A 498055-nucleotide genomic window follows, 5' to 3' on the forward strand; every position below is an offset into this window, starting at 1 on the left:
TTATTGGAATTAGATTATTTAGTGCGTAAAATGTCCTGCTTGTGGGTGTTAAAGGCTAAGGATCAAGCATTTGTTCTCCTTACACGCAGTTTACCAAAGTCCACATTGTTGACAGATTCAGCGAAGTTAGCCACTGCATTAAGTGTCCCAAGTGAGGCCACTTCTAACTGCAAATTTCTTCTTATTCTCTGCTTTCAGTGGAGAAGGGCGGAAATAACACACTGCCAATAAATCTGCACTTGCATAATGAGTTTGCTTGGGTGTTTAACAGATTTTATTTCAATCACCAAACTTCCTGAGTTGTTTTACCTCAGCATACACACAGTGCTTTATACCTGTGATTACAGCCAATTAAGACATTTTTTTAGTGTTGCTGTTGTTGATTAAAACTGCATGGCACCAGCAGGCATAAAACGACACTGCATCCACAATGAAGGCACATCATTTCAGACAAAAACAGATATCTGAAATGTTTCAGGGAGGAAAATTATTTGTGTGACAACAAAGAGTAATTACAGGAAGAGGGTCTGTTTTGGAGCAACTTTAGCTCTCATCACGCCGACAGTGTGGCACAGGTGCTCTGAAGTGAGGACAGATATGCCAGCCTTTGGTGTGGCTTTGGTCTCATTAAACCTCACTCTGGCTGACCTCCAGTCTGGTGTTGTTCAGTCTGTGCCAGGCTTGTGGCACCACAACTAGAGCAGGTGAGACTACCTGCCGCTCACTGAGACCAGGAGCATCAACTTTCGGCCAAAAGATGACCTGTGCACTTGGCTCGCTGCTGCATAACCCAAAACAAGCTACGCTACAGTGACGGCTTTCTCAAATCGCTGAAGTCTGTCTGGTTTTGCTGTATTTCGGGGAGATTTTTAAGATGTCTTCCCTAGACACATTTCAGCAGCAGAGGTGCTAGTCAAACACAGAGCTGACAGCAGTTGCGGTGCCCTGAGGGACACCAGAGGCACTGTTTGGCCCCCAGGTCAGAGTGTTGGTTCAGGTGTCACAGCCCTGAGATAAAACCCAGCATGCCATGTGAATGCCTCAAACCCACAGAGAGGGGGAAAGGACAGTCCGCAGAGGCTTCCAGGGGAAAGGAGTAGCAGTAATGACATTAATAAAATGATGAAAATAACAATAATAGAGACTGTAAGGTTTTTTTTTTTGTGAATTAATCAAATGACAAAATGGGATGCCAAGTGGAATGAATAATGCAGAAATTGTAATGAATAATGCAACCTAAAGAGCAAGGTGTGCTGATGGGTTTGAACTTGAGTTTCTCCCACAGAGGAAACCAAGCAAGCAACCTCTCAGCCAGACCCGGGGCAAATAGTATTTGCAAACATTACACTTCATTGTTTGATTTTGGTCTTTTTCACTGCCAGATGGGTGGAGTTTGCAGCAAAAGGCGAAGGAAATCACTGCAGACAGTTGGGATGATTCAAGTATCTCAGGTCAATTTGGCATATGGGCTTTTAATTGTGAACGTATCTTGATAATGTGTAGGGAAAAAACGACTACTTAAAGCAAACGGCTTCCAAAAAGCCGGTCAATTTTATTTGCACTGACCTTGGTTTTGCATATGAAGGTGACACAGCAAAACACGGGCTAATTTTATGAAATAATTCTGGAGGGATTGAGGGCATTACACAATTCATATTAAGAAGCCTGTTGCATGTGATGGCTAATCCAGTGCGAGGCATGAAAATGGCCAGTGAGTCATCAGTTTCTGGTTGTGTAGCATCTAACCCTTTCCCCCCCACCAATATGCACAGACCTGACATTCAACCTCCTACCCATTTGGATACATCTGCTCTGTTACACCGTCTTTCTTTAAAACGCTCCTTCCTCAGCCTGACATTCAAAGGAATTAAAAGATATGCTTAGAATCAGACTAAATCCACACCCATGTTTGATTTCTTGTGCCACAGTCTCGATCAAGCATGAGCGAGATGCAACTAGAAGTGGCTGAGTGGAGTTTAACCAGTTTAAGTCCCCCCAATTACTGCTTTAAAGCCTCCTCCTGTCTGAATGTTTTGTAACATTGTTAGACGGATTAGGACTACAGAATAATCACGCACAAACATATAAGTAGTGTCAGGCTTTCTGTGTTGTTTTCCTTTGCTGCAAATAGGGTTTCCTTTCTTCCAGCCCAACAGAAAGGCGGCCCTACCACAACTCTTTGTGGTTTTCTCCTCGCAGGTGGGGTCCGCATTCAAGCCATTATCCTGTTTTGAACTTTAGACAAACATTTTACAACACAGACAAGTCACAGTCTATCCCCTGAACATGTGTACTCTTTTGTCAGAGCAATAAAGTTTGAATAATCTTCCTCTAAATGGTTTATCTAAGCCGCACGCATCAAGCATTATGCAGAAGCAAAGAGTCAGAGCCCAGCTGAACAGATTCAAGTGCCCTCAAGCTAATCTGTCAAGTACAATGGAAATTTCACAATACAGTATCTAGAATCACAGCCCTCAGCGTGCCCCGGAGTCTGTAAAGGCATTTTATTTGCACTCGCCAGCCGCTCCCAATACTTAAACATTAAACGCCAAGGCTAGACAGGCAAAACCACTTTGAACTGCAGGGCAGGGTGAACTCGGTGGGAGGGGAAGGAGGTGAGTGAGTGGAGAGCAGGGGGCTGGTGTTTGTGCGATACTCCACCAGGTGAGTCAGCACTGGCCGCCGTGCACTGCAACACCATCACAAACTTAAGCAATGGTGACGGAGAAGGGAGGGGCTCCGAGGTATTGACATGATAAGTGTCTGTTTATTTCCAGACATAACGTGACTTTGTGATGAGACACTGACAGGGATTTACATCTAAACAAGTTGTTTGGTCTGGTACTGAGCTCAAAGTGTCTCTTACAGCTAAATGCCACCGGGCTTCACTTCTTTCTCAAACAAGTGAATTCGATATTTTCATTTTCTTGGCAGCACATTTGATTTATTTCAGTTTTGTGACTCTACATAAAGCTTCTGTGGTTTCACTGTAAAGAATATGCATCTTAAAGAAACAGCTGCGTGTAAAGACTGATACTACTCAGGTTTGGTTTAGCTTAGCTTAGCATAATTGCTGGAAATGATGGGAAGCACATAGCCTGGCACGGTCATGTTGTTACTGAGAGGTTGCCAGGCAACCAGCAGAGAATCCAGGAAGTAACTGCTCCCAACCAAGGGAAAAAGTCCAGCATGTAACTGTCTGTAAAATCAGAATGTGGCACTTTAACACCCCAGTTTTTTGCATGAAATAGACTAAAAGGAGCTAATGTTGTGACTAATGAGCTCCAGAGGTGCTGGCAGGCAGATTTTGTTACCTTTGGACGGAGCCAGGTTAGCTGTTTGCCACTGCTTCCGGTCTTTATGCTAACCTGAAATAACCCGAGGTGTTTCCTCCATCTGTCTCATATTTAACAGACATTTATCAATGTCTTTATCAAATTCTCAGCAAGGAAGTGGCTGAGAATATTGCACAAAATATTGTATTAGTCCTTGAGAAAATTGTGGGATATTTTTGAATTTTCTGCATTTTTGTTCAAACAAGCAAAATGGACCTGCCAGCTGGAATAGTTTTTTTTTCTTTTTAGTGTCATTTTCAAGACATTTTATCCATACTTTTCACCATAACTGTTCTGAAAGTTTTTGCGAAGAAAGGAAAGCTGATTTGTCTATTATTTGAGCCTGAAAATGTTAATGTCATGAGAAAATATTTGGCTGCATGACTCACTAGTTAGAAGGAATGATCAACATTTTTGCTGTAGAGGCTGAAATATCCAGATTTTTTAGTACATGCGTGTTAGACTTCCTATACTGCAACTCTGCTACATCTTTTGTTTGAACCACCCTGCCTGTTATTGTCTGCTTTTTATGCTTCAAGTTTGTAATTTGGGCTTTCTTTAAAAAACTGAATTCTTGAGGTTTGAGCCAAGAGATAACTCTGATGACATCTCAGACTTTGGAAAACGCCTTCCATTGTTTTCACAGTCCAAATAGTACTTTGTAGAACAAGCAAACTGAACTTCATGTGAAAATTTGGTTGAGTGCCCCTTTGAAGTTTAAGATTAAACACCTTAAAGCTCATCTTTGTGTCTGAAGGCTGCATATTTATCAATTTATTATCGAAAACAATCTATTTATGCCTCAAAATGGCTTAGATGTACCTCTACACTGTTGCTTCCTCTACAATGTGCTGATCTATGAAGCAGCTCAAGCACACCAGCTCACCCACAACACTGTTCAGACACTGTAAAACCACTTGACAATAGACAATGGCAAGTTGCATTATTGGTGTGATTCAGCTATGCATGTTCAAACCAGTAACCAATTCTGAAGACTAATGGCGTTCTGCATATTGGCAGGACTGGTTATTTGGTTGCTCAGGGTCTAAATCCATTTTGCTGAAGCTCATCATTTCACTGCAGTTCTAAGGTGGAAATATTTATCCATTGATGACAGCGTTGGCTGCTTATTTTGCTCATGATATGTCTTCTAGTATATAAAAAATACCATTTGGACACATTAACAAAGTGAAAAAAACTCATCTTCACCAGAGGAGGTCTTTAAAATAAGTGGGGAAAAAAAGCATTCCTCTAAGGTTAGATGATCCCATTAGTTTTGTTTCACTTTCTTGACACTACAAAGCAGCAATCTGCATTTTAACATGTTTCTAGAAGTTGATGTATGATGATTGCATCTTCCTGGCAGAATCAATGGCTGACTGTAAGTGCAGATCCCATTGTTATGTATTTGTATGTCAGCTACGATGTTTGAACCACAAATATGCTGATTTACAAGATTTTGAACGGTTTCTATCAAAACACAAACGATGACTCAAAAATACAAAGTTGTGAAACTCCAGACATAATCACACTGATGTGAGAGTATCGGCTGTATAAATGTACGTCTCAGAGATGCGCAATCTGCTTCAACACGAACTCTTTTGCATTTGCTTTCATTAAAGTGAGGACTGATTGTATCTCTCTAATGAGCCCTGAGTGCTTCGAGTGTGTGCCATTTCACCCCAGGCTACGAAAATGGCAGTAATAACTCCCTTCTGACTAAAATGAGCAATAGAAACACAACAAACAGCAGTAAAGCTTCGCCACGCCCCTTCAGCAGGCTACTACACTACCCATGCCGACCACAGTAACCACCTGAGCGTCTGATAGTCATTTACGATACGCTCACATGTTGCTCAGGCATTCCTCTCCTCAATCAGCTCTTTCTCATTTGCCTTGATGACATCTGCAAAACATTGCATCTGTCATCAGACAGACAACCTGCTGCTTGTTTGTTATGCTGCTCAGGTAGGAGTTTTTACATATTTCACATTTCCTCAGTGGAACTCTATGCACACGTCACTTCCCGTGCTGTGGGATTACAGTTTCCCTTTTGATTTAAGCCAATTTCCAGTTGATTTGCCACAGATATCCCAATTTATCAAGAAGAGGAAGTGGCTGGCATGTTCTGCAGTGTCACAGTTTGCGATAAATCAAAGTTGATAGCAATCGGTTCCACAGCAACCTATATCCTTCCCGCTTTGTACATTCGTTCAGACTTTACTAATCCAGGAAATTGCTGCCACTGATCAAAGTTATTGCCTGAAAGGAACAAGGAAGCTGAACTAAAGTGGCACAGGCTCATATCTTACTATGATTTGTGGCTTTGGATGGACACAGATCTTTGTCAGCTGGATATTTGATGGTGATTCAGAGGGAAAGTGGCAATGAATTTTGTGTCAAATACAGCAGTCTGTGTTGTGATTGACACTTATAGTGGAAACAGAAGTAACAGATATGAGAAACGCAATCATACAGTATTATCCTCTGGCGTATGTATTGTATCAAACACATCCAGCAAACCAACCTGGATTGGCAAATTGATATAAAATACAAAAGCAATTCAGTCTGTACCTGGGTTCAGCTGAGGACTGAGCAAAAATGATCACATTGGAGAGCAAAGCTGAAGGGAAGTTTCACTTTTTTTCAGAGCAAGGTCATTGTATTTTTATATTTTGTGCATTTTCTTCTCCACACCATTGATTTAGTGCAGTAATAACCAAAAGTGTCCGAAGAATATTAAAAGTGTCCTTCAAATTAAAATTGAAGAGCACTCCGCCAATTTAGTATTGCACATCTAAAAGACTCACAATGGACAATTAAACTGACACAGCAGAACCAGATATATTGATTTTTAAATTCCACACTAGTGCCCATATTACCCACAATGCCACTGGACTGTTAAGACCCTAGAGATTCAAAGACACTTAAGCAGCTGAATAACAAATCCACTGCTGAAGTGCCAAACACTGCAGTTCCTCAAATGGCCACTTGAGGCTGCCTCCAAAAGTGAGACAATCCCCATAGACCGCCATGTTAAAATCTCAAACTTTACAGCAGAAGTAAAAATATTTACAGCCTGGTACAAAAAAAGTTTTGGTCTCTATAGCTAATTTTAACAATCATGCACCTCTACTCAGGCAGGAATTTTTATATAGCTCATCAGTTTAAATTGTATTAAGGCTTAAAGTTATGCATAATTAAGGTTTTAAGGGCCACGTTGAGGGAGAGGTGGGCCGATGTCCAAGAGATGTTCCACTCCACTCACGCTCCATCTCTTTGCTCATTTTAAAATTAGCCCAGAATCAAGTGGGATACACCCAAACATCCATGCTACCTTACAAAGTTACCCAGCAACACAAGGTTTGCTACTCACCAAAGGTGCCCAAAGTCCCCTACCCACCCAAGGTCCTCCAGCGACCCCAGGTGCCCAAGTACCGGCTCCAGCGACCTCAAGTGGTACACTATCCACTCAAGAAGCCAGGCTACTGGCCCAAGGTGCTTCACCGGAAGTCCCATTAGACCAGTCACTAACCTTAGTAACTTCATTTCATGCCAGAAAACTGTTTAGTGTGTCCCAATGCAGTGTGTCAAATGTAAAAAAACGGAAATATATAGTGTTCAAACTACCATGTTTTTTAATCTTAGTGCTCTGCACAGTGAAAAATTAGTCACTTTGCCTCACTTGAGTCAACAACAGCGTGCCAACAGGTGATTTCAAACTGCAGACTTTGGCAGATAGAAGAACAAGAACGTCAAAGCTGAAGGCACAATATTATGATAAAATAGTCCCAGTTGTATACATACTTTGTAAGGGTTGCTGTAGTATGGACTTAACAGAAAATCAAAGAGTATGCAATTTGGAATGCAGTGGTGGAGTCAGGCACTGCAAAGTGGAGCAACCAAACCGTTCTTCGGGAAAACTAGAGGTGACATCAAAGAGGTCGTCCATATTTTCGGTAAATAACGGTGCTACTGTATACTAGTAGTCCTCTGTGGTGGTAGGAATAGCTGTCAGAAAACTGATAAAATACATGCTCTCTGGAGATATCATGTTTAAAGACCTTCTCCTTCTACCCCCAAAATTTAGATCAACCTCCTCTCCACATAAAGGGCCCTCGTGCCCCTCTTATAATTTCTGTACAGTTTCTTATATAACTGATGTATCTATTGAGCTATAATCCATACTGACAAGGGAAAAAAAGTACACACTTATCCTGTCACCCCACTCCAAAATCAATTCATCTGATCAGAGGCTAACAGTGAATCCTGCAGCTGTAGTAATTCAGACAAGCAGCGAAAAATGTCAAAACATGTCAAAATGTGCAAACTGACAAACACTCGGCTGCCTCCAAATGGGAAACTTTGACTCAGTGGATGTATGCAAGTGTGCATATGCGGGGGCACGAGCATGTACGACTGTAGCGGTGGGAATAACATCCCCGCAGGAGTTAATGAGGCGAGTGACTGACGGAGCAGCCTGCCTGTGTCAACACACTATGGAAGACAGTCTGCTTGGGAGCTGAGTGTCTGAGAGAGCCCAGGTGAGGAAGGAGAGCGAGTCGGGAGCCGGCGTTGATGGGAAATGTCAAACGCTGCCTCCGAAAGGACGAGTCTGATTAGCACCCAGACTGCACTGCACCTCTTGCTCGCACCTTGGCGATGACCCCTGCCGCTCACACCCTGACACCATGAATAACAAGATCCACGTTGAGACATCTTCACTCGTTTTTTTTTTTTTTTAACAAGCAGAAACTTCAAATGAATCATGGAAGGATGGAATCCCTTTATGGCAGCTTCATAAAAAGCTGCCAAACAATCAGCCTGCTGGCCTCTCATACCTATTTTTATGATTTGTTTAGCCGGCCAGGTTGTGTGGGGCTTCGGGGTCGGTCGTCTTAAATGGCTTCTGTTTGTGACCCTTGAGAGAAAATGTGGGGCAGCGGCCTGCATTAGAACTCCTTTGATGTCTGATCAGTAATAGACCCATTCATCTGACAGACAATAAAATAAAGACAGTCACAGATAAATAGATCACAGATAAATGGCCTCTTAATGTTCCAATTTTCCCCAGCTATTGCTATTTTGAACAGTGACAATGAATGATGACAGCACAGATTCTAGCCTAAAACCAAAACAATGAGCTTAAAGGTACTAAAAAGGGTTGTAGTGCTGAGGAGAACTGCAATTAGGTATCAAAATCTCTAGCTTCTTTCAAATGGAAACACTTATTTGATACATTTTTAGTACAAAACATATTAAATAGTGCATCTTTAACTTGCAGTGTATTAAGCTCTCTCAGTCACTGTGGTACTATGATGTTATTATTCTCTATTTTATTGTAAACATCAGCAATTTTGCACCTTATTGTAAAAACCACAAATTATTGCACCTTTTTCTTGTGAATACCAGCTTCTTTGGCATGATCTGCGCGTTAATTGCACCTTCTTTTGTACATTGTTTCCTTATTGTTCTCGGCTGTAACGTGTGAGCAACTGGATGCCTTCAATTTCCCCAAGGGTATGAATACAGTATCTATCTATTGCTCTATCTATAGTTGAAATGATCTACATCTCAACCTGTATCTGTTGACTCACAAACAGAAACCGGTTACGTTCTTTCATCCTCCAACAACACTGCGTCTCCTTCTTGTTGCACAGCTCAGTAAGCCTGAACTAATCCAGTCCTGCCACTGCAAATAAAACCCCGAGAACTAAATACGTATCAGAACTACAAACAAGAGGCTGGAGCATGACTTTAGGTGGGATATATGGAGAAGAAGGGGCATGTCTGAGCAAGTCCCAAACACCATATTTCTTAATGTTATCACAGAGGGTCAGACCTTATTGGGGCACCAACATTTGCCCTGGTTGTCGGTTTATATTCTAGATTGCATAGGATAAGGTCTGAGGAGATTTTGTGCTCGGCAGCTCCAGTTCTAGGCGACCTTATCCCCGTTTCCTGTCTGCAGGTGGGAAACTCCTCATCCTTTATCTTTACTGCCTCAGAGAACCGTCAGGAGCAGAGGGAGGAGTTTACGGGGTTGAACGCTCTTTCGACTGTGCTACTGCAGGGTGGAGAGGTTTATAAAAGGCTTAGATCACAGGTGAGGGGATCACAGAGCAGACAGCGCAGGTGTTTGAGGAGTGTACCGAGGGCTGTTTTAGTGCCGTGTACATATGAACGTAATATCAAATCGTACATTATCTTTCAGCTTTGTGAAGACGTGTTCTATCTGCAGATCAAAAGCACAGGAAACGGACTTGGTCGCACTGGAGATGGTGGCTACGCTCTGCAGTGCAGCCAATCTCACAGAGATTATCTCGCTCAAGGCTCTTATTATTTAATAGTAGCACAAATTGATTATTGTTTAGTGCTGCTCAAATTGATGTTTATGCTTTGTTCTTGTTGAAAAGGTGTTTTCCCACCTTAGATCCTCCTTTCTTTCTCGAACAGCCCCACCTAACGCCTTTTCTCGTAACTCCACATTACGGCCATATTATAGGATATTATGCAAAGATTTACTGCTGTTTCTGCACTTTTGATAATGTTTTCGTTCAGTTTAGACCCTCTTCTGTTCTTCTGTGATCTCACCAAACTATCAGAGGCTGTCTTCCACCGCTGGAGGTTTTTGGAAAGGTCGGGGCCGGTGTGAGACTTCGCCACATCCTCTGCTTGCGTAGTTCCCTGAAAACTGACAGGACAGTGTGCAAAAACTCACCCACTCGCTATATTGTCAAGTAAGATGCCAACCAGACTGAAGCTCAGCACTCAAAAATGTGCTGAATTTACTGCTCTGATAGCTTTTTTTGAAAAAACAAAACAAAACACAGAAAGTCAGAGACACAGAGAAAAGCGTCGGAGAGGTGTAAAAATATTTCAATAAGAGCTCAGTGATTGTTTGTTTTTAGTCATAATCTTTATGTGGCTCTGCAGATGTATTGTGTTAGGTGTGTCCGCTGGTCTTGTCCCTGTCAGTGTGTCTGTCTGGCTTCATGTCTGGGTCAGGGCTGAAACAATGTGTAGTGTGACACACAGCTGGCCGACACAAGCAGCAATAGTGGAAATCAACTGATCAGAGGCGTCTCATAGCCTCATAGCCACGACCTGTTGGAGGTTTACGTACTTTCATGGGGAACAAGAAGCACCCTGAAGTTTATTCTTATTAAGATACAGCAGTTTTACTCAAAAATCTAAAGGTGGATTGGTACAAACAGCAATTTCCAGTCTTATCTGTTTGTACTCTGACCTTTAAGCTTTGGCTGTAAAAACCATGAAACATAAATGTTGTTTTGCTCCATCAGAATCTGAAAGGAATGTTAAAGAATAATCACAGTCGCACAACAAATGACAAGCTTTGCATGTATAATTTACTGTCTGGGCATTGCTTTTAACGGAAACGAACTTTTTGGAGACTGAATAACTAAAAGCTGCTTTATATAACTGGTTATTCAAAAGTTACATAAACGCACAGGGTCATCAAAGTAATGAAAGTCAGAGAGTGAGAAAATTATAACGTGAATAATAGCAAAACTGGAGTTCTTCGGCTTTTCACATGACAGCGCTGAATAATAATGATGAGAAGATCACCTCTGTTCTGATCCCCAAGCTATGTTAAGAGCCTTATTTTGCATTGAAAAGACATTTGAGGCACTAATATTAAAGTAGCAAGTGAATAAAAGCGGAGGTAATGGAGGTGGATCGATCTGCGGAGAAGTTTGCATAAAATCATCTTCTGATAGTCCTGCCATTGTTGAAAAGGTGATTGTTAACAGACTTTTACTGAGGTAACTGCTGCGGCGCTTAAAGCACTTAAAGAGCAGTGAGTGCATCAAAGAAAAAATGGAAGAGTGAAAAAGGAGAAAGTGAACAACTTTAATGTGGGTATGATCAGTGTGCAGCCGCTGTTCTCGTCGTATTAAGAGTGAGGAAGCTGGCAGGGCTGGAATATGGACTTCTCCCCTGCTGCTTGCCATAATTTCCTGTCATCAGAGCACCTTAGTTCACTTCTGCGCCTATAAATCACCACATCAGAGGAAGAAAAAAAGTAGGAGTGAAGCAGAAGAGACACTAAAAGAGAAGGTGTAGGAGAGATAAGAAGGTGAGGACAATCAGAAGACTTTTAGATTTTTTATCATATAGGGTAATTTAATCTTGGTGGACATAAATATAAATTTTTCTACAGCTGATTCACAGTTTCTCAGAATGAAATCTTGTATTCTTCATGAATGTGGAGGAACAGTGTGTGAGTAGAATCAACAGATGATTTGGGGGCCAATAGGGGGCACTGGGGGCCTAATCCACAAGTTTGGGAGCAGTCAAATGCCTTTCCTCTTCCTTCCCCACTGACACACTGCACCTACTTTAAACCGAGACAGACACAAACTTCATGACTCTTATCTCATTTGCGGAGATTAATCTGGGTTAAAGCGGCCTCGTGCAATCAATCTTGTGTGCTCGGCGAGACCGCGGACACGGCTGCTGTCTGAACCCGTCATCAACGAGTCAGCGATGCCTAATCAGGGCTTGATTGGCACCCCGGGTCGAAACGGCCTGTAAATCAATCAGATGTGAAGTGCAGCTTCAAGGGCTCAGTCAGCTCCCTGCCAGTACAGATGCCTCTGTTCAGGATTCACATGCATTTCACACTGCTCATTTTTCCACATATGCAACATTTTTTCAAGAGTAACTCCCTATTGTCAGACTGCATTCGCCCTATTCAACAACTTGAGAAGCACTCCCACTAATTATAACTCTTTCTGCTCCTGTGATTTATTTGCTGTAGTCAATTATGATAAAGCACATTGTTATCACCAATTATCCTGCATGGAGAGACTGACCTGCTGTCCTTTTTCTACCTCCTGAGCCACGGTTACCAATGGAAACAGTGCAAGGCTAACATTTACCCTCACTCTTTTGTGTGATGTATTGCAGTTAAAAAAAAAAAAAAAAAAGGAAAAAAGATGAACAAAGCGCAGTGGCATACTGTGTGTGTGTGAGAAACAGAGGGAGACGAGGCTCTGCAGAGACTGAACTTTCCCAACTAATGTACCTTGTGAGTCTGGCGGTGACAAAGATAAATTAGCCAAAGAAAGAGCGGGGGACGCTTCAACAGCAACCGACCCTCCGACACCAATTAGCAGATTGATTATGCGCCTGAGAGAAGCGGACGCTTGTCAATCAGCGCCACACAAGGGGAGCGACAGGAAGGAGCTGGTGTGGATGTACCTGGAATGTTAAAGGAACAAGAGGCTGCTCCAGGGGATCCATACAGAGGCACTGATCCATAAGACTGTGTAGCGCTCAACATTGACACACTGAAACAGCAAAGGTGCAAATACCACTATGCCACATGGAAGCCCGAATACCTTCACAGGCGGCAAATACCTGTATGACTGCAGGCACACAGGCCTGTTGTGATGGCTGGTCACGCACCCAGCTTCCTGTATACTGTAAGATCTGAGTGGATTACAGCAAAGTGTGCTTTTTATCTGTGCATGTGCGTATGCATGCATAGATTTTTTGGGTTTTTGCACACGTGTGTGTACTCTTGTTTCTGTTCACGCACACACACATGCGTGCACATCCCCATGTTATCCATCAACTCCCGAGGGGCTGGGCAGTGCTGTCCTCTGGATGGTGACAGTCCTGTTCGCCTTCATTTAGCAAGGACACACCAGCAAGGACATAAGGTAAATAAACGCCAGCCGCTAAATTTAGTGCTGCCTGACAGATACAAAGGCCCAAAGAAGAGGAGCGAGTTCATCTTTATAACTCAGATGCTGCTGTTTGAGGAGCCTCAAACTGGGTTATCTGCATGTTGTCAATAGCAGAAATAACCACAGCAGCTCAGTTTGATGTATAACTTCACATATGCAAAACCACACACAGGCAAGTCAACAGTTAAAGTCCAGACAGCTCAATGGGGCAGTTAAACTTGGAGAAGATAAGGGCACAATTAGATTTGGCTGAAGGAGGAGAGACCATTAGGTCCTGATTCTCTGCCTCCCCCTCAGAATATATGGTCCACAGTCACTCTTAAAAGGATGAGATGATGACATCACCTCCATATTCAGAATACCTACTGAATGAAAGAATGAAAAAAAGAGAGGAAACAGAAACCAATTTGTTAGATTAAACATTTCTCATGCAGCCGCATGATTTAGAAGGTCTGCTGACCGCAGTCACACAAGGTTTTACCTCCCCTAAGACACAGCATTCTGTCAATCTGGCCCAGCCAGAATTTCTAATTATAGGCTACAGACGCAAGAAGGTCAAAAGCTTATTAAAAGTCAAGATTAAAATTCCCAATGCATATTATAAGCTACCTCCTCCCCTGACTAGCAATTATTTGCTAACTCATGCCAGTACAGTGAGAAATATTTCTCAGGAGGAGCAGGTTACGTGTGAGGTGACTGTGGGTGTCTGTGGGGGGATAATGGTGTTATAAATGATGTGCTGCAACTTATTTTACTTTGCTGACATCCGCATGCTGCTGTCTGCTTTATGGTCATAAGTAATAACTCAGATCTCCTTAAAAGCCTCAAATTACTGAACAGCCAAAAGAGATTTGTGTTGTTTTGCAGTTTATCTTTTCATAGTTTGTTTTAATCTGTCCATGGATGAACTTTTCCTCATCGATCACCGGATCCTAATGTGGTGTTTCAATATTTAGCTCAGCGAGAGGCTGTTTAAATGCTGTGTACAGATGGTGTTTGTGTATTAGCAGGTCATGAGTTTAAGATGGTTTGTTTAAAACCTTTAGAACTGTCTGACTGCTTGGGTGTGGAGTTATTTTCAGTTATTTTGCCATATTCACTGAAATTAAAGGTGGCCTATCCATGTTTATTACTTGTATATGACTCAAGTTCTTTTAAATTCAGCATTTCTCCCCGAAAATCATTGTGTAACCTGAAGCTTAGCAAATGCACATTTTTAAAATAGAATTTAAAGTCCCTCTGCAATCATTGACGAAACCACAAAAAGCTCATGTCTGTATAAAAATTACATATTTAGATTCTTTAAAATGAAAATAATCCCATCCTGTTTTAAAATGACTTAGATGTAAACCTACTCCTTTAGGATTTTCAGATCTATTAAGTCCCCGCCTCTGTCTTTATTCTTTTCCACTTGCTGCAGTTCGAGCACACCAGCTCACCTACAACTCTGCTCGAACACTTTCAGCGTACTCTACACAATGGTAGATTCAAACATTATGCATTATACTATACATGTTTGAACAGCAAGTCATTCCTGAATAGAGAAAATGATATGGAAAGAACCTTGCTGTAAACTTCCAATCTCCCTGAGATTGGTTTCTTGGATTTGTTACGTATGAAAATCTGGATATCTGAATCTGCGGTTTTGAGATGGTGAACAGTAAACTGCAGTTTCAGGGTGGAAAAAGCACTGCCCGCATATTTCATTCCTTGTATTTCATCCAGCATAGGGCTTGTCCGAATAGCAATTTCTAGACTCCGAATATTCGGGCTTAAGTTATGACGAACATCCGAATATTCGTCTCGTCTTGAAAATGCGCTTCCCGCATGATATATCAAAAATTTTAACCTGGTGAGTCTAATGTTATGTAAAATACCTTTTAGTATTGTTAACATGTACATATGGCGGTTTTTTTATGCTAACAGATATATTATGAGCAAAATAAGTAGTCTATTAAGCATCCATCTTAATGCAACACATTTTCAAGATTACTGGGATCGATACTTTAATAAGACTGACTTCTAGTATGTGTAAACTTAAAAACAAAATCATACAGAATCCAGAAAGGTGTATTTTTATTTTCAAAAGTGAAAAGTGGAAGCATATAAAACCAGTTTCTATGATTCAAATGAAGATATATTTGGCTCCGCTCTGTGTTTATACAGTCTTAGATTGTCTGAAAGTCTAGAACTGGAGTAGCATGTTTTTGTGCCAAGGAAACAGCCTCACAATGTCAAGGTGGGTCATCACAATAAACATCTTTTTCTGCTTCTTTCTCCGAGAGACTTCTTCACTGCCCCCCTCTTTAAAGAACCTCCCAAAAGATGTGCAGACAGACACTTCAGTGGAGCAGCTAAGCTGTTGCTAGCAGACATGCTCTGTTATGAACCAAGGCCATTTCAGTCAACAGGATCGATCTAAGTCAGGGGAAAAAAAGCCTCTACTTGTTTTTTTCTCTTCTCTGGATTGCTTCCAGCGGCGTCTAATCACCTTGCTGCTCTGCTATACATCTGAGTTCACCTTCCACTACGGCATTATAGTGGCTGAATCATAATTGAAAAATTGATTACAGAATAATGACATGACACTTGTTTAATCAACTCACTCCGAAGGCGAGCAAATAAACTTGCGCATGCACACGCACTGTCTGGTGTGTGGATAATGAAAGCTGCAAGGTGAAAAGCACTTTATCAAATGAATGGCTGAAACAGCGCCGACCATAGTTATTATCAGTCCAGGCTGGAGGCTGAGACTCCTGTGAAGACGGGGATGCAGCTGAGAGTAATCTCTAACTGGATTTAATTGCTAGGTAGAGAGCGGCTATAGGGGGGGATCTGGGGGGATTGCCATATTTATGAAAGTAAACATGATACCTCGCTTCCATGCTGCCTCCTCACATGTGGTTTCCCAATCTCAGGTCATCTTCCCTGCATCTGCGCCTCATGAAGGCAACTGCTGGGGAATAAAGTATTAATTATGGCTGTGTGGTTTAATGGTGTCTGGGGGTATCGGCATGGCACCACATTTTAAGTTTTGCCCTTCATAATTCTTGTATGTTTGAGCTCAGACACAGGACCGGGCACGTTTATGGTCTGCGTTGATGCATTCAGGGTCGAACGCAAACCATACATCTGTATTCATGTATTCACAATAAAACAATGACCCTCTCTGTGGCACCAAAAGGGGATAACATCAGTGATTTGACATCCACACGGTGATCAATTTACTCTGCCACACAGACATGTTATTTGCTGACCCCCCCTTCCTTCTTCCCTCTGATCTTTTGGTTTTTGTGACTCGTACAGCACACGCACCATCTGTGCATCCCGTATTGGTTGTGTTATCCACATGGTGATAATAGGGTCACTTGATATTTTGTGGTTGTCCACATTGCATCATTCATGGCACCTGCACATCTCTGGGGAAAACCGCCACGGTTTTTGTACATTTCCATTATGGTAATTTCAAGTGTCATCTTTTTTTTTGTGTTTCAAATTTCCGGCAACAGCTTTGTCATCTGCAGACTTAACCATACATTGGATCACCTTGTTTTTAGTTTTCATTTTAATCTGTCTTTGATGTGTTCTTCCATGCAGCAGAGGTAGCTTAATGCACAGGTATCACTAAGAATTACAGGCGGGTTCCTGCAAACTGTCAGCCACACTTTCTTGTGGCTTACTAAGTAGAGTTGGCTGTTGTCGAAGATGAAGGGCCACTGTGAAGTTTTTACATAAATGATCATGGATGATTTTTTTATGTTCTCTGCTCCAACCTTTGAACACAGGATGTGTTTCCAATGCAAGTAATTAACTCAGGGCATGGCCATTTTCATCCACAGTCTGTCAAACGCTCAAACGGAAAGTTACCAAACCATGGAAATGAAAAATCAATACTTTGCAATCTTACATTCCCGGCCGCATTATTCTAAAAGTGTGCGTGATTCAGTTGCAGTGATTACTTAAATTGTGTTATGAGGTCATCAAAGCAAACTTAATTTGAGCCAAGTTCTGAGAGTGTTTCTGCTCAACTCATATTTCAGAAATGCCTCGGTTGAACCCGTTGCTCCGTGTTTCCAAAGAGGATATTCAAGATTATAAATTGCAGAAATTATAAATGACAAAGCAGTTTTTGCACGGAAGCCAGACTGAGACTGTGTGTGTGTGTGTGTGTGTTTGTTTGTATGTGTGTATTTTTTCTGCTGAGAGTCCACTTATTGTTGTCTTCTTGTCTGTAAAGTACTTTGGAAAAAACAAATTAGAATGAAGTCAACATTCTATCTTTCTCCTGTCTTCCTCTTACACACCTTCAATGGAGAAGTTGTGATTTTTCATTATTTTGAAATTGTTAAATTGTCTTTCAGATCAGAGCCAGAAGAGAGAGAACAGTGAGCTCCTCCATCCACAGCTCCCTCTATCACAGCTGCAGGTATGTTCAGAGATAAGAAAGGTATTTTTATACAACAGCAAAATATGTTCAGCCACTTAAAACAAAACACGCAATCATACTAATTAAGACAGTCACAAATATGATTAGAATATAATCCAGGAGACTCTTGCTGTCTCTCTCTCAGATGAATACTTTTTTTGAACTTCACACTCAGTCTAATGCTAAGATGCTCCATACACGAAGCTAGTATTTCCCAGTTTGGAGAGGCAAAACGTTCCTGTGACCTGGTATCATGGACATTAGTTCAGAATTCAAGTAGGGATTTTAAATATTGCAGCAGTTTAGACAGCAAAGATTTGTACATAAATATGCAGATTTGATGTTTTCTAGATTCCACTTAGGACTATGGGTAGCTGTCTGCAGTAATGAATCAAATTGCACTATATCCATATCTCTATCTAGAGCATGAATATAATTAGGAACAATTGACCATATATAAGACTGACAAACAATGCATAACTTTGAGTCGAGAATTTAAATGGGAGAGTTACATAAAAATCCATCCCCTATACAGTAGTCAGGAATGGTGAAGTTAGTTACAGAGTCCAAAACTGCTTTTTATGCCAGGCTTTAAACATGTTTGTTTTTGGTGTAAAGTTAGTCATTCAACATGGAAGTCTATGGGGACTGACTCATATTTGGAGTTGGCCCCAAGTGGCCGTTTTGAGGAACTGCAGTGTTTGTCATTTGAGCGTTGGCTGTATTTTTTTTTTTAGTTTTGGGCATTTCCCACTTGTTGGGACTGCCTACGAAGCTTTCTTGAAATGTACACATTTTACCAATTGAGTTTAAAAGTTTTATATTAAACCGGCAGGTCTGCAAATCAATCAGAATCAGACGGTTTATCTGTCCTTTCGGTGTGTGACTCTACAGGATCTGCTCCTATCAGTCACACAACTTGGTGGTTCCCTGACCATGGACTCCTATTTCTATGATGCTAAACAGTGCAAAAAAGAAATTTAGTGAGAATGTCTGACTCAGCCCAGACATTAGGTTATTTTACTTCTCCTTGTCAACAGCACAAAAACTGTTGTTAAAATTTTAGGGTGGATGTCTGTCGAGGTGTATTAAGACACAATGCAAAGTTAATTTAAGACGTGGTGCAATCACATGCAATTAAGAGTGAGTGAAGACACGCTCACCTAAACTAGGGTGAACTAAGGTGAGGACACATTAAAGTGTTTCATCTATGTGGATGAGAAGGAAAAAGGAGAGTTGAGGGCAATGACAGGGAGTTTTGAAAGATTTCAGAGTACTCAAATGCTCACCTACCACAAAGGCACACTCCACACACACACAATTGGTGCATAAGTTGCCAATTTTCAATTGTATTTATATATGATCAGATTTTTCTGATTTCTGATACTCCCCCATCTGACTGATTCTTGGTTCCTCCATGCTACATTGTTCAGAAAAAGCCTGGAATCGTCAACTGCATCCGTCCAGTTCAGACTGACTCCGCCATAGAGGCAGGAAAACCTAATTTAAAATCCCATTCTGATATTTCTAACAAGGCAAATAACTGAAAATCCAGCCTCTCTCTCGGCGTCTCTCTGAACAGTATGCCATGCGGTTCACTCCATATGTCTAGATAAGGATGCTATTTACTGTTCTCAGCTGCCTTTGACAAACACTATTTCCCATAAGCCCCAGCCAGTCGCAGGTCAAACTCCACTGCTGCACAGGCGAGGCAAGTTTGTGAGCAACGTCTGCATTGACATTTCTGTAATGTACAAGAAATTACAGATAAAAGAAGCTGGAAAGAAATACTTTTGACAGGATTTGGTGGATTTTGTCAACGTGGAAGCCAAGTATGAACACTCCAAACAGTTTAGTGACCACATTTTCAAGGCAGATTTTGCATTTTTGCACCTTTAAAGCAAACCGTCTGACGTCTTTTCCTCGGGATCCTGCGTTTCACTTCGGGAACCACTGCTGCAGCGTACAAGCAGCAGACTGATTGACTCTGAGGCTGCGCCGCTGCTTCAGCACCAGTGATGCCTCCAGTGTCGGTGTAGCCCGAGCAGCTCTGTCTCAGTGCCAGCCGGCGGTATCAGTGATGTAATGCTCATCCAGAGACAAATACAGACATATGATATTACATCATCGCTACTAAACCTGGGTAGGGAACACACACACGTGTATACTGTACACAACCGCACACCCACAAACACATTTAGGATAATTAAGCTTTTGCTGCTCAGCCTCCATTGTTGACATTCAGCAGCCTTTCAGAACTTTTCAATGTGGTGCTAATTTGGCAACGACGGTGCCTTTTATCATTTGGCAGATGCTTTTCAATCATGGGTAATGCTGTGGGGGAAAATGAGTATCTCAGGATAGTCTAGAGGAGTTTGGTAAGTTGGTGGATTTTGGGGGGAAATGAGGAAGCTTTCAATGTGTCTACACTCGGGGTGGGAATGACAAGACCAGGGTGCAGGAAGAAGCAATTACATCCCCTGAAGAGTTGTTTGACAGTTTTATAGTGCAACATCTATTTTCTCTATCCTCCATTTCGACATCTGTCTGGGGAAAAGAGTGCCATTAGTTTCTCTAAAAACACATCTCAATAATTAATGTTATGCTTTTGGAAAATCACTGAATACGGTGGATAGAAATGTAGGGCCATTGTTTCCACGGTGGCCTGAAGAAAATAGCAGCCTCCAGTTTCACAACACGTTTAAGGGTAATAAACGCTCTCGACGTGTGCTTGTAAATCATTTTAAACGGTTTCAGGGCTCAATTGTCAGAGCGTTTTTACAATAAGATATCTTAAAGTCTATGAAGTCCATAAAAACCTGACAATAGCAATAAGAGTTCTCAAACTGCTTGATCATGGAGAATGAGATTTTACAGCTGGAGAAATAGACAATCTGACCAACATATGACGGCAAAATCAGCTTTGTTCGTCCTATTCTATCATCACCTCATGATAAAATAAGAATTTGAGCTTCTCCTTGCATGCAGGTCTAAGTTACCTTGGTGCTTATCTGTTCTGCTCCAGAGCAGAAGGAGGAAATGAGGCACCTCGGCATGGCCATATGTTGTTTAGTTACACAAGCGATAAGGATGAATATCCCGATATTGGAGTCCAGGACAGCAAATATTTACCTCTCCCTGCTAACATGCCTGCCAAAGTACAATTACACTCTATAACTTCCAAGAAATTGCTTCTAACGATATCTAATTGCACTCCAGAGAAGATGGGATTAAAATCAATAGCAATTTTCTTACTTCACTTTTCAAAAAAATTAATAGAAAACTGTGCATACGCAAAACACAGTACTTGTAATTTAAAGAGATCTTCTTATTTTACATGTTAGGAGTTTAGTAATAGCTTCATATCTTTATGAACACTAAAATGTTGCACCAGTGGTAATTTGTGGTCATTAAAATGGGATATTAAATCAATTTAAACCTGCAGTAAACTAATACAATTCTAACAGTAGACAAAAGCAGTAAATTAAGTCATGATATCATCTGTCCCATTGAGCAGACAACATTTCCTTGCACGGTTTGAAACGCCTCGGGTCACACTCTCTCGGCCAAGTAGTTTCCTCTCCACTTGCCGACATAAATCACAATATATTGCATGAAGTGTCTTCAGTGTTAGCTGAGATGTCATTAAATAGCCCATCAGGATTTGGGATCAGTGAAACATTCCTGTTAGATTTGTTAGAGCCTGCAATGTAAAGTGTTTTTGTTTTGTTTTTTTTTAATTCAAGCTCACTTAAAACCTGGAAGACAGAACATGTTCATCAGGGTGAGGAAGAGGAGGAGCTTTAGAAGTTTGTTTCTGAGAGTCTTAGATTATGATTAAGGTCTGATTATATCTAATGCATTTATGAAAACTGCTTTCTTAGCAGCCATGTGGTTGAGTTAGATGCAGTTACTAGGATCTTGTGGCCACTTGAACACAGTACATTTTTCGGCTGATGTGGACAGGCATAGACAGTTTGTGCTAAAACATCAGAAAACCACACGCACTTGTTTGATGTTTGTTATATGAGCACGGAAAGCGAGCCGTGTTCCTCAAATGCAAAATATCCTGTTGCACTCAGAGTCAATTACTTTTGTCTGTTTCGCTGTTAAAAAGCAAATATGGAAGAAAAAAAATCCCTACTTAAACATGCTCATACTCACGGCTAGAGTTTAATTCCTCTGTTTACAGAAAAGTAGATTCAGCAGCTTTAGGGGTTTTGTGTTTTCCATCTCCCTAGTATCCTCTTGTTTAAAAAGTTAAATACATGAATTAGTGAATGCGTCTGTTTGGAGTGATGAAAACTCTTCGTCTTGAAATCCTTTTACTGTATCTGTGTCTGGTTACCGCACTTACACATAAATTCAATAAAATAATGCTCATATCAGGTTTTTAAAGTTACTTCAGTCTCACATAAACGTATCTACAAGTCACTGTCAACACTAGAATGGTCTGACTGCACCACATCTTCCATCTGCTACAGTGGAAAAAAAATTCTTGGGTTTGTTTGTATTTCTTTAAAATGATGACATTCGTGTTGGCTGGTGGTCAGCCCAGGATGCAGTGTTGGTGCCCCAGCAGAATACCGTTGAAAGGGAATCACTTTAATGCCTTAATGCATGATATTGTCTGTCAAAATTTTATATTTTCGCCGGTTATGTCGCCGTTTCAAGGCTGTTGTTGCTGTTTCCTGTTCAAAGCGTGCTTTGAAAATGGTGACACTCAGATTAAGTGAGTCAGACTGATTTGTTGTAATTAATATTTACTGCAGCTAAAGTTTCTACAATCTTTTATTGTAGTGCACTGAATAGCCACATTTTTAGATACACTAAGACGGGATCCACAGCGGTTTCATTCCTTCTCATCCTGGATTCTAGAAGTTGTTTATGTTGCCTGTTCCTCGATTATTCCACCTAATCTTTTGAGACGTGGATACTGTGCAAGGCTGTAAAATAACAGTAAGGTTAGTGTTCTGTTTGTTGCTTTATCCATCTTAGGATAACATTTGCTTAAATGAACATATGACGCTTTGTGTTGTTGTGATCAGGCATTTAAAGGACCCTCAAATTTGTTGATACATCTTGAATAAACCGCCAGCGGCTGCATTCATTGTTAAAACTCACTGTTTCCAAGTCAGATTGTCAGTCTGTTAAACTGCGTCAGTTTCTTAAGTCAGGTTTCTTCACATCACCGCTCTTCTGAGCTGCTATTGTCTTCAGAGTTGTCATAAGTGAGCGTAATCTGCCTCTAACTTGATGTTTATTGAGCCAAAATTGGCCACATTAAGTCACTGTGCTCACAAATCCCCCTGGCTGCTGAAGCTGACGCGCCTGCCTGCTATTAGCAATCATATCATGTTCAAAGTTGCCTAAATCACACGTTTTGCCCATTCAAACATTTAGTATAATATAAACTAAATGCTGACTCACTGTCTGCAGGATCAAGCCGTGAGCGTAAACAGGAAGACGTTCCTAATGTAGTGGCCACGCTGTATGTATGTATGAAGGGAGCCGTTTTTTTTTTTACCCACCCAGTTCTTTTCAGTACAGCAAATTTCATAACTACATTGCTATGACGTGTACAATTCCTTATATAACACAGGCGTTAATGCGTTACAGCTTTGGTAAGCAGTGAGAGTCCTCGTTGTCTCTCACAATTACGTGCGAGTGTCATCACTATTTAGCTGAATACCCTGTAATATTAGTCCTTCTCACCGTGAATTAGGGACTACGAAAATTACAGGCTGGAGGTCTGCCTCACACTTTTATGAACTTTAAGTGCTGATATTGATGGTAGGGTAATGGTAGTCCTGGGCCCTGAGTGTAAATAGTATCTAAGGCGATTACTCTTTTATCACGTGTGGAAAAAGGTGGAGGGGGAGAGATAACATGTGAGACATAATGCACAGGGCCACAGCCTGAGAAAACCAACACGGGTTTGGTTGTATTGTGATGTTTGCGTATTTTTTTAGTCGTTGGAGTTGGTCTGTGATTGCAAAAAATATGTTAAGCAAATGTGCAGATACAGGGGAATGCATGTGATTGGAATTGTAGACATGAAGTCATGTTTTTTTTCTCTCTCTACCAGTATAATTCTGAAAATGTTCATCGTAACACCTGCTTATTATAATATAACTATCAAATACCTGCAGGCGAGCATTTGCCTGCAAAATCAGTACCGCTACATTTGATATATGCTGATGATTATGTTGAGTAAGATACAAAATACAGACTTTTACTTGTGATAGAGCAGTTGTGCAGTATTGTTGTATTGTTCTCTTCACAGGGACTGAGTACTTCTTACCCTACTGTCCATATTTTAGATGATTGTAATGCTACATATTGCCATTGTTTCCAATGGGAATAAGGCTCAACACTTTATCAGATACGCATTTTTTTCTTTTTCTTTTTTGATATGATCCAAAAGGTGATACTTTGTGTTTATTGTTGAGGTCATTGTGGGTGGTGGTGGTGTTCTTTACTGTGTTACATACAAATATGTCGTTAATTTTTATATTCTGTTGGGTCAAAATATTAAAATGTGGCAGAGATGGTTGCAATCGAATAAGGTGGTGAGTGCATGCATATTCAAAGACATATTGCATTGTTGTTATGTTTTTAAATGGTGGTAGGTTTCCAGCTTCGAGGTTTTTTTTTTTAAATTTAGCAAAGTCAAGTCAAACTTCATATATTTATTTGCACATTTTTAAACAAAAGTACCTGACCCAGAGGGCTTTCCATTTGAGATAAATCAAGATTACAAATTTACCTGGCTAATTTCAGTGCTTAAGTTCCTCTCTGACTGTTGATTAAACCCCTAAAACCTCATCTCTGTGTATCAAAGTAGAAGTTATCCAAATAAAAACAACCCCTTTCAACCTTAAAATGGCTTAAATTTAACTACCTCATTCCTTCCTTGAGAATGCAAATATGCAAAGCCCTTCTCTATCTCTCCACACATCATCCACTCCAGCAGCTCTAGCACACCAGCTCACCCATGTCTCTGCTCAAACACTGTAAAACTACTATACACCACAATAAGTTTTAATATTGGAGTAATTGGCCCATAACTGTTTGAAACAAAAGTAGATTCCTACAATGTGAAACTCCTAGTAGAGTTTTTTTTTAAGGTCACGGCCTTACAGTCTCACAGAGAGAGAAAAACAAAATGATTCTCTGTGAACAAGCATTTGACAACAGTGAAGAGGAAGAACTTCCACTGAACACTAAGAAAGGCCTAGAAGAACCAGGCTCAAGAAGAGCAGCCCTGTGCTCCGACCTGTTGGGTTGAAGGGAGGCACAGTGAGAGAAAAAATGACAAACATGACAAGCTCACAATAGACACAGGATAGATAGATGAGGCCTGTAACTGTGGATCTTAAATGTGCAGATGTAGAGCCTGAGGTACCTGCAGAAAGGTACCAGTAGAGTAAGGACAAAAATCACAAACTGCAGGAGAGAGAAGCCATGAAGTACAATGGTAAATTAATATGTACATATCAAGTAATAATACAGTCTATAAATATGGCATTTATTTATAAGTATAGCACTTATCAAGAGCCCAGATTCCAACGTGTTTTACAAGGAAAAATATAATATAATAATAAATAAAGTATCATAAAATATAACAAATAGGATGGAAAAACATACAAATTAATTTTACACATAAACCAAGCTGCAAACCGAGAAACGAAACAACCCAAACTGAAGAAGCGTAATGTAATTAAATAAAATAAATTACATTATTACAAGTATTTCTGTACATACACTACTGTTAAAAGTTTGGGGTCACTCAGACAACTTCATGTTTTCTATTCATGTGCTAACATAAGTGGAAAAAGTGTTTTCTAATCATCAATTAGCCTTTCAACACCATTAGCTAACACGCTAAACGTTCCTCTGTACCCCTGTGCAGATATTCCATTAAAAATCAGCCGTTTCCAGCTAGAATAGTCATTTAAGACGTTAACAATGTCTGCCCTGGAATTCTGATTCATGTAATGTTATCTTCATTGAAAAAAACATGCTTTTCTTTCAAAAATCAGGACATTTTGAAGTGACCTCAAACTTTTGAATGGTAGTGTATATATAGATGTTGAAAATATCTAGATTATTTATCTTTATATTTAGATTTTTGACACAAATCATTTGTTGCACACTTCATATGTTTTTCTATTACAGATTTTTCTTCCCATTTTTTGCATATTTTTTATTCTGCTTTTTTTTGCATTGTAGACTACAAATATTTTATTAGTTAGTTCTAAATTAGTGTTAAAATTTAGTACTTTTGTTCCGAACATGTTCGATATTGTTTCTCAGCTGTGATTGCAGCTGCTGTAACAAAGCCATTTCCTGCAAAGGATTAATGAGTGCTGCAGTGTAATTTATCAAACGGTATTCTGCAAAACCCTTAATCCTTTCAGGTAATATTCTTACAAGTGCAAAACAAATTCTGGAAAATTCAACAAAGTCATTACAAGCAGAGTATCCCCGTTGAATGCTGTTGAGCTGAATGCGTGATCTCAGCATCTGGCAGAGGTCCACGATCGGTTCAGCATCGCTCCACAGCGTCACACAGGAGCAGAACGCCATCTTAAAGTTGCTCTCCTTCGCTACATCTCCAATCAATCTGCCTGGCAGCTCCTCTGTTCACAGTTAAGCAGCTGTTAAATTGTTTTGGTTAATTTATATCTGGAGGCTCTCGTTACGCAGAGCTCCCTAAAAAGCTCTCTTGACACCCATGTCGAAGGGTTAAGATTTTTGATTTCCATCAGTGAGCTGTGCTTCCTCCCTCCCTCCCTCTTTCCTTCCCTCCCTCCCTCCTGCTTCACCCACGCTCTTGCATTTGGCCTCCTCACTCTGCTCAACGTATAGCTGATATCTTTCAATCAAGAGCTCTCCTGTCCTTGCAATCACAGTGTCATTGTTCGTCTCATGTTGTGGAAAGCTCTTTTGACAGAGCGCTGTGATGAATCACCTGGCTAAGGCTTTTGGAAAAGAAGCCTTCAGATCCCATCGCCCTCTTTTTCATAGAGTTGGGAGAGAAAAAAACAACATTCAATTCATTTCTCCTGCTCTTTCATGTCTCCTGCTGCTTTTTTCGCTTCGTACACAGTGTTTTAAAAGTTATTCACTGCAAACCCTCCTCTTTTCTTCTCGCTGGGCTTCGCAAAGCAAATATCTGGCGGGTTTAGTTCATAAAGGAAGCGCTTTTACTTGCTTAAGGTGCTGACGGCAAGGCACACTCTGTTATGTTGGAGGCTTAGAAAAACAAAACTTTGCAGGGTAAGTCTTCAGCCGCCAAATTAAGTGGCAGAGGCTTCTAATTCTTCTGTGCTCACCCTGTGGAAAAACGAATCCCCTCACTCTTTTGTCCCGTAAGCTGTATAAATGTAGAGAAAACTCTTTTTCAAGTTTGCCATGAATTTCTCCGGGTTTTTTTTCCTTTCTTCCTCTTATATCAACTCCTAAAAGTGAAAAGAGGGACAAATATAAACTTGCAGGAGGAGCATGTGAGCACATGATCGGGTCCAGGGCGAGTGTTTTTCAAAAGGCTGAACACATCATAGAAGAAACCGACTGTGGGAGAAGTGCAAATGACACTCCCTCAAACCAGGTTAAAAAAAAAAAAAAGTGATTTAGAGCACCTGTGATTTCACTACACGAGTCTTCTTTTCAAAGGCTGCAACAGGCTGATTACAAACACTGCTACACATGTGCAACATATATCAGTATTTAAATCATGACAGGATTAGCCGGAGCATCTGGGTAGCTGCTCTATCGCGGAGGGGTTGGGTAGAGGTGAAAGATGCCGTGCACAGCTGCCAAAGGGAATTTATAGATCCAGACGCATTATTGTGCCTGCCAGCTGTGCAGCCGTCACTCCGCCTAGTCCTCCAAATCCAGACACCCCTGAGTGATGGGATACAAACTCTTGGAGTGGCCTCCAAAAAGTTGAACCTTAACCAAACACAGCAAACTTCAGTGACACACAGATCAAACCATATTAATACTGATATATTTATACATCAAGAAATTCCTGACCACACCAAACGCTGCAGTGATCTGCCAAACACCTCGGGGCGCAACTTTTTATACACTACCGAGCAATTAAAACACCTTATCGCAGCAGCGCACAATGCAGGGTAATTATAATCTAGTTTTGATTAATGTTCGGAAAGAGTGTAAATATGGGGCGTAAAAGTGTTGCATACATAATACAAAAGCTGCTTATTAAACAAATGTCAATTCGTGAGAATTTAAAAGGTCGGATGTTTTTGTGGGAGCGCTTTTAAAAAGTGTTTTGAGGCAGTTCTTTTAGCTGTTTTCTCGCAGCCTGATAGGTCTTGAATACAGGGCGTGTTTCGACATTTCAACGTGGCGCACTGTTATTTTGTCACAATTATTTTTTAGAGCTTCTTTCATGGCTGCACTGAATGAAGCAGATCTGTACAATTAAGGCGCAGAAGCTTCAGCAATGTGAAGTTCGGAGACCTGGACAAACCCTCTGCTGTCTGCAGCGGGAGGCCCGACACCTGGGCAAACACTGCAGCCCAATGATCTGTCATCAGCTATGGAAACCAGCACCAACCTGGTCGCTTTTGTCAGCGCACAAAAGAAAATGCCTGAAATTAATTTAGCACTCGGCATTCATCTTCTGTTGAGGCTTAAGACCTCATCTAAGCTTGCGAAACAGCAAGTAGCTCATGGGGCTTCATGTAAGAATTTTGGCTCATAGTTGAAGCCAAACGCTGTTAAGACGTGACATGTTGACTGTCTAGTGAAGTATGTGTATCCTGTTAATTCAGACAGTTGGTAATACCAGGGATCTACGAAGCCCTCAGATGTACTTCTGTGCACCCTCCTCCTCTGATCTCTTTTACTCAGCCTTTCCTCCACAATGCCAGACCTCTTGAGGACATACAAGATAATTGTCCCTCAACCTCCACTCTCCCACAGACGACTTCAAACATAGAATTCCCAATTCAACATGATGTTGACCGTTGCAGCGACGACTTCTTAGGGAGCTCAATGATGACATGTTGAGGTTTGTGGTGGCTGTTCTGGTGACGCACTGCTCAGGCCTGAAGTAAGTGTTCACTCACCCGGGAATCCAAATAATCAACGATCAATCTCTTTTTCAAGTGTCAGTGGACAATTTGACAGACAGAAGATGATATAAAATTCAGTAATGAAACACATACATTAAATAAAAGTAGCTTTGTGCAACCACCAACAATTAGAAATGACATTTTAAAGTGTCTAACATGTTGGACAGATCATCATGAATGCATAATAACACCAGCTAAACGGGCATAACCTAAACTACTCATCATCAAACTCAATATGCATTACATCTACAGTAGCGACATCATCAGCCAGACATTACAGATATCACATCAAGCACTAGTTCATTGTTGTGATTGATATGGCATCCTGTATTACTGCTAAAAAATATGACAAAACAGAAACAGCCGGTGGAAAAATGTTAACACTAGGTGCACTCACTGGATAATAAATCAGTCTTATCTGTAGATGTTGGGTTACACTGTAAAAAGTGTATTTGAGCTGTAAGTGAAGTAAAGTGCTGTGATGGCAGTTTATTCTTAAGGATACACTTTCTCCTTGTAAACAGCTATTCTAATGCCATCAAAGGCAGGAAAATTAACTTTACTATTCCTTTAACAATGTGTGTCTGATGTCATGATCCGCACGTTTCTTTACTTTTTTTGCTGCATCTCATGCGCTGCTTTTACTTCTAGTAGGATTACAAGCAGTCGGTTTAATGATAGTCGTGTTTTACATCTTTATTTTTGGGTGAAGCAGATACCTCAGTGCAGCATTAATTTGAGAGGAATCAAATGATTGAACTATATACATCTGAAACTTAATATACGTTATTAATCTAACTTGTTATAAACCTATATAAACTTAATTCCATTGTGTGTTACTAATGGAAGCAATTGATTCCTTTAAGTTGGTGCAAAAAGTCTCTGGTTTGAGTGTAAATTGCTTTGCTGCTTCATTGTTTCATACGTTTTCAATGGAAGACAAACAGTTGACAAGAGTTATTGGATTTATTGAGTTTAATTAGTCTAAGCATAAGATTTAACGTAACATTCTTACCTTTTAAATTTTTTTTTACCCCTAGCTGTAGTTGGGAGTGCTCTAGGGACATGCTGGGCTGTACTTGCATTGCATGTTTTCATTTTGTGCAAATAAACCTTTCTTAATGTAGTCTCACTTGTTAGTAATTATTTCAGGTATAAGCTGTTGTCAGAAAATTTTGTAAAATTATACTAACACCATCAGGGAACATTTTAAAGAATGTATCTGATAAATCATCATTTGTTTTCCCTGCAATATCCGCTCGTTCTCATAGAACAAAACTTAATATTCATCAAAGCCCTGTTCAAGTTTAGAGAAAGATCATGGCCCTGATTAAATAATGAAAAAGATAGAAGTCCATTCTGAAAGTTTTGCACTCTTTATTCATCTCCATACATATTGCATGTGCTGCAGCACATCTTTTATTAGAAAAGTTTCCTGTGAAAATGCATGCAAAAGCAAATCAGTAGTACAAAACAATGACCTGAAAGAGACTGAATCTCTGTGAGACTTGCAAGTTGTTGAGGTATTGCAAAAAAAATGCCAAAATAGAGTAAAATACATTGTGTAGAAAAGAGCTAGTTTCCAATGAAGAAACTGTCTCTTGAGAAAATGTTTACTGGATTATCCAGACTAATGGGGACACTTGCTGGCAAGAGATACTGCTCAGGAATTTTTGCATTTAATTTTCACTGCATTCTTCATTGTTATGTCGGGTTCCTTAAAACCTGTGTAAAAAAGAAAAAACTAAAACTATCTGCATGGCTACAACCAGCTTGGAGTAAGTGAAAAATCTGTCTATCCAAACACTGTCACATCCTGTGTGGTTGATAGAAGCTGAATTCTCTATTAAAGCCTGCAGCTATGAATACATACATTTATTGCAGGTATGAGTGCTATAGATTGCCACAAAGCATAGCACAAAAGGAGTAACCTAAGTGCCATTTCCATGGTAACACCATGTGGCTTGGCTGCAATCAGCGCCGCATAGCTACGGCTGTCACACAAAGCCATTCAGACAGTCAAATGACGAAAGACCTTGAGAGTAAAGACGGACAGAGAGCCAGTGTGACAGGGCCTTTTCTTCTTAGTGCTGCATTATAAGGCACACTGCTCAGACTTGATCGCACACCAGAGGAACTCATCCTAAGCTCTTTAAACTAGCCAGTAATCCACCAATATGTGCAATGTGACATGAATCTTTTGGCTGGAAAGGAGGGCATGCTACTGCATCGCATTCAGGTCACCTAATTCCTTGTCAGTGTTATCCATCCCACATCCATGTTATTATTCTTAACAATACTTGCTTTCAGATCAAGCACTTAAAAGGGAGTTAGTGTATCATCTGGATTTATTTGAATGGCAGGAAGAATTTGGCATAACACATCAACACGCAATGCCAGATACGACTTAAAGAAATATTTTCGCAGTGACATATTTGTTTTAATTTTGCATTTGTTGCATCATATATTCCTGCTGTTGAACCTAAAGATTACATGGTTTGACAGGAAGTCTGTTAAGAAGAATTAGATTACTAATTTGTAGCGAAATGCCTAATTTAGAAAGTAATTATGACTTCTTAATAGTGACGGGGGAAATATGTTAACACTGTCTAAAGCCACTAAATGAGTTACGTAAGAATATCTCCCAACATTTTACTGAAACACCAATTCACATATGTTCTCACTTATTGAATTTAGGAAACTAAATGAACTTTAATTTAGGATTATATTTGGGATTAGGTGTAAGTAGTAACTAAAATAATTTAGCTGTAGCTTGATGGAGGCTTAACTCTTGGGTTAAATGTGGAAAGAACATTGAAATTTGTGTTTAAATCCTCTAAAGTGCTCACATCGCACTTGTGTGGTCTTTTCACTTTAACTGAAACATGCAGTAGAGAGCGGGGGATGTTGATTCTCAGTAGGATCTGCAATACCAGAACTATCAAAATCCATAGGAATAATGCATTTTTAACTTTATTTCAACCCACTGTTTAGCATTTCTGAACATTTAAAATGATTTATAATACATTATAATACATTATTCAGCCCAGTTTAACACCTCCTGCAACCACTAGTAATTTGATTCTGGTCTATTAACAGATAATAAATGACAATATAGTAAATAACATAATGTTATATGCATATGTTATTAAAAACTGCGTATTATCAAACACATAACATGTCTTTGTATCTGCTTGTATGTTTTAAACCACTCTTTGCTGTTTGTATATTGCTGATAAATGCAAGTAGCAAACAGGGTGCAGCACTATATTTTTAATGGAAACTGCAGTAAATGGGTTTAAGCAGCAGAAGAAGTAAGACTGGCTAAGCCATGTCATGTGTGCAGAAGTTAGTTAAAAGTAAATCTAAAAAGAATACACTTATTTAGCTTCTATAGTGGCACGTTTCTGCTATAATTGTATATTTAGAAGCACGTACCTTTCACCATTCTCTATCAGCATGACTGCCCTCGTGTAGGTACGTTTCTTTTGTGCAGAGCTTAATAAATTAATAAAAAGCTTTAAAACTATTAAGGCGATTGATAAGACACAAATTGAGTTATTTATGATTTAGTCCCTGGTTAACAAATCCTTCACAGGTTTCCTTCAATGTCGCCAGAAGATGAACAATATACTTTGTCAGCAAATCCAGTCTCATGGCTGGCTTCCCTGCAGGTTTCCTTTCAGCGACAGGTTAGCCACAAGGGCAGATTAAGCCTTCTCCCCTCCCCAATCATCCAGTAATACCAGCAGGCTGTATAGAGCCCATGTTGGGTTTTGCCTGTTGAATGGTGGCTTATGGCAGCTAAAGACCTCTAGAGGGGGAATCCTGAGGGGATTACTCTCACGTTCTCCATGAAGTGGGAAATCAAAACAGTCTTGAGCGTCTGGGGATGATCTCAAACATCCAGCATTCCCCCACATGCAATCCCGCGACACACACACACACACACACACACACACACAAACACACACACATCTTCACTCATTTGCCAACATGCACAATTACACAGCCTCACACACACACACACATAAACTTCAGGGATATTGAACACTCCCATCCCTTTTACCCATTGACACCCAGGGTTTTTGATACCCAAGTATAGACATCTAACAAGGGCCAACTCCACTCTGAGAGGATTAGTGTAAGTCGGACTGATAATGAAATCATGGACTGAGTAGCTCTTGGGAGGATTTCATACAAAAGGGGCCTGAATTACTTTGTCTTTTCTTTTTTCACATCCTTTCTTCTCAATGGTGAGAACATTAAGAACAGTATGAATTCTGCAACACATGTCACCCTGTGGCCCCCTGTCCTTCTGTGCAGGGAACCCCAACATTTCCACCATCCATAAAGGAGCTGCTTAGCCCACTCTCATCAGCAGCGGAACACATCGTCATGGCATTAATCTGCTGTAAGGCCTGCATCTTCTTTCACCGCAAGAATTCGAGCGGGATTACACAGACTATCAGTATTCTCCTGCATAAATAGATTATTGCACCGGCGAGGTACAAAAACTCGGCTGTGCCATGGTGAATTGTCAAGTGTCATCATGAATTTCTAAATTATCATAGAAATGCAGTGAATCACTTCTTCATTTCCTCTTCGGTTCTGCTTGTGGCTGTAGTTGCATGTACATGTTTATGTTCATTAGGAGACGTTTCAAAATAACCGAGTTGGACAAAAAGACGCATCACTTCATCCCCTATAATAAAAGCTAATTGGTTTTACTTCTGTCCATACATCAAAGCAAAAAAATCGTCATATTAGTACTAAAGTTAAAGAATCACAATTGTAAAATGTATTTTTATGTAAATAATACAGTCACATTAGTGGGAAAAAAGGTAAACCCAGAACAGGCACTGTGATTTATAAGCATAATTATTACAAATATTATGCAATATAAAAAAGAAGCAGCTTGACATTATACTAATTTCTGAAATTACTGCACTTTTTTTATGAGTCTACTCCAGTGTTTTACAGTGTACAATATACATACAATACAATTTAGTTGTTCTAAATAAACTTATCTCACAGGTATTATATGATCAACAATAAATCACAGTGATACAAAAAATGCGGTTTCAGCTTTCCTAAACCATATTTATTGGACTTTTGTCCACTATATGCCTGCAATAAATGAAACATGAAAGGTGTATTGTGAAAGTTGAGTCACTACTTGTGTTCTATAACATTTTTTTATGTTGTGTGATGTCATGTAGTAGTACATTAAGGTGTGAAATGTTATGAAAGTCTATTCTGTGCTGGGTCTTTTATTTGCTTTGTCATTTCCCGAGCACTTGATATGTCATAAACCGCATTATGTTGCGTATCATGATGCATATGCAGCATCATTTCAAATAATGTTATGTGTGATATCATGAAATGTCATTACATCCTATGTTACAGACTGTTATGTAAAGTTATGCCATGTCATGTCGTATCACATTATGTCATGAGATGGAATGTTACATTACATTAAGTCATGCTGTGGAGTGAAATGTTACATGATGTCATGAATGTCATGTGATGTCACCTTAACTCTCTCAGCTCAGAGTATATCATGCTATAGACTGTAGGTTCCTATTATATCATAACATGGATAGTCACATTATGCCATATCATATCATGACATGCTATGGGGTGAAATGCTACATTATGTCAAGGAATGTCAGGGCATCATGTGGAAGATTGTCCCATAATGTAATGCCATACAATATTTAGTCTTATTTTGTCATTTAATGCTGCTGGATGTCATCTGACAGTCATGAAATGGAAAGTCTGTAATGTCATGTAACCGAATATCGTGTCATGAAATGTCACAACACACTATGTAGTATCATAGAATGTCACAATGTCATGGATTAGAATGGTATATTAAATCACGTCAGATCACAGAATCTCATATCACTTTATGTCATGTCATCACCCAGTCCTGTATTAGATTGTTATTTCACTATGCCATCTTTTGCAGAGTCAAATCACATAACATTCACATAATGCCATTGTAAATAAACATTCTGATGTACATATGAATGTAATTTAGTGGAACTTGTTGTCACACTATAACATGAAATATCATCACATTATTCATTCCTGTAGGATCTGTCAAATCATACATCATATAGTCATGTCATGGGATGTTAAGCGGAATTGTTATCGAACATCATGTAATGTTATATTACAACATGTCATGATATAGAGTACCATGTCACATAATCGCATTTTTTCATATCATGACACATTATATCATTTAATGAGTATCATGTCAGACTGATCAAGTGTTTTATTACATAATGTCGAGTACACTGACATTACATGATGTCACAGGATTTCATGGCATTATGTCATGCTATGTCATGTCATATTATGGTAGGTTATTGTATGTATATTCCATTACGTCTTGCCATGTACTGTTTCATTCTGTGATTTGGGAAACACAGCATTAGATGGAACATTTTTACACAGACGCTCCATCAGAAGCCAAACACCATTCAAGGACCTGTCCACCCACATCATCACATCATTAAAAGAGGATTTTCAATCTTAGGAAGTTATCTTTTAGCATTTACAATTGGAATGAGTCATGCACAAACGCCCTTTTAACTCGCTTTGAAGCAACACAACCATAAACAGCTGTTACGTGTGAAAAGGAGGCTTTATTTCTGTTTGGCAAACATTTGTAAATGACTTGTCCTTCTTTAGCGTTGGTCAGAATATAACGATTTCCTCGCAGACGCTGTTCTGGTGAAACTGACCTGTAGCTTATGCGCTAAAAGCTCCAGGAGAAATGTAGGTCAAAAGCTAATTATGTGGTCTGGCAAGTGGGGCTTATATCAAGAAATTTCTCAAGGACTACCAGAGATCTGCCTGCACATGCTCGCTCAAAACATGCACCATGTGATCCATTAGGCTGTTATTTGTTTGGGGATGGGATACAGTCACACCTTCACCTCATGAACTTACTGGTCTTCAAAAGCCAAAGTCCAAATGTCAGTGCGAGCTGTCATGATGCTTTTGTTGACTTAAATCAAAGGGAGAATACAACAAGGGCAATCGTATTTGTCAGACCCATCCCGCGTGGAGGGTCCCACAGAAAAGCAGTAATTTAGGGATCAGGCAGAGAGAGCCACCTGTTGAGAGACACAGGGTAAAAAGAATCCTTCCCAGCATGCCTCTCTCCATAGCCAGGAAGTACAGTTTCAGGGCTTAATGTTGCATTCCACAAGTTGCCTCGACTCACAGGAATGCTGCTCTCAAAGTGTGAGATTAATATTTAACACGATGTCGGTTTGAATGGCTGTTTTCATAAGAGCTCTGCTACCACCGTTATCAGCTTGTCGTCCATAACAAAGCATTTATGGGCCGTCTCAAGAGGGCGATGCGCAGGTGGGTGTATTATTGTTGTTGTCTCCGTATGCATGACTACCTTTAACTGCATGGGCTTCATTTCACATGACTAATACTTTAATATAGCCAGTGTTACTTAAATTAGAAACCAAGATTACTCTAAATTTGACAAAGAAAATAAGAAAAACCACATGCAGTCAGTTGTAGCCGTGGAATTAGAAAGCTGCCGATTCAAAACAGCATCTTTACCATTTACACAAATGAGAAAAATCCACAAATAAATCCGTCCAGTTTTGAATAGTTTATCAGCCGAGCTAACTGAGCAATTTCTGTGACATTTCTTCCAGAGACCATTTACAACATCCACTACTAGGTACTATTTACTCAAATCAGGAGCAACCTGGGCCCTTGTCAGATCCACATATTGCTATAGCAACAACAGCCCAGCCATTGAGATATGAACAATGTGGCAGGGCGAATGGAGCAGGCTGAGACACAGGAGAGATGGGAAACTTCAGCTGTAATGAAGATGTATTAGATGTCGCCTCCATTTATGTTGTAGATGTTTCAAACTGTGATTCTTTTTGGCTTTGTCAATGTGGTATGTGCCTCAAATCCAACAGGATTTATGTGATTTGTGATCAGACATGTTATTAAATTGCTAACGAATAAATATTATTATAGAGATTTATTTACTGCAGTTTAGATGCAACAGAAAAAGGCAACACTAATTTCATTTTCTTTAGGGGCCACGCTAATGCTGTCACTATAGAGACATTTGTAAATATATTAAAGAAAAACATGCTATTGGAGAATTATTTCATGCATTTCTGAATCTGTATTTTAATGTGTTTATTATTAGCATTACCATCCTCTGCTTGATTGCTGTTTAATATTAATGAGTAACAAAATGCTGTGAGCTAAAATCAGATCCTGCTGTTAATAGTTTGGTTCATTAAAATATAACTGTTAAGCTACTTCAGAAAATATAATCAATGAAGACAGAAAGATAGTTTTCAAAACCGAAAAGAATCCAAAAAACATTTTGTAGGTAAAGAATGTGGAGAGTCTCAAGAAAGTGAAAAAAAACCTGTTGGTCAAACATAACTCCCTCAGAGCGATCATTGCACTGATTGGGTGACAAAGATGAAAAAGGCCTTTCAATAACTCGGACTAATGTTGTGCCTTTGCTCAGACCGGCTGTTGCCCTGGGTGCGTGTGAAATGCTTGGCGTGGACAAAGTAAACCATGGCCGGTGCCCATGCTCCATTGTCCTCAAAGCCTCCTAAAGAGGTCTCTTCACAGGTCCAGCAAACACACTCTCCAGACTCTTGGCATATCTCTGAAGATCCTCCTTTTGTGTGAGGAAACACATTACTCTCTCAAGGAGAGGAACAGGGGAAACAAGGCAGCGCTAGTGAAAAGGCTTAAGTATCTCACCCCCCACCCCTGTCAGACCGCCTCTCTTCCTTGCCAGATGATAATTGGGACTGAAACACTTTTTTTGGTCGAAGCCTAATTCAGTGAGTAAATTGCAACATGGGAAAAACATGAATGGGGCCCAAGCTGTGTGGTGACTCAGCCACAGAGACGCTAAGAGTCGCTCTTTGTGGTCGTCTACAAAAGGGAAATGTTCTGTTAATCAGCATTGTTATATAAGTAAGTGTGCTTTCCTTCAAAACTATGCGACTGAATGCTTCCCCTGAGGCTCCCGATGAAAAATATCGATACTGAACGAGTATAAAATGTATGAACGTGATGCTCAGCAAGTCAACCCAAAGAAGTAACATCCGTCATTCTGGTTTATCTTGTAGCTTCTCAACAAAAGTCTGTCTGGTTCATTCCTTCATTTTTTTATTTTAAAAGAAAGGAAACAGAAAGTGCGAAGTGTAACCGGCTCAATGGTCATTTCTCACAGCAGTTTAAGTCCTTGCAGTTGGCATGGAAAACAAACCACAATGCTGACCTGACCAGCTTATACTGATTTGTTTCCCTCCGCTTGTATGAAAAAAAAAAGAGGCAAAGCAGATTAAAATTGAACAAGGAATGCAAAAAATGCCTCACTGCGCGGATCAGCAACAGTCCAAACTATGCTCCACGAATGTTTACTTCACAACACGGGCATACAGAGAAGGTAAATAAATGCACTTCAAGAAATTAGGGGACAGTTAATTTACAAAACACATTTACAACAAGGTCATATGAAGTAGGATTCCAAGTATCAGAGCTGGTAGCAGAGTTGATTTTAGCAAAGCCATTTCTAAGATGGCAAGCTGGAGGTTTACAAATCACAGGAATAAAACGTTTATAATCAAAATCAAACCACAAAAAGACAAAACCTGATGTAAAACCCAGAAACCATCAACTCGTGACGTATGATCAGTCATTTTTTTCTTTTTTTGTCCTAAACGTCCGTTGAAAAAGGATGCAATCAACCCAAAATATCTGTTCACTGAATGTCATTGTAGATACCGAAGTTTTTTGATGTATGAAAGCCAAACTATGATTCTCCTGTTGGGAAAATGATTTCCTCCCCGGCATGCTGGTACACGAATTCAAGAGTTTTATGGAAACAAGGTTGGCACGGAGTGATTTTTGCAGTTTCATAAGTTTAGAAGTAAACATCAGTCAAGCTTTATGGAAAGTTTTGGTGTATGTCTCCTCCGTTCTCCATCACTCAAAGGAAAAAATCTCTAAAATGAAAATATTACATTAACCTTTAATCCACAAGACATGAAAAAATGGGGGCTGCTTAGCAGAAAAACGACCAGAAAATGTGCTAATGAAAGGCAACCCACCCCCCAAAAAAACATTAAATGAACCGTACTATGCAGTATTTGCTCGTTTATGGCCGCAGGACTACAAAACAAATGCTGAGGACAACTGTGTAAACAGCAGATCTGCAGTCATCTATGTGTACACACTCATGGAAATGGAAACTGTTTGATATAATTGTTTTGAAAGTTAGGTATAGAATAGTTAGTGAAAAATATAGTGTGCACATGTACGTGTGTGCAAGGTGCCACTTTAATATGAGGCCAAAATAATACTAGGCAGAGGAAATTATGAATGAGTCTGCTTCCCTACGTCCTCCAGTAGCAACTAACCTCCTTTAAAACTTTGGGCAGGTTCTGCTTATACCAGGAAATAGGTTGAAAATAAGAACAAGAATATACAAAAGTATAGCTTCAGGCAATCTGAAGTAATAATTTTCCAAATTGCTAGTCTCTTCTTTCTTCTGTCTCACCATGCCAGTTCAAATCTCTCGCTCAGACAGACGACTCTCTCATTACCGCTCTCTCCATGCATAAGTTGTGAACCTGTAAACAGTAGCTGTACAGCAGCGAGCTGAATCTGCATCAAAAATTCAGCTTCACCATGTAGTAATATTACAAAAGCAGCTAGTTTGCAGCATACAGCAAAGCTGCATTGCTTGTTTCGACATTCTGTCGTAAGACAGGGTGGTATCTGTGAAATAACATCCAAAGCAGCAACTCAGCTAAAACTGAAATGTGTTTTTTCATATTGGAGTCCTACCTGAAGCACATCACCATACATTAGGTTGGATAATTTTCTGTTTATGTTTGTAACTTTTATGTAACCGAGTACATTAGCAAAACACGCTGTTCTCGCTACTCCGGGATCCTGGGAATGTGCTTCCTTCTGCATTCTGTATATTCACCACTCGCAATGGGTAGCAAACCAACGGACATAAAGGATGATAATCTCCTTGGAATTCCGCTGCATTTTCTTATAGAGACGAGGGGAGTGCTGGACAGTGGGGTTGAAAGGTCAACGGGACCAGTTTGCTGAGGCCCATCTGTCGGCCCCTGCTCTGTTTACGCACCATCTCAGGAGTGAAAGGCAGGCGTCTCAAGAGCTATCCGGTTCTCATAACACCACAGCGCTTCATATTGGTGGAGGAGACACAGAGAGGAGCTTGTGGTGGTCTGCGCCCAACGACCGGCAGCGTTCCCCCTCCTATTCATCGTCTGCTCGTCCGATGAGACCTGCAGACAAAACCTAATAAGCGACAGAAAAGGCTTTTTACTCAAGAGGGCCTTGTGCTTTTAGCTTTGATGCCGACATTTTTTAGCAGATGAAGGCTTGAAACACATGAAAGTGCCAAAGTTGCTCTCTGTAAAAGGTTATTTTGAGAAATTTCCTGTCATAGCGGGCGCATTTATAGACTTTAAGGAACAGATTTGACGCAGTTATGTATAGAGACGACATGATGGAGATAAAAATAAAGATAAATCAACAGACGGTGATCATCAACACAAATGCCAAGAAACAAGGCCTGCGTGCCGGCCTGCACACTTTCTGTTCCAATAGTGTAGCATATAAATACAATATTGCCATCATAACTGTATTAACACTGGTTTTCCATTAGCTTCATATCAGCTGGTTTATCAGTGTGCTTCTGTTTTCTTTGCTCCATATCAAAGTAAATCCACTTGACCCAGAAAGAAATGATTTCATGCTTTTAAAATGACACATTTCCATCTGGGGGTCTGCCAAGTGTAAAATACTCTAAGTAAATGTTTCATACCTGCCATTTTCAGCCGTTTCATTCACAAAATCTATGATTATACATTTTAATAACACCATGCCACTCGGTTAGAGAAACGATGGCTGACTGAATATCAAATGGTGATATATACAAAATGAGATGGTTATCCCAGTCATTTGAAACTATGATACTGTATTTAGAGTGCATTTTGCCTTAACTTGTAAAAATTACAGCCCTGGCTATGTATTTAAGAGGAGCTGACTACAGTCGGAAGGCAATATATGAAGCCCATGACCACATTAAACAGCACTTTAATATTTGACTTCAAAGTGTCAGAGTGAGAGCACCAGGAGCAAGCAGCGACAGCAAAAACAGTAATTTCACACATCATTATAAATATTAGTTAAAATTCAAATCTGCTTTTAGGTGTGATTTTTTTTTCATGTTTAGCCCATGTAATGAGAGCTTTGGATGATGAACGGTGTCATGCGAGTGTCTCATTGTTGGCCAACATTCATTTTCTGTATTGAATGAGCAGAATATAGGTCACATCCATCTGCTAGACAATACAGGAAGGTTAAACATTGCAATTTCCACTTTCTTGTAAGCTTAGCTTAGCATAAATGCAGGAAACAGTAGGAAATAACTACTCTGGCCCTACCAAAGGCAAACAAAATATCCACTTAACAACTCAAAGTTGTCTAATTAAAGTTTTATATCTTGTTTGTTTAATTGGTTGCAATTTTAAAAGGAGGTCATGAGCAGCTGCCAAATCAGTGCTTCCTGCCAAGAATGGAAAAAAATTCAACTTGTTATTTTTGCACCTTGGTTTTCTTTGCAAATAAAGCTAAAACTAAGCAGATATATCCCATTTCATAGTAAGCTACATGTACTGGTAGGCAGATTTTGTTATATTTCTATAGAGCCAAACTGTCTATTTCCAGTCTTTATGCTAAGCTAAGCTAATATATTGGTCAGTGTAGCTTCATGTTTACCAGACCTTGTGTGGTATCAAACTTCTCAGCTTAGTCTCAGCAAAAACAGGAATGAGCATATATCCCAAAACTGGCTATATTTCTTGTCTCATTCTGGATTTGGTGCTTTGTTTTTCTGTCTTATCTACAGATTTTTCCCAATTTCTCAAAGATCAGGTTGTGGTTTGTAATAACTGGATCGGCATTTTGCATTGGGTGAGCCCAGCGTTCACAAAGTCCAATATTTTGCCACACCACAAGGTTACAATATTACTTTTTAATTTGAAGGAGGATCTAATTACAAAACAGCCCTGTGAGCAATGTTCATTACATTAATCGCTGAAGATTAAGTCGGCTTAGTTAAAAGATTCTGAGGTAACATCAGTCAAACACTTAAGTGGCCTGAACCCTCCGAAAAGGAAACAATGAAGCTAAATCTTAAGAGATAACTTTGCTTTGTGTTAGAGTTGTGTAAACTGGGGAATTCCTATTGTTGGCAGATGTACCAGCAGGCCTTGAAAGTCCTTTAGGCATCTACTGTGAAAGTCTTGGCTTCATGAGACACAGCCTGGGGAGTTCAGACAAAGTATTCCAACCCTTGATACAAAAAAAAAAACAACAACAACAGTTATCACACGGGTGAGAGTAGAAATTGCTCACGAAGTTCACATGTGAATAAAAGCCCAATTATGTCACCTTAATTTAATGCCATTCAGTAAGTAGGGAGTATGAAATAATAATGGAGATTGTGACAAATAGGAACATCAAAGTTCTTGTGAAACATTTAGACTTGCTTTGTGTAGACAGACTTGAGCATGCCCGAACAGGCCTGCATGAACGTTTAATAAATCTTACATTGAAGGAGGAAAACCCTTAACAGATTGATTAACTGCTGACAGCTTTATGACAAAATTACTATTGTTGCACTCGGAGCACTCATCATTAGTTAAATCAATGGTAAGGCATGATCATTTATACTATACCGCACTTCTAGCATCTCTGTCAGCCCTTTCATTTGGTCCAAGTCTATCAGCAGGCCCCGGCAATACGACACACAGCCTCTGCTAATAGACAGTAGTTATGACAGTCGCTGTCACGTGACACCTAAAAGTGTTTAGTATGTACTTTATACTCTGAAAAGTTTAACGAAACTTGTCAAGGGCTTATACTGTGTATTTTTTAAAGCTGTAAATTACTTACTTTAGATAAATAAAGTGGGTTTTATGGCTTATTGTGTTGTTTGAATAAAATATTTAACTAGTTTTAATACATAAACTGCTTATTTGCTTAGATTTCAGTGCACTCTTGTAAAATATCACATAATTATGTTTTAGCTTCCTGGTATTAAGCGTGCTGTGAAACCATTCTGTAACACAGTGAAACTTAAATTACAGTGATATACAGTATTTACCTTTCATTCAGTCTGGTAGCTTATACAGACATAGTGCAGTTGGGCTTTATTTGCCCTTTTTTAATCGTCAATCCATAAAATACATTTTAAACTTAGTAAATTTCAACTTTTTATTGCCATTTTGACATGTTTTTGGTCAAGGTTGGGCAAGTTGCTGTGAAAATATCATTCCTCCTGTAGGAAAAGTCATCAGCAAAATGAATCAGTTACAATACTCACTATGTTACTTCAAGAGCTAGCTTAGCTATAGAAACTGCTCGCGAATGTGGCTCGTAAGCTGCTAAAAACTTCACTATGTTCACTTGCTAACTATGTTCTTTGTGACCGGAACAGCTTCAATGCACCTTGGTTGATTCTCTGAGTCATATTCCCTCCATTTGGTGTTTTGATGATGATGGAGAGCGCTGACTGGTCCAAAAATTTCCCACTGGTGTTCAGCTGGACTGGGATATGGTGATTTTGAAGGCCATAGCAGCTGATTCCCAAACATTCAGTGGCCTCCTGCGCCTTGTGTGGATGACTTTGTCACAATGGAAGATACCTATCAGGATCGAGCGGTTTCATGACAGGTCAAGGGTGGTCACTTAGCAAAAACTTTGTACTGATTGGCAGCAACTCTTCCATCAGGATACCTGCAGAGGTCAAGACTTCAGCTTTTTCCTTAAATTTGTCACTTGTCTTTAGTTGTCTGCAGTAGTTGGACATAATGTATATAAAACCAAAACATTGAGCCAGAAGATGCTAAAATTATTTGTAGCGTTAATAAGTAATCAAAACATATCACTACAAAAAGTCTTTTGATACATTGTTACTATAAACGTAATTACAGCTTCAAAATGTTGCAATAATGTTTTCATAAATAGCCCATGATTCTACTATAAGTATTTTGTTGTTCTAAATTATCAAGATAACATATAATACTGTTTGCAGGCGAAATTTCTCTGTGTATTTGGATGTCTGAAGACTTTAGAACAAGTCAGCCTTAAGAATGTGGGTATCTACAGTCTTAGAGGCAGAGAAAAGCAAAATGGCCAATGGAAAAACACCCCAAACAATACCAACTTGTCTGAGTGAAATGATTAGGCTAAATCACATTTGTTTGGCTAAAGCAGCTTAAAGCGAGAAGCATGCCTCGCCAACAGCGTAATAACACGGTGACTGGAGAGGGGCTTTAGAAATACCACGTCTGACAAAATAACAAATAGTTGAGTCCAGTGGCCTCATTCTGTCTGTCTTCAGGTTACTGATCATTTAAACCAATGTGAAGTTTGTATTTAAATATTCAGCAGGAGCCACCATGTCCTGTCAGTGTTGATATTGTTATTGAAATCCAGCTATTTACTTGTTGTTTCTGTTCAAGATGTATGCATGTACACACCTTTGAGCAGATTTTCCACCAGTGTGATGAAGCCGCAGGGCCCAGCTGACTCAATCTAAATCTAAATCAAGGTGATTTATGCTTAGTTTTGTCTTCTCTAATGAGTTTACTAAATGTTTGGCAAGAAAAAAAATCATGCCACACCTTTATAGCTTGAATGGAAAACTTTTTCCTGGTGTTTCCTCCTCACTGTTGAGTCGCAGTCGACACGTATCCCTTTCAAGACAGGGCAATCTAATACGCCCTCAGCCTTCTTCCTTCAGTGACAGCAGCAGCGTCGGAGCTCCAGCAGTTAGTAACTCCATCTCGTTCACATCATCTTTCACGAAAGGTGTGTCTGTTTACAAAACCCCGGCAAATGTGACACTTACCACGTCGGCGGGTACAAAGCTCCAGTCGAGTGATCTGGGCCTGGCAATGAAAGATGAAAGCTCAGACTTGGTGCTCTTGAAGCACGTGTCTGGATGCGATGCTCTCATCGGCCTTCAGACAGACAGGTGGAGGGGAAAAGACGACCGGGAGAGGAGGACAGAGGAGGACGGGGGGTTAAGTCTTGGCCAAGGCTGTGCGAACTTCATTGCTGTTTGATACACTTTGATATGTGCACTCCACCTGAGCCCAGACTGTGAGTGCGAGGGGCGATGAGCAGGGACTTGTCAGACGCTTTATGGGATGCGCCGTTTGTTTATTAATCACTAGGTTCTGTGATGTGTCTCTCATCACCCCAACAGGTATAATTAAGCTTTAAAGGGCATGGGAGGCTTGATGTGTCTGCAATTCATTTTGTTTTATCTCCTTGTTCCTTTTGAAGTCGCTGCTGCATGGGGTAAGATGTGAGTGTACACTGCAGGGTGTGTGTGTACAGTAGGTGAGTAAATCTCTACATGGCCAGAGAGCTTCTCGTTGAAGAATTTGTCTGTGGTTCCCATGTTGCACGTCTGCTTACACGCTAGCTTGTTTAGCCTGACACGTCCTGTTTAGCCTCGGTGGATCCAGTCATTCGAGGCACTGACAGTTCAAAGGTTGTCAGTTTGTGATGGCCAGGTATTGTGCTGCTTGTAGGACATCTTGGGTTTCCAGCAAGGCAGCTGCGGCGGCCTGTTTTTCAGCACAAGTATGTGACAAATGTTGGGGGGAAAATAAACAAAAAGCCATCTTGCCGTGATTGACACGGCGCCATTGACCACATCGAAAGGTTAAGCGAATTGGAATATACATCAGAGAAATGTTTGAATTTCATGAGCTCTTCCCCACTTCATCTCTCCTAAAATTGATTTGTGGTGTCAAATGTGATATTTTGAGTGGGACATCACGGAGGAATGTAAACAAGTCAGCACTGCGCCATACTAGCCTTGATCTTCCGGCTCTCTTTCAGCAAGATAAGTTCTTACTTTCAGAGATAAAACCGAACAGTCGAAGCAAACTGCTGAACCCTCGGTGGCTCTTCTCTTTTTATTCCCAGCAAATATCTGAAATAGCTAGTTTGAGGCACAGCAGGCAATGAAAACACCTTTGCTACCTGAAAGTAGGCCACACTGTTGTCCGTATTGTCTGATGTGCTTCTTCTTGATTCTCTGTCAGAAGCAGGCAGAGGTGAGAAAAGATGAGAAGCTCACCCGTTTACTTTGGCAGTGAAGACTGAGCAGGCAAACAGCCAGTAGCTTGTCACTTCTGCCAGCGGATCCTGCAGTTATGTCGCCTCACATGTAAGTGAATCGATGCAATTCGTGCAGAAAACCTACCTGGCACTGCACTTAACATCACGAGCGCAGGGTCAGGGGAATGTTTCAGGATCCGTCCCGCCTGGAGGAGCTTTACGTAAATCAACGGCAGTGCTGCTTTGACATCAATCACATTCATGTGGAATAACTGATTGTGTCACCGAGAGAAGACTTTATTTGATGAATATCTCAAGGATTCTGTGTTGTTTTCCTTGTTTGTATTTGTTCCAGCTCACACCAGTTTACAAGCTGTCTCTCAAAGTCTCCTGTGCACACCTGAACGCACCACGGGAAATGCAATTAAGCAGTGACAGTCAAACATCACAGCAGCTACTTGAAGATTTACAAGTTACAAATTCGTTCTACGCCTCAGGAAAAAGATGTCTTCTTATTGGAAGGAAATTATAAAAATAAGCAAAAGCATGATTAGTTATTTTAGATATATGTTGTAGCTGCTGAGCTGCAATTAAAACAGAGATCCATAAATAAACAGTCAACACAGACAGACAGATAGTGGAAACATCTGTGGCTGCACCCACCTTTGGCACACTGAGCAGCATGTAAATAAGTGTTGCTACTTTACCTTTCATCACGCAGTAAAATTACAACATGAAACCAGGAGACTGCGCTTGTTTGGCAGAGTCTCAACCCACTTTGAAGTACGCGAGCGATGGTAAATATGAACAGCAAAGCAACATGTGTCATTTTGACTGCAGAGGCCTGATGTTTTTTTCATGATCGGCTTTTGAGTGCTTTTGACAATCAAATTGTTTGAGGTTGTTTTACTGGAGCAAATGACAGCTTAATACCGAATACCATGGCGGGAATGAGACATAACCCAAACCAAATGACATGCTGCATGGTTGCTTTCTTTTTATATGGGCGCGTGCGTTTGGAAAGCAGAGAGTTAACAGGAAATCTGGGGAGAGAAAAATGTGAGGTGACAAACAAAAGTATGTAGAGCTGGATTTTGTGCAAAGTCATGTGAGCGGTCGGAACCTACAACATGCCCCAGTGATCACCAACACATTAGGAGCCTGATGCACGTAGATCTCAATGGGTTCATTTTCCTTTAGTGAGATAAACTGGATTTAAATGTTAACATATTGCAGAGATTAGCTGAAAAAATGTTGCTTTATCATCATTCATTTCTGGCTTTGGTCTTGAACACATCACACTGCTAGACCAATCAGGGTTCAGCATTGTGTTGGAGCTGTTTCTTCCTCATTCATGCTATATTCCAGCCCTATATAAGATAAACTACAGTAATTTAACCCACTGGTAATATAGGCCCTAAATGCAACACCTTGTTCATCTCAGTATGTCAGATATGCATGGAAGTGTTTGTGTGTCTACGTGTACGAATATGCGCTGATACATGTATGGACATGAATGTTATGTGTATGAATATTTTTATGATATACAGTACACCGCATGACTGTAACTTGTTTGCTGCCAGAGATTTTCCCACATCGTTCATAGCATAGCATCTATCCATTTACATCTCAGGGTTTGCTAAACCAGTATCTACAATGGTGCAAATCATTAAGCAGCACTGCTTTATGGGTTTTTCTATGACAATTTTATCATCTAAGGAGGATTTTTATTTTTATGTAATGACAAACTTTTGGTAGATTTAATTAAGTGGATTCATAAACTTTAATGTATAAAAAACCTACACATACTATGAGTTTACACTCAGTGTGTATGTGCATGTTTGTTCATGTAAGACATGTACATGTGTGGGCTGTGACAACATATTTACCCATGTGGAAATGAAGATCATCGACAGTATATATCTATTCATAGAACACTGGTTTCGCAGTCTTGTCTCCAAGATATCGATGTACTCTACCATGTTATGCAAGCTGTGTCGACTGAAAGAAGAAAATTAAACTTGACTTGTTGGTTTTCTGAAACAATCATGGATCTTTTACCACATTGTCTACAGCATGTGTATATTCCCCTTGTGAGCAGTGCTTCATTTCATTTGTGCATTGTGAAATAATAGGGACTGTTGCACCAAAAACCAAGAAAAATTTAGTAATGCATATAAAATCCTTGGTTTTTAAGATATCAAGTGTCATTTGGGAAACAAGAGCCTATGTGAAAACAAACCAAAAAAAATGATATGATAAATAAGAGAGTCTTTAGAAATTATTACTGAATTGCTAGTTTTTAGCTGTTTTGTTGCAAGAGGACTTAAATTGTATATGTTGACAAGCTAAATATGGCTCTTCCCATCATGTTCCTTCCCCTCATCACCTAAATATGGATTCATCTGTTGCAGTACATGCAGGGCAGGGGGAGGAGACAGCAGGGTCCTGTGCAGACGGGGAAAGTCCCCAATTATGTGATAAATCTAGAGAGTGGTTGTGATATTTACTCTTGTTGCCCAAAGAACTTGGCATTTATGAGACTCACCACAAGCACATTCCCCACAGCACAGGCAAACTTCAGGCTCCTTGCACCGGCTCAATCAGATGAAATAGCTGCTGCTGGTGATTTATAGTGGAGTATGGAAGAAAGTCTCTAGCGGCTCTGCTTATTTAATTCAGGTGCTCCTTCAAAATAAAGAGAGAGAAAGAAATAAGTTAATTATGTTTATGGTAGCTTATCTTTGAAAAGGTTGTTGAATATGTCAAATTTTCCACAGCTGTGATAAACACTGCAGTGTGTTTCCAGGTGGAGGAGGATGTGTTTGAAGTGTTGATGTTAGGAAGATAATCAAAACAAATTTATCTATGGATCTAGATATTACAGGAGATAGATTTTATGTCAAGTTTCCAGTCAAGTGTTTCTTTAAAAATCAGAAATCCTGAATACGCTCTGCCTCCACCACTCCACAAAGGTCAACTGACTGCACTCTGTGCTTGAAAGGTGTGATTTGACTCGATTGGACGTGCATTGTATGTAATCAGCATGGAGTCAAAATGTAAGGACGGAAAAGGGAATGCACACAAGTTGCAATGCCTCTCACACGCAGCGGGGGTGACTGGATTTTCAGTGCCTTCACAGGGCACAATTTATGGCCATTATGGTGGTCTATTTCTAGCTATAGTGATGGATTCTGCTCAATTATTGTCCATTATGGAGAAAGATGGCTGCACAACCAGGCCAGAAATCACTGGTTCCTGCTGCAATTACATTGAAATCATCTCTGCATGTTCAGCTCAGCCAAAAGTAACCTAAACGGGAATTCAGCTGTTTTGTGATTAATAAATGTAGTTATTTCTAACCATTTTTGCCTGTGATCTCTGAATAAATAGCCATACTTGTGATCCTTTACAACGGATCTTCTTTTTTTCCATTTTAATATTTTAAGAGGCCTAAAAGACATAGGATTTCACTTAAAAAAAAATAACAACACAGATTACAATAAATAAATAAATTAATAATTAGAACGTAACTGTCATTTTCCTCACAAGTAATCATCTTGTGACATGTTACCTTAGCTTCAGGATGCATTGTGGGGGTGCAGCAAAGCTATTGGGTGGTCTTTATCGTGAAGCTGCTTCTTTTTAAAACTTTAAACGGTATGACGATACATTACAATATCTCAGCTAGGGAACATTCACACAACATTGGCTAACATGACCTACAAGTTCTTAGAATATTTTAAAGAAAATATTTTAACGATATTTATCATTTCAAGTAATGTTCGTGTTGACTTAAAAGTGAACTAAAATGCATGTTTGGAGGATAGCATCCTGAAAAAATGTCAGAATGTTTCTATATAAAATATTTCTGACTTATTAACAAAGGTGGACATTTTGCCTGTATTGTTCTTAGGATGCTCTGAGGATTGTGCCATTGAGAAACTTCTTCTGTAAAACGTTCCCACAATGCTACAAGACAACAAAGGATTGTTTTAAGGAACATTTCCAATACGAACAATATTCGGGGACTAAAATATAACTTAACACTGAAAACATCATCATAACTTTGTCAGAATGTATATAGAACAAAAACATTTTTTAGTTGAAATGTAATACGATTTTCCTAAACGTACTGAAATACTGAGCTTCACTGACTCTACACTCTAATACAAGAACAATGCTGTTTCTCAGCTTCCATGTTTTCTGCCTACATCATCAACTGGTGAAGATACTCACTGATTTTTCATGATATTATTTTATGCGTAATTCACGATGCTAATGTTAGCTCGATCAGCTAGGTACAGCTGATCAGATTCATTGATACAGATGTTACTGCAGCCTTTAAATTCAATGGTTGCCAGCTTGGAATACGAAGCTTACTTTGGTCTACAGCTATCTACAACAGTGGATCCATCCATTAGATATATTTTTATATGCCTTATCCTGTGCAAGTTTAGGCTCACAGTCACACCTAAGGCCAGTTTAGAATCATCTGCATGTCTGTGGACTATAGCAGAGTGCTGGATCACCTGGAAAAAGCCCACATAGTGACAGAAAGAACATGCAACAACCCAGAACTTCTTGTTGTGAGGCTGCAGTGCAAACCGCTGCACCACCCTGCAACCAGTTATTATGACCTCTTTTTTTTTTTTTTTTAGCATTTAATGATTCTTTTAATTGTAATCCTGCAGATATTATCACTGTGAACCAATAGTTGTCCAACAATCTTCCTACACTCTGGTCCTGACCCACACAGTAAACTTTATTCAATAAGTAAACCCTCTCTAGCCATCATCGTGCTTTCAATATATTTATGTCTAAATAATGGAGAAGAATCGGGAAATAGAGGGCGAGTTCCTATTATTCCTGGCATCGGGGCGCTGCAGTGGCTGTCGTCTTGCCAGAGCTCAGGCTGGCAGTCAGCACAAACTGGAGGTAATTGAGAGAAGTCCCAGCCAGTTGCACAGGGGGGCCTCCACAGGCCTCTGAATGCCACCACAGCCCCCAGCGGACATTAATCAAAATCCCCGATCAATAACTTCTCAAGTGCTAATAAGCACTGGCACATTTTGTGATATGTGAGCCCCTTCATCATTTCAACTACCCGGAGATTTATAGGAAATCCATTGTTAGGTCCAAAGTATGAGGTAATGTAGCACTTAGTAAATGAAGTAAAACCAAAAGCCCAGGGTGATTTGTATTTCATTTACAAAGGACATGTCTAATCATTAGGAGCTCCATCTCTCTGAAAAGCAACCAAACGGCTGTAATGATGGCTGTGTTCTTTTATAGCTTACTTACTCAGCAATGTCGCAGGAGATAACAGCAAATAGTAAAGCCTCGCTGTCCTCCACTCCTGACTGGTTCACTCCCAGAGAGCCATGGGGGGACTCCTATGCACCGCAGAGTGATTAAAGTCATGTTAGGGAAGCATTATGGGTCAAGTCATAAAATAATTTGATTTCTGTCCCCCTCCACTGTCTCCTATCAAAGTGATTGGTCTCCTGGTCATCTCACTGGCTGACATAATTGTTAATTAACCATTATGGGCTGCCCTCTCTCATCTATATCTCACAGCAATTACTCATTTGACAACATTGCAATATATCAGACTGCATGATGTATGAACGCAGACTGGTTTTATGAGTACAAAACTGACTCAATCTTGTGAAAATGTAGTGCGTTTACTCACACGTAAAGAGGCTTATTTAGTCAAGTGTTAATTAGCATCATGTCAGCTTCATGTGATTTTCTTTACAGGTGCTTTAGTTTGAAATCTTGGCAGCTGTACTTCACTGAGCACCGAGACATATGCATGAGCACTGAGGAGCTGACAGACTGTTTTCCTTTTCAACCTGTTGTCAGTGCAAATTTGCAAAGTAGTTCCCCACACTGCTTTTTTTTTTTTTTTTTTTTAGTTTTTTTTTCCAGCCTTTCGCTTAAGTCATCAGCTCTTTGCACGTCAAGGTGAGTTGTCTTTTCAAAAATACCACAGATCAGGTAAAGAGGTCCTGGGGGAAGAAAGTTAAATAAAAAGCTCTTTAAAATGGTATTCATGAAGAAAAAGACAAACAGTGTCCCTGTTGAAAATAAAAGCGCGCACTAAAATCCATTCTGATGACAGTTGGAAGAATGCCGGCTTTATGGGGGACTTGAGCCCCATCTTTGCCGTATCTTTTAAGCATGATTATTTACTTAAAACAACAAACCAAAGCTCCAAGTCTGGCATTGTGGACGGCAGGCCTTTGATTGAGCTCTGAGCTTGAATTCTTAACTAATAAATTGTTCCATGCCTTTGTCTGGGGCATTAACAGCAGTGGTCTACGTTTTTCTTGCCCTAATCTCAAGAATGTGGCAGCCTCTTGAGAAGCTCAGGGGTTTCCTCCTCTCCCAGAGCCAGGTCTTCACTTTGTTTTCTTAGAGGACTCCCTGGATTGACAGGCCTCACCGTTAGCCCTCTCCTCGGCCATCTGTTTTCACCGATTCTGACTGAGCACATCAAAGTCCATCAAGGCCGCAAAGCATTTTAAAAGTCGTACACCCCCGCCCTGCATGTGAGAAATAAAGCAAACTTTTCATCAGGCTCACAAAAAGAGACGGTTTGTACTGCATGTTTGTGTGTATGGTTTTCCATGTAAGGGTGACCTGGGAGGATCCCTGAGCTCACAGCACAGGTATGAGCAGCTTAGCTTTGTTCAGCGCCTGCTCTGACGACAGCTCGGTGACTCACCTAGACACTAACCTCCTTTGGTCAGGTTCCAACTAATCACCAACAACTCCCTGACAATAAAATAATCATTAGTGAGATTGAGACAAGCAGTTTTCAAAGAGCAAAATTGTCTTTGCGTGGTGATAGAAGGGGATCGACATAGAAAAGACAAAGTAATCCGATCTTTTTCTGACATAAACAAAATAGATTTTCACAGTTGTGCAGACCTATTTCATTAAAATCCTTGCAATTCATGTTAGCAAAGCATAATTAGAAATAAATGTGCTTGTTATTCAAAAGCATTATTTAATTATTTTTATTACAGCGTAAATCTGTAAGCAGCATTTTAAGTTAGCAAAAAGTATTTTTTGCACTTTATTTTGTTGGGCAGTTTAACCTGCAAGAATCCTGGAAAATATATCTGACTGGTCGGTGCACAGTGGTAGATTGAAAAAGGCAATATTTTTCTCTCAAATATTGTGAGGCAGAGGTAAATACAAAAATTCAAGTAAAGACCCCAAAATTCTCAGTATTTTGACTTTGTGATTTATAGAAAAATAGGGCAAAGCTGGATGGGGAAAGGGAGCAGTGATGATTTTATTTTGGTTAATAAATGAGTAGATTTCATTTCCCTGTGACTTTACAGACTTGTAAACTCAATATTATTTAAGTTTTTAAATCCTACATCAAAATCATTAACAGTAATGCAGCACATGAGAAAAATGACTTAGATTCCACATAGTAGTTTAACATGGAGAAAACAAATTATACTGCATAATTCACAGTCTTTATGGGCACTCAAAGCATTACTTAATCGTATGATTATTACATAAAGACATTAAATATATCACACAGTTTCATTTTTGTTGTTTTTCAGCTGAGGAGAGACTGATTTCTCAGCTCAGCCAGTCAGAGGCAGTCATGAAGAGTGATGGTGCTGACGTACGAAGGAGGCGGGACTGGTAACCTGGCAACCGCTCAAACAGTGCTGATAGGATGGCAATGCAGAAGGTTTGGATTTCAGCTCTCTTTCTCCTCCAGTTTGTCAATTTCTTAAAAATACGTACTAATTTGAAAAAAAAAAAGATGGACAGTTAAGTTGTCCTCTCGGCTCTATATTTAGTTCTTAGAGTATATTAGACTTAATTAAATGTAGAATTGACATTAGTATCGTTAGAAAGTAAAATCCGTCTGTATTACACCTGCTAAGTCAGTTTAATTAATTAGCACCTGTGACATTCCAGCTGCACGCCGTTCTACTCACGGTAAAATAATGACCAATAATTCATTTTAGTGTAAAATAAGGCCAGAATTACATTATTTTATGGCAGCCAGCAGACAGATGAGGCTTTTTGTGACGGTTTTATAAGTTTCTTAACACTAATGGTGGCATTAGTGAATTATCTTTAGCAATTAAAGCATTTCTCAGTCGACCACACATAAAGTGAAGTTATGCCTGCGTTTGACAATTGTTTGAGACAGACAGTGTGGTTCAGAAGGCATTTATTTCTGTGTATTGCTTTTTAATCATCCTAATTGAGATAAATGAGTCTACATTTGCTGCTTTGCCCAAGTTATAACTTCAGCCTCATTTAACAGCGGTGAATGTATTTTCTTCCAGAATGTGAAGTCTAAAGGGAGCAACAAATTGGTGCTCGCATCAGTTGCCTTTCAAGACCACATAACACGGAGCCTGCTGCATCCAGATTTGTCACTTTCTGACCCTTTCCCGAGACGCACCAGAAAAACATCCAGAGATGCCCACACAAGAGAAAGAGGGAAGGGTCCGCAAAGACGAGATGGGCAAGAAGAGAGAGAATATGTGCTTGATCCTGATCCACCTTCTTTGACGTTAGGTAGAGCCAGCACTCATGGTTTTTGCTTTCGTATGTGGTTTCTAGATGTAGAATCAGTATTTTTCTGTTTTTTTAAGCTCAGAGGTTGGGTTTGGTGGCCTCCCCTGGAGAGAGACTGACAGAGGATGAATGGGCTCAGGTCAAGGCGAGGTCTGTTCAGCAGGAGGAATCAGCTCAGCCCTGTGTAATATGCAGGGAGGAGTTTCGCCTTCAGCCTCAGGTATTCCCCAACACAGTTGCTACCGTTAAATCTCTGTGAGAGAGTCCTTTTATTCTTTCTTTTTTTGAGCATGTTTTTAGTGTTATGCGTCTGTCCTCAAAGAAACCTGTGTTTCCAAATACACACGTGGGCACAGACCCACACGCCCACACACCCACAAAGCACCCCCGGCCCCCTCTTTCCCTGCAGTTCCTGTATGTTCTAATCTGTGTAGACAACTGTACAAATTTACCCATACTGCCTTGGAACTCAACTGTGACGTGATGATGTAGCAATCAGTGTGTTACTGTGAGGGTCATTCAGTCTTTTACACCTTTCCGATCCCCTTTTAAGATGCCAATCTCCTCAAGAATGCGGGACTAGAATAGGCGGCCTCACAAAGCACAGTTGCCATAGATGCACATGTAAATATTAGTTTGACTCAGGCGAGAAAAAAAAAAAGTTAATTAGAGCCTGCTAACAAGGGAAAGTGACAAGAGGGAATCTTTGTTGATTTGGCATTTTCCTGCAAGCCTTCATATTGTAACAATGCAATTGTGCCACAATCTTGTGTTGCTTTCAAGCATTAATATGACAGTTAAAATGCTTACAGCAGCAGTTGTTCTGAATCAGTAGTGTAGACTGTATTATTGCCTCTCTCTCCAGCTCATATTATTTTAATACTAACCAGAGGTTGTTTGTAATAGGCTAGGATTGAAATAGAAAAATCTCCTCTGCTTTCTTTCGTTTTTATTTCACTTCTGAATTGAACATCAGACTATAAGCTGTAGCTTTTAGCCTTAAGGCACAGAGAGATGTGAAATTTCTCTCCAGTTGAATGGCTTGTGGAGTTCCTGGAAATTGTACACTGCAGGGGGCCCTTTCACTGGTGATGGAGTGTGTTGGTCAGGCCAAAAACAATGGGAAATCAATATGCCTCCCCCTTGCCCTCTAGAGGTCTGAGTAAACTGGTTTGTGTGCCAAGCCCCATAGCTTCAGTTGTCTCCTTTTAGATGATAAGAGTCACTCTCACAGGTAGAAGGAGGCTATAGTCCGGGTCCCAGTTGGCCTACTGGGGGTCATGCTGACTCCCTCTATCCTCTTGGCAAATAACACTGAAAGGCACATACAGACATTGACATATGTGCATGAATACACAGATTCAGCTTAAAGCTCACATACTATCTGTACACATGCTGTGTACTGTATTTAAGCTTTACTAGCCACAAAACAATCCTAAAAACCAATACGTGTTTAGCATCCTCATGGCAGTAGACATGGCAACCCACACATCCAGTTAAAGTATGGAATCTAAACTGAAAGATTTGTGTAGATGCCACTGCTCCTTAATTTACTGCATGTGTCCTCGCTGTCCTTTTTTTAGGTGTTGCTGTCTTGCTCTCACGTTTTCCACAGAGCATGTCTGCAGGCTTTTGAGAGGTTTTCTGGGAGGAAGTGCTGCCCGATGTGCAGAAGAGATCAATATGAAACACGGGTGATCCACGATGCAGCTCACCTTTTCAGACATCAGTGTGCCACCAGGTACACACACTAAACCAGAAATGAGTTTCAAGAGTGCATCCAAAAATGTATTTTAATGTTTAAATAAATTCATAGATGATACATTCACATACACAGTCAAGCAAACTAGAATAAGAATTGTATATCATGTATGTATGTATATGTATATATACATAATGCATTATATCGGCAACATTTCCACACATAGACCATCAAATTACGTAATCGCTGAACCCCTTAAGCTGTAGCGGGCCCGAATACGGCCGCTGAAGTTTATCTGGGAAAGCATTTTTAGCTGAAAACGCAATGATAGAAACACTATACATCCATGGAAAGCTTAGATTCTCATGAATCCGCCGGTATAAACCACTTTCAGATGTGATTACCACAGCGGGTAATATAAACACATTTCTCCAACAAACAACAAAAATATAAAGGGCACATAAAGGGGCATAGCTCACCTTTGGACGCTCTTTCACTGGTCAACGATGAAAGTAATCCACAAAAACCAGCCAGAATCCAAGCTTCGGCATCCAAACAACACTAGCAAGTATAATATTTTGTCCAAAACATGTCTTAAAATAAGTAAATAATCCACAAATTGCTCGGCTCCGTGTGCGTACACGCGGCGCGTGGCGGCACTACGCGTTTCATATTCACTGTTTTTATGCCCATATTTTTTATTCAGCGTGCAGAGATGCATGCGGTCTAGGACTCAAAATGGCGACTGAAGTCTTTCCTTTATGTTTACACTGCGTTTCAACCAATCAAGTGACTCTGGCCTGCCTCCCAGGCCTAAACAGCCAACCGTAGCCGAGACTGACCGATCTGGATCTACCTCATTTTCGTCAGTAAATTCTGAGCAAATCACGTCGGAGGAAACGTTTGACTGGCAGGGCTGATAGCCAATGAGCCTCTGCCAGCGGGTTGTGTGACATTTCACACCTCGGCTCTGGCTGCAGAATTAGCCTCTCTGTCTCCCTCTCTGTCTCCCTCTCTGTCTCCCTCCCCGTATCTGCGTCTGATCCACACTGAAGCGCATTTTTTGAGTTCTTTATGAGTTTTTGGAGTGAAAATAATGTGAAAACTGGCTATAAAACGAACATATACCATTTTTGCCCAGGGTGTGCACAGGATGTACAGAGGGTGTCCAAAATTGACAGCGCCAGTCCATAGCAGTACAAATATATGTGTGAAACACTCATTTCTTGTAGTATTACTCTGAAATTTTGACCTGAACTATGTAAGACCCCAGGCTGTTGCCTTTTTGTGTTTTCAAGCTGTCACAGTGCTGCCACACTTATTTTCAGGTGTTTTATTTGGGAAAAAATTAAAAGTAATTCTGACTGCACTGGGTGAAAATTCAGGTTGTCAGCTTTCAAAGGAGACCCCAACCATGCATGTACTCCAAACAGTTCAAGAACAGCATTCAATTTACTTTCTGTACATCTTCAGTAGAAATTTCAGGCGAAAATTGACTGAAGCTTATAGGGTGAAACAAATGTGGATTAAATGTACTGTAAAAATGGAAAATAGAAGAAAAAGAACATCTTTTCATTTATCATAAGCTATTTATTAAAAATTAGAGGCATGATCAAATTGTACATATTATAGTTTATAGTAATTAATAATAATAATGAATGTCCTGTACTACATAAGACACTTGCATAATCTCATTTGTACTGCTAAGAAGCTAATGGCTTCACAGACATTGAAAGTAGTTTGCACAAATCTTGCAAATTCTGCAATTTATACAGCTTTTTTGTAACATTGTTAAACACACATCTCTTAGTAGATTAACTGATTGTTTTGTCGTTCTTTTTTTAATATGTTTTTCTGCCTGCATGTGCATGTAGGATTCAAGCATACTGGCGAGGCTATATCGCTCGGAAATGGTACAGATGTATTAAGAGAACCACCTGCCCAAAAGACAAAAATCTGAGACGCAAGTTCTTTGAAGCAAAAGTGAGTTTTTAAGTCTGCAGTGGTCACATCAGACGTCTTTGGGTCACACCAAGCATATATAAGATCACATTACAAGGCCTCTGTATTTGATAAGTTTCCTTTTTGTTCTTTACATTTTATCTCTACATTCTTTGACTCTTTAGTTGGTCAAATAACGGCTGTGGCGAACATCACATCTTGAGGGTTAAAATGTGGGTCCCAGGGACTCACTGACCTCAGTGCTATAATACACACCAACACACACAGCTTCACCTGCTGTCACCCTCTCAAGCACCTTTGATGTCTTGTGAATAATACACCGTTTGTCCACTAATGTGGAGAGAGTTTTGTGTTTTAGTCAAACAGTCTGGACGCTCCAGTGTCAACACAACAGCACCATGTCTCCTATGCATGTTTGAGTCTGGTTATCCTTCATCCATCTGTATTTGTCTGGTGTGTGTGTATAGTTGTGTTACTGGTTGGAGTGAAAGAGGGTGAAGAGGTGAAGAAGTGAACTGGGGTGTAAAGACGCTTGTCGCTCAATGTCATTTCAGCATTTTGTTCTCTCTTAAAGCTATAAATCATGCAACGAATGAACCTGTTGGGGGAAATATTCAGAAATGTCTGACCACTGATTGTTTGACTCTGAGGCTGTGTTGCCTTCATAGTGGTTCTCAGGAAAAGGGAACATTGCCACCTAGTGAACCTCCCCCATCTGAGGCCTTGAATGACCAAAGAGAACACTGGTCACCATTTCTCTTTGCCAAACATCATTTTTTTTAAGGTGCAGAGTAATTTCTTATGCAGAATACCTCATTATCTTATAACAGACAGAACTACAACACACATACGTCCAGTGTCTTGTGAAGAACAGGCGCTGCTTGTTTCTGTGAGGACTCTGGTAATCATACAAAGTGCTCCTGTGCTTCAAAGAGGCTGATTAAGCAAAAGTGACAAACGCATGAGGGCCACACTTACAATGTGTTGCGAGGGTCAGAGTGTCCTACCCATCCCCCTGTCAGTCTCCATCATCTCTCCTATAAACTGTGCCTTAATGTGTCATATAAACAAAGACACCGCATTTACTGAACCAATTAACTCTGTTGCAACACATTAGCCCTTGTCCGGGTCCACATTCTCAGGATGGAGTCATAGACAGTGTCAGCAGCTTTACATTGAAGTTGTGTGATTCATTGATGGTGGGTGGTCATGAGATTGTCTCATATCTTTTGTCACACTGAGGATGATCTTCAAGAGCTGTGCAACACAGCGTTGACAGGTCTGATTGACTTGATTTTCAAGGGGAAGACTTATTTGCTTAGCTGACTGTAATGCAAACAGGCGTGTTGGTGCTGAGCTAGGCCTGTATGAGACGGAGAAACCTATTCTTTCAGTTTTTACTCATGATAGCAGAGGGCAATAAAGCATCTTTGTACCATGAAGCCACAGGTGTTACCTGGAAAGAAAACACCATGATATCAGGTCAGTTTCTGAACTCTTATCAGCTTGTCCTGATGCCCAGCTTTCAATTTTTGCTCTGCTTCGGAGGTCCGGCCCTGAGTCAACACATTAAGGGAGACAGTACCGACATCTAGATGGATTACCGTGAGATAACGCCTCTGCGTCCACCTCCACTTCCCCCTTAGTGTCCTCTCTCTTCTGCATCTACTGTGGAGGGAGGCAAAGTTCACCAGAGGTTGTACTGTTTGCCTTGATTGTCGAAAAGTCAGCCACGCACATAAAACCCTCCATCCAAATGGTTAACAGTTGTTTAATTAGTGATAAAAGCCTAGCTGTAAAGCAATTCTGATGTTGCTGTGACAGGCTCAGGGGTAAGGTTTATTGTTGTGTGTGTGTTTCATAGACAGAAAAACAAGTACATGTGTGCAAACAGGTGCTGAGGCTAATGCTATGATGACTAACATGTTGATATAAATACTGATCATTAATAGTGCAACACAGCTTGAATCAGCAGTTGACTGACAGTTTAACTGGCTTATGTGATAGACTCTTAAATTTTGGAGAACTGATCAAGCAAAACAAGAGATTTTAAAATAGGCTTGAGGAAACTGATGGATGACTGTCGCCATTTTTGACAGTTAATAGACTAAATGGTTAAATTAACTGATAAAATGATCAGCAGATTAATCCATCATTTGCAGCTCTATCTGAATATATATATTTTTAGCCACTGAATTTATCTATTGAGCTATTGAAATTGTTTAACAAAACATTCTTGCCACAAGGATTCAGAACTTTCCGCCACATTACATGATCCAGTGCACATTTTTTGATGAGATTGTTTGTTATAATTTGCGAGGATGTCGTTGCTTTTGTTACACACTCAAAGCTGTTTTGATTGGTCAGTGGCATTGTGTCTTTGAAATATACAGTATATACAGCCGTCTCGTTGTTTTTGATTTTAATTGTTGCCTAGCAACAGCTGTTGTAAATGGGCGAAGACGGAGGAGATCTGGATGTAGATACAGAAGAAAGACGTCATTTAAAATGGTCAAATTGAGAAAGGAGTAGTTGACTGGGTGCTCCATGAAAGAAAGATGCTTTATTTAAAATCCACACCTCAGAATCAGAGCTGGAGAAAGACTGAGGCCAAGAGTCCAAGTCCCTAAATAGCATCACTCTCTGCAAAATCTGCACATACATCAAAAATAAAGGCTTAAAATGTCTAGAGTATTTCATTTTTTATGTTTCATTTATTAAATTAAGTGTTCAAATGCTGTTTATCGTATTTTATTATTCCATTAACTGTTCAAATAGTGTTTCAAAGCCATCTTCACACAACCAGGGGTTCTCATGTGGAAATACTGAATTTTTTTTGTGTTTTTCTTAAAGTAGTTGAAGTTGCTCTTCAGTCATCGATGAAACCCCTCATCTCTGTGTATCACATTTACATATTTTGATGCTTTCTCACCATGCCCTAAAACGTGTTAGATGTAACTACATACAATTGCTTCATTTAAAAAGGGCAGCTCCCTGACGTCCCTGCCTCTCTCTCCACCCACCCCTACCCAGCCGTTGCAGCTTAAGCACACCTGCTCACCTATGAATTTAAGTGATTTAACCATACTTATTAGAACTGGAAACCAATTCTGAAGAGAAATCACGACACACAAAGCCCCACCCTTCAAGCAGACAGATTTGTACCAGAGATGAAGGCATGCAAATCTAAGTCTACTTTGAAACAATCAATGGTTCCTTAAGTTTATCAAGTAAAAAAACCCAAGAAGTCTGATTCAGTTTTTTTGATACTGTTTTTGTTGGTACACTTCATTTTGATGGACGAATTGCTCAGCCATAGCCTAGCCGCGCTAGACAACCCACGGCAACGAATTTAATTCTCTGCCAGGGTGGGTCTAGTTACCCTCCATAAGGCTCGAGGCTGGATTCTCCTAAAACTGGCCGGACGAATCACCATGAAGTGTAGAGTCAGAAGGCGGGCGTAACGAAGTGACGACAGAGGCGTGATGATTCTGACAGAAACAACCGGCGCACAATAAACAGTTATCTTTCGACTCGGCTTTGGCCACACCCCTTAAAGATTTGAAGCTAAAATTCAACTTGAAAGATAAACAAAGGACGGCACTGAAGTGTTTCATTGAGAAGAAAGACGTATTTGGACTTATGCCGACGGGATATGGCAAATCCTTAATATACTAGTTGGCTCTGCTGGTTGGGAAGCTAATGGGACTTAGCCACAATCCACCAGCGCTCAAGGAACTACGTCAGCCTATTCGTTGCGCTGATTGGTTGTATACCTACCCAATTGCTGCAGAGTGATTTGAAAGACAACCTTTGAGCCCGCCTCCCTCCCTGTCGAGCGGTGCTAGACCCTTGTGCCTCAGAACATGGGTCTAGCGCGGCTAGCGTGGCTAGGCTAGCTCAGCCATGGCATTAACCCCGTATTTCACTCAGTATATGTCTTCTAGCATTTAAAAATACCATATAGACCTGCTGAAATCAAACACATTGGGTCTAAAACACTGGAAACAGTCTATAAAATGCACACCAAGAGTAACATTTTTAGCTCTCACTGGGTTGCTAAAATGTCCATATTCCTAGAGAAAATGACTTCAATGTTGCTGTACTGGTAAGATAGAAATACCATAATGTTGTGTCTTGGTGAGAAACACCTGGCTACTGTCCAGGTGTATGTCTACCGGCTAATTTGGTTAAGAAACATGGTTGTAAATCATATATAAAGTAATCACATGTCATTTTGGGGGAGAGGAATTAGTAATTCCATGACACTTCATCTTGAACAGTTAGTAGGTAATTGGCTTTGCAGACTATCTGCCCAAACAGTGTGTACAAGACAGAAGCAGTGTGTATGAGGCAGAAAAAGTGTCAGTGATGTATGTGTTTATATGTTTTCCAGCACTATCTTCCTTTTTTACTGGTTTCCATTAATTCTCCATGTTAGTGGGAGACGTGATTGTATTGATCTGGCTGTTTAACAACTGCACCCTGTCAGCCTGCCTCAGCCATTACAATACACACACACAATTAGCCTTCGCCGAAAACACGACTCTATTGTGTATCTGAATGAAACATTCGCATCCTTTGTGCCACTAAAATGGTTTTTCTAATTAGTTGCAGGAGTTGAATGACAGCTTTGTCCGATACTGTCACACCGACACGGAGGCTTTTCTGAGTGATATCGACCGCTCACTGTCATCAAGCAGACGAGTGTTCCAGCAGCTGGAGAGAAAGAGCGTCTCCGAGCCTCAGGAGAATGACTGGGACCGAATAAAGAGCCAGGTCAGGAAGAAGACACACTCTGTTGAACCAGAAGCCACTTGTATCATTAAACAAGGCCCCATAAAAATATCTAATCCCAGTCTGATTCTTCTCCCAGCCTTTGCCTTTCCTCTGACATGTTAATGCTTGCATGGGGACGGCAGCATCACAGCTGCTATATAGAAAGTACATATCTATGCAGAAGTGATCATTCTCTTTGCCAAATGAATGCGGCTAATAATCCTGTGTGTTTACAAAAAACACGAGCGAGACTGATAACGCACGGCAGGCTTTTCATCGCCTGGACTGCTGCGGAGGAACTGAAAAGACATTAAGATTTGCTGTTCCATAAGGCTTCATTGTTGGCTTTCATTGCAGTCAGTACCATTTTCCATAGAGGGGGTGGGGTGTGTGCAAAGAAGATGTCTTTTTTCTTCTTCTTCTTCTTTATCTGGTGTGAAAAGGTTGAGCACAAGGCAGGAGTGGCTCAGCCTTGACATGAAGCATCAAACGGTGAATGTGCTTTCAACACATACCTTGCACCTTTTTCACGGGTGCAAACTTTATAAAGCGGAGTGCGGCTCGTTATGAAACATTTAACAGCGGGGCACGTTGGCCCCTAAATACAGGAAGCTGTCTCTGGTTAATCATTGGTGGAGCTGTGCATGCGTTGCTTTGTTTTTGTAAGGATCACTGATAAGCACGCTGTCACTTCGTGTCTGATCAAACCTGTCAGGCAGTGCGAACAGATTTGTTTCGGAGTTCTTTATAATGAAGCTGCCCTCACTTGAGCGTTGGGAAGTCACTATTATTCATCATCAGGACAGTCAGATTCATGCAGAAATTTCCTCTCCTAATGCACATGTCTATTCACGTTCCTTAAGAGACGCATTTAACAGAAGCTCAAAATACTCTATTAGTCAAAGAACTAATATAGCTTTCCTTCCAACAGATTATCCAGAGAGGCGTCTGGGACTGCCCCATCTGCCTGACTGCACTGTGCAACCCCAGCATCCCAACGCAACCTGATGAATCCAACCCTCAGCAACGCAGGCACACCGTGCTGCTGTCCTGTTCCCACCTTTTCCACCAGCTCTGTTTGGAGGCCTTTGAGACCTTTGCTGCCTTCACTGCAGACAGGAGACCTACATGTCCGCTGTGCAGATCTGCCTACCATAAGAAGCTAATCTAACCATAGAAAGGGCTTTTTTTTATATATCATCCCATAAGCCTAAATACTCTTTACTGTATCATCTTCTTCTTCTGTGTCAGAAATCGCTGGCATAGTTACGCATGTTGCAAACTATCCTTCAGTGTCTAGCAGAGTTACAGCACAAACTCAGTATCTTATGTCTAAGGCAATTAGCTAAGCTTAGGTTAAAAATCTCTACAAGTTAAATAAGAAATGAATCAAAGCACAACCTGTAACATGAACCTACCACCTCTCAGGGTTACTGAACACATCGCACCCCTCATGTTTAATCTGCAAATAAACAAAAAATGTAAAAAATGACAGTTACATTGTGCATTATTTGCCAAACAGCAGCCAGGCAGAGTGTAACAGGCAACCGAACGTTGTTTGACAAGACATAATTACAGCACGCAACTCCCCGTTAAACCACAAGCTGTCATCTTTACATTGTTTATTTGTGGATTAAACAAGTGAGATGTGTGTTGGTGAGCTTCAGGGCTGCTGATAAGTCATTGTTTGTTACCTTTGGACAGAGCCAGGCTAGTTGGTCCCCCTGTTTATAGTCTGTATGCTAAGCAAAGCTAATCACATCTAGATCCAAATATTAAGGCATCAACATGAGCTCTTCTAGTCTCTTTTTAAAGATTGGTTCTCACAATTTTACCTGTATTTGATGGAGGTAGAATACACATTTGATCAGAAATATGCAAAGGAAGTGTGGGATTGAACTACTATAACTTCAACCTTTTGCAAGAAAGTGAATTTCCTAAAATTCCACGGTATTATGCAAGTAATTTGTCAGTTGCCACGGTCCCGAATGCCACAATGATAAATGAAGACATTGAAGCATTTTCTTTTATTTGCAAACACACAAACATCAAAAATAACGGAACTTACATTTAGCAAACTGAGAAATCGTAAAAAATACATTCACAAAACATGTACCAAAAATTACATGCAGATCGACTGACACACGGACAGAAATAAAAGCTGCTTTACTTACAGTACAGGTCAACTCTCAGCTTGTCATAACCCCCACACAATCCGGAGATGTACTGTAAAGGCAACCAGAAAAAGGGTACTTGAATAGAAAATGGCCGTCAGTTCTCACCTCAGAGGAGTATGATTGTGATGTTTTGAAACACTTCCCTGCTGTGTATTGTCCAGTTTAACTGCAGTCTGTAGCTGAGTGGATGTAAGCTCAACTATGATTTAGCATAAAACACTCCACTCTGAGCCAGATTTAACTGTAGTTTATCCAGATTAAGAAATTAAACTTAGCTGATATTATTCTCTTTTATCAAGTTACAGTATCATTCTGATTGCTTTAGATTTTTTCACAGTCCCCCAAGATCAGGTTGGTCTTACTGTCAATAAAACAGCTGTAGACACACGTAAAATGAAACAAAAATCTACAAATGTCTCTGCCAGTATAGGATTTCAGTAAATCTGCTCTCCTTAAATCTTTCAAAATCAGAAACTTCGCCCTGCTTTGGTTTCAGGATGGTAAGAGCCATTTTATATATAGATCACCCTTTACAAAACATCCTTAGGTCCAATTTGAGTTCAGTGATTGACAGTTGCACATTTTTTTTAATCCAGTCTTTGTAATATAGCATCATCCAATTAAAGACAGTTTCAATGTAAAACATTCTTTGTCCCGAGAAACAAACATTTCAAATGCATATATAAATTCAGTTTTCCTTCATCATCAGGTCATTTTTAGTTACCATGAAAACAAACGACGTCTATAACACCATAAAAATAACATCATCAGATCACTCAACTCTATCCTAGCAAGTGCTCAAGTTTTATGAGTATCATGAGTCTCAAAATGGAGCCGCTGTGACAACATTCATGGCGAAAAGAAATGTGTGTTACATCCAGCTGGCTTTAGACTAGAAACTCGGTGGGCATACAGGGGATCACAGTGGAACTGTCTAGAGACTCACAATGCACATGTGCACGTGCATAAACAAACTCCACAGAACAAGAAACAACCTTAACATGAAGCCTGCGAGATGCTTGTCGTATAAGGCATTTAAGGTGGTTCTGGAGACAAAGAACATCACAGTTTGGAAGAATATGCAGCAATACAACATGTAAAAGGGGCCTGAGTCACCAAGTCTTTCTCCTGGCTCCAAAGCTGGATGTTTTCCACTCATGCATTCTGTGTGTGAAGACTGTTACAGGTTTGCATTAGATCTAGGTGTTTTATAAAAAAAAATATATGTACAAAAAAAAAAAAAACACAGAATGCCTAGTGAGTCAGACCTTCATTGGACTCACTGAGAGCCCAATATCTGCATCCAAACAATGCAAAAAGAGATATGAAACACAACACATTATGTACATTTGAATACAACATTTACAAATAAAGGTGACAATTTTCTGTGCCCTGTAATTTTTTTTTTTGGGGGGGGGATAAGCAAAAAAATGTGCTGACATTTTCTTAGCATGTGCATAATAACATTTTAGGAAACACAAACTCAGGATTAGCTTGAAATGCACTAAAGCATTTTGCTCATTGGAACTGAAGTGGATAAAGCTCCCATATAGTTTCCCATTTGTAGAGTGGCTCGAGTCAAATCTAGAGCACCTAAAAAAGTTCTTACCCTACTTCATACAAACTAATGACATCATCAATAAAGTTAAAGCGCACTTGAGTAAAGCCAGATAAAAAGACGAATGACAGCGAGAGTGCTAAAATCAGACGCCTATCATTAAGAATGACAGCGCCAATGCATATAATGTGAACTGTATCGATGCCGTGCGGTTTTATGTGCTGGCCGGGATGAGTGTGAACAAATGAATTATTGTCATGCTTCACAAAGCGCATTTTGTTATTTTCACATTTTGAGCTTAAATCAAAAATGGCAAATTGACACCTTATCATGCCTGTATCAGTTCACGTATCGATCAAAACCCAACGATCGAGGACCGTTAACTGCAAGTGCGCCGTGTATCACTGACATACTGACTACACATACTGACATTTTTTAACGGAAATGTGTGGGTGTATTTATGTTACCGAGTACAGAGCCGGATTTGTAAGACTTTACCCTCCTTCTTTTGACTAGTGCAGCGGTGTGAAGGTTGTCGAAGAATACCAGGTAGCAATGCTAGGGGGGGGAAGAATGCTCCTGAAGCAAGAGATGGGTGGTTTGAAGTCACAGTCGTGGTTGAGGTCAACATCAAGGTCACTGCAGTGATGCCAGTCTATTTCACTCCTCAGTCTCAGCTCTGGCTCTGTCCCAGCTTCCATCCGAGACGCAGAGGATGGAATGTCACGAAGCTAAATTGCTCTCAGCCTCCATTTGCAGCATCCGTCAGACACTGCCTGGGTTTATTAAGTTCCTTCCAATCCTTTTCACCTTTCAGCAGTCAGGCAGTACTGTCGAAATCTCCCTTTGGCTGTGCTAACGTGTGTGTGTGTGTGTGTCGTGTGTGTGTGTGTGTTGATCTATCGTCCCTTTCACAGAGTTTTCTGATGCCCGTTGGCCGAGAGCTTCCCAGATTCAGGGTCTGTGGGGCTGTTTGACAGTTGCAATTTATCCAGACCTGGGCAGTGGGAGATAAGGCAGAGAAATCTCATTAAAAAGCCTCAGACTTTCACTTAGACAGAGGTATTGATGTCCCTTTTCCCCTTCAGTGCCTCTGTCTGACATTTTCTAACCCTATCCCACCCTGTGTATCAAACATCCAGGGCCTGTCACCACAAGCCTCTGAGACTAGCCTCATCCTCTGTCACATGTCAGTTTCACAGCACATCGGATCTTACTGCAGTTTTTTTCCCCGTTTTGTCACCCCGGGTCCTGCTATCAGAGAGAAATACACACTATCTCTCTACAAAGCCACAGAGCAGTTTGGGAGTGTCAGTGCTTGAATCCAAACCTTTGTGGATACAAAATTCTGAGGAAATTGAGTAGTCAAAAGTTACTACCAGACAGATTGCTTTATATTCTACACCAAATCCAACATATCCACACAATGCAGCGCAATGAAAGAATATGAGAAGCAATAAATAACTAGTATGTTGTAGTATATTGAAAGGTGCAGATTACAAACATTTAGGACTTGTGAATTACCTAGGGCCTTTAGGAGCTCTTCCCGAACTGCTGAGGTGAATTTTCTCACGAGACAAAGTGTTGTCACGACCGCAAACAGCAGGTTGTATGAAAGGACGATGTAAAAGTTTCCCAGCCAATTAAATCTCCCAAAGTCTCCCAAAAGATCAAACCTGGTGATACCTGTGCAGGACAGAGACAAAACAAAACAACTGGGTTAGATATCAAGTAGATATTAACAAATAATTTCTTGTCTGAAACTTTGTCAATCCGACTTTTAATAATGCCTCATAAAAAAGTGAGTAACTAATCAAAATAATTTCCCCTGATGTCCAAATTGCTGTAAATTTTACTAAATAAACAAGACAAATAAACAGAAGGCCCCTTTTGACAACATAAGTATTGTGTTCATAAGCAGAGTTCTTCCCAGCAAAAGCATGAGGCTGCAGCAAACAGGAACATTTAGGAATGCCTTTTCCTTCTGCAGTTAAGTCAAAGTGTCTTTTTCCAGTGGTCTGTCTCTTTCAACAAGTAAAAAAGCCCGATGTGAAAGAAGGACTTACAAACAAAAACTATTTCATGTATGTTACAAGTATAATCTTAACATGAAAAAGTTTTAAAAAAAATTAAACTAAGGAACCCATGATAGCTAATTGTAATAGCTCGATTACATTCTGGGTCCAAGACCAGCCCTTATGTATAACATGTCCATTTATGTCATATAAAAGGTTGTTTAGGGTCTCATTTGACCAAAATCAAATAGTTCAAAGAAGAGAACCACTCCCAAGTCTTTCACAGATTCACAGTCACCTGTCCACACATCTACTTGAGTCACCCACTGAGCTAACCAATTCAAACAATAAACAAGCACAATCTTGTACATTTCTGTGGCGAAGAGGAGTTGCACAATTCCTTGCAGATTTCAACCCAAATATAGAGAGACTAACCTTAAAAGCAGGCAGCACTACATATTTCTGTTGTCTTTAGTAAATATGTTCTTACTTTAAAGTCTTAATCTATTGTGTCTGACATTACTAAAACTAGTTTGTGTGTTTTTAATGGAGACAGCCACTTAGGCTTACACAAACATCCACTGACCCACTGCACGGCAAAGTTTCTGCTCATTTTCCTCCCTCGACTGTGTCTTGGTTAGCATTACTGTAAGGAGCATTCCCCGTGGAATATAAAAGGATGGGGGGATAAGTATAGCAGCAAAGGTGGTTTGCAGGTGGACGCCATCGCTCCTACAGACAAAGATAAAGGAGCGGTTACTCCTGCAGGCCCCTCTTAGCTCCACACTGCTACACCAATTTCAAACCATCTGTCACAGCTGATCACATGCTGCTTGGAAAGCCATCAACACTCTATTGTTTCACTGCTCATGTATTCTGGCCTGCTGATCCACATGTTCCTGGGCTCTGCGATCGGCTAGCTCTGCCATCCAATAACAAAGTAACGTAGGGAGATAATTACGCTTTCAATAACCCGATGTGTGCAGTTCCGCATAATGTTATTACCGATTTCTTTTTTGTCATGTTCATTTTGCGTGCAAAGTTGACCACAGAAATTACTGCTTCGATAGATCAAGTCAAAGTGTAACACTTGTCTATCTCATCATCTTTATGCCGAAGTAATATCGAGACGTGTCAGACTGAAGAAGCCCTTGTCTCTGTACATTCCACTTCTCCTGTAACATCTTCACAGCCTCTGTCGTCAATTACGCTGAGCAATCGATTCAGTGTCTTGAGAGATGTATTTACAGCCGCAGTAAGCAGTTTGGCAAGCATCAAGGACCTTTAACAAAATTGCCTGTGAAGAGACAGGGGGAGAGTTGATGGAGACCCCAGTCAATACAGCCAGCCACTGTGGTCTGGCTAAATTCATTTCTAATGCCAAAGGTTTTGATCTCGGTTTGGTAATTTGAGAAAATCTAATTGGAGACAAAAAAAGATGCTCAGCCACTGGAAGTAGGTGTAGACATTAGCATGGTGATCATGCATCCAAGACGCTTATTTCTGAATTGTCAGTGTTATTTTAAGGTGTATGACTGGCTATAAATGTATGGTGCTACCTGTGTCTGTTTACAGATTTAAGAACAATGCCATATAAAACACATATATCCATACACACTTGCTCAGACCAATGATTTTTTTTCTTTTGTTTTGCATCTCTCATTAAGTAAAATAATGTTCTGGAGCCCTTTTCTGCACTTGATACACGGAAACACAGTGAGTTTCTGTATGCAAGCTTCAAGTTGTATATTAAAGCTATAGATAAAAGCAGCCTTTCTGTTGGGAGTCTCCAAACAACCATTACCTGTGTGGGAAGTGGTTATAATATGTATTTTATGCAACACACTATTTGCCACCACCCTATCAAACACACATACATTATGCATACTTTTGTGTTGTGGTACAGTTCCCCATTCTCTCATACAGTGCATGTTTCCCCCACTGGCGCACACACAAAACACCTCACTTCAACACACAAAACCCTTTCTTGTCTCTTAACATCTCACTTCGTCACACTCGACTCTCCGCATGTCTTTTTTTTTTTTAAATCTTTTGCTGGGAAGCCGTTCCTCTTTAACTTTGTCTCATGCATTTATTTCTTTTCATCTATTCAGTGTCACAAAGCAGAACCTGTTGATATTTTGTAAAGCTCCCAGTGAGTCACTGTATACTCGCTCCGTCCCATTCTCCCACTCTGTTGGTCTCACACACATACTCGCATACACACATAGAGTAGTGCTATTTAAACAGCTGTGCTCTGCACTCTGCATGTTTATTAGTGCCATTGTGCTGGTGCTACTCCTGTCATTTTTACCCTTTCTCCTTGCACTCCTTTATAATGTCACTATGGGAAACTATAGGAGAATTCAACTTCTGTGGCCTGGTGTTGGTGGTGCCACTGAAAATGGCTGTGGGGGAGGGACGTTCCCTCTTTCTGGTAGTGAGTCGTTAGGACATCTCTGGAAATTCAGTTTAACCTACATTTCAGTCTATCTGAAGGTAACAAAATCCCCATACCATCTGCTGTAAAGCACACTAATGAACATGTTATATCTTGTTTCTTACATTCATACAAAAATTGTGCTTTTTTTGCAGGGGGATGCATGCAGGGCTTTTCTTGGCAAAGGGTGTTTGCGGCAATAAAGGAAAAAAAAAATATATATATATAATGTATCCACTGTTGAAAAAGGGTCTTGCCTCGGCAGTGTTAAATGAAAATATTGATCTTAAATGGTACTTGTTGGTTGGTTTTTGTTACCTTCAGACAGAGTACATCCAGCTCTTTCGTCCTATTTCCACTCTTCATGCTAACATAGGCTAACCAATCATATTTCCTGAACAGACTTGAGGAACAATCCTCTCCAAAAAAACCAATATGCACATTTTCATTGCTTTCACATTTAATCTGTACGCAAAGGGTTAAGTGTGAATTATGAAATAATCAGGTTCATACTCTCTCGCAGGCCAACATGCAAACATAACGACATACTCACCTAGAGTTCTGGACATCACTGGTAGGGCTGAACTTAGAACCAAAATGGACACACAGCAACCAATGATCTACAAATAAGACCAAATAGTTTAGCTTAAGATATCAGATCTTTCCAGCACATAACATACAGGTTTTAGGGGTGAAAACTATGCAAAATGCAAGAAAAAAAAAATCTATTGCAGCAACAGTTTCAGCTGTGATGCGCCCACACATATGCACACACCACTTGATGTTAAATTGGTTCCACATATTACACAATTAGTACCTCTGAAGTTGCTCATTACCAGGTTCCCTCTATTGTCCTTTCAAGTCCTTTCACTGAAACGTCATGGCTAGTTAACAAGCCTCACCACTCCCAAACTCATTACCAAGTGAATAGGTTCCACTATGGGCTGAACAGAGCACACATCCTCCACGCCCCCAGACACCCCACTCTCCCTCTGATGTACAAGAAAGGAGCTTGCACTTTGCCAGTGTTTACGCAACCCACAAACAAATATTGGACAGATCAACTAAAGCCATTGAGGGAGGCCCTGACGAAAACATTAGTGAGCAGTAGGAGTTCAGAGAAGAGAGGAAGGCGGGAGCAATGCGGCTAAAAAAAAAAAAGAAGAAATAGATGAAGCACAGGGGGGCCCAAACACATCAGCACCTTAGGAACAATTTCAGCACCCTTGCCCCCACTTCACCCCACTCCCTGCCCTCCCATGCCATCTTTACCGTTGTCATGGTTGTGTCATCCTTCCTGGGAGTGAGTCCCTCGAAGACACGCAGGCTATAGAAGCCAACGACAGAAGACACCATCAAGTAGCTGTAGGGCGAGTCAATCAAGGACCAAAAACACTTTGCTGCAAGTAGCGAAGCAGCTGCACTGAGTCATCTTTTTATCTCTCCCAAGGATGCACCTTTTCAGTTATAATAAAAGGTGACGAAACTGCACAACATGTTTTCCGGAAGGTGTCCGGCTGAACTATATCCTGAGTAAACAAAGCTGCCTTGACAATGCTGCTCTTGGCCGTGGAGCATGTTACTCCGGCCACAGACAAAAGGGAGGTCACTGAAAGGATACAACATGAGGATGATCTCCAGCGCTGCCTGAGCCACGCCAAACGTGGACAAAGAGGTGTTCCCAATCCCTCGGTCCTGATGGATGGAGATACAAACAAAAAAACGGGATTATTCCACATCATCACACACCAATCTTATATAAACGCATCACAAATAATACAACTAAATGGGAAATGACACTGGGTGCTGTGTGCAGTTGCACACACGTGCAGTTACAGAAATTCTGCAAACTAAGTACGCTGTGCACGAAGAATTTCCCCACTTGAGAAAAACAGAATCAAATTGGCAAAGTAATGAATGGAACAAGATGAAAGAGGCTCTTTGCAAATCACTGTCGATCATACAATATGTGAACAGGTGTTCAAACAAAAAACGGCACATTGCTTACGGTAAGAAGAGTGTACAGGCTGAAAGCATGCCAAAAACATAAAAACAACAAAACAAATACTTAAGCAAATACACTAGGCGCACCCCCCGCACCCGTCCTAAACCCCCAACTCCTAAGGACTTTTAACACTGGAGCGATAAAAAGACATGCATCTACATATGCTGCACATACCAAGCGTCTGTGTTGTCAAATGATAAATATTTGCTTTTGTCGGACTTGGCACCAGGGCTGATCCTCCAGAGGATCAGCGTGTTGTACGGGGGCACCTACTGTACTTTACAGTTCTGAGTTGTTTAAAACTCCCAAAAAGTGTATGCTGCAAACTTGGATCTTGTATTTAATCATATGTTTGTACATGGAGTGTATCATAGTTACAGTAGAGAGCATACTACAGTATTCTATATCTGCATTATGTGCACACAGCTACTACACGTACCATTTTAGTATAAATACAATTCAAATACTGCACCTTGCCATAAATCACCACACAATGCTGTTGCTATTCCTGCAGCTCTTCATAGTTTTAGTTTATTATTTATGTTTGTTGTTGCATTTTATTTCTTCTTACCTAGCTTGAGTGTCCTTATCTTGATTTGTTTTGTAAAAGAGCCTGCAGAAAAAAGGAAAGCCTGGCAGGTCGTTTCATGCCTTTTTATGCAACTGTCATCCTTTGGGAGCTTACTGCAGAGCCATGGTGCAGTGCTTTTTTCTCTCTTATACAGAGAATTAGCAGACAGCATCTGATGTCATTTATTAATGGAGGGAGGGCGGGCGTGCATTAGGACTGTGCGTGCACGCGTCTGCACTCGCAATATGCGTGTATGTGCGCGCTCAGGACACCTAGCTTTCACCGTACGCCTCCTTTCAACTCTTACTTCTTTTCATTCCAGTAGCAGGAACGGGGATGGAGTGTGTATTTGTGTATGTCAAAGCGAGGGTGGGGGTCCACGGAGGAGGGAGAATTGTTAGATTAGTCTGCGCAGCCTGTAGCAGGTCAGTCAAGACATGCTGCAGTTGTTGCTCGTAATATTAACACATTTGCAATACACTTCTGACCATTTGAACTCAAGTAGGTGCTGTCAGTGAGGCTACCAGTTGTAAGGACAATGTATATTTTTCTCCACATAGTCATTTCCCACTTCCTCAACTCTGATCAAGGTTCCTACCAGATAATTTTCCCAGCTACAGCATACCGTATCTAACAACTAGGAGAAGAAATGGTCATAAAAATCATCATAAAAACACAGTCAGTATAATATTTAGAGGTGCTAATAACTTTAGGTACACATTTCTGGTGGTGCTTGGGTGAGTGCCACAGCCTTAGAAATGTTTTAGTTCCAAAGTTTAGTCTTGCATTATCACCCCTTAAAGTAACTGGCTCTTATAACTGTTGTCTTCCACTTTGATATGTAAGAAACTGCCATCATCTAACCCCACAGAATCACTGCTACAGATTTTAACATTTATTCACATTGTTTGTCAGTTCCACGATGATACATAAATATTGTATATACAAAAATACAGGAAATACATGTGCAATACAATCCTTCGATATGATGGAAACAGCAATGCTCGCATTTATTTTTACTTTCAAATGAGTATTTTACATTATCCTTGGGAAAACAAGCAAGGGACTAAGCTGGTGCTAGAGCCACTATATGTAGGTGTATATAGGTTTGTATGTGTTTCAAGAAGGGCAGCTTTAGTGGGGTGAAAACTGCCGTCCAGTCACAGCTAATTGTCCATTTTACAAAATACAGTGTCAAGTGTGGTGGCTACCAAAGAGAAAGGCCTGCAGTAACAGTTTTATTGGCCCCTCTTAGTGCTTCTTCATAAAGCTGTAAAACACCGTGTCCTTTGACAGAGAAAACACCAACTCCTCATCTCTTCATCCACCTGCCTCTCCTTCCTGCTCTTCCTCCTCGCTCATCATCCTTCTCTGCACCCATCCTCTGCTCTGTAAAGCTGACACTGCTCAGTATGCTGAGGACTATAGCAGGATGCTTAGTAGGAAAGGAAGACAAACATTGACAGGGCACTTCCATTGTGCTCTCCTCCCATAACAATCAGCGTATCAGCCCCTCATTTGACTTTCCCACAGTCTGACTCTCTCTGGTCTGGCAGTACCTAGTCCAGACGCCAAACCAGACGCTCTCTACTTCTTTATATCACTTTCTCTCCTCTGTTCTTATCTTCTTCCAGACAGTGGGCAGAGGGAATTTCTGCGCCAGAGGGGCAGAGAGTCTGAGAGTTGGAAGCTAGGGTTAAATAAAGGGATATATGAATATCATATCAGTATTGATTGTTTTAGAGGACGAGAACACTCCCCGCTCTCCTCTCGTTTTTCAGTGAGATCAGAGGTGTGGCATCTATCCAGCTCAACAAACGCGTAAACCATTTAGTGGGGCCATACTGTCAGGGAGGACAGCTTCAAGCTACATGACAAGTGTAATTTGGGGGATTTTCTGTGACACGCCATGCCAAAGAAAACATCTCTTCGCAATAAAATAATTGGAATGTCGAGGGCAGCTCTGTCAGTTGCCCGTAAGACGCAAAATGAAATGAGGGAGAAATAGGATACATTAAGTTGCCCCTTTTCAGACAAGAATGCAACCACAAATGCACACACACACACACACACACACACACACACACACACACACACACACACACACACACACACACACACACACACACACACACACACACACACACACACACACACACACACACACACACATATACAAGCACACACATGCACACACCTCTGTCACTGCAGATGAGATGAGATACAGAGAGCTTAAAACACATTGCATGTTAGGCGGAGATGAAAATCTCTGAGAGCCATTCCACACTCGGTTAGTCTGCTTCACAGTAAGAGCCCTTCACCTGGCCCTGTCTGCCTTTGCAGAACGGAGGAAAAGAAGCTTATTCACTCACTGTGGATATGAGACACGTAGCAAGCTCATTGAATCTGCACACTGCTGTGAAATGACTTTGAATGAGCTTCCAAAACAAAACCAGCGGCACAAGGCTGGAGCCTGATTAACATCTGGTCGAGCCTTTTCTTCCAACATGCACCTGAGCATATCCGGAATTTGATTTATGTCTCCGCCAAGGACATGGCAGGTCTGATAGGCAAGCTCTTCTGCAGTTTACATTCTGGGTGTGTGTTGATGTGTGTGTGTGTGAAAACTAAAGTGTGCTTCAGCGAGACAGAGGGCTTACTGTGGATCCTTTGGGCATGGCCGTCTCATCCACTAGAAGGTAGAGGATATTCAGAGCCACCATAAGAACTGAGATTGTCTGCAGACACAGGAAGATAAAGATTTGTTTACACATAGTATAATTATAAAAAGATTGATCAAATCCTCCAAATATCCGGCATCATGATATAATGGAACTGCAGGGGCCTTGCTTACCCGTAAGCATAGTAATGCATAATAACTATCTTGTGATTGTTAAGTGTTTCAGCACTAAGCTTCTCAAAACCTGAACAATTTGGGGGTTGTTAGGTGCACGTGCCTTGCCTCGCACATGGCCTTTCTAATGGTATCAGATGACAAAAACAGTATTCCCACACTGTAATTTATTGAAAATCACAGTTGTTGCAGGTGGCTATTCAGCATTGTCTTAAACAGCTATTAAACAAAAGTAGTTTCCCCACCCAGATGCTGTGGGAAAAGATGAGTTTTGAGGTACAGTGTTAGTCCTGATGGCCCCCAGCCAGGCTGTACATGTCTGAGTAAACAGTTTGGGCTTAATGATAGGCCAGTCTAGGCACTCACCGTTCCTGCGAGCAAGATCAGCATCACTATGGGATACAGCAAGTTCTTCTCCCATCCCGATGCTTTCTTTCTTCTCTCTAAAGAGTAAACAAGAGTGAAACAACAGTGTGAGGTTATCTATCTAAAGAAATATACGTATAATCACCTCCTTAGTAACAAGAGTCAATGATGAACTAAAGTTCTCCATTACAAACCACTTTCCACCACTGGTTAATTAATATGCTCATCAAAGACAACTACTGAAACCTCAAGCCCCTCTGGCTTTATTTACAGGGTTTGTTCTGCTTGGTTTGGTAAAACATATCGTGAGTGTGTGTACCAAACACAATCTCACCTCTCATCGAAACCACCCAACCTCCAGGTAATATACATTTCATAACCTTCAAAAATTTTGCTCTTCCTCTTTAATTAGCCACACTCATCATTGCCTTAATTAGTGGAAACAATAATAAATCCTGGATAAAAAGAAATGCAACAAAATTAATTCTATGATTTATATTTTGGTTAGTGTGTGTGTGCGTGTGTGGTGGGCCACTAATGTGTCACATTCTTTCAAGCCAGATGCAACATTTCAATTTTCTATCTTCCTCGTATTTCAGCAGCTCATCAGTCATGTTTGTAGACGTTGTTGACAGCGTACACCACGTGCACTACGTCTTCCAGACATCCACTGTCCTCTTACAATGTGTATGTGACTGCCCTCAACTCTTTGCCATATTGACTTTCTTTCTCTATTTCCAACCTTGTTAGTCCTCCTTATTCTCAAAGTGCATCCACCCTGCCTGCCTGAGAAGTTTGCCAAGTGCACTTTATATGCACCATCCTTCTAAATTAATGACATCACTAAAAGGCTTGCTACAATATAAAGTTTGCATCTTGTCCAATATCCTAAGTGCCTTTGTGCTCCCCCCCCCGCCCCCACTCCGCTCCCCAAAAGGCTCAGGCCTCATTTATAATATCCTAAAATGGATGGAAAATTATCAGGCAGTTGTGGTCCAAGTCCAAATTAAGAAATTAAGGCAGATGAAGAGAAAGCGACTGCCTGTCAGCAATATGTAAAAAGCTAAAGTCTTTGGCATATATTTCCATGGCAATTCAAGGTCTAAAGACAAAATACATCAGCCCTGTCGCATTGTATAAATACTTACCCAGTTTATTCCTCTGATTTCTAATATTGTCCAATTCTTTGTTGAGCTGGTGAGTTAAGCTTCCTCGGGTGTAAGTGTGTGTGGAAGATCCTGTGGAAACAGAAGCAGCTGGAATGACATTTGCTTCGTGAAAACTCTGAGTTACTGACTTATCTGAAAGCGGTTTTTAAGTAATCAGTTATTAGTTCAGGCTCGTGTTTGGTGAAACAGTCCAAAACCAAAAAAAAAAAATACAATTTGAAAGGAGAGGAAACACAGGAACAAAGAACTACATCTTAGCTGAAAGGCTTCAACCAGAAAATATTTGGATTTTTTTTTTTGCATAACCTAAATGATAAATTATAATAATGTCATTTAGACAGACAGTATACAGAGCTTTCACTTCTGACAGTTAAGAAGCTCTTCATTATTATGGAGCGCAGCATTTTTAGACACTTTAAGAAGATATGAACCTCTCACTGTATTTGTCTTACCTCAGCGTACATTATTTAACTCATCTTTATGAAGCAATCCCATCAAAACAAGTAATCCTGCACTGAACATAACGATGTGATCTCAAACAAGTAAAAATAATCTCTTGTGTCAGGAGCTGTCTAGCACATGCCACAACTGGTTGAGTGGGCTGGATAAGACAGCAAGGGATTCTCCAGGAAAACCACAGGGCCAGCTCATTTAAGGCTAATTTATCTATTTTACTCTGTTTTCCTTCCAGCTTGACGCACTAGCACAGAGGGCCCTTGCAGCCAAAGTGGAAGAGTATCCATTTGCATCCCCTGGGGTGATTGGCAGATCAAGACCAATTAGTTCAGTGTTACACCGTTACTAGCATGCAATAAAAATACCATCTTTCATCTTTGTTACAGGAGTGAAGGACCAATCACTTTGATCAGACCTTTTTCTTCCCTCTGTTATTATGACACGCCCTGTCTGGTTGGCTTTAAGTAGGCAACAGAGGTGAGAGAAAGAGTTAACAGCCAGTGTCTATGCCCTCGCAGATACCTGTCCCAGGATCTGAGCAGGGGAAAGTTTGAACCCTCCAAGCAAATGCAGTCACAACACAACAGGAAATGTCACGGATAGTTCAACAGCTCTTTTTCTCTAAAGACAAACTGAACACTTTGCCTCAGGGGAGTTAAATCTGCTCAGCCGCAAGTGAACTAATCTATCACCTATGTGCATAGCATATCCAAACATGGCCTCACACATCACCTCGACAGATAAATCACTGCTGATATGAAAAATAGGTTTAAACAGCCATAAAAAATAATGCATCAAACTAGAAACAAAGGACAATATCTTCACTTGTTCAAAGCAGCAAAGGGAACTGGTGAGAATTTCAACTGCAGTATCTTCAATGACATCACTCTAAACTGAAGTTAAATATATCCTTCTTCTCCTTCTGCTGGCAGCATCAAGTAAAAGACTGAGTTACAGCGAGGCAGAGATGCTGAGTGAGGCTTCTGGCAGCCAGGAAAGCCTAGAGTAATTCAACATATCCTCTCCAACCTTTTCCACAGTCAAAAAATTACGTCATCCACAAATATGCTAAACACCATGCTGAGACAACAGAGGCACTGGCAAGGTCATTGTGCCGCATAGCATCTGGACAAGCGCTCTATTGCTCGGTTTTCAGCAAATTCAGGGTCTTGAGGGGGCAGTCTGTACAAGTGTGCACATCACATTGGCTGTACTGCAGTACATTGAAGTACTGCTACTAGATTGTACATTCAAAATGTTAGCTAAGATATAAGTACGATGGTCATCTTACCCCTACAGCCAAACATTTATATGTAGCATAGCAGGAGTCCGGGGATTTCTGTGCAACAGTGTAAGTGATATTGAAACAGGGAAATTTATAAACCGTATTTAATGTAGCTCAATCATACCATGATAGATCGGGTTTTCTTAATAAGGTCAGGATTGGCACCAATAACGAGCCGCTGTAACAGATCAGTGCATTGACATTGAAAATGAGGGCATGCCCTCAATGATTTGTCAAGATTTAAATAAAGGTTGAATGAATGAATGGTGCACGAGCGGGTATTAATTGAAAAATGGGCTTAATGCAGCAATAAAGAAATGTATTTGATTGGAAATTGGTGCAAATCAGACGTGAGTGTCTGATGTGAACAACTATCGCCAGGATTTGCTTTTGAAGACAACAGAATGAATTTATAGTTTTGCACTGTATGTCTTCAGTGTGTAACAAGATCCACATTGGAAATTCAGATATAAAAGCCACTACAGTTTGTGTCAGACAAAAGGCACTGCCAGGTTCAGCAGAATATAGGATCTGGCTTTCTAATGAACAGGACTATAATTGACAATTTAGTTGCAATTTATCTAGCTTTTGAAACACATTTATTAATCAGTAAATGTGTTGGTCTATAAACTATCAAAGTATAATCAAAACACCCTTCACAAAATCCATCAAAAATATCTTTTAAAATAGTATTTAGTTAACAGTGTTGTTTTTTTTTAAAACCAACTTAATAACCAAATTATTGACTGCTGTTGCAGCTCTAACAACGAATAAGCGCTTCTGTCTGGTACATTTACAACTTTATTTGAATTTCTCTAATTTTACAAGCCTTAAAGCATTGTGTAAATACGTTTTTTAAAATTGTTTCTCGTAAGTTAAGTGTTGGCAGCTTACCTGGACATATTTCGTTTATTAGGTTCATCATGCTCTTGACAAAGAAAGCAGACACACATGACTAAGCCAGTTTAATCCTCAGTGTGCTGACCTGCAACATCTAAACTACCAGCATGTCATTACAAATGGGCAATTGCACGTACAGGGACGACAACAAAGGGCCAAATGTGTAAATAAACAAATGCATCAACCGATGAGGCTAAACAGTCCATATCTACAAACACAAACTGGGTAGTCTATTAGAGAAGCTTGATGCAGAGTGGACACAGGTGAAGCAAGGAGACCACATTGCTCGTCTCAGCAGTGTGTCCTGTGAACTGTTCCTGAACTGCTCTCTATTTAATGCTTTCCGCAGATCAAAGGAACACCAGTCTAGCCTTCAGTTTCACCTACGTATGAGCGTGAATGATGAGTATTTGTACACGTACACGCAGTATGTGCAGAAAAACACTCACGTCTGATAAGCTGAAGCTTAACCCCCGTTGAACAAAATCCTCCCTCACCTCTAATTCCCACCTCTTTAACAGGAAAAATGAAGTGCAGCTTGGCCTCAGTACACACATGGAGATGTTGACCACTGGCATTTTTTTTGCCTCACAGTGACTTGTAAAGTTCAAACAGCCCTTGAGATGATAAGGAACAGATTACAATTATTCTATGAGTTAGTTCAAAGCAGGGCCGTGTGGAATGAGCGCTAAGAACCGTACGCATTGGTGACAGTCTATGGAGGTGGCCGGCGTAGCATTTGAAAACATGCGTTATCAGGGAGTGATCTTTCTTACCTCCCTGGTTTGAAAGGACGCTCATCCTCTTCATTTACTTACATCTGCACACTTGGTTGCGTGCTTGAGTTAATATTAAAGTAGGTTTTGGAACCTGGCCCAAATACTTCCTGCGTTTTGAGATTATTTAACGTCAAACAAGGAATTTGGGAACACAGAGGGCTGGACATGAAAAGGAAATGCAGGCTAAAACAATAACAACGTCACCATCCTTAAACTCTTTAAACTTTCTCTTTGTGCCCCGGTCTAAAGGCTCCTGGTCTCCTTTCAGAAGTCAGTGAAAAGTTGCCGCTCTTTAATGTCCACAGCACCAAGCCAAAAGTTCTTGTGAAAGATATTATCCCCATCCTATTAACCAGGCTACCATTCTCGGCCTGACATTAAATGAGGCAATCATTTCGCCAGCAGTGACAGTGGCACTGCAGTGTCTTAAATGGATCCTTAGGAAAAACTTCCTAAACATAAAACATGGTCCCTGCCATGGTGGCTACTGCCCTTCAGCTGAAAGTTATGAGAGTAAGACAGTGTCAGAGAAAAAGCCAGTGTCAAGTGTGTGTGAATCTTGTGAATGTCTGCGTGCGTGTCTGTGTGTGTGTGTGCCTTGCTGAATTTTCAATGCTAATTGATTCCAGTGTGGCCTGCTCCATCACACCCAATAGGGCAGTCAACCCCTCCCCTCCCTTATAATGTGCCAACACGTCTCCCACAGACATACCGTTTAATCTCCTCTGAAGGGCTTCCTCCTGCAAATGGATGCAGTAAATCTGCTCATCCAGGTCCTCCAGGATCTGAAGGGGAGGGAGCAGAGTAGGAAGAGATGAAATGGGTTATAATTAGGCCCAAAGTGGGACTGGAGCGATGGCAGATGGGAGGATGAGTTGGTGATGTATTTGTAGTCCTCTGTTGTGCATTTAAATGGCCAACTGAGACATCTTTCAGAACTGAGGAGCAAAGTGGCCTCCAGACTGACTCTGATCTCTTAAAGTTCAAGCCTGTAGTCTTTTACAAACTTTTAAAAATCTGAATTTAAACTACCCAAAAAACTTTTTCCATTGACTAAACATTTTACAAACCAACCATCTAAACACTTTACTCAAATCATTACTTACTGTTGGCTTCACTAGTAACTGGCCCATGACAGTGAACATCCTGGACAATCCCACAGGGGTGCACACTACAGGCAGAAAACAGTGTTATTAGCTTGTGTCTTTAACCGCAAACTAATAAAGAGCAGTTTAACACCGTCACAGCTATGATATTCTGTTTGCCTCAGTGTGGAATAGAATGGCTTACTTAGCAAAAGCAATCCTCCCATCAGAGATATACAGGAATAGAGGTATGGCAGGTAGAATTCCCAAAGATCTGCAGAAAGAAACACATATATTTATTTTAATATAGCCTTAGAAAAAGTTTAACATTTTAGCGAATACTACAAACAGTTCTCATATGTATTTTCACATAAAACATCACATTTTACGGCATTTATATTTGTGAAGCAATTAAACAAATAAGTACAAAAAAGTTAATTTGGGAGCTCAATCATATTTCAGCACTTCATTTGTGACCCAAGCAGCTGTTTCTCGCTCAATTCTTTCCCAGCTTCCATGCTAAGCTAATCAACTTACAGCTTAAGTTTTATAGTTACTGATATGAAATGCCACTAATAAGTTGTTTGTGTCAATCTTCTTACCTAATACTCCAACAAAAACAAACAGGTGTATCCCTCACATTGTACAACTATTACTTTGAAAATGCCACAAGAGATTTACAATCAAAAATAAAAAAGTCTATTTCAAAAAACATACCATAAAGTGACTCCATACTGGCCGCATCATTGTCAATGAGGGCTGATGCCACCCACACAATTCCCAGAATGAGCAAAGCCAACAGGAAAAGCATCACAAACGTCTCCAAAATACGTGCCTTAATGCCCTGTCAGAAAAAAAAAGATACGAGTGATACATCTGAAATCATGATCACAGTAAACACAAAGAAGGTATATCAGCATAAAGTGCAACTTTAATTTGACTCGGCTTACTTCAGCAACATAAAAGCTCCATATGTAAATCAAGATTTATTTTGCCCCGATCCAATCAGAGCAATTATTATTTTGTATCCGCTGATACTAAATGCTAATCCAAAACCATATTTCTGGATAACACAAACTTCAAGTAAACTAAAGTTGCTATAATCAACCCTACAACTGAATAACTGATAAACTCTAATGAACTAGGACTAAAATTGGATTTCTGTAGCCACGCTGTTCCTTCATGCTAGGTTGGTGGTTTATAACCTTATTGTAAAGCTCTCACACCTGCATTGCAGACTTCAAAGGGATTTACAATTTTAAATATTTTGAAGCACCTCCTGCTCTCCTTCCACAGCTGAGTTTGGCAGTAATGCAACTTTAAGCAGGTTTGTCACAACACTAATCAAACCAAAAGGAGAAGCTAAAGAAGAAGAACAACAACTGTGCTCTCTCTTTACAAAACCATGTAAAAGTGGACATAACCAAAGGATGAGGCTTAGGTTTGTGCTCAAGTAAGATGCCTTGACTGACCCCAATCCTGACCTTTGGGATCACTAGTGATTAGGCAAGCGAAGAAGATAAAAATCTATCACAGACACATCAAAAATAAGTTGGTACTAAATTATGTAAAGTGAAAAGTTTGAAGAAAACAGTAACAATTGATGACCAGAATCCCCAAAGCACACCACTTCCCCTGTCAAACATGATGGTGGTTCTGTTATGGCTTGGGCTTTTACAGGTGCCAGCAGAACTGGCACACTGGCATTAAATGATGATTTATCTGTCAATGGAAGCATTTCAATGAATGCAGAGGTGTGCAAGGAACATTCTGCGTACTCAGATTAAGACAAACGTATGAAAACTCATTTGATGGCATTTCAGCTGGATAATGATTCTGACCATGCAGGGAAATCAACTAAAGAGCTTTGAAAAGTAAAGGTGAAGTGGAATACAATTGACTGCTAGAGACAATCACTACACTGCACTTGCTGAAGAACAGACTAAAATCAGAGATCTGCCAGCAATAAGAGCTGGCAGCAGTGAAGGGACAGTATCACTTGGGATGATATATATATATATTTAAAAAACACAAACGATGTCGTCTGTGGGCCCAGGACCTCAAGCAATCACTCACTGAAAAAGATTTTTACATAATAATTGTTTGTTTAATCTTAACTGCATCTGTCAACCTACTTTGAACTCTTAAATTTTGAGGACTTTGCGTTAAAAGTACTGTATCTCCCACAACCTATTCCAAATAATACAACTTGGCTCTTTAATGTCATATTCATTGTTTCATTTAAAATTGAATCCAACAGAACTTTGAAAAACAACAAAGAAAAAATTTGAACTGTCCGAATAATTGGTCTGGTCTTGATGGTACATTAAAAAAGAAGCCAAAAGGTGTAAATTCCTACATTCTATATCTAATTCCTAAACTCCAAACAAGATTTCTTTCGCAAGAATGAGCCCCCCTCTTCCCTCATCAAGCCTCACTCATGCCAAACAACACCATTTCCATTCACAACACACACAAACATTACATAAACGCTCCAATGGATTCCTGTGTTAAACAGCTCTTTTATACACACATATTGTGGTCTATAAAATGTGTCTAACGGGGGCTGGCTGTGGCAGAGGTGAAATTAAAAAGAGGAGGGGTGGGGGGTTGCTGTAAGGAGCATGCATGAAGCCTGGCTGGGTCAGCTACTGTCTGCGATCAAGAGCAGACCTCCCATCTGGAGCCGATTAGGAGCTCCCTTAGCACCACGGTCATGTCCCAGGCCGCGCAGACGAGAGGGTTTTGGGGTAATTTGGGTTTTCCGGGTCACAAACTGCTGAGTGGTTAATAAAGTCCTCCTCTACCTGTTCACACAGTTTCCATAAGCTCCCTCCCCCGCTGGAGAGCCGAACTGCCGAGCACTGTAAGATGGATCGACACTCTCATGCACGTCGGGTAGGCTACCAGGCATGGGATAACAAGCGCTCTCTGCCTTTTTGAGCGCTGTTTAAATTGGGTACATATGAGCAATTTGTTACCAGCTAACATAATGGCTGTGTGGTTGCTGTTCAGTATTTGCCAACAGGTACGTGGAGAGAGGGGGGGTTCTCTTTGAAAGTTTCCCCTGTTAATCATGAAGCCCCTTTATAGAGTGGAAATGGTTATTATTCTGGAGATTGAATCAAACAGGTTTTAGTTCTTAGTTCCTCAACACTGTTCCAAACCACCTGTCCTTCAGCATCTGCATTTCAAGTCCACTATTAAACAGCTTCTACGCTATTGTAGCAATCCCTAATAACTCACTCTCAAGCTCTTTGTATGAGTATGTATGTGTCACAGATATATTTGATAAATTTACTGTCTACATATTGTCAATGACCTACTCTATCTATGCTTACAATAGTGATATACGAGTTTGGTTTAATCTAAGATTTCATTCATTGTCAGTGGCAAAAATCCCCTGTAGCATCCTTTTTCTATTACCGAGCAACCACATGCGTCTCGCCTCCTCTTACAGTATTATTCTGGAATAGCCTCAGTGTGCAAATGTAGAATTTTCTAGCACATCAGAGAGGGAAGTGGGCAGGGTCTGGAGTGCCCCAGTGTGGCCGAGGTGGACACTGCAGTCGTTTGACAGGTAATAATAGATGAGGTAGAACCTTTAGTCAGCATGAAATTAACCTAAAAAATCTTAGTGTCAGATTATAGTTATGTACACAGCATTACCAGAGACATCACAGTGGTGTCATATCATAAGGGAACCATGCATGCCTTTTTGCTGTTATGCCATAAACCAGCAATAAAGTCACCACTCAGTGCAGATCAACACACCACTATATATCCACTAATCTGACAAAGATGTGAATTTTGCTTACTGCCTCGCGCTCTTTGTACATTCACATATTTGAGTACATTAGATGGATGCTGCAATCGAGCATCTCTCAGCCCAGTTCAACTAGGCAGTGGGGGAAACGCTAAACACCGCTGAATAAAAAAAGAAACAGAAGGGATGAGATTGAGGGGAGAGAAATAAAAGAGAGGGCACAACAGAGAGAGACTGGTGGAGGAGAGGAGTCAACGTCTGAGCGCATCTCATTCCCCAGAGGTAAGAGAGGTGAGAGAGGAATGCTTTCAGGGACTTCAGCCACGTCCCACACGCGCTCTCTTAAGGATGCATCAGAACGAGCAGAACCCGCAGGCAGGACAGGCGTCCGTTCAAGCGCACCAGTCCACCTTAACAAGCTGCCCATGCCATGCTGAAGGTGTATACCCTTTAGATAGGTCTCTCAATCATTTATAAGACTCAAATCATTACCCATTCAGATCATTTAGGGCAAAGGCAATGCTTGTCACCTCCCTCCCTTACTATCATCCCTGGCTCTTGCCTCGCTGGAAGAACAATCCACTGGGTCAGACATGATCTGACTGAACAGAAAGAGGAAACTGAACTGAGGGGCCTGATTGGTTTCATTGATCCATTTACATGCATGACATTGCCGGCTAAACGTTCTGTCTATGCTCGCTTATTCTTGCAAATGAGGCAAAACATGACCACTTTGTTCCTGATAACAAAAAAGTAAAGGAAGAAAATGTTTTAAAAATAGGAAAATCTAACTAAGTCATCATCAGTGATCAAAGATAAAACTGTCAACTGGTGAAGGAAGACAGGAAAAAAGAAAAAGACCTGTGCCTTGGCATCCAGAGTGCCCGCTGAAAGTTTCTATTCTTGCCATTCTAAATGTGTAACTACCTCTAAATATAGCAGCTCTGAAATATTCAGCATCCCCTGATCCTCACACCGACATCGAGTGAGGGGCTGGTTAACTGCAGCTTTGTTCATACAGGAGTGGAGAGATTTCCAAGAAATGCTTGTGGTGGCCAGAGAGAAAAGTAACCGCTTCATATGCAGCAGTAAACAAACATGCATGAATTCATGTACACACACACACACACACACACACGGACAGGCATGCACACACACACATGCGATCAGACGAGTAAATCAACCTCCAAATCCACCCAATTACACAAAGCCGCAGAGGGCCTGGAAACAGTTCACAAGCTTTTCGCCTAGCTTGTGCTGCAGACAAACTAAAGCACAATCTGCCACTGTCTTTGATGTAGTGCTTCCACTGACGAACCCAGCAAAGAGTTCATCTCTGGAAGCTGGATGCATCGGTGGGGAAATGTGAGAGCTTGAGGGATGATATTTGTCAAGGCACAGGGTTATATTGGAGAAAAGAGACCAAAATTGGACGCGGGATAAGAGTTAGGAGGTGCAGGAGCTTCCTAGTTGCTGCCATCAATCCTTAGCAGGTCAGCAAGTGGTGGCAGAGATCATCTCACGGACCATCCTTCTGCTCACTGTCAGGGACGTGTGCAACAAGGGCCAAGAGTGTAATAAGTGAGGAAGGGGGCAGGGTCCTTTTCACTCCTGAGCAAAACAACTGCCCTCTCTGCTAAAAACATGCCAGATGCTCAGGGACCTTATTAGCGTATCCTTCAACCAGTCGGCCACAGTGACCGTGTCAAAGACAGAAAGCAGAGGAGAGGGACACTCCCCTGTAAAGCTGCACAATGAACTTCTAAAGACTCTTACGACTTCTTAATAAAGCACCAGTGACACAGGAGCATGGGTTGGCATCAAGTCGTATCATTTAAACTTCAGTGGAGTGAGACAACGCTTTGAAAGTGATCATTCTGTGACATTACTGATGAGTCAGAAAACAGAACAAGGTAAATGAGGGAAATAGCAGTATTTTCTCACGTTTATGTCTCATGTTTTGTTTTGATTTAAAGAAAGCTGCCGCACTGATATAACTTCAAATAATAAGTGACTGCATTCTGGGTTTTCTCGAACAAAAGATAGGAAATAGGAACACCTACTAGCGACATAACACTCTAAGTCGTGATTGAAATGGTGTAGCCAAGTGTACATGAATTGTCTTATAATCTGCAAAAATGGCTTAAAAACCTAGCAAAGAATCAGGCTTCACAACTTTTTCACTTAGTTAAGAAAAAACTGAGTCATGAGAGGAGGGGAAAATCTTGCTTGTTCTTTTTAAAATTCCCAGCTCAAACTAATATGTCACCATGGCAACGAACATTGTAACAGGCAGCTTTAGGGAGACATTGTGACCTTAAAGGAAGGTATGTAAACACCACTTTATATTCTCCGGCTGGCCCTGCCCGAAAGAAGGCCTGGGAAAAATGTCTGCATGTGCAGGAGATTTGAAATAAATATCCCGGCCCCTATTGTGGAACTCCAACAAAGAGGAGTATCTTAGTAACACCACACGGGTTTGCTTGGCGAGACGTTTTCTCTCCCCTCCTCCTCCTCCACAATAAACACACTTCTCATCATCGGCGGGTTAGGGTTAGGATGAGATTGATGAGGAGTTTCTTTAACTACCAGATGAAACCTGTTGGCCCTTCGCTGGGTCAGTCAGGGGGTCAGACTCGTTCCAACTCGTTTCAGGATCAAACACATTTCTATACTGTGGGTAAGACCAAAAGACTATTCACTGCAAAGCATACTTAATTTATATAGTTCTTCACACAAAGCCCCATTAGAAAACACGGTTTTAAAACTTACTGAAGATTTCGCATACTTTTAAAATGCTAAATATACTATAACTGTTACTAGCTCAGGCTGTGGCACTGAATGCACATTTCAGAGATTTAAGAAAACAAACATCTAAAGGATGTCGACAATACACTACACTAGAAATAGGCCAGGAAGTTGTCGCTCTCAAAGCTTTTTTTTTTTACCTTGATCTAACTGTTTCTGTGTAAATATAGCTGCAAGTTATCATACTCATCACATATGCTTATTAAGACGGTTACAGTCTCTTGATATAAATAGAAGCCTGAACAAAGGCTGGTGCTGATGTCTTCAGTCTCTGCTGGAACATGCTGATCGTCTCTGTGAGGATGACATGGATGGCTCTCATCATTACAATGCCATCTACTGGTGGTGTGGAGACAACTATAACACAGACGGTGTCATTAATGCAAGATTTACTGGCCGCTTTGTTAGGTACACCTGTGAAATCAAATGCAATCTAGTACAATAGCTGAGTCACAAATTCTACTCTTACCAAAACATCTACATGTTGAGTTTCGTTGACATCAAAAGGTAAAGATTGTACTTTATGTTTATTTGAGGTCGTATTTAAAAGTATTCCTGTTCTTTGGTCCACCCTAGGCACACCTTTGTACGTACACCATCACTGCCCACTACGACCCCAGTAATAAGCATAAAGTAAAACCATCACCTTCTTGACAGCATCAACAAAAACTGAAAATGTAGGTTTGTACAAATACAATTTTTTGCAGAGCTGTTGGATTGAACAGCAGATTTGTCATCAGAGAGTGTATATTGGGCTTTATAAAGCCTCAAAGTAGACATTTTATGCGTCTTAAAAACACTCAAACAATATAAAGTGCTCTTTAGAATAGAACTACAATGATATATGGACTAGTTGTAGACTGTTGAACTAATTTCCTGAAACAATGATGATAATCGGTTAATCAGTGTGAGTAATTTTGTTTTTTTAAAAGTCAAAATCCTCTGATTCCAGCTTCTTAAATTTGAGTATTGTATAGTTTTTTTTAACTCAAAGACCGTAAATTGAATATCTTTAGATTGTTGAAAAAAAACTAGACATTTGACGATATCATCTTGCAAATAAAGCTTAACATTTTTCATTATTTTCTGACATTTTATACACCAAATATGATTGATTAATGAAGAAAACGATCAAAAGATGAATTTACTTAATTAATTTAGAATATAGTTTTGTATGCATGACGCAACGGCATAAACACACCACAGTATAGGGTCTCTGAAAACAAACTACACGATGACCTTTAGCGGCCTCGGTGATGCGGCTCTTCAGCAAAGATTTGAGAACACAGCAGTAAAACGGGAGACATTTTACAGCAGCAAATAAAGCTACATCATAACATCTGACATCAAGACCCTAAGTCACTCTGATTCATCCACAATTTGGACAATTTGTTAAACTATTAATCACTCAGGTGACAGAGCCTCTAAAGAGTTGAACATTAAAAAAAAAAAACATCCACATTTCCATCTTTATTCTGTTGGCGTCTTTTAGTACATCGTCAAAAATAAACACAGCCACATGAAAAGGCTGACTTACAACGTTAGTAGTGAAATTCATCATTCACTTCATTTCCGCAGTCAAAGGGACCTCGCAGTGCCATAACATTAGCCCAGGAGGTTAAAATGCCACATAAAACCTTATAGCATTGTGGTCTGATGCTGTTATTGGATAAAGGGATAATATCACATTATAAAAACTCGGATCTGTGTTTTACATTCTTCTTGCTGTCGGTCCTATGATTCCCTCCGCAGGCAGCTCGGTGTTTTTGGGTAAAACAGGAGTGTCGCCCCCACCCCTTCCTTAGCACACCCACACAATATATACCTGCAAGTGCAGCTCAACACTGAACAGTACTTCCTCTAAGCAAATTTATGGAAGCTGCATAGCAAGAAACAGTCTTGCTGAAATGAAAAAGAACAAAAAGGAGAAATGTGAAAGAGGCCCTCATCCTGCTTCCTACACATCAGGGCCTGCCCTCTGCTGAAGAAGTCCAACCGAAACAAATTAGTGGGCTGAGGAAGAAAAGAACTGGCTATACACTACAGTACAGACTAATTTTTATGTGCTTTTGCCAGGAGGGACATAAACCAGAGAGGTTTCAAACTGTGACACAGGATAGAGGTGTATTAAAAGTAAATCTTTCCCCCTCCATTTTGCCAGGCTCTATTGTGCTGTCATGTTGCTGCGACTTTATGGACTTTTGGAACACGAGCCCCCAGCCTCTTTTTTTTGGGGAGTAATCAATTAAACGAGGAAGTTCGCTGAGCCTTACAACTCGATTATTAGCCTGTCCTTTTGAAGTTTTATTTTAGGGGGCTGGGGAGGGGGTGACAAGGAATCAGGCTTTAAATCAGTGGGGCCGATGCAGCAGTGTTGAAGCGTTTGCAGCCTATGGCCTTATTGAAAGGGTTTGTCAGGATGTGGCACCGGGCGAAGACCAGATTCAGACTTTCATGGTTAATGAGCTTTCTGCGGTGGCAGTTACGGTCAGTGCGTGAGTCAGGCAGAGGGCAAGGACTAGGCACCTGCTGCTGCTTTAGCTATTAAGAGGAAACCTCTTGCATGCTTATCAAAACATTCAAGTATGTGAACACCAAAGACAGGAAACTCTTTTAGGGTTATATATTTTTAAACGCATAATTTCTCGACATTACAAGTTGGGTTGCAACCTCAGACTAGCACATAACTATATGATAGTGACTGTCCAGATTTTAATCAGCTTTGTGGGGACTTTTAAGTTTGTTTTATGCTTTGAAATTGTCAAAATAAATTTGAGCAGGCTTCTGTTACAATTGTTAATCCTACCTCAACAAAGAAATAAAAAAAAACCAATCATGCAAATAAATATTTCAAACAAAGACTTCTACAGGTAGACAGTCTCAAATAAATAAAGACTGATGATTTGTACCTTTTTCGATCCTGCAAATCCCTCAGATTCCAAAAAGAAATAGGCAAAGGGCATCAGGACAAAGAGGCAAAGGTTGGAGAAGAGTGACACCAGGTTCCACAGACCTGAAAGAACCAAACACATGAGTACATATGCATAGAAGCAATACAGTATAAATCAGTAGTTGTCTTTATAAAGTGACCATTTCTTTAGCTTCTTGGTCAACTATCAGGTGTTCCCAGATTATAAATAAAGTGGTTGGGAGGTGAGGTACTAACACAGGGTTTTATCTGTCAAGTTAGCCTATTTTCCATATCATGGACTCTACTGCCACCTGGTGTATGTTGGAACAAACAGCAGCCTTATCACCAGAGCTGGTATTGAACATTAACTCTGCCCAGTGTCTGCATGAATGACAGTGACACAAAGAGTACAGATGATCTTCCGCAAATAAAACAAACTCATTTTTTAATCTAATGTGGTTTGAAAACGTTGTCAGAGAAACAAACCGACTGCTTACATCGAATAAGCAGCTGCAGTCGGTGACCTATCTGTTATGGAAGGCTTCATCAAATTTACAGCCAAATGATAGTTCAGCATATATAGAGTGCTTTCTGTCAGTATTTGAAGAAAGAAGTAAAATTTCTTAACATTTATCATATACAACATTTTGGTTAATCTCAGCTTGCATTCATTCTAGAAAACTCCAAAACATTACTTTACCATCCCGGGTGAATGGAAAAATCAGTCACAATATGTGTCATGTTTGTTTTAAATGTTCCTAAGAATGCTATAAAATAAAAAAGCTCGCCTCGTTTTACTTCTTAAACTTGGATCAGATGCATGTTTAATGTTTATGTGCGGCTAGAAAATGATTTTCCATTCTCTTCCACAAAAAATAAGTCGGTGTGGAAGAAGAGCATAGACAGTTGTGCAGTTACAATTTTAGCATCATCATGATACGGTTTCATTTGTCAAGTTCAACATTCACTGGATTAAACAAAAACAGACATTGCCATAGTGTAATCATGTTTATTAAATAATTTAACTTATCAGCTATGTATCATCATGTCAACCCACACTAATATTACATACATACGGTATGATGAAGAATTTTACCCATAGATGGATTGAGGTCAAATTTTTATTAATATCTGAGAAATAATTAAATGATTCTAAGTTACTTTGGTTAGTTCTGCACCACTACATAATATAATGTAATTTGGGTGTCTAATTCAAACGAATCTCTGGCCCAAGTCTGACTAGCAGGAAAATACAATAAAAATCCATTCCTATCCGCTGTTATGTGGATACTACTCCACTGTAATTTGCACAGATTACTAAGAGACACATCTATTGATTCTGACATGAATGTAACAAATAAATTGTAAATATTTTAAAAGACATCTAGTTTCTTAAGTGCAGAAGTATTTCTTAAAGAGCAAAAGGTAATAGATTGAGAGAAAATTAGTTTTTGAACTAAACAGACCATGAACTGTGTGAACTACTGACCGTGAATGAGGGAGCCATTGAGCCACTGAATGTAATAGTTTTTGGGGAAGGAGAGGAGGATCTCATTACTAATGATTGAGAAAGGCAGTAGGAAGACGGCACCACCTGACACTGCCAGGGTGAAGGTGCACAAGTACAACCTGCAAATGGAATCAAACAGACAGACGAGAACATATACACAGACAAGTGTTAGGACAAGTAGAAACTGATACCTGCACAATCCCAGAAAGGTAAAACATTTTCCCTTCCAAATAAGATTATATGCTTCAAGCAATTACTTACTTATTAAAAGGAATGAATCTGGACTGCATTTTATATTTCCAAAGAGGGATTTACTTTACAGTGTGAAAAGAATTAACAGGAAACAGCAAGTGAGGAATTAACTTCTTTAATGACAGAGACGACTTCAGGAGCAGTGAACTGTCAGCGGGCTCATTGCCAATCAATATTTTTAATTATTCTTCCACTCCTTGCTTTACTCATTTCTGCCCAAGTCTGAGAACAAAAGACACAGACTGGCAGTGTTTTTGCAGACTGCAATTTGTAGAGATTCAGAGACAGTAGCCGTCCAGACTGGGCCCGAGGGACTGACCATCTGCTCAGTGGGCCGGCACAAAGTCACCACTTCACCATATCGCTAAAGAAGCTTGTTAATCTGAAGTGCTTTCTATTATTGTACATGGTGCGCCGTTTGTCCCAGCTGGCAGTACGTAGGTGGGATGAACGTTCCTACAACAGTTATCCTCGGATTCTAGATGGAGTGACATGTGATACTCGTCACCACTTTTTTTTTTTTTTAATCCTCCTGTTCTTCTCATTTACGGGCACCAAAAAATAATGTTTCCTTGTCTGAAAAAAAATCCAAAAATTCAGGAAAAAAAATTCCCCAGATTTCTGAAAATTTGCAAAACCTTCAGGAAGAAAATTTCAATAATTCCTTAAAAGTTTCCTTTAAAAGTTTTATTTTTTTTTAAAAAAATCCCCCAAATATTTTCAAAAAATGAGTAAAAATCTTCCCAAAAAAATCCTAAAAATATCTAAAGTGGTTACATATATATCAGTAAAACTTTTAATATTTTCTTTAAGAACATTCACAAAAAAATCAACCAAAGTCCAGCAAAATTTGCTGGACTTTGGTTGATTTTTTGTGAATGTTCTTAAGAAACATTTTTAATATTTTTTTTTCACCACAAAATGTTCAGAAATTTCCCAAAAATGTTGAAAATGGGGACATCAGAAGTTTCACTGTGAAAATATATTTTTTCCCACATTTTCAAACTTAATCCGGGTCAATTTTGACCTGCAGGACGACACCAGGGTTAAACTAACGAAACACTCTGTAAAACAAACAGTGTTAACAAATAAATTACAGCATGATTTTATTAAATGTATGTAATTGGATATTAGCAAGAGCACAGCAACTACTGATTGTTTGTAGAATCAATTAATCATCCTGATATTTTCTAGCATTTATCACTTGTTTCACAAAATAAAGACTGACACAATAATGGAAACTGCCCAGTGCCCATCACAATTTCTCATATTTTCTGGAACAATTATATTGAATATATTGTATTTGACCACTTTCTCATTAGTCAAACAGCTGAAGAACATTCATTGTATTTGCTTCTATTGTTGATTTTAATACACACAAACTTAGTTAGTAGGTTTCTATTTAGCAATCCTTAAGAAATCCCTAGAACCTTTCTCCCTGCTCAAATTTCAAAAGGTTATTGTTCTATAAAGAGGGATGCATTGAAATCCGTATTACTCACGATATCCTGTTGACAACAGCATCTTCATCCTCATGGTCATCTAAAACGGAAACCAAACCACTTCAGACGCAAGGTGGGACGGTGAGTCAGCAAGTGAGTCATGAAAAGGCCACAGCTTTATATGTCAAATCACCCCGAGGACTGATAGAACACCGCACTGGATTTTATTTAAATTCAGAGCACAGTGAGTCCTCAAATATCAGACATTTTCTACCCATATCATTTAATATGCATTACTAACTGTTAGTGAAAAAACATAAGGCTAAAGCAGGTTTAAATTTGAGATGTGGTAACCTTAAGTGTTTATTACAGTTTAACAACAGGCCAAGTATTAAACATACAATTCATATTAATCCTGGACTAACGATGCTTTTTATAATCAATATATCAGTTCACTTCTAATCTCTAATTCTATTATCAAACAAAAACATTTGTTAGCAGCAGACAAAACATTTAATTAGAGATTGTCTAAAACAATCTAAATCTAACACAGTAAATATGACCTTTGAATAAAATACACCAAATAGTGCATGTAATGCCATGAGTATTCATAATTACTTTGCACTTTAAGCGAAAAGATCTGCCTACCAAACGGCTGGGTGTGAGGAGGAACAGCCTAGTTTTCTACTGTCCAAATCTCAAGAGGGGATCTCTGGTGCAAAGTGGTCTACTTTCAAAATGAGACAAGGGAAGCCTCGGTGACCTGGACAGACTATATTTGTCCTGGGAAAATGGGGTACAGTTCATAATGTCTGCCCAGCTCTCCTTGTTTTCCTGTCTTTTTTCCATTTTGAACTCAGGTTAGAATTTTAATTCGCATCAATTTCCCCTCCTCCGGCTAAGATGCGTTGTCAGCGATGTCATAGAAGAACAACACCGTTCACCGTGGTTCAGTTACCATTCCACAAGACAGGTTATGTCAGTATTAGCCTGATAGTTTTACTGTGACCAATTGTATTCATGTTGCCACAGCCCTAAAAGCAATTTTGGGTGGATTAAGTTCACAATGATACAGAGCTGGCTGGAGCAGATTACGGGCATGGGTGTGGCTTCTCAAGCGCACACCGAAAGCCTTCTTAGCTATGACTTCCTTTCAGTCTCCATACAATGAAGGACTCTGTCTCTGAGCAAACACAGCGTAAACAGAGAGATAACCAAACCTACAGGCTGCTAGCTGTGAAATGGTTCTACCGCAGACATGTTTGTGCTGTGTCAGTGTTGCACATTCTCCAGGACAAGTCACGGTTCTTATTTCTGTTCCCACAGAGGGAGAGATCATATTTACAGAGCACTCACCACTCTTCCTCTTGTATCTGGTTATGATGCAGTAGGAGACGATGTAGAGGACGGCAAACAGGAGGAAGCAAATCTGGAACATAAGCAGTACAGTATTTATTATAACCAGAGACAAATCAGTTCTTCCCTTATATGTCCCACATCAGGTTGTTGGATTGTTGTGCAAAAAAGACATTTTTATACTCAACAAAATGTTTATTCTTCGCAAGACATTTGCCATGTATGCGGAACATACTGTATACTGTCCAAAGCTGCACGGCTTCTGTGTAGTTCAAACGCAGTGAAACATTGGTGTGTGTACACAGCAGACCTTAGATCATTATTTGATGTGATGAGCTGACAAGACACACAGTGAAGACCTTCATTATGTCTCAATATTGACTCAGTATTAACCTATGAGTAACAGTAGGATATGCAAGTGGTCATGCAGGACATTTGCATTTTGAAAAAGTAGATGTAATGTGTTTTCTACTTCACCACAAACAGCCTTCTTTAGATGCTGTATAGGTTTTCTTAAGCCACATTTAAAGATAATTTCATTTTCAATTTTCTGTTAATCATTTGATCCATAGAGCCGTTAACTTTACATGCCATTGACAAGTTTCTTTTTGCCTTAAAATTTCCAACAATTCAAAATGAAAAATACTAAACATAGTTAAGAAGACAATAATTGTATTTGAGAACCTGGAAGGAGCAATTCCTAAACATATTTACTGAAAAAATAATCACTTATACAACAGTCAAAATAATGTAACAAGCAGAATAAATACTTTCAGCTCTAACAGTTTGAGGTATTGATTAATTGATGAATGACTGAGTGTTCTAGTTAGGGAGGAAAGCCCAGAATACAGGGGTTAATACAGGCTTTCCTACATGTACATGTCAATGTGGAAAATAATAGTAACGTAATGGTGGATATACTCTGAACAATATTAACCCACAAATGATTGTAGCCCCATCTGTGTACAAGGTTTGTGTCAGTTGTAAAGTGTGTGGAGAATACAGAAAAGAAAATTATTTCTACCCCATTATTACACAAATCAGTGCCTACTTAGCAGTTCAATATGAGCCATTTCTGTGATTAGAATGAAGAAAACTGTGCAATGCAGCATTGCTTTAGTCTGTCTGATGACACTAATTAGTCCAACACCACACGCAAAGCAGTCCAGAAATTAGGTAACCAAGCTGGATAGTTTACAGAAAGATCACATTCCGCATTCCCTTCTTCTACTGTGGCAGTGACGAGGATGTAACTAATGTTAGAAGCTCCCACTTCAGCACTTTGCTCTCTGTCAACACTGCACAACTCAACGGGATCGAGCTCGGATTTTGAAATGACTCAGCCAGACACCAGGCAGACGGGACACATTTCAGACGGACAAACTGACACAAAAAGAAATGCCAAACCTCCTCTGTAAATCTGGGAGCAATGCAATGTTATATGGCAGCTGCAGCAAAACAGTTTTTCTGATCGTATGCCGTCCAAATTAAAGACCGTGGATACATCTGAAGCTGCAAACCCTGTGGTGACACTGGCTCAAGCCAAGCCATGTCCACAAAGGAGAAAGCCCAGAATAACACAGAATCAGGTGCACACAGCTGATAAACTGGCACAGACACAAAGACATAACAGTGTGTGCAAGTTTCAAGCAAACCAGCCAATGCCACTGCAACAGGCCTTGGTATCAAACCGTTTTCTCTCAAACACCAAGCAAAGGAAACCAGCAGGTAATAGCGAGTCAGACTTGCCACATGCAGTTTGTAAGCATCTCCAACCAACTTAGCAACAGTATTTCACACCTTTATATGAACTCAAGCTGGAGCTGAGGGGCGGTAATTACATTTTTTTCGAAGAGGACTCTCTTGAAATCTATTTGCAGGAATACTCCAAAAGCTTTCTGAGCATTCCTGCAGCTAGATAATCAGTTTGCTTTAATGATTTGTGGTGATGAAACACACTCAGCAGGAAAACTCTGATTTCAAAGGTAAAAACCTGGAATATCAGTTCCCGCTGCAGGCGAAGGCATTAAGAAAAACCCTATTAATGGAGCAAAATGTTCATCTAACAACTGCAAATATCTGATCATGTACCATATATTGTTTCAAATGGGAAAGTCTATAAGTGCTGTCTTCTAATAGCAATAATGATAATATTTCTCAAAAAAAATAGTTTGAAAAAGACTAAACAATTTGCTCTAGACAGTGCATCTTTGTTGATGAAAGCATGTGAAAGTCTGATAATAATGTTAGAGCCTTGTTCTAAAGTGGTAAAGGCGAATGTGATGACTGACCACCTGTGAATTAGTGACACGTTATGCTGCAATAACCCGATTTCTCACAGTAACCTGATTTTCTGCATTCTTTCTAAACATGACCATGGAATTTCTCAGCAATTATAATAGAGTAAGGCCCACTTTGGAAGAAATATTTTCCCACACTTTAGGTCTAATAAGAACACGCCATCTTGTCACCGCATCGTCAATAATAATCCTGAACCCAGAGTAACACTGACTGCAATATAAGTAAACTCTGTAACAAATATCAGCCCACTAGCACATGTAGAAGTTCAGCCATGAGCGGACTCACCATAGACATTAAGGGTAAATGATACAGTGATGTTACAGCATCATGCAAAGGGGTCTTAAGTAAAGAATTTTGATATGGGATACTGACAGCCAGCAGAGAGACCCTCAGGACAAAATGTTCAAGCTAAAGCTGAGATGTTGATCTCGCCTGCTGTTGAGACATTTGATAGTTTCTGTACTTCAAAAGTGTCTGTCAGGAATAATTAAGTAGGCTCACTCTCCCCTTAAACTGTTTCACTTAACTTACTTAGTTTTTTTTCTCCCCTGAGGCTATAGAGACATGCAGACACTGCAAACAATGTGATTTACATCACAGGAAGATCACCAGCCACAGCTTTTTTTAAAGGCACGAACAACTGTTAATTAGTAACATAATTTATTGTGTTGTGAGCTTAAACAGCAGCCCGAAGCAACTTTCAAGACACCAAAGTACAGTTCCAGCGGGAAAACATTCGCCAGACAACAATAAAACTCCTTACACTTAACATTTCACAATTTCAAATGAATTTATAGGGCTGTAACTAATGGCTGCTTCAACTGTCCACTAATCTGTTGATTAATTTCCCAGTTGATTGTTTTACCAGTAAAATAGTTAAAAATGTCCATCAGTGTCTCCATATGTCCAAGATGATGTCCTCAATTGTCTTTTGTCCAAAACTCCCATAAAAACTACTCAAACCAATGAATCACTTTTCACATGAGCTGCTGATTCATTTATTAGTTGACAACTAATTGAATAACTGATTGATCAGTGCAACTCTTTCACGAATAGCATGTCACAGAATAAGCCCTCTGTGTACATCACATTTCAAGTTTTAAGAATTATCTAATAATAAATGAGGGATATTTTTCTGAAAAGTGGAGCCCTTAGATCACTGTATATGTATCAAGCATATAATGGGCTGAAAATGCACAAAATCGCACAATAAATAAAACTTTGGGGATCATTATGTGGTCAATGTATTCTGAAAATAGGTCTGAACCAGTTTTAAACCAACCACCTTACCATGACATAATTTTGACTGATCAGCATCAATATTACGCCATAATTTGAAAAACAGGACAGTACAGAATCTTTACAGAAAATGTGTACAGCATCATTAATTATAACTTGTCTACAGCCTAGAGTATACCCAGCAGACTTTAAACCCTCAACACTTCCCTTACACCCCACATTGCAGTACAGTATTACTGTACAATAACTAAATGTTTAGGCTCAATTAACTGTTTATTCTTCGCATGGCATTTGCTATGTTAGTGAATTATATTCAGGACATGCTGTGTGTCCAGTGCTGGAAAACTTCAGTGTAGCTCAAGCTCAGTAATGCATTGATGTATGTACAGTGTAGACACTACATGATTATTTGATGTGATGGACTGATAAAACATCCAGCTGGGGATCTGGATTATGTCTGAAAATTGACTCTTCAGCATCAGTCCATGACCCAGAAGGATATGTGACTGATCATACAAGACATTTGTTTATTATAGACAGTACATATAAAGCATTTTCTGCTTCACTGCAAGCAGAGCAGTCTAACAAGTCAATTTTCTGCTGATTGTTTTTACAATTAACTGATGTGCCATTTCGTCTATACCGCCAGCAATTAACTAAAATCTCTTTCACAAATGGCAAACAGTCCAAAACCACTTCAACAATGCCCAAATTGTGTCACAGCTTGGCACAATATTCATTAAGCAGCATCAATATTACATTACAATTTGAAAAACAAAAGGTATAATTGACTTTTTTTAACAGAACATCTGCTCACTTGTCTGCCATTTATTTTCTTATTTATCTGATTTATCGAGCATTTGGTCAATAAGGCATAAGCAATAATAAGTCAAAATGTCCTTAACAAATGCAAAACAGTCCCAAACCACAAATACTAAAATATCTGACTCATCATAGGCTCTATTCAGTCTGCAATTACCTAAAACACTCCAATACCACATATACTAAGTTAAAGAACAAAAAACATTTGTATTTGAGAAGCTGAAACCAAGCATTTCTTTCCATTTTAATTTAAAAAGCACAACAGCTGAAGTGTGTCATAGCATGGCACAATATTCACTGAACAGCGGTAATATTACACTGTAATTTGGAAAAACATGAGACATCACAGATGTTTTACTGATCATCTGACTTAAAAGCTGAATATTTTCTCAGTTAACTGATTCATCATTTGATATATACTGTTAGCAAATAACTAAAAATGTAGTATGCAAATGAAAAACAATCCAAAATCACAAATATTAAGACTAGTTATTTAAGCTGAAGAGATATTTCTTTCCATTTTTACTTTTAAAAATCACCTAAACGATATCTAAATTCACTGAGCAGCATCGATATTACACTGTAATTTAGATATTACAAAATATGGATGTCACCACTCTGAATGAGTGAGCACTGGGACATTTTGTTCATGCCCTTCTCAGTTATGTTTACAAGTCTTCTCAACTATCTATAAACATCACATTGCCTAAGTTCCACTACTGTGATCAACTAAGTAACATTAATTAACGGTAGCTAATATTAACGTAAGCCCAGATTAATTAGCGCGATCACTCGTTTTTTTTAAATAAATTACACAAAACTTCGCCAATAGCTTAAATTGTATCAATTATCATAATATTTGATACATTATAAAATGCCGTATCATGCTTAATAAATTCTGCCGAGTCAAACTGACAGACGAAGCTAACGCTAGCCACCGTTAACATTAGAGGACGTTGTTAGCCAGCTAGCCTTCATTAGCCGCACCGTTACTTACGATGTACTCTCGAACTTGGCTGTGAAAATTCTGCTCTCTGATAGTAACATCGTCTTCTTCCATTCTTCATATTGCAAAACACAGAAAAAATAAAAGGCTACAGATTCACTACATTCTAGCGCGTACAACAGGCGGCAGCAACAACAACTCCAGCGCCTTCCTGCCTCTGCAAAAACTGCACTGACTGGTTAAAAGACAGTTTACATCGAAGCAAACCCGCTCCGAGCCAAAAAAAAAAAAAGAAAGACGCCCCAAAATAAAATACGTCATCACTATGCGCCGTGCTCCGGAAGAGAACAGTCACGTGTTTGTGGGTCATATCAACAATATTATCTGCATGGAGATATTATAGATACACGTGTAGTCTGAGGTACTTATATGATTAAAATAGCGAATATTTTTAATCCTGTGCGATTTACTAGTGCCGGTTTATGTTGTACATTGAAAAGAAGGCTAGCCTGCTAAAGCTAACGCTATATTAGCTTACAAACAAATATCCGACGTTTAACTTGCAGAAATGAAAGGCAAGTGGAATCAGAATAGCAAAAAGAAGAAGGGCAATGTGGTGTTGCAGAAGTACATGGTGGCAGTGGATGACTTTGTTAAAAGCAAAAGTGGCCCAGAGGAAACAGAGAACGACCATGGGTTGAGATTTGTTAAGAAGAAAAGCAGAAAGGAGCTACGCAAAGAAAAGCGGAAAATGAAAAAAGCCAAAATGAAAAGTCATTATGAGGGCAAAAAGACTGTCACCTTACCACCTGGTGACGGGGAAAACTCAGGTAAACAGCCTGAGGTGCAGAAGAAGAAGAAGACGGATAAATCAAAGAAGGAGGTGTCAAAAACACAGCCAGCCAAGTCTGCTAATGCTCCTACAGAAAATATTAAAAAACCTCAATCTTCCAAGAAAGTTAACAAGCTTAAAGAATCAAGAAAAATGGCACTTTTGGAAGCAAATGAACAAGAGGACAGAGAAATAAAGAAACTGGAGCGATGCCTCGGATTGAACAAAAGGAAGAACAAGAAAACTCTCCCACAGTCTTTTGTGGCTGACGGACTGGATTACATCCTGGGCATGCTGGACTCCGGATCATCAGCTGTGGGGATGTATGATGATGATGACGACATGGACATTGCCAAGGACAACTTTGACAAACTTGATGAGAATGACTCTGAGCTCTCAGGTGAGGACGAAGAAGATGAGGATGAGATGATGAGTGAAGACAGCGAGGATGACAATGAAAATGATGCTGCTGATGATGAAGAGGATGATAGGGGTGTTGATGAAAATGAAATGAATGAGAAGGAGGAAGCAGAGGAGGAGGAAATGGATGATTTAGAGGAAGATGAGGAGGAAGTGGACGATGAAGAGGATGACCTGAATGAGGATGATGCAGCTGACTCAGAGGACGAAAATGAAGAGGAAGCAGATGATCCTGATGTAAAGACATCATGCTCAAAGTCAGAAGCTGTGAGTTCAGATATGTGAAATAACTGTTTATGATTTGATATCTTGCATCCAGTGTAATTATAAATGTATTTTTCAAATGTTTAGGTCACCTGTACAACTGGCAAGTATGTTCCACCTCATTTGCGAAACATTGGTGATGACAAACGCAAAGCTGAGCTGGAAAAACTGAAGAGGAATGTGAAAGGCCTGTTGAACAGGTAACAGGACACAGATTATTACAACTTTTATAGTCTTTTTTTCTGTTATTATGATGACTTCTTGGGAATATCGTCCTGTGAATGCAAAATAAAATAGCCTGTATAATCTCAAACTCCTTTAAAATTGTGTTTTGAAGCGATGCATTTAGCAAATCACAATCGCTGCAACTTATGACATGTGCAATTCAAGCATTTGTGACATGGTTTAAACTGTCGTGCAAATGGTTTCACGTATTTGTGCCATCCTGCTTGTGTAGCAGTCAAGCTCCTGAGGTTGTCTCATGTAGCAATGCTTAAAGCAGGTTACACAGTGAGCATAGAACTGAATCTTAACTTTAGAAAAATTACAATTAGATAGTTTCCCCAAATTGTTCAGCTGTGATTTGTGCTATTCAGCAGATTTGTCTTGCATTTCTGGGACACCCTGACAGTAAACGATGATTATAGGTTTGTGATAACCAGTTAGTCCTGCTGACCATATTAGACCTGCATGTGAATCAGTTTCAGTATGCATCCATAGTTACAATGCCACAACAGTTTTGTAATATAAAAAATACATTAGAATATCGCCAAACAGCTTCCAACAAAACACACACAAAAAAGAAGAGGCACAAAAACTTTAAAAGGTGTTATAAATGACTGAGAATATGGATAGCAGTCTAAAAACTCACTGTTTAAATATCAACAGTTAGTCTTCATTCATAAATGGGAATTTGCATATTTTTGCCAAGTCTTAGGTTTAACCGAAAGATTTCTTGGGAAAAAAAATATGATTTTAAGGTGACTGTCCTGCAACTAATCATAATGTCCACGTTCTCAAAGCAGAAATCAACAATTCTGTTAAACAGCTGCTAAAATCCAATCATAAAATCTGAGGACTGCGTCCCCTTCAAATGTCCTATGTTCACACAGTATGTACTCTTGATGTTTGAGGTTGAAATCAGTTTAAATAACTATTTTAACTGCATCCAAAGTTTGCTTGTTAGATTCCTGAAAAATGAAAGTGCCAAAGTGTCTGATAGTTAATGCGACATCTTCAGGTTAAGTGAACCCAACATGGCATCCATCTGTGGTCAGCTGGAGGAGCTGTACATGAGCTGCAGCAGGAAGGACATGAACGACACCCTGACAGAGGTGCTGCTAGCGGCCTGCGTCACCCCGACTCTGATGCCGGACAGACTGCTGATGGAGCATGTCCTGCTGGTCAGTGTCCTCCATCATGCTGTGGGGCTGGAGGTAAGAACGTCTTCTTTAATCCTAAATTCAGAGGGGTCGACTTTCAAAGAACATACAGTCGAGAAGAAAGGCAATCGTATGATCACATATGGTGCTGATCAGCAGAATATGTTTTTCCTTTTGGACATTAAAAGAGTAAATGCCTCCTAATTGAACTTTTAGATAGGTTTTAGTTTGTGTAGGTAAATCTCTTCCAGAAAGAGGCATTCACCTCACTATCTGCTACACTGATAAGAGCTCAGCAGCGTTTTCTTTTACCCACCTGTGTGAAAGATAGTAACTACTGACCTGAAAACTGACATCAGCCTTTGGATTATTCATTGGAGGCTTTTTCCAAGGGGTTGGTCTTATTCACACATCTCAACTGTAAGCGAATACCCTTTAGATTAATTGGAAAGGCAACACTCTGATTTCCTTTGTCTTGAGGTGTAATAGGATTGTTATCTCTCCATTGTTTTGACTTATAATTCTGTAATTGACCTGAAAAAGGGTTGTTTGTAAAATAAGCCTCAGTAGTACTTGAGAAGTCGCAGTCTGAGGGATTTTTGGAGGAAAATTTTGCATTTTTGCAACTTTGATAGTATTTTTGTAGGTTTTCCATCAAGATGATAACATTTTTCTGACTGAAAAGTCAAAAAAATGACCTCCAATGTCTTTTTCTAAACACTTGATTAATTCTCCTTCACATCTTTCTTGCACCTCATGACATTTCCATCGAGGTCAAGGAAAGATGTGAAGCAGAATTCATATGGGCGTAGAAGAAGACAGCTGTGGTGTTAAGAGAATTCAGCTACACTTAAACTGGGCAATGTAGAAATGCTTTTAGTTTGCTGCTGCAACGAATTGCGGAATGATACTATCTCCTCTTCTTTAATTAAGGATGTGTCCTGTGCTAACAGCGATAAGAAAGCAAGTAGTGAAGCACTTTTCTTCAGCATTTAGAGAATTCAACCAGCTCTTATCTTTGCTGCCACTTAGATACTTCTGGGTCATTAAAGGTAGTTAGGAATCTTCCCAAAACAAAAAAGATAGTTAAACTACAACCATTAATTTACTGCAGAGTCAATTAAGTGTAACTGTGATGTATTTTTGCAGCGCATTAGGAAGATATTTTAAGGCAAATCCATGGCGTGTGTTCATGCAAACTGTGGAGTTATAGTGTGTTTATACAGATCTACCATTGCTCATATTTTATCAAACACATATACGTATCAATAACAGCAGCTGTGTTCACACTTTACCTCCTCCAGGTCGGAGCCCATTTTCTGGAGACGGTAGTGCGAAAGTTTGACGACTTGTACAAGAACCTAAGTGAAAGCAAAGAGAGCGACAACCTGATCGCCATTGTTGCTCACCTCTACAACTTCCAAGTGGTACATTCTGCCCTCATTTTTGACATCCTGAAACTGCTGGTGGGAACATTCACAGAGAAGGACATTGAACTAGTTCTGTTTGTGCTGAGGAATGTCGGCTTCGCCCTGAGGAAGGATGACGCTCTGGCTCTCAAGGAGCTCATCTCTGAAGCCCAACGCAAGGCCAGCGACATGGGCTCCAAGTTTAAGGATCAGACCAGGGTAGGACAAAAAGAATAACCATTTTCTTTATTGACTATTCATATAGCTGACATTCTTAACTATGTATCATTGACTCCAGACCTGTGTAACTGTTTTTTTTTGATTGGGGATCATGCTTGAAAGCTTATCTAACAAATGGAAACTTGTCTTTAGGTACGTTTCATGCTGGAAACCATGTTGGCTTTAAAAAACAATGATATGAGGAAGATCCCCGGCTATGATCCAGAGCCTGTGGAGAGACTGAGGAAGTTGCAGAGGACTCTGGTAGGTGGACTATCCTTATTCTCCCTACACTGGTGAGAATGGAATTAGATATTTTTAATGTGTACCTAATAGGCCCTCATTTTATTAATCAAACTGAACATGGGTGTCATGTTTTTTCAAGATGTTATCTTTGTAGTAGCCTCTGCTTTGACCACCAGGGGGCCCCACAGTATCATCTTTAAGGAGGGAGACTCCAAAGTGATGCGGTGACAACTTGCTAATGTGGTGTTCTTTAATGTTTCATGACTAGTGTTGGCCTAGTAAATGTACTTGTGACTAATTACTATTGTGTAATGTGTTATATTCAGATCCACCGGAGTGCAGGGGGCAGCGACATGAAACTGAGGGTCTCTCTGGAAAATCTCCTGGCAGCAGAGCAGGTGGGCCGCTGGTGGATCGTCGGCTCATCGTGGAGTGGAGCTCCAATGATCAGCAAGCAAGATGACACAACCACAAAACCCAGCACTGCTGAAGGACAGGTAGACTACTGGAACTAGAAAAATCTGGTATTATAGCAGAGCAAATGTTTTAAGCAGGAATCCTCTGACAGATGTGTACCCAGCAGCTGCCTCTGATGTAAAAGGCTCAAACCATGCTATAGTGGCACAGCAAATATGAAATTACATTTGGTAGTACAATATCATCAGGCTACATCTCTATATAGTGCTATTACTGGTCAGTATGAACGATGGATATTGAACCTTGAAAAATGAATCAATAGCACAGAATATCTGAAGTTTTCTTGGTAAGATGCATCATTTTTGTTAAATTATGCACTCATATGAAGATGATGTTTAACATTTAGTTGGTTTGTCTTATCTTTTGTCTATTTCAAATGGAGTTTTAGAAATCACGTGTTTAGATTTCTCGAAGTAAGGTGTTGGAGAAAGGTGTTTTTTTTTTTTAAGAATTAGTAACAAAAGCTCAAACAGTGTAATAATGTGTCTTTGATAATAACAGCATTTCTAACTCACCTTTTGTCGTTGTTTTATTTCTTACAGTTTAGTGCCAAAGTTTTAGACCTGGCCAGGAAACAGAGGATGAACACTGATGTCAGAAGAAACATCTTCTGTGTGATAATGACCAGTGAAGATTACCTGGACGCATTTGAAAAACTGCTGAGGTTTGTTTTGGCTCACATCTGTGTCCTTTTTCAAGAAACTGGTCCAGCAAAGACGGAATGAAAAAAATACGATGCGCTGTTTTTAGACAAGTCCAGCCCACTTGGAAGGTTGATTTTTTTTTTTTTTAAACTTTTTTATTTGCTCTGTGTAAAAGGATGGGTCTGAAGGACAAGCAGGAGAGAGAGATTGTTCACGTTCTGATGGACTGCTGTCTGCAAGAGAAAACTTTCAACGCCTTTTATGCTGTTCTGGGAGAGAAATTCTGCTCCCATGATCGCCGCTTTCAGGTACTTTTACGAACAAAAACGGAACAAAACTGGTAACATCTATGCTGCATGCTCAATAAATGATTATCATATAATTTTAAACAATCTCTGCATCGTCCATGTGATGATTTAAAGCAGCCTCAAGTTGTTGGAGGCAGATGAAATCGCGTAAACACTGAGAAAAGCGTGCATTTAATGACCTGGCATATGTGTGTGACCACCCAGTCTCCTAAACTGTGTGTGACCTGTAGTTCACCTCAGCAGTGTGGGAGCCTCTAACACCTCTCATGTCTGATTTGACTCAAACTGTGATTACAAACAATGGGGGTGAGACCACACTTCCTTCTCTGCTGCCATGTAGGCCAGCAGCTCATATCAGAAACTGATGACTATTGTCCTCATCAAAGAGCTTGAGCTGGTGGGAATGTTTGCGGTTCACATGTAAACTGGACCCAGAATGGAGGGTTACCTGTGTGGGGAAGCTGGTTATGGGATGTCTGCCACTGATCTGTTCAGAGACGTCATTCTACTTGTATTCCTTGTGTTTGTGTATTAAATATTCCCTCAAACCTTCTCCTAGATGACTTTCCAGTTCAGCCTATGGGACAAGTTCAGGGAGCTGTCCAACCTTTCCAGCAGCACCTTGAGCAATCTGGTCCAGCTGGTCTGCCGCTTCCTTCAGACAAAGTGCCTCTCACTCTCCATTCTCAAAGTAAGTCACGTGTTGTGTGTAACATGCAGATTTCAGGATATTACATTTATATATTGTGAATTTAAATATTGGTCTTTAAAGTCATTTCTGTGTTGTCTCTATAGGTAATAGAGTTTGGGGAGCTAGATAAACCTACAGTGCGCTTCTTGCGTCAGCTGCTAACCAAACTGCTTAAAGAAACTGAACCTGAGGAGCTAGCCGTCATATTTGGAAGGTAAACGTCTTTGTCCATGTAAAATATAATAAAAAATATAGACACACACACATACTAATAAGCCCAATAAGGCATAGCAGTGGCTCAAAAATATACAAAAGTCTAACAACCACAATATTATTTTATAGCAATTTGGTTGAAGTTCGTAGACGAATACATCTATCAACGTGATCTGAATGTACAAAGTGTTGTGCTGACTATAAACATATGGTATCTTTTAGCGTATGTGTCTTGTTAAAATGCAATTTTTTTCGATTTGTTTTCATTTTTGAAAAAAGCAGCTTCTACTTTGGTAACACTGGTCCAGATCAGCGTTTCAGAATTAACCTCCATCTGTACTAACCAGCCTGAACACACCCATCACATGACAATTCACATAAACTAGAGATAAACAGGGAGCGCAGGGTTGATTGCTTTGTTGTGAAAAATACTACAGGACAGTAAGACCAGAGATGTCTTTGCTGACTGTTAATGAGGAGGGACTGCTGATCAAGTCTGATGTCTTTGTTTTCTTCTGGAAAACAGTCACATGATAAAGCTGTGATAAATCAAGGAATGAAACATAGTGACTGATAAGACCTAATCAGGAAGTAATGTGGGCGTCTGTGCTCATGTTTCTAAAGGTCTCTGTTTCATTCATTTAAAAAAAAAACAGTTTTGTAGTTTTCAAACTAAAAATCTCAGTTTGAAGCTTTTTGAAATGATGGAAGTAGTAAAAAAAATGTAGAGAAAGTTACAGATGTAGCTTTGGTTGATTAAAGTTTGTAGTTTTAAATTTGTCCACAATATGTCACACTGAAAAAGGAGAAAAACAAGTCTTGAGCCATGATATCAGCTCTGTGAGGCTGTAGAGTGATTTGGAAAAGTCAGAGGAAAGACTGGAGATTCATCTTCTAAGGACCATGAATGTCCGTGATGTTGTACTGAATTCTGTGGCAAACCAACCAGCAGTTGTTGAAATATGTTAGTCCAAAAATTAACATCCATAGATCTTCACTACTAGCATGGCTACAGAGTCTATTGTAGGAGTTAAGCAATGCTAACCTCTGTTAGCCCACATCTTGAAAAGCCAAGTCAAGTCACAGTTATTTAGCATGTTTCAAACAACTTCTTCACCCAAAATGCTAGCAGATTTACCTGACTGCTTGAAATGTTAATGTCAAGACTTCATAATATCATAGAGAGAAACCCAACGACTCCACACATGTCCTTTGAACAAGGAAGAATTCCTTTTTACCAGGAAGAGAGAGATCCTCAGTGAGGACGACCATCTGCCTCAATCAGTCGGGGTGACGGGAGAGCCGAGAGAAAAAATATGAGCAGCGAGAAACAGACAGACAACAAACAAGAGGACAAAAAGTCCTTCACACTATGTAGAAGCCTGAAAATCAGTGTCCCTCATTGTTTCCCATCCACCAGGATTTCAGGAATTCCCAAGCTAGGAATGCTGCGGGAGGGCTTGAAGCTTTTCATCAGCCACTTCCTCCTGAAGAATGCCCAGTCGCAGGGACCAGCTGAGCAAGCAGCAGTGCTGTCAGAGCGCGCTCAGGTCGCCACCAAAGCCATGGAGGCCAAAGAGGCCAAGCTCAAACTGTAAAACACACACACACACACACACACACACACACACACACACACACACACACACACACACACACACACACACACACAGTATAACACCTACTGTGAAGCAAGAAACCAGAACAGAAAGAGTCTTGTTTGTGCAAAATGCTCCTAGTACAAAAACACAGACATACAGTTTACTTAAATAAGAAATAAATATGTTTTTGATGTTAAATTAACAACTTTGAGTTGGGATGGCCTTTTGAATTTTTAAATTCTGGATGAAAGCGTCTCAGCACTATGTACAGTATTTTAATTTTAATGCAGTCCAACTTTATTATTTTGTAATTAATAAAAACACATTTTACTTGTGCTTTGTGATGGTTTGATAGCAGTATTACCATAGTTGTATTTTTTCAACCACTAGACTACACTGTCCTTCCTGGTGCTTGTATATTTGTTAAAAACACGGTTGAACAAGTGTTGTAACTTGCCAGATTAGCATCAGATACAATCCTGCAATAGAATACCAGAAATACAGTTCTTGTATTGTATCAGAGTTCATGTCAATAAAGCTGCAATAAATTACAAACCTTCTGGTTGAAGCTTTGACTCATTTCTAGGAAGAAGGAAAAGATTTTATCATCATCTTCTGTGCCTTAACATTTTCATCTGAGCCTTATAGAGATAATATTGCACCATTCAGATACCTGGAGCCATTCTTCTGGGCTTTACTGAGTCTATTTACACCTTACAGAGCATAAAGCATATTTTAATAAAGTCCTTTTCACTCCTAAATACAGCTGATCGGCGAATATCCTTTTGTTGATATTTCCACTTGGCTGCTGTGAGTGTGACTTAAACAGTGAGAACACCGGGACGCTGCTTCATTCAGTGTTTACACGCCCTGATGAAATGACCCGGGGGACTGAATCAGGCCTGTTCTGTTTGCTCCCTGACACTAGTGTCCTCCCGCATGGTTAGCATAGCAGAGTCATTCTGTTACATTTGATACTTGCTCCTATTAATTAGCTCCATTGGTGCGGCCTGTATCAATCTAAGGCTGGAGCGTGGCCTGAGGTCAGGAATCGGCCACCGAGGTCAGCCAGAGGAAATGTTCCTCACTGACTACACTGAGCTCGTGTTGAAGCGAGGTAAGAGCTGTTTTAATTCCACATAACTTTCAAGATTCGCTGGTGGTTAAAGGGCTGGAAAAGCACATCACTTCATCAACATAAGGATGCAAACGCACTGGTGTATTCACTGAAGAAATGAGAAAAACGGGAGAATTCGCCAGTTAAAAATGGAGATAATGTCATCAATAGGCCCACTGTGCGGTCCTTTGACTGCAGCCAGGAGCCTGAGAGTTTCCTTCAGCTTCACCTGGTGTACTCTGGTTGGGTTTGACCCTCAGCTGAACTTTGATTTCGTCTGCTAAAGCTAAAGCAAACAGCTGAAGATAACCAGCAGATCCTTCGGTAATCCTGTTACAAATGGCACATAATCAGTCAAACCCTGCTATAGATTAAGGCTGATGACTGCGGGGGAAATGATAGCACGGAAATCAATTTGTTTTCTGGGAAGTAGCTGATGCACAGTAAGAACACAGGTACAGGTGAGTTTTTCAGTTGTCCTAAAAGCTCAGTCAGACTAGCTGTCATCACCGAATTTTGTATATTAAAATAACGACTAAGTCTGAAAAAGATCATGTTTGATATGAATCCATTAGACAGCAACACAGGAGAAATGAAGAGATGTTTTATGTAGGTAGGAAAATGAGGCTTCATTTGCATTAGAAAGAGGATTTTCTTGAAAATGCAGAACCCAAATGACTTGGCCAGTTTATTTTAATCGTTTTCTGTTACTACTCTTTGGTTATAAACAAAGAGGCATTTATATCATAGACAGACATGCTTACATATTTTATCCCATCTGATCCAGGAGAGAAATAGTTTCTGCTCATACTTTAACTAAAAATCCAACTTATGTATAGGGTTTATTCTGTAAAGCGACTTTTATTTTATGTGACAATGTTATTATTCTTAATTCTTTGGCTGAGTTTTAAATGATTTCTGGGCTGGAAATAGTTGCCCGAGCAGCCAAGCTGTCACTTCACACTCCTTGTAAATGGTTTATTAACACGAGCCCATTGCTAGTGTGGTGTGAAATGTTTCCTCCGTCTGACTGCCTACTTGCTGTTTGCTCTCGCTGCACGTTTGCACAGATCCGACAGCGCTATTAACAGTAATTCCCATGACCCGACCTGTCAGAGCAAGGAGAAAAACACAAGCCTCTGTCCGCCTGCAGCCTCAAACACCGCAACTGAACCGTAAATCATGGAACTGCGTGGAAAAAAAGCGAGAAAGAGATGCGCCAAAATATGTAATTTTCTATCAAACATTTTTATTTCACATTGTTTGCAGCAAGAGAGACGCTAAATAATTTAGCATGCACTTGAATGACTATTTTTTTTTTATAAATACAGTATAGAAAAATAAACATAACATTTTGCAGCTTGGTATGACACGTTGTACTGAAGTGGAACCACAAAGAACAAAACAAGACGACAAACTGTTTAGTGTGTGGGCTACAGGATATCATGGAAATGTTATTGCTGACAAACTAACCATCACAACAGGGACAGATTGCAAAAATCCTGAGCCAGTTTACAGCGTTTTGCATATAACCATGCAAGAAGTCACAGTTTACCTATAGCCGAGTGATGCTCCTATATGTGAGGATAAAGTCTCCTGCTTTTATTGCTTGTTTATGACACAACGGTCTATTTTTGACCTAATGTTTTATTCTTTTCATAACAAAACAAAAATCTCAATAATTCCATGTAGAGGTTGGATTACATGCAACTGCATTTAACAGCGAAAATCCCCCAGAGTCATTAGAAACGGAGATTTTCCACTTTCGCCCCCTTTTACTCTGCGTCAGCTTCAAGGCTGTGGACTTATGTCACTGTTGTGATTCCTCTCGTCGTCTGAAGAGCAGTCTGACGAGTTGTAGAGGAAATTGTCGCCCTCGTCGTCGTCACTGTCCCTGAAGTCTCTTATTCTGCCGTTTTTTGAGTCTGTCTTGCTGTGATAATCCGACTGTTCGAGTCCGTCTGATTTCTCCTGGCCGCCCTTGGATCCTTTCTGCTTCTCGGCCTCCTGGGCGGCCTGCTCTTTAGCCTTCTTACTTCTCTTCCACTTCATGCGTCTGTTCTGGAACCAGATTTTAACCTGGAGAAACAACAAATAATTATGTCTGATTGATTTGCGCATATATATCCAGGACACGTCTAATTTCCTGGTGGCTAAGACGCACAAAAAAGCTACTGTGGCTGCCGTGTCCATGGGTCTAATCGTCTTCTGTGTTGTCTCCCTTGATTTCCCATCATTTATTTAGAACACACTGTCCTATAATTCCATAAAATACCCTTGAAATGCTTTAGCATAACTTGTAAAGAAAGAAGGGAGCGGTGCGTAACCGTGCGTAAAGGTCACCAGTCCACCTGACATTGACCTCCGAGGTGTTGGAATTATCCCATGCTGAAAACTCGTCAAATTTCACATTTAATCTAAAAACTGAGTTTGAATCCAATCAATCCGAACATGTAAAACTAAATGGTATTTTTCAGTATTTGTTTAGAAAGGAAAAACGAGGGTGGAAAAAAATCTGGACAATGTTGCGTTTATTTTTTTTAAAATAATAAAACCCAACCATTTGTTCGGCATTTTGTAGTGCAAACCCTTAAATAAAATTAGCTACATGTGCAGAAAATAATATTTAATAATATCATAATAATATTTACCTGAGTTTCTGTCAGCATGAGGGACGTGGCCACCTCGAATCGCTTCGGTCGTGACAGATACTTATTGAGTTTGAACTGATGCTCCAGTTCCAGCAGCTGCTGACTTGTGAATGCCGTTCTCGGTCTTCTGCACTTTCCAAGCAAGTTAGACTGCGCCTGGGCTGCAAGAACAAAACAAATCGATAAGAATAAATCAAGTTTATACACATGAGAGTGCTTCACAGTTACGTCTGCTATGTATTTTAATATAAACTGCATCCAATAGTTGGTTTATTTATATAAAAAAATACTACAAATTAATCATAATATTCACAAACATTTCTGTTTTGAGGGGTATTTCGGTATTAGTATGGCAACCATTTCCAAAATTGCTATGCCAGTCCTCTTATGGCTTAAAATAACAGACTACATTTGCTCGGGGGTCCGTGTTTTCTGCTCCACAGACGAATATGTCCATAGACAAGCTATTTGCCACCTCATTTTGAACAAATCTGTTAAAACGAGCACAGACAAAAAGGCAGTATCTGGTGAGCAAATAGCATGTCGACTGTGGGTTTCACACTCCTCTGCCACTTTCCCACTGTCCATTATCTGTCCATTTTAGTTCCTTTCAGAAAAACCATCACTTATGACAGCCTCCTTCATTCAGACGGTAATTTATGAATAGAAATTTGCACCAGAAATTAAAAAGTAAAATACAATAAGAATTTAGTATTTGGCTGGTCTTAAAGCATCACGCAGGCCTCCATTATTTTTTTAAATCTGTTTAATACATATTGGTTAAATAACACAAAGTGAACCTCTTTCGAAATCTACTACATATATCCAACAGCTTTTTTATATTTATTTTGACTGAAAATCAAAGAAAATTGCCTGATTATTCTGTAACGAAATTGCTACTCACAGTTGAAGTCAGACATTTTGGGAAGCATCATCCCGGCTGTGGAGACCCGGAGCCAGTGGTCCAGCTGGAAGGTGCTGGCTGTCAGTTTAATGGGATCACTGGTGTGGTGGTGATGGGAGCCGTGTGGGTACGAGTAGGACAGGGCAGGGTGTTGGCCTGTGAGGGCGGCAGCGGAGTAGGTGTACATGGGATGACCGTAGAGAGCCTGCGCCGGGATCCCTGCGGTGCTCTGCGGATGTAATCCAACCATGCTGTGCGGGCTGTTGAGGAAACCCGGTTTGGGAATCAGCCCGCAGGTGGAAATCCTCGGAGGGGACGGCGTCTCGGTGCGTAAAGACTCGGCGCTGGTGGTCAGCTCCGGGGCTGCCACGCTCCCAGACGACGGGATGGAGGACGAGGAGGACAGGGAAGTCACAAGAGCCAGCGGCGAGGTCTGCGCCTTGGGCGTATCGACTGCTAAAAGCGCGTCAATGCGAAAGTTTTTGGATTTCTCCATTGGTCCCCCGGTGCACGTCCTTGTCGCCTCTGCTGCAGTTAAAACTGAAGGAGAAGTCGGTGGCGTTTTCCCACCTCTCAAAAGTTATGATGTGATCCGGAGTGTGAGAGAGGAGCTCCGTGTCACACTTAATCCCTGTCAGATGGAGGCGATTGGTGCACTGGTCTAGCAGGGGGCTGTCCCAAGAGCAACAACAGACTTAACAACGCCTCTCTGCTCTAATCACTGTGGAGCAAACTGCTGGCTGCGTTGCTACTTCCATAAAATCTTGCTATTACAGGAAAATGACGCAAAACGTTCGAAATAAAACTTGCGTTTGTTTCGGTCAGGTAAAACTAGATGCTAGTTTTGCCTTTATTTAATTCGCTAACACGTTAATGGCACGTTTACAGTGCCATCAAAGAGGGTTCGTTTCATTATTACAGGAATAACCTGCACATGTTGGTGGGACTGGTTTACTGTGTACCTCACCAGTTTGCGCAAGGTCACAGGAGGAGGTGCAGCAACATTTTGGCAACTTTGGCAAACACTAAAACGATGAACAATGTAATATTATTTAAGATTTAGCTATGTATTTATGGTTTCATTTTTTCAAGAAAAATGAAATTGCGGTTATTGTTATTATAAATGCAATTATTTCGACTGCAAGTGCATTTTTCGTTTTTTAAAAAAATATTTCTTACTGTTTTTAATTCGGACATTTTCATACTACCAGAGCAGTCTCGGGCCTGCTTCATCTCAGGACAGAAGATGGTTAAGAAAACATTTTCCCAAACCTTATGCTCAAAAAATGAAAAAAAAATTCACATGGTAGTCATTGAAATGTTAAAGGAAATTCAGGTGACATACAGGGCATGTTGGATGGGTGTTTATTTCTACAGCAAAGCTCAGCAGTCAGACCTGACACGTGAGATGATGTGTATTTAAAATTGTCACGAACCATCTTCACTGATTGAAGTGAGAGAGAAAAATAACAGAACGTGCGTAAAAGCGAACACTGTGAGCCAAGGAGCCACGTGAGGCCAACAGGGAAATTGAAGTAAAAGCCCTCCTTCTGTCGCACCCCAAAACCTGAAGGTGACAGACGCGTACTGACATGTTATAATGGAGCTGTAGAACCAATTTAATTAACCTCACTACTCCTGGTATAATATTATCAACAAAGCAAGTTTTGTTTTATTTCACGGATGGATTTAAAACTATTCCTTGTAATTTGAGAAAAATTGGCAGTTTTCTGTTACATAAATTTAAAAAAATCACTACATCTTTCCTGGAAGGCTACAAGCAGCTGTCAAAATAAGTCAAGTTTCGGCACAATCCATGCGCAACGCGCAGCAAAAATTTTGTAATTGAAAGCCCTAAAGTGTAATGAGGAGAGAGATGTAATAGGCCCGTGGCTCCGGGTGACTTCGGTCTAATAAGCCACTTAAAGTTAATGGAAGAGGAGGTCAAAATGAGAATTATTGACACCCTGTTGCCCTTAACCTGTCTACCAATAAAGCTGATTAGTTTTTGTCAATTCATCAGCTAACCGCGCTCCTGGGACGTTTATTTGCTCGGGGGAAATCAACAAGTCACCGGGTAGTTTTCAAGTAAAGGATCGCCATTTAATTGTGGACCTTGATGATCATGACCAATTACAGAATGATAACGGGGAGATTGATGTGGGTGGGACGTGGGCCTGCGTGAAAAAAAAAATAGAAAGAGAGAGTGAGGAGAGGAGAGAGTCAGATGTGCGCCAAACATCAACTCTTAATATGGAGAATATGTTGATGATGGGAAGATTTATAGTCGTTGAATTAGAGGATCAATAGCGTTGCCTTTTCTGAGAGTTAGTCCTAAATGTTCTTAATATTAGGGTGTGTTTTGGTTAATTTTTAATGTACTTTGTTCTTATTTTTCACAGCAAAAATCCAAATATCCAGTTTGGACTCACTTTGGAAGTAACAGCCTGGGAGATCGTGGCCACTATTTAAAAAATATTATGATATTGTGAAGGGCTAAATAAACATCTTCACCTCTGGACATCCAGCAGAAACGAGCCGCCAAAACACCAGTGTTCGTTTCCCTCATCAATTAGACGCGTTTTATCAGCCTGCTGCATGATTATTGTCACAGACGGACTCCTGGTCGCCACACTGCGCTGCGCCTTGTCCCCACCGCGGGTTTAATTTCATTAAGGGGCCCACATGAATATTTCTATTAAAGCTGCGGTGAAATATGGAGCCATTTAGTATTGGCCTTCGCCGATCACCCAGATTTATCGCTCCTTTTCATCACATCTAGGAGAGAGAGAATTAATAAGGCGCCCAAGATGGAACCGGACCCTAAAACCCTTTTCTTTCCTGAAAGCTGTTAATTTGCTCCGTAATTACTTTCACAATTAACTAAAATACAAATCAGAGTGACAAATCGGGATAGTTTATATATTAATTACCTCCGGAAAATGCGTTCATTAAGAAAAGGCAGTTTAAGGGAGCTGCACTGTCTCTTTTAATGCCGTAAATAGGCTGCATTCGCTTAAACGGGCACAAATGAAATATGCAAAACTGCTTTTAAAAACATTTATGGCTCATAATAATTTTTTTCCCGCAGGTTTTGCAGCACTGCATCCCATGGGCTGCCTAATTTCTGCCAGAAGAAACCCTTTAATGTCAATGTCAATATCAGATCACTATAAGGCTGAAATAACATCAAGATCTCGAAATCTTTGTCAAATTCGATATCTCTGGTTAATTTCTGTCGTTATCAGCTCACATTCAATGGAGACAGAAGCCCATATTTATCATATATAGGCCCAATCAGATGTTATTGAAGAAACAATTTACCTGAGCTTCATGTTAAGCTTTTAAAGCCTCTGTTCGTTCAGTGAATCAGCTTGTTGACATGTGCTCAGAGGACAATACTTCCACTAATAATAGTATAATTAATAGCCACGATTTATACAGGAATATATTGGAATACTGATAATGGTAAGTATTCCTACTCATTTTAACCTCCTGTGGGAATAAAATCTAATAAATATAAAGCAAACTAGTAAGCCTGCTTAATATTAGAAGATGTCCTTTACCTGCTAAGTAAAAAAACTTTTCTTAATTTTTAAATAAATAAAGAAAAAAAATAAAGAATATACACTGTTTATTGTAAATCACACATAACAGAGATTCAATGTTATTTGGTGTTATAAAATCATGGAAACATATTTGAAATATTTAAGGGTACAGATTTTAACTGCTGCCCATATTTCTATTTATTCACATTTCACATCATTGGATTTGATCTCTGCAGATTTCATCCAAAATCTGACATTTTTAAGTCACTGACATGCAACTTTGCATTTGTATTTTTATAAATCAGTGCTCCACAGTGGAAACACTTGGCAATATCACTATTTACAGACTAACTTGGACACCCAGTATATGAAACTGGGGCGGTTTTTGATTTTTGCTAATCATAACAGAATTCATATCACTTACAATTTTGTGTTATATTGATGGTCAGAAAAGCTGAAATGTACTTATGCTTTTCATGTTCTGTATATTTGAAAGGTATTCATTTATAGTAGTATAATACAGGGCTGGAGTGTACATTTAAAAAATACATTTACTTGAGAAGGTCAATGATATAATTATTAGAAATATTGGACTTTCTGAAGACTAGGGCTATTGTACTTGATCACATTAGGCTATGCATGTCATAATAGCTTGTATACACTGTAAAAAAAAAAGAAAAAAAAACCCCTGATAAACCACCACAATCTGGCCGCAAGATGCTAGAAAAAAATAAGTTTCAAAAACTGTGAAAATAACTGCAAATATCTGTAAAATAAGGATATTTTTAGCTTAATTAAATGCAATAAAGTAGTGTCATTTTACAGTCACTTGTAGAAGAACAGGTTGTTTCTGTGTAAGGATGTTTTTAAAGCAAAAAAAAATAGATCAATAGTATAAGATGTTTTTCCTATTATAATTTCCATATGCACAAAACATAGCAAACAAGACAAGAGGAATTAATCACTTTAATAGAAATTGGAACTAACTGGATATTCAAAAATAGCTGCTAAGGCCTTTATCAGTAAAGTCTCCTGGACTTGGAACCAAATTATGATCAGCCACAGATAGCTTGTTCTCTTTATGTAAGAGGTAGAATATAAGTGGTCCAAGGAATGAACCTTGAGGTGCACCACATTCAATAGACATTTTTAACAGGCAATACTTTGACACATAGCAGTTATGGAAAACTTAATTGGTGTAATTAATAAGGATGACTGCCTCCCACTCAGGGAATACTGTTCCAGGCATTGTTAAATCAATATGCTTTTCCTGTGACAAGTTGACAAGATGAGCACATCCACACACATTACACAATTTCTTGTTCAATTTAGAAATGTATACTTCAATTAAAATGAAATAACCAGTTCAGTGCACTTCCCTGGATAAAGAAAGTACGCTAATATGCAGTCAAGCTAAAGCTAAAACTTGCATGACTTCATATCAATGACAGCAGATCACCGGAAGCCTTTTGGATAAATTGTGAAATGTGGAAATTCAAAACTCTTATCGAATGATTGTGCTTTCTCCACACATCATTGGTTGTTTAAGTTTAATTATGGATATAACAATATGTTATTATACAGTATGGCTGCTTCTAATGTCAAGATTCAATGAAAATCTCAGCTTTGATGATACCATGAAAGAGAAGTCCTAGAAGTGCCCTGTAGAATGTACATTTATAGCTCCATGACAACCATGAAATGATTTTAGTGAAGTATTTAGTAAGCTGTGTCGCCTTCCAAAAAGGATTACTGCTAACTTACCGGTTATGATCTATTCCTTTGCTTGTAGCTTTACATACATTTGCATACAAGCAAGTTTTGAGCAGCAAAATGTTTTTTGCAGATATGTATTGTTAGAAAAGTCACTTGTATTACACCAACACACCAACATGCATATATGATTTTTCGTGTATGTAATTTATGACAGATGACAAATTAATACAGGCAGTAATCTTCTAACAATGTGAAAACAATATAAACATTCAAAAATAGGTGTAGGTAAGTCTAGTTCCATGCACTTTGGGATTATCAGGTTAAACTTTTTGAAGTTTTCCTTTCATTTATCATTATGTTTGTTACATTTTAACAAGGAGTTCCTTTCTGTATCACCTGTCGTGCCATGACCACAGACTGTTGGTAGCTACAACCAATCTGTATTTGGTCAAGATCTATCTCTACTCTTTTTTAAAAATCTTTGACAGTAAAGAGATATCCTACAGAAAAGGTATTTTTAATCACCAATCTTGAATTGTCCAGGCATGTTAGAGTAATGTGGTGATGAAAAATTGAGTTATTAAATCATTTTTTTCCCCTCAGTTTGAATTTACTTTTACAGCAACTAACGCATAAATTTGACTTTGGATTACATACAATATTAAATTCATGTATTTATCAACAATACTATACTAAAAGTAATGCTTTCAAATTTAAATGTTCATCTAAATGAGTAAATAGTTTTGTTTATTTTTTATTTATCTTGCACTTGCTAGATTAGGCCCCTTAAATCCTATTTTCCTTTTTATAGGAAATTTTTACACTGCCAAATAGTCTAACTGGTATGTCTGTTTTATAAAATGTTCCTCGAGTTGCATGAAGTGCTCTCCATGCTTCACTACATACACACTAATCAGAGAACCTTCTCAATGGATCTAGCAGGGGGACGGGCTGAAGCCGTGATTGACATGCATTCTGTCCAATCAGCTGCTTCCTTCTGGAAGACCCGGATGTAGTTCAGTCGCCTGTTCTCTGTGTTGTGTTGATTTCTAGAAAGAGGAGGAAAAGAAGACTTGACGTTGGGATTAACCTAAGCAGCCTTCTCAGTGCTATTGTGTCTGTTTCTGCCCTTTAATCAAAAGTCAAAGGTAAACGGTTGTTGATTTGTGGTTCTCAAATGTGTGTCCTGTAAAAAGAAACGATGTCAGAAAAGGACATGCGGATAGGAAGACACCCCCCGTAAAGTTAGCCTGTCTGAGTGTTTAGCTGCACTGCTAGTTAGCTGCAGTGCTAACGTCAACAAAACCATGCTACGTACACATATATGAATCCGTGCTGCGACATATCACCAATAAATGATTTGCAGTTTAGTGTTTCCGTTGCTGCTTGGTGTCGAATAGCGAAAATAGCCTTATTTGGCCCTTGACAGCTGCTGAGTCATTAGCTAGCTAACTTAACCGGCTGGCTAACTATTGTTGCCACCAAACTGAAACTGTCAACCAGGTAGTTAGTGAAGTTAACCTCCTGACTAATCGTTCAACAACTGTCCACAGTGATGCTTAAAGCTGTGTCATTTGGCCACCTAAATTACATTTGCGTAATGTAATATTGTAAGAAAATGCTAGAGAGTCTGTTAGCTTAAGTAAACTGTTAAGTTACAGCCAAGTCACACGTCGTTAGCAGGTTTTGGTTTCATTTAGTCTTTGCTTTGAGTTATTCGTGTGGAAGTGGCTTCATTTTCCTTTTACTTTCCCTTTCAGAAATTGGTGGCAACGTCTGAGTCAGTCAATGGGAAAAATCTAACAATGTTCAGCTTTGAGGGAGATTTCAAGACAAGACCCAAGGTATCTCTTGGAGGAGCAAGCAAGAAAGTAAGTGTTATTTGACACAACAGGGAACATGGAAGGAACTGAATCAGAAACAACATGTCTGCTATTCTTAGCAAACAAATAGTTCATTTTTTCACACATGTACACTGCAGGCCCAAAGTTTGGAATCAAGGTCACATTTGTACAGAAAAAGATCATAGTTTAATTTTTATACTTTGCAACAAAACAAGCACAATTAGTATCAAGAGTCACTCAATAGAATACATTTTAACTATAATTCTCAGGTATTTGTACTCTTGTTTCTTTACTCAGCTGTTTCTTTCTAGCCATTTCTGTGATAGTTTTAGAGATGTGGACACAGTTGAGATTTACTGGGATTTTTTGTTTGCAAACTCTCAAAAGCCAAAGCGCTAAAGTGAATAATGCAAACTGTGATTGCTTTTTACTTTTGAACCGAAGGTGTGACTCTTGCAAATCTTCTCAACTCTAAAACTAAGCCCTTCTTTTCTTCTGTTAACATTTATTCTGCAATTTCCTGGTAACATCAGTGTATACCTAAAGGTAAATTGAGGAAAATGGTGCATATCAATGGAAGCAAAGTCTGATCGTGCAGTAATTACATCCCTAAATTCATACTATTCCTACTGGTTTTTATTTTTGCTTTTTTGAGAAAGGCATTGTGAACAGAAACTTGAAGTTGCTTTCAAATTTCTGGCCTCTATTGGCCTTGCTTCCAAACATACACTGAGCTGTAGTGTATGTGTAGCAGAAATCATAAAGGATGCTTTTATTTGATGTATTTTAATGTTGTGTTTGCTTGTCAGGAGGAGAAAGCATCTCTTTTGCATCGCACTCAAGAGGAAAGACGAAAAAGAGAGGTACTGTCACTACATGTGTCTTTATGTCTGTTTTTAAGTGAAATAAAACTGAATGTTTGTCTTAAACAGTCTAAAATTAATATGTGGTTTAAGCACAAAGACTGCTCTATTCAATTGTTTGAGTTGGTTGGTTTTGTGGTCACTGAATTCATCAGCTTCTAAAATTGGTGTCTTTGTTCGTCACCTAGGATGAAAGAAAACGACTGAAGAATGCTATTATCATTCAATCCTACATACGTGGTTACCAGGACTTGAAACACCAGGTACGTGTGCAGTCATTATTCATTATTCACCCTCCTTTTGGTTTGATTCATTGTCTTTAAAAGCAATGATATGGCTCTATTTAGTGTTAGCTCTACCTTTAGCCTGTTGCTGAGTCAAATGGCAGCTTTTAAGGTGGAACAGCAATAGGACAAGAAATATCACATGCTATAGGTTTGTATTGGTAACTACTTAAACTTAATAGAAGTGGTAGTTGGATGTTGACTATTGTGACTGTAACTTATATCGTGTGAGATATGGCCTCACATTTCACTCTGGTGACATTGTGTCTGAGCAGACATGAGTCACTGTGGCATGCAGGGGGCTTTTGCATGGTGCAGTCTGATGTTCTAGCAAGTATTATATTTTTGATGACTTTGCTTGCAGTTGTAGTGGATGGAATGGGCATATTTAGCTTCAGAAGCTGAAAGTCCACCTTTTGTTTGAATGAAAATTTCAAATTTTGGCAGAGGGTGTTTAGAAATCATATTAGCAAGCCGGATGTTTAGTATTAATCTCTTATGTGGTTGATTTTTGTTTAGTTTTGCTGCCTTTAAATAGATTTTCAATAAGGAGTAGCCAGATGCATGGGGTCGCTTAATTCACAAGGTGTACTTTTTTTGCTTGCGATATTAGTCTCCTTTTTTTGCTTCCTTGGTCTCAGAGTCCTAAACTTCCCTCTGTAGTATTTTTTAAATGTTTTTCCAACTAACACACATTGAATGCCTGCAAAAAACCCCTAACCACAGCCTGTGTGGATAAGTGACAGCATTTCTGAACAACTGATTGTCTCATTTCAGTCTATATTTCTTTTCTTATTTGAAAAACATTTTGCTGTGTCTGTGCTTACACTAGGGAAAATTTGTCTCTAGCCACTGTGGCTAAAGTGCCAGAATTTTGTTTAGCCTCACTTTTTCGGTATCTGTACTGCGGCATGTGAAATTTTGAAAAAATGGAATCCTTTTCCTGCATTCTGGTGCATTTTGAGGCCAAAAATTCTGTTCAATATTGCTTCAGTTTATTTTTGTTCCTTTCATCAAATGGCATTTTTGCTGCTCGTGGCTCCCACATGGGGGGGGGGGTGGGGGGTAACTTTCCTTTTAGTGGCATTTATATTCACTCTAAAATAGTAATAATTTGGGGGGGTGGGTGGGTGAAGGTACGTCCTCGTATCCAGTTATGTGCAGGATCAAGACTCTTAGACTATTTAAAGAATATTTTCATGATAATCTTACCTCTCATGTGTTGTACAGTTGCCCAGCATTCACCATTTGTTGTACATATATTTTTATTAAAAAAATCAGTATCTTTCTATTTAAAATGATTTTTCAACTCTTCGATCGCCCTCTCCTTGTCCTCCTTGTTGTACGCCTTCCCGGGGTTAGTCCGAATCCTTTTTTCTGATTGGCTGAGATGAGACACGTCACAGTGTGCATCTATTAATGATCGGAAGCATTCAGGTCGTTCCGGTTATACTCGGTAGCGCTCTTCAGTAAAGGAGACGCAGTTTATTTTCTTTATCGCTCAGCAAATTACGAAAAAGTTGTAAGTTAACCCTTTTTTCACATTTATTAGGCAAAATTAGCTTCGCCACCGTGGCTAAACATGGTAAAAATAGCTTCGCCATCCTGAGGAAGGCTTCGCCTGTGGCGAAGTGGCGAATGGCTAGCGCAAGCACAGTATGTGGTAATAACACCTCTTAAGAGATAGTACTATTTTCATACTAGTTGGGCTCATGAAAATATAATCTCTGCCCTACTAGTCCCAAAAGGAAACCCCTAAATGCTGAACCATTTGTTTTTACACATGTAATTTTACATTTGGTTATAGTAACAGCATGTAACCTTTGGACTGTTTTTTCTCTCCAGTATGCCATTCAGAGGGCTAAGTTTGACGAGTGTGTCAGTAAGACACAGGCAGGAGGAGGTCAGCATGTCTTGGATGGTGCTGGTCTCTGCCTCTTATCAAGACAACTCATATTTTTCTACAGACAGAGTGTGGATGCACATAGATTGGTAAGAAAGCAAAATGTCTTTGATGCATTTCAGTCATAAATGTATTACGAGTTTCACAAACGCTTTGGTAACTAGTAGCTCTATGTGCCAAAGCCTAGTGCATATTCCAACACTGTGTTTTTTTGTGTGTTTATAAAGATATGGTTGTGCCAGAACCTGGTGAAACACAACAGTCAGTTTGTGAAGCTGTTGGTGGGTCCGCAGAAGCAGACATGTATGTTTCAGATCAAAAGGCTCTTAGGCTTTTGCTGCAGGTACAGTACTCTACTACTCAACTAGTAGTATTAGCTGGTGCTTGCATAAACAGACAACAAGCTGGTAGAATTTTTGACGAAGCTGAAGTTGCCATTATCTCACTGGTTGTTGTCTCTTGTCTTGCAGACTCCTGCAAAACTGCATGGATGACAGCTTAAATGTGGCAGTTCCCATGCGCATGCTAGAAATCTTTTCTTCAGAGAGAACCTATCTTCCTGTTATTCCAGATGCTAACTATGTAGCTTCATTACTCGAGCAGATTTTGCACTATATGGTACAGAAAGGTAAGGTCACAGTGGAGAGGACTGGTTGGTTTATTGCACATTTATTCATATATTGTATGAAGAGACATTGTTATGTATACAATATGTTTTTCTTAGACAAATTCATAATAACATCACTGCCCTATTTTTTCTTATTTGTTGTTTCGGCTGTGAATTTTTTTAGAATAAAATAAATTTCATGATTGGAAATTGTAGTCCTATTCCATAGTTTACTGACTTTGTCAAGCAATAATGGGTGTTCAGAGATAATGAATGATGTGTGTCAATATGAACTTGTCTGAAGTGTTTGAGTACTTTTATGTGTACATGGGCTGTTCCTTCTGTGACTGGTACCTGAGTGTTTACAGTGTTGTGCATAGGTCAAATACATCTCATAGCATTTACATTTTCACAGAAGTATGACTCATTTCTATGGCACTGTTTACATTTTTCATGCTTGTCAAAACATCTTGTTGAGTTTTAACATGTTTTTACGCCTAAGTAACCAGAAAAAGTGGCTTTGCTCTAAGATATTATCCTTGCTCATATTTTTATGCAGTCAGAACATTTTTGACAATCACTACTATTTTAAAGAATGAATTGCAGGTTGAGTTTCTTTAGTTTCCTAGTTTTGTTTCAGTGACTGCAATTAAGAGCATTTATTCTTTTTATATTTATGTTCAATATGTAATTGCATCACATGTAGCTGTTTTACAAAATTAACTGCTGCCTTCAATGACTGTTTGAATCTTCATTTCTCTTTCTCTGTGTGTCCTCTCATCAGGATACTACAGGTCGCTGTATATTCTTGTAAATCACAGGCTCCCTTCCAGTTTGGAGTACACTGATGCTCCCTCTATCCCTCTGGCAAGCACACTGTTGGAGCACATCCTCAAACCTCTGCACTTTACCTACTCCTCCTGCACAACAGGCGCAAGGTACAGCAAAAGAATAAAATGACCATTTGGGATTGATACCTTAACACAGAAAGGGAAAGGAGACTGCTGCTTAGAAATCGTACATACATGTATATTTTAATATGAATTTGCAAGTCCGACAGACTGTGTGTTTGTCTGTGGGAGCAATCGTGCATAATGTTTCAAAGACCCTAGATTATGCCTCGGGTATCCTTGCTTGGGTCACCCTTACGGATATCTCTGGCAAAAAATTATTTTCACTCGCTGAAAGGTAATTTCAAAAGAGTATCAAAATTATGATCGCCAAAGCAGACACATTTTCCAGATACAACTGGTATTAATTTTAAATGAACCCATTCAGTCCTAGGCTTTTCAACAAAAATGTTATCCTGGGAACGCACCCCAAATCATTTACTAAGAGTAATAACTAAAATGCCAGAATTAACTTATTTAGGCTCTATGGATCAAAGGTGCTTGGTAGAAGTTATGGACACTTTTTCTTTTGCCTTATCAAAACTGTAAATTAAAACAACTTTGACGCTATTGAACCTTAAAAGTTTCAACTGTAACTCCACCAAATATGAAATGAAGCAGTGCAATGTTACACCCATGCTAATCATCGTTATACTAGATTCACCATAATATGTTTTGTTTGTTATGCCACACTCAGCAGCTTTCTTCGAATGGTATTTTAATAAAAGGCATTGCATAGTGCTTGTACAGGAACCTTCAGGGTGGAAAAGATTAGATGACACATTAGAAGAAAAATTACATTTTGCACAACATCTACTAAAATATCTTTACCTTACCTTTGTTTCCTTCTTGTGTAGTGATTTGCAGTTGGTTTTGTTGTACAGCCTTTCACTGGAGGAGCAGATTGTGAATGTCCACTAATGACAGAAATGCTAGTACTCTACTGCAGAGTGAATATATATATATATATATATATATATATATATATATATACACACGTGGACAAAATTGTTGGTACCCCTCAGTTAAAGAAGGAAAAACCCACAATTCTCACTGAAATCACTTGAAACTCACAAAAGTAACAATAAATAAAAATTTATTGAAAATTAAATAATCAAAATCAGCCATCACTTTTGAATTGTTGATTAACATAATTATTAAAAAAAAACAAACTAATGAAATAGGGCTGGACAAAAATGATGGTACCCATAACTTAATATTTTGTTGCACAACCTTTTGAGGCAATCACTGCAATTAAACGATTTCTGTATTTGTCAATGAGCGTTCTGCAGCTGTCAACAGGTATTTTGGCCCACTCCTCATGAGCAAACAGCTCCAGTTGTCTCAGGTTTGATGGGTGTCTTCTCCAAATGGCATGTTTCAGCTCCTTCCACATATGTTCAATGGGATTCAGATCTGGGCTCATAGAAGGCCACTTTAGAATAGTCCAACGCTTTTCTCTCAGCCATTCTTGGGTGTTTTTGGCTGTGTGTTTTGGATCGTTGTCCTGTTGGAAGACCCATGACCTGCGACTGAGACCAAGCTTTCTGACACTAGGCAGCACATTTCTCTCCAGAATGCCTTGATAGTCTTCAGATTTCATCGTACCTTGCACACTTTCAAGACACCCTGTGCCAGATGCAGCAAAGCAGCCCCAAAACATTACTGAGCCTCCTCCATGTTTCACCGTAGGGACAGTGTTCTTTTCTCCGTATGCTTGGTTTTTGAGTCTATGAGCATAGAGTTGGTGTGCCTTACCAAAAAGCTCCAGTTTGGTCTCATCTGTCCAAAGGACATTCTCCCAGAAGCTTTGTGGCTTGTCAACATGCATTTTTGCAAATTCCAGTCTCGCTTTTTTATGAGTTTTTTCAGCAGTGGTGTCCTCCTTGGTCGTCTCCCATGAAGTCCACTTTGGCTCAAACAACGACCAATGGTGCGATCTGACACTGATGTACCTTGGCCTTGGAGTTCACCTTTAATTTCTTTGGAGGTTGCTCTGGGCTCTTTGGATACAATTCGAACGATCCGTCTCTTCAATTTGTCATCAATTTTCCTCTTGCGGCCACGTCCAGGGAGGTTGGCTACTGTCCCGTGGGTCTTGAACTTCTGAATAATATGAGCCACTGTTGTCACAGGAACTTCAAGCTGTTTAGAGATGGTCTTATAGCCTTTACCTTTAAGATGTTTGTCTATAATTTTTTTTCGGATGTCCTGGGACAATTCTCTCCTTCGCTTTCTGTTGTCCATGTTCAGTGTGGTACACACCTTTTCACCAAACAGCAGGGTGACTACTTGTCTCCCTTTAAATAGGCAGACTGACTGATTATGAGTTTGGAAACACCTGTGATGTCAATTAAATGACACACCTGAGTTAATCATGTCACTCTGGTCAAATAGTTTTCAATCTTTTATAGAGGTACCATCATTTTTGTCCAGGCCTGTTTCATTAGTTTGTTTTTTTAAATAATTATGTTAATCAACAATTCAAAAGTAATGGCTGTTTTTGATTATTTAATTTTCAATAAATTTTTATTTATTGTTACTTTTGTGAGTTTCAAGTGATTTCAGTGAGAATTGTGGGTTTTTCCTTCTTTAACTGAGGGGTACCAACAATTTTGTCCATGTGCGTATATAGACATGATAAGAATTTACGGAAGAGTTTGTGTCAAAAGTTATGCATATCTGAAGACCTCCTGGTAATAGAGTAAACAGTGCAGAAGATAACTGCATAGTAGCATGAACAGAAGATCTTTGTCTCTCGTGAGTTCTTTTAAAATCATCCATTAAACCGATCAGACAAAATACAGCAGTTTTTTGTCCTCTCTAGTCAGTGGTGAAGCTGTAATTGCTTCAGAGACCAATTTACAACAAGCCATAAAAGTCCCCCAGACTCGCTCGCTTGCTAGAGTGCAGAATATCAGGCTGTTTGCCCTCACTTTGGGACATTCTTAATAACAAACGACAAGAAGACTTCTTTTCTTCTTTGAAGAAAAGCAAGGCGTGAGTGAGAGAAACTTGTGTACACACTGACTCTAACATCTAATTATCTGACTTGGCCCACCAGATGTGTGTGACTGGGCTACACAAAGCAGCTCTGTTTGGAGAGACAATATTGGAGAACTCACGCAGCAGAAAGAGCAGGGTGATGTTAAAACAACCCGCCCTCTTAGCTTGTTTCTCTATGAACAAACAGTGTTGTGAAAAATATCGTCATACCCTTCTCAAGCAGCACATTGATGTCCTATTTGTATGTTGTCTTACAGGCAGTTTGTATTTGCGGCTTTTACCGAGGAGTTCATCTCTGCGCCATTTACTGAGCAGATCTTTCACTTCTTTATCCCGGCACTGTCGGATTTCCGTCACTCATTCCCATTCGAGGCCTTCCTGAGCTCCCTTAAGGCCACGATTGACTCTTCCTCAGCAGCACAGAGCCAGGCACCGTGGCTGTTTTATTTCGTCCTCTCTGCAGGGGAGAACTGCTTAGGTGAGTGGCAAAGTTTCAAGCTTTCCACACAGGCCAATATGTCTGTTTGTTCTGCACCTTTCCTGTTTCTACCGTGTGGTGATGAGAGTGATTTATAGATGAATGCGTACAGTAACGATGGGTGCGTGTTGGCAGGCTCACTATCAGAGGAGGGTCTCCTGCTGTATCTCCGGGCTCTGCAGACGCTGCTGCCACTGCTGCCTGTGTCAGAAAGCAGCAGCAGGCCAGAAGTGACCAGCGACTCAGAAGATGATGATGATGCTGGCATCCACCCGTTACCCATGCAGGTGCGATCGCCATATACATAGACACTTCCCGTATGAACACATAAACTGGTTAAAGCATTATACCAAGTTAAGTTTAGAGCAAACTAGTATCATTGATTTATCAGGTTCATATGAGTGTTTTATTCAGCTTTTGATGTTGTTATGTAAGAGGTGCCAGTGCTGATGAGGCTAAGGAGGTGACTTAAACTTAAATAGAGAAGGATTTCTTCTGACATTACAATTTTTGACAAAAGGAGCACACATTAAGCAACATTTTGCTTTTATTTCCACCCTCAAAATGCAAGCAAAACTTGCTTTTGTTGTGACTTACATTACAAAGACATAAAATAAATTGGCGTGATGAACATTTACTGAGCTTAAATCCTACTCCTCTTATTTAATTATTAATTTATATTAAAGTTCTAAAACTGTAATGCAAGGTTTATCCATTTTTCTATCCAAATAGCACTCCTTATATCAGTAACTATAACAAATCAATAGTAACTTACAGTCAAGGGAGTTTACCTCACAGCTCAGTTTGAATACACCGCAAGAAGGCGTTGTCTGTGTAATAATAGATTAATTATATTTTACTGTATTTTCCATCAACACACTGTTGCGTATCTCCAAACCACAGCGCAGACAGAACAGTTGCAACCAACGGTTACCAGTGTCAGTGTAGCGAAGAATGCTGGCCTGAAGCCTCACTGTAAATATCCTGAAATAGAAATGTGCTCTTTAGGCCTGCAATATAGTGCCATATTGATATTATGCCCTTTCATAATGACTTGCAAGTAATATATGGCACCTCTGCTGGTCCCAAATGCACAAATACACGTAATCGCTCTGATCTGTACCTGGTTGGGCATCCTGGATCTCGGATAAGGGCCTTGTAATCAAAATGTAATGCAATTACATTTCGACTGGGCGGACAAGTTGTCATATTCTCAGTAATAGAGTGAGACATAGTGAGGAAGGTAAATAACCCAAATAAAGGGTCATGATTATGTGCCGCCGAAACAAAGAAATACAAAATAATGAACCATATCTCTATGATAGACTAATGTGGAACTTTTCTCTCTGTTGCATGCTTGTAAACAACATCTGTTTGCGTCTCTGCTAGGATGACAGCCGAATTTCTGTGCAGCTGATAACGGAGGAGTGTGTCCACAAGCTGGACACCAAGCAGCAGACTAACGCCCTGCTGAACCTGGTGTGGCGGGATTCAGCCAGTGAGGAGGTTTTCACCATGATGGCATCCATCTGTCACACGCTGATGGTGCAGCATCGCCTCATGGTGCCGAAAGTCAGGTACTAGAGGAGATGGACCCCAAACGCCTTAAGATACAACACAGGTTTTTTTCATTTCACCGTAAGGTCATTATGGAAACCTGCATTCATCAAGTTAGTGGAGACTTAAGTAACATCCCATGATTCCAGCCAGTTGTTTTTGGTATTAAAATCTGCTAACTCTGAATCAAAACGTAACATGAAAATAAATTTAAAGCCTTTCCATTTTTTTTATTAGATGTCATAACATTTTACACGTCTTGTCGAGTTCAGCCTTGCATTCAGAGAGTTTGTTTACACACCTACCTGATTGAGAGGAAAACTGTGTCTTTATGTGTTTCCGCGCTGTAAGCAGTAATGTAAATAACGGTGAAGTGAGGCAGGCAGGCAGTTCTCAACGGTCCGCACCCACCGGCATTTACAACCGGCGGAGGAAGCAGGGATGTCAGGGAAGCTGTCAGTTCTGGATGAGGGCAATTACCGCTTCTCAGGTTGATTGCATTAGGGCCAGGATGTCAGAGGTAGTGCAGGGGGCTGGATGGTGCATTGACTGGCAGGAGGTGATCTAGACTGAGCTTCATGGATGGTCAACCTGCTCTAGTTAATTACCAGTGGGAAGCCAGTTGCTGTCATGTCATTTGAACGTGAGGGTGGGGATGCGGATTATAAACATTCATATCATGTTCACCACTGTATTTTATTAGATATTTATTATTTATTGTTCCTTCTAAAGCCTTACCGTACCACAAACCATGCATATGAGAATACATGTAAAGTAGTTTCTTCTGTTGTAAAAAGTGTGCATTTGCAGCTGCAGTCCATTTGTCGACTAGCAAATTTACACTATTGCTTGCAAAATGGCTGAGTAGAATTAAGAAGAGTTTTGGTTTTTATCTCCACATTCCTCTTATTTTTTAACAGCTTCCTCCTTCTCTCCGCTTTTACCATAAATCCCGTCCTTCATCTTCCATCATTATTGGATATCTGTACAAAATAATTAGCTCACTGAGAAAGATTAATCACTGCAGGAGTGGACGGGATAGCTTTACAAGAGGCTAAGGGGAGCAAATTGCATCCCGGCCTTGATTTACTGCTCGTACAGCAAAAAAAAAAAAAAGAGAGAGAGAGAGAGAGGCTGGCCAGTCGTCCAGCCAGCCCAGCACACTGCCTTTTCAATAAATATGTAAAATGTCTCATGAAGCTGCACTGTGCCTGCTGTTTTTAACCGTTGGGTGACTTAAAAGCAGACTGAGACCAAAATAGAAGTGTGATTGATTTGCTAATTACACCTTTCCCTGGTTTGTTCTAGAGAGTATGCTGTAATTTCTCTTTAATTGTGAGGGTTGGATATTTGGTGTAATTCTGCTTTGATCGTTTGGTTGCACCCAGTGTAGCACCCTGTTGCTAACGGGGTCGCTCTGATGAAAGTCACCTTCATTTGCTTTTGAAAGGTTGCTGTGATTTTTGTGTTGTCGTGATATAATGATGTTAATACAGAAGCCCGCAAAACAAATGTGTATTTAGGTGGAAGCTCATTCAGGCTTCATGCTATCAGATCTGACCTGTGCTCGGCTCTTGTTTTATTTATTTATTATTATTTTTCTGCTGAATAGAGATTCTTTCGTTACCACAGAATGAAATGATCCGGGCATTATTCATCAAGCAGCTTTTCACACACACACACATGTACTCTCAACCCCTTTTGATGTCTTGACTTTGTTTATTAGCGGTTCATTCCATGATTGAAATGGGGGTTTGGGTTCTCTCGGGCTGTAAATCAGCATGTCAGCTGGCATTTAGTGCTTTGTTTCCCATTTCAATCAAACACCCCGCATCACTTGTTATGAGCCCACAGCACTGCTCCTCGCTTCTCTCCTGAGCCTTGTTGTGCTGACAGATGGCCGGTGCTCGGCTCAAACCATTTTTTCAGGCCATATTGAGGTTTCTCTGACAGTCTGCTCCTAATGTTCATTCCCATTTTGGGATTTTTGAATGGGTTTTGGTAGATTGGTTGGTGGAATTGGAATTTGAACGTTGACATCGAGGTGAGAATATTCGACAAATACAGGATTTCCTTTTTCCCTCTCGTTCTTCGCGCTTTTTCTCCGTTGACCTCTACTCCTCTCTGCTGCTGTGAATACATGATGCTGCCCTATTAAAGGCAGGCATCCTTATAGGTGTCAGGGCTGTCACTCTGAGACAAGGGCCTATTATATGCAAAGGCACTTTATTTTGCTTTTTAGCTTACTTACCACATTATTGTCACCTGTACTTACCCTCTGTGTCAAAAGCCATGCAATTTAGGAGTATACACAAACACACACACACTTGAACAAAGAGCACCTTCACACCTTGGTGCCATTGCCCGTTCAGTGCGGGCCGGCTATAGCAAGGTATGTGGGCCCTCTTCGGTGTTATCATGTAATTCACTGTGAGTGCGGAAGCATGCTGGTGCTGCAGGGTCACAGCGAGGACCAGGTTTCCCCTCCTCCTATGTCCTCCATTGTCTTGCTCCCCTCGCCATTAAGTTAAATGGGGCTCCAGCAGGAAGCCAGAGGGCTGTTTATGACCCGGGCTGGGCACCCTCGCCAGCAACTAGTTTACTAATGGAAGGTGCCTCGCCTAAATAAAGCTTAATGGCTCATTTAATCTCCTTTTGGCCCTGACGAGGTATAAAAGGAGAGAAAGGCCAAGAAAATTCTATGAGGGAAATGTTGGTTAACGGTGTCATTTATTTTTTTCCCTCCTTTTCCTTTGTGTCCTCTGATTAACAGGGCAAAGTTAACAATCGCAGCATCGCAGACAGATTGGCGGAGAGTAATTTTATTGTTCTTCACACTGATTGTGTCATTTGATTGAAATGTCTCTCGAACTCATGTCATCTTCATTCTTGTTAATAAGAGATATAATCAAAATGCATGTTTGTGTTTTGTGTGTCTCTGCTTCTGTTTTTTTTTTTTGCAGACTTTTGTACAGTTTAGCTTTTAATGCACGCTTCCTGAGGCATCTCTGGCACCTGATAACTTCCATGACAACAAAAATGATCACTGGGTGAGCGACTTTAGTATCGATTATCAGCCTATGTGTTTGTATCTCATACACGTTCATGCCTATGTATAGCATATTTCTGCTTGTCTACATACACTGTGTGGCTTACGGTTGGTGTCTACCTTTCTGTATCTCCCTCCTTAGCTCTATGGTGCCGCTGCTGCAGCTGATCTCACGAGGGTCCCCAATGTCATTCGAGGACTCCAACCGCATCATTCCCCTCTTCTATCTCTTCAGCTCTCTCTTCAGCCACTCTCTTATCTCCGTGCATGACAGCGAGTTTTTGGGCATGAAATGGAAGGTAGTAGACATATCCATCTGTTTGTCTTACAAAAATATAAAGTAGCTATCACTGGTGTGCTTCCCTGCAGCATTTCTTTGATGAATGAATACATTAGATTTTATGTCTGACTAGCAAACATCTCCCCCAGGAGCTGCTTATCACATTCATCGATAATCTCCCTCGTCCCATATTTGGTGCTCGTAGAATAATAATATATCGTTGTGTTTCTCTGTATTCATTCTTGCCACCATGTAAATGTGGAGATCGATATCTGCAAAAGACAGTGAATACATTCTCCCGCTCAACAGGTCAGACACAGTCATCCATGATGCCCTTCACGCTGTCAGAGCTGGTGACTTTGTCTCGTTGCCTGAGAGATGCGTGTCTGGGCATCATCAAGCTGGCCTACCCGGAGACCAAAACCGAGCACAGAGAGGAGTACATGGCTGCCTTCCGTAGTGTGGGCGTCAAGACGAACACCGAGGTTCAGCAGCGTATCCAGGCCGAGCAGAAGCGCTGGGTTCAGCTCTTCAAGGTAAGATCTACAGTGCTGTATAAACATTGCAGCTGAGTGTGCATCAGTTATTCTTTCATGTTTGTTTTGTAAATGCATCTGCCTTCTTCCTTCCACCATATATACATGTGCCAATGTTAATAAAGCAAGCTTCCACAAAATCATTCAGTATCAAGAAATGGCAAAAAGTACCAATGAATCAAAATGAAAAACTTTCAAACTTTCCACTGTTTGACATTTCTACCGTTCATCTGTCTCTCACTTTCACTCTCACTTTTGTGGGAGTGCTCCAAAAGCTGCAATTCCTCTACACGTCTGCTCATATTCAAAACATTCAGCTTCAACCCACAAAGGCCTGTGAAGAAGAGAATCCTCCTAGTTCTCTGACCTCATTCTTATGGAAACATTTCACTACATGTAGCATATAAAACAATCCCATTTTCCAAATGTTTACAGATAAATCACTAGGCATTGTCCTCAAGCACCATTGTATCATAGGCATGAGATGTTTGATAAAGAGCTTGAACATCTAGTAGAACTTAAGAATGAGAAGAATTAGCACAAAATCGAAAATCGAAAAATTTGAGTATGTAGCACAGATCATGGTCTTTTTTTGCAACACTGTCTTCTATAGTAAATCATACTATTTTGTGGCTTGGATATAAAAAATATTTTACCCGACTTGCGTAGAATAATGCTGAATGTGTCTCATTGTTTGCCATTGATATCTAATGTTGCAAACCATGATTCGCAGATTGGTAACACGTGTGCTTGTTGTGTAGTCCCCCTGTGCACTGAGGCAGAGTGGTCTAATGCTTGTCTGGGTTAGTGGAAGTGAAGCATGTATGCATGAACAGGCAAAGACAAGACGGAGCGCCCTGCAGGTCATCCATTGGTTATTTACCCAGAGCTAATGAGGCAGAAAACAGCATTAACTTAATTCTCCTCTCATTCCACGTCTCCCCTTTCATTTCTCCTCCTTCCTCTCCTCCTTTCACTATCAAGGAAACGGTACTTTAGCGGCTTTGTTCTTGGCTGTGATTTGAAAGTGAACACTGGCGTTCTGTGAAAGGTGGCAAATACGCGAAGAGCACGTCTAGAATTTTCATAAAAGATCTGCTCAAAGGCCTCTTGTCAGCTAAAACGACCCATTAAAGAAGTGGGGAGCAGGGGAAATGCATTTTCCAAATTGAACGGTGGGATTTACAGTCGGTTTAACGCTGCTGACCCCTAACACGCTAATGTTTGGTTCGTGTCATCAGCCGTCCCTCCCCATCTTTTATCACCTCCATTGTCGAGCTATCTATTTAATTGAAAGAAGTTAATTGAATGAAAATGATCAACTAAGCTTGTATTAATATTGCTAATGGAACTTTCTTCTTGGCCATGTTTGGAGAACGATGTCACGCTGGAGTTTGGGAAAGGCCCATTAAGGTTTGCACTTAACCCGATGGGCTAATTAAGGAATGCTTATTCATTCCCAGAGTCAGGGGGTAGGTCTGCTCCAAACCCATCGCCACAGGCATTTTACAGCATTTTGCACTTGCCATTATTGCGGACTCTAGTTGCCTCCCGGTGATTGGCCAAGATTGATTGTCGCTCTATGAAAATGACGTGCTTTAGAAAAGAACATTTCGATTGAAATAAGCTAGCTGCAGTATCATATGGAAATTGAACGGCTGTAACTATTATGGTGGACATATCACATCTCCATGCAGTGACATGCATGAAAATATCCAGTGGCTGTCTGGAACCTGCCATAGCAACAGGAGAGCCTGTTATGAACAACTGAAAGCTGCTGAAATGTTTGCCAATGAAGCCTGTTACTCTGCAGATATTCGTCCCAATCTGTCACTTTTGACTGACATTCTCATCAGACATTGTATTTTCATATTGGCACACACTGTTTGTGAAAAAAAACGGCTTTTCCTTTTTGTGAAACAGTCTTTTAATTGATGCTTTTTACTAATCAGATTTATTGTTTAGCCTTTTAGAGCTTCACTCAAATAGACAAAGGTTCAGAAAAGCAACAGCTAACCTCCTCAGAGCCAAGAAATGCCTCTGTTCAGGTTACAAAGTGACAGCCTTACATCAGAGTTAAATATAATTGTAACCATTAGCCTTCTGCAGGCCAGGAGAAAGCCACGCTTGTACTTGCCGCACTGTGAACCAATGCTTTCTGCCTTTTGCATTCTCTGCTCGATGGCTGATGTCAGCAGACCTCGCTAGTAATTAACAGGGCTGGACATTGAGGGACGGCGCAGGTCGTTTTTCTTTTATACTCCCTATAAATGGCGCACTAATGGCTAAATTCTCAAATTGCTTTTTTTTCCTCTCTGAGAGAAGGCACCTCATCCTGTTGAACAGCCTATTCACGAAAACCTCTCTTCATCAGTCTTTTGTTCTCCACCATGAATCGTACTTGAAATATGCTTTTTATGTATTTTGTGAGAATAATGCCAGAGTTAAATATGTTAATGTGACACGTGCATGCATGTTCCTGTCTGTGTATTTGATCTACAATCCAGGTCATCACTAACTTGGTGAAAATGGTGAAAGCTCGCGACATCAGACGACCCTTCTGTCCAGCAGGTCACTGGCTCTCTGAGGAGGTCAACATCAGAGCTGATAAGGTGCTCAACTGTCAACACAACTGTTTAGTTTTTAACTTACTGTTAATTTTTGCGTGTGAAATTAACATCAAGTTTAGGCGTTACTCTGAAAAGAAATGTCCATGAATTAAACACCTGAAAATGTGGAGCTGTGTCCTCAAAGCTGTGGCTGAAGTCTTTGAAAAAGCAGGACTAAAAATAAATGAAAAGGCTATTTACAGCGCATTTCAGATAAGGGAGGTGAATGCATATTTAGAGGAAGGTGGAGTTCTTTTGTAAACATTGGCCTGTTTTTTTTTTCCACCAGAGAAGAACGTAGCTTCAAGGAATGGAAACAGGAGCGCCACACTTCTTACTAGCCCTCTTATTTCATAAAGTAGTCATAATGTTTTAGTTGTTCAAACAGAATGTTATGAAGTGCTTTGCAAAAACTCAGTTAAAATAATTTAGTGAAAATAACTAATAATATCACATCAGTACAAGGAAGCACAGTTTTTAAAGCAACACTGATCCAGTGAAAAGCTCTGACAGTAGGTTTTTTATTTTGCTAGGAAGATGCTCAGAGCTTTGGGATCGTAAAGCACCCCTTATCTAAATCTAAACCAAAGACAAAGGCAGAAAGAGCTTTATATTTTTCATTCCCTGCCTCTTTTCTCTCCAGGTCACCCAGCTGTATGTCCCATCTGCAAGACATGTGTGGAGAGCACGAAGGATGGGCCGCATTGGGCCGCTTCAGTCAACACTTGACGGTAGTAGAATCTGTGTTGATGTGGGTTTTTTTACATCTGAGCATGATGTTGTGCTTTACAAAGATGTAATATCTCAAATTGTCGATGGGATATTTTCTTGTTAACTGTGCAAAAATGAACACACCTTCTTGAGCTTATGATACTCTTTGCTCTTTAAGCATCAAAATTAAGTCCTTGTAGTTTTTATCTGATTTTAATATGCCTGCAAAACATTTAAATCCATTAGACTAATTGCCCTTTGCATTTATTCTGGCCTTTAAAAATGCATGGGTTAGTTATGTCTTAGAGTTTAGAATTGCCTATTGTGCATTTGTAATCAACTGAAACTCCTGGACTTTTTTTTTTTTTTTTAATCCCCGTACTGTATTTAATGTACATCACAGTGCTACTGCATTGGCATTTGGCAGTGGATGAAAATTCAGAATCATATAATGCTTGTGTCAGCTTGATACATAGCCCACAAAATCACAGTAATTGCTGTCCAAAGTCACCTTCGCTGTGTTTGTTTTTCATGTTCTATAGAGCTGTGCATTGATATTTTATCCCATAAGAAAAGCTACGAGTCAGTTCACTAGTCTACAGGAGATGAAGAACAAAGATAAATAAGTATAAATAAGTGAAGTTATTCCTTGATATTGAAGCAGATTCTTAACCTCATATCACAGGGAATACCTAAGAAAAAACATTAACCTTCCCCATTCCTACCAAGATATATTAACCGCGTTTTCTCTTCATTGACTTAATTAGACACTCAGAGGAAAATAGACTGACGCAGGCAGGGCTACATCACGCTCACTTTGAGCCATCCCAGGTTTCTGTGAAGTATGGTGTGAAAACAAGCTGATAACAATGTGTGTATGATCTACCTAATGCCACTCAGAGGCTGTATGGGATAAATTCAATTAGTGTGAAAGTACCTGATGAACTCAGCCACATCTGGTCCATGTGTTTGTCTGGCCTTTTCTCATTTCCTTAAATGGACAGGCCCGTGGCTGATGAATGAGCAACGTATTGACCACTCCGAGGCCATATTTCTCCTCAAAGATGGAAACCTGATGGGAAAATGCAGATCAGATTGACTAATTGAGCAGAATAATTGAGCTGCAGTGGACACAGCTGATCAGGGTGAAGAGCGGTTTAGCTATTGTGGCAGTTTTTTTTTTTTGTGGGCTAAACAGTCCAAACCCTGAGTTTAATACAAAACAAACATCAGCTTAATGGATACAGCCCTGCAGGTGGACGGGCAGCTCACAGTTGGGTTAATTAAAAGGGTAATTAAAAGCCTGTAAGATGGAAATGTCTTTAATGGTTGGCCTGTAAACTGTAGACTGAGTCTTAATCACAGTGCTTAGCAGTGAGGAGTGATAATGTTGGATGAGTGTCAGGGACAGAGGATAACTGATGTTGCAAAATATTCACCAGTCAAGGTTGTAAATTGCTACCAGATTCAGACATTATGATTTGACACTGCAAAAGAGAAGACAGAGGACTTTTTTAGACTAAAATATCACATAATTGGTGTATTTTCAGTGATTAGAATGAAATAAAAGAGATTAATTGCAGTGGACATCCCGTTTGTGAGTCATCTAACTTATTTTCACTGTCAAAAAAAGTAGATGTTCTGTTGCACAGTCTTTAAATTCCATATCTCAGTATCAAAATTCAATAGTGTGACATGAGTTAAAGGGTAGATCTGAGTTAGTGCATGTAGTCTATTAAGATATTACCAGATAATTGAAAATATGCTAATGTGGCAACCAGATGATCAAAAGCATTCTGATGAAGAATTTTGTGTTTATTTATGCTGTGAATCTTAAAATATGTTCATGAAAAAAATGAACTTTGAGAAGATTCCTGTTGGGATCAACAGTTTTGTGGCTCAAAAGTGTTTCTAGACCCAAGTTGAAATCATGAAGAAAATGTCTGATTGTCAAGCAAATGATTAAATGTCGCACACTGTGTCTGTTTCTGCAGTTGGGTCAGAGCCTCCACAGCTGTCTGTGTCCGAAGAGAGACATCTGGCCATCCTCACAGAGCTGCCGTTTGTGGTTCCCTTTGAGGAGCGAGTGAAGGTACTCTGTCTGTCTCACGCAAACCTGCAGCATAAGATTTAGTGTTTTAAATTGTGTCTTAAGTGTCTCTCTGGTATGAAAATTCTTTTGTGTATGCTAGTATGCTTTTAAGACTATTTTGGAAGTGGAATGGCTGCAGAGCTGTTGTTCTATTATTTATTCTATTACACTCACACTGTGGGTGACAACATGATATACAGCAGTGTGTGGCTTTGCACAATCTTCATTTTAGATCTAATGTGTGACTGAATTTTGAGTCACAGTATTGATAGAAAGTATGCAGTCACACGTCATAAATTAGCATTATTTGTTTTATTTAATGCTTGTGGGTGACAACAGTAATAATCAATTCATTTTGAATTAATCACAGGATTTTTGGCTTAGAAATCAGTGTCCCTGTTAGAACCCTCACTCTCAGCATACATACAGCAAACTGCGCATTTTATAACTGGAAGGATTTGCCACTGACCCTGCCACCGGGTTTACATCTGCCTTGTAGATCTTCCAGAGGTTAATCTATGCTGACAAACGGGACGTGCAGGGGGACGGGCCATTCCCTGATGGCATCAATGTCACCATCAGACGCAACTACATCTATGAAGACGCCTACGATAAACTCTCTCCAGAAAACGGTACGGCTTGCACTTCAATTCCATTTAAATATTAGTCTGTTGGCTTGAGCATGTGAGGGCGAAACACTTCAGATCATGTTGTCCGGTGAATGTGCTCTTCCTGCCGTCTCATTTCCTGCATTTAACTCAAGATGACGAGCACAAGAGGAGAGGAAGCATGTTGACGCTGCCACTGAAACTCTTGTTATGCTCTATAAAATCTTAATACTGAGGACCAAGGTTCCGGTTAGCGTTAAAGATGAAGGTTAGCCCTCTCCTTGTGCAGAGTATTGAATTTCAGTAAAGCATAATTGTGGTTCCGATTATTATAATGGATCACATAAAAGCAGAATCAATTATTTTAAGTCACCTCTTTTGTGTTTGAATTTGAAAGGGCACTTCAGTAGGGGCAATCTGATTAAAAAGAGTAGTAGGAGACCTGAACTGAAAACATGATCTATATCATTTATGTGTCTATAAGTTATAGCTGCCTTGATTTATCACTGTACATTAATTATTCTGAGAGATGACCTCTTATAGAATTTGATTTGAATATTCTGCAGGTCAAGCTTTCTTGAAAAATATGTCTGTTAGGTAAAAACAACATAATACACTACACTTACAATGAATTTCTATATATTTTTAGGCACCTTTTCTGTTTACAGCACAGGTTCCTAAACTTTTACTTTAACCCTTACAGCTTAAGGTGAATAAGAGGGTTTAAAACAGCTATACTGGAGGGTATAAAGGATCTCTGGGGCAGTGGTTCTCAACCCTGTTCCTGAGGACCCCATGTCCTGCATGTTTTAGATGCGTCCCTGCTCCAACACACCTGATTCAAATGATCAGCTCGTCATCAGGCTTCTGCAGAGGCTTGCTGACGAGCTGATCATTTGAATCAGGTGTGTTGGAGCAGGGAAGCATCTAAAACATGCAGGACATGGGGTCCTGAGGAACAGGGTTGAGAACCACTGCTCTGGGGAAAGCACTACCCTCTGCAGACTTTCTGTGAAAAGTTACAACAAATTAAAGTTGTATTACAACAGATGAATGCAAACCTCCACTATAGTGTCGGTCTGTCAAAATGCTCCAATCTTTTAGTAATTTTTCCTAAATTTAGAGTTTTGGGAAAGATCCAGTAATGCTTTATAGCAGGGGTATCAAACTCAGTTCCTGGAGGGCCACTATCCTGCATGTTTTAGATGTTTCCTTCTTCCAACACACCTGATTCAAATGATCAGCTCATCATCAAGCTCAGCAGAAGCCTGATAACGAGCCTGATCATTTGAATCAGGTGTGTTGGAAGAGGGAAACCTCTAAAACATGCAGGATAGTGGCCCTCCAGGAACTGAGTTTGACACCCCTGCTCTATAGTATTATACACAGCGGTTTATAAGTCTCACTTACAAAATTAGTTCTCAAAAGCAATTTGATGTCCTTGCTGTGATGAAAATAATAATAATATTAAAGTAAAAAGTCAAAGGAGAGATATTTAAAATAATAGTAGGAGCTCACCCAGATCATTAACAAGCAGGGCAAGTTCATAACACATTGTCAATTTGTATTCATTTAAAGCACATGCAAAACATATGTTTGGAAGGAAAAACCTGGCAATTGATCGTTTTAACCTAAAATAATTCAGCACTTTCATGTTATTAGAAACTTGGAATCCATGCCTTCCACTTAAAAAGAAAAAGTAACACGTTGTAAATATCTCATCCAGAGGATTTAGGGATTCAGCCTCTGGATTTGGAAGTCGAACTGCAGCTTGTATTGTGAAAAATGTGTATCTTACTGATATCATTCTATTATTATAAAAGACCATTTGTTTCTTGCTGTGTCATATAACAAAAAACATTTGCCACATGGATTTTGTTACTCATCATAAACACAAAATAATGAGTCAATAGCAGCTGCTTTGTTGTTAAAAGGTATTATTAGCCTCAGTTTATGTGCCGTTGTTTCCAGTTCATAAAAGAAAATAGTATATAACCATAATAAACTGAGAACATAACCATCAGTTGTTAGAGAGAAGATATCAGTCTGTCTCAATTTCCCTGCTGGATATTACTATAAAATAAATGCGAAGTAAATAATGAAAAACGCAGAAATCTTTGGGAAGCTTCAGGTGACGTTTATGGAGTGAAAATAAATTCAGTTTAATGTGACCATGAACATTATTAGACAGCGTCTTGCTGTACCTTCATGAATTCTTCCTCATGTCCTGTGTCCTCATATCAGAACCCGACCTAAAGAAAAGGATCCGAGTCCATTTGCTGAATGCTCACGGTCTAGATGAGGCGGGCATTGACGGTGGTGGCATCTTTCGGGAGTTCCTCAATGAACTCCTCAAGTCCGGCTTCAACCCCAACCAGGGCTTCTTCAAGACAACCAACGAGGGCCTGTTGTATCCCAGCCCCGCTGCAGAGATGCTGGTGGGAGACTCCTTCACGAGACACTACTACTTCCTTGGCAGGATCCTCGGAAAGGTGAGCCTCCAAAGTAAAAACCTAATTACAGTAATGCCATTAGATGCCCTTATATAAATCTGAAATGTGTCTGGAGAAAAAGAAGTTATTAACAAAAAAGTATCCTCACATTATATGCAAATGCGAGGCTTGTTTGCTTTAGAAGCTGACAGTGTTTAGAGAAATTGCCCTCATATATCTGAAAAAGTTTTTAGGGTTGGGGTTACAACTTGAACCTGGCACTCATGCAAAAGCTTGAGCTTCGTTAATTAGCCTTGTGCGTAATCTGTTGACGGCATTGTTTTTCTGCCGCCTTCCTTCCTCTGATGGCACTATTTATTAGAGCCTAATGTTTCTAAATCATCCTTAATGCATGTGGTAGTGATTGTTTATCAAGATGCCTTCCTCGTGGGGGGCTATCATCTCAACCAGGAGAAGAATTACCTCATGACAAGCGGTCGCCTCTCAATTAGGGCTTCCATTAGCCGATGATTCCTACCTCTTGTTTGTGTAGTGATTGCATTTGGCTGCCACTAAATCAGCAGGCCCACAGAGACAGGGCATAAATAAGCGTTCAAAGCATGTGGTAATAGCATTTTGATCTGTTTTACAGTCAGGAACATCCAGGTCTCGTCTCTCCTGCACGGCCCCAGTTGGTCCGGTCCACTTATCAGAGCATCATAACTCCTCCTCCTCCCATTATTCTTCTTCTTCTTCTCCTCTTTATCCTGCGCGAGTGAGAAATGATCAATCAGCAGCCACGAGCTCCTCATCCCTACGTCTGCGATATTGTGCACTCTAATGGTTTGGGCAATTAGACGGGAGGAAATTAATTTGAATTTGACTTTCAATTAACCCTACCTTAAGTTCCTCTTTCTCCATAAAAATGGACGTTTGAGTGGCCATTTGAGAGGTGTATTGATATTTGTTTAGTGCCGTTATTGCCAGGATAAAAGGCAACCGTTTATATAGATTGGGATTGCATCACCGCTGCTGCAGTGTGCACAGTGCACATTGCGGCTCAAAGGACACAGGAGATTAATATTGTTAATTAATGTCCGAGGCGTGCCATTGTTGTGGAGGTGATGTATTACAGGCAGGAGTGGCTTGTCTAGGGTACTCACTGAAATGGGATTGAACATCAGAATAGAGGCCGGTCATCATCCTTCTTCCTCACTTGTCCACCCAGCTGACAGGCTGAAAGATTTAAGCCACAAATGGGGAAACATGAAAACAGGTTACTTTGCTTTTGCGATTCCGTCGCTTCGGCTTAAAAATTAAAAAATTTAATCTTGATGGGGACCGCGAAATAACCTTTCTCATTATGTGTTACGACCAGTGAGAATTCTCTTTGTGCTTCATTTGTCTCTCATTAGCACAAAACCTCCAGCCTCATCAACAGTGGCCTTTTCACTTTGTAAAATGTGAGGGCGAGGAAGCTCGGATCCTCCTTTCTTCCTTCCACACAGTCTCCTCTCACTGTTGTCTAGTGACTGATGGCTCCCTATGAGATGTGTGCGGTTTGCCCCCCTGATTGATAGAGATGCGTTTGAAAGGCATTATAATTTTATTGATTCTTAATGTTGTAAATTAAGGAATTTATTTGGCAGCTAACAGAATGCACCTGCAATGTTGTTGGCATTTATTCCACCTGATGGTGCCGCGATCTGCTTTAATTGCGTTGCCACCGCACTCACTTATATTAAAAGGCCCGGGCAATAATAATTAATTCTTTCTAGCCCAAGTCATTTTGGCACAATTTCTGGCAATAAACACTCATAAATAAAGTAAGTGGCATTGAAAAAATAAGGCTACAGGTTTTTTCCATATACTTATTGCTGCCTCTTCCCGGCACAAGTGTTATTGATAGGTTTCAAGGGGCCACGCGGCGCATATGGTCTGAAACGAGCCGCGGCCACGAGAGAAATACTAAGTGGATTATTTTGCATAAAAAATAGACAATGTTTGAAGTTGTGCAATTAACCTGTGTTTAGAAAATAGCCGTGATTTATGTGGGCGTGTGTGTTTAAGATGCATGCATTATGGAAATCCTCTAGATTTATAATCCATTTAGCTGATGCGGTCAGGGTTTTTAGCGCTATCATTTATAAAGACCTGTATATTTTAATGTCTCCAATGGGCTCTTTTTCGGACTATTCCAGTACATTAGCTTTGGGTTTTATGAGTCACCTGCCCGGCTGTGGTTCTTAATGGCATTTAAGGTCAAGGTGAGAATTGGCATTTATAAAGTTTGAGTCCAGTGAACAAGAAGCCTGTGTGTTTTACATAGATTGTGTACTGTGTTTTGCTTTCACTCACTCTGATTTGATCAGATCTTATCACTTGACTCTTTTCTACAAGAGTAGTCGGCAAATTTGTTGCTTTGTATTGTATCTTGTAATCAGTTTTTGGACATGTACTTAGTAGCATTGTGCTGGACATTTAGTTATCTTAGTTATCAAATCTCGATGTTTTATTCAGCGACACCCAAGCAATAAACAATCCTTGTACATTGACTGACTGATTGACGTTTGAGTGAAGGCAATGCTCGCATATGCTGAAGTTAACGTTCACATTTTATCACAGGCGCTGTATGAGAACATGCTGGTAGAGTTGCCCTTTGCCAGTTTCTTCCTGTCCAAACTTCTGGGAACCAGTGCAGACGTGGACATCCACCACCTGGCCTCCCTGGATCCAGAGATGTATCGGAACCTTCTCTTCCTCAAGAGCTACGAGGGCGATGTGGAGGAGCTGGGCCTCAACTTCACTGTGGTCAACAACGATCTGGGAGAAGCTCAGGTAAAACCAAAACTGAGCGCTGGGTGGGATTGAGTTGGATAAATGATTCACATGGGCTAATTTTCCATCTCTGTTTCTGTCCCCGTCAGTACCTCACGATCAGACGTCTTTCCTTCCTCCTGTTTGGTTTCTCTTTGTGGCGTTAATAATTCATTTCCCTCATGATGCACCACTTTTCAGTCTCAAGAGAGATAAAGCACGTTGCCACTGTCGCCCTAAGCCCCACGGCAGTGCAGGGAACGCAGCAGCTCTGTTGACCATTCCACCTGCCTTTTCCCCTGAAATTATCTCAAAGCACGCCTGACAGAAGCAGCTAGGAGCTCTTAAGCACGCCCCCTCCAAAGCTCAAGGCTGCGGAGACGAGCCGCCATCTCCACCACTCTGAGTCACCGGGGCCCAGACCTGCACTCCACACGGAGACCCTGTTTGCTCAGGGCCTTAACGCGTCTTATTAGCTCTTCTCAAACAACACCTGAAACGGTCGAGTTACAATGTAGCCCTCCTGGTCGCAAATAAGGCATCGCAAACAAGCTAGGGAAAACAATTTGTGAAAGATTAGGCACACACCCGGGAGCAGTCTGCCCTGCATTTGCCCTCGCAAGATAGCCAAAGCAAGCAAGATAACAACAGTAATTCTCTTACATTAGCACATAATCAGAATCCAGTGTGAGGGAGAAAAAGGCTGAAAATGATTACCTGTCAGTGAAGCCACATGCAGTCCCCAGAAATGAAGAGACAGGCAAACTCAGAGAAACACCTTACATTATAGTACAATCTAATTCAGTATTGCAGCACTGAATATCTTTATGAAACTTATCAGTTTTTGTTAGGACAGCGTCAGAGAGCTGCTGATTCATGTCTGCAGCAGTTTTTGACTATAGTTTGCATTGTTTTTAAACAAATATGCTGCTAAGTGTTTATCAGTCAGTTTTGGTGACAGTACTATTACTCATTGTTGATGGAGTGTTCCTGTTTGTGTTGATGGAGATTATTGAGAAACCTTTAACTTTGCAGAATGGCACAGTAAGGTTGTTATGTCTATATTTAGACCACTTGTAGATAACACTCACTTACTAAGTAAAAATAGAGAATAATGGAAGCTCCCAAACCTCAGTCTGACTGTGTTTGCATTCGGTCTGAAATGCAGTGTACAAATATATTCCTGATTTTCTTCCCAAGACTTTTCACCTTGCCACGTTTTGCAAGGTTGCAATATTTGCTGCAACTCAGGCAGCGACTCTTTAGCCTTTTTAACCCCTGTAAGCTGCTCATTGCTGCTTTGAAAGCTCAAATAATAGAAAAATGTGTGAATTTTTTACATTTTTGTATTGGGATCAATTGTAAGTTCTGAAAAAAAATGAATGAAAAATGATTTTTTTAAAGTCACAGTTGTGCAAGTAATTCATCATTTTGTGAAAACACAAGCATTAGGAAAGGATGAACCCTTCCATTTTGTCCTCCTGTCGATGCTATGATGTCATCATACACCCGGCTTTATGAACCGAGATGAGCACATCTTATCAAGTGCTAACTGCTCTAAAGCTAATGAAAAAAGAACCTTGGGCCAAATTGTATTGGACCAGATGTTCAGTGGTCGCGCTATATTTAGAAACACTGAAATGCACTTAACCGCACACTCGCAGAGAGCTTCACCTTTAATCAGAGTGGGGCTGGAAAACATTTTAATTATCTTTCTGTGATTGAATTAAATCCATCTGGCACAATTAAACCCCTTGCATTGTTTGTTGGTCATCTGGCCACCTAAAGCTGACTCAGTGATATGCATAATGAAGTAAGCAGTGTGGCTGCCCGACAGTCATATCACTGAATAGCAGAATACATCCAATTTAAACAGAGAAGCAATTTGATATAAAAACTCTAACGGTGTAAATACCTTGTCCCTTTCTGGTCCAGGTGGTCGAACTGAAGCCGGGGGGCAAAGATATTCCCGTGACCACAGCAAACCGGATAGCCTACATCCATTTGGTGGCTGACTACAGACTGAACAAGCAGATCAGGCCTCACTGTTTGGCCTTCAGACAGGGTCTGGCCAATGTGGTCAACCTCGAGTGGCTGCGTATGTTTGACCAGCAGGAGATCCAGGTATTCTGCACACGACAAGCAAAACCAAAGCCTGAAGCATTTTTATAGCTCACGGAAAATAAAAAAACAAATGCTTTTTACATCCTCATAGGTGCTGATATCTGGGGCCCATGTGCCAATTTGTCTTGATGACTTAAAAAACTTCACAAACTACTCAGGTGGGTGTTGTTAAAAATATTTGTCGTGATTCACAATTGTCGAGCTTTTCTTGTGTTTATCTCTTTTCTGATTTAGATTTTTATTATTCAGTGTTTCTTTACTGTCTTGTTTTTTTCTGTGCAAAATTGGAGGAATTTCCCTTCAAATAATAAACACATTGAATTAAATTAATTTTACTTATTAGCCCTGTGTTGTGCTGCATTCTAATTGATCCATTTTAAAGTTTGAAAATGTGGTAAAAAAAAAAAACTTTCACAGTCAAACATCTGATGTTCACATTTTCAACATTTTTGAGACATTTTTGAACATTTTGTGGTGGAACAAAAGAAATGTTACAAAAAATGGTTCTTTAAGAACATTCAGAAAAAAATCAACCAAAATCCAGCGAAATTCGCTGGATTTTGGTTGATTTTTTTCTGAATGTTCTTAAAGAAAATATTAGAAGTTTTACTGATATATATGTAATCACTTTAGATATTTTTAAGATTTTTTGGCAAGATTTTTACTCATTTTTTGAAAATATTTACAAGAATTTTCTTGCCAAGTTCGGGGGATTATTTTTTTTAAATTAAACATTTAGGGGAAACTTTTAAGGAATTATTGATATTTTCTTCCTGAAGGTTTTGCAAGTTTTCAGAAATTTGAGGAATTTTTTTTGCTGAATTTTTGGATTTTTTTCAGACAAGGAAACAAATTTTTTTGGTGCCCGTAAATGAAGACAACAGGAGGGTTAAATACTTATTGGTACGACTGGATAGAAGTTAAAGCCTCTTTAGTTCAGAGACAGAATGACGATGTTGTACGGTATGTATGAGTGCAGGTTAAATAACTCAGATTTCTCCATTGTCATTTTCTTCAGGTGGGTACTCAGCCACTCACCCTGTCATCCAGACCTTCTGGGAGGTGGTCGAAGGATTTACAGATGAAGAAAAGCGCAAGCTGCTGAAATTTGTCACCAGCTGCTCCAGGCCGCCTCTGCTGGGCTTCAAGGTGAGGATTTACCAGACTTGAACTTTCCCCTCGCTCCATCTTTTTTTTATTTTCTCCACTCTCTCCGTTCTCACTTTGCAGACATTGCGTACTACCGGTATCCGCCATTATCAGCAGAAGGGAGTGTTCCCTTTTAATGGGCTTGTAATGAAAATGCCCAGACTGATAACAGTCCTCAAAATAATCATTTTCAAATTAGGTGGCGATAACAGCAGGGCATTGCGGGGAAGCCTTATCTCCACGTCCACTGTTGTTTTATAGTTCATGACCTTCCTCTGTCTGCAGCTCCGTATGCGTGGGCTCGGCCAGAGACCTTGGCTGGACAAATATTTCCATTCAGATCTTGGTAGCGGGTTGAACTTTTCAACTTTTTCCTTTTGTGTGACACGACAGAAAGCAGTAATTTCCCGTTCAATGAATATACAAGGGAGCTATATCAATCAGCTTCTGAACACCGTTTTCACAGCGTTGAATCGTTATTGCTAACCACCTATTTCTGAAATGATTTCCTAATTGGAAGCCATTTCACTTTCTCACTGACTTGATTTGTGAGACACTTAAGTAGTTTGAGATAGGAGAAAAAGCAGAAAGTGTTGCTCAGGGCCATTAAAGAGTTTTTATGTCGTACTCCGTCGAACCAGAAGCTGTAATCATGATATGATTGGTTTTAGTACTCCTTGTTGCTGTCATTAGTAAAGAAAAGTTTATTGCTGGTATGCAGTAGAATGATGGAACAAAATTCTCCTTAAATTTTTTCCTCAGTGTTTGAGAGTTCCCCTCCCTCCTCGTTTAATAAATTAGACTTTGGCCAGTGTGTAATACTCCGCCCCTCCCACCTTGCGTCTTCTCCGGGCTGGAAAGGGCGGTAATTCGTGGGGGAGCGGCCCCTGACCCGGCCCTCAGCTCCAGCCAGCTAAGTCTTAATTAGCTGTCGCGAAACGGCCCAGGATTCATTAGAGGAGAAATAGCTCTGTCAGGAGAGGCCATTTAAAAAAGATGATGGAAACTCTCTTTTTTTCCAAAATGATAGCCGTGGTAATGACACTTTCTCAATAAGCAACGATAGTTTAATACGGTAATTGTCAGAAAAATGGGGTCATTATGGCTAAGCCCCCGAAGAGCCATTTAATCGGGCAAGTATGGCCGCCGAGCCATATATGCTAACTTTAAATAGCGGGATGAAATCAGAGCGGGGTAGCTTGTTCGTCGGCCCACCTTGTGATGGAAACGGTCGGTGTCACAGTCTGCAGATGAGGTGGCCTCATCACCGGGAGGCTTGATTTAAAAAATGCCAGATAGACAACATGAAATGACCATTCCTCCAGCGTCTCATCCAAGGGTCAAACTGTGGGCCGCTTTTCCACTCAGTACCTTTCAAGCACTAAGCTGATTCCCTAAATTTATACTCCCTCTGTATTAGCTTAGCGCTTAATGTCTCTCTTTTAACATTTATCCCCCTGTGGAATTTGACGTTTATTGCTTAATCGGGATTGGTTTGGAAATTGTGGTCATTACTGACACGTGTTGATTCCCGTCTCATTTTTTTGTCTGCTTTTAAACATGTCAAGATTTCTCTCTGTGATTGCCACCAATTTATCAGTTGCTAATGAGCAGCTTACATATGCAAACAGGAGCTCTACCCGGCCTTCTGCATTCACAACGGTGGCTCTGACCTGGAACGCCTGCCCACCGCCAGCACCTGCATGAACCTGCTCAAGCTCCCCGAGTTCTGCGACCAGCACCTGATGAGGAACAAGCTGCTGTACGCCATCGAGTCCTCTGCCGGGTTCGAGCTGAGCTGAGCGGGGCGAAGGCTTCTCTGTCTCTGCATCCACGGACTCGACGTCACAGAAAACGGCTTCGGAGTAAAAAAGACTTTCAAAAAAAGTAGAGGAGGAAAAGCAAAATGATGCACTGACCTGCCTGATTTACTGTGTTTGTGTGTGTGTGTGTGTCTGTGTGTGTGCGTGCGTGTGCCAAGCTGAAGGTGAATAAATCCTCACCCACTGGCTCGAGAGGGGCGCAAGTATGAAGCCTTTTTTTTTAGATTGCTTTTAAGTAATTTAGATATTTAGTCACTTGTTAGAACACTTCAGAAGATGCAAGTGAATTTTGCCGGAAGTATAAGGCGCTGAAATGAAAGCAAAGAGTAGCGTCTGCTCTCTAGTCTCACATGAATGGACAGTTATTTTTCACCAAAGATTAAGTGGCATCATTTAGATAAAAAGGCAATATAACAACAGGGGCAGACTGTAGGACTTTAAAGCCACCTTGTGGTGTGCCAAGGGCTGCGAAGGCGGAGGAGCTTTTGTGTACAGCTGTCATGTATTTTCATGTAGAGGTCATTGAAACTCCAGTTTTTTTTTTGTGGTATCTCAAATTATTATTATTGCTAGTATTAACTGTCATGTCTGATAACCATACCGTAAGTGTGCACACGCCATCTGAAGTGTAGAAATTACCTTTATTGCTGGACTAAACTGGGGCAAAAGATAAGATTATGGTTTTGTGAATATGTATATGTTTACAACCGCTCTTGTATTCTCTGTATTTGTACAGGTTTTGTTTTTCTTTCCTTTTGTGTGACGAACGGAGGCTTTTTGTTTTCACACATGCCTTTCTAAGGTGAACAATCTGTTCCTTGGTCAGCACCTGAAACTTTGCTCTTAGGAAGCAGCAATCGTGTCATGTTGTTCAGGCCTACAGATCATCAGTGTACCAACAGGGTGAAAAAAAAACCACAAGATTGTATGGAAATGAATAAAGCCACTTTTCTTTTTGCAGTTTCCTTCCATAAGTCTGCTAGTTTTCTTGTTGCTTGTAATTTACAGTAATGACCAAGACATAAAATGGTGCTTTGTGGGAAAATCTCCTCCTCAGTTTTATGGCCTCTGACATATAATTAAAGAAACATCCAGTTAAGAAACACTGAGCAGAACTATTCTGGCCTTGAGATGCATTATCGGGTTGAGCACAAATTAAGATTGTGTGCGTTTGTCATAAATCTCCCTGCCCTCTGATGCACTGCAGCCCAGGAAGAGATCCATCCGTCTTTGGACCGAGTCCATCTCTCCATCCTCTCCTCCCTGCTAAAACGGCCAACGCACTGCCCCCTCATCTCATCTCGGAGGCCGAACCCCTGCACATCCGCCGGGCCAGAGAACTCAAAGTGGTAATTGGGTCTTAAAAACCAGACTTGTCATTGAAATGAGGGATTCATCTCAATTACTCTGAGATTTATTTAAGACTATTACCTTGTGATGGATTATAACTGACAAAGTTAATGCAGGATGTTATGAATCATCTTCAGTGCGTAATATACTTTAGCTTGCTCGTAGGATTTTTAGGGCCTAATTGAAGCTTTTAGGCTTGTTTATCTTGCTGCAGAGCAGGGAAACATTGAAAACTACTTGAGGGTGAGTGGGGACTGTAGCCTACTTTTCTAGAGATTATACAAAAGCATGTGTGTGTCTGCAAACCTAGCATTAAACCAGATGATTGACATGGATTATGATCAACACTGAAGCAAGTCTGAGCAGTTAGTTAAACCAAAGTGCATTGAGCTACATGAAAGCTGCAGGTTTTACTGAAGCTCTCAAACAGAAGGTCTTGAGCCACTCGCTTCACCTTTTGTTTTAACAGAGTGCCATCTGGTGGCTAAGATCAGACACTGCACAAAGAGCATTTTTGAACATTTCCAAGCCTCACTGTTCTGTTAATAGTGCAACAATTCATGTACAGCTGTGTGAGTTCTTCTGCCGGTGCTGACTTCCAAGGAATGAAACTGAGTAAACAGCAGCTCACTGTGCTTTAGACCCGCTGAAAGCCTTTCAAGGACACTAATCAACGACAGAAAACAGAAGGCAATGCATTCACCTGGCTTTTATGAGAATGGGCTTCCTGGCTCAAAGAAGATTGAGGGAAATACAAGTTTATTCGTTTGGCATAGCAGCACATCAGGACAGTGTGTGCCTGTGCTTCCTTGTGAACACGTTCTGCCTGTCTAGACATGAACAGGGAGTAGACCAACCTTTCTGTCTTGAGGTTGGAAACCTGCTTGTTAGCTGCAGTTTAGACTAAATTTGATCTTTGCTAAAGTTTACAGTCAGGAGCTGTCTCATGCTTGTGGTGCTTTGTCAGATTATCCAATAAAACGCAGTCTGCAGCCGTAACAATCAGAGAAAAGTCTGCGTGAATAGGTTCAGAGTCGGCTATTGACTGCTTGATATGTATTGACCTGTGTGAGATATCTATTGCTGTGATTCCTCCTGCTCAATGAGTCTAATTAGATCCTGACCGCCCATAATGTCCAGTATAATTAATAGCTATCTGTCATTTTCGTTGGGTCTTCCTTAGCTGGCAAGAGCTTTGGCCAGCTTTAACTGCAAAAACGACCTTCATTTTCCATTTAAAATCAATGTGGGTCTGTAATTTCAGGCTCCGTACTGGTTCAAAACTGCAGTAACCTGCACTGCTTCATTCTGCTTCTTTGGGTTATGATGAGGCCAGGCTGCCGCTTTTCATTTTATTGGCCACATTTCCCGTGTACAGCTTCAATTTCTTCAGTTTGTGACCTGGAAATAGGGAGGAACATTTGTAAAGTTAAAAATCTGCATTATGTCAGAACAGGAAGAGGGAAAATCGGTGTCCAAACTTTTTGGTATTCATTTGGAGGCCTAACAATTCAAATTGTGTGTTAAAATATTGATTCACTAAGCCTTTCTCTCTTGTTTTGACATGTATATTCAAAGTTTTGACCAAAGAACTGCCCTGATAATGACCTGAAAATAAGAAGGAACAGTTTTAAAATTCAAAATTTGCATTATCTATATTTTTCATTAGAGGCCTAACAATTAAAATTTTGTCTCAAAATACTGATTTACTGAACCTTTCTCTCTTATTTCAACACAGATACTCATTGTTTGCAACCTGAAAATAAGGAGGAACATTCTTTATATTAAAACTTTTCATTCACAATAGGAGGGCAGAAGGTCAGTGTCCAAACTTTTCATTTTTGAAAGCCTAAAAATTTTAAATGCTGATTCACTAAGCCTTTCTCTCCTGTTTTGACACGGATGTTTAAACCTTTGACCAAAAAAAACTCATCAAAAAATAAGGAGGAACGTTTTCTAAATTAAAGGTTTGCATTATGTTAGAACAGAAAAGCAGAAGGTCAGTGTCTATTGATTCATTAAGCCTTTTTCTAGTATATTGACATCAATTTTGAAAGCGCTTATCAAACAGTGTGCTGCATCTATAACATTCAACTATTGCATTAATAAAAAGTGCAAAAGCATGAAACAAAAATGGGGGAAATGACAGGGAAAAGCACACATGCTCAGACGCTAGCAGCAGCAGTTGTATTTGTGCAGCAGCGTGATGTGGCTTTTGTAGTCCTAAATTTGATTTTTAATACAAACTGACTACAGCTCTGACACACTGATGCTTTTTCAGCTTATTTTTCCTGACTAGACCTCTTCTTGGGACGGTGTGAGCGTGCACAGAAAATACTGAATCATCACCTTACCTCCATCACTGTGTAGATTCAGGTGACCTCCAAAATTCCCCATACAGCTCATCCCAAAGCACATCTTTGCAGAGGCCTTATCAGATAGAGCAAAAACACCAGTGTGGACTATGCAGACAGAATTGGTGTTGTATTAGTTCCTCAAAAGACCAGTGGTTATTGTTTTTTTAGGAAAGTCAGGTGAGGCAACAACAGGGGAAGCTTTAGAAACACTCTAAGCATTGTTGTTAATCTGTTCATTTTCTGTTTAAATGTCAAAATAAGTCCTGTTAGTCCAACCAGAGCAACATTCTGATATATTGTGTTTGAGGCAGGCCTATAATTACAGCAGATAGGTCATATGCTTCCCGCGGTACACGACAGATGGCGCAGAAAGCCGTTTGTCTGGTTACCTGAATGTTGCATGACAACAGTCCCTATAATTAACCGATTTTCTTTGACTTACAAAGAATATTTAAGGTGCACGACAGACCAGCGAGTGTCACTTCATCCATAATGCACAAATGAGCAGATAAGACGGCCCTCTGTCCTTCTCCTGCAGGATCTGCTGAGTGTCATCGTGGATGTGCGAGCAGGTCAGTGAAGCGGCGCTGCTGTCCACGCTCAATGACGTGCTGCTTTCACGTGTCCCTCGTAAAAACCCGAATCCGGAATGTGACCTGATGAATGCTATCTTCTCATAGTCCTAAAAAATTATTGTTTTTTGGTGCCACCTGCTCGAAATTGCCTGTTTTAATGATTTGCTTTATGGAATACAGTATCAGTATTGTTCAGACACATCCTTACAATGCTATATGTTTAATTTATTCATTCGGGAAACATGAACAAAGCTTTCAAAGCAAAGTTCCCGAAGAGTAAAGGTGAGGAGCTGTTGAATGTAGAAAGTTAAGAGAATTTAATATTATAGTAATATAGTCTATAAAATATATTTGTACTAATGCCAGGATTTGACAAACACAGAAAACTTCTCTCAATTCATCATAATAACATGCCAGTTGGGGTCACTAAATCAGAGTTTCATTACATTTTGAATGCTTCATCTCCATTTTTTAAAAATGTATTTGCTCTTACTTTAATGCTCATTTGTAAACACAATAGAATGATCATTGGAATTTAGCTTTTTTTGTTGATCTGTAATGTTTTCAATTTCGTTTGTCATTATTTGTACTCAAGAGCAGACTGAAAAAAAATCACAATAAAAGTTCAGTAAAGTTTATTCATGGTTTTCTTTACATAAATAAATAATAACAATCCCTTTTTAAACTGATGCAGAAAAGGCACAAACTGGTGCTTAGCAGTTCACTAGAAATCAGGAAATTAAGTGTTTAATGCAAAGTTCCTGTTTGAGGTTGTCCTGACCCCTGCTTAATGTAGCAGTTCAAACAAAATACACACCCATGTGAGAAGATGCCAGTTGGGGCAGTTAGAGAGCTAAATCAGAGTTTTAATATAGTGAATCCAGAGTACATTCTGGATTCACTGTGTTCATCTTTTTCCCAGCTTATTTGCTCTTATTTTAATGCTTCTTTGTAAATGGAACTGAATGATGTCCAAAATAGATAAGCATGCCATGTTCCATTTCTAATTGTTTACACCAATAATGCAATTCCAGCTTTGAGCATTTCATATTAATTAAAGTGGATCAAGTCACTATAGAGTTTTTTGTGCTTATTTAATGCTTATTTTTCAACTTTAAACTCTGAGAACTCCAACTGCCACACAGACAACTTGGGGCTTTCAGGGCCCTTGAGGATGCGTGGTCACGGAGTAATTCTCTACTTTTTCTGATTTCCAGACATTAAACATTGACAGTGCAATGTCCAACAGCTAGTTAGCCTTACTCGTGTCTATGGAAATACAAACATGGCTACCATTGTCTTTGGTTTGAAGTGTACCCACAGCACGTTCAGATGTATTTAGGGTGTATTGGGGATTTCCCGACAGTACTTGAATGCAGCACCAGCAGCACAGTGGGCTAGGCGATATCGGTAGCCACACGACCAGCTACCACCAACGGCTGCAGTTACTGGTTTCGTACTCAGCCGAAGACAGGAGGTATAGCAACAGCAGCGAGGCCGTCAGAGCGGACATTTTCCTTCACACAGGTAGGCTATCTTTAATTTCTTAGGAAATACAACCGCCATATCCTCGGACACGGCTTTAGGTTGCTGGCGGAGCAGTGAATGCGTCTCCTGCCGCATAGATTCAAATACATGTGGGGATGCTGTGGTGCCGCAACCGCCAGTCCAATGCTAGTGAATATATTAACATTATTTTACTACATATGTGTTTTTCTATTGTGTCTGTGAGGTCAGTTTTAAAGACAGGCTGTGGTTTCTGCTTTCGTTAAGCTAGTGAGTAAAGCTCGTTGTTTCTGCCTGACCGCAGCTGTATTCAAAATAATGATAACTTAGCTACCGCTAGCTAAAATGTCAGCTAGCTAAACCTACGCCTTTGTATATTTTAGAGTTTTAGTCAGTTAAGAGAAGACTAAGTTGGTGTTTGCTTGGTTAGAAAACGCTACAGTAACGCTAATGTTAGCTTGAGGCGGTCCACAGCCATGTATTAAAGTTACGACGCCACTATTTTTAGAGATATTTTAACTTGTTATGTAACGTTTTTGCTATTTTATCCATTAACGCTGTCGGCCAATACAGCTCAAAAATACTATTTCCGTCTGAAGACTTTTTAGGAGTTTCTCCTATCTCTCCCTATCTGATGGTGTTTTGCAAGTTGCCACACCGATTGGCCTGTTGATGATAGCTTCCAGAAAGTTCAGGAAAATACGTCTGTGTAGGTTCTCATTCATCCAGATCATGGTTATCCAAAGTAGTTTAAATCAATCCACTGGACTTTAAGAAAATTCCTTGAAGACGTGGATGAGAGGTGAAACGTCTTCAAGGAATTTTCTTAAAGTCTAGTGGATTGATTTAAACTACTTTGGATTCAGGAAAATACCATTTTTTCTGTCTCAGGTACTTTACTATGGACTATAGTTTGTTTAATGCTATGGTTGCCACTGGTTACAGAGAAATAGGAAGTAGTTTAAGGATTAGTTTCACTACATTAAACATTATAGTTGTAAGTTTAATAAAATACACAAAAATAACATCTGCTACAGCTAATGTGATTTTAAATATTAGTTTGTTGTCAGGAAAACTAGTTTCATGACATAAAATGTGGACGTAGACATTTGTCAACCTGTAGCACTGAAACAATAAATCAACTGTTTAATAACTGATTGATCTTTTAAGGCATTTATCAATTGAAAATATAAAACATTTATGTAAAGATCATTAGAAATTGAATATTTGGAGTTATGGGACTGACTTGCAGACAACACAAGACATTTGTAAAACATTAGATCTGTGATGTCTTTCACCATTTTGGGAAATTTTATCCCACTAAATGATTAGCTGATTAATCAAAAATAATTACAAATGAATCAGTAATGAAAGGAACTGCACCCTCATTGTTTTTTTTTCTTGATGAATGACTGAAATGGTTGCAGAATTATCTTAATGAATTGGTAATTTGTTAAGCAAATTTATCAGATCATTGCAGCTCAAGGTAGTGGTAAATGGGAAACCTACTGCAAGTTTGAGTCTTTGTAACATATACTTGGAAGTTTTACAGGAAAGATGATGTTTACTGTGTAAATACCTCTGTTCAAAGATTGCCAGTCATTCAGACGTTTAATGAGGATTGACTGTGTCATCTGAAGAACCTTTAAATAGTGAAAAAGTTTATCTTATGCTTGCTAGTATAATACGTTAGTTAAGTTTGTCTGGTGGTAGCCTCATTATTTTGAGGCGTGTGGAAAATAGACTGTAAAAAAGACTGTACTACAATGGGAACATGCTCCTCTGAGAAACCATCTCACTTATGATGCTGTTTGACATTGATATTTTCGAATAAAATCCCAACACATACATTGTTGTTGTCAATGGGTTTTGGGTGCCCTTGGTGGTCTTCATATTTCATGTTTATTTTAATTTCAGAAAGTGATCTTACATGTCGCTATCCTTTTTCGCCTGTTTTAGTATTTTACACCATTTCATTTTTGTTTTACATGTTTTATGTTCTTTGCCGCCTACTTTGGTCAACTTAGGTTGTTTTTGAATGTGCTATATAAATATATTTGATTTGATTTGTAATTGAGTTTCACTTTATTTTGCGACAGGTAGTTTGTTGGAATAAAGGTTTCATGGTCTGAACCAGGGTTTAATAACTTTATGGATTGTGGTTGGTTTTGAAGATTCCTTGTACTGTTGTCTCTGGTTTCATTTTACTGGCATGGGTCTATAAGCCACTCCTTTATGACTACAACCTGAAATCTGGAGCCTCTTGATTTTCATTTTGCAGCCAGAGAATTCCAGCATTTTAGTGTCTGATGAACCATTTTATTTTATGCAACCATGAGCTAGCTGTCAGCTCACTAAATTATGTTAAATACGGTCATCAAATCTCAATTAGACATAAGTTGAACATGCACTGGGTCGTAACCTTCTAATGCAGTTATTGTTTGACATATTTACCAGTTTGCATTAAAAAGAAATACCCTGGTTTTTCCAAAGAAGTAGATCAAATTATAAAAAGAACCCACAACCCTTCTATTGAAACTTAGTGAATGGTTTCACTGTCCTGAAATAAATGTCTGCTGCTGTTTACAGTAAATAGGATCCTCTTTAGATGATTACCTCTTAGGATGTGTTTCCACTAACAAAGTAAATAGAAAAATCCAAAATCCTCTGATTGAGCCTCTGATCATGTGCACATTCTGTAACATTTAAAGCACAGGCACTTATCTCTTTGTTCCAAATCGTTTCAGGTGAGGAACAGGGTTGTTTTTGTGTTGTGTTTAGCTGTCATCTGTTTCTCTCTTCTGTCAGCTGTGGCTTTTGTCAGGTCCTGGAGTCCAGCTTCTCAGAGCCTGTTTTATCCGGCGCTCATGTCTTGTTAATGGCGTAATGCAGTCGTACTTCAGTGTTCTTGGACTCTGACAGAAGTGTTGTCTTTTTTGATTGCAATCACACAGTCGGCCCAAAACTTTAATTTCTACTCTTGTACACTCGCCATTTGTTTTGCAAGAGCCCATCACTTCCAAAGAATGAAACCGAAATGCTGAAGTCTAATCAGAGATTCAGATCAACAGATAAAACCTGGAGCTACGCCACAGATAATTAACTTGGTAGTTTCGGCGCTGACAAAACTCATGTAAACATTTACAACATTTATAAACTCATAAATGTTTATGCTTAGTCCATTCCCTGATCAGCTGACATGTTGTTGCTTATAATAAATATGCAGTTTTCTTGTTTCAGCGCTGATGATTTGTGATGGCTGTCGTTGTTAGGGAAAATCCAGCATGAGTATAGGTCTCCATTCTTAATCATTGTATTGTGTTTCTGCCAAAAAAATGTCTAAAAGTTTTCCTGTATAGCCCCTTACTGGATATTTACCCTGCACTAGTCTCAAAGTAAAATGAGCAGTTTAGCGATACTTTGAAGAAAACTAACCTGTTAATGGTGCCATATACTTCCAATAGTGACCCTGAGTATTTTGTGGAATATCTGAGAATTAGAAAACAGATTTGAACTATGAAGTAAATATTTGAGCTTATATACAGATATCCATATCAACAGGATAATGTCATTTATCCAATATTCACTCACAGAAATATCATTAATGGTTTATGAATAGTGTGGTAACTCATGCAACTAGACATTGCAAAATGTTACAAAAGTCTCACCTTATGCAATTTTATGCATTTCTGACCTTTTTCTTTTCGATGTTGAAAATATTTATGTTGTACTAATTTAGATAGTTGTTATTTATAATGGTTTAATTGCCATAAAAGTTTGAGGTGAAATTTAACTGTCCAGCTTTAAAATGTGTATATACACGACGTACTCTTATCTATATGACGTGTTATCATATTGCGCTAAATTCTTTGGTGTAATGGTCTGAATGTGGGCGTAAACTTGTTTTAGCATGTTCTAAAAGCTGAGACTTGGGACTAGTGTTGGTCCTGATGCACTTTCATGAAAATTACCAAAATGATGATGCTGATTAGTCGTACGTTATAATCAAGAATTGGCCAATTTATTACGACATATAAAAAGCAAATTAGCTAATGCCACAGAAAAAGAGGTGACATCTTTGTGTTTCTGTTTACTCCTGTTTCTTGTGATTCGCTATTGCGAGAATCTGACTTTTAGGCTCTTTTAGTTACTGTTACGTAATATTACCCCTGTAAGGGAAATCTAAATTGCCACACCAGCTGAAAAACAGTTGAACAGATGTTGTTGAAATCTCTCGCTGCTCAGCTTGCTTGGAAGTGTTTGCTCCAAAATCTTGTGTGGATTCCCGTTGAGCCAAAGCTACATGAAAGAAATGAGCACTGAGATCAGACCGTTGCTGTTGGCTTCTCTTCATCACCTTCTGTCCCACAGTGCAGACCCCTGAACTCGTGATGTTGCCCTCAGTGCACCTGTCAAAGCAAAACATCCCTCATCTGGCTCCTGTAAACACAAGAGAAGCAACTCATCGCTGAGGTCTTCACCTCATCACTAAGTGCAGAATAAGGCCTCCTTCTTTGTGGAGAGGTTTCATTTTGACTGCTTCCATGTGCAGTTGTATTTGTTAGATGTGAGCTTGTGGCTATACATTGAGGTCAGTTTTAAGGTCAGACCATAATGTAGGAAATCATGTTGTGAATCACCTTGTCTTTACCACCACACTGCAATACTGATATTTTTCTTCTTAATATACCTCATGAAAGGTTCTGAAGATGCTAATGCTGCATCTAAAACAAATTTGGAGCCAGCCAGTCATCTTCTTAATTGATATTTTAGTCAAGGAATTATACATGATTAAAATAAGTGAATAAATGTTGATTTCATAATGAATTAATTATAGAAAACTAATATTTGAGAACCAGAAACCGGTTGGTGTATATTTTTTAGGTTGAAAAATGTAACAATCGATAAGTAAATTAGTATCAGTTTAATTTTGTTGGTCGACCTAATTCATGAATCGACTAGATCAAAGCTCTCAAATGTTTGTTGAGCTTTCACTTCCACCAGCTCACAAACTCGGCAAAGCATAACATTAATTAATCAATAATTGCTGGACTTGCCTCTAAAAATAAACTGGGGAAGTATAAGTGGGACTAAAATCAGTAAATGTTAGAATGTTCCAACTAAAAGATGTATGAAGTCATTTTCTAATACTGGTTCCTCAGCATATCACAACTAACGTAAAATAGGCCAAACACTCCTTTTCCATCTGTCTTGTTTTCGCCATATTTTGGCTGCTTTTGTAGTTTGTTTTTCCACAAAAAATGCTTTTGATTTTACTACTATGACTGGACATATTTCGGGAAAATATGAAATGTCATAACTCTGTTTTGCTTCGTTAAGTGATCTGCTAACATTTACAAACATCATCTCAGGTTCACTGATGCATTGTGGGATTAACTGACCCACATCCGTACGGCTCACACTGAGGCATAGTTCACACTGAGCACAGCAGGACTCCATCCGATGTGGGTTAGCTTTGTAATGCCACCACGAGGCATAAATCTGCACATACATGCATGAATGCGCACAGAACCACATCTCTGGCAGTCACTTGTGTCCATTAAAGCCCAACTGCTGCAGGGAACTGGTGATGGGTGAGGGGGTCAGTCACGGCTGAACTGGAGGGGAATAAAACAAGATTAATTTTATGTGATGAGTCAGGACACTGTTTTGGTTTTTGAGGAAAAACAGGAAAACAAGACTTTCTGGGTCATATCTCTTCATATCTATATTTGGACTGTGGTCTATATTAGGATGTGGACTAGAAAGCAGGACATGTTAGGTTAGGTAGACTTTAAATCAGCAAGTGGGCAATTCATCAGCAAAAAGAGGGAGTGGATAATAAAATGTCAGAGGGGAAATGTTGGAATTACCGCCTTAGTCAGGCATCTGAAGGAGTTTGGTGCCTGTGCCATGTCCTAACCAGGAATCCCTCACCAGCTTTGCCATGTGCCAGACACCCACAACCCCCCACATAACACACACATCAACACAATCTAACTGCAAAGGCCACAGGTTAAAAATAGCAAACAAACAGGACATAGTGGACTCCAGTAGGGCTCACTGGTTTGTTTATCATTTTATAATACGATAACTAAGACGTCTCTTTATATTTAATGATTGGTTTTGGGTTTGCTTGACGTTAGGTTTGATTTTTATCAGTACTTTTTAAGTTTTGGGATTTTATTTTAAAGGTCAAGGTGCTGAAGGCAATCCAGAAGGTATTCAAGTGTGGCAACTGTGGTGATTTATCAGGTGTCAGTTGATGTTTGTTGTCATACAATCTTGTCTGGGGTCTTTAAAGAGGCCGCAGTAAAGAGAGATTGGTTTGAGTTTATCTCCCAACACATCTTTTGTATTTTGCTCTGTGCTAGTGATAGTTTGGTTCAAACAAAGTAAGATTGTTTATGTGTGAGAGTGAACCAACTGCTGCTATGTCGAGATTTGATCGTAACGTGACGGGATAAGCTGGTACTTTCCCCCCATTTTTAAAGGAAATAAGACTTTCTGAGCTAATGTTATTCAGTTTAAAGAAGAAGCTGTTTTCCCTTTAAATTCATACCGACCATAAAACAGAGCTTGAAAGCCACAGCCTGCACTGGGTTAAAAGAAAACTTGTGACATACTATATTTAAAACCCACCCACAACAAAAATATGCCCATTGGAAAGTTTTGTCCCACTAATAAAGTCTTAGAAAACTTCCCCACACAGGGGATTATTGACAAAATTACTGAGAAACTAAACAAACGTCAGTATAACTTGGAAAGAGAACTGTTAGAAAAACTGACATGGATAGCAAAAAGCAACTTTTATTTGGAACATTAGTCTAAAGACAGATCTGTGTATGTGAATTTCAGATGACTATAATGTGGCTTCATATGTATTTGATTTACACTTTGAATGGCCACCAGGTTGCCTCACATTTCGTTGTTTAACTCTAGGTATTAGTCTAGAGATTGATTGATTGGTTTAGAAAAACTGCTTTTAAAGAAATGGTTATGATTTAAGGTGACAACTTACTGTTCATGCCTTGATTGCAGATTTATATAGATACAGTAAGTTTATATGTCTGCTTAAGTAGCTGATTTTTTTCCAGCTGTGGCCTGGTGTAGCTCCATGAAATGTTTAAAAACTATCCCTAGCTGACTTTTTAGTGGTTCAGCTGACTAGTTTTAAATGAGAACCCTAGAAGGCAGGAATTAATTATGCACTGGATGGCTATATGTATCGTTTAGTTACTGTGGTTTAAACCTCTCAAAATGCAATAAAAAGCAGGACAGAGTTACTAACTAAAGTTAGCATACTCTAATCTCACATCATCCATTTGGTGAAATATAGGTAAACATGCTGGTTTTGGATGGGTAAAGTAACCTGCACCCCTTTAAACTAATATAGTTTGACGTCACTGTGCTTCTTGGCCTTAAAATAATGCTAGATTAACTGAGATTGTGAACCAACTCGCTGAAGACGCAAATTCCCTTGAGGGAGAGGGTTTAGTGAACTATAATTTGAAGGATGGAAAGCTACTGACATTTTGCCTGGATTATCAGTCATGTGAAGCTTCTCACTTGTTATATCTTATTTCCCCCCTATTGCCTCTTTTTTACATCAGAGAGAGAATTCTATGGACATACTCCCAACACCAGTCTGTCTTTTCAAGCTTCATATATCTTTGTATTTACCACTAGATTAAGACAATAGATATATGTTCTCAGTTCAGTGCAAGTCATTCTCTACACACTTGTAATGTGATTCTAAAATTGAACAACTTGAATGTCTTCTTTTTTTTTTCTAATCAGACTTGTTGTGTCTTGTTTTTTTTAGAGCATAAGTTTCATAACTCTAACATTAAGTCATGTTTTATAAAAACACTGAACAGTCTTTATAGCTTGTTCCAAAATTCAAAAGGAAAACATGTTTCACATTTTCTCTGTTTCAGCCTCAGGGTGAGGGATGATCACCCAGTTATTATGTAATATAGCTGGGCTTGTGTTAGCTTAGCTGTCCTCTTCCCAATGTCGCTATTTCAGTGCAGTACAACATTGTTGGGTATTTCCACCCTTTTTAATGCCATTGCCCCTTCCCTCCCCTTATGTAGTGTACCACACTGGTCCAGAGAGGAGGTATCATACCCGATATGCACGGCTATGCTTAGTTTCACTTTGTTAGGCTTTATCTTGTCAAGCAGACATGTCTTAACAGAACTTTCTCTTTCCACAGAGGCCACGAAGCCGACCCTCGCATAAGACAGCACCCACAAACGTACACATACAGACAGAACCATGATGGAATACTACCAGATACTAGGAGTCCAGAAACATGCAACGCAAGAGGACATCAAAAAAGCGTAAGTGCCCTTGAGTGTTTTCTGCTCTTTTTTTTTTTTGTCCTGGTGCTGTTGTTTAATGCCTGCCACTCAGAGGGTGTCATAGGTTAATTATATCCCCCTCTGGCTGTACTAACTGACACAAGGAGAGAGAGAGCAGAGAGACTGCAATGCAGAAAGTTTCCACTCTTCTGCCTGTAACCTTGCTGCTGTTAAATACCTTCCCCCTTCACTCACCTACTATTACTTGCAGTCGCCAACTGAACAGGCCAGTTCCAGTTAATTATGCTTCCACACCAGCTTCTCACTAACACGTTGTTATGGCAGGTGAAAAGGTTCACACAAAGTGAAGAGTTGATGCAAAAGACAGAAATAAGCTTGTTTGAAGTTATTCATGTTCTCTAGGAGGCATTAAATGTCATTTAGGGTAATGGTAAATGGTCTGTATTCATATAGCGCTTTTACTATAATAATGTAATGCAGTAAACCACTAAATAAAGTAAAATCATTAGAGAGAGAAGTAAGCTGTTGAACACTATTTATCGCTACTGATTAAGTCAACCAGCTTTAGAATATCCGATTTGCAAACGGGACATAAAGATTACTATCTAACTTCAGTCAGTCCCATCATAACCCCGTCACTCCAGCTCTATCTTCTTTGTTTCTAATTGAATTGCCAGGACTTTTTGTACAAGCATGCATGTCCCACTCAGGACTTAACTTTCCATCAAACATAATCATCAAGTTAATATGCCAACATTTCAGTTTATTACATACTACTTTTCCCAGCAGTCTGCGCTAATTTTGTGTTTAGCAGCAATTAGTGAATGTCGGTATGCTAACCTGGCTAAACTGAGATGGAAAAAGCAGCGTTTTCCCTGTGAACATGTCAGCATGTTGATGTTAGCATTTGACGTAAAATACAGCCTCACAAAGCCACTTGCATGGCTGAAGACTTGTTTGTCTTTTTTGTTGAATATATTTCATGGGTATCAAGTTACAGTCAAATGATCAACTTTGAATACTGACGTCAGAGAGGTTGGACTGAATAACACCTGTTTAGATAAAGATCATGTCTGGTACTGCTTTTGCAAGTAAACTTACAGGCTTCTGACTATAAAGACTGGAGTGTTACACAATTATCAACCAAACTGCGTTGTTAAACTTAGCCTGGCCAGCTGACCAGTGACCAGGCTTTAGACAGGAAGATAATGTCCCAGATTACAACAAAGACGTCGACTACAAAGGTCTGTATTGAAGTGAATCCCTGGATTGTGTGAAGCCCTTTTTTTTGCTGGCTGACTTTCAGTCCCTTGTCTTGTCTACAACATCTATGTCTGCTGCTGGTGCTGCTGCTGGCCTTAGAAACAAATAGCTGATGCAGCGTAAGCCGCTGTGCGAGGCCTACGCTGCTTGTCAGTGCAGTTCAGGCTGTCTTTGTTATTTCTGCTTGGGTGGGGAGAAGGACAGTGTGTGTTTGTGTGTGTTTTTACTGACGTGTCTTTGTGTATAGTCATGGTTGTGACTAAAAAAATTACTTGCATATGGTTATATGTTTTTAATAGGGAGATGTCTGTTTTACATGCATACACATTTTCCACTTCCCACCTCTGTATTGAGACTTAACAAGTTGTTCTTTTCATATATTGTGTGCTTGCTCTTTCTAACTGTATGGTATTTTTGTCTTAGTTACAGAAAATTGGCATTGAAGTGGCATCCAGACAAGAACCCAGACAACAAGGATGAAGCAGAGAAAAGATTCAAAGAGCTGTCAGAGGCGTATGAAGTGCTCTCAGATGGTAAGATTTTACTGTAGAGTAAGAAATTGATGTTTCTCTTTAGTGCACTACTTGAAATTATTATTTTTTAAAGCCATTAACACCTCAAACATGAAATAGCTTCCTTTGTCATAACTCTTGTTGAGGAGAGATGAGATTGCACTTCTATTGTCTGAATACAAGAGTATTGTTTGAGAAATGTTGCTATTACCTCTACAGTGCAGTCGTGTTTTGGAACAAACAACAATTTTTTTTCCCCACAATTCAATTTATGGGCTAAAAGTAACAGAAGTTGTTTTCATTATTGATTAATTTATTTAAGAATTTTCCTGATGACTCGTTTCATATAACTGTCGGAAAATAGTGAATTATTTTTTTTAGCCTAATATCAGATCTTGATTGTTTGTCCAACTATCAGTCCAACTCCCAAAGATTTAAGACGAAGAAAAACAGCCAAATTTCACATTGGAAAGAGTGGCAATGAAATTATCTCAGCAAGCATTTCAACTCCGACACATGCTTTTTATAAAGCTTTTTCAGTTTCCAAAATTCTTAAAATGCATAATTTTGTCTGAAGAAAGTTTCACGAGGACTTTGCCTGAGTAACATACAGACTGATGTTTATCATATACGTCGGTCTGTGACAACTGTTAAGATTAAACAAGGCTAGACTGCAAATCTGACCAAAATGGCGTTTCATAAAAAAAAGATTACTTTACATACCAGAGTTACTTCAGACTTATTTTGACAGAATTCTGTTTCATAATGGATGTCAAATGTTCATGTAAAAGTCTTCTTTTCCTTCCATTTGTTGTAGTAGCGTTGTTTTATATTTACTGTAATGTTTACTCTGTATATAATACATCATATTTGTTGTTATGTAGGATAAAACATTCTGTCTTACCATGACAAATTAAGGCTGCTTGATGTCTCACATTTTGCTTGAAGGACATGAAATAAGCCAGACTGACTTAGTGGGCTGTATGAAATGGATTGATTCTCCCTCTGCCTACGTTTTCTGAGCTGCTTTAATGAATCACCTCTCCGGCAGCTAAAGCCAAATTTCAGAACTTGACAGTTTTTCGTTGTAGGTGAAGTACAGATTTTGATTGGTGCCAGAACCATGTAGATGTCCAGTACTTTAGCTCGGCTGATTACTTGCCATTTTTTCCTGCATCATATTTTTAAACCAGCATTTAAGTCATGTTTGTGTTTCTTGAGTGGATGAGAATTAAAGTGTAACTATAATAGTGTCTTTAATTCAGATGTAGGTTTGAGAGCATAGCAGAAGCCTCTTTCTCTTCATCACGCACCCAGTCACAAGATGCAGGCATTGCTAGCATTGGTATGAATTAAGATTGCACAGTGTTTGGATTGTTTAGCTGAGATGTGAGTCTCTTTTGTTATCCACAAACATCTTGTATAGCAGGGTTTAGCCTGACTCTCTGTCACTTGGGGTGAGACGGGTGTGTGTTTGGTCCATACATACGTTCAGACACTGATTAGTTGTACATTTTTACTGCTGAAATGCAGCTTTGTTTAGGTTGAATTTTACACACTTTGATTATTAAATTAGATGAAAGTGTAAGAGATTTTACCACATCTTTAATGTCGTGAATTAAGTCTGTGTCTGAAGGTAACAGGTCAGGCCTGAGAGAGGTCGCATGGCTTTTGCACAAATTGCAGTTCTCATAGAACAGTTGTTTTGTTACTAAAATAGCACGTTTTCATTCACCCACATTCTTTGTGTTTTTGAGGGATGATCACTTTGTTTTAAAAAATCCGGTAGCACACTGCAGGCTCTTCAAATTTACTGCCAGTTGAGCCTTTAGCATTAGCCCACCTCATATTTTGCAGCCTGGAGACTTTTTTTGTTCCTAACTGAGGTTTGTAATATCACAAAGAGGGAATTTCACTTTCTGTTTGTCTGTTTTATTTGTCATTATCTTATCTAAAGTCTTTCTCTTTCTGTCACAGAGAACAAGAGGAATATTTATGACCGATATGGCAAAGAAGGCCTCTCAGGAGGAGGCGGAGGAGGAGGTAAGGAGATGGCTTAAAAATATCATATTATTTGATAAGATTTAAGTATTATTAACCGTTGAAATATTGAAATGGGAATATATGACATAGAAGCAAAAATAAGCTTTGATTTTGATCTATACATGTGAGACTAGTTAGCTACAAACAGCTTGGTGCTTGTTGGTATTTTATGACTTGCAATGATGGCTCTGTTTGCAGTGTTATCTTTGATAGCCTTGGATATAGATTATGAGCTTTGTCTTTCTTTAATGTTTTACAGGAGGTCATTACGATCACTTCGGTGGCAGCACCTTCACATTCCGTAATCCCGAGGACGTTTTCAGGGAATTCTTTGGTGGCAGAGATCCATTTGCAGATTTGTTTGGTAAGTCAGACTCATTTCTGTCAGTGCACTTAAAGGCACTGATGGGATTTTGTTGTTTTCAAAGATGAAAGATGGAATAGAGTGGGGCGTAATGCAACGGCTATTATTAACTTCGCAATGCTATCTGGTCAAAAATATACATGGATGGCCTGGAAATACTCAACCAACACACACAGAAAAAGAGAACATCCTGCAGTCCTCAGTTTGATGTGTGTGAAGCATATATTTCTCCTAATTAGTTTGCCCATTAGCTAGCAGTTCCTGCTGGTTGGCAATATGGAAGATGGCAAATTAAACCCAGGAAACCTTCTACTAATCCCCCACAGCACTGTAATATGCATCACCAGTACACTAAGCACCGCTCACCTCAGGAGGTCATCTACCACTAAATGTCACCACTGAGCCTCTCTGCTGGATGTAAACTTCATTACGTAGCCTCAGTCTGTTAACAAGGATTTAGACCTTTCATTTTGTCAACCTTTGCTCCCATAATCCTTAGTATTGGTTCTAAAGTAATCGCGTAATTAGTTATTACAGTCAGTGAAAGGCCCTTCATCCAACACGTAAAAGATGGAGATAAAAGCAATCTAAGCAATCAAATGATAATAAGACAAAGATTCAATAAATTAAAGCATCAACGTGCTTAGATACAAGTAAACAGAGCAAACTTCTTTTTCCACTGGGAGGTTGAATGCTGATTTATCAGTTTCAGCCATCTTTTTTCATACAAATAATTACTGTATCTGCTCTGTTCTACTTGTACATTTCGACAGCTGGGGTTGTGGTCAACCAAAGACAGATCCCCACAAATGCTGAGTCTTCACGTAAACAGTACTAAACTGACTGCAGTGCTTTAAGTCACTCTACCTGCTAGCCTATTTAGCCCTACTGAAATATAATTAGACATCAGTGCTAGTATCTGCTAGCCTAGCCGTGCTAGACCCAGCTCTTAAGACACAAGGGTCTAGGAACGCTTGACAGGGAGGGAGGCGGGCTAAAAGGTTGTCTTTCAAATCACTCTGCAGCAATTGGGTAGGTATACAACCAATCAACGCAACGAATAGGCTGACATAGTTCCTAGAGCGCCGGATTGTGGCTAAGTCCCATTAGCTTCCCAACCAGCGGAGCCAACTGGTATATTAAGGATTTGTCATATCCCGTCGGCATAAGTCCAAATAAGTCTTTCTTCTCAATGAAACACTTCAGTGCCGTCCTTTGTTTATCTTTCAAGTTGAATTTTAGCTTCAAATCTTTAAGGGCTGTGGCCAAAGCCGAGTCGAAAGATAACTGTTTATTGTGCGCAGCCATCTTCTTGTCTATCCTTGTTTCTATCAGAATCGTCGCGCCTCTGTCGTCACTTAGTTATGCCCGCCTTCTGACTCTACACTTCATGGTGATTCGTCCCGCCAGTTTTAGGAGAATCCAGCCTCGAGCCTTATGGAGGGTAACTAGACCCACCCTGGCAGAGAATTAAATTCGTTGCCGTGGGTTGTGTAGTGCGGCTAGGCTAAGTGTCTGCTGTATATGAAATCATTTTAACCATGTAGTTTTGTACTAGAACAATACCGGGCTCTTAGCTGACCAACGTGCACCTGCCCATATTTATGTGATTCATGAAAATACAACTATATCAACTGCTTTTTTTTAGTTGTTTTTTGGCCTTTTGTTGCCTTTGTTAGATTAGTCGAGAGGCAGATGGAAAAGTAGGGAGAAGATTGAGGGAAGACCTGCAGCAAAGGGTCGTGAGCTGGAATCAAACCCAGACCGCTGCACTGAGGACTATAGCCCTGTTGATTGGTCGTCCGCTCAACCAGTTGAGCTACCTGGGCACCCAACTCGTTATTTTTAGCACAAGAACTTTGAAATAACGCAGACATTTCAAGATGATCTGCTCTGTTGGTAGCTGAGCTGTGACATGCAAGCTGCTTTTTAGGTCACCGGTTTTAACGAAATGCAGCCACTCTGATAACTTATTTGAAATCGACTCTGAGAAAACATTTAGTAAGTGATAAATAAGTTAGAGTTAGCAGTCTCCATTAGGCTAAGCAAGTTTAAAATGATGAAAAACCCCACATTATAAAAGTAACACGGCAGTTGTCCAACCAGTGAGAATGTAGTGGCGCCTGGAGAGCATATAAAAAAAAACTAATCAACCTGGACAATACAGCCCTAGTGACAGTTGTGGAACACCACTTCTTAGTGTTTAATCTCAACAATTACAGTAAATATTGTTATGAGATACTCTTCTAGTGTGTTCACCATCCCTCACTGCTTTTTCCACAGACGTACCAAATGAGCATAGAAGATAAAGTAGAGAATTGTTGGCCAGTTCATCTGTTGATATCAGCGTGTTGTCTATCCTCTGAAGTATCAATGGTTGAGTCGAGTATAATAAAGTAATATCAGTTTAGTGTCTGTCCTGGGTTGTCTGGGTTCAGCAAAAGGCTGATTGGAAGGCATGTGTAGTTCACCCCGTGTAGCTCTAAATATGGAATTCAGACGCAGGCAGAGGATGGATTTGAGCGTCTACATCACTCTACTGGAATGCTTTCAAAAATAGCTTCCGTATTAAAACAAAAGCAGATGTAATAACGCCAAGTGTGTGTGAGAGCACATGTAAAACGTGGTATAATTCAAGCTCGAACGTGGGTGTCTAATATAGACTTAATGGAAAAACTGTAATCTAATAGGAGTTATTAAGTGTGATGCTTAGAAATGGGTCACTGAATTAGAACTTGTAGAGAAAGCCATTAGGCAGTCTTCATCTTTTTTTAGTTGATTTATTGTTAAAATGTTTTTTAAAAAAGTGTTTTCACAATACTAACATATATTAATGTTGTATTTATTAACAGGATATGGTAAAATGGTAGAATCCATCTGTTGCTGTTTACTCTCTTTAGTAAACAGCGACAGTAACAAAAAGACAAACCATAAAGCTGTCTGCACCGTCGTATCAAAGAGTAAAGTTCAGCATCTAGTTTGACCGGATACACTATTTATCATGCTTGATTGGTATGAAACTGGATACGTCAAGTCATCCATGCTGCCAGATTTATTCCAGCTCAGTAAAGAGCCTTGCTTGATTTTCTCTTTAAGATGGCAGTCAGAGAAATGATATGTTGTAAAATCCCATCCAGTGAGCAGCAGCTGGTCCTGTGCATCTGTCACTTAGCCGCCTCCGAGCATCCAGCAGACTGTGGGGGGTTGGTGTTCTGGTGGGACAAATACAGAACCGCACAGTGACGATGTCCTCCCCGTCTGCCAAGAACAGCAGACACTTGTTCTCAAATGAACATGAGGAGACATCAGCTGACTGTTTTACCCGGAGTTTGTTAAAAATACTGAAATTTGAAACGGCACAACAGCTCCTGTAATTGGACTATATTCATTTATTCAATTGCTTTTTCAGGTTAGAAAGTTGTTCTGTTTTTCTGAGCTTTTGTATATTATATATGAGCTTTGAAAAGTCATTGACACTGTCAGTCTGTTATATGTGCTGTAATGCCCTGTGCATTGTCATACAGGTGTGGCACATTCTTCTCTGTTTAAATCTCCGATCTTTGTGCTTGACAAGTTTTTAGACTTTTATTGGAGAACATGCCGATAAAGCTTTGTCTTCATGAAACCTCAGCTTTCCTTCCAGCTAAACTGATCTTGTATGAAGAATTAAAGTACATTTCAGGTGTTTAAACAGCATTACTCAGCAGTTCCAATCCTCAGTTTCTTCCTCTGAGGCGCGCTGTCTTACTGACAGCTTTCTAAGGGCTCAGCTGTCTCCTCTAAGGTCTTCTTCAAGGTAAATGGACAGTAATGCAGTTCCAACTGTGGTCAGGGGATGCTTTTATTTTAAGCTTTCTGTCAGAGGGAACAAGCAAAGCTTTCTTGCCTCGGTACATTCAAGGTTGAAGGCGGAGTCTTCTTTCAGCAAATGGTGCCAGTGATCCATCCTTATCCTGCTGGGGTGACCCAGATTGGCAGAGCGCAATTAGTAGCAAGTCTACAGGGCTTTAGGATGAGAATTAGTGTTCGGCACTGTGACAGTTTAGGGTTAAGATTCTTCCAGAAATTACAAACCGACGCTCCGACATCCACCACACCATGTCACTTAAATCTTTTAGAAGCTGACAGCTGTTTTTTAACTTAACGTGAAAACCCACCGTGCGCCATCTGTCCAGCACCAAACCTGGTGACAGGTAAACTTGGAAAGTAGCTGGTGAAGAAAGAGAAGCTTTTAGTTTAGTTTGTGAACCAAAAACAGCTTCAAGAATAGTGAATATTACTTTCATTTTTGACTTGGACATAAACACAACTCTCATGTTGCTCAATATCTGCTGGTTTTCCATAACGGGGTAAAAGTGATCAAATGTGTGCTTGTTTGTTTTTTTTGCTGCCACAAAAGAACTAAATAAATAAAAACATTGTCATGCTTTTGCAAATCTCTGAATTTCTCATTCACAAATCACACTCTCTGATTCCCTTGACAGCCGATGATCCCTTTGAGGATTTCTATGGAGGTAGCCGCAGTCACCAGAGAGGTGCAGGCCGGAGCAGGATGAGTGCGCCGCTCTTTGGTTTTGGGAGCTTTCCAGCATTTGGGCATAGCTTCTCAGGGTTTGATTCAGGTGTGTACATCCCAAATACTAACTCCACATTCAGTCAATATTGGATTTAAGAAGAATTCATCCCACTTTTCTATTTTAAACAAGGTTTTTTAAATATCTCCTTCCTAGGTTTTAGCTCATTTGGAGACATGGGCGGCGGAGGATTCCAGTCCTTCTCTTCTTTTGGCGGCGGAGGAGGAGGGGGAATGGGTAACTTCAAATCTATATCGACCTCCACCAAGTTCGTCAACGGCAGAAAAATTACCACTAAACGGTATTTAAATATCGGACACAACAGCTTTGATAAGACTTCTCCAATCACACTGATTTCTAAAGAGTCTTCTCTCTTTTTGTTTTTCTCTTTTTGTTTGTTGTTTGTTTCTGACAGAATCGTGGAGAACGGCCAAGAGCGGGTTGAAGTGGTTGAGGACGGTCAGTTAAAATCTCTTACAGTTAATGGTAAGGAGCAGCAGCTAAGACTGGATAACAAGTAAATATCTCATCACAGCATTTTATTTGCATAGTTTTCTGATGTGGAAAAACTCCAGCGGTTGGTGTCCTCTCTGTCCTCCTGCATCTCGTTCCCAAAGAACAATTTTCTCATTTTAATTTAGCTGCAAGGGGGTTGAGAGACATTCTCACAGTATTTGTATATTTGTATTTATTCCATTATTTTTGGGGGGTGACCAGCTTGATGGGATTTGTGTCTTTGTTTTCTATATTAACTGAATTGTACTTCCTTCATATGCACAAAGCTGGGTACGTGCTATATATAGATATATCTATTTTCCTTTGGGGTGTAAATTGTCTTTGTTGTTGTAGCAGGAAAACGAGACGCTGTACATTTGACTTCCGCATGTCATGTTTGCTCTTTTCATTTGACCAATTTAACAAGTGAATGAGAAAAGCTTAACCACTTCACCTTAATGTCTTTAACTTGAACTTCACCTTGCTAACCTGTTAGCCATTACCATGTTCATGCGTGTGTATTAAGAATGACATAGATTATTAATAAATTAATGATAACAGTGTGCATTTTTCTACATTTGTTTGTGTATTTAGAAATACCACGGTGTGTTTGATTTGGTTTTTCTGCATGATTGCTGATTCATGGAGGCTGCTTTATGGTTTCACTGTAATTGTGTCAGCAAGACCACAACACCAACACCTTACACTGTTTCTGGACACACAGGGGATTTTTTTTTTTTCAGTCTTTGTGCAATGAAAACCAAAATAAAAAGTTTCAGATTTGGTCAATAAACTTGACTTTGTGGAATCTCATGGAAATGCTGCTGCAGTCACCTGGTGTCTGTGTGTCGTTTCTCTCGGCTTGAGTGGCTTTTCATCACCTCACCATTCCTGGAGGTGCCTGCTTGCGCCTGATCACAACCTAAACCTGCTTTTTACACAAAGGCAATAAAAGGAAACCACAGCGGCTGCTTCTTTTGTACACTCACTATCCATCATACAGCTCACCGTGTGCAGTGTTTTAACCTACTAATGGCTCAGTTTCAGTGGAGGTGACTCACATTAAGGCTTGGTCACTGATTGATACGACGGTACAAGGTAATGTACAGTGTGTGTGCTTTCACTAAATTAATCCTTCTCGTTATTTATCCAAGAGATTACGATGAAAATTCACTGTGTAGCAATGATACGTCTTCAGCCCTGAGGACTTTTTTTCCCCTCTGTGTGGTAGGCATGCTTTACCTTTACGAGCCAGGTGAAAATGAAGCAACGCCCACATCGAGGATTACCGTGCCCTTCCTCATTTTTCGTTTCTCTCTTTGCCCTTCCTGTCTGCACTTTGTTATAAGGTTGTAAAAGTGTTGATTGTATACCCTACAGAACAAGAATGCTACAGGACACAAAATTAAACTCATTACATTGTTTAATATGTAAAAAAAAATGATCCAGGATGACACAGAAAACCCGTCTTGTTGCAACACATTTACTAAAAATGTGGGTTTGCACTCAAACATTTGGAATGATGGGCTCTGATTCAAAGTAAAAAATGACTAATGTGTATGATTGCTGCTGGCTCGGAGGTCACCGTGTGCAGAGAGAAGAGTGTCTGTGTTGAGGAATGCGCTCGGGGCTAGTTTATTTACACAAGCCCCGCTGCATATTTTTGCCAGAGACGACTCAGGAGTGGGGAAACTGAAGAGAAAGAAAAGGGCAGGGTGAGGCCTTCAGTGAGTCAGGCTGAAATGTTAAACCTCAGCAGCACTGACACCCATATCTGACATTTTTTTTACACCGTCTGTGAATGCAGGGTGTGTTTGCGTGTCGATGCTGCGAAGGCCACCTCTTCTCCTATTTGGCTTGTGTTTGTTTTGCTCAATTTCTTCTTCACCAGTGCTGATTGAAGCGGCGGTTGCGCCTGCGCAGTCCTGTTGCTAGGTGATACTGCAGCCCTGCACCAATCTCTATTTCTCACAGACTCTACCAGATATGCGCTCTCTTCCTCCTATCTGTGTGGGTAAATGTGCTGAGGACATTAGAGATAAATCTTGATATAGGTAAAGATTATTTCACCAAGTAGGAATAAAAAATAGCCAACAGTATCCTCTTATAATTGTATAATCTGCATCTTATGAATTACAGAAATATGTCAGGAGTCTTTATGTATATTCACCCTTTTTTAGAAATGATTCAATTATTAGGAAGCGGCAGCTATGGAGGGTAGAAGCAACTAAGTGTTGCAGGATTTATATTTATGATGCAATAGCGCCCTCTGCTGGACACATGTTTTAATTCTTTATTTAATTTGATAATTTGAACTACATTTCCCATAGTATCTGTCTCTGAGCAGGTAGTATAATGTACTGCTAATGCAGCAGGATGTTTTCTTTTTAAACTTGCACTATTTAAAGTATTGAAATATGCTGAATTATCTATTCTGAATTATCTAGTCTACAGAAAACTCACTAGATTGCTTTGATGCTGAAGAAAATGTAAAAACATAATGATTCTTAAGCAAGTTCTGGAGCTATAAGGAGCTGAAAATTTATTGGCAATAGATGATCTCCACCGGAAGTCACACAGAAACTCAAATTTATGTATGATGTCTGTGTTCACTTTTAACCACATTTTTAACTCTGTAATTACACAGGATGTTTGAAATATAAATGATTTTGGATAGCAGCTATTTCAACCTTTTCGTGCTTATGATAACTTCTTAACCCTCGTGTTGTCCTGCGGGTCAAATTGACCCGTTTTAAAGTTTGAAAACGTGGGAAAAAAATATTTTTACAGTGAAACTTCTGATGCCCAAATGTTTAACATTTTTGGGAATTTTTTTTAACATTTTTTGGTTGAAAAAAGAAATGTTAACGTTTCTTAAGAATTTTCACTAAAGAATTCACCAAAATCCAGTGGAATTCGCTTGATTTTGGTTGATTTTTTTTAAATGATTATTCTTAAAGAAAATATTAGAAATTTTACTAATATATATGCAATCACTTTAGATATTTCTAGGATTTTTTGGAATATTTTTACTATTTTTTTGAAAATATTTGCAAGAATTTTCATGCTAAATTTATTTTTTAAATAACACTTTTAAGGACGTACTTTAATTTTCTTCCTGAATCTTTCACAAATTTTCTGAAATTTGGGGAATTTTTTTGGCTGAATTTCTGGATTTTTTTTTCAGACAAGGAAACCATATTTTTTGGTGCCTGTAAATGAGGACAACAGGAGGGTTAAATGTGTGAGCACTTCAGTTGAAGAGGAATTTATACTTTTATACTTCACACATTATTTTAGTGTTTTTCTTATTTTCCACTCAAACAATCATTGCACGAACCACTATATTTATCTACTTTATCCATGTATTAAATTCATTGGAAGCCTGATTCATTTTTAGATGTCCCTGTCAAACCCAAAAGGAGTAATTGCTGCTTTTTACTAGACTGTGGAGTTTGCTGGTGGACGCTCATGTGGCCACTAGAGGACACTGTTTGTATACAAACGACAGCAGGACATAATTTGGCTGAATGATCATTTCTAAACAGCGAGAGGGGGAAAAAAAACAAAATCACAAAATCTGGAGCCTTATTGGAATAAATCAAGCAACAAGTGACAAATGTTGGTCATGCATATCTAGTTTTTAGATTGTTTTACCCCCCCCCCCCCCCCAAATAAAACAACATACATTTAAACGATGAAGAATATTCAATCAGTGTCCACATTTAACAGTCAAATTTGTTAATCATTAATGGATAAAATTTCCTGCTTTTTGTTCAACAAGCCATGGAAGAGTTTGCTTCTCTAAAAATGTTTTTAAAAAATCAACTCCTGCTGCTTTTGCCTGTTCCCCTCCATCCGTCTCTTCCAATATGACACAGAGCTGTGATTTCCTGTCCCAGAGTTTCCTCATGTTATGAAGGATGGCTTCCTGTTGGCATCCGGTTTTAATCCCCCCTCCACCTCGTCTGCTTGACAGCTTAGCACGAAACCTCGGCTCGGCCCGGAGCCACTGGCCACTTTATGAACGATGGCGAAGATAAGCTGCCAGTTTCTCTTTGGCCGTGCTGAACAAGGGCACAGACTGTATCTCTCTGTGCTCAGCAGTGGAGTCACATCAGCACGACACCAGACGTCTTGAACCCCGGGAAGGTGGACTGTTGAAAATAATCTGGTCCACAGTTGTAGTTGTCATGTAGGGTTAGCCTCCTTCTGAACAGTGATTTATTTTAGCCTTCCTCAGTGGACAACTAAAGCTCCTGCCTGCTGCAAGGAAGGCTGCTTTTGTCCGTCACACATAGATTTTGTGTCTGTGTGCATTTAGGTGTTAACCCAGGTGTTTGTGAGGTGTAACACACTCGTGTATTGCAGTCTAGACAGTGTGCTTCCAAACAGTCTTTACACACACACACAGCATTGTTTAGCCTGGAGACAAATGACAGGCACTCTCAAGACAATAGCTGCAAATGAAAGCATCCAGGAGCTCAACTGTGTTCACTCTGCTTTTCAAATTAAGTCCTTGATCCAGAAAATAAAAGGCCGCCTCTATGAACATTAAAAAATCTCATTATCATGCCTGCTCTTTGATATTGTTTTTGTTGAAATTAATTACCTGCTGATGATTATGGAACCTGATAGTGGAAGAAACCTTATCAGTCAGGTAACTGGACCTGTAATAGATGCAAATATTGATCCTCTGGAGGGAAGGAGGCTGGAACAAAGCACACAACCTTGAAGTCACAAGTATTTTGGCTTAATCCAGCAGCCTACCTCCACCTGATAGGATCACGAGACGAATGCAGGTTGGAATTAGGGTTTTCTTTCCAGGCTGCAGCCTTGAGAGTAAAGCCACCAATTGTCCTGTTGTCTGGTGGTTTGCTGGGAGCCGGTGTCTCCTCGCCGGGGTCAACTCTGTCTTTTTAAAATCTAAAAATAAAGAAATGCAAGTCTGGGGTTAAAGCGGCATAAATCCCCTTAAAGTTTTGGCGTTTTCAGCGAGAAAATAACTGTTCTGCAGAAAATATTCAACCTTAACCCAACTGAAAAGCGTTTGTGAGGATGAAATTGGGACCTGGGTCAAAATGGAAAGACCTGCAGTAATGAGAAGGGAATTGAAATCTTTGTCTCTGTTAAGGCCTGTGCACAAGCAGCTCCACCTTCAAGAAGTCCCCTCTTAAATGCATACGAAGCAAAGAGAAAACATGGAGGATGCATTAATTGTTTAAAATCATTCCACGTTCATGCAGGCGTGCTCACACAGGTAGAGTACACAGGGAGGCCAAACAAAGCCGCCAAGTCTCGGATGACTTCAGAGGCCAGACTTTTACTGAGGATTTCTGAAATGCTGCTGCACATCCTCCCCTAAATGGAACCAGGTTCAGCACGGCGAGCATCTGGCCTCCTTTCTTCTCCTCTCCACTGCCTTAATTACACAACACAATGGCGATGAGATCTGCCTGTAATCTCCCAGCATAATAAGTCGCCCCTCTACCCCCCCAACCCTCCATACCCTGCCTGCCACTAATTCAATATAAATGTAAATTACCTAGAGAAAAGAATAACCAAATCTCATTTTATTTACATGACTAATCACAATAAAGTCAGGCAGATGAAATATGAATGAAATATATGGTTGGCGTTTGAAAGAAGGAGGGGTCTGCAGAGCCTCAGGGGCTCTTTGAACCTCTTGTTTTATATCATCTTTGTTGTTTCTTGTTGGTTACATCAATATACCTTTTGGACTCATGCTCAACTTGCTGTAATAGATGTGTGTATCTATTTTTTTCCCCTGTCTGATTGTATTCACACTGCCAAGGGCATCAGAATGTAATATGTTTTCCTTTCAGATTTTTTTTCTTCCTTTACTGCAACACACCTCTCATGTCAGAAGGCTGAAATTCACAGAGGCTACATGGGGGGGAGAGAGATTTAATGTTGATTTGAACCCCTCGGGCGATCCATCCAGACAGCGAGAAGCTTAGGTGTGATTCATTCCCACTCTGCTCTGCTCACACCCACAGACATTGCATCTGAAGACCCCTTGGAGGAGGAGTTTCGTCGCCGCAGACAGAACGCACTTCCTGGCCTGGGCCTGCACCAGCGCTACCTGAGGAGCTCCACCCAGAACCCCTCAGAGGAAGAGGAGGAGCACGGCCTGCAGAGCCTGGGACTAATGAAAGGTCCGCCCAGCCGCCACTGCAGGGCTGATTAATTACCAGCACACAGAGCTCCCCTTTAAAGACTAGGGTCTTAATAAGCGCAGCTAATTGTCTGCTTTTGTGTCTGATGGCCACATAAAGGACAGTGACGAAGAGTGGCGTGTTTGATTGGCAGATGTAAACAGCGAGGACAGAGATGTTCATTAGGCGGCTCTGTTCTATGTCGCAGTAACAACCAGAGGTCAGAGTCTGGCCTCTTTTTTCCTTCACGGGGTCAGGAAGTCGCACACAAAAGCTGAGCAATTATCTGCAACACACAGTCACTGAATGTTTTATAATAGCTGCTTCGTTAGTGGAGGAGGGAACCTTTAATTTCACTGTGCATAGTTCGTGCTGGGATGCAAACGAAGGCCTGGTTCTGTCTGAGATAACAACACAAACTACTCAACTACGGGTCCACAGGGAGAAGACTGTTTTTAACTGCTGTTAAAACTCTCTACACTGTTAAGCAGATTGTAACACCTTTACTTACAGGTAATCAATCCCTTTAAAACACTTATAGTCATTTTATAAATGATTAACAAGGACGATTTTTAGTTGCCAGATTCCTAATGTTTGTCCTACTTCATGGCATCCGGATCACAATTAATCTATAAGCAATTTTCTTTTTCAAAATAATTAAATTTGGCATTTATTTTTGAAAGACAACAGACAGAACACTGGCATCAAACTCAGAGAAAGTTGTAGTGAAATAACACAAACCAGACAAAAGAAGGACAAAATAACTCTTCTAATTAGAATTCTGAAAGTGCTGCATACTTTTTTAAGTTCATTACACAACAGCAGTCCAATTTATCAGTGAAATGTGTGGGAATTCTGTTTTAATGGACCACAGCTTTGAGCTCAAAACAGCCTCATAGCCTTTTATTAACACGGGCAAAAAAATGATTTTGTGCAACAACAAAAATTTACATGATACAACTCCAGTCCAACCATCTCACTAACCCTTCTGGCCCCTTTTCTGCATTTCATTCTCCTGTTTTCTTTACCAACATTTCCTGGCTATCTCTGCTGCATCTGTCCAAAAAAGAAAAATATGACCCCCAAAATCTTACAAAACATCAAGCAACTAATAAATAACTAAAGAAGGGAACTGCGTATTTAATAAACTCTTCCACCATTAAAGTGGCAATACGCAAGTGTTTCGTTTCATGACACCATCTGTGTTTAAATAGTTTCCCTATAAGCCTTGCTTTTACTGTGCAATTCCTGTAGGAAAATAAAAGCTTGATTAACAGTATAATTTACTCAGGTAGCAAAATGAATGATGGAACAACTCGAGTAACTAGAAAAACTCTACCAGGCAACAAAAAGAGAATAATAATAAATAAAAAACTGTGAGCATGCAAAGACAGAAACTGAGGTAAAACAAGAGGGAACCTCAGATGGAAAGTCAATCCACGAAGAAAGCTCTGAGACTTGAAAAGGGTCCAAACAGACTTTCAGTTGGCATTACTTTTACAAAACCTGCCAACTTATTAATACAGCCTGGTGTTTTAGTCTGCCTTTATGACCTCAGAACACTAAGGTCGGGATTTGAAATTGGTGTACTTATGGTTGTTTCTCACGCTTTATCTCGTAATGTTTCCTTCACCCTGATGCCTCCTGTAGGTGAAAGTCTTGTGTCTTGTAGTCTGACTTGCTGGATGTAGACTGCAGGTATTGGCCAGCTATTCCTACTGCACATTTCAAGTAGCTTTCTCCTTCCCTTCCGCTATCAGCGTGCCACCATTTTCATAATTCCCATCACTATAGGAAACAGCAACCAAAACAGCAGCAACGCATACACGAAACTTCAAGTTTTGCTAAACATTTGGACCATGCAAATAAGACAGGCCTGCTTGGATCTTTCTGTGATTTTTGGGGACAGCACTTGCCTCTCTACATGCAAATGTTCTACCAAAACAATTATCCCATCACTATTCTGCAGGGGCACCATTTCTGCATCCCGGGCTTCAGCCCTGCACAAGATGATTGTGATTAGTTTAAAGAAATCGCAGTCAGACCATTCTCCAGCACTGACACAGCGCTGTAGCGAGGCATCTGGCAATGTGAGGCCAGGTATTTTGTTGGTGGCTCAAAGGAAAATGGAAACCTGTGTTGTCTTTGCAACAGCAACACCAACTGTAATACCACTTGGAACCATTATGAAAGGAAAATCTGAAATGCTGCCACTTTAAGGAGATAGTCAGTTAAACTTTGATGTGCACATGATACTAGTCTCACTAAAACAACACAGCAGAATGGTGGCTCATTTTGTTTCAGAGCTGCTGATATATTGACTGATCGTCTGACTTAAACTGTAGATGGGATGCTTGTGTTTTACTTGGACTAGTAGTGCTAAGACTTGCAGTTATTAAAGATTTAAAACCTTGGCTTGACTTCACTTTAGTAAAGACACAGTCATGAGAAACATGCTAATATGCTTCCCTTCCAAGCACATAACAATCCATAACCATGCAAAGTGTTGTTTTAGCTGCTTGGACATACAGTGTGTTAATGAGTGAGTGTCGGAGGTGTTAATTGGTGGATTTTGTACTTTTTTTAAACATTTGTAAACCACTGGCTACAGCTTGTAAACTCTAAATAAATGGTTTCTTATTTAACAATTGGGTTGTCCTGAGGGTCAAAATTGAAGTTTAAAAATGTGAAGAAAAAAATAGATTTTTCACAGTGAAACTTCTGATGTCCACATTTTTACCATTTTGGGAAACTTTGGGAAACATTTTTGGTGGAAAAAAGAAATGTTAAAAATGTTTTTTTTTTGAAGAACATCCAGCAAATTTTGGTGGATTTTGATTGATTTTTTTTTTTTGGAATGTTCTTAGGAAAATATTAGAAATTTTATGGATATGTATATATATATATATATATATATATATATATAAGTAATCACTTTAGATATTTTTAGGACTTTTTTGGAAGATTTTTACTCAGTTTTTGCTCAGTTTCTTGCCAAATTTGAGGGTTTAAAAAAAAAAAAAACTTTTAAGGGAAACTTTTAAGGAATTATTGGAATTTTTCTTCCTGAAGGTTTTGCAAATTTTCAGAAATTTGAAGATTTTTTTGCTCAATTTTTGTATTTTTTTCAGAAAAAGAAACAATATTTTGGTGCCCGTAAATGAAGACAACAGGAGGGTTAAAGTGGCACTGGTAAAGCTTATATATACACCAATAATAACAACATTTATGTCTTATTTCTGCAGGACACATGGACAATAAGAGGAAGAAGCTGTGGATAAAGGAGGCAGAATCCAAAAAGAAAAGAGCTCCTCGGCTCTTCCCTCGGTTTGGTGGACTTGGTACCTTTTTTTAAACACTTACACACGTAAATATTTGTTGGCAGAAACGCCATCAATCATATGCGGCATTAGTTCATCTTGGTTATGTATCAGAGGCCCACCGGCCCCACTGCTGCACCATATCTCCTCTTGTCTGTCAGCTGAAGCACAGAGCATAACGCCCGCCCGCCTGCCTTCATCAGCCAAACAGTAGCCTGCAGAGACCTCACTTCAATGTTTTGTGTTGTCCGAGATGCATTTGAGTAGTTTAGCTGTTGCTGTATTTATTACGGGTGGGCCCTGTGGATGTATAGTGAGCATTCAGAACTTAAATTAATCTCCTATGATTGGACTTTTCCAGTTTTTACAGCATGATCTGAGAGCGTGTTCTTGTGTCTGAAGGGGTTCAGGTGGAAGGGGAATTGCCATAGCAACCTTGTTTGTGATAAGCATGAAAATTACTGCACTAATACTGTATAGCATGTGAGAATAAGTGAAGGTCAAGCTATTCAGTGGAGCCTTCTTTCAAAACAGACTGAAAGGAAGAGGGATAACTGGGGAATGTGAGAGTAAAAGAGAACGGAAGCACTGCAGAGTGAGTTTTATTACAGAGAGATTAACATGTTTCGCTCACTCCTACATGAGCGCTCAGTAACGTTATCCACTCATTTGCCTCCACTTCCACAGAGAGAAAACTCACAATTAACCCCTCTCAAAGTCTCTTTTTTTTCCTGTTTTTGTGGGATTCTTTGTATCAAGCAAATTCAGCAACGCGTTAACCTTCCATGGGTACTTTTGTAAAAAAAAAATTCTTCCACAGAAAAAACAAAACCCAAACTGTTTCCCTCATCTAATTTGTCCTTGACTGATTGTTCTCATGATAACTGTGAGTGGAAATGTGGAAATGTGTGAGAAATGTTCATTTTTTATGGACTCTTACCATTAAATGCTTAAAGAAAAACCTTTCTCTAAAGAAGTCAGCTTTTCATTGCATTGCATCATATACTATATTCCAGTATTTATCATACCAACATCAGATTATCTCAGGATCACCTCTAGCTGCTAAATAATAATAATAAAAAAATGCTGTCAATTCTGACCTGATCAGGTAATAAAGAAAAAGCTCATGTCTTTCAGAAGAGTCACAGCTTTAAATAGTTCTGTAGATCATTTGGGTTGTTGTAAACACGTTTCATATTATCAAAACTGCAAAACAGACTTTCAAAATGAAATGTGGTTTAAACTCTCAGCTCTAATGAAGCAGTGGTTTGAGTATCCTGTTCTATCTGTGGCAATAAAGTTGTTAGCCTTTAACTTATAGAAGGGCTTGAAGCACTGGCACCAGCACCAGCCACAAAAGTCTGACTGGAGACATTTAAAAGTCTTAAGAGGGATTTTTAAAAGACATACATACATTTTCACTTTATCACAAATGATAAAATACCAAACTGTAGACACTGATACATTATGATGGTATGCATAGGCTGAACGGTGATTGGTTGAAAGTTTGCAGTGAATCAGAAAGGGTGGAAGTTGTTTTTCAAAGCTCCTCATAGCAACAAAGCATTAGTATAGTTTTTAAAATATTTGATAGTAATTTAAGTGACTGAGAACATGAACCAAAATCCAAACCTGCACTAAGAAGCTCTATAGACTTGAGAACGTGTAGCGCTAAGTGATTATTGTCTCTGGGTTAAGATCGACCATTTCACATCACATATAGTATTTAATTCATTGTTAATGTAAAGATGTTGATTAGATCTGCTTTAATTTAATGACTCCTTGACTACTACACCAACAACACATCTTACCCAGAACTTAAACCCAATAATCAAGAGCAAAAATACACCATATACTTTAAGCAATAAATGCTTGAAGTATATGCTCTTAATTAGCATACATAATTCTCCTTTGTTGGCAAATGTCTCATTCCTGAATCTTCACAGACTGCTCTCCAAGCTCAGTTACTGAATGGAAGCAGGGACAAAACACGCTTGGATTTTCCTGTCACTTGTGCAGATCCCTGGAAGGAGCAGTATTCTCCGATTATTTTGAATGAGCCTGCAGTGTTTTGTATTATTCATGTGGCAGGACGCATGCACATGACCCAGCAACTCATTTGGCCCCTGTTCCCATGCAGCCAGAAGTCTCTAAGGGTTTAATTAAACTGTGCCGAGGCAGTGGCCCATCTCCCTCCGTTGCCTTAAATTTTACAGCCCTCCTCCTCCAAAAGTCATCACAAAAAACTGCGAAATCCTGCTATTGACTTCCACTCCGAGGACACCCACCTCCTGAGGAGCGAAGGCAGAGTGACAGCGAACTGTCAAGCTCCCTGTCAGCCGCTATCTGCCTCCTTTTAAAAGAAAATGCTGCTGACTGAAGTGGAGTACCTATCGACATCCATCAGCACACGGAGAGAAATGATGTAAAAGGAGACCTGTTCTGCTCATTTCCAGTTCTATTTTTTACTCTGGGATTCCACTGGAGTACCTATGCATGATTCACAACCTTTTGCATCTCATACTGCCTGTTGTGCATCCCTCAGTTCTGCCTGAAATACCCAGTATTAGCTCTAGGCTCTTTAAGGTTTGTATCGCTAAAAGCCCACTCCCGATTGGCCAACTTCAGGAAGCCTGCAGCAACCAGTGTTTGTGAGCACCGGTTCATCCTCCTGCTGGTTTGTAAGTTCTGATAAACACAGTATAGTACTATAAACCCACTAAATAACATAATATAACGTTCTTGATTGGAAATAGCCACTCCAACATTCATACATGTTTAAGTTCAGTTCCAATGCAATCTAACATATTGTAAATATTACCAACACAGCAGTGGATTTAGCCATATGTACATTTTTGGAATTATTACACGTGGGGAAATCATTGATAGTATATAAAGATGGACAAACGCTCTATAATTTCAGCAATAGTTTTCCTGATGTGGTGCTTACAGTCTTTACCAGCACTGGTAATAGAGATACTAGCATCTAGCTAGGTTCAAGAGTGGTTTGCTCTGTGTGATTCATAAGATAAATTAGGTTAAAAAGTTGACAATTTCTTATTTTTTGTACACAACACTGTGACTTGTATATGTATAAGAAATGAAAGTGAGAAAATACAAGTGGAGTTAGGAGTCTCTCCCGAAGTGGAACCTCCAACTTTAATGCCCTGTTTAATTTCAGATGATTTTAGAATCCACAAGGTATCTATATTAAGTAATATAGTCTTTGAATGTGTGTCAAATATGTCAGTTTTAACTAGACATCTTCAGTGGACACATCCCATAGCTGGCCATACTATTCCTATGACCTTCCACTGTCTCACTTGACTAGGCTCACCATCACTGAATCTTCACTATATCGTCACTGAATTTTGGTAGTTCGGCTGCTTACAATGGCACCACTGAAGTCTGCAGAATTTTCAGCGAGAATCGTTCAGTTAGTTTGAAATACAATTGTTGGATATTCACAGGAAAAAGTGGCATGTTTTCAACACATTGCGCTCGCTTAACTTTTGGCGCAGCGTATAGAGTTTTTATCAAGAAATGACACACAACTGCACCTCTAGCAGACATATAAGGGTTTGGCAGTCCTTGGTTTTATACAGGCAGCACTGAACAGTGGTAGTAAGACCTGGTGTGGCAATTGGCAGAGCATGATAAACTCCCAGCTAATCCAAAAATGGACCAAAAGGTAAAGTGGAAATGGAACTAAGGCATCCATGGGCTGTCCTGTGATGACATCAACCTTAATTATGCAAAATTTTTTAGCCTGAATACGATATAAACTCGTCAATTATATATAAATTCACCCCCTGCACAGTTGTCATGAACAGCAAATTTGCTATAGAGACCAAAACTGTTCTGTAACCTAGTTAAAAACATTTTTAGTTTCTCTGTGAAGTGTGGTATTTTAACATTGGGGTCTATGGGGATTGACTCACTTCTGGAGTGGGCCTCCTGTGGGCATTTGTGGCACCGCACATCCACGTTGGCTGAATTTTCTGCTTGGAGGAAAAATGAGCAGCAATGCTGACAAAAGTGCAAAATTCCACTGTAAGGAAGAACCTAAGGTAGCATAGCTGGCTAAATGTTACTTTGCTGTTGCCAAATTTCTGTATAATGCCTCCTTGTCCCTCAGTCAGTTGGTATTAGTATGCGGGTGTACATTAAATAGCTAAAGGAGACTGTTAAAAGAGAACATGTACAGACATTTACCAAGAGGGCTGTAGGTTGCCTTTGTGGGTGTGATGTGCCTGGAGCAGATTTTTATATAAAGAGATTCAGGATGTACTGATGTCAGCTTATTTGAATGGAAGTTTCTACACTCAATACAGGAGAATGAGGGTAAAATGAGAGCTGCAACTCTTTTTGACAAGGGAAAGTATAGATAAATAGCTAGAAAGAAACTATTAATGGCACATATAGCAAATGATATTCTATGTACAAAATTGTAACATAAATTTTGTAACATAGGACAAAAATACTTAAAGTTAGGGACCGTAGGAAAATGGTTAGGGCGGAGGGAGGTTTTGAAAGAAGGAGGGTTATTCGTTGTTCATTTTGCTACAGGGACAGAAGTGTAAATTACTGGGTAGAGAGGGGGGAGGGTCTTCAGTAATTGGATGTTATCTCTCCAGAGAACATGTCGTCTACTTCTTACATAGACAAAAACTACTGCACATGAGTAGTACGAGTAAAATAAAAAGTAAAAATGTGCTAAAATTGTTTACTATGGCATGTAAAGGATCAGTGACAGATTTCAAAAACCAAATATATTATTTTTTTCCATAATTTTAGCAAGTCTTACTCACGCTTGTTTGATCTGGTACTTTTTACTTACAGTGAGAGCTCCATCATAATACCTTCCTGTACCTTTAGTTATTATTGTAGATTTGTATTAATTGGCAATGTTATGCTTCCCCTTAAAGCCTAATTGTAGTCCAGTAAGATCCTGCTGCTTTTGGTAACGCCAAGATATGTAAACTCTACACCTAATGTTTTACACAATTACATTTCTACCTAGTGAACAAGGCTCAATCAACAGACTGCCGTCTATGGCAAGAAAACTGCTAAGTCCAAACTTTGTCCTCTGTAGTGTCACAAACCGATCCGTCCATGTTTTATTCATGTCATACTAAAAAAAAACACATACGGGGCTGTGTAGCTCAGTCAGATCAGCACGGATGGCATCTTTATTGTTATTCTTTTAATAAAAAAAAAGCTGCAGTCGTTCAAACAAGAGGTCATGTCTGCTACAAATGTACAGCGCTTTTAAAATTAATTATTGCAATTTGGTTTATAACTGCTCCTGATTGGATTAAATCAACATGAAACAGAATGAGTCCTGAAACACAGCTGCTTTTTTTCTCCCTACCAGTGGCATCTAATTGGTTTGTTGAAGAAATTGCCCGTAAATCCCCTGTATATCAAACAAGCTTTGAACAGTTGTCACTGCAGAGAGAATTTGTCATGCGCTCGTCAGAGGGCTTTTGTCACCCCTCAAGGACTTAGGACTTTCAGTGAATAATAATAACAAAAAAACCAATGGTCAAAGAAGATTTTTCGAGCAATTTCTCAGAATGTTTTGGCCTTCTAATGGCACTGAAAGGGGGACGAAACAGAGCATACTAAGTGAAACAGAAAGCCACCTGTATGTGCCTTATTTTGGAGCAGCTGTGCAACAGGGTTTTTGGTTGAGCTAAATTGGAGCGAGATATTTTTCTAGGGGTGCTCTCAGCAGATTAGGAGAGAGGAAGCATCATAACAAGTGTCCCTTTTGTAAACTGGTGAAGGGAGGAGGAAGATTCACACCTCCACCTACAATAATGGCTCTCCACACAATGCTATAGCATGAAACACTTTCTCTAAATGTCAAATGAATAACTGTGAAACATAATTTAACATAAATCTGTAGACATTTGGGTGATTTGGCAAGTAGCCTGTTCTTGACACTTATCCAACTGAAACATAATAAATCTCCAAATACTGCAATGATTGATTCCTTGTGTCTTGTTTGTGTATTTTCTCATGCTGCTTATTGTTGCTTTAGCAGTATTAATGCTGCTTGTCTTGGGAATGGAGGAAGGAATTATGTGACTCCGAGCAAAAGCCTCAAGTTTTGTGTTTGTATACAAGTTGGATCACAAGTACAATAATCCACAGATCCAGAGTGGCAAAGGCCATTTTTACTCCACCAAGGAACGGCAGAGTTATGTGACGATTGGCGTAAGTTTGTCTGTGAATTTGTCTGTCTCAATTCAGCAACCTTGGTGGAGTACTGCACATTCTGAGTGCTTTTCTAGTAGTTTAGTATGTCATCCAAAATATCACTAAAACGTCATAGTTTAGTATGTCGTTGAAAATGTCGTCCAAAATATCATTAAAACACCATAGTTTAGTATGTGGTCCAAAATATCATTAAAACACCATAGTTTAGTATGTGGTCCAAAATATCATTAAAACACCATAGTTTAGTATGTGGTCCAAATTGTATAAAAAACATCGTACTTTAGTATGTCGTCTAACAAGTGGAAAAGGTGCCCAGGTAGCTCAACTGGTTGCGAGTGCGGCTCATAAACAGGGGCGGATCCAGATTAATTTTAGTGTGGGGGGTACAACAGATATTCTGGGGGGGGGCCACGAAAAGTTGTAAGAAAAAATGAAAGCTGCTACCGACCTCTCGCTTTTACTAAGCCACTGCCTCGGCACAGTTTAATTAAAACTTTACTAGTATAAGTATATAATATATACACTCAACAAAAATATAAATGCAACACTTTTGTTTTTGCTCCCATTTTTTTATGAGATGAACTCAAAGATGTAAAACTTTTTCCACATACACAATATCACCATTTCTCTCAAATATTGTTCACAAATCTGTCTAAATCTGTGATAGTGAGCACTTCTCCTTTGCTGAGATAATCCATCCCACCTCACAAGTGTGCCATATCAAGATGCTGATTAGACACCATGATTAGTGCACAGGTGTACAGACTGCCCACAATAGAAGGCCACTCTGAAAGGTGCAGTTTTATCACACAGCACAATGCCACAGATGTGGCAAGATTTGAGGGAGCGTTCAATTGGCATGCTGACAGCAGGAATGTCAACCAGAGCTGCTGCTCGTGTATTGAATGTTCATTTCTCTACCATAAGCTGTCTCCAAAGGCATTTCAGAGATTCAGAAATTGATATCTTTACTTTAAGATTTTTAGCACCACAAATCTTCAGTATCACACTTTATCATTTTTTAGGACTTTAATGGAATCCACCAGCAGATTTAGTTTTGTTTAGAAACTTTATTCTTGTCGTCGTGAGACTGCAGGATTTAAAACTGTTCCTTCTATTTGACCTCATGTTTATTAGTTTTAGTGGATAAAGTTATTTTAATTGTTGATTAGTCTCTTAAAAAACAAATAACAAATTGGATTAGTCCAGAGGTTTAAATTTCTTACTTTGTCATATTTTAAATATGACAAAATACATAAAAATAAAGCGTCTTGAGACAATTTGACTTGTAATTGGCATTATAAAAATAAAATAAAATTAAACCTGTCTGTATCTTGTAACGTTGGAGGAATTCAGCCACATATATTGGAAAACATATTTTCTTTGTCCATTAATCTGTTGTTTTCTCCAGTAATTCATTTCTTGTTTTGGTTTATAAAATGTCAAACCCAAATATATTCAGTTTACTCTCATAAAAACCAAAAAGATTTACATACATGATGCAGGAATCAGGTAATTTTTCACTTTTTATCTTTGTTTAGTCAGAAAGATAGATGATAATGTATGAGTTGTTGCAGCTTGTGAGCCGTAAAAGGTTTTAATCTTTGGGGCCGAGTGTCAAAAAAGATTTAGAAACCAACATCAACAAAACACTCAAAGATTTGAACATCATTAAAGGGAAATCCAACTTTTGCATGACCATGTCTAATAAAGGACATTTATTTCCAACGTAAATGTGTGACATTCATCCTCGAGAGCTTCTCTTCACATCGTCTTCCACCTGGACTGGTTTGGTCGGGAGCACGTGCAACAAACATCTGAAAAACTGCACTTTAACTTCAATGAATGACACTGAAGTTTAATCTCTACATAAATGAGACTGAGTCTGGATGTGCTGCTCTGTCATTAACTCATAAGTTTAGGGAAAGTTCAAACTAAAGAGGACAGTTCAGATGAGATTTGAGAATGAGCTTATTTTGAACAAACATCTCAGACTTTCTGAGCTTCAGCACCTCCAGCAAGATATTTTAACAACAACCAACTCCAGAGATCCAGAAGTTGGAGAGAGTTAGCTTTAGCTGAGCCAAAGAACATGTGGAATGCAAACCTAGCAAACATTTCAGACTTTTCTCTGTGAATTCTGAGAAATAATTTCCTATTTAATGACAGAGCTACACATCTGAACTCAGTCTCATTAAAACAGACTCTAGTTCAGTGTCATCCATCCATATTAAAGTGCAGTTACCCAAAATGTTTGTTGGATGAGCTCCAACAAAACCTGTCCAGGTAGAAGGCCACTTTGACAAACAGGAAGTGGAAGATTCCAAGCAGATTTATAGGAGGGGGAACCGGACTGTAGTAAGTGTGGTCGAGTATAGAGGGGTGTTTGTGGGTTTTTAAGGCTGATAATGATTATTAGGGAGACATTTGGAGGAGATATTCATTTGCTATAAATGAAAGTTTTTAAAATCTTGGAATTATACTTAGAACACAAACTAACAGAAAACTTTGTTGATACGTTTTTGTTTTGTTTGCAGATGTTAAGTTAAGGAGTTTTATTCGTGATGTATAACCAATCGAATCATTCCAGAAGACAGAGCGACCACAGCTAGATAAAGGTTCATCGCCATTTTTAAATTGATTGATTTCTGTCATAGTTTAGTATGTGGTCCAAAATGTGACAAAAATGTCATTGTTTAGTATGTCGTCCAAAATGTGACAAAAATCTCTTAGTTTAGTATGTCATCCATAATATGACAAACATGTCATGTCGTCTAAAATGTGGAAAAAAAAACCGTCAGTTTTGTATATTGCCCAAATGTTGGAAAAAAACGTCATAGTTTAGCATGTCATCCAAAATGTGGAGAAAAAAAACACGTCATAGTTTAGTAAGTCATCCAAAATGCTGGAAAAAAAACCGGTCATAGTTTAGTATGTCGTCCAAAATGTGGGAAAAAAGTCATAGTTTAGTACGTCGTCCAAAAATATGACAACGTCTTGTGGTCCAAAATGTCATCATAAACTCATAGTTTATTATGTCCAACAAGTGGAAGAAGGTGACTATGAGGCTCAACTTGTTGAGTGGGTGACTCATCAACAGGACGATGTCAGATACAGGTTCGATTGCAGCTCACCGCCATTTTCTGCAAGTCTTCTCTTTCATCTTTACTTACCTATTGAATAAAACCAACAAAAGGGCCCCAAAAAACATCAGTTTGGCATGTCCTCCCAAATGTGTAACAAAACGTTATCGCTTAGTATGTGGACCAAAATGTCGTAGTTTATTTAGTTTGTCGTCCACAATATCACTCAAATGACATAGTTTACTATGTCTGAACTATGACGTTTTAGTGAACTGAGCAGCTTTGGCGGAGCACTGCACTCCGAGTGCTTTTCTAGTTATAACTGCAGTGCACCAAGTGACAGCCTGGAGGAACTGCGAGTGTCACAACAGACTAAGTAAGGTTTTGTCTGACTCAGGTGGCTGTTTTCTGACAGGAACAGAAATCTGTCTGGACAGTCTGAGTGTCACTTAATCGGAGGATCGAGGAGCTCAATGTGGAACAGCAGGTACAGTATGTACTGCTGGTAGGTCAGAGCTTGGAGAGAGACAGAAAAAGAGAGTTGAGATCCACTTTTGAACAGGAGCCACAATATCTGTGCTTGAGCAAACTGGTGTACAGAATCCTAAGTTTCTGCATTGCAACGGTTTCACCTTTTTGTTGTGTCGACTAAAGAGCAGAAAAAGTCCATTAATATTGTAATCTGGCAATTTGCACTCGTATTGCATGCAGGGATGTCGCGATCCAATCTCAAATATTGGAATCAGGGATCAAGACATTTTCTTCAACTGATCCAAATCAGCAAGTTAGATTCTTTGTTTCCACCTGCTGTCACAGAGGTAATGTAGCAGAATGCCAGGCATCATAATCAGCAGTGTTATCAATAAATAACCAATGAATCTGTATTACAAATTGAGAACAGTGTAACTTAGTCCCGTTGTGACATTTATTGACAACAGACACACAACAGGGGCTACAAAACAGAAGAATTAACCAAATATATAAATATGAGGGTATCTGTTTCTACAATGTTAAGAGGATAGCAGGAGAACCCAGGCGCAGATTCAGGGAACTGGCAGACAGGTGATGATAGTAAGAGCTTTATTTTACTAGAAACTAAACCAATACATAAATAGAGAACGGAACTAGGAGGACAGAACAAAACCAAACTATTCTAAACTCAACAAACCAACACTATGAATCCAAAAACAGAAGTCTACAAAACTAAACTGAATTAACAAAACTAAGGTCGTGAGGGTACTTACAAGATGGGGGAAACTGAACACAGAGGGAGAAAACAGACTGAGGCAGACGGAGATGAGACAGGACAACAGGCTGGAGACCGAAGTAAGGCTGGGGAGAATATCAGAGTCCACCAGAGGGGAAAATAAAGTTCAAAAGGTGGGGAAGCAGAGTCTCAATGTGAGTGAGTCTTTATGATGCAGTGAGGTGTGACTGAATGAGATGAACTTAAATAGTGAAGGGCTGATCAGTGCAGGTGATTCACATAACTAATCAGGAGTGCAGGCATGTGAGAGAGACAGGCAGAAAGACTGAGATCCACAGAGCCAGAGGTACCAGACAAGGAGCAAGAGGAAACATGGGACGAGAGAGACAAGAAGGAGAGAGATGACAAACAGAGGGAGCCCAAGGGAGACAGATCAACAAAAACTCAAAGTCTATTTGTCTTATTTTTAGTCAAAATGTCTCATTCCACTTGATTTAAGATAAATTCACTTAACAAGCGACATTTCAGCAAGATGGAGGGACTTATTTTAAGACAGTCCATCTTAAATATGTTATTAAGTCAAACAATCTTGAAATTATCTTGTTCTGAGTTGTACTTTACAAGAAAACTCAAAATAAGTTTAACCCTCGTGTCGTCCTGCGGGTCAGATTGACCCACTTTAAAATTTAAAAATGTGGGAAAAAAGATTCACAGTGAAAACTTCCACATTTTCAATCTTTTTTTGGAAATTTTTGAGGTTTTTTTAAGAAAATATTACAACATTTACTGATATATATGGAATCACTTTAGATATTTTCCTAAAGTTGGGATTTTTAAAAAAATAAATAAAACTTTTAAGGGAAACTTTTAGGGAATTTTCTTACTGAAGATCTCATAATTTTTTTATAAATTTGGGGTATTTTTTGCTGAATTATTAATTTTTTTTTCAGACAAGGAAACAGTATTTTTTGGTGCCGTAAATGAGGACAACAGAAGGGTTAATACACCTAAGCTTGACAATCCTGCTAAAATATAAGTTAAAATAAGTTTTCTGAGCTAATTTAAAGATCAGAATATTCTAAATATCATATCTTATTTCAAGAAATCTTACCAAACCATTTTTCACTTGTTCTATTGGCAGATTTTTTTTTCTCACTTAGTTCAAGGTAAAAAATTCTTTGAAATAAGTTTTTTATTCTTGTTTTGAGAGGGGCATTTTTTCCAGTGAGATAGACAGATAGAGAGAGAAGAGGAGGAAGAAGGAGACCAAGAGGGAGAATGAAGGAGAGAAAATACAAAAGAGACAGATGACAAAGACAGGAAAAAGAAGGGAGAAGGAAGAAAAGAGGAGGAAGGAGAAAGAAGGACAGGGGCTAGAGCAGGATCATGACATATAAGCAACTTTTACCTTCATTTTCAACCAACCACACACACACACACACACCAATGGGAAAATGAATCGTTGCCATCATTGTTTCCATCTTGTCTTCAACACAGGAGCTCTGGCCGAAGGTCATGCATTGTCTCAGTAGTCTCTGTCATGGTGTCCACTGCTAGCTAAACTACAGCAGTGGTTTTTACTTGCCAACACGGCACAGTGGTCCAAGTGACCACAGGAAGTGACTCCATCTGGGTGGTGCCATCACATATCACAGCTAATCGACAGTACATTTTCTAAAAAGCATGTAGAGAATGCAGACTTTCACGTTTTTTGTTTTTTTTTGCTGTTTGTGGAGCCACGGCACATCTTACACTCTCCACGCTACGTCTCAGACAGATGAGCAGGTGTGTTGCTGACGTGTCTCTTTTCTGCAACCGTGACATAAAAGAGATGTGACAAGTGGAATATACAAACCATGTCTGGAGCAGCACTGACAAATGTGTGTTCACAATATATATCACTCACTCACAATAGCCTTTATGTCTCACTTTATTTGCTCAGTACTTTTTTGCTTGCTACGCCTCTTTTATACTTCATGGCACATTAACGTATACATCCTTACTGTAAACTGTCATGAAGACTGTTCTACTCATCTGACGGACCTTAAAATAAAACAGCATGCTGCAAAAAAACAATGGAGAGATGATGCATCTGTGCCACATGTCACATTTAATTGTCGTCGCTTTGAGACAAAAGCTCCAAAGCAGGGATGTCTAATTTTGTTAAATGCCTGTTGCCTCAATCCTCTCTCCTCGTGTCTCTTCCTCGCCTCCTTTGCTCACATCTCTGGTGGGAGAGACTGAGATGACTAAGAATCGAGGATGTACGAAGCGAGGAGTAAGAATAGCAGGCCGTCACACCTGACACCACGGTGCTCCCACTACAATCCTTCTGTCTTTAAAACAGTTTGATTCACCTGTCAGTGTAAGAGTAAGCACACTTAATGTCAGCCCATTGTTTTTCATTTTTGCATTAGTCCTAAATTGTAACTAAACCCTTACTTAGAAACTGCATAATGGTAATTGGTCTGCACTTACATAGCGCCTTTTAGCCTTAGCTAGGCTCTACAAAGTGCTTTAGAAAGCCCTGCCAGTTCATTCAACTGTGGTCAAGTTATTCAAAACTGAACCTGGAGAAAAATCATCAGCGTTCATCCTCTGGAATCCACAAATGTCAATGCAAAATGTTCACGTTAAACAGTTAAGATCGAATATTAATGTGGACCAAAACGCTAAAAGTTGCTCATAAAACCAGTGCATAAAAAGATCGCTTACATATAGCTTTTATTTTCCTTTTGCAACATCTCCTTCTACATTTTTTCTTTTATTTTTTCTTGTCTTTTTCTTCGGCCTGCCTTGGATATACCCACCTTTCTGTTTCCCCAGAGGCTCTGTGATAAGCATCTGTTTGATGATGACATTGTTCGGTCTTCTCCTCGTGTGCGACCCTTCCCACCCGTCCTCACCTCAAACACTCTCTGCCTCCTCTTCTCCTTTCCCTCTATCAATTCTCGTTTGATGCATTTCCAGAAACGTTTCACTCAAGGCCATCAGAAGAGGAGAAGTGCAGCGGCTTAAAAATGAAATCCTGCGGCTGGAGCTATGAGAAAAGTCATTCAAAAGGAAATACAGTCAAAATCCTACCTGGAATGCTGCGGGTGTTGCTTTTCACTTTCACGCCAGCTAAGAGAAGAAGCCACTTTTCTCAAATGTTGGATGTTATTTTGTGCTAAAATGATCTGGGATGTGTTTCAGGGGGGGGACACAGTCTGCAAGGAAAAAACAACAGTCTGCTGCTGATTGGAGTCCTGAATCCAGGGAAGTGTAAGTTCAAACTGTGAGCCTAAAATATAGAAGAATAATCTACAGGCTACTTTAATGACAAAAACAGGCCTCTCCTGCTGTGCGCAATCAGCACACGCTTGTAAGAAAACATACATGCAGTGAGATGAAGAAACGATGCGTAAATCAGTTTTAGCTGCCTCTGAAACAAGCACAAAATTTACACGCCATATGTGCAGCCTCTTGTTAGAGTTACTGTGCTGTTTAAACCTTTTCACGACGTATTTATGGCTTTTGGCTCCTACAGCAGCTTGTGTGTTAAACTGAAAGTCACACAGACAGGCTTTTATCTACAGTTTGACAGACAAAAACTAGTCGTAATGGAGCTATTTACATTCACATCAGCTTCTCAAGGGAGAAAACTCCACTATTGTACTCTTGAGAAGTATAAAAAACTGTCCAAGTATATGAATTTATTGTTCAGCTGCATTTATCTTGATGTTTGCGTGACCCTTCAGTCATCCCTGCGATGTCAGAACAACATGTAAAACTCTGTACTGTATGGATATTCTGCTGTGTAGTTCTCCAGTCGTGCAAGTAGACGGCAGCCCTGCCTCTGCAGAAACAGCAAGATTACTCCAAAGTGGAGAGAAAAGGTATCAGTGTGGTACATTATCACACCGAATATTATCAGACCATTTGGACCGGCGCGGAGTCTGTCCCTTTGAAGTGAAGATCAGGCCTATCTGACATCAGATGACGGTCAGAGCGCTCTTTGAATAATGATGTATGATTAGAGTGAAGCAGGTGAACGAACATCCCACACTCTTGGATCATTTACATGTGAGAGGAGGAGGAGGCTGTAAATCAACGCTATCATCATTATGGTTTATGTAGGCTGCTGAGGAGACATTCGCAATCAAGTACAAAAGTACACAAAGTCTTTTTCTTTTGACAAAAAGTGAGAAAATGTGCATATATTATAATTATTTGAAAAGACATAAAACTGTTTTTCTTTGTCAGGCTATAATTTTGGCCTGAATATGCATCAATCTAGCACATATAAAGCAAATAGATGAATTAATCTGACAACGTTTTGCTCAGAGTGTATAACGAGCAAACACATTATAGAAGCATAAATGATATTTATCTGTTTACATGAGTACGTAAGGCAGTCAACACACAACCAGCGTGTGCACACACAACACAAAAACATCAAAAATGCAGTCTCAGAGATGAAAACAAATCAGCACCTCTTGAGGTTTTAATTGCGGCAAATGACAGCGTCTATAATAGTACCTATTACATTGAAGCTTATACCGAGGATGTGCCCACCTTTTGTTAGCAATATGCTAATGATAACCATGCATCTCATAAAAAAGCATTGACAGATATAAACCCATACAGGCTACAGTCCAATTATTGCTAAAATTGTCCTGTTTGTCTCATTATTTGCTGCTTTGAGTTGTAAATTCTGCTGTTTGTGAAAACACGACTCAATCCTGTGCCCGAGAAATTCTGTTTTAATGCTACAAATCTGCCACTGCAAATACACTCTAGGAGAACGGTAATGCTTCCCGAATTACATTTTTATCAACATAATGTGGAAATGTTTTTTAATGAATATATTTAATGACTCACCAAATGTTTATACGGGAAACGATATCTGCAAAGCATTCACAGGCAACATTTGTTTTCCTGAATATCCTCTCATAGCGACTTTTGGGCTGTTTTGCTTTTAAAACCTAAGCTCTCAAAGCTCTTTGGTTCAGGTTAGAGTAGAATGACAGTCCTGATTAAATATGGAAAAAAATAACAGTGACTTGAAGCATAAGGCCAGATTCATTAATTGTGCAAAGAAACCATAGTTTAGTCATTGTAGTCAAGACAAACCAAACCAAAACCAGACCAATTTGAGTCCCACAATAAAAGTGAAAATGTGGAACATGCAAACTGTTGTATTGCACCAATAAAACTAGTCCCTGAAACATACAGAACATGCATAAGCAACTTATGTGCATATATTCCAACATATCTCTTTGGGTGCAGAGTGAAGAGATTCAAATAGACACTGAACTGCAGAATGTACATGCTGCCATGTGTTTCTAAGTTGTTTCACAGATGAACTCTTTGTGTGTTAGGTAGAAAAATTGAAGATTTGTTTCCTTCCAGACAGGTACAGCCTCTCCTTTTGTTCCCACTTTTACCTTCTTGGAGTGCATGTAAGACTTGACACATGTTAACAAAAAGAAAAGATTTCCAGTTAGAAATGAGTCAAGTCATTGGCTGTAACTGAAGCAGGAAGTTTTACACACAATCATTACAACGACGTTAGTAAATCAGTTAGACAATGCACAGGCAGTTCAGTCATATTGTGTGTTGAGTATATCACATTCACTAAATTGTTCTAAATTATTCGACTTCATTCTCGAGAGGAAGATAACGAGCAGAGTCAGTGATCTTTAGTCCACTTGTTGCTTTGTTTTGCACTATGTAGATAGTACAAACAAACCCAAACTATTGTCACAGAATGCACTGAGTTCAATAAAATTCTTTCTTCTGTGCGTCACCACCATTGAATACAATCTCTGTTCAGCCTGTCTTGTGTCCTGAACATCGTGGCCTTGCACAGTCAGTGTCCTCTGAGCAGGTGAAATGACGCAGTGGGGATTAAAAACAGTCTTATGAAAACTGTGTTGGACAGTCCATGCATGAATCTTCCACAGGTTTTATGATTTTCAACCTTCTGATAGTTTACCATCATCACATTTTGCTTATGTGAACATATGTCTCTACATGCGTATTAAACATCTGCAAATATACGGTTCAAATAGCATAGAATGCTCTACACTTGATTATACAATGTGTTGTGGTCTTGACCGGTCTTGAGAAAGAGACCTGTTTCAAACTGGCACAAAACCAAATAAAAATACAATCGATTCTGTGCCAACAACAAGGCCTTCAAAAATGAGCACAATAATACTGCCACAAAACCTTCAAAGTGCTTCTCTTTAACTGAACTTGTAACTACCTTTAAGGACATTTTGTCCAAAAAAACCCCCCAAACTTTGCAGAATGAAAAAGTATTAGATGTAGTCGCTTTATGCAGTTAGGTCAACTTGAGAGGTGATAGGTGATGAGTGAGGAGGAGTCAGTGTATGAGAAATGTTCGTACACATGGTGTATATTTATTTAGATTCATGTATAGAATAGAATACAAATACTTTACTGATCCCCGCTGTTGTTAGAATAGCAAACACAAAGAGTAAAATGACCACCATCACAAATATAAATGCATAGATAGAAATACCTGGTAAGTAATCTAAAAAAACAAAAAATAAAAAATAAAATAAAATATCCTGAAGTACAAAATGCACAATAAAGTGTAAATTATACTGAGCTAAAAAAAGAAGAAGTGAAAAATGCACTTTAAAGTATCAAATGCACAAAAAATCCATAGTATATAAAAAAGGGGTCCATACTGACATCACTTTTAAACTGAAGGAATAAAACTGTTCACAATAAAGCTCTCCTCTACACCAATCAGCCACAACATCAAAGCCACATGTCTGACATTGTGTAGGTCACTTTTGTGCCAATAAAAACACCGCTGGGGGTGATTTTGGTGTCTGCTATTTAGGTGGATGATTTGTGTCCAAGCAACATTCGCTAAAATGCAAGAGCCCAAGTTTTCCCTGCAGAAAACTGACTGCAACAAGATGATCAACGTCATAAACATCACCTGTCAGTGCTTCTAATGTTGTGTATTAAAAAACATAATAAAAATGCTACAAGGAGCCAGTTTTAATGTCTCGATTTAAAAAAAAAATCAATATGTGCAAATATGTAGGGCTAAACGCATATACAGCATATAGACGTACATTTTCCTTGTCTGTTTACTGCAATAACACCTCTTCACTCATCACCTATGACCCTGTAAACAAATAAGAACACAACTACACAATAAAATATTACTTATTCATATAACATCAGTCGTGACCACTGAGGTCAAATGTTGGAAGCATAACTATGTTTTACAGCCATGGCTATTATATATGTACGTGTTTATATGTCAAAAATACACATGAAGATAACATGTGAGTGTAAATGTGAAGTCTCTCAGTGCAGAAATTCTCGACAGTCTCACAAAATAATTCTAAAACATCAATAATCTTATGAAAAAAATGGCACAAGGAAACACGTGAATATGAGCCTTATTGGACACAGACTTGTTCTCCCACAGAGTTCACAGCCCTGAACACATCCCAGCCTGACAAACGGCACGAGGAAACACATCATCACACTTCCCGCATGCCCTCCCCTCTTCATTGGCTAAATTTTGATCGGGCATCAAAGTTCCTGATAGGCTGCCGTGGCGGCGGAGAGTTGTTGCTGTTGCTAGGATCCTGTTGCTAGGACGGTTGCCATCTCGGAGTCTCAGCAGGAAACATGTAATGAATCATGGATGGTTGATTTTTCTCTAAGCACCCTAATCTGTGATGCAGATGAGCCCGAAGCTCGCCTCCCTCCGACTCCACCCTCCTCCTCTTCCTGCTCCCCCGAAACGCACCCCCACCCCTGGATGGGTTCATTAGAAAAAAAGAAAACTCAAGTTTGGGTATCGAGGGCTGACATTTGAAATAGTCCTGAGGTCGCTTTAGAGGAGGGGGTTGCGGAATACTGATGTCGATTCTCATGCAAAAGACGAGAGGTCAGAGGTCATTATCAGTTATTTGTTGAAGGAGAGCCAGAAGGGAGACCAGCGCCGACCCGTCGTGACCCCTGAGATTATTCCAAAAGCTGTGACTTGTGAAGTTTGAACTGCTGCTGAGAGAGGAAGGCGACAGGTGCACACAGCTGATATTTTAACCCCAAATGCAACTTCAGTGCTTTTTTTTTTTTTTTAGATAAACCGAATCACTTTAACTGCAGTGGGGGAAATAAGAAAAATGAAGCTAAAGGCTAATACCGCGCAACTTATACATAAAGCTGATTTAATCTTCTGCTGCTCGCATTTTTCACACAGCTGTTATTATTCCACATGCTACAGTGTGTTTTGCTTTGGAAACCTCGTGAAAAAGCCTCATTAAGATTTACAAAAGGTCATCCATCGTGGTGCAAATGCGCCGCCGCGACTTAACAATCGCTGTGGGCATTTTTAATATCATGCTATTACCCCGTGCAGAGGGTACAACAGGCCTGTGTTTAGCAGAGAACACGGGGAGGGCATCTCAACCCCCACATGAACCGTAGTGTGCATGACTTATTTATTCCTGTCCTGTAAAAAGAGTGCAGCTGTTTCATATAAAGTGGCAAACAGTTAAACTATTCACACGAAACACTTCTGGTACAGACGCTGAACATTATCCACAGAGGGTAAGACAGTGTAAAAAGTGGTAATTACCGACAACAGATGACAGACAATATGGGCCCGCTGCTTTAATGGTACACAGCAGAAATACTGAAATGAGCAGCTACACTGACTCTGCTGTATGTAAACATCTTGTGTTGTTCACCACTGGGTTTTCCTTCTACTGGAGCGATATTTTATTTGGTGTAATTATTTGTTAAATTTCCAGGCTCTTCATCCTGCATCCTGCTGCTTTCATACTAAACTTAACTCCTTTCAGCACATTTTTATCCCCCATTTGTCGGCAACGTTTCAGTTATTTTTCTATTCTTTTTTGACAGACACTCCGAATCTCCACGGGGCTTCCTGTTCAAACAACAATTTAAAACACAAAACAATATCACACTTCTCTGTATTTTCCAGCCCTGGCCCTTTAATTAACCCCTTCTCCTCATGCAAAAGTGCCTCCCTTGACAGTCCTGCTCTCCAGACTCTGTTGTCCTACCCTCTGCCCTCATCTTCCCGCCCGGCATGTCACTAAACGGATCCTTTAGAATCCAGTTGTATACTCGATGCTAATACCTTCTGACACATTTGTTCACCGTCTCTTTATCATTAATAATTATGCAAAGGAGGCGCGTTCTCAGTCGAGCAAAAGAAAGCAATCTTAGTATGCAAATGGTTAAGGTCCCCGCGGAGAGTGGCGATTAGATGTGTGTTGATAAACTCACTTATGATGAGTGACAGTGAGCAGGATTGAAGTCGCGCTGGTCAGCGTCGCCGCAGACACTGATAAAAACACTGCAGCCAAATGCCAGGGTATCCCCAGATGCATGATGGGATGGGGATGAAACGGTGTAAAATGTCAGTGCGGCTGCTGTACGTCCATTAATAACCACGGAGAAGGAAGCAAGGGGGTAATGAGGGAAGATTTGCCTCCTGATTGTCTTTGCCTTTTGTGCTCAGACAGATGTCGACTGTGGCTTTTCACCTTCATCTCAGAACCTTTTATCAAATCTCTGTAAATATCAGGACTGGACCAGGAATCCCATAAAGCAGCGGTGTGACCCTGATACACCTGGACTGGGCTGCAGCAGCGATTGTAAATCTTTTAGTAAATATCTGTGATCTTAGTAACACACAGGTTCTTGGTACCAAATCAAAAACTTCAATAATCGGAAACAGGATGCAGGAATCATCTGTAGCTCTGTCGTATCAGTAAAAGTCACTGCACAAGCTGTATTATAAGTCCAACAACACTGTGTTTTGGCGGGCAAATTATACATAGTATACAAAGTAACTAGAAGAAGTAACAGTTACACGACTTGCAAGAAGACTGGAAACCGATCAGTAATTTTTTGTGATTTGGAAAAAACAAGGCGAATAAGAGCACAAATCTGAAGTCTTTCTGATCTTTCTTTCCATATATCCTTAACTCAGATGACCAGAAACTACATTGTTTTAGTTATTTTTTCTATAATACAGGTCAATACGAAATATAAGAAATTAGCTTACAAAATCAATTAGATTTGCCAAAAATCGACATACAGACTGGTCGTATTAGGGGACAGAAGGTACTGTTCTTGATGTAGAAACAACCAAATGTATGACTAATATACTGTGAATGAAGTAAATGCAGATATAACTTGCCTTACTAATCTACAAACACATCCAGTAATCTTAGTCATGAGTGAGAATATGGACATTTTGGTCTGATCTTACTGTGCTCAGAACTAGTTTGTGTGGTGAAACATATTTTATTTCACCAGTGAGCAAATCTCTGTTTAGTAACTATTTTGTATTACTGTGTAAAGTCTAAACTTATTAATAATTAGTACAACTTTAGATCCCAGGATAGTCAGGAATGAAACCTGACTTTCAAATTTTTTTATCACAATATAGATTAAATCCGTGTTTGATCCTTCGTAAAAGCACAACAAATGTTACGTGGAGATGCTCTAAACACTGCCTGGTTGATGTGGGCTCAGTAGTTTGTTCAAATATAGTAAAAAAGCTTCAGCAAAGACATTTCCTGAAGCTACACACCATTGTGGCTTGTTAAGTTGTTGTAAAATCACATCTGTTTTCATCTGAGCCGTGCTTACTCTGTGTGCTGCAGCGCTGCCAAACATCACATTTGATCTGGTTTTAACGTTCAGATTAAAAAAAAAAAAAGTGCATCAAGCAAAGTTTTTTTTGTGACAACATGGTGGGAGTTCACATCTCAGACAAGAAGTCATTTCATAGTATGCGCAACTATTCACGCAAGATCAATTTTCTCAGGATCAGCGTTTTGACGACGAGAGAAAGCAGGAGAAGAGGAGAGACACTAGCCGGGAGTGCCAAGTTTAAAAGCTTGTTTGTTTCTCGAGAAGATCAAAGGTATCAAGGCCTTGGACAGACATGAGAGGCACAGCCTCTGCAATCTGCTCTCCATTCACTTCCAACAACACCAGCAAAGAAAAACAAGGCTTTTCTCTTTGGGAAATCCTGGAAAGCATCCCAGACAGTTTTTCCAACAAGCAAACACTCTGGGATTTCCCAACCCCTCTCTGCGGGGAAATGACATGTTTGTCAGCATGTTGGTTGTTATCATTCAAAAGTTGAATGGCATGCAGGTGGTTTTTTTTTTCCATATTCGGTGCATTAAAGCACCTCCTGGACTCGGATCCAGAAACTGAACGTGGCAGAGAAGTTAAGCAGCTGTGAGTGTTTTTTTTTTAATATACTCAGCAATTATTTTTTAAGCAACCAAGTAGATCTGATTAAAGCTACAGTCAAGTTCTCCCCCATAACTCAACAGGACATGCTTTAATACCCAAAATAATTACTTTGTTGACTTGTCCACAGTATCTTCAGGGGGATACTTTACCCATGAGCCCATTAGAGCAAATACTGATATCAGCATTTTTATAAAAAAAACCACACACAAAAAAAACTTTGGTTGAAGCCGTCTGCCTTGGATGCAGCGGTTCCCAACATAATTTCTTCCCCCACAGCTCTGGACGGGAGTTCAAGTGGCCTTTTGTTGCTCCTCTTTGATAGATGGAGGCTTCATGGACTCTTTATCCAAGTTTGCATTTGAACCACGACCACTTGAGACGGCAAGTATTTATTAATTACTCTTAGATATCCGCTGACTTTTCAGCGGTTTTGCTAATGAATTTTCATGCCGTTGCTCTTAACCCTCGTCTCGTCCTGCAGGTCAAATTGACCCGTTTAAAAGCTTGAAAATGTGGGAAAAAAAAATTCACAGTGAAATCTTTGAACATTTTTGGTGGAAAAAAAAAGAAATGTTCAAAATGTTTCTTAAGAACATTCACATAAAATCAACCAAAATCCAGCAAAATTCGCTGGATTTTGGTTGATTTTATGTGAATGTTCTTACAGAAAATATTACAAGTTTGACTGATACATATATATATGTAATCACTTTGGATATTTTTAGGATTTTTTTGGAAGATTTTTACTCATTTTTGAAAATATTTTCAAGAATTATCTTGCCAAATTTGTTTTTTTTTTAAATAAAAATTTTAAGGGAAACTTAAGGAATTATTGGAATTTTCTTCCTGAATGTTTCACAAAATTTTTAGAAATTTGGGGATTTTTTTTGCTGAATTTTTGGATTTTTTTCAGAGAAGGAAACAATATTTGTTGGTGCTCATAAATGAGAACAGGAGAGTTAAAAAACATACAAACAAAGAATACGTGCTCGGTTTTAAACCGGCTGATATTTATTTAAGGGTTAGAAATGCCATCACACAAGTTGCAGTTTCCATCCATATAATAATACAGTGAAGACTCTGAAGTGTGTGAGTTCGCATGTTTGATCGATTAAGTTGTTTCAGACAGAACATAAAGTTGTATCCATGACAGCAGACAATGCTTCAGATCTGGATGCTGCTGCAAAGAACCAACAGAAAAGTAGATGCTGCCTACACATCTTCAAGACAGCAGCACAGAAAATCAGTGCAGTCGCCACAGTTTCAAAGTAGGAACAGATTAGTGTCACCAAATATAAACTATGGTCACAATCTCCTCATCTATTTTTAATTTCTGCCCTTGAATAAAGACCAGAAAAAAAGTTTTTGCAGAACATTTTAATACAAATGGCAATGCTGACCCTTTGACCTTTTGGATCTAAAATGTCATCACTTCATCATTTTATAAAATTAGACTTTTGAGTGAAATTTTGTCATATTTAGTGTATGAATTTGTGACCAGGAATGTGTCTTGTCAGGTTACAGTGATTTTTGACCACCAAAGTATAGTTCAGTGGTCAATAGTCCAGGTGGATGTTTGTGCAGGAAATTCCTTCAAGACCTTCCTGAACAGATGGACCACCGAAAAAATAATGTCTCCAACCACAGTGAGGCTTAAAAATGCAATATCTACATTTTTGGGGATATTTCAAGGCAGCAATCAAGTGGGAAAAAAAAACTCTGTAACGTCATCAGATTCATGCCGGTGCCGGTAGTCTTAGGGGCCGTTTACATGAGGACGCTTGCAGGTAAAAACGTCAAAATATTTCAACAAAACACCCTATCGTTTATACGAGGACGGCGTTTTGGTGGCTTAAAAACGCAAAAATTTGAAACCGCTCCGCCGTTACGTTTCCATCTAAACAGCAAAACGCAAAACTTTGCCGAGATCTGACCACGTCATGTACGCGATTAGGTCACATACGTGCGCCGGTGCTTTGGTTTGCCGGCCGGTACAAGGAAGTAAACAAAGATGTGTGATTATTTCCATCCTTCGTACCTTCAAGCAACTCTGGCAGCTCTATGTACACTACAGGAGTCGTACCAACAAACGTGCAGAATCTGTACAGATTCCATTCATGAACATTTACCGCGGCGGAGATCCGAAAAGGGAGATAGTAAGCATGCGCGTAGACATGGCGGAGTTTTATCACAGTGCCACCCAGCTGCCTGGCATGCATATCCAATCGAATTCCACACTAGGGAGTCACCGTATATACGCAGATTTCCTTCAAGACCGCTCCTCTAAACGTGAAATGACAAGACGCCACTTTTTCGTTTTCAGTTAAGATGGTCCTCGTATAAACGGCCCCTTAGTATTCTTCACCTGTTGGAGGAGGAGGACCACACACAGAATTACTCACTTCATCAACTTCTTTATTTAAACAGCACAATACAGACAAAACTAAAAATGAACACTTAGAAAATAAAGTAGAAAATAAAGATTTGAGCATAAACATACTGTCATTCTACTTTTATGGCAAACCTGTTAGCAAACAGTCTGTTTATACATCCAGCAAATGCTAAGCAACATTAGCCCTTTTCACCTTTTGGTTCTTGTTTTGTTCTTAACCAGCTCATGAAAATATCTGAGTTCCGCACAGTAAACTTTGTTCATTATCTAGTTGCTAACTTTGTCAGGCGGCTGTTAGGCACTTTTAAAGCATTTTGACTTGTATCAGCAGCCTGCAGCAATGATGGACGGTCAAACTCGAGAGTGAAGCGCTTGGCTGTTGAATCAAACTTAGCAGAAATATGCTAAAAGGCAGAACTGAGAGAAAACTGTACAAAAGAAGAGAAAATTGTTGGACTAATTCAAATGAATTGTGCCCTTTGGTGACACACAGTTAAGTTCATCCAAAGCAATTATTAATGCGAGTGGACAAAGTTATATGTACTTAAACCAATAGAATCCTCTTTAAATTAACACTTTCCCCATTGCTGCAACTTTAAAAAAAAAAAAGTCAATTTGAAGTTTGCTTTTGACTTTGCTATTAGACTTATGATTCTTTTCTTTAATTTACTCCTGTTTGAAGAAAACAGTAGTTGAGTTGCAGCATAAAAATATAAAGAAACATGGACTCAGATGTACAATGCAAAAGCAGCAGAAAACTTAGTTTTTGCACTTTCACTGAAATTTGAACACCGGTTTAAGGAGACCAGATGAAAAAAAGTAAAACTGTAGACACAATCAAACCAGTACTTCAACTACAGCTCAAATTTCACTTTTTACAACATGCAGATCCATTGTTAGTTTAAAAACAGTGATTCTAACCATTTTCTACATGTGAAAAAAGTTCTTCCAACAGCATACCACTATTTTCCTCTTTTTGTATAATTATTTTTCTCCTGAAGACCATATATGTTGCATATTTTAATTACATTGGCCTGTGATAATGTCCCTGGTTGAGTTATCCAAAGAGGAACTACTGACAGGACTTGGATTTCCTCATAATACCACATGAATTTACAATTGTGTCAGAAGGACTGAGAGCCAGCAGTGATTACAATAGAGCACAGAGAGATCATCAAAGAGTGGGCAGGAGCTGTAAGACTCACTGAGGTCCATCTGAAAAGGCCCACTCGACGTTCTTGGCGGTGTGGAGGCCCCTCTGAGGGAGCTGCACTGTGTTTTAATCTGCTTGTTTCGGGACTGAGTGATTCATCGGCTTTGAGATGGCTTCACTTCAGAACTCTTTCTTACAAGACGTGCTTCCTCATTTCATGCCTGTGACTTTTCACTTTTGTGTCGCTGCTGCATTTCCCCTGATTTTACAGCTTTTTCCCTGTTTGGTGACAGAAAATTCCGTCTCTTGCCAGACAGGTTTGCGAGTATTTTCTGGTGGCATCATGATTACACAGTCGTTTGCCTGCTTTACAGTCGTTTTTATCCCTGTGATATGCCAGCACTCCTTAACAACGGCGAGATATGCTGATTTTGACGGATCTCACTCCAAAGACTTATCCGAGCTTAAGCAGTAATTTAGAAATCCCTAAATTAAAAATCACTTTGAGTTAAACCAAGCATCCAAAGAGGCAATACACAGTATCTAATTTTGTGACTTTTTCAGAACGCATTAATCCTCCCAAATGGGAGCTGACAGGATATCACATGCTATTGTGGCTCACCAGATACCTCAGGAAGCAATTACCATGAATACATTTCTAATAAACTTGTACCCATCAGATGATAAGCAATTAAACATGCGTAATTATGGTTTCCATACAGTAATTTCTAAGCTGATTAGGTTTGTGTGCTTTACAACCTGAATGGGAGAATATTAATAGGGCTTTGGTTTGGTGTTGCTGGTTAGTGGTGGCAGCTCATCAGCGAATCATATGCAAATGAGGCCTCAGGAAGTGCATGAAGCCTCATTCCCAGCTATTAGAACTGTCAGGGGAGGGAGGGACATGTCAACGGGCAGCACACACGTGCATGAATATGCATTCACACAAGAACCCCACGCACACATTGTCAAGAGCGAGGAAATTATATACTCTCTATACATGCTGCTCCACACACTGTTTGCACTTTTTCTCTGGTAATAGAATCCTTATTGTACTTTCTGTCTAATTCCCTCAGTTTAGTTTCACTCTGTTGCAGATGCTTCATGCTTAAATGCTTACTAATAACATCCATGACTGTGGAAAATACACTGACACCTACATGGATAGTTCTAGCTTAATCCTGATATTTAGTTGGGAACCCATTTCCGTGATAAATAATTTACTAAAGCTTTATAGAGCAGTTATAAACCCATAAACATGAGAACAAAATCTGTAGTGCCAGGTTGTAGTTTAGCTGGTGTTCACATCACTTAAGCGGAACAATTCTTTAGACAATAACTTGATGCTAGTTGAGCAGAATATCTCCCCGATTTCCAAAGACTTTATATTTTCCAACACATTTTGGCCGATACATGCACATATTTTTTCCACCTAATTGCAGAGAACATTAAGTTTCTCCTGTCGCAGAATTAACATCCACTATACCTGGATGCATAAAATAATACAAAAAAATGCAATGCTCTTTCCAAACTAAACATTCACTGCCATAAAACTACTCCAACTAATATTTAAAGCACTGATGTTTCATTTTAAAATCTTTATTGGTCAATACCAGAGTGATGCTGATGTCCTCCTGCATCCCTGTTTGATAAATTACTGCCAACACGTGTTATCACTGACTTACTAACATTCATTATTGTGGAATTGATAGCTTATAAAAAAAGTGAGACCCATTGTTCTGTATTAAGGATGTGCTAACTTTTGTAAATGCAAATTCATGAAAGCTGGATCAGGCCAATCAACCAACAGCATTCTACCCAATATGGCAACCCAAACATTTTAATGGCTTACATCAGAGCTACAACACACTGGTAACTGATTTAAAAACTATTGATGCGATCATATAAATCATATAAAATGTCACTTATTAGAAAGCTATATCTTTATTTTCATTTTACTACTATTTATCTGGAGACTTTTTATGTCTGGAATTGACTAGTTTGCTAAACAGCTGTTATACTGCAGGAGTTCATGTTAATTTACTCAAATATGTAAAAAAAAAAAAACAAGTAATATTAGCATTTATCCTAATCTTATGGCATGTACAGTCATATAATAACAAGATATTGAACTGAGAGTTGAGAAAAGTATTTGTGTTGCTTTTTTTGTATCCTTTAATTTGGCTTTTTAGGAAAAAAATCCTTCAAAGACTCCCTTAAAGACACTAACTTTCAGCAGAAAAGCACACAAAATCACAAATGTAAACGCATGTGTAACAGTCATATAGCACAATTTTTTTTTTAACAATCTTTAATTAACCAGGAAAGACTCATTAAAATTGGAAAAAGTCTTCTTAAAGTGAGTTCTGTGCAGAAAGCAGCAGCACTGAGAAACTGCAGATAAAACAGTTGAAATTAAGCAACAGATATCACTACTAAAATAATCCCAGTAAGTTGAGAGATGCATCCTTCAGTAAACATTGATTGAACTGTACTCTGACTGACTGAACCCTCTCCTCCCTGTGATATTGCACGAAGACCTCGGCGGGTGAAATACATGACTGATTTCATTTTAAATCCCAGCCACTCTCTCCGCTGACAGAGCTGGTGAACCAAACATTTCATCTGTACAAACCTGCGAGTCGTTCCCAGATACAAACCCTCAGGGAGTCACGATACAGCCTTTTCTTTGTGACTTTACTAAAGCTACCATTCAATCAAATGACTTTCCCTGGAAGGACGGCCGTGTTTGTGTGCGAGTGAGTCAGAAACAACATTACACACCAGCCAGCAGAGCAGTAGAGTCTGTTCTGATTTATTATCAATCTGAATGTTACTTCTCACACAAAATATATAGTTCTCATTGAGGCTTTCAGTGTACATTTCAGATAGCACTATATAAGGATTCATAAAGTCATTCATCATCTATACACAGAGGGAATAATCTGTCATGTTGCACAAAATGTCACAATATACCAGAGATGGAATGTCATTTAGCAACAATCCCAATATAATGTCTTCTTAAATAGATCATATTATTACTATTGATACAGGATGACAGTATTTCTAAATAGAAGCAATAACTATCTCAGATGGTGTAATTCCACATTTAATATTAACAGAGATGTTTATGGAACAAACAAAATCTGTCAAATCAATGCACGGAGTCATAAAAAAAAAAAAAAACGGCTGATATGTTGCAAGATCTGTGAGGCTTTTTCAGAGTCTGTGGTTCAATACGAGATGTCTGGACCCAAAGCACGACAATAACACACACTTCAACATCTGCACACGTGATGCTGAGCATAGAGTCGTTGGTTCAGATCACAGAGGAGGAGGAGAAACATGTGAGGAGTTTACTTCCAAAACGCTACATGTATCCAGTACATCGATTCGCTTAGAGGATATAATCTGTACAGTATCATCGTTTATACAGGCAAGAACGCGGTTTACTTTACATGCCATTATTCTAAAAGTACTACAGCTGAGAGCCACAACGATCATCGATTGATCGATTAGATGATTGGCAAAAAAATGGAACGCATAAATGCTGAACATTCTTTGATTCCAGCGTCTTTGCGGAATATTACAGTAATCTGAATTTGTTAGTTGTACAAAATAAGCAAATAAACGTGGCCTTTTGCACTATTTTTCACCACTCCACAGACTAAACGATTAATCGAGGAAATGTTTGCTAGTGGCGGTCCGACTACAGTTTGGTTTAGATGTGCCAATAGTCATTTTCTAAGCATTCGTGTCAGTTTTTTTTGACAGTACATAGCTCATTTTGGAACAAAAATCTTCACTTGACATCACGTAAACATCTCGTCAGTGGCACTAGAACGGTATGTTCAGGAACAACATCACAGTTATAGAGGATCAGGGGGTTCATATTGACAAAAAACGCCTCACAGCAGGAGCGCCGATCTGCACTTCCCACGTCACGTCAGGCTGAACTCGCCGAAAACAACACAGATCAACAGTCGCACTCTGAGGCGAAATTTGCAAATATGGATACAGGTGAGATATCCGGCACGACATTCATAAGTATACAGTATATATAGAGGTGAAGAGGAGGCAGAGACAGGAGAGAGAGAGAAACAGAGCGAGGAGAGGGAAGGGCAGAGAGAGATGTCAGTCTTGAGTGGGCAGAAGAAACCGGTGCTCAGCGAGCGAGGAGAAGGTGGGGAGGAGGGGAGTGTGATGCCTTCACTGAGGAAGCGCTTTCAGGATGGCGTTCACCTCCTCTGCCACGGCTGTCAGCGCAAACTCAAACTGCTCCTGAGGAGGAGGAGGAGGAGGAGGAGGAGGAGGAGGAGGGAAGAAGGATGCAGGGAAGAGAAAAGGAAGGATAAAAGTTTTAGTGTGTGTCCAAGTGTGTAACAACTCAGGATTTCAGCGTGATTGACAGCTGCCGCCTCCGCCTCTCCCTCCATATCTCCTGACCCTGGCTGGGATGAGCTCGGCCACAGGCTCGAGGTGAAGGTGAAGCGCTCTGTGAGCTTTCAGCTTGAAGTGCACGCGTAGCCGCCATGGCCATCGATCCAGCCAGGTGTGTCTTAAAATGGAGCTTTTGAGTCAAGCTGTCTCTCAGGTTTTTCTCTGTATATATATATGTGTGTGTGTGTGTGTGCATTTGTTTGTGAACATAGTTTTCCCCGAGGAGCCCAAAAGGGGCTGATTGATGTTTACCCCATGGACCCTGGTGCTTTTATATTCCTCTCCTCTCCCCAGGCTGCAGGCCACAGGGTCCTCTCACAGAGAAAAGGTACGTAGGAGTTTGGAGGGAACAGTCTTTAGATGTGTCAACACACAGCCTGCCATAGTCTGGCCCGAGGATAGGCTCAATCAATACAGAGGAGTCACTGGTGGCCGTGCTTCTCGCTTTGCAGTGGAGATTATCTGGAGTGTTGATGTTTTTCTATTTTTACGCGTCTTCTGAAGTTAAGACGGGGCCAGAAAATATGTAAGTACATCCATCTTTATCTCCACCGCAGTTATATGCGCCTATATCTAATCCCCAAGTTGAGTTTAAAGTTGTGCGTAGTGAAAAAAGATACTTTTAAAAATTGGGTTTTTGTGCATGAAGTGCGGTTCACGCTCACACCACTGGGGGGAGATCAATCTCTGCTCCGGGGATCAGACACGGATGTTAGGGAGGAAGAAAAACGGTCACACATGTTGTAATTACTGCACGTTGATGTCTGTCAAAAGCAGCAACCAGAAAAAAAATGATTGTCCTTTTTTTTTCTTTATCCTAGAATAAAGTGGCAACATCATGAAGGGGGAGGAAAAAAAAGATAACTGGTTGTCCAATCCTTGAAACTTAACTCTAAATTTCATACCTCATTACAGTCTAATTTCTGTGCAGACCCAGCATGAAGCCGCAAAGTGGAATCAACAATATTCCAATATAATTTCACTTAGACAAGAAAACGAAAGAGTGCTTGAAAAGCTTTTCTAGCTGGAGCAGAGCAGGGCTGTAAAAGTAGCATTAATGAACCGTCCAGGAACACTGGAGTCTGTTAGCATAAGTATTATCATCCACCACTGCATGAGGCATGCCTTTATTATTATTATTTTTATTTCTCCCAATTACAAGAGAGAAACAAAAGAGACTTCCTACCTATTATTTGCATTAGTGGATAAGCGGAAATGCTTTGTACACGCCTTAAAGTATGCTAGGAAATGGTGTCAGATGGAGGCCCTGCTGAGACTAAAGAAGTTAGCTTGTAGCACTGATTAGACACAAGTATGATGGTGACAATATGAGAAAAGATCATCTTAAAGAGCATTTTTGATATCGGCTTAATTATCATTTGTTGAAGCAAACATTAGCTTATTCTGGCATCTCAAATTTGGGGGAATAAAGGGCTTCTCTTTCTTTTATTTCACTGCAAATTGATTATCTTTGGGACATTTCATAGACTTATCAGTTATTTGCAGAAAATATCTGCCAACCAGTGATGAAAATGATCACTAATTTCACTCTTTCATGCACAGAAATTAATACAAAATCCTATATTCCTCAAACACAAACTGATTTCGTGAAAGATCTTGGTCATTCTCTTTCTGTGTCTTGTGATAAATGTGGAACACTGAGTTATTATCTTCCAACACAATGTTTTTCTAATCCTGGAGCAGTTATCAATTACACCATCATTTCCCCTGATCCTGTGCACATAAAGTAGACAATCGTCTGTTTGAGCGACTGCAACCCCCTCCTCCTCTCTCCCCTCCTCCCTCTCTGCTCCCCCATTCTCTTCCCTTCTCCCCCACCTCTCTAACTCAAAGCCGGGGACCTTACCTTTGTCTGGACCATGCCAGCTCTCTGGTCTCTCAAGTGCTCCAGGGTAGCGGCAATATCAATCTCTTTAGCACCTGCAACAGACCGAAAATTGGACTGAGTTCAAAGCAGCGGAGTAATCCAGCTCACATCTGTCAATCTCTCTTTATGCCGGGCTCCCTTTGGAACAGCGCAGCGATTGAAAATTATTACATTCATCCCTCGAAAGACTTGGACAAGAGCCACAGACTGTTTCTCGATAAAATATGCAAAAGGATATTTTTTTGGGGGTATGGGAAATGTGCAGTAATGTGTTAAAAAAAAGAAAGAAAAAAAAAACACTCCACGCTGGCTTCTCTGTGAGAATCTCGTCCAAAAAAAAAGAAATTGCTTTAGATCATGTCTGACTAGAAAGTCCACTCAGAGCATTTTGATACATCTGAGGGAGCGCACATGTATCTGAGAATCAACAAACGCTAATTAAAATGATTTATAGCCGCTCCGCAGCAGTCATTCTGATGATTAACCTATGCAACAGTTGCTCGCCTTCAACAGTGATCAGCTGCTGTTGAGCCTGTGATGCTAATCTGGAAATCTTATTCTGCTTTCAGATTTATGGATTGCAAGCAGCACGCTAGAGCTCATTTGAGAAAACCGACAGGGAGCGATGTGGAGAGGAAACCCAAAGAGAAAGAGAGAGAGAGAGCGAGAGAGAGAGAGAGAGAGAGAGAGAGAGAGAGAGAGCCCCTGAACTCTCAAGATGTTTTTGAAAGTGAGGCAAAGAAAGGAAGCAAAGGAGAGTGTGAATGTATGTATGTGTGTGGGTGAGAAAGAGAAAGAGGAAAAGAAAAAGCGGGATTTAATGCAGCCGGACTTAGTGCTCAAAGTACTCCAGTGCTCCGACAAGACTTTCATGTCTTAGACGGGCTGGATTCCAAAGTTAAGCTGAAGAGAGGCTCTCTGACCGGGGAAAAAAGCTTTGGAGAGCGAGATTATGTACATTTTATACGTTTGGTTTTAGAGTAGGAAACAGAAGGTTATAAAGAAACCAAATGGAGCCTTTCATCACCGTGGACAACAGCATCACTGATCTACATGAACTCCATCAGGACGGGTCAGTCTTATTACTGTTTTACAGACAGTGAAAGCACCAGAGGTCCTGCTAACCTGCTCTGATGAGGCTCATCTCAGGAGGAGGGCATGCTGGGAGCTGGGGCTAAAGGCCAGGGGTCAGAGGGCAGAGGGCAGGCTAAGCTATGGAGGGTTTAAGGTGATGGAAGGCGGCCTTTGCAGGAAGCCAACAATGGGTGTTTATAGGTTGGATATCTCAAAAGAACTGAGCAGGCAAATTGAACTGATCAGTTTGTTTATTCATGCAGACTGACGGGATTCTCCTCAAGTCAACTCCTACTTTGTTGGGATTCAGCGAAAAACAAAACGTTTTCTCTGTCACAGCAGCCTAAGATTTAGAAACAAATCTGTCTCCAAACTATGTAATGACCACAAAGATCATTTTCTTCTAGTTTCTTATTTACTTTGATTTGTATTTTAGCTTCCATAATGGCGCCAAGTCACTGTGATTTGTGACCAACCAGCACAACTGCAAATTGCAGAAAGTGTAAATGCACTTTGGATTTCTACAACACTGAAGATATTCACAATTTAGTTCATATTAGTGCCAAAAAATGCCAGCAATTTTCAGGGTGAAATTGGAGTCGCAAACTATGGACTGTTAAGAATGAATCAAATCAAATAAGCACAATGTTCCCATTAAATATTAAGTATTGATTCAAACCACTGAAGCAAATAGAAAATTCAGATTTTTTGAAATTGTATTTTCCCTTTAAACATTTCATTTCCATGCATGTGCTATCTAAATTCATGTTGCAGGTCAATATGGCGTGAAGGTACCTTAAATAGATAATTACTAATGTGGGCTGAGGGTTCTTTTTTTATTTTCCTTCTCTGTGTTCTCTCTTTGTTCTGCTCTCTCCACTCCTAGCGGCTCCCTCCATGTCTGCCTCTGTCTTCGCTGCCTTTGCAGGCCTCAGAAAAAGTCACCCTCTAATGCATCCCCAAGACCCTCTGTGGAAAACGAGAGGCTTTAGCGTTGCCAGGGCAACACTTGAACGCAAGCAGAAAGAGTGAAAGGGAAGCCATTGATCGTTACCTTTAGCCATCCTATTGAGGACCATGTCAATCAGAATGTAAGTCCCACTCCTGCCAGCTCCATCACTGCAGAGAGTCAGAGAGAGAGAGATCATTAAGGTGGCAGAGTGAGATGCTTTAATCTCAGAGTGTTTTTCTTATAAGGAAACAAATTGCTCATTTGCATCTGCATCTGCTGAGAGACTGTCGAGTATATTTAAACACAAATTAGTCTTTGCATACAGATGCACACGACTCCATTTGCGTACAACACGATATTACAGATAGAATACTTAAAAAGGACAAATCAATTTAAAAAAAATCTCTAACATTCTCATGAAAATACCTGAACAGATCTGAATATCTGATGTTCCAATAAATGTGATTATGTTAAACCTTTGCACACGAGTGCATGTGTGGTCTGGAGACTTGCTCGGCTGTTGGAGAGCGGGGAATGGTTTCTAAGGCACACTGGGGACAAAGGCTTTTAAATGCATGCACCTCAGGAGCAGAGGAGAGGTTGAGAGGCCAGGGGCGGTTCGAGAACAGCTTTTGGAGAGCCTTGCTTTTCCATTACTCCAGAGATAGCCCTATGAAAAGCCTCCCTTTGTGCCCGCCGGCCATTCAACGGCTCTGCATGTTAATTGCAAACAAGGCGTGGACATCTCTCTAATAAAGGCAAGGCCAATAAAACAGGAGAGCGGCCTGAGCACCACAGCTTCATTAATCCACTGCTAGGCACTCAGTCCATGCGGCTGCCTCAGAGGGAGAGCAGGCTTACTGGCCCCATGCATGACTTAACAGGATGTGACTATTAAAAGTGGTCAGACTGATACCTGGTGTTTAATACAAACCAATCAAGGCCAGTTAACTAACTCGACCGAATGGGAAATGGAAGTGTCTTTGGCTGGGCGTCTCTGTGCTATTTACATAAGAACACAGTCAGAGGAATAAACAGCAGCTCCAGTGGACCCAGATAGAGTAAATGGATTGAGCGGGGTTTAAACAAACAGCCTCTCCCCTCAAACACATAAGCCACGACAAACACTCTCTGTCCCAATTCAGCAGGGTCAGCCACTGTCACAAGGTGCAAATAGTTATACTTGCCTGCAGTGAACAATTATCGGGCAAGATCGACCCCGGTAGCACTTGTTAACCTTTCTGAAATAAAAAAAAAAAAAGAAGAGAGAGCTTAATGTTATTGCAAGCTTGGATTAAAGTCGTCTTAAATGCACAGGCTGCTACACATTATATTCTGGAGACAGGATCGATTCGTTTTGCTGAATAATAACAGTGATAATTAAAACGAATGTGACTCATGAGGGACTTCTGCGCCGTGCTTCTGGATGAAATTAATGGCGGCAATAATCAAAGGAGCAAACACAATTCGGAGAGATGCTGCCTGCTGTCAATCAATCACTTTAATTTGAGCACAGAGAGAGAAATCCGTGTCGCACCACGTAAATAAATTGAGCATCATTTCGAACAGCATTATTGTGACATGTGGGTGATGGATGTGGTGGTGTGATGTTGTGATTGCCGACCGCCGACGCATTAACCCCAGCCAATTATGAATGTTATACACCACAGGCACGGTGAAGGCCAACAAGCCTTTTCACACCCCGCTGTTGCCATGGAAACTGACTACACTGAGAGCTTCCGCGTCTTTCCATCTCCCCTTGTTTTTTCACCTTTCTGTGAAAAAAAAAAAGGAAAATAAATATCTCATCATATCTGCGGTTTATCCAGGCGTATGTGCACTAATATTTATAACTATTAGAAATATGTCAACAAACTGGTCGATTTGCTAACAGTGATAATAATGTGCTGTATAGTTGAATATTATAAGGCTTAACAGATATGTGCATACATGTTTTATATTACATACTGCCAGTTTGTGCAATATTTTCTTAGTTTTGTCGTTTGTCCATTGCATTTGTGATCTTTTCTATGTATTTCCACCTTAATTACTGCAATTGTTAGCAGTATTATCCGTGTGTCCTTGATTTGATGTCACTAAGAGCTTTGCAATTTGTTCTTGTCACATTCAAAGTCTTAGTGAGAGAAAGAGTGTTAAAATACATGCTGTCAACATTAAATGTAATGAATTCTGTTGTATTTGAAACAATTCAGTGCTTGTTCTGCTGGAAGGCTAATTCATTTTTTTATATATGTATATTTTTCTTCAAATTTGCGTTCATTTCTGCTTTTACATGGCATTTCATTACATTAAATGTATATACGTTTCAAATTTTGAGATTGTTTTGATGTCATAAATACGAGTAAAATCAGAACATGTCCTTAGTCAGACAGCAGATTGTCTGACTAAGGACTAAGATGATTCCACTTCCCTCTAAAGCCAGGAAGGAGTTGTTGCTGTCTTGTAATATTTTAAGATGTCCAATGATTATTCTTGAGCAAGAATGCTGCCTTTTAAAATATTTTTTATTATTATTTAATGCATTATTTCTCCTGTGTTTAATCATATTAAATGCATATTTTTGACAATTTGAGATTGTTAGATGTCAAAAATGTGAGTAAAATCAGAGCATGCTCTTAGTCTGACAATGATTCCATGCAAGCCAGAGGAAGAAGCTGCTGTTTGAAGCAATCTAATACTTATTCTGTGAGGAAAGATGTTTTTGTTTTGAGATTTAAAAAATATATATATTCTGCATTCTTGTTTTTGCTTTTTTAAACAGATTCTGATGAGGATTTTATTTCCTTTTTGATATTTTCTTTTTTGTTTTTGCATCAAATTGCATTATACTGAATGCATATTTTTCAAATTTTAAAATAGTTTCCTGCCAAAAATATGAGTAACATCAGAGCATGACCTTTGTCAGGCAGCATACAGAGATGGTTCAAGTTTGCATGCAAGAAAAAGGAAGTAGTGGTTGCTGTATCGTAATATTTTAAACAATGCAATATTAATTCTGCAGGAAGAGCATTTATGTTTTATGTTTTATGTATTTTCTGTTTATAAATCAAATTTCATGACATTAAATGATTTTTTTTTTTTAAATTTTGGGGTTGTTTTATGTCAAACACGAGTAAAATCAGGACTAAGATGGTTTCAGTTCCCATGAAAGCCAGAGGAAGGAGTTGTTGTCTTGTAGCAGCTTAATGATTATTCTAGGGGAAGAATGGCTTCTTTTACATATTTCCTGTGTAGTCTGCATTTATTTTTCATTTTTTAAATCAAATTCATATATACATATACATTTTTTCAATTTTGAGATGGTTTATGTCAAAAATATGAGTAAAATCTGAACATGTCCTTAGTCAGACAGCATACAGAGATGGTTGGAGTTTCCATGCAAGCCAGAGGAAGGAGCAGTGAGAGGAGGAGGAGGAGGAGGAAGACAGAGAGTCAGGAGTGAGAGAAAGACAGTTTGTGCACAGGCCTGGCTGAGGAGACACAGTTTCCAATGATCACTTTTGTGACTATGCAACTGGGCTCATATTACTAGCTGCAACATCACAAAAATGACACTGGCAACCGCAAAATACCGAGTTGGCCGAAACCGTGAAACCGTGAGTGTACAGTAGATTGAGTGGATCTGAGACCTCTGAATCCCTTAATCAGAGAGCTTTAGATTCCCAATAACCTACAGCAGCATTAATGGAGGTAAATCAAGGCAATCTAACTGCTAGCGGAGATCTCAACAGCAGGGCAAACAATACACATGTAATCAAAGCACAGCTACACACCAAGAGGACAAATAAATAGAACTGACTGCGAGCTACGCCCAATTTGAAAGAGGAGCACCATCTCTGTCAGACAGGGAGGACATGATAACACTACACATTCTCTTTTTCTCTCTCATCTGCATTATAAACCAGAGGGACACACTTCCATCCACAAATCAGATGCATCTATTCTCATTTGGAGGGCTTTTCCTATCCCTCCTGGGTTTTCCCAGAGGAGCCATTGCTGCTCTTCTGCCAGAACACATTATATGAAGAACAGAGTGAGGTTATTCAGTCACTAGCTTTCCCCCTCTCACATGTTTTTAGTGAGACAGCTCTCATTTAATTGGGTGTTTGAATTAGGTGGGTTCTTTTTTTTTTTCTTTCTTTCTTTTCTTCCCAAGCCAAGCCAGGCAGTGCGGGGCTGTTAATTTGCTGCATCACATGTGCTGGAGGGAGGTGAGGGAAATAGGCCCAGGATGAAAGGGATAGCACAGAAACACAGTCCTTATTAGAACAACCATTCTCTAGGACACCAAAAGGCAGAGGGGCAAAAGGGAGACGGACCGGAGAGGCGCTGACAGAATACAGAATATAAGGGAAGGTGATTAAGAACAAGCTCAGGATAAAGGCCAGATGTAAAGGTGGAAATCTGCCTGAAAGTCTGCGGAGCTGCAGTGTGTCTGAGGCCGACCGGCAGGATCTCCTCTCTACCTGCGGAAGTCTAACAGGGTCCTGGCCGAGTTGGGGATCCCACGGTCCATCCAGGACAGGAAGTGGAACTGCGTGACGGTGCGGGTCTCGTTGGTCTGCAGGTTCTTCAGGTAGAAGCTCCGCACCAGGAAGTCCTCACACCAGATGTGCTCAGACACCAAATTGACCTAAACAGAGACAGAAAGATGCAAAGAATTATGTGCAGTTTTAAAAGTAATTCAAAGATTGGATAACCTGAACTGCAAAAACTGATTTTTGACTCGTCACCACTGGTTTCTAGCCATGAAAATACTGCTAACAAATGCGAACAACCCATATATATTTCTGTTTCTATGTATGTTCTGAGACTTCTTGTTCAGAAACACAGGAAAAGTTTGATTGTTTTAGGACAAAATGCAACTGTTTACATTAAATTCTATTTGTTTCATTAAAAAGTTTTACAGAAATGATATAGTAATCACATACGGAGCTGTTGTAGGAGTGTGTGCGGTTTCTTGTGTTACATTAGAATCATTTTGCAACAAAATAAGATGCAACTTAGGTTAATGGCAAAGAATGTGACAACATGTTGATCATTTTGAATGCCTCAGTGTCGAGCAATGAACTCGGGTATTGTTAATATAAATCTTTTAAGAGATGAACACGCATATGGCTCCTGTCCTTTAGCATCAACAGTAGTGTTCTAGGAGTACAATGGAGCCAGATGCAGTCTTATAGAAAGAACTGCATCAATACAGTGTCGAGGTGTTTCTCATATGGACAGCTTTTCCATCAGTGACTTTCTTTTCTTTATTCTTTTTGGATTTTAGAAATAAATGTTCTTTTCCCAAATTCTCAATGTCAGTGTGATGTTTTGACCTCATCACCCTTTTCGAGTACAACTTTTCATATCAACTTATAAAACAAAGTTTGAAGATAACGGTAGACTTCTGCTGCTATCTCAATAAATTTTGAAAGAAATTAATTTGGTTACATTTTTTTTAAAAAAAGCAACATGTTTTCACAAAAACAGCGTCCTTGTTACTCAGCAGCTTCACAGAGATGATTTTACTCCTTTTTAGCTCCACTGAGAGCTGCTCACAGCGAGGTCTGTAAATTATGGACATTGCTTCTGGATAGACATGTTTCGGTTGAATTTTTTAAATGTCATTTTGCGATGCTGTGAGCACTACAAACGACACTCACTTCATCTTCGTTGTATTGTCGTGGAGACAGATTTCGCAAAACCTCGGCACATAAAATCTAGTTGCATGGCTAGACACCACCCGCAGTAAGAAAATATGCTTTTTTTTGTAATCCAGATGTAACTTTCACAACCTCCAGGCTTTGTAACTTCTGCTATCCATCTTGCTGACATACCTCGTATATGTGGTAGACATCAGATCCCTCATCAGGCCAGTAGTGGTGACACTGCTTCACTCCATTTTCAGACAGGGGGGTCAGCATGACGATGACAACGCAGCCGCTCTCCCACACCATCTACACACCGGAAACCAGGCGTCACATATCCACTCGGCACATCCTGAGACAACAAACCTTTCCGTGTGCATCCGTGTGACATTCCAACAGCACTAATATGTAGCTGAACTGTGCCACTAGGTGCAGCATATTGCACATTAGCGTTACACGGCAGCCTTGTATTAGGGTGAAATTGATTTCTTAATCTTCATCCAGGAAGTACGAATAAATGTCACCTCTCTGTGTGTGACAAATGATAAATGTTGGGCCGAGCAGCAGGAGGGCGCGTCATGTGTCGCCCTCTCCCAGTCGTCTGAGGAAGATCACAACATCTACTGCGCTGCTGCTGCTCCATTTCATCTTATCACAATCTAATGTGTCCTTGGGAACAAAAAAATACAGGCCTCACGGCAGCCATTAGGAAAATGAGGAGGAAACGCGGGTTTTATGATTGCTATAAAAACACAATGGCCTTGACTATACACTAATCACAAGCTTCCGTGATCCAGCCCAGTGGACACATTACACGCCAACTGTGCCAATTGTGCCAGGATGTGATGAGATTAGGCAAGGTGATAATGTGAGGGAATATTATCCATTTAGTCGTGTACAATTTAGCAGATATTTGCAGGTGATGAGATGAAAGTGCATTCTTACGTTCCATCTCCGGCTTATAAAAACCACGTCATATTTTTAGAACGTGATTAGCAGTTTCACCAGCTTTGTATCATTTGCACAGATGAAAGCAAAAAAGAAGCCCTAAAATAACCCGAATTGTGCTCTGTGAAGTCATGCAAACTGGCTTTTTACATTTTTTTTTGCAGCAAATTCCGAGAAGAAGCAACCAGGAGGGCCCAGCAGAGCTAAGGTAATAGCCAAGGAGGGAGGGAGGGAGGGGAGATGGATGGAGGAGTGAAGGATGAAGGGATGGAGGAATGAGGAGTGGAGGATTAGAGCAGAGCCGCCTTTCAGAGCACTGCCTGAGGCCGGTGTGGATTAGATAGGACAGAGCAAAAAGATTTGCCTCCTGCACGGTCCATTTGCATGAGAGTGCCAGTGTTTCCCCTGTTTGTTTACTTTTAATGGGGTAAAAGAGTGGGGTTTTTTTCCCTCCTCCTGCCACAATCCAAGGTTAACCATACTGAATAATGAATGGCTACCAGAAACAGAACTGATGTTCAGCGTGTCAGTCAATCTGTATCTAATTTTCTATTACTTTCTGCTTAATTGGGAAAGATTTAGAGCTGAGTTCATGTCTAAATAGCCCGTTTCATTAGATAATAGATATGCATTTATTCACCTGGCGCATAAAAAAACTGGCAGACAAACAAACAAATAACCAAAATGATAATTATCAACTGTTTCATTTCAGGTACTTTGAAATTTACAAATTAAGTACAGCAGACCGGGCACCTTTTATTCCTGTATGAGCTTGTGTGTCAATTAATGTACAATTTTCAAATAACAGCCACTGAGGTTTAATTAATGTGAACACCATATGATGACGAAGCATGCAAGCAGATTTGTTTTTCAGTGGTAAAAGTGACTTAGAACGGCTATTCTTCGAGCATACAGAGCTAGACCAGACCAAACTTGGCTGCACCGCCCTTCTGAAGTCACAAGCAGCCTCGAACGTTTGTGCAAACACAAAGTCAGCACTATCGTAATGATTCAAAATGAGTATCTGTTCAGTGCAAGATGCAGAGTGCAGAGTGCAGGGCCAGCTGGTCTGCCAGGATTTATGCTTCACACTTCTATATCCTGGTCACGGCTAGCTGGAGTTACTTCACCATATGGAGGTGATGGGCCCACTAATTACTACAGTGCTGTCCTATTAACACATAAGAATGCCATTTGGCGTCCATGCATCATTTAAGGCATACTTCCACACAAGTTGACATGTTTTACAATAGCCTATATCCAGTGATTGATGGCAGGTTCCTCTGACATTTATAGACAAGGGAACGAAAGCAAATGGCTTTGAGGGGAAAAAAATGCAAATATGAGCAAATATCAGTATTATTATGAATAACATTTGACTTCCAGGGGGTGTTTATGACAAGAATTCTGTCTAAAACTAAAAGCTGCAGGTCTGCTTTACACATTTAGCTACTGACTCTGCTTTATTGATGAGTAGAAACAACAGCAGCACCATTACTCCTATTCCCAGTTCATGTATTAGCATTACATCTGAGTCGCAGAGCGAAGCATTTTCCTAAAAATATACAAGCCTCCTTTGTTTTGCCTCTATTTGAGGGATAATCATGCTGTGCTGGAATCAGTGCCCATAATTCTTTAGAGGATGTAAACATGATGTTAATGTTGCAGTGGATTAAGTGAGCTGAGTGTAGTAGCGACTATGGGCTACAATTCGAGCTGTTTTACGGCCTCTGTTTGTTTACATTTTGGCAAAATAGCCCCATTAAATGTATGCTAAATTAGCTATTAGCAGTTCCTGCTTGCAGTGAACTCAAGTTTGTGGAAATAACTATCAATGGATCATTTTGTTACTGAAGGAAATGTTGTGAATCTGAGGAAAGTTTTGGGGTACAGGGAGCCTCTTATGATTTTCAAATGATCCTTGATAAATGTAAGTCACGTGAAATGAAAAAATGTGTCTGTGTGTGTCTGTGTGTGTGTGTGTGTTGAGACACTTCCAAGTCCTGCTTCAGCCATCATAGTAATCCATATACCCATTTCTTGGACTAAAAACAGGGCATGAAAAACACAGACCACATGGTGAAGCAAATGAAGCCACTGGACCAGACGTGTGGTTCGTCCAAGCTCTTAACGCCGTGGAGACAAAATGTTAAAAGATGAGCAGTGAATGCGTTTTACCTGCCAGAAGTCTGCCACGGTGGAAGCAAGCGGGCCCTGCGAGGCGATGTAAGTCGGGTTACGAGGGTCGTGGTCCATCTGGGAGAGAGGGAACAGAGTGTGACACAGTGTTTGGGCGGAGACTGGTGGATGAAAACATATTGTCTGGTTAAGACTTCCATCAAAGCCTCCATCTGGATGCGGGAACGAAAAAGGGATCAGCAGCTATTGAAGAAAACACTTCCATTTTCTTTTCTCTCATTCCCCCTGAAAACCCTGTCTTATTCAGGATGGGACTATTTTTGTGGGTCTGATTAGAGTAAACTGGGACATGGAGGAAGCTACACACTGTGGGTGAACTGTGGATGTTACACTTGATGCTGAACACATATTTGAAGGATGTATGCCGGGCTGCTGAAAATCAGCCTCTTCAAACATCTTATTTGCATATGAAGACAGCAGGAGACCTTGAACTTTGATGCATTTCCACTTTATCGTGTAAAAACGCATCAAACAGGCACCTCTAATGTTGATGTTGATGTCTATTTTAAAAGATATCATATCTTTATTGTATTTTTTGGCTGGTTTCTAGGAGCAAATCTTACTTCCAATCCTTTAACATGCTAAATTAATGCTTTACAACTCAACAAGCCTGTTCTTTGTCACTATTTTTCACTATTACTGTATTTCATTCCTCTTGGTATCTCCTACGTTGTCTTTATACCGACATATTCTCCCTCAAAGACCTCATGAAATGGCTCTGTGAACTCAATTTCTTAAAGCTTTGACGTGTTTCTGCACGAAACACGATCCTGAGGTGGGGCTTTAAAGCCTGGAGGCGGCTGACATGAGGGAGCTGGAGGTTGAGGTGGGACATAATGACATGGGGGACCTGATCTGAGGGATGGGACTGAGGTTTGATTGAGTAGGCGTTAGCTGAGGTCGGCCCCCCAAAATCAATGATCACATTTTTTTGAATGAATTTTTACACACTCCCTCTGGTGCGAGATGCATCAGTGGAAAAATGTTGACATATTTTGATGGAAAAGAAACACATTGATGCATTATAATGGCAAACAGTGGCGTATTTAGTAAGTACAGGGGTTCTGTTAATATAGTAAATGGTAGATCTTTGGAAAACAGTCGCATGAGAAAAATGTTGTACTATTTTTCATATAGTCAAGGTGTGATTGATTCATTTCTTCTTTTCCACCAATGGAGTTTTTTTTTTTTTTGCAGCACTGCATTTAATCGTAACTGAGAGTTAAGGGGTGAGACATCAAGAAGAACCACAATGCAAAGTCACAGGGTCATACTTAATGGCTTTTTCATTTTTTTACCAACACTTTTTTTTTAACGCTAAAGAACAACTTGTCAAGGACACTCTGCATGGCCTCAAAAGTTAAAGATCTGGTTTTTCATTTCACTTCTTCGCGTATTTCTTAGACTCATTTGTCTCGCTCATGGACCTTGACACTCACCCTTAAAAGGAAAATAATTATGGCACATTTTCTTCATGGCTTTTAATATTACCATAATACTTTTCTCTCCTCATGTTTAATATCCTGAACAACAGGGATTAATTCTTAATGCTCTGAAAGGCTGATAGAAACCAAAACGTACAACTTTCGTTGAAATTTTTCAATAGAAATAGTTTTTTCCAAGTTCATCTCGTGTCTACTCGGAATTTATTTTCATTTTGGTGGATTAAAAGCAACAAATTGTTATTTTTTTGCTCTTTTTAATCCACTTCCAGACAGTGCAGTAATAAGTCAGCCTTAGTAGAAGCAGAGTGTCGTTCTGAAAGAGTTGGATTTAAGGGGACACTTGGTGAACATTATCCGTGGCTCTGTGAATTATTATATTTTCGAGTTTTTGTAATGCACTTAAGTTCATTTGTGATTTATAGCCATATTATCCAAAGTGAGTGGGTAATCTATGAGATGTCAGGCAGGATGTCAATATTAATTCTGGCTATTGTTACAAGATGATCATTGGGGGCAGAAGTGAAGTCTGAGTGGCAGAAATTGCTCTGTCTGTCCACCAACACAAGGCTTGTCTGAAATTTGAAAATTTGACTGCCTCTCTTCTAAAGAAATTTCACAAAAGGAGACATAAATGAAGGAAACACTGTGGTCATTACCTAGTCTTATACTTCAATTAGACATTCAGTTTTCTCTTTATCCTTCCTGGATGAAATTCTTCACATGGGTTAGTTTTTAAAAAACAAAACAAAACAGAAAATCTCCCCCACAGAAATGAAAGGGTGATGCCGAATGCTAGCGCTTCCACTCCGTTTAGCCAATCTCAAGGACACAGACATGCTGTAGCTGTGTGCTGACATCCCTGCATGAATACTAAAGCGCAAACATGAAAGAGTAGTCCTGCGTTTCAGCTGTCCTCCCCTTGCCATTGTGGGGAGAAGATAGACTACAACAAAAAGATGCAAAGAAGTGCTCTTTGGTTTGAAGTAAAATAGCTTGTACTAAAATAGCTCGCACACATATCTGCTCCCGGAGAAGCGACTCAACTTTCAACACCTTGCTGTAGTGCCTTGATCCTTTGTTTATATAAGATAGAGAAGCTTGGAAGCTAAACGCCGGCTTGAGCTCATCCCGGATAGTTTGAAAGAAATAAAAGGCGTGGAGAACAGGTGGGGAACGCACACACGGGTTCCGCTTAAAGGCCAGACGAGACAAAGACGAGCAGGCTTTGACCACATGTTGTGTCACCGTGCATTCCTGCCAGCCATTCCTCACGCTAATGATGCTGTGCATCCGGGAGCGCTTGCATCATTTGTGGTCAAGTATTTAACATTATCCGAGCTTTCTCCCTCGTGTGCACGTCACCCTGAGCTCGGATCGCCCCGTCCCTTTGCCTCCCTGACCCCGGATTCCCAGAAAGAAGCGGCAGATTATTTACTCGTAGGCCACTGCCCCTGAAGCTAATGAGGAGGAAGAAGCCGCATTGACAGACATAATTATCACAGTTTTGCTGGGCTCAGCCAGGGGTCCCTTTTGTGGTGTAATTACTGTCCTTTCATCCACACACCACTGCATCCGCCATTACTTCACCCATCTTCAACATCCGCTCCTATTTCTTTTCTTTCCCCCCCCCACCTCACCAAAACAGTCTTGGATAACGCTTTTCTTTTTTTTTAAAAAAATCTGATTTGTCGCTAACTTGTTTCCTTGATTAACTTTATTCTAATATTATTCTATAAGATGGCAAATGTCGCACTACAGCAGTGTTTAAATAAGCTAAAAACCTCTCTGAATATGCCATTAGAGAAAATGGAGGAATAAATAGAGCATCTAAAAGTCTCCATTGTTTGTTTCTGAAGAGTAATAGGCTTTTAGTGCAGCTGTGTGTGCCCTGCTCATCTATCTCCTCAGAAATTTTGGCACTGTATTTGAAATGCATAGTTTCCTGTTCCCTTTGATGGAATCCCTTTTCAGCAGCCTCAGGGGTAATCATGACTGGCAATGTTTTGGGAGAAAAATACTGAAAAAAAATAACCTTAGTCCTCTCCAACACTGAGGTCTTTCTGGATTTGTGGTGGATACATTTGTTTAGTAAAAAAAAAGAAAAGTATAATTCTTTTTAGTGTGGATGAATGAAAAAAAAGGATGGTATCTCAAGGGAGCAGCCATTTTGAAAGCAGCAAAAGTAGCAATGTGATTCAACAAGACACACCGAATCCACCGAGGTTCCCAGCATGGAGAACAAAGTTTTTAAAAAAAGATCAATGCATCTGGATCAATGACAAGCCCTTTGAAACTACTTTTATCTCAGAGTAAAAACCGGCCACAACAGGTGCTCCAGGTACAAAAACAGAGAGAGAGAGGCTTCAGAGACAACAGATATTAGCCAAATGTGGAGCCATAATGAATAAACAATACTCACTATTGGACTGGCATTGATGTAATCTGAGTTGCCGTGGTTATTCTCCGCTTTCAAGGTGATCCTGGAATGATCATCTGTAATGGAGATGCATAATTCATCTGTACATATTTCCACCGTTTTTTTCCCCCCTCCCTGCACAATAACAACAGAATTTTGAGCAGCAACAGAGGAATATGAAACTGAAATGGCTTCAGGGACTGCAATTTCACCGGGCTTTCATCATACACACACAATGTTCTAAAGTCCTGAATTGCTTCACCTTCACTAAGGAATGTTCCAAGTGAAATATTTAATTTTTATCTTAAGAAGTCCGTGACTTGTGATCTTAAAATCCGCTTTTTCTTAAACAAGTGAAACTGTTGCAAGATTAATACGTTCCTATGAACTTGAACCCACTTCAGCTTTCTTCTTATATGCATTTGCTTAAAAATCAAAGCCCATGAAAACCTGGCTTGATGCATTTTCTTACATTCATGGCTGCATGAGGTGAAATCAGAGGAAACAAACATCCTTTATGTATTATTTACAAAGAGTTTAACCCTCAGAAGCTTGTCAGGGCTGTGTGAGTGTGGTCAGATTTGACTGACAGTAACCAAGCAACACACCAGCTGTGATCACATTGATTCAAATGCAGCTGAATCCTGATTGGTTTATGGAATCATGTGACACTTGGTTACTGTTGCTATGCTCGTCAAGCTTTCTCATACAGCACATATTCAATAAATAATAGATGTAAATTAGATTTACCACTTCACATTTTTGAAACAACAATACAGAAGTAAAGAAAACATAATTCTGACTTTGTTTTATCCTTGCAGATGATCAATTTTTTAAAAAAAAAAAGACCCCTGCAAAAGTGACCTAACTCTGTAGATAATGGTGACATATGAGACATATGGCTAAAATAAAAGGGGAAAAGGGACCCGCATTGTTTGTCTGCTGAAGAGCCACATGTATTTACTCTGTGTGTTCAAGTACAGAAATATGAATTGGATGTAAATGCTTCAATGTAATTCTAATGTTTGTTTGTTTTTTTATTTCAAACTAATCCTTGGGTGGTTTAGATTAACATTTAATGACACGCAGCAGAGCACTTAGATTCATGTTCCAGTGTTTATATAGTACTATATAGAGTATAAATGTCTGTGAACCCCATTTTTAAATCCCTGTCACATTTTTATTTACACTGGGCTAATTTTTCTCCAATATAGAGACCTGTGCCTTCATGGAAACAGCACAGCCACAACTACAGAATATCTTTTGTGCAGTATGACAAAGTTATAATGCCATAAATAAAAAAAAGTATAAATGAAAGTCAAATTCCCTTAATCATTTATTTAAAACACTAGAATCAACATGTAAAATATTCTTCCAAGAGCCCACAAGTGTTACTACTATAGTAAAGAAAAAAAAGAGTGGTTCTAAATAACTTAAATTGTAACATAAATCTGTATAAACACAGCCTGCAGTTCAGTCAAATAGTCCATGAATTTTTGTCAGGGACTTTCAGCTGCAGCTGAGTCACTGTGTGAAGAATGTGGGAACAGCAAATTTGGTCAACTTTTATATGTAACCAGTAATATCAAAGGATTTTGATGAAATATTACAACATTACGCTTGATTCATTTTCCCAATGGAACTGCACATCACACAGGATTCATTCAAGAACTGTGAGAACATTGAAAATTGAATTATTTTTACTGTTTTTACGCTTTTTGCTATGATAAATTGTGATATTGTGCTGTTTAAAAAAAATAACAATGGTTTCAAACCTGCCTGTGAGTTTTGGGGTTCAGAGAGTTAAACTGAGTCTCAGATGCCAAAGAGGTATTTCTCTAACAAAGCTTGCAGCAGCACAAAATGATGTAGTTACCCAATAACAAGCCCTTTGCCTTTGGTCGACATCATCCAAGAGAACTCTCAAAGCAAGCTGATTTGCAAGACAGATAAATATCTCACTGCAATGCCAGAAACCTTTAGTGGGTTTCAGGAAAAAACGAGTTTAAGAAAAGCTCTTTGGCTACAGCACCAACGCTGATTATTTGTTCATTTTGGAAGCATATGTTCTACAACGTTGTGTTGGCATGTTTACCCCAACTGGTTTTATGTTCCTCTTTGGAGCATCTGTTCACAAATACATCAACACCGGCGAATGGAGCTACATGACCCGCCCCGCAATGCTCCAGTTTTGTAAATGGTTTGAACATTTTCACAGCAAAGAAAACAGACTCAACCGACGCCTGAATGGACTTACATACGACCACGGCGTCGGAGCGGTTCCTCTTGGAGTTCTGCTCGCCTTGGCCCACACTGCAGGCGCTGGGCTCTGCCTGGTAGGAGCACAGCGCCTCCCACTCACGCTCCAGACGGTTCTTGTTCTTCAAGTGGTCCTCCATGTATGACTAGAGGAAAACAGACACAACCTCAACCACCATTTCAAGCGACCAGCCAGAACCATGCAAAAGAAAACAGAATTTATCTCAAGATATGGCTCTAAAAAGGAACTGTGTTTGCAGAGAATTTAGACTCCTTAAACTTGAAACAATGCACCTCCGCCACGCCAGAGCTTTCTGGTGACAGCTTGTTCTTGTTTTTATTGTAATTTCCAACCAATAAATAATTAGAGCGAAACACTAAATCCTAAACAACCGCAGCCCTCCTTTAAAGCTATGATCAGCTGTCACGTAGCATTATTGTCTGTATAGTGGAACAGCTGGGTGAGGAGGAGGCTGCTGAAGATCTAGGTGGGGAAGGTGTGCTAATGCCGGCGTCTTTGTGTGTTTGTGCGAGTGTGTTTGACCGGGAAGAAACAAAAAACACACACACAATTAAGACTCCTGAAAGGTTTGTCTGCATTGGAAATACTTCAGGGGTGTTTCAATCACGTCCCTCACTGCTTGCACAGCCACTGATAAGATTGTCTGCATTTAAGCCGTCGCTTGGAGAAGACAAAATTGAATTCACTAGAGAGACAAAGATGGAAAAAGAGGAGGGGGAGGGGTACAGGCCTGCGTATTCTCCCAAACCAGGGCAAGTCTTAGGGAGCTTAGAGTCTGTAGCTGGCAGCACAAGTCTCTTTAGCATAGCGCCGTGTTTCGCTTTCTCTCCTGTATCATGGCTCCCCTCCCGACGGGGTTAAATGGTTTAGTCCGCTATTGTGTGAGACAGAAGATTACAGACTCATAAACTGATGTCAGGGATCAGCTGGCTAATACAATGAAAGTGATACCCAGATGTTCGGGGTTTTTATCCCATATTAAAAGCAGTATAGGTAGGCTGAGCAGAGCGGTGACACTCCATTGTTACAGGCGACTTATTCACTCCTGCCTGTCAAAAAAAAAAAAAAAAAAAAAAAAGGAAATCCAAGTCTTTGTAGAATATATACAATTCCTACCGAGATGATAATCACAAATAAGCTTGTCCAACACATAATAGGCAATTACCCTTTGATGGCTCATGAATTCAGTATTCTTCTGCATGCACGGGAAAATGATATTAAGAACATTACAAATCCTACAGACAAAGGAAATCAAAGTTTATTGTTAGATACGGAAGCAGAGGTGCTACTGAGGTCATGAAAAGCCACACTGAGAAGAGCCAAAAAAACAACTCTCGTGATAAAAGCAGCTGCATAATGAGAGAACATGACGGCACAATGCGTGCTATCTGAACCCATTAATGACATAAAGTGACATTTCTGAAATACTACTGTAGATTTTCACTCTTTGTTTCAGTTGCTTGAACCTTCAATTTTATGCATGCCAAAAAAATTCTATTGTATGAAAAAAAAATCTAGTTAATTCTAATAGCAGGCAGCACACGTATATTTGCATGTGCTGGGTTGTGCATTGCCTACACAAACACACACTGCTGTCTTCCCAGGAAAATGACAGCATGCCATTATGGCCACTTGACAGAGCCTGTCACCACTATGCTCTTGTCACCCTGTACAAGTACTCTCTGCTTGCCAGCCTGACAGCATTCCACCTCCCCTACCAATATTACATCTCCATGTACTTGATATATCCACTCTGAATTGCATCCCATTCTATTCAAACGATGCCCTGAATCGATTGCATTCCAAATTCATATTTTCGCAGCTTAATGCAATGCAGCCAGCAGCCCCTTATCAAGCCCTCCCGTTTCTAGGGGGAGGCAGTGGACCATGGCATATTCCAGAGACAGGGTAACGAAGGTTTAGTGAATGGGGGGATTATGTCTGCCAATCAAGAGGGTTGGGATGGGAGGCCTGGGTGTCAGGGAAACAATGTCTAATCCTTCCTAAGCAGTCTCCTCAGCAGCAGAGGGTGCTGGGTGAAATCAGGATGAAGGGACAACCAGGGGAGCCAGACACAACAGGTAACACATTACTGTCAGGCTCTGCTGTCAAATTAAAATGAACAATACTGGTAACAGTTTGTGCAGAGAAGCTTTATGATATGATAAACAGCTGCGTGACGTGAAAAGAGGTATTAATACGTACTCTGATTTGTGTGACTAATAATAGCTAAATGAAAAGAACACACTGCGTTGACTTAAATGGGACGCTGCAAATTGTTTCTTTTTTTTTTTCCGCTCACAAACTACATTTAAAATTTGCAGAGGGAAAGTCACTGAGGGCAGAACATGTTGCATGAGTCAGAGGCTATTTTCCTTAGCCTGAATCTATTTTCCCGTTGAGCAAATAATTCATCATTGCAAAAAAATTGAACAATAACTACTCAACATAATGATAAAGAGCCTCGAGCTACTTAACTATTGATTTTGTTTTCAAGGCAAAGGTGATTAAGCCAAGGGAACACTACAACAACTGCAACTGCATCAACATTTTGACCCTGTTTCTGCAGAACACGGACGTTTCGCTGTGTTTGTGAGCGAAAAAACACAAGTTTGGTGGCTGTAAAGTGCTGTCCATGGTACTGAAAGGACACAGAAATACAGTACAGCCACATAGGACAAATAAGCTTTCATGTAATTATTCTGGATGTTTTTTTGTGTGACCGAGTAGATAAAATGTGGAGGTTACAGCACTGTGCAACAGCTGGAACAGGCGACAGAGAGAACACAGAAAATCTAAGGCACCAGAGGCGTGTCAAAGCTGTGGAAAAAAACACAGCAGATGACTCAGCACACAGAGGCATCCAATTTCAGTTTTGAAGTTGGAAGTCGTTATGCAAGACTTTTTAAGTCTTAAGGTGGGCCGCACAGTGGGGCACAACACCGTAGTTCATTTATCCTGACGGCACAAAACTCTCACAGTAGCATAGTGGCTGCTGTGTGTGTGTTAGCGTGCGTGTTTGTGTGTGTGTGAGAGGTGATCGGGCCTCAAAAAAAGGACCCCCAGCATGTGTGCTTTGGAATAGCTGGGTATTCATCATCCTTCTCCACACGGTGTGAGCTCCAAAGAGCGGGAGAGGGGAGATGAGAGGAGAAGAGAGGAGAGATGGGAAAATATAGGTCTGAGATCAGTGATAACAAGGCAATCTCACACATGGTTTCATGTGAGATGGTGTTGGAATTTTAAAGAAGGCCCATATAGGACATCTCCATGTCAATCACGGCATGAAAGAGAAGTAAAGGTCCCAGTGTTTTTACCTCTCCGCACTGTACTGCTTGCAAGAAGAAACCAGGGCTAATAATACCAGCTCCTAGAAATGATTCACGTTGGCTCTTTTGTTATTTGCAGGGCTAAATGCTTTTCTATTGTCAGTGTTTTCAAAAGGGGCTTCACAAACAAGCCTTGACGAGTGCAACAAAACCCATCTATTACCACCAATACAAGGCATTACTCAGATTCACTCTCATTCATTACAGCCTCCCAATATAAAAGCTAGACATGCAGTGTGATGAATGCTCACTCCATTAATGGAAACACTGCAAGGCATCTATCCATCTCTTTTATCAAGCTTGTTTCAAATGAATGAAGCGAAAGTTGTGCAAAATTAAAACAATCCATTGTGTGTTTGTGAAAGTGCTGGCAACCGAAAGCTTTTTCAATCAGAAAAAAAAAACCTCTCTAAACTCTAAACGAACGAAATTTCTAAAACATCCAAATAACAATCAGATGGGTAATGATATTTCACTTTTTGTGCCGCGCTCATCACGCAAAACAATGTCTGCCTTATTTTGCTGTAGCGGTGAGGGAGACGGAGGGGGTAAAAGATGAAAATGACAGAGAGGAGAGAAGCAGGACAGAATGATAAAGAGAGAAAATGACACAGTAGAAGCAGGGGGAAAAAAATAAAAGTTGGAGGAGAAAAAAAAAGAATGAAGACAACAGAGCCTAGATAAAGCAGGAGGGAGAAAACAGCGGGAAGAGTGATGGAAAAAACAAAGATAACAGGGTTCTGAAGGGAATGAGGTGAGAGAGGGATGAAAAAGAGACGCATCCAAACAGATAAACAAAGAAAAATAAAGCTGTTGGTTTTTAGCACAGGGCCTAGCATATTCATAGACACGGGGAGCTTTACAATCACATGCTATAATTTGAGATGACGAAACACCAGTGTAAAAGTATATTGGGTATCACTGATCTACTATCAACCGTTTCTGACCTCACAGGTCTCCACAGATGAGCTCAGCATTGACATCATGCTCCAAATGAACTGATTTTAAACTGAATTCTTTGTGAATCTATTAATTTTATAAAAATATCAACTTGGAGTAGCAGTGGCTGTACAATTTATTCCTTTACCCATCACCTTTGGCTTTCTAATTCAAATATTTCTTTAATTCATGACCTTGTGAAATGTTTTTTAGCCTTTTTCCCATCATGCTTTTCTATTATTTAACTATTCAACCTGTCTTTCCATTAGCTTAAAACATTTTTTCACATACCTACAACTGCAGCATGTGAATTTGTGGATATACTTTTCTGAAAAATCAAGCCCTGATTTGTACTTATTCAAATTAATTAATCAAACCCACAATCCACACATCTCCTGTGAAGTGCAGATATACCACAAGTTGGGAATCTTTGACGCAAATGTGTGACGTTGGCCCACAAAGCTGACCTAAAGTAGAATTATCAGTCTCTCACACTAGACCGAACCCACGCTGGCAGGTTAAGTGCACAGTCATGAGACACGACGAGATTTTGTGGTTGTGCAGCTGAAGCAATCTGATACAAAGAACCACAAAATGCTCTCTGAGGGGCCTGGAAACAAACCACATCTCAACCAGCTTCCATCTTTCCACCCTCACTCCTCCCTTGGCACTTTTTTTTTCCCCCACATACATCATTAACTCGTTTTCTGGAGTTCTCCTTACCAGTATCATGTGACCGGTGGAGATGTCCATGTTGGAGGGGACGGGCTCTTCGCACCAGGAGGAGGTGCTGCTGCGGGTCGATGGACTGGCTGCAGGGCCATCGCTGAACTGAGACGACACGCTGTTGAGGCGAGAGTGTCGCAGGGTCTCCGGCCTCTCGACGCGCTCCGACGTTCGGATCGCCATTCGCTGGCGACACAGCTCCTGGGGATTAATGGGAATGATGATGAAGAACGCAGTATTTTTCCTCCACCTTGCAAGGTTTCACGTATTTATCCCCTTTTCATGCACATGACAATAGTTTTGGGTTTTTTATGTGCTTATCCTTGCTGTTAGGGGCTGAGTTCTGTAAATGCACCTTGTAAAATCCTGTATCTTGGATGACTTGATCTGTCCTCACTTGTGTGTAGATTAATGGCTTATCCTCATGGATTATGGAGCTTATACTAATTATGCCAAAATACATGGTTGAGGAACCCTACACGACTTACAGAATAAATTCAGTGTGTCACACCTTGCTGCCACACGACTGTCTTCATTGCTTAAGGATGGGTCTCTTACCACACACTCAAAAGTGTAAAGTCAGGACAGCATAAAGTGCAATATTTAAAAAAGGAGAACTTGCAAAGATAGACACATAATAGGAGAATCAAACCATCAATCAAACAGGAGTTCCACTGTAAATGTATAAAACCACAGAGGAGCAGAAGGAGATAAAAATGCATTGCCACAATTGTAAAGTATAATTTTCTATTTTGATTGATATCTCCGACCTTCTGAGACTTGCTAAAAGACCCACTGCTACGAAGATTACACTCCTCCTAATGACTCAGCTTTTCTCCCATCATGCCTCAGTGCAGGAACAGGGCATCAAAAATTTGAAGACTAGGCATTATCTAGTCTGGTATACAAAATGAAAAGAAAGGAAAATGAAAGAAAAAATGCCTTACTGTAAGCTCTGTGCAGTCTTACACAGTTTGTCTGCTTCTCTTCATAAGGTTTGATGTTTCTGTGTTAAATCTGTAAACTCCATCGTGTTTGATTTTGGGAGGCAAAGCACTCATCTCCACAGAATTCATTTCCATACTCGATTAATAACAGCGAGGGCAGGCCAGGCCAGAGAAAATGCATTGTGAAAGCACATGCTATCTCATGATGAATCATAGTGATATTTCCCTCTGGAGCACAGGCCCCCCTAAGCCCTGGTCTTGGATCAGCTTTTCCGCCGTCAGACTTTAATGATTAGAGCCATGAAGCGGTGCCCTGGGCCTTGGCCCCAGGGCACTATCCAGGTCCACCTCATAACTCATCCTACTTCTCAACATCTCTGCAAAGCGCTGCGCTGTACCGGAGCTGAGAAATTGTCCCAGGAGAAGGCAGGGAGATGCAGTTAGTGCCAGAGAGGGCCAGAGGAGAGACACATGGAGCCCAGAGAGGAGCACAGGTCGTGGGATTACAGTCTCCCTGTTACCCCCTTCTTTCAGACTACTAATAAGACCGAAGACAGGCCAAGAGGAAACAAAGTCTGTGCTGCCGTCTTACAATAATGCCCTCCCACTCTCCCTAAACAACTCTCTCTGTCGAGCTTGTAGTACACACCCACATAAACGTCGACAGTGCACAATGAGCCAGGACCACAGCAACCTCAAATCTGTAGCACAACATGATAGAATTCTTTCATCGTAATCACACAAACGGTTGAATTTCAGAGGTGCGATTAATTTCCCATTTCGCTTTTTTTATTTGATATCTTCTCTGCGGTCATCAGTGCAACACCTCTAGCATTTTAGCGCAGCCCTGTGAAAACCTGATTAAATATTGAAAATGTTAACGCGACATGCAGATAAATGTGTTCTGAGTGCCACGCTGGGCACAGCTGAGCCCCAATGCTGAAAATCAATACAGCCCAGGCTGCCCGTTGCCCTGGAGGAACAGAGGGAATAGGTCACAGTGGTGGCCTGATCCCTGTCTCACACACAGACACACACTCCTCATGAAATGGGAGCATCGAATAAATATATCCACTGGAGCAATAACGTGAAAATTCAAGAAATTAAACGCTCAAAAATGATGTAAATGTGCACCAAAATAAATATCAATTTATGTCATAAATAGAGCAAATTATCACCGCAGCTAGAAGCAGGTGGATCAGAATTACTCTGTATACACACATGAGCAAACACACTCTCGCAAACCAATTGGATATGGACCATATCTGAGCAGAGTGTGTTTCCCTCCAATGGCAGAGCTCAGGCTAAGTGTCCCGGCCTCTGATTGGCTCCCGACGTGAGGGCTGGTCTAACCTGATAGGTTGCAGTGGCATCGGTGCTGGTGTCAGTCCCCAGGCTGGCTAGCTTCTCCTTCATGCGGAGGTGTGAGCGCTGGCGCACGCAGAAGAAAGTGGCGGACACTGCCAGCGCCACCAGGATGAAGAGCATGCAGAGGACGGAGAGCAGCAGGAACTGGCCCGACTCCACCCTGGTCTCCTTCACCACGGGGATCTGGGTCAGGCTGCCCCTCTGGAGGACACACACACAAACAGAGAGAGAGCACACACTGTCAGAGCAGTTAAAGGATGCCACTCTGTCTTCCCCTCAGATTGATGTTTTTGATCTACAGCGGCCGACATATCAAGTGTGCAGCGCATCAATTTTCACCTGAAGGCTTGTGTTGATTTTACAGTGAGAAAAAAAAAGAAAAGTGGAGTGCTGCATCCTCACCTAGCTGCACTTCTTTCCTGTGACCGGCACCGCTCATTAGACAGCTCGAACACCGGCCTTATAATATGCATTCAGGCTCAGTCAACCCTATTACCAGCCCCTGTCCGGTGCTGTCTCCACACTGTGCCCCACTATAGATATTTACAACCCCATTTAGCGCTGGCATGGGGTGGGCTGGCACTGTGCAGCTACAGGAGGTTGGGATACTAAAAGCTTGTGCTTAATTAGCTCCTCTGGTCCTGAGTTTTGGCTGGATTAGGCCCTGGCCCAAGCTGCACAGCTAATGGCTACCAGGACTGGGGAGTCACAGGCGGCCCAGACTGGACCTTCATACATCCAGCTCCACTTGAACAAAACAGCCTTTTCAAATATTCACACCCGCACTGCATGCTAATTAAAACAGGAAGGTATATTTGTATCACTATACAGTCGAGCTGTTTTTTTTTTTAATGTGCTGTAATATCATCTGAGAGATTTTTATCAGTGTAGGTTAAAGAATTGGCCTGTGTGTTGATAATTGGTGCACTTGTGGCCATTTACTGTAATGATAAATTCCCTGTGGGCCTCCCTGATACATAATATTTTGAGAGCATAACAGTGATAATTAGGAGCAATAATGGGGAGGGGTAATTAAAGATACCTAAAACGTAGCTGCTAATAAGATTTTCTGTGCTGATTGCATAAAATATAGGAATCCTGTCGAGCTGGTTTTGCTTGTAGATTCTAAAAAGGAGATAAACATCCTTTTCCCAGCACCATTTACCTCACATAAATCATCCTCGCTGTCCTCCACGATTGATGTAAAACATGGGGTTTCTGTAAAAGCCAGTTCACCACAGATTTTGATTTAATTTTACCAGCTGCACACATGCCAATAGCTATACATCTGCAAAAGGGCAATATCAATAACGGAGCACAAATACATCAGCAGGCTCCTAATTGTCTGCATGCAATATTGAAAGATTGATGGGTGGAGTGAATCAAATCTACACCAAGGAAAGAAAAAAATGGCAAAGCTCTGACATTTAGCCTGAGGGGTCAAATGGGCCGGCTGAAGGATGGCTACATCTTGTTATACCGTTTTCAAAACAAGACGCTGCACCTCAGACCAGGAACAATGTGGTTTGACCTTGTAGCTCGCAATAGCCAAGGTTTGAGCGCTTGTGCCGGTGCCCAGGTCTTTTCGATTACCGTGTTGGGCCTGACGACACTTGCTGTTGATTGCAACTGCGGAGGCTTGAGCATGTAGTTCCAATCAAGCATAAGAGGTTAGACAACAACTGAGAGGTCTGAAGAGGCTCATATACAGATACAGAGGCGAGACGTGGCCTCCATCCAGTGACTCGTCTGTGTTCACTGATCAGATGAATACACAGGCAGCAGCAGCAGCAGCAGCATTTAAGTTCACGTAATTTATCATTTTCTGGAGTATTTATCCTCTCAGCCAGCTTTTGACGTAATCACACTCAGAAAAATGGAAATATAATAGCTGAAAAACTGTCTTTTCACTTATTAATCAAAGTATTTAGCACCCTAGACACAGCACGGTGAATCGGTGTAAAGATTCAAGCCTAAGACTGGCATCCCAAAGCATATAATCTTTAATTTATTATGGAAAAAGAAAAAAAATGTATTTGTGCATGTAATATCAAGTTCATCAAAGACGTGGCCTTTCACAATCTGCGGCTACTCTTGAAAATATTCAGGTAAACACCTTGAAATTAATTAAACAAAAAGCATTTCCACTTTGGGAGAAAACAGGCTTGAAATGCAATGCAAGCATAAAAGAGTGTTTGAAGGCGGTAATCGGGTTGGAAGGAAACCAGAGGAGAGACAGAAAGAAAAAAGGAAGAGGAACAAGGAGGAACATGGACATGTGAGGCTACGAATTACCTTCATGGGCCTTTTGAGTTTTGTCTCTGAGCTTTTTACATTTTTTTCCAATTTATTTATTTTTGCAAGAATTTTATTTGACCATAATTGAGAGTCTGATTCAACCAAATTACGTTATTAGGGGAATGATCTTTTAGCTAAATGAATAACGTTGACTGAAAACTGCTTTTGGTTGTTTAAACAGCAATAAATGACGATTAAACCTTGAATGAAACAGACATTTTCTCAGCATAATCAGAACTTAAAAAATGCTTTACTTGATTTAAGCCTTATATTGTAAAGTTTCATCTGTAAAATTATAATTATGTTGCTGAACTAAAATGAAACAGAGAATTTATGCTTATTCCCTGTGTGGAAATGTATTTTTTGCATCTCAAAAAATGTATTTTATCGGTACAACACGATTCACGTCTCATGTGTGAAGCATCCAAACTGGTTATTGCTCTCTGCCTCCAACAGACTTTCTCCTTCTGCTTCTCTCGTCTATTCATATTGGCCCTGTCTGGTGAATTAGCCAATCTGAGGGGAGACAAGGGGCAGATGGATTTCGGTGCTCTGGATTATTCAAATTCTAAGAGGGAAGGTCAGGCAGAGAGGTGTAGCCGGGCGGATGGCTCTCCATTCACTCCCATCACAATACCTTTAAGAAGTACAAGATGAAAATCCCCCCAAAACTGCCTAACCGTACCACTCTTAAATCAACCTTTTTGCTTTAAACTTGCAGCTACTATTCCAGATTTGAAAGGTATGAAATCAGCTACCTTTACAGCAGTGTTCATGCAATAAAAATGAAGTTAGGATCTGCATTAATAATAAATAAAACAATTTAGCTGTGCTGCAACATTTTTTAAACTATGCTATTTTTCTGGCAACAGCATGTGCTTTGGAAAGTCGTGCAATTTTTGCAAATATAATAACGCTTTTCCAAACACATTTGCAAACTCCTGAAATTAATTATTAAATTGAAAAACAAAGGAAACCTTAAAAGCTGCAACAGAAAAATGGCATGTCTATTAACTCTTGATTTTTTTTAAATGAAACCTAGAATAGCATGATTGTAATTGGGTTTTACTTTGAGCTAAAAAACAAGATTAAAATAGAATATTTTATGCAGCCACACAGTGCATTTAGCAGCTCTCCAGGTTTTAGAGTTGGAGCTGCTGCCGGGCACCACGGAGGATGAACCTGCACACAAACTTTGTTCCCTGCAGCCAGATGTGCTCACAGCAAAGCAACCGCACTCAAGACTCACATTTACGAGGGATTTTTTTTTTTTTTTTTACGATGAGCTTACATTTATATAAACTACATCGTGTGTCTGTGCACAATGCTCGATCATATTTGAGCCTCTTTTTTTTTTTTTTTTGGGGGGGGGGGGGGGGGGGTCGCTCTGCAGGCAGCGATCGCACAGAAAAAGCATGATATAAACCCCGAAAAACCATAGCTCCTAAATATATTATTATGTTTCATTCACACAGAAGCAAAACCAGCTTTCAACGCGACGCTGCTCACAAGTTTCCAAGGCCGATCCTCAGATGTGCCATTTTTACGCATCTGACGCATTCAAACTTACACATACAGAAAAAAAACACACACAGACGGACACACGGTTCAAGCCGGGAACGATAATTACCCCAATCCATGTCGAGGAGCAGAGCGCACATTTCGTAGTGAACGGAGGATGCTGTGTCTTGTATTCCAGAGAGCATGGATAACCACTGACGCCCGCTGCAGCTCCAAGCAGAAGCGTCTGTGCGTCCTGGCCGCCCACTCAGTCCGCTTCTCTCCAGAAAAAAAAAAAAAAAAAAAAAGAAGAAGAAAAAGTTCCCCTGCGAGGGTCCCATGCGTCCCCCCCAGCGCCAACAAAAGAGCGCGGCTTCAACACGTAGATGAAGAAAAAGAGAGAGAGAGAGAGAAAAAAAGGAGAGTCGGAGAGAATAAGAAAAGGGAGAAGAATGTGGGATATGCCCGCCTGATTTTCCGAGCCTCGGAAGAATGTGCAGAAGCCCCACTAGTGAGTCCTTTCAGCGCCTCTGTGCCAATGAAAAGAGATGGGGAGGTGGTGGGGTTGGGTTTTTTGCGATCATTTAGTTAAGGCTGAGCCCCTCCTTATATTCAGCAGCTCAGGAGTCCCCGTCCATTGCACATGTCATATCCACTGGTTGCTATAGCGATGCCTCCACATGTTGTCGACAGTGAATGTTCAAGGAGCGATGCCTGGCTAATAGGCTTGCGGGCCGAGGGGCGATATGAATGGACATAGGGCTAGTCACTCATTTGTTGAGCTACTAGGGGTCTCTGTGTTTGGTGTGTGAATTGCTGTTTTCTCAGGCTCTCCTTTTCCTCTGCTCCCTCTCCCAGGGATTCAGTTATGTGAGCAGAATAAGGGAGATGGGGCAGTCTATTCTTCAAAGTAGGCTTTTGCATTCAAAGCTGAAGTGAGCGCTATAATAAGAGGCTACCACACAGTACAGTAGTTGTAAACTATATGAATGCTGCATAGGAGGTTGGGTGCATTCCGGTTATAAAAAAAAGGAAAAAAAATCTCACCCTAAAGTAGATTGTTTTTAATTGGATAAGTCTTTTCTCTGCTCTCCTCCTTAAATCTGCCAGAATAAAGAAGGACGAGGGGGAAAAAAAGGCAGTGGAAAATTGCAAGTTTAACAAGTTTTAAAGATAAAACTCACTAAAATGGTATCCTAATTAGCAATCAGTGTAGAAAAAAATGATCCAATGGAGAGCAACAGCTGCACTTAGCAGGGAGAGAGAGAGGAGAGAGAGAAAGGGGGATTATGGAGAGCACAAGGAGAGAAAAGGAGAAAGCAAAAAGAAAAGGGGCGGTGAAGAGAGGAGAACGGGGGTCCTGTCAAATGCAGATGACGAGTCGTGGCGAGGGGGGCTCTCCAGTTTATTTTTTCCATTCAGAGAGCACCCCCTCCTCTTCTCTATTGTCCCTTGGTGTGACAGCTGGAGTTGGCAATGTGAAGGGGAGAACAAAAAACCAGCTCGCTGTCCAGCCTGGGTCTGCATCGGACGCCACCCCACCTCAGAAAAAAAAGAAAAAAGAAAAAAAAAAAAAGCAGAGCCAACCAAGGCGGCCTGTGGGGACCAAATCTGAAGCGCTCAAATTGACTCAACAATTTTTTACAGCACCCCCAAAAAACTACCGTGTGGTACAGCTGCAAAACTGAAATATATTTGGCTTTGTTTTTCTTTTTTTTCCCCCACAGCCACCACATGAGTGACACTTCTCACGTCATGCTCTCTGCACACTCGCATCCTCATATATGAGAAATTATTCAGAATCCAGATTCTGTTTTCTCTCCGGCTGCCAGAGGGCACGCAAATGGTCTGGCCACAGAGGCAATTTTTATTTATTTTTTCTCCTGCAATATTGAGAACAAAATTCTTTCTGCAGTGCTTGCTGTTGCACTAATGCAGGACGGATGCAGAAGTAATGCATGGTGGGAGACTTTTATCGAGACCGGGTTTTATTACTGGTAAGAAATAGGTAGTGGCCCTTGAAGTTAATCCCCAGAAAATCAGTCCCAACACTAAGTCAACCGTACGATCATATCTATCCTGGTGAACTGGAAGAGAGCCCTGTTCACTCTTTTTCATACTCTGGCCACCCACCTGTCAGCCATATCTAAATCCACCCAACAAGAGTATCCCCCCTGACACTACACAGGATGCAAAATAGGATAGAAAGCAACTAACCGAACCTCTTCTCTCAAGGAAAGACTGACTTTGGCACCTGTTGTTTTCCTTTACTTGAACTCTGCGCAAATGGACACATTTTCACACATTTCATCAACGACTCGGCTGCACAGTACGATTTCACAACTCATGTCACATCCCCCGGCGAGGCCTGCGCTAATGGTTATCACACCAGGGAGGTCTGACATGCATCGATTCATTTTCACAGAAAACCTACACGCAGTCAAATTCAGCAACACACTGGAGTCACTCTTATGGTCACTGGCGATATTGGCGGATGCTGTCACGGCCGTGTGTTCCTCCGGTAAGTACTTCCTCGGAGTAACACATGTTCCAACAGCCAGTACAAGTCCTGCAAAGGCTTATCTGTCCTCCGCTCCTCTCCTGTCGCCGCCGCGGGTGTTTGCCTTCATGACACATTTCACATTTCTAATAAAAAAGATGGAAACACGGCGAGTGTGTTCAAACAATGGCAGGGAGAGGTATGCGGCACTTCACCACATCGCTGGGAGAGGGGGGGGGGGGGGGGGTGAGGAATGTTAAACAAATGTCAGGATCAAGTGCACTACCTGAGATGGCAGTGCAGAGACATCCACTGATGCTTGTGTGTAAGTTCACTTGCTTAGATATTAGCTTGCGACTACACGCTGCAGATTTTTTTTTGAGCATATTTGCATGTCTGTCCCCTGCGTGTGCAACTTGAATATGCAGAAATCCAGGTGTTAGTGGATGTTTCTTGTAAAATACACAATGCGTCTGAGCTGGAATATACCTGGACACCTTCAGCCGGACACGGAGGAGTCAGAGCTTGTTATATTTTATCTACCAGAAGAGAAAGGCAGCTTGCAGAGGAGCCCACATGTACTGTATATACACCATAATGATATCAGCGAGAGGTTGATGTCATTTACTGTGCGGCACTCGAGCCCAACAGCTGCAACGTGCACCTACAGACTTAACTAACGTGCGATACAGTTACACCAAAAATAGTTGGGATTTTGCGCTAGGCTCTTTGAAATGGGGTGCAATAAATTATTCATAATAATATCCGAGCAAGGCTGTTGCTGCGGCTCAATTTGGGGAAGGTGTTGGAGGATTAGCTTCGAACTGTAGTGCAGAGAGGAATGCATGCAAAACAAAATACATTTGGGTGTTCTTTTTTTTTTTCTCGCTCTTCTCTCCTCCAGATCCTCCAGCTGTTATTGTTATTGCTGAAACGATATTACAAGATGTGTGTGAGAGGAAGATATCGAGGCTCATCTGGTTATTTTTTTTTCTTTTGGAGATGTTTGCCATACATGCTTATCCTTTTGCGTTTATAATGAAACGACGCTCTTGAAAACAAGAAGCAGCGATGCGAAGTTTGGTTTGAAAGTCTGCCTGTTCGGATTCACAGTGCAGAGATGTAATTTCCACACGTTGCTAGATGCTACACTGTAGTTTGATTTTGCCCGCCAGACATAAACTAGCACTTACACGCGAGATAAAGAATAAAAGGTGACACTGTTGCTCTCTTGTCTAAACTCCCTTTTAAACATCACTTATGGTGCAGAAACCTGACAGTGAGGTGAGTGTCTTAAATGCATTGTGTCTGAATGTGTGTGTTTGAGAGAGAGAGAGAGAGAGAGAGAGAGAGAGAATCACCGTGTTTGCTAATGGATGATGTTCAAAGACACCAAAAAGGTCCCATTTCTGGGTTTTACTTGAAACATTTGAATTGCTGTGTCTCATGCTCATCGCTTGCTCAGAGAGGAGCCATTCAAAGCCTGTGTGTGTGTCAGCCATGTCATTCTGGTATTTTCCCCAGATGAGCTTGTTCAAATAGGCCTCTGCCTTATGTGAATCCCAGCCCAGGCTCTGCCCATGCCAAGTAGTTCAAAGCAGTAAACATCAAGGTAAATGCTATGCCTGTCATCCTGACTATATTTAAAGCAGAGAGACAAACCCACACACATGCACGACAATGTGCACTTCAAACGGAAGCAGCATCGTGGCGTCATAGCCCCGGAGTATGAAATCACACCATATCTGTAAAATTACAGAAAATGTTGTTGTAATCTCCGACGATGACAACAGACTGATGCATATTTTTGTGCTCATTTAGGCTGTTTACATGTACAGTGTGTGTTAGTCCTACCGATCATTTACATTATGTACAGCATTGTGCAAAAGTACAGTAAGAAAAGTGAGGTTGCTTTTAAAAAATAATGCCAGAATCTATGATAATCAATATTTGGTGTGACGATCTTTTGCATTTTCATTAGCACCCGTTCTCCCATGAACACTTGGCAGGTTGTTCATCAGCATCTCTGACAACTTGCCACATTTCTACTGTGGATTTTGGCTGTTTAAGTGGCTTCTGTCTCCATGTAAATGAAAGAATGATGCAAGACGTTAAGATCACCTCTCCATGAAGACCATATCATCCGTTCCCAGAATCCTTGTTCTTCTGCGACTGAAGATAGCTCTTTATGACTTCAGTTTTGGCAGATATTCATGGTGCAGAATGAATTGGGGACCAATCAGTCGCTGCCCAGATGGTATTGTGTGATGGATAGTAATATAAACATCTAATGTGCCTCAAAACTTTGCACAGTACAAGTTAAGAGAAAAATTTCCTGCCAATGTTTCTAAGAGTTTCTGTGTATCACACAACAGTACACAGTACAGTCTCTGGAAAAAGACGTGGTACTAGTGTAACCAAGACTCCAAACCGAGGACATTCTACACCCATTTTTGGACCAAAACCAGTGCAACTTGGTTTTATGAATAGGGATTCATCATCACTGTACAAGGGGTCCTTGACTGGCATCGGAATTCCGTTCCTACGGCGCAACGTAACTCAATTTTCCCCGTAAGTCAAAACTCACATACAGTACGTGACGTACAGCAGCGAATGGAACCAAAGTCATCTTCATTGTGCCACGTGATGATGTATTCATCCGTTACACTCGCCAACTAGTTCCACGCACAATTTGTTCGTCGTACGTCAGAATGATGGAACAAGAGTTGGTGACCTAACCACAAAACGCCATAGGTCGAGGACGTCAGGAACTGAGGACCCGCTGTATATTTTGCATCACACCAGGACAAAGCAGAAATTGATAAAGAGTGATTAGGGTCAAGAGAAAACGCATCATAACAATGTGGGATGTCATCTATCTGTGTCCAGTCCATTAGTAAGTAACCACTGATTCATTTTAAAGAAGAAAAGATCATTCAGATTTTTTTGTGTGCCACTACAGTTCCGATTCAGACGAAGAATCAGCTGGTAATGTTGTGTAAGACCTGCTTTAACACCAGGGTGTTAAACATGAAACCCTCATAAACACAATGGCACAAAGCATAAACTATGTAGGGAAGGACACACTGATAGAATTATATCTCTTTTAACTGAAAAGCACTACTTCACTTTGTTACATTTTATTATAAAGTAAAGTGTTGTCTGTGAATGACTTACCAATTTGTTGCAACATAAAGCAGATCTCTTCATAGGATTCATTAAAGATAAAAAAAGTTTTAATGTTTTCAACAATTTCGGACTACTTTACTTATGGTCCACGTTTTGTTAAATTACAGATAATAACTAGTACAATCACAGTAAAAAAAAATGTATTTACAAAATAATCGCTAAAAAAATCTCCCCAAAAAACAGGCTAAAACCACAAATAACGTCCACATTAAAAAGTATGCATTTTTTGTAAATGGCAATACGTTCTTTTTCAGCATTTTTCAGCAAAATGACACAGTTTTTACTGCATTTATATAAGCAATAAATGTTATTTTACAGACACTTGCTGTTATTTGAAAACAAAACCAATTGAAAAAAATCCTTATTCAATGTTTTAAGTTATTTGTCTCATTTTTACAGATTTTGAACATTACAATATTACATTTTCACATTTTTTCTTTTGTTCTACTACCAATTTCCACTTGGAAAATATAAAATACATGAAGGAACCACTCATAAATGACCCCACAAAATAACAGGCTGTTCATCTTATATTATAGCAGATAAACATTTTTTGAAACATTTCTTAAAAAAGAAAAAAGAAAAAAAATAGTGATTTTTGTTTTCACCCTTACAGCTGCATGTACACCACTTTAACAGACCTATTTGTGTTTATAGTTGCTAAGCTACGATCAGTTAAATCTGTGTGAATGGTCTCTTAAGCTCAAGCACTGCTTTAACTTTAAGCTCTTATTTTCTCTTTCAATAGAAGATTAGTTAGTTCTAGATAAGACCAAGCTGTCAAGTGTTTGAGAAAGTTGAGCTAATTTACTTAAAGTTTTTTTTTCTTAATTTGGTCGAGGCTTAATTCCCAACTGGTTTTAGTTGACAGTAATGATCCTTTCTACCTGCAGCTGTGTTGACAATAGCAATATGCCTGACAAGGATAATGTCCACGTTTGCTAAAATGCCAACCAAATTTAATTAAACAAAGTCACCAAATGGTGCTCATACCTAAGAAAACAATGTAAAATCAGCTCAGTATCAGTGAGGAAGTTTGCACTGTGGTCTGAGACACAGTAAATTATTCTCAGATTTGCATTAATCACAAGGACAAGAACGATTTTCAAGATGTAATGAGTTTTTGATGAGGGAATATTATGATACTGTAGGTGAAAAGTCATTAGACACCAAATAAAGTGTCAGGTCCAGAGTGTGATCCGAGTTTGCTAAAACAGAAGCCAATCAGGGAAAGTAATTGAAGGTAATACTTCACTCTATTGTGCAAAAAGATAAAAGAAGAACCACCACTAAAAAAAATCTCATCCAACACGTCCACAGTCCAGAACAGCAAGCAAAACACTGAGGTTTTAATTGTTTTGTTTGAACAGAATCCACACTACTTTTAGACTATTGTGCTCTCAGCAGGCTTTTTTTTTTTTTTTTATCTTGGAGAGAGATAAAACTGCAATTAATTTTGAAAAGGGGGGGGGGGCAGTGAGACAATTCATCAAGTCACACATGAGTGGTGGCAGGCAGGGATATGTGGGCTGCCGCGGAATAACAGAGGTAGTCAAAGGTAGCATTCATAATTGAAACCCCTGTCACAAGAGACTTAGTGGTCTGGGAGACTCTGATACTGAGACTGACAGTAAAGGGACAAAGAGGAGTGTTCAGAGGAGAGCACAGAGCGACTCCATGGGTTCAACAGGATGTGTTCGCTCCACACCTGAGTCCATGCAGCGTCTGAAAGCCTCTGAAACACTGTACTTCTCTGGAGCTGCCTGACCAGAGTACAGTGGTGCTGGATTTGGTTGCCATTGGGCTAAAGCTAATGCTAACACATTACGGTAGCCTTCACTTGTTAATTTGTATCCCTTTGAGTTGAATGTAAAGCAAGTGAGCTCAACATACCTAGATAGACAGTGTAAACCCACCGACCAGTAGGAGTCACTACTGCTGTGAGAACGCATGATCCCTCACCTGTTCAATTTCAATTAATTTAATTTCAATTAATCAGGGACATTTACATAATAAACACTAATCTTCCATATCTTTTATTTGTCTTCCTTGTTTTAAATGTGTTGTATAAATAAGAGCGACTTGATTCTATTACTATTATTTATTATCTGCTATAATTTCAGTCGGTTCTGGTCACTGTTGTATTTTCTGATTTCTGTATATCGGCACCTTTAGTTGAGGATAAACTGCATGTATAAATTTGTATCATGAACTGTTAGGAGTTCTTGATTTGGTACTCTTATAAAATAGTATGCATTTGTGGCATTTTTGCTGTATCTGCTGTAGTACGTCTGCAAAAAATATACTTAATCTTAGTTGAGTGCACAAAGGGCCGCACTCCAGCCACAGTTAAACAAGTGTTCACACTAATGTCATCAGTGCACTTCAAACGAATCAAATCTGGCATGTTCTCAAGCGCTGTTGAACCGCTGTTGAATATGGTGTCCCAAGCAAATGCCAGGACACTCAATGAGACCCTGAGCCTGTTGGTTTAATGGCATCCATGCCTGAGAGAGCACAGACAGAGCAAACAAAGCAAGAAGTAAACCAGAACAAGCATCTCCCAGTGAAAAACCAGCCACAACACTATTGGTCAGCTGCGGCGTTGGGTGGATTGGCGGGAGGAGGATGAGTTTGGCCACCCAGGCTGTGCACATTGTGGCAATCAACGCTTTTTTATGGTCACATTTCTGCCATTTTGCCTGCCTGAAAAACACCAAATTAAATTTAGTTTGTGGTATGCAGCCTCTTTAATACAATTTGTGTTTAAATTGGCCCTATGAGAATGCCTCTCAGTTAGTGGGTAATGATTCTTGCAGTTTAAATTAAATAAAAACGGGACATATTTCTGATCAGATTGGATTACATTTATAGGACAACCGACGCCACGTGCCTCCAACTGTACCTTGGTGGACTGGCAGCATATTGAAGCCGCCTGCCTGAGCATACGCCCCGATGATCAGCTACAACTTGTGTAAGTGAAGATATAGATGTAGAACCACAGGAGGCAGTGCGTGATGGGCTAAGGGTCGTATCCCTGCAAATGCACGCAGCCACAGCCTCATAAATTCTCATCAGTGTCTTCATTAAACGTTTTTCCCCTGTTGTCACCATGACAACGCTGGCCCAGCGTGTGCCCGCAGGGAGAGGCGTGTGTGCCTGTGTCACCCCAGGGGTTACTTTGGGGGTAACTTGGCACAACAACCCAATACCTCTCCACCACACTCACTATAGGGACGGAGGAGGAGGAGGAGAGGGGGGGGGTTGTGGAGTGGCAGGCGGCCAGGAGCGCTAGATCTGTTCCACGGCGATCACACTTGACAGGCACTGGCTGTATCTGGACTGGAGGCAAGGACTCTGATTTCTCTCTTTAATTACTGCTAATCGGAAGAGCCGTGGCCCATGCTAATGAAGCCACACCAATCAGCTGGGGAAGAGTCAGGGGCCTCGCGCTGCACAACAATCCTGTGCACGAACAGAGAGGACACCGGCTGCCCAGCGCCACAGCAGCCTCCCTGTCTGTCTGTCTGTCTGTCTCACTTCTCCAGCAGCTTTATAAGAGTAGTCTGCCCCCGAGCCAAATCAAGCAGCACGGCTCGTCGAAAGAAACCTCTGTGAATCCCTAATGAGACTGCTGCCACAGCTGTAGTACGGTATAAGCCGCCTGTTTGCAGCTCACATCTCCCACCGCTTCATACCACAACCTCTGACAACAATACAAAGTACGGCTGATCAGAAATTCTGAAGGCAGAATTAATTATGATTTGTGTCAAGATTTTGATGGCTCTGTAATGTAATAATACATTGATGGCTCATTATTGTAAATGCATATAATCAATCTAGCCTATTTTCACCCACAAACATAATTACACTGTATGGCTTTAAATGAAGCCGTGGTGATGTCTTTTTTCTTCCTCTTCAAAGTGAATAATGTAATGAATAGTGAGACATGTGACTGCAAGTGTTCATGAAACCGGCTTATGAAGATCCTTTTGCCTTTTGTTGTTTCCAACAATGAGAAGCAATTCTTTCTATTAGTTCTTCATGTTGATAAAAGCTGTGAAAATGACACATTTATGTGCTCTTTTTTTCCCTCAGAATTATAGAGATTAGCCCCAAACTGAGAGACATTTAGTTTGCTCATTTACTTGTCAGGATCAAATGTACATAAATGCAGCTTCCAGATAAAACTGTAGATATTAGATATGAAGCAAATATACATATACTGACGTATAGCATATTTTAAGCTGCATACATGTAACTGTGTCTATTCATGAGCTTAAAATCCTATTCCTGTGTAGGTATCCACCTGTACCACGCCGGGTGCTACATCTGTGCATTTGCAGCTAACACCTGGCATGAGGACCCCGCTTGTGAATGTAAATGGGCATGTTGGCAACCATGTATACATGAACACAACTGTTATATGTAAAGTGAAATCCCCATCACAGCTGGGCTCTTCTCCAGTTCACAGAACACTATCAGCGTCTGATCTTTGCTGCTGTTTTTTTACCTTCACATGCACGCCACATTTGTAATGATTGCATCATGTACGAGGATGAAAGACAACACATATTACAGCCAACACATTAAAGAAATGTCTTCAGTTTGTGGCTAAAGCGCCTAATTACATTTGGGTATTGATGCTCAGATTAACATTTATTAGCTGGAATTAAATAGTAGTGAGAGAGTCAGGTAAAGAAAAAAAATCAGGGTTTCATTTTCTGCAAGTTTCCTTAATAGTTTTAATTTAAATTTAACACATTGTTGCTGTCAAATCAAATGGCGTTGTTGTTATGGTATGTACACACCAGACTACACTTAAAAAGTGAAGGATTAAGGAGAACACACCCGTAATTGTTAAAAAATTAACCTTAATATGCCATTGGATTACCTAAAAATTAAATGTAACAAAGCTGTACAGAAGATTAATGAAGAGTTTGCATCATGTAGCAACAGACACATTAAAAAGTATATTTAAAGCATTTTAAATTCAGTGTTTAAGCACATTTCCACATCAGTCGATCTAAACGGTGAGTAGATTATTTTTCAGTTAAATATTTAATGTCATGTCTAAATATTACCAGGCCATTATAACAGTATTTTCTAGGCAGCGATCACAACCAGTCAATGCTGTGAAGCCACTTAGCAGCAGAGTGGTCCAGTTTCATTTCATGGTTTATCACCACAGACGGAAGATATTCAGACACCCTCCCAAGTCAAGGTCATCATAAAACAGACCATAACAGCTCATCAAGCAATTTAGTTGACCTTGCCATGCAGAAAGTAACTAGCAGTTACAGCAGGATTCACAATTACAGTCAATTAAAGTCAATAAAAGATGATATGACAGTTGATTACGTTTAATTTACTGAGAGCAAAGTGGTTTCCGTATTGTGCTCTCGCTGAGCAATAATTAATCTACTGCTTCACAGCAACCACAAACTCAAATTGTGGTGTTTGCGAAAAAGACAGTTATGACTAATTCACATCAAGATGAGCAGGACCTGCGTCCTGTCGCTATCAAACAGTCACATACTGTTAATTTAAGCAGCACAATCTGCCCAGCACTCCTCTTAACTCAAAATCCAAGTGCCTTTCTGACAGCTAAACTATAAAATATCTTGGATTAAACGCGTTCAAACAAATGCTGCTGGCCACATTTTGTTATGTGATGTTAAAAAAGATTACCATGGGCCACTGCTTAGCCTGCAGCAAGGGCTTTTCCTGCTGCTGTCAGTGCGGAGGTGCCAGATGCGCTAGGCAAGTAGCCGCATGATAAATGGCAGAAGGTGAGGCTCTGTGGCCGGGGCTGGGAGCACCCTGCCCCTGCACCCCGCTGCCAGTCCCTTGGCATGCAGGTTGTCAGGCCAAATGGCAGCCGCATCCCCCTTCAACGCTGACATTTAAAACCTCTGCCATACTATCCAGCTGTGGACACCGCAGGCCCTCCCCCCCACTGTACCCTCAGCCTCTCCCAGGCACCCGGCCCTCAACCCCGCTGCTGCCGCTGCCAGACACGAGTCAGCCAATTTCCATAAACAGTCAGAGCGTTTGTTCAGACAAGTGTGGCACTGTTTACAATTAAAGTGCAGGACGTGCTCGTGGTGGAGGATGCTATGCCTGCAGATCACGGTTTTCAAAGGCTGTAGAAAGCGCAGACTGAATGTGTTTTTAAAAGTTCAGGGAAAGTTAGTGAAGACACTTTTTACAAGTGAAAATGGGCGAAACAATAGGGCTGAACAGGTAATCACAAAATAATAAGAACAAAATCCCAGTATTGTCAAGTGTAATATCCAAAGTTTTTATGCAAAATGTATTACAAAATGCCATTATATCTGAAACATCCTAGTGCTATAGAGTTGTCCCCATCAATAAATGATGCTACTTTGGGACAGACAGCAGCAGAAATCATATCTTCATTATTTATGGTTTTTTTTCCAGTGGAGATCTGCATCACAAACATAATATCTGTCAAAATTATTACAATATGATTTTTGTTGAGTATTGTTCAGTCTTAATGCACATGAATCTTAATTTCCATCTTGCTAGTCTAAGGATATAAGCTAAGCAGCAAAACAGGGTTATATTTTTAATAATTCATTTTTACTTATACTTTACACTGCACAGTTGAACTACAAAGCTCTGAGTAATAATGTACTCATAGAACAACAGGTTTTTGGTCATCAATGTGGGTTTTATGATTAGGATGCTAGTGTTTTTACAGAGACATGCAGCTTTAGCCTTACTTAGACTACAAAAAATCCTCCAAATAGATTGTGAAAGTCAGGCAGCAAGGATATCAGAAACAAATATTTTTAGTGGATTTAAATACAGTAAAATGGTGGAATTTTATGTTCACACAATGTGAAAGATCTAATTACTATTACTATTTTATATATAATAATTAGATTTTTCAAATGTTTTTTTTTACATTCAAAATGTAAATCAATTTGTTTCTGTGATTTTGTTAGATTTATTTATCTGCAATTTTATAAAACAAGGAAACTCTGTTCGGCATTTTTTCAGTCCTCAAACAAATACATATTTTTTTATTTTTAAATAATGGAAAAAAATGTGTCAAATATTTAGATTTATTACTGATTTCAATACAGATTTTTATTTCATGGTCAAATGTTGTAAAAATGTTTTTTACATTACTTAAATATTTTTAGGGTTAAAGTGTAAATAAGAAATTTTTTTCTGTTTCTACTTGTTAGTATGTGTAATTTAACAAACAGAAGAAATCTGTAAAATAAATAATAAATAAACAAATTCCTCAAAAAATTAAAGTAAAAACTGGTAAACAAGCCATTCTTTACAGTGTAGTAGGCCTGATATGTAGTTAACTAGTTCAAATTCAGTACCTTTCAAAGGAATTCCACTTTAAAACAAGTGTGTTTGAAATATTAAAAAGTCAGCCAGAGAAAATTTGAAGCCATATTTAGCTCCAGAGGCAGAAATAAGCACTCGCTCTGGTATAGAAATGAATGTGTCTTACATGCAAACATGAGGCTTTTCCCTTAAAATTAAAAAAGTAAAACCTGGGAGGGTGGTTGAACCCAGTGAGGATATCAGCATAGAGGAAATAAACTGTGGTGAGGATGGAGGGGAAGCAGCGGGGTGCCCAGTTATTATTGCTCCTTAAAGTGTTGCCAAGCAGGTCAACCTGCACCCACAAGGATGTCAGTGGAGCTATTAAGTCTGCTTTGACTTGAAGAGTCATGGAAGTATCCAGCAGCTGGATTTTGTTTCATGTGTGGCAGTCCCAGAGGTTTCTGTACAACCCCAAACCCTCTAGGTGGAAATAGTCGAAACTCAGCAATAATAGCTTCAGAGCCCTCTTGGGGAAATGTTAATTAACACTACTATTCCTTTTCAATCACCAAAATACTGAACATTAAAGAAGCTTGTGAGCAAAGAAAAACAACTCTGAATCTTTTTAACAACAGTAACAGCCAGTTACAAGTATTGTAACCTGCATGCTGGGGTTAAGTTATGTTCTTTAATTGTGCAACAGTCGATGATGGCACAATAACGTCAATGCTGCTAAAATGATTTGACTGTCAGCATGCGTTACTTTAGCCTACTTATCATACAACATTATATTCTAAATGTCTGTCTTCTCCTCTATATGTGTAGTAAAGACGTTCCATATTCAATGTAATGTTTTCCAAAAGAATTCATGATTGTTAACCATATTCTGGGGTTTGTTTAAACACAGGGAGCTTCCTTCACAGCACAACAGCATACAACACAGTTATAACTACTGATCTATTATGAAGACATTTGTTTCTACTTTCAATGTCTTCATGTGTGAATTGAACTTTACATAATCGTTCCCCATCAAAGATTTTATAGAAGCCAGCAAAAAAACATCCGTTGATATAATTTCATGTATGTACTGTATGAACGCTGAAACGCTTTGGACAGATTCAAGTTTGTGTTTAATCTGCACTGAAAAAAATTCAACAGTTTTCAATTTTGATTCATTAAACAATTTAGTGTTGTTTCAAAGATTGTTCCCTGTTTTGTTAATTTACAGATTCTAACTGGTGAAATCAAATAGTATTATTGTACAAGCCAACTTGAAAAAACAGGCCAGAACCGAAATATTCACGTAAAAAAAAAAAGGTAATTCTTTCTTTCAACAGCATTTAACAGCAAAACTATTTATGTATCTGTATTGAAATCAATAAAAGCTCTAATTATTTGCACATATTTGCTGCTATTTGGAAGAAAAATTAAGTTAATGAAGAATTGAAAAATAGTTTTAAAAAAATCTGCTTTCTTGTTTCGGTAAATAAAGACAATATTTAGTAAAATTACAGGGGAAAAAGCATTAATTTACGCATTGATTGTTAACAAATACACAATAATACAAAACAAAAACAAGCCAAACTTTTACCTAACATCCACATCGAACATTTGTATCGCTGCACATAGTAATTTGTTCTTTCATAAGTTTTAAATTAGCTAAAAAATATAATTATTTTTCATACATTTGCCTTTTTAAAGTAGGTTTTGAATGGTACAGCATTCCAAAATTTTTTAATAATTTTTTGGGCACACTTGCTGCAAGATTTTCAGCAATTTATTTTACAGAATTTGTTTTACAGTGTAGCAACAGCAAATATAATGAGACTGAAGCACAAACTAGTGAAGCAATTGTTTTTTCAGCAATCTAAACCTTCAATAGTAAACATCAGGTTTTTGTGTCAGCATGTCAAATCTCAAGGGCCTCTCTCTCTCCCTGTAGACTCTCTATTTTCTTCTGACATTTAACAAGCATAAAGGGAGAAATCCACTGTAGAGGAGGCTGATTTTTAAATTCCTCTGTCGACAGAACAGAGGAATCGAACATGCAGAGAAAGTACACAACAGGACACTGCTATCTGTGGCTGCTAGCACGACATGCTAATGTGTAGTCGATTAAATAATTCGTCAGTTGACATTAAAATAATTAGACAGCTGTAATTTTAGTAATTTTTCAAGCTGATATGATCTCTGATTCTAGCTTCTCATGGCATTACTTTATGCTCATATATGTAGTGATAGTTTGGGTGAAGAAAACAAGATATTTAGACACAAGTTTTCTGATATTTTATGGACAAAAGAAAACTGTTGATGAAGGAAATTATAGCTGCATCAATTAATGAAGAAAATATTTATTAGTAGTAAACATCCAAGGACTGACTGTACTATTTATAATAGTGCAACTGTTTGTTTGTTTTACAGGATGCTTGCTTTAATTTGTCTAAACCTCCATAATACCTCCAAGGCCACCTCAGCCTTGAGATTTTTCCTCTAAGAAGAGATGAGTACTCCACAAGTGAAAAAAAAAGTCTCCTTTAATACACTGCAAAATGTGGAAGAATTGCCCTTCAACAAGCTGAGTAAAAATACCACTGCCAGTAAGCGCACCTCTCTTTAACAAAGGCAGCGCAACATAAAAGAAGCAAAAGGTAGGAGAGTAAACACTTTACATTCTGACACTCATTAAAAACAGACAAGTCCACCCTTACCCGAGGGAGAGCACACGTCACGATATAGAGAGAGGCAAATACCAAACTGCATGGCATGGTATCAAAGGCATTTCTGCAGTCCAAAGGTCAGGTGATGGTAAAAGGTTGCTGAGAAACGGAGCTGCTGGACGGGCTTTCATCAGTGGGAGGCAGCTGGAGTCTCCAAAGAGGCAGTGTTACTGGGGGCTGCAGGCACAGTGGGGCTGCTCCAATATGACATTTCACATCCAGATCTGCCACAGTAATGGCATTTTAGCCACTTTTAAAACAGCCAGATTGGCCTTCCTGCACTGTTGAAATTTTTATAGGCGGCAATTTTTTTTATTGTTTGGGTTTATTACAGTGTCTGAGGGAGATTGGATAGGTTGTCAATGTGGAAAAGGCAATCGAGAGCCTATGCGGAATTGATTGGCTGATACAAATGCACACGATATACAACAAACAGTGATGGCAGAGCACACACCCAGCGGTGCGGCCAAGCCACTCTCATTTCCCTTTGAGGAGCCACATTCATGCTTAAATGAGAATAAAAGATCTCGAAATTAACATAAAAATGTGTTTTCGCGTCTTGTGATTCTTGCGGCTTGAAAAACCAACATGGGAAAATATGTTTTGAAGTAAGGCATATGCCCGTGCCGTTACAGGATCAATTTGTACAACTCTTGTCACAGTTATTTATTTATTTCAGCCCGCGCGTCTCTTCTCTCTGGTAGGAAATGGTCAGCGCAGTTTTCCTTTGAAGTCTGAAATTATTTGTCCCATTCGCTCGGAGGAATTGCAATCGCTGGTGGCTGCACATGCTATTTGTTGTTAAGTGGAATATACTACAATATTCAGGCTTTGTTAGATTAAAGGAGAGAAAAATGCACTGATATTGCCTGATAACCATGCACACAACATCAAAAAAAAATTATGAAATAAATATTCATGCGAAAAAGCGCTCCGCCAAAACAAAATGCAAATTTAAAGTGATCATCCCTGAACCTGAACTTATTGGATCCCATCGAGTGCATTAAGGGCGACTTTTCAAATGCAGTTTTTGTTGCACAAGTTTCAACTGTCTTAAATCTTTAAATTAAAAAAAAAAACACAGGTTGCTATAGAAAACCAAAGTACAGTATAAAATATGTCACAATGCAAGCAAAGAGAATCAACTCAAAGATTTAGACAAGACTCTGCAGCCATGTGAGGTGCTGCATTTCAAGATCATTGCTAATGTCGGCAGGCTAACATGCTAGCAGTGACAATGCTAACTTGTCAGCTGCACAGTGTTAGCCATGTTCGCTCTCTTGGATTAGCATGCTAAAAACTGCTAATTAGCACATCTGAATCTAATGAAATTGTGGCTAGTTTTGCAGGTTGTTATAGGATCATTAAGTGGCACCATTTTGCATCTGTATGTAAGTTTGTAGAAATTTTGTGCTAATCTGTTAATCGTGTAAACATGGAGATATTTCAGTCTGGATCAAAGTGGTGGACTGACGCTAAAAACATGCTGCTGTTGCTATTAAAGCTGCACTACATAACAGAAAGAAGCACATAAATTGAGTTCCAGAAATGAAAAAATGTTCAAAGATGTTTCTACAAAGATAATAAGTCAGTGATTCAGCAAAAACATTCTTGTTAAATGTAAAATCTAAAAGTCAGTGTAACACAAGCCTAATTTGAAATTACACATTCAAGCGAAAAATTACAAAGCATTTTTGTCAAGGACGTCTGCCACATAGCATTAATTCTGGCACAGGATATTGGAAAGAAAGCCTTCAAATCCACTGTGAGAGGTCATCATTACATGTGACCTTTCTCTGAAATGAATTTTGCCTCTGTGCCTCTGCTCTTTGTCATTTGATTAGAAATATAATATGGCATTCTCCCATTGTTCTTCTAGATTGGCACGGCAGGATTGTGGCCCACTTTTGATCTCATCTGCATTTGATTGTAGACTAGAAATAAGCACAAAATGTAGGTACAAATAAACATCCAGACACCTTGAAAGTGTGGAGAAAACAGGGCACACTTAAGCCCTATGAATACCATTTACAGTACATGATCGACACTGCTGGCACACAAATAATAATACTTTACATTTGCACATGCAACACACACAAACAACGCGCACATACACAGTGCAGAGACTCCCCGTCTGCCATATATGATTTACATTTAGTGGTTGAATAATCAGTTGACATGCGGCTCTGGGAATTCTGTGCTTAATGAGTGCCTCTTCACATAAGCAGTTTGCTGGAGTTATCTCGAACATGAGACCGCTGTCAAAATGTCAATGAATCTCAATTTAACTACCAACTTAATCACATGGGGACCATCTCACGTAGGTGGCTGGATGATGTGGAGACGCATCCTTTGTGTGGGTTATTTGGAAATATTGGCACGAAGGCAACAGGAAACTGGGAAAACATTATTAAAATGTTTTTACATGCCATTAGGCGGTAATGGTAACCATTCCGAGAAATTCTAATTAAGCAGGTGTATTAGGGAATATTTAACTCTGGTAAAGAAAATGTTGATATGGAGCCTGTCTAGGTGGATGTTCGACGTCTCAGCTGTCAGAAGGGTTAAACACTTGCTATCTTTTTAATTGTTTGATATTTAACCTATAGGAAAGCTTCTGCACACTCCTGCTTCTTCATTAACACAGGAAGTTAGTGGTCATTAAGGCCCTAATTGACTGAGAGATATTTAAGCTCAGAATAAAGTATAACCTCACAAGATTTAAAGGTCACTCACTCAATTTTTCACAACACTAGAAGCTACTATTTTCAAGTTTTAGATTCGTTGTTTTGTCCTTACGGGATTGTAGAATATTTTGTCTTTTTCCCTCCAGAAAACATCTAACCAACATGCCCCTCCCTTTTGAAACTTATTTTCTGAGCCTCCCTTTTATTCCCTTGCCTCTCCTCTCAATGCTCCCTACTGGTACCAGTCATGCTGTGTCTATGGCCCTCAGCGAAAGAAACCCTTTTGCTCGGTGCCCGGTTGCTGTCTCCGGCTTGGGGCGCAACTCAGAAGAAGAAGAAGATGCGAGGAGGCAGGGGGGTAGGAGGTGGCAGCAAGGGATGGATGGTCGCAGGGCTTTGGGGCTGTAAGGAACGACGACGGTGGAGGAGCCAACGCGTGGTACGATCTGCCACGGTTTATTTTCAACACTTAGAGTACTAAGTGTCCAATAATAACATAGAAATGTTCTCCACGTATGGTTTTGGTGCGGTACGAACACAGACAGCGAGCAGGTTAAAGCCAGACTACATCAACCATGAATTTCTTTCCACTTCACTTCTTTTTTTTAGCTCCGTATTTTCACACGTCTCCAGACTCATAAATTGCTGTGAGGAAAGCTCCATTTGCCTGTTGGGTAGCTCTCACTTGGGAAACAGCTTTTAATATGAAAGACACTCAGAAAATACATTGTTTATGCCCCCCACACACCTACAGTGCATTAAAAAAACTAAAGTAGCAATTTTTCTGTTTTTTTTTTTCCTCTTTAGGAAGCTGACTTCCCTCCGATCTATAATGGAGTAGATATTGCTCAGCCTATTGATTGATGTCTCCTTCCCCCCACTTTGACATTTGCTTATCCTCGTCCGCATCTACTGCTATTGACGTTCGCTCTATCTGGACATCTTCCTAAGCTGTTTTGTCATTTGTCACCTCTTAAATAAAAACGGAGGAGGGGGGGGAGTTGTCAGTGATAAGACTTAATGATACCAACCACTGTGATGGTTTTATACAAGCTGAGCGGAAAAAAATAAATACCAAAGGCAAAAAAAAAAAATGTAGCACTGCTTAATTTCCAGCTCCACACCTCTTATGGATCCACAGAGCAATTTCACCCAACATATTTCTATTTCTGCCACTAATAAGCAGACTAAAGAACACCCTCTCTGCAACCTCTAGCATGCATTCACTCATAACTGTGGTCAATTTAGTGCAAATTTACTGAAAGCAGGCTTTTGTTTGACACCTTTTAAACTAATGTATTTGAAGAGCCCACTCCAAACGCTCTCCTGTCAAAAGCTACTATTTTCCCCCAACTTACCCTCAACTCTCCACTTCTTGGATACAAACTGATGAGATCAACACATCCACATTAGAGCTGTTGCTAATAAAACACCCTCTGTGAGTGAGTTTTCAGGATTTATAGTTTGCCAGCTCACTATTTGTAGTACAGTAAATGCCGTGCTTCCTGAACATGCATTTCTACAAACACAGTCTGGCGCAGATTTTCTCCCCATGAGGTGGAAGACAGATTCTTCCTTTCCTCCCTCCCTCTTTCCATCCATCCCTCCCTCACCCTGGCTCCCGCAGAGAGGCTATTATTGCGGCTAATTATCTACAAATAGGCCCAATATGACAAACACGGTCCTGTACCGGTGCTGGCTAAGCGCAGGAATCAGTCTGAGCGGGAATAAATGAATGAAAAGGAGGCAAAAAGAGATGGACAACGAACAGGACAAAAGTCACAGTGAAGAAAAAAAGACAACATATGAGTCAGAGATAATTGAGAAGGATGTGATAAAGACACAATGTGGAATGAGATGAGAGAAAATGCGGAGCTAAAAAAGATATAAGTGGGAGGCAGATGGGCAAAGAAAGGCAGTGACACCATAGAAGGGACTAACACAAGAAAATCATCTCGTCTATACAGTGTGTGACGGTTGTTGCTATTGGCAACTGTCCTGCAATGCATAGGCCACATCCACTTAGCTCCCAGCATGCCTCGTGATCAGGGCAGCTCAGAGGTCTAAGGCTGTCTGTCTCATTTCCATCGAGAAACTCATTTACCAGGCAAGTATGGAGGGCTATGACGCATCAATGGGTGCTTGATTAGATCCTTACCTCTGATACATATGAATATTTATCAGTGTTGAATAAATACACATTCACTCTCCTTTCATTTGGATCATCCAGAGAGTCCTCCTGCTCTCCTCTTAATTTTTTCCAATGAATATGTCACAGGAGCATCAGGGCTCCCTACAAAGTGACAGCACTCAAGATAATCTGGTTATTGTTGCTCGGAGGCGGTGATCAACACTCACTTTAGGTTTCACAAAATGCATCGGGCTTTTGTCTAGTTGTTTTTTATTTTACCATGGTGACAACAGCTCTTACAGACCTAAAGGAAATGAATGAGCGGGACAGTAATCACTGCAGCGCACTTTAAAGGCTATGTGTTTGGAATTCATTGCTGCACAAGATTAGTGTTTGGCTGCACAACTGAAGCTGCAGGTGTGATACGGATGCCAAGACAAGTTGAAATCACAGAGTTATTCCTGCTTCAAACACAAAAGATGCATACAATTACAAGCGCACCCACTCTCACTCTTTTTTTAACCGCACAGGGCTGGATAACGGATATTTTTAGCGGGTTTTACTTACATCACTCACTCCGGCCTCCACGATCTTCAGGCCCGTCTCCTTCTCCAGCTGCTGCTTCTGTTGGACTGCACGGGGAGACAAGAGCAGAGGAGGTGTTGGGAATGAGCAGTGGATGACAAAGTAGCAGATTTTTCAGTTCCTGAGGCAGAACAAGTGGTCAGTGAAACTGAGAATGATGCAGTGGATGTATCAGCCTGAGTCAGATGTCAAACTGGTCACAGAAAATGTCCAGCCTACACACACACACACACACACACACACACACACAGAAAATATTCGTCAATAGGAAAAGCAAGAAAATTTGTCGGGTTGAGCAGTGTACACTAGTCTGTGGTGGCTCTTTTGAAAAAATGGTGGTTAGTAGGTCTATGAAAGTAACAAGACAGAGTCTACAGCTGCACTTGTGAGTTTGTGAGAATATGCTTGAGAAAAATGGTGCTTTTTGCTAAATGCTAACAGCTGCAATGCTAATACATTGATATTTATTTAAGTGGAAGTATGGTTGATGCAAGAGGGTTCTAATTCATATTCAGTTTTGCAGCAGTAGATGAACCAATCAAACTTGATTTAACTGTATTTCAAAGAGTAAGTGTGTTTCTGGTACAGGTGAAAGTGGGAGCAACCGACTAGTTTCATTACTGAATATGGAACAACATTTAGGGTCTTCCATTTGCTTTTTTTCGAGACATGTGGCTTCAGTGGGTATGGCTTTGCTAGATTTTGGTATTCAGTTATAGATGGATGTGTTCCCATTCATTACTGACAAAAATAAAGAAATCTGAGCCTTTGTGCAACTTGTGTAATGTTGTCCTTACTAGTGACAATCTCTGCAGGCTTAACAAACTCCTCACTAATCACAGTTATCCCCATTATTGGGGTATTTGCTTGCATTTTTAGCATCATACTCTGTAACCACTTAATGCAGAAGTGTAGCAAATGAGGCTTAAAAACTTCAATGCTATTCCTCTAATAATGGAACAAAGTGGTGCACTGGAAAACACTGTAAAACTGTAGTCAAATCAGCTCATCTTTTTTAGTTTACTAAACGATCTTTTTTTGTTTTTACTATTCTTTAGTTAACTGAACTTAAAATATCTCATTTTTATTTTCAGACCACTTTAGCTTAACTTGAAAACATGAGTTCTGCTAACTCAAATGATTCATTGAATGAATGAATACCCGAGAGTTCCCTTAACTAATTAAGTAATTTTTTTGTAAACAACTAGCGCACAAACAGACTTTCCACATGCAGATTGTTAGAGAGTTAAAGCTCTCTGGAGACTCTTGTTTTTTGTAGTTTGAGAAAACTGATTACTGAGTGTCTGAGATATGTGTTAAATTAAGTTATGGTTGTTTCTTTTTATAATAACTCAAACTTTTTTACAAAGATAAAAGTTACTAATAAATTCAGTTCCGATACCCATACATTTGTAATTTATCTCACTGTAATTGGGAGCAGCCTCACAAATTAACTTTGTACTGACTCAGGCAAAGAAAGCTTCAGTGGCTGCTGCAGTAAGTTCTCAATATTAAATGAAGAAGAAACTCTTTAAACTTAGAAAATACAAAGAAAATTGAGTCCAACTATCTGTAATCACTGTCTATGGGAATAATGGATATCTCTTAATATCTTAAGTTCATTGAACTTGTTTCTAAAGGTCGCTTAATGCAGTTTTATACTTTCACAACTCAAAAGATGAATTTGAACTAAATATTCAACCTAGGTGCAGTAAACTCACATTTTAAATTCAACAGGGGAACTTAGATGTCTAAGCTGAATGAACCTAAATGATTTACAGTGTGAGCAGATAATATCATCCAAGAGCCACACATGGTTAAAAGTATAAAAACACAAAGTTTACCAGCAAAAACGTACCGTTATCCTGAGACACATTGAGCCAGACTTACTGAAGATTACCAGAAAGCAGATGAAGTGCTTGTAGATTCACAGCACACAATAACTTGAGCTCCTGCCTTTGTTCTTGCAGTAATTAATACACCACCCGAGTTTGATCCTCAGATCTACTGATCTAATCAAATATGGCATGCTATTTCCAAAGCTTTGTTCACGAAGGATATTCTCATGCAAATCAAACTAAAAGTGAGGCAATGTTAAATATCCATCGCTCAAGATCACACATTTTGCCGACTTTTTTCCTCCTCCCTGCGTCTAATGTCCCTTCCTCACTTTGATGGAAACATTTATATTGGAAAACAAAATCAAAGGGGCCTTAATAGATTATGCCAAATTATAAAGTGAAAGGAAAAAAATGGAGCATAATTTTAATTGACTATGTTAGCATGTGAATGTGACTGGTAATGGGGAAAAGGGAAAGGAGTGAGAGTTAAAGGGAGGAAGAGAAAGAGAGCAGGTCCTTTAAATCCCATTTCCCCAGATGAAGGCTATGCAAATGACCCTGAAGAGCTGAACCCCACCTCACACTCCAAATTCGGCAAGGGCCTGTTTAATTAGTATTTTAATCTATCCCAGTGATTCCACTCAGTCCACAATGTATGCAGAATTCTATCTAATTAAGCACGCTACTTTTAGGATAATCATCCATCGCCCTCGCTCTTCCTCTGTCGCCTTTTCTCTTTCTGGTTATTAAGGATCCTGCAAACACTGATCATCCTATCATCTCATCAATGTGGCAGCGGAGGAGACATCTTATATTTTAGGTGTCAGCCAGAGGTTTCTGACGGATGGCTAAAAGGAACATAAAGAAAGAGCTGGAAAGGTCAAATGTACATTCAAAGTCTCGAAAGAAGAGTGCCACATAAAAGAAGAAAAAAAAATCTTCTGCCATTAGTGAGAGGAGGAAAGTCTTCAACTGGCATGTCTCCAAGATGAAGCTCATTTTCATTTCATGTTGCCACCCCTGTATTTAGTCACAGACATATTGGCTCTTCATAGATGGCTCTACTACCTGCTCGGTCCTGGTGCTGTTTAGGAGGGGGGTAATGAGCGAGGTAATTGGGCCCAGCTGGGTGAGGGCGTAGGTGGTGGTGGGAGTCGAGGCTTCTTAAAGGTCACGCAACGTTTTGGTCCTAATGAGACCCCTCTGGGGTCGCAACACATCATGAGTCAAACTACGAAAGATTAGCCAGGAATCAACACTTAGATGCGTCGCAGCGGCTGCAGCTCAGGTTGACTGACAAGCTGACATTAACCGTCTTATGGCGAAACCAAAGAAGCCTGAAGGTCAGTATTTACTTGTGAATCAAAGCTAAAAACTCTCCAATCAACCTGAGGGGAAGGACAGTCCCACAACAGCCACTTTAAATGTAAATACAATGTACTTGCCAAGCTCATTAACTGGCGACTGGATGGATCGTGGCTGCACAGAGTATCCAGCCAATGGATTGCTTGTTCTCCTCCTGACTGTACAGATAACAGCCTACAGCATCTCTTTTTGGTCACCCCTTATATTAACCTCCCACTGGAGCTCACTTCTCTGTCTCTTTTTCCTCGTAGACACACACACACGGATTTTGTAGGCTTCAAATTAGCCACCAAATACTCCTGACAGGCTGTGGAAAAGAGATGTCAGGTCTCATTTCAGAGAGCCTCCTCCAGCCGTTTTAATAGGCATTGTCTGAGTCTATCTAGTCTGATTTCTAATATCGAGATCTGATCCCTGCTGCTCATTTGATCTTTTTGGTTTCCAAGTCATATTGACCCAAATCACCTGATGTTCAGCAGGTGGGGGGGAAAAAAAAAAAGCTCAGTAAAGCCAAAAGGGGTTTTCATGTGTGTTCAAATGTGCCCCATTTTCATGTGCTTTTCATTGAAATTACACTCAAGGGGAACAGTTTTAATGGATAATTTAAAAACGAGAACTGCCTGGGACGATCTGAAATCAATCTAAGAGGAGGGGACTATTTTGTGAAATAGCGGCTGCAAACTATCAAAGTTGTAATTTTCTTTTAATCTTCATGAAATCAAACCCTATTTTGGCTACAATTAACAGCCTGTCTGTTCAGCATTTGCCAATGTATTTATCTTCTGTAAATACCTTTTATATATATAGTGGTTTTTTTAAATGTTTTTTAATGTTTTTTTTCCAATAGCAGATCCTTTTTTTTTTTTTAAACAAAGGGAGCCGATACAGTGAGGTTTATCCATTAGGTAACCAACTTTACTTTACACAAAGTCACATCACAGTTGCAATTATCATTCACTGCATGTTGGTTTGGTTGGTTTGGTCACTAAATCAAGCAGGACTGCATTCTTTACAATTCTAACTTTAAATTAGCTCTTTAAAGTGGCTCTTTTACTTGCAATGCTGCTTTATCTGCCATAAATTGATTACAGCTGCTGAACATTTCAGCCTCCATCGCCTGAATTATTTGAGTCACTGCCAAAGGACATTTTTCTACTTTGAAAAAATTGCACTTGTGTTATCAAACATTACAAATGCACAAGGGAACGCGCTTTGATTTGATCGCCGTCTCTCTGTTAAGCATCAGACACTTCAGCCAGGTGAACATGACGAACAGAGAAATACTTCAAAAACTCATCAAGGACTTGTTGAAGAGGAGGAAAAGGCCATTTCAATCATCAGTCTAAAGGATGATGGAGAATATTGCTGGCTTTCCTTGACACGCACACTAACGAAGGAAAATACAGAGGAAGGAAAAAAAACACACAGCCAAGTACACATTTAAGCTTGATTTTATACGACCTTTAAATTGCTCTGCAGCATATGCTCTCTACAAAAATTATCTAGTGGCGAGATATAATTTGATTAAAATGTTGCTTTTCTCCGCCATATGCTGGAAAGTGGAGCAATTGTGCGCTCCTCATCATAGATTCTAATAGCAGTTCAGAAATGATTATCATGAAGTCATCAGAGCTTAAAGTCATGAATATATATATTCATTTTTTCTGATATACGACAGGGTTGTTATTGTTAGAAGCAATATAAATTCAGCATCAGGAGACAAATCACCCAGTGTAGGCTGTAAGCACTGTGTATTTCAACACAGCACAGCAGCCGCCACTGTCACATGATGGTTATGTAGCCTCTTTGGCCAAATGGGGGTATATAGTTGACAAAATGCATATTTCACCACCCTCTGATTGATCTGTTAATATTGAATAACATTCATATCCATTCCATCTATCTGCCCCCCTCTCCTTTCCTCTGTTCCTCAGGTCTTCTATATTCACCACTTCCATCACTCCATCCGTCACTCCAACCAAACAAAATGAAAGTGTTTATTGCGGAGGAGGGCTGACGCTCACGCCTCTCCACAGCCGTTAGCCTTATCAGCAGGCAATCGCTCCGATATTAAAGCTGCCATTCCGCCCATCACTTTCCCCCCTTGCACATATGATGGCTGTCTCTACCTATCAGAGGTGGAGGCTGGAGAGAGGAGGAGCAGGGAGGGAGGCAGAGGAGGTGGGGGTGAGGAAAAGAGAGAGGGGGAGATGCACCTGATCCCCCTGACAGATAAGATGCATGGCAACCCATTTTTCAGTCAAAATCCTGGGCGGGAAACAAAAACAATAATATTCCTGTGTATGAGGAGCCGTGGCGCTGACTTCCGATGCAGCAACATATTCATTACATGCGTGATATATAACATGCATGTGACCCCTTTACATCTGACATCCGCACGCTGATGCTTATCAAAATGTAAATCAGTTTGCAGATATTGTTGTCACTTCACTAAAGCTTATTTGTTCATCTTCATTTTTTTTGCCTCCTATGTTGCTTCTATTAAATTTAAGAAAAACAATACTGTACAGAAGACACAAACATCCTGTAAATAAGTGAAATAATTCCAGTATTTGAGCACACGCACAATTTTTCTCTACTTTATGCTCTCTTCTGACTCTTCTTGTCCACATATCGGTTGTTTTTCTGCTCCTTGGCTTAAAAAAAATGAAGACACCAAATCAAAGGACCCCAGGAAACCTTCAAATGAAACAGAAGAACAGGTAGAGAGTAAACTAATAAAAAACAGATCTTTTAACATAGAAAGCCTCCGCTGTGTGACATGATTATGTGCTGATATCTGATCAAGACACAATTAATCCATCAACTTCATCAAAAGGAGGTGCAGCGGAGAACACAAAAGTGAAAAAAGGGAATAATTTTTATACCAGGCTGATCTGTCAATTCTTTTTTTCCCCCCATTTAACCAAAGACTTGATTAATTTTTCATCTTATGTAAGTAGTCAGGAAATTTGAAAAATGGCAATCAAAATTCCCCAGAACAAAGATGTCTTCAAATTGCTTGTTTTGTCTGACAGTCACAAAAACACCAAAGTGATTCAATTTACAGCTGCAATGATTAAACTATTATTTGATTGTCGATCAACAGAAAAAGAACTGCAACTATTTTGATTATAAATGTAACGTTTAAGGACTTTCTGAACAAAAAATGTTGTCAGTGGCTTCTCAGATGTGGAGATTTATTGATGTTTTAAGGTTTTATATAATGTTTGGGTTTGTACCAAGTTAATTTTGCAGAAAATATCTGTCACTTTATACAGTAAGCAACTGAATTAAAATAATCTGCCAATTATATAAAACAGAGCAAAGTAACACATCTACACTTTTAAAAAAGCTGGAAGCAGTGATTTTTTTTGATGAAAAACCTTCACAAGATGAATAATTCAGCAAAACTGTAGTTCATTAATTCACTGTCAATCGACTAATTATTCCCGCACTGATTAATGTATCTCATCTACCAACTAACTCTATAATACTGGTTACTTGTCATAATAATCACCTAAAAATCCAATTTGATTAAGCTTAATTTAATATAATAGTTAATACGTAGAGTTAGAGTAAGGCCAAATCATATGACAGGAAATAAAATAAGTCTTCTCCCCTTTTTCTCTCAATAAAGCCAACATGACGATACCCATGACATCATGTCCAATCAGCAGTGCCAATCATATACCAGCATGTCTGTCACATGGTCGGACCCTGCTGTTCTCAGCAGGGGTCCTGGCTGGCTCGCTGTTTATTCACCCTGATCGATCGTTTCCTGTGGATAAGCCAACAATGCTCCCCAACAAACCAACTGCTGTTATTCAGCCTAAATCAACACACCAGGACTCTTTGCTATCTGCCTCAATGTAGCTCGTGAACTCTGTTGCAAAATGCTGCATATCACAGAACCAAAACGTTTGCCAAAACTGTTTTTTCTTGGTTGACACATTACAGGCAGTATGAAAAGACAACACAGTGGGAAAAAAAGACCAAAAAACCCCCCAAAAAACAACACCAGATGAAGTGTGCTGCCAGGTTTCAGCTCCTGTAATTGTTGGAGTTGTGCAATCAACATGCGTTTTGTGTCCACTGCAGACCCTGCTGTGGCCTTTAGTATCAAACACTTTACTGGCCCTTTCCTTTTTCAAACAGGACACACATGACAAATGTATAATTGCATCCTCCCCTATTAGACAGCCATTTCAAAGCTGGCTGCATAATACACCTAGATGAGTCTCCTGCACACAAACACAGCTCCAGACACACATGCATAATATCTGTTTCTTTGCAGGCTGCTTGATTAATAGATTGTGGCTGCTCTGACACTCTGTGTAGAATAGGCATTTTGCCTTTGATAGGTGCTGACACCAATTCTTCACGGACTGCAGGAGACCAGGGAAGAGAAGCAGCCCTGGCAAATGACTTGGATGGCAGACACCTCCAGATGTGGGAGAAACCCCACGGATGTCACTCTGCATTCTCACCGGGACACGTTCAGATCATTTACGCCGCCTTTCAGGAATGACAATCTGCAGATGTGTGACACACGCAACACAAATCACATGTGACAATCGCTCAAAAAGAACAAACAGGTTTGCGGATTACGGAGAGCGATGAGGTAAACAACGCACATCTGAGGTAATCATGGTCATCAGAGGTCCAGCGTGCTACGGAGCCACACTGCTGAGTCTCTGGATGACCTTTCCAGTAACATAAGCTGGCAGCGTTTTACTGCGACTCTTCAGGGAAACCTCAACAAGTGAATAGTCTTTATGCATCCAGTATAAAACACTTTGTAAATGACGCTCACTCTATTTGTGATTGCCTGCTACGGGGTACATCACTGACAGTCTTTTTCTGGGCAAAAATTTAAATCCAAATGATTAAATGATGCTTAATGTCTTTTCCTGGATGTTTGTGCGAAACAAGATGAAAACATCTGGAAGCCTGCCACCGTCTGAAGGGAGCCTACTGGGGAAATGCTTATTGGAAGAAGGGAAGCTGACACACCGAGCTGCACACACACACACACACACACACACACACACACACAGAGACTCTTCCTCTGCTTCCCCACTGAGGGAACTCTGACAGAGACAGCCCTACCTGTCACTGTGGCAGCAATTATCCTGCAGGCTCTCTCCACGGACCGTCTCCTGCAGGTCTCCACATTACTAACCACATCACTGAGCACACACACAGCGAGTATGCACACCAACGCACAAGAGGGCACTCTGCACACCCCCGAGTACACATACTGTACATATTCAGTCACACTCACACGCACACACACGGCTGTACGGGCGGTTGTGCTTTTCATCCACAATTCTCTCTCCACAGACTAATGGCTCGACCGAATCGTAATGATGTGTTGGTGCAGACATCCTGCTCAAGCCAGGAGAAACACATATCATTACGTGGTTGTGAGTGCTCATGCAAGCATGTACACATACCTCTTCTGTGTTCCGTTATAGATAAATGCATTATCACAGGTGAGACTGCTAAGAAGTGTGCAAATACACACCGGAGTGAACTGAAATAAGGCAGTAAATATGCTAAAGCCGTCGCAAGTCAGAGTTTGGAAATGAGACGTTGCATTAACATGAGGGCAGGATATGAGCTCCAGTGAGTCAAGAGATAATTCTTCGATATTGGAGGAAAAAAAAAAACCTCAGACATGCTCAGATGGACATGGTGTCCAATTTTGGCTACAGGGAGGTCTTCTCGAGGAAGCAATTGATCTGCTTCATGCTGGTTCACTGGAGCTCGGATTCAGGGCCCGGTCGGAGTTTCAGAAACAGGTTGACTGTACGGAGCTGTGAAGGGTGATTTCAGAGAAAGGAAGAAAAAAAAACCCCAATGTGACCTCATTACCGTAGATTTGTTCCGACTGTCATTAGGAATCACAAACGCCATCACTCAAGTCAGGAATATGAGGGAGAGGGTGGAAGACGTGGTGGAGCAGGCAGGGGTGGGTGGATGGGTGATTCTGGGCTCTGATGGTAATCAAGTGGATCTGATCGGAAAACAAGACCCATCATCGAACAATCTATAGACGACGGAGAGCATCAACACATGCAGTGTGTTTTCCCAAGCATATACCGCTGGCACAAGGACACAGATTTGTGATTGCAATGAAAGACAATTACCACCTCGACCATGACACATTAAAGCATTACCACAAGAACATGACTCCCAAACTCAGCAAACCAGGCTTTACTACAAATAAATGAAATGCTACAGTGATGCACGTGTTCTTTAAAATCTATATTAGTCACAAAACACAGACATAAACCTTTAATCATCTCATACAAACACCTAACGTTCAGAAAATTGAGGACACCAGTCATTTCAGCAATGCCGCACAACAAGTCTTCTAGCACTGTAGGAAGAGCAATTATCTACTGGGAGCAGAGGATGTTATTATAGAGCCACAAAGTATGCTGAGGGAGGAGGCCAGGGTGGATGGAAAGGTTGAAAAAACATCAGACCTAAAAGCGGGAAACTGGGCTTTGTTTGTTATTTCATCTCTGACCAAGTAGTGCTTTGTTACCATGGTGTAACCGCTACTTTAACCTTAATTTAAATCACAATCTTTACCTAACCCAACTTGGTGTTACGCCTAAAACTAACCAAGCTGTAGGGCAGTCAGATTATAAAGTGTACATATTTTGTCAACAATATTACTCTGTTGATAGGAATGTAAAATCAGACAATTCAGATTTCGAGCACGAAGCTCACCCTCATATACTCATTTCCTGCTTACAAGAAACACTGAAAGTAGCTTATTTTATATTGAACAGAAAAATGAGATTTCACGCTGTGAGTTGACATTTGTGGTTAATTACGTACGTTTGTCTGTCTGTCTGTCTGTCTGTCTGTCTGTCCATCTCTGTCTCTCTTTGTTAGCAACATTGAATAACAGAATAACAGATTTGGATAAAATTTTCAGGTAAGGTCAGAAACAACACAAGGACCAACTGATTAGATTTTGGCAGCGATGCAGCTTATAGTCTGGATCCATGGATTTGTTAAAGATTTCTGTATATTGCGAGATAGCATCACGGCGTCACTGTTTCTATGACAACAAGTGAACGCTACATCAGCTGCCTGCTGACGATCACATGACTGCCATCCTACTACAAATCGACAGCTGCAGATTTATTGGGACTTATCCGTCCGAAATGATACAGCGACTGAGCAGTCTTGGCATAGTACTGCGCTCTGAGTGCTTTTCTTGTTGGTGGTTGTGATTCTTGCCTTTCACCCTAAATTGGCTGAGAGGTATCATACATATTATAAACATGATAGTTTAAAAAAGGCTGAGAAAGTTTGAGTTTATGATCTTCCAAACTGAGATGCAGTCATGAATTCTTCAAATATCAATATGAAGAGCTAAGTGCCAACCAACAACTATAATGTTTGCTGTGGTAGCAAATTTGTGAAAAATAACAAATGTATATCCTCTCTAAAACCACTGTTTATATTAGTTGATCAGTGATAAAGGCTGCAACTTCTGAGTGCTTCCATTATCAAGTAATCACAAGATTATTTTCTCAAAGAATTTAATAATGCAGCCTATAAAATTCCAGAAATAAGAGATAAATCCCCCCCTCTATACCTCAGGTGGTGCTTTTCAAATATTCATTTTGTTCAAAAGCCTGGCATTACCATCAGCCTCGCTGATCTGATCACAAGTGCGGGGCTTTAAATCCGTCACTTCACACCTGGCATTAGAATGCATCTGCACATGCGTCTCAAGTGATTGCTGGTGATTGGATCTCACCTCCCTGCTCTAGTAAATATGCACATGAATTCTGTTTCCAAACACATTGTTGTATTTATCTGGTAGGAGGCAACAATTCAGTTCCTCTAGTCTTCTGGAAATTACTGGAAGAAGAGAACTAGAAACCACCATTTTTTTGTTGTTGCACTTTGAAATGACGCAATCGGTGTGTAAATGAACATTTTCGCTGATGCATTACATCGGTTGAGTATTCGGTTCTTCAGTGTGGTCAAGGACACATTTGCTAAAAAAAAATATGGTGTACATCATTTCCAGATATGCTCTAAAATGATCAGATCTCTGTACATCCCCAATGCACCTTCTATACATTCACACCTGTTCACCCATGACACATGTTCATACCAGGTGTGAACAGTGCCAAAGATTCAGCTCACTAAAGCCACAGAAGTGAATTTAAAGGCTGAGACCTGAGAGTATGTTTGACATTTTTGCTTAAAAATGACCACAAGCTGATTAATATTCCATCGATGAACTAATCAATTAATGGACATTGTTTTATATTTGTTTGGGTTCTATTTAAAGTGCCTATTTTTGCTTTCATTTCCTGTTTTTATTTCAAGATAAAGGGCTGCACTCCCACTGAATGGATGTGACAGCGTGAAATCAGGGAGATGCCACCATTTTCTAAGCCAATCTAAAACAACACTCCAAAATGGATCCTAAATCAGACTGCAATATATGCTGAGCTGCTAATGTTGTCCTGACACCGAGTATAAAGTATAAATTCATCAAACATCGAACAGCATAAGAATACAAAGCTTCTGTTTTGTCCCTTTTCAAACAATTTCAGCCTCCCCCGTTCCAACTAATGCGCCGTCTGAGCATCTAGATTAAATTTCCGAGGGTTTTTTTTCTCTTTTTTTTTTTTGATTTGCACTGAGGTAGCCAAGATGCTTTAAGCTAGAGGAGGTTAATGTCAAAGTGAACACATTTGCTGCCAGCGGCCTTTAAGTAAATCCCTCCAACCACGTCCACAGATGTTAGCGGACATCTTCCCTCAGAGAGTGGATAAAGCAACTGGGAGCTGCGTCCTATCTGCCCGCCTCTCCCTCCGTCTCTGTGAAGCATCCTGGCTGCTCCTCAGATCGCAGTGTTAATCTCACCATGCTGCTTTCCTGTGTACAGCTGGGAGTGGTGGGTGCAAAATGAAAGTGTAACACAACAGTCTCACGCAGGTGTCAAAATGAGAAATATGACATTTCCCTTCAGAGATTTTATTAGTTCTGATATCATTTTGCATTCAGCCTGCCTGATGTGTCACTGGGCTCGTTTTTTTTTATTACTATTTTGCTTCAGGACAAAATGTGATAATCATTATTATATGTCTAAAGCAGAGCAGCTGTGACTGCAATGCGAGAAATGTATTCAGGACAGGGCGCAGTTCGAAAATCAAAATACACTGTTTGACTAGTGTGTTTGCCATCGCATCGTTCCCCCCCAACTCGGAATCAATCATCTTGCTGCAGAATTTCTCAAACAATTCCTTTTAAAAAGCGAGGCAGCGGTTCACAGTCCCAGCGTGATGATTAAATCTATACACCACAGCAGCGCCAGCATACTGTTTTTGCCTGGATTAATTTAATAAATAACTGGAAAATCTCTCTATATGTTCCAGCTTCTGCTGCGACTGAACCCTCGAGTAGTTAGAAAGGGAAAAAGAAGACTGTATAAGCACACCTCCCTGTCTTTTTAAGGACACCTGTTGGGCTGCATGGCTCATCTCCTCCTCATTTAGCCGTCTGTCTGGGCTCCGTGGGGCTGATTACCAGGAAGAGCTGATTCCAGTTGCACTGCTTATCAGTCTAATTAGAGCCCCTGGCAGGTGACTTGAAGGAAGTTGTGTGTCTCACGGATGTTCAGCCGCAGCAATTTGTACAGGCATGGTAGCTGGTACATGACAAAAATGTAATAGTGAAGAATGAAGGGTTTAAAACCATGGTTTGAGAATTGCTGGCGACAGATCACTCATGGTAAAGGTGTCGTGGTGCAAGGAACATATTTTCAGGGCCTTTCTGGGGAACAGGAAGGTGCCTCGAGGAAGTTAAACAGAGCACTTCTGCATCACTGTCGTTTTAAAAGAAAAAATTTCAAGTGGTGACAACAAGTCAAGTGAAAGAGGTGACATCTTGACTAACATCCTCTGGTAAAAGTATCAACTGTCAAAAAATGGAGAGGAAAAAGTCAGACAGGCTATGGTTCTGTGGAGAGCGCTTTAATAGATACGGCAGAGGATGAAATAAAAGCATGATTTAGGAGAGAGGAAAAAAAATAAAACATCAGACAAAGAAAGACGAAAAAGGGCAAAGAAAGTGAGAGGCAGAGGTGGAAAGATATTGAGAAGAGTTGAGGGCAGCGCAAGAATCTGCAGGAGGCGAACAAGTTTTCAAGGTAGTGTATCAGTCACTGGTAAAAGGTCAGTAGTCTGCTGTTTGCACATCCAGGTGCTAATGTAACACCTCTCACACCTTCTTCAGTAGCTTGTGTCTGGCTGCCTGCAGGTTGGTGGGCAGAGACACTGTTGTTTGTGCTAGAATAATATGCTGTAATCCCCTGTCTCAGATGTGGCCTTAACACAGGTAATTGGACTTGGAGTGCAAGGAAGCCTGTGGCTAGACACACACACCGCGGCGAAACACATAGACCGTCTGATTTGAAATGACGAGAATTGCTTATATTCTCAAGGAAGATGAGTTCTCTCTCATTTTGTTTGTCTGTGAAGTGCAGCTGCTTTGGTTCTGATTTTACACCTTTTGCTGTTAAGCTTTGATTTTCTGTTGAGAACAGTAAAAGCAAGTAAAAAGCAGTCTGCGTGCAGTAAGTTTGGATGGTGGTTTCTTTTTAATCTCCTGCAAAATCAAAAAAAACGAGAGCAAAAATCGAAAGAATGATTCATCTACTCTAGTGTAAGCGGCAAATGTTAGCGTGTTCAGCTAAATGGATTTGGGTTTCATGCTTTCTCCCAATTCAAGAGCTGCATCCTTTTCTCTGTGTCTACAAGTATGCAAAGAGTCGCTGCTTCTACTTCAAGGGCAACATGTGCATTCATGCCGGTAGTATGTCTGCACAGAATATTTAGCTGCAATATACTGTGTATGTATGCAACACAGAAGTCCAGTAGGACTACTGCAGATTGGAAAAGTAGTATAATGGCAATGAATATGTGTCGATGGATGTCCATACTGGGTTATAATCAAAGCATATAGCTGCATTTAAAGACCAGATATATAACAGTGGCACAACAAAGATTCTACTGTTTTGAAGGTTCTTTTCAATACAATCAAGACATGTAATATTCTTTTCCGAAGCAATGAAGGTCAACCTATTCTGAGATCTATTGCATGGTGAGATTTTTGGGAATTTGGAGGACTTTGCAGGCATAATTTTGGCAGCTGAAGATTACAATTTGTAAATGTAGACATTGGAACATATTCCTACAGTGTTTTTTCTCAAACACAAAAAAATTAATTTCCATCTTCATTTTGTCGAAATGACAAATGTCTTCACTTTAAGCCTGACTATCAACTTCAACATGGTTGTTAGGCTTCAAGAGTGGCGTTTCAAGACACAAGGGTAATGGACGTGTCCACATGCAAGGCCACAAAATCTTAAAACTGCACGATTTATAGGCAGGCCACTAGGTGGTGTGATGGCAGGTGCTTACCTTCACCAGAAACCAGTCCTGTAAATTTGTCAGATAAACATCGCAACTCAGTCACAAACTTTCTCTTTTTATTGCAAATGAAGTTCAGGGAAAAGCATATCTGAAAGCATCTGAGGTGAGAAACAAGCTATGCAGTTGTGCAATCTGTCTTCATTTTACTTTAACGACGGCTAGTATAGAGGTTTTAGTTTCACAAGGCGTTGGACCTCCACACAGCGATTCTTATTTACATAACGTAGATGAGACCTCAACTTTATGCAAATGATGTGTCAAAAACAAGCAGGCAACTCGACGCCTTGTTGCTCAAAATGTTACCAGGATGCAATGTGGCGAGTTTCACATAGACAATAAATGGAAAGTATTAAAGCGACGACGATAAATTCACAGCCTTTGTAGAATACAGCTGCTGAATTGGGACACAACTTCAGTATTAACCAAACATTACATCCAAGGTCTAGCATTATGTTCTACACTTCATTTCATTGGCTTTTATGCCAAACTTCTGACATCCATTGTTTAGTATTACCTCCATTGTTTAGAACCTTGTCAATTAAGCTACTGTCAGTATTTAGCTAATGATAGTAATCCCGGTCAAACTTATCTGAGAGTCTTACATTTTGCCACCCCATTAGTTTATCCTTTCCCTAAAAGCTTTTTCTTTCGTGGCAATAAAACTGAAATCATACTGCTTGAAAATATAAATCATAAAGCATAAAAATGACAACTGAAATATGCATCTGGGCATGTGACATCTGAACATGTCTGATAAGTACACCCTGAACTATATAGTTCTATACAGCAGCACACAAACAATGCTGTTTTTTTAATGTAAACTATCTACCTCCAAGATTTAATTCCACAAATTGACTGATAATCTAGTCTTTGATCCATTCCTGAAGCCTGACTAGCAAGATGGCTGCAAAATCTGCAAGTGACAGCGATGTAATAAAATCAGGGACTGCTGGCTAGAAATAAAAAGCCCACTTTGGTCCTATTGTTAATAAATTCTTACAGTAAACTCTACTATGGAGCACTGCTGTGCAAGGACAAAAAGCTCAGGAGGCATGGCTGTAACTAAGTGGGGCAGGGTTCTACAAAAGGTCAATTAAAATGTATCTTTTAGAAAAGACTTTCTGGAAATAATCCAGTCTCTTTAGGTACAATTCAGTTTCATCGTTTTCAATCTATGCAAAGACACAGCCTCAGGTATTTAGGCATGCTCACTTTCTTCGGGGAGAAATGGCGATCATATATATTCTTTTTCCTTTGTGTCATCCCAAATCAATCTGAGGTGGATATTGGAGTTAAATTGAAAGCGGGTGTCCCTTAAAGAGAGGTTTGAGATAGCAACGAGTTATCACCTCCACAGTGAGCCCTGGGAGACACAGCGCTCCTCTGTAGCAGTCCAGCCTGATGCATACAGGCCACTGACCCATGACAGTCAGCCGGTATCGATTTAAGAGGAGGCAGAGGACACAGAGGAAACGAGCGAGGGGAGAGGAAAAAATGAAAAACACTGAGGAGGCCAGGGAGCAATATCCCTCTTAAAACTTATCCATAATTCATTGTCTTTTCTTTCTTCCTTGCTTCTATATTTTCTCTCTAAAACGGGTGCATGGCAGGAGAATGCTCATTTTTAAGGGGGGGGGGGATTAGCGACGACCTATTTTGGAATGCGTCCCTCACGCAGAGACACACAGATACAGCCAGAATCGTACAGCCAGATTCCTATATTAAGAAAGAAGTAGGTGCCAACAGCAGCCGTTTGGATATTAGAGAGGTGATTATGGCCTGTTTCTTGCAAGGAGGTGAATCCATTATGGCAGGGTTTAATGTTCATAATGTACAACCATAATAATAATAATTTCAGTTATAATACGGGAAAGTTAATGCCCAAAGCTAAATATTATGCTTCTAAAAATGAAGCAAAATTTGTAAAGCAGCGCTATGGAACTTTGTCACTTTCACTATATCACACAGATAGACTCTAAGAGGCATTTTGCCCGTAAAAATTTACATATTCAGTCAATACTGCACCGAGGCAAAAAACTGTAATATTACATAATTAAAACAATAAAAACTGTATTCTTCTCCCCCTCATAATAAATCTCAAGAAGTTTTGAAACTTAGATTGTTAACATTGCAACCGCTGCTGATGATTTCCCTTTAAAAGTGCTGTCAGTTACTCCAGACATGTTTATCATTTCCTCAGCAGTATTTATACAGTGTAAAGTGAAAGCATGGTGGAAGATCCTGTATGAGGGCACACTGAGAATGTTTAATAATACATTTCTGCTTTCAGTATCCATAAGTATAAGTAATACATTCCCAGATTTGGGGGTCAATACAAGAACTAGTGTGTCCTTCATTAAAGCCCAACCTGGAGTTATCTCCTGCCTTAATCCTATATCTTACCCCCAGCACCACACACAGTAAGATGTAATCACTTCACATAATTGGAGGAATATCCCACACACCATGGTGTTCTATACAAGCCGATGATATTAGGAGAATAGAAGCTTTAATGTTACCTCTCCAACTTAGCATTTACAAGCAACATATAAACAAAGAATAAGTTGCTTTGAACGAACTATTATCTAGTTAGAGGAGGATATAAGAATGTTTTCTTCAAGCAGTAACACTTTTGTTGACAATTCTCCCCTGACACATACATAAAATGAGTAAAAGCTACATGTTGACTAATTGTTGGCTTTGTCAAATATTTAGCTTTTTTTTTTTTACGATTACTGGCATTGTTACTAATTTTTTTTTTTAGCTGATTTTAAGTCAAATAAATTAATTGACCAGTGTGCTGCTCAGGCTGTGAAGCAGCTGCCTCTTTCCATCTATTCCACCTCCAGCACTATCTGACTGGGTTCACATCACAGGGAATAGCCTAATGAAAACTTATCTTTTAATTCAACGTATTTAAAATCGAAGAATTCAGTGAAGGTTTATGTCAGAGATTGCGTTACTTTAAGATTTTTATTTTCACTGCAGATGTACAGTACAGTGGTTGTTAGTGTGACATGTAGCACCCACCTACTGTAATCATTGCTGCTGACTAGCATTGGTAGGACGCTCCATGAAAACTTTGAACACCAAACACCACAGCACAACCCTAGAAATCTCATGTCCAAGCCCCAATTAGAGCTATTTTGGTGGCACAAGAGGGACTTACACAATATTAGTCTAGTAGTTTTAATGCTGTGTCTGTAGATCTACGGCATAATGAAGCTATAAGCACATATAAGGACATTATTATTTCACTGTATTTATCTACATTCAGAAAGTTGCCTGTGATGACAGATTAGCTGTGTTAATTCCATGGGTAAAATGGGCAAACTATGAAACTTTTCAGCTTAATTAGCTTTAAGAACTCATTTGGATGTGCGAAAAACTCACAGTTGTGTTCATCAAAACCAAGTGGTGAATTTTTCCAAACATAAACCTAAAAAATTATGTTGATTCAGACACTTCCCCAACACTGGTGAGCTTTAGTCATAATAATATACATCATACACTGCTTATGAATGCTAATCTGAGGGATTAAAATAGAGCAGTACCAAGAAAAGCACATTTTACTTTTATAACAGGAGTAAATTGAATTTAAAATACATAAACATGCAGTATGTTCCATGTGATAGATGAAAGATAGAAGTCAGATTCTATAAAAGCATCCTCAAATAAGCTATTATTTTTGGTTCAGGCCACAGCTGTGCATTATACTGCACATGTCACTTTGCAATATAGATATCCACCTACAGAGTTCAGTCGCTCCCACAGCTTTGCAGTCAGTGGGGGGTTCATGTGCTTTCTATGACAAGCTGCACAGAAGCTGCATGTAAATACAGCTGTGCCGTGGGCATATCTTGGCATTCATGCATGTCACGCTTCTCCTGATGACCGTAGGAATGAGAAATCTGGGTCCTTGCAACCGACATCAAGCGAGGAGAGAGAAAAAAAACCATCAGAATGGTTCATTATTTACCGATTTTTGAAATCAATCCCGGGTAAAGGTTTCTTTCTCGTTTTCTATTTAAGATGCTGCACTCGACAGCAACAACAAACATCTCACTCGGCCCAAACGCAAAACCACAACATCCAGATCCACATGAAAACAGGAGCCAGTGGTTAGTCATGGCCGTGACTCGCTTTAATTACTGCTTATGCTGAACTACAGGGACACAGCGATCTGCATTACAGGTAAAAAGGGGGAGAAATGTGGTGCACACACACACAAACACATACAGAGATGCACAAAGGAAGTGAAAATTGAACATCTGTATTTTTTTCCCCCTTTCAAGCTTCCTGCCAAAGAAAGCTGGTGCTGCACCTGGACATGAATTATAGAGAGGCACTTGGATGAGGGGGGTTGAAGAAAGAGAGAAGAGGGAGAGAGGTGAATGAAAATGAGGGGACAAGGGGGATTTCAAGTCTCCCCCATCTAGAGACACTCGCCAGGAAGGTCAATGATCGATTCACTGCCGATTGCTGCCAATACGGAATAACATTGTGCTATATGCTGCATGATAAGTTGTATTACGTTACGCATAACAGTAAAAAACAATTGCTTGATATATTTTGAAATAATGTAGAAACAGACAGCTCATTGTGCATCCTTTATTGAAAATGTTATGAAATGGCCCTCAAATTCTACTCTGTTTTCAGACAGCTGTAATCCTTTAGAAAAAAATATATAATTATACTCAAAGAGGAACTACAAAAGCAAATAGTGCTTTGAAGATGGAAAGCCCAAAATGTCACCCACCCGCTTTGAAGCTCCCCGGCTCTCTTTGTTTCTCTACACTTGTAGCTCACAAAACCACAGGCAGAGCACACTGCATTCAGGGGCCAATTTAGTGCGGATGTACCATTAAGAGGGAAAAAACACACAAACACGGCATCAGACAGTGATATACTGCGGAAACACTAACAGACACCCACACAGGTGCACGAATGCACATGCACACACCTGGGAAGCAGCAAATGTATGGCCATCTCTCTTTGTTTTCTACCAACCCTTTGTGGTTTCAAGCACTTGAAGTGTCATCTGCTGCCTCTTTGATACGCACATACAGTCTTGTTAGTCCATTAACAGCCATATCCAACAAAAACAATCTATATTTCTTTAGTATACATATATTTAACTTCGGTATGGAGTGTTTTTCATCAGTAGATGACTCACCCTTGATTCAGTTATGAATGTTTGAGAGCTTATTTAGGGAACACTGAGTGATGCTGTTACAAAATCAGATTTAAGTCTGTCGCAAAAATGTAGTGACCGATCACAGGCTTTGGTTATTTTGTTAAAACATTTCTTAGTTGCAGTTGAGGAGAACAAAATGTTCTTCCATGTTTTTTTTTAGGTTTGCTGGGCAAAACTAATCGCCTCTTCTGGAGATTTTATTTCAATGTTTGTCATTTTTTTCAGTTCATCCTTGAGTGCTAATAAACGTTTGTGGCAAATCTGAAGGAACTCCTTCAAGGTGTTCCTGAGATATTGCACTCATAAAAATGAGACAAATAATCCAAATGCATGACACCTTTAGCCACAGCTGGCGTCGGATTGGAAGCATAACAAAGGTGACACACTATCATTAGCGTTTAAAAATTACCTGAAGAAGCTTTGATTCCCATTTGAATGCTGCACATGCACAAAAGTTTTAAAAAGTTTTGCCGGTTGAGATGTTTTTTTGAGCATTCAAAGTCATTTTATAGTTGTGCCCTCAAATTTTAATTATCTGCTAAGAAGGTGTGGCTATTTCATGTGTTTCTAGAAGTTTGCAAAAATGAATCCTTCTTTACTTTATTGATATCACAGTCCACTGCATTAATTAGCCTTGTCGAGGGGAGAAAGGAATAAATTTAGTGTGCTCGAGGGCTGAGTTTGAATCTAAATGACTTAAGATGAGTAATTTTGGCAGAGTGAAGCCTCAGCGTCCGTCCAACCCTTTGGATGACAAACAGGAAGGCTTCAACTTAACCGCTCTCCCAGTCAAATATTCAGTGCAGTGCGACGAGAACGATTACAATTCTTACAATGCCTTCTCCTTTTATTGAATTATGGTTCGCAGCAGGAGATGGAAAGAAGCCCATTTATGGAGCTGTTTGTATCTGCTGCTTCATAAAGTAGCGCCCATCCAGTCTCCAGACCGCTGTGCATGCAACAAACACAATGCACGAGTACCTGCTGTTCTTGACATGAGGGCCATCAGCACTGGGTCTCTCACATGGAGGAGCGTTCAGTGCGGGTTCAGGCATGGAAGATAAAGGGACGAGGCAATATAGAGGTGAGGGTGGAGGGGTCGGCACGAAGCACAAGAAAACAGAGAGGGCTGGTGGTGGCAGCACTGAAGTGGAGGTTGGATTTTCGGCTCAACATGGTGCTTAAAACGTATCTGCCATCTCATATGGTCACACCCTTTGTGCCTTCAGCTCCTGTAGATTGTGGAGTGGTGACATAACCTCTGCGACTCTACTGGGTTCGTTGTGAACGCTGAAGGAAAACATATTGAGAGCTGTTTCCTCTTCAGTTTGTTAGATAGTGTTTAGATGCTCAGAGAAAACTGTGGCTTCCATGAGACAGCTAATCGTCCTCGCGATGCCGTGGCAGAATGTGCCGTTTTGTCAGTTCATAAAACATTAAGCTAGTGAGCCATTTTGTTATTAAGTTCACCACCATGTGTGAGCAAATGTGTTGTTGCCAGCCGTCCTGCTTGGCTCAGCTGGAAATTAGATCATTGCAAAGTCCTTGGTCAGATAAAAATTGCATCAACAACAGTTTGGCTCAAATCCAGAGACGATCAATTAGAAAATTTGGTGCTGCATAATGACAAGTGCCTGCAAACTGGAACTGTTTGCAACAAACAAGCACTCAACACACCACAGTCATTAGCTTTGCTTGAACACGTCTCCAGAGAAACTCCAGAGTGCAATATTAATTTCAAAATACCATATTGCAATATTAATATATATACTGTAACCTAGTGAGTTTCTCAAAACCCAAGAGGGGAATGTCTGTTCTTGACGAATCTATTCAGCCAAATACCTGACAAAGCAAGATACTACATCAATGCAAGAATCATATAACAAGACATGTTGGCAGCTCTGTGAGGCAGCCACAGCACTTTTACAGCAAGAGAGGCAGCAGACACTGTCCAAAGACTTTGCTGAACTGTTGGATAATGTTGCTTCCACGACATCTTTACAACGCTGGAATCACGGAGCTGTATCTGAACATTTATGCAACTTTCAAAAAAAACAGACAATCCAGTATTTATACCTGTGAAATGCGGAGAGACGGTCCACATGAGCAGTAGGTTTGAACTCCATTCTTCATTTGTCATGCAGCTATTGTGTTGTAGGCCATTTTGATGTAAACAACCAACGCTATGGCTGTCCAAGAGGGACTGACTGATGCATATTTACCTAATATCACTCCTCACTCCTACACAATTTTCACTATGAGGTGTAATTATAAATATTTGTTAATTAGCACAAAGTACAAATGAGGGTGATGGATATTACATTTTTATTTCAGAAACAATGGATGTTCATACATGATCCGTCCATCGGTCCATCCATCGCTTTATTCCATCCCAGCTGACACTGAGTGAGATGTTGGGCTTCACCCTTGGACAGGTCTCCAGCTGATCTCAGGACTAACACAGACAGACACTATGCTTGTCCACAGTCACAACTACAGCCAATCCAATTTAAAATGTTGTACCAAAGTGGTAGAGTGACACACTGACAGACCATTTCTATTCAGAGAGCTGTGCTGCTAACGTCACTTAAAGTGCAATACTGCAACATTCATCAGTTTTCCTACAAGGGTCCAATAAAACAATAAAAAGAGATAGCTTCAACAGTATAGACAAAACTAATTGTATTGTGGCTTATATCACTATATTGTAACACTGCAATAAATTATTGCATTCCTGTAATGTAAGGATGGCAAGTTACTCTATAAAAGTTATTCTCTTTGGGTCTCTAAAAAACTAAGGAAGACAAAAAACAAAGCAAAATGTGCATCGTTTACCTGCATTAAACATATGTGTGTTTACAGCTATTTCTGAGGAACTACAATAGTGTCAGGCTGTTATAATTGTACAAGTTATAAGTGAAATTTAATCAGTTCTTGCTGTCACTTTCCTTCAAGAACAAGCACAAACATTCACAAATGCAAGGGATTACTCATGGCTTTAGATCAGAAGTTTAGACATGAGTACAAATGTTCCAGAAAGTTGCATTTTTATCCAAATACATTTTAGGTCAGGCAATATGCTGATTCCATTTAAACTACTCAGTATCTAATGCCTCAGCGTCACGGTTTGACACATTTCACATTAAAGCATATTGCTGTATTTCCTTCTGGATCCATGTCCGTTTCCCATTTCAAAGCTTTTTTCCACCACTGAAACAATGCATATTCTATTTATGTTTATGAGCACAGGGTCTCTCTAGGTGTCTGAGAAAGGTTGCTCCGTTGTTCCAATTTGCGTTGCGTTTCACCCCCTACTCATTAATCTCCCTCCATTCGCTGATAGCTTCGTTTCGTCCACTAGAAATCGCTTTCAATTATTCATGCCTATTTTCCACAAATACCTTGGAGATGGAATTAGCAAACAAACAATGCCAGGCGACACTAATCCTCGTCTACAGCAAAGATCCTTTAATGCACTAGAGATCAGGCCGGCTGTTGACAGGCACCTGTTACTGTCTTCAGCTGCTTTGCAACAGCAATGTTGACACAGTAAATATGTTTACAGGAGCAGTGCAGCCCTGACCCTACACTAAAGGTGCAGGGATAATACTGAGGCAAAAGAGAGAGGAATAACTAAGAGCACAAGAGCATGGAGGAAGGGCAAGTACTGGGAAAGAGTACCGCTGACAAGGATAAACAGGATAAGGGGGAGAGTAAGACACAGCCCAATTCATCTGCTGGAACATTCTCAGCTTCTCAGTACAATAGAAAATGTTTCCACATGACACCTTCTTTATGGTGAGACGAGCACAAAGAGTCAGCGGTGATGAAAGCTCACTCTCTAGGCCAGGGACAAGGATAAAAACTTGATGTTTTAGACCGATTTACAGACATCAGAATGCCCTACAAGAGCATTTCTAATAGCTGTCTTTGACAATTTGAGATATTTTCTGTTCCTGGAGGCACTTCAGGAGGCAGCAGCAGCAGAAGAAGAAAAGGATGAAGCATCATGACCTTGGAATTAAAAAGATGTTTAACACCCTGCTAGAGACAGAAAGTTTCCACTAAAACAATGCAAAAATGTTTAGCAGTTTAGTGTGAGTCACGCAGCTCTGGTTATCTAGCGCCCCGCAGCATGCAGACACACATGCGCGCACACAAAAGCATGTGCGGAGTGAATAAATTGTGGTTTACCTATTGCAACAGACAGCGAACGCTTCCGAGATCAACAATGCATAAACGTTAAGAAAGAAAAGTGAGATGTGTCATATCGAATAAGCATCATTGTAGACTTATGTTTGTGTGTGTGAGTATAGATATATATATATATGTGTGTGTATGCCCTCAAGCAGACAGGAAAATGATGCAAGGGAGCCTGGAAAGGTACTACTGAGACTGAAAGAAGATAGTGAGAGTGACGGTTTAGACGACTGAGAGCCGGGCTTGCAGCTGAATGACACACACACACACACACACACACACACACACACACACACACACACACACACACACACACACACACACACACACACACACACACACACACACACACACACACACACACACACACACACACACACACAGTTTCTCACACACTCATGCACAGAGAGCCAGGGGCAATGGAGGAGAAGAGACTGAGGAAGACTTTGATCACCGAACTGAGCACATTCAAGCACTCAACCAGAGAGGGCAGCCAGTGATGAGGAGGCGAGAGGAGAGTGCCGAGGGAGGGAGGGGAATGAGGGGAGGAGGAGAAAGAGAGAGAGAGAGGGACCAGAGGGGGAGGAATGGGGTTGTTTTCTGACCTCTACGCTCATTGATACAGATGTTAAGGCATGAACACACAGACAATCAAGCATCCGACACAGTTGCTACCGAGCTTTTGTTGAATTTGAGGCGGGAGGGGGAGAAAAAAAAAAAGCAGGTTTTTTTCGATCTTGATAGTGTCAAACCCATGCTGACAAAACTAATTTCATTTCAGCCATATGTGTCCGGACATGAGCATGCTGAAAGCGGTGGCAACATTCAAGAAAAATGTAATTCACTCTTATTTCTTTGGCCTCTGGCGGTTTTTTGACGTCTGAATGGTAAATATTACGATATCAAGCAGCACACACACACACGTGTCACACAGGAATGCCAGTGGCTTATATTACCTTTACCAGCAGTGTATGTCCAAAAACAGGCCGCTACAGCACTACAGATCCGTCCTCCACGCCTGAGATGCAGGTGGATAAACCATTGTGCTGTTTGCGAAGAGAGCAGGTAATTATCGCTGGCATTTTGACAAGTGTTTGCCAGAGTGAAGGTCAACTCTGTCTGCGTGGGAGATCTATGCTAATCTGCTCAGCTGGAAAAGACTACCACTCACCACTCAAATGGTAGCTAGCACCATTATGCAGCCACCGCTACTGTGTTTTCACTTTAGAGTTGTCTGCAAGAGAGTGAGTGTGTGTGTGTGTGTGTGTGTGTGTGTGTGTGTGTGTGTGTGTGTGTGTGTGTGTGTGTGTGTGTGTGTGTGTGTGTGTGTGTAAGCAGATCAGAGAGCAAACCAGGCCTTCCCACAGAGAAGAGAGGCAAGACAGACAGACAGAATCAGGCAGACAGACGGAGTGACACAGAAGAGGAACCCAGTTATATTTAGGCAGGTCCTCTCATGTTTTTAGAACAAAACAAGGCAGCGTGGTACATTTTACACCTGCCCGCAAAGTGTTGAAGTCGCTTCCACTGGCTGTGAGGGGAAAACTTCTCCGATTCACATCCGAATGAGGAGCAAATGCTAACAAAAATATCCGAGACAAGAAAATGCAAACTAATGTGTGTTTCCATCCCCTGCCGTTTTGTGAACACTGGAGTAGGGTGCATCAAAATAAACAGCTGCTGGCGGTATTTTTCCAGTAGGGTGCCATTCAGCAGAAGAAGAGGACGCAATGAGATGACGTCAGCGAACTGAATAGACTCCGGCACTCTGTCTAACTTGCAGAAATACATTCATCCGCAATGTTTTGATGGTAGACCTTCATCAAGCAAATAGTTTTTTGACAAATAGAAACCATCTTAAGGAGGGAGTGGCTGCAACTGTGCCACTAATCAACACTGTCAATGCACTAACAGGGCATGAACTTCCACTGATTGACATACAGAAAGCGACAAAACACTCTATATAGTAAGAATCATAGATGCATCCCAAAGAAATTAACATAAAATGGCTAAAATGCTATAATGAGAATGCCTTAACTCCCTAAAGGCATAGCATATATAGCACCTGCAGGATACAGCTGCAGATAAATATGCTATTATAGTGAAGAAAATACACAAGATTAACAAATTAAGCAGATAAAAGAGGACAGGGTAACATCAATAATAAATTACCTCAGCAATAAATCTGTTCAAGACCCTCTTGAGTACAATACTTAAATACAGCCAGCATCTCGGCCTCCAGAAATCCATGCAGCACTGAAGCATACATACAGAAATGGAAACAATCAACAGGTCCCACTGGTGAAAGAACCAATTAAATTCAATTATAAAAACTTTATTAGTCCCCTGGGGGCAATTTAAAAAAACATTGTGCATATTCTGACAGTTTGACGTTAATCCTCTGTTGTAAATGAAACAGCAAAAAGGGAAAAAAATAAAAGCAACCATGTCTTATTCTGTTTGTTTCATGTATTCATTTAAGGCAGGTTACAGTCTCATCATCGCTCCATACAAATGTTTCCATCTGATGCTATTTTTTGCCCCTTAAAGCAGCTACAGTCTCCGTTTCTCTAATAAAACCAATATATGGAAATATGAATGGAGTTGCTTGTAATGCGATACACAGTCAGTTTCATAGCTGCACAAGGCTGCTCTATTCAGTAATAAAGACAACACTGAAAAACCTTACCTGCCTTTAGTGAACATGGTGGAGAATTCAGCAGCATAAGACTCACCGTCAATCCTCATTCCAGTTTTCTGCCGCTAATGACTGGAACTCTCTGCAACAATCCCAAAAACTCACCTCATATGTATCGCTCTTGTCGGTTTTTCAAAAATCCGTTACAGTAACACTTCAGGACCACTGCAGCTGTTTTTAGCCTTATTATTTTACAGGTCATGGCGTAATCTGTTTTGTAATATTGTGTGATTTGCTGGAATCTTTCCTCTTGGCCAGGTCGTTACTGAAAATAAGAATCAGTTTTCAACTAACTTACTTGGTTAAATAAAAGTTAAATAAAGAGTTTGATGTTTTACAAAGGAGTTGGCGGAGACCAAAAACAGAGCTAAAAGAGACTGAATATTATACTTGCATTTATCAGGTGAACCAGGACAAAACAGTCGATGAAATATAACGTTGGTTTATAACTGCTACAGTAAATGCGTAAATCACTAACTGCATGTCATACCAACATACACTGTATGTCAAAAGTGAGTTCTCAACTTGTCTTTCTGCACCCACGTCGCAGCAGATAACTCATTTATTACTGCAAATCTGTTTGCATGTGCACACTTTTGCACCTTAGCCTAGCGCAAATGCTTTCTGGGTGGATAATCTGGTTCTAACTTTCCATGTTTTTCTTTGCACAAATTTGAAATGCACATAAAAACAGGTGGATGGAAACACACTTGTTGTCTTTGCTCCTAAAATACCTAATTTTCTCACCACCACTTTCCTTCTCACTCGCCACCAACCTCCACTCTGCTGCTGTCACTTACATGCGAGTGAAAGTGTGTGTGTCTGCATGTGTGTGTGTGCGTACGACGCAGATACGCAGAAACATGGGGGCAGACATTGTCTACGTCCACGTCTCTGCGTGTCTCCCCAGGGTGACAGCCGTGTGTCAGGGTCTCTGCTCTCTGCTCCAGATGGCCCAGCAAGTTGCTCCCAGGGTCCCCAGGCTCCCAGCGCTCATTGACCAGGGCCGGGGTTCTCACGGCCTGGGGGCCTGCGGACTCATTGCTGTGGCCTGGCCTCTGGGGCCTTTGAGGCCTCCGAGGGGCTCCGGGGTCGCCCAGCCGTGACAGCCGAGACAATAGGAGTGTCCTCACCCAGCTCCCACCCACCACCTACAGCCTCTCTTAACACACACATATCCTCTCACTCACCCTGGTGTTTGGCCTGGACATCCTTGATCCCAGTTGGGAGACAAGTCACCAAGTCATGAGGCGTCAGTTGTCAGACCAAACACAAAGTTGCTGACCAATGAGAAGCATTTAAGTGTAGTTATAACAGCCGCAGCCAATCAGAAATGTGTCAGAAAAATGATGTGCCAAGGCTCAGACACACAAAAACATAATGACAGGACAAAAATAGAGACACTTTATGAAGCAAAAACACCCTTCCTACACATCTAATCCACCTACTCCCTGCGAAGTGCGCAAACATGCAAGTGGATCAAATCCATCACCAGCTACAAAACGTCGCTTTACAGTGAGCAAAAGCAGTCCTGGCAGATCTATTTTCCCCCCCAACTGAAGGTGATTTACATGTTTAGAAATCACTGAGAGGAAGCAAGAAGGCAAAAAAAAAAGTAGAGTTCTAAACAACACATTTCAACACTGGTTTTAACAGCTTGGCTGCCACTTCATCAAATATTGAATAAATCATTTTCTTGGCACAGTACGAACACAGCTGCAAAAAAATAAAAAATAAATAAATAAAAAAAATCACACGCACGCATCCGTACACGCGCGCACAAACACGGACACACAGAATGCCTTGTAGTTTTGATAAAGCAGCAGCTTTCTCTTTTGTTTTGCTGCCGAGCAGGGATTAGGCAGTGCGGGTCTTTGTCCTGCGGTTTTCCAGTTGAGCAGAACACAAGAGCCTCTACCTCCACTAATACAGTCAGACCTCCCAGCAGGCCTTTCACCACACAGGCGCTAAGAACCTGCTGCCTAAAAGATGCTTTTCAATGAGTTATCAAATCTCCTCTATACTGTCCATGCCTTTCAACCGAGTCTCTTTGTCTATTCTTTTCAATGGAGCATTGAACACATCAAATAGAATTGATGGGCAGATAGATGGACAGCAGAATGTAGCAGAGCCATATTAACCTCTTTCAGACACTGCAGCGTACAGTCAAGGTAACACCAGTGGAGCTTTACTATACAATAAGCTTCTGACTCTCAGCACTTGTGACAGGCATTTTTCGCTAGGTTTTTTGACATTCTAGAGGCTAAGCAGTTAACGTGTTAATCTAAAAATAAAAAGGAAGACTGATGGACAATGAAAACGACCATTAGGTGCAGACCTAACACTAAATTAACAGAGAAAGCAATGTTGTTTTAGGAATAAATGCACAAAAATAAAGTTATTTTCCAAGAAAATATTTAAAATATCTTCATTTAGCTGTTTTACATGACATATATGATTATTAGTTGCAGGTCTAGTGGTAAATATACAATATTCAGTGTTGGAAAATTAGTCATTTAGGAAGAAATCAACAAACAATCATGTCATTTTCCAAGCAAATAATAATAAAAAATCCTCCTTCAGCTTCATTTTGTAGTTTTATATTGCTGAAAAATGAATATTTTTGGTACTTGGACGACTAGTTAAACAAGACACGAGATTGAAAAATGGTCTCAGAACCTGTGCAAACCATTTTTAAAAGTATTTTTTGACATCTTATACACTTGACTGATCAACTGGTAACAAAAATGGAGTAATAGAGTGTTAGCTACAGCTCTGACAGCAAATATACAGCTTAGACAATATTTGGACACGGCTGCATGTTAGTCAACAAGATAATTAAAACTGTTGAAGTAATTTGACTTTCAGCTTTTCAAATCTGCTGTTAAAACACCTCATCTAACTTACAATAGGCATTTTTTTAAAGAAAAATTGAACAGTTTGTTGCCGAAACAGTAAATAAAAAATATCCCCTGCAGTGCAAAACCATTTAGCCAACAGGAAAACTGACCAACAACAACTTCAACTCTTTTATCAAGGAAAAATCCTGAATATTTACAAGTTGTTATTATGAAAAGCTGTCACATAATGTGCTTCTGTAAAATGAAAATATTCTTTGACAAAACAAAATCAACACCTGCAAGCCCTAAAAAATACAAATTTATCATCAAGTAGATTAAGAACATGGTTGTGCACTTGCATATTGATGATAAATGACTGATTAGACCTGTTTCACTTGTGATTAATCAGCTTTAAAGAAGAATGTATTTGCTAAATTTTCTGCATCATCTCCAGTTTTTGGCTTCCCAGTTTTACAGCAGCTATGGAACCATAAATGTGCAGCTCTCAGCAGCAGGTTGAGCAAAGAATCCAGCAGGGGTTTTGATGAGTTCATTAGGAGGCCACGTCATTTATGCACAGCCACACATAAGGCAAAGGTCAGCCAGGATTACCCAGGTGGCCACTGCATGTGGGTGTCAGTTTGATTTTCAGACTGCACTTTAACCACGCTGTTGCTCCACAATCTGGTAACTACTTTGAAATCACCACGCCTTTTGCCATACCGCATTGAATTCAATGTCATACATGCTTATTTTGGAGCCGGAAAACAGCACGAGAGGGACAGTTTTGCATTTACTTTGGCTTGTTTTTTTAATATCAGGAGGAGAGTGGGGAAGTTCGCGCCGCTTCACACTGTGGTGGGAATAGAGGCAGGAGGGGCAACAAGGTAGGAGGGGGCAGAGGGGATGAAGCTCCGGCAGGATTCGATCTGAGGTCAGTGTGGGAGAAGATGATGCTGCATTCTGCTATGTCAAAGTGTCATTTTTTTTATACATTTCTGAGCTGAAACGATCATTTGAGATAAAAGAAGAATATATCCGAACCATAAGTAGTTTGATAAGCTCCTGTTCACCTTTACAAATTGCTATTCAGGTGGTCTGTATTCATAATTCATCAACATGGGTCAGGCTGATGATCATGTTGACTTAACATTTGGTCTGACATTTCAGCCCTGCTCACGCCTTTCATTAGTTCTCGCCACACGCCACCTCATCAAAGTCAGTTACACAAGAGGGGAATGGAAAAAAGAGGAAAAAAAGATGTGAAGAAGCAGAAAACATATAGATAAAGGCAGGGAGAACAGATTACGATACAGTATAATGATAAAACCTCATGCACGCGGCGCTCGTGATATTTGCTCATTTGATCGTTTTGTTAAACAAACGTTGCAGAAGTGGGATTGACGGCGAGGAATAAATACAGACACACTGTAATCCACCAAACACACACGTGTGCAAACACACCCCTGCAACCTGCCGATCCGACGCTCAACCCGCCTTTTCTTGTGGTGAATCTGTATCATCAGCCGTCACTTCCCTAATAGCGAACGAGCCAGTGCCAAAAAAACGTCGCCGCAATGAGAAACTGGAGCAGCAACACAATTCTGCCAATAACAACACCGCCATGTTGATTCCAGTGGGGTGATATTGGATGATATTGACTGTAGGGAGTATTGCTGTGCTTCTCAAAGTCATTTCCAACCAAAGCAAGGACACCGACACACATCATACACACACACACACACTCTGACACGGGTGCTGATCGGAGTGCAGACAATGAACGCGGGGGAAGTGGAGGCATATTGACAACCTCCTTTCTGCGGGTGACAGCTCTCCATCAGTCCACATCAAACAAGTGCATACATGCAGGCTCACACAGAAGCATACACTCTGACTGATTGGTCGCTATGAGCCTGTTTCAACCTGTCAGCCTGCTGGACGTAATAGAAGAGCGAATAAACTGTCCGGTGTACTGTACAGAGTGTGTGTGTGTGTGTGTGTGTGTGTGTGTGTGTGTGTGCGCAGAAGCAGTAGGTGTGCGCGGCGAGCTCATCATCTCTGTAACTGATGGTCATCTGTCATCGCACAGTGTTGATAATCTTCTTAGGGACAGGGGTTTGTCTGAACAAGATGAACACCAGTCTATCTACTGTATCTGGAGAGACTAATCTGTGTTCTCATTTACCGAAGCCCAGACGGTGACAAAGTGGTCTGGCTCGTAAAAATGAGATGAATCGCAATGAAGGTTGTCAACAGGATCATCGTGCGAAGGCGATGGAAGAAAGGAAACGGGGAGCTCTCGCTTACCTGCGACTTGAACCAGGTCGGCGGTGGTCACGTTCTTGGGGTTTTGGCCGACTCTGAACGTCAGCGCAGGACCCAGAACGCTGCAGGATTAACAGCAAAGAGGGACAAAATCAGCAGCTGTAGTTAAGAGGAACAGTTGGACATTTTAGGGAGTATTCCAAAAACATTCCAGTATTCCACAGCCGCCTTAAATTACTTCCAGGTAGTTCTGCGTGAATAGATGAACAACATTGTAAAGTGCTGTGTAGACCTTCAAGAATTGACTTATCGATAGATTAGTTGTTAATCGTTTAGCCAACTATTTAATAATAATAATGGATTAGATGTATATAGCGCTTTTTTGGCCACTCAAAGCGCTTCACAATGGATCCATTATTCATTCACTCACACATTCTCACTCTGGCAAGCTACATTTGTAGCCACAGCTGCCCTGGGGCAGACTGACGGAAGCATGGCTGCCAATCCGCGCCTACGGCCCCTCCGACCACCACCAACATTCACACGCATCCATACACTAGTGTAAGTAGCTGCACAGGAGGGTAAAGTGTCTTGCCCAAGGACACAACAGCACATGACTAGGCAAGAGCGGGAATCGAACCGCCGACCCTTCAATCATTGGATGATCCGCTCTACCACCTGATCCACAGCCACCCCTATTTAGACAATTGATTAACCTGTTTTTTTTTTTTACAAAAAAGATCTAAATTCTCTGATCTCTGCCTCAAAAATGTTAATATTTTCAGTTTTCTTTCCTTATGAAGACATCTGAGAACATCAATTTGGGCTGTGGGAAACACTAATCGCTATTTGTCACCATTTTATACACCAAAGAAGTAATCGGTTAATTGACAGAATAGAATAGAATAGAGTTTGCAACAAAACTGGAAAGTAATCTCTTCACGCATAATATATAAATGTTAAATAAGCAAAGATTCAATTAATGTTAAAAACAGCCTTCTTTAAAAGGTACAAAGTAAGTGCAAGCCATTTATCGTTGTCATATATTCAGTGTCTTCGTGAGGATTTGACGAGAAGTTTGATATGTTATCGGTTTGGTGAATATGAACCCAGCAGCAGGTTAGGTTAGCTTAGCATAAAGACTGGAAACAGCATGGAAACTTGTATTTGTCTGTTTATGCCATACAAAAAAACCCCCAAAATGTATAAGGCGACACAATGCGTGGGACTATTTCTAGACCAGACTATACATTTAGGTTTTTGTGTAGGTTACACAGACAAAACAGAAGATACTGGTTCGTGAGCTTTAGACATGCAGGTGGGTGGATTTTGTGGGTTTTTGTTGGAGTCAGACTAGCCGTTTTCTCCAGTTTCCAATTTTCTTTACGATAAACGAAGTTAACCTGCGTCTGGCCATAACCTTTATATTTACTGGACTGATTTGTGAGTGGAATCGATCTTCTCATCTCATTCTAAGCAAAAGATCACATTTCCCAAAGTGTCACTCAACTGTTTCAAAGTTCAACTATGTTTAACTCGACACTGGATGCAGAAACTGATAAAGGGCATCGATAATAAGAGGAGAAACTGTGAACACCCTTTCAGAAAAAAACGTGGATGACCATGAGTTTGGCTTTTCTTTTCAGCTTGGATTTGGCCAAAGAGCAAAGTACAGTCATCAACTGAGCACCTTGTTTTCTTTTCACCTACAGTAACCTGCCTGCACTCCCTGCACCCATTCTCCTCTGTCTGGGCAGGAGTCAGCTACAGACTTCTCTCCCTGGAGCAGAATAAATGTTGAAGGTCCCCGAGGTTGGCCATGAAATAAAATCTAACAACCCCAGCCGACTCTGTAAGAACTCCCAGCAATGGTCAGGGAAGCGCAGCAATGGGTAAAGAAAAAAAAAAAAACTGCTCGTGTCTAGTGCAACATCCCAAATGAAAATATTCCTCTAAACAGCTGAAAGGGGAGATTTTTAACAGCTAAAATTACACATAATCAGCAACTTCACAGCCCTAATGGTAGCTCTTTTTCAAAACAGAGCTCAACAAAGAAACAGGAGAAACTAAGAACCCAAGTGGGAAAAATCTGCAAGAAATATGGTAATACTGGAATGGAGCAGTGAGATAATATTCCTCAGATTTCTTAAAATGAAAATTAAACCAGCAAAGCCTGAGATGATGATGAACACATGGCATGAGTAAACAAATGATCAATGTACGAGTCAGATACATCACCCTTTGAAGTCAGTGAGACTTTTAAAATGCCAGAACTGAGCAATCTGCTTATTATCACGTTTCATTCAGTCCTACATGGCTCATATTCTTAAAACAAGTGCAAAATCCGCTTCTGAGGTGGGAAAATTTCAACTTGTCTCAACAATTTGTATTAAAAGTGGAACTGTCTTCGCTTCTGTCAGTTTTCACGTACTGTTACTGACACATATTTGTAGAAAAACCTCACAAAAGCCTGATTTGTTTGCCTCTAATTGACTATATCTTTTTATTTTTCTACTGTAACAGCAGATTTTGTCACTTGCTTTAACAAAACGGGACTTTTAGAGCCAAGAATAAGGTAATTTAAATGGAAGATTTCTGTTGCACAATTATTTTTGCATGTTTCATCTGGTTTTCTGAAAATGTAACTGACATCACAGCACACACTAAACAAACCAATACGGCGCCAGTTTACAAATCATGCTGCTGGGTTTGACATTTTCCATGTATTTTTCACCCTTGAATCTCCATCACAATGAAAATCTGGATTTTCTTTTCTTTTTTTTTTTTACCTTTGCCAAGGAGCTTAGAGTGCTGCTACTGTTTGCAATCTTGGTAGAAGGAAGATCTTGGTGCAGATTTGGCTGGAGATGCAATAAAAAGAAGTAGGGAAACAAGGACCTGAAGGTTTATGCTCTTAGAACACTCTTTAAATTGCCACTGGATTGTTGAAATGCAGGCATAATTCATTGTTTCTGGAAAACCAGAAGCTCAAAAGCTCATTTATGTCATAGCTGACAGTTAGACGAATAAATCGATACCACTCCCCATGCCTGTGCAACAAACATGAAGCTACAACAAGGAGACAGCTGTATTAGCTTAGCATAAAAACCGGAAACTAGCAGAAATTCAAGAAATAGCCTAGTACATACTGTATAGTGTCCATTTTAGAGCTATGTGTTAATTGGTGACCTTGAGAGGCGTTATTTGGACCGTTTTTTCGTCTTTCCAGTTTTTATGCTAAGCTAAGCTAACATTCACCTTACTCTCTAAATTAGAGTATTTCTCAAAATATCAAATTATGTGTTTTAGTTAGAAGAATCTGCTAATAAAACCTAAATCAAGTACTATATACATGATTTAGGAGGTAAAATCTGACTTTAGCAACCCAGATATGGCATAAAATAGATACAATAACAAGCTTGGGGCAGATGGGGACCTATGTTTAGTCGAGAATTTACTGACAGCTGACAATAAGTAACTGTGAAAACCCGTCCCACTTTTCCACCGAGCCACCGAAACCTTTCAGTACGTCATCGTGTCTGAACTGTTATGTCCTGGAAAGTACATTTTTAGTGCACTCGCTGCCAGACTGTACGACAGAGAGGCAGATTCATCAGACCGCCGGAGTGCTGTGACCCAGACCCGCTCACCATCAGTCAGCCCCGCTACAGATGCAGCGACACTCCCTCGGCCAGGAGCGATATATGAGCCAATACTGCCAGACAGACGGACCCGACCATGCACCGGTGCATTTGTGAACATGATCACACACATGCTCCTGCGCGCGCACACACACACACACACACACACACACACACACACACACACACACACACACACACACACACACACACACACACACACACACACACACACACACACACACAGAGGCCCGGCCTTCACCTGGACTCTGTTTGCTCTCGTAAATGTCAATGTTTCCACAATCTTTGCCCCTGCCTCCATTCTCTCCGGCCGAAGGTGCTCCGCCTGAGATCTCAATGCATCTCAAATTGAACTGACGTGATTTTTTTTTTTTTTTTTTTATTTCTTCTTCTTTCTTTTTTTTCTAAGCCACACACAAAAACCGTATTTAAATATACTGGCAGGGGAAAAACACCGCCACAGTTGGGAGATGAAGTTAAGATAGATAAGTTATCTGGAGGACTTCACACTGTCTCCTGTGTTATCGGACGTGTGAGCTTGGACTTCATATTAGCTCTGTTGGTGGGACGAGATGAGTGTGTGTGCGCTTGCAGGCTCGTTGGCGGGATATTGGCAGCCAAGTGTGTGTGTGTTCCTGCACAGAATGCGTGTGAGGACGGACGGACTTGTGAGTGTGTGTCCCACTCCCCCTAGTGTTTTTGATGAGCAAAACACTTACGTCATCTGGAAAAAAAAAAGCGAAAAAAAAAGAAAAAAAAGGCACATATTATCTCCAGCCCATCATCATCCAGAACTGCTATTTCAAATCTCTTTTGAAAGGGGGAATATTTTGTGCTGATTACTGTAATAGCAAGCTCAAACATAATTGTGTCTGAAAATTTTAACAACACACACTCGCACACGCAGGAAAAAAAAATCCAGCCTCCTCCTCTAGTACGCTCTGTCTGGAAGTCATCTCTGCCCGCCTGTTGTCATATTTGAGTATCTCTTCTCGTCTCTTACTATCAGGGCTCATCAGAGCGAGGGAACAACGAGAGGCCCCAGAAGCAGGGCGGCGTGCTCTGACCCAGCTCTCGTATTCCAGCCGACTCGCATTCAGACAGAGGCTTTCAAATACTCACCTGTCGAGGCCGCACAGCACGAGGCACAATGAGCTCGCGTCATGTCCTTCGCCTCGGCTGTTTCTACATGAATGCGCTTTCATTACTTTGCAAAGGGGGAAAAGAACGAGATAAACAAGCCAGACAGAGACGACATTTTCTGTGTTTGTCTTCTCTATAGAAGTGTGTCAATACGAGGTGTAAGACAGAGTGGGCTCTTCTGTGGCTTTTACACTGGCTTAACCACATAAATGTGCTGTGAACGACAATATATACACTCACAAATGCACTGTGCTGTAGAACATACAATTCTTACATAGATATACTGAATAAGCCGTGAGTAGTTGTTCGCACTGTGACCATGGATGCACAGAGAAATGCCACCGGGTTACTTTAACATCTTAAAAATGAATAAAACCAAGCTCTGCAGTTCTATGATTGATTTACGATGGGCATTGGAGATGGTTGGTTCACACTGAATGTAAAAATGTGAGAATCATGTCTGTGCATTTTCATGTGACTGAGTTATGAGTCCAAGATAATTAATTTTGATGTAAATCTTGGTAAAGTGAAGTTTTTACATTGCGAGTATGTGCATGTGGTGTTTTGATGTCTTAGAAGGCGAAATATTGGATTTTCACCCTATAGCTACAATATACTCATGACAGCCTCAGAAAGACAGTTTCAGACTTTCAGGGTTTCTTACATCACAAATCTACAAACAAAGCCCAATCTTGTTAACTTGCAGGGTGTGGCATTCTGTATTCTTCTTCTTCAAAATCGGTTTCCAGTTGGAACATATATGATTGAATTACTCCAATATAACATTTTGCTGTTGGGTAGAGTAGTTTTACAGTGTACAAAAAGAGTTATAAGTTAGCTGGTGTGCCTGAGCTGCAGTAAATGGGGAGGAGTGGGTGGAAAGAGAGGCAGGGATTACATCTATAGTTCTGCATGCAACAATGTAAAGTTACATCTCAGCCAATTTTAAGGCAATCAGGGACTATTTCGTGGGGGAAAAAACTTTAAATATGCACCTCTGATACACCAAGAGTTTTTAGAAGTTTGAAGGAATACCCTGGATATCTGAAAATACACTAAACATATGTAAAATCATGTGATATTGCATTGAATTCAGTATAACTGTGCTTATGCATGTCATTGTGTTCCAGGTAAACTAGAATCAATGCAGTCTAGAGTCAAACTGTGAAATAGCTACATAACAGACTCACTATAAAGGCTATCAACCCGTGACAGTTTTTTTGGTCTAATGTTTTCTTCTGTCGTATGTCTATGTCACATTACTTTGCACATAAAAAGAGCAACAAACGTGGCATTAGGAGGTTGGAGTGGTGGGGGAGAGATTAACCACAGGTTTTTACCTAGGAGACTGGAAATTGGGTGCTGTGTGGGACTATTCAATTTACACTTCTCTTTGAGTTTCAGTTGGACCCGTTGCAGTTTTTGTTGCAGTTTTTAGTCTCTGCTTGTTTTTGTTTATGCAAAACAAGCTACTTGGTTAGTCTTAGGAAAACATCAAGGTTTGGGTTAGGATACACCCATGCAAGTGCTCCAGTTGTTTTCCAGGTTGTGAAGGTCCCATGTCAAGAATCGCCCTTAAAAAACACAACCATCTCAAGAGTTTACATCTTTTTTTAAAATGAAAATAATATTTGGACTGTGGACTAATGTACTTGTTATATAATTTGGTGTGAGACCAGGCTGCCAAGAACCATCAAAACCAATTTTGGTCGTTCAGAACAAAATTTGCTCTGAATAAATAAGTCAGTCTTGCAGAACAAAAACAAAATACAAAAGTGTTTCAGGAATACTAAACGGAAATAATTTGGAATCATCACTGAGCTCTTTTTTTCAGGGTATTACAACTACAAAGAATTTGTCTGCAATACTATATATTATTATATTAGCACCATTTGTGACAGGAAAAGTGAGTATTTTTAGTTTTATTAGTATGATTTTTTTGCACTTTAACTTAAAGTAACTCTTCAATACACTCTAAAAAAAATAAGTCGTGACCTGTTTATTTAAATGCTTAGAAGATAAATATTCAGATTTACTGATTTACATAAACCTTTTAAGTTGCAAACATTGCTTTGATGAGTTGTCTTGATAATTTAATGTTAGTAATTACACCAACTTAATATAATGAATAATTTAAACTGAAATGTCTGTGTTAATCCATTTAAAAATGAAATAAGAAGTTTGTACAAGTGTTCAAACTGGCTTTATAAGTTATTTTTTTCTACCTTAAGTTCAGAAAGTCTGTAAAAGCATAAAAGCTTGTGTTTATGCTACCAATTTATGAAGCAACTCGTCATTCAAAACAGTACTGACTGTAAAGACAGGTTCCTGTAACTTATTAAAGCTTGTTGGATGAACTTAATTTCTTCAGAAATTGTCACAACTAAAGAAAAACTGATGCAAACTGTTGCTTTCATTTTTTTTCTTGAGTCTAAACCTTTGTTTTTAGAGTGCAGCAGGAGTTGTAGCAGTCCTGTGATTAAGTGTTACTACTTTTAACTGGGAAAAAAAAGTGTTTTGTTTGTGAATGATTTCATCAGCATCCCCATAATGACATTAATCATTTTGTGCGTCAGTAGTTGAATCAGAGCGATAAGAAATGACAGGTGCAATAACCAGATTAACTAAATCAGTGCCGGCACGATTACACGTCCTGCTGTTCCGGCTTTAAAGATAGAGATCAGAACGCCTCCTTGGTTGCATTTATTTTGAGGTCACTGTGTGTGTTTTCAAAGCACGAACACTAGATACAGAACACACCGACAGTTTTCCCTCTCAGTAACTATTATCCGAGCCAAAATGCTCTGTATCTACAGTTGCAGTGTAGCCGCACACTGCAGTGCAGCGGCTTTGGTGTTCATATGCTGTGGGTGTTACTGAACCACCCAGACTTCACTTCTCCTGCAGGAGTGTCTTGAAAGGCTTGTCAGATCTTAGGCGAACACATCTCCTCTGCCTCCTACATGGTCTGACACCAAATGTACAGCAGAACCATGGTACGAGCACAAAACAGCCTGGGTTCAAGGACAGTTCGCCTGCTCATTAATATTTTAACCGCCTCCTGCTGGACTACTTTCTCTATTTCCAGCTCTCTATCCACTGCTGCTTCCCTTTCTCTCTCTTCCTCTCTTTGCCTCTAACTAAAAATCGTTTGATGGCTTGACTGCTCTCTTTTTGACAAGGCGTACAGTGACAATAGTGGCGAGGCAGTGTTTTGAATACAATGGAGACATCAGTATGTGTCTGGAGGTAATTAGGCCTGATTTCTCTCCCTGCGAGAAGTCAAACACTGCAAAAGGTCAGAAAAACAACAAACGCCTACAGTCTCTGGCAGTGTGGCACAGCGTTTTTCACACAAACAATCCTCGAAGCAACTGGACAACCTTCACTCTGTTTCTCCGAGCTCAAAGGCACAAGACAAAACCATTTCAAATGCTTTAAAAGCGGCCAATTATCCTTTATTCAATGTATAGCTTGTAAACTGCGAGGAGAATCATTATTTGTGACAACGGGGGATGTTTGTTCTTGTACGTACGAGAGCTGGGTGAGATCGGCGGCGTGGAGGCTCAGTCTCTGGGTCAGACGCTCCATCAGGTCCAAGCCCTGGTCAGTGGTGAGGGAGCTGGGGGAGGAAACACACAGCGAGGCGTCACATTCGCAGGTCCATACCCGTGCAACACACCCGCAGCCACTCAGCTGTTAAAATACTATTTTTTTTAGGGAGATACCGCCACAATTCATACCCACAAATGGGTCATTGCACACAAGCAAAGCTATGGTTGTCTGGATGGATGTACTGCACACATTTACACACTCAGACACACACACACTCAGACACACACACACACACTCAGACACACACTCAGACACACACACACACACACACACACACACACACACACACACACACACACACACCAGTGTGCGCCAAGGGAAAAGGGATCAGCTGCCTCTTCAGGCTTGGTAAATCACCTGCTTTTTTTCCAGCAATGAGACAAACAATAAGGTGCAAATGGAACCTGCATGAGGTGTAATGGCTGTATCATATGGACGCTCCTTTCTCTCCCTTCCCCTTCCCTCATCTTTCTTCGTCTTTCACCCACATTCACTTGCTTTCTCCGGGCGCGCACGTACGCTCCAGGTAAAAACATGATAACACCGAGTACACAAACACTCCGTGCACGCGCCCTCACGGTGAGATGAGAATAATAAGGTGCAAATGGAATGGAGGTGAAGTGTAATGGTGGTCTGATAAAGCCATGCCTCATCTCAGCTCAGTCCACGGCTGCTCTCTCACTCAGAGAGTAAATCGCCAAGGAAATAGACCAAACAAAGGCAATCTGCCGGCCAGAGCGTCGTACGGAGGAAATGAGAACGGCATCCACACAAACACACTCAGAAAGCTACTTTATTGCTGACAGCTTAACCTGGAATCACTGAGACCGCCGAGTGACTGCAAGGTGACATGCACCGAGAAGTCATGGATCATAATGAGACATTGTTCAAATTTTGTTACCACTTCATAGCAGGGAAATGTGGAATAAACTGGGAAACAATTTCATGCAACACTGAGTATTGAGTGCACTATCACTTACACGTGCCGTTTTTTCAGACACTCGGCATCGTCTCAAGTTAAAAAAGGAGGTTTTTCTTCGACGTATTCCAGTCAGAATCATGCTGAAATATTTTGTTTAGCCCCCATTTGACACCACATTACAGCAGCTTTTCTCTAACAGAACAGTGTACCGTGCACAAGTGGCTGATTCACTCCACCTTTGAGAGAGTGGGAGGTTCTTTTTTTTTTTTTCTCCCCTCCACTTTTTGAGGAGGTTTTGAAAGTTAAAGATTCACCGCAGCAATTCCAGACACGTTTGCATCCCTCTGCGGTAATTCTAGCAACTGGAGAGCTCCAGGAGTGACTTGGTTGTTGATGCTAGCACTTTTCCCCTTGGGTTTCTCTCTCTGTCTCTTTCTCTTCTATCCATACCTTTTCCACTTCCCCCTCCACGTATACCACCCTCCTTCCTTTTCCTCTATTCCCCAAACCCCCCACTACCGCCGCCACAATGTCAGGAGCTGTCAGATAAGCAGGTTTGCGTAGCCACACTGCAGGGTGCGAAGAAGCAGGGGATAACAACTGTGCAATCATGAGGGCTGCAGCGAATGCAGAGACGCCTCTATAGGCCAACTATAGGCGTCCACTCGGTTGGCCGAGGAGAGACAAGGAGGAGGAAGATATTTCACTCAGAAGGTGACCTGCTTCTTTCCCCTGGCGCATACTCACCTATATTGTGTGTTTACGTCTTAATCTGCTATTCCTATTTGTGTGGCAAAAGGGTGACAAAGACTGTACCCATTGGACCTTTATGAGACTCCGCTGTTGAACAGGTGAAGGACAGCCCACTGACACTGGACTTGATAACGCCATAAAGGGATTTGAGAGCGGGCCAGAGGCGAAGACACAGTCGATAGGAACTTATCTTTGCTGAGCCTGAGCTGAGTGAGAGGTAAGAGAGACGGAGAGAGAGGGAACCTGGCTACCCTCCCTGACAAAGTATCATCATTAAAGCTGTAATACAGCACAGTAATACCCACACACTGAGGGATTTATCACCGCCGCTATTGTAATCAGGTACAGCACACACTGAGGATTTCCAACTACGGTATCCTTTTCCACAAAGACGTGAACATGTGGGAGGTTTTGACAGAATTCGCGTCTCTTAAAGGCAGTTTTAAGTGAGCGAACAAAGCAGATGAATGCTTGGTGTTAAGGTAAGTGAAATGAGTTGGCCTTGAAATGGGTCCAGGAGTAGGACGGAGCGAAAAGTGGGAACTACAATATCGAGCCTTAAGATTGGGAAAGCAACTTAAAAAACATGTTTTTGAAAACAGTGACTAACAGAACCAAGACTATGGACATGCATTAGGCTAATGTCTGTCTGAACTGATGTAAACAATATAAAACAAGCGACAGACAATATAAATGCAATTCAAACATTCAAGTCTACATTAGCACAGGCTTTATCCACTAAAGATGAAAGGAATATAATCCTTTCTGCAATTATATTTAATTAGTACATATTTAAGGAAAATCATCATTGAATGTTCCATCCAAAATCCTATTTTTATGCAAAATAAGTCCAGTAGTTTTGATATTATTTTTTTATTTTATAGAAAATTAGGTTAAATTACAGGCATTATCTGTAAATCAAAAACTCCACTGTTATTTTAAGTATTATGCCACTAATGGCAAACTGCATTTCTTTCTGTCATTTTCATGAAATGCATCATATTATTTAAACAGTGTTTTTTTTTCCATTTTTTCAAATTATATACAACTTTATTTAAATTGACAGTAATTATTCAATATAAAGGCTTGTGTTCATACTACAAATTTAACATTTTGCATGTAAATTTAAGGTAAATATTATCAGTTTTATGCTAAAGGTTTTTTTTTGGTTTCATTGAAATTCTCTGTGTATCTTTTGGTTTCAAATTAATCAAAAGCTTTTTCATTATAGTCCACATAATGCACCCTTTAAAAGACAAAGAAGCATTGCTCCCTTGTTTGAATCTGTTTGTCTGGTTGAATCTTTCAGGCATCTTGCCCCCTGTGTGACCCCACCGTCTTTGCAGTGACAGTGCAACAGTTTTTTTGGGTGAAAAATGAGCTTAATTGTCTTAAATGTAAGAAAACAAATGTCTGAGGAGTCTTGTATTATCACCACACTGCACTGCTGGAGCTCATAATGCCCTCATGACTGTTTTTATTTTTGCATTTTGTCACGTAGATATTTACTTAAGGTATTATTTATTTTTTACAATAAAACTTCTATTCAGAAAAACTCAGTCTCCACTCTTTGTTGCACCCATAAGCCGGGTCATAACACACAGAAAGTTTTACTTTTTCAGTTCCTCCGGGGCAGTTCGGCAGAATTATGTGGTTGATATTGTAAATTTTCATCTGAATAAATGCAATAAAAGTGTTTTGGAATCAATAATGGTGTGCGCTTTATTCGTCTGCCAAAATAAGATTGTTCTTTAACTATCTTAGCAGGTGTTAACAGTTCACTGAAGGTGTTTGATTGCAATAATTTAGCAAAAACCTGCAAAACGACAGAGTTTTACTGCAGAACATTTAGGTCTATCACTTTGTTAAGGGTGTGTTATTGTAATAATTCAGGAAAAATCTCTAAAATAACAGTGTATTTCCTAAAACAGGATTAAAATGTCTGTACATTTATTGTTTTTCCATTTTATCTGAATAAGCATATTTCACTTTAATCGTACAGTTTTGTTTGGTAGCCAATTATGTGAAAGTGTTTTTACAATATTTTTACAGTGCATGTTTGTCTCTAGACTGGTGTCTATATAAATATTGTAGACAACACAGGAGGAGAGCACACACCTGGCAACACAACAAACACAACAAACACTCAATGAAACACCTTTAAATTCTAATGAAGACACCTCCTTATTCATGACAAGTACAATTATATTAAAACATAATGAACAAGTGCAACCAAGTGCAGTCAGTCGCATCCAAACCTTCTAACGAACCATCTAATATTCGCAGATAGGATTCCTGATTATCAGACATAATCAGATTTTGTATGCATTATTTATAGTAATATTTGTTAAGACGCCAAATGTCTAATTCCTCTATTTCTAATCACAAGCACCAGCTGGATTTTCCCATCTGTCTGGATTTATTTAGCTAAAAAAAAAAATAAATCAATATTTACTCTGAACATGATGATTTAAACATGAAGTAAGAGTCTGAACACCGTGATATCTCTATTTAATATTGCTAGTTACAAGATTAATGCTGTGTGTAAACTTTCATTAGAAAAACATACGATGTTGATTATTTGGTTATATTTCATTTCACACATTCTGAACTTTTTAATTTATAAACTTTTCAATTTCTGGATAAAATTCTGCAATAGTTCAGATTTGATCTTCTCTGCCGTGGACAGTATGTGCTAATAAGGAAAGAATAGATTTTTTTCAGAGACTAAAACAGCAGCCTCACTGGGTTTTGTTCTTGGCTGACTTCCATTCAGTTTTTATATAAAGGACTTAACAGAATCATGTCACTCACGGATTTTCAGACGGACAGCACAGGTCATGTTTTATCTGGTGAGAACTGCTTTATCAGTTTCTACCCAGCTGTCACAGCATTTACAGCCCATCCAGCAAGACGGATAGAAACTCATGTCTAACCCACAGTGTTACATTTAGAAAACTGTCAGTTCACTTTTCTTCCAGATGACACCACTGCCATGCTCTTAAGAAATCAAATATGATTGCTGATATAATCAAAACGATGTTTCATTTTATGGTATTTTACTGTATCCTTATTTGTAAATTAGATGTGTTGCATACATAATGGTGCTTTTTGCTGTTTTATAATGAAATTTTGTTGCTCTGTTTGTGCACTTTTGGCCCGTAGCATCAGTTCATACATCTAGTGTCAATGTGTTGGACTCACTCTGAACCAGTGATAATGTAGCCAAAGTGTCTGTCCTTCCCTCTGCTGGAAAACTCCTTCACCCCCACATGGACCAGCTGGGTTTTGACTCTCATGTCCTTCTTCTGCGGCTCCTCCAGCTGCTTCTTCCCCGTAGGGTCCTGAACCCCCTGCATCCACCTCTCGATGTCAGAGTCCACCTGCGCTTCAGGCCTCTCCGCCCCGCCGCTCAGCCGCAGGGTGGCGCCTTCCTTCGCGGGTTCGCCCACGGTCTTCTCCTGCCAGCGGTGGGAGACGGGAACTTGGTCCTGCATGGTCCGGCTGTGCACGCTCTCCAGTCCGACCATTTTCCGGAGGGGAGCCGGTTGCCCACCGTTGACCTCTGGAGCATCGCCAAAGGGCTCCATGTTGAGGTAGTCCAGCAGCTTGGAGAAGAAGGCTGCATGCTGTTTGGAATCCAGAAACAATTCACTTAAGAGTAGTAGAGACATTTTCTTTCTAATTTTACCTACACATTACTTATGGTTTCCTTAGAGAGGAGAATTTACTACGCTCTGAGGAAAATTAACTAACACCTTGAAAAAAGACTTCAGCTCCATTAGAAATGCCAGTCATAGACATCAACAAATTTGTGTTGCATTCATCACCATTTCTGAGTCTGAATTCTGGTCCAAGGTCTAATAGCAACCTTTGTCGTTATAAATTATTAAAGAGTGCATTCAGCAGCTTTTAGTATAGTTAACCAGAGATTTGTGGCATTGTGAAAAACAGTTTAAATTCTTATCGCTTCGTTCAGAGAAAACACTGAGATTGGACAACAATCAAGAAATTTTCCAAGGTTCCGCAGTTGTGAGTTTGCTTTCAACTTGTAATAATTCGACAGTAAATGCTAGTCGGCACAACTTTTCAAATCATCCCTATTTGAAGTAGCATTCAAAAGTGAATAAAGTGTAGGTTTGGACATGTCTCGCTCCCAGAGAAACCAATTTGTTGGTTGAGCAGAGTAATTTTAAATTCACCTTGTCAACGGGCTCTTTGTCTGCACCGTCTATTTGTTGGCCTGGAAACAAACACAATGTATGTGAGCAGATTGTGTGAAAAACTGAAGTTCTCTTTTGTATTTAGCAAAGAAAACACAGTTATGACTCAAAATGAGAGACTCAGAAATACATTTGGCAGTACTTTGTACGAGGATTATATAAAAAACTGCCTAATTAAAGCACTTAGAAATGCACAATGCCTCACATTCTTACGTCTAGGACAGAAAATATATGCGCAAATGCTCTGAACGCTGCCAGCTTTTATGTCTTACTCAACAGCAGAAGCACCAACCTTGCTGTTTCGTTCTCAGTGTGTCTTTCTGGTTTAGATCCTGCCCTTTATCTGATTTCAGGTCCTGGTTTTGATTCAGATGCATTTCTGCCAGTGGCTCCCTGTTAGCCTCCATCTCCCCCCTGGAGTCGGTGGCTCCTGGTCCTGGCTGGGTCTCAAGCGCCGGCCGCTCCTCATCCACCTCCTGCAGGGCTCCTGTGATGACCTCAGCCAGCTGGTCCAGGTCTTTACCCATCAAAGCCTCCATGTGGATGCTGTGTCTGCCCAGCTGGTTCACCATATTCTGGATGAATCGCTCTGAAGAGAGAGAGAGAGAGAGGAGAATGAAACCACACAATCAGATTGCATTCAGATGTGTTAAAAATACACCAGAAAATAGAACGCTCAAGAAAATGCTGACAAGCTACTACAAAAATATGAATAACGTGGTGCAAAAATAAAAAGCTAGAGTGTGGAATTGTCATAACAAGCCACCAAAAAGCAGCTCTTACCATCCATGACGCTCAGAGGCTCTTTCGCGGGCAGTCGGTTTGAGCCGGACTTGAACAGCAGCCTGTCTAGATTAGGCCTTTGGGTTTTGGAGCCAAAAGTGACCTGAGTCTGCGGCTCTGCTTGGCCGATTGGAGTTGGCCGCATGTAGCTGAGGTAGTGGAGCTTTCCTTTGGGCCACGCAGCCTCGCCACCTGGGCTGCCCTGCTGAGGGCCCGGTGCACCGGAAAGAAGCCGTTCCAGATGGCCGGAGAGGACTTTGCTCCTCCCTGAGTCCTGGTTGGAGTAGGTTGTACTGAGCTTGGGGTGCCTGCCCTCTCCACTCTGGGTGAAGACTTTTGTGACCGGAGGTTGGCCAGCTCCTTTCTGAAGGCTGTAGATGGTGGTCTCCTTCCAGCCCTGCTGGGGTTTTGGCCGACTGGGCTCCAGACGATCACCAGACTTGATGTCTTCATTCTGTAACACAACCAGTTCACCACATGTAGCATTGTTCATACGTCAAAGATCATTTTCAACACGTCAGTTGTCTTGGCACTTTGTCCAGAATGAAATATTTGTACAATTATTGGATGGATTGGCATGATTTTAAGTACAAAGATTAACATCCCCCTTTAGAAATACCTGTATAGTTTCTCTTAAGTGCAGCTATCTACCTCCTTATATGGAAAATTAAAAGACTCCCTCTTGTGAAAATTGAGTGGTTTCTTTTATCTTGTTGACATGTGGTGTTTTAGATGTAAGTAAAAAAAAGATAGTAATCCCACCACTGAACAGTAGTGTACCAATGACAAGTCTCAAAAATGCAAATTCAGAATTTCTGGGATCACACATAAGAAACTAACCCCATCAACTTCCAAGATGCAACTTCTGTATCATCATTTTTCTTCAATTCAATAAATGCAATTCTTCAGAAATTAATTTAAAGTTCTACCTGTTGTCTATAACTCTCTGAATGATCTGGGACCAAAATACATTGGGGATATGTCTGATACAATCCTGAAAGACCTTATTCTCGAAACTTATTCTTGGCCCATTTTTAGGAATATGCTGAAAATTGTTCTTTTTTCCACTGTTTTAGGTAATCAGTGTAATTATAAAGTTTTGTCTGAACCAAGTGCACTTTTATTAAGCTTGTCTGCACTTCTGTTCACCCAAGTTAATTAATTCCTTTTCTATTTTAATGTATACTTTATCTTTTACATGCTTTCACTTTTCAATCAGCTTTGATTATTCCATAAATCTGTGTTCATTTTATTTAACTTGTCTGTGCTGCTTTTTAATTGCTTAAATTAATTCAATCTACAGTACATGTTTATTTCCTTTTTTTCTTGACATTTGCCTGTGAAACACTTTGAATAACCTCTGTGTGTTATATGGTGCTCTATAAATAAGAAAAGCTTGCTTCAGAAATGGTTTCTAGTTCAAACGTTTATGGTAGAATTACTCAAATATTCCAACTTGCCTTTGTGTGGTGTACAGTGGTTCTACAATGTTTGAACAGACTTGGAGGTGAGCTGGTGTGCTCGAGCTGCAGCAAGCTGAGGAGGAGTGAGTGGAGAGGGATATACTGTAAATAGATTGATGATAAATACATAGATCTGCACATTTTAGACAGCTGCAATGGGAAAATCCATCTTTTTGTGTGTTTTGTGGTCGTTTCAAAGCTGGAGGTGTTTAATAAAAGCTGTTAGGATATGAATATGTTTACTTCTGTCATTCCTCAAACTCTCCCAGATAACTAAATAATCAATAACCGACTGGTTCAAACTGCATCCTTAAAGGGGAACTTCTGTTTTTTTCAACCTTCAAGCGTCAAAGTCCGCCCTAACGTGCTTTTTGCCCCACACTGACCGGCTCAGATAGTCTCAACGAATGTCCCACAACATACTAGAGATGAGAAGTGAACGAAAACCTCCACATTACCTGGCGATCGCTCTTTGTTGTGGTCTGTATCCAAATCTCAGGACGCTAGAAAGCAAATCTCGTTCCGAAATCGTGCGATAGCTCACGCCAAAACCGGTGTTTTGCAAAAAGCACGTTAGGGTGGACTTTGACGCGGGGGGGCCAGCTGCCCCATACTTTTCGCTAGCCAAGCTGCTAGCTGAGCTGCTAAGCTGACTGCCTGGCTAAATACTGGAGCTATGTCGAAAATTAATTTCTCCATCACTCACATGTATGAAATGACACGTGAAAACAGACCCCAGGTTAAATAAAACCGAAGTTCCCCTTTAATGAAGGCGGCAGGAACAGCAGCAGCTCACTGGTGATCATACAGTCATGGCAAAATTAACTATCTTTGGAATATTTTAAGGTAAAAAAACTGAAAGACACTCTGTGGAGACTCGTGAGACTTTGATTAATTTTCTGAAATGGGGCAAATTATGGGACCTTTAAGGCCGAAAAGGATTATTTCTGAACAACCAGAGAGGGACTTTAATCTGCTGTTTATGGCCAAATACCTGCAGATTTAACAGCATTCCCATCAGCCTCAGCTGTAATTTGTGTTTAGTGCTAATTAGTAAATGTAAGTCTACAATCATGCTTGGCTAAGATGGTGGAAGAACCTAGAAAAAGTCATCATCTTAGCACTGTCATTGTCAGTGTCTTAGCACGCTAATATTAGCACACATGCCTGAATACAACCACATAAAGCCACTGGAGACTCTTCAGGCTTGTTTTGCACATTTCTTGAGAGCTGAAGTGACAACATTCATACGATGAATCTTCAACCTAATCTGAGCTCTGCAATAGTTTTTTTTTCTCCTCTGTGGGAGCATTAAATGGGTTGTACTGGGTCAGCATTGTTGTGACAGGCTTTAGTATAAAAAGAGAAGCAACCTGGGCTCGACGAGACAGGACAGGATATGAATAGGGATTCTAGATCAAAGACAACTGCCCTTGGAAATTCCATTATGGAAATCACAGATGAGATAGTGTCACTCAAAGAGTAATTTCATGCATTTCCACAACACACAACAAACTTTAAAAGCATATCCCCTCTGTCAGAGACGCAGCAGCAATCCCCTATCTAAAAAGAAAAAATTATGAGTCATCTGATTTCAAAGTTAGTCATATGAGTTTATATTTGACACATGATGAATAATGCATTCACATTACAATGCTCCGGTACACAGGCATTTAGAGGCCTTTTAACCATTTGGCATTGTGGTTGGTATTGCTATTGGCACCAAAATGTGTGATTTTGTGCTTTCTTTTACTGTGAGGAAGAGGAGCCATTCTTCTCCTCTGAATCATAAGAGCCCACGCTTCAGTTTAGCGTACAGTATATCCAACGCACCGAACAGCATTATTTTCCATGTCACTGCTGCACTAATACTAGCCATCTCCCTTGGTGCCATTTTCTGTCCTTCAAATGTATATAGAAGAAATGTCAGTCTTTCCAATCCCGGCGTACTGAGAGGCTATAATGGCATTAGCACAGCAAGACGGGGCTGCTCTGCCATTCATGCTAACCATGTTCGCCTTTTCCATCCCACTATACAACAAAGGAGCTCATTTCATCAATAAGGAAGGTCCTGAACTCTTCAACTTTGCATTATGGCGGCACTGACACAGCAGCAGGAGGCGGCTCGGCCATGAAAGACGCAGAGTGCGTTTCACAAAGAGCTGGGCTTCCACCCTAAATATGAGGACTGAATAATGTAAAGAGGTGATGGAGGATTTTTATCTGAAAGGAGTCAGTGGAAGATCGGATGAAGAAAGAAAGTGAGAAGCCAAAGTAAAGGAGAGACTAGAGGACGACTCTGGCAAAAGACAGGTACCAACTCTTTGTAGTTAGACAAGTCTATTTTGTTCATCACACAGTCTTACTGTTGCATTTAAATGTGATATCTCTTGCCAAGTCTGTAATATTAATTATGCCACTTCCATACAGTTGAGGAACTTGTCTGAGACAGATTTTCAAAAACTGTTGAGAGATCTTGAGTCTGGATAATGTATGTTAAGCTCCAAAAATAGTAGACAGACACTGAATGGAATTTTCCCCAGACCTTTGTTGATTCTTGAATGCTCATTTCTTCCAAATCACACATTTCCAAACTGTGATGTTTGTTTTCTGTAAAGTATTTTAAACCCAGAGTATGCCGTTTTTTTCGCTCTGACCTCATAATTCATCTTTCAGCTATTTCACTCCATTTTCAGGCTTTAGAAAATCTAATTCCTGATGGGAAATTTTGGCCATTTTTAGGCCATAGTCTGTTGTGGCAGTTGGATGTGATGGTGCAATGAGTTAGACTCAAGATTTAACTTGTTTGCTGATTCTGGAGAATAAGGTTTGAATCAAAGATGAAACCACAAATGACTGGATACTACATTTCCCATAACACAATTGGATGATTTGTTTTTTCAGTAGACTCCCCCTGCCTCCTAAACACTAATTTCTTTCAAACCACATATTTCTGAACGTAATGCAGGCTTTCTTCTTGATTCTTCTTAATCCTTACTGTTTAGCTTGTCATTCTATTTTCATGTTTTAGAAAATCTGGCTAGTTATGGAAGATTTTGGCCATTTTGAGGCCAAAGTCCGTTATGAGAGTAGGATGTGTGAGGATTTCCATTTGGGAGAACATGAATGATGACTTTTAGAGCTTCTTTGACACACAAGCTTGTCTGGAGAAAGAAGCTTAGAACAGAAAGGTGAGAGAATAGACCTGTAAGAAGAGGGCTGTAGATTTTTAAATTATTGCGTTATCTATTTTATCTTTTTTAACCTCTTTTTCTGCTTTTTCCCCAGAATCCCACCTTCTGCAGCTTTAATTCTTGTATCCCAGCCATGATAACCCGGACAGCATCCCTGAAAAAATGCATTTGTCCTTGAAACCATTGTCCTTTCGAACAGCATTATGTGATTCTCTTGTCTATTGTGTTGTTTGAAGTGTGTGTGGTGTTTTTATTCCACTGTGTTTTTGTTTACTGCTGCATGTAGGACAAACTGCACCTCTGGGATAATGAAGATTACCTACCTATCTATTGTAACAACATCACATTGTAATCTTTATTTTAACCCTAATATTTGTGTATTTGTCCCACCTGTTCATTTCACTCAGGTTGTGTTGGACTCTTACCTGAACCTTGGCTGCTTCTTGCTGGACACCTGGCTGTGCATCTACCTCGGCGTGCGGCAGGAAGCCCAGACCGGTCAGGTAGTGCTGGAGGTTTCTGCTCAGCTCAGCCTGCCCAGGCCTCAGTTTCCTGTCTCTGGAGCTGCCGTAGGCCGTCAGCGGGCTTGGAGGTGTGGCCTGGTTGCGGAGGGGGACGTTCCTCAATTTGGAGAGCTCCCTGGAGATGACCTGCTGAGTGGTGTCATCCTGCCACGTCAAACCTGAAAACAAAGGTGTGGTTAAAATTGGAAAGGTCGTACAATGCATAGATTCATCCCTGAGGTCTGGTTTATAAGGCACAACATCTTACTGCTGTATAACTTGGGAAAAGCTTTTTAATATGTCCTGAATACTCCACTTTTCTCCAGGATGGAAACTGCTGTACAAATAAACAACTACAGCAGTAAACAAATAGAACAAATGGAGGATGGTGAACCTAATTTGCTCAACATAGTCACTGGTGTATATGAGAATAAAGACAAAAAACATCTAATAATAAAACTATATAATAGAAGACCAGACTCCAGTTACTATTACAGGGCTTCAGACTAACTTTTTGCATTGGTTTCACTGGTGTACATCGGCACAACATTTAGGTTAATGCAAAAATTTTCACGAAGTTTTTAAATGCTGCATACTACATTCCAAGTGTTTCCTTTTTTTTGGTGAGATTGGTCATTTCTTAAAGGGGAACTTCGGTTTTTTTCAACCTGGGGTCTGTTTCCATATGTCATTTCATACATGTGAGTGATGGAGAAATGAATTTTCGACATTGCTCCAGTATTTAGCCAGGCAGGCAGCTTAGCAGCTCAGCTAGCAGCTCGGCTAGCGAAAAGTATGGGGCAGCTGGCCCCCCCGCGTTAAAGTCCGCCCTAACGTGCTTTTTGCCCCACACTAACCGGCTCAGATAGTCTCAATGAGTGTCCCACAACATACTAGAGATGAGAAGTGAACGAAAACCTCCACATTACCTGGCGATCGCTCTTTGTTGTGGTCTGTATCCAAATCTGAGGACGCTAGAAAGCAAATCTCGTTCCAAATCGCGCGATAGCTCGCGCCAAAACGTCAAATCCTGAGCTTTGGATACCAGGTAATGTGGAGGTTTTCGTTCACTTCTCATCTCTAGTATGTTGTGGGACACTCATTGAGACTATCTGAGCCAGTCAGTGTGGGGAAAAAAGCACGTTAGGGCGGACTTTGACGTGGGTGGGGGGGGGGCAGCTGCCCCATACTTTTCGCTAGCTGAGCTGCTAGCGGAGCTGCTAAGCTGCCTGCCTGGCTAAATACTGGAGCTATGTCGAAAATTCATTTCTCCATCACTCATATGTATGAAATGACATATGAAAACGGACCTCAGGTTGAAAAAAAACGAAGTTCCCCTTTAACATGTTATGTAACTAAAGCTGGAATATATGTGTGATCTGGAACCTAAAGTTGTTAAAAAACTAGCTTTTTCTTTATCTGTATTATAAGCAGAGGTAAATTTTATGATCACTTCTAACTCCTCACTGCTTCAGTTTGGATGGTAGCTCTGCTGGACACTCACCAGTCATGACACAGGACAAAACTTTCTAACATTTCAATTTGAAATAATACTGATGCTCCAGCAGTAAAAGCTCCGTTTCCAGCCGTGCTCAGGTCTGACACTTTACAATAAATTCTGTGCATAATGTTGTTGTTTCCCACAGGTTGAGAATTTATTTGTGGTGGTGGGTGGCACAGCATGACCGATGTGCATGCAGAGAATCACGCAGTTTAGACAGGCTGAGTGTAATCAGGTTGTTTTCTGGAGGTACAATTTACTGATGTCCCCTAAACACCTCACATACAGACTGCTGGTGGGTGCTACAATTTACCGACGCTGCAGACAGACAGACCTAATGAACTTCAAGCTCACAGGTGGAGCCAATGAAGATGTTTTAGTCCGACTTTACAGACTTTTGGTCAAACACTGAAACCTTGCAACAAGAAAACCACCTACAGGTAAAACTAAAGATTGGACAGTTCATTTTAAGATTGACAGATTAACTGTCAGGTCTATAAAAGGTCAGAAAGCTCTTCCCAGATATTGTAACATGACTATAGGGAGTTTAGCATGTTTCTTATTCGATCAACTTCTTGTTTCAGTCCTAAAACCATGACAAGATCTTCAAAAAGAATGACTGCACATCAAATGTCAATGAAATAAACTGTGAAATACTGTAAATACTGTGATTTTGTTCCTTATTGAACCTTTTTAACAATGTTGCTAAATTCCTGTACAGTCACATTGCACCTCTGCACCATTTTAGCACCTTATGTACATTAATGTCAGTATTTTACTTTTATTATTTGTCTCAGCATATTCCAGTTTTAATTTTAATATTTTATATTATCCTACTTTAACTACCACATGTCTGCTACTAATATTGTACAGTTGTTGCTACTGTTCTGTATCCAACTGCTCTATGTGCCTTTGAATTGCCCCCAGGGGACAAATAAAGTTTTTGGAATTGAACTGAAATATGAATATTGCGTAAAATATTGAGTAGAAATGATGTTTACAGTATATGCACCAATAAAAGGTAACAAAATGAATGTACTTGTTCCTGCAACAGCAATGTGGTACCTCTATGTCTCTCATTTAACTTAAAATTAGCAAGAAAAATAGCAAGAAAAACAAATCTTTCCAACAATATTTCAAGTGCTACATTGGAAATATTGGTAGAAATGTTTTTTTTTCTGAACAGTAATTGGCCAACTCCAGGTAAACTGTTAGTTCTCTCGGCCTTACAGAACACTGCAAAACAAAGCAGCAAGGATGAATCAGAAAGAGCAAAGGCAATCTAAAATTACGACACTCTAAAAGCGAAGACACGACTACACGTGCACACATGTACAGACACATGTATGCACACACACACACACACACACACACACACACACACACACACACACACACACACACACACACACACACACACACACACACACACACACACACACACACACACACACACACACACACACACACACACACACACACACACACACACACACACACCACAGCCAGTCAACAAGCCCGGGGAGAATGTCACACTGTGGCCTGACGCCGTGCCAACATCTCTGCTAATTGCCAACACATAGTTGGGATGCAGAACTCCTGGGCAGGGGCAAAGCGCTGCGGTGCCAGGACCAGATGGAGCTACCCAAGCAAAAAAGATACCCAAAACATGGCCCCATTCCCAATGAGCCAAGAGGCACAAGATTCCATCGGTAAAGAGCATAGAAATACCAAAGATATTATAGCTGTTTTAAAGAGCCAACATGTTCACAGCACAGAAGCATCTATTTTTTTTTTAAATGAGAAACAAGTAATTAGGTTGTGGCACAGATTCCTAACAGCTCCACACCTAACCTTTCCACCAGACTCATCTGAAGAAACAATGGCGCTCATAATGATGCGGGCATGTTTGATATCAATAAACTAACAGCCCGGGCGGAAATATGTGAAGAAATGAAAAGTATCAACAATGCAGAATGTCTTCATTAGCCCGCTTTCTCACCCATAGACGCTGGATACTCTCATAGATATTCATAAGCACCAGATGAGGATCTGAGCGATGCAGAGCAGCTACAGATGCCTCCAGTCATTCTTGGCAGCGCTGAATGGAGCACAAAGCAGCGTATGTTGTCACTGTTCTGGAACGCAGCTCAGCCATCCATCCGTACAACAATGACAGTTAACTACCCATGGCTTACCCGATGTGGTGTATACTTGCTATATATTACCGCGGTGATGATCATTTATGCTACCATCAGCGGCGCCGGGGGAAAGCAGGTCTGGCTTGAGCCCTAAAGGATTCATATGGTACCTGCGGTTTAGTGCAGCTGCTTAAATGGGTTCACAGTGAACGTGTGACGGCGCCACAACAGGATGAGGCTGGCTTCATTGGCTGTGACACCGCTATCCCTTCTGTCTCCCGGGGGATGCACTCATTTCCATACATACCATGTCTTGTGTGCGTCTGTGACGGGCACACTTGAGGAGGAAAGGTATGCCAGCGCAAATTACAGAATCAAAATGAGCCATTTTGGAAGGGAAAAAGTCAGGGAGGAAAGTGGCGGGGCCTTTACGGTTGGATTCCTCTCAATCAACCTCTCAGCTGATTATCCTGGCACTGAGGAGCGAAATGTCATGCAAATTCATCTGTAAGTCCAGAGAAAGAGCAGGTTCCATCATCAAGTGCTGCCGCTTTTTGCCTGTTAAGGATAGCATCCCGTCTCAGGCAAATGCCTCAGTTAATTAACGCCTTGCCATTAGCACAACAGCTTTCAAACAAGCAAGATATTTCTGTTGGCCTCCTGTCTGTTTTCTGTGTGACAGAGAGAGAGGGGGAGAGAGAGGGGCCCTCCTAAATATTCAAAGCCTATTAGATGGGATCCTGTCTACATGTCTTGTTGTTTCATCTGCTGTTTTTGAAATGCAGATTTTCCCCTTTCCTTTACTTCTGTCCACCAACTGATTTTAAAGGCATTAATGGAAAAGAACGTGAATAATTTAGCAGCAAGTTCTACCTAATTAGTCAAAATTAAATGTGTCACTCCAAATCTGAAACATAAATTAAACCAACAGAGCAATGGTGAGGCAGGCGGCAAAATATGAACACATTAATATGAGCCGTTTGTAACGTATGATTCATTAGCTGGGAGTTTTATGTTATTTCCAGCAAAAATGTTAAAAATAAAATCTTCTTATTTCACCAGCTCATGTGAATTATTACCATTTTGTCTTACAATCTATGCTCAATGAATTCAGTTTGATAGTTTGGTGTCTCTGGAAAATTTAGAACCTCCACTAAAATAGAAAAAAAATGTCTTCACAGCATGAGTTTATAATGCCAGACACCATCCAGAAATATTTATTCTACTCTCAGTTACACCCAAGTATAAATTTCTATGGCATTATAGAACGTCTACAAGGACACAATAGATCATTTGGCCTTTATTGAAGGAAATCATGGTGCTCGGAGTGAAAATCTGCAGCAGAAATTAGCCAGCCCTCGCACAAACATGGAGTCACACTGAATGATTCAATGCAGCCACCTTGTTTTCCTCATAACAACTCAAGCTTTTCACATGGCATGTCAGTGCCTGATCTGTTCTCTCCGCTGCTATCTAGCTAGTAGGGTTGTGAAGGAACAGACAACGCAGAACAAGACGAAGAACAACATTTGCTTTTGTTACTTGCCTGTCAAAGAAAGCATGTTTGCGCGGAACAGCTAAGCAGGAGCGCGAGTAACACGTCGTTTCAGTAGCACTGGAGGCGCAGGATGTCAGTTTATGGTCACTGATTCTCCCTGACTGACGACTCCTGTCAATGGAGCTAATGCAAATGTCACAATGCATCATCTTACTTGACTTGTCTGTAGTATGAGAGTATCTGCTGCTCCACACAAGGGCTGGAGGTCAATCGACTGCAGGTTACTGTGCTCCATCAACTATCTACCACTGCAACACCCTGACATGATTCCTTCTGATGTTAAGCGTATGGTGCTAGACAGCATAAATACTGACCAGGAGCTGAAAATGATGCCGTAAAGTCGCTCAAAAAAATACAATAATCCGTGTTTATCATCTTTCCTGCAGGAAAAATAAGTAGTTACTGTTGCTGTGTTTGTAAAGCTTCTCTCCTCAACATTTATAGTCATTTTTTTTACAGCGATTTACATACATAAGGGAGCAAAAGTAGGTTTCTTGGTCAATCATTTTCAAACTAAAATCGCAATTTGCATTAAAACAATTACAAAAGCCCAGCTGCTGTAATTTCTGACAAACATGAAGTGCAGGTTTTGTACTGTTGTGTCCATCATCCTTGTGTGACGTTTATATTTTCGTGTCTCTAGTGGTAATGTGCCATCACATAAAGTGAAGTGTGATTTTTAGAAATTATATTGCAAATCAAATTTCAATATCTGTCAGAAAAACTGCAATTAGATATTTCCCAAAAATGTTCAGCCCTCTTCTAATTCTTCACCTGGCAATTGTTGTTTTGTTTTTGTTGTCTGAAATAGTCTCTTGTAGTGAGCACAAGCTAATGCTAACACTCAGACCAAAGCTCACTGATTTGAATGAGAATTCTTTCCCAAGCAATTTATTGTATTGTAAAATGAGAAGCCTATAAAAAGAGTTTTAGATGTACATTTATAGAAGACTGTGGCTAAAGCTCAATATCTTAGGTACTATTTTTCTGGTGGAGCTTTAAATAAAAATGCAATTTAATGGTATTCATTCTCACATTTCATGCCCACTATAGAGAAATCAGCCCTGTCCCCAAAATATATGTCCCAATACACCTAAACAGCATTGTCATTTATGTTTTTTACAAAAAAGAAAGAAAGAAAAATGCATTTTCTCCAAAAGGTAAAACTGTATTGTTGAAAGAAAGACTTCCAGTAAGAGGAGGAAGGAACTACAAAGTCAGTTTTCACTCACTGTGGTTGGGTTTAGCGAAATATCACACTTTGGTTGACACCTTCACCACAGTAAATGCATGTTATAAGCTTGGTTAATGTCAGTGTTGGGAAAATGTCACGGTTTGGGTAAAAATGCAGTCCTTTCACAACATATTTGATGCTTCTTCTCTATTTTTTGGTTCATCAGGGTGGCGAATCCCACTCATCTACTATATGACTGGTTGTCTGAAAAGGAGAAACAGTAAAGAAATAAAATAAATGGAAATGTATTTGTGCAGCAGAAAATATGTTTCCCTCAAAATGTATTTGAGAAGGCAGTTTGGTAAGTTTTGAGAGTCAGGGCTGAGGAAAACACGTTTGCGCAGCCAACACAGCTCCCAGATTCATACTTTGATGTTCATTTTTACTTTACTAGCAGAGTAGTACAGGGCATTATCTAGAGAATACAGTTTCACACTCAGAAGTTGCACACTATACAGTACAGTACACCACATCGTAAGAAGGGAAATAACTTCTGTTGCATGAACACCATAAATAGTGTACTAATGTGAATGTATGTGCCATTAACTAATTTAAAAATTGCTTTGCAAAACCAACCATTGTCCTGATATGTTCTTTTCTGTTGTAAAAGCAGCTTACCAGCGTGATGTCTTCTTCATCTGTGGTGTTCTGTACTGTCATGGACTCATTACTGCCCCCTGAGGCTGCAGCATGGAGGTATTAAGAAAGCTTACCACCAATTTTTGTCCCAGTGGTCACTCATGGTGTTGCAATGACAATCAAAACACTTTCCCTGTAGATCATGATTATAAAAGAAATGTCTTTAAAATTAAACACAGGGACGACCATGAATATTTAATTCATTCATGTATGATATTTGCAAATATTTACACCACCTAGAACTGTAGAGGACAATACATGTAGTGGGCCTTGTAGTGCGGAAATAAACTTGCAAATTAAGCCTAATAGCTAATGCACCAGGTGAGCAATGTTCATTTACGTCTGGTATCCGTTTCTTTTTATACATTGGTGAAAAAATCAGAGGTACTTTGTAGCTGGTGATTTCCACTGCAGGAAGTCGCAAATTGCAGATAGTGGTGCAAATGTTTTTTAGGAACACTCCCATAATCTGCGTTTTCATTGCTATGCAAGATCCAATAGCTTCAACCACCGTGTTGACTCAGAATGCACTAAAATAATGACCACACAGGAAATAGAAACAGTAAAAAATTGAAGGTGTGGTATGAAAACCAATAATGTGTATTTTACGGTGAAGACCTATCTAGTTTTCTCAACTAAAACAGGCCCTTAAAACAGTTCTACAATGCTGGTTCCTGTGTTCAGAACATGCACAAAGGTTCTGACTGCCTTACATCAGCTTGTAAATTAACGCAGAGCAAACTGATCTAATGAGCTTGTTTAACATTTAAAAATTTGACAGGTAACAGAAAGATGGCATGTATGCATTCTCAGTTTTACAACAAATATTGTAGTTAGCCTTGCAATTGAAAGCAAGGCTAATGTTGTGTCCATTCTAGTGTGGGTAAATTAGTTGTGCTAATGTTTACAGGTGATGTTTGAAGGGATAAAGACACAGGTAAGTTCTGTATTTGGGTTCTTGGTACTTGAATAAGCTGAAAAAGATGCAATTCTCCTCAAAGCGCTTAAATGCTTAAAGAAGTTTTGCAAGGAAAGGCAACAATTTCCAGCATGGAGAATCCACAGACTGACAGACTTCCTGTGCCTAGTTACAGTTGCTAAGCTACGATTGGACGATCGCTGCACCGGGGAGGGGTTTAGAGAACGACCAATTAAATACTCTATCATTTTAATATATGGTACATCAAATTCCAATCAGCGCAGTTACTGCATTAGCTCCTGTGTGTATATTCATACAACGCCAGGCTCCACAAACACACACATATTTAGCAGAGCCGTAATGATTCCAGAGCAATATGACAGCAGCCTGGCTATGAAATGTGTAGACACATTGTGGCTGTGCATGGTGAATACTAAAGTTGCTTGGCTTTGGGTGCTACGTAATATAAAAGTCATTTGCAGTTGGATGACAGTGCCTTGCATTCAAAGGGTATTGTAGTGAAAATTTAATACCAGACAATGTGCTCTGCCAGTGGGGACACATCCAGACAACCCAAGCCCTTTTGTACAAGGGTCAATTTCTATTGATCTGAATGACATTGGTGTTGTGCAGTGAGCAGAGATTGTGTGGTTTCTACCTGCTCTGATGCAAGATAAAGAGGATTGTAAATCGATTCCATTGATGTTCCTCCCCGTTTTTTCCCCCTCTTCATCGCTTCAATTTAGGTTACAGTACAATGGTCTCTATAACCCTGTCTAGGCTCAAAAAAGGGTCCCCCCTCGTCTCAAAGATGACACTTCAATAGCTGTTGAGCTGATAAGAATAGCGTGCCACCGAGCATTAACAGTGCATTGTGGGCTCACCCGAAGATAATGCTCGGTGTCTGTGGATGTGATTCTACAAGACAGGGAAGGGGGAAAACGTTTCAAAGTAATGATGTCATGTTAGCGGCGTCTGTAAGTGGACGTCTTCAAACACAAGGTCAGGGAACAAGTCTCATGATGAAAAGCAGCGAAAGAATTAAACATCCCTTAAAACCAAGCGGGAAAAATTACACAGCAGATCTCGTCTCATCCTCCTCACTCTCATTTGTTTATTTCTAAGCAGTAATTAGAATAAATGTGCGGTGTCGTCTGGCTTAATATTCATCACTGCATTTTTTTCCCCTCTTCTTTTTTTTTCTTGATTTCCTCTGGCCGACTGCTTACTCTTAATGATTTTCAACACTGGTTCACGCCTGTTAAAAGATATTAAGCTCAGAGTGGCCTGCAAAGCCAATTATGTTTGAAGGGCTGATGTTTGTGGTCACGGTCTGAGTTAAAGATGTCTACTGCCCCCTGGTGGGCTGTAAATGCACTTACATGCTGCTAAATGTGTGGAGAAGAAAATCTCACAAGAAAACTTTGCATATTTCCTTGGTAACTATTTATATCACAGGTCGTTATTCTATACACTATGCTGATATATTTCCTGTTTTAGCTGACCTGCTGTGCACACACTGAAGCAAATAATTAGATGTAATAATTAGAAATGTACCAACTGAACAGCCCTCATTTTCCATCTATTATTAGTACCAAATTACATATTCAGTTCCAGGAAACACCCTAGGAAACTATTAAGGAATTACAAGCACATATACTGATTGTTTCTTTCTATTTGCTTCATATTTTCCAACACGTACAGAATTCAAGTTGTTTTTTTTTCATTGATTGGTGGCAACTCATAAGTGCAGCAGACTGCCTGGAGGCTGCAGACATTTCTATCTGTTGTTCGCACTGTAACAACCGTCAACAAGCAGAGACTCATTTCTCCACAACCAGTACAAGACATGAATATCAAACATGCCACATTCAAATTACAGAACTGATGAGATGCACTGATGAGACTCTTAAAATGTTAGCCAAAGGAGACCCAGCATGCCTCCAGGTTGGGAGACAAGGAACAATAATTCTTGAATTCCTACTGCAACTTCCTTCTTAATGAGCTATAAAGTTACTTCTGCTATGAGGGCATTCTTTAATAAATGCGCCTTATCTGCCTGAAGATGTAACCTGTTATAACAAGCACATTAGCAGCTGCCATTGACAGAGTAGGAAAGACTGTCTGATGTGATTACACTGCGCACCTCAGAGTTACTCATCCACAAAATTAGCTCTAAATGTCCTAACAGCATACAAGCCAATTAGATTGGCTGCTGGAGTTAGGCGATGATGGCAAAACAATGGCCCGATATGAGTCAAATGACCTGTTCTAGCTCTGTGGCGGTGCGCTGTGCTAGCCAAAGAGACAGCTTGGCTTATTTGGCTTGCTTCACACAATGGCAGTTGACAAGCATTTGCTGTAAGCCCTGTACACGACTGACGCCGAACGGAGAAAAAAAAGAAGGAAAGAAAGTCGGGCAGTTTGTACCTCTGTGAGCCAGTTTCTGTAGGAGGATCCTGAGGCGTTGCAGACCAGAGGAAGAAATATCGTACGTGGACAGGTCTGCACCGGCCAGCTCCTGGCACCTTCCAAACACTTCATCTGCAAAGAAAAAAAAAGTAGAAAATAGTGGAAAAGCATGGTATTGGGGGATTTTTTTAATAGCTCCAAGAAAGAAAAAGACAAAACTAATTTTCCAACATACTTTTGGAATCTGAGGGTGTAAAATCACATCTACCTGCCCAGATTAAATGCTGTGATGGTGTGAGGCACCTGCAGAGTTTGATCGTCTGATTCTCTCTTTTGGGGGAGCTAATAGCTGCCATTTTTCCTCTGACAGTGCTACGATAAGCAGCCGTTCATGGCAGGAAGGACTTTATCAGGGACCCTGGTAATCTCCCTATCAGCAGGCCTCCCGCCTCACTCAAAACAGGTTGCTAGGCAACTCACGCCAAAGAGCCCATATCAGCCCCATAATTCAATGGCTGGTCTAGACCTCTGAAGGATGCTGAGGCTCAGGAGGTCAGAAAGCAGCGAGCAGAGATGGAAGGCCTGGAATATAAATGACACGTGTTGTCACCTTCTCTCAGCTGGGAAGATGAATCCTTGCATCTTGTTGGCTAAACTCACTAAATGAAAGTCCACCTCAAAGATGATCTCTGGAGATGAATCCTAGAGATTCAATCTGAGCTAGTTCCTCTGTGTGTGTGTGTAATCATGTGTACTCCCATGTGAGACTATGTGTGGGGATGCCACTGTGATTAGATTGGATCTAATGATGTGAATCAACACTTTGTCATGCACCACAGCTTCCTACTAATTAGCCCCAAGATGTCGGACAATGACAGCAAACATCAATGGTACGACTGATGCTCACTGACATGCGGGCAACCACAGAATACACAAAAACGGATGTCCATTACATACTCCAATTTTCTGTCTGCTCATCTAATGACATTTTTTTTTTTCAGTGGAGTTATAAAAATAGAAGAGTGCAAAGGATTCATGATCAATCACAGACACGACGTGCCGTTTTGGCACAGCAGGGAGCATGTCAAGTTCCATCTTTGCATTAGCAGTTATACATTTCAGAGCATAATTTTAACCTTCAGCTAAAACAAAGTTAATTACAGTGCCGTGTTCGTTGTAAGATTCAGTAACTGATAATTACAAAGATATTAATGTGACGAGCCTTGGAATCTAAATCTTATTCTAAACGAGATGCTGGTGTTTTCCTGACTTCCACCTCCGCCTGTGACCCGTTAAATGACAGCTCTGTACAGGAAAAAGCCTGTGGGAGGCGGTGAATTAGCATAGACTACACAGCACAACGCCCAGGAGTTATTTTGAGATCTCAAACAGCGCAGAGGAAGACTTCCCACCTACAGTCACACAGATCATCGCAGACGTGTGTGCATCACAAGACGTCAACTGTCTCGTTCCTCTTTGCCAGCAACCACTCGTTTCTAATGATATTATCCCCGCTGACACGGTTAATACGATCACTAAATAAGGCTTCATTTTGTAGAAGAATCTCTGGTATGATTTTTTTTTCCTGTTATACACTAACAACGTATATTATGCAAGAAAAAAAAGGAGGCTGGTGACATAACTAGTGACGGGAAACTGTTAAATGTTTGATGCTCTGCATGCCTCGCTGGTTTCCATGGCAATAGCACATTACTTCCTTTCCCGTTGTCAGGGACATTCCCAATAGCAACCAGATACACAGACACGCAGGGATTTAGTGCATTAAATATAGTAGTCAGGGGTATTTTACAACAAAGAAATCTGTGTTTTGCAAACGTTACAGTTGATTGATTTATCGAGGTGATGCTGAGCCATTCAGAGCCGCATGCACAGTGAATCAGAAAGCATCGTTCTGTCACTTTATTGTGTGTATTCACAATGCTGAGAGTATCAAAACAAACAACAATGGCTCATTGTAGTTGACAGCTTGCAGGGAAACACTTATTTTTCCCTAAATTTGATAGCTGAAAACAACATTTTAATTCCAGGCCTGGGAGAGCGCAGCGAGTGACGGGTGCATGGAAGGTTGTTCAAAGCGGAAAATAAAACACAGAAATCCAGGCAAGTCAAACAACAGAGCTGCTCCAAAAATAAGTCCGTGTGAGTGTAAGAGGTATATGCAACGTTCAAACCATCCAAAGCAATATGGGGTTTAAGTAAAGTCTATCAACAGAGAAGGAAACTGTGATTTTCTAAGGATTACCTGTCGGGCTAAACCCTTGTGTTGTCCTGCGGGTCAGAACTGACCCGGTTTAAAGTTTGAGAACGTGAAAAAAGATATACATTTTCACAGTGAAACTTCTGATGTCCATATTTTCAACATTTTTGGGAACTCTTTGGACATTTTTTGGTGGAAAAAAAGAGATGTTAAAAATGTTCTTAGGAACATTCACAAATAAACTGAATTTCGCTGCATTTTGGTTGATGTTTTTGTGAATGTTCTTAAAGAAAATATTAGAAGTTTTACTGATATATATGTGATCACTTTAGATATTTGTAGAACTTTTGGAAGATTTTTACTCCTTTTTTGAAAATACAAGAATTTTCTTGCCAAATTTGGGGGATTTTTTAAAAAATAAAACCTTTAAGGGAAATTTGTAAGGAATTATTGGAATTTTCTTCCTGAAGGTTTTGCAAATTTTCAGAAATTTGGGAAATTTTTTGAATTTTTTTCGGACAAAGAAACAATATTTTTGGCACCCGTAAATGAGGACAACAGGAGGGTAAATGAAAATGAAGCTGACAGGAGATCAATTTCTGCATTCTTGTGAGATAAGATTAATGCTGGAAATCTGATGAGTGAATGGCAAATGCATTGCAAATAAACCTTGATCAATATAATCCATAATACATAAAGCAGGCCACAGCATCAATCAATCAATCAATCCTAAAATGTGGAATAATAAATCAGTGGCATTCTCACTAAAGAGAAGCTGTGTCTGGATAAGCAGCATGTTGACAGGAATAAAGAAGATTTTCAGCCAAAAAATAAATAAAAAAGGTGAAGAGCTCTAAATCCAGACGCCGTCTCTCCTCCCGCTGTGACAGACAGAGCGACATCCGGCTGCTGCGAAAGCTATTTAAACTGTGAAAGCTAATGCTCTGGGATAACAGCAGCGAACACTAAAGCTGACAGTCAGCAAAGCATTTCTAAAAGACTGTACGTCGGAGGAAGAGGCAGACGGACCCAGGAGACAAATTAAGACGTATTGGAACAGGTGTATTAGCGGTGCAACTCATGTCATGGAAATGAATAGGCTCAAATCAATGCACCGAGCCCGGCCAGATGCAGGCTGCTAATAAAGAAAGGCAGAGGAACAAAACCTAAAGTGATCAGGATGTGATTAATGAAGTGCTTCCAGGTTATTCTGGGCTTTTTATGTGACAGTTGTGGCTTTGAAATGATAATTATATTTATGCATGCACTGCAACGCACATGTAAATACAGAAATGAATAAAGATAAAGGAGCGTCTCAAAGCTACATCAAAACAGGCTGCCTATTCAATTTGGCTGGGGAGTATGAATCAGCTCTATTATTCCAGTTGTATTTTCATTAACATGTTTGCTTGTATGTTTTGTTAAAGCATCTTTTATCCCTAATACTCACCTGTCTCTCTCCTCAGCACTTCATGTCTGATCATTCACGATTCGCCCCTTCAACCTTGCCGCTCTTTCTCTGCTCATGCTGTATGCAGATCACTTGATATTTGTATTTCGTGGCGGTTACTTGAAGTGTTTACGCTGCAGTTGCACTCGCCGCTAATCGATAGAAGCATCACCCGAATCGTTTAAATCTAAAATACAGTGCGGACGTTTCAGAAAATATTGGCCCAAGTGGAGGCAAGATAACCACCAATCGATACTACGCTGTTGGTTAGGTGTTTAATAGGAGCCAACGCGTGCCCCAAGGGAAACATGTAGCACTTATCCACTGTACTTTAGCTTAGCTTATCATAGCAGTAAGCCACAGGCTCTGGAGAGTTGCATCAAATTAAAATGCATTTCCGGCTAATCGCATAACCTCCAAAAAGTATTCCCCTAAAGAAGACGGTAAAGATTTAAAGAGATTGCATCGAAAATGAGATGTGGCAGGAGAAGATCGAATTATATATGGAGGATACCATGCTGAGGGTACTTCTCCCAGCTTTGCCATTAAATCAGCGGCCATTTTACCCTATAGAAAGAGTTCACTACCTTTGGAAGTTTTATGTTTTATTCATCATTTATCTTATCAAAGTAGATTTCACTCAGGTGACTCTTATCTGCATGTACAGTTATCTCCTTTAAAGCTGTTTGGGTCTCCTAGCAAGTCTGCTTGTTGAAAGTTTTTGAAAATGATTTACATCTATGTCATACATTTTCTATTTTCATGACTTATTTAACTCCAAACTTTCAAATCAATCAAATCAACTTGAAATATTTCTTTTGTCTTCACAAGTGACACCAACATAAGGATTCACCCAAAGATGGACCTCTAGAGTAGTCTAGCCTCGCTAGACCCATGTTCTGAAGGCACAAGGGTCTAGGGCCGCTCGACAGGGAGGGAGGCGGGCTAAAAGGTTGTCTTTCAAATCACTCTGCAGCAATTGGGTAGGTATACAACCAATCATTGCAACGAATAGGCTGACGTAGTTCCTAGAGCGCCGGCGGATTGTGGCTAAGTCCCATTAGCTTCCCAACCAGCGGAGCCAACTGGTATATTAAGGATTTGCCATATCCGGTCGGCATAAGTCCAAATACGTCTTTCTTCTCAATGAAACACTTCAGTGCCGTCCTTTGTTTATCTTTCAAGTTGAATTTTAGCTTCAAATCTTTAAGGGCTGTGGCCAAAGCCGAGTCGAAAGATAACTGTTTATTGTGCTCCGGTTGTTTCTGTCAGAATCGTCGCGCCTCTGTCGTCACTTAGTTACGCCCGCCTTCTGACTCTACACTTCATGGTGATTCGTCCGGCCAGTTTTAGGAGAATCCAGCCTCGAGCCTTATGGAGGGTAACTAGACCCACCCTGGCAGAGAATTAAATTCGTTGCCGTGGGTCGTCTAGTGCGGCTAGGCTACCTCTAGAGTATATAGATATGTGTATCTACATTACATTGAACCGACCGTTTCCTGAAAAGTTATTGTGAGAAAGTGCAATTAGTAACGAGCCAAAGTTGTGGTGTTCATTTAGTCTGTCCATGTCTTCTCTGAAAAAGTCAATTCGCACAAGCACATACCGCTTCTTGCATTGATTCAATAAAAAATGTCAGGCACAAGAACCTTTCTCAAGACGTATTAAGATTATCAATTGCTCATAATTACATGATAAACCACAGCTGTGTATAAGGAGTGTAACCTCCACCTGCAAACATAGTGCAGGATGTACATGTCAAATCTACAGTACAAATGCCTCATTGGGTCCAAGAACCTCCAATTTGTCAGTATATATAAACCACAAAGCGTAGTGAAGCTCGCCTAGAAGATATGTAGTACATGCAGTACAAGGAATTGAGTGTTTGTCAATAAGCTCGATGTCTGCAGGATTCGATTTCTTTCGCCGCAAGCGAGGCAAAGCGAGTGTTGCTTTCTATAACCCAGGATAAAACCGCAAACATGTAAGGAATTAACTGAACTGTGTATGGATTTATCTGCTCTAATGTAGCCGAAATCTGTAAATATGTCCGGATAACTAGATTACAAAACGCAACAGTACAGAAAAGTATCATTAGCTAACATACATCTGTGAGGGGTTATGAGTTACATCTAACTGATAATGGGTTTTTGGGGCCAAAGCCAGTACCAGTTTTCACATGTAAATATAAAGTTGTTTATTTCAAATCATCACATTTTTTCAGACAATTTTTCCTCAACCATCTCTGATTTATTTATGTATTTGGCACCTTGCACTTCAGTAAGGATAACTTTTTTTTTATCTTAAATTTTACCAGTCTCTATCTATTATCTCTGGTATATTGTCTGTGTTTATTATGTATGTTGTGTACATGAATTGTATGTACAGTATACGCACAGATGCTCTGGCACAAATGAAGTTCCTAACAGAAGAATAAAGTTCTTTGAATTGAATTTGCCTGAAATTTTTATAGCATAAAAGCTATAAAATATATTTCCTCATCACTTTATGAGGAAATGCTTTCAATTTGACATTAAAGAGTTAAAAAAAAAAAACCTCATTAAATCTACTCTGACTAAATATTGTTTAACAATAAAAACTAAGTAGATGTGTTACAGGTACTACACACCTCATTCAGTCATACAAAACATAAAGAGAGGAGGCTCCTTTTTGCAACCCTTCCCTGCCCTCAGCCACCCTGCATGGCAACAGCCAGGGTGAAGAAGAGAACGGTTGGCCCAGCTCAGAATAAACCAGGTTACTCCTTCAGGGACCGGGGGAAGAGTTGAAGTGGCAGACCTAGTTACTCCCACTCATCATCTGTCTGTGCAGTGGCTGCTGCTCATCAGGAGTCCAATGGAGAGTGACAGAGCGCAGCCGGAGTGAGCACAGAGGGTTATGAAGCAACTAAATAATGTCATATCGCTTGTGTATTAGGTACAGCATTAATCCACCATTAGTCTTTTTTGCCTGTATGCATTTGCCTTTAGTGAGCACAGTGTCTGTAATTACTTTTCAGTGTAAGAGGGATGCTGTGAGCGTCGTACAAAAAAAAAAAAAGCAGAAGATTAAAAAAAAAATTAAAAAAAAAGCATAGAAGAAAGGCAAAAGAAATGATCATCCACGTCATATCCCTGCTTGATAGTCTAATGTATCCACACCAAATGCGACCCTCCTGTCTGCCTCTGGGTGTTTTTCTGTCGAGGTGTCAGCAATTTCCTTCTATTAGTCTGTACCAATGCAGGCTGTGTAATTAAAGTTGGTTTTTTATACATCTCTTCTGCGCTGCCTTCTCCTTCCCGGTTTGCTCTGAAACTGGGTTAATATGGAAATAAGGGAGGAGGTCTCCAAATTTGCTTCTCTAATATGCTGCACCTCCAAAAACTATCTCAGTGTTAGATATTCCCTCCTGTTAAAAAACGCATCTCAGAGCAACAGCTCGACATTTTAGGAAATATCTTTATTTGTTTTGTTGTTGTTTTTTATCAAGAGAAGTTTGATACCACTCCAGTATTGTCCTTTCATGTTACTGGCTTCTGGCCTTGTTCTGTCCAAAAGTGATTAAAAAACGCAAAATGTACAGTAGTAGTTGTTTTTTTGGTAGGGCTTAAAGCAAAGAAAGTTTCTGTGCCTAAAAAGTATTTGGGGAAAGAAGAACAAATGAAGGCTGGTATAAGACTACAAATCCCAACCTTATTGATTACATGTACCCACATAGGCGTGTCAGATGAACTCCAGTAGCCCTTCAATGCCACTCATTATGCTCCAAATTATGATTTCATTTTGAATTACTTTAAATATTGCTGTAATTATTTTTCATACAATTAGTGAATAGTCAGTATGAAAAACTTTGCATTACTACAACCATTTTGAGCCATTTATCCATGACATTCAGCTGAATATTCAACTAGTTTTCCATTATTTATACACTCAACAAAATAAAAATGCAACACTTTTGTTTTTGCTCCCATTTTTTATGAGATGAATTCAAAGATGTAAAACTTTTTCCACATACACAATATCACCATTTCTCTCAAATATTGTTCACAAATCTGTCTAAATCTGTGATAGTGAGCACTTCTCCTTTGCTGAGATAATCCATCCCACCTCACAGGTGTGTCATATCAAGATGCTGATTAGACACCATGATTAGTGCACAGGTGTGCCTTAGACTGCCCACAATAAAAGGCATTTTAGGAAATATCTTTATTTGTTTTGTTGTGTTTGATTGTCATCTCTTTGTGGGGCACTCTGGGGAACATTTGCTGCTTTGAACTCGATAAACCGTGAAACTGCAACAGTTAGTTGAATAATTAACTGAGTTTTTTGGTAAAAAGAACAATTTAGATTTTTAAATGGATGAAAACACTGGCGAATTCTTACATTTGTATTTTCTGACTAATCGAGACAAAGATTGGCTGACTTATCTCTAAATAAAGCAATAGTGAGCTGCAGCATTGATATTTAAGTCAATGTCTTTACTTGAACAAGAGGGCTTATGTCCTACCGTGAACTACATGATGGAAAACAGTTTGCTCACAGCCCTTGTATTTCATCTGGTTTACTTTGTCTGTAGTATGTGTTGGAAGCATGAAAAAGCTCTTGAGTTATCGTGTCAACAGGAGATCAGTTTCCTCCTAATTACACTATCAGCTCATTAATTAGCAATTAATTAGCTTTTCTCGCTGAATATTTGGTAACATTTTGAGCTTAAAGTGTTGAGGAGTTACAGTGACTTCTGGAAAATCAGTTTCCTCTTAATATTATGCAAATTTATACAGAAAGGTGCTCCAAAATCAAAGGTTTCTGCGGTGTATTGTTCTTTATTTGTCATGTTCACTATTGTATGTTTACAGTAAGAGCTAAATCGCTTCCTGCTTGATGGCATAATGTGCCGATACAAAATGTTCAAGGCCCAGCAGACAGAGTGATAAACAAAGCACAAAATCTAATGTTACCTCGGGTCACTCTCATTCTCCTCCTCTAATTAACATTTTAATAGTCTGACTGGAACTCGTCCTGTGTTTTTCACTGCTTGTCCTCTGCTCTGTCTCCTTTAGGTCACTCCATGTGTTCTATCACAGAGGCTGACAGACTCCTTCCTGGCTTCATCTTGTTTGTGAAACAGATTTTAAGGTGAATCCACATAAAGCAAATGAAGTGAGCTAACAAACAAACAATCTCAAATGGCTGTGAGGACAAAAACAAACACACTGATGTCTTTTACATTACATATAAGACCAATACGGTGTCCTGAAGCTGTATTAAAACGTAGCACTATGAGGGAATACATTAACGTTTCAGTGTCGTGGAGGTGATCCTCGATATCGACACTATCAGTCCCCTTCAAAACCACAGCCCACTGTGTGATTCGGCTGAATGCCACTCTGTGAAAAGGCCCGACATTTTCCCTCCATTCATGAGGTGACGCGTTGTTACGGCAACCACTGGGACAGACACATTGGTCTTCCATGACAAGATGGTCTGTAGATGAGGTCGTGATCATTTGTGGCTGGGGGAAACCTTGACATTTGAAGGGGGAAACATGCTGCCGCTATTGATCATGAATCTATCAGTTAGTTTAATGAATAACATGAGACTCTGTGTGTTTATACTGTATTTTCTTACTGCTGCAGCCTGGCTCTCAATTGTTTTATTGCTTTTCTGAAGCATGACTCATAAGTCTAAACTGAGCTGAAACGTTCAATATTGTGTGAGCGAGACCAGCAGTCATCATCTATCTATATATAAAATCACTGAGTGAATTAAAATAGCACCTTATTGGCAGGTTTAAGAGCACTCACAGACAAGACAGACAACAGTGAGTCCAAAAAGTTCAGATCTGTAACTTCAGCGTAATGCAAAAACCACAGATAGAGCATGATCTCACCCATAATGTTATGATCAGCCAGCATCACTGTCATATTCATAGCTAAAATTATAGTGGACCACAATGCCCATTTAAGTTTAGGCCAAATACTTCAACAAAAATTTTAGTTAGCCGAGTGTTCACTAAATACGAATCTTTGTCTGCTATTTGACCATCTACGACATTCATAAATCTTCATATTTATCTTCTTTTCTACCAATTAAAGGCTGCAAACAAGGTGATGCTACAAAATGTTAGCACCTGGCCCCTAGAATCTCATGAAAACCTTAAAAACATCCACATATACACCACAGTGGATCTTATTCTGCAGCTAAAGACCCGTGCTACGTAGCAGGAGCTGGGTTTAGCGAGGTAACTCCAGGTTGAGCTCAGGTTTTTCATGGTTACAGTGCTGGTTCCCTTCTTACCGGGATACACAATCATATTTAATAACCATATTCATAGCTATAAGAGATATTTATTATCCGTCTTCCTTGTTTTACTCTTTTTATTTTACTCTCTACTGCAAGAAATTTCAAAATTATTCTAGTGGTCTTCGTATCACAATATAATCCTAAAGCAGAGAATGACTAAAGCACCAGAGCTTTGTACTTATTGACCCTTTAAAAGATCTGCATTAAGTCTATTCATAGGTTTGAATGATATTTTTATGCTGAAAGAAAAGGCTAAAACTGACTTAAATGCATAAGGAATGGGCTGCATTTGAGTAGCACATTAATCTAATACACAACCGCAATAATAATGAGCTCTGCTTGCGTCTTCATGATGAGTCAGAGACATTGATTGACTTATGTGATCAGAGTTACAGGTTGACTGCTGTTATTAATAATGTGAGACGTGTCTGTTGTACTCCAAGAGCAAGAAATAGTTTTCCTCGGAAGAGGCTTCTTGGTCAGCTCATGAAATGTAACCAAGACTACAGCTGATGACTTCATTTCATCTGTAGGAAGCTGCTCCGTCAAGGAATGTACTGTAGAACTTGAAGCTTTAGATGGAATAGAAAATTGTACGGTAAGGTTTGAACTTACAACCTGTTTGCAGTGAGTCAATTATTCATTATTATGCTAGAAATAAGCTGTAAATCTTTTTCTTCTTTGGTGGATTGTGACAAGAGTGATCTCTTCCCCTTTGCAATGATGTATTCTCCATATTATACACAAGAAGAATGTCACCTTTGATCCACCATTATGTTTTCCTTGTGCTTATTTAAAAATATGAGATGATGTTATTTCCACCTCACTTTTAGTCTGAGCTATATTTTCAAATTCCTCACTTTGGTTTTATTATGATAAATATTCATCTCTAGACCTGACCATGCATGCTCATAACCAGGTTTACAAATCCTGAATTGACTTATTGGGTTTTCCACCAGTGTGACCTTTAGTGTGACTTTATTGTTAGGGTTAGTAAAGCCAGATAACAAAAAAAAGCTTAACTTGCTTCATAGTGCAGCCCCCAGGACCAAAATTACGTCAATCTCATGGCTGCAGAATTTTTAAGACCTTTGAAAGGAAGTTTTACAGTCATTTTTAAGGATATTTAAGACCTTAATTATATATACATATTGTTTTAAAGACTGAATATAACAAGTTGAGGTGGTGAACATGGATCTCCAGCTTGGACTTACCATTGACGCAGAACTCGTACGGTGCACAGAGCTCGTCTTCAAACAGACAACCTGGAGGGCAGAGAAGGTGGAACAGAAAGGACAGACAATTAAAACACAGCTTAACACATTATTGTAATGTCAACCTGGTTTTTGAAAAAAGAAAAAAAAGAGCAAAATGCAGTATAAAATTAGCCAAATGTCGCAATTTCTAAATATGTCAGCGGTCTATAAAAGTACAGCTTAGGACTACATTAACTCTGGCCGGGGGCTTCGCTGCTAATGGCAGAGCCATCAATCACCAATTAGTGTGACTTCTCCTATCCTGCCTCTGACACTAATACCCCAACTCCATGGGCAACGTTTCCATATATGAATGTTGCATGAATATTAATGAACTTTAACGCTTGGACTAAGAATGGGTGTTCCAGACTAATAAATGAACAGATGGTGGGAGCATTATGAGAGGCTCTTCCCTGTGTTCGTATCTCACACGTGGGAGTTGCAGTGAACAGAGGAGGACTGATTGTTCTGCTCGCTGATCTGCACAGGTGATCCTCCTCTTGTACACATTTCCAGTTAAAAAAAGAAAGAAAAAAAAAGCCTGTGGGGTAAAAAGTCTGCTTGAAGTGTAATTTTCCGTCTTGTATTCTGAGCGCGATCACACATTCAGGGTCAAAATGAACTCAGACAATAGCACGGGTCTTCAGCCAGGAAATGAGCTGCATAGAACATAAGATTTAGGTTTGTTGAATGAGCTCTTGACAGGCTCATACTGCCGAGTTTATGGCGTTTTCAGTGCTGGCAATGTAGAGGAAATCTGCAAACAACTAGGTCAAGCCCCAGCCTTCTTTTTTCGAGTCTCTTTATCTTTGTTATTTCCCTCCCTCTGCTCATCATGCGTGGTGACGAAATTGGATGCAGCCTCTTGGCCCGGTGGCCTCGATGGACAGCGATGAGCAGCTCGTGACCGTGAATGAGGAACAGACTGCGGAGGAGGAGAGGCCTCTGTCAGACTTCTTTAATAATGAGAAGAGATAGGTGGCAGGAAGTCTGTTAATCAATTGGTACATAGAAGGCAGACAATCAGGACAGGTGGAAGAACTTCTCAGGCGTCAAAGTTTGGACAAGTTTCTTCCTCACGAATCTGACATTAGCATCATTATTCTGTTCCGTTATTCTCTTAAAGGCTAATCTGCGTGGGAACCCGATCCTAGAGACACAATGTGCAGCCATTTTGTTTAGCAGTCGAGGGCACATTTCATGAAATTGCGCCTTTCCGAGGTAATGGCTTCAATATGTCAGTAAAATGGCTATTTAATGATGTCGAGCGAGGCATCATCACAGCGCTGTAAGGTCGCTCAGTTCTCTAGAACAAAACTAAAAGACAGAATGTCCTGAGCTACAGAGAAGCAACTTACTGCTCCAAAACTGAACGGCTTTTCCAAGTCATTGTACCTGAGTGTTATGCTGCTACACAGCCACTACATCCTTCATTTTAACGTGCCGATTATGGACTAAAAGATTCCATAACAATATATAATATTTTGTGGGGTTTTTTCTAGTTAGATTTGCAAGAAACTGCAACTATAACTCTAAAGTTCTGCTGCTAGTTAAAAGTTGCACCTCAACTTGACTATTTTAGCTCATTTTCAACTGATGTGAAGCTGAAATAATTACTTGATTGCTCAATTAAAAGGAAATTAATCAGCAACTATGGACAACTGATTGACAATTAAAGTTTGTTTGCAGGCAAAATTAACTGGTAAAAGCTTCTAAATTGTGAGAATGTGCTGCCCTAAATATATAACGATCCAGTTTTAACAGACCCAGTACATTTAGGTTTTGAAATGGCTAGAAAAAACAGTGACTGCTTTTACAGAGACATGAGTAATGCAGCTGGAATTGGGTTTTTTCAAGTATCCTGTTTTTGTGCAAACATCATATTTCAATTTCATAAAACCTGGATAAGGCCTTTCATCAGTTTTGAGAAACCTGATTGTGTTAGTAGGATACCTTTGCAAGAAATCAGGACGTACGCAACAGCATCCTGCTAACATCCTCAGGCTTCTCAAAACTGAAGTGAATCATAGTTTTGTTCAGGATACTTCGACAGAACAAATATGCAGGTTTGATTTACTCTTCTGCAAACTCCAGCCAAGCAATATTCCCCATGATTAACCAGTCTGTACAACACTATGATGCTCATTCTGTTGTTTCTTCTGGTTAATGAATGATTCTGAAAAGGATGCCTTGCTTATGCACAAATTTCTTTCCTCTCTGGGTCACTGAACTCCATCATGATGGCCAGTGAGAGCATCAAATCTTCATCCACCGCTTCCTGCGGCACTGGCCGTCCAAGAAAAAGGCGTGTTGAATATTTCCCGTTGGTCTTATCTCTTATTTGCAGGAAATAAGGCGGCTAAGCCAAATCTGCAACACAATGTTAATCGTGAAAGTCCATGTTAAGCCAAAATGGTGTTACTTTCACCATCCTTAGCTAAATTTAAAGTTTAATTTCAGGCACACAGGTACAGAAATGCTGGATTAACCCTCCTGTTGTTCTCACTGACAGGCACCAAAAATATTGTTTCCATGTCTGAAAAAAAAAATTCCAAAAATTCTGCAAAAATAATTCCCCAAATTTCTGTGAATTTGCAAAACCTTCAGGGAGAAAATTCCAATAATTCCTTAAAAGTTTTATCTTAAAAAAAAAAAAATCCCACAAATTATGCAAGAAAATTCTTAATATCTTTAAAATATTTTCTTTAAGAACATTCACGAAAAAAAAAAATCAACCAACCAGACTTTTTTGTGAAACTTCTTATAAAACATTTTTGACATTTCTTTTTTTCCACCAAAAAATGTTCAGAGATCTCCCCAAAAAAATGTTGAAAATGTGGACATCAGAAGTTTCACTGTGAAAATGCAGATTTTTTTTCTCCACAATTTGAAACTTTAAAACAGGTAAATTTTGACTGCATTCATTCTCATTGTTTAACTCCACAAAAGGAGTGTCTACATTTTCTGAGACTGATGCATATTTTAGTCTTGTAGCCAAATATTTTCGCATTTAGTGCATTAAAAACGGGCCAATTTTGACTCGTAGGACAGGGTTAAATTTCTGGTTTGTGTTGTAAACATCACAGATGCCTAAGCAAACAGCACACAATAATCTGTAACTGGGATGATAGCATTTATTTATGTATATACAAATAAAGAGAACCACGTTTCGGTGTGCTCTATGTAAATGGCACATCTCAAATAGGCTCAAAGCTTGAATAAACTTTATATTCCGATATGTAAATCTGCAAAATAACAGATTTTTTTCGACTATTTTTGGTATTGTATAGCCAACACAATTAAATGCACCCCTTAATTTCGCATAAACTGCTTCTAACTCACCAAAACTTTTACATTCAGATTTAAGATGGATACAAATATAAAGTACAAAACTTATCTACAACTGGAGGACTCCTGCAGTTCCTCTTGACCATGCATCTCAGCGCTCCGCAATTAGTGTCAGTCCATTCAGCTTTACCTCCTCATCACTTCCCTGCTTAATGCATCGGGTTCTCTGGGAGGCCTTGTCAGCTCTCAATATTAATTACGACTTTCAACTAATGGCACATCCAGCCAAGCATAGTTAGTCAGACATTATGTGTGTGTGTGCGCGTGAGAGTGCATGTGTGTGATAGGCAGGGACATCGGATTGATAACGGCACATCCCCTTTCTCCGACACCATGCCAGAGATGATTAAAATGGCGCCTTTTAATTAAAATGCAATCGCAGTGGATGCTGCTGATTACCTCGGGCGGGGGGAAAAAAAAAAGAGCGAGCAGCACTCGGCGAGGCTGACGAAGAAAGCTGGAACAAAAATAAAATAAATAAGGTGTCTTGGCTATATCTTAATGAAGCATCCTGACAAAGAATAGCCACATTGTCTTGTTTAATTCTAGGCGTACAAGATAATTTCACAAACAAAACGACCTTTCCAAAGAAGTGCTGCACTCGCTGTTGAGTATCGAGGCTCTGTTGCCATGCCAACCTCATCTCAGATCAATCAGAGCCGCTCATCAATTACAAAACTGACTGTTAGTTCAGTTGAGCATCTCCAAGTACGCTTTCAGAGGGATTTGGAGGATTGACAGAGATAATGTGAGTGTGCTATTTAGCTGATTTTTCACTCAAACAAATGCCAGAAATGCAATAATAATTTTCAGTTAGGACCATCCTTCTATTTAATGTCTTTCTGTTTATTTCTTTATCTTGTGAACAAACATGGAGCAATCCAGGAAAAATGTGTGGCATACATTAAAATTATACTTTCAAATTAAGATTAATTGTTGTAAATACAGCTAAAAAGCTTGGTCATCTATTGTTTTAGTTAATTTGATAGCTGTGGAGCTAGAACTAATGAGTCCTATCATTACTTTTTAATCTAAAGCTTCCTCTTAATTAGTAATTTCATCTATGGTCTATAAATGTGAGCAAACCGTTAAAAAGAAGGCCATTATAAGTTCTCAGAAGCTATCGGACCTATTCAAAGTTGCTACTTTTGCATTATAAATCTCAGAAACATTGATTTCAGTATCATAGAAGACTTATAAAACAAAATAGTCACATCTGAGAAGCCGAAAGTTGGACAGTTTTGTTTGTAAATTACTGAAATGATTATCAGAATGGTTGTTTGTTAATTTTGTCAATTAATTGACTAATTTTTGCAGCCTTAGATCACTGAATTGTTGTTTTTGTGATTTACTCAGCAAAAACGACAAATTCACAGGTTCCAGATTTCAAAATGCAAGGATCAGCTGCTTTTTTCAGTCGCATACTCTATAAAAATTGAATGTGGATGAATTGAAAAGTGTTACATTACCTGGTAATTTCCACCAGAATAATAAAAAGTCATTTTTAGGTCGTATTTTGACATCTCTTCATTTAAGAATCAATAAACCACAAAAGTGACAGACAGATTAATTGATGATGAAAATAATTGCGAGCAGCAGCTCCAGATGAGAGCGAACCACAGGTGTTCTAAATGTGCAGAAGCTTCCCCTCCCAAAATAGACGCTGTGTGACCTAATTTACAAACACAGTATGCAGGGAGAATCCAGAAGGTCAGTGGATGCAGTGAGTCAGTTCAGTTTTTTTTAACAAGATACACTGGTAGTTAATGGTCTGTAGTCACAGGAGAGAGTGAAATGCACAAAACTGCTCCACATTTTAACATTTTTGCTTCAGTCTGTCTGTAGAAATGATATGCAACAAGCTGTGGAGACTTTGCATGAAAAAACACTTCCAGAAATGCATTCAGAAATGGGAACCTGGATCAATTACCTGCTACAGAGATCTCTCCAAGGCCTCTACAAAGAGCAGAGAAACACTTTCCAGTGATGCCCCCTGCCTGCTGAATTACCATCGAGGGCAGCAAGTGCACCTCCTGTATAAGTAAGCAACACACATGTAGAGACACGCACGGCCAAAAACTATTCACCTTGAGCCAAACCCTCACAGCACTCAGGGGCGTGAAACCAGAGAGGAGGGAAAAGCTCATTTAAGGTCAATAAAAGAAAAGTTATTGCATAAGAAATGTTTCTCATTAGAAAATAATATGCCCACATAATCTTTCAGTTAATCTCCACCTGTGCATCATCAGGCCGTTCATTACACATCTCACTGCAGATTTAGCTCTGAAAGATCCTCTTCACATCGTCTCAAACGTTCTGCCGTGATTGGCTGACCTTGCCTGCAACATTAAATACGTCCCGATGAGGCGCAACCCAAGGCTGAACAAGAAGTCAGAGACTTCACTTTCCCTCACAGGTGGTTGGCCGGTGCCGGGATACCATCTGTGATGTCTGAGGGGCCAAGGAGGATGCTGGGAGTCTGGCAGCGAGGACAGCCGCTCCCAGAGCCTGCTGCAGTTAAGGACATATTTCATTCACTCTCTGGGGCCACCAACGTATCTTTTATTATAAATATAAGCTGCGACCAAGGACACCAGACTCATTTTTAATCACACACACCTGCACTGGCAGCCAAAAAAGCCATTTCAGAGCAGTGCAGCGGGTGACAACGGCAATAAAAGCGCAAGTGGAATTGAAAAGGGGAGCGTGGCTGGAGGAGGGACAGCAGAGAGGAACATCACCTGCAAGCAAATTAGCATCAGCTTGACACCATGTCCGCAGATTTAAACAGCTTGTGTCATTACGGCGCTCTCCTGCTAAAATTAAAGATGGCTCCAAGCTTCTCTCTGCTCCAGAAGGCCTGTTCTTGTCAAAAGCTGCACGTCACTTGTCACCAACTGAGCTTTGCTTAGCTTATCATTATCCTCGACATTTTCATACAATCCCCGCACACTTCTCATCTGAACATGACAGGACACTGTTATTACAGTTGTTTGAATAACACTATGACATTCTGTGCATCCACATTTCATGCAGAAACTACCTTTCTTGGGTGAATAATTCACTTTAACACTGCAGAAATACTAAAATTCTACTGGTATGGCTTCCTATTGAATACCCCCTCCACAGAAAATCAGGTTTTTTACCTTGTTAACGTGCCCTTATGGAGTTTTATATGCTAGAAGACAAATCATGAGAGAAATAACTAGTCAATGCCATGGATGAGCATTTCCACTATGGAACTGAAGTGTATCTATGACAGTTTTAAAGACATGGATTCAGAATTTCCAAGCAAACCTAAGAAACCAAACCTGTAAATTTGTACGGTGAGGCTATCTGTAACATTATATTTTTTAAAAATCAATCTCTGGTTGTAACAGGTATGGGCTGAATTACTCAAATATTACAGCTCACCGATGTGCAGCAACAGTTAAGTCTTAGGTGAGCTGGTATAATGAGTGACTGGCTTCATAAATCTGCACATTCTAGAGGAAACAACACCTTAAAATCACATTCAGTTCATTTTAAGCCAGGCAGGGATCACTATCATGGACAAAACTTCAAATATATATAACATTATACACAGAGATGACATTTTAGGGGTTTAGTCAGCACATTTTATGTCAAAAAAAGGTCTATTTTGTGAGATGACACTTTGGAAACTGCCTTTAAGTGTTTTCTTGACAAGACTTAGTTGATACCACTCTTATGTTTGTCTCTGGAATATGAAACTACAGCTAGCAGCCGGTTAGCTTAGCTTAGCATAAGCACCAGCTAGCTTGGATCTGTTTTCAAACTTCAGCTGTTGCATGGATTAAATTAAAAAGATGTAACAGATTTTTAAGTGCTCTTTGGAACTGCCTGGAGGTAGATGTAGTATTACATATTTATTCATATTTAACACAAAGTAATCATAGTGTGCAATGAAGAAAAAAAAGAGGGGAAATCAATAGTTTTAGGCTAAAACAACAAAATAACAGTAGGACAATCATCTAATTTTTGCCAAGAGATCAATTAAGTTTCTTTCTGAAACTGTAGAACTTTTTGTTTTGGGCAAACGTAATGCATCAGAGAATAAATCTGAGGGTTCTTAACATGAATAATTAGTAGGAGCTTGCAGCAGGTAGTCGGGGGGCTTTGAGGTCACTTTGACAGAAGAAAGGACCTGACGTGAAACCACCTGACGTCCACAGGAGTGTAACCAAACACAATTCTCCAAGAATTCCCAGGCACGCAGGTCACTCTCAGTCACTCAGTTGCCAGCTCCAGGCGACAGCCCAGACAACGGCCATGAATTAAAGATGGCAGCATCACTGCTGCAACCGAGGGCCCAGAAATAGGCCAGCTTGACCTTTTCTCTGACCTGCAGTGAGTGATTCAGACGTTTGATTTTCTCCCCTCTTTTAAGGTGTGATTGGGTGGTGAAGTGCAGAACCAGAGCGAGTCCAACAGTGAAGCGTCCTCTTTCTGAAGTGCTGAAGAGCCCCAAAGTAAATCAACACAACGTGGCCCAGGGGGAAATCTATAGCTACAGATGAAGATAAAGGTTTGTCCTCACCGCCCCATAACGTTTGACTTTACTTTCCTGCAGGTGTGAAGCCAGAAGAGATGCAAATACCAGAAAAAAAAAAAACATTTTTGTTGAGCTCAAGTCATTTTTTGTGGCCGTTTGGTAATTTCATAGCTACAGATAAAATGCTCAGCTCTACTACCTGTGGAATCAGGTATCTTCAGTCGCAAATAGGAACATTTTGGTACCCACTGTGCCATGAACCTGTCTCCATGCTTTTATCTGGTCAGGGCACTTCTCATCACTAATGAACAGGCAGTTTTTATGACTTGGGTATCTTACTAAAATGACACAAAACCCATTTTAAAACCTTGCATTTTTGATATTTTATGTTTTTATGTAGTACAGATTTTTAAAAACAGAGCACTGGTGTCAACTCAGTCATTCTCACCAATAATGTCAATAAAATGGCATTATGAAGCTCTTTTTTAGCTGCACTGAAGTTTAGGAAGCGGTTTGCTACATGAACATGATTCAAGGTAAAAAAAACTGAATAATTCTGATTCCTGTCCTCATGATTTTTTTAGTACAACTATATGGCAACTGACCTTCCATCTTTTGTTGTGAGCATCACCAAAACCGTTCTTATGACTATGAATTATAATCACCCAATGGTCAACATGAGACTTCCCAAAGTAAGTGAAAGTTATATTCAGGTGAGTTAAGTAGTTTCAGTACAATGTGTATGTTAAACTCTCGCATCAATTGTTAATTTGAGCCCTAAAAATATATCTCTGTGCATCAAAGTCACATATCTAGAATCGTTTCTCATACAAAGAATCCTCTCCTGCTTTAAAATGACTGAGATATAACACTACAGTGTTGTTTCCTTTTGAATGTGCAGAACTACACTATTAATAAAAAAAAAAAAGAATTAGAAAAACCACAATATTCTGACAGCTGAGGTACCAAAAAAAACTCCATCTAATGAAAATACACTACTTTTCCTTAATTAAAATACATGATTTATCCCTAATTTAACATGAAATCATGTGAGTTTTTGGGCGTTTCAGTGTCTAATGAAATATATTTACCTGTGTAAATATAATTATTTAATATATCATGATAACATAAATAGATTAAGGTTAAACAGGTAAAATTTCTGTAATCTGTGTAACATCAGAGAAGCAATGCTTTTTTTTCCTGTTAAGTAATTGTAGGAAACAGATGCTTCTATTACAGAAAAATGAATTAGTTGTGAAACTATAATATATTTGCAAATGTATTTTAACTGTCTTATGTTAAGAAAAACACAATTTCTCTTTTTTAAAAACAAGGTAATGTCATGGTTACTCACAGTTACGGGTTTGTAATGTTACTTTACATTGTAAATTCCAGTCTACTTTTGAATTTTATTGATTTTTTTGCATTTTTTTTTCAAGATATCATGTGATATCTATCAAGTTAACAAGGTCAAAAAAGCTAGGTATTGATTATGTCTTATCTTGGAATGGATTTCTTAGGGTAAGATGCTATTTCAACCTTTCCTATATTAAGTTTTAGCCATTTAGGGGCAATAAAACAATGCAAATTAAAAATGCAATACTAAGAAACTATAAGGTAATGTATATAAGCTACATATTGTGGGTTTATGTGAGGATATTTCCCTAAACCAGCTGCCCTCCATGGCTTAAAACAATGCTCAAGAGAGGGGAGCGTGAAAAATGCCCCTAATGTACTTCACAAATGACAGCAGTGATATCAATTAGTCACACAAATAGGAAAATAGGGTTTCATAATCTCTCCATTGCATTGCCTCTCTCTCAGAGTCATTTTCTTCCCCTGCTGCACTGAGAAATGGTCAGGAGTATTAATCAGCATCACCCAAAGACGAAGCAGGCACATTACGGCTTTAATCACAGCCAAGATAGTATAGATTAATTCCTGTGCTCAACTCACAGCTTTCAGAATCCTCATTACTGTGTTATTGTCCTCATTATAAATCTTGGCTCTGCAACACACAGGTGACCTTCAGACTGACCCCTTTACCAACACCACTTAATTTGAACCTCCAAACGGTCGTGGAAAGGCCTAACAGAGCTGTCCGCTCCTCCTTTAACAACCCGAGGATGTTTTTCACACTCGGTGTCACGAGGCGGTGAAGCTCAGGTGCATTCAGAGGTGAGAAAGCGCATGAAGGAGCACATTCTTTGCACTGTCACGAGCAAGAAGTGGGAAAACTGTTTTATCAGCATAGTAGTGTAAATGCATCATGTTCTCACACCTAACAAGCCTCAGAGGAATATGAAAATACTAATTAATTTTAGAGTGCTCAAGAAGAAAAGACATTTTCCTTGTCTCTCTGATGGAACTCTTCCTCCTCCTTGACCCAGAATATTTCCTGGGTTCACCTTGAACCGAGTCAGGAATGAGACCGATTGCCACGACACGACGGTTCGACAATTCTGACGTGTGTCGGCACAGAAACAGCCAGCCGCTTTGCTCCCAACACACCCCTCTGAGCATCTGTTGAATCACAAAGAAACACTGCACCTCGCCTGTTATCACACCAACCATGGCAGCATCCCAAGCCATGAGCCTGCTTTGTGTCGTTTCTGCTGAAAATCAGCGCTCACACGTTCAAGGCTGCAACTTTGAAATGAACTAAAAGCTAAAAAAAAAAAACAATTTTCCCTTGCAATCAGAAAAACAGCAGCACTTGAATAGCTTATCAGGCTGCGATTCATTTCATCCAGAGCCGCCGAAAACAAGAGTTCAGCAGCTGTATGTGGGTTCAGAGCAGCTGAGGAGAACACTGCACGCTGTTTATTAGCACAGATCAATAGGCATATATTACATTCAACAACAGATGATGGTAGAAAATCTTAATGTTCAATCAATTGCACTCGTATTGAATTGTGCAGCTGCTGAGATTATCAATTTTGAAAAACAGGCTTTGCAAATAACACACCAAATGCTCACTTAACCATCATGGACTGCCATGTGCACACAGAGGGGGATGTACTGCACAATAAAACCCCGTCCAACAAATAGTTTGCCATTTATTGGATGAGTCTACGTCGTTGGTGAATTTGAGAAAGTCTCCTCATCCGACATGTCAATAAAGTCTGAACTGAAGGTCGATGCTAGCTGCTTCAAGCTGACCCTCTAGCAGATCAGTCACGATGACTCAGACGTCCTGAGAGAAAAGGAAAACGCACCGTGACCTTTACTGAGAGTGTGCGAGACATCACAGCAGGTCTGTATTAGTTTGGCAGTCCTATTAGTTCTTATCCTTGGACAGGTTTTTACTTTAATTATAATTTGAGGACCGAGTTTTAGAAATGGAGTTTTCATTATTCAAAAATGTCTCTGCTTTTACTGCATGAGGAATGTGTTGAAAGCATATTCATATAGTGTCTGAATGGAGAAGTTTCGCTGCTTTGATCCAGGCGGCTGTATCTCAACAACTACAGGATGAATTGCCATGAAACTGTAGAAACTTTCTGCCATCCTCAGGGTCGAACTTTTAATGTGTTTAATGATTTCATTATAGCCTAGCCGCGCTAGACAACCCACGGCAACGAATTTAATTCTCTGCCAGGGTGGGTCTAGTTACCCTCCATAAGGCTCGAGGTTGGATTCTCCTAAAACTGGCCGGACGAATCACCATGAAGTGTAGAGTCAGAAGGCGGGCGTAACGAAGTGACGACAGAGGTGCGACGATTCTGACAGAAACAACCGGAGCACAATAAACAGTTATCTTTCGACTCGGCTTTGGCCACAGCCCTTAAAGATTTGAAGCTAAAATTCAACTTGAAAGATAAACAAAGGATGGCACTGAAGTGTTTCATTTAGAAGAAAGACGTATTTGGACTTATGCTGACGGGATACGGCAAATCCTTAATATACCAGTTGGCTCCGCTGGTTGGGAAGCTAATGGGACTTAGCCACAATCCGGCGCTCTAGGAACTACGTCAGCCTATTCGTTGCGCTGATTGGTTGTATACCTACCCAATTGCTGCAGAGTGACTTGATAGACAACCTTTTAGCCCGCCTCCCTCCCTGTCGAGCGTGCCTAGACCCTTGCGTCTTCAGAGCATGGGTCTACCGCGGCTAGGCTAATTTCATTCAGCATCGGTTCTGCTTTGTGTTTATAGCTAAATACCAAATGTTAACATTCCAAATGACACTAAACATGATAAACATTAGCATGTTACCATTTTCACAATGAGCATGAAGCAACTGAGAAGAGCCTTGCCATTTCAACTCTTTGTTCTCCATAATTTATGCTGTTATTTTGTCATTGTTCCAAAATAACCGGAGCCTCTTTCAGACTGCTTCCTGTTAATCTGACAGCATCTGAAGGTGTTAGCTTCTGTCTGAATGAGCACTCTGGTCACTTTTCTGTAAATTTGTAACCTAGTAACATTTCCAAATCATGTTCAACATGGCAGAAGTCTGAACTGCATGCAATTGCACAAGCAAGATACTTGGAGTTATGTGAACCAATTTGGGGAAGGCTTTTTCCACAAGTCAGCACTAATGTTGCTCTAAAAATATCACAAAGTCACAGTTGCTGTGCCAAAATCACTGTTCGCGTCACTTTGCCCTACAATTTCACATCAATTACAAACTAAAAGGTCCATAAAAATACAACTTTATCACTGCGAAGGTCAGATTGAGACTCTGGGTTTTAGATTAGATTAGTTTGTTGCTTCCGGCTGTTTGGCGAAGTTGTTTCTCTAAGTTTATTAAATACCTGCAGCATCAGACAGCAGCAGGAGTTCTATAAGAATTGCTCGCATCTACGCACATGGAGCAACACCAGAAACGTCACTGAATACTCGTAATTATAAATTATTCCTCATGTGAAGACAGGGTCAGTCAGAATAACAGCACCTTTCTTCACTCTAGACAGGTGAGCTGTCACAAACAGAATCACTGTTTAGGAGCTGCAGTTAAATAATTTATTACATACCAGATTCAGCTTGGTCTTTATCTCATTTGTATAATTTTCTGCCTTTTGTTTTACTTGATGAATTTTCCAGTTTTGCATGTATGGCAAATATTGTAGACACACCACAGCTCTCTGAATGACATCATTAAAGTGTAAAAGTGACCTGGATATCTGAATGACAGAATGATGCCACTTTACTAAATTGATGAAGGCAACACTGTTAGATGTTCTGTCTGACAAGGACTTAAATGTGCATCTTTTTCCTGATTTGTCTTCATCAACATAGTCTGGATTTAAAGAAGAGTGTAGCTATACCTTGCATTTTCATACATTTCCGAACATAAGTTTAGACTCACTAAAAATGTCCAAAATGCTCAGCAAATCGTCATCATCTGCGAACTACAGCGTCCCTACTCCCAGGACAAGCAGTTCTGAAATCACTAATACCCTGGAAGAGCCCAGGAGTGTCCTAGCAACACAGGAAATAATACGACCAAACAAACCACGTAACATATAGGATGAATACAGCCCACTTCCACTGTGACAAGATGTCTAATTCACCTGAAAATACCCCATGTTCATAATCCACACTGTAGTAAAATATCTATCCTCATATCGCTGCACATTTCAATTCCCTCAGATGATTTATAACCACTATAAGATATTTGATATCTCCACTCAGTCCTGATATCTATGGGATGACAGAGGCCTGTGGCAAAATAGATAGAGCTCAGCAGCCTATGAATCAAATCTAACTTGTCTGGGTATATTAGGCGATGGCTGCTGATAACCAGTCGTAATGAAAAGACCCAGCAGCCCAGCCTCAAAGCACAGCGTCTACATGCACATATTGGAGATAAGTGACCGTGTCACATATCTCTATCATCGATACATTCTGTAATGTGAGTGTAAAAGAGAGTTGTTTCTGTGTAGCTGGTTTAAAGGAGTCTAGACAGAATCCCTTAAAGCCTGTGGTGATCAACGCAATCAATATGCAGCTATTAAGGCCTGAGTTTCCATGTTTAACTCTGTGCTCAGTCTGCTCCTGCAAGATTTGTGTTATCAGAATAGCAGCTGTTTTCTTTTCATTATCAGAAAAGCTATTCATTAATTGTTTTATTAGAATATTATTTCCCCACATTAGTAGATTCAGCACGCTTCTAAAAAGGACATTTTTCTTGCTAACAAAACCCGACCTTGCAGCTGGAGAACGGTTGCATGTCTAGTTAAACTGTGGGATTTTCACTCATCGCTATTGGGATTCAGAGCAACGCCAAAACTCTGCAAACAGAATGGAGATGCTGAATAGAATTTTAACAACAAACCTGATAGCAATACCGATCGCAAGGCACCGGAGTGTTAATGTGCAACAAAGTCAATTTCTGCAAATGTTCCATTGGATAGACTCTCTGCAGTAGTCAATAAATTCATTATTCAAATTATACTTTTTTCTAAATGAGTGTAAACAAGCCATTAACCTTCCTGCACTCTTGAAATAAAGCTTAGAGAAATCTTCTTTCCTCCTTCATCAATTAAAGAAAATGCAATACAGCAAGCCTAGTGCACTTTATGGCATAATTAATGTGCAACAGAGTTGTTAAATTTGTCAAATGCAACTGCTGAATTACATCTTGCTTCAAGGCTGGTTAGTGAGTCACCTCAGGAGGAACATATAAACATGTCGGAAACACGTCAACCCGTCCATGACCTCCTGTTCTTTGGCAAACAAGAGCGTCCTCCAAGAAAAAGACACTCAGACGTCATGATCAAGGTGGCCAAACAGCATGTCACTGGAGGAAATTTAAACATGGAAGTCAGATGTAGCCTATATTATAGAGCTATGGCAGGAAGCAGTGACTACTGGCTTAGAAACAGTAAAAAGGGGGTCTGAAATAATCAAAATGGTTCAAACTGGTGGAAATCTATGATACTTATAAATATTTAGGCTGATTATAACTGCCACAAAAGCTGCATAAGATTCAAAATTCACCTTTTTGTACATTTAAACTATTTTGTTTCAATACAACACTTTTATTTTTAATTACAGACTACAGTTAGACTATAATATATTTCTGTCCACTATCAATATCTATAGTGTATTCTAACTACAGTTTAACACAATTAAATATGAGCTTCAAATGTGTATAAAGCAAACTTTAGTGCATAAATTCCACAGGAGTTGCCTTAGCTGATGCTAAGCTTGTAGCCATTAGCAATAGTTTTTAACACATAAAACACCTGCAATGCTTTTAAAAATTTACTGCCAAAGATAAACGCCAACAGATATTACACTCTGCTTTATAGTTTTAACAAAAGATAAGGAAAAAATTGCAATATATCAACTAAATTAGGTTTCTCACCTCTGTTGTCCACGAAGATAAACTTCCATTCCTCAGTTCATAATGATTATATATATGCTTTCCTTCAGCTCTTACTATTTATATTGTAAATAAATTTTGATGAAATGTGTTAATAATAAATAATTTTAATATTTCACAGTTTAAATGCATTTAAAGGCAGCATTGAAGTCATGTAGGGTTCAAGCTAAGATAGTTAGCTAGTCACTGTTAGCGGAAGTTTAGCTGGATATTTTTTCTATGTTTTCTGTTCAAGGTTTGTGAAATAACAAGTCAAAGTAGCAATTTTTTGATTAACCAAGCTGGATATTTTCTAATTGCAAATACGGCAAGTTCCCAAATTTAACTTTAGCTGAGGCTATCCCCAATGCTAGGTTAGCCGTTCTGTAATGATTTAGCATGCTGTTGTAACAGAAAAGATACATTTCTGTGGCATATTTTATTTGTATAGGGTGAAGTTGACGCCAAAAATGTTAGATTAGAATGTAATGTCTGTTGGCAGTTATTTGAAAATTTGAGGTGGTAACTTCCATTAGTTTATAGTTAAGCTCCAGCTTTAGTTTAGGCTAGCTATGGTAATCTCCAATGCTAGGTTAGCTGTCCTGTGATAATTTGCATGGTATTTTGACAAAAGATATACATTTTTGTGGGACATTTTTATTTTTATATATCTTCAAACTGATGTTAAGTCAGATTCATGTTTTTGACTCATTTTGGAGCAAATATATGTTCCATTTTTTAGCTTTGTAGGCCAGAGTAGCACAGCTTAAACTCCATTTCATGAGTGCAGTTCTTGTGTCTGGATGCAAATTAGTGTCACTCTCACACAAGCATGTGAGCTATGCATGTGAGCATAATAGGTTTGGGCAATTGTTAAAGTGCATTAAGTGCATTAGGAGTTGACTCTACTTCTTAGGCGCTATGAAAAGCCTCATGCATATGGACAAATTCACACCACTGTTTCAGTCTTACAGCAAATAATCGCATAATCAGAGCGTGCAGCTAGAGACTTCTTTTTCCCCGTCTGGCTTTCATGTGCTCCATGCAGGACATAAACACCCACACACAGCACGCTTCATCTCCTTCCCACGCAACATGTCGAACTACATGCATGCCCTGTAGTGCAGCATGTTTTTATTATCACCGTTATTATTGTTGTTATTAAATGTATAGAGAAGTAGCTGCATCACACCGGCACACGTTGATCTAAAGCTTTCCAGTGACATGCATAATCCGCAGTGGGACTCATTAAAAACAATAACCATCCCTAACTCTCAGCCACACTCTGACAATAGAAACCTCTTCCACTCTCACAGAAAAATATACTGAGAATTCAATGAGAGAAATGCACTCTGGGAGTAGGCACTGACTCATTCACAAGTATTTTTAAGCACAAAATAGTCCATTTGCAGGAAGAAAAGCCACATAAAGAAAATGCAACTTCTGGGTTTTGTGTACCTAATGGCCTGTATGAGCAAAGCTTTTATGAATAAATAGGAAAATTGCACATTCATTATAAAAGAACGGACATCCTCCTGTTCTAAATATACAGCATATGATGCATCTCGGTGTCTGTATGAATCATCACAGAACTCGAGTGCCAGCCGGAGACCTATATTCACCTCTTGCTCATGGTAAAGTTTCTGCTGTCGTGTGTTCTGAGAGTTGATCCAGGACCAGTAAGTGTGACTGGAAGTACAAATTGGCTCTTGCAAGTGAGCAGAATCTGCTTTCAACTCACACACACGCGCCGCCGAAGCAGTAAAACGAATCCCTTTAATCTCTCTCTGTCTCAACAAAAGGACACAATTATCACGATGGCTGCTCTGATATATCATACTTTTGGACGTCTGCCACTCTCTTTCAGGGAGTAGCGTCTGAGGCCGGGCTGGAAGAACAAATCAAGGGTAATGAAAATACAACCCAGCCAAGTCTGAAAATGAAACAGGGCCCTATGAACGATGCCCTTTTCCTGAGGAGGCATAGGATAGTATTAAATATTTAACTGGATTTAAAATTGCATGCTCCCTGAGGGGGTATGTGAGTAATTTTTATGGGCATATGAAATGTAATGCATTGTTATATGATGTTTGGGGGGTGGGGGAGGAAGGTGAATTTTCTGATTATTGCAAGTAAGAAGTCTCAACAGGAAACATTTTTTCACCATTAGGCCTGAGAGATTATGTAACTTTTTTTCTGTTAAGATTTCACTGCACCCACCACAGCATCCATGTAAGTTTTAAAGCACATGCAAATACCAGTAATTACAGAGTAAATAGGGATTTTGTAACTTTTGCACAGAGAGTGAATGTTTGTTTGCATGCAGAAGAGACAGGAGAGATGATCCAACACCAATGCAAGAGGTTGAATAGCCTTGAAAGGGGGATATGCATGAGGAAAAAACAGAATAAAACCTACCGAATTTTCTGTCGGCGAGGGCAGGTGAGGAGCAGAGGCTGACCGCCAATGCAGCGAGGAGGACGGGACACCACCGTGGATCCATACCGCTGCTGCCTACAGGCTACACTGGTCCATCGCACCTCCGCTAAAACAGCATGTTTAAGGCCGGACTCTGGTGTCGCCTGCTCGGACTCACACTATTAGAGATGCATGTTGCAGGGAGGGATGAGTGTTTAAAAAAAAAATAGAAGGAAAAACTGGAGGAAAACAGGAGCGGAATTCGCTAAATGGCAACACAATACAGGCGTTGTTTCAGGACCACAAACAGCAACCAGCTTCACGGAGGAGCCCCTCCTAAGTTTCTGACGTCAAACACACACATGGTGAGCAGGAGGATGCGTGCAGCAGCAACACGAGAGGCAAGGATGGATGGACGGATGGATGGATGGAGGAGACAGGAGCAGTAAATGATTACTGCCTGCGAGCCGTGAAGGCAACACGAACAGCGAGAAAAATTAAAGCAGCCTCTCACTGACAGGAAAAGTAATGCTCTGAATGCTAAGGGAAAGAAATCATTTTGGTTGATTTTTTAAGAGGACATGTACTGACAAGTCACAACCTTACACCAAGCTACACAAACAAAAAGAAATAAAAGTCCAGAAAATTTCATATTTGCACCATATTTGCACTTTAAGAATATTTAGAATTTGACATTATATTTTTAACAAAAGTAACAATGCATATTAAAAAAAAAACAAAAACAAAACAACCCTGCTGTATCTGAAAAGGTGTAATTTCCTTCCCCTTTTTGTAGTTGCTTTTTATTTTATTGTCCCATTACTGATGGAAAATAATAGTTTGTAGATGACTGGTAAACCAAAACTCTGAATGTCAAGGAAAATAAATCAGTTATTTTTGTTTGTACTTCATTTTTTTAAGAGCACAGATATAGATAAGTCACATCCTTGTAATACGTTACACAAAGCAAAAAATAGTTGTAACAGTAGCTCTTAATTGCACTCAAAACATGTTGAGAATTTAACATAATTAAATTAACTCAACAAATATAATTTCTAATTTATAAATATAATAAGCATTTACCTTTTTTGTTTCTCTTGATTTTACATTTGCTTTTTCAACTCTTCTTATGTTGCTGTAGTTATTTTCACTAATTACAATTCCTGCCCCTTTTGGATTGTTTCTTCTTTTACTGACCCTGTTTATTGATTGCAAACCAAAAATATAAATAACTGTAAGAAAACACTGTACTTACCTACTGGACTGTTGTTACCTAACTCCATCTCTATCGTGGATCCTACAGTAACCCAAATTATACTCAACAAAAATATAAATGCAACACTTTTGTTTTTGCTCCCATTTTTTATGAGATGAACTCAAAGATCTAAAACATTTTCCACATACACAGGATCACCATTTCTCTCACATATTGCTCACAAATCTGTCTAAATCTGTGATAGTGAGCACTTCTCCTTTGCTGAGATAATCCATCCCACCTCACAGGTGTGTCATATCAAGATGCTGATTAGACACATGATTAGTGCACAGGTGTGCAGACTGCCCACAGTAAAAGGCCACTTGCTGTCTTTAGTTGATTGTAGAGGTCATATTAAAATCTTAGAGCAGTCCAGAAATGTTTAGATGACTGAAAACCTAAAGTTTTCATAATCATTTCAGTTTGTACTTACTCTTTTAAGAACACAGGTGCAGCTGAAAAAGGCACAAAAATTCATCATAAAGGCCCAGTATTACTTAAGACTGTACTAAAACATGTTTAGGATTTAACATAATTACATTTTTTAATGAATAAAGCCACGCTCAACCAAAAGGCTGCTGTATTTGAGTGATTACCATTTCTTCCTGCTTTTTATTTTATTGTTCTCATTATAAATTGCAAAGAAAGAAATACTAATCCTAAAAGTCTCTTTAAAGCTTTATTTTATGTAAAGGTGATTGTGGGAAATGGTGTGTTTTATAATTTGCTAAGTGTGCATATTAAAGAGTTGTATTGGTTCTGAGGAATAGGAAGGTGAAGAGCATCATTACCACGGTGTGACTGTAATGAAACAAAGAAGATAAGTCCAGCTTTATTTTACTTATTACTCATGTGATTGAAACCAAGGATGATCAAGACATAAGGTGATTGATAATCAAAGTACAGACAGTTTTTGATAATAAAGGTACAGATAGTTTTTGACGTTAGCCATAATCAGTAAAGAACATGAGCGAGTTGTATGTGTAGTCTCTAATCTTGCTTTGCAGCGGAGAAGTCATTCCTACGTGAGCGATAATGACAAAACATCAGCTGTGACAGAGGACAGCGGAACAACGCAGCATCGGAAGGGGCGGCCAGCCTTGATAGATAGGGCTGATTTCCAACATGATACCGTAGGTTTCTTCCTGGTCTTATCCACTTTTCCTTTTACTTCCGGTTTTATTATTATTGCAGATTTTAACTTGTATTACGCTTTCTTCCTTTAACATTAATAAATACACATTCATTGTCATGGCTTTTGTTGGTACTTATGTGTCAGACGACGGTACTATAGGATTACTATAGAAAGATCTCTTCTGCCTTGAGAATTTCTGTACCGAGCAAATACAAGATCCGACTGATTTATGAGGAAAAATAATAAATAAGTAAAAGCCATTAAGATCCAGTGCTATTCATACAGTATTCAGGCTACAGCCTTGGATAAGACTGCTGTATTGAAAGCTTTGTCTGAACATGTCGAGGACAGCATGAGGGCGTAAACAAACACTTCTCAAACTTCATGAAAAGATCATAAAATACTACAGCTTTTCCTCAAGCAAGGACAGACGTATAGAGACTAAAATGATGTTGTTGTACAGTATGTTGAAGCTTGTATGTCATACATTCATCAACATTTATCTCCTTAGCTGTTCATGCTTGAGCTACAATCCAGCTAAAAGTATGAAGCAGGAGCTTGTTTTTGTGAGCAAAATATTAAGTTTTAGTTTACTGTCACAAAAACTATTGTGTGTGTAAAATCTAACAGCTTTAAATAAAATGTAAAAAAAATCATGTAAATTGATTGTATGTTTTTTATGACAGAGTGAAAATGAAATGGATTCATGTCAACTTCCACAATAACAAATAGTTAAGATAAACAGCATGTAAGTTGGAAAAAAATGGCAGCTGTTCCCCTTTAAGAATGAAGAGAAGTGGATGATTTATCACTTGTTTGCACTTTGTTTTTATTTTTATAAAGCCTGGTTCAAGTGAGCAAACACCTTAAAAAGGACGTAAACATAAAGTTTAGCTTGATTGATACAGTTTATTTTATTCTGATTAGTAACACAATACAAACTACAAGTAGGCAGCCCAACACATACATAAACACAGATACTGAGGAATGAAAAAATATATGTATTTTATAGGAAAAGGTTTAAAGAAATGACAGCTGTAGAGAATGAAAGCTTTAAAAAAGAATGCCTCTTCATTTAAGAACATATTTCTGCATTCTGGAGTAGTCAATCAATATGTGTTACCATTATTAATGCGCAGAGCCTGAGAGTCGAGATTTGAGTAATGTGTGCCATCGAGAAATAAATAAACGTGGAGCCAGTTTGGTAAAACGTAGCAACAGACAGGCGCTCTGCTTTGGGTTTTAATCCAAACCGTATGTTTTTAGATCCCAGTCAGGGAAGCTGAAGTGATTGTTGTGTCCCGTTTGTCTGCAAGGCAAAGCAGATATTACACTACTCTCCTCTGCTTCATACAAAAATCAAACCTGAAGCAGAAATGACGTCATATCAGAAAATATAGACTCACTTTTTTCAAAGAAGGAAACTCAGATTTGCAGAATCGCATTTAAAGCCATCACAGCTGATTCATAAATAACCCTGTGGCAGAAAAGGCATTTTCAGTTAGTCATCACAGCTCAGAAAAATCATCTTTCTACATATATATTAAACAAAAACATCCCAACCATGTGATTTCCCCTCACGTACCTCTGGACGTCTGTGCTGTCTAAAGAAGTGACTGCATGTCTGTGAAGCTGCTGCTGGACCGACACAGCTGCGCTCTTCAAGCCTGCTTTAGACTTTCCAGCTAATAAATAAGACAATTGATGCATTGTTATCATCAGAAAAACAATCAATTGCTCTGGATCTTCAAGTCTGTCAAGAAACAGATGTTCTCATGATGAAAACTCACCATGTTTGATGACCGTCAACACGTGCAGGACGGCAGCCAGTTCAATGAGACTGTTGATGGCCTCTGAGTCCAAAGAGGAGCTGACCTCGGCCAAAAATGACCTAAAAGAAGCAACAAATCATTCAATTAACTCCTAAATATTAACTGGTTTGCTGGGATTTTGCGCAAGTTAAGGAAAGGGGAGGATTTACCTGGTAGTAGCGGGTGATTTGAGGATGACAGACAGCAGAATGCAGGACAAAGGAGGCATGTCCTCCACTGACTCTGGGGTGATCACCTCCTCAGGATGGGTGATCTTCAAAAATAGAAGCACAGCAGCAGATTAAACACATTCATATTACAGTGTGCCGTTAAGGTCATCACTTAGGCCATTCCTATAATTACATTGCTTAAGAATACAGTCAGTGGAGTCCTAAATGTATCAGGAAGCACAGCGTATCAGATCATAACAACCCATATAGGATCTGCATTGAGAACACACTCTGCCAGGTCATACCTTCTGCAGCAAATGTCTCTTCTCCACGATGATGACGGCAAACACGGTGGAGAAGACCCCACTGAGAGGAGCTCTGTCCCAGATTTGTGCCACTTGGAGGAAATCCGTCAGACCACAAACAGCTGACTGACACAGCTAAATGAGGGAGAGACTCAGGGGTGAGCTCGAGAACGAATGAACGCTCCTGTGAAAATGTTTTCAGCTGGACAGTCTGTAATTTACGACTGTTACGGGTTCATTTACAGGAAAACAAACCTAGTACTGTTTAATACCAGCGAGAATCAGCCCTGAAATTGAAGAATAAATCCATAAAACTTCAGATGAAGAATGTTGATGTAACCTGTTTTCCTTCCTCTGGATCCTTTCTGAGGCGGCGAGCCAGGAGCTCTATAATCTTCTGGAAAATGTTGGCCACCACACCCAAAATGACAGTGACTGCATCCTCCTGATTCTCCTGATCTTTGTTGTTGTCCTCAGGCACATAGCTGTTTGCCACCTCCTTCAAAAACGGCAGCACCGCAGGAATACACAGGTAGCCCGCCTCTGAAAGCACAAAGGAGAACAACTTCTGTAAAGGGTCTAATTCTGGTAAAGCAGCATGAGGCCACAGACCGTTTTTAAGTGAAAAAAGTTGAGCTTCTGTTAAAAATCTAAGTCTTATTTAACTTTTTTTATACCACATTCTCTTTTTAAAATGAAACTGGGTCTTCAAAATACTCACCAGAGAGGAGGATGAGTGAGCACAGGTGGAGGATTTGACCCTTGAACGTCTCGTCTCCCAAACCCACGAGCAAAACGTCGCTGCACACCGTCAGGAAGCTCTGGTAAAATGCATAAACAGCTTGATGAGGGAAAAACATTTCACACTCAAAAATCAACCACAACAACCAGAGATTGCACCCAGACTTGAGGGAAATGCATTTTAGCGTTGTGTTCACTTCCGCCGGTAGCTGTCGGCGTGCACAACCTGCCCACGGTCTCCCACCACGGCATAAATAACAGGAGCACTCAAACAGATCACGCAGGGTTACTTTCGATATCTGACTGCAGCAGCCATGTGGTGACGGGCTGAGAATAATGGCACAAATGAGAAATAAGCCCCCTTATTTTAACACGGCAGCGTGAGCAGGAGGAGACACGTACAGAGTGTGCGTGGAGTGGAGCGGAGCAATCCATGAGGAGTCTAAATTTACCGAGCAGAACTGAAAGTCCTGGAAGCAGGAGGCAAACAGGCTCCACAAAACCTAATGTTCTGGATAACAATGTACGTAACTTTGTGTTTTCATCTCTACTGCCTCGGTGCAGGCTATTTGCTGGGGTGAAAATGAAGAAGATAAAAAATCTAAAGTGGTATTTTATGAACAAGGAGATATGGTTTAATTTGCATGTTGATAAATCTGTACAATTCACATTCTGCAAAGATGTTTTAGGACATACAGCATGACACAGCTGTCCGTCCATACTGTTCAGATCTCACCTCTGAGCAGCTGCATGGTTGTGTTTGATATCAGAAAGCTTCAAAATGTCCTTCACTGAGAGCTAATGGGCGTGTATTTAAAGTGACGGGCCATGTGTTGGTCTGATTATGTGGCGAACGACTTAATCACCAAATAAAACTCACTTTTATAAACACCTGCAACAGATTTTCTCGTGAAAAAGAACCCAATATGTCAACCTAAATCACACATTAGGGCTGCAGTGACAGAGTGTCGCTTCTCTTAACGGAGTCGCACACATTTTCTCTTCTTGGTCAAATGAAACGCTTGTGTTGCATAATAGGCATCATTTCCCAAACTGTAGAAATCTGGCAAAGGTTTAATAATAATTCTTCCGAGTCTAAAGTCTCCTGCTGAAAACTGGAGCTTGCTGTTGGAAGCTATATATTCTGCAGAGTTCACCTCAGCTATCTGTGCGGCCAGTGGCGGCGAATTCTCCGAATCCTCGCTGTCATCTTCGGTTTGTTTCGCCAGAAAGGGCAGCACCCTGTCAGCTACCCACGCCGCCACGTGCTCCAGAGAGAGCAGGTAGTCTCGGCCTTCTGACGACTGTGGAAGAGATAAAAATGTATTGAAAATTTCACTTTTTTTTCTTTTTTTTTTAAAGAGGGAAGAAGCAGGCTGCTGGCCAGAAAGTAACTGGCTAACAAATCTGAGTCATCTGGGAAAACGTGTGAAAAAATAAAAAAAGTTAGCCGTCCTTCCTTCCACAACGCCTACTCTAGGCTTGCAACTAATAATTATTTTCATTATTTATTAATCTGCCAATTATTTTTTTTTAAATTATTTTATTATTAATCAAGTAAAATTGTGAAAAATGTCTCTTAACTTGCAGTATTCAGTTTACAATCATAAAGAAATGCACATTGTTCTGTACATGTTTCTGCTTGAAGTGATTAATCAGTTAACAAAAGCTGACGTTTAGATTTCTGTCAATGTAGCAACTGTTTCAGCAAAAAATGATTTCATATTTAAAAAAACAGGAAAAACAGTACACTAAGAGCCAAGATCATAAACAACCAACAACTGTATATACAGTCATGGATGAAGGTATTAGTACCAAAATATTGAGTTGAGGGCCCCAACAACTTTGCTCATTTTTTGAGTTTTGTGCAAAATTATGTCAATTTTGGCATTTTTCTTCTGCTTTTTTGTGTTTTTCCAGCGCACATCAAGGAAATAAACACATGTATAGCAAAAACATTTGTAATTGTAACAATTTCTGGGAGAAATGGTGCATTTTCTGGAATAATTCCAGGGGTGTCAATGCTTTCGTCCATGACTATGTACAGTTGTGAGCATACCAAATCTATAAGTACACGAGAACATGCAATAACAAAGACAAAATTTGGTGCAAACTAAATGTAGAGACTCACGATATGTTGCAGATGTGCACCAAGACGACCGTGGTAAGTAAAGGCCTTCAGTGCAGTCTCCATGCTGGGACAGTGAGGATCATCTGTGGTGGAGCTCAGATGACTATACAGCACGGACTGATGAGAGAAATATCACAGAAAACACACTCAAAGCATCACTTTATTGCAGGCATAAATTATTTAGGTCAATATATTAAAGCAGGGATATGTGGATTAATAGGATCTCTATTAAAATGTAATATTGAATGTCATCCAAAATACCTTCCAGTTCCCCAGATTTGTATGAAGCTGCTTCAGTGGTTTGTCCCCCAGAGCCAGGACTTTCTCCCGTGTCGAAGCATGACTGAAAAGATATTCCATGTAAGCCAACGCCAGCTCTGGCTTGGCCTCCACCGTCTCCTGGATACGCACCTTTCGACTGGCAGTCGCCTTGTCCTGAAGTTGACAGGAAGAAATGTTTACATAGAGACGCGTGTCTTGTATTAAATCATTTCTTCTTGTGTTTTATGAACCAAATGATACATTTTCAGCCCTTTAAATCCAAGTCTGAGCTGTTTAAAGTTGTGCTCACTGACCGCTTGTTTGGGCAGAGACTCGCTGAGCCAGTCAGCGATGAGTTCGAGGACGTCAGCAGCCTGACCCCAGCTGCAGATGCAGTCTAACAGCTGGCCGTACTGCGCTGAAGAAGCTCCTGAATCCATCTTCCTCAGTCTAGACAGGACTCCACAGCTAAGAACGAGAAAGCAAGACAAGGGAGACAGCTCAGACAGGATGAAGTCAGCAAGAGAGAAAGCTGCTACAGAAAAAAGGAAGGGGAGGAAGAGAGACAAGGAGACGCACTGCTGCTCACCTGAACGTTGGAACTGAAGCTGGTGGCATGAATGAAGCCAGGTGTATAAGGGGGACAGTACATCGCTCATCCTGGGAAACAAATCGAGAACGTTTTACTTTAACGCTTATTCAGGACAGTGAAAATGCAAACAAATACAACAGACTGCAGTCGTTGTACCTCAAAGGCCTGAAAATATTTGGCCATGACACTCCCAAACTTGGCATAAGTGTACTTCTGAGCCTCATCATTTTGTTTCAGGGCCTTCTGGACACTCCTCCACAGGATGACCACGACCTCCAGCAAGCTGGACGCGACAGCCATGTCCTTCCCCAGCAACGGCGGTACAGCCTGCTGAAAGCAAAACTTACTTCAAATCTCCTTGAACACAGACACACTGTCTGCACAGTCTGAAGGCACGTATCAGCATAATTTTACTTTTTATCTAATTAGGCTGAGATACAGTTGGGGTTTAGACTGACAGCTAAATTAAAAATCCCAGAACTGAATCACTGTTGATCTGCATGATAAAACATATGAAATGATGAGAAGATCACTGATTAGGAGAAGCACTGGATTCACTTTTTACTTATTTTGAAATCAAGATTAGGCGGTCTGCTAAATTTTGGAGTCTATTTATTACATTACATATTATATCAGAAATCCAGCTGCAACCCAGTCAGTGTAAGTCCATTTATTTGCTCTCGAGTGCAGCTTTACGCACAGTTTCAACCTGTGTAGATACTATCATTACAGCCACTGTAGTCTATATTATGCACACTAGTTTAGCACTGCTGTAAACTACACTTTAAATAATATACATATGGTTACTTTAATACATTGCTGACTTATTTGTTTAAGATAAATGGCTGAGCTGCTTTACTTTCTTTTTTATTTTACAGGTTTATCTAATAAAGTTGCCACTAAGTCAAAGTATAAACATCAGATAATGCACACGAAACTGTTACTTATTTAAACCGACAATTCAGAAAAGCTGGTTATAGTATATAATGACAAAATGAACCTAATCCATCAGATAATGCAGTTTTCAATCTCATCATAGTTCAAGGAGCATGGGAGGATTTCTCAAAGTCTAGACTTGAAGCTAAATTCATTTTACACTCAATTAACCCCGTTTCAAGAGCAACAAAACATGCACACGTGCTCGTAAACTCTGTTAGTCTAAGTGTTTCCTCCTGTACCATGCTGTTCTCCTTGTTGCTGTCATTAATGTCCGTCTGGTCACAGTCAACCTGGATGCAGCGGTTCAGAACACGCCGAATAGCAAACATCAGCTTTACTGGAAGACAAGACAAAACAATACTTGCACATCATATTTTAAAAAACAACAACACTAAAACAGCACAAATGTAACTGAATAAATCATTTAATTGCTGGCCAGTCACTGTGCATGTACTTATGTTAGTGGGTGCAGTATGCTTGTGAGCATACTGGTAGAACTTCCTGGCAGCCATGGGGTTCATCTGGATGAGAGTGATGCACCGACAGCACCACTCCTTCTCCGGCTCATTGACAGGGAAGAAGGACTTGAAGAGCAGGTCGACGATACGCTTCGAAACTGATTGTGAATCGATAGCCAGGCGGGCCAGCAGGTGGTCCATGTTGCAGACATCCCAGAACTACAGCGTAGTACATGTAGAGGAAAAACAAGGAGAAAAGCATTCACTCTGTTCACCTGCAACAGCAAGCATCTCTACCACAAGACTGTGTCGCAGTGAAATTTAGTCAAATTGCACCGAGTTGTGCATCAGACATAAAAATGCATCTTTCTATTGCTCCATTGTATGTTAGATATCCTCAGAATTCAAAGCACATTTGGAAAGCTTCATGAAATAAAGGCCTGTTTTAAAGGTGGAAAAAAGCAAAAAGAAAACTTACAGTACCTTGGCAGCACGAACTGCTTTGACCTTGATAAGCATGTCAAGGAAAGCTGTGCGGACTTTCTCAGAGTTGTCATGGAGGCTGTACTTGAGAGTAGGCAGGAGTTTTTCCAGCACTGGATGGCTGAGAGCGTTGTCCAGGACAATAGTCAGACACTGGGGAAACAAATCCACAAACCACAAGTCATTAAATGTCTTGTCCAGCAGTCTTGCCAATTCTGTCTGCAGCACCAGTAATGCTCACATTTCTCCATGACAAAACCTTTGGACAAGAATGCCTTGTTATTGCTATTCAGCATACAAATACAGTGCCAGGATGTTAAGACAATACACATCAGGAACAGAGAGAAGCCAGATTCTCCACCTTGAAGACTGAGCAGCGAACATCTGCAGAGCTGCTGTCGGACGCCAGCTCCATCACCAGCTTCTTCAGGAAGTCTGTGATGATTGTGGGAGGGAGGAGCTCCCAGCACTTAGCCAGGATCTTACAGACGCCCAGGGTGGCATTGGAGCGCACAGTAGGGTGGGGGTCATCAAGGAGGCCCTGAGGATGAGACCGGTGGTTGTGATTTTGGCACTGAGGTAAACGATATTTGATGTTTACCGGATCACAAAATTTACCAACAATATACAGTCAGTGTCCTCCCAACGAAAAGCAGTCGAACGGTTTGAAGGCTACGTACCATTGCTGTGTCCAGCTGTTTTTGAATGCTCTCATCTATGCTCTCGTTGCTTTGATCCGGGTCATGGATTGGGAAGGCCTCAGTAAAAAGCAACGTGGCATTTGCACGCACCTCAAAGTTTGGAGCCTAAAGAAATCAACCAGAAACACATCAGACTTTAGAATAAAATACTAAAACACTCGTATGAAGGTGGCAACAATGTATGCGTACACTGAGAGCTTTCCACAGAATGGGCCTGTAGAGATTATACAGCATCTTGTCCACGCTTTTACAGCCCGCCCTCGTGTGGAAATAACTCACGATCTACATGAGAGCAATGAGATCAGAGAATAAATACACACATACACAGCATTATATGCATATGAGGACCCCAAAAATATATTCATATCCAGCTAAAATTCTACAATTTACAGTCTACCTGTCGGACTTTGGCATAGACAGGAGATGCTCTCCGAAGGAAGACCGCATTCTGCATAAAATCCTGAATGCATGAGCTCTCCATATTCTCCAGGAAGTCTCCACCAGCCTTCTTCCATGCTCTGAAGTAGATCTCCGCAATATGAGTAGTCATTGTCCTGAACAAAAAGGTTTAACAGTAAACGACAGGAACATAAAACTAAAAGGTGCAAATTACAGCAAAGCAGGCTTCTTACTTGCTGTAAAACTGCAGCTGATTTTTGATGGTGCCATGAATAACCCAGATGAAGTCGACGTTCCAGCTGAAAAGAAACACCAGGAATCGCTTTCCCTGTGACAACACACACGTCATTAGGCTGACAGCTCAAGGACAAAGCACAGTAGTAATTAGAAAAGTGAATCACAAACACACACACACACAGCTGCTAAGTATCACTCGACTCACATCATCATTTCTAATGTAAGTAGGACGCTGAAAGCACTGGAGCAACAAGTTGATTATTGGCTTGTTGTCTTCTGAAGTGTAGTCCAGACTCAAAAGCACATCATGAAGACTCCACACTCTCTGGATCTCAGCACCCTGACAAGAAACACAGAAAGGAAGTAGTGTGGATAAATCCTATCTGGGCTCTAATCCTGTGTTTTCTAAAGGTTATCACTCATCAGCAGACAGTTATGAGACATACTGATCCCATCTGCTTTATTCCATCTGTGAACACACCCTCCTCCAAATGAAAACTGAACACTGACACATAACTGAGGGGATATACTGACGGGTTTCTTCAAAGTGAAGCACTTCTGCAGAGACTTAAGGAAAGCAGTGCGGCCAAACTTTTCTCTCTCCTGCAGCCCTTTCTTCCACCAGGCCTCACACAGACTGTGGATGTGGCGCTGCAGAGGTGCTTCTGATACAGGAAGAGACTCCAGAACATCTAACGGAGAGAAACAAATCAGGTTTGTTAAAGAGAAACACCAAAATTTACTTGAAAAATATATTTTTTTAAATTCCTGTTTAGTACAATATACAATCAGAGATATCCAGGTTATGATTATAGGAGTTGTAGGCAGCACTAGAAATATTTGGCCTTGTTTTAATTTACCTGGGGCATGGCGTTCATTCATGTTTTAAAATTAATATTTTATGTAGAAAGACTGATGGATGAATCGATCATTTGTTTTAGCTGCAAGTCGTCCTGTTTTTTTAGGACATGAGTTGTAGGTGTACCACTGAGTGATTCTGATGGTGTTATTTGGCTTCTGTGTGTCTTAATTTATATCAAGGACCTTAATATTTGATCATGATGGTATAAATGTGGTAGTATGCACATGCTGTTTGTTTTTATCTGGGTTGAAAGGAGGTTTCTTTATTGAGAAAAAATTTCCTTGTGCAATAGTTACGTATGTATCTCTGTTTCAGCAAAAAGCTGTCATTCCTAATTTAATAGAAAAAAACTCTCACCACTAAGCCTGCTGGCAGTCTCCAGAAGGGCACTGTATGCGTCTCCATCTTCTAAAGCCTTTAGAGACACTATGGACACTAGTGTCACACCATCCACCACAGCCATGGCATGTTTCTAAAGGACAGGTTAATGGTTAGAAGTTTGCAAAAATGCAGGTAAAGGTCATAGGAGAAAACAATTATGTGATTTGTGATTCATGCATAGTTTGTGTGATTTAATCCTATGGCCTCTAAATTACAAAACAATCTGAAAGCAGCTGGCATCACAAAATTCAAGTATGACCTAGTTCATTCATTCTAAAACTATATAAATTCTTTTTTTTTTTTTTTTTAAAGAAAACTAGAGAGAAAGTTGTACATAAACTGATAAACTCACAGGGTCTGCTGCTGGCTGCTCCTGCATGCCCTCATCTCCACCCTCCTCCCAGCGCTCTGGAGGTAACTCCAGCAGGACGTCCTGAAGCAGCGACGCCAGTCTCCCCCACAGGGCCTCTCTCTGGTCTCTGGCCATCTCCTGCACCACCTCCTCCACATCGAAGGGCTCAGTTTTGTCCTTCTGCTCAGCAATACAGACAGGAGGACACAGCTTCAGATAAAACTCAAGTCATTGCATTCAGTCCTAAACACCACAGAAACACACTATCCAAACATATAGTTGCTCTGGACTTGGCTTTCACCACTACTGTGAAGAAAGTTGGAGTTATTTTTGACAAGGGTTTTTTCTTTAACACACAAATTAACAAGTCTCTAGGAAGGCGCGATTTCACCTGCACAATATTGTCCAAATTAAGAGCATCCTGTCTCGGTGTAATGCTTAAAAAAACACAGTCCATGCTTTTGTTAGTTTTAAGGCTTGATTATTGGAATTTCTTATTATCTGGATGCACCAATAACTCTGTGCGAAACCTCCACTTGATCCAAAATGCAGCACCGAGTGTACCAACAGGAACAAGAAAAGAAAAGAACTTCATGTGCCTTTCATACTAGTTTCTCTTCATTGGCTCCGTCTTAAATCAGGAATAGAATTTAAAAATTTTTCTCCCTACAAACAAAGTACTCACTCACCGAGATCCTATCATAATTCCTGCTACAATATTTTTTCAATTTAATGCTTCGCTCTCACAGTGCAGGTTTACTTGTGATTCCTAGAGTTTACAAAAGTGAAATGAAAGGCAGAGTCTTTTGCTATCAAGTTCTCAGCTTGGGTTTACGAGGGAGACATCCTCTTCTTCTAAGATAAAGTCTACAACTTTACTTTTTGGTAAAGCTTATAGCTGGGGGTGGCTCAGATGACCCTCAAGTATTCTTTAATCATATGGGCCTAAGCTGCTGAGAGACCTCCTATGATCCACAGGATTCAGAGCTGCTGGTTTCTGACAGCAGAAGGACTGTTTTCTTTTACTGATATTTACTAGGAGTTTACTGATATGACATATGTTACAATTACAATGCAATACAGTAAGTGGGTATTTTGCATTGTTAGAGAAACAAAGGGGATAATACAAACATTTAAGAAATATCAGTAGAAAAAAATATACCTAAAAACATAAATAATTACAGAGTTACATAAGTAGTAAGAGTCTGTGCCTGAAAAGGGCATTTTCAGTTCTAGTATGAGGTGAGTGACAGAAGATATATCAGCCCAAATGTTTTTCTTTTTCTTTTTTTTACAACTTGACAAATTCTGAACAAGTAATGAAATCTTTTCCAATGTGGCTCTAGTAACATTTTCTTCTTTTGCAACTATTTTAAACAATACAAAAGTGAACAGAGAAACTGTATAATCTGCAGAAACTGTCAGATATAATGGAATTTAAGACTTAAGCTTATTTCAAATGTTTAAGACTTGACTTCAACATGTTCCTGCACTAGTTAGCATTTCAGTTTTTGCATTACGAAGTACACGGTTTTAAAGCAGAAAATGCTAAAACTACTACAGTAAGTATACCGGCCCTGCAGTGTTAAAGTATTACGTTTCAGAGTGTTGAATATATGGATTAAATATACACTTAATACTCAACTATCTAGGTGACTCCTGCTGGCTCTAAAAGTTTGCTGTCATTATAGCATCGTTAGCATGATGGTAAATACAGTCGGCTACTTACATGAAGCTGAATGAACCGAAGGAAGTCTTCCACATTTTCTTTACAGACAGCTTCTAAAAACGCCTCCCGCTTGGACATTATTTCGGTTTCCCAAGCGATATGATGCGACGAGAACCTGCCGAAAACAGAGTAATGTTAGCGGTAAAATGAAGCTAACAGAGCTGAGGAACGTTGCTGTGACAGAACCAAAACAAACATGGCAGTGCGTTTGCTGTTAGCGTCAGAAGTATTATTTGTGAACATTAATCCCACTCTGACGGTTGGTTGTGTCTCTATTTTAACTGCTAGCCATGAAAATAGCAAATATGAAGCATTTATGTCATTTGTTACCTTTCTGTTGACGATTTTATGAGGCAGCGGCTATGAAGTGACAGCCAAACATAAGAACAGCAACCCGCGCAAATTTGGATCAAGTCACGTCAGTACGTCCTAACGTCGTACGTATACTTGTGGCGCTGACGCAAACTTGTCGTTTCCTCGTTCTGCCACTCGATGGCGACAAAATACTGCAAATGTTCCGTCTTTCTGCGAAACTCAAAGATTTTCACTGTTTGCTTTAGTTGTACATGTGATTTTATTCATTCTGTGTAAGATCTTCTTTATCCACAGAGTGTGCTTTATCGATTACACCCCAAAGCTCAAGATAAATCATGCTGGAAGATCGAATACCAACTCACACACAGTATATAACACACTTATAACCACAAAATCAATTTTTGGACTAATATCTTTAAACAAAAACCAACAAAACCAAACAAAAACGAAGCATGACAACCTTCACAAGAGAAACCATTTATTCAAAAGCCATGAGGCATCATTCAAGATAATAACATTAAGAAGGCAAAAAAATTGACATGTTGGGTTTTTAAGGCACAGGATAGATTACAAGTATTTATTAAAAGCTCCAACAAACAGTTATAACCGCATTGCAAAACATATACAAGCATGACACAGATGCATCATCTTAGCAACAGATTCTAGCAGCCCTGCTCGTAAAAATGCAATAATTGTTGGCTCTGCTCATACTTTGCAGTTCGCTCAACTCGCGTTTTGGTTTGAGAACAATCAAACCCATATTCAAGTATCCTTTGCAGTGTTCATATTGTACAGCACTTGTTCATAGCCCTAAAATGTCCACAGGTCTGCATTATCTCAGAACAAACAATATTGCACAATCTCTTATCATATACAGAGCAATCACTTTATTCCTTGCATAATGTGCATTCCACGTTTGTAATCAAGCATAAAGAACAACAGGAGGTAAACAATCAAATAACACTGCATAACAGAAACAAACAAAAACAAAACACCAAAGTCGAGACTGCTACTTAAGCCTACTTTCGTGATTGTATCTGTTCCTTTGGTACGAGGTTTTCTCAGACATTAAACAACCTGGACGGAAAGTGGTAAGAATTGTGACAGATTTTAATAGAAAGTATAATGCCATGAAAACCCCTGCAAGTTCTTGTAACTATACATCTGCAATATTTACACAAAACACTGAAAAGAGAGACAAGGCAGTTTGTGTGTCTCGATGCATTGCAATATGTTACAGTATCTTCCAATCTTCAACATGAAATAATAACAGGAAATGCTTGAAAACCTTCTTACATGCTGAAATTATTCCTGTAAACTACATGAAAAATATGAATACAACTGAATGCTGTGCCCTTTAACAAGATGACTATTTTACAGCAGAGAGGTGAGAGGGGGTTTCACTACGTGAGGAGGGGGTCTTGGATTCTTCTTATGCCTTGTGACGACAGACCATCTTCACTCAGATCATACCTGCAAGAGAAAAATACAAAATTATATAATAAAGAAGTAAAATAAACAGTATATTATTTCATGAAATCAGTAAATATTGCACAGGGTGAAGATGAAATAAGTTTACCATTGTGTGCATCCTCTTGATATATCATCCCCACCTAAATCTACCAGCACCTGCAATTTTAGACAAAGAAAGAGAAGCTTTTAGAACTTAGAGTACTTAGAATTGGCTCTAATGCTGCGAAAATTGCACAACAGGAGCCAGAAGCAAACACCAGCAGGGGTTACCTTTCCCAAAAGCCCTTTGTGTTTGGACAAAATACTCCCTCCGTTCTTCACTGCTACATCCAAAGTTCTTCTGTGGAGCTCCACCATAGAGACACTAAACTCAAACCTGCACACACACAATAAAAAAAACCAACACATTTTATGACAGTAATAATTAAGCAAATTAAAATTCTTAATTTGATTGAGCCTTTCCACATATGCTCCTCACATACTAAGCATCCTTTATGCTTCACCTGTGAGTAGTTTGTTGAAAATCCACTCACACGGGTTTCTAAACATTAACTGCCATGGTACTAAATCTGAACAAATCGCTGGCAAGCTCCCCTCTAGAGTCTTTAGACGGCGGTTAATCAAGACATCAGGACTATGACAGCAGGAGCTGACTGATGTTATTGGGTTTGATGTTTAATCCCAGAGCTCTGTAACTCAACTGCAAACAAAAACGTCTGGCAACACAAAGAAACTGGAGCGGATGATGGATCCACACTGAAAACACTTGATAGAAATCTGAGCCAAGAGGGGTTCCTGCAAACATTACAACAGGAGATAATTTTAAAGTTGGAAAATAAAGTATTCCACAACTGCACCCTTGTTGGGATCTAACGTCTAAACTCTGGTCCAAGAACTGCAACAAAACTGGCCATAAAAACATAGCCAGCTGCAAGTTAAAATTCAAAACAAGAGGCATCTGTAAACCTGTAAAATTTTGACGACTGCACACAAATGAAGACAAACAATCACTTTTAAATTACAGAAATCCAACTTGTAGACGAGTGTTTGCGTCTAAACCTACGTCTGATCATAAACAGGGTTAAGGGTCCTCTTCATTGTGCTCGTCTTCCTCCTCCCCGTCCGGCTCTTGTCAGGCAGCAAATAGAGGCGTATGAAGGGATCAGAGCCATCTTTGGTGAAGGCTATCAAGTTACTGAGGACACACAGGACAAAACTGTTGCACTCACATGTTTCCAGGCACATGGTGTTTGGTTTTATGGTGCCTATTCATGCTCAAGTATTTACAGAGAAGGCAAAGTGATTTAAATTCTAAGGAATCAGTCCCAATAAATCACAATTAATGAAGGAGAGAGGAGAAAAAGCAAGGGCAAATGTGTGCAAAGGAAGTCCTTCAAGCAGACTTCAAAACATCTTCCACTGCAATAATAAATTTAGTGTTTTGTGGCAGTTCTGGACTCACCGGCAGGCGTGCACCACCACAATGAGCTTGTTCCTCTGGGAGCTGTGTCGAATGGTCAGCTGGACCTCACCCAGGGGGTACTGGCTGGGGGCCGAGCCGCTATTAACACACCAAAGTCAGTCAGTGTCATTCCCAGACGCTGCAGCTGAATTTACACGGCACACGTACACATGTGAGCAGGAATAGATGGATCACTTGACAGGCAGGCCAAAAAAATGGTTATGAGGATGAATGGGCAAAATCCAGATGGCAAATGCAGAATGTAAACACAGGACAACAATAAGAGGAGCTGGAAAAGACGTTAGGAAATGAAGAGCGAAATGAAGCAGAAAACAAAAGAACATGTCATAAATTCCACTTACTTCTGCAACTGTCGAAGTCTTTGCTGGAGCTCCAAGGTGGCAAACGGCAGCGAGATATCCGAGGCCAGGCTGGGCGTGGACTCCTTGTGAGGCAGGTGTTTCTGGGAGCTGGACATGCAGGTGCTCAGGTTGGAGGTGCTGCGGCGAGGACTGGCTGAGTACGGCTCGCCATCCCTGTGCTGGAGGGTGAGCGTGGAAGCGTCTATCGGCGGCGGAGGTGTGGGTGGCGACAGCAGGGAATCTGAGAACGACGGTCTCGGGGAAGGGGCGGCGGCCGGCTGCGGCACACTGGACTTCCTGACCTGGACGGACGAAGGCTGGTCTGAGGAAACCTGCTTCTCCAAGGACAGGATCTACAGAGAGACACGGGGACTTTACTGAGAATGATCTGCAATAAGGCAAGCTAAGTGCTGCAATAAACCACTTCTGGAAGGATTTTTGTCATCTAATTTCTTGTCAGAGGACTGTAACTTGAGCAAGCAGGCTGGCACACCTTCCTCAGCTTAAAATAAGTTTATTATTACTTAGATCGACACAAACAATCCTTTTTGTGTTACAAATAGATCTGACTACTTGGTTTTAATACCGCTGATGTATTTTTGCGGCTGTGCTTACAGCAACTCTGTGTTTAAGGTCTCCATTTTGTGCTTCTACAGTGGTTGTAAATATGTCTCTGAGGCTGTAAAGTCGTTCCCTTTAAGAATATCTGTTATGAATCTTGTTATGTCGGTTGTGTTCCAATATAGAAAAGCAATTTCACAGAAGGTCAATATTTAGATACAGCTGCATTCATTTTTTTTATTCGATCAGCTGTGATTCAATACAAGATAATGCATTTAGTTACGGTGTCATGAAGGGCAATGTAATTTACTTTTTGCAGCGCCTGGTGTCTTCAGGCAGTTACTGAGAAAAATATCCCCATTAGGTTTATGCAGAGCAACTTTTGCTCCGGTTTGAACTCTGAGATATACAACCGTGATGCTAAATGTTTGCTAAACTCCTCCACCTCCATTAAGATCAACTGTGGAAACATAGTGAAGGTTTTCTTCTGCAGGGGAGAATTTCTGGTTGCCCCTCAAAGAGATTTCAGCTGGGGCAAAAAGGAAAAGAAACAAAAAATTACCCAGGTTTGTTGATTTGGGTTTCATTTTACCAAAACACAACAGGCCTTTTTGTTCATTAAAGAGTCAGAAAATAACTGGAAAATGCTGAGTTATCTGTAAAATAAGGTAACACAGACTCCTTAGCTTTACTGTGCACAGGCTGAACATGCTGACTCTGAGCGGTCATCCCCAAAGGCACATTCTGAGTGAGGAAAAGACCTGATAGCTTAGCAACCGCAACCATTTGATCTGATAGGAAGAATAAAACCACTGCATGGAAAGAGTTAGAATGTTAGTGTCTTTTAAAGCCTTTACACAATCTAAAGTACAAAGCACATACATGTACACAGCAAAGTAATCAGTGTGTTGAGCATCTTAAAGTAAAACCAGCAATTAGCATGTCCAGCTAAATAGCTTACAATTAAACTAGGGCAGTATTAAGCATTATTTGCTAGGTTAAAGGACGCACTGTTTACCAACATTAACTAACTCCACACTGATTTGAAGGTTCACCTGTTACATTAAAAACAGCCCATTAAAGACAAATGCTGCCAGTGTTCTGTGTTTCCCCACCGTGTGAGAGCCAGGCTTTCAGGGCAGTGAGGCGGTTGTTCCTAATTGGATTGCGAGGAGTTCACACTCCAGCAACCACGGCCAAGATAACGTTAATAAAACATCCTTATCCTAAAAGGCCTTTCTCTTGTAACATTAAAAATAAAAAATAAAAATCCGTGTGAAAAAACAAACAAACATGAAATCTAAGGGGCCAAACAGGGTGTTTGGCTTGGTTGGGCATGTTCTACTTGCTCCTTCCATATTTAAAATCCAGGACAGCTGCTACTGCGCCTGGTGAGGATGCTGAAGTTTTGCCTTAGGCATGTAGTCACAGCCTCAATCCTTTATTACAAAAGCGAGTGTGCCCCTGAGCAAAGTCACACGAATGTCAAATGATTTCAGATCGTATCACCACTCAGTGACTAAATTATTACAATGTTGACAAGTACAGTATTACTTCTTATGAATAATCAAAAATAAATGCTTCACAAAGACTTTATAAAAACACAGGCCCCAAAGAAAAGTGAATACACCTCTGATCACTGACACACAATTTAGAAAACCTTTGATCACTTGAACAAAACTGAATACATCTGGGATTTTTGATTTGTCTGCCTGCCTTAAAATGGTTATAAGCTGACCTGTGAACACAGGAATTTTCTCAGTTCATCTGCATATCTGCAGCAATTGGTGTGTGATTTCACAAAGATGTAAAAGGACAGAGGAGATCAGTCAAAACACATCACAGTAATAATTGGAGGTGCAGAACGAATGGCACCATGCGCGCTACTTGCAAAACTGAGCTGTGAAAACAGATGGGGAAGTGTTTCTGATTCTAACTTAGCACAGGGGTTATCAGTGGAAATCAGAGCCTCTGTGACCGTTCAAACAGCGCAAAAGAATCTGCATAGTGCCGGCATCCAAAACAAACTTTTGCTGGCTGTTTGACACAAAACTGCAAGAATGAACTTCCCTTAAAACCTGACATGTAGCTGATTAATATTAGCAGAGCATTCTTTAATTCAGTGAGACTAACATAAAGTGGTTTGGATTAAATGGAGTCCTGCACGTTTGGCGTGAACCTGGCCGGGACGACACAGTGATTGCATGGTTCTGACAGTGAAGCACAAAGGTAGAAGTATGATCATTTGCATCCCCAATAAGCACAAAAGGTGTTGAGGAAATGACATTCATAGATGACGCCATGAATGCCTGTGGATATACTGACAACATGAAGCTAATCGAAAGCACACTGCCAATATACGACAAGAAGTAAAAAGGGAAAGCTGTGACCTGGCCAAGTGTGTTTAAAGAAAAAGGCAGAGCAACACAACCCCTCCAGCAAAAAACAGCTGAAAAAAAACTCTCTGAAGATCAACAGAACATCTTTTCAGAAATCTGGATTCCCCCCCTCCATGCTCAGGAGGATTGATTCCATCATTAAGTTGGACATATTAGACTCGTATCGCATTGAGTTCCAACTGTGGGTCCTCTATTTTTATGATAGTAAGTCTAAATTGTGTGATTTTTATTTTACATCAGAGCAAACACTCTACTGTTCAACTTAGAAGTTATTCAATTCCTGTAACGTGAGACGGTTTGGAATTTATGTGACACTGCACAAGCATGTAATCACTTCTGTTTGCTTAACTAAAACCCGTTTAGAAGCTACTTTAAAAAATAACTCGAGCAAAACAGAAACCCCGCAGAGAGGAAGCTTCCAACCAACTAATGAAGCTAACAATGGCATAAATTGGAAGTAAACTAACTGCAGCTGGTGAAGTCTGCCAGGGACAGCTGCCATTTTAGCTGGAAAAATCAACAATTGTGGGCTGCAAAGCTTCTTTCTGCTTCTGTTTGAAATTAAAGTGTTGCATGTGAGCCATGCGAAAACAGAAAGCTGAGAAAATGCATTAGCTATTATTGAGATCTCAAATTAGAATTGAGCTGAGACAGTAAAATCAATTCATAATCTTCAGCGTTATTGACACCACAATATCTTGCTTTGCGACACCACTAATTCAGAAATTGCACCACTCGCCTCCTCACGAGTCACTCTCATTGAATCAGCAGATTTTGAACATCTGCTCTGGTTTAATCAGCATTAAATGAAGAACCATGACGGAGGCAGACAGAACCAGTGAGGTGTGAGGCCGTCCGTTTTTACCCTGAGGGCCATCTTGAGCTTGACGGTGGAGCTGGGCCCCGAGTTCTTCAGAGGAAAGCACTGAGTCAGCGTCATGTCCTCCTCCACCAGCAGGCCACTCAACGGCACCGTCAAGTTACCCAGGGTGCACTTGTGCTTGTCATCTTTTATCTGTGCAAAAAAAAGGAAATCCCACAAAGATCTGCTTTTAGACAAGTCAGCTGCTTCCACCATTCCAGAGACTGATCTTATGAAAAATAGATGTTAGCGGAAACATTTTGAATGTGTCATTACCTCCACCTCGAGCTCCTGCCTCCTGGGATTGTGGACGAGGAAGGAGAAACAGTCTTCCCACAGAGGCTCCTTCGTCTTGTACCGGATCTGGATGGGCAGACAGGCAGCTAATTGTAAACTGTCACAGAGCATATGCCTCTGATATCTTTATCATTATTATTGGTATTTTATATATTTCCATATGTATTTTCTTGTATTTCTATATATCTACTAGTATTTAAGGCCTCAAATCAACTCTACAGACTTTCATAATCTACAGCTGGATGTGGTAAACAGCCAGTCTCCCCACAAGATATGTTTCAGTTTAGAATTAATGAACAGATAATAGTTTTTTTTATTGTTTTAACTGTGTATTTTGGCGAATAGCTATTTAATGGAAATATGACGATGAGGTTCAACTGTTTCAGCTGTAAGAGGTCTTGAGGTTAGCATCCATATTGATGTTCTGTACAGGACCCAAAGATCTCATTAGACATGCATTACAGCCCCATACAGTAATACTTAACATACCACACTGTAGGCAAAGTGCAGAAGTTTATACCTCTGTATGTTGCCAAGCCAGTCCTCCAACATCAGCCCAAATGAGAATCTGTTTAAAAACCAGGCTGAAGGCAAAAAACTCCAGAAACAAGGCAAGTGTGGAAGCAAAAATCTAGTTATTTTTTTTCCCAAAAAAAGAGCACTTCTCTGTCTAGTATAGATAAGAATGTAGGATATGATTTATTTTTGTGACAAACATCCAATCACAGAGCTTTAAAATCTATTTTCACGCCAGTAACGATACATGGGAGCTAAAGATGTCACGGAGAGGCAGATAGTGGGCCAATTATGGATGAGTTTTAGCCTAGCCGCGCTAGACAACCCACGGCAATGAATTTAATTCTCTGCCAGGGAGGGTCTAGTTACCCTCCATAAGGCTCAAGGCTGGATTCTCCTAAAACTGGTCGGACCAATCACCATGAAGTGTAGAGTCAGAAGGCGGGCGTAACGAAGTGACGACAGAGGTGTGACAATTCTGACAGAAACAACCGGCGCACAACAAACAGTTATCTTTCGACTCGGCTTTGGCCACACCCCTTAAAGATTTGAAGCTAAAATTCAACTTGAAAGATAAACAAAGGACGGCACTGAAGTGTTTCATTGAGAAGAAAGACGTATTTGGACTTATGTCGATGGGATATGGCAAATCCTTAATATACCAGTTGGTCCGCTGGTTGGGAAGCTAATGGGACTTAGCCACAATCCGCCGGTGCTCTAGGAACTACGTCAGCCTATTCGTTGCGTTGATTGGTTGTATACCTACCCAATTGCTGCAGAGGGATTTGATAGACAACCTTTTAGCCCGCCTCCCTCCCTGTCGAGCGTGCCTAGACCCTTGTGCCTTCAGAAACATGGGTCTAGCGTGGCTAGGCTAGATGAGTTTAGTAGCTATGGTGCTTGTTTTGTTCCCAGCTGCAGTGAGAGACAGGACTGGTTCTAGCCTGGTACATTACCAAGGGCTGGTTTAAACAATAAGAGGGTGACTAGGGCAGCAAGTAGCACTAGCCCGGAGAAGATAGTAACCACAAGGAATCCAGTTCAAGGCCTATTTTCATCTCTTCAAGTGATTAGTGTTTTTCTGTAACACTTAAAATAAATGAGTGACAAACAAAAACTTCATAAAAGTTAAACTAACATTTAAAGCACTGATATTATTGCATGCATACAGCATGACTTGGAGCAGGTTAAGTATTTAAAGTGTGTGATTTTTCACCCGCACTGGGATCGTGTTTGTGCTTTTACTTGTTTTGCAAGCTTCATAAGACACTCAACAGGTTGGAGAATTAGGAGGTTGTCCTGCCCATACCATCAGAGGGTGAAGAGGCACTTTTTGCGCTATTTTTCGATTGGCTAAACAAACACATTACGCCCACTGACGCTTAAAGCTGCTACCAGCCTGGATAAAAAATGATTTTGAATCTGCTTCAAGTTGAATTTGTGCCTTCTACTGGCTTAAAGCGCAGAGCTAATGCAATGGAAAAACATAAACACTTTAAACATGCAGGATTGTGACATTATACAGGAGCTTCTGTTGTAAACACTAAGGAGACTGAATTTTTGAATGTTTAAAATGTGAACCAGCAGCTCCTCCCACTGTGTAATTAAATATAACATTTGATAAGCTTACCAGCGAATCAACTCCTAACTTCAGCCAAAGAACTTAACACACCTGTGGCTTTGAATATGATGACTAAACTGAAGCTTTGTCATCTTTCCAGGTTTGACTTCCTCACACAAAAATGTGGAAGAGAGCAAATATGTCTACAAGATTCTTCTGCCGTGAATATAAACACCCCTAAATTGAAACAGAGGGTGACCTTCTGTTTTTATTGCTATATTTCAACCTCAAAGAGGAAGAATATCGCGCCAATTTAACAAAAATGTTAGTGTTGAAATGATTTTTTATCTATCTTGCATCACATGCCTGCAGTAAAACGTCAACATCAACAATAACTTGTCCCATTAAGTGATTCTTCCCGTTTAATATGCTCACTTTTGACGCCGGATTCAAATTTCCCGTGAGAAATTGCTGGTAAACACACTTCATGTCAGCCTAGAAGCTCTCTAGTCTGCACTTAATGGTGTGTTTGTGGTTATAATTCCTCATTTAATGTTCTTTATTTTCATGCAACAATTTTCAGCTCATCTTTCACTTAGTTCCACAGTCAGAGGGAAGTAATCTGCAGGAGGAAGCTTCACTGAAACAGCCTGGGAGTGAGCTGAGTTGGCCTGACTTCAATATATCAGTGTCTGTAACAACCTGACACACAATATTTCATTGTTGTCATTTGTAGTATTCCGGTAACAAAAAAAAAAAAAGAAGAACTTCTGTGTCAAGTGTTTGACTGCCTGGAAATCTTTTTGACAACTTAAAACAGGAAGATATTGAACAAAATCATCCGTAACATTTTTCTTCTCGCACAGAGTAAAACTAACACTTTCAAACAACAAATCAATGGAGGAGTGCGAAGCCAAAGCTAATGGAAACTTTATGACTCACCTTACTCTCCAGTGTTTTGTGTCCAACTGTGAATTGAACATAAGGGCTGGGTTCACTGCTACTCTTCTTGGCAGACTATTAGAAAAACAGAGAGAGGGCAGTTCGCTGATTGTTCTCACTGTGACACAGGACTCTGTAACGGACAACACAATTACGCCCAAACACCAGCTTGTGGACACTTGATCAAGCACACAGTGGTCAAAGAGTCTGTAGTTCAAACGGGAGGGGACATTAGCATACGTTTTGACAAGCAGGGCTGCAGGCAGAGAGGCTACCAAGGAGACTGCCGGGCTCCGTCTCCTCTGCAGTCTAAATTTAGCATGCCGGGTTTTGACAGCTACGTATTATTCAGGGTTCCTTACAGAATAATAATACCCTACATATCTACAGGCCGAGGGCTGTGACGCCAGAGGAAAAGTCTTAATTTCCTTGTTATCCCATCCTTTCTCATGAGAACTCTGCTCAAATTTCACATCCATTTCCCACCAGCATTAGAATTAAGCTTCACATTGTACATGCAGACTGATTTACACAATCCCACACTTTATTCTGGCACGACTTGAACTGACAGGGCAAATAGCACAAATGAACTTGAAAAAGTAAAAAGTTTTATATTAGCAATGCAATATGTGTGTTCCCAATTTGCTTGAAACTGGCATTTATATATATCTATACTGCTGCTACTTCTGCCTCATGTATATAATACTTTATACTGTGTACAAAATACTTTTTGCACATATCTGCCTTGGTAGTTTTTCCTCCTGTCAATCAAGGGTATAAGCATAAACTCTTCATCCTGTGAAGTTCTGAGCACATCTGTTATTCTGATGCAAACAGCAAATAAAACTACTTTCTCTAACTAGGACCGTCCTCAGGCACAGGCTGGTAAGTTCAGTCACATACAGTTAATCCAAATGACAGTTAAAGAAGCAGCTGATCATTATTTCCATTCACAACAGATGTCAGATTATTTAATTGCCTCTTTTCAGTACGTTACTGTTTCTGTTTTACATTCTGCAGTCACTGGAGGAGGAAACTTCTCTCTGTGGCTGACAGTGGAAGATGCAGTGACAGTAGATGGAAGGCTGAGAGCAACTGTTATAGATTATCTGTCAAGTGTTTTTGTTTTGTTTGTACATTTTATCTGTTCAAGTGCAAACAGAATTGTTCTCAGGTTTGCGTCTGTCATTTTCAGACGATAAGATTATCCTAAACCTGGACTTTTAGTGTGTTTTTATCTAGTATATATGTGTAGACTATATAAAACTCTAAAGCATAACATGATTCTAAATATATGAATAAATCTGGGGACAAATCACATATTTGTAATTACAAATAAAGTCAATTGAATCTCTTCTGAGGATATGAACCACATGACCCAATGAGCAAAGGGTTTGTGCATTCAAACTAATTCTGAATCTGCTGAACAACAGTCAGGCCTGTTCAACTCTCACTAAGGTGTAAATGTAAATATGTAAGGTGTGAAATTGCTTCCTGACAGGGATGCCCCTTGTGTTGTTTAACGTAACACAGACTTGTCTGTTTTACACACACACATGTGAAAATAGCTACCAAGAGTACAGAACAGATGTGTTCAGAAGGTTTGCTGCTGCTTCCACTTTTTCAGTGCAGTCATAATGCTGACATGTCTGCAACATGTCCATTAAAAAATGAACATGTGACCCACTAAGCAGCAGCAGCATATATTATTCCAATGTTTTTCAAAAGTCTTGCTGCCAGCTGGGTGGTGAAGGTAAGATTCCTTCTGATGCTCTAACTGACCTGCTCTGACCTGCTTAGAGCAAAAGACAGAATTTGTTTAAGCTATTTGAGTCACTGTTCTCATGGCACAAGTCCTTAAACTTCCAAATAGCTTAAAGACTGCTCACTATCTTCTAAACCACCTTCACAGCAGGTTTATTTTCATTGATGAGAAAATAAAGAGAGCTCAGTCTGCCACTCTGCTCGCAGGCAGCACTGCAGAGAGAATGATAAATACTGAACCAGTAGGGGCAAACCTGAAGCATTTGTGCTTCTGCTGTCCTTTAACAGCAGATAAGAGTGACACAGAATGCTGCAGTGAGTCTCACTAGCTGCTGGACTGGTATCACACAGGGAATCCCACTGTGTGTGTGTGTGTGTGTGTGTGTGTGTGTGTGTGTGTGTGTGTGTGTGTGTGTGTGTGTGTGTGTGTGTGTGTGTGTGTGTGTGTGTGTGTGTGTGTGTGTGTGTGTGTGTGTGAGAGAGAGAGAGAAAGACAATAGAAGGACTGAAACTTCCTGGAAAATGTTGGACACGACTCATGCTAACTTGGAATTCAGCTGGTTAGCTAGTTTAGTTAGCATAGCCTGGAACTAAGCTCTGTTCTGAAGATCCTTATTATTGTTAGAGCGTATATCATCTGCTGGCATAACTGCTAAATAGTAGCAGATGGTATGCATAATAGCAGGTTAACAGGCCTGTTTTTACCTTTCTCTGCCTCCTCATGCATCATTTTCTTAAATTATACTGCACTGCCCAGTTCCTATTGTATCTGTGCCAAGCAAACATACACTGTAAGGTTGTTCTTCAGCATAAAAAAATGTAGAAATGCTGGCCTGACAACCATGAAGCCCTTATCCTGAATTCCTGACCATTGATTGATCACCTTCTTGGTAAACAAACACAGCAGCATGCATGCTTTTTGTTTAAAAACCTTCATTTCAACGGCATTGCAAACGGGTGCATATAAGGTCCGTCTGACAGACAGAAGAATGACAGGAACTCTGACAATGTAATGAACACGTAATCGGCCACACAATTCTCTTTCCGCTTCCACTTGAGTGCAATATTAGACTTCAGCATGCAAGAAAATGAGCTGGGAAACGTGAAAATGATACATCACTCGGGAGAAGAAGTGAAGAGCACAACCAAGGCATTAAACACACAATGCAATCATCCATCTTCATGCACATTTGTTTTAAAAAAAATGATAATTCACGTTGTCTGTTTGATAATCATCACAATCACATGACGCTGGATGGTGCACTCGAGGGGCCAGCACAGGTGAGACACAGGGTGTGATCTGTACATGCAGTCCGTTTTTCCCACGTTACCTTCAGGGCCTTAAAGACTGAGACTTGCTTCAACCCGTCATAGGTGAAATCTGACAGGTTGCTCTTTAAGCCACAAGGAGATTTGGGGGAGAAAATCACACCCACAATTAGTAGGACGGGAATGATTTGGTTTGTGTAAGAGGCATGAGAAAAACCCAGAAAATATGTTGGAACTTGTACAGAAACATGAATGGCATGAATCGTAAATAAATAAGTAAAAAGCAGCAGTGTGGGGGCTGATACTGTTTCCACTGCAGCGGGCGAACAATGAAAACACGGGTCAGAATAATGAGGACATTCGCTACAGGGAAGACTTGAAGACGCTACTTTCAGACGCTGTGACTTATTTTTAACAAGCTACAGACTTTCTGCATCTGTACAGCTACACACTTATTAGCTCACTAAAACTGACAGATCATTATAAGCCCTACCAGTGAGCTCTCTGCACTGTGGATACCTCATAACTCAGCCTTGAACTAAGCACCTGATTTAGCATAATATGCTTCTGACTAACTAACTCGGCCTGCATAACCGGATCCTTTTGAAGTGTCAGATTCATGTTAATTGTTATTGGACATTTATATTAGGCATTACAATAAAACCGTGCAGCTAACGCATGCTTTAAGATACACGTTTGAAGGACTCCTGTTACTGTTCAACCCAAGTCATTTCACATCGCTAATGCTACCACTATGAAGATGCAAAAGCGCCGTTGGACTCACAAATATTGTTCTATACTCAGAGGTATTGCTCTCACAAAAGACTAGGCCAGACGCTCTCCTCTCACTTAAGTTGCCACAGCCTAAGCTGCCTGTGAAGACGCTCTTGGGTGAAGAGGAAAGAGAATAGAGAGGAAATGTAAGTAGGTGAGTTTTACTGCTCTGCATGATGTAGAAACTTTCTAATCTTATTGCAAAATCTTAAAAAATGCACCAGACTTTCCTAGCCTGACAGGTTCAGGGTTCTCATCTAACAGCAGTGACAGATATCTTTATGTAAAACAGAATCCCTGAGCTGCAATTACTTGACATGTAACTTGCTAAAATAACAAACTGACTAAAGTTTGGAGTAGCTCAGATAATTAGGATACAACTATAACAATCTGTCCTGCTTGTTAGGTTTTATCTTGAATTCGGGGTGCATGAAAATCAACTTTCAAAGAACATGGAAAGCAAACTGATGAATTGAAGTCACTCAAGTCACAAAGAATAGACATTATGTTGCTGAATCAGGAACATGAAGCATTGCACAACACTGACCAATAATCCCTAGATAAACAGCACTTGCTACTAAACTGGTTCGGCCCTGGTCTATGAAGTGTATAAGTTTTAGGGTGGAGAATAAAACGCCTACATACACCGATCAGCCACAACATACAAACCACTGACAGGTGAACTGAATAACACGAGTATCACGTCACAAAAGTGCCTGTCAAGAGGTGAGATCTATCAGGCAGTAAGTAAACACTCTGCACTTAAAGGTGACGAGTTAGAGACAGGAAAATTGGAAAACATAAGGATCTGAGTGGGTTTTGACAAGGACAAGTTTTAATGGCTGACTCTGAGTCAGAGCATCTTTAAAACTGCAGGTCCTGTGGGGTTGTCCCAGTACGCAGTGGTCAGTATCTATCAAAAGTGATCCAAGGAAGGACAATCTGTGAACTGGCAATACTGATTTGGAGCACAGGCTGTGCCGTATGGCTCAATCACACAGGAGAAGTACCATGGTACAAACTGCTGAAGATTTTAAAGCTGACTTGGACAGAAAGCAGTCAGAACACACTTGTAGCTTGCTGTATATGGAGCAACCACAGACTGATCAGAGTGTCCATGCTGACCCCTGTCCACCCTCAAAAATGCCTAGAATGGGCATGTGAGCATCAAAATGGACCCTGGAGCACTGGGAGAAAGTGGCCTGGTCTGATGAATCACATTCTCTTTTACATTTTTCAAGTTCAAGGTGTTGACTTGGCCTCAAAATTCCTCAGATCGCAATCTGACTGAGGATCTGTGCAACGTGGTGGAAAAACAAGTAAAATCTCTGAGATCCCCCCTCACAGTTTACACTAATATAAGAGTGTGCAGCTAATGTCTTGGTGTCTGATACCACAGAAAACTCCAGGGCGACCGATACAATATTAGGCAGGTGGTTTAATGTTGTGGCTGACTGATGTGAGCCTAAGGCTATATTTTAGCACAAGCTAAGGCATCAGAGCAATAGCATTGCTGGTGTTACAACAGAGTCATCACTGTAGTATCTTACTGGCAGGTTCTTGGCTGAGTCCAGATAGACCACCAGCAGTGCTGACGACAGTCCGTCATTGGCCAGGCTTCTGTCTGCACGCACACTCCGCAGCACCTGATTGGACAAGTAGGATAGGACAAACACTTACCACTGAAAAATATGTACCCAACCTCTATTAACAGTGGCAAACACTTAAACAGTGTCAGACAACCGTTGCTCTGTTAAAGCAGGAAAGTTTGTTTTGTTTCCAGTGTTGTACCTGGTCCAACTTCTCAGGAGTGGAGAGCAGAGACAGCCACTCCAGTTTCAAATGGAGTTTCCCAGTGGGGGCTTCTTCTAGATCGAACCACTGCAACAATACATCAAAATGTCAAAGTTGAAAGGACCACATTGCTAATTTCTTGTAATGATGTGCCTGCCGAAAGCCATGATTTACTTATCTGCTGTCTTGTGGAGTTTAAAGGAAAGACTGATATGCCTCTAAAGCCTGCATGGAACTATGAAGCCGGCAGCTTAACTAGCACAAACCCTAAAACCCAACATCTCAATTCCAGAACTTGTAAAGCTCACTTATTAATACATCATATCTTGCACTGTATCTTTTTGGCTAATCCTTATTAAGCCTAAAGTGAAAAAAAGTATCTTGTTGTGGTTTTCTGGGGAGGTGGTGTGCTGCTGCCGTAACTTCCTTCAGTTTTATCATCACCCTGAGGTTGGGAGGCAATCAAATGTGAATCAAGACATAACATAATAATCAATAAAGGTTTAGAGCTCCTTCTAGGTGGAATTTGTTACTTGTTCACCAGTTTCTATGCTCGGCTAAGATAACCTTGATGTGGCTTCACATTTAGCAGTAACAACATTTAATCTTGTTATTGGCAAGAAAGCTAATACACATATTTCCCAAAGTGTCAAACAGTTACTTTCAGACAATCTTGAAACAAATTCTAATTAAATTACAGTATAAATGGAAAAGAAAATGTCTTACCTCATCAACCTTCTGCTCTTTGTGCAGCTCAGTCATATCAATCATGAGGCTGCAAATAATGGAAATAATGACTGAAATTTGGACGGCAAACAGGCGACAGAAAAATCACAGCAATTAATCTGAGCAGAGGGGGTCCAGACATCGATTGGCTACTTTGTGTTAATAACACTGGGTGTAGTGTTACAGCCTTGGGGCAGAATCAATCAAATTTGCCCTTGGGCCGGTAACTGTGGGATAACACCGCTTCCTCAATATGACTGATGTCTACTAGCACAGGTAAGTTTATCACATCTCCCCCAGGTTGCAATTAACTGGCTTAAACTTTATATACAGTAGCTAGCCGGTTACAACAACTCTTGTTCTAAATCATCAGTCACATTACTGAGGCGCAACAAAGTTTGTTTCTTATGAAATGTGTGTGATAAGATTACAGCAAGGTAGGAAATGAGAGCGACTAACCTTCCCAGGAAGTCGTCTTTGTCCGGATCCTCGTCAAACAGCTCAATCTCAAGATGCTGACCTGAGTGCTCGTACACCAGAGCCTGGCGAAACACAACAACATGCTGAGGCTCCAACAATCTGTGGATAGATTCGTGCAAACTGGGAAAAGGCCTGATTAAAACTGTGGGAAAAAGCAACCTGATGATTGCTTTATTATCAACAGCAAGTTATAATAGGAAATGAATTCATTAGTATTTTCTCAGGGGAAACAAGAGATGTTCTGCTGTGCTCTAATCATCACCTCGTAAACTTCGTTCCACTTGGGATGGAGGCTTTCCTTAACAGTCTTGCTCTGAAACAACTGGTTGCCGATCTGCAGGACACCGTAGGGGTCGGACTTGCCCTTAATTAGCCCGCCCAGAAATTTATCCTTCCCTTCCAGATCCTGAGCCTCCAGAAAGTGAATCCTTAGGACTCCCTGTGGAGACGAACAGAGCAGAGACTTAAAGGGAGCATCTCTGAGATAGCAAGCTCTGACACTTAAAGTCAGAGTTTACAAGATGTGACAGCGCTTGCAGTACAGCACTGGGTACTATAAGGTAAGCGCATGTGAAGACTGTGGCTTTTTACCACGATAAAGCAGTAACAATTTATTGATTTTTTTAACAGCTTCTATTAACCCTCTAAACCCCAAAACCTACGGATGGGTGTGAAAGACGTGTTCTCTTTTGAAAATCACCAAACTCACATCATTTAATACCCTTTAAGAAACTGTAAAAACACGGCAAACGTGACAAAAATTCCCAATTTCACAATATCTTGAAATAATGTTAGGCATGTCGATTGTTAATATTTACAATTTCTGTCAAATAAATAATCAAAGAAACAATTTAAGTCATTACAACTATACTGAAGTGCACAAAAGTCATTTTTTGCTCTTTATACATCTAGCTGTGGTTGTGCAGTTCAATAAAGGTGCAAGAATTTATATTGCAGTGAAAAATGAGCCCACATTGAGAAAAATTGCGATCGGAACAAAACTACTCTGGGTTCAGATGATTATCAAACATGTCATTACATTTTCCACAGGCGTTATTAAAAGTAAATAGTAAGGGGTAAGGGGTGAGTAAGGGGGACTAGTAAAACAGTTACATCAGTGATTGTTTGCATGCAAATGTAAAAAACAGTACATTTAACAAAGTCAATGTTATTTACTTCCTGGGCTGTAAACCTTCTACTAAAACTAGACTGTTTATTCCACTAGCATTTATATTATTATTTTCATTGTTAATTATTGTGGTTGTACTTCATTCACATAAGCCGCTAATTGTTTTGTTGATCAAATGTCGGATACAGTGAGGTGTCTTTTTTTTATTATTCAGTTTAACTTCCATACACTGAATCCAGAATGATATGAAAGAGGGCAAAGAAGAAAATCTTTGCCTTTGAAAACTATGAACAATTTACTATCACTGTTGTTAATTAATGCTTTCCTCAATCAATTTAAGTGGTATCATGTTAAAAAAGTGCAAGTGCATCAAATAATTGCTGCATCAAACATCATTAAATCTAATAAAATAGTACATCCACAACAAGGGTGTCTCTTGCAGTGAAACATACTTAACTTTTCATCTTGTTGCCATGGATACGGATCCTAGCAGTGCGGCCTTGACATGTCTTTTAGTGTAGTGGCTCTTTTCGTTTATTGTGTTTCAGTGCTGAGGGTTACCTTTAATACCCTGATAGCTACTTCATTTAACGATGAAGTCAGAATCAAAGAACACATATCTGACCATCACACCCCCTGAGATGTGAGACAATCAAAAGCTTTGATCCACTAAGCATGTATTCCCTGATGAAGCGCTCCGATTTGCTTTTGAATTCACCCAAACTCTTGCAGCTTGCAAAGCCTATGTTTAATTGGATGCAGTTTAAAACTCCATTAGTACCTTTGGCATCGGGAAGCGTAGTTTGGCCAGTTCCACATCTCCCACCAGTGGGATCGTGATACGATTTGGCAAAACCAAATAACTGTAGATAATATCTTGAATCAGGCTGTCAGAGAAGCCACTGTGAGGACAGCAGAGAAGGTTGAGAGAAGAGAGGAAAAGGAAGATAAACAGAGTGGAGCAATGAATTATTTAAAAGACAGTAAGGGTGCCCTTGGGTTATAAATATTCTCTTTTAATCTCAGCTTAGTACAGTACATTTCAGTTTTACATGTGAGGTGACAGTAGGAAAACTGGAGTCAGTTCAAGCATGTCGCTGCTGCTGCTAGCCAACAAACCTCCGAATCTCTATCTGATCCGCTAATGAGTCAACGCTGCACGACAACAACGACAGTGAGGGCAGGGAATGACATTACTGCGAGGCTTTCCTGTATTCATTTAGCTGCATTGGCACAGCTGGAAAATTATTGTCAGGGCGGCAAAAAAAATGGAATTACAATGAAAATTCATCATGCTGTTATTGCTGAGCCTGTTCCTTGAAATAAATAAAAAAACAACAGTTGCTATTCTTGGACAAGCATCCATTAATCATGTGTGTGGCTTTCCTAATCAAATACATTCATGAATTATATGAAATACCAACTGAAGGCGAGCCTGAAATCATCTCTGGGACGTCTACTCGTGTTAGACAAATCAACTAAATGGCCATGTGAGGTACAACAACATGAGCAGTTGACAAGCTAGACTGATAAAATTGGGCATTTTTTCATACTGGTACACAGAGCCTGCTGCATCTGTCCCCTGTGCTTTCTAACTGTTCACCAGTGCAGACATTTACAGTAGCTGGGTAACGACCTGTATGTAATTGGTGTTATAAATTTAGGAAACTTGTATGGTTGGTGTCTTTCTTAATTAGGCCCAAGATATTTTCAGCACCAGCATTACTGCCTGAACCACAACAGTCCACCTAAAGCTCTGATTACCGTCCCTGAGCAACAAAATCAACACACAGTGAGATCTGGGTAAAATTGACTTTAAAGCACAATCTGACTATCTGACATGACACGTTTTACCATATAAAAACACTACACCATAGACATGTGTAACCTTCAAAAGAAAACAAGAACAAGAAAACAAAGGGAAAAACACACTGCAGTGGATTCACTAAAGCTATTTTACTCACTTATCTTCTGTCTCTGGTCATTTAAAACTGCATAAATTAGGAAAAAGCCAGATAAAGTAGTCCTGCTATAAATAGCATAACTCAAGAAAGACATATTGTTTTAGAAGGATAGATTTCAGGGAGACGCAGGAAGGACATCCCCCTCAATATTTAAAGTATATGCATTTGTCCCTCCCAATGAAAATATGAAAGAAAAGAAAAAGCTTTTACCCCCCCAAAAAAACACTCTAACATTACTAATAAATTAAACAATGCCTTGGACAGGTTGCTCTTTTTTCTTTAGCCGTAGCTTCCTTTTTTTCAACCCTAAAAAATTAATTATAAGCCTGCACGATTGTTGAATCTGTGGTAGAAAATGCAATTATATCCATATGAGTTTCATTATATATTGATTTTTCTTCTACTGTCTGATTTTTGGGGATATTTTCCTTTAAATAAATACAGATTTTTCCACCACCACCATAAACTGATGCAGCAAAGGCACAAACACATTTAATATCTCTGCTATAGTTACTTCAATGTTTGTAGGCACTATACTTACAGATTGGCATATCAAAATGAAGTTTTGGTTTAATATAAAGTCCATGATAATTAGCAATAATTCCCTTAAAACTGCATAACATAAGGTCTGACAGCCTACACTTTTGTTACTTTCACAGTTGTGTACTTCTCTATCTGCTTTCCTAAGGCAGCATACATTTTTATTTTCCATCATTATTCCACTCGCCACCACTCTACAACGCTCTACAAGTAATTTCCTCTTTGCTGCAGGTTTAGGTCAGTAAACGGGTCCCAGCACACCTGACCCTAACTCACACCAGCAAACACGGGCTGAAGGCTAAGTGACGGGGCTGAATGCACCTCACAGCGCAGAGAGCAAAGTTCACAGCCAACACTGAGATCAATAATGTTTTTTTTGTTTTACAAGACAGGCACACATATGGATTAAGCAAATGATAAAAAATACAACAAGTAAGGAGAGCCCGTTTCTAAATGTCAAACCATCCAGATGTCAGTTGATAATATTTCACCAGCAGCAGTTTGACATTTCAGAGCAAAGAGTAGCTGTGAGCTCGCTGGAATTTCATCCAGGTTTATCTCCAGGTAATTCAGTGCCAAGAATCAGTTCAAATACCAGGGGATTTAATTTTGTTTTTCTATAATTACCTGCAAATAATTACAATCTTGCTATTTATGACAACAGCAGATGTAATATAAGTATTGTGGGAATCAGAAATTCCTAGGAGAAGCTACAATTTCTTAGGCTGTCCTGCAAATACAATTATTTGTCTTTTAAAAACTGGAATTTTCCACCACAGCACCGAAGCAGCACAGGCACCAGGCGAAATTAACTCAATTTAGTCACCTGCGCTTCTCTGGAGCCAGGAGAAACATTCATCTGATCACGCCTCGGCTTAGCTTACGATGAAACGGCAGCACAAGTGTTATGGTTCTCTGGTGGGGGACTGATCACAGCTTTTCTCCAGCAGAGAGCTGAAGGCGTAAAGGGATTCCTGCTGCATCAGCGCTTGTTGTGTCGTTTTTGTTACTCCCCCTGTGTAAAAGCTGGAACACCCACATGTTACTGCTTCTGTGTGTGTGTGTACAATAGTGAGACTGTTTACTTATTCATGTTAAGCTAACCCTGCATACACACACACTTATTCTTTAAAACATACAGTATGATGCTGTATGTTTTTGACAATAAGATGAAAATCCTGTTAGGACTGATGTTAGTGTCAGTTTGTCAGTCCATCACCTTGGCTCAGGCTAACAAATCTCAATTACCATTAGCCAGACTGCCATGAAATTCTGCACTGGCATTCATGGTTCCCAGGAGATGAATCCTAATGACTCTAATGATCCCATGACTTCTCCTGCAGCACATTTAGCAGGTCAATGTTTCCACATACACAGGAAAATATCGTCACATTCAGTGAAATTGCAGACATGTTCAGGGTCCCCAGAGGAAGATTTTTTACTTTAATGATCCCTGACTTCCCCTGTAGCAGCAAACTATGTCAAAAATGTCAGAAAATAGTGGAAAATTGTTGTTTTTTTCCCGTTTTTCCAAAAGTCCATGATGAGGTCCTCAAATATCTTGTTTGTGTGCGCAACCCAAAGATATTCAGTTTACTGTCGTGGATAAGAACAGAAACCTTAAGGAATCAAGAATTTAGACTCTTTAAAAATCATTAAAATTGATGATCAAGTTGATAATTAATTCAAGATTTGACCACTAAAGGATTCATCTTTGCAGCTCTACATACGTATAGGAAAATAAGCACGTATTAGCATGCTAACACTCTAGATTAATTGGTGTGCATCACAGCCACTAGGGGTCAATCAATTATCAGCCTGGCCAATTATCCAATCCGATATTCAGCATTTTCCTCATTATCGGTATTGTGACTCCTTTTTAACTGATTACCTGCTACTTTGGCTCAAATGCAACCACCTTTCTCTACCTGTAATCACCACTCTGTGGTCTCAAGTGTTGTCTGTCCACAGCACAGTCTCTGGTTGGTTACCAGTACCCAGTACCAGCCTGATGTCTTTTATTCAGGTTTGTCTTTTAGTCATCGTGTTTTTTTTTTGTGTTTTATGGTTGGGTATGTTAATTGTACAACACTTTGGCTCATGCCTTCTTGTTTTTTAGATGTGTTTTATAGTTAAATTAGACTTTGGCTATCAGCAGTAAAAGATAAATAGCTCTGCTTTATCTAAAGGCATGCAAAACAAAAATAATGGCAATTCTAAGTGTTGTGTTGAAGTTTACATTATTCTAAGTTTTGACACCAAGATCTAAATATTTTATCTCAAATGTTTATCGGCTCCAATTGATGGTTATCGCCCTAATTGATTAGGAATATGAAAATGGTAATAATCAGCCCTTAGATATTAGCAGTGTCACTGAAAACATGCAAACATGACAACCTTGAAATATAGAAGGCATTGCTGGGGTTAAGCACCGCAAACCAGAGCGATTAGCACGGCTTTATACTCTTGTTTTGATTCGGAATTACCTTTTAAAACATGTAAACAAACATTTGTTACATAATAATACAATAATAACAGGGTTTAAGAGAGACATACTGGTCAAGCCTTCAAGTAAGCAGCTGTTGCTGTCTATGTGTCAGTCTGTCTGTCTTTACATTTAAGGAACTCTATAGCTGCAGCTACGATTTCACCAGATGTTCCACTGCTACATCAGCTAACCCCTTATTGTCTGCACGTGAAATCCCCCCCAACCCCAACCCACATACATGAGCTCTATGGATCCATTTCACCCCCACAGAGCACTCAACAGAAATGTTGGAACAGAGTGTCCACTGAGCTCCTGCCGGTGCCAGCATGTCTGTCCACATCAGTGGGCCGTGTGACAAGAAGTTGTAATCCGTGACCTGCAGTATTCATGCATGTGTCATTTTGTTTAATGCATGAGCCACTCAAGATGGCAGCAAGTAATTGTGTTAGGCTGTTTGAAACTCTTAATCGCCTCTCATTTAGTCTCTGCTCAGCCCACACAACAACCCTGGGGGAAAAGATGCTTAACAGAAGCAAAACAAAACAAGCAAGACAGAGAAAAGTGTTTACAGCACATTTTCTGATCTGACCTGTTTTAGCCCAGTTGGTTCATTATGCAATCATCTTGTTATTCATTAAAATGCATTCATGTAAACATAATGGAGGTCAGAAGTGTATAAAAAAAAAGTCCTGCATCATACTTGATCTCAGCTTGTAAATGCTCAACAGAAAAAAAGAGGTTATCTAAGCTCAGTGTGTCCAAGTGCTAAATAACAGGACAACAGTAACAAGAACGCCAGAGGCATCCAGCAGGGAAAGAAATACGACACAAAACCCCTTTAGCAGGAAATACCTTTGCTACCTTTGATGGAATTTATCTTCCCAGAAACCGGACAAGACAGTACGCTGTGAAAATACAACTAAAGAGACACCATAGTGAATTTTCCTAAGATGTAATGGTGTATAAAGCCAAAAAGATCAATAAGGGAACTTTTAATGTAGTCTGCCCTACCCTAAACACATAGAAATGTTATAGATTTTACTAAAAAAAGGACAAATAACACAATTCCAAGAAATAGAATGGGCTCAACGTGAGTAAGAAAATATATTACAGCTTGCAATATTACAGTTAAAAAATAGGTATGTGGCTTGTAAACACGGCAAACTTTATAGAATCCTTAGAGATCTCAGCTCTCATTTCAGTTTCTCTTTCAACAAACAAAAGCTGTTCTCTACAAAAGCAAGAAAAGCAAGTTTGAATCGACTTACTTGAGCCCAGGAATGTCCAGTATATTGGTGAGGCCGGTCCAGTTTATGTCCAGAAGCTAAAACAAAAGAAAAAAACAAGAACGTCCCCAATGGGTTGGACTGTAAGAGAAAGTATGAATGACTTTAAATTGATCCTCACACTTCATTTTATTGTTTCCTGCACTCGTGCTACATTTACCTCTTGGCTTCTTGCTTTCTGGCAAACAAACTTCACTGATTAAAAACAAAACACAAAGAGAGTAACTCACTAGTTGAAGCAAATTTAAAAAAAACCAAAAGTTGCTATTTGGGGAAAATAAGTGTTGCTCAAATATTAAAGGCTGTTGTTTTAACTTTTCTTTTTTCTTTTTTTCCCTTTTAAGTCCCTCTTCACCTTTCAAGTGTTCATACTGATGTTATCTGAGTCACAGAAAGAGCACAGAAAGTGCAAATGCTTAATTGGAATTTAATACAAAAACACCTGCCTGCTAAAATATTTATAAAAGTAGCCGCAGCCCTCTGGGGTCTCATTAGTTTTCAAGACAATGAGGTCAGGGACACTGTATTTTCTTTTGTGGAAAGCTATTTTCTCAGATTATTCTCTTTCGTAGAAAATCCAGCAGCAGGTCAAATCTAGACAAGGGATGACAGTTCAAAGAAATCAAAGAGAGGTGTGAGGAGCAGCAGCTGAGACCTGAGATGCAGGCAGATTCCAGTGGGCTTTGATCTGTTCCTGCCTGCCAGCTGAAGGAGCAGTGCTTTCTTAATGAGCCTTTCCCACCCTACTTTTTCTATGCAACTTGCTTACACTGCAGCAGATGCATTGAGCGCTGCAGCGAAGAGGAGAGCACTGCAGGGCTGCGAACGTGGTGGGGGGTGGTGTGGCAGAGCACACCCCTGCCTGCATTTTACATTTATGTCAAAAGACTTCTCCTTTATTTGAGTAATGAAGGTCTTTAAGCCGTAAACCCAGTGGGAACTGAATCAATTAAAAGACGAAAACATAACTATTTTCACAGCAGACTAAATTTGCAGGTTATATCCTCTCAAATGTGAGGACTTCCTTATTTTCTGTGCACAAAATGAATGCCATTGTGACGCCTTCCTATTTGGTTCAGTTAAAAATAAGCAAAACTAAGAGATATTTTTGGAAAGCACACTTTTGTGTTGATTCAATATGAAGCTTAGCTTAGCCTAAATAGTGGAAACAGAGGGTATAAATGTAAAATAAAAATAAAAATAAAAGAGTCCACTTACCAGCATCTTAACAAGCTGTGCCTCGTTTCATTAATCCTAAAATCAAATGAATGACTCCATATGGTCCCTGTACTGCACTTTTTATGATTTATTTCCAGTCTTAGTGAAGCTAACCTAACTGTCTCCAGCTTCCAAGTTCAGAGTTTGGTATAAATTTGCTAATTTCTTTCTTATCAATAGCACAAAGGCGGTAAATCTGTGCTAATAGGGGTTTGTGAGAATTATAATTGGAAATCTATAATCTGAAAATGTGCAGTAAAATGTTAAAGTATTCCTTTAACACATCAATTTTGTCCATATTTTGCATTTTCTACAGCCTAAAGATTACCTGACGGTTGAAAAACACATTCGATCTGTGTGAATCTAGTAACTACTTCAAGAGTCACAGCAGATTTCTTTCAATGCTGCTTCATCAGTTATAGGATGAAGTATAAAACAGTTTGTTCCTCTGAGCCAGAGCAATGAATTCTCTTTAGAGGTCTCACTGCAGAATGTGTTGCATCTTTTTATTTACGCTACAATGAGTTGCATTGGTGAGATCATACAGTTCAGACGTGGTTAAGACCTCTTATGGTCTGGAAATGCTTCTCTTTCCTTTGGCACTCAGCATCAGGCCTTTTATGGCACACGGACAGAAGGACGCTGAGTTATTTGAAGTCCAGGGTACACAATGTCGTGATTTTCTTTTTTTTTTCCACCCACAGGATATTGCTTTAGCAATTTATTTTGTCCCTCCCTCAGTAAACCAATGTAATGTTCCTCAACTAGAAGCTAGAGAGGATTGATAGACATTAGTGTGTGTGTGTGTGTGTGTGTGTGTGTGTGTGTGTGTGTGTGTGTGTGTGTGTGTGTGTGTGTGTGTGTGTGTGTGTGTGTGTGTGTGTGTGTGTGTTTTACATGTGGGACTGCAGCACAATTTACTGACTAGTGCTGCCTCTTTCCTCAGCCTCCTACAGTAATATCTCCACCTTGAGCTTTAGCTAAGTGCCTGGGGTAGAGAAATCTGCCAAAGTAGGTCTGGCTTGATCTGAAGCTATTTCCAGCCCTGCTGTACTTCCACTGGGTCCTCCCGTTTTGTATAAATCGGTCAAACATTTTTAAGCGGTGCAGCAGCGGCTCTGCACAGTTGATGAACAGCAGAGATTCATTCAAAATATTGGATGTGCAAGCAACTGGTAATGTGAATGCAAATCACATAAAGCGGTGCAGATTGTGTATCACAGATAGGAGTTGATATTAATGAGCGTGGAGGAAAATAAGCTGAAATTAAACTGGACATTGGGGCTTTAAAATGTAAGCAACACATTATACTGTGCTTCAGCTGTGATTTACCATGGATAATTTTCTTTTTTTTGCTGTTTTTCAAGTTTATGTCCATTGTTGCTGCTTCTGCCCAAAAAAGGCAAACAGATTAGCGAAGCAGTAAACCAAGTGGTAACAGGTTTATGAGGCGCAATGCTATGGAATTTAGTGTGAATACTCACTGACAACCAAACTGAGCATAAAAGAAATTCAGGACAGCAGGATAATGCTGACAACCTTGGCAAAAAAGCAAGTATAAAGAACAGAAAGAAAGTATCGTCCTGAACTTTTCATTCCTTTTCAAATGTCATGTCAAATCACAGTAAAATACTGAATAGGTAATGCTGCACTGCTGCGCTGGAAAAGATCTCGGAAGCATCCATTTTTGCATTATTTAATGGCCTCATCTTTCATAAGTTTGGATTTATTCAGACTGCGCTGTCATTGTAGCTTCAACGGCTTCTCTATAAAACAAGACTTAATTAGTGTCGTGTAATTAGCATCTACACTTACTGGCTTCTTGAGGAAGAACAGAGACAGAGCTCCAACAAGTGGCATATCGCCCAGCAGTGGCTCCATCACCACCCTCAGCACACCGTGGATCTATGGAAACACAACAGGAACACACTGATATACACAAACACAGAGCTAAAGGGAACTCACACCCTGCTGGCCCTTGACATTCTTACGCTGTGGAGCCGTTCACTGAAGCGCATGACAGGTTAGAAACTCGATCACGGCCTGATTTCACACCTGCACCGTGTCATCCTCCACCTTCTCCATAACATAATACGACAATTACAAGGATTACGGTCCTGGAAGTGCTTTGGATGTGTCATGTGGACACCACACAGCTGCTCTAATCCAAAGCAGGGAACAAAGGATGTTTGAGTACTAGCACCGACGTGTTTGTTTTGAAGCTATATTTCTATTTTGGGGAGGCAGAAAATCTTGTCCAAGTAGAACTGTGTCAGAAACAGAACCTGCGCCACTGAACACGATACTAATAAAGCAGTTATGAAACCAATACTAATAACTCTCTTGAAACCAAAACCAATAAAGTTCTTAGAGTGTTTGCCCGCAGCTTATCACAGTAAATGCCATCACATTCATTTTCAGACTTATTTCTGTGGCCAAGGAATGTTCAATTTCATACATTCTTTCCTGAAAGTAAACACAGGAAGTCTCACGTGTCACTTTGCTATCAGTTAGAAAATTACATTATGAATAAGTTTGTGGATCATAAATACAAGCACAAGAACTTACACCTCATACGGGTGCAAGAGTTTGTACAAAACTCAGGCAAATATTTAAGTTTCTCTTTAGAGAGTGTTACATTTCTCACCCTTGTGAGACTATCAAGTCATGATTGCTTCTGGTTAGAATACAGTACATTTAAAGTAGTATCGACAAAACTGTCTCAAGGACTAAAAATGGCTTAAAGGCAGGTTGACCTACACCAGCAACTGACTAGCAAAGATATCAACTAAATGGATGGCTTTAAATAATAGATCCGTCTACAAAAGAACAAACACTGCAATTTGTCGCAGTGAGTGATTTAATTGCAGGTTTAGAAGGCCTTTAGGTAAAGCAGCAGCAGCTAAGGCCTCCATCACAGTCGTCGAACCACATGACAGGCTGATATTAAATATATTATAAGTGTTTAACCCCTCTCCTCACAAAGCCATCACTAATCTAAGTGTTACTATGGAGTCAAACACACCTGCCCAGTGTAACGCAAACCAGTTCAAAGATGGACAGGGATTAATGTATTAGTGGCTGATAATCAGCTGGGGAGATGGGCGTACGTAGGCCTGTTTGAGTTACATAATAGGGGCAGCAAGCAACAAATGTCTCCTGGTGACAGACCTAACTGCATTCGGTCTCCTAGGAGGAACACAAATTGTTTTTCTGCCTGCTGTTCCCCTATAGTGATACACAAGGGGCCAAGGACATAAAACAACAAATCAAACACATGCACTTCTGAGTAATTGGGCAATAAAGTGAAAGGGAAAACTGACCAAGGAGCAGTAATTTAGTTCAGTTTTTATTAGCTTATTTATTTAAAACTCTGTTTATTAGACACATATAATAAAGAAATGCTTCAGTTCCTGTGATCAAATCAAAGGACCCCAATTTTCACTTCATCGTGTTTTCTGTTTTATGATTCCCTTACTGTGTTTCTTTTCAGCCTATTGATTGTCTTAATAGTTCTGCAAAGTAGTAGTTCCCAACAGCAAAGTCAAGACCCCCCCAAGGGTCAGATAATGTTTCTGAAAAAAAACAATCTTATCTCAGAAAATACTGGACAGTTCTACCTCTTAAAGCAACTCTCTGGTTGTTGATTTAACCCCGAAAAGTCTTTATTTGTGTATCAAAGTCACATATTTAGACTTTTTCTTTCCACGAAAGTACACATTTCCCACTTCATAAGATCTTAGATTTTACTCTACACTGTTACTTCCTCCAAAATGTATGGATCTATCAAGTCACTGCCTCTCACTCCACCCACCTCTCCCCATCACCGTAGCTTAAGCACACCAGCTCACCTAGACTACACTATGGCAAGTTGTAATATTGGGAGTAATTTAGTGATACATGCTCAAACCAGAAGCTGATTCTGGAGAAGAATTATGATGATACAGAAAGCTTCCCTCCATAAATTGACAGGATTGGTTCTTCGGGTTTGCTATGTATCAAACCTGGCTGTGTGTTTACCAGTGTTTTTAAAATTGGTCAGTGCTACACAGTAGTTTGTATATCTTCTGGCATAGAAAAAAAACTGCATATGAATATATTAACAAGGTAAATAAAAACTTCATTTTCACTGGAGGGGATTTTCAGTGGATCTAATTTTCTCTGAGGCATAGGTCCTTTTTCAGAGGCCCAGGAAGACTTGGGTTAGGCTGTAAGTCTCTGACATGAAGCCCAGGTCAGAAATCTGCTCTTTGTTTATACTGCCTACCTCAACAGTTGAGGTCACAAAGGTACGGTGAGGAAATCAAACTACAATTACTACACACTACCCCCACAAGCCACAGTGAGCCACAACCTGGAAACCAGCTCAGTTTTGATGTTATCAGTCACACGTGTGGCTGACCGCGCTACGATATGCAATGTGGAAATGATTTTGAACAGCGACGGAGATGCTGGTTCCCTCCTGCCACAGTGGGAATTACGTCTTTGAGATGCTTATCATGTCGACATTTAGACAATCTGTGAATCCTCGAGCCAAAAAGGGTTGAAAATCAGCGCTGTAGAGCATTACATTACAGCTGCTTACAAATGCAGTACATGTTTATTCCATTTCTCTTATGTGTTTCATTACGCAGCTCCAACCTTATCGGTATGAGCATGCATGACTTCTATACGTGTTTTCATAGCAGAATATCACAAATCATATACTTGGATCCCTGAAACCTTTCTATATTTAGACATGTAATAAACCACTGTATATATGAAATGTTTAACTAAAGGCTGCAGTCCAAATATCTGTAGAATCCTGTTATTACATGATGTAAAAAAACAGGAAAGCGACTGTTCATGCAGGACTGAAAACGTGTCCCAAATTCAAGTTGACAGGACAGACCTTTACCTCAACACACAGTGCCACTTTATATGCAATGCTTCATGTTCTTTCCTGACAACCACTGCAGAGTCTGAATCTCATGCAGAGAGAAAGTACCTCTATGAGGATGCGACAGTCATCAGAAAAAAAAGAATTTCCTCACCTGGATGCTCTTGATGCCGGCTTTGCAGTAGTAGCGTTTGATGTCAACATCGATCTCTGTGTTGCCGACAAAGCTGAGATGTAAACAACAAAAGCAGGCCTGGTAAGAATCCTCGATCAGAGGCCAATCATTTTTCAATATAAACGACCTAAAAACAAACAAACCTGTTGTATTCCAGATTTCACAATCAATTTTTAAGAAATCAAGCGATAATATCTATAGCCTGTGTTTTTTCAGCTATAGCTGTTTATTGTATTTACATTTTATTATCTCTCTATGTAGTCATTTTCAATCTCATTCCATCTCTCCTGCCCTGGACCTAAATTGTCTATTACTGTTAGTCATCTGCTGACAGGAGAATGGAAAGAGGCCATCTATTGACAGGCCTCTGTATGAAAACAATGTGTTTGCTTGGCTGTACTGTCAACAGAAACCCCAGTTAGTCTGACAAAGGAGCTGCTCAAGGAGTGTTGGCTACAAAGCACACTACCTGTTACCATAATAATCAGGATTGACATCTTAAAAAATCAAAGCAGCTGCAGAGATAAAATAACCATGATTTCAACAGAGATGTGATGGGCTCACCTGATCTGCAGATCCATAATGATCTGTCGCTTATCCACATTTTCTGAGTACACCTTGACCCCATTGATCCTCAGCGGCTGCAATGCAACAGAGGGGACCATTAAGGCCACTACAACACTCCAGGCAATCAACACCTCGCCGACACACCCACCCTTCCCAGCTACCACGTGGTCAGCACAAGGTCGACCCCTCTCCCGACCCCATATGGAAACTATTTATGAAGCAAGACATGTGTCGGCTACGTGCATGGATGTTCACGTTCAAGCTACCGTACGGCCTGACCAGCTGTCCCCCGGCACCTGCTGCTGGTAGCCTGTTTTGTCACTGCTGAAATAACACATGATCAGTCCGTGAACGACGCGCGGCAACACTACGAGACGCTCACCTTGTCCCCTATGTCAATCTTGCTGAAGCAGAAGGTGCTGAGGTGGGCGTTGGACTCCTTCACCGCCGGCTCGATCATCTCGTGGAACAGTTTCTCCACAAACTGACAGATGTACGGCCACATCTGTTTCACCGTCTACAGGGATACAGTACGAGGGCTCAATTTCAAAGAGAATCCTTGAGTTTTGTTGGGGTAAAATTTTAAAAAATGGTGCCTTCTCCCATTATAAAATGACTGTAAAGAGCATATACTTGTGTGCTGTAACACTGTGTGAGATACATGAAGTCACTACATTAAGTGCATCCTCTTATGACCAATTTCACTGCTTCATACAGGTACATGTGTGACACTATGAAAGACAGATTACTTTTAAATATTTAAAATGTACTTCTCTTTAAGTAAAATCCTGCCAGACTCACACACAGCAACTAGGGACACCAAAACATGAAATTTTCACATCCCCAGCTCGATATTTCTGATGTATACTGATGAGTGACTCAAAATTTACATCCTGGTTGTTGCCATGGGGATTCACAAGGGTTAATGCATTTCACACTGCTGCAGGAACCAGGCTGCATGCTAAGTCCTACGTACTGCAGTGTGCCGTCCCAGTGGGAAGAAGGGAGATAGCAGAAGGGTGACAGACATCGCATTTACTCCAGTTATCGCAAAACAAAAAAGGAGGGCTTCACTCGAGCAAACAAATTCAAGTGACAGCCGCTCGATTCCTTACCTTGTTTAGCCACTCCACTCGCTCTACATCTGGGAAGTGAACCTACAAAGGACAAAGCAGAGCAGATAATCTCTCTGCTGGTTTCAATAAGCCTGCTAACAACATTTTAAAGGCAAATTTCACCTCCTGTCTGCAGACAAATCGACGACATGCTCACAGTGCCAATGCTAACATGCTAATGTGTAACAAGCAAAGTGTTTATGTTGTTCACCATCTTTATTTTGCATGTTAAAAGTAATTTCTTAGCACTGAACACAAATAACTGCTAAAGGTTAGGACATAAAGCAGTTTAGACAACAACATAAAAGTAATATTGATCCAGTGTTGAAGCTGGATGAAAAGTTAGGAATAATTTAATTTGTAAATAATTGCAATCCATACCAAAGAGAATTGAGCCATGCTGCTATTTTAGCATGGTCAAAAACCCTCACTGCCTAATTGTCTAAAATGATTAAGTTTAACTGATTTAAAGACTTGCTATCATCATTAAAGCTAAGTGTACAGCACACTCTGTTCTTTTAGTACAAACTGTTTGAAATAATTGTTATACATGGCAAGTAGTGCCAATCTGTAAACTTAATCATGTTCGCTGATGCAAAATTGCATTTTCTAAAAGCTTTTTTGCTGTAACTCTGCATCAAAGGAAAAGCAATACCTTAAAGATGACAGATTTCTTTTGGCAGGCCCAAATACTAAAACAGAACTGGCATTCCACAGCAACACATCAATTAAACTGCAATGCCCAAACAAGAATAATACAAGAGAGGAGCGTGTTTCTACTGGGTATGGATGCATGTGAACATTCACTGCGGCAGCTTTAAGATATGGTGTCATCGCCTGATAAAAAAAGAAAGACGAAGGAAAAAGAAGATGAAATAGAATCTCAGAAGCACTCTTCAAGCAAAGGTCACTGGATTTTTACCTGCTTTTTCATTTCTACCTGAAGAAAGCATCGATTGCGTGACCTTTCTTTTTTCATGACGCTTTGTGTGGATGAGATAACTGGCATCTGGAGTGTGATGTCATGTCATGTATGTCCAATTAGATCAAAACTATTGGATTTACTGTTTTAATAGGTTTAGAATTGAGATTTTGTGCTTTTATTAAGCACTAAAATGCCACTCTTAATTGTATTTCCTTCCTGCACTAGCCTCACATTTCCACACTGCTTTGATTCTCGATTTCAGTTTGACTAATCCTCTTGAATGATTAAAGTAAATCAGGCATTGATTTAACATGAGGTGAAGGAAATCCCTGAAATGAAGTCGATACCGTGCACAAAGGTGTGGCGCAGTGCACACACCACCTCAATAAGGGGCCGAGGCATAACACTACTTCTTCATCACCAAATTTAAGGTGTTTATTCTCTAATCTCAACAGAGATAAGAAGTGACGCAGCTGTCTGAAGCTCTGGTGAGATATTACATGCGATGAGACAGCTACAAGAGGCAGCACTACTTTTCATGCAGCCGGCTAAGTGCTTATCCAGCATTTATGTCAAAGAGTGAATGAAGCAGCGACAAGAGCAGGACGACAGGGAACAGAAAGTTACAGCTATTATGACACATTCAGACTCATCGTTTGGCTGTATTTGTAAATAATATAATAATTTGGAGGAGGTGATGGTGAGGTGGTTACACGCCCGGCACAGTGACCTTATTCATAAAATGTAGGTGAGGCAGTAATGGTTCACTCTGGAGGACACATGTTTTTAAACGGTGGCTGGAAAAGCTGAGCTAGGCAGCAGAAACGATGGCAGAGCACCTTCGTTATCCAGTTCCAATTTGTTCTTGTGGTGGTGTACAAATGAGAAATCAGAGGGTTTTGTCTCTTTAAAGTGTAATTAACAGTCTGCTGAGGTATTGAATCAAAGAGGATTATTCTCCCTGAAGTCAAACTGTCCATCATCAGCTCAGCAACCCCGACACGCGCTCTGGACCTGAAAGCAAATACATCCTCGAGCTAATAAGACAGAACAACATTACTGAGGCGCCACACTTGTATCTCACCTGAATACCATCACATATCTGAACAAAGCAGAGAGGCTTTTTCATTTAGCCGAGCTGATCTCGTCTCTCAAACTTCATGTCACGCTGACATGATTGCATTTAAAGATCTAACATTATGCAGACAGTCTGAGCCCTCTCACTTGCACTCCGACCACAGGGCTGATATCAGGCTGACAGTCTAAAAGCAGCTTGTTTCTTCTACTGCTGATATGTGAGATTAAACAAGTGAACAAAATTTCTGCACAAATGAATTGTACCCAGTGAGTAAGGAGGAAGGAAGTCAGCCATTTTAAATTATGTGTCATATTTCTGACAATTTTGGGTCATTTTTGACCATTTTCAAAAGCTATATACTCAAACAGAGTAACACTGAGAGAGCTGAAATTTGGCCAGGATGTACAGCAGGCACAGGTGATGAAAGGTTATCAGAATGCTTCGCAAAAGTCTGAGGGCGTGAAAATGGCGACCCCTGGAAATTTACAATTTGCCATGAAACAGGAAATGCTGTGTAACTGTCCTGTACATGCTCCAATCTACATGAAACTTTACATGTATGATCAGAGTCCTGCCCTGATGACAATCACATGCAGATATACAGCCAAAGTCATAGCGCCACCTGGTGGATGGAAGGAAATGCTCTATAACTAGCTGTACATACTCCGATCTGCCCGAAACTTTACATGTGTGATCAGAGTCCAGTCCTGATAACATCATGCATCCATCCATTCTCTATACACCGCTTTATCCTCACTAGGGTTGCGGGGGGGCTGGAGTCTATCCCAGCTGACTCGGGCGAAGGCAGGGGACACCCTGGACAGGTCGCCAGTCTGTCACAGGGCTACATATACAGACACACAATCACACTCACATTCACACCTACGGACAATTTAGAGTTATCAATTAACCTCAGCATATTTTTGGACTGTGGGAGGAAGCCGGAGTGCTCAGAGAAAATCCACGCATGCACAGGGAAAACATGCAAACTCCATGCAGAAAGACCCCAAGCCCACCCCGGGATTTGAACCAGGGATCTTCTTGCTGCAAGGCGAAAGTGCTAACCACTATTACACTCTGCAGCCCCTGATGACATCAATGGGCCCAAATACACTATCGGTCGCAACACCACCTGGTGGACATGCGTGAATTCGACGACCAGCAAGGATGCGAGAACCCATCCAACGCTGCTTGCAGCTTTAATTATACATTGCTATTTTGGTACTTTTATTAAGTGTATGACCTGGATACTTCTTTCACCACTAAAAATGTTCAGTTCTGCATAGCTGAGTGCACAGGCAAGACTTAAGAGCAGTAAGTACAGAAAATCCCCACCGCTGATGACAGCTCAGTATGAATGCACACTGATATGTGCTTAGCTTGTCGATCTGGAGCACTGTGAAGCCCTGAAAGATGTGATGCGATTTCAAATGATGATTCACACCTGCTGTAAATATTAGCAGAGATGCATGTAACGCTTGACTTCCACTTTCTTTTATAAACCCCAGACCTAAAACCAGGGATGCTGAGGTCATTCAATTATGTCTCTTTCCTGTAAGTGGGCAGCTCTCACTCGTCCCTATCTAATTCCTCCACCCCCATTTAACAGCCTAACTGCATCCTCAGCCTTGTGTCAGCAGAATAAGCTTTTAACTGTTGCACTGAACATCACAAACCTGCAGTGAGTCTGATACAGAAAGTCTTAATTTGGCAGGTTGATAAGTTATACAACTGAGACCTGAGCCTCCATTTAATTTGCAGTTCAACTGAACAGTATTTTGTACTTAGCTAACGCTCAATTAAATTAAGCTGAAATATTTTCCATAACTGGACCACAGTGGACCTGTGAGACCCTCTGGTCTCCTAAAAAAAACTTTAAAAGGTATAAATTCTCAATTTCACAGTAATTTCTGCAGAAGATAAATACGGCACTAATAAACTTAGTCTTCTACAGTTCCTTTATCTCTGTCTAGTGGATTTAGTTTAGTTTAACGTTCATTAGGGAAACAGTGCATTCATTGGTAAAGCAATTACTTTCACTTTATGTTTCCCCAGCAGTTAACAACATACACAACAAGGTGTCTTACAAACATTTTTCAAAGGCACTAGTCCTGAGAAGAGTCTCATAATGTATGGACATGCAACACAGATGGGAAGCTCTTTTCCAAAACATCATATATCAATTCTTTCAGTCAATCTCTTTAAAATACCATCTATTATCATGTTATTATCCGATTTGTACTTTGTGTTTGGTTTCTACTTGGATAAACTCTGCCTTTCGGGTTTATATACTGAAGCTCATGAAGGGTTTTCAAGAAAGCTTCAAGAGGCAAATGAAAACCCTACACACTGAATTATTAACCCTGACAAGATAAAGTCAAGGACCCCAGTGCTGTCTCACAATTTTGCCAAGATAAAGTGTAGCAGAAATAGAACGAATCACTACAAGCGAGATAGTCAGTCTGGATCCTAAAATAACAGGGACCCTGTGGGCATGTTTCCTTCGCAGCGTGGTGTCTGGTTCACCATTGTACCCTGCTGTATTTAGACTGGGGCTCAGTCTAATGTCACTGCTGAGGGACAGCTGCCCCGACACAGCTTTACAGCTCAACTCTGCTCCTCCTGATCTTGTCAGCTGATTGTGTTTTCGTGGAAACTCAAAAATATTGTATACAAAAATACCACACGAGCTCTTCGAAGAAACAGCTTAGCCAAGACAAACAGCTGCAGATATTATTTGTTCTGCTGTACTTCACAACGCGTCTTACCCATGGTGGTAAATCAGAGGTGGTCAGACCCTGCGTGGCACTTCGCTCCTCCTGTTCAAAGAAAGCCAGAGCTCGGCTCACTCGGCTGTGTTTCCCTCCTGTGTTTCTCCGCCACCAGAAAAAGATAACAAGTCCAATCAGCAGCCAGCTGAAACTGAACTCAAAATACCCCAATGCGTAAATAGGGAAGATGAGCACAAACGTTTTAGCGAAGTGAACCCAGGTCTGGGTCAGCTCGCTGGTAGAGGAGACCGGGGTGTCATCGGGTGTGTTCCCCGCAGAGGGATGGGGAAAGTTGGCGCTGGGCTGAGCGGGGCTCGGTGCAGTGTGTCCGTTCTCTTTAGGGGAAGCATTGTGTGAGTGGGCTCCTCGTACAGCTGTCATGCTGTCTCTTGACATGTCTCTGAGTCTGTCTTCAAACTGTCCAAATGCGGATAAGGTCGAGTGACACAGTTCCCATGTGCGAAGCGCTTCCGACGGGGGAGCCTGTTCTCACGTTGGCTCACCTGCACACCAGCCCATCGCCCTCGGAGGAATCGTTGACATTGACCACTTCAGTTTTCACTGTGAACAACGACTTGGGGAAGCATTCCGTTGATTAGATTAGTCCGCTGAGCCAGATCAGTCCACGGCTACACTCACTCTGCCTACACACGAGGAGGGAATGATGGTCTCCAAAAAGCCGCACAGGGATCCACTTGTGTGCGCTCACTGTGCTGCCAGTAGCACTAGCTAAAAAGGTGAAACACTTCCATCTGGTGTTCAACAGCGGTAGCCACAATTTATCAATTTTAGCTCTACTTAGGTCGACGCACATTTGAAATAGTTGTTATTAAAAATATACGACAAAAGTAACACGTCGAATTGACCTAAAATAAATAATTACCTTGTTACCTAGCTTACAAACCTAGTTACAATTACCTAGCTTACTTGTTAGCAAACACTACAACCGATTGTTTGCTAACCGCTAGAAAAGAAATGCAGAGCACAGGGCAATCGCTCAAGCGACTTTTAGGTACAAAAATAACGAAATTAACCCAAACACATTCAGAAGTAACAGCGGTATGAATGTAGATGGTTACAGTCTATTTGTTGCTAATAATTTACCTTAATTTTTTTTAAAATACTGATTTATATGTAGTGTCTTTAGCTGCTGCCATGAGAACTGGCTGTTGACTCCAGCGATTGCTCTTCTGATGATTAATAATCCTGTTGTCAAGCCGAACTGACGCGCTCGCCTTGGTTTCAGCAAACTGCGCATGCGTCATAGACGTTTACCATCATGGCGGCGTCAGTACAATAATATGAGCCAATTTTCAGCGACTGAAAAACTTTAGAAACATTAACGCAGATGAGAACATGCACAACGACAAGGTAAGTGGTTCTTCTCTGTTCTGACCGTGTGCGAGCCACAGCTGAGAGATGTTTATTCGGCCAAAAATGTCATGTTCGCTTTAGTAGTTGCAAATATTGTCTCAGGCAGAGGACGTTGTTTCACGCATTTCTATGGATTTACTGTGCTAGCAGCAAATATGCTTATTTTGTCTGTGATTAAACGTCCATATGGTCACTCAGTGAACATGAAAATCATGTTTATTTAGAAAATAACCAAGGAAGACACATGGAGACCTGCTGACCTGAGAAGACACATCAGGGTAAGTTACGGAGAGCTTAGGAAAGCACTGCAAAAGAAGCTGGATTCGTATCAGTCAACAAAACAATGTAAATGCTCCTATTTTATTTATTTATTTATTTTTCTGTAGGAAGAAGATCGCGGTGATCCTTATGCCAAGAGGAGAGATGACAATGTGAGAAAGCACCGTGGTGGGGAATCCATAGAGAGACGTCACAGAGACCCGGAGAGGGAGTCCAGACGAGAAAGAGAGAAGCCCAAGGAAAGGGAGAGCACGAGAGAGAGAAGAGATGAAGATAAAAAAGACAGATATGCAGAGCGAAGGAAAGAGGGCTCGCAAGACAGGAGAGGTGACAAGGAGAGGGACCGAGAGAAGAGAAGGGAAAAGGATAGATTTATAGATGAGAACAAGCATGGTGATGTTTACAGAGAAAACAGGGACAGGAGACGAGATAGAGAGGAAAAGCACGAAAGGGAGAGGGACAAGGAAAGACCGAGGGATAAGGAGAAAGAGAGGGTGAGGGAAAGAGAGAGACACAATGAGGAGGACAGGGACAAAAGGAGGGAAGAAAGAGACAAGGAAAGAAGAAGAGAGGAAAGGGACAGAGAGCGTGAGAGGGAGAGAAGAAGGCATGAAGAAAGTGGGGAAAGAAGAAGAGATCAGTCAGAAAAGCACCACAGAGAGGAGAGAGATCGACACAAATATGATTATGAAGAAAAGAGGAATGATAAAGAAATTCAAGAGAGACATGGAGACAGGAAGCATTCAGAACGGAAAGAGGAGAGAGGTAAAGATGCAGCAGTGTCCACACTTAGACCGACATGTTTACAGGGTTAAGGTTTCCAAGTGATGCCAGTATTTTTGTCTTTTTTATTTCAGAGTACAGAGAAAAGCATAAAGAAGAGAGAGAAAGGAGGCACAAAGAGAGAGGACATCATGTAAGCATTTGTATCACTATTAACTGTTCACTAATTTGTATTTTCAAGAAAAAAAAAAGTAAATGTATTGACATATTTGGGATAAGTGCAGCCGTGTTGAAATCCGAGTGGCTTTTTCCTGCTATTTAGGAGGAGAAGTGGAAGCATGATGGTGAATCCAGGGAGCATCGGGACCTGAAAAGGTCAGGTGAAGAGGTCAGGCATCATCATAGTGACAGAGAGCGAACAGAGGGGGACAAACACAGAGAGAGAAGGCACAGAGACGAAGAAGACACAGAAAGAAAGCACAGCGAGAGACGACACAGAGATGAAGAAGACGCAGAAAGAAAACACAGAGAGAGAAGACACCGAGACGAAGGAGATGCAGAAAGAAAACAGAGAGAGAGAAGACACAGAGATGAGGAAGACACAGAAAGAAAACACACAGAGAGAAGACACAGAGAGGAAGATGAGCCTGAAAGAAATCTCAGAGACAAAACCAACTCTAAGAAATCATCATCTGACAAAAATGACAAACCTGAGAAGAATATAGTAGAAACAGAGGTTAGTAGACCCATAAATTGCTCTTATAGACGTTATAATGCTGATCCATTACTCTGGATTCGTTGAAGGATTTCATGCCTTTCTTCTCCAATATGTCACTTTTCACAATCTAGGAAGTTGAAGTGATTTCCGAGCAGTGGACAGCTAATGTGAGATATGAAGTAGGCCCAGAGAAAGCTGTAAGATATTCAGTGTGTTTACTGAGCTTCTAGCCTTCAAGGGAAAAAAATCAACTCCTGCATTTCTAGGGACATTTTTTCTTTACTTTGGTGGTGTGATTGTTCTTTTTCCATTTTGTATCCGACTGAACGTAAAGAATAGACTATCATGGCAGTCACAGTGGACTTTATTACCTGATATAGGCTATGATGTGCTTGCAGGAAAGTAAACAACCTTTCAGTTCAACTGCAGTTGGTTAAAGAAAAGCATGAGCTGTTTTCTACAAATTAAGCTTTTTTCTGATTGCAGTAGTTAGGAAATCTGTTGATCTTGGAGCTACATGTGCATGTTTTTTTTTCCTTCCGCTTTGAACTTCACCTTCCTTAAAATACAGCTTCATCATCATCAAGGAGTTGCTACATGTGTTCATTAACATTATTTTAATGTTTCTCCTACTTTGTCTGTTTTAATAGCATCAGCAGATTGCCAATGATGAAGATTTGGCTGACCAAGAATATGAAGATGATTTTGAGGTAATGATCGAAAATAGTCAAAAAATAATTCAGTATTTAATCGTGTTTTTTTTTCCATCCAACATTTTGTTAACATATTTGTTTTTAACATTCATTTACTTGTTTACTTTTGCATGCACTAATCGATTTGCATTCTAAGAAAGTGGTGAGTAGTTAAAGTTTTGACAAGTGCATCCATTTTTTCTCCAATAAGATGTGACGTTTCTGTTCATCTTCATTATTTTTCTTGCTTTCTGTCAAAAGAATTTGCAAGTGTTAAGTAGTGAATGCAATTTCCTCTATTCAAAGGATTATGAAGAGGACTTTGAGGAGATGGATGAGAGCGCAAATGAAGGTGAGGATGAGAAGGAGCTGCTCCATCCAGAGGTCGGGGAAGAGAAGGAGGAGCTCACAGCACGAAGGAAGAAGGAGATTGAAGCAATTCAGAGAGCCATGGATGAAGAGAATGAGAGAGTTGGAATCGTTCAGTCCAGGCAAAGTACGAGCAGAGAGGAGGAAGACGGGCCTAAATGGTCCAAAGGTACAGTCTGTTCTTATCAATGCAAAATATCTGTTTTTTTACTAAAGGACTTGGTGTTACCACATTGTACACGAATTTGGAAGACACAAATCAGTTAATTCCAGGATGCTTTTGCAGAATTCTAGTGGACACAGTGTTTATGCTCTGTTTGCAGGCTCTGAGAAGAATGAGAAGAGAGCTTCCCAGCGTGGAAAGTTTATCGACTTTGTTGCTGCAAAGCAGCGTGAAGTCAGCGAGAAAGCTGCCGCCAAACAGAAGTAAGTTAACTTGCAAAAAATATTGTTTTAAATGTGCAAACAACACAATGATTTTCAAGTGTAGCTCCCTTTTTTCTCTTTTCCTTGCAATGAAAAGACAAAAACTACATTAGGGAAGCACTTGGTTTAGATTCTGTTTGTCAAACATTCATAATAAGAATTTTAATAAACTGATGAAAGGTAGCTCCTGTTGGCTGCTTTCAGCACCATAGAGATCAAATTTGTTCTTTAGTTTTGTTTAATAGCTGTTTGACATCAAGAAACTTTTTTAGATAAAGAGTTGAAGTGGGTAAATAACATACATTCAGTATCATACATAAATAATAGCCCAATTTTATATGTGAGCTGCAGTGATGAAGATACAGAGTTGCATGGCGAAAATGTTCTCTGTCAATATTTGAGAGGAATTATGTTCTCACAGCTCATTTCTCCTTGACTCCCTTCATTCAGACTGTGGTAATAGGATAATCATAATGAAACAGAAAACACGTGGTCACTCCGTTTTTATTTTTTGGGCAAAGTAATATTTAGTGTGTAAGCATAACACTTAAAGCAATCTGGCAGTATGCATTATTTGTTGTTTCTCTGACCTTCAGTGTGTATTTTTTTGTGACTACAGGAAGCGAAGTGAAGAGCTGCTTCGTTTAATTGATCTGGATTTCTCCACGACAGTCTCCCTTTTCGATTTGCCACCTGTCAGCGAGTATGACATGTACATCAGAAACTTTGGGACTGCAAACACCAAGCAGGTCAGTGTCAATTTCTGTAGTCTCCTTCTTTTGGCTCACACCTGAACCAAAATTGTGAAAGAACAATTGTGTGCATCTAAGTAACATCTTCCTTGTCAGGCTTATGTTCAATGTAATGAGGATAATGCAGACCGAGACATCCAGACAGAGGAAATAGAAATGTGTGAAAAGTGGACACAGCATCCTCCAGAGCACAGTGGAGCCTGTGGAGGTAAGAAAACACCAAGATGATTCTCTGATTAATTTTAATATGTACATGTTTAGTTCATTAATTGGGTTGCTTGTGTCTTGACAGATCCAAACCTTTCTGTGGAAGCAAGAGACAAAAACATGAATGACATGAACTTTGATTCCCAGCGCCTGGCATCATTTCTACGCTCAGCCTCGCAGGTTTTTAAAAGCTTCATATATTTTACACATAGTTTCGGAAATGTTAAAGTCTTGACTTCTTTCATGAAGAATGTTTTTGTCCTCCTGACTCCTGCTGTCTTTTCGTGGCCCAATCAAGGTGATGGTTGTCCTTTTGGAGGAAGATCAAGCTGAGAGAAAATCGCTGAGGAAGCTTAAGTCTCAAACAGACACTTTGTCTTTCAGCGATGGAAGTTTACAGCTCAACACTAAGTTGCCTTTCCTTTACGGTACACAACACCAGAGAAATTCATTTTGTTCTTCTGATTGTGGTAGTTAGTTGGTCGTTCTTATTCTGGATTGTCGTACTTCTGTTCTTAGCTAATACCTGTTGCTTCTACCTTTAGCTTCTCTTATGGGACACTGACTTTCTGATTGTTAATTGCAGGTCGTCAGATCAGCCTGCTGCACTTCTCTCAGGTCCAGAGACACACCATGATGTCAGTCCACATGCCCACCTCGAAGCCCAGTGCTGTGCGCCTTGACAGCTGCACCATCATCTGCATCTGGAACATCTGGGAGCCGTCCAGACCTCAGAAGGTCCTCATCTATGAATCTGAGGTGATATTTCCTGGTTCTGTTTTCAGTTACAGCACAGCTAGTTGTGATAAATACAATTTTTTGCTTGCCCTCCAAAAACAGCAACTACAATAAAACTTACACCAGGCAACTGCTATATTACTCTTCTTCTGTTGATTCGATTGGCAGTTGGCAAACCTGGTTGAAGGTGTATTATAGCCACTTACAGAACTAGAGTGTGGAACAGTGGATTGGCAGACAAAATAAACAAAACAAAATCCTCTGAATCAATCCTTTTTCCTTCAGGTGCTTAACTAGGTGACTGTATATTTCCCATGATGTCTCTCCGTTAGATTCCTTATAGTGCTAATAGTGATACTTAACTTAGCTTTCTGTAGTGCTGGCGCCAGTTCCTTCCTTTCCTCTTTATAGCCCCTACGTTGAAGTTGCACATGCTGAACAGACAGATTTTATAGAATTTGATTAAGGCCAGTGTGTTTTATCCTGAGGTGGGTCATGACTCCTTCTTTTAGGTTCCTGCACAGCCTTCTTCCCAAACCCACATGTTTCTGGATGTTACACAAATGTCTTCCTGTGTTGTTTATGTCCAAGTTTCTTTTTTTTGCCATATTTTTTGCATATGTTTTTTTATGATTGATTTACCCTCAGCTTTACTTATCACAGATTTCAAAGCCAAACACCAGGGCCTTATTGCAGTATAATACATTTCAAAAATATGTTTTTTGCATGATTTTTGAGTATTGCCTTCCTATCAGCAATCTGTGCATTTGTTGTTCTCTTTTAGCCACTGTAAAACTTTAAAAACAGCTACAAGCTCAGCTGCAAACACTGATAAATGATCTGAGGTAGCTATATCTATCTCACATTGTGGGATGTAAACTGTGGTGCTTCCTGTCTTTTTTTGAGGCATCTGTAAATAACACTTAGTCATTGACATAGCGCTGTTCACTGTAATTCTTGCAATCCTACCATCAGGTGCCTGTTTGGATAATAAAACCACAAACAACTAAAGTGAATGGCATTGATTTTCTCATTACAATACAATGATATTATGCAAAACCTGTCAGATGAGTGGATGTGACTTTAAGATGTAGCACCTACTTAAACACTGTTGCAGACTATACATGATCCCATGGGTCATAGCAGTTTTGCAATGTATATATATGTTACATTGGGCAGGTTTGTTGTTGCTTGTTGAAATGTTTTGTCTGCACATACTGACTGTGAAGACATTTCTTCATACAGCAATCTCAGTGTAAATGATGGGGACAAAATCCACACCTCTTTAAAAATGCTTTGAAAGCTAAGCCAAAGCCAATAAAGCTCAGTGAACTTGGCCTAAGATTAATGGTCTGTATTTATATAACGTTTTGCTATACCTGAAAGATACCCAAAGCGCTTTACATGATACTTCACATTCACCCATTCTCACACAGTGATGGCCATGCAAGGCGCTAACCATGACCCACCAGTTCGGTGTTTTGCTCAAGGACGCCTCGACATAAGTTCTCTGGGCTAAGGATTGAACCGGCAACCCTCCGGTTGCAAGACGGCTACTTTACCCACTGAGCCATGTTGCCCCCCACCCATTACATCTCAATGAAACCAAAGTTGCCTCACCGCTAACATCTACAACACCAGTCATTTTGTAATGTGCTTTGTTCCAGGTCCAGTGTTGCTGTTTCAGCCCCGGAAAGGCCATACTGGTGTTTGCAGGCACATCAGTGGGCTCTGTGGTGCTGTGGGACCTGAGGGAGCATGCTAGCAACCATTACCGTTTAAAGATAGGGGAGGATGAGTGGACCTTCAGGCAGCCGACCTTCTCCACTGGTACTCCTGCATTGTCCTTTGTTGTCTGTGACACTTTCTCTCTACCTTCTTCTCTGTTTCATTACATTTCAAGTTTTGTCCCATTATAAAGTGGATGATTTTTTCCCCCGAAAGAGTATAATGTCATTAGCACTACCGGTTCCCTAGAATGCAGCCATGTGTTTACAGAAGCTTTTTTGTCTACTTTTATTTTGAGAACATAAAGTCCTTTGATGTTCCACACGATGTTACATATTTCACTGTTTGCACTGTCAGAAATGTCAGCAAGCACTAAATGGTAAAAAACCTTACTCGCTTTCTATCCCCTTCAGTTCAAAGGCTTTTTTCTTACATAACAGTAATGCTGATTCAGTGTATGTTCATGTCTTCTCTTTCGTCATCTTGTCAACACAGACGCAGTGATGGCTGGCTCCGGTCATTTGTCATCCGTCACGTCTATAGAAGTCGTCCCTTCCACTGTAACTGGAGCGATAAGGACAGAGGTCCCACTTTTGGCATCTGAGGAAGGTATGGAATGGTTAGCACATTAATTGCATGTCATGTTTATAACTTGTGTGTTTCGAGCATTCAGAGTTGTGTTTATGTTTAATTAAATGTGATTCTTTTTCACGATCCAGAGTCGTCGGGGCTGTCATTCCAGTTGGCTTCTCTGGATGAAAGCGGGGTTTTAAATTTCTGGGTAAGTTGGACAACAAATCAAATCTGAACACACAGACCCAACATGCTTTTTTTTATTTTTTGACTCGGAGTGATTTGCACTTGTCATTATTTTTGTCCCTCACCAATAGACATCCACTTGGAAATCATCAACAATTCTGCTCCTTGTATCTCGTGAGCTTGCCTGGTTTATACATTTTATTAGTTCTCTCTGCCTTTCATGGAAACAGAAGCCATTAATGATACTAAATGGCCAATAAGTAAATGAATTTGGGCTATTAAACAGATTGCCAGGTTGGATACTCCAAATTACAGCCCTAAACTTCATGGAACTGTAATTCCTAAATGTTCAATATGATTATACCACAGTAATGGTAAAAGAAAGGATAATAATACTTTAATATGTAGAGATTTTTACCAATATTTTTGACATTACTAAGGCTCAGAGTGACACTGTTCTCTGTCTACTTCAGAGATGTTGACTGATTTGCATGATTTCCTCTAGGTGGTGGTGGAACTCCCCAAAGGCAACGAGGCAGGCTCTCCAACAGATCTAGGTAGCACGGTCACATTTGAGAGCGCTCCGTCTTTTTCCATGAACATACTCGTCTTTCTCACACTTCTAGCCTCTCTCCTTTCTCCTTCTTGCAGGGCTCCGGCCTGGGGGCAAAGTGAAGTTGCTTCACAGCTCATCCCTCCTCACTGCTGAGAGGTGAGATTGATAAATAGCTTGTGATGACCATTCATCACTGCCAGCCACTGCACTCACAATACCCCAGAATGTTGTTGCCCAGTGGAACACAGCTGCTCTGTTGTGGTCATATGGTCCTGTTTGTTACACGGTGTTGTTTCTTGTCACCTCAACATCAGATGGGAGCATATTTGCGGTTGTACACGTGCAGTGTGAATGTGTCATATTCCACTGTGACACCATTTGTTTTGGGATAGGAATGTTGTAACCTCTATTTTTCCCCTCTATCCTGCTTTGTTCAACTTTCAGGGCGTCACCACGAGATGCAATGAAGACAGGGCCATTACAGTCGCTGCTTTTAAAGTTTCTTCCAACAGACTCCAATCATTTCTTTATTGGCACCAATATGGTGAGTTTTATTTATGGAATTTCAAATAAATATAATTTGCTCAGAATATCTTGAGCAAATGACTCTCCTGTTAAATTTTGTGATTGTATACTTATGTAAATTCTGTCCAGGGTCTGGTCAACCATGGAACGAGTCACGGTTTGAAAGCTCCACCGAAGTTCTACAGGTGTCAGGAGGTTGGACTTCGGCCTGTTGATGTCACATCAATGCACTTTTCTCCCTTCAGACAACACTTGTTCTTGGTGAGAGTGAAATAAATAAGCATATTTGAGATTTAGGTGCGATGTTCGATACAAGTCTCATGTTTGTTAAATATGAAGCTCAACCCAGGAGCTAGTTATCCTAGCTTAGCTTAAAAACCATAAACAGTAGGAAATTAGTAGACTATCAGCAGCTTATTGTCACTTGTTTTTTTAATTCTTATAAAAACGGAAAGGTGAAAGTAATTCACTGAGAGAGATGCATGAGTGCTGTCGATCCCCTCATCAGAAAAACACCTTTTTGTTGCTTTCAGACCAACAAAAAGCAGCATCTAATTAGCCTAGCTTAGCATAAAGACCTGAAACAGTAGGACATTAGTACCATAACAGTAGCTCATTGTATCTGTTTTTTTTTTTTTTTTTTTTCAATTGGTACAAAATTGAAGGGAGAAAATAATTCACCAGTCATCAATCATCATAAAAACACCCTTTTGTTGCCTTCATAGAAATGTACATTGAAAATTGTACAATGACAGGATTCAATGCACACAATCATGGAAACTCCTCTTATTTTACTGTGTGCTGTAAATATGATAACTACAGAGACTAGAATTCATACTGTAACTTTAAATGTGTGTATTTACTTTGTTCAGAGCCTTCCTTTGCTCTGTCTTTATCCCAGGTGGGCTGTGGTGATGGTAGCATCAGGCTGCATGCTGTCAGCCATGAGCAGCCGGTGGCAGAGTGGACCGATGGTACAGCTGGTGAGCCGGTGGTGTCCCTGCAGTGGGCTCAGACCAGGCCGACGGTCTTCTGTGCGCTTGATGCTGCCTCTAACCTCCACATATGGGACCTGTTGAAGAATGACACACAGCCTGTGGTCACTGAGCGAATGAATGCAGATAGGTAACATTGTCCACATGTGATGAGTGTAATAATTCTATTTTTGTGATTTTTGTTTAATATCAAATGTGTTGTTTCTGTTTTAGGGTGACAGCTATGGTGCTGTTTGGAGACTCAGGACAACAAAACACATATTCAGGAGTAGCGCTGGCACATGAGTCAGGAAAAATAGAAATGCAGTATTTCACAAGAAGTTTGACTGCGTCCAGCTCCGCAGAAGAGGAGAAGTTGGAGAGTATGATGACTGAAGCCTTTTGAAATATCACAGGATCCGCATTTGAGTTACTCCAAAAGATTTACTGCATTTTAAAAATCCAGAAGAACATAGAGAACAATTAGTGAATATGTTGTCACAGCCACTTTGAATACTTTGTTTGTTAGTTAGTTTGTTTTCTTTTTTCTTAAATTAATGGCCCACGGCCAGAAAATTAACTCTATAAAAAGAATGTAGTGACATACCAAAGATCCTAAACAAGGGTCAATGTATTCAACATCATAAATACATTCTAAGAAATATTTGTACATGTTTGCTGATGTAAATATTTATACTTTTTGACTATATAAAATATTTCTATGGTGTTAACAAGTTTAATTTTTATACAATAAACCAATGTCTGTGCTGGTGTTATGTAATGGTTTGGTAATTTCACACATGGGGACTGACTTGTGCATGGGAACACAATAAAGAATACAAATTAATAATAAAATAAGCCTGACACAAAAAAAAGGTCTCAAAACTGTTGATAAGGAACAAATGTTGCTATATGGTATAGTCTTTAAATGTTGTTTTCCAAAATGAAGATTTCAGTGTGAACTATTTCCCAAAAAGCAAAAAAAAAAAAATAGAAAATAGTGCAGTTTAAAAAAACTAAAAGAATTCATCATAGACGCTTTTGGGATTTTTTTAAACAGTGAATTGGGAAAAAGATAAGTCAAAAATGAAGTATTTTTCAGCAACATGTTGATTGTGTGCAAAGATTGCAATTCTGGTGGTGAAATAATATATTTTTCTATTTATTTTACTGGTCTAAAAGTTTTCAAATTTGAATATCTTGAGTCCAAAACCGACCGGAAAGAGTCTAGAAAATATAAGATAATATAAAAATTATTGTGTAATGTCACCGCCTGGTCTTCAGTTTGAAGTCAGAGCGACCGACCTGTTGCCTAGCAACGAACAATGGGAAGCGAGCAAACTTTTAGCACTTATGCTAGCTTAAATCATGTTTTTAACTAACTTATCATAACACTACATAGAATGCAGACCTACGTCTGTATCCACGACAGGTAAGTTTACACTGGAATGTAAACATATAGGTTACCTCACTTTAGAGTGGCACCTATAAATCTGCAGTTTTGTAGAAGGCCAGATAAACTGATTTGGCTAACGCTAGCCCATGGACAGAACTATCAGAACGATATTTATGTGAAGCAAAAGGGTAAATGACTTTTGTTCGTTTTTTTGTATTTTTTCTCTTCACTTTTTAAAGATATTGCGCATGGGTGTCCACACAGCTAAAGAATAGCAAGTGAATTGTTAAGCTTCAGATCAATTTTAAATTGTATATAACAGAATAGGAAAAAGAACTGGTAGGGGCCCTTTTTTACTCTATTATTTATTGTGTTATTGTGTGCTAAGGATTGCTATCTGACAAGAACCAGGGTTGAAAACCTAAAAGAGTTACAGCAGTCTTAAAAGTCAAAATAAAAGCAGTAATTGCAGATGACATAACAGCTAGTTAGATAACTTGCAAAGTTGTTTCTCTATTTTTAGATAGAGTTTTCAAAGCATTTAAGAAAATGACGTTAAAACAGCACAGTTTTCTTCCTTTTTTGTAGCCACGCACAAGTGACTACCACCAGTAATGACAGGAGATTTCAGAGATTTTGAATCCTGTGTAAAGAAGTGGAGATGATAACCCCTGGTGAGAGGAGCACAAAAACTACAGTCCTACCCACCAGTCCTACCCTGGACCTGGTATCTCAAGGGACTGAGACAACAAAGAAGCAAACACCTGAAAAACAGATTGTGCTCAAGCAGAATGTGGCGCAACCTTTGGGCAAGGTAGATTACCATGATGCTGACCTATTATGAGCATTGTTCGAGGGTTTTCACACCTTTTATGCCCTCTCTTTGCCTGTTTTTCCAGATCATTTTCTTCGAGAACGTGCAGCGCTTGTTCACTCATGGACTCCATCGCCTGCAGCATTTCCCCTGCAGCAGCCCTGTGCGTTTCATGATGTATTCTGAGGCCTCTGCAGCGTTCATTAGCCTCCACTCAGACAACACAGTCTGCCTTTACAAAACTGATAGCTGCAAGCAGAATTTCTCAACACACTTGCCTTACATGGGCTTGACTGCTGCGAAGATCTTAGGCTTTGTGGTGGGATGGGGCCCCGGGCCAGTCTTCACACGTCTGGACAGCGAGTTACGGCCACTGAAGGCTGCTCACGATGCCTTGGACATACGAGTGTGTCAGGCTGCAGAGCACTCCACAGAGTTGGTGACTGCAGGTGTGGGGAATGTGTGTGTGTGGTCGGTGATGTTCATGAGGTGTAAGGTGAAGATACAGGAGGGGCTGCAGCACAGCTCCTTCAACCACATGGCACTGGCCCCTCCACGATCCGACAGGCCCCACAGAGCCTTTGTTGCATGTGGAGAGGTCGTGACAGTGGTCGACCTCGATGCCGGGAAGGTTTTGGAGCAAAGGCAGACGGTCTACAAATGGTGTGTATGGATGCATGTGAAATATAGTTAGTGGCCACTTCACTAGGTACACCTGAACAGTCATGTGCAGGTTATTGTTAAGGTATTTGTGTTACTATTAGTGTCATCAGTAATAATAATCTTAGAATTGAATTGACCCATTTCCAACTATGTCAACAATAAATTGACATATTGAGATTTGAAAAGGTTGAATTCATGGCACAACTGCTGTGCTGAATTGCAGTAAATTGGTAAGATGTGTCTAATAAAGTAGACAATGATGTATGTGGTGGAGGGAGACTGAATAAAGAGTTGTTTTTTTTACAGCGACGTCACGGCAATGGTGTACTGCTCTCAACTGGACTGTTTGATCATTGCTTACAAAGACCTGTCCATTAGAGTGTGGAGTCCAGGCTGGAAGCTACGTGTGGCTTTTTCAGGACATAATGGTAAATTCACTCCATATTTCTGTTTCTGCATCTTTATGATTGAACGTCATGTTGATTTTTTTCTGCTCCCTGTTTGCTCCTTTGTATTTAGATGTGGTGAATTCCCTGTTCTACTGCTCTGAGTTGAGCACGCTGGTGTCATCCTCAGTGGATTGTACAATTCGTTGCTGGAATGTAGAAGAGTGTGATGCAGTCGATTGCATCCACACAGAGCAGAAAAACGCTCCGTTGTGCATCGGAGGCACCAGAAGAGGAGACATCTTCTTCTCTTTTTCACACGAAGGGGTTGACTTTTGGACCATCAGAACTTTATACACCCTCCACTGTCAACTGAGAGCGGATAAAGGTGCTCCACTGAGACAGATCCTAGTGTCATCCCTGCCTGCTCCTTACCCTACACGAGTCCTCTGTGTCAGTGACGACAGCGATATCACTCTTGTGGCTTCAGAAACAGGAGCAGTGTTGACCTCTTTCAAGGCAGAGAACAAGATTGTATGTGCTGACTACTGCATGCACAAAGAGATTCTGCTGGCCTTAACAGAGGCAGGTACAGTGCTCCAAGCCAACACACTCACTAATCCAATCACTTTGATGCGAGAGTGGGAAGGCAGAGGTCAGGGGCCCTGGCAGCAGAGGGACTGTGTGACAGAAAATGATGCCCGGAGTCTGCCGATCCCTGGCCCAGCTTGCTGTCTGGTTCTCTACAGTTGTGTGCCAGAAACAGAGAGAGCTGTAGAGGAGTGGAGGAGTTTACAAGACAGGAGGGGCTGCAGTCAGAGGAACAAGGCAGCGCTGGATGATGACAAGAATAAGTGTGCATCTTCATTTCAAAGTAAATATTCAGTGGTACCAAGAGATCTTTTTTTTCCCACAAATTTGATTATATTTGTGTGTCTGAGACAGGTTTTTGATCATTCTTGGCCAAAATGGAGGCTGTGTGAGTGTTCTGAAAATGAAGGATGGGAAAGTCTCATACAGGACTCCAGCACACAATGGACAAAGAGTCACCACAGTGCAGGTGTATCCTGAGAACAACTACCTCCTCTCCACAGGTATTTTTAAATGTAACTTTTCTGCCTTTTGTATGCGTTTCACTGATGATTTGATGCCTTTATCCCAATTTATCAAGGCGAGGACTCGACAGTGATGGTGTGGAGAGTAAACCCTTACATCAGGGAGTGTCTCACCAAACACCTGAGCGTGCACTGTGGTCAGCCTCAAGTCTACATGGCAGCTCTGGGTCCTCAGCTGGCCCTGACGTTTCAAGAGCCCAACAGTGGCTTCTACAGGCTGAAGCACTTCAGCCTACTCAACCAGAGCCAGACAGATTATCAGCCCACAGAAGGACATTCAGACCACTGCACAGGTCTTAGAAAGAGTTTGTATTGCTAATAAATTACATGCTGGGGATTGTGTTGGGGTTCCCATGTCTGTGAAAGTGTTTTATTTTTTGCAGGACTGTGTGTGTTTCCTGATCTGGAGATGTTTGTTTCCAGCAGTCTAGATAAGACGATGCATATTTGGAACAAGGAGAATCACCTCATCAGGTTGGAGTTCAGGACTTGTCACTGAGCTTTAACATATGTGAAAAAAAGCCTGTAGTTCACCCTGTTTCTACACGCTGCATGTTTATTTGTGTCTGTGACCCTTCTAGGACACTCCAGCTGAATGCAGCCCCTGAGTGTCTTGCATATGGTGGGTTTGGAGGAGAACTGTTCCTTGGCATCAGAGGTGATCTGTACAGGATGAACTGTGCAAAGCTGCTTCCACAGAACTACAGACAAACAGTAAGACATTCAACTGGATGGCTAGACCTGGATTAAAACATACACAGTAATGCTTCTATGTTCCCTTTAAATTTTTACAGCTCCCTTACTCTCATTGTGTCGCGCCTCCTCCTGACTTGCCTATCCCAGAGACTGAAGAAACATACAACCAAACAAAGTAAGATTTTTACATTTTACACATTAAAAATAATGCAAAATAACGACCTTAAAGCGAAGAGCAACTCTGGTACAAACAGGATTTTGAGCAAATCCACAGATGAAGAGGAATCACAAGCAATCGCCAGCAATCAGTTACTGACTGAGCCAGAACAGAAGGTGTGTGAGACAATGTATGTCAGTTGCAGATGCATTATTCAGACAACTGGGTCAAATCCTTTTCACTTGTCTTGTTTTAGGAGAGCTTGGTGGCCCCAAGCATGGACCTAGCTGCACTCCTGCAAGGCACAGTTAAATGCAAAAAAGGGAAGCCTCCGAGTACGGCACAAACCAAGAAAGAGGCCTTTGATTGCTACATGAAAAAAATATATGGCCTTCCACTCAAAATTAAGGTTTTTTTCTACTCTCCTAAATCCACAGATTTTACTTGTTCATCTTCAGTTTCAACAAAATGCAGAATTAATCAACTTCAAGCTTTCCTTGAACCAGCGCCGTGTACAGCAGACTTTGTAGGACACCCACCTCTAAATGTAAACACAATAACAGCCAACAAGTTTCCTTGTCCAAAAGTCTTTAAAGACAATTTGCAAGGATTGTTTTACAGGAAGTGACTCTTGTTCAAAGTTTTGTTTCACATTTGTATTATGCAGAGAGATTTATACTATCAAACATCTAATATTCTGTTTGCAGGTTAATTTGGAGGACACCTTTGATGAATCTTCATTTTATTCTGAACTAAATGAGATCAGGCCTTGTGACTTTCATACGGTAAAGAAGGACGTTGGCCCTAAACACAACGTTCCTACAAGATCTGTGGAGAAGGTATGAACTGTTGCCATGATGCCAGTGGTGTGACAGAGGAGTAGATTAAAATGTAACGTCAAATTTATATCTTCCATAGAGTGGTTTTGACATTTAAATATTTGAGGATTTGTTTGTCTATATTCTAGAATACCATGGAGCAAAATGTACAACTACTGAAGAAAAAGATTCCAGCAATTGAAATAGAAGTCAAGCCACCACCTGTTAAGAGAGTCATACCCAAAAAACCTGACATTGTGGAGGAGGAAGAAGAGATAAGAGTATTGTCTCAGTTTTTTTCTGCTTTCTACTAAGCTGCATTTCCTGATATTATTCTATTTTGTTTTCTGAGTGGTATCTTAAAAAAAATATTTCCTTCAGGAATAATTAAGTTTTATCTTATCTCAAGACACATGACATTCAAACAGCAGCTCTTGTATCTGTTTGACTTCTTCCTGTAGCCTCCAGAGGTCATTTCTCCAGTAGAGCAACCCAAACCCCAAACGGCTCCTCCTGCTCCTGCTCCACCTCGTCCTGATCCTCAACCCAGTCCTCGTCCTCGTTTTATTCCCATGAGCCCAGCACCACCTCCACAGAGAGAACCCTCCCCTGAAGTGCCAACATTTCTCAAACAGTTTGCAGAGATGGAGTGGTTTATGGACTTGTTCCCTGATAGAAAGGTAGCATAATGCAAAGATAACTGCAATTTATTGTTATGCATACGTGATAAAGTTTACATCTTGAGGTGTGTACATACATGTGTGCAGAGTATCCACGGCATCCTGTCTCCAGAGGACTTCTCCCTGCTGCTGATGAACCATCTGCAAACCTGCAGCATCCTATCCAAAATAAAGATCCTCGCTGCAGTGCAGATCCTGCACAGCCAGGGGCTCTTACAGAATACAGACAAACTTTACCAAGGCCTCATTGACTGTCTGCACAAATTTGCACAACATGACATGGTACTGTAAGATTCAGATTGTGCAGTTTGAGGCGCTGGTTATGAGGTTGTGATTGATTTTATGTGTGTGTGTTTCAGTCGCCTTTGGAACGAATTATGCTGGCTGACATGTTAAAGCTGTTGGTGTGCCTAAGATCTGCTAGTTTGGATCTCATGAAGACGCTTCTAACTCTGCTAGCCTATAAAAAACTAGGCCTATGGTTAGTCTATCAGTGTTAAACAGCCCAGATAGCAAACTATGGGTGAATCAATGTTGAATCTATGTTGAGACCTAACGTCGAAATTATACAGAAAGCGCAAGGTTGATAAAATGTTGAGTCAACGTTTGCTTACATAGATTACATGTTTGCAAACATAGATTCAACATTAATTAAACACTGACCTGTCAAACATTTTAATTAAACCAAAATACAATGTAGATTCAATGGTATCTTTTAAACACAAACTTCAATGTTGACAAAATGTTGTTGAATCAACGTTGATCCAACCATCAGTCTTCAACCGTAACCACAATTCAACCTTCTTAACCCTAATTCAACATTGATTTAACATCTTTTGCTATCTGGGTAAAGTGTGATTTATGGTTGAAAAGCAAACGTTGACTCAACATTTTATCAACCTTGCGCTTTCTGTATAATTTCGACGTTAGGTCTCAACATAGATTCAACATTGATTCACCCATAGTTTGCTATCTGGGAGCTGTATTTCATTTTTGTATTTATAATTTGTGAAATGACAAAAGGTTTGTTTTACGCTGTGGTTTTGTTAACAGGGAGACGGTAATGCGCATTCTGACAGAATTAGGTGTGGATGAGGCTAAACAGTGGCTGTGGAACGAGTTGGAAAGCTGGGACTCGAAGCTGCAGGATGAGTCGGACCCCTGGAAGAGCCTCTATGACACTGCAGATTGGTGGTTGGAGTTATGGATCTCCAAATACAAAGTAACTGAGACATTTACATCTGAAAACAATGAAGCATATTTGCTGTTTGCTATCACCATCTGCTAAAGTATTCCTGAGTGTGGCAAAAGGTGGGAACAGCTGTTTGAAATCTGAGAGGCTCTCCTTCTGTGAATCAGCTCTGCACTGCTTCTGATGTCCTTTGCTGTGACCTTCACTCCTCTAAATAGGAGTAGATGAGAGCTGGTGACATTGCTGATGACCAACTGCTACTTATTTTGATTAACTGCTTTCTGCTTTCTTTTCCACGCCACCAGGAGCATAACAAGTATCTGTACATCAGGAGTACAGCAAATTGGAAACCCTCAACCTTCAGCATGGTGGATGTGCTGAATTATTTCTGCTCTGTGCAAAAAGAGGAGCACAGTAGAGCCAGATCTGTTGCACCTGCTGGCCGCAAAAACACAGTGCTTTTGCCTTTGTATGACTGGTATGTGAAAGAATGTGCCTATAGTAGATTCCTATATTAATGACACGGTGTTACAAATTTTTCACACTTTGTTTTGTGTTTGTGTAGTAGTTCCCAACCAATCTTTCGTCTAGGAGAGACGTACAGCATGGCCAGGACACGCAGGCTGCCAGGTGGGGTGTCACTATAAGACTTCGGATTAAATATGATGGCTTACTTGTGCAAAATAAACATCTAATGTATTTATGATTATTCAGGTATAAGTCTGCCTCCTCTGCGAAATCGTCCCTTCCTGATGAACTTCCCCAGTTTCATCTGTTTGCCGTTACCTCGAGTCACTCTAAGCCCATTTCAAACATACTCAGACGAGGGCTGGGTGAGGAGCTCGACTCGACGCTACTTCATTCAACGTCACTCCTGGGTAGAGTACTACAGATGATGCTTCTCAGCATGCAACAGTCTGTAGCAGTCTAACACCTGTAACACACTTGAAACCATTTTCAACAATTACACAGCTCTCAAAACTTTGGTTTGTAACTGATTTATTGTGACTTTCAGTGTGTAAATGCATTTTTCTGGCAAAGAAAAAGGTTGATTTGGTAAACTAATTTCCTGATGCTGGTGGAAGAATACAGAAAGCTGAAACTATGAATATTTTAAAACAAACATTCAAGACATACAGTGTGAAAAATAACAGCACACACATTGTAGTAAAACTCAAAAAAAAGACAAAAGCTTGCCACAATTGAAAAATAAATATTTTGCAGTTACATTCATTTTGTATACAACAAAAACACATAGACTTGTAGTTTCTTCTGTTTGCACATTGCAGACTGATCAGACATTGTCTTTAAATGAATGGCTTGTACTTAACTATCCTGGTGACTTGTTTAATAAAAGATTAATAATTTTTTGGTAGAAAGCCAGCAGTAACCCAAATGCTACACTTGATTTAGACAGCCAACAAGTGTATTTATTAAAGTATTGCAGCACCTTCTGATTGGATGGCATATTAGTGACTCTACCATTTAGCAGAGTATACATGTGTGTGTAGCCACCAAATATACAGATGTCTTTCTGTAGCACAGCATCAGACCAACTTGTATATTTTTATGTGTTACATTTTGATGCATCATTTTGAAAAACTTGATTTGACAGCCCTTCAATGAAACTCTGCCATCTAAATCAGTCAGGTTGGACTGAAAACAACAGTTAAAGCAGATTACTTATATCTTTCTACTTTCGTTTGCCTGTTTTAACTATAAAAAAAAATCTCATGAGACAGATAGTCACAGAGAAAAGGCACACAATATTTACGTACTGATCTCATTTGATTGTCATTCTTGTGTACATTGCTCTGATATGTCGGCGAGTGACCTAAAAACATGTTCTTCCCCTGACACCTGTTCTAGTCCACCAGGTCTTTATCGTAATTGAGAAGGTCGCAGGTCAGGAAGAGATCAGAGCGTCCGCTATCAATCAGCACCCTGTTGAGCTGGCTGCTGGTCAAGTTTATGTCTGTGGCTTCATCCAGAGGCCAGTCTAAGAGCTGAGCGCTGGATGGGAGATCCGGAAGGCCCGGCTGGTAATCCTCCAGAGGGTTGGGGTAGAGTAGCTGTCTCAGGGAGCGCATTCTCACGGCCATCCTCACAAGGTTCATGAGGCCAGTCATGGAGAGAGGGTTCAGGGCCAAAGCCAAGCTCTTGAGAGCCCAGCAGCCCCCCAATGAGGGCAACAGGAGCCCCAGCAGGCCATCAGTCAGACCACAGCCACTTAGAGAGAGGTGCTGTAGGCTGCTGGAAGCCTGGGACAGGAGCCGGCAGATGGAAGGTAGAGTGTTTACATCCAGACGGTTTTCACTCAGATCCAGCTGCTGCAGCGTAGAGGCATGATGGCTGCAGGACAGATAGGCGAGGTCAGCTGGACTCAGGCTCAAATAGGGCAGCTCCAGGATCTCTAGAGGCTGAGGCAGCGAACTGTGACAAGAGAAAGAGGAGCAAAACACTGAAATATAACACATCATTTTTATTATTTAATTCAAATACTCACAGAACAGGTTCATTGTTTGGGTCCTTTTTTTTTAAAGGCGGCTGTAAATGTGCTTTAAATTAGGGATTTGATTGTTTGGCTTCATCAGTTAATCTGCTAATTATTTTCTTGATTAACTGGCACTGTGCGAGTGGCAGCCAGTTACAGCAGCTCCTGTTAAGATAATCTACAGCAGATTATCTTAAACATTAAATTTATAAAGCCAGGAAATGTTGAAAAAAAGCAAGTGGTGTATTCCACTTAGCTATTTTGTCTAATCAACAGGCAAAACATCACCTAAGTGATTAATTTGGCTCAATTTTTCTTCTCTAAATCTAAATCTTTTCGAAAAGATTAACTTTCATCAGATGCTATTCACTCAGAAATACAAATATCTTCATAACATGGAGGTTTGGACAAAACCTTACAATGTGTTATGTACTACACTCAACACATTTGGTAGGTACAAAGTTAGGTAAAATGGGAAACAGGTGATACCTGAGCAGCACACGCAGCTGACCAGGCAGGCGTAGTGCAGTGAGGCTGAGCCGCCGCAGTTCTTTTAGGTGTGTGAGGCCCTGTGACAGGTTCTTTAGGGCCTCTTCCTGGCCAACGTGGTCTCGGCGAAAGTCCAAGTTACAGTAGTGCAGACGGAGGGAGTTCAGTGCAGGGAAGGTGGAGAGCAAAGGAAGCAGTTCAGCCAAGCCAGCCATCCCGAGGCTGCTGTAGCGAATGTCGATGCCCAGAAGACCTCTGCAAGGCAGCAGCTCGAGCAGGGTCCTGATACTCGACACTGAAATCTCTTCCACACGTAGATATCTGCACTGAAGCTTTAGAGGTCCTGATGTGCTCAGAGCCACTCGAACACGCTCCCAAGAGCGGGCATTGACAAAAAGATCAGCTCTCACGTGCACCAAAACATCCTTATCTGCCTCTTTTTCCTCAGTCTCAGTTTTATTGCCTTCTGATCCTGTCATTGCTTTCTCTTGTTTCTTCCTCATCTCCATCCTCCTCCTGACTCCTTTACTTGGGTCCTCTTCACTCACTAGTCCAGAAGATCCAATCTTCTCTCTGTCATTACTTGTTTCATCACCATTTAGCTCCTGTCCCCTCTTCCTCTGTCCCCTCTCTCTCTTTATATCTCTGTCTCTCTCCATAGCTGAGAAACGTTTTCTCTCCCACTCCCCTTCTTTCCTCTGTGATTTCTGAGCTCCAGCTCTGGCCTGAACGACCATGGTGCAAAGGGCTACAGTGAGGGACCAGCCTCCCATTGGGTCTCCCATCCCTCCCTCATCTCCTTGGAGTCCACAGAGGTCTAGTATTTGCAGTAAACACCTAGATAAGAAATAAAAGTCTTAAAGATTGCTCACAGAAATAAGATTGATATCACAGTTAATGATCCAAACCACTCCTCACCTCCGATCAGACAGTCCTCTGACAACTGCCAATAAAAGGGCCTGAATGCAGAGACGATTCGGCGCAGTTTGGCCCCGTTTCCTCCGTCCTCCGACCCGCAGTGTACGTTCAGGCCACCGCTGAACCAGCTCACCCACCGCCAGCGGTCTGCAGCTGGCGAACGCGGCCTCCAGCAGCGGGCGGTACAGCTCCCTGGGAACCGAGTGGAGCCAGCCGGGCGACGAGCTGTGGTCACTCACCACCTCTTTGGCACAAAGGCTCACCAAGGTAAGCATCATTTCAGCACAGAGCAGGGCGAGCTTTTAGCTTTAAAAACGTAGCAGCAGAATGAGTGTAGAACACATCTGAGAGCTACCTAGCTGAACTAGTCTCTACACTAAGATTAGCTTTATGACAGCAATTTGATGCGTCCTTGTAAAGCCCAAAAAAAGAATTTAAAACTTCATCTGATAGCTGCTGGGATTATTAACAGTAATAATTTATGCAGCGACGAGTGGAAGATCTTCGGAGCGAAATATTATATGCTGGCTCTTCATGTTAGCAAACACTGGAGCAGCAGCTGCTGCAGCAGGAGGACTGTTTACACTGTAGGCAGACGCACGTCAGTGACGTAGCACATACAGCGTACACGTCACAGCTGTAGAAATTGAAGCACAGAGCGGAGAATCTTTTGAACACGATAGTTCGTAGATTTAAGAAGTTACAATACTGAAAATTGTGTTCTACGTCGCTTCAGTGAGGCATCTGAATAAGGAGGTAATACAAGGAAATGTTTTTGATTTCTGTAGAGTAAAAAACAACAACATATCGTTCTGCTTTAGTTGAGACATTGACCATAGTGTCAAGTTTAGCCATGACCTTTAACCTTCAGGAGGCTTTTATGCAGAGACTACGTCCTTCTTATAGAGACATACGTATAAAATACAATTTTAAGCAATAATAAGTATGTAAATGTGTCAGTAAATATTACATTTAAAGAAAAAAAAATCTTAACTTGAACTAAACCCTCAAATTAAAAAAACAATAAACGGATGATTAAATGAATACTTACATGTCATAATTAGATAGGTCTTTGTTTTCTAAAGGACGTAAAATACATCCTTAAATTAAAAAAGCAATAAATGGATACATAAAAGAATAATTAAATGTAATAATTAGATAAGTCTTTGTTTTTCTTAAGAGCATAAAATAAATCTTCAAATTAAAAAGCAATAAATGGTTAAATGAATTAATAATTAACTGTAATAGTTAGATAGGTACCTGTCAGGTATCAATAAGATTTCAGTTTCAAATTTGTGTTAATATCTTATGTCATAATTTCATTCATGTTTGAGATTATGCAGTCTTTGAGGTCGATTAAAAGTTTAATAAGATTATTTTTTTTTAAAAAAGGTAACTTAGAAGACATACCACTCAAAAATTAATGCTTGTTTAAAAATGTAATGGTCTTTGTTAATAATATATTTTATTGTGATGAAGAACATAACTGGTCACATAACCACAGGTTAGTTAAGGGACTCACCTGTAGTATTTTGGGTCCAGGTGCCAAATTGACTTACAAATTTGCCAGCCAATCAAAATATGTTTCTTCCTAAACTCTGCTAAAAATGCAAGTAAATTTTCTATTTTCCTTTATTTTTTGAGCATATTTTGAATTAAGAACCAGTCATAGGAATCAGTTTTTAATAAAGAAAACACCCCACAACCTCGCCTATGGACTTTGTCAATTTTATCTCCATTAACCAGTGTTTGTGACACTTCTTTATATAAATCGGGGGATGAAGCTTGGAAGTAGGCAAAATAATATTGCAATAAATGTTTCAGGGATAATAACAATGTGAGATGTGTTGTAATATCTTACCTGTATCCACTAGAGGGAGATGCAAGCTTTACGTTTGCACTCATGTCTACTTTTTTCCCTCCTGCTCTCATAAGGGATCATGTCTTTCCAGTGGTGTAGTCTACGTGATAGGCGGGTATACGCCATATACCCGCTAGAAAAGGTCTCGTATTTCCGTACAACCACTAAAAAATGTGCAAAGATAGTATCAGTATATTTTCTGACATAACATTCACTTTCCCGTGCATAAATTCGCCTTCTCTGAAGCGGTAAAGTTGTGTGGGGCAGGCAGTGGCGTATCCAGGACTTTTTTACCGGGGTGGCCTTGATGGGACACAAAGCTAGTGTGGGGTGGCTATGGCATAGCGGACTTTAATGCCATGTACGCAGCCGAACACAGTGCAAATCCCAGTACTTTGCTGCATGTGACATCCCCTCTTTCTCCCATGATTTCCTGTCTCATAAGTGTTAAGTAAAGGTGTCTATTATTCCCATTATTACAGTCCTCAATTATATCTGGTTATTTTAACTACTCTAAATCAGTAAATTTTGAACCGACTGCCAAACTGTTTGATTTTTAGAAACGTCACACATGTAGCGACTATACAAGGTGCTCGGATATATTTTTACAATGCTGGTTTTGCCACTCAACACTTAGATGCTGGACTTCTGTTCAGCCTATGGATGCTCTAATGAGCGCTGTAAGGAAACAAGAGCTCGTGGGATTACTTTTCACATGTAAGATGTATGTAAGGAATAATATATTGTTAGCAGGTTGTCATAGCTAGAGCGAAATAAACGCCGAGAAGACGGATAGAACCCCTCAGCTCCGTGTCTGGCTTCTACTACCCATGATCTAACCAGCTCTCTACATCATCCTGTGTATTACACAGCTGCTTACCGGTGAAATAACTAATCTGAGACCATTTTTTCTTTAAAATTCGATGTTATGAATCTAGCATTCCTAGCAACTTACTGCAGTAATTGGTGGGTTAGAATACAGCATCTGATTGATCTAATAATAGCCCTGATTTATGATGGAACTATTTTTGTTGTAGACAATTTTTTATCTCTAGCTACTTTTCTCACATGTTTAAGCTTTCCCAAAGAACGTGATTTATACACGTGATATAATAGTAATAATAACAGTAGTAATAATAATAAAATAATAGTAATAATAGCAGTAATAATAGTAATAATTGATATAATATTAAGAGTAGTAATAATAATAATTTTTATTATTAACATTAGTAATAATAGCAGTATCTATCTATCTATATATCTATCTATCTATGGCAAAACCAGCATTGTAAAAAAATATCCGAGCACCTTGTATTGTAGCGACACGTGTGACGTTTCTAAAAATCAAACAGTTTGGCAATCGGTTCAAAATTCGGCAAATAATTCCATTTTTAGATTCAGCAGTACCTCTCTCCTCCATAGATGTCTATGCACCGCTGCCTCGGCTGGCCCCGAAGCAAGATGGCGGCGCTGCAGGCACATCGCTCGAGTGGGCAGCCGCAGTCAATGAGGCGTCTACGTATATATGTCTATGGTTTCTGCTATGTGTAGTCTACTTGATCGCGGCACCGACACGGCAAAATAAAAGCATCAATAAGGAAGCAGGTTATTATAGCACGTACGTTTAACACCACATGTCCGTTTCTGTTTATAATCTCCTCTGCGGGGAGACACTGGCGATATCAGGGAAAAAAAAGAAAACTAACGTTCAATTCTTAACTTGGTTTGAGGCTGCTAAACTTAATCTAGCTAGTGCAGCCACTGCAGTGTAGTTCGTCTTACTCTTTTAGCTGATACTTAGTGCTAGATGAAGTTTTTCTACGCATTCAGAGGGAACTACAATACAAACAAACATTGCATTACCATACCTCCGACAGATTTCACCGGTTTCCTTATCCAGCATGTGAAGTTCCTTTCACCATCCTCACAGTCCAGCAGCTGCAGAAGGTGCAACGTAAGACGCAATGTGCGTGGGTCACCTGACTCTCCACCTGTATGGTCATTGGCCAGAGATCAGCTGTCACAGCCTCGGTAAAACCATTACTGTGATAGTTCAAAATGTAAAACTGGCTCTAAATCAGTTGATCGGCTGTCATCATTGATTGACAGAATTTCTCTTGTTTCTCGTGTTGACGAACTTGACCAACTACCTATCAGATCTGGGGTGGCCGCAGGGTTGGCCAATGAGATTTCAGGCCACCCCCTAAAATCGCCATTGGGGGCAGGAGGAACAGTATATGGCTAAAGAAGAGGGGCATGAGTCAACAACCTCTAATAAACCAACGGCAGTCGGTGGAGACAAAATTAAGGAAAAGAAAGAAAACCAAATGACACTATTTCAGTGTTTTAATGAGCCTTCTGCTTGTCATGTGAATACTGCCGCTTTACGGAACACCACAGCTGGAGCTAACATTAACGTTTCAGAAAGAAAGCCTGATGAAGAGGCCACATCAGTTCGACTCAGCGCTGTTTGACAGCGCATTTAATCCATCTTAACTCTGAATATTAAACTGATTTTCACGTGTTTTTTATTTTTATTTTTTTGCTGCAAACGTCATACATGTAGCTATGATACAGGACAAATGGTTCAGCGTATTTTAATATTCATATCGGGAATAATAGATAATAATAATAATAGGTAATAGAATATTCGGATATTAAGCTCGACTGGAGACAGGTATTTTGCAAACATTGTAAACACACACACACTAATATGTTCGAGAAGCAGATGATGGCAGTAAAGTCAATTATTTTAATAATTTGAAGAGACAATATATGATTATGCTATATATACATATATAAACAAAATACTGACTAATGAACACATATTTTTATATAAAACAATAGATAGAAGTGATATAAATCACAGATGGAGTATGAAAATCATTCATATATATATATAATAGATAAAAGTTATATATCGGAGAAAATTATTATATAAATCACATATAGACTATCAATATAATTCATACATACATATTAAAAAAGATATGTCAAAAAATGATATTGCAAGACAGCCACTCTACCCACTGAGCTATACTCCCTATGCCTATATCTCTCACTCACTCAGTTATACTCCCTATGCCTATGTCACTCACTCCTACACTCCCAGCCACTCTACCCACTGAGCTGTACTCCCTATGCCTATCTCACTCACTTACTCCTGGAATCGAACCCCGGACACCCGGGTGCCAGCCAGCCACTCTACCCACTGAGCTATCCTGTCTGTGCCTATCTCAATCAGTCCTTTACTCCCTATGCCTATCTCACTCACTCACTCCTATACTCCCTATGCTTATCTCACTCATTTACTCCTGGAATCGAACCCCGGCCTCCCGGGTGCCAACCAGCCACTCTACCCACTGAGCAATACTCCCTATGCCTATCTCACTCACTTCTTTACCGATACTCCCTATGACTATCTCACTCACTTACTCCTGGAATCGAACCCCGGCCTCCCGGGTGCCAGCCAGCCACTCTACCCACTGAGCTGTACTCCCTATGCCCATCTCACTCACTCCTATACTCTCCATGCCGATCTCACTCACTCACTCACTCCGATACTCCCTATGACTATCTCACTCACTTACTCCTGGAATCGAACCCCGGCCTCCCGGGTGCCAGCCAGCCACTCTACCCACTGAGCTATACTCCCTATGCCTATCTCACTCACTCACTCACTCAGCTATACTCCCTATGCCTATCTCACTCACTCACTCAGCTATACTCCTTATGCCTATCTCACTCACTCACTCACTCAGCTATACTCCCTATGCCTATCTCACTCACTCCTATACTCCCTATGCCTTTCTCACTCACTTACTCCTGGAATCGAACCCCAGCCTCCCGGGTGCCAGCCAGCCACTCTACCCACTGAGCTATACTCCCTATGCCTATCTCACTCACTCACCTATACTCCCTATTTCACTCACTTCTTTACCTATACTCCCTATGACTATCTCACTCACTCACTCCTGGAATCAAACCCCAGCCTCCCAGGTGCCAGCCAGCCACTCTACCCACTGAGCTGTACTCCCTATGCCTATCTCACTCACTTACTCCTGGAATCGAACCCCGGCCTCCCAGGTGCCAGCCAGCCACTCTACCCACTGAGCGATACTCCCTATGCCTATCTCACTCACTTACTCACTCAGCTGTACTCCCTATGCCTATCTCACTCACTCCTATACTCTCTATGCCGATCTCACTCACTCAGCTATACTCCTTATGCCTATCTCCCTCTCACTCACTGAGCTATACTCTCTGTGCCTATCTCACTCACTCCTATACTCCCTCTGCCTGTCTCTCTCACTAACTCAGCTATACTCCCTATGCCTTTCTCTCTCACTTACTCCTGGAATCGAACCCCGGCCTCCCGGGTGCCAGCCAGCCACTCTTCCCACTGAGCTATACTCCCTATGCCCATCTCACTCAGCTATACTCCCTATGCCTATCTCACTCATTTACTCCTGGAATCGAACCCCGGACTCCCGGGTGCCAGCCAGCCACTCTACCCACTGAGCTATACTCCCTATGCCTATCTCACTCACTCAGCTATACTCCCTATGCCTATCTCACTCACTCACTGAGCTATACTCCCCATGCCTATCTCACTCACTCACTCCTATACTCCCTATGCTTATCTCACTCATTTACTCTTGGAATCGAACCCCGGCCTCCCGGGTGCCAGCCAGCCACTCTACCCACTGAGCGATACTCCCTATGCCTATCTCACTCACTTACTCACTCACTCAGCTATACTCCCTATGCCTATCTCACTCACTTACTCCTGGAATCGAACCCCGGCCTCCCGGGTGCCAGCCAGCCACTCTACCCACTGAGCTATACTCCCTATGCCTATTTCTCTCACTCACTCAGCTATACTCCCTATGCCTATCTCACTCACTCCTCCACTCCTTATGCCTATCTCACTCACTCACTCTCACTCAGCTATACTCCCTATGCCTTTCTCTCTCACTCATACTCCCTATGCCTATCTCACTCAGCTATACTCCCTGTGCCTATCTCTCTCACTCACTCAGCTATACTCCCTATGCCTATCTCACTTTCTCACTGAGCTATGCCACCCTATGCATATATTAATCTGCACACATACATTTATCTAATGAGAAATTGCCAGGATACAGCCTAAACATCTTGAGGCACTTATAATAATATATGGTGACTTCAATCATGTCACCCTCTCCTCCCACTTGACTGGATTTATCATTCTAACACCACGGATCATCCACTCATAATATCGTGATGGGCCTCTCTCTTGACTGCAGGACGGAGAGATATAGAAGATCTTTGTACCCACAGCAATCAGGCTTTATAATTCTATCGCAAATCGTAGATGAGCTGACAGACAAATTAATTTCCCTTTTGGGATGAATAAAATAATCTGAATCTTTGTTATTTAATTAAAAAAATATCATGTGGATTACAATAAAGTCCACATGATAGATGAGTAAAAACAACCAAAACGTTTATCTGAGTCTGAGAATTCAATGAGCGCTTGTGGAGATCTCTTCATTTGTTCTCTCTGAGCTTAGTATGGTGATGGATCCGGACTTCTCTCATCTCATCAGTAAATTCTGAGCCAATCACGTTGGAGAAAACATTTGACTGACAGGGCTGATAGCCAGTGAGCTTGCTGAATAATCAAGCGGCATCTTTTAGCAGCCCTGTGTGATTTTTCCACACCTCCTGCTGCGCGCAGGAGCTGCAGCTTTTCTCTGTGTCAGTCTGTGCCTCAGATACTGATCAAGATCCACGCGGAAGCTTATCTGAAGTGATTTTTTGAGTTCTTTATGAGTTTTTATTGTGAAAATATTGTGAAAACAGGCTGATAAACGAACATATACCATTTTTGCCCAGGGTGTACACAGGGTGTCCAAAATTGACAGCGCCGGACCATAAAAGTACAAATACATGTGTGAAACACTCATTTCTTGTAGTATTGCTCTGAAATTTTGACCTGAACTATGTAATACCCCAGGCTCTTGCCTTTTTGTGTTTTCAAGCTGTCACAGTGCTGCCACACTTATTTTCTGGTGTTTTATTCGGGAAAAAATTTAGGCGAGAATAAAATTCATCCTAATTCAGTGTGTTCCAACATAAAATATTCTGTGCCAGTAGCATCTAGAGTAATTCTGAGTGCACTGGGTGAACATTCAGGTTGTCCACTTTCAAAGGAGACCCCAACCACGCCTGTACTCCAAACAGTTCAAGAACAGCATTCAATTTACTTTCTGTACATCTTCAGTAGAAATTTCAGGCGAAAATTGACCGAAGCTTATAATGAATTTAAAAGTAATGTATTCTACACTTTTATTTTGAAATTACTGCTATATGAACAAAAATGCAATCGAATTTGATTTGTAAACAAAGTGTTTTAATGGCAGTATTTCCTTTAAAAAGTAGCAGTTAAAACATTTCTTGGAAATCTCAACCTAAACATTAATGTAGTCAAATCAACTACAACCAAAGCAGTTTGCCACGGCATGGGTGTCTTAACGCTTTATCTGGTTTGTAATAGAAAAACAAGTTACCCTCGGAGTCCAGAGCCACGATCATACAATAATAACAGAAACCTTCCCAGCAACAGCAAGTTTTCATTTATACATCATTCTTATCTTTTCTCTGAACAGGTACCAGCAGAAACATTTTTCTTTTATCGAGTAGCACATTCAGTAGCAGCTGTCCCAGTTACAGGTAAAGTGGTCGAACACAAAAAATAATAGTACACAGCTGGGACTGACTGTGCAGAAGACGTCTGTGTTTGTGTTACGGCCACCAGTATTGGTGTGCCGTCTTGTTTTGAGGTGGTGTCCTATTGGGTCTTTGTCTGGGAGAAATTTGTGTGTGGGTTCAGCTGTGGCTTTTGCAGAGTCTTTGGAACCACAGCTGCCGGCCGTTTCAGCTGATGACACAGAGCTGATGACGACCTGCACTCCAGTCTGGTTCTCCCCGTCCTTCGACCATCCGGATTGGGCCACCCTCCAGCGCCTCCTCCTCGGACCAATCAGAGGCAGCCAGGCACCACACCTGCTACCTATAAAGTGCCATCATGCCATTAGTCTTGGTGGCTTTTGGGGTAACAGTACTGGAAAGAGGAATTGGGATCAACAGGAGAACATCTAATAATCTTGCAGTATACACAGTGGAAATGGTGGCGGTTTTGGTTGCACTACAGTGGGTGGAGAAGACTGGTCTAGGAAAGGCGTTCGTGTGTTCAGACTCATCATCAGTGCTAGCAAGTCTCAGGTCTTTTCATTCAAACAGCTGTCAGGACATCCTATATTCAGCCCTTGAGTCACTAACAAGAATTGTTCACCAGGGGGGTCAGGTAAAGTTTCTGTGGGTACCAGCACATGTAGGGGTGAGGGGGAATGAGAGGGCTGATGATCTGGCCAAGAGAGCTTTACTGAAAAGGGAAGTAGAAATGCAGCTGAGGATTAGCAAGAAGGAAATTAAAAGTATTATCTATGCTTTCATAGATATATACAAACGCTAGATGTCTCAAGACGGAGTCTGCAGCGTCGTCACTTGGCAGCCATCTTAGGACAGGGGACTGCTCTGGCGCACTGTACTGTAGTCAATGGTAAGGTGGATGATTTCCTCACTTTAACACTCACAACTCGCTCAATTCTTGATTGATTTACAAACGGTTTAGTTTATTACAAACCTTATTAACGTGGCTATGATTCGGGCTCAATTCTGAAATCGCAGCTTTTCGTTTTGAAAAAGGCAGCATAGTTGTCTTTTCTGCCTGGCTACTCACATTGAAGATGGTGTTACTCACAATCTGATTTTCAATTATTAGGTTTTCCTGAGACCAACGTTTTTTGAGAACCGAATCTTTAGGCGAAATTACATTCTTTGTGGTTGTATTTCTTTGCTTGTTAAGAGACTTTGATTGAGACCTTAGACTTATTGTTTGCCTTATCTATGCCTGGATTAGTTAGCCTGCAGCCGAAATGCATTGTGGGTAATGTAGGCACCAAGTTCATGAAAAGAAAAGACATCTGTTTGTTGTGCATTGATTTTGGTTGAGCTTTGTTTTTATCTGTGCATTAGAAAGCTGATAGTAATAAAGAAGTGCAATGCTAAATAATAAAATTACATTTACATCCATTTATGCTGAAAAAAGATATGTTCATTATTATATGAATTCAATGGTTTTAATTATTCTTATGTAAGCAGTAAAAGAAGTACATCTCTGACATTTATAACAAACCAAGCTGTTCTAAAATCTGTTAAAAATTGAGCAATCTACAGTGATTTTTAAAAGCCATGCTCCATTGACTTAAATGTTATGAGTGATCGAGCAGCCCTGTCCCAAGATGGCCGCCATGTGGCGACGTCGCTCCCCATAGGCTGACAGCGCTCATGAGCCATCTAGTGTTTGTATATATCTATGCTTTGACCAGTCCACCCTGGTACCTCTTTGCACTGGGGTTCTGTGTGGTCTTTCGGTCTGGAAGCAGTTTTTGGTGGGTGCTACAGACAACTTCGACCTTCTGTTGGCTTTAGTTTAGTGTGGAGCCCTACCTGTCAGTGGAGACTGAGGCTCCAATTCGTAGTCTACCAACTGTGTGTAGAAGCCACTTCGTATTTTGAGCTTTTGTGAACTGTGCTCAGTATGTATACTGTTACGATCCAACCTCTAGGGGTTGGCTGGATACTTTTTCTTATTGGACTTTTGAAACTTTAAGTGACTGAACTCTGCCCAGAATCTTTCTGAGGAGGTGTCTTTGTCCGGATATTCCTGCTGGTTCTACTGGCTGCAGCCCGGGACGAACTCAGCATCTTGTCCGCGTTGTTTTCTCACTCGGTGCAAAACTGCGATCACGTCAGCCGTCTTTCGTTTTCCCGTGGTCAAGCCAGCCGCTCCAAGATCTTATGTGCACTACTCGTACAGACTTTATGTCAAACACACAGAAACAAGTGGGAAAGTCAGCGTGACTTACAAAAGCGAATGGAAACTTCCGGTTTTCAAAATAAAACGGGTGAATAAAAGAGATGTCATAGACCAGACTTAGATATACTATCTTGTGTTAAATTTGAGCCAATAGGTCACATGACCTGGGAGCGATTGAGCAGAAAATGCAAAATTCAGTTAAATATTAATATAAAATATACAAAGTAACCAAATGGAATAAAAAGTACTGTCTTGATCACTGTGTCATACTATAATCCTGAATACAGTCAGTCTCTGGGTCACATTAACCTGGGAGCTATTGAGCTAAAATTCTAATATTTACAGCAAAAAATTTCTATTAAATTTATTAAGTATCTAAATAGAATAAAAAAGAGGTGTGTCTTGATCAGTCTGTGTCATACTATAATCCTGAATACATTTGGGGTTTCTAGGTCACATGACCTGGAAGCTTTTGAGCTAAAATGCTAATATTTACTGTAAAAAATTATATAAAATCTATTAAGTATCCAAATGGAATAAAAACTGGTGTGTCTTGATCACCCTTTACCATCCTGTCAATCCTCATTGATTTGGAGTCTCTAGGTCACATGACCTGTGAGCTATTGAGCTAAAATGTTAATATTTACTGTAAAAAATTATTATTAAATTCAGTAAGTATCCAAATAGAATAAAAAAGTGGAGTGTCTTGATCAGTCTGTGTCCTACTATAATCCCAAATACACTTGGAGTCTCTGGGTCACATAACCTGGGAGCTATTGAACTAAAATGCTAATATTTATTGGAAAAAATATTTTTAAATTCATTAAGTATCCAAATGGAGTAAAAAGTTTTGTGTCTTGATCAGTCTGTGTCATACTATAATTCTGAATACATTTGGAGTTTCTAGGTCACATGACCTGGAAGCTTTTGAGCTAAAATGCTAATATTTATTGTAAAAAATTATATAAAATCTATTAAGTATCCAAATGGAATAAAAACTGGTGTGTCTTGATCACCCTTTACCATCCTGTCAATCCTCATTGATTTGGAGTCTCTAGGTCACATGACCTGTGAGCTATTGAGCTAAAATGTTAATATTTATTGTATAGAATTATTATTAAATTCATTAAGTATCCAAATAGAATAAAAAGTGGGGTGTCTTGATCAGTCTGTGTCCTACTATAATCCCAAATACACTTGGAGTCTCTGGGTCACATAACCTGGGAGCTATTGAGTTAAAATGCTAATATTTATTGGAAAAAATATTATTAAATTCATTAAGTATCCAAATGGAGTAAAAAGTGGTGTGTCTTGATCAGTCTGTGTCATACTATAATCTAGAATACATTTGGAGTCTCTGGGTCACATGACCTGCGAGCTATTGAGCTAAAATGCTAATATTTAATGTAAAAAATTATATAAAATCTATTAGGTATACAAATGTAAAAAAAAAAAACTAGTGTGTCTTGAGCACCTTTTACAGTCCTTTCAATCATCATTGATTTGGAGTCTCTAGGTCACATGACCTGGGAGCTATTGAGCGAAAATGCTAATATTTATTGTATAGAATTATTATTAAATTCATTAAGTATCCAAATGGAATAAAAAAGTGGGGTGTCTTGATCAGTCTGTGTCATACTATATAATCCTGAATACATTTGGAGTTTCTAGGTCACATGACCTGGGAGCTATTGAGCTAAAATGCTAATATTTAATGTAAAAAAAAAATTAATATTCATTCATTTAGCTCAATAGCTCCCAGGTCACGTGACCTAGAAACTCCAAATGTATTCAGGATTATAGTATGACACAGACTGATGAAGACACACCACTTTTTATTCCATTTGGATACTTAATGAATATAATAATATTTTTTTTTACAATAAATATTAGCATTTTACCTCAATAGCTCCCAGGTCATGTGACCTAGGGACTACAAATAAATGAGAATTGACAGGACTGTAAAAGGTGCTCAAGACACACCAGTTTTTATTACATTTGAATGCTTAATGAATTTATTATTAATTTTTTACAGTAAGTATTAGCATTTTTAGCTCAATAGCTCTCAGGTCATGTGACCCACAGGCTCCAAACTGAATGTAAAGGGTGATCAAGACACACCATTTCTTATTCGTTACTTTGGTTACTTTTATATTTTATATTAATATTTAACTGTAAATTTTGCCATTTCAGCTCAATAGCTCCCAGGTCATGTGATCTATTGGCTCAAATCCAACACAGGATAGTAGATCTAAGTCTGCTCTATGACACACACCTCTTTTACTCACTCGTTTTATTTTGAAAACCAGAGGTTTTCCGGCGCTTTTGTAAATTACGCTGAGTTTTCCAATTGTTTCTGTGCGTTTGCCATAAAGTCTGTACGAGTAGCGCACATAAGATCTTGGAGCGGCTGGCTTGACCACACGAAAACGAAAGACGGCTGACGTGATCGCAGTAAACCAAAGCACCGAAACTTCCGCTGTTTGCGGGTTTCGGGTGTATTTTTGGTCCCAGCATCGTCTCTATCGTTCCTCTGACAACTTTAAACTCCACTGACTCCAACAGTTTCACTGCAACCGCAGCTCGAGCGTTTCTACGGCGGTCAAACATGGACAAAAGTCTGTCGTCATTTATTTCCGCGAAGCAATAACAGGCATCCGCTGCTGTTTTTCAACAACGCTGAGCTTTCAGTATCGTTTCCAGGGAAGTACAGGGATGTGTTTCTAGCTTCCATCGGGACCGGGTCTGCTGCATAGAAACAGAAACCGGACACTTTTCCATAAACAAGCAGGCTTACGATGTCTGTGTTGTTTCATAGCAACCGGGGCTGGTTTGTGGATCCACGATCACTCATTGATCGGGGATATTCGCCATGCATCCGATGGAGAGAGACTCAAAAGTCTCACGTCAAGTGTCGTTTCAAAAGGCAGTGTTTTCAGATTTTAAAAAGCTATTATAATGTGTCTGCCAGTGCTGCTGTGGATGGAGGAAACAAGGAAATGTTGCAGAAAACAGAGAAACCACCAAAGGTAACCGCTGCACTATTGACAAAAATCTATAATACTTTATAGCAGTAGTGGAAGTTCACTGGCTTTAGTACTTAAAAACAGCTGGACTTTCCATTTTTGACTGGTGTTATACCTCAAAAAGACTCTCTGTGGACTGTTCCCTATATTATAACCCATCCAGTTGTTTTTACACGTTGAAATAGCTTTAGAGGACCAATTTAACTCATATAATACAGTTTTCCACTTGCCAAAGAGTGACTGCAGCCCCCACATTGTGACTGAAACTATATTAATGCATCAAAATAACTGATTTCATTCACGAGGGTCATATTTCACAAAATGTACCCCAAAGAAGATCTAATTTCTTTATTTATATGTAAAATTAATCTATAAATCATGTTAATTACACTATAGTTTACAAATAGTAGGAAGGAAATTTGACATGCCAAACAAATGCAGGCTAAACATCAGAAACAATATTGTTATATTGCATATATAATCATAAATTCCAGGCCTGGTTACACTGTAAACTACAAATATTTCTTTGGTCATAATTCACTTCTGTGAATGAAACTAAGTTGTTGATTTGTTTTTCACTGTTTGATGAAAGGTTGAAACATCAGCAGATGTGCACATTGCTCTGTTGTTTTGTAGACATAATAGACTCATATAAAGCTGTTAATTTGGTTCTATAATAATTTTGGTTGTGTTTGGTGGCAGAATTTTTTTCTCTTTTTTCCATCTGTTTGTCCAGTATTCAGAATCTTTGAATGTTTGACTTTCAGAAAAGGAAGCGAAAGCACAGCGAACTCAACCAGGGGGAAGTTGATTCACAGGCCTTCCATGAGAAGGTAGGAGGAATCTCACTCTTTAAAATAGCTGCATATTCAGCACCTTCCTTGAAAACAGATTTCTGCTGGCAGAGATTGTATTCAACCACTGAAATTAAAGCATTATGGAGAGAACAGCTCGATGTGGGGAAACTCAAACTTCCACAATGGTAGCATTGACAGAAAACAAACTTGTATTTATATACAGTGGGGCAAAAAAGCATTTAGTCAGCCACCAATTGTGCAAGTTCTCCCGCTTAAAATATGACAGGTCTGTAATTTTCATCATAGGGACACTTCAACTGTGAGAGACAGAATATGGAAACAAAAAAATCCAGGAAATCACACTGTAGGATTTTTAAAGAATTTATTTGTAAATCATGGTGGAAAATAAGTGTTTGGTCAATAACAAAAGTCCAACTCAGTACTTTGTAATATAACCTTTGTTGTCCATGACAGAGGTCAAACGTTTACGGTAGATCTTCACCAGGTTTGCACACACTGTAGCTGGTATTTTGGCTCATTCCTCCATGCAGATCTCTAGAGCAGTGATGTTTTGGGGCTGTCACCAGGCAACACAGACTTTCAACTCCCTCCACCGATTTTCTATGGGGTTGAGGTCTGGATGAGTTGCTCCCACAGTTGATTTATTCACACCAAGCTGCTTGCCTATTGTAGATTCACTCTTTCCAGCCTGGTGCAGGTCTACAATTTTGTTCCTGGTGTCCTTTGACAGCTCTTTGGTCTTGGTCATGGTGTAGTTTGGAGTCTGACTGTTTGAGGCTGTGGACAGGTGTCTGTTATACAGATAACGAGTTCAAACAGGTGGCATCAATACAGGTAACGAGTGGAGGACAGAAGAGCTTCTTAAAGAAGAAGTTACAGGTCTGTGAGAGCCAGAGATCTTGCTTGTTTGTAGGTGACAAAAAAAACATATTTTCCAACATAATATACAAATAAATTCTTTAAAAATCCTACAATGTGATTTCCTGGATTTTCCCCCATATTCTGTCTCTCACAGTTGAAGTGTACCTATGATGAAAATTACAGACCTCTGTCATCACTTTAAGTGGGAGAACTTGCACAATTGGTGGCTGACTAAATACTTTTTTGCCCCACTGTAATTATATGAGTAAAATTTGAAATACCACAATGCAGAAATACTCATGCATTCAAAATGATACTAAAAGGGGAACAAATGTATTTCTAGATCTCGGGAATGTCTACTGCATATGTGAAGATTTTATATAAAATACAAGTGTAAAAATGAAAAATCTGGGGTTGTACAGTTAAAATAAAGGGAGTTTATCATCCCTCTGCAGGTTTGATGCTGCATTAGCCACTGCTAGCTGTTACAAGCTCTGAGCCAACTGCTAGTCACATTGCATTGTGGGTAATAGCTGCCTGGATTTGACACAATTATTTTTCCCCTTAGAAAATACCAACTGCCTATTGTGGCTCTGATACTGTATTGCAAAAAGCGGAACCTTTCAAGAAAAGTGTGCAAGAATTGGCATTAAGATAAACTTACAGTACTATAGGTAGAAGTAGGGCTGAGGAGTTATTTCTAATAATGTCGAAATCATAGAAAAGGTGCAATATTCAAACTGCAGGACCTGCAAGTTCCTGATATATATTATATTATTATACTTCATTACACAGAGTTCTCCTGTGGTGTGCAGCTAAAATGATATCATTATTTTTACAAAAAAATAAACTTTCTGTGGAAAGAAATTTTGCAAAATTACATTTCTGCCAAAATAATTACTACTCACTTCAAAATATTTATCAAACTAATTGCAATTTTTAATTTATTTTTCAGATTATTGATTTTCAGATTGAGCTATGATTTGATTATAATAGATGATCAATGTGTAAGAATCACTTTAATGGCAAAGGTAGGGCTCATTTTATCTTGTTTATATACCACCTTTCAACTTTATCTGGTATCATAATTTATTTGCTAATTATACTTTGCTTTGTAAATCAAAGTCTGCAAATTAACTAGCAATATGTTTAGTGGAATATAAATGCAACATGCCCCTGTGGAATCTAGTAGAGTGTAGGAATAAAGTAGAATGATTTTTTTTTTAAGTACAAATACAGTCTCTACCGTCTCATCTTTTTAGTTTAAAGCACCGTCCAGACAAATGAATCTCTGTAATGTGTTGTGATGCAGGTCAGGTCTGTTATTCTGGAAGGAACCAGGTCCTTGGTGGATTCTGTCCGATCTCTCGGATATCTGAACGAAGAGACGGACGCAGTGAAAGAGCCTCTTCCTTCCCAGGAGTGCCGCCTCGCTGCTCTTTGTGAAATGGCTAAAGAGCTTCCTCTAGTGGACGACGAGGAGCAGGAGAGCTGCTCTCAGTCACTTGTTGCTGAGGACGGCTGCTCATCACACGCCGACTTGTTCTCTCGGCTCACAGAGAACAGGATGGACTGGGCTGCAGTGGTCACTCTGATGGGAGAGGAATACGTGATACCACCTCACACAGCTTTCCTGCTTTCGGACTTCATAAGAATACAGCCACTAGTCCACTGTGAGTGCAGTGCTGGAAAAATGCTGTATATTTTAAGCAAAGGGAGTTTAATGAACTGAAAACGTGTCAAAACTTTTCTGGCCCTCTGGATGAGATGGTAAACAAAATGACTCATGCTTGTGGTACCATTTTGAAAGCAGAATGCGTTAATATGACAACCACTCCCTACATTTAGAGTTGTAAATAGCTGTAGTATGACTCAGTTTCATTTCGTGTCAAGTAAGAGCATGCTTGTTGTTCCACAGTCCAACACTGACTTACCTAATGCATTTCTTGGTTCTCACCCAGATGGAAGGATGTTTGACCTGGTAGTAATGGATCCACCCTGGGAAAACAAGTCAGTGAAAAGAAGTCGCAGGTAATTTGGCATTCAGGAATTTTTCAAGCAGAGAAGATCAAATCCAATCAACTTTTAGTGCCATTTAGCTGTACATGCAACCGAAGTGCAGGCAAAATGAGAGGGTGTTTCATTCAGTATCCAAGAAAACTAAGAACATAATTTAAGACAAAACTTGCACGCTGAAGGCTGCAGAAATCGTAAGCTATTAGAATTTACACTGATGAGGACGTGAATGTGTCTGCCAGAATTTAAGGGCAAAGTAGTTTTTAGGAAATTCTACTCCAAATCACAGATGTCAGCCTCATGGTGGTGCTAGAGCAGAAGTCAGGGGATCACCAGAGTGAGTCATCTGTGATTTATTAATGTTTGTACAAACCAGTCCATACAGTAGATGCTAATATATTTCACCAAATTAGCAAAAACTGAGAGAAAAAAGTTCATTAAAATCATTCGAAGTGATCCCTTATCTGTCTAGTTTCATCTAGTAGTTGTAAAAGAAACTTACACTGAATAGCAAACGTTATTCATAAAAAGAAGTTGATAAAGTAGCTTTCATGGTTAAAAATGAAAACAAAGGGTATTACGATTGCATTTACATTGATTATATGAATCTCTCAATATAGGTACAGTTGTTTGCCCTCATCCCAGCTGAAACGTCTCCCCGTGCCTTTGCTGGCGTCTCCGAACTGTTTAGTGGTCACCTGGGTGACAAACCGGCCGAGCCACCTGCGTTTTGTCCGTGATGAGCTGTATCCACACTGGGGGGTGGAAGTTGTGGCCGAATGGTTCTGGGTCAAGGTAGTAGACTAATAAAACTCTCAAGCATGGAAATCTTCCCTAGTTGATCAGTCCAAATGCTTTAAAGGCTTGCTCTCTCCCTGTAGGTCACCACATCGGGGCAGTTTGTGTTTCCACTAGATTCGCCACACAAGAAGCCTTATGAAATGCTGGTGCTGGGCCGATATCGCCCTTCTGTCGATGCATCTACAAGGTTTGTCCTCTCTTAGTGGGAAAACCTTTAAATGGGATATATCTGAATTATATTCACACTGTCATTTTACCACTTTCAGCCCTTCAGAGACGTCAGAGGTTCCTGTGGAGGATCAGCGGTTGATTGTCAGCGTCCCATCAGCTCTGCACTCCCAGAAGCCCTCGCTGTCAGGTGAATCTTTGAGCACAGTGTTCTACTTTGCCCCACCAGAGGGCAATGCTGCAACATCACTGATGGTTATCTCCTACAGCTTGAGTGATATGAGCTGTAAATGCTATGACAGCCAGCTATCACAGGCGTCAACGCAGTGGTTCTGAGTCTGAGTCAGTTCTTTAGGATTACATGTATGAAATTGCAAACGTTGACAACAGTTTCTACATGCAAAGTTACGGCCACACAGTGCTTTTAAGTGAGTAGAGCTCAAACTAAAGTAATTAATTATGGGTTTATTATGTTATTTCAGTGAAACACAGCACATTTTTATGCATAACTTGCTTTTCCACTGCAGAAACTTTTTTTAATGATGCTGCAGACAGCCATATTGGAGCAGAGAGACCTGGTTATAAACAACATGCAGCGTCTCCATTTTTTATTCATCATAACTGCACTTGACAGGTTCGGCTTGTCAGAGTGAGAACTTTTGCTGCTCAGATGTCAAATTTGCCCCGCTGACTCTGATTGTGGTTTAGCAAGCCTCGACTCCCAACATGCACTCTGCTGCTTAGAATCAATGTAAGACCTTGACAATGAATATGCAGGGACTATGAATAAGAGAGGCTTGACGTCATTTTGCTCCCTCTCGGGGGAACACGATTTGTTGTGCGGTATGGAGAGCAAAACACGGCCAGTGTTTGCCGGCGCCCTTTCAGCAGCACAGAGAAGCCTGGATCTCATGGAAGTAACTGGACAATGTTAGAATATTTTTACTGGAATCATAACGATGCTATTGTGGAGTTGTGGTACCAAAGAAATTCAGCAGATTAGGATACAGATTGTGCTCAGGCTCCATGTATGATTCTTTGCTACTGGCAAAGCCTCTTAACAGTTTTAATCAGAACTGGTTCATTTATTCCTGTTACTTATGGAGTTTATTCGATAGTTTTTCCTGTCAGTACTGCACACATGATTGTATTTATTTAGGTGTTCTTGGCTATGCAATATGCAGATACTCAGCTGCACTAACAAAGACAAAATGATTGAAAATGTCTTCATCTGTGCTACGTTTTTGTTGTATTTTACACACAGCTGCGCTACTAAATCTCCACGGTGTTACTATGCCTGTTTTATTATTCTACAAGAGGTGAGAAAGCTCCGTTGGCAGTAGGTGTGTCTCAGATCTCTCTCATTCTAAACTGCAGCGTGTAGTGAAATATTAAAAGGGTTCTTGCAGAGATGCTAACAGAAGCAGAACAGCTTATTTATTTAACTATTTGAGGTGATAATTTCACACCTTGAGGCTTGAAAGATGAATTTTTCTTTTGTTCACTCCAGCAGTAGATTATGCAACTGCTAGAAATTCCAAATGTGTCCCGAGACCTTTGGTGTTATTAAAGTTTCTCTCTCTCGTCTCCAGCTCTCATCCCTGTTTTTTTTTTTTGTATCGAGCATGGTGTCAGGTCTGCTCGAGCCGGTGGGTAGTCTCATCAGTGTGAAGCCACAGCCCTCGAGTCCACAGCATTGAGAAACTCTGACCCATTTCTCTTCCCCTCTCAGATGGGGCTCATGTCACTGACATCGTTGGTTGCTATGGAGAGATTAGGGACACCGTTGCTCCATTACAGATACAAAACATCCTTGCCAGATGGTCAAACTGCGGAGAAAAAAAGTGTTTGCACTTCTCTGAAAGACAAGACGTGCGTTCTTTATTAATCAGGGCCCCCCCTGCAACTTTAGAACTTGTGAGAGTCTCTTCCCAGAGTGGGGCTATAGTTACTGTCATCTCAGTAAGAGGCACATTGCTCAGGTTTGTGTGGGCCACATTGTTGTTAGATGAAGAATGCATCTGACCAGTGCTACCGTTTTCATTTCTTTAAACCTCTACAAGACTGTGACAGTTTATGTCACGTGGTTCTGACTCTAAGCCGTTCTTAACATTGATCTGTGGTCAGATTTGGGACCTTGTGAGGAGGATGTAATTGGTGCAGAGGATCGATGCTACAATTGAAACTGTGCTCTTGTATGTTTTTCCCAGAAATAACTAGAGCGTCTGTGATTTTTTTTTTTTAAACACGAATTATTTTTTGCCCCTTGTGGGGTTGCGCAAAAAGCTGTAAACACATCCTTACTAATAATCACCACATGCTGTATATGCAGCAAACATGTTACCCAGTAACTGCCTACACATCTGGGAGATACTGAACTGCATTTATGTTTTATTTGGAGTCACATTTTAGTCAAATATTTTCTTCTCTTTTGCCCTGTTTCGAGGGAAATTAATGTCTCTTCAGATGCTAAAACTTCAAAGTTCACAGAATAGTCGCCAACTTTGTCCTTGCTGTCTGGTCCTGAGCAAGAAGTGTGCAGTGGAAATGATGAGTGTGATGGAAGTGAACCAAAACAAGAAAATTTCAGCCATAAGACCAAAGTAATGAGTTAATTTGGATGTGAAAATGGGTGATAATTCTCTGTGTATTTAATGTATGTGGCTCCTTGTATATTAAATGTAATTATTTCAACATTTATCGCTAAAATAAATAAATTAGTACAGCTTCAAAGAGTAATTATACCCAGATTGATAATATTGCTAATGTTCTCTGCTAGATAATGTGCATCACAATTATGCTCAATGCACTACTTTGCATATATCACAGAAGTCCTTGCAGGTTTTAGACTGAGATGTTTAATGCAAGGATGAGAAAATTTTCAACTGTAACTTGAGAGGAAGTATTAGTTTTGAAAAGAACAGACTAAACAGCTCTTGAATCCCTCTCTGGACTTTGATTAAACCCCTAAAAACTCATGTCTGTGCATCAAAATTACATTAGAAGATTTTTTTCATCCTTAAAATTGCTCAGATGTAACTGTACATTGTGCATTGTTGCTTCCTTTAATATCTGTAGATCTATGAAGTCTCTGCTTCTCTCTCCACCATCCGTTTCTCATTCGCTGCAGCTCGAGCACACCAGCTCACTGATGACTCTGCTCAAACTTAACAAATCTACTCCGCGCCACACAATGGGAAGCTGTACTATAAAGCAGGAGTACGTGTTTAAATTGGAAACCCATTCCGAAGAGATATAATGCTACAGAAAGTTCCATTATGCAGGTTGACAGGATTGGTTCTTTAGGTTTATGTCATATATAATGCCACATTTTGAATCTATGTTTTTGGGACTGTCATCAGTTGACTGCAGTTTCAAGGAGGCAGTCCTCAACCTTGGTTTTGACTTCTTACTTTATATTAAAATAAAACCCAAACAGCATATGAAATGCCTCCTAGATCGAAAACTTAATTTTCACCAAACTTGGTCTTTAACCACCTTTTAAAGCTAACATCAATCATCATTGATCATCATCAACAAACAAACCTCCACTGTCTGTCCGCATATTAAATTACAAATGATACATGTAAGCAGTTTTTTTAGGCAAATAAAGCTGTGTGGCATCAGTGCATTAGTGTAATCTGGTAATCAGGGTGATACCACGTCCATTAATAGATGTGAAAATGAAAATTAATGTGGTTCCAAAACCAAACCCTGAGGGACTCCACATGTGCACTGAGAGTTAAAGTTGTTTATTGTTCTGGCTGAAAACTTTCAGTTGCAACGATTTGCTTGAACTAAAATTTAAATAATCGTCAATGATGATAACAATTAACTACAGATATTTTACACAATCTAGTGAGCAGTGTTTCAAGGAAGCATATAACAGAGGTAAATGAAATTGGCTCCTGCGCTGTAATAGAACCAATGAAGTGTAATTAGTTTGCTTTAGTTGGTTAATCCTGGAGACAATATGAGGAGCCTGCAAGGCAGAGTGTCTAAGAATGAATGTGTGACTTGTCCAGAGAGTAGTTAAGTAACACCTTCTTTCACCTCTGGATTTTCTTGGCACAAGTTTGATACACCATCCCATTTCAAAGTTAAGACAATTAGACCTTTTATTCTCCATTTAACTTTGAGAGCTGAGTCACCAGTTGGGGCTGAATTAGCCGGAGAGCTGCATGTTTGGCCTTTCCACACTATGACTCTGTCTCTCTGACGTGCATAGGAGGAAAAAACGGGAGGCAGGACAGCACATTGTGCAGGTTGGATCGGTTTAGGGATCAGGCTTTTGAGCTCATTAACTCCCTGAGTGTTGGCTGAGGCAAGTGTCAGGGTGGTTTGAGGCATGCACAAGAGCAGACCGAGTAGCACTGGGGCAGAGGAAGTGAAACGGATCTGTCAGGTGTGCCGCTCCTGAAATATCATTACTTACAGAGCCAAGGTCACTGCCAGTCTCCACACAGAAAAATCTCTGCTGTGGTGTGAAGGAGTTGGGCAGCTGCCAGTGCTGTCCTCTGCCTATTGCAGGTAACAAGCAAAGAGCTCATCTACAAGACATGGACACAGTGCTGTAATCTTACAGCCTCACTTTCATGGTATGAAAATGCCTTCTTTATTTTTATCTAGTCCCACATAATGACACATAGCTGAGTGACATGTAAGTGCTAATTAGGAATAAAACATAATTAAGTGAAAAAAAACTTCAGAATGTCTAATTAAATCTGTCTGAATTTGTTTAAGGCTACAAAGTTTAGGGCTTCTCAATTCATTTGTAGTGAATTAATTGGCAGTGTGTTAAGGACCACTAAAGCATCAGCTTAAGTGTTGACATTGGTCCCAGGGCTACAGTGAACAGAATGTGCTTCATCACAGCGTTTGCTGTTCAGTCCTCAGAAGGACTGAATGTCTGAGAGTTTTGAAGACAAACCAGTAAACATTGAAGTTTCTGCTTTTTTATGCACATGCTTTGTCAGTCTTATGAAAAGACATACCTACATCTGTCATCCTGACTATCAGCCACTTTGCGTATCCTTATATAAAGTCCTTCAGCTGTCAGATCAGGCTGCCAACAGTGTGTTGCATCGACGGAACTGGTGGGGAACATAATGTCGTGGATGCTTTTAGACCACAAAGCCCATCTCACAACTTAAACAATGTCCCCACAGACCACAGCCTCCACCGTGACAGGTCAACGGATGCAGTGGTCACAGACTAGCATGCCACAGGACACCTGGCAGACAGCCAGGGGAGGGTAAAGGGGGCTTCTTTATCAAAGGAAATGAAAGGCTGTTTACAAGACAGAAGGGAAACACGCTTAGTGAATGTTCTTGAAGCTAAACTCATTTCTTCATTGTTTGGCACTTGTTTCATATCGCAGGTCAAAAGCATAATAAAAACCCTCCAAGATGCAAGCAGTTGTTGCACCCTGCCACACCACAAAAACTGTGCAGGATTGGCTCAGAAAACACCACAAACAGCCCTAACCTCCAAACTAACCCTGATCCTAGTACAACTGAGCATCTCTGACATGCAGTGCAACAAAGCAGATTCATGGAGTCTCAAACCTACAACACACCAAAACATCCTCTACCAAAATTTTGATCTAAAACACTATGAGGACCTCCAGAGGTCCCATGTCTGTACAGGTGGCTTAAATGTTGTTGCTGATGTTATTGGTGCATGTACCCATTGCAGTGCAGATGTATAGAAGTCCACTTTTCATTTACTTCCTGCTGCTGTTTGTCACAATTACCCCTTTGTTCTGGAGAATGTGGTCAGTCAGCAAATATAGCACATTTTTAATCTTTTTAATATGAGCGTGTTGTTTCACTGTTTTTAGTATATCATTGAGCTACTAGACTACAAGCTGTCACTCTCATCTGGTGTCTATTGCACGGAGTTGAACGTTTGAACACAGCTAACATTACAGCTGGATGTGACAGCACACATCTGGGATGTAACTTGGAACTGTAGTGATATCCTCCATCACAGGTGTGGTTGAAGGATGACAGGTTCAGCCACCAAATAGATTTTTTTTGGGTCTGAAGATGAATAAAATGCTGCTGTGTTTAGTTTTCACATTCTAATCATGTCATCCCTCTTCCTCACTGCTTTCTTCTCACAGAGGTGTTGAAGCCGTATGTTGGAGCTGAAGCAAAGTGCTTGGAGCTGTTTGCCCGAAGTCTTCAACCCGGATGGACCAGCTGGGGCAACGAAGTGCTCAAATTTCAACACACAAGCTATTTTACTTTGACACCTGCAGATGATGGAGCGGATGCTTCCAAAGACAAGACCACAGAGACAGATGTCCAGCAGACCTGAGAAGATCTAAAAATCATTGTCCCTCCATAGTGAACCAATCACTGACCTTCAGCATCTGCCACATCAGTATTTTACTTAGTTTTTAGTAAAGATTCAATGCCAAAATATTTCTCCACCAGTTTCTTTTGATCTGCACTCTTCATGCATGTGGGACCTTTGATTTCTTTTTCTGGTCTGGGCTCGTATTTAAGGTAGTCAAACACAAGTCTGATGATGCAGTGGCGGTGAGATGCGGTGAGATGAAAGTGCATTTCTTTGCAGCTGTTTTGAACCCAGCTTCCCACAGTGCAATCAGATAAACAACTCTCAAGGGTTTTTTTTATATTTGCCTTTTGAGTAATCTTTGGCACAATGTACGTGTTAAGGATGATCAAAGTATTTCTATTTTTACTCATTTTACGCTCTTTTGAGCTGAATATCAAAATGTTCTCCAACTCTAATGAAAAAAACACTTTGAATCCGCATTGGTTTGCTTGTTCTTTAAGAAGTTTCGCTTAAAGGTTGTGCACTTGAACAACACACTTGATGTAACCTCCCCTCTGCCTTTGTACTGTCAAGGATGCCCAGCTCTACCCTTGAATAATATGTCCCTGAATTTTCCTTGTTTCCTCTGAAAGATGAACTCTTCCTGTGTCACGCTTGTAAGCTGCCTCTTCCTGTTGGGCAGGGCGTCTCTAATGAGTCTGCTGGTGTTGTGTGGATGAGCAGCGCTGCCTCCGAGGCAGATGAGGATGAGTTACAGCCACTGCAGCGGCGTACACATCACAGCTAATGAAGCCAGAGTGGGACTCCAGAAGGATCACTTACAAGTTACCTTGTCATGCTCTCTGTCTCCCTTTAAAGGATGATTTCGGTGTTTTTGAATGGGGGAAATATATTTTGTTGTAAATGATAAATATGGAAATAAATGTTTGGAATTGATCATTCCAAAGAGCAAGAACATGATAACCGACAACAATGAAATGACTCCTTTGCAATAACATTGGGTATTTGCACACACTTGTTTTTGCTGTTAAACATACTTGTGCATTTTCTTCATCAACATCTGAATGCTCGTATGTTCCCATGGTAACATGACGAGTAGAGTTTGACTACTGCAACTGCACAGCTTTGTTCAGTGGGATTAGAAACGCATGGCTCAACAGGTTTTCCAATCCAACGTATTTCCTCGGCTGAGAATCTCTGAATCTTATAGAGAAAATGGTCAGGAAAGGATTTGAAGGGTGCTACTTCCTCAAGCCGATTTACATCCACAACACTCACCAGAATCTCCACTGGAGCAGATTACCATTGTGATCTAGCCAGCTAAAAGAGAGCCACCTTAATGACCTTAAAAATTCTGGATTTTGCCTCAATATAGATCTCTAACACATTACTCTTACTTTGTAGTACAGCTCTCACATCTCTGGTTTCAAACAGCATATTCTTTAGGAGAAAGTGAGATGAAATGAGAGATCTAAAACAGACACAACTGGACTCAGTCACTTTTGGATAAATATCACTTCATTGTAGGATTTCTTCTTCTGTTTGTGTGTCTGTAGCTATCCCAGTCAAAATGGTCAATACACAATATCCTCTGCAAGGTTCAATGTACAAGCAGGAGTGTTTTCATCCATTTGTAGCCACAGCTTCAGCATATTCCTGTTCCCCAAGCGTAGTCTTTGAAAGCTTTCTGAAGTGCGGTCCATCATTTTGTTTCCACAATTTGGAAATGCTCAGATCCGAATGTTGCAGCCTCTAAATCTAACCGTGGCCCAAACCAACCCTTAATACACGAGATGCCACGAAGCTGCTGGTTCCTCAAAGCAACTTTAATAATCCAAGAAACTCTTACAACACACCAAAAAACTTAACTGAAAAGAAGGTAGCCTCAGCCAAAATATACAAAAACAGAAGAAGGCCATGAATACTCAGACCTGCTCCCCCACCCAATCAGTGCTAAAATTAAATGAAGGGAGAGAACACATGTTAGCAGTAACAGTTCAAATAAAAATGCTCAATCTCTGAAATAACATAAGCTACATCCTGTGTACTCATACTCTGTAATGCTGCTCCACTTTACCCCACACAACTCCATCTGACTCTCACTTTCACTGGACACCATAGCCGGAGTGGGACTCATTTTCAGCCCGGGATTTTCATGCCTCAGACCGCCCACGTTAGATCACGACCTATTACTATTAAAATCATGTATTTCTAGCCTTGCATGTTCAGTCTACAATAGCGCACTGTTCTGCAAAGTTTTGTAATTCAGTGTGTTTTTCTAAAATATTTCCAATTCAGTGCAAGTAAGGGCTGCTTCACAATGAGGATTTATTCCAACATGAGTGCACATCTCCAACATTATTCTTTACAACCACATCAGAATCTATATTCTGTTCAAATAAGTGTTCAAGGATATCCAAACCTTAAAAATGAAATAAAAGAAGAAATAAAAATATAAAATTTAAAAAAATAAAATAAAAGGTGTTGCACTTTCTAACAACACTACAACAAAAATAAATAAGCAAAGAGAAAAAAAACTGATTAAAACTACGATTGAAACTCAAAAACATAATTCAAAAAAAGATTAACATGGTAATAAAATATGTGTCCAGAGGATGGAGGGAGTTTACTGAAGCCTTCTTGGGCTCACACGGTAAATCATTTAAAATAGAAACTTGATATTCAGTCTAAAGAAACTGCAGAGCGACAGAAGAACCATAAACATCTCATTTTCTCCTTTAATGAGTCGACTCTTCTTGTGCTTTCAGACCAAAGAACTCTTCACAACCTGCTCAGACTCTTGGTACAGGACTTCACCACACAGGTCAAGAAGGTTTCCTTCTCCTCATTTCTACTCTGAAGCTCACCTTCTCCTGTTCAAACTGCTGACAAATGTTTCTGCTGCTCCAAAGTCTGGTCTCCAGAACTTCCTAAATACTCTCAAATTCTCTTCTGCTGCAGGTTGCTTTGTAGAACTGTTCCAGAAAACCTCACTAAACCACATGGAGGGGCTTCAAGATAGTCGTCCAAATGAAACCGTACAAAAACCAAACTAGCACAACTCAAACACTAAAGTCTCCTGCAGCAGTTTCACTGTTTAGAAACTTATCCATAAGTATTTAGTGCATCTGATATGGAAAACATTCTGACTAAGTCAATTAAGATATTTTCAATGGCAAAATGTGCAGGCTTATTTCATATCATTTTAACCTATTCCCTTTCAATTGTGGGCTTTGTGTATTAATGATCTTTTAATGATAAAAAATAAAATGGGTCATTATTATCGTTTGGGCATAGAAAGTATTGGAACTAATGCTTGCTTGTTCACTCTGTTCCAACAGCTCACCTGTTCCTTCATACTGACAGCAGTAATCCCCTCATCACTACTGGCTCTGCCTCTGACACTAAATCACATTTTTAAAATGCTCAAAATTCTCAGCACAAATCTCCCCATTTAACAAAGCCGTCAGGTCAGTTTCATGAATGTAGAGCTGAATCATCTCGCATCTCAGGGCACTTCTCATATAGAGCAGACTCTTCATTATATTCATTCTAATAATATTCACTCAATGAACAATCCTACCTCCCACTCTGGACTTGTGGTTCTTGGCTGCTGCTTGGTGCTGGATCTTTCTTCTGACTCTGAGGGGCTGCAGGACAAAGTTTCCCAGTTATGTGGTCGCATCATACTATTATTTAAATTATATAACGTTATGCTTTACGCTACAGTGACGCACAATTAATTGACTTGATAATTAACTTGAACGGTGGTTTGCAAAGTTCAACAAAGTCCGTATCCGTTTCCTCGGCCTCATTTGTCGTTTCAAACCGCGAGTTTTAGTGAAAAAGTTTCCAATTTCTGCACATTTGTCTGCATCTGTTTCCAGAGCTTTCCTGTTTTTAATTCTTGCCTTCTCCATCTTTCAAACACCTCTGACCGTGTGCACGGACGTGTTACGTCTGCAAAAAAAATCCCAAAAAAACAAAAAGAGCTGCCAGTGGAGGCGGCCCAGGAACAGCGGTAGCAGCAGAATGATCAACCCAGTGCCATGACTGAACACCTGCCCACATCAGACCGGCCCACCAGGAATTGCCCCAGTCCTCCCAGTTTGCCACTCCGGGCCTGCCGTACACTGTCATCTTCCTGCAACAACTCCTCCTCCTGAGATCTCAGAGCGAGACTTCTCCTTGACATCTGTAACATGTTAGACACGTCTGTCTCTGCAGGAGTCCTGCTCTCAGACGTTTAGAATAACAATCTGAGCTCCTCAGTGGCAAAAACAAGCAGTTTTACTTTGATGCAGACTCCAGGCCCATGAGATTGCATTGCAGCTGTTTTGTGTTGTTGTTAAATATTGGACCGATTCCAAACATTTTTGTCCCTATTAATCATTTACATGGAACAGAAAAAAGAGAAAATAGAGCATATGTTTAATAAAGTACAGAGCTGTCTTTCAATCCACACATCAACACATTAGTCTACTGTTTCTCTGTATCTGCAGTGACTTAAATTAAGATGAAAAGCAAAGAAATACTTCGAAGAAATGAAAGTTATGAAATGGATTTGCTGCAATTAAACAAAAATGCTGAGGGTCCAGTTAATTTGAAGCTTTTCCTCTGTTTGTCGATTCCATTAGCATTTCTGTGTGTATTTTGAAACCTTGGGATGGTTATAAAAGCTGAAATGCAATGAAAGCTGCTGTCTGCTATCAAAAAACTCCAACAAAACCAACCTGATCAGTTCCCAGAGCTTTCCAGGACATCTAGTGGCCTTCAGCAGCAGATGAAATTAATTCAGGGGTGGTGAAAATGGTGCAGATGTTACAACAATTCACATATTTGAGAAAATATGTAATTTTAGCCATGTGATAACAAGCAGAATTAAAGAGAGGAGGTCAAAACTCCTGCCTCTGTTCAAAGATGGGCATTTTCTAGAAAAAAAACAACAAAAAACTGTGTGTGTCTTTAAGGTCTTACTGAAAACATCCCCAGCTTATAAAATATATTTTTTTAAATTTATATTGCCAAGATCTGCACGCGATGTCCTCTTTGCTCCACCATATTCCACGACTTTTGATGGCTGTCTACAAGCTTCTAGCAAGTATTTGGTCGTTTCTTCACACTAGACTTGTTTCTTCATAGGTTCGAGATGTAGCATTTCTAGGAAGGCCAGTCTAAAACCTTAATTCTAGCCTGATTTATCCATTTCTTTACCACTTTTGATGCGAGTCTGGGGTCAGTGTTTTGCTGGAATACCCAACTACATCTTGAATTTCCCTCAGGATTAATAAAGTATCTATCTATCTATCTATCTGGTTGATGATTTTAGGTTTTCCAGAGGAATGTGAAGGTAATCATCCTTCTTTATTAGTCAGTTTACTTTTTGTAAAGCACCAGTTCACTGGCAGAAAAACAGGCCCAGAGCATGATACTGCCCCCACCATGCTTGATGGTAGGTTTGGCGTTCTTGGGGTTTAAAGCCTCACCTTCTCTCCACCAAACAAAATTTTAATCTTGGTGGCCAGATAGATAGTTCTTTTATTTGCGTGATCATCAATGGCTCAAAGTGTTATTCTTATTGTTCGAGTCAATAATTTGCTTTTTCAGACCTCAGACCTTCCCACAGTACTGTTTATGGCTCATTATAGTGACGGTATCCAACAGGCCCTGTTTAAACCGGCTCAGAGGAGTCACCAGCTGTAGCCAATCATAATCACTAACGAGAAATTAAGTGGTGATGTTGCTAAGAAAGTTTCAACACCAAAACTGATAATTCAAGTTTTCTGTATGTTTTTGACCCAACAGAAGATTCCAGAAGATTGTGTTTTTTGTGTCAGAGATGGACATGTTTCATTCCATCCTAGAAAATTCTGAGTTATAGAAGAATGTGGAATTACACACAATGTCATACTGCTTTTGTGTGTGTGATGTTCTCAAGAAATGACTTCTTACAGACGTGCTATGACAACAACTTCTATCTAATGATGTGCCCTTCTGTACAGTTGATTTGCTTTCATTTAACTCATTAAAGTTAAATGACAGGAGTCAAATGTCAAGATAAATTGTCTCTTGTGTGATTGCAATGAAAAGGTGCTCAACAGCCAATCAGAACTCAAGGATTTCTTCTTTTTGTCTGTGTTCCCATGGGAAAAAAAACAGGCAAACAAAGAAAAGATCCTTGAATTTTTCACTAACAGTCCCCTTATGAAACCACCGTAAATGACTACATTCAGGCATGTTATACATACAAAATTGCCTGGGTGACACAACTTGTTTTGTCCATTCGCTTTTCATTGACGTTTTTTCTCCTTGAAATCTATTTGTATCATCTTTCAAGGCTTGCAAACTTTGTCAACTCCCCATCTGTTCTAGACTTCTTGTAATCTAATTTTTAACTCTTCAACAGGCTGTGACAAGAATGTCTTGCTGCTTTTCTCTTGCGGGTGCAATATTCGCTCAGTTAAAATACAAAAAGATGCAATGAAATAAAGACTGAAAAGAAAAGAGCCCTCCTGAAATCCTCCTCATCACACTCTCCAAAATATCTGCTGCTTTCCTCCCTCTTTGTTCCCCTTTTTCATCACTCCCTTATTTTTTGTTTCATTTCAAACTACGCAATCGGTCTCTAAAAGCCCACAGCGCTGCAGAATGAAGTCACCGCGATCATCATCCCTCTCACAGGCGCCAGTGAAAGGAGGGCGACCTGTCAAAGTCAAGATGAAGCACCAGTCAAAGACCTCGTCACCTCTTTCTTCCTCCAGCTTCCCCCGTTCCTCCTTTAGAGCCGCAGCGAATGAGTCGCCTCTTTGTTCCAACAGAATAATCCCTGTTTCTCTGTCCTGTTAGACTTCACTGTCACCTGAGAGGCGAAAACTCAGGAGGGCTTCAACTAAAATTTCCCATCAGCTGGGCAAACAGAACGATTGGCTGTGTGGGTAGAGGAGATGGAGGACAAAAACGTGCATCATACACTGTTAAATTAGAATTCCAGTAAAATACGGGCAACCAAAGCTGCCAATATTTTACTATTTTGCTATTTTTACACAGCTAAAATTGTAATTTACTTAAACAGATTACAGTGGTGTTTTCCTTGTAATACTATTACTAGGCTTTCCAATAATATGCAATATTTACTGTATAGAATTCAGTAATTTAATCCTAAGGCTTTATTGACATTTTCACCAATGATAAGCTATCAGTGCAGTGAAATTCTTACTTCTCTGTCGAGCGTCGGGGTTTAACTATTGACATTAATTCACACACACTCATCTTCTCGTACATACTGAGGTAAAAAAAAAAGAAAAAAGATATTATTAATACAAGAGAAGGTTTAAACACAGAGACAAAAACAGGTTGTGTAATATCAGTGGTGCGGAAAGTTCAAATGTGCCCAAATGAACTGAGGCGATGATGTTAAATATACAAAGTACAATCCAAAAAACAACTTCTTTTACAAGACGTTTCTTGTTTTTTGTGAAGTCGGGTGAAGAAACTCTGAATGAAAGATTGCACTGACTTACAGAACGAGGCTCAGACATGATGTCGGGAGCTCTTTTCAGTTCAATAACCACGGATCTGAGAGAAAACATTGGGGTTGTTGAGGCACTACTGTGTGCTTTGACTAAATAAATCAGAGAGTGTCGATTTGTGTATCGTTCTAAATGATCTTTTCTCTTCTTGTTTGTTATATTTCACTCTGTAGTTTCCATTCTGCGCATTTTCATGCAATGAATGATGGATGTATAAAGATTAATTGTGCAATAACGACCCATTAGTGTCATTTCTTGACTTCTAAAGATAAGTCATCACATTCCCTCTCTAATGTTGACGTGACTCCAAAGCTAAAGTATGTTCCTTGACCCTCGTGTCGTCCTGTGGGTCAAAATTGATGCGTTTTAAAATGTGAAAAAGTGGGGGAAAAAATATGTTTCCACAGTGAAACTTCTGATGTCCACATTTTCAATATTTTTGGGAAACTTCTGAACCAAAATCCAGCAAATTTCGCTGGATTTTGGTTGATTTTTATGTGAATGTTCTCAAAGAAAATATTACAAGTTTTACTGATACATACGTAATCACTTATTTTTAGGATTTTTTGGGAAGATTTTTACTCATTTTTTGAAAATATTTACAAGAATTTTCTTGCCACATTTGGTGGATTTTTAAAATAAAACCTTGAAGGGAAACTTTTAAGGAATTATTGGAATTTTATTCCTGAAGGTTTTGCAAATTTTCAGAAATTTGGGGAATTTTTTTGCTGAATTTTTGGATTGTTTTTTTCAGACAAGGAAACAATACTTTCAGGTGCCCGTAAATGAAGACGACAGGAGGGTTAAAGGAGTATTCTGAGGATTTAACGGACCAGAGTTCGGATTTTTACCCCTCATGTGAATAAAACTGCAAAAATGCTGCATTCTGTACCCTTTATGCAACATATTTAGATCCCCCTAGTCAACTGGGTTTTGATTCCTCGCTTTGAGGGAAGGCACAACGCAGACTTTCAGTGATATGTTCAGAAGTTTCTCTTTGATTAGATCAGACGCTCTGGTCACTTCAGTGCGTTAAGGGTTGAAATATGTTGTGTGTAAGCTGCCACCCACCAGAGAATACCCCATATTACCACTGGTAAACTGCCAGACATATTCCCCGTGCAGTTCTGAGAGAGAGAGCGCCGCAGAAAATATTGCTGTAAATAGTCAGAAGCTTTGTCAACAGCTCGGCTCACAGAGGGAAAAACAAAGCCTTCGGTTCTGAAACAGCCGTGCGAGCAAACTGGCAGCCATCACGACTAGATCTCCCACCGGAGGCTGCAGTGGAGGGGGATGAGAGAGATAATTATTTCCTGAGAGGTGCAGCTTCTCCTCGGCTGTCTCGGTCCCAAGGCTTCGTCCTCTGCGCCGTCTTTTGCTAGACACACTCACGCAGCTCAAACTTCGCCAAAAGTGCAGCGAACAGGCAGCGAGCACTTCGTAGTTTCGTCAGTCGGCATCATCAGAGAGAATGTGAAATCTGACTGTTGAGCGTGCAGGCGTGGAAACAATTCCCAAGGTATAAATTTATTACCACCGACTCTCCATGTTCGTGGAAGCAGCTCCACTACGTTGTTACATTTCTAAAGAAGCGGTTTAAAGAAACAGTGGATGGTTTCTAACTGAGAGAGCTCTTTTTTTTCCCTCCACCAAATAAGCAGCAACATCTTGTTGTTGTCGTTTAGTTCATTGTGGAGATCTGTGTCAGACCCTCATCAGCAAAAATCCTGATGTGAGATGATTTTTATTGCTGCAGCTCCTCATACAGACTCTGGTTTCCTCTCTGATTCACATTCAAATGATCATTTCATCTCCTCAAAGGATTCATTTACCTCTAAATTTGAGATGAGAAGAATCAAAGAAGAAATGTTTTGCAGGATATCTTAATGAAGTCTCTGGTAATATAATCTGATTTAAGTGAAGTAGCGCCATGTACTTTATGGGATGTTTCAAGGGGACGAGATATATCAGGCTGCCATTAAAAATACATATGAGGAGAAAGAGAACCAGAGAGGAGGATGTTTCAGAGCTAAATCGAGATGCGCCGTGGAGCTTGTAATTTTACAGGAACACACTGTAGCTCTAAGATCTCACACTTATGTCCTGAACTGAATTGGTGCTGAACAGCCACATTATCTAAACTTCTGTGCAACATTTTACACAATGGGAGCTTCACTGATCGCGCCCGTAAAGTGAATTGGAAGTAAAATAGCATTAGATTGGAGCGTTTTTTGTTTTTGAAGATTTATTTTGTTAGGTGTTTCACCTTTAGTTGATAGGAAAGAACGTGGGAGTGACATGCAGCAAAAAAAAGCAAAAAAGTTATAGTTGTGTTCAGAAATAATAATTTTCCTTAAAATAATTCCATATTTTTGCTGATTAAAATCTGAAAATTTTATAGCTACACACTGTAAAAGAATAAATGACAATTGTAAAAATATAGACTTTTGAAGTGGACATTACGTACAGTTTTTTGTTTGTTTAGTTTTATTTTGCTTTTTTCTTCAGTCAACATGTAAATTCGTAAAGATGATCAATAACGGTGGTTTTGCCACATATTTGTTATTTAACAAATCTGTAACATAAAATTATACTATTCAAAAAATTGTAGAAATGGTGAAAATAACAGCAAATATTTGTAAGTGTTATTTGTAGTGTTATTTTTGGGGATATTATGCACAGTTTGGGTGTTTTTTTTACACTAAAACATGTAAATTAACTAGATATTATCTGTTAAAACATGGAAAATCTGCTGAATAAAAGCTTAAAATTTATTTACCTTAAAAGAAATTACCCAAATTAATGTGCGTAATTTTTCCATCAAGTGACAAAAAGTGGTATGTTTTGCTGATTTAAATACAGTAAATATTAGTATATTTTAAGTTCAAGCACTGTAAAAGAACAAATTATGATTGGCAAAAGGGTTAGATCCTTGATGTGAATGGTATTTGCAGTTTCATCCTTTTTGTTTGGGAAGTAAATCAGTACCTTTTCCTGGGATTTTTCTAGTTATCTGTAATCCAACAAGACAGAGACAATCTGTGGAATAACAGGGAATCATTAAAAAAAATTAGTTAAAAACACGAATGTTTTACAGTGTGGATATCAGGTCAAACACGTTGACTTAAGGTAATTATACTAAGTTGCTGTAGCACCATGTTCCCTTACTGCTGCAAAGCTTTATTTAACTGTAACGTGTGATTAACTGTGACAGATATTTATATCTTTAGTGACAATGACTGGGCATGATGACACAATACTATACTTTCTGTGGGCAGATATTGCTTTATCACCCTCTCAGTGGGTGACAGTTTGGAGTTTCACTGCAGTAAATATGGAAAACAAACGCCAGGATAGATTCTGTTCGGTTAAACTGTGTAATGTCGTGCTGTCAGCATAATATAACTGTCCTTTTAAAACTGAAAACACAACAGTAAAGTCTTTTTTAAATAAATGCAAAAAGTGCAGGAATGCTCAGAATAGGACCAAACATCCACTGATTTACTTCATGTTGACCTTTGGGTGACTCTTTGTTGTGCTTTTTGTGGAGTTGTTCACAGTGCAAATTATAAAGCGGCTTATGGAGATTGAATCCATGTAAGATGGAAAAAGTAGGCTGTGCGTCCTTAAAACTCGCAGCTTGTCGAGTTACATCAAGTGATTTGAAGGCAGCAATCGAGGTTTAACCCTCGTGTTGTCGTGTTGTCCTTACCAAAAAATGTTGTTTGCTTGTCTGAAAAAAGTCCATAAATTCCCAAAAAATTTCCCCAAATTTATAAAAAATTTGTAAAATCTTCAGGAAGAAAATTCCTGAGACGTTTCCCTCAAAAGTTTTATCTTTTTAAATAAAAAAATCCCCAAATTTGACAGCGAAATTCATTGGATTTTGGTAGATTTTTTTTTTTGAATGCTCTCAAACATTTTTTTTAATTTGATTTTTTTCCCACCAAAAAATGTTCAAAAGTTACCTAAAAAAATGTTTGAAAATGTGGAAGATTTCACTGTGAAATTTTTTATTTTTTTTCCACATTTTTAAAACGGCTCAGCTTGACCCACAGGACGAAAGGAAGGTTCATATTAATTTCTAATAATGCATCATGATTTTTTGCAGACCAGCTAAATTTGCAAAGTGACAGGCGACTAAAGCAACCTTACAGATAAATGCAGTCGAGTTAAATGTTTATAGTGGAGTCGAAAAAAAATACTCAGATAGAAATCATACCTAACTAAATGTACTTAGATTCCTTGCAACATTGCAAGCAGCCACATGTCTAAAGATTGTTGCACAAATCCAGTCATGAATGGTTTCTGCCAAAGTAACAGTTGAGCTGCAAACCAAAAGCTCACAAGCTGAGAAACAATGAGACACACAAACACTTTGCCAGACAGAACCGCAAAGATGCACAATCAACCCTTGGCGATCTGATGAGCAACAGATACTATACTGTCAAGTCACCTTTATTTATACAGCAGATTTAAAACAACAGGAGCAAAGTGCAAAAAGATTAACAATACAAATTTACACGACCAAAAGAAGCGCTAATTAAAATCAGCTCAGTTCAGTTTTAGCAAAACATGAGTCATCACCAGGCAGAGAAACCCTATGATTCCCTTTGAGCAGGAACCTGACGACAGTGGAGAGATTGTAATTATACGTTTACATGTGAGGTCTTCGGTTATAATTTGATTTGTGCTAATTAGTCCTCGCTGTCACTGTGTGGGTTTCGCTTCACGCTGTTCCCCTCTAACCTCACATGCATGTGTGCAATTAGGCATGGAAACTCCTGATTGCACGCTGGTCTGAATATGAACTTTGGTGTATTTGGAGAAATGTGGATTTGCACAAACCCGGATCCCTGTATCAAACCGGTTTCCATGTATCAATCTTTTCATCTCCTCACGTGCAAGGGCGTCAGTTTGTTTTTAAAAGTGGGGGGGATGGAGACCACAGCCATTGTCAGATGGAAATGCACACCCTGGGTGGCGTGCTGGGTAATCGGGAACATCGGGGATATCCCCGGTGGGCCGTTTTATTGTTTGGCCGCTCCAGTCATAAAATAATAATAATAATAATAATGCTTTAAATCATGGGTCTCAAACTCACGGGTCAACTGCGGCCCGTGGGACGATATTTTGTGACCCTCTACTTGAGAGCAAAGTTTAGCATTGGTGCGGCACGCCTGCTTTTCTCATATGCTTCCGTGTCGTTGGTAAGACAGCAGCATTTGAGAAAATGTCGAAGAACGGCGGCAAAATGCCACAAGCTGGACTTGAACTCACAACCACCGAACCACAGGCAGAGGCTCAACCTGTTGAGCTACCGGTACATACGGGTAGAGGGGTCTGTGGGCCGCTATAGTACTAATTCTCCCGGGCCGAAATTTTGCCCCTGCACACCTCTGGTCGGAGCTTCCACTTGGCACGGGCGCAAATTTAGCATCTGCACGTTTTTTTTTTAACCTCACCAAGGTGTGCTGCATGTCTGTGCAACTCTCGGCCGAGTGCGGATGGTGCGTTCAGGAGCGTCGGAATTTTCTATACTGCTGAAAATAACTGGGTTTACAACGGCTTACATGTGAAGAATTTGACTGTGTTGGAGACAAAATGACCCCTGACAGAAAATGGGGGGGACACATCCCCACCGTCCCCCCCTAAACTGACGCCTATGCTCATGTGTTCGTTTTGACACCATTTTCTTCGTGTTGTGAGAGCGCTCTGAGCTAGCATTTCAATCGTCACAAGCGCCATAGATTCAACCGAAGGCGTCTCAGTTTTCCCCGGAAAATATCAGAGCCTCATTCATTTTCAGATTCTTTTCAAGCCGCTCGCTGAGGCCTGTCAGCATTCAGTGTCAGCAGAGCCTAATGGCAGATGGACAGATGGACGGCTCCATCCATATTCATTCACAGGATACCTCCTGTCTCTCACGTATAGATCTGTCTGTCAGCGAGCAGCATGTGTCAGTGAGTCAATGGAAAGGTGTCGGAGAGAGAGAAAAAGAGGACTGTTTGAACATCCGAACATGAGCCGCCGGTCCAAAATAGTCACTGAAGGAGGTAAATTGAGGGATATTAGCAGTTTGGGTGTCAAAATGGCTGACAGGTGGATGGCAGCAGGCAGGAAATAACTCTGAGCCAGATTTACAAATCTTTTGGCTTTGTTAAGCAGAAAGATTCACGACAGCTCTCTTTGCCTTGCTCTGCTTGCCGTTTTTGGATCCTTAATAAACTTAGCACACAGTACAGGAGCTTCACTGTGGCATCAAAAGGTAAAATCATGAACGTGAAGCTTTCACTAAGGACTCGTATACTAATTACTCGCTTTGCACAGGAGACAGCTCATTACTTTGCTTGGGAAGCTGCTCTTAAATATAATTTCTGTGTCAGTGACGGGTCACGTTGCATCACAGCGGATCTGTTTGCTGCGGGGTATTCCGCTGTGAGAGGAGTAAACAAAATCGTGGAAGTTTTTAATTCTGTGGGAGGAAGATTAATCTATGCAAATGTATAAAATGCCAAAGGCGGCTGTTTAATACAGACTGCAGTCAGGAGTCCCCGTGTGGAAAGACATTTTGTGTGAGTAAAAGCAGATGATAAGATTGTATTCATGCGTCAATCCCAATTTACCCCACAGATTCTGTCAGTGCTAATATAGTGATGTTAAACGGTGAGGAGTCACTTCACCTGCTAGAGAATACTGAGGAAAGGAAACATGATAATTAAAGTTAGACGGTTCATTTTCAGGCTCACATAGGTTACTTTAGTGATCAGCAGAAGCAGCAATCAGATACAGGAACCATCCAAAATCATCTCCTTGTTCACCTTTGAGCTGCTTTTCATGCTTTGGCCATTTAGTTCTATCAGTTTGCTTCATTATAACAGTGTCCCTGGACATAAAGCCAGAATTATAACTACCCCCTGTCCACCCATACAAACAAGATACAAGTTTTGGGGTGGTGCCAGTGCTGGTTAGAGTTGATTCAACTTGCAAACCGTGTACGAACTAGTTCACCTTTCACCATGCTAAAGAATCCTCATGGAGTTGCGTCATTACGGCACCAAAACAGGGTACTGCTTAGCCTCACCCAGAAACAAGGGGCTTAACACTCATTTAGGGGCAAAACTGTATACTATTAAGGCTGATATCACTGTCCACAAAAACTGAAATGCTTGCCGCCATGGTCATGAATGACAGACTTATGACTGTCCAACACTTAGCAAAAGGTGACCCAAATATCAACACCAGATCAGAAGAGAATGGAAATTTTGAGGACACTTGATACAGTCTGATTTCTCAGGAGTTAAGTGACCCAGGATGAGACACTGGTTCGCCCAAATCATAGAATCAATCAATGGAAATACACCTCCTAAAAAAGTGGAATCAACAGGCATATGTCGGCATGGTAATGACCTCTGTGTTTTGGGACAGTGATGAACTGCTCATGATTGGCTTCTTGCTAAGTGGTCAAACTATTAATGGGGACTACTTTGATTCAGAATTGCGACAACTGAAAGAAGTAATCAAGAAAAAAAGCTGGACTGTTGTTGCTCCGTGACAATGTGTCCATCCACAAAGCACAGGGGGCAGAAGCAGCCAAATGTTCCTTTGAATTGTTGCCTCCTGAACCTTACTCACCCAACCTGTACCATTTGATTTCTGTTTCCCAAACTGAAATCAAACTCACCTGGTCACCATTTTCAGACTGATGAGGTCGTGCACGCTGTTGAGAAGCATCTGAAGCCTCAAGATGTGACCTTCCTCCAGCGAAGCTTGAACATCTTTGGATCAAGTGCATTGTGAAGTTAAAGGAGACTAGGTTGAGAAATAATGTGAGACCAATCTTTCTCCTGCGACGTTTTCTGGTGAGGCCGATAACTTTTTGAAGTACCCTCGTACACATCTGTTTTGAGAACCAGTTTCGTTATTAAAGCTCCCTGTAGTCTATTCTGAACTTCTGTCGAGGATTATAATGCATGAAGACTCTCAGATGAAATACTTGAAAACTGATTTGTCTCATTTTCCCTGCAGTTCACTGCTTTAATACCCCCTGTTGGGATTTAGAAATGTTGTTGCAAAGAGCACTCAGTGTTTGTAAAAAACACTTTCTTTCTTAAACTGGCTGTTTGCAACACCGCTTAGAAATGCCGGGTAGCAATATTAAAACACTGAAAGTCATAGTCAACGCAAATGGCAGCCGGACGTCCGTTTGCAGCCCAAAAACTGAGACCACGCTGTACGTCGGCTCTGCAAGCACAGAGTGTCCATGCGCCAGGAAAACAGATGGTGCTTAAAACAAGTACTTGTTAAGAGGGGAGGCTGAACGAGGAGATTCTCCATCATGCAAACCTTTATAATTCATCATTAAAAGAGTTGTAATTGAGGTAGTCGCTGCAGGACTTTGAAGAAGCTTTGATTTGTACATGCTTCCCATGAATGGAGCCCAAACACAGTAGGAGGTTCTACTTCCTCCAGAAGTCCCGGGAAACACTGTGTCATCTGAGTTCTCAATAACATCTTGTGAAGCTAAGGCTGAATTGAGAACACGCTTCTTTTGTAATGATTGTGAAAACATCTTATAGAAGATCATTTTATAATGTTTCTATAAAAAAGGCAAAATATTCTACCTTTAATCTCTTACATTACAGGAACATTCTGTATGAAACATTTTGAATAAAAAATCTGTCAAGAAGATGCAATCTGAGACATCGATAACATCTGGAAGTCATTTTGCAAATGTTGCATTGAGCAGACTCTTTGTTTGTATATATTTTACAGAAGAACGTTTTGTGAAGTATTCATCAACAACATCCTCAGAGCATTACAGGGACAATTTACCACCTCTGTTAATATATTTTCATTACCGGAATGTTTTATAAATCTCATCTGAGGCTTTGATAACATCTGTTCCACCTTTAATCTATCACACTGTACTAACAGTCTGTATAAAACATTTTCTATAGAAACGATTTGTCATCTGAGACCTTCACTGAGACGATTCTTCTTTTATATCACTGCAGAAACGTTTTGTAGGAGAACATTTAGTAAAAGTCTTTTAGCTTTATATATCACATTACAGGAACGTTATAAAATGTTCTGTATAAAAACAGTCATCTGAGGCCTAAATAACATCTAGAAAACATTCTTCCTTTATTATCATGGAATATTGTTAGAATGTTTAAAAGGAGAATATTGTGTTCCCTCAACAACGTCCAGAGAACATCCTCAGAACATTACAGGAGGAATGTTCCACCTTTGTTACTTCATCACATTGAGGAAAAATCACCTGAAAAACATCTTTTAAATATTGCTTTGAGAATGTTCCTTCTTTACGGGAACATTATTGGAAATAGAAATATTCTTAAAAGGTTCTTTAAACATTTTTTCCTTTAGCTCTTGTAGGTAATGTTATCCAATGAAGTGGAACATTCCCTGCAAGCCGTAGTGATCTAACTGCCTTTCATTACCTCATTAAGTTCACTGCATTTTCCAACCTTCAGCTGGAAATACAGTCGCACTGAATCGTCCTGAAAGTTCAGCAGTAACTCGGGACAGATTCTGTGCAGCCGGAGCATCATGGCTGCTTGGTTTGTGCATCATCCGTTTCTAGAAAAAGGGAGGCACGTTGTCAGGTTCACGTGGAGAATACCAATAACCCATCTCTGCCTCGCAAAGGTCAGCAGCGTTCCAAACAAAGCTCAGTAGGACTCTGGTAATAGCATGACACTGGACCATTCATTCTCCCGACGTGCTGCTTTTACGACAAAGAAGCTTCTGCCTTTATTGTGTTTGTCGGATTTTTAATAAAAAAAAAAGAAACAAATCACTGTCAGAAAGAATCTGCAACAGTTCCAGCTGGTAATTTGACTCAACCTAATTCGTACGGATTGTACAAAGTCATGCTGTGCAGCCAAACAATGCTAAAAATACCAAACATGTCAGGCTGAATTTTGGATAAATATGTATTATATGCTATTATGCAGCCATAAAAACATTGGATTTGAATATTTCAAAGCAAGAACACAAGAGAAATGTTTATACACAAAGGCATTTCTATCTGCTTTACATAAGGCTTTAAAAAGTATCAGTAAAAGTTCAAATAACATTTATTAAAGTAGAATTAAATCATTATATTGAAATGCATTTCTAATATCCGTTCTCAAAACATGCACTCCAGTTCAACACCACTGAACTTCAACCTCAAGAAAAAATAAACATTATTTGTCTTTATAAAGGCAGAATTAATTATCAGGCAGCTTTGTTGATTTTTTCAAATGCATCTAAAGTAGCTACTGAGTGCATATTGAGAAGTGACATTGCCAGTAGTAGAAAAAGAAACATATCTGCCATTTATGTTGCTATAATCTACCATCAGACAGTATACAACCTGTAGATCTGCAGATAAATGCATGATGAAGGTGACAGTGTTTATCTCGATCCTTTAACCACAACTTTTAATCTAACTGTCTGATACCATCTGTTGAGTCGACACCATGCAGGCTGATGTGGGAGAGAAGTCTTCAGGACACAGCAGGTCCAAATGAAACACAGGGGTTCTCAGATTCTATTTTCACAGTAAGTGCTTTAATTAGCCTCACTAACGAAGTTTTGAAACCAGAGTATCACCCATCTATATATCCATCCGTCCATTTGTAATAAACCAGGACATGAACTAGGGATATTCTAGCTGCAAGGTGACAACGCTAACAACCAAGCCACTGTGCAGCCCCCATATAGTACATTTAAAATATATGCCAGTTCTAAATCTATAAATTATTAAGCTGTTCAGAGATATTCCTTGTCTTCAAATGACTTTAAGAGTCAAGTAATTAAGATTCGTGTCAGCCTGTTGTCTTTAGCAGCAAAGTTGTTTATGTAAAAGGACCTCATGAAGCGCAGGAGAGATTTTTACATTCAAGTGTAAAATAGAGCATTAAAAACAGTAGCTACATGTTGAGAATATCAACTTTCTTTATTAATGATGCACCAAGAAAAGCAGTCACAGAGCACAGTAGTCCACCAAGACTGCTCAGTCACTGCATCGTTTCCGTGAGAAAAGTCCCGAAAAGTCCACAGCAGTGGATTTGTAGTAGGATCACAATCACGTGATCATCAGCAGGCAGCTGATGTAGTGTTCACTTGTTGTCATGGTTACAGTATGCCGCTATCTCACAATGATACAGAAATGTTTAACAAATCCCTGGAGCCAGACTATAAGCTGCATCTCTGCCAAAATCTAATGAGGCCGTCCATGTGTCGTTTCTGACCGTCCCTGAAAATTTCATCCAAATCCGTTAGTCCATTTTTGAGTAATGTTGCAAACAAAGACAGACAGATGGACAAATGTATGCCGATTATCACATAACTCAACCGGAGTAATGATATGTGTATGTCTTATATGTATCACCAATTCACACGTCTTCTCAGGGCAGTATCACACTATAGAGAGAAACCCAAAAAATCCAAATGACTCCCTTTAAACTGCTCTTTGGTGACAGTGAGAAGAAAAAAAAGCTAATTTTTACAGGAAGAAACCTCTAGAAGAACCAGTTATAGCTCTTTCACACAGAAAATGACAACATTGTTTGGGCATCGCATTATTTCCTGTAGCTTTTGCTGCAGCACTTTTTCTTTTTTTTTTAAAAAAAAGAAAGAACAAATGAACATATCTCCATGTAATCCATTAAATTTTTGTGAAACTGAGCCCCCTGAAAAATCAACTCCTGATGCCTCTGAGAGTTCATTTAACCACTGAAGAATAAAAATGTTGCATCCGAGAAAAGAAAGAAGTCAATTTCAGTTGTACGAGCACTGAAAAGTCTCTCTTTTCTGTTTTCTCTGCATCTAACAAACAAGTCACATTTCTGCACACTTGAGTAAATGTCAGTGAATCACACAGAGATCTTTGTTTACTGTCTGGACATCCTGCAGACAAATCTCCACATACGCAGCTGTGGAAAACCCAGATGAGAGCGCACCTGGATTCTTTCGTCATGGAAGTTAAAGACAGAATCCACTTGTTCTATGGCTCTTATCCAGCTTGTTTTCTCCTGACTAGCACCTTGCCTGTGTTGCATCTACTCTCAGATGTACGTCGCTTTGCTAAATGAAATTGTAGAAAATACAGAGCAGAAGTAGAGGAGAGGAGCATTTATTACAGCTGTAAGTGCTATTAAATATTAACATGGCAACAAGAGGAACAGTGTCTCTGTGGCGCTGGGAGTCTTTGAAATAGAGTAAAACTGTATTGTGGGTTTGTGTTGGCAGACTGCTGCCACTTAGATCCAGTTATTCCGAGAGGTTTCCATCAATCAGAGTCCCAGCGGTGAGTCCACACCTGCCTAAACCTCCACCTCCACACTGCAGCTTCCTGTTACCTCGACTCTACAGCAGATGAGATAAGTGACATGCAAGCTTTACTAGAGTATAATTTGTAGTCAAAACATCATATAATTCTCACAGCGCATAAAAATCCTCAAATGAATGTGTTTTATAACCTCCGGATGCACAGCGAGCAATGGCAGCCTGTGTATCAAAAGCAAAGGGAATAAATTTGAGAGTAATAAAAATAGCCTCAATTCAATAAATCGCCGTGTAAACAAAGCCAGCAGTAGGGCGACTGTTTAAACAGGCTGCTCATACAGCAGTATGGATCGCAGCTTTATGGGAGAGAATACGATGGATAACCTTTGTGGAGTATCGACTCAGACGCTCTGGGTTAGTATTGTGATATTGAGCCGACTGCCGGAGAAGCGATAAAGGAGGAGTAAAGTAGAGCTCAATGAATTTGGCTCCAAAAAGAACTTTAAAAGCCAACTGTGCATGAAAATCTGCAGAAAAATAAAAGCATATTTGAAGCAACAAAAAAAAATCACTTGAAATATGTAGTATATGTACAGTAGGTTTAGGCTGCAGCACATTTTTGTTTTGCCTCTTTTAAAATGTAGTCAATGCACCTTTAAATACAAAAAAAAGAATCCAAAGTTACTCTCTCTTTGTGCAACAGTAGACATTAAATAAACACTTAGAAGGTTCAGAGATGTAAAGAAATAGTAAAAATTTATAACTGTAATGTGCAAAATAAGATACAAAAAGGCAAAAACTGCGTACAATAAGAACCAGAGTGCAAAAGACAGGTAAACTAAGAAAAAGGAAGCAGAACTAGAACCAAGCAGCAACTAAGAACTAAGAACAGCAGAAGTGAGTGAAATGTAAACACGACCATGAGATAAAGTGGCGGGTTTAGTGCAGGATATTCAGAACAGTGCAAATGAGTAATAATAGTCCAAGAAGTGCAAATATGCTTTTACAGAATGTTCAGGGGACTTTTTTTTTTGAAATATCACTTTAAGGCGTGTTAAATTTGTCGCCAATAAAAATGTCTCCACCCACGAGAAAAGCTGAGGATGCACCGCTTTCATCTTCAAAACGACGTGAAGGAAAAAAACTGCTACTGTTGCCGTTTGTAAGGCCAAAGGATGATGAGTAATCCACACAGAGCTTTGTGAGAGTGTGTATCTGGAATATCAATGAATAACGAACGCTCCAAACACCGTCGCTCTTTTATACTCTTCTGATCAACTGTTCTGCTGTAGAAACTTCTGTTTCATGCAGTGATCAGAGTGTTTTAGTCAGTTAATAAAAAAGTGTTTAAATAATATGTTTTAGTGTTTAATATATTCATAAGTTTTTTTAATGTTCTGCTGTAAATACCAAGAACAAAGAATTAGAAAGTTCTTCGTATAATGTAGTCGTTTAGCACCTTTAATTAGTGTTTAACTTTAATTTACACTTTTCCAACAATGCCAACAATTGTCTGTGTAGCTCTTTGTAGATCATTTTCTCTTGAAAATTGGGTTTTATACTTTAAATATCCATTTTCAAACATTACACACACTTGTAACTGTCTGTCAGTGTAATTTTTAACTGCTTATGTTTGGGTTCTAGCGTCATAATTAGATTTCCGAACAAACTACATATAAAATATGCCTAATTATTCAAATGAGCCATTTCTGTGTTTTGTAATTGTGGTTGGACTGTATCAGAAGCTATCCATGAACCCAGTAGTTCATCTAGATAATGTACTTCACAGCAATAATTTATACAATGTGTAACCCCTTCCTGGTGCTGGAAGTTTTATTATTATTAGAACAATAACAGCACGGTGCCTCCACTGTGGAACTACTTAACTCATAAATCTATGAGTTGCAATTCTATTTCCCCAGAAAACAAATAATAAATGTCTAGAATATTCATAACGTCAAATAAAAAGAAACTATGCAGGTCAATCAAATAACTTATATAACAACATTTAATGTTTAACAGAACAGTCTTAACCAGAAGTCAATGTTCAGGTGTGTATGTGTACAGTCTGACAGTTTTAAGCAGTTTCAAGTGTTCAGGCGTGTTCAGTTTTGTTTATCGTTGGGGTCCTTTAGTTGGTGCACAAATAAAAACAAACGCTCCTTCCTTCCATCCATTATTAGGAAAAACAACTCTCTTGGTGCCTCAGAGAAAAAAGCTCCTCTTACTCACGAATCCCAGATGCAGATACAAAGCAGGTCTGAAGAGTTTACAGTGTAGATGAAGCAGCAGCAGCAGCAGCAGCAGGCGAGATGCAACAGGTGTCGTCCGTGGGTCCAGCAGGTTCAGCGGCGGCTCCTTCATCACAGCAGTAGCAACATGCTAATTAGCATGCACGGTCCGCCAGCGAAGTCCTCAGCTCTCCCGACCCTCCTCAGTGAAAGTGGCGGCTGGTGTTTATAACTAACTGTCTCTGATATCAATGCGTGCTTAAATGTCCAAGCTTGAGTCCACACCTAGACTTTTTCAAGCTAGAAAAAAAAAAAAAAAAAAACAACCGCGGCTAGCCTCGCTGCACTTCACTTTGAACTTCAGTATAGTCAGACGCTAAACTGCAAGTTTCACGAGACAAAAAATCTGTTAAATAATAGTTGTACCAATACTTAAAGTATGCAGGTCTACAACTTTAATCATCTCGACATTAAACTCAATTTCCCTGCTAATCGTCTGCTGTACTCTTCTCTCCCTCTTTCTCCAACTAACTCACACGTCGCGCCGTTTTCTCTTCCTGTTTTTCCCACTCGCCAACAAAAAGTGTTCTGATTGGATAAGAGTGCAGCTTTACCGAAAACCCTATTCGTTTACATATACATCACTCAAAACACCTTGAAAATACATTAGCGAGTACAAAACATCATACAAGAAAAGAATTGTGGGCAACGTAGTTCTCACTACTTATACTCATACATATTGTAAAATACATTTCTTTTAACTATCTGCATTTTGCAGGTTGTTACAAATGAAAAATACATTTTAAAAAATCTGCTTAAAAAGTGGTAGAATACTGTCACATTCAAACACTAAAAACAGTGAAAATTACAGCAGTTTTGTTTTTTTTTGGTGTAAATCAATACTAATATTCACGGAGTTTTCCCTTTGTAGGACTTTTACTTGTAATGGAATTATTCTTCTGTTTTTGTAATTACTGGATTTGGGAAAACTCTAGCAGCCCCTGCATACATCAGTAGATTTATGTTTGCTAAATACAATGTAGAGGATTTAACCCAAAGAGATCTCAGTATTTAACAGTTATAAATTAAAAGATACACAAGACAGTAACAAGCATTTCAGCTCAGCAGCTAAAAAGGGTTAGAATGAAACAGAAATAGCCTCAGCCTTCAAGCATAATATCATGTATGAAGCTATTAAATACATATTAAAGAAGCTTAAAATCAACTGAACCCATTCAAAAGTCAGCCAGGGAAGATGTTTAAAACCAGCTTGTACAGTTTATGTTACCTTAACTGCTTAGAAACTGTTTGTAAATCAACAGGAAAAAACTAATTCACCAATTCCTCAACTATTCCTATCACTATGTCGTCTTCGCTTTTAAACTCAGTTTTGTCTCTAAATCCTGACATGTGAAAGCATTTTCATTGATTTTAAGTGCACCAATGAGTCATATCCTCGCTGCCTTTATTTCTCTTTTCCTGGGTCCAGGTCTGAACGTACGACGGATCATGGCTGTCCAACACCCTTTTTCTGACAAGGTGGGAAGGTTCTCACCAGAGATTAATGAGATTCACCTTTACTGCTGAGTCGCTTTGATGGAATCTGCCCCATCTATAATGAATCTCAGGTAAAATAAAGACACCCTGCAGCGGCCGACTGAAACTGTCACACGTTCTAAATGTTAATGTTAATTCCTTACAGGGGTTTAATTGATGACAACAAGTCGCACTAATATCTGCTGTCTTGGTGATTTGAGACTCTTGTTAATTTATGCTTTGGCTTTGATAGTGATAACAATCTCACATGAACCTGAATCAACTCAAAAAATTAAATAAAAGAAAGAGTTCTCTGTTTAAATGGCGCTTACATAAGCACATAAAGGTCTTAAAGTCACCTTTTATAGGACTTAATTCCACTTCTTCAAGCCCTGGAGGAGCCTCTATGTAATATATACGCCCGTGTTTTTCAAATTTCCATCATTTCAACCACCCACATCCTCATTTGTGGCTTTACTAACGCAACAAATTACAATTTCAAATATTTTGTGTTGCTAACCGGATGCCCTGCAGCACCTGTCATGCTACATAAAGCTTTTCCTTATTCGGTTTAAGTTACATTTTTCACACTTGCCTCCTTATTTTCCTGACAGCTTGCAAATGTGGCACCAACTCGTCCCCTTTAATGACAAAACAGGGACTTTTCTAATGACTCCAAGCAGCAGCTGCAGGTTCGACACTTTGCATGCTGGGTTTTGTGTGTTTTTCTGAAGGTTTGTTGCTGTAGAATCAAACATAGAGACTTTTAGAGGTGCTTCCTCATGCGAAACTTTCCATGGGGCGAGGTGAGGTTTCTTTTTTGTTGTTGTTTTTTTTAAAGCTGGTGTTAACAGCAGTGAGGTGGTGAGACGTCGTGCTGCAGAGCCACCCAGCAGCAGAGAGCGACAGATCGCTGACAGTTCGGGGCACTCAGGCCTCAGTGAGTCACTGATATGGGACAGCGATGACACGCCGTCACTTCAGCATCCGCTCTCCAGGGCTCTGCAGCGCTATTTTGGAAGAGGAGGGACTTAGGTGGAAGCTGACTGCAAGTGTGAAAGAGACAAGGGAGGGCAGAAGGAAAGCCACCTTCAAGAAAAAACAAAAAAAACAAGAGATGAGGTAACATTAAAATATGGGACTGACGCAGTTGGAGTTACGTCATGATGACTAAACAGTGGAAGGAGAGTTTCATTGAAGACCCCCAAATGGTCATGTGTTTACGTCCAAGTGACAAAATAGCTGCTGTGGAGAGCAAAGGAGGAAATAAGATGTCACTATAAATCCAGAGTCCACAAAGAGATATTTTAAATGTGTTTTTTAGCCTACTACAGGCAGTCAGCGTTGGACATTCCCTGTTTTCTTCCTTAAAGTTTGGCAGATTTTAGCCCCAGCAGTGTACTTCCAGAATAGTTTGTTAATAGTAGTAAACAGGTATATCACAGGCTTGTTTGTCTGACTTTTCTGGGTGAAGCTGATGTTGTGTTTTGTTCTAAGTACAGCCGTAAACTAAACATTGCTACCTTGATGCCACCCACTGGTTTGTGTATTTTTGTTTTAAGTCTTGAATTTGGAATGTGGTCATCAGCATCTACATGATAAGCGAGGGGTTGCATTTTATCTGGACATGTTGTTGTCTCCATTTCTTTCTGGGTAAAAAAAAGAAAAGAAAAGAAAAAGAAAATTTAGCAGCAAGGGTTTAAAGAAAAAATGTTAAAAATGCTGGGATATTTCTGGAAAAATAGTAAAAATAACAGCAAATATCTGTTTAAAAAATTACATTTTTAATGGATTAAATACACTAAAACAATGTAATTTTACAGTCACACATGGTATGAGAACAAATTGCTTTTTGTAATATACTGATGTTTGATGTGGATATTATGCAATGACTCCATACGATAGCGATTTGATAGCGATAAAGCACACCATGCTCTATCATCAATTTTTTGTATATGGGAACATTTCTGCAAAATTGATTACATGCTGTGGTGAAGAAGACTTGAATCTAGCAAATGAGATCATAAACTTAATAAGAAAATGTTCACTGATGTAACAGATCAAGAGTAAAACAGGATAATTTTTTCATAGACTTTTAAATAATCAGTCTTCTTTTAGCAACCAGAGCCCCCTGCTGGTCATTAGCGAGAATGCAGGTTTTAGGCACTACTGTATTAACTTCACTCTCATCTTTTTTATCTTTTATGTTCAGTCTGTGAGTGCAAGTGCATTTGTTGTTGTATCTACTGTATATTGTAAAAATGTTTTGAACACTAATATTTAGGAATGTGATGCACCAAAACAACTGCAAAATTGCAGAATTTTAGGGGAAAAAAATCACTGTAAAAGACAGTAATTTAATAAAATGAATACATTTCTGAGTATCAATTGAACATTTTCCATTAGATCATGTGTGTTTCTTTAGCTTTAAAAGGTTATGTAAAGGATATTTAAATGTAAAAAAATGATACATAACAATATATACCCTATACACAGCTGTATTTTGACCGATTATCAGTACCCACAGATATTATATAACATGTAAACACTTTTATTTAACTTTTTTTTTTGTGAAAGCTTCTGTAATTTTACAAGATAGCATTTATTTTCCAAATAAATCCATGCAAAATTACAATGGTTGTCAAACTGGCAAATAAATAACTTACTGTTAATTTTTTAAACTAGAATTTTTCAGTTTTTTGTATTAAATAAGATTGATATACTTTATGAGAAATTAGTCATTTTGGAATTTTATTTTAGCTTTTTATCATGTATTTTTTGTTTAAAATCTAACATCTATTGTATTTAAAGATGACCAAAACCTTAAATTTTAAGGATATTCACAGATTTTGGGTGTTAATGTTAATTTTTAGTCTCTTTTTTTGTCTTTTTCTTATTATGTGTGTGTATGTGTGTGTAAGTACAGTAAAAAAAATGTCAAAAATGACAAATTATGTAAAATTACTCTTCAGTTTTTTAAACAGTGTACAGTTTTAGCCATATATCCACTATACAGTAACTGTATTGTCTCTGTTAACATTTGCTGGATTCATTCAACCAGGATTTGACCGATTGCTATCAGACATGATGGTTGAATCACTCACCGATGCACAACAGGGCTATAGGAACACCATAACTTCAACACAATCACGTCAACTCACTGCACACACACAGTGGAGCCCCTGGATGCAGTGAGAAAACCACAATCACAGTGACAAAACTCTCCCAGGGTGATGATCACAGACGCAGCTTGTTTCAATCAGCCTCAGCAGCAGTCGGTCAGAGAGCTGAGAGTTAACAAGGTTCACCCACTCACACTGAACCACAAACTATTAAATACGACACACCGGCTTTTTCTTTATGGATCAAAGAGAGGGCAAAAAAGTATTGAGAACAGAGGATTTGATATTTGTAACGTCATGTACGGCGAGTATTGGTGTTTTGTTTTTTTTTTAATATGCAACAGTTTGTTCATTTTCTACAGTGAAAATGAAAAATACAACATTTTAAATTCAACTCCCAAAATGCAAAGCATAATAATTTAAAGGGTGATACCTGTCAGGCACTTTGTGTTGCTTTCAAGACATTTGTTCTCCTCTAGATAAACTTTTTTCATACTCTTTTCTCCTCTTTTAGTATCATTCTGGCAACCGCAACCAATTTCACAGTAAAAGTTAAAAAAGATGTACAGTGTGTTTGACGTGCTGAAGAAAACAGAGCCTCCCCTGTCAGAGACATTTGCTTCTTTAATGTTTTTATTAGGGCAGATGTATCCTAAAATCTAAATAGTGATGGAATTTTACCTTTATGGACACATTTCTCCTCTAAATCTGGCAGATGTTGCTATTAAATTGATTCAAAAACAGACTCCTGCACACCGTCCAAGCTGCAATCGTAAATTTAATGGTGCAACGTTTTGGTTCTAGACCGTCATCAGGCAAGTAGTTTGGTCCAACGTCAGAAGTCTTCTTAAATAGGGAGTGGCTCTGACTCCACCAGTGAACACAATCCACACACCGATGGGAGGTATGAAACACCAAAAGGGCAAAAAAAGGGAAAAGAAAGATTATTTCTATAATATCTAGAGACATGAAACCAAGAGAAAACACTAATATTTGTGTAAAAAAATATATTTTTTACACAATTCTTTCAAGAGCAGGTGGTTTTGTGAATTAATCTGATCCAAAATGGTTAAACAAAAGAGTATTTTATGAAAGTATATCCCTATGACATATACAATCAGTGTCTCCCTATCCTGAAATACAGCATATGTACATATATAGGTGGACACAGTTCACATGCAACAATATATCAGGTCAATATATATCTATGAAGTTGTGCTCCTCCGTCTCCTACACACCTGTATCAGTGAAATAGATGTGCGAAGAGATCCCTTGAGCTGCTATTAAATTGATTCAAACTCTCATTAAAACAATTAAAAACCTGCTTTTTTGCATGCAAATTGCAAAACGATGGAAAACCTTCTTTGTTCTCCTCCTCAAAGCAACACACTGAGTAGTTCTGTCATAAATAACCTGCAGCAATCAATATTTTAAAATCACTGGAATTAAACCAGACAGCTGTTGGGACTCTGAGAGGACAATAAGCTGTAAAACTAATGTATCATCTGAACAATCAAATCCACATTAATGAATGATTTAGCTTGTGCTATGTAGAAATAATTCGATGAGTCAGAGCGCAGAAACTCCTCATTACACCAGAACATGTTTAATGTCCACTTCATTTTCATTTTAAGAAGCTTAAAGTACAAATTCTGTTCTCCTCTGGCTAAATATCTCACAGCTAATGGGCAGTTCAATCCACTAACTATAATAATCCAACTAGCCCTGTGTGTTTCCACATGCAGACACTCATAACCTCTTGAATGCATGAAGGCCAGCAAGTCTTTTTCAGACTTTGAAAGCAGGTAACAGGTTCTGTCTGCTGGTTTTCATTAAGTATTCAGCTCCTATTTTCAGATCTGACGTCCGCCGAGGATTAATTGCTCGCCGTCGTTTTGGAGAGCTTATTACACCTCCTTTGATGTGGTGATTCACGCCGTCAATAGGGGGCCAGAACCTGTAGCATGAAACCAAATCATGGGGTTTAAACACAAAATCTGAGAATCTGACACTGAGGAAACACGGCAGCTTCTCTTGTCTTGAACTTGAGAGTTGTAATCAAATTCAGTGTCCTCGTTCGCCTTATTGAGCTTCAGAGGAAAGGAGGATGGAGACACTAAGTAGCTGCAAGTTCACATCTCTGAAAGCAGGAAACTCTGGCACTAAAGGTGACATATACCCTCAGATTGTGCTCCAGGCTCCAGTGGTTCAGTCTGAGGACAACCTGACAGGTACAGACAGGAAGCCTGTAGAAGACACTCATTAGGAAGTCAGAGTGGCAGCAGTCTATTTGGTCCAAAACTTGTGATTTTCCGCTGACACCTCGAATGTTTTTGAGCAACTCGATCGATGCCTGATTGATCCTGATGCGAACGTAGCGGAGGATTTCCTCAAGGGCTCATCCATAACATTTCATTAATGATTACAGACCTGCAGTGTCGTCCAGAAGGAGACGAAGTGAAAGGTGATGATATAATGATTAGACCAGGAAGCTTCTCTCCACAGTCGGCCGGCGGCTTAATTAGGCACCTTTTGGGCCGCTTTGGCATTTACTCTTTCCTTAAATAAAGTTTTGTCCGACAGGAAGAGCTGCCATCAGACACACATCTCCAACACCTGCCTCTTTTTCATCAACCAGGCAGCCACTTCTAAACCCACTGTGTCCCATTCATGCACACTGATGGGATGGAGCTTTTCTTCTGAGTGTTGTGTCGCTGCATTAATGCTGAACTGAATCCTCCATCAGTCACTGACTTTGTGCTTCTTTCCAAATTATTATCACCACAGAAGCTGGAACTGATCCGTCATGGAAATATATTTTAATCGGCAAGAATGCTGATAAAGTTTGTTGGGTTTCATGAACGTCAAGTTCATTTCTATCACTTGTGTTTGTGTCCTTAAATGATGAAAATGTGATGCAAAAGTACGATTCTGAGGCATTTCTGAGGAGTTTCTTCATAAAAACTCCAAACAAAAAATAAATAATGAGCTTTTTCCTATATTTCTTTTCATTTTACCTTCAGATATTATTCCATTTCTACAATTCCTCCTGCCTTAGACAAGGAAGAATCTTGGGTGCCAATGAAATCACAATGTGAGGGGTAACCTCCTTAAACAGTGTTAATTTTTGACAGTTTTGTCAATATTTCTCACTGAAATAGGAAATGCTCTTTTAAGATGCATTTTTAGGTTGAATTTTTTGCACAAAGTTAATTTTGTAATGTTGAATTCAGTCTTTCTAATTTTTTTCCCGAATTGCTTTTACAGTTTTCACAGATTTTTAAACATTACCATATTCCTTTTTTTTCAAACATGTTTTTACAACACCTCCACTGACAATTTTCACAGTTTGTCCTTTTGGTTTTTATTTTTTACACCATAGGAACTCAAAAACAGCAAATACCTATAAAACAATCAGATTTTCAGTGGATTTAAATGCAGCAGAACTTTAATTTTACAGCCATACATGGTAAACGAAGAAATTAGAACTTTATATTTTTTTCTGTGATGCCAAAGGGTCCATCAGGGTCATGCAAAGAGTCCAATATAACAATCTCAGTATTCATTTCATTAATTTTGAAAGTTTTTCGTGGCAGATAGATTTCGATGTGGTCAGCAAAACACTAAAAATAAAAGCGGTGTTTCTTAAAATTGGCTCCCAATGGCAGCATGTACAATGAAGCAATGTGGAATATATACCAAATGTTTAACTATATGAATACAAAACAGTATTTATCATATAAATTATGATGCAGTATCATAAACTAAACTACCTTTAGTGTGTCTAAAGCAGTTAAAAGCTACAAGTCTAGAATGAAAATCAAACATACCACATAAATACATAATAATCTGCATAATTAATATATTTAACTTTCAGATTTGAAGTGCGTTCAGCCAACAAACTCATCTAATTTTGTTTACTTAGGGTATCCATTGTAGTAAGTGTAATAAGACCTGTGAAATAAAAGCAGTTAACTGTGTACAGATCTTCACATGTTATACAAAATAATCTATTTTCCTCCATTTATTCCTCTTTAGTCCACTAAAATGCCAGTAGGTTTCTGAATAGCTTCAGTATTCTGTGCTTCTGAATACCTAAAACAAATTGAGCCAACTGAAGTGTTTCCAGTCATAGAAAGTCTGAAAATTATCAATATTTTAATTACATCAACTGCAGTTTGTGCAAAATGACTGTTTATCCTTTGGTGTTTTCAAAAAAAATGTAGAAATAAAGGAAGCATTTTATCCAATAGATATCTGAACATGAGATAAGAGCCTCCTGCATTCAGTGATGATTAGCTCTGAGGAAACGCTGAAGCCCCGCGTGGGATTTCAGAATGCCTTAAATTATCATGAATTAGAAAATGTGGCATTCAGTCAGCAAACATGCCAGGGTCAGTTTGAACAGGGCAAAGCAAGCAGAACTCATCTGCACACACGGCAGCCAAACTCTGTGATCTCACGCGTTACGAGACGAGACTGCAGCAGGTTAAAAGTGTCCGTGACAACATGACTTATCGGCCTTTAAAGAAAAGTCCTCAAACAGATGTATCTGGTAATGAGAGTTAGCAGCAGGAGAGACCTGCAGAGAGCTGCGCCTCTTGGCCTACTTAACCTGTCAAGGCCGGTCTGAGAACCGCTCAATCAAGCCTCTGTGGGCGTAAAACAAAAAAAAAAAGAAGACGTAGTGTAGAGGTGAATGAAGCACTGAGGGGAGCTGGTGTGTATTTTTATCCCGAGGTTTTGCTCAGGAACAGGTAGCTCCTCTAAAGCTTTAGAGAAACGAGCTGCAGCAGAAGAAATGACAAAAACATCTGATGCTGATGAGAAGACAGGAGGGAGATCTTTGCTGCACTTCTTTGCATTCTAGCTGGAAATATTGTTCTATTTCTCTAATTATGGGCGAGTTCCTACACTGTAAATAAATAATAAATAAAATTTAAAAATGTTTAAAAAAACCTGTGAAAATCTGGTGGCAAGGGTGGTGGAAAAAAACACATTAAAAACAGTGTAATGTTGCAGCACAAATATCTGTAAAAACAATAAAAAATTTAATAGCAAATATCTGTAAAACAGTCTTTTAAATACAGCAAAGCAACATCATTTTGTATAACACCACAAATTACTATTTGTAAGATACAGATTTGGTGTGAGAAATTGTGTTGCAATATGAAAAAATACAGTTGTTTTGATGTGGACATTATGTACAATTGTGCACAATTTTGACCTGTTAACATCAACATGTAAATAATTGTTTTTTTCCTATAATTTTACTTAATATTATCTACAATTTAACAGAAAATGCCAAATCTGTAAAATCACTATTTTTCAATCTCTAATATCTACAAATTTTCTCTAAAATAATGGCAAATAAAATAAAAAGGATATATTTCATTTAAAAATTTATTTTAATTTAATTAAAATTTTAAAATAACAGGATTTTGTGGATTCTAATAAAATTAATAAAATTTACTACTAAATGGAAAAAAGTATAAAATGTGTAAAATAATACTTTAAAATATACTTTGCCAGTTTACAATTTTTAGTAAATTATTAGCAGCTGTCATAATTACTAGGATGCATACTTTTTTCTTTCAAATAAGGGCAAGTATCTGCAGTGATTTTTTTGACTATTTTCATACAGTAAAAAATGTGTAATTTTACCTTCAAATGTAAGAAAAGTAAAAAACATATTACCATTTGTAAAAATCTAGATTTCTGATGTGAACATTACTAAGTTTTGATTTTTTTTTTTTTTACAGTTAATATGTACATAAATGCATTATTTTTTTATCCAAAGCTCTAAAGCTTCAGAGAAATGAACTTCAGCGGCAGATATGACAAATAAATGTGATGCTGGACTCTGCTGAGGCTGATGAGAAGACAGAAAGCAAAGAAAGAAGAGTCTCAGAATAGCTCCACCCCTGGGAACATGTGTGGAGGATGTTTGTGACTGGAGGGCATCACTTTGATAACAAGCATCCCCTGGAAAAGATCAACCTCCAACCTGTGACTACTTATAGAAGCAGCCCAGCGACATTTTATAGAACATGGCTCATTTCTTTATCTTTCCTCTAACACTAGCTCAGAGATGAATGAAACAGGAACAACTAGAACAAAGAATTCAACCAAATATACACTCAGACGACAGTAGGAAAGCAAAATGTCACGACCAGAAGGGCACCACCAGCACCCCTCTATCCTCTTTATGTCTCTACTGAAATATTTGCTCCAACAGCAAAGGACACCCTGGTGCATGTCTCCAAAGCTCCAGTCATTCTAACAACACATCAGTTTTTGACATCCTTGAAATGAGAGCAGGTTTAAAACAGGGTTTCATGTCATCCATCAATCCTTTTTATTCCTCTTATCAGAGGCCGGGACACAGAGCAGGTCATCCCAGTCATCCCTACCCTCAACAACACTTTTCAGTTCTTCCTGGGGGAATCCCGAAGCATTCCCAGGCCAGATGAGATATACAATCCCTCCAGCAAGTTCTGGGTCTACCCCGGGGTCTCTGTGCCCAGAAAACCTCCAAAGTAAGTAAAATTTATTTCTACAGACAAAGGTGACAAAGTGCTTTGCAAAGGCAAAATAAAAATACAAGAAAACACAAAAATATATAGCATATTTTCGGACTGTGGGAGGAAGCCGGAGTGCCCACGCATGCACAGGGAGAACATGCAGACTCCATGCAGAAAGATCCCAGGCCCACCCTGGGATTTGAACCGGGGATCTTCTTGCTGCAAGGCAAAAGTGCTAACCACGACTGTGCAGCCCTTGATCCACAACATTAAAGTGCAAAACTGCACAGTACCTGGTGCAATAATACACAAAAACAAAGCAAATACAGACCTAAAAGTTACCCAAATGCCTCTCTAAACAGGTATGTGTTTAGTTGGCTTTAAAAGAAACCAGAGATCCAACAGACCTTTAGGGTGCAAGCAGAGCATTTCAAAATATAGGTTCTACGGCCTCAAAAGCTTGATCACCTTGAGTCTTAAGGCGAGTTTGAGCATAAAGTAGATTTGACTTCTACTTTATGTAAATGGGGCGAAGGGAACAGAGGTCTAACGTCTCAAGAAACTTTTTTAAATGTCTAACTAGCTGGCTAGGTGTTGAACTAAAATGAGGACGGATTAAGCAGCTGCACAGCTTATTTCTTGCCTTAAATGGTTCCAGACAAACTTTTTACTTCACTTTTTGTGAACTGCTTTCGTCATTAAAGATAAAGTTTACGACTGAGCCGCCATGTTGGTCTGAAGGGCTGTCATGTGACCACCTAGTGACCCACTAGAGCATGCCCAACAAGCGTCCTCTTAGCCGTGATCTCGTTATTTTGGTCACTACCCAGAGCTCAGGACCACAGGTGAGGGTTTGGACGTAGATGAACTGGTAAAGCTTCTCCATGACGGTCCAGTATGACGCCCACATTACTGCTGATGCTGCACCAAGCCGCCTGTCCATCTCACGCTCTGTTTTCCCATCACTCGTGGACAAGATTCTGAGAAACTTGAACTTCGTCACTTTGGGAAGCAACATCCCCCCAACCCAGAGGTAGTGATCCACCATATTTCGGCAGAGAACCATGGCAGTAGTAGTAGGGGTTAATCATGTAATGTCAATAGTTGTTGGGTTCTTTGTGCTTGTACTGCTCTGTCCACATCATAAACTTACCATTTTGTCATTGCAAACTGTGAGGCTGCATCTTTTGTTCCATCCCGACAACGTGAACTCTCCAATCTGATGTCTATTATCACCAGAATCCGTCTGTATCACGGTAACCTGTTGCATATTTCTTTAAACCCATGGGCATCACAGTGGGTAGCGACACTCAAACGCTTCACTGTCTGGTGGTGTAACCCGTCGCAGGGCTGCCATCGCTCTGTGGGGAGGTCTGCCTGACATTTGACTACAGCTGCAGGAGGCCCAGATGTGGCGCTTTGATGGAAAGAAGACGTGTCAGCTCAGAATACCAGCCTGACATACGAGGGAAGACCAGTCCCAGCGTTGGGATGCTGCCGTCTTTTTTCAAAACCCGGAGGGGAGTTCAAATAAGAGCACTTACTGAAAACCATCCATTCATTTCCACTAAAGCTCGACTGATGCATCTTCATCTGCAGCAGAGAATCCTCGACTGTACAGGAGACAAAATAACAGGAGGAAATAAATAAAGGTGGTTTTATCGCCTGCTCGCTGCCAATTAAAGCGAGCTCTTATCAAAGCCCTTCTGCTTTATTAAAACGCCGGCGCTGACGGGCCAATAACCTCTGACAAATTAATTGATTTTTGACAGACGGCTCGTGGCAAGAAGAGAGCGGTGGAAATGATCACAAAGACATTGATAAGCTCGACTCTTTGATGGCAATAAAACATGTTATGACTTTAATAAACAGCAAAGATGTTTGCTCATGTGATGTGTGCATCATAAATTCATCCTGCAGCAAACTATGAGTCGCTTTAAAAAATTTTCTGAAAACAAAACTGATTCACTGACAATTTCCTGTTTAAAATATAAGTTATTTTGCATTTTTGTTCCTGCATTGACGTAGATAGTGGAGAGAGACGGAAAACAAAAGGAAGAAGAACAGATAAGGGTCAATCCGGTCAGGCTTCAAACCACAGATTTATAGTTTTTAGAGAATTAGGTTCCACGTGGTACGAGGCTACAGGGTCAAACTAATGACTGTTCTTTTACAGTTCAGTTCACAACTCAGAACGGCTGAGAATGTTGAAATAAAATTAACCTTTTTAGCTAGAAGTGACACCATTTGCCTTCTGATTAGAGCTTACCAGTATTATAATAGCATCATAATATTACATCTCAGTAGTTGGCGCAATGTTAGTGTCTCCAGCATTTCATTTCATTTGCAATATGTAATGTGAAATATTTAATATTTTCATTTCTCAGAGGTTTCATGTGTATTATTTCACGATCATTATTTTTCATTACATGTGTAGCATCTCTCTTTCATGTACAACATTGTCAATATGTGCAGTATTTAATTTTCTGGTGCAATATAATATTTCATTTTTTTATTTCTTTTTATTAACATGTGTGATATTATTTATTGCCCCAGTATAATTGTCGGCATTAAAGTTTACTCTTCTATTCTAGCCTTATTTTAAGCTTAATTATTTCAGTAATTTCAGTAATGTATCATGCATATCTTATTGCTTCTCTACTTTTTAGTCACTACATTTCTTATGTTATGTTATTTGTTTTTTCTGACCAACGTCTGGCGCAAGAATTTCTTTCGCGATTAAAAAAATTATTTTATCTTATCTTACACGACATTTATTATTTTATTTCCTTTCTTGGCTCTGAATTCCAAAACCTGCTGACAGGTTTGAAATGTAAGCTATTTTTTAAAAAAAGAAATAAGACACTTAAAATACTCATCTCTGATAGAACTTAAGTTTAGAGTTTTGTGATAGTTCATTAAAATCATTTCAGTTTACATTTACAATGGCAGTTAAAAATGTGCCAAAATTAATCAGATGGCTTTAACACAATTCTGTAAAAACCTAAAAATGATGGGCTTGCTGTCACATCTGTAAAGCTACTACTGACTTATCTATAAGTAACAGTCATGTGACAAAAATTCAGGAACCCTTTGAATGAACTGCTGGCTCTGTTAACAAAGAGCAGATAAGAGTGAAGTATGAAAACATGTTCAAAATGGAAGTAATAAAATATCAATAGCATGTGGATTATTTTCAGTATTTGTGACATATGTGGGAACTTGCAAAAATGTGCACGCTGATCCCAGGATTTTACTGATTTCCATAAATAAATAATTACAGAGATACATGTTTTTTTTGGTTTTATGGCGTAACTCGGTTTCACAGCAATTTTCAAGTTCTCTCTACTATTAGCCCAAGTTGTTTCGTTTACTTTATAATGAAAAATGAGCTAACTGCTTGAAGATTAAAAAGAAAAAAAAACAATTGTTCTCCACACGCGCACAAACCAGGATCAATACAAATGAGCTCCAAGGCATCGGTATGTAAAACTGTCCCTGTGAGCTCCGAGGAAATTCAGTTTTACTTGAGGTGTCTCATTTTCGTCAGCTCTTAGCTCCCATCTCTCTCGACTGTGAGGAGGATCTGTGAATTAAAGCTCTCCTGTCACTTCTTTGGAGAGAGCTGCAGCAGCATCAACACCTTCCACCACTCATCTGGTCTCCAGTGTCCCCCAGCTGACCCCAGAACATTTCACCGCCTCACTCTGCAGGCTTTCACTCTCCTCTCTGAGACAGCAGGATTAAAACACCACATTAAAAACACCTTCTCACCTTTTTCAATTTTCTTCAGCCCACAAAATTTTGCACGTTTACAGTTTCATAATTTTTTTTTCCTGTAAATGAGGATTTATATCAATATTTTTGTTTCTAAGCCTTTGTATTTTGCCTTGCAGAAGGTTTATTGCAGTTTGAAGTAACCTTATGACATTTTGTCCAAAGATTAGCAGCCAAAGGTGATATTAAACCCTCATTCTGTGGTGTTTCAGGTATTTATTCAGGGCCAAGGGAGTATTGCAATTTCCGACATAGCACCTAAAATTACATGGCCTTATTATGTTATTTTGGGGTTTTGCCTTTCATGTGTTACAGATTTTTTGTTCGTATGAAAGGTCTGAAAACTTTCAAGGTCCACCAACCATGGCAAAGGAAGTTATTTTCTGCCAAAAACAGCATCTCCTGGTTTGTAGTCCAAGCTTTTCTACTGTTACTTATCTACATCACCATGTTACATATTTGCATATTACCTGACTAGTTTGGCCCAAACAGTCCAACATTATTTTTTCACGAGTGTTACTTTTACTAAAGCTACATCTCTCTGCCTAAACTCACAAATCTGAGCTTGCAATATGCAATTAATGTCGTGTGACTTTTGTCGAACCAGTTGACCAATCAGAGACGAGTCTTTAACCAATTTCAGATAAGAGGCAGTGCAGAAATGTAGAATATGAGAAACTAAATGTGTTTTTTGAACATTAAAGTATGCATAAATACTGTAGGAGGCCATTCAGAATAAATTAGAAGCCAGTAAAAAAAATCCTTAATATGCGCTCTTTAAATGAATATCAAGAAAATGGAGCTACCACAAGTTAGCTGTGCGAAAAATGACATAATTACCAAGTGTGAGCATAGCTAATTCGCTAACTTGTGAATGCGATACACATGATATTGTCCTGATGTCTTTAGCACTGACTTTAAAGAGCTATTGTTTTGTGTTAAATGCAGCTTTATAGAGCTTCTTCTTTATGAAACACTAACTTTTTAAAAGGGATTTTCATTTTTTTTTTTTGCATTGTGCTTGAATAAACTCTCATAGCATTCTAGTTTTCTTTCTTTTGTCAAACACACAAAGATTCAGAAGACGCTTTTGCAGCAACCAAACACTTATTATATTATTCACCACATCGCTGTAGAACGAGTCCCTGAGATCTTGACATAGATTTCTTTTGTCATAGAAGGTTGAGGCATGGATAGCACCTTATTTCATTCATTAAAGTATAGTACTGACAATAAAAAGCAAATTAAAAGTGGGCTCCCTTGATTGATCAGTGCAACAACTGTGCTATTACATCTAAATATGATATCTATAGTGACACCAACGGACAATAGAGAATAATAACAAATGATTACAGCGCACAGAGACAAAAGCTGAGTGAGGGGATTTTTTTTTAGCTCAAGGTATAAATACAATGCTTGATCTGTTTTTATGATGCTGAGTAGTGCTCGACTGGTCACGTTTGTAAGGGAAATATGGTCTAAAGTTGCCTTAAGACATTCTGTTATGCAAAAGAATGCGCCCATGATGATCTGTACATACAAGACATGTTGTCAGACTTCTTAAAATATGATAACATTTGCAGTTATACATTATATAATAAGAAATAATTAGCTTTTAATGCTATTCTTTACCAAACCCAATGCTAGCTGCTAATAAATTCAGCTGCTGAAATTCAAACATTGGTTCAGTCTTTATATATTGTAATTTTATGATCTTTTTGATGCATTATGAGGATGGGAGGGAGGGGGGTGTCTGTCACTATATCCTGAAAAAGCTGCTCTCGGGGCAATGTTTACCTCCAGCTCTCACCTGTTTACCCTCATCTGCATGACAAGGTGAGCAGTTCAGCGTCGTGAAAGGACCTCGCTGTCCGAGCACCTGTTAGGATTTTCAGTCCCTTCTTTTGGAGGCGTTCCAGGCAGGACAAATGATGATCACAGGGCGCACTGCATTTCTCAACAGCCTGGCAGCATCCGGATATCCCCAACAAGAGGGATGAGAGCTGAAGAGAGGGAAGGAAGCAAAGCTGTAACGTCTGTCCAGTTGTTACAGCAACTATTAGCTGCATAGTGAGCTTGTCGCAACTAATTTGGACTAGAAATCTAGGTTTAATATATAAAGTTTAGTGCAGAAAAGGTGGAATATAATATAGAGGTCACAGTGGCCAGAAGCGCAATGAGGATTATGGCTAAATTTACTAAATTTTAATTACCTGAAATGTGATTTACAGACACTAACATGTCAAACACAGACAAAATATGTTAAAAAATACATTACTGCGAGCTTACTTTGCACAAAAATGAATTGCCCATGTGCAAACCAGTTTCATACAAATATACCTCATTGGGGACAAGAAGATGGATCGATTGAGACTGAATGTACTCATAATACAAAATGCCCACACATTCTTCCAGTAGAAACTTATTCACACATCTTTTCATAGTTTTTCCTTTCTGCATCATCTTGTAATTTGTAATCTGACAATATCTCAGCGACTATTAAAGGTAAAACCCTCATTTTTTCATGTTTTTCTCATCATGCCATTAATTTAGAATCTGCAATATTAGACAAGTAGATCAAATAACGTCTGAAGATGGGTGAGTTGGAGCATGTATAAAAAAAATAAACAATAAGTGAGATGATGAGGAAAAAACTGTGAAAATGTCAGGCTTTTATCTTCAATTGTTCCAGAGATACTGTCATCCAAGCATGGTCTCAAATTTCAATGTGCGAAAAAATGTGCTGAAAGCGGATTGATTAAAAAATATTAGCTCAGAAAGTATTAAAATAAGTAAAATTTCACAGATGTCTTTCTAGATATCCATTGGTGATGATATAAAAAAAAGAAAAATGGTTGCAAGCAAATCCAAGATGGTTATATTTCTGCTGTGATGCATCAATTCTTACATATAAGAAACAATAAGTTTCTCTCATTTTATTTTATTCATTCTGGAGAGTTTGCACTTTTTCACATATTGCGGTGGATTCTCTACATTTCCCTCCTTTCAGCAGTTCCCTCCCTTAACCTGCCTTTAATCAGCTGTGCCTCCCAACACCATCCGAGGATCTTCCAGTCTGGCTGCCATCCAGCTCTGTGTGAAGTCGTGGATCTGAAACCTGCACTGAGATGAAAGTGGGCGGAGAGTCGCCGCAGCCATGTTTGTTTGGGTCGTGAGTTACCTGCCTTGCGGGCTGTGATGTTACCTGCGCTGACCTTTTCCCCCGCAGGTGACAGGATGCGGATCGGCGGGAGAACTCGGCGGTGGGTCCGTGATTAGACCAGATCAGAGCTGCAGGGCGTGGTGTTCTCGGTGCCGCTGTCACACACATCAAACAGTCAGGCGTCCCCATCAGGTAGGAAGGAGCAGCAGGACGCAGAGAAACTGGAGGTGGAGAGTGAATCAAAGCTTCACTCCTCCATTTCTCTGGTGTCTCGGCCGCCCCTCTAACCTCGGGGCTTGTTTACATGCTTCACTGTGTTTGTGTGAGTAGGCGTGTAGGCGGCTTCAGGTGTGTGAGAGAGAGAGCCAGGGGGTAAAAAAATGAATGAGTGTAAATGAATTAACCCCGAGCAGCCCTCACACGAGCAGGAAAACAAATTTACACCTCTTCCACGCTGACCCGGCTGCATAATTCATGAACTCAAGAAAGAAAGGACCGACAGTGAACGTGGAAAATTAGTGACATCGCTTTTAGTGC

At 40.0% G+C, this 498055-nt stretch overlaps 13 protein-coding genes across 24 annotated transcripts; 7 read left to right on the forward strand and 6 right to left on the reverse strand.

Annotated features, from left to right (window-relative positions):
- Window positions 1-53447: 53447 nt before the first annotated feature.
- On the forward strand, window positions 53448-64791 carry rnf32 (ring finger protein 32). Its single transcript, XM_051940461.1, has 7 exons — window positions 53448-53468; window positions 54148-54382; window positions 54460-54602; window positions 55966-56123; window positions 57959-58067; window positions 62658-62825; window positions 63757-64791. The coding sequence occupies exons 1-7, from the start codon at window positions 53448-53450 to the stop codon at window positions 63994-63996; spliced, it is 1074 nt and encodes a 357-aa protein (XP_051796421.1). The 3' UTR covers window positions 63997-64791.
- Window positions 64792-64837: 46 nt separating this feature from the next.
- Window positions 64838-102121, reverse strand: lmbr1 (limb development membrane protein 1). The gene is made up of 17 exons (XM_022206947.2): window positions 101890-102121; window positions 96531-96603; window positions 95235-95274; window positions 93460-93599; window positions 91969-92072; window positions 83203-83329; window positions 82691-82759; window positions 82507-82571; window positions 82113-82185; window positions 77960-78049; window positions 76812-76888; window positions 76252-76329; window positions 72637-72710; window positions 72288-72378; window positions 71569-71635; window positions 68085-68246; window positions 64838-67557 (listed from the first exon to the last, which is right to left on the reverse strand). Exons 1-17 carry the CDS (start codon window positions 101950-101952, stop codon window positions 67472-67474), a joined length of 1479 nt encoding a protein of 492 aa, XP_022062639.1. The 5' UTR covers window positions 101953-102121; the 3' UTR covers window positions 64838-67471.
- A 40-nt stretch (window positions 102122-102161) lies between these two features.
- On the forward strand, window positions 102162-111099 carry nom1 (nucleolar protein with MIF4G domain 1). The gene is made up of 11 exons (XM_022206936.2): window positions 102162-103357; window positions 103442-103554; window positions 104595-104790; window positions 106041-106364; window positions 106518-106628; window positions 106937-107107; window positions 107630-107751; window positions 107907-108039; window positions 108599-108730; window positions 108835-108944; window positions 110364-111099. The coding sequence occupies exons 1-11, from the start codon at window positions 102407-102409 to the stop codon at window positions 110539-110541; spliced, it is 2541 nt and encodes an 846-aa protein (XP_022062628.1). The 5' UTR covers window positions 102162-102406; the 3' UTR covers window positions 110542-111099.
- Window positions 111100-112890: 1791 nt separating this feature from the next.
- Window positions 112891-115739, reverse strand: mnx1 (motor neuron and pancreas homeobox 1). Its single transcript, XM_022206842.2, has 3 exons — window positions 115217-115739; window positions 114313-114473; window positions 112891-113740 (listed from the first exon to the last, which is right to left on the reverse strand). The coding sequence occupies exons 1-3, from the start codon at window positions 115710-115712 to the stop codon at window positions 113453-113455; spliced, it is 945 nt and encodes a 314-aa protein (XP_022062534.1). The 5' UTR covers window positions 115713-115739; the 3' UTR covers window positions 112891-113452.
- Window positions 115740-121491: 5752 nt separating this feature from the next.
- Window positions 121492-153107, forward strand: ube3c (ubiquitin protein ligase E3C). The gene is given in 25 exon segments (XM_022206925.2): window positions 121492-121628; window positions 122241-122351; window positions 123134-123187; window positions 123376-123450; window positions 125317-125463; window positions 125602-125717; window positions 125845-126002; window positions 126766-126919; window positions 130135-130355; window positions 130491-130642; window positions 131745-131932; window positions 134876-134962; window positions 135104-135237; window positions 135240-135260; window positions 135551-135777; window positions 138285-138389; window positions 139030-139117; window positions 141092-141189; window positions 141689-141821; window positions 144042-144289; window positions 146855-147067; window positions 148982-149170; window positions 149262-149328; window positions 150189-150319; window positions 151951-153107. Coding segments are annotated over 24 exon segments (3243 nt in total). The 5' UTR covers window positions 121492-121628; window positions 122241-122285; the 3' UTR covers window positions 152122-153107.
- Window positions 153108-157789: 4682 nt separating this feature from the next.
- On the forward strand, window positions 157790-185971 carry dnajb6b (DnaJ heat shock protein family (Hsp40) member B6b). 2 transcript variants are annotated; one of them, XM_022206906.2, is made up of 10 exons: window positions 157790-157951; window positions 166152-166278; window positions 167947-168056; window positions 170013-170078; window positions 170338-170442; window positions 174927-175064; window positions 175173-175317; window positions 175432-175502; window positions 181532-181690; window positions 184936-185971. In XM_022206906.2, the coding sequence occupies exons 2-10, from the start codon at window positions 166214-166216 to the stop codon at window positions 185043-185045; spliced, it is 969 nt and encodes a 322-aa protein (XP_022062598.1). In that variant the 5' UTR covers window positions 157790-157951; window positions 166152-166213; the 3' UTR covers window positions 185046-185971. The 2 variants fall into 2 exon arrangements, with proteins under 2 accessions (XP_022062598.1, XP_022062605.1); XM_022206913.2 differs by lacking the exons at window positions 181532-181690; window positions 184936-185971 and having other exon boundaries at window positions 157793-157951; window positions 175432-176324.
- Window positions 185972-213167: 27196 nt separating this feature from the next.
- ptprn2 (protein tyrosine phosphatase receptor type N2) lies at window positions 213168-357696 on the reverse strand. 2 transcript variants are annotated; one of them, XM_051940046.1, is made up of 22 exons: window positions 357279-357694; window positions 339644-339694; window positions 328477-328590; window positions 317977-318233; window positions 312895-313348; window positions 312404-312700; window positions 312091-312131; window positions 311093-311517; window positions 306134-306220; window positions 297836-297915; window positions 265884-265948; window positions 240963-241178; window positions 238660-238863; window positions 233645-233792; window positions 231391-231464; window positions 227506-227583; window positions 224569-224688; window positions 223210-223376; window positions 219910-219963; window positions 218825-218889; window positions 216676-216749; window positions 213168-214649 (listed from the first exon to the last, which is right to left on the reverse strand). In XM_051940046.1, the coding sequence occupies exons 1-22, from the start codon at window positions 357361-357363 to the stop codon at window positions 214578-214580; spliced, it is 3228 nt and encodes a 1075-aa protein (XP_051796006.1). In that variant the 5' UTR covers window positions 357364-357694; the 3' UTR covers window positions 213168-214577. The 2 variants fall into 2 exon arrangements, with proteins under 2 accessions (XP_051796006.1, XP_051796007.1); XM_051940047.1 differs by lacking the exon at window positions 306134-306220 and having other exon boundaries at window positions 357279-357696.
- A 2861-nt stretch (window positions 357697-360557) lies between these two features.
- Window positions 360558-372639, reverse strand: ncapg2 (non-SMC condensin II complex, subunit G2). Of its 2 annotated transcripts, none has more exons than XM_022215305.2 (28): window positions 372551-372639; window positions 372221-372335; window positions 370492-370671; window positions 370116-370230; window positions 369431-369588; window positions 369102-369236; window positions 368893-368987; window positions 368658-368814; window positions 368450-368542; window positions 368240-368365; window positions 367921-368100; window positions 367560-367712; window positions 367073-367295; window positions 366858-366955; window positions 365836-366006; window positions 365677-365747; window positions 365402-365555; window positions 365088-365261; window positions 364827-364943; window positions 363853-363999; window positions 362676-362775; window positions 362295-362497; window positions 361955-362089; window positions 361650-361753; window positions 361459-361559; window positions 361254-361353; window positions 361075-361145; window positions 360558-360977 (listed from the first exon to the last, which is right to left on the reverse strand). In XM_022215305.2, the coding sequence occupies exons 2-27, from the start codon at window positions 372296-372298 to the stop codon at window positions 361094-361096; spliced, it is 3420 nt and encodes a 1139-aa protein (XP_022070997.2). In that variant the 5' UTR covers window positions 372299-372335; window positions 372551-372639; the 3' UTR covers window positions 360558-360977; window positions 361075-361093. The 2 variants fall into 2 exon arrangements, with proteins under 2 accessions (XP_022070997.2, XP_022070996.2); XM_022215304.2 differs by having other exon boundaries at window positions 365836-366009.
- A 357-nt stretch (window positions 372640-372996) lies between these two features.
- esyt2b (extended synaptotagmin-like protein 2b) lies at window positions 372997-410649 on the reverse strand. 2 transcript variants are annotated; one of them, XM_022215299.2, is made up of 23 exons: window positions 409910-410649; window positions 405139-405180; window positions 404406-404540; window positions 404021-404097; window positions 403436-403508; window positions 400218-400307; window positions 397167-397222; window positions 391688-391808; window positions 390040-390216; window positions 389757-389839; window positions 389298-389346; window positions 388569-388658; window positions 388328-388423; window positions 386066-386128; window positions 382971-383045; window positions 379931-380017; window positions 379658-379807; window positions 375833-376185; window positions 375471-375569; window positions 375072-375203; window positions 374279-374384; window positions 374115-374164; window positions 372997-374008 (listed from the first exon to the last, which is right to left on the reverse strand). In XM_022215299.2, exons 1-23 carry the CDS (start codon window positions 410306-410308, stop codon window positions 373939-373941), a joined length of 2673 nt encoding a protein of 890 aa, XP_022070991.1. In that variant the 5' UTR covers window positions 410309-410649; the 3' UTR covers window positions 372997-373938. The 2 variants fall into 2 exon arrangements, with proteins under 2 accessions (XP_022070991.1, XP_022070992.1); XM_022215300.2 differs by lacking the exon at window positions 386066-386128.
- A 499-nt stretch (window positions 410650-411148) lies between these two features.
- Window positions 411149-421508, forward strand: dync2i1 (dynein 2 intermediate chain 1). 2 transcript variants are annotated; one of them, XM_051940537.1, is made up of 22 exons: window positions 411149-411283; window positions 411511-411564; window positions 411673-412330; window positions 412423-412481; window positions 412611-413024; window positions 413657-413716; window positions 414005-414236; window positions 414391-414493; window positions 415113-415242; window positions 415342-415453; window positions 415538-415632; window positions 415751-415880; window positions 416039-416211; window positions 417858-418020; window positions 418414-418527; window positions 418638-418699; window positions 419183-419234; window positions 419329-419389; window positions 419678-419777; window positions 419888-420019; window positions 420660-420883; window positions 420967-421508. In XM_051940537.1, the coding sequence occupies exons 1-22, from the start codon at window positions 411269-411271 to the stop codon at window positions 421136-421138; spliced, it is 3315 nt and encodes a 1104-aa protein (XP_051796497.1). In that variant the 5' UTR covers window positions 411149-411268; the 3' UTR covers window positions 421139-421508. The 2 variants fall into 2 exon arrangements, 1 of the variants encoding a protein (XP_051796497.1); XR_007938426.1 differs by lacking the exons at window positions 420660-420883; window positions 420967-421508 and adding an exon at window positions 418809-418851 and having other exon boundaries at window positions 419888-419932.
- Window positions 421509-422028: 520 nt separating this feature from the next.
- Window positions 422029-429630, forward strand: wdr97 (WD repeat domain 97). 6 transcript variants are annotated; one of them, XM_051940564.1, is made up of 21 exons: window positions 422029-422164; window positions 422717-422942; window positions 423028-423605; window positions 423912-424033; window positions 424125-424845; window positions 424937-425085; window positions 425163-425399; window positions 425490-425580; window positions 425688-425820; window positions 425901-425977; window positions 426057-426135; window positions 426216-426506; window positions 426667-426798; window positions 426927-427058; window positions 427239-427457; window positions 427545-427739; window positions 427817-427938; window positions 428511-428679; window positions 428955-429127; window positions 429215-429279; window positions 429364-429630. In XM_051940564.1, the coding sequence occupies exons 2-21, from the start codon at window positions 422790-422792 to the stop codon at window positions 429543-429545; spliced, it is 4020 nt and encodes a 1339-aa protein (XP_051796524.1). In that variant the 5' UTR covers window positions 422029-422164; window positions 422717-422789; the 3' UTR covers window positions 429546-429630. The 6 variants fall into 6 exon arrangements, with proteins under 6 accessions (XP_051796524.1, XP_051796525.1, XP_022070993.2 ...); XM_051940565.1 differs by having other exon boundaries at window positions 429218-429279; XM_022215301.2 differs by having other exon boundaries at window positions 426216-426368.
- A 1-nt stretch (window position 429631) lies between these two features.
- On the reverse strand, window positions 429632-433161 carry si:ch73-174h16.4 (leucine-rich repeat-containing protein 14). The gene is made up of 3 exons (XM_022215302.2): window positions 432551-433161; window positions 431633-432469; window positions 429632-431082 (listed from the first exon to the last, which is right to left on the reverse strand). Exons 1-3 carry the CDS (start codon window positions 432826-432828, stop codon window positions 430515-430517), a joined length of 1683 nt encoding a protein of 560 aa, XP_022070994.1. The 5' UTR covers window positions 432829-433161; the 3' UTR covers window positions 429632-430514.
- Window positions 433162-445734: 12573 nt separating this feature from the next.
- LOC110952620 (methyltransferase 4, N6-adenosine) lies at window positions 445735-458333 on the forward strand. 2 transcript variants are annotated; one of them, XM_051940634.1, is made up of 8 exons: window positions 445735-446366; window positions 447131-447196; window positions 449355-449715; window positions 450004-450073; window positions 450679-450853; window positions 450940-451046; window positions 451126-451217; window positions 457155-458333. In XM_051940634.1, the coding sequence occupies exons 1-8, from the start codon at window positions 446136-446138 to the stop codon at window positions 457349-457351; spliced, it is 1299 nt and encodes a 432-aa protein (XP_051796594.1). In that variant the 5' UTR covers window positions 445735-446135; the 3' UTR covers window positions 457352-458333. The 2 variants fall into 2 exon arrangements, with proteins under 2 accessions (XP_051796594.1, XP_051796595.1); XM_051940635.1 differs by having other exon boundaries at window positions 446254-446366; window positions 447100-447196.
- The last annotated feature ends 39722 nt before the right edge of the window (window positions 458334-498055 follow it).

Source organism: Acanthochromis polyacanthus, chromosome 20 (assembly GCF_021347895.1).
Source record: "Acanthochromis polyacanthus isolate Apoly-LR-REF ecotype Palm Island chromosome 20, KAUST_Apoly_ChrSc, whole genome shotgun sequence".
NCBI classification, from domain to species: domain Eukaryota; kingdom Metazoa; phylum Chordata; class Actinopteri; family Pomacentridae; genus Acanthochromis; species Acanthochromis polyacanthus.

Excerpts from the sequence above, each read along its gene's own strand:
- wdr97 (XM_051940564.1), top strand. The coding sequence starts at position 422,790 with ATGATAACCCCTGGTGAGAGGAGCACAAAAACTACAGTCCTACCCACC. Across the intron at positions 425,086-425,162 it reads CAACTACCTCCTCTCCACAG|GCGAGGACTCGACAGTGATG; the intron begins GTATTTTTAAAT and ends CAATTTATCAAG. Across the intron at positions 425,978-426,056 it reads GAAACATACAACCAAACAAA|GATTTTGAGCAAATCCACAG; the intron begins GTAAGATTTTTA and ends TGGTACAAACAG.
- rnf32 (XM_051940461.1), top strand. The coding sequence starts at position 53,448 with ATGAAGAGTGATGGTGCTGAC. Across the intron at positions 56,124-57,958 it reads AGACATCAGTGTGCCACCAG|GATTCAAGCATACTGGCGAG; the intron begins GTACACACACTA and ends ATGTGCATGTAG. Across the intron at positions 62,826-63,756 it reads GGGACCGAATAAAGAGCCAG|ATTATCCAGAGAGGCGTCTG; the intron begins GTCAGGAAGAAG and ends TCCTTCCAACAG.
- dnajb6b (XM_022206906.2), top strand. The coding sequence starts at position 166,214 with ATGATGGAATACTACCAGATACTAGGAGTCCAGAAACATGCAACGCAA. Across the intron at positions 166,279-167,946 it reads CAAGAGGACATCAAAAAAGC|TTACAGAAAATTGGCATTGA; the intron begins GTAAGTGCCCTT and ends TTTTTGTCTTAG. Across the intron at positions 175,318-175,431 it reads AGAAAAATTACCACTAAACG|AATCGTGGAGAACGGCCAAG; the intron begins GTATTTAAATAT and ends TGTTTCTGACAG.
- dync2i1 (XM_051940537.1), top strand. Across the intron at positions 414,494-415,112 it reads AAAGCTGCCGCCAAACAGAA|GAAGCGAAGTGAAGAGCTGC; the intron begins GTAAGTTAACTT and ends TTGTGACTACAG. Across the intron at positions 419,390-419,677 it reads TCCCTCCTCACTGCTGAGAG|GGCGTCACCACGAGATGCAA; the intron begins GTGAGATTGATA and ends TTCAACTTTCAG.
- LOC110952620 (XM_051940634.1), top strand. The coding sequence starts at position 446,136 with ATGTCTGTGTTGTTTCATAGCAACCGGGGCTGGTTTGTGGATCCACGA. Across the intron at positions 446,367-447,130 it reads AAACAGAGAAACCACCAAAG|AAAAGGAAGCGAAAGCACAG; the intron begins GTAACCGCTGCA and ends TTTGACTTTCAG. Across the intron at positions 451,047-451,125 it reads TCTGTCGATGCATCTACAAG|CCCTTCAGAGACGTCAGAGG; the intron begins GTTTGTCCTCTC and ends TACCACTTTCAG.
- ncapg2 (XM_022215304.2), bottom strand. The coding sequence starts at position 372,298 with ATGTCCAAGCGGGAGGCGTTTTTAGAAGCTGTCTGTAAAGAAAATGTG. Across the intron at positions 365,262-365,401 it reads AGTCTCTGCCCAAACAAGCG|GACAAGGCGACTGCCAGTCG; the intron begins GTCAGTGAGCAC and ends TGTCAACTTCAG. Across the intron at positions 361,560-361,649 it reads AAATCACCCGCTACTACCAG|GTCATTTTTGGCCGAGGTCA; the intron begins GTAAATCCTCCC and ends TGCTTCTTTTAG.
- nom1 (XM_022206936.2), top strand. The coding sequence starts at position 102,407 with ATGAAAGGCAAGTGGAATCAGAATAGCAAAAAGAAGAAGGGCAATGTG. Across the intron at positions 106,629-106,936 it reads GGAAGTTGCAGAGGACTCTG|ATCCACCGGAGTGCAGGGGG; the intron begins GTAGGTGGACTA and ends TGTTATATTCAG. Across the intron at positions 108,945-110,363 it reads CTAGCCGTCATATTTGGAAG|GATTTCAGGAATTCCCAAGC; the intron begins GTAAACGTCTTT and ends CCCATCCACCAG.
- mnx1 (XM_022206842.2), bottom strand. The coding sequence starts at position 115,712 with ATGGAGAAATCCAAAAACTTTCGCATTGACGCGCTTTTAGCAGTCGAT. Across the intron at positions 114,474-115,216 it reads CAAAATGTCTGACTTCAACT|CCCAGGCGCAGTCTAACTTG; the intron begins GTGAGTAGCAAT and ends TTGTTCTTGCAG. Across the intron at positions 113,741-114,312 it reads TCATGCTGACAGAAACTCAG|GTTAAAATCTGGTTCCAGAA; the intron begins GTAAATATTATT and ends TTGTTTCTCCAG.
- lmbr1 (XM_022206947.2), bottom strand. The coding sequence starts at position 101,952 with ATGGAAGAAGACGATGTTACTATCAGAGAGCAGAATTTTCACAGCCAA. Across the intron at positions 92,073-93,459 it reads CAATGGCTCCCTCATTCACG|GTCTGTGGAACCTGGTGTCA; the intron begins GTCAGTAGTTCA and ends TGGTTCTTTCAG. Across the intron at positions 78,050-82,112 it reads CCTTCAGAGGAGATTAAACG|GATCTTCCACACACACTTAC; the intron begins GTATGTCTGTGG and ends CTGTTTCCACAG.
- esyt2b (XM_022215299.2), bottom strand. The coding sequence starts at position 410,308 with ATGTCAAGAGACAGCATGACAGCTGTACGAGGAGCCCACTCACACAAT. Across the intron at positions 397,223-400,217 it reads TGTTCTTCCTCAAGAAGCCA|CTTCTGGACATAAACTGGAC; the intron begins GTAAGTGTAGAT and ends CTTTTGTTTTAG. Across the intron at positions 388,424-388,568 it reads CTCCTGAGAAGTTGGACCAG|GTGCTGCGGAGTGTGCGTGC; the intron begins GTACAACACTGG and ends TTGTCCAATCAG.
- ptprn2 (XM_051940046.1), bottom strand. The coding sequence starts at position 357,363 with ATGGATCCACGGTGGTGTCCCGTCCTCCTCGCTGCATTGGCGGTCAGC. Across the intron at positions 311,518-312,090 it reads ACAAAGAGCCCGTTGACAAG|CATGCAGCCTTCTTCTCCAA; the intron begins GTGAATTTAAAA and ends GATTCCAAACAG. Across the intron at positions 231,465-233,644 it reads CTCCGACGCCGTGGTCGTAT|ATGATCATTCCAGGATCACC; the intron begins GTAAGTCCATTC and ends TCTCCATTACAG.
- si:ch73-174h16.4 (XM_022215302.2), bottom strand. The coding sequence starts at position 432,828 with ATGATGCTTACCTTGGTGAGCCTTTGTGCCAAAGAGGTGGTGAGTGAC. Across the intron at positions 432,470-432,550 it reads AGAGGACTGTCTGATCGGAG|GTGTTTACTGCAAATACTAG; the intron begins GTGAGGAGTGGT and ends TTTCTTATCTAG. Across the intron at positions 431,083-431,632 it reads CAGCTGCGTGTGCTGCTCAG|TTCGCTGCCTCAGCCTCTAG; the intron begins GTATCACCTGTT and ends CTCTTGTCACAG.